The sequence below is a fragment of the Bos grunniens genome, chromosome 27 (assembly GCF_055505025.1).
Source record: "Bos grunniens cultivar Pamir isolate PY7600 chromosome 27, Bosgru_T2T1.0, whole genome shotgun sequence".
Taxonomy (NCBI): Eukaryota; Metazoa; Chordata; class Mammalia; order Artiodactyla; family Bovidae; genus Bos; species Bos grunniens.
In genome coordinates this window covers 17,411,361-17,901,185 of record NC_141191.1, presented here as the reverse complement: position 1 = coordinate 17,901,185, position 489,825 = coordinate 17,411,361, and the positions used below count along the sequence as shown (strand labels likewise).

The 489,825-nt window shown below is 40.1% G+C and overlaps 3 protein-coding genes and 4 long non-coding RNA genes across 68 annotated transcripts; 3 read left to right on the top strand and 4 right to left on the bottom strand.

Annotated features, from left to right (window-relative positions):
* Nucleotides 1-766: 766 nt before the first annotated feature.
* On the top strand, nucleotides 767-3,106 carry LOC147343591 (uncharacterized). Its single transcript, XR_015156154.1, has 2 exons — nucleotides 767-921; nucleotides 1,994-3,106. It is a non-coding gene; the product is annotated as an uncharacterized LOC147343591 (long non-coding RNA).
* Nucleotides 3,107-8,831: 5,725 nt separating this feature from the next.
* On the bottom strand, nucleotides 8,832-198,181 carry TLR3 (toll like receptor 3). 5 transcript variants are annotated; one of them, XM_086380120.1, is made up of 7 exons: nucleotides 198,117-198,181; nucleotides 142,167-142,227; nucleotides 20,090-20,157; nucleotides 17,137-17,588; nucleotides 15,443-15,634; nucleotides 10,716-12,565; nucleotides 8,832-9,673 (listed from the first exon to the last, which is right to left on the bottom strand). In XM_086380120.1, the coding sequence occupies exons 3-7, from the start codon at nucleotides 20,118-20,120 to the stop codon at nucleotides 9,445-9,447; spliced, it is 2,754 nt and encodes a 917-aa protein (XP_086236246.1). In that variant the 5' UTR covers nucleotides 20,121-20,157; nucleotides 142,167-142,227; nucleotides 198,117-198,181; the 3' UTR covers nucleotides 8,832-9,444. The 5 variants fall into 5 exon arrangements, with proteins under 5 accessions (XP_086236246.1, XP_086236248.1, XP_086236247.1 ...); XM_086380122.1 differs by having other exon boundaries at nucleotides 20,080-20,157; nucleotides 198,117-198,179; XM_086380121.1 differs by lacking the exons at nucleotides 142,167-142,227; nucleotides 198,117-198,181 and having other exon boundaries at nucleotides 20,080-20,519.
* SORBS2 (sorbin and SH3 domain containing 2) lies at nucleotides 195,664-413,142 on the top strand. 50 transcript variants are annotated; one of them, XM_086380114.1, is made up of 29 exons: nucleotides 307,566-307,615; nucleotides 313,812-313,904; nucleotides 316,991-317,017; nucleotides 317,251-317,375; nucleotides 318,150-318,791; nucleotides 326,733-326,768; nucleotides 329,802-329,940; nucleotides 334,127-334,299; nucleotides 339,955-340,021; nucleotides 340,934-340,978; nucleotides 343,476-343,665; nucleotides 345,786-345,900; nucleotides 353,692-353,850; nucleotides 354,555-354,638; nucleotides 356,615-356,671; nucleotides 361,013-361,062; nucleotides 364,425-364,612; nucleotides 366,902-368,482; nucleotides 370,664-370,752; nucleotides 372,115-372,161; nucleotides 379,177-379,291; nucleotides 380,078-380,206; nucleotides 381,590-381,793; nucleotides 384,620-385,396; nucleotides 387,629-387,823; nucleotides 391,836-391,943; nucleotides 404,658-404,707; nucleotides 408,558-408,634; nucleotides 411,000-413,142. In XM_086380114.1, exons 1-29 carry the CDS (start codon nucleotides 307,606-307,608, stop codon nucleotides 411,059-411,061), a joined length of 5,634 nt encoding a protein of 1,877 aa, XP_086236240.1. In that variant the 5' UTR covers nucleotides 307,566-307,605; the 3' UTR covers nucleotides 411,062-413,142. The 50 variants fall into 50 exon arrangements, with proteins under 50 accessions (XP_086236223.1, XP_086236225.1, XP_086236224.1 ...); XM_086380097.1 differs by lacking the exons at nucleotides 313,812-313,904; nucleotides 326,733-326,768; nucleotides 366,902-368,482; ... (1 more) ...; nucleotides 387,629-387,823; nucleotides 391,836-391,943 and adding exons at nucleotides 195,664-195,808; nucleotides 229,605-229,744; nucleotides 263,005-263,060 and having other exon boundaries at nucleotides 317,320-317,375; nucleotides 408,528-408,634; XM_086380070.1 differs by lacking the exons at nucleotides 366,902-368,482; nucleotides 404,658-404,707; nucleotides 408,558-408,634; nucleotides 411,000-413,142 and adding an exon at nucleotides 263,010-263,060 and having other exon boundaries at nucleotides 317,320-317,375; nucleotides 391,836-392,089.
* On the bottom strand, nucleotides 330,847-352,814 carry LOC147343589 (uncharacterized). The gene is made up of 3 exons (XR_015156152.1): nucleotides 352,679-352,814; nucleotides 332,822-332,873; nucleotides 330,847-330,968 (listed from the first exon to the last, which is right to left on the bottom strand). It is a non-coding gene; the product is annotated as an uncharacterized LOC147343589 (long non-coding RNA).
* Nucleotides 406,944-410,881, bottom strand: LOC147343588 (uncharacterized). The gene is made up of 2 exons (XR_015156153.1): nucleotides 409,912-410,881; nucleotides 406,944-409,815 (listed from the first exon to the last, which is right to left on the bottom strand). It is a non-coding gene; the product is annotated as an uncharacterized LOC147343588 (long non-coding RNA).
* Nucleotides 413,143-418,953: 5,811 nt separating the features above from the next.
* Nucleotides 418,954-436,707, bottom strand: LOC147343586 (uncharacterized). Of its 6 annotated transcripts, XR_015156150.1 has the most exons (5): nucleotides 436,134-436,698; nucleotides 431,385-431,474; nucleotides 430,832-431,019; nucleotides 423,787-424,289; nucleotides 418,954-420,923 (listed from the first exon to the last, which is right to left on the bottom strand). It is a non-coding gene; the product is annotated as an uncharacterized LOC147343586 (long non-coding RNA). The 6 variants fall into 6 exon arrangements; XR_015156147.1 differs by lacking the exon at nucleotides 431,385-431,474 and having other exon boundaries at nucleotides 436,134-436,707; XR_015156149.1 differs by lacking the exon at nucleotides 423,787-424,289 and having other exon boundaries at nucleotides 419,944-420,923.
* Nucleotides 436,708-458,422: 21,715 nt separating this feature from the next.
* Nucleotides 458,423-489,566, top strand: PDLIM3 (PDZ and LIM domain 3). Of its 4 annotated transcripts, XM_086380043.1 has the most exons (9): nucleotides 458,423-458,601; nucleotides 468,047-468,198; nucleotides 469,438-469,522; nucleotides 476,734-476,921; nucleotides 477,285-477,352; nucleotides 482,946-483,209; nucleotides 484,711-484,841; nucleotides 487,046-487,157; nucleotides 488,568-489,566. In XM_086380043.1, the coding sequence occupies exons 6-9, from the start codon at nucleotides 483,055-483,057 to the stop codon at nucleotides 488,755-488,757; spliced, it is 588 nt and encodes a 195-aa protein (XP_086236169.1). In that variant the 5' UTR covers nucleotides 458,423-458,601; nucleotides 468,047-468,198; nucleotides 469,438-469,522; nucleotides 476,734-476,921; nucleotides 477,285-477,352; nucleotides 482,946-483,054; the 3' UTR covers nucleotides 488,758-489,566. The 4 variants fall into 4 exon arrangements, with proteins under 4 accessions (XP_086236169.1, XP_086236166.1, XP_086236168.1 ...); XM_086380040.1 differs by lacking the exon at nucleotides 476,734-476,921; XM_086380042.1 differs by lacking the exons at nucleotides 476,734-476,921; nucleotides 482,946-483,209.
* The last annotated feature ends 259 nt before the right edge of the window (nucleotides 489,567-489,825 follow it).

The window sequence follows — 489,825 nt, the reverse complement described above, 5'->3', positions numbered from 1 at the left end:
AATAAACACTTGACTTTTTTCACTGCTTTCCGTTACATTGTGGGAATTCATTTCCACAAAGCTGACGGGCCAGGGGCCTTGTCTCTGGCCCCCGGGTCAGCGCTCTCACTCTGAGACCTCATTCCATCTCTGGTCAAGAATCAAAATGGTGCTTCAAGCCGCTGCAGGCTGGAGTGACTTGAGATTTAGAAGACAAGGGAAAAGGACTTCGCATTTCCAGGGGCAGCCAAGTGTGGGACAGTAAAGACATGGGGAGGGCAGTGGAAGACCGCTGCTAGTGAGGTTTGTTACTGCTGACCTTTTCATGGTGCCGTCTTATCTCCTCCCGGCTCCCGGTTCGGGAGGTTTTTTCGCGGGGGAGGCGGTTTGTGGTGGGGGTTCGCCTTCACATGGGGATTTCTGTTCTGCTTTCAGGCAGATGGTGGTGGTGGGGATAGGGATGCAGATTGCTCATCCTGGTTGTCCTTTTTCTCAATTGCTGTCAGCTCAAAATGACCCTTATGCCAGTGTCACACATTTTGGAGTGGTATACAAAGCATGACGGGCATAAAATATTCTTACCTTTGACTTATAACACTTTAAATGTTTAAAGTTCAGTAGATTATAAAGGACACGATGCTTATAGTTCTGACTTTTAAAGTACAGCAAGAAAAGGCCACTGTGAGGAAAACTGGTTTTAAAAAGCACAGAGATAATTCATATGATAAATTTAAACAGTTTTCAAAAACGACAGCACTTTTGGGGAACTGACTCATCAATTTTCCAGGAATACAGTCAAGGACCCTCTCTCTTCGGACTCCTCCAGTGGTCATTTCTTTGTTGTTATGGTAACTGGCCATAAGCTTTCCCTGGTCGCTTAAAGCCCTGTGGCCAATGAGCACACAAGGAAAAGCTGAAGATTAAGACGGGCGTCACAGAAAGGTGAGTTCAAGCACAGTTTTGAATATTTTATTGATTTCGTTTTTAATTTGGCAATGTTACATGGCATGTGGGATCGTAGTTCCCCAACCAGGGATGGAATCTGAGGGCTCTGCATTGGAAGCTTGGAGTCTTAACCATTGGACCACCAGGGGAGTTCCAATATCTCCTTTTTTTTAAAGATAATTTCTCATATAGCATGGACAAAATGTCATAGTGTGTTAATTACTGTCCAAGCTGTATATTAATAAATCTGCCTTTAAGGGGCTTATAAATATTATAAAAAATAATTACACACACACACACACACACACACACACATTAGATTAGGGCTTCCCAGGTTGCTCTGGTAAAGAATTGTCCTGCAATGCAGGAGACACAGGAGATGAGGGTTTGATCCCTGGGTCAGGAAGATCCCCTAGAGGAGGGCATGGCAACCCATTCCAGTATTCTTGCCTGGAGAACCTCATGTTCAGAGGGGCTCGACAGGCTATAGTCCATAGGGTTGCAAAGAGTCAGACAGGACTGAAGTGACTGAGTATGGATGCATGCATATATTAGATAATAATAGATTATAATAACATATAATTGGGTTGTTTGTACTTTTGTACCTTTGACTGTTGTGATGTAATGAATCTGCTAATATCTCTTTGAGATCCTGAACAGTAACTCTTTTGGATTGCTGACCTGAAACAAATGCCAGATATTTCTTCAGCAAAAATGAGCTAATTTGGGATCAGCATAGAATTGCAATTGGGGTCCATAACCAGGGTGAGCCACGTGCAAGTTCCCACACAGCAAGAGAAGGAGACCATCTTTCTAGGGAGGAAAAAAAACCCCAGCGAATTAAGGAGAGCTGTAGTAAACAGAGTCCCTGACTTTTCATTGGCTGAGTCCTTGCCAGAAAAGAGAGTCTTTCTTCTTCCTGTTTGGCTCAGCGATCCTCAAGGGTATGACAGCGCCCTCTTCTGGTCTCTGTTTATTAATGTTTTACGGGATAAATACCCACAGGTGGGATTGCAGGATCATTTGATACTTGCAGTTTTTTGAGGAATCTCCATATTATTTTCCATAGCAACTGCACCAGTGTACAAGGGTTCCAGTCTCTCCACAACCTCACCAACACGTGCTGTCTTTTGGTTTTTTCAATAAAATCCATTTCAACAGATGTGAGATGACACCACACTGTGGCTTTGATCTGCAATTCCCTGATGCTGAGCATCTATCCATACACCTGTCGGACTCATCTCACACCATACGCAATAATCAATTCAAATGGATGAAAAACGTAAACATTTAAGACCTGAAACTGTAAACCTACTAGACGAGAATACAGGGGAAACCCTTCAAGACCTTGGTATTGGCAATGATTTCACAGATAGGACCCGCAAAGCACAAGCAACAAAAGCAAAAATGGACGAGTGGGACTACACCAAACGAAACAGCTTCTGCACGGCAATGAATACAATGGAAAGAGTAAAGAGCAACCTACAGAATGGGAGAAAACATTTGTAAGCCGTATATCTGATAACGGGTTGTGATATTGTGATTTATCATATGTGATGGCCTTTGTTCATTTCTGGCACAGAGCTAAAGCCCTCGAAATTCTTTCAGTGAGAAGAGCAATGGGAGCAGCTTTTGTTGTAATATTTGGTTTCTTGATCTCAGTTCCTGAAACACTCAGAGCCATAAAAGTGAAGCTTGGTGTCTTCACTTTTCACCACAACTGGCTTTAACTTAATGAGATGATGTGGAAAGAACCTAAGGATGGGGGCTGGGTGCCAGCAGAGCTGAGCATGTGATTAGAGGTTTGGAAATTTCAGTCGCACCTCCACATTCTGGGTAGGAGGGGACTGACACTGAATTCAGTCACCAGTGGCCAACGATTTAATCAATCTTGCCCATGTAATGAAACCTCCATAAAACCCCCAAAGTACAAGGGTTAGAGGGCTTCTGGGTTGGCAAACACCTGTAGATTCAGGGAGAATGGCTGAACTCCAGGAGGGCATGGAAACTCCACACCCTTTCCCCATACCTTGCCCTGAGCATCTTTTCCATCTGCCTGTTCCTGAGTTATACCCTTTTATAATAAACAGGTAATCTAGTAAGTAAAATATTTCTCTGAGTTCTGCAAGCCACTCTAGCAAATTAATGGAACCCAAGGAGTTGGTACTGGGAACTCAGATCCAATCAGGTGATGACTTTGGTGTGATTTTGTCTGAAGTTGGGGGGCAGGGGCAGTCTTGTAGGACTGAGCCCTCAACCTTTGGGGTCTGACGCCCTCTCCAGGTAGATAGTGTCAGAATTGAGTTGAGTTACAGGACACCCAGCTTGTGTCAGAGGACTGCTTGATTGTGGGAGAACTCACCCACACCACCACACATTAAAACTGGTTTTAGAAACTTTTGGAAATTAATTTCTCAAATATATAAGGAACTACAATTCAATAGCAAAAAAAAAAAAAAAAAAAGGGACTTCCCAGGTGGGCTAGTGATTGAGAATCTGCCAGCCAGTGCAGGGGACACAGGTTCAATCCCTGGTCCAGGAAGATCCCGCATGCCGTGGGCAAATAACCTGTGGACCCCAACTACTGGAGCCTGTGGGAAGCCACTGCAAAGAGAAACCTGCACGCTGGAACTAGAGAGTAGCCCCTGCTCGCCACAACTAGAGGAAGCAATGATGACCCAGCCCCAAATACATAAATAAACAAAAATGAATGATAAAAAGAACCTATTTGAGAGATTAACCAGAACTTCTGTTTCCTAACCTCAGTCCTGGACCATCCCTGAAATACTACCTTCCCTCTGTAGACTCTGCTATCCTGTCCAGAACTCGCCTGGTGTCCCCTAGGGAGTGTGGATCTGGTGGTAGACAGGGGTGTTCCTCTCTCTTCTGGGCGAGGGTTGATCTTGGGAGCACACGCCCTTTAAGGCCAGGGAATGTTGTGAGCCGCCAGAGATAAGTTACATCAGGAGAGGCTGCAGAATCACTGTTATCAGGAAGTCTAGAGGGATCCTCTGTTTCTTACCACTGCTTAGGTAACTGGCTCTCTCTGAGGAAGGACAATCTCATTTGACCCAGTGTTTATCCCAGTCAAGGCTGCTTCACACCAAAACAGCTCCAGCAGAACAGCTCTTTAAATCCCCCTGCACCGAAGGGTTATCTTCAGCAAATGAGTGGAGAAGAGTCTCTGATCTGAGAGTCCCCTCTGAGGCCACAGCCAAGACAAAGCCCTTTTTTTGACCAGGGCTTTGGGTTTGTACAGATGCCTGCATCAGTAACAGTGGGTCCTAAGGTTGCCCCTCCTGTGACTCCTCCCAGGCATTCCTGGTGTTTAGGAGCCTGAGCCCGTTCTGTCCAAGAGTACTTGATCTAAGACAAAGTTCTATAACTCATCCTACGGAGGAGGCATGTTTAGGAAGCTTGTAAGTTTCAAGGGTTAGGTCTCTTCAGAGGAGATACTGGCCCCAGATAGCTGAGGTGCACATCAAAGGAATGATTTCAGTGATCCCAGACTCTTGCATCTTCCCATGCATACTGTTCAATCGTTCTGTCGTGTCTGACTCTGCAACCACACGGACTGTCGCCCTCCAAGCTCCTCTGTCCACGAGATTTCCCAGCAAGATAACTATTGTGGATTGCCATTTCCTTCCCCAGGGGACCTTCCCAACCCAGGGATTGAACCCTGGTCTCCTGATTGGCAGGGAGATTCTTTACTGCTGAGCCACCTGGGAAGCCCATAGACGGAAAAGCCCTACATTTCTTAACTTGAGATATCTGATTTTCTTTAATTAACAAGTATCTTTTGACGTTCAGACTATCCTGTCTTTGTTGTAAAACTTCTCTGAAACCCGGCTCCTCCCTTCACCTCCTCAGAGCAGTTCTCTCGGGGTTATTCAAGGTGCTGCTTCCCAGGCTTGAAGTTCTAAAAATTCCCGCCGAATAAAACACGACTCAACTTATAGGTTGTGAATATTTTTTAACTCGACACCTGCTTCAGTTAATCTCCATCCAGGAGTCTGTTTTCTGGGGAACTGACTTAAGATAAAAGTGAGCTAAGAATTCAGAACAGGTTTCCCAGGAATTCTCACACAGAACTGGAAACGTTTTTCCATCACTGAAAAGTGCCATGACCCCTCCCTCTTGACTGTTTGTTAAGCTGGAGGGAGAAAGTCACAGAACCAGTTATTCACCTGAACAATAATTTGGATTGAAACTTGGTTGCAAGAGCTAAGAATGGCTGATGTATCACCTGGTGTACTTAGTGCCTAGTGATCAATTGATTATCATGCTTTGCTATTTTAATACAGATTTATATATTTATCGGAAAAAATAAACGCTTCAAATCCCCTTGTGTTATGTGAGAGTAAGTCTGGCTTGTGTGGACTGTGAAGTTATAAGTTATTCTCCTCTGTTCAACGAGGTGTCATGTAAATCGAAGTCACAGGCCCCAAGAGGGAATTTTATGATAATTTCTCATTTGTCTATAGAAATCCACCAAGTTACAACTTCAAAATACCGTAAGCGCTTCCCTGGTGGTTCAGTGGCTAAGACACTGAGTACCCCATGCAGGGGACCCAGGTTCCATCCCTGCTCAGGGAACCAGATGCCCGAATGCCACAACAAAAGACCCTGCGTGCTGCAACTTAGACCAGGCACAGCTACATCAAAATAAATATAAGAGACAAGCAAAACCAAAACAAACACAAAATACCTAACCCCTTAAATCTAAGCTCTTCTGCTATGCCCTCGGCAATATGGTTCCATCCTCTGCATACCCTGACTATCTTCCAGCACCAAGCCATGTCTCCCTCCTTCCCTTCCATCTTACAATTCATTCTGCCATCTTCCTTGTCACTCGCCAAAATCCTTCCTTGGCCAGGTCCATCTCTGAGCATCCCTTCCCACCTCAACTCCTATTGCCCCATTTCCTACAGTGCATCTCAGACCCAACTGTACCCCCACAGTGCTTAGCATGGGGTTAGGCACATATTGGAGAAGGAAATGTCAATCCACTCCAGCATTCTTGCCTGGAGAATCCCATGGACAGAGAAGCCTACACTCCATGGGGTCCCAAAGAGTCGGACATGACTTAGTGACTAATTATAGGCATGTGTAGCTAGCTCTTCAGTGAATATGATTTTTAAATAGCTATATTAATGTTTAATTTTCATACCCAAAATTTACCTGTTTTAAGTGTATGATTCAGTGATTTTTAGTAAATTTACAGTGTTGTGCAATCATTAACCTCAATCCAATTTCAGGACATTTTCACCACCCACAAAAGATCTTTGATGCCCACTGTCTCTAGGGTTGGCAAGAAACTTATTTTGAGCTCTTCATTTGAAACATCTTTACATTTTCTCAGGATGGCCATCAGTTACTACTGAGACCCTTTTACAAATAATCCAAGGTAGTATTTTAAAAAGTAAACATTGTTAAGTAAATGGTGTTGAAAACCTCTCGTTCTCACAAATGGATTGCGCCTACTTCTTACTGCAACCTAAAAGGTGTCATTTTTAAATCTCAATACCTAGGTTTATTTCATACTCCATGTTGTTGATTCAGCTGGATTCTGTTCTGAAAGTGAAAATGGGAAGGAGTTGGGGTGAATGGCTTACATGATGACATCCTGAGCACATTCAGACAAGTCAGTTCAACTGTGGAAATTAGGTCAGACAAACATTCTTTTCTGTACTCCCTTTGTCTTAAACCCAAGGGGGATGGACTCCCCCGAGAACAATTAGAAAGGTCAATCTGCAGAAGAACCGGCTGCTGCTTCCTGTGTAGGTCAAACACAAGTCAAGGCTTATACCTTTTATTAGTTATATTTATATTCAGTTAAACTGGTCATCCCTTGTACAGCCTAACCTCATAAATATTAAGCAACTTCTAAAAAATGACATTTGAACTCAATTTAAATTGTGCCCCTGTGATCAATGACTTCATAAACAAGGAAGAGAGAAAACGCAATATTACTTCCTGCTTTGCTTTTCACAAACTGATAATATATTGATAAATTCATAATAGTGAAAGTGAAAGTGAAGTCACTCAGTCGTGTCTGACTCTTTGCGACCCCATGGACTGCAGCCCACCAGACTCCTCCATCCATGGGATTTTCCAGGCAAGAGTACTGGAGTGGGGTGCCACTGCCTTCTCCGGGAACTTACTTTAGAGTCATTTAAAAGAGAAAAAATTTTGGTAGCCTGAAAAATCACTAAATTGAAGTATTTAAAAGTGTTTTGAAGTTGTTACATTTTGTAAAAGTTTGTGAATATAACTTTGTCCAGCTCCAGCAGCCAGACCTCAAAATGTTTCAGTGAGGTTGGGAGTATTGATAACATACAAAGTGCATCAAGAAAAAAGCAGTTGTGATTTTTATTTTATGATGCCAAAATAAAACAGGGTTCTTTCACAGATGGGCTTCCCTTGTGGCTCAGCTGGTGAAGAATCCGCCTGCTATTTGGGAGACCTGGGTTCAACCCCTGGGTTGGAAGATCCCCTGGAGAAGGGAAAGGCTATCCACTCCAGTGTTCTGGCCTGGAAAATTCCATGGACTATATAGTCCATGGAGTCACAAGAGTCGGACATGACTGAGTGACTTTCACTTTCACTTTTCACCATTAGAAAACAAATCTTTACAAAAAACAATAAAACTAACATCTCAAGCATAAGGGTGGCATATAAATGTGAGAGTGAAAATGAATTCTCCATATACTCATGTTGTTGTAGAGTTCTTCAGAACCAGCAGTACAGCGAGTGTACTTTATTTAGGATTACATGAACCTACCCTGTACTATTTAATAGTTCTGTGTGTGTATATATACATATTAATATGAAATATAGAATATTTAAATCAAATCTCCAAAATGTGACATCTCACATGCTTCCTAAATTCAGCAGACAAATGAGTGCTTCAGATACAGAAAATATCTCAGCATGATCATTTCAACTCTCCCTTATATTTGAATACCAGAACTATAAAGGTTTAAAAAAGCTATTCACGTCAATTTCCAATAATTAGACCCTTTTTAAATTGTAAAATGAAAGTAAAACAAAACAATCATAAGAGTAACTTGTACACAGGATACTTTTTAAATGGTTATAATAATATAGTCTACATGAATATATTATACCACAATCATCATCACTAATGATATATGAATAATTCAGTTCAGTTCAGTAGATCAGCTGTGTCCAACTCTTTGCAACCCCATGGATTGCAGTGCGCCAGGCCTCCCTGTCCATCACCAACTCCCAGAGCTTGCTCAAATTCGTGTCTATTGAGTCGGTGATGCCATCCAACCATCTCATCCACTGTCATCCCCTTCTCCTCCTGCCTTCAATCTTTCCCAGCATCAGGGTCTTTTCAAATGAGTCAGGTAGGAATAGTTAACATTTTGTTAATCACTATAATTTTCAAGATTGGCAGGCAGAAAATCCCAGTGGAACCAAGTGAATTAGCCAGGGCCATCTCCTGAGTCTGTGACCAGGATAAGACAATATTTTGTTTCCACAAAGCCAATCTACTAATTAACCTTTGGGAAGTAAGCCTTCCTGAAACACTTGTAAGCAAAAGAATTGTTTTTTCTAATGCCTCAGAAATCCAAATATCAGGAAACATAAGTATTCATTAAAAGATTCATTGTATTAAGTAATCAAAATGAAGAATAAATGTTTTTTGTCCTGAGTATATGGGATTCCCAGGTGGCACAGTAGTAAAGAATCCGCCTGCCAAGTCAGGAGGTACAAGAGACACGGGTTTGCTCCCTGAGTCAGGAAGATCCCCTGGAGAAGGAAATGGCAACTCACTCCAGTATTCTTGCCTGGGAAATCCCATGGACCGAAGCTCCCAGACACGAGGTCAAAAAGAGTCAGACACCCAACTCAGCAACTGAGCACACACACATGTGTACACTAAAATGTAATTTAATATTTAATAAAATCAACACTGCAACAGGCACCACTAAAACACAAAGTTTGCAATTAAAAAATTGCTGTAATTAAACTTTTAAAAATATAGGTGTACGTTTTACGTTTTACCCTTTCACAACTGAAATAGCATTGTACCCATTAAAAGTCATATTTTATTCTTAGTGCATCCAGAAAAAAAATAAATATATTTATCACAAACCCTTATATACCTCTAACTTTTCTTAAAAGTCATATTTTATTCTGAGTGCATCCAGAAAAAAAATAACAGATATATTTATCACAAACCCTCATATACCTCTAACTTTTCTTTAAATTGAGGACTATTTCAAAACTGTTTTCATAGGCCTCAGTAACCTGTGTGTTCATTAGTAAAAGATATTCTTATATGTTTATTTTGGGTCAGATTATGTCAATTGGTAACAAAAGGCCTGAAATAGGGAGACATATTTCCATAGAAGAGACATAGTGGTGATATTCTTACTTATGAATATGAATGAACAGATTTATGTTATTGTCAAGGAAAATGTAAATTTACCATGGAACTTTTTTAAATTAGGAAACTTACTCCTTTAATTCAGTCTTTAAATAAATTTAATGTGCTGAATTTCTGGACCCAAGTGCTACTTTCAATTTATGATGAAAAGCATTTACCCGTTCTTTCTGAACCGGCCAATTCAAGATGCAATGAGATTTAAACATCCCTCTTCGCAAACAGAGTGCATGGTTCAGTTTATAATCCGGAATCTCCTCAAGAAAGATCAATATAATGGAATCCAGATTTTGTTCAATAGCTTGCTGAACTGCATGGTGAACCTTGAATCTAAGTTAAAAACATTATTAAGTCATACATCAATACACAGTTTTTAACAGCCCAACACTCTAAAATCTAACATTCTCCTTGTAATTAACTTTAGTCTTGTCACTAAAACCCAGGTTATGTTTCTTCTTAATTTTATTTTTAAAATACTTTGAGTTGTGAGTAATAACGTTGCTGCTGCTGCTAAGTTGCTTCAGTCGTGTCCAACTCTGTGCAACCCCATAGACGGTAGCCCACCAGGCTCCCCCGTCCCTGGGATTCTCCAGGCAAGAACACTGGAGTGGGTTGCCATTTCCTTCTTCAATGTATGAAAGTGGGAAGTGAAAGTGAAGTCGCTCAGTCATGTCCGACTCTTAGCAACCCCATGGACTGCAGCCCACCAGGCTCCTCTGTCCATGGGATTTTCCAGGCAAGAGTACTGGAGTGGGGTGCCATTGCCTTCTCCGGAGTAATAATGTTAGTAATATTTAAAAGCTCAATTCAGGGGCTTTCCTGGTGGTTCAGGGACTTCCTTAAGGACTCAGCCGCCTGTAATATGGGACGGGCAGTTTGATCCCTGGGTTGGGAAAATCCCCTGGAGAAGGGAATGGCTACCCACTCCAGAATTCTTGCCTGGAGAATTCCATGGACTGTAGAGTCCATGGGGTCGCAAATGGTTCGATAGGACTGAGCGACTTTCACTTTCCTTCTGGTAGTTCAGAGGCTTCCCTGGCGGCTCAGTGGTAAAGACTCCACCTGCCAGTGCAGTGGACATGGGTTTGATCCCTGGTGGGGGAACTAAAGAGTCGGACATGCCTGAAGTGACTGAGCAAGCATGCACAGGGGAGCTAGGATCCCACTTGCTGCAGAGAAACTAGGCCCACATGCCACCAATTGCTGAGCCCATGGGCCACCTAGAGAGCCCACGCACCCCTTTAATGCATGAACAGTCCCGACTGCTGCAACTAAAACTGGACACAGCCAAATCAATAAAATAAAATTAAAACAAAATAAAAGCTCAGTTTAAAGATAAGAATACATTTCAAATGTCATAGTGTTCACCTACCTTTTGCATAGTGGATCTTTCAATAGATTCTGTGTTACAACGAAAATAATTTTTCTGCTCCTTCTGATGCTGTTCACAATTGCTTCAAGTTCAAGGACACCTGCCTCAAAGTCCCTTTCTTCCAGACAAAATCTGAGAGTATGATCTTCTTCCTCCATTGGGGAGAAGTGCTTCCAGACCCAATCCCTATCTTTATAGGCATGAATTATATATGCTGCATATTCAAACTGCTCTGCTCTGTCTATTTCTTTGAAACCGAGAACTCGATGCACTGAAACATTCCAATAAAAAGATATCCTCCAGCCTTCAAAATGGATGAGCAGTACAATAAAGATAAAAATCAAAAGGATATTGATGTTAATCATGAAAAGGAGTTCAAATGGGGCGCTGTCTTTGCAGGGCGATACATCGAAAAGCATTACTGGGTAACCATGGTATTGGGGCGGAGTGTTGCAGAGGTAATGGTTCGACAGTTCAGAGATGTTGGTGTGGGTACTATTAATCCAATTAACAAACCAGGCAATGCTTTCACAGGTACAATCAAATGGATTAAAACGCATATCTAAATAACTCAGGTTCCTGAACGCTGGCCCAAAAACAGTCTTTTGAACAGATGTTATGAGGTTCTTCTGAAGGCTTAATGACTTCAGTGACACTTGATTATCAAAGACAGATTGTGGAAGGATATTTAAATTATTCATTCCTAAATCAATACTCTTCAATTCACGTAAGTCCTTGAAGGCTTCCACTGGGATCTCATCAAAGCCATTAGACCCTAAGTTAAGGATGTGGAGGTGAAAAAGGCCCTTCAGAAACTGAACAGGGCCACCAGGGTTGGCATGCTTCCAGAGCCGAGCTAAGTTGTTATGCTGCAAGTCCAGAATTTCTAGTTTCTCAAGACCCTTCAGCAACTCGTCATTTATGTTGGCTATGTTGTTGTTGCTTAGATCCAGAATGACCAGGTTCGGAAGAGGGCGAAAAGGCGAAGGGGAGCAGTCCACATTTTTCAGGGCCACCCTTCGGAGCATCAGTCTTTGAAGGCTTGGAACTGAGGTGAAAGAGTTGGTGGTCAGCTCTAGGTATTTGTTGTAGGAAAGGTAGATTTCGACAATATTGTCTAGGCCTCTCCATTCCTGGCCTGTGAGTTCTTGCCCAATCTCATTAAGGCCGAGGTCAAGGACCTCCAGGTGCCCCAACCAAGAAAAAGCACCACTCTGAATTTTTGAGATTTTATTTTTGGTTAGGTTGAGTAGGAGCAGAGGACAACCAGCGAGCGATAGAAATGTCTCATTTGTTAAAGTCCGCAAACTTGAGAAGGAGTTGGAGAGACTTAAAAATTTCAGCCTCACCAATCCCGTGAAAGTATTTCTTTTTATGCCTGGAAAGTTGTTATCGTCCATGTTGAGGTACTCCAAACATTTTAGCCACTGAAAGGAAAAATCGTCAATCTTGGGGAGCGAAGTCAGTGAAATGCTTTGTCTAGTAAAAGACCGTCTCAAGTCCAGGCGTCTCAAGTTGGAAAGCCCATAAAAAGAGTGAGAAGACAAATGCTCTATGTTATTATACTCCAGAGAGAGGTATTCGAGATGTGGAAGCCAGGCAAAGGAGTCATTACCCATCACACGTAAGGAGTTACGGGAAAGGTCCAGCGTGGTGAGATTCGTCTGCTTCAGTCCATCGAAGGTCGTGTGGCTGATTGTGTCCAGCTGGTTGCTGCTCAGGGACAGATTTTCAATGCTTGTGTTTGACAGTTCCAAGCAGAGCTTCTCTGTGAGACTGGGGCTCAGCTTGGCATTGTTCAGAGAGAGGCCAGATAATTTTCCAATGGCATGAAAACACCCAGGAGAGAACTAAGAGTGGGATGGAAGAAGAGGTTAATATTGAAAACACAGCAGTCTGTATGACCTTTGGAAAACAGGCACAGTTCTTTACTCAATTTCCTTTCCTCTCTCACCACCTCCTCCGGGTTTTCACTCCATCCCTCTCTCTCCCAGCTCCTTCCTCTGTGCCTGGGTCACCCGCCTCCTGCTCCAGCCTGTACTTCCATGGTCACTGGCCACTACTCAGCACCCACATCTTGGCCTCCCTGCCGCTTCTTCAGAGGGTCTTCCCTGATCTCCCAGACTAGGTTAAGTGGCATCCCTGGTGGTTCAGACAGTAAAGAATCTGCCTGCAATGCGAGAGACCTGGGTTTGATCCCTGGGTGGGCAAGATCCCCTGGAGAAGAGAATGGCAACCCACTCCAGTATTCCTGGAGAATCCCATGGACAGAGGAGCCTGGTGGGCTACAGTCCAAGGGGTTACAAATAGTTGGACACGACTGAGTGGCTAACACACACACTTAGCCCTTTTATTTCACCACACTGAGTATAACTGTAATTAGTAAACTCTTTGCAAAGTAAGCTCTGGGGCAGATGCTGTTTCTGTCTTGGTGATCACTGCTCTCAGTGAACACCCCGGAATGAATGAGCGGACTTTATTACCACCCATTGACCGAAGTGTTCACTGACAGGCACTTTCCCTTCTGTGACTCTGAGCTCTATTGACACTCTCTGTTTTTCCAACAAGTTTTCTCCTGACTATTTCATTTTTCTGTTTCCATCTGCCTTCTGCTCTGCCCCCCAGTCCCTCACTGGAAGCCTTGGCTGCCCTGGGACTCAGTGCTGGAACAAGAGGGCAGAAGGCAGGAGAGAAGGAATCCAGAGAGGATAGATCAAGTCTACCAGGAGTGCAAAGAGGCTCTGGTTTCTAGCATGTCACTTCTGTGACCTTAGGGCTAATGGAAGAAATAACAAAGACATGGAAGAAAGTGTGCTTTATCATAAGTGAGTCAAAATACAAAACAGGAAAATGATTAGATTCAGTTTAGTCGCTCAGTCGTGTCCGACTCGTTGCGACCCAATGAACCGCAGCACACCAGGCCTCCCTGTCCATCACCAACTGCTGGAGTCCACCCAAACCCATGTCCATTGAGTCAGTGATGCCATCCAACCATCTCATCCTCTGTCACTCCCCTCTCCTCCTGCCCTCAATCTTTCCCAGCATCAGGGTCTTTAATTAATTAAGGGTCAGATTAATTAAGGTAAATCTATATGATAGGGTTATTTTTCTGTCACTAAAATGAAATTTTTGAATAACTCTTAATGACATGGAGGATACTCATGACATGATATTAATTTTAAAAGGCAGGATGCACCATCATCCTCAGAGAAGCAATACAGCACAGCTGGGAAGAGTACATGCCCTAGTCTAACACTTGCAGAAACTCAGCTCTGTTACCAGCCCATCACCTGAGATTCTGGGTAAGTTCCTTAACTTTTCCTCATCTCAATTTACTCTTTTTTTTTTTTTTTAAGTTATTTATTTATTTGGCTGTGCCAGGACTTAGTTGTGGCATGCAAACTCTTAGTTGCATCACGTGGAATCTAGTTCCTTGACCAAAGATTGAATCTGGGCCCCTTGCACTGAGAGTGTTGCGTCTTAGCCACTAGATCGCCAGGGGAAGTCCCTCAATTTACTCCTGTGTAAAACCACGATAAGCATAAGTTAGTTACAGAACTGTATAAAATTAGGCTGTATTCCTTTGCTAATCACCTGAAACTATCACAACATTGTTAATCGGCTATATCCCAATACAAAATAAAGTTAATAAAAAAAGAACTTGTCACAATGCCTGACACATAAGTACTGTATGAATTTCAGTTGCTCTGTTGTTATTTCTTTTATTACATGGAGAAAAGCTGGATACAAACATATCCAAATTCTAACACTGGTTGCCTTGGATCGTGGGGATTTGGATGATTTTTTTCCCTCATTACTTAACATCTTTTACATTTATTTATTTACATATTTCTACAATAAATGTTCTAAACAAAAAAATGCTGTTCAAAACGAACACAAATAGCTTGAGTAAGATATTTAATTATTATCTCAGGATAATTTCATTCACAGTCTCTTTTTTTATCTGAAAAATCAACATAGCTTTAAAAAAATTTGATTTTGCTTAGAATTCCCGATACTCTTCTTCTTGGTTTGTAAAGGAATAAAATACAGACATACCTGTATGCAAAAATCATTAGCAAATTGATGGTCATAGACCCCCCAAAAAAGGTTAGGTTTACTCCGTTATAGGAAGATGTTTGTAAAAATATAATGCAAGGTATCATTTATCGAGAACTTCCTACATGCCAGAAACTGCTAAATTCTTCCCCACACAGCCCTATGGGGAAGTGTAATTACTATATCCATTTTAGATTTAGGGAACTGAAGTAGACGGAACTTGAATCATTTGCCCAATTACATAATTGTTAACAGATAAAGCCCAGACAGGGAGTCAGCTAACCCAACTCTAAAGTCTGTGCTCTTAACCATCATACTATTATTAACTTTTCCAGGACTTCTGTACAAGAGGTAGCATTATTTCCACTTTATAGGCAAGGAAATTAGACCAAGAAAAGTATGTAAGTTCCCCAAGGCCAAAGTTCTGGTCTGTAGTGGACCCTCCACTTCTTTTTGACAGCACAGCCCCAGATTCTGGATTCTAATAGCTACCAAACTCACTTTCTTGTGAGGCTGATGGCAATGGCCCAAAGCAGTATGTGTGAAGGATTTCTGGAAAACATGACAAAGGTTATCATCCCTTCCTCATCTCTAGCTTTAGATTCTCATCCATATGAAACAATTAGGGTGTGCCCACACTGAAAAGTACAAAGGAATTTTTACCTTACCTCTTTGATTTGATTTGATGACAACTCTAATCTTTTTAAAGAAGAATTGCCAAGGAAATCAAATTCTTCTGGTGTTAGTGAAGAAATTTTATTATTTGATAATAGAAGCTCTTGAAGGTTCTCCAGTTGGAGCTGAGTTCCTAATTTAGTAGATGATAAGCCATTATGAGAGAGGTCTAATTTGATTAAATTCTGAGGAGGAAAAAAAATATGTATGTAAGTTATAGTCTTGGCATCAAAAATGGTTCTTCTAAATGTACATGCATCTTAGAAATAACTGGACAGCAAAATAGCACATCTCAATTATTCTCTAGAAAACTGTAGGAGTAGTAAGAAATCCTGATTGTTACTGAAAACACCATTGCTACAAAGATGAATTTCTTAATTCAAAGAATTTACTTCTCTTCCAAAATATAAGGACAAGTTTTATTTGTCATGATGTAAAGAATATTCTTAATAAGCATTTTACTTATTTATAATAAGCTTTCATTTATGATGTAGGAAATATTCATGTCGCTTATCAAGTAAATAGTCTTGCATTAGTCTTGAATCTAAACAACAGAAAAAAAGTTGAAGAAACAGCGTCTTAAGAGGCATGAAGAGAATGTTACTGGCCACGAAATTTTAAAAGGATTTTTATATTGAGAAATATTGGTGGTTGTGTAAATTTTGCATCCTGACTAGTACAGAATACTAATTTTTATTTGTTTCGTCTGTGCTTTGGGATGTTTTACCATTTCGTGCTACTTTTGAATATGTAAACTTCCACTCAGGTAAAACATAAGGAAAAGCTGATACATGTTAGGGCAAAGTCTTATGTAATGTCTATTAATAGCATAAGCCTTCAATTTATGTTTTAAAAATAAAAATAACATCTTGCAAGCAATTAACCAGATTTTGAGGTCTTTGAGTCCAAAGACATTTCTTCCACATCAACATCAGGCATGACAAGAAAGCATTTCAAGTCTCCAGCTATCCAATGAATCATTTTATAAATATGTCTAAGCGTATTAAATGTGTTCATTATTCTTGGTATCTAAGGCCAAGGGATGCTCAGTTTTTTTGTTAGCCCACAAAATGAAGAAAACAAAGAGTTCTGAAAATAACCTTGATATAAAAAAGCACTTAATAATTGCCTCAGATTTAGCATACATTTTGCATGGATTTACAATTCAAGCAAAGTGCTGACAAGAAAAAGGTGGTAGCCATTGGATAAGCAATACTGTAGAAGATTTCATAAATCAAAAGGAGATAATTTTTAGTTGAACAATTTGCTTTATAATGGGTCAATTTGTTAACTTTATTTAAATCAGATTTTGGACTCGACACTTTTTCATACCTGCAGGTGCTAAATCAGCAGTACTGAGAGTTTATTTGCCTTTCATCATGGGATATTCTGATTCGTCTCCACATCTTATATCTAAGTTCTGTTTCAAGTGGAAGGATGCAAGAGAGGAGAGTTCTTTATAATTAAGATTGAAACTGACTTAAGACAGTATTTGCTCTTTTGAAAATATTTCCAATCATAATGGCCATATTTGAGTGTGGGGTACCCCTCTTCCCATTTATGTAGATCAGACTTCTCATTCTTCACCTCGATAGCTACAAAGTCTAATGATGCATAAACGACTTGAAAACAATATTTGATAATATATTTTTCATTTCTTACATGAAAATGTTCATTTCCTTCTTACCTTCAGGTTTTTAAAGGGATCGTTTTTAATTTTTTGGATTGAGTTGGACATTAGATGGAGCTCAGTCAAATTCATGCAGAAGATAAAGGTTTTATCAGAAAGCTGAGATATCTCATTGTGTTGGAGGTTCAAAATTTCCAACCAAGGGAGACTTTGACACAGTTCTGGCTCCAGCTTTGAGATGGAGTTAAATCCCCCATCCAAGATAGTAAGTTGGCTGTATCTCGTAAAATTGGCAGGTGGCAATCTTCTGAGTTGATTATGGGTGAGATTCAACACAGTTATGTTTGTTGGGAGGTCATCAGGTATTTGCGTCAACTTCAGATGACTGCAATCAGCTACTTCATGTCTAACAGTACATTTGTGGGCAGAAGATGTACACAGTATCCAACAGGTCAACAGTCCCGAAAAGAAGTGGATATGATAAGGCAAAGGTCTGCTCATGCTTTTGCCTTATAAAGAAAAGCATAGACATAATGGACAGCATTAATAACATACGCTTTCATATTCATTGGTTTATTCCTTGTAATAATATGCAACCAAACGTGACTATGTGTCCTCTTGATACTCATAACATTTATGATAAACAAGTATGTTTTATACAAATAATACATCAAGTGGACTGAATCAGCACAAAAAACTCACAAATGGAACCCACAAACTCTCCCCTTCCCTGGTGACTCAGTGGTGAAGAACCTGCCTCCAATATGAGAGACCTGGGTTTGATACCTCGGTCAGGAAGATCTCCTGGAGGAGGGCATGGCAACCCACTCCAGTATTCTTGCCTGGAGAATCCCCATGGACAGAGGAGCCTGGCAGGATACAGTCCATGGGGTCACAAGGAGTCAGACACAGCTGAGCGACTAAGCAAAGCACACGGCACAGTTGCAAACTTCCAAGGTGAACCTCTTAACAGCTTCTACTTTTAATTCTCATGGTCACTTACACAAACCTGAATGATATCCTTATGTTTCCATTTCTTTATTTCCAGACGTTAAGTAGTTTCTTCCCACACCCCAAAAAATAGGGAACTTAATTATATTCTTTCCTCATCCTCTTCACATTTCTCATTAGTTATTTTTTATTTCATTTAATCTATTGTTACATTTCTCATTTTAAAACCTACTCCTAAAACTCTTCTCCTAGTACCATAAGGGTAGGACCTCTATTTACCAGTTCATAGGCACAGTCCCTGGAGAAGGCAATGGCACCCCACTCCAGCACTCTTGCCTGGAAAATCCCATGGACGGAGGAGGCTGGTAGGCTGCAGTCCATGGGGTAGCTAAGAGTCAGACAAGACTCAGCGACTTCACTTTCACTTTTCACTTTCATGCATTGGAGAAGGAAATGGCGACCCACTCCAGTGTTCTTGCCTGGAGAATCCCGGGGATGGGGGAGCCTGGTGGGCTGCCGTCTATGGGGTCACTCAGAGTCGGACACGACTGAAGCGACTTAGCAGCAGCAGCAGCAGCAGCAGGCACAGTCCCCGAAATACACTCCCCTCCTTGTCTAGGTGACATTTACTGCTTCCAGAAGGGCAACAGCTAGAGATCAGAATTACTGAGAAGGATTAAGCCATTTATAAAACATGTAAGGACTGAAAGACATTCCCAGATCTGGAGATAACACTTCATCTGCTAGAAAAGACTCTCCAAATGCCAGGCAGGGTGAGTGAAAAAGGAAAAATACACATACTCTTATGAAACTTCAGAATTGTGATCACTCACCAAAAACATCCTAAAACTCTCTAAGGAGAACATATATGATCCATTACTTCCACAGGAAAGAGATCCTGATGGCTACAAAGCTTTTCACCAGCAACATAAGTCACTAGAAAACAATAGTGATAAGCTTTCAAAACATTCATGGGGAATAATTTTGAACCTCAAATTTCATGTCAGGCTGAACAATTAAAGATAAGGGGAAAAAGCATTTTGAGATATGCACAGACTCCATAAGTTTATAACTAAGCAACCTACATAAAGGACTTTAATTCTAGAATGTACTTCGGTAAAACAAACAAAAACACAGCGAGAGAATGAGATGAGAGTGAAGAGCTGATGTTTCATGAGATGTAATAGAAACAAAGAAAGGCTGAAAGAGATGAAAAGTAGATTCACTGAGCCTTGCAATTTTGGAAAACCTAGGATTATACATTTCTTTTTCCAAGTGAAAGACAATAATGTTTGGGACATGGCTTCTGGAGCCAGGCTGCTTAATCCTTATTTATAGTTTGGCTTGTACAGTTTGGTTTGTAAATTCACAACATTTTCCCCTAAATTTACGCAGACACACACTAACATGTAATCCTACTTGAAAATTTGGAGCCAACTTCCCCAAACCAGTACTGCCCGAGGCTGATCAACCCACATTTACTCATTTCTGACCTTTCTACACGTCTGGACATTGTTCCATGTCTCATCTTCTTCCATTTTCCTTTTTAGGCCGAAGAAAGCTGTTTACTCACTCCTAGGAAAGCCTGAATGTTTTCTCATAGTCAGATTCACTATCGAATGTCAGCCCCTATCTCCTCTCCAGCCAACAAAACTGAGAAAAGGAGGTAAGTTCTTTAAAGCTCAGAAGGCTTTGTATCTTTAAGAAAAGATATGATTTTTTGTTTGTTTTAAGAAGGCGGGTGCAAAATGATTTCTATCACTTCCTCAGTGTGCTTTCCCACTACAGAACATCACAAAGAAAAAGAATACCACACAAAATGTTTCATCACGTTAATTAGAAATTGCTGCTGTCACTTGTTCTCTGTGTTACCATACACTTCTCCCCACTCCTTCACCTTCTCCCCTTTCCTCTGTTCTCCTTGTTGAATGATTCTGACTCCACTTCAAGCACCAGATCAAATAAAGACCAAAGAATGTTCAAACCAATGTAATTCTAGCTTTACCCAACATGAGAGCTCCTATCCCAGTAAGAATGTAAAAAATGTACCTTCACTTACTGTGACGACAGCTGACCGTTCCTTTTTTCATTAGTCCAAATCCAGTTCGTTTTCCTCTGGGGAATGTGCTGCAGTTTTGAAAGTGAAACTAAAGTTAAAAAAAAAAAAAGCTTTTCTACTTGGTACATTCAAAAGAAAAACATCACAGTCTCAGAAGTGTTTTCTATTGCTTCTTAAAAATGTCTTCTTTTTCCTTTTCCATGTACAGTCCCTTCGGTTTTATTAAAAGGGTCACAGACACAGTGACAGAGAATGTTGAAAGAATTAAGACTTCACCCTTTGATATGAGCAGAGCTAATACTCTAGAGGTTGATGAATATCTGACTGAGAGTGAATTCCTCTATTTTTTTTTTTTCAAACTGAAGTCTGATGCATGGCTGTCAGAAATCTAGTAGAATGTGATTAGAGGAACAGAAAAAACCCTCAGTCCCTAATTAAAGCTAAGTACTTTCACTTCTCTTATCTCACTTTATCTTTTCAGCAACCTTGGAAGGCAAATAATATAGAAATTAACCTTTTGATGAAAGAGACCAAGTTTCACAGTAGAGTAAAACCTGGCTTTGGCAAAGCCACGAGCCAGTCCTAACTCATTCTGTTCCACTTTACATGGTCAGACTCTGTTAGGGAACAAATAGACACATCGAAAGAAAATTCAGATTCGCTATTTAGTTATCAATTAGCTTTACTGACTTCAACTAGTGTAAGGAATATGCTTGTCAAAAAAATGAACACATCTTTTTCATTGTTAATGTAACATGATACGATTAATTTTTTTTTAATTACTCAATTTTTTTTTAGAGTTGGGAGGTAAGTTTGCTTGGGGGTAAAATGAGAAATGCAGCCCGGGAGATAGCATTTTAGATAGCTCTGAGAAACTATTCAGAGGAGGCAAGAGGAGGAACTAGGATATATGGGAGTTTTCCAACCAAGTGCAGGTAGTCAGGAGTATCAATTCAATCACTAATTAAAGAAACCACCATTAATTAAAGAAACCAGACTTCCTGGTTTCTCAGGACTTCCCTGGTGGCTCAGATGGTAAAGAATCCACTTGCAATGCAGGAGACCCCTGGGTTGGGAAGATCCCCTGGAGAAGGGAATGGCAACCCACTCCAGTATTCTTGCCTGGAGAACTCCGTGGGAGAGGAGCCTGGTGGGCTACAGTCCATGGGGTCACAAAGAGTCAGACAGGACTGAGTGTCTAACACTTTTCGAGGAATTTAGCACCTTTTTATGTATAGGAAGATGCAAGAGTCTGGTTCCACTGAAATCATTCCTTTGATGTACACCTTAGGTATCTGGGGCCAGAATCCTATGTTTTCACATCTTGAGTTTCCTCAGGGCTCACCATGGGGAGTGGCTACAGTCTGATGGCTGCTAAATGGCAGGTATTCTTTCCTTCCTGAGTTCCTTCAGGGCTGAACAGCTCAGGTTGGAGGGCTACAATCGCTGATAACTATGACATCCTTGTTTACTGATATGGCAGGAAATTTTCCATTTCTCACTATCATGTTATGTAGTAAAATATAACAATCGGCAGGAACTGTAGAGATCACTGAATCCAGCTTCTTTGTTTGAGAAAGAAGGAAAATGAAACACAGCGAGAAGAGGGCTTTGCCTGAAGACATACTGCAAGCTGCTGCAATGCTTTATACAAACAAGGGAAGAAAAGAGCCTGGAACAGGTGAAACCTGTCACTAGCTTGACTTGACTGCAGAAATGAGAGCAAGAAATACATTTGTTTCAGATGCAAAATGCCCTTTCCTGGGCCCCAGCTTTGGGCTTACCACCTTGTGGCTACATTTTTCTGAGCCTCTGTTGTCACACCTATGCTATAAGCATAAGCAGGTAGCTGTCCTGAGTAAACGATTTATCCACTACATCTACGCATTGGGATGTGCAATAAAACATTCCCAGTATCCAGAAGGCTTCTCCTCTGTGAGCCCCCAAAGGCAGGGCAGGATGTACTTGTGTGTGACTCTCCGGTCACTCTTCCATGGTAGGTTAACACTGCTGGCTCCAACGGACCAGGCTGCCCTTCAGTATTCAGACCCTTGAGTGGTCTCCACATTGACCCTGGATTTGACCACATGACTAGCTTTGGCCAACGGGATATTAGTAAGCAGGCAGCTAGCCAAGGCTGGATAAGCACTGGCATGTCAGGACTTTCCCGCTTCCTTTCAGAACCCAGTGGCCATGTGGCGAGAAGCCCAGCCTAGCCTTGTGCAAGGCAACAGGGAGGAGAACCAAGGGTCTGGCCGGTATCTCCAACGGAGCAGCCAGAAGATGGCCACTGAGTATGCCACATTGGGACCGGGTCTTTCAATCCCAGTTGAGTCACTCCAGCTGATGCCCCAGTGAGCAGAGACGAGTTGTGCCCACAAGTCCTGCCCCAACAATTCCAGAAGAACAAACATAAATAACGTGATGTACTAAATCAAAAAATTTTGGAGTGATGTGTTAGACATCATTACATAAAATTCATTTCTTCCATAATCCAACACACCCATCTCTTATGCCTTATAACTTCTTGTACATATCAGGCTTTCCATAATGTTGGCTGAACTAATGAATGGCTCCCCAAAATAATTTTTATGGTGATCTCATAATGCAATTATCAGTTTAGGCATAATACCAGTTCCCATTGAGATATGATTAGTCCTCAGTTCATGCTGGCTTCTAAAAACAACACAGGTTAGTTTCTCTCCAGTGTATGTTTCTTAATTATGCATTAACTTATTTATCTATTATGGCAGTAGGTGCTACAGTGAAAAACTTTATTTTCCCCTTTTTAAGGAATTAAAACTGTGATATATGTCCATACATGGACTTGAAACAACCAAATCAAACAAAACAGAAACAGACTCACAGATACAGTGAACAAACTGGTGGTTACCAGAGTGGGTGGGCGGGAGAACAGATACAAACTTCCAGCTACAGAGTAAGTAAGTCACCAGTATGTAACGGATAGGGAATAGAGTCAATAATCTGAGAACAAGGTTGCATGGTGACAGATTATAACTTGACTTATTGTGATCAAAATGCATAAAGATACTGAATCACATGCTGTATACCTGAAATTAATATAATATTGTATGTCAATGTTGATTCCAAAACAAAAAACTTCCCATCAGTTTATTATGTGATCAGTATATTATGGACCTAGATAAACAGTTATATTTCCCTCAAAGCATCAGATGACAGTCAGTTTGAACTGTGCTCACTGGTGTCCTTTCACAACCACTGTTCAGAAAGGACATTAACTCTGCTCTGAGTTGTCTGAAATTCCAGAAGGCATTGCTTTTTCTTTGTGAACTCTTCCTCTAAAGTACAGGCACATGCGGCTTCCCTGGTGGGCCAGTGGTTAAGAGCCACCTTGCAATGCAGGGCACATGGGTTTAATCCCTGGTCCAGGAAGATCCCACATGCCATGGGGCGACTAAGCCTGTGCACCACAACTCCTGAGTCTAGAGCCTGCGCTCCACAACAGGAAAAGCCATCACAATGAGAAGCCCAAGCACTGCAACTGCAGAGTAGCCCTGACTCACTGCAACTAGAGAAAGCCTAGTGCACCAGTGAAGACCCTGTGCAGCCAAAAATAATAAAGCAAATAAAATAAATTTAAAAAACACAAAAATAATAAACTGAAAGACGCAATTCCTCTTGCCAGTGTCATTTCCATTTCTGCTTACTGAAGTGACGGTTTAAATTAAGTTTGTTGTTGGCCAGACAACAAACTCAGCAAGAATTTTAATGAGAGGAAGTAACACTGCGCCCCTCCCGTTACGTTCATTCATGTCTACTAAGCAAGAGTGAACCTGAACTTCCCCTCCGAAAGAAAAAAGAACACATACGCACAACATTTGTCACACAGAGCATCTACTTACTTTGAACTTTATTTTGTTATTTCTTGGTAATTTTACAGGGTGGTTGAAAGAGGTTAGACCTTCTCTCTCTTGTAAATCTAGGGAGGTGGGTTCCTGTGAATGAGTCTTGCGCTTCTTCACTGACAGTCTCAGGATATGGTGAAGGGTGCTTCAAACTCTTTGCTTCAAATTTGGTATTCATTTATTAATTTAAAAAATAAAATCCCAGCTCCAGTGGTTAACACTGCTCACTCCCACTGCAGGGGGAACAGGTGCTATCCCTGGTTGGGGAATTAAGATCCTGCATACCATGTGGGGTAGCAAAAAAAAAAAAAAAAAAAATTCCACTTCACAATCATCCTACACTATTTATTTATTTTCAACGTGGACATTTTCTCAGTAATTATTATGAGTAAACTGGCCTCCTGGAATTGTTCTACAGAGTTATGATTAAATAAATAACCCTAGGGGTGCTACCTCTGTCTGTATGAGGAACAGCTTAATTTCAAATCAAAATCTGCTGATAAGAGCATTTGTCCTTATTATTCTTACTTTTCCCCTTTCTTTTGAACTGGAGTATAGTTGATATGCAATATTACATCATCCTACACTTTAAATGGACATGAATTTCAGCAAACTCCAGGAGATAGTGGAGGACAGAGGAGCCTGATGTGCTGCAGTCCATGGGGTTGCAAACAGTCAGACACAACTTAGCAAGCAACAACAACCACACTTTAAATATCCTAATTAAATCTGAATGAATTGATGCCTACTGGGTTTCCAATGAATGGAGTTATAAATATTAGACAAAGCCATTAAACAATCACACTTAACACAAGGAAGTTCAAAGTATCAAAAGCAACTAATAATTTACTGCAATCAAATCGAAATGGTCATTGGTGAGAGCTGAATGCTCCTGCAGGTTGATTTCCACTTTATAAAGCAAATTTTGAATTTGTTATTGTTTAGTCTCTTAAGTCATGTCCGACTCTTTTGGGAACCCATGGACTGTAGCCCCCCAGGCTCCTCTGTCCATGGCATTTCCCAGGCAAGGTAAACACAGAAAATTAAAGAGGTTGTCCAGGGTTGAAAGAATTGGTATTTGCTTTTGAACATGCTTCTTGCCTTTCCCCTAAGAGGAAGCTACACTGTTTCTGGGTAATTTATAATAAGAGAACCGGTCCTTAAAAAATGAGAAGTAAAAGCGGAAGAGAGGCGGGGGAAAGGCAGGTTTATTAGGCTAAAGATTTGGAGAAAAAGTACAAAAACCTAATGCAACTCAGAAAGCTGTAATCTAGAGTCTACAGTCTGTATAAAATGTTAATCTTATTCTTTACCTAGAAATAGGCCTATATAAGAGTTAAATGTACATTTTTAACATCACCAAAAGAAATGGTACTGTTTCTTTCCACTTACACTACCTGTTATAAAGTGCCTTGGATTGTGAAAGGCCCTCAAAGGAAGTGAGTGAATTCTTTAAGAAGAGGAGCTGACCAACCCCTGATCAGGGTCTCAAACTGGGTCCCCAAGTTGCCAAATATGTGACAAAATCTATCTAATGTAAAAGACTGATCACCAATAAAGTCTTCTACCTTATGTGAAAAAAAAAAGAGAGCATTTTTTAAAAAACTCTGTTATAATCGACTCTTTGATGTTCGGATATTAGTTTTGAGTTCCATTTTTGGGGTATATTTGACGACCCCTAAATAATAGAGGAGACTTTTAGAGATTGGGCATAATTTGCCATAAACTTAATAGAAAACAATTAATCGTGAGAGTAGAAAGGAGGAAAAGAAGTACAAAGAGCCCCAAGTTCCCCATTTATACAGTATCAGCCAAGACTTGGACACAACTGAACACAGCCAAGAAAAGAGACCTGAAATTTCTGGGGTCTCTAAAAACATTCTGGTTAGAGTTAAACAGTGTATTAAAATATGAGTCAAGGTGAGGGGTCTGGCTACATTGTTGGAGGGTATATTGTTGTTCAGTCGCTAAGTGGGGACTGACTCACTTTGTGACCCCATGGACTGCAGCACTCCAGGCTTCCCTGTCCATCACTGTCTCCCAGAGTTTGCTCAAACTCATGTCCACGTTGAGTTGGTGATGCCATCCAACCATCTCATCCTGTGTCACCCCCTTCTCCTCCTGCCCTCCATCTTTCCCAGCATCAGGGTCTTTCCCTAGTTGGTTCTTCACATCAGGTGGCCAAAGTATTGGAGCCTCAGCACTAGTTCTTCCAATGAATATTCAGGGTTGATTTCCTTTAGGACTGACTTGTTTGATCTCCGTGCTATCCAAGGGACCCTCAAGAGTCTTCTCCCACACCACAGTTCCAAATGATCAATTCTTCAGTGCTCAGCCTTCTTTATGGTCCAACTCTCACATCCGTACACAACTACTGGAAAAACCAAAGCTCTGACTAGATGGTCCTTTGTTGGCAAAATAACATCTCTGCTTTTTAATATGCTGTCCAAGTTGGTCATAGCTTGCCAGTTTTGTTGGTGATAGGCAAGCTAGTGAGGTCTTTGGCCAAAATTGGATGGCAAGTGGGCTTCAGAATACATCATGTTTGGTTGAAACAAGGGCTTATTTGAAAGGCTTAAGCCTCCAGAACACAAATTAATGAAAACTTCATGACCAATAGACTGGATGGTGTGCAGCTTCACTTGACAGTTTCATTGCCTAAGGCAGAGGTCTGCGCACCCCTCCCCCATGTATTTTTATCAAAGAGAGGTTTTCTATGATGATGATATGATGTTGATTCCATTATTATCCCTGAAAGTGATTTGCATTTACTAAGCGGAGTTTTCTATCTCTCCTCTGGATCTTTCACTATATAGAGGCACTGGCCCTGGAAAAATTATTTTAACTCCCTAGGGAGGATCAGATGGGAAGCAAGATTGATGATCTACCCCTGATAACCTGAATAGAGAAGAAAATCTGGGGCACTGGAAGTTTATGCTACAGGGGCTCTTATATCCAATGGGCAGGTGTGTGGCTCAGGGAACAATCTGGATCCAACGGATCTCAGTAGAGTGTGCTCTCTGGATCTGGCCTCAGGCCATATGGGATGAGAGCAGGATAGAAAATCTATAAAAAGAGGGTGAGACAATCTTCAATTCAGTTCGGTTCAGTCTCTCAGTCGTGTCTGACTCTTCGTGACCCCATGGACTGCAGCATGCCAGGCCTCCCTGTCCATAACCAACTCCCGGAGCCTGCTCAAACTCATGTCTGTCAAGTCAGTGATGCCATCCAACCATCTCATCCTCTGTCATCCCCTTCTCCTCCTGCCTTCAATCTTTCCCAGCAATCAGGGTCTTTTCCAATGAGTCAGTTCTTTGCATCAGGTGGCCAAAGCTTCAGCTTCAACATCAGTCTGTCCAATGAATATTCAGGACTGATTTCCTTTAGGACTGACTGGTTTGATATCCTTGCTGTCCAAGGGACTCTCAAGAGTCTTCTCCAACACCACAGTTCAAAAGCATCAATTCTTTGGTGCTCAGCTTTCTTTATGGTCCAACTCTCACATCCATATATGACTACTGGAAAAACCATAGCTTTGACTAGATGGACCTTTGTTGGCAAAGTAATATTTCTGCTTTTTAATATGCTGTCTAGGTTGGTAATAGCTTTTCTTCCAAGGAGCAAGCATCTTTTAATTTCATGGCTGCAGTCACCATCTGAAGTGATTTTGGAATCCAAGAAATAAAGTCTGTCACTGTTTCCATCGTTTCCCCACCTGTTTGCCATGAAGTGATGGGACCAGATGCCATGATCTTAGTTTTTTGAATGTTGTTTTTTAAGCCATTTAAGCCACCCTCCTCTTTCACTTTTATCAAGAGGCTCTTTAGTTCTTCTTCACTTTCTGCCATAAGGGTGGTGTCATCTGCATATCTGAGGTTATTGACATTTCTCCTGGCAATCTTGATTCCAGCTTGTGCTTCATCCAGCCCAGCATTTCTCATGATGTACTCTGCATATAAGTTAAATAAGCAGGGTGACAATATACAGCCTTTACGTACTCCTTTTCCTATTTGGAATCAGTCCGTTGTTCCATGTCTGGTTCTAACTGTTGTTTCTGACCTGCAAACAGATTTCTCAAGAGGCAGGTCAGGTGGTCTGGTATTCCCATCTCTTGAAGAATTTTCCACAGTTTGTTGTGATCCACACAGTCAAAGGCTTTGGGGTAGTCAACAAAGCAGAAGTAGATGTTTTTCTGGAACTCTCTTGCTTTTTCTACGATCCAACAAATGTTAGCAATCTAACCTCTGGTTCCTCTACCTTTTCTAAATCCAGCTTGAACATCTGGAAGTTCTTGGTTCACGTACTATTGAAGCCTGACTTGGAGGAAATGGCAACCCATTCCAGTACTCTTGCCTGGAAAATCCCATGGACCATGGAGTCTGGTAGGCTACAGTCTATGGGGTCGCAAAGAGTCGGACACGACTGAGCGACTTCACTTCACTTCACTTCACTTGCTAGTGTGTGAGATGAGTGCAATTGTGTAGTAGTTTGAATATTCTTTGGCAATTGCCTTTCTTTGGGATTGAAATGAAAACTGACCTTTTCTAGTAATGTGACCACTGCTGAGTTTTCCAAATTTGCTGGCATACTGAGGGCAGCATCATCATTTAGGACTTGAAATAGCTCAGTTGGAATTCCATCACCTCCACTAGCTTTGTTTGTAGTGATGCTTCCTAAGGCCCATTTGACTTCGGACTCCAGGATGTCTGACTCTAGGTGAGTGATCATACCATCACGGTTATCTGGGTCATTAAGATCTTTTTTGTATAGTTCATCTGTGTATTCTTGCCACTTTTCTTAATATCTTCTGCTTCTGTTAGGTCCATACCATTTCTGTCCTTTATTATGCCCATCTTTGCATAGTAAAGGACAGAGACAATCTTAAAGGGCCATATAAGTCTGTATACCTGGAGGAGAGACACTTTATCCTTTAAATACAGGAAAGGGTGATGGGAAAGTTTTTTAAAGTTTGTGTAAAATATGAGTCAACCAAGGGACCTTGAATTAAGAGAGATTGCTGCTGCTGCTGCTGCTATGTCGCTTCAGTCGTGTCCGACTCTGTGTGACCCCAGAGACAGAAGCCCACCAGGCTCCCCTGTCCCTGGGCTTCTCCAGGCAAGAACACTGGAGTGGGTTGCCATAAGACCCAGCAAAAGGCAGAGACCTCTTTAACAGGTTATTGGTAATTTTGTAACTTGAACAGAAGCTCTTGAGGAGTGCATTAATTTTCTCAATTTAACCTGTTAGGAGGGACCTCTTGGAGGCTGTAAATTCTGCTCAGTACCTTTTACAGGAGACCAGCGGTATTTGTTTTGAGAAGTGAAATGTGTGCTTTGGTCATGATCAGTCATGTCTGGAACCCTGAAGCATATTACTCTTTGTGCTGAGTCACTGCAAGGTATTTTAAGGCAAAAGGTGCTATGACCATGGGAAATTTAGGCAAGGCATAATTATTTTTTTTCTCTTTTATATTTGATTATTTCCCTGAGATTAAAAAGGCCACCATTCTTAAATTTACCACATCCCAGATATTGGCCAACAATTATGACTTGAGCTCCCATATTGATTAAGTCCACAAAGCTTTGTTCAATCGGTATATTTTAGCAAATATTTAAGTTAATTTAGAACCTATGCAGCAGAGGCACAAGAGTCAACCAGCATCAATTTATCTTTTTGTTATACACATTTTCAAAGTAAATTTTGGATTGCCAATGGGTCAAATTATGGACCTTTGTTTGAAATTTATATACTTAAGTAATATATAGAATTTATATAATAAAGTACATAAATAAACATTTCATTCCTCTGTATTGTTTCCAGTGAGGTTGCTCCTAGCTGCTTAAAGCCTCAGTTCTTATTTTCTATCTCTGTCTGATAATCCACTGGAGAACCTTCCAAATGAATGCAGGAAAAGCAGGGGAAGGGCTAGAACCTACCTAGCAGGCTGCTGTCTGTCTTTCCCAGGGTTCCCAGGCCACCTCCCAGGGGCTGGGGTGTGCACTCTGAGGCTATGGCAGGCAGCCTGACCTTGGACAGTGCAGTTAGTCCCCTTGTCCTGAGTATCAGCCCGTCTGCATGTTGATACTGGCAGTACTTACTGAAGTCTGAGCACAGAGGCTCAGGGGTTTTTGCCTTATTCAAGCAATCGGGTAACTCAGGTAGGCATTCTGGAGAGGGGGAGTCCTGGATGGGAGTAAGATATTGGTGTTCTTGTGCCAAGAACCCCCTTTGGATTAAACATTGGGCTACTGGTCCCCAGGGATGATAACGATCCCCCTAGAGTGTGGGGAGCATATTGGTTGGAGAAAGATGAGGCCCACAGTGGGAAGAGGACAGGCGGGGGCCAGAGCTCATCTGAGCAATGTCAACATCGAGACTGGGGTGCTGACCCTCTGCCCTGGGGGAGCCACCCAACACCTTCCTCCACAGGGTACCCAGGAAACACAGGGAAGAACAAGGGTTCTGCTCCAAATAATAATAAAGAAACACCGAGATGTGATGGGCCCTGGAACGAGTCTCTGCCAAACACAGGCTGTGACCCGAAACCCAGGAGCATGCCCAGCATGCCCTATGGTGGGCCCACCTGGGGTAGTATCTAGAAGTCCGATTTAGCTAGTGAGCACTACGCATTTTGAATGTTCCCCGATCTGGGACATTAGCGTAAGGAGGGATGTGGCAAATTCATCAGAGGCACAGATTTCATCTTAAGTGGCTCTCATGGGGGCTCGGAACCAATCAGGAAGACAAGCACAGTCCTGTTCACAGAGCTGCTCGAGTCCATGCACAGCATTCTGCTCACAGAATAAAATCACCTGTTTTATACGATTTAAAGATTCTTTTGATGGTGAAGCAGGACACAATGGCATTCAGTCGAAAGGCAGCTCCAAACCAGAGAAGGCTGCCAGGCAGGCCCATGCAGGGTGTTGCAGTTTGCATCATCGTAGTAGTAAGCTGGGCTGTGGGGAGCTTAGCTAGTTCTTGTGGCTTCCTGTGGATTGAACAATTTGAATAATTTCAGCAGAATCTGGGGCTGAGGGGCTGTCCCTACCGGTCTGGTACTGAATTCGAGGGCAACTGGGGTAATTGTACACTGGCCTTTGTGAGAAAGTCCTGTAAGGAAAGTGGTTGTGGTGCGGACTTAATTGTTCAAGCTGTGGGGTGTGGATTAACTGCTCAAGGACAATTTGCCAGCTTCAAGCCAGGACCTCAAAACAGAGTCAAGACAAGGTTCAGTCAGTTCAGTTCAGTCGCTCAGTCGTGTCCGACTCTTTGCGATACCTTGGATTGCAGCACACCAGGCCTCCCTGTCCATCACCAACTCCTGGAGTTTACTCAAACTCATGTCCATTGAGTCGGTGATGTCATCCAACCATCTCATCCTCTGTCATCCCCTTCTCGTCCTGCCCTCAATCTTTCCCAGCGTCAGGGTCTTTTCAAATGAGTCAGTTCTTCGCATCAGGTTACCTTTAAGTATTGGAGTTTCAGCTTCAACATCAGTCCTTCCAATGAATATTCAGGACTGATTTCCTTTAGGATGGACTGGTTGGATCTCCTTGCTGTCTAAGGGACTCTCAAGAGTCTTCTCCAACACCACAGTTCAAAAGCATCAATTCTTCAGTGCTCAGCCTTCTTCGTGGTCCAACTCTCACATCCATACATGACTACTAGAAAAACCATAGCCTTGACTAGAAGGACCTTTCTTGGCAAAGGCAAAATAGTATTTCTGCTTTTTAACATGCTGTCTAGGTTGGTCATAACTTTTCTTCCAAGAAGTAAACATCTTTTAATTTCATGGCTGCAGTCACCATCTACAGTGATTTTGGAGCCCCCCAAATAAAGTCTGTCACCATTTCCATTGTTTCCCCATCTATTTGCCGTGAAGTGATGGGGCCAGATGCCATGATCTTAGTCTTCTGAATGCTGAGCTTTAAGCCAACTGTTTCACTCTCTTCTTTCACTTTCATCAAGAGGCTCTTTTGTTCTTCTTTGCTTTCTGTCATAAGGGTGGTGTCATCTGCATATCTGAGGTTATTGATATGTCTCCTGGCAATCTTGATTCCAGCTTGTGCTTCATCCAGCCCAGTGTTTCTCATGATGTACTCTGCATATAAGGTAAATAAGCAGGGTGACAATATACAGCCCTGACATACTCCTTTCTCGATTTGGAACCAGTCTGTTGTTCCACGTCCAGTTCTAACTGTTGCTTCCTGATCTGCATACAGGTTTCTCAAGAGGCAGGTCAGGTGGTCTTGTATTCCCAACTCATGAAGAATTTTCCACAGTTTGTTGTGATCCACATATTCAAAGGCTTTGGCATAGTCAATAAAGAAGAAGTAGATGTTTTTCTGGAACTCTTTTGCTTATTCAATAATCCAACAGATGTTGGCAATTTGATCTCTGAAATCTCTGCCTTTTCTAAATCCAGCTTGAACATATATAAGTTCTCGGTTCATGTACTGTTGAAGCCTGGCTTGAAGAATTTTGAGCATTACTTTACTAGACAATGTTAGAAAACACAAAACAAACCAAAATTATATGAGATCAACAAACTAGGAACAGAGGAAACTTCCTCAACAAAATAAGAGCTATTATGAAAACCCCACAACTAATATCATATTCAGTGATGAAAGACTAAAAGCCTTTCCCCTAATATCTGGAACAAGACAAGGATGCTCGCTTTTGCCACTTTGATTCAACATAGTATTGGAAGTTCTCAGGAGGAAAAGTAGGTAAGAAAAATAAACAAAAGACACTCAAGTTAGGAAGAAAGAAGTGAAATGACCTCTGAACAGGTATGACATGATCTTATATATAGAAAACTCTAAGGATCACACACACAGTATCACACACACACACACACACATACACACACACACAAATAGAACCAATAAATTCAGCAGAGTTGCAGGATGCAATGTCAACACACAAAAATCAGCTGTGTTTCTATGCACTAACAATAAGTTAATCTGAAAAGAAATAAACAATTTCATGGGAATTCCCTGGCAGTCCAGTTGTTAGGACTCCTCACTTTTACTGTCGAGGGCAGGGGTTCAGGCCCTGGTTGGGGAACTAAAATTCCTGGAGCCACATGGCCAAAAAGAGAAAAAAAGAAGGAAGAAAACAATTTCATTCACAGTAAGCAGCATCAACAAGTAGGTATCTTACCTCATGTGATTTCTAAATATGATTCCCAACTACTGAGAAAGGCAAATACTGTGATTTTGGAGCTTATCAAGCCCAAGTTCAAATCATAACTCGGTCACTTACTAGCTTTATGATCTTTGGCAGTTTTCCTCATCTAAGCATGAATTTCCTTCTCAGTCAATTGGGGACAGAGTAACCAATTAACAGAATTACTGTGAAGATCAGGGATGATTCAACTCAATGTTTGGCATATAGAGTGTACTCAATAAATTATAGCTATTGATTGTTTTTTTCTACTAATATCAATCAAGTAATTCTTATAAGAAAGCTAGATAGGCAGTACCTCTGAGTTCTGAACACTCAAAACAAATAAGCTAATTGTGTGCAAAAGCTTGTGAGCACATAAACGGCATTTCATCAGATTAACAATTTTGTATTTCTTGAGGAGTACCCATAGATAGTCTAGGAAAACAGGACCTGATTTTATCTGTCAAATCACCACCTGGGGGCATTCAGATACTGTTACAGCCAGGTGCCCACATGTCGCAGGGCACACCACCAGCACATCAAAGGGGAGACTAGTTAAGGAGATGTCATTGACAAGGACCTGAAGATATTAGGAGACTTAAAAGTGTATGTTTTAAAAATAAGAATATGCTATTAACATTGGTAGTTATTGTTCTATCTTCATCCAAAACGTTATACAAATCCTGAAATTATATTCCTGCCAAACAGATCTTGAGAGTTCCTTCTTTCATATAGTTTCAAGGATACTTAAACTTCGACAGTTTGATAAATGAAAAATAGCATCTTTGGTGTGTGTGTATGTACACCCAGTCATGTTCGACTCTTTGCAACCCCATGGACTGCAGCCTGCCAGGCTCCTCCGTCCATGGGATTTCCCAATGAAGAATATTGGACTGGGTTGCCATTTCCTCCTGCAGGGGATTTTCCTGGCCCCAAGGATCAAACCTGCGTGTCCTGTATTGTAGGTGGATTCTCTACCACTGAGCCATCAGGAAATTTAATTTTTTTAATTTATTCATTCATTTACTTATTTAAAATTAATTTTTATTGGAATATGGTTGATTCACAGCATTGTGTTAGTTTCTGCTGTACAGCAAAGTGAATCAATTATACATTTACATATAGCTACTCTTTTTTTAGATTCTATTCCCATATGGGTCATTACAGAGTACTGAGTAGAGTTCCTGTACTATACAGTAAGTTCTTATTAGTCATTTTACTTCTAGAAGTGTGTATATATCAATCCCAATCTCCCAATTTTCCCTCCCCCTCTTTTTGGCCCTTGGTAACTGAGCGAAGCTGATAATTTTTTCATCTTTATTTGTTTCTCACTAACATTTCTGATTATGTTATTTTCTGGTTTTTCTACTGTTTTTGTAATTTTCTTTAGTATTTATAAGAAGTTTTTTAATACTAAGAAAATGAAACTTTTTATTATATACCCTGTCATTTTCCCTGGTTTGTTAATTGCCTTTTAATTGTTTTGGCCACACTGCTTATGGGATCGTAGTTCTCCCACTAAAGATCGACCCTGGGCCCCCTGCAGTGGAAGCATGGAGTCTTAACCACTGAACCACCAGGGAAGTCCCTGTCTTTAAAGTTTTTTCAGGGTTGTTTTAGGCCATGAAAAAGTTTAGTGTAATCATATTTATCCATCTGCTCACAGCATCTGAATTTTGTTTCTTGCTTAGAAAAGTTTTTCAACTCTATGCTCTTCCATTTCATTCTGGGAGTTTAACTCCTCAATATACTCTCCAGAATGATTAAAACAGTATGCTCACAAACTTTCACTGCGCTAATACAGGATTGGTCCATAACATTTGCTAACTCAATAAACAGAATACTTGCAGGGGAGTTAAAATGGGGTAGGTATATATTTACCATTTTAGAAAGGTTTTCAATTTATGTTGTTAACTGATACAGCCAAATTGCAAAACAATATATGGTATACTCCATTTCTATAAAAAGAGAAAAAAGTACCTATATCTCTAAAGAATATTCTTTTATAGTCTTAGAAAAGCTCTAGAAAATTATGTAAGACAGTGTGAATAGTAGTTACTCCCAGAGAAGGGAGAACTCTAGGTATATGTGTGAAGGAAAAAGGATTTAATTTTCATAGTAAACTCTTGCATGTTGTTTAAGCTTTTATCATGCCCATACTCTGTTCTTATTAACATAATAAAGAATGAATGATAATAATTCATATAAAATAAAGAAAGATAATAAAAAGAATGAATGAATGAATCATAATAAAAAGAATGAACACTGAGATGTACAGGCTCTGAAGATATGGCAGTGGCAGCAGATAAGAGCAGATTTAAAGTAGATTGAGCAATTGGATAGCAAAACCTCAAACCCATGGACTGCATCACAAGCAAAACTAGTTGGCAAAGTATCGGAGGGTAAGTATAAGCTATCAGCAGCATCATACCAGCATCCACACAGAAGAAATTAGAGGTATATGGCATTTGGCAAATCTAAGTAAACGTTCAGCTTTTGGATGTGGAAGTTTACATTTAGCCAGATCTCTAAAATTCCCCCTCATATAAACCCAGAAATGTTAAAGAAACAAATCTCTTTTTGTTTTCTTGCTGACTTGAATATACCAATGTCCTTATCCTTAAAATATGAAAAAAATAAACAACTATAAAGTTCTAAAAGAGGAAGATGAGATCTTTTAACATTTTGCTGCCATCAAGCTTGACCACTTTAGCAATAAACACACTTTAGTACTAAACCAAACTATTCTAAGATGCTTTGAAGACCTAAAATATGTTACTTTGGTCCAACACACCTTTACATCCATTCACAGAGGAAATTTTTGTTCCAAACTTGGGAAGTTTAATGACCCAGCATCATGGAATGATTGGTCCTTGTATAGAAAACAAAATTCTTCTCAACAGGAACATAATTAACTTAAGATAGTTTAAAGAGTGCTCATGAACCAATCAAATGCAATTTGAGAGAACATTTCTCCCATCTTTTTTGCTTTATGTTTTTGGACAGTTCCTGACAAGGCCTAGCAAAAGGCATAGGACTTTGAGGAACTGGCTAATCTGCTAAGCAAGTAGAGAATTTGACCATCCTCCATTTTGTGTTGAGACTGCAGAACCGCCTTTGCTTCATTAAGTTAATGAGCCAAGGTTTCTGGAGAAGCCACTCATTTGCAACGCACCTGCTTCTCACATGATCGACGTGTCGATAATGTCAGTGCCTGGTACCACCAGCCCCTCAGGTGGGGGGACGTGCTCCTTGGCATTTGGAAATGAGATGCACAGTTATGAAAATCCTCTTCCTTTGCCTCACAGTTTGCGTGCGTTCCAAGTTTCGAGTGATCATTTCAGTTGTGCTGCACTTTTGCAACATGAGATGATCACTTCTGGGTATCATTTTAAACTAGTCTAAGGAAAATGACGGACAGGGAGGCCTGGCGTGCTGCAGTCCATGGGGTCACAGAGAGTCGGACACGACTGGGTGACTGAACTGAACTGAACTGAGTGAAAACGAGAGGAAACAGATTGAAGAAATAGGGAACAGATAGGAAGTTGAACTTTTACACCTATAGTCATGAATTTAAAATAGTTCTGACAGAAAGAGGCACAGCAGGGAAAACCAGAGCTTTGTAATCAGAAAGATTGATGTTCGCATCACAGTTCTGTCGGTTAATGACTATGAATGACCTTGAGTGGCCTTAACTTCTACATCTGAATAACGGCTTTAGTGATACCCACTTTAGAGGACTATTGTGAGGATTAAATGAAATAGTGTATGCACATGTCTGGCATATAGTAAATATTCAATGAATGGTCATTACTATTATTAGTATCTTTCAGTGGTAATTTTACTTACCTATTTAATACTTTTTAGCAATTACAATTAAATAGCCTTAAGACTCTGTTTTACTTAACATGTTCTTTTTTAAAATCAGATATGGTTATACAAATATGACATGCTCTCTTCTTTCCTTCTAGAATACACTTAAGTCTCTATAGTGTATGATGTATCTGCTGATGCTCAAGTTAATCTGTAAGGTTATATTCTAGGCTACGTTCGTTCTCATTGTTTTGGCAGCTAGGGTCATGTCTCACATCTGAACTTCCAAGTCAGTAAGGGGATCACAATCACTGTCTCACCTTAGGTTTGGGGATTTCCTTGGCTACAATGGAAGAAATTCAACTGGTGCTTGGAATACCTGATCTTCTGCTTCAGAGCACTTCTCAGGGTTTTTCAACAGAAGAGGCTCATCTTGTCTGGTCCCTCATTCAACTTTCTGTGGTTGGGTAACACTGCTATTCCTCTGGGTTGTGAGAGGTGTCAAGGAGCATGTCATTTCAACATACAACACTAGATGGAGCAAAGAGATCGGTTTTTTTGGTTTTTTTTTTTTTAACGTGAAAATTCTAAATGCTGGAAAAATTAAATTTCATTTTAAAATTCAGTGACCGGATAGGCTACCCAGAGATTAGAGTCATTAGACACTTGAGTCTGCTCTTTGTTCCTTCCTTTCTTCTCTGTTTACTCATTCTCCTTGTTTGGACCTGCAGCAGCCTTGAGATTTGGGTTCCCTGGCAGTGGTAGAAAAAGCAGAGGGTTTTACCGTGATTGTTCAGGAGTAAGCATAAGAGGTACAGGGAGAGTTTTCCTATGTCCGTGGAAACTCAGGAGACTGATGTCCACGTCTGCTTTACACGCGTATGTTTTGCTGCCTGTCTTCTAAGTCTGTAGGGCTGCTAAATTGTGCCTACGGCCTACCCCTTTCTTCAGCATCCTTCCCCTCCCCGTCACTGGGTCCAGGTCAACAGTGAGCTGCTGTCTGGATCACAGGAATCTCTCCTTACCCCCCTCATCCAGCCTTCCCTGTACATCGCTCCCTTTTTTCTACAGCTTCATTTCTCTTATCTACATCCCTGCCTGGAAAAGCCCAACTTTTCATCAGTCCCCTCCCGTGTGTAACAGATGAATTGAATCAGACTGTATAATTCTGCTGTCACCTCCCCAATTTAAAGAGCTCATAATTCTTGGTCGAGATCAGTTCTATCCCTTTGTTCTTCTTCCCTTCTCTTTCCTGTGTTTCATCTCACGCACAGCCTTCTACAACATTTATTCTAAGTAAGCCCTGGTTCAGTCAATGAAGGGATGGCTAAGTGGAAGAAAGGCTAGTTCCCTTGACCTCGTCCATCTCTAACACTGACTTTCCTGTTTTCTCCCACCCGACCTCCTACCTCCCCTTCTACTTACTTGTCCTGATCGTTTAACTGTCCTTTGCCAGTGACTGAATGCAGGGCCCTTGCTCAGATTCCTCCCTTTCAAGTCAGTTCATTCGTGTAATCTTGCCTGTGCTCTCCTATTGCTTCCCTGCTGTGTCATTTTAATTGCTGCTGTTTTGGTATTTTGTTTTCCACATTTGTCTCTGGCTTACGTGCATTAGGTCTCTGCTCATTAAAATGGATTAACTGAGATATTTATTGAAGTGGCAGACTTGGACTCATCTCAGCTTGCAAATGAAATCGGAATCTGACTATAAGATTGTAAAAATAAAACTGAGCTGGTAAGTTGGATCATTGGGGAGTATCAGGTAAACATAAAAAATGAGTTAGCTTTAATTCTTCAGAAGACAGTCCACGGGTCAACAGTCTTAGAAGCAAATAAAAATGACAGACTGGGCCTGCTGTTCACCTCCATCTGGGCAATTCTCAGCCTTTACCAACAGATAACTGGTGTTCTGCCAATTATTTCTCTACTGTTTCTCATTATTTATATTAAATGTTGGGAGCAAAGTTTCTCCCAATTTGCACAGTCCGTTTAAAGAGCCATGGAGTATGTACAAAACTTTCCTGGTGACTCAGATGGTAAAGAATCTGCCTGCAATGCACAAGACCCGGGTTCAATTTCTGGGTCAGAAAGATCCCCTGGAGAAGAGAATGGCAACCCACTGCACTATTCTTGCCTGGAGAATCCCATGGACAGAGGAGCCTGGCCAGCTACAGTCAGCAGGGTCGCAAAGAGTTGGCTATGACTAAGTGACTAACACTACTTTTCATGTACAAAAGCACATTCACTTCTTTATATTTAAAACTAAGAATGGCTGGGATTTTGATAGGTAATTATATATTTAGAAGTATTTATCAAAAAGTTAATACGTGTAAAAATAAGGGTTTTTTTTCACACTATAAAGTGTTTCATAACAACTTAATACTACTTGTGATAAGATGAATGGGATAGAAAAATCATCTATGCCTTGGCTTGCTGATGTCATGTCCAAGCAGGAGAGAGTGCATCTGGGCCTGGAAATTAATTTCAGCACCGATCCCGGCTGAAAATAACTCAGGATGTTTGTTAAACTGACTTGGGCTTGAGTGGAGTTCAGATGGATGAAAACTCTGCTTCTCTGTGGGCGATTATAGGTTAGAGAGAAATTGATGTGCCCAATTTCCATTTCTTTAAAAAAAAAAAAAAAGCCTTGTGACTCAGTACCTTGTAGTAAAAAGAAAGGACTTGGTCATCAAGATGACTTTAGGTGTCATTTCTCCGTTTCCTTTTGCCTCCCGCAGGACTATTCGTCAACAAAGTAGACGCGCTAACTACTGGCTAACTTGAACTGAGTGGGCAGCAAAACTGTCCACACTGCACTCGGGTGGGTAAAGAAAACGTAGCTTCTCAATTTCTCTATAACCAATCACATCCCAGTCAGGAGTTTTGACCTGCTGGGGTTGGTGATGAAGACGAAGTAGGATGGTGAATCCAGATTTAGTTCAACCTGATTTTTTATTTTAAAATCCTCCTTCATTAGATGCTCAGGTGGCCCCTCTCAGCTTCTTCCCACCCTCTCCCAACACCAAGGGAACAGACACAACGGTTCGCTCTCCCCCCTCAAAAACTCCCCGCATTCACCACATCCTCCTAGCACAGCAGGTAGGGTCTCCTGACCAGCCTTGCTCCCCACAAGGTCTCTTCTCTACCATCAGGGCAGAAGCTCTGGGATCCCAGCACCTTTATACGCTTAAGAGATGCATATAATTCTTTCTTTTTTCCCCTCTCTCTTCATCTCTCTCCAGCTCCATGTCTCTCACTCCCTCCGGCTCACTCTTTTTTCTTTCTCATCCTCTTCTCTCCAAAGTCCAGCCTTTGGTCTCTCTCTTGCACACTGCACACAGCAACACGATTCCAATTCCATTGTTGCCGCAAGCAGGACTCCACGTTTCCCCAAAGCACTGAAACAAACTTCCTCAAGGCTGGGATGGCTGGCCATTGAGATTTACCCGAAATGGAAATCATGTTTGAAAGGAATTAGGTCAGAAAATACATTTCAAAAACCGTTGTGCTTATTACGAACCATCCCTCATATAAAGGGAGATAAGGAACTTTCTTTTCACAAATATTGCCATGTTTCATATGGGGGAAAAAATGAGTCCATCAGGTTGTTAAATGTGCCAAATGACATATTTTTGGCGGGGGAGGAAGATCGTGAAGGACGAATTCCCATTGGAAAAAGAACTAACGCAGAAAGCTGATCGCTATCTAGAAGTTCGGAGCCCCATCTGATTAACCGGCTGCACACTTGTTTGCTTCTTCATGGCTGACTCTCCTTTGAAATATGGAAGTCGGGGGCAGAGTCATCACTTGAAAGGAGCATGTCTCAAGGCCAGATTTCTTGGAGGCTGCAGAACTTTTCCTTGTGCCCATGAGCACTGGATGGAGCAAAGCAGGAGTCTTGTTTATTCTCCACCAGCAGCCAGAGGAGAGAGCCTGGGCCAGAGGCTGGGAGACCACCTCACTGTGACCTTGGGACTGACCTTGACTTCGGTCCCTTCCTGCTGACAGAAAAGGCAAGTGGGACCCCCGAAGCTAAGCGCTGAGAGATACCAACAGGACCAGGAAGCTGAACGCACAGGCAGTGCCCTAAATTCTTCTCATACTAAAACCCAGACAAGTTCCCCCTGTGCTCTGAAACTCACATACCTTCTTTTCTTATTAATCTCCCTTTCTGGCTATTATTCAAGGACTGCGAATGAATCCCTTCTCAGGCTCTTAGGCTTTTTAAGCTGTAGAAAGAGAATGAAAAAAGTGCACCCTAAGACCTAGGATTTCTTTTTCTTCCTTTTGTGTTGCCAGCGAATCCCTCTGAAAGGCGAGCTGGCACAGGTTCCAGGAATTTGTGTAAATGCCGGATAGAGATCTACTGCCGTTTCTGCAGCAGCCAGGCGTTTCCAAAAATGGTGTGAGCTGCTGGCCTGCACTTTTAGGGCAGTGACCAGCCAGGGACCCGTGTGCTCTCCCACCTGCACAGAGGGCCAACGCATTTCTAATCTGGGCTTTTTACTAGTCGAGGGGAGAGGGTGTCCCATACATTGTAGTCACTCTATGAGCAAAATTGCTGCATTTACAGCCAAGTGATGAAGGCACACATGTCGTCTCCGTCTCCTCACTTTGGTTTCTTCCTGAGGAATCTCAGAAAGTGGGATGGAAATGCTGTGCCTGCAACTCGAAGTATTTTTCCATGGAAAGGGCCATCATTTGCTTTTGTTTAATTCTCAAAGGGTCTGCTGACTTTTCTCCAGTATTTCCTGAGGGCCAGCTGTATGCTGGGCGCTGTGGTTTATAGTAAGCCTACAGCTGAGGACAGGGGGGACAGTGTCCCTGCATGAGTGTGTGTGTGTGCGCTAAGCCGTTTCAGTCATGTCCAACTCTTTGACATCCCATGGACTATAGCTCGCCAGGTTCCTCTGTCCATGGGATTCTCCAGGCAAGAATATAGGAGTGGGTTGCCATGTCCTCCTCCAGGGGATCTTCTCAACCCAGGGACTGAATCCAAGTCTCATAGGTCTCCTGCGTTGGCAGGCAGGTTCTTTACCACTAGCAAGTAGAACTTACAAATGAATGAGGTAGGAGGACGCATTGAGCAAATAAAACTCAACAAACAACCACATGTATTTTATTTTGTTCTGAGGGCCCTGGCACTAGAAGGAAATCAATAGGGTAATGGACATGCATCTAGTCTGGTGGTAGGAGCAGTAAATATTATGGATTGGCTTTTACGACTCCTATTCCAACACACTTACAGAATCCCTTCCTGAAGTCTAGCTACAACGCTATGTTGAACTGTAGCAGCAGAAAAGCCAAAAAATAAAAAATTCAAAAGGCACTCCCCAGGCTCCCTTGTAGCGAAGGGCTGACTGTGGTCTCAAGGAGGCGATGAGCAGTGCCAGGCAGTGAAGAGCTGGACTCAGTTGCCAGTCTGTTAGATTCATCCAGATTACTCGCCCAGAAACTCTCTCCTGATCTCCACGTTGTAGATGCCGAGTGGCAGCTGGCGGCAGTGACACCAACAAGGGACACATCGGTGCCATGTCGCCCCTCCCAGCTGCTGCCCCTGACCACAAAGCTCCCGGCAGCCCTGGCTCAAGGGCAATCCCTGCCTCTCTCCCCAGGGTAACTACCCTAGGTGGTGGAGTGGTAAGGAATCCACCTGTCAGTGCAGGAGACTTCCAGAGACTCGAGTTTGATCCCCGGGCCGGGAAGATCCTTTAGAGGAGGAAACGGCAACCCACTCCAGTACTCTTGCCTGGAGAAGCCCATGGACAGAGGAGCCTGGCGGGCTACAGTCCATGGGGTCACAGAGAGTCAGGCATGACTGAGCATAAGCACAAGAACTACATCGAGATAATGACCCCGAGGTGATTCCTTTCTTTTTTTAAATTAAGTTATAAAGCAAACTTCGGGAGATGGTGAGGGACGGGGAGGCCTGGAGTGCTGAAGTCCACAGGGTGGCAAAGAGTTGGACATGACTGGGCGACTGAACAACAATAACAACACAATATCATATTAGTTTTAGGTGTACAACATAGTGATTTGATAGTTTTATAACATTATGAAGTGATCACCACAATGATTCTAGGTACCATCTGTCACCATGCAAGGCTGTTCCAATGTTCTAGACTATATTCCCTGTGCTGTCATGACATCCTCATGGCTTCATTATTTTATAGCTGGAAGTTTGTACCTGTTAATCCCCTGCACTTATTTCGTCCATCCTCCTCACCTACACCCTCCCCTCTGGCAGCTACCCATTTATTCTCTATATCTACGGGTCTGCTTCTGTTTCGTTTTGTGTGTTTGTATTTCTGATCCCGCATGTAAGTGAAATCATGTATCATTTATTTTTCTCTATCTGACTTAGTTCACTTAGCATAACACCCTCTGAGTCCATTCATGTGGCTGCAAATGGCAAGGTTTTACAACTCAATGTCAAAACAACCAAAAAACAGGTAGAGGACATGAACAGACATTTTTCCAAAGACGAGATACAGATGGCCGACAGGTGCGTGAGAAGGTGCTCAGTATTACTGATCATCAGGGAGATGCAAATGAAAATCACAATGAGATACCACCTCAGACCATAGTCAGAATGGCTATCATCAAAAAGATAATAACAAGGGCTTCCCTGGTGGCTCAGTGGTAAAGAATTCACCTGCCAATGCAGAAGGCATGGGTCCGATCCCTGATTCGGGAAGATCCCACGCGTGGTGGAACAGCTAAGTCCGCGTGCCACAACTATGGAGCCTGCGCTCTAGAGCCCGGGGGCGCAACCACTGAAGCCCATGGGCCTAGAGCCTGTGCTTCGCAATGAGAGAAGCCGTCACTGTGAGAGGCCAGCGCACCGCAACTGGAGGAAGCCCGAGCCCAGCAAAAGACCCAGCACAGCCAAAAATAAAGAAAGAAAAGATACTAACAAGCGTTGGTGAGGACGCACAGAAAAGGGAACACTTGTGTGCTGTTGGTAGGAATGGAACCAGCTGCAGTCCCCACAGAAGGTATGGAGGTACCTCAAAAAACTAAAAATCGAGCTACCATATGATCTGGCAACTCCACTTCTGGGTATTCATCTGAAGAAAACAAAAACCCTAACTGGAAGAGATACACGCCCCCCAGTGTTCCCTGCAGCACTATTTAAAATAGCCGAGATAAGAACCAACCCAAGAGCTCATCATCAGATGAATGGATAAAGACGATGTGGAATACTCAGTCAGTTCAGTTCAGTTCAGTCGCTCAGTTGTGTCCGACTCTTTGCGACCCCATGAATCGCAGCAGGCCACGCCTCCCTGTCCATCACCAACTCCCGGAGTTCACTTAAACTCATGTCCATCGAGTCGGTGATACCATCCAGCCATCTCATCCTCTGTCGTCCCCTTCTCCTCCTGCCCCCAATCCCTCCCAACATCAGAGTCTTTTCCAATGAGTCAACTCTTTGCATGAGGTGGCCAAAGTACTGGAGTTTCAGCTTTAGCATCATTCCTTCCAATGAACACCCAGGACTGATCTCCTTTAGAATGGACTGGTTGGATATCCTTGCAGTCCAAGGGACTCTCAAGAGTCTTCTCCAACATCACAGTTCAAAAGCATGAATTCTTTGGCACTCAGCCTTCTTCACAGTCCAACTCATATCCACACATGACCACTGGAAAAACCATAGCCTTGACTAGATGGACCTTTGTTGGCAAAGTAATGTCTCTGCTTTTGAATATGCTATCTAGGTTGGTTGTGACTTTCCTTCCAAGGAGTAAGCGTCTTTTAATTTCATGGCTGCAATCATCATCTACAGTGATTTTGGAGCCCCCCAAAATAAAGTCTGACACTGTTTCCACTGTTTCCCCATCTATTTGCCATGAAGTGATGGGACCAGATGCCATGATCTTCGTTTTCTGAATGTTGAGCTTTAAGCCAACTTTTTCAACTCTCCTCTTTCACTTTCATCAAGAGGCTTTTTAGTTCCTCTTCACTTTCTGCCATAAGGGTGGTGTCATCTGCATATCTGAGGTTATTGATATGTCTCCTGGCAATTTTGATTCCAGCTTGTGCTTCTTCCAGCCCAGCGTTTCTCATGATGTATTCTGCATCTAAGTTAAATAAGCAGAGTGACAGTATACAGCCTTGACGTACTCCTTTTCCTGTTTGGAACCAGTCCGTTGTTCCATGTCCAGTTCTAACTGTTGCTTCCTGACCTGCATATAGGTTTCTCAAAAGGCAGGTCAGGTGGTCTGGTATTATGTGGAATACTGAAGGGAAGTCCCTCAGTCCTGTTCGACTCTTTGCGACCGCATGGACCTACCAGGCTCCTCTATCTATGGGATTTTCCAGGCAACAGTACTGAAATGGATTGCCATTTCCTTCTCCAGCAGATCTTCCCGACCCAGGGATCGAACCCAGGTCTCCCGCATTGTAGACAGACGCTTTACGGTCTGAGCCACCAGGGAAATCCTTATGTGGAATGCTGCTGCTGCTGCTAAGTCGCTTCAGTCGTGTCCGACTCTATGCGACCCCATAGACGGCAGCCCACCAGGCTCCCCCGTCCCTGGGATTCTCCAGGCAAGAACACTGGAGTGGGTTGCCATTTCCTTCTCCAATGTGGAATACTACTCAGCCCCAAAAGACCATGGCTTCCTTGTGCCCGGGGCAGGCCCAGCACTTTCTGCCCCTCCCCAAGGGCAGGGATCTCCCTCTGCTCCTCCCTCCGAAGCGGAGTCGGGGGCCAGGCGCGTTTCCTGCTCCGCCCTCCACCCTTCTCCCGCGCCCACAGCGGAGGGCCGTGCGGAAAAGACACCAGGGCACCTGCTCCCTGAGTCTCGGGCTCCCGGACATTACCAGTCATCTCACTGGCCTGCCATCGGCCTCTCAGCATCTGTGAAAGTTTTAGCTGTTTTCTCCCACCCGCTTTGGCAGCTCCATCCTCCCCCACCACCCACCCCCGCGCTCTGTCAAAGTGAGTCTTGCCACCCACTTCCCCTCCACCGGCTTGTCAACTTCTCAGAATAGAGTTGATTGCTTTCTGATGTGCTCAAAAAATGTTTATGATTCTGTAAGTTAGCTGGCCTTTTCTCACTGCTGAAGGATGCCGCAGGGGGCGGGGGAGGGGGCGGTGACATCTCCTCCAAGCTGTCCACATCCAAGCGGAAGCAGAGGCAGAGATCTCTTTGAGGGGCTGGGGGGTGTCTGGAGTGTGATTCTCTCCCTGATCAGAGATCATAGCACCTGCGCTACTAAAAGCTTCCGATGTGAATCGTTCGTTACTTCACGGAGCATTTATGAAGCTTCTGCTATTTGCACATCACCATGTAAAGAGTTGAGGACACAAAGATGAATAAGGCACAGTCTTTGCCCTGCAGTTACTCACAACCCAGGGACAGCAATGGACATAAACAAGCGTGATGAAGCTGAGTGATGAAGCCATAATAGGAGTGGAAGCAGGCACAGAGGGAACACTGGCCTGAGGAAACAGGACACAGGGCACCGAGGATGTGTAATTTTCTGAGTTATTTCTGAAATTTTGGGCAAGAGTTTTCCACTCAGAAAGGGTGAAGGGCATTTATGAAGAATTTACTCAAAAGTGTTATATGTAAACAAAAGCATTTACATAGAAGTATGCCTTCCATTCCTCATTCACAAATAAGGAACTGGAATTCTGTCTTTTATTCTTATTCCAGGGTTAGCTGGATCAGAATTCTCTTTTTGAGGTCTAGTAGGTCAACCCCATCTTAGCCACAGTCAGCTCTAATAACAGGGAATCTAGTAGAGGGTATTTGATTAAAATCAGTATGTTTTTCTTAAAACAGAAGTTTGAAAACTAGTATCTAGGATGCTGTCATTCACACTATCCTTTTCATATTTTATGAAAGGATATTTTCATATCCTTTCCTTTTTTTTTGGAACCTCTAGACTTGTTGTAGCCCAAGTACAGGCGGCGCTAGAGATAAAGACTACAGATGGCATCACCTATAGATAGTCTGGTTGACCTAGAACCTGCTCATCTTACAGAAAGGCTGAGTTCACCTGGAGGGCTCAGAGCTGACTGTGGCTAAGATGGGTTTGACCTGCTAGACCTCAAGAAGAGAATTCAGATCCAGGCTAACTCTGAAATAAGAGTCAGAATTTCAGTTCCTTATTCGTGAACGAGGAATGGAAGGCACACTTTTATGTAACCTGTTGTACCCCAAGTACAGGTGGCTCCAGTGATAAAGACCACAGGTGGCACCACCAGCTCAATGGGCATGAGTTTGAGCAGGCTCCGGGACTCGGTGATGGACAGGGAAGCCTGGCTGGCGTGCTGCAGTCCGTGGGGTTGCAAAGAGTCAGACACGACTGAGCTACTGAACTGACTGAACTGAGTGATAAAGAATCCTGCCAATGCAGGAGACGTAAGAGATGCAATATGGGTTTGATCTCTGGGTTGGAAAGATTGCCTGGAAAAGGAAATGGCAACCCACTCCAGTATTCTTGCCTGGAAAATCCCATGGACAGAGGAGATTGGCCAGCTACAGTGCGTGAGGTTGCAAAGAGTCAGACACGGATGAAACAACTTAGCACGCACACAAGTGCATGGATGTCTGGCTATTGCTCGATCCGGACCACGGGAAGGAGATGGCAGCCTGGCTCGGAAAAGAAAAGGGATGCCATGCGGTAGCCAAGGCTCTCTTTTTTGGGGTCCCTTTCAGCCCAGTCCGATGTGTCAGTGCCAAGACAGGACTATCGGAGCCAAATAGGGACTGGCCAGAGTGAGATGCCCAGGTGAGGGCACGGGACACGGGCCAACAGTAAACAGAATATTCGCAGGGCAGAGGATGTCAATTACCAGGCATGGAAGCACAGCAACGCATCAGTCTGTGGACAAACCCAAGAGCAGAAGCTGGTGACGCAGACAAGGACGGGACAGAAGGCAGGACGGGAGGCTAGGCTGCCCCTGGGGTCTCATGAGGTGGGTGAGTGGTTGGTGGAATCTGTCTGGAGATCACAGACTCAGCCCGGTTTGCCTCGTCTCCGTCAGCATTTGCCTAACATTCCTAAGAGCCGTGCTCGACAGACACACAAAAACACACGGGCCACACGTTCCGAACCAGAACAAGACAGAGCAAGTCAAGCCCAGCGGACTGCACGAATCTGTATACTTGGGAAGCCACAGGATGTGCCTTAAAACATTCAACCTTATGACAATACCTTCTGAAAAGTAACATTTGAACTATGGATACAATTTATAGTAAAGGCTCAAGCCTTGTAATTCTATAAAATAGAAATATTTTAGCATTTGAAAATTTTTCCTTTTCTTTAACCATTGACTAAAGAAACAAGCTGGTGAAGAGAGAATCAGACTATAGAAGAGGATGAGAAATGGATGTTGTAGAAAATCCTACAGCGTGGCACTGTGTAGGCTGGCACCTCCATGTCCTCATGCCTTGGTATTTAAGGTTCCACTTGGGCAGGGGTGGAGGTGCTGAGCCCTGCAGAGAGAAAGTTAATTCCACATGGAAATTAAACAGCTGGTTGGTTCTTGGTTGTTTCAGCATTGCTTTGATCTCTTTTGCTGTTATTTTGGAGGAGGAAACGGCAGCTTACTCCAGTATTAGGGAAATCCCATGGACAGAGGAGCCTGGTGGACTAAAGTCCATGGGGTTGCAAAGACTCGGACACGACTAAGGAGATTAAGAACACATGCATGCTGTTACCTTGAACTTTCAAATAAGCAGGAAGTAAGATAGCTGTCAACTTTTGCCTAACATGACCTTCAATATCTTGAAGTCATTATTAAAGAATCCTCCATACACCCCCCAAATTACATTGAGCAATTGTTTTCCTGCTTGGAAACGTTCTTTCATATTCTATCTTCCCCAGCCCAGCAGACGAGAGTGTGTCCTCTTGTTTTGCTTCTGAATCTGAGATTTTACTGAGAATATTTTTCCAGTGAAGGCAGAAAAAAATAAAAAATAAAAAACAAAACACCATTATATTACATACTTTGAATGTAAGTGTCACCACCCAATTTTTAACCCTAATGTAGGGGGAAATTCATCAATCCAAGCTATTATTTATGATCATGCTCTTCCTTGTATTTTAATGACCTGTAAGTGATTTAAAACAAGCTTGTCTGGTGGTGACACTTAGCAGGAAGCTACTGTTACCGACCTGGGGCAACTCCCTCTGCTGTCTGTGTCCTTCCACACTGAGCGAATGTGTGCTCATAATAATGGTGGCACTAAACTGGGGCATTGTTCCTTTGTCGACTTGTTGCCTACTTTAATAGTAATAAAAATACAGGTTTAAAATGTACAGAAATGGGAAGAAATTAGTAGAGAATATTGCTATGAGGATCTTATAATTGACACACTTTCTTAATTTTCTTTGCATAACCAGTGTTCACTAGATGGTTTTTGGCCTTATTCTACTGAAATAACCAATTTTATTTTCATTTTGACTTCCACCTGGCAAAGCCACTTAAGGCTACTGCCATGAATCTCACTTTGGACCTCAGCATCCTCTTCTATAAAATGAGAAGTAAAATGACACAATGAACAAGGTGTAACTCCTGAAACTTAAAGATATTAAAAAAAAAATTCCTCTGAAAATAAGGGTTATACAATCCTTAAAGAAAATCTCTTTGGGTGAATCACAAAAGGGTAAGAATGTATATCTCTCAAAGTTTAAAATCATCAATTAAACATTTTCTACCTGGCAAGACTTTTCATTAGTAGGTCTAGAAGGCAGAATATTGCATAGGATATAGATTGTTTCCATTAATTGTTTGTGTGTGTATGTATGTGTGTGTATACATAAATTTTTCATTATTATGGTTTGTCTGTAGGTAAAAATCCTAAAATACAGGGTTAAATTAACAAATTCTTTTCACTGAAAATAGATAAACACGCATTTTCCTCAATAACAACAGTTGGTAAGAGCTTTATACTTTTAAACTGTTTTCATATACTTTTACTTGATCCTCATCATAGTGCCATGGGGATGGACAGCAGACATCAGTGCCTCATTTGATGAAAAACTACATACATAACTGATAGAGACAGAGGCATCTTGGATTTGTCGTTAGAAAAGCTGAATTATGAATAAAATGGACACATGACTCACTTCCCCAAAGGCTGCATCAGATCAGGCAGTCATTACCCAGACAAGTCAGACAAGACCAGGGTTATTTGGGCCTGGATTTTATCCTGTAAATTGTATCCATTGTTTCCTTCACTTTGGTGGCAGCAGATTGCTCTGGAAGTTACTGGCCGCATCAGGCAGCTAGAGAAAAACAAGTGCCTCGACCTCCAATTCTCACTGTGACCACTAGAGTGCAGTGTTGCTCTCTGCACATCTTAACCAGTCTCCACTCTGATGCGAAGAATTAACTCGTTGGAAAAGACCCTGATGCTGGGAAAGATTGAAGGCAGCAGAAGAAGGGGACGACAGAGGATGAGATGGTTGGATGGCATCACCGACTCAATGGACATGAGTTTGAGTAAACTCTGGAAGTTGGCAATGGACAGGGAGGCCTGGTGTGCTGCAGTCCACGGGCTCGCAAAGAGTCAGACAAGACTGAGCGAATGAACTGAACTCTAAGAGAAAAGACTGGAGTCCTGCAATCAATCTATACCACTGCCTCACAGGGTGCACTGGCGCAGTCAGTGTTAGGGACATGGCTTTGAATCCCCAGTTCTAGACAATGTCTCATTTGCCAGCCCCAAGCACTAGCGGATGACTGGCCTCTATACCACGTGGTGTGGTTTCGGTGGAGGGAAGGAGACAGTGTCTCTTTTCACTCACCAGTTTCCACTTGGGGGCTCTAAGTAAGTCTTGAAAACCTTGAGTCCTCTTCCTAAGTGTTAAGCTATCAATGAGTAATTGTCACCATAGGCTCAAAGATTTTTAGCCTGATTCATTTCCTAGAGAGAACAGTGAATGTATTGCTCTGATCACATTATTAGGCATCAAAAAAAAAAAAATTTATAAGGGGTAGGAGAGGAGGAGAGTTAAATAATTCTCTGCTCCTGTGATTAACTATGACATAAAAATACTATATAAAAACCACTACATAAAAAATATATTGCCATACCTTAAGTATAACCTACTTCTCCTGATGCTTAAAATGCCTCTGTGGGTGTGTAGGGGGAGAGATGTTTCTCACGACTGCGCTACAACTGAGTGTTTCTAGGAGGATATAAAAGTAGCCTGTAAAACTTTTTACTGTGGAAAGAAATGATCCCTAACTTTGCCTGGCTTCAGGGCCAGAATGGCTGGTGCTGGTTACAACGCTGACAGCAGATATTAACTACGGGTCTGTGAAATTTCTGCAACGAGATGAAGCCATGTCTGTGCGTGCGCCATCCCTCAGTCGTGTCCAATGCTTTGTGACACCATAGACGGCAGCCCACCAGGCTCCTCTGTCTATGGAATTCTCCAGGCAAGAATACTGGAACACCACATCTTATTAAGGTTAAGTCTTGGAGTTTCAAGGTCTCCTTCCTCTGAACTGAGTATCTGTGTCCATCTGGCACTTACCTTCTACCACCTTGTGTATTAAGCAATTTCCAGGGAGACTAGATTAAAAATTCATTTCAATTCATAAGACCTGTCTACAAATGTCTTACAGCACAGGTGCTGAGCTCTGAACTGAAGTGTCTTGATGTAAGAGGCTGGCTTCTACACAGCTAACCAAGCTTTGAGTTCTTGGGCAGCCCTTTGACACCAGTGATCTGTTTTGCTGGTCGTGCTTCCTGCAGACACACGCTCTCCAGGCAGCCCCTCTTGGCAATGCCCAGCTTCCCTCTGCTATCTCAGGGAATCCTGGAGCGGTCTCACCGACACCCTCCCAGGTTCTGCCTCATACACCTGCCCTTGTTCTCGTCTGTTTTCCTCAAAGCCCCACGAGAGCCAGGCTTCCTTCTAGGGCTGCTGCCCATGTTACAGAAGAGGGAAGTCCCGAGGGAGTGTGTCCCAGGGAGCCCGAGCTGCTGACCCCCCTCGGGGTCTTCAGTAGACCAGGACAGTCCTTTCTCACCGTCTGTCCCTGTACATCCAGGTTGAGGGACCAACCAATCAAAGCTAAACTCTCCTCCTCTCTTTTCATCACCACGTGTCTATGCCTCTTGAGAGTCCCTTGGGCTGCAAGGAGATCAAGCCAGACAATCCTAATGGAGATCAACCCAATATTCATTGGAGGGACTGAGGCTGAAGCTGAAGTTCCAATACTTTGGTCACCTGATCTGAAGAACTGACTCATTGGAAAAGACCCTGATGCTGGGAAAGACTGAAGGCAGGAGGAGGAGGAGGCAGCAGAGGATGAGATGATTAGAATAGCATCACTGACTCAGTGGACATGAACTTGAGCAAACTCTGGGAGACAGTGGAGGACAAGCGAGCCTGGTGTGCTGCAGTCCCTGGGGTTGCAAAGAGTCAGACACGACTTAGTAACTGTATAACAACAATGACAATCTGTGACAACCCCTGGCTCTTTCTCTTCAGTCACAGATTTCTGTCCCCCCTTCATCTCAGACACCTCTCAATCCCACCACAGCCTCCCCACAGAAACAGATCACAAAAGATACCATCCGTCAGTAAGTTCACAGGTATGACTTTGCCAGTTCTCACTCCTTAGTAAACTGTCTGGAGTAAACACTGATGATTTGCAGAGAGTTGTCAGGACAAGTGTGGGCATGTGCCCTAATTTTAGGGGTTACCAATCTGGCTAATGACTATACTGGCAGGCACTAACATAAGCATCCTTTAGAGTTTTAACACTGAATTCACTTGTTTGCATGGACCATACAGCAGAATCCATCTTTGATTGATTTCTAGTGATTTCATCTTAACCTTATCTCTCTAGTGATCATGCAGTTCTCCAGGTCAGGGAATGGGTCTTATTGCTATGATATACTCACCCCATAACCTCCATTGTAAGGATCCCAAGTTCTAACTGCTCCTCTCATATTTCCAGCTCCTCTCCCTCTCTGTCTCCCTCTCCAACAATCCCTTCCAACAGGAATGTCACCTCCACAGAGAACTTTTCTCCCCAAGCTTCCTCTCCTCTGCTTCATTCCATGGCACTTATCACCTCTGACACCCCATCAATTTTTACTGCCAGACCCCCCTCCCTAAGAAATCAGTTCCATAAAGGAGCTTTTGTCTATGTCATTCACTGCTGTAGCCTCAATGCCCCCAAAAGTGTCTCACACATAATCAACACTCAATAAACATGTGTTGAATAAATCAGTAAATCAAGCTTTTAACACAGCATTTCCCCACAGTGGGCAGTTAAGAAATACTCATTTATCTGTGTTAATACAGTTATGTTTTCATCGGTTCAGGGAAGTGGAAGGTCAAGTGTCCCTTATACATGGGGCCAGAAGAGCCTGTGCAAGCTTGCCACCCGTTAAAAATCTCCAGAAACAGTTTAAATGCCTTTTTTTTTTTTTTTTTTGGTAGCAAAATAAGCAAAGGATGCTTTGACATGAAGACTTTGGGACTGGAATCACGGAAGGCCCTGGAACTAGCTTGGCTTCTAGGATGATCAGTTCAGGGGTTTCAAACCAATTTGTACAGCAGGACTCTTTAATGGAATCAAGCATTCAAAAACCATTTATGTAGTGTAAAGCATTCATACTGTACAAATGCAGGGAAACATATGAGAGAAATTCCATGTTATGCATCCATAACATGACGATCTTGTCTTGATTAGCAAGGCTCTGTGTTACAGAATGTGGAGAGTATTCATTGGGGGCAATTAATACTTTTCAATACTAACTCTTACTAATATTTCTCTTTTTCCTTCCTAGTGGGGGAGAGTAGATATGACTATCCCATTGCCCCAAGTGTTATTTGACACTGAGAATATAGGTGTACTACCCATGTCTTTTTTTTTTTTTTTTTTCAGCTTTAACAGGATGTAGCCCACCGGGCTCCTCTGTCCTTGGGATTCTCCAGGCAAGAATATTGGAATGGGTTGCCATGCCCTCCTCCAGGGGATCTTCCCCACCCAGGAATTTAACGCAGGTCTCCCACATTGCAGGCAGATTCTTTACTGTCTGAGCCATCAGGGAAGCCCTTATTGGGATATAATTGACATATAACTTTATAAAGTTTAGGGTGTACAATGTGGTGATTAGATGTGTGTATGTATGAAAAAAACAATACCATATCCAGGCTGGTTAACACACCTCTCAGGTCACAGAATTACTATTTCTTGGTTGTGGTTTTGGCCATGAGAATATTTAAGATCTAGTCTCCTAGAAACTTTCAAGTATGCAATTCGGTGTTGTTAACTATAGTCACTGTGCTCTTCACTGGATCCCCAGCACTGTTTATCCTATAATCGGAAGTTTTTATCTTTCGCATTATCTGTATTTTGATGCTTTGCATCTGGGTGTCCTTGCTGACCGAGGAGGAACTTCCTCTTCCAGGATGAACCAATTGCTGGAGATAATAAAACACATCTCTTCCTTGGCCTTTCGAAAGCTTCACCTTTCAAAAAGAAAGCCAGTTATCCTGGAGCCCACAACCCTGACTGCCTCCTCTATTGGTTTCTTAGACTCAGGGCGAGTTCCTGCAGTAATTATCACAGAAGTCAGCACAGCCTCTATGCTCTGGAGCCTGTGAAAAATCATTCAAACTAGTGATCCCTAAGACTGCTCACACAGCGTTGCGTGCTCCTTCCTAGAGAAGCCAGGAGAAAGGTTCTTGCCCACATTTTTCCTTTGTTCTCCCTGCCTCCCGAATGCCCCCTAGGTACCCGCTGTGGTGTGGTGTGGCCCCTCTTCTTGGGGCCTGTGAGTAACAAACTATCTTTCACTGGTAATCATTTCCTGATGCTTTGGTCTTGCCATACCTCAATAATTATAAAACCTGTATCTTAAAACAGGGGCTTCCCAGGTGACCCAGTGGTAAAGAATGTGCTTGCCAATGCAGGAGATGTGGGTTTGATCACGAGGTGGGGAAGATCCCCTGGAGAAGGGAATGGCAACCCACTGCAGTATTCTAGCTAGGAGAATCCCATGGACAGAGGAGCCTGGCGGGCTACAGTCCATGCGGTCCCAAAGAGTCAGACACGACTGAGCAACTAATGCTTCCACTTTCTTTCAACACTGTGTACATGGTCCTGATTCTGCAGCTTTGATTTACTGCAGAAATAATCACGTCCTGAGGTTACATTTCTTTTCTTGGCAAGCGTCCCTTTTCTTCGCATCCCCTATGCCCTGTTCTCTTTATCTCCATGGTCCTCATCACTTTTATACGGTCAGTTCCGTGTGTTTTTCTGTCCCTCTCTCTGGAATGGGAGTGCTAGGGGGCCAGGACCCCTGTCTAATGATTTGCTGCTGTAACACCAGAGCAGAGCAGTGCTTGGCACCCAGCAGAGGCTCAATAAGCCCTACTGAAGGAGTATCTATGAGAAAGAACATGCTAGTGTGGAATTCACAGAGCTGTTTCCAATCAAGGGTTGAGATAGGTAGAAATATGTGTGATCTCCCCAGAGGATGGAGGAGGAGATGGGGCAGAGATAGTGCATCGTAGGGTTCCCTGTCTTGGCCATTTTCTGGCTCCACGGGCCCAAAGTACTTAGGGTGATTCTCAGTTAGAGGAATGGGGATAACACTTAGCAGGTGTGTGTGATGTTTATTACATTCAGGTAAGCTGAAGAGCTGGAGAAGGCAATGGCACCCCACTCCAGTACTTTTGCCTAGAAAATCCCATGGACGGAGGAGCCTGGTAGGCTGCAGTCCATGGGGTCGCTAGAGTCGGACACAACTGAGTGACTTCACTTTCATGCATTGGAGAAGGAAATGGCAACCCACTCCAGTGTTCTTGCCTGGAGAATCCCAGGGATGGGGAAGCCTGGTGGGCTGCCATCTATGGGGTCGCACAGAGTCGGACACGACTGAAGCGACTTAGCAGCAGCAGCAGTAGCACCAAGCTGAAGAGCTAGGCAGACACAGAAGCAGATGAAAAGCAGTCTGCTTCCAGCTGTTTGCTTATCTGAAACACCCATGAATTTGACGTACTTGGGTAATACCTATGGTCTTGCCTGTGATGAATCAAATTCTGAATAATAAGAATACTTTGGAGGCAAACATTCAGATGAATTGATTTCTCTACTTAACACACGCTTGCCAGAAAATCCTTTTTAATGAGTCCCTTGTTGAAAATAGTTTTAAGGTATTTAAATAGACTTCTTTCCTTAATAACATAATATGCTGAGTACGATTAACTTGTATTTGGATAATATGGTAGTATTTCATTAGCATTAACCTGAAGCTTAACTGAGCTGAGGTAATGTAATATTGGAGAAAGAGCTTTATCTTGAAGTTCTATTTTCTATCCTCATTTGACCTGATCCAGCCGAGAGTGACCTTTACTAAGCCACATTATTTTAGACTTTACTGTTTTGCCTCTCAATAATGGTATAGGGCTTCGCAGGTGGCCCAATGGTAAAGAATCCATCTGCAATGCAGGAGATGCGAGAGATGCAGGTTCAATCCCTGGGTCGGGAAGATCCCCTGGAGAGGGAAATGGCAGCCCACTCCAGTATTCTCGCCTGGGAAATCCCATGGACAGAGGAGACTGGTGGGCTTCAGTCCATGGGGTCACAAAGGAGTCAGACATGACTTAGCGACTAAACCACCACCACCAAGGGGAGGGGACTAAATGACCTGAGAGTTATTGGACTGTAATGGGCTATTATTCCACATAGTTCAGATACAGAATAGGTGAGAGGAAAGGGTTTTTACATGATGATCAAATCAAAGACTCAGGAAACCATGGATTTAAAACATACATTTAAAAATCCCTCTTTTCATTTGACCATCATGATTTTTTAGAGTAAATAAATGAAAAGCAAAGATTCTAGGTACTTGGTAAATTTAATAATGTAGTCTCAGTTACATTATATTTTAATGATTACAGAGTTCTACCTCTGTATTCCCAGTAAGGACAGAATTGTACATCTGATCATGATCAGCAATGAGTAATACATTTTATAAAATTATAGACTTAGTCTCAGGGATCTAGATATCACTTGGTCTATTCCTTATATCTTTATGTACAAGAAAAAAATGGAGGTGAAAGTGTGTACATATTTTGTCTGTGTGTGTGTGTGTGTGTGTGTATGTATAAAAGACAAGAAGGTAAAAGATGATTTCCCCCCCCACTTTAAACTTTTGGATTAAGCTAATCCACAGCCATCCAAACTAGTATATTCTATGTCCCTAGTTTCTCAAAAGGATGAATCTGTGGAAAACAAAACAAAAATCCAAGAACATCAAGTTCTTGGATTTTACTAGTCTGTTAGATTTGCATGGAATATTCACATGTAACCTCTGAAAGGAAAAACAACGAAGGCATTGACAAGTCTGTGTGGAGTCCGTAAAAACTTTGTGGATGGTAAAAGTATTATCAGGCCTCAAAACTTGAGATCAAATGGTCCTGGAAGTTGGGGAGCATCCAGTATGAGAATGAAAATATATCTTTAATAAAATTGCGCTTAATAGAAGGGAGAAATCTGCAGAGGTCATCTTTAGACTTTTTATTCCTAAATATAGACACTTTAAAATTATTTGAAGAAACCCCTTCAGAATACTTGGAGAAGAATTAAGCGGAGATGTCACCTGCAAAGTAGCTGCCGTTTTTACGAAGACTTTGTAAGAAACGCTCGGAAGCAGGCTCTTACATCATGGGTATCTTACAAGTGACAGGCGAACTATGTTGTGAGGAAGGGACGGGATGCCAAAGAGTGAGGAACGCATATAGGTAAGTGCTGGAATAGTTTAGGCATAAAACAATTTGTCAGGAAAGTCTGTGGGCTCATCTATAGTGGAGGTATGAAAGCCACCACTTACCTCTGTCATTCAGCACAGATAAATAGGCTTCTTATTATGCACACATCTTAACATGCTTCCCACTTTTTATAGACTGGGAAATTGACAAGCAACAGTGCTTATCCAATCACATTGTTAAAATGAGATTGCAGTCAGGATGGTTCAAAGCTTCTAACTTTTATACTTGTGTCTCATTATTATGGGATCATTTTAACATGTCAAAAATAAATCGATGGATTGGGGTGGGGGGGCTTCAGGAGAAATGTTGTCTTATCCTTTCAGGCAAACCCAGAATTAATCCTGTTGCAAGAAGCCTGTCTTTTTGTCTTAGCTCTGGTTTTTAAGAGCCTGTCTTTACATCTCAGCTCTGGTTTTTAAGACGGGGTCTTCATCCTAGGGCAAATTCTGTCAACATCATGTCAAGATGTCTCTCACTTCCCCAGGCTTATATGACAGTAGTTCGATAGCCCCACAGGAAGAGAGCTCCATGTTCCTTAATAGTTCAGTAACAACCCTGAGGTCAACTTTCTTGGAACAGCTTAGGTCATGGGACCATCCTTAACTGTAGTAGCCAAAGGATGGGGTACACCCAGGGTCCAGAGCAGGATTAACCCTCACACCTGGAGCTTGGGAACCCCCAGTCTACAAGGCTGAGAGTAAAGAGGAAAGCCATGGCTTGCCAAAAGAAAATCAGGACGCTGTCATCAAAGGCAGATGACTGAATGAGCAGCAAAAACAATAGATCTTTTCAAGCCAACTTGAATCTTCTTTTCAATCACTAGGGGGTTGTTCTGTTTAGGGTGTTTGGAAATTTAGGCTCACTTCACCCACAATTAATCATACTAATTTGCTACTATAAACTTAATGGAAAACCGAATTGTCCCATAAATTACTGAATAACATTTTGTCTTCTACAGTTTTACATAAAGCATAGATTTATGCCCACAGGCAATAGTATAATGCTGCAAATAATAAAACTTGAAAGTCACTATATTTAGTTGAAAATATGAACAAATTAACTGACGTAGAAAATAAAGGAAAATAGTTAGGTTTTTATGGTCATAAAGAAGTAGCTCCTTGGGCTTCCCTGGTGGCTTATTGGTAAAGAATCTGGCTGCCAAGGCAGGAGTCACAGATTCGAACCCTGGTGCAGGAAAATCCCACATGCCATGGAGCAACTAAGCCCGTGCACCACGACGGCTGAGCCTGTGCTGCTGAACCCGGGATCCACGACCACGGGGCCCATGTTCTGCAACTGCTGAAGCCCATACGCCCTAGAGCACGTACTCGCAACAAGAGAGGCCAAATGCAATGCAAAGCCCAAGTACCACAAGTAAAGGAGGAGCCCCTCCTCGCTACAATTAGAGAGAAGCCCGAGCAGCAACGAAGACCCAGCACAGCCAAAATAAACAAATAATATAATAAAATTAAAAAGAGAAATGGCTCATAGAGTTTTACACGTCAGTACAAACGAAATAGCTTTGTAAATGTTAAACACAAACCATCCCAAGGAACCTTAGACGTTAGAACACATGCCCCCAGTGCCTGACACTAAATGTAACTCAGCCTTAAAGTTTCCAGTGACTCAGATCTGAAACCCAGCAGCTCCCACAATATTATCATAACTGAGGAAAAAATCCAGAGCACGAAACTCTGTGTTTGTGAGTGATCTGTTTTATCTGAATCCTTGTTTTCCAGATTCTAAGCAATTTTGCTCATGGACTATACAGTCCATGGAATTCTCCAGGCCAGAATACTGGAGTAGGTAGGCATTCCCTTCTCCAGGAGATCTTCCCAACCCAGGGATCAAACCCAGGTCTCCCACTTTGCAGGTGGATTCTTTACCAGCTGAGCCACAAGGGAAGCCCTCACAGAGAATATGGCTCCTAACATCCTAAAATCAGCAATAGTCACAGTCTCAGTTTTACCAAACAAGAGCATGTTAGTTACTCTGCTGGGTTATAATCCAGTGTTCATTCATTCCTCTTTTCCACCTCTGACACATGAATAGAGGGTTGGTTTATGACCTGAACACAGAAGAGAATTGGTTGAAAGTATTGAAAATTTAGGGGACAAGCAATATCTTTTGTAAATAGCATTGAAAAAAATTATTTGCAGAGCTATGTTAAATTTCTGACTCATGAAAATTCAGAAGTTTGAGATAAGTCGATCTGTGAACATACAGTAGAATGTGATATACAATTAAAATGTAAATTTACATTCCACAAAAATGTTCATATTGCAAAAACGATGGTTCTTAAAGATACTGCAGGACACTAATGTATGGTGTTGGACTTAGAAAGTTCTACCCTGCTAAAAAACCAGGTATTAGGTGCCAAAACTTATTCACCATATGCAACAACTATACCAAGAGTAAGAAAGGGAAGGTGCCTGCTGAACGTCAAGTACTTCTTATCTCATTGTATTACCAACCCCATTACACAGATGAGCAAATCAAGGGTCAGAAAGATTAAGAATTCTGTCTAAAGTCATACAAAAATTTACCTACCTGAGATATGAGCAGAGGCCCAGCTGGGTCACCAGGCTGGACAAAGTCTGGACTTTTGGCCACACAAAGTCACATCAAGGTGCACTGAGAACCACCTTTTTGCTGTTCTTTACAAAGAGAAAACCCAGTTTCTGTGTGCTCACATATATTACTGAACACATTTACTCCAGATTTGCTACTTTTTTCACATCTGTATTTCCATAAATACTTTAGAATCATTTGTTAACATCTTTTGGTATGAGTATGTGTGTATGTGTCTGTCTTTAGCATTCTGATCTAATTCAGGGGCTTCCGTGGTGACTCAGATGGTAAAAAATCTGCCTGCAATGAAAGAGACCTGGGTTTGATCCCTGGGTTGGGAAGATCCCCTGGAGGAGGGCATGGCAACCCACTCCAGTATTCTTACCTGGAGAATCCCATGGACAGAGGAGCCTGGTGGGCTGCAGTCTATGGGCTGTATGGGCTTAGAAGAGTTGGACATGACTGAGCAACTAACACTTCCATTTTTTCACTTTCTAATTCTCCAGAAGACATCACACGGTAAGTCCTATTACACTTTAAGCATCATAATTCTAGGATATTTCAAGATACAATTTGCTCTTGCCTTTTAATTGTCAATATACTGGTGATTATTTTTGAAGTTTATAAGACTTACAGGTATTATTGGTAATTTATTGCAAATATATTCTAGGAGAATATGACGGAAGTCTTACTATGTTCTGCCACATTTAAATAACAATTTTATAGGAAACTTGATGGTCGTTAGAGGTAATCTGGTATACAGCTGACCAAGCCTAACTCTCCTCTATTTGGTAAATTCTTTCTCTAACCAGTCCACCTGGAACTGCATCACCTATTAATTGATCCTAAAAAGGGATGCCAGATTTAATGCTGCGATGGTTTTCGTTTGTTCACTCTACAGCCTCTTGTTTATAGCACCGTCTTCTTATTCTCTTTCCTCTAAGCCATGTCCATTTTGCAGAATTCAATTTCTGGCTCAAACCCACAATTCAGTGGAGTGAGGTCACTCAAAGACTGTTTGCCAGACCTCTCCACCAAAGGACAATAACCAAGGACAGAATGGAAAATCTCACACAAAGCCAGATTAGACTTTGCGCTAATGAGAGCATGGTATTGGTTACAATGATGCTATCTTATCTCTCAAAGGCAGCACAGTTACTATAAAGGCTCCAATCATCTTCTCATCCTCTTCAAGCTCTCCTGGGCAGACCCAGAGACTCCAGTTCTAGAACTTAACCTTGTTTTTCACGAGGTTTGTTTTCTTTACCTTTTGACGTGGCCAGGGAAGGTTCTGCCAATTAAGACATGACTTTAGAAAAAAGTGAAGGTACCTGACTCAAACTATGTTAAGTGCAACCCACTGTTTCGTATTATTCAGTTTATTAGAATTTGGGTATATTGTAGAGGTATTGGGTATATTGAACTTGGAGAGCTGAATTTTAATTTACCATTTACTTGCTATATGGTTTTGCTTAAGTCTCTGAAGTCCTCTGTGTTTTACTTTCTTGGTTGTTAAAAATTGGAAAAGAAATAATAATCCTACCTGCCAAAATTACCTTCAACATGTAGGAATACAACATAAACATATAAACAATTAAGACTTACAAAGTGCAAGTTTCTGCTATGTTAAAACCCAAAACATAAACTTCAACCATCTAATGACAAAAACCTATAGTAACAGTCCGCATGGCAATATGAACAGTAGGATAAAACAAATTAATCATTCCTTCAAGTACATATTGATCAGAAAGGAGTACTAAGTCGGTGTTTTTTGTACACATCTGAACAGGCATAACTCCCATGAAATTATGCTTTTCATGGAAACTTTGACCATATTAATCTTGGCAGAGTTGGGGTAATATTTTTGGAACTCTGAAAGGACTCTTTCATTTTAATTCCCATGAAAGGCTTTATTTTTCTATACTGTATTAGGGAAATCCAAAAAGGAAAAAAAGAAAAAAGGCACCATCATGCTTCAGATAATATTTTATGGAAATAAAACAGCAGGATCAGAAGGGTGCCCTCAGAAGTCACCTTTACCATAACTAAAATCGATGTGTAAGTGTGAGCCTTTCAGCTTTTATTCATTAATCATTCATTTCACACGGTGATTTCATAAATTCATGTTTGCATAATACATTAATAAGTTGGCATTTTCATCTTTAAGGTGTTTTTAGGCAAAGTGATTTTATCTCAGCACCACAGTGAGTCAGGCTCCTCCGGCTGTTTCTACCTCAAAAAGAAGTCCTAACTTTTGCAAAGTACATGGGCTCTTTCAGGCTATTGCAGCAGTGACCTAGTCTGAGCACGGCACTGGCTGGCTCACTTGAAGAGTTCATTGACTTCAAGGCTGGATAATGCACCCCAGAGAAGCTAAAGCAGAAAAAGCATCTTGCCCAACTCGATTACTCCACACTTAGTATTCTACTCCCATGAAGATTTTAGGAGGCATTTGGAGCTTCTTTTGCTCTGCACAGTAGAATTGAAGTAGGGAGTGTTGAAGGATTAACAAGTCCTAAGAACTGAGCCTCAGTACCCTCAAGATATGGTGAAATCGTAAGTCATCCCAATCCAGCGAAAACTGCCTCTAAGTGGTTTTGCCAAAACAAATCTCTCTACCAGCACAAGACTGTCAAGGCTCCAATTAGTAAATCCCTGAGCCCCAAAGTTAATTATGTGGATAATGAAAAGTGCTGGAAAACCCTCATTCCTGGGAAAAGGAAGTATCAGATCAACCATTAGCCCCACTGGGTAGATAGAGGGATGAGAATCCATCAGAGAAAGAAATACTTGTTCTACTATTAAAATGGAATAAAGACAATTTAATGATTATTACCATTAGATAAGTTTCAGTAACTTTTTGAAAGTAATAAAAGCCAGCAAAGGACACTGGATGTTTATTCCTCCTAAGCAGTCCCTCTGCTCTTATGCACTATAAAACACAAAATATGTTTAAGGTATTAGGGAAAAGAGGATTAAAAACACGATTTTTCCTTCAGCAGGAAAAGCCAGGATTCTCTGACTAATGTAACAATGAAGATTTCGGTATTTAATAACTGAGAGTAACGTCAACTCTCCCAGAAAAGGGGAGATTAAAGATAGACTATTCTATCAAAGATAGATCACCTAGAAAGATAGCATACTATCAGAATATCACAAAACTAAGTGTAAGTGTGAAAAATAATACTGAAAGACCATATACATAAAACAATACATTTGGTTAAAGCTTTGGTCTCAGTTGCTTCCAAACCAGGATAATTTAGTAAATGAACTGGAGGTGATAAACACAAGTAGATTTCATCCAAGACAACTCACAAAAGCCCAGGAATGTTGGGAATTTTACCTTTAAATGGCAAATGAGGAAATAATTCCTTAGAAGGAAGACTGTTGTTTGGGTGGAGGTTGCTGAAAATCCACCAAAATCTCTCTTCCATTTGTCCATAGCACAAAATCTCATTTTCCCTTCACACCAGAGTTTTTGCTGGACTCGGAACTGCCCAATCAGACAGCACATTTCCAAGTCTTCCTGGCATGTGGTGTGACCGTGGAGCTCAGTTCTCAGTACAACGTGGATGAAGTGACGTTGGCCACTTGTTCTTTGTCTTAAAATACTGGGCAAGCACACTTCCATACTTTTCCTTCTCTTGAGCTAAACTCATGACAATGGCTTCTAGAGAAGGGAGGTAAAAGAAAATGGAAGGAACCTGGCTCCCTGGAGGCCTGTTCAGAGGAGAGGGTCACGGCCCATCCAGACCACACACCTTAGTCCCATCACAAGAGGTGAAAACAAACTTTTCAACTTCATTTAAATTTGACACAGGGTGAACACGGCCCCAATTTGTTTAGGACAGTCCTGCCTTATGTGTGCATGTGTGTGCTCAGTCACTCACTAGTGTCAGACTCTGAAACCCCATGGACTGTAGCCCACCAGGCTCCTCTGTCCATGGGATTCTCCAGGCAAGAATACTGCAGTGGGTTGCCATGTCCTTCTCCAAGGGACCATCCCAACCCAGGGTTTGAACCCATGTCTCCTGCATTGGCAGGCAGATTCTTTACCACTGAGCCACCTGGGAAGCCCCTTATGTGTGTTGTTTTGGCATAATGATAAATGGCGTTCTCTTTCATGATGTCAAAATAAATTACATGGTAACCCTGTTTTAAATCAGTGTTTCAGGCTACATCTTTATATAGTAGCTCAGCTTCTCTACATAGAAACTGGCACCTGGAATTGGATGCTAACATAATAGTTGTGATTAACAGCCATGTGGTGGGAAGCGAGGGCATGTACACACCAAGTTAGGAGACTGGTAAAATATTTGATAAAATTTATGACAACCTAGAGCTTCCCAGGTGGTGCTTGAGGTAAAGAATCTGCCTGCCAATGCAGGAGATGTAAGAGATGTGGGTTCTATCCCTGGGTGGGGAATATCCCCTGGAGGAGGGCATGGCAACCCACTCCAAGTATTCTTGCCTGGAGAATCCCATGGACAGAGCAGCCAGGCGGGCTATAGTCCATGGGGTCACAAAGGGTTGGACACAAGTGAAGCAATTTAGCATGCACTCACGCATGTGACAACTTAAAAGACCGACCACGTGTACCTATCAAAGCTGCAGGCAGAGTGCTAGAATGTTAACTTGTGTTGGTTAGTCCTTGCTGCATTTAGCAAGGTATCACAAGAATGAAATAAACACAGGCAAGAATTAAGTTGAAAAGCAGAGATGAAACAGAGCAGATGGGGTTGAAAATACCTCCCATGTCTCAACTTCAAACAACAGTAGATTCATAGCTCTTGTTTCTCAGAACCTTTCTCAAAGACTTACCATTAAGCCAAAGTAAAAAAAGAGATCAGATTAAGAGTGTTGCCTTTACATATAAACTGGCTGTTTCAAATGCCATCATAATAGGTGCCTCTATATCCCAGAAGCCAGGAAATAAAGCTGGCCTAAGAACTATGTGCAGAAAAGGGTTTGTGGATGGTGACTGGAGCCTGGGACTGATGGGAAGAAATAAAACGACTTAGAACCTTGCTGGATGAAATTAAAAGATGCTTGCTCCTTGGAAGAAAAGCTATGACCGACCTAGACTGCATATTAAAAAGCAGAGACATCACTTTGCTGACAAAGGCCTGTCTAGTCAAAGCTATGGTTTTTCTAGTAGTCGTGTATGAATGTAGGAGTTGGACCATAAGGAAAGCTGAGTGCCAAAGAATTGATGCTTTTGAGCTGTGGTGTTGAAGAAGACTCTTGAGAGTCCCTCGGATTGTAAGGAGATCAAACCAGTCAATTCTAAAGGGAATCAGTCCTGAATGTTCATTGGAAGGACTGATGCTGAAGCTTCAATACTTTGGCCATGTGATGTGAAGAGCTGACTCATTGGAAAAGACCTTAATGCTGGGAAAGATAGAAAGCAGGAGGAGAAGGGGATGACAGAGGATGAGATGGTTGGATGGCATCACTGACTCAATGGACATGAGTTTGAGCAAACTCTGGGAGGTGGTGAAGGACAGGGAAGCTGAGTCGAATGAGACTGAGCGACTGCACAACAACATATTTTTATGCTTAATTTTTAAGCATACTAAAATCTCTCAGGAATGTAACTTTCTTAAAAAAAATAACAGATATGTTTATTTTGCCTTCCTTACTGGATGTTAAAATTATTTGCCAACATTTTGATAATGTGACTTTTTGATATAAATTAGTAAAAGCACAGAATACCCAATGCCAATTTAAATTCATATGCTTATATTCTGGGATTTTTCCATATACATCAGGTTGTAATTGAATTTTTACTAAAGCAATATTTTAGTCAAGGGTATTAGAACTCTAAGATTCCATGACTGCAAGGAATACTGGGCGAAGGTATCATTTCATATCTTGGCACACGTTAAGCTTTGAAAGGAAATAGCCATGAATAACTTTAGAAATATATACTTTAGAAATATATACTTCAGAAGGCATATTCTTTGATTCATCTTGCTAAAATCCACCTGGTTACCTAAAATCTTACTATATATGCTTATAATTTCTCTATGGAGGGAAAAAGCTGGAAAAGGTGGTTTTCTTTATATTGGCATTGTGCTAGTCAGAAGATTAGATCGCTTTTTATAATTAGTATTGGTTAATGTTGGTTCTTATTTTATCTTTTAGGGTCATGGGTGTCTTTGTAAGTAATACTGAATAAGCTATGCAAGGAAATAGATGCCTCTTTTTTGAAATTCTCACTGTCATAAGGGAAGTTAGGGAAATCACTCCCTTAGATCCTCGTTTTTTACAAATTTATTTATTCTTGGCTTCAAGGGCTTTCCTTCCGTTGTGGTGAGCAGGGGCTCCTCTCCAGTTGCAGCACACTGGTTTCTCATTGTAGTGGCTTCACTTGCTGCAGAGCATGGCCTCTAGGGCACAAGGGCTCAGTCGTTGTGGCTTGTGGGCTCTGAAGCTCAGCCTCAGTAGCTGTGGAGCACAGGCTCAGCTGCCCTGAGGCATGTGGAATCTTTCTAGACTGGGGATTGAATCCATGTCCCCTGCAGGCAGGTTCTTAACAACTGGACCCCCAGGAAAGTTTCTGTGTGTATGTGTGTGTGTTAGTCACTCAGTCCTGTCCAACTCTTTGTGACCCCATGTACTGTAGCCCACCAAGCTCCTCTTTCCATGGGGTTTTCCAGGCAAGAATACAGGAGTGGGTTGCCATTCCCTTCTCCAGAGGATCTTCCTGACCCAGTGATTGAACCTGGATCTCCTGACTGCAGGCAGATTCTTTACCATCTGAGCCACTAGGGAAGTCTGGGAAAGTCTCTAGATCCTCATTTTGTCTAAAATGTGATCCCGCCTGTGTCCAGCCTGGTTCTTGGTGCTTTCTGGACTTGCCTGCCAAGCAGTCTGGTGCTTTTGGTGCTTCTCTCCAGTTGTCTGGTGCTTCTCTCCATGGTGTATCTATGGTCTGAGTTTTCCATGATGGTTTTTTAATCAAAATTTTAGCAATCAGAATCCAACAACACATTAAAAAGATCATACACCATGACCAAGTGGGCTTTATCCCAGGGATGCAAGGATTCTTCAATATCCACAAATCAATCAATGTAATACACCACATTAACAAATTGAAAAATAAAAACCATATGATTATCTCAATAGATGCAGAGAAAGCCTTTGACAAAATTCAACATCCATTTATGATAAAAACTCTCCAGAAAGCAGGAATAGAAGGAACATACCTCAACATAATAAAAGCTATATATAACAAACCCACAGCAAACATTATCCTCAATGGTGAAAAATTGAAAGCATTTCCTCTAAAGTCAGGAACAAGACAAGGGTGCCCACTTTCACCACTACTATTCCACATAGTTTTGGAAGTTTTGGCCACAGCAATCAGAGCAGAAAAAGAAATAAAAGGAATCCAAATTAGAAAAGAAGAAGTAAAACTCTCACTGTTTGCAGATGACATGATCCTCTACATAGAAAACCCTAAAGACTCCACCAGAAAATTACTAGAACTAATCAATGATTATAGTAAAGTTGCAGGATATAAAATCAACACACAGAAATCCCTTGCATTCCTATACACTAATAATGAGAAAACAGAAAGAGAAATTAAGGAAACAATTCCATTCACCATTGCAATGAAAAGAATAAAATACTTAGGAATATATCTACCTATATATAGAAAATTATAAAACACTGGTGAAAGAAATCAAAGAGGACACTAATAGATGGAGAAATATACCATGTTCATGAATTGGAAGAATCAATATAGTGAAAATGAGTATACTACCCAAAGCAATTTATAGATTCAATGCAATCCCTATCAAGCTACCAACAGTATTCTTCACAGAGCTAGAACAAATAATTTCACAATCTGTATGGAAATACAAAAAACCTCGAATAGCCAAAGCTATCTTGAGAAAGAAGAATGGAACTGGAGGAATCAACCTGCCTGACTTCAGGCTCTACTACAAAGCCACAGTCATCAAGACAGTATGATACTGGCACAAAGACAGAAATATATATCAATGGAACAAAAAAGAAAGCCCAGAGATAAATCCACACACATATGGACACCTTATCTTTGACAAAGGAGGCAAGAATATACAATGGATTAAAGACAATCTCTTTAACAAGTGGTGCTGGGAAAACTGGTCAACCACTTGTAAAAGAATGAAACTAGAGCACTTTCTAACACCATATACAAAAATAAACTCAAAATGGATTAAAGATCTAAATGTAAGACCAGAAACTATAAAACTCCTAGAGGAGAACATAGGCAAAACACTCTCTGACATATATCACAGCAGGATCCTCTATGACCCACCTCCCAGAATACTGGAAATAAAAGCAAAAATAAACAAATGGGACCTAATTAAACTTAAAAGCTTCTGCACAACAAAGGAAACTATCAGCAAGGTGAAAAGACAGCCTTCAGAATGGGAGAAAATAATAGCAAATGAAGCAACTGACAAACAACTAATCTCAAAAATATACAAACAACTCCTACAGGTCAATTCCAGAAAAATAAATGACCCAATCAAAAAATGGGCCGAAGAACTAAATAGACATTTCTCCAAAGAAGACATACAGATGGCTAACAAACACATGAAAAGATGCTCAACATCACTCATTATCAGAGAAATGGAAATCAAAACCACTATGAGGTACCATTTCACGCCAGTCAGAATGGCTGCTATCCAAAAGTCTACAAGCAATAAATGCTGGAGAGGGTGTGGAGAAAAGGGAACCCTCTTACACTGTTGGTGGGAATGCAAACTAGTACAGCCACTATGGAGAACAGTGTGGAGATTCCTTAAAAAACTGGAAATAGAACTGCCTTATGATCCAGCAATCCCACTGCTGGGCATACACACTGAGGAAACCAGAAGGGAAAGAGACACATGTACCCCAATGTTCATCGCAGCACTGTTTATAATAGCCAGGACATGGAAGCAACCTAGATGTCCATCAGCAGATGAATGGATAAGAAAGCTGTGGTACATATGCACAATGGAGTATTACTCAGCCATTAAAAATAATACATTTGAATCAGTTCTAATGAGGTGGATAAAACTGGAGCCTATTATACAGAGTGAAGTAAGCCAGAAAGAAAAACACCAATACAGTATACTAACGCATATATATGGAATTTAGAAAGATGGTAACAATACCCCTGTATACGAGACAGCAAAAGAGACACTGATGTATAGAACAGTCTTTTGGACTCTGTGGGAGAGGGAGAGGGTGTGATGATTTGGGAGAATGGCATTGAAATACGTATAATATCATATATGGAACGAGTCGCCAGTCCAGGTTCGATGCACAATACTGGATGCTTGGGGCTGGTGCACTGGGACGACCCAGAGGGATGGTATGCGGAGGGAGGAGAGAGGAGGGTTCAGGATGGGGAACACATGTACTACCTGTGGCGGATTCATTTCGATATTTGGCAAAACCAATACAATATTGTAAAGTTTAAAAATAAAATAAAATTAAAAAAAAATAATCTGGAGGGCTGCTTGGTACAAGGTTTCCTGGCTTCCTTGAATACCCTCTGAGCTACTGCCTGACTTCAGATGGCATTCAGTTTGGCATTTCTAGGCAGGGGTGAGGGCCACAAGAACAAGGCAGTGAGAACATGAAAAGTGACAGCAAGACCCAAAGAGAAGCAGCAGGGAGCATATGATTCACAGAGCAAATATCTATTGATACAGGGATAGATGGTAATTGGGTAAGTGTTCAGAAATGGTGATGTAAGTTTCCAATGGAGGCTGTACTATGGTCCAAGCATAACTTGCAAGGTACTTTCTCCCAAAGCAGTGGTACCACCTTAGGACACAGGAAGCGGTGATATTACTGTGAAGAGAAGTTTGGACCTGCTAGGAGAGAAGCGACAGGCAGTCTATGAAGACATGTCCTGTCTGAATTGGGTTCCCCTTAACCATAACCAGACAAGTAGTTTAAATGCAAATAGTTTATATGGTGAATCCTGGGACCCCATCTAGGAAGGTGGGAAAGTGGGAATTGGAGGGGTCAGAATCCAACGAAGTGTCTATTACTGTGTAGTTATGACGTAACTATTGTATGCCAGGCACTAAGCCAGTCCTGGGATGGAAGGATGAACAAAACAGACACAGTCCCTATCCTCCCAGATCTTAACAGTCTAGCTGTACAGAGTCGGACACAACTGAGCGACTAAGCACAGCACAGCACAGAGTCAGATGCTAACGAGAAACACAGCAAGAAACATTTTATTCGTGGTTCTAACTGGAAAAAGAAATGATTGTGAAAGATAACTAATATTGCATAATAAAGATATTGATGAAATCATTACTTTTTTATCCTGATTTGTTGATTTCAATTTTAAATTTTCATTATAGTAAGAGGAAGCTACCTATTCCTAAGTCAAATCAGTTAACTGTTCTCAGAGAAAACTTACAATAGACATTCTTGGCTCTTGTCGAAGGACAGGCTTCAAGGACACTTTTAGAAAAAAAAAAATAATTTTACTCTAAAAATCAACAGTGTGATCTACGATTGATTCACTTAGATTGAATTCAACTTGACTCAACTCTGTGATATTCAACTCAAACCTAACAAAACTTCTTTGAGAATTGTATATATTAGAAAGAAATGATTCTTCTTGGTGCCCTAAACATTCATGCCCCACTCCCAGCTTCCCAAGGCCCAATAAGCTTTAGACCTGAGTTCATTTCACAACCTAATTAGAACTCAGAGAATGATTTAAGTGCAAAGCAACATGCCTTTACAGACCAGCAGGAAAGAACTGTAAAGTTTTGTGTTTTTTTTTTTTTTTTTTTAATGAATCATGGGAGTGAGTGACCTGTCCTGTTGTAAGCAATTAGTGAAGAATTATGTTCCAGTCTTTCCTAGAATAGATGCAAACAATCGCTATCTCTCTGCTGATTCTTCCTCTTTAAACTTGAATTTCTAAAAACGGGTTGAGTTTTGCGTGTTTTTCATTTAAAAAAAAAATCTATGGTTCCTTTTGCCTATTTTCAGCCCAGCTTCACTTTCAAAGTTCGTTTTGGGGACATAAATGACTTGCTCGCAGTTTGCCTGTGCCAGAAATGCCTTAGACAATTCGATATGGATTTTCTAGGAAACTAGGGCCAAAAGTAGTCAGTGCTAGATGAAATTTCCACCCATTTGGAAATATTTTTCTTCCTGTAAAGCTCTAGTGAAACTGAGCTTTACACTGAATTCCACTACTGAGGTTTTCAATCACATTAACTAGAGTGGTTTCCACAGCTTGGCGAGGCTTGCTATATATAGGTGTGAACGCCATTCTATTCAATTCAAAACAACCTCCAAAACATGTTTGCTTTCATTTTATGCAGAATTGAGAACCAGATTGCTTACATAAAATGCTTCAAGTAAAATTTCCTGCTGATTTGGTTGCTAATTCTTTAGATAAGCTGTTGCCTGTCTTGTTAATAGAGTAAGATTTCTAATAATATGGACAAGGGTTGCTTATAGTTTGAAATTTATCAAATAAATACTTTTTTCTATTTCTATCACGTTAATTTCAGTGTTATCAAGCACCAAGATAATTTGCAACATTATAGGAAAACAGACATTGGAAAATTCACTTAAGTGTTTTCCAATGACTTGAAATTACTATGACATCAGCTTACAAAAACCTTAGATTTCTGGTACAAGCCACACTGGACAGACAGAAAGCCCTAGTTGGAAGTGACCTTAAGAAACATTTCAGTCCTACAACTTCGTTTGATAGAGTCGGACTCTCCAGAAGGTTTTAAGAGAAAGAGAACCATTTTTAGCCCACTTGACTATTTCATTTTTTGAGATTAAATTTTCTTTATTAAGTAAATATTGTAAGAATGAATGAGTCCACTGTATAGCTTGTAAGTAATACCCTCTGAAAGGCTATTGGAAATGATACAAAGCTGTAATTTCTGAGGCATTTGTATATGTCCTCTGGTAAAGTCATAAACTGCTCTTTGTAGCCGAATATCTACCTTTCCTCTCATGGAGTCAAAACCACGTGCAAAGCCTTTACTGCAATGGTTACATTCTTTGTCATTTTACCATTCACTTTGAAAATAATTTAACATTAATCCTACATACATTAATTCAAACCATGTATGAGTTGAATCTGCTTTTTAAAATGTACTTTTATTCTTGCTCACACCTAGAAAGATCTATCTATACATCAGTCTTTTGGTACCAACACAACAGGCTGGTTTACTTGACTAACTGAAATCTAGTGAGTCTCTAGGAGACCTGGGTTGAAGGACCATGACTCCAGAAAGAACTTGCTTCTACCGTATCCCTGAGGGCATCCTCAGTCCTGAACCAATATTCCAATTTCTCATTTGGAGGTTTGAAAAGTCATAGGGGAAGCACAAACTCATATGACCATGCCTAAAATTACAATATGTATTTTTTCCTCACTCAGATCTGAAACTGAGAAAGACGCATCTTTCCCTTTGACACGAGGATTTTTTCCTAACCCATTCTTTTACCACGAAAGGTCTAATATCTTATGGACTTTAGATTTATGAAGAAATCTCAGTTCTGGCACTCCACCATGTGCTGACCTAAACAAAGTTTCACCTCTAACCCCTTGCCCCCTGGTGTCAGCAAGCAATTCCAGAGCCTCAATATATTAGCCCTTATTTAAACACCTAGAAATAGAATCAGCTCCTTCAGCTAAAGTTCAATGGAGGATTTAAATATTTATTGCTTTTTTTTCTGGTATTTAAAAAGATTTTTAAGAGGTGCATTCCAGAATACCTAATCCATAGTATTTGGGGAAGTAAATTTCAGTATGTTTTCATTGTATTTTCATGGGTCACAGCCCTCTCTATTGCTTTCTATCTGTTCTTTTTAAACATTTATAACTTTTTTTTTTTTTGGCTATGCCAAGTAGCGTGCAGGATCTTAGTTCCCCTACCAAGGCTGGAATCTGTGACTCCCTACAGTGGAACTGCAGTCTTAAGCACTTGGACCACCAGGGAAGTCCTAAACATTTATAGCTATTATCTGTCTAGCCCTTTAAGAAATTTGACTTCAAGACTCTTGCTTTCAATGAGAGGGTGAGTAATAAATTTGTGTCTTATTTAAATATATTCTGGAATTCTTAATTCCATCTCTATACAGTTTCTTAATTTCTTATCCTTCTTTCCAGGAAAAAAAAAAAAAGGTCACTTCTTGTATTATTTAAGAAAAAACAGATTCCATACCATATGCAAAAGAGTAGCAGATTAAGAAAAAGAGAATATTTTTTTTCTAACCTTCAGGAAGAATATTGACGGGGAGGGTGAAAAGTTGTAGAGGTAGATTTAGACAAAGAATTCATGTATTTAGCCCATAACTGCTGAATTCCTACAAGGTACCAAGCAATGTGTTAGCAGCTGGGAATAAAATGATGACTAAGACAGCCCTGGTCTCTTCCCTTATGGGGTTTTATAATAAAATCATAATTCAAATAATGAATAGCTGGTATGAGCATGAAGTATAATTAGAATACCACATTTTTCAAAGACTGTTTCTGGACATAGAGTCACACATACAAATCGAAAGATTGTTAAATTCGAAGCTTCTCAAATGCTTAACTGCCTTTAATGATATAGATCATGGAATTTGGTAGGTGTTCAACAATTAGCACCATGGCCATGAATTTCTACTTTGAGCTCTCGGTGTCCTTTTTGGTGTTAATCCTCACTTCTGTTTACTCCCCTCTATTTTAATTAATATTTCAGCAGTATTTAGAATTTTAACTCTGAGAGGTGTTTTTTCCCTTCTCATCAGTTTGAAGATGTTATTCTATTATATTTCCACATTTCTTTTTATTAATGAGAAGTATGCTGTTTACTCATTTTGGAACCCATTTGGAAATTTTGAACTGTGCTGTTGGAAAAGACTCTTGAGAGTCCCTTGGACTGCAAGGAGATCAAACCAGTCCATCCTAAAGGAAATCAGTCCTGAATATTCACTGGAAGGGCTGATGCTGACGCTGAAACTCCAATACTTTGGCCACCTGATGCGAAGAACCGATTCCTTGGAAAAAGACCCTGATGCTGGGAAAGATTGAGGGCAGGAGAAGAAGGGGATGACAGAGGATGAGATGGTTGGATGGCATCACTGACTTGATGGACATGAGTTTGAGCAAACTCCAGGAGTTGGTGATGGACAGGGAAGCCTGGCATGCTGCAGTCCATGGGGTCACAAAGAGTCAAACACGACTGAGGGACTGAACTGATGCTGTTTACCCAATTGCTTTAACTGGGTAGGTAAACTGTCCTTTCTATCTTTACAATTTTATTTTTGACTTTATGTAGTTTTAATGTGAATGTAGGTATGCATATATTCATCCTGCTCGGAATTCAATGTGCCTTTTATATAAGTAATCATGTCTTCCACTATGTCTAAAAAATCCTCTTATCCTCATCTTCCTTTGTTTTCATGGGAGGTCAATTGTTAACAGCAGGTGGTTGCTGACTTAAAAAAAATGCACAACATGAGAGTTGTGAGTTAAGTTTTACTGGGAGCAAAATGAGGACTGCAGCCCAGGAGACAGCACCTCAGGTAGCTCTGAGAAACTGTTCCAAAGACGCAGAGTAGAGAGGTCAGTGTATATGTGATTTTGGTAAAGGGGGATTACGTGCAATCAGACACATATTTTTCCAGAAGGTTTCTGCCAGTCTCCTGAAACTTTTGCTAGTCACAAGGAACAGTTGTCACCATGAACAATTTAAGTGCTTTTCTAGATATGCGGAGATACAAGAATCGGACTCTTAAAATCGGCTCCTGAAAGTATCTAACTCTCTGAAGACCTGTCCTGCCGGCTCGCCCATCCCCGCCCCCCCCCCCCCCCCGAGCACAGAGTGCCTCATTTCTGCCGTGTCCACCCTGAACTCCTTTCAGAGGGTGTTGAAAACCAGCAGCTGCAGCCGCACATGATTTGCTCTTTGTAGAAGTAGAAGGCAAGGGCTGTAGTGGACATGGTTAGGATGTAAATGGATCCGAAGGGGATGGAGTCAGTAAGGAGTTTAGCTGAGGGATGATTTATTTTTATCAGGGACTAAATTGATGCTTTTAAACATGTTTTAAGTAGAAACCTCAGTGTCCCCCAGAATTGCTTATAGAGATGTAAGTATTTTATTTCCGCTGCTTATTGCCCAGAAGAGCTAATGTGAGTGGAGCAATTTATCAGAAGAATAATTAGTTTTATCTGCGCACTCGTCTAAAGGATGCCTTTCATGTGAAAGAATCAGCATCAGAAGTCTCCATTTTCATGAAAATAAATGAATGAAGTAGGTCAAGGTGGTAAATCTAGACCAATAAGTTTAGATGTTAAGGCAATTCTGAAGCAAAGCATTGCGGCTCTCGTAAGCAGACACCAGCCTTCTGCATTGTGTTTGAGACCTGCAGCTGAATATGGCTTTGAAGTGAGCAGACAAAAGCAGTGATAGGCTTGAAAGAACTAAACTACTGCAAACAGAGGGTGTGTGTGGAGAAAGGAAAGGGGCCGCTTTTTGGTACCCTGGGTTAATTACCAAAAGTCTGTTCTGTAGCCTTGTTTTGAGATTTGGAACTGGCAGTTAACATTTATATTTCAAAACTTTAGAGACTCCCATAGGTTATGGTAAAGCTTCTGTTAAACATGTATTAATACAAATTCAATCAGTGAAATAGGCAGTCTGCCATTTTAAGGTAGTCATTTCCCTTCCATACGGTAGAAGCTACTTTATTATTCAATTCTCTCTTTTTTATAGGCCACATCTTATTTTTTTTAAATTATAGTGTAATTGCTTTACAATGTTGGGTTGGTTTCTGCTGTGCAATGCATCTCCCCTTCTTCCTGAGCCTCTCTCCCACCCTACCTGCTATCCCACCCATCTAGGTTGTCACAGAGCATCGAGCTGAGTCTCCGGTGCTATACGGCAGCTTCCCACTGGCTATCTATTTTACACATTTTTTATTTTACCATTTTACACATGGGAGTGTATATATGTCAACGGTACTCCCTCAGCTCGTCCTACCCTCTCCTTCTTCTGTAGTGTCCACAAGTCCTTTTTCTACATCTGCAGAGGAAGTCTGTCATCACTCATGAAACCTGGAAAGACATGAAAAGTATCTGCTTGTATGAACTACACAGGCATAGGAAAAGTGAATTTAAAGGGCATCTCTGAGCATGCAACATCCTACACATGACGTAGAGGGCATAGGGTGGACCAGATGGATGGCAGTATAGGATGGATCGGTCTGTTCCTTCCAGTACTATTTCCTCCAGTTTTCTTCTCTTTCTTTACCTTGAAATCCACAGTTCCACACAAATCCTGGTGCCAACATGAAGGAGGCATACAATGTTTGATGAATAACTAAATGAATATATGATTGCATGAAATGTCAGCTGTGAAAAGCCATCTTTTATAATAAGTTAGTCTTACAGATTATATTCTGAAGGTAATGGTAAAAAAAAGTTTTAGGTAAACTTTTAGTTTTATGTAAAACTAAAGGAATGCTTATTTTATTTCTAACCAAAAAGGTTGATTTAAACAGGTATCTTCTGTGGTGGCCAAATACTTTGCAATTGGAGCAAGTATCCTTGACCTTCTTAAAATTCCTCAATAATCATCAAATAGGTATTTAAAATTTTTTACTAACTTTGCTTTCATTTGCTTAAAAATCATTAAGAGGTAAAATTTGTAACTGAAATTATGTGTATCATTTCATAAAATTCACCTCATGTTAAAGCAGTAGTATAACTTATTTTATAGATTCTCATTTGTAAATTAGTTTTTCATTTATTTTAGAATAATTATAAATATTTTGGAGAAAAATAGCCTGAACATATTTGTATGTTTCTCTCAAATGCTGTTTAATTTTATTTCACTTTTTCATCACTTCAGAATTTTGAACATGCCATCTGCATGTCCTAATATTGATTTTAAGATGTGTTATTTTTTCTGAAATTCCCTTAACAAGAAAGTCACTGAAATTGACATATCTGAAACAGAGAGTGCTGCCAACAAACATTATATTTGGTGGAGGATTCCAAGCAGAATTCACATTTTTTGCCACAAAGACAGAGATAATCTTGGAAATTAAGCAGGAACTGAGTAATAAAGTGCTTAGATATTGAGCATCTATATTAGTTTCCATAATTTGCAATATCAAGCAAAGTATCTTTAAGAAATAAAAAACTTAGAGTGGTCCATGTTCAAGAACAGCTAACTTTGAGTGACAGCTTGCTGATGAAATAGCCATAGTTCAGTTCAGTTAGTTCAGTTCCTTAGTTGTGTCTGACTCTTAGCGAACCCCATGGACTGCAGCACGCCAGGCTTCCATGTCCACCACCAACTCCTGGAGCTTGCTTAAACTCATGTCCATCGAGTCAGTGATGCCATCCAACCATCTCATCCTCTGTCGTCCCCTTCTCCTCCTGCCTTCAATCTTTCCCAGCATCAGGTTCTTTTCCAGTGAGTTAGTTCTTCGCATCAGGTGGCCAAAGTATTGAAGCTTCAGCTCCAGCATCAGTCCTTCCAATGAATATTCAGGACTGATTTCCTTTAGGATTGACAGGTTTGATCTCCTTGCAGTCCAAGGGACTCTCAAGAATCTTCTCCAGCACCACAGTTCAAAAGCATCAATTTTTCAGTGCTCAGCCTTCTTTATGGTCCACCTCTCATATCCATACTTGACTGCTGGAAAAACCGTAGCTTTGACTATGTGGACCACGGTTGGCAAAGTAATGTCTCTGCGTTTTAATATGCTGTCTATTTTGGTCATAGTTTTTCTTCCAAGGAGCAAGCATCTTTTAATTTCATGGCTGCAGTCACCATCTGCAGTGATTTTGGAGCCCAAGAAAATAAAGTCTGTCACTGTTTCCATTGTTTCCCCATCTACTTGCCATGAAGTGATGAGACCAGATGCCATGATCTTAGTTTTTGGACTGTTGAGTTTTAAGCCAGCTTTTTCACTCTCCTCTTTCACTTTTATCAAGAGGTTCTTTAGTTCCTCTTCACTTTCTGCCATAAGGGTGGTGTCATCTGCATATCTGAGGTTATTGATATTCCTCCTGGCAATCTTGATTCCAGCTTATGCATCATCCAGCCCAAGATGTCGCATGATGTACTCTGCATAGAAGTTAAATAAGCAGGGTGACAATATACAGCCTTGATGCACTCCTTTCCCAAGTTTGAACCAGTCCATTGTTCCATGTCTGGTTCTAACCATTGCTTCTTGACCTGCATATAGATTTCTCAGGAGGCAGGTAAGGTGCTCTGGTATTCCCATCTCTTAAAGAATTTTGCACAGTTTGTTGTGATCCCCACAGTAAAAGGCTTTAGTGCATTCAATGAAGCAGAAGTAGATGTTTTTCTGGAATTCTCTTGCTTTTTCTATGATCTAATGGATGTTGGCAATTTGACCTCTGGTTCCTCTGCCTTTTCTAAATCCATCTTGAACATCTAGAAGTTCATGGTTCACATAAGGTTGAAGCCTGGCTTGGAGAATTTTGAGCATGACATTGCTAGTGTGTGTGATAACCATAAGGTTTACAAAACTGGAAAGATGGGCAAACAAAGGGAGGGAGGGACGCCTAGGATTTTTGCACGGGTTCATTCTATTGATGAATTCAAAGCATAAGAACGGGAATAGGTGCACAGGAAAGGAGGAAACAAGATGTCAGGGAGGGGCCAGCCCACAAAGAGGGAGGGAACAAACCTAGGTGATGTCCAGGAAGGCTGTTCACCCCATAATCAATGGGGAACTGGGGGAGGGGCTTGCATTCGAGGGATAACTTGCTCCGTGTAACAAGTCTGGTTGTGTGCCCACCAGACACCCAATCTTGCAAGACCGTCATGAAAGCCTCGCTTCCTGCTGGACGTCTGTCTCCAAGTCCATTCTTTGAGTTTGGGATGGTGATCATACTTCTCATGTATTGTACCCAAAATAGATATTATGTAACCAACTATCACATTTGCTTGAGATTTAAAAAGAAATGCATGAGAGAACCACAGTTTGAGAAAGGTGGGAACCAGAAAGAAATAGAAAATATGAACAGACCAATCACAAGCACTGAAATTGAAACTGTGATTAAAAATCTTTCAACAAACAAAACCCAGAGCCAGATGGCTTCACAGTCAAACTCTATCAGATGTTTAGAGAAAAGCTAATACCTATCCTTCTCGGATTCATCCAAAAAATTACAGAGAGGGGAACATTCCCAAACTCATTCCACAGGGCCACCATCACCCTGATACCAAATGCAGACAAGGACATCACACAACAATGAAAAGTGCAGGGCAATATCACCGTGACCATTTTTTCATTTCACTGCTGTGCTTTCGTCTCTGTTGGCCGATTTCCTCTTTCCATTATCAATTCTGGAAAATGTCACATCGGTTTATCATTGGGACCAACATGGTGACATGACTACACACTCTGCTGTCTGGGAGTGAACTAACAGATGGGCAGTGCCCAATTGCCAAGAGTGGCTGAAGGAAGTGATGTGATTGGTTCCTGAGCACGATGTGCCCCTATTACTATGAGAGACTCCACAGTCAGGGCAGAAGAGCCAACAGAAAAGTTTGTACACTGTGCAATTACCGTTAGTTAATATGCCATGGTAACTGAAATCTGAGCTGCGTTACCAGGGGACTGCGCTATGAACTGCACTGTGTAACTGATAGTCACGCTCGTTGGGGCCATGCAGAGTGAAGGCTGCTTGCAGATCTTTCATTTCGACAAGGGCGTTAATGACAGCATTTATATACCCATTGTTTCCTCCGGTTTACTTTTTCCATATATATTTGTGTGCCTGTTTATTGCCTGTTTCTTTTGGTCTGGTCTCTGCTTTGATATTAGATAATTGTTATACTTAAGAGTGGGGCTTCCCTGGTGGCTCATCAGTAAAGAATTTCCCTGCAATGCAGGAGTCGCAGGTTCAAGCCCTGGGTTGGGATGATCCCCTGGAGGAGGGCCTGGCAACCCACTCCAGTATTCTTGCCTAGAGAATCCCCATGGAGAGAGGAGCCTGGCGGACTATAGTCCATGGGGTCACAAGAGTCAGATGTGACTGAAGCAACTTAGCATGCATGCACACATACAGAAGAGTGGGGCACTAAATCTCATGTGTAGGGAATTCCCTGCTGTTAGGACTTGGTACTCTCATTGTGGAGGGCATAGATTCAATCCACAAGTTCCATGGCCAATAAATCAATCAATAAATAAATGAATAAACAAATGAACAAATCTCACATGTAGAGCTTATCAATGTGGTTTCATTGCTGGGTCATCTGGTTGCGTAATTTGTGAGGGAGTGTCTTGAGAGTCCCCTGGATTGTAGGGAGATCAAACCAGTTAATCCTAAAGGAAATCAACCCTGAATATTCTTTGGAAGGATTGATGCTGAAGCTGAAGCTCCAATACTTTGGCAATACCTGATGCAAAGAGCTGACTCACTGGAAAAGACCCTGATGCTGGGGAAGATTGAAGGAAAAAGGAGAAGGCGACAACAGAGGATGAGATGGCTGGGTGGCATCACCGATTGAATGGACAGGAATTTTGAATCTGAGCAAACTCGGAAATAGAGGGCGCCCGGTGATACAAGTGGTAAAGAATCTGCCAGCCAATCCGAGAGACACAAGAGACTCAGGTTTGATCCCTGGGTTGGGAAGATCCCCTGGAGTAGGGAATGGCAACCCACTCCAGTATTCTCCCCTGGAGAACCCCATGGACAGAGGAGGCTGACAGGCTACAGTCCATGGGGTCGCAACAAGTCAGACACGACCGAGTGACTGAACAACAAGGTCCAATTTTAGTGCCTTGAAGAAGATTTGGGAAGATCGAGTCCCCAGTGAGCACTAGATGTCCTTTTTGAAGAGTCTACATACTGCTACTTGTCTCACAGGAGAAAAGTGCAGGAAAGGAGACCCATTTCTCATTAATTCTCATATTTTCATTATACTATCTTAAAAAACAAACAAACAAAAAAAAAAAACAGAGAGATCCTTTTAGTATCTCTAGAGAATAAACCTCCAGTGTTCTGCTAAGATGAAGCATGGGTGGTCACAGCACCTGCCGTTTTTAGCCCCACTTTATTTCCGCTTCCAAATATTCATTATGTCACCAATTCCAGAGATTATTCAGGTTGGTGTGTTGCAAATTTTGTCATTTCTTGACTATGTACGTTGTTAGTTTGGGATTCAGCTTTCCCTGTTCACTTACCACCAGTCTATCTGCTGTCTCGTTCTCTAAATTTGGTTGCAAACTTTACCTATTTCTTTGTCTTTATGGGTTTATGGCTTTTAAAATAAAAACTACTGTTATTTTAGTGAGGTCTCATGAAGGAGAGAAGATTAAATATATGCAATTAATGCACTGTCTTTAATTTGAAGATATAAATAATTTGATTAATTTTTAAAAGTAGTATAATACCAGTGGTTACTTTTAAATACTCTAAGTATTTGGCCAAAGTCATGTATAAAATTGAACCTAATACGTGGACAGGAGATGGTAAGAGTGTACTTTTTTACTCTTTTCTAGTTCGGCCTGTTTTCATAGAATACCAGATTTGATATTTCTTCCTGGCACTTTTCTTCTGGAGGTGGTAACAAAGCATTTATTGTTTGTCATTGATCTTTAGGTTTTCATTATCATAGCTATATAAAGTCAACCATAAATATTGTAAGAGTGTTTTGTGTAAGTGATTTATAACACTTTCTTTAGATGGCCTCAACAGCCTTATTCAACAGCATCGTCTGGCATTTCTAATAACCCTCTTAATATATTCTGTCATCCCCATCTGTTTTGATTTAATGTTGATTATACAGACATGCCACATCGCAAGAGGCCACCTGATCACTTCAGTGCTGTGTTATTCGTGCATTAAACCAGAGGTATTTTCAGAGAGGAAACATAAAATTGCGATGGTTAAATTATATCCATCTTATTAGGTTTCTCCAGGATAGGCTGTGTAGAACTTTGGAGAATTAAACATTAGACGTGTTCACAGAAAATCACGTCACTGCTTTTTTGAAACCAACTCAGTTTAACCTGCCTCTGATTCCCTAACCAGCAATTCTCGGACTGTATCCCCGGGGAAAATATATTGAACACAGTGGAAGGTTAAGGCAGCCGAGTACAGTGAGACTAGGAAGCAGCCAATCAGATGGCGAGGGTCTAAAGATCTGATGCCTCCGGCAAGCCGCACCAAGCTGGGCTGGTTAGTCTGCTTTTATTGCGGACGAACACCACATACATGTTGTAACGCTGCCTATGTTGGCAGCGGCCACCAAGCAGACACCGTAGCTAAGAAGAGAGAGATACATGCCCAAGCAGCTCATTCTACACAGCAGCCAGCAAGACGGTATCCCTGTGCTGGAATGTTCTCACTCAAAGGTATCGGTTCTTTTTCGTTGAGTCGTTATTATTTCTTGAGAATTTCGGGAAGTACAGATGCTGGAGCCAGAGGAAGAGCTCTCTGCTTTCTAGTGATGCTTTGTTCCTAGTCTCAGTCTAAACGCCAGCCTTTTAAGACGGTTAACCTTCGGGGGAGACAGTAATAAGCAGCATAAAAGAACACTTTTAGTTGCTTTAACCTGACTGTTCAAAGACCCTTTATTAGGACTGACTCTTTTGTTATTGTTGCTATTGTTCTGAAGGTAAGCTGGCCAAAAACGTAGCTTTAAAACCATCACAGTCTGCTACATTTATAACTAAAAGAGACCCAGGGAAATAACTGGGAGGCTGAGGTGAGGGCAAGAGTACATATCTCAAAGGTTGTTGAAATTTATCCAGCTGTCTGCTAGTCTCAGAGAGAAAAGGGGCCACGTAGATGATCTCAGGCAGAGAAGAGAATTTTGTCAGTATGAGGATTCCTCTGTGCTTTAGACACAAGTTTTATTAAAACACACACACACATTTTGCATATTCTCATCATGCTTAATAATTAAGATACCTTAATTATCATTTCTTACTGACAGCTGGTGTAATCGTCCAAAAGTCATCAGCATATTAGAAGCTCTTGTTTTAGTTGCCAAGGTAATTGGCAGGATAATTTAATATGTTACAGGGTAACAAAAGACCCATGAGAAACGTATTGCATTAGGTGAGGCAGGCAATTGCTTTGTGGAGCATTTATTTTTTAGAGGGAGCCCCTTCTTTTGTTTCTCCTCTGCATCAATTATCTGTTGGAAGAAACGGATAGAACAGAGGCTTTCCATCATGTACCATACATTAAGCAAGATTTAATTTATGGCTGAGACATTAAATTGTTAGTCATATGGCAAGTGGTCCATTATCCTCTGTGGGACATTTGAAATTACACATTGGTGGATTATCAATGGTGGCCCGAATGAAGTTGAGATAAACTGTTGTCTTAGGGAGCAGAAATGAATACAAGAAGTGCTTTGCTTCATTTTCTTATCTTGGAAAAGCATGGCCCATTAACATTTTAATCTCCATAGCTAATTGTCAGGACTAACATTTTCATATTATATATCTGCAAGCTCTCTTAATAATACAGATTCTTTGTGTATCTTTTAAAAGAGAGGGGATATTAAGGCATTGATTATAGTTTCTGAATTTCAAGGCCTGCGGTATTTTCTTATCCTTGTTTTTATTCATTTATTTATTCATTATGGTCTGTGGAGCTAAATACACTTTGCCTCTGTAACATCATCAATTATGTATTGTGACACACTTTGTGACTTTCAGGCTCTATAAATATTTATAAGATGTATGATTTTATTTATAGAATAGCATATAAAAAATAAAGGTAATTATGTATAGCTAATGTTTCAAAACCACTATTTAAACTTAAAAACTCACTAGTTATATGTAATACAATACATTCATCATAATAAAATAAAAGTTATAATTTTAAGTTTTAAAATTTAAAAATCAACTATACAATAAAATATTTTTCATATATATGAAATTATTGCTTTTTTATTTCTCTGTTTAAAAGACATGGCTTTGGAGAACATAAAATTAGCCACTTAACTGGATGACCATAGAGAATTCATTAGCAACTTGGATGAATGGTAATGGAAATACAGGAATCAGTGTTGTTTTGCAGAAAAGAATATGGAAAGGTGATCTCTTGTACTTGAACTGTAAGAAGTGTCCTTATACCTGAGATGATGTAACATGGATTTCTACTAAAGGAAGAATAAAAGGAACAGGAAAATGTAGTTTAAAAAAGTAAGGTTGGAGTCAATAAAGCGTTTTAAGTCAGCAAGAGACAGCTTAAAGGGATTGAATTAAAGTAAAAGAAGGAGCATTTTCCCCTGAAGCTATGTGGGGATAAAATAATGAATGGAGACTGGCTTTTGGCTCCAGACAGACCTGGCTTAAGTCCTGGCGTTGCCAGCTACCTGTAAACATAGGTAGATTAGCCCTTCCTGGCTGGCTTGTGAGAGTTAGAGGAATCCACATAATTATTGGGAGTTTATGTAAATAGGAGAAGGGTGTAATTAAGAAGATATGATATCGAAGTCAAGTCTGACCTCCCTGGGGTTGACTGGGCATAGACGTGATTATTCTTTACACTTAGAAGAGGGGATTGACTACAGTAGAAGCAGAAGGGCCCTTGTTAGCTCATCACTGTCCTCCACCCCTTCCATTCTCTTCCATCTCCCCAGTAATGTCTAAATTTCTGCCTTGTGACAGCAATGCCTTCAGTGTAATGCTCTGAATCCTATTTAAGTGCAAATAGCCTTGGCAAGACTACCTGAAGATAGTGTTACACCTTGGTCTTTGGGCAGCACCTGGGAGCAGATGCTGATGGGATAATGCTGAGTAGTGGGGAGGTGGAGAGTGCACGCGAAAGGGGATGCTGTTGAGAGAAGAAGCACCCACTGAAGGCTGGGACACATCTTACCACACCAGGATAACTTAATAAACACAGAGACAGTGGGTTAACTGGGAACATAAAATTGGGCTGTGGGTCCTAAGTAAAGGAGAAAGCCTCGGTAGTTAGCAATGTGGTGAGAAAACGTGATACACGCACACTTTGTTTTCCTCGGTCACCTAGGAAAATGCTTGCTTGCAGGCAGTGACCTCATGCTGTTCTTGGGAAGAACTTATTTACTGCCTTGAAGGGGAATAAACAAGGGGACAGAAAATAAAATCTAAGGGAAAGAGCAAAATGTTTACTTTTTTTATGACAACTATTTTTGCCAGGATGCACGTGAGGAGATAATGTGACATGTAGCTTTGTTGAAAACGAACGCTGGCTTGTAGGCACACTCAACTTAGACCTAAACAGGTCTTAGAATGTCAATACAGCCTCTGAAAAGGAATGGTCTTCACATTTGTGAAACCCTCAAAAGTCTTCCCATTCGTGGTAACTCAACTGCACCTCCTTGATTTTCTTAAAATTAACTCCCATTCACTGCTCTGCTCCGACTGTTAGGGAATGCAGAGAGGAGCCTGCTGGCTACTTGAAACTTTAGGGCACTGGCCAGTGGTTTGCTGACAGGAGGGTCCTGGTGGTTCCAAGGTCAACCCCACCCACTGCCTAGTGTCTTAAATTCTACCTTTAATACCACTCCCAATAAAGTGACACTATGAAAAGCTGTTTTAACTTTTCTCTTCTACCACTTTCAATTCTCTGCCTTCTTTTTAGAGCTTTGGAGATGTTTGTTTGTTTCCTTACCCAGATTGGAGTTCTTCCAGGGAAAGGACAGAGGCTGACTTCAAATTTACCATTGCCTGGCAAAAGGCCTGTCTCGTAGAAAATATTACATAAGTGTTTGTTCAACTTATTAACACACTCCATTTCCCAAGAAGCTCCTCAATGTATGTATGTGGAACTACCAAGCTACCTAAGTTACATGAAGAGTAAAGTGGTTGAATTCATAGCCTCAACTGGCCCTTGCAATAAAATCTGTGAATTAGGAAGAATTTACTTCTGTTCGGCATCTCTCAGAAGCCTCAGGTCAATGTGTTCTGGCATATTCATGGTATGGCTGATACCTGGGAACTGCCCAAGCAGATCTGATAAGTCTGCTCTGATAAAGTGTTCCATAAGAGGTTGCTCTCATTAGTGGAGGAGCCACGTCTAGAATGTTCCATGTCAGGGAGGGCTGGTGGGAATAGTCATAAAAAGACACCAGCCAGGAGGTGAGGTTGGCTTCCAGAAGAGGGGTAAAAGGCAGAGACCTCAGGACACCAGCCAGGCAGTGAACTGGGCTTCTCAAGTCAGATGAAGACGTCTGGAATGAGCCTGGGTGATCCACCCACTCGTCATTAGAAACACAGAAAGCCAGGTTCAGGCATTGTATGAACAGTCCAGTTTCATCCTTCATGATGTTGTAAACCCTTCTCAGGGCTTTTCAAAATCCTTGTCATGGACTGAGAAAGGAAGCCAAGTGTAAGTTTTCCATACTATGCCTGAGTGGTGATGTGATGGGGCCTGCCTGTGAACAACTAGCACTGTTACTATAATATCAAATCCCTCTGATAATAGGTCCTGGAGAACAAGGGAGTGAGTCTGCTGGAGCGCTACCCAAAAATGTAGTCTTGTTCTTTACTAGTGTGATGCTTTGGGCTTATTTGAAGGGGGAGTCTGGATTTATGACCTGCAGATCAGTCATTCTAAGGCACTGTCCATCCTTCCTTACTCTCTTTAAACTGTACCATTAGACACCTTCCTCCTGGCAGTTATAGGGAAACATTTGTATGTTCCTTTGGTGGACATGCAGATTCTTCTTGAACTATCTGGGACTCTGATCCATTCATAATTCATTCACGGGGACTTTTGAGCTCCCTACAGTCATCATTGTAAGATCCGATCACCCCTTGTAAAGGTCCCTGGACAACTCCTCAAGAGTCTCTCTCTAAAAGCACACTCTGCTTGTTCATAGTGGAAAAACATGCAATGCTAATTAAAAAAAAAACACACACACACACATAAGAAATTCTCAACATGTCAAAATGTGTATTAAAAATTAAAAATGTTATTCCTTGCATGGTCTTGTATTTCTTAAGATTCCAAATATGCATTTAAAAAACCCATCACTGGGATCCTGGCAGGGACACTTACCACTGCCCAGTCACACTGCTGGGCACACAGAAGCACCAGGTAAATATTAACATTTGAGTTGAATAAAGAATCTCTGTAAATAACTCATAAAAACTGCCTCAAAACCCTCAGCCTGCACATCAATACAGAGTTTCTACAACCCACATTGGTCTCCCTTTTCCTAACTGTAGCAAAATTGTAACTTTTTCCCTTGGTTAGAGTCTCTCTAAGAATTGATCCTTTATCTGCCTATAATTTCATTTTATTCATCAGATCTGGGAGTATGTCCTTATTTGTTATTAAAAAAAATAGGTTGAATTTTGAGCTGTAGCCTGATGTTGAAAACTTTATTCTTAATTATTATTATTATTTTTGCTGTGATGCACACCTCCAGGGATTGAACCTGGGCCATGGCAGTGAAAGCCCCAAAGCCCAAACACTAGGCCACCAGGGGGCTTCCAAAATATTCTCTTTTTTTGGCCACGTGGCATGTGGGATCTTATTTCCTCGACTAGGGATTGAACTCATGCCCCCTGCAATGGAAGCATGGAGTCTTAACATTTAGACCACCAGGGAAGTCCCAGCCCAAAAGATTCTTTATGGAACCAGTTACCAGTTATAGCAAAAACTCTTTGTCCTTTCCTTCCCCTCTTTTTGTTCTCTGATCACCATGGTGGGATGGTTGACCCTCCATAAGATGGGCCTCGTGTGATAAAATGTCAGTGAATATTTTGAGAATGAGACGTTGTCAGTTATTTTTCCCCAGTAGATCTCAGATTTGGCATTTTCTTTGAATTTGCCCCCATTTTTGTTTAGACTCCTGTACCTCTCACCAACTTACTGCTTCCGGTTTTAATGGGTTTTTCTGTTTCTAGGTTCTCCCTTCTCTATTCTCCACTGCTGCAAAGTTACAATTTTAAAAAGCAAATGTATTCACATTATTCATTTTCTTAATACAGCTCCTCACTTCCCACTAACTTAGTCCAGTCTCTTCCAAAATGTGGTATAATAGAATATGAACTTTCAATCCAGTGACCTTCATTCAAATCCCGTCTGTACTATTTTTTCAATTGACCTTTGATTTCCATATCAATGAAACCAGACTGATTATCTATCTACCTTGCATTTCACAGGAAGTTTAAATAGGATAATGAATGTCAAATATCTATGATGCCATCTGCCGCAGAGTAGGCATTTAATAATTTGGAACAATTCTTTCTGCTCCAGACTCCAGTTCAAACACGATACCTGGCAAAGTGAAAAGGAACTTCTACTATCCGACATCTGCCTGCCTTAGCAGCCTCAACTCTCCACCAATCCTTTACCCGCTTCTCCCTTTATCCTCTAGAAATACTTGAAATTCGCAAACACTAAATGCTGTTTTAGTCTGTGTTCCCCCATGTTTGCCTTTATACGTCTTGTTTCCTTGACAAGGAAGGCAGAATTTCCTCCTCCTCCGATTTCCCAGAAATCTCCTGTTCATCACTGAACATGTAACTCAAGAGTTACGTGCTTCTTTTCAGGGATATTCTTTATACCTTATAATAAGATAGCTAATCCTTGGTGATCTTTACTATCTGCCGGGTGCTCTCTTAGGTAAGTATGTTACACATGCTATCTCATTAAAGTTGAAATTCATCATTCTACTCATCACAATATATCATCCATCTTCCCTTTACACTTTGAACTCCTTGAATGTAGGAAAAAATGATTATCATCGTTTGCATGAATGAATGAACAGCAAGACAGATGGGCAGAAGAGGAAGGGAACACAGATGTGTGTTATAAGATGTGAAACTCTTCCCTGAGATGGGCCTAAATTTAGGGAGAAAATGATAATGAAGCCCAGAGGTTTCAGAGAAGATCCTATGTGAATAAATAAAAAACAAAACAAAACAAAACAAACTTAAACCAGAATGGACTGATTGAGATTGGAGAGGTTCAGGTAAGTAGAGCTGGTCTCATACACAACATTAAAAATGAGAACAGCGGAGAAGCTAGATCAGGAAGGAGTCTCGGACTGCATTAATGTGAGTTCCTGACCCCCAAAGAAACTAACCAGAGAGGTCTAGATAGACAGAAAAAGAAGCAGTTGCTTCCAGAATTAATATAATGTATTCAGATTAGCATCCCTTGGTGCTGGACCATATGTTAAGTATATTACATGAATTGATTCATTTAAATGTACTTTAAAAACCCCAAGGGAGAAAGGATTTTGCAACCTCTATTTTATAGATGAGAGAACAGAGTGGTGGTCAGACTTGTCTAAGATTGTAGAGCCTGAAATGAGGAGGCTTGAGTTGGAACCTATTTCTCTAACTCTAGAGCTCACACCCTTTCTCACTCTGCTGTTTTGGCTCTTAAATGGTGGGAGATGGCTCAGGCCAGAGGAAAGGTGAATTACTTTGGAAGAAAAAACATAAACTCATTCCCAAGGCTTGGAACTGGAGGGAAATCATGAAATTGAAAGCAAAGGGGACTTAGAGGAGACAAAAGTTTTCATTCCAGGCTAAACTAACTGAGGGCTGCAAAATTTCTCCATCTATAGAGCACATCCCCTAAAAGTCCCATGACTGTGTACACTGGAGACTGACCATATATGTGGACTGCACCCCTCTGCTGAGGGAGCAGGGAGAGGATGGAGAGAGAATTCAAGAAAACTGGGAGGGGAAGAGCTATAGGCACTGGGAGCGTGAATTGTGGAGGCAAGCGTTCTCCTTTCTCCTTTGATCCCATCCTTGCCATGGGTGTCTGGCTGTTGGAGGATGGGGTAGAAACTGGGGGGTGACAGTGTCTAGCCCAGGGACCCAGCTTAGGGTTACTGCCCAGGGAGAGGTGTCTGGTTTTATCACCCTGATACATGGACGAAGGATAAGTTCTGGAGTCAGGGAGCAGTCCAGTGGGTCATAATTTTTCATTTTCTGTTGAATTATCTTTTATCGGTTTGATAAAATAAAAAGCTAACTGACATTTTGGAGAAGGTTTTATCATCGTATTCAGTCCTTTACATTTCACATTTTAAAGATGTATGCTATGAAATACACGCTGCCCACAAACCAGGCTCAGATGGACATCGTGTTGAACTTCTTCCATTGATACATTTTTAAAAGAATGGATCTGTTATTTAGGAGAGAAAATAGGGTAGACGAGGAGATGGAAGTTTGTTTTGTTTTTCATTTGGTTTGGTTTGGTTTGTATTCCCTTTGCTGACATTTTGATTAGAACATTGTCTACCAAGGGAAAATATTGTGAAACATGACTGCTCAAAAAATGTCATGCATTGATTTTTCTGGAATTCATATCTACAGCTAACTCTCATCATGACTTTTATGCTTCACACTCTGTGGATTTTTTCGGAGAGCTAAACTTAAAAACATCGTTGTGCATTTATTGCTCTTTACAAACCACCTCTTTCCCCCTTCATCTTCACAACTGTTTTAATTCACATTTTTCAGATTGCTTTGTTCAGATTACAGCAATCACCTTGGACAGATCCCTAGGCCCACCCCATTCAACCTGTACATAAAAGCCAGCATTCTCATTCTAAAACCCATTTTACTCATGTTAGTATTAGTAACATCCTAGATAGCTCTGTGTTCTCAGAATGAAGTCCAGCTCCCTTGTAGACTGCGTCTTTCCTGTTCATCTCTCAATATGTGAGATTCTCTAATTGCCTCTGTGCCCGCCCTCTATATTTCACTCATTTTGAACTACTTGTAGGCTGCCAAACATATCTTGTTGTTACAGCTCCTCCAGCTTTTCTGAGCGCTGCTGCTTCTACCTGGTTCACTGTCCTGCATCTCCTCCATCCAATCACTTCCTTACTTCTACCCCTAACACCTCGGTCTTGGCACCCCTAACACCTAGGATCTTGCTGTCAGATCCTACAGCAATCCCCGTTCACTCTGTCCACAGCTTACACACATACCCAGCATGGATTACATGTCCTTCTTCAATCTCATTTAGCCCCCTGTTCATATTTCTAACACATGGACCATGTTTACTTATGCTTTCCTGCTTCTCCATAACTGCTGAATGAATAAATAAATAACTGATGAGAAAAACAAGAATACTATGTAATGAAAGTGGCGATGAAAAGCACTTTTCCTATAAAAATGTGATAAGTGGAATGCCGTAAGAGATGCTGTATGTGAAATCAAATATCCTTCTCAAAGATTCACCAGAATTGTGCAACGATCAGGATATAGCTTGGGATTTATCTTCATTTTTCATTTGTGATGTAAAATGCGGCCCATTCAATGTGCTTCCTTTTGACTTGAATCACAAGTTTTGAGGGGATAGTTTAAACTGTTGCTAATTAACATGGCATTCTTTTACATGTTGATAGTTCTCTCTGTACATTTGGTTTGGCCTCCTCATTTATGCAGCATGATTCTGTTTGCAGAGAGCTCATAAATGCTTAGGAGAAGGCGATGGCACCCCACTCCAGTACTCTTGCCTGGAAAATCCCATGGACAGAGGAGCCTGGTAGGCTGCAATCCATGGGGTCACGAAAGAGTCAGACACGACTGAGCGACTTCACTTTCACTTTTCACTTTCATGCATTGGAGAAGGCAATGGCAACCCACTCCAGTGTTCTTGCCTGGAGAATCCCAGGGACGGGGGAGCCTGGTGGGCTGCCTTCTATGGGGTCACACAGAGTCGGACACGACTGAAGCAACTTAGCAGCCACTGCATAAATGCTTGGTAAATGGTCAACCTCTCATTGTAACTGTCACTGTATTAACTAGTGGACAGAATCAAATAGGTGAAATAAGCTTCCAAGCAATCTGAGAAGTGCTGCTCTGATGTTTATTTTAATAATTACTACAGGTCAATATTCTTCTTGTTTTTTTTGACTGCACTGTGTATCTTATGGGATTTTAGATCCCTGCTGCTGCTGCTGCTGCTAAGTCGCTTCAGTCGTGTCTGACTCTGTGCCCTGACTAGGGTCAAACCCGGGCCTTTGGCAATGAAAGCACAGCGTCCTAACCACTGGCTTGCCAGGGAATTCCCTCAATATTCTATTTAATGCTCAGGGCCCCTTCCCAAATCAACACTAACTTCTGAGTACAGTGTGGAAGACAGCGACATGTATAACTATTTAGTTTAATGTGATTCATAAGCCCCAAGGTCCCCAGAGCCCTAGTTAGTTTTAGTTGTGCTTGGGCTCAGTCGTGTCCAACTCTTTTGCGACCCCATGGACTGTATCCGGCCAGGCCTCTCTGTCCATGGGATTCTCCAGGCAAGGATACCGGAGTGGGTTGCCATTTCCTTCTCCAGAGGATCTTCCCGACCCAGGAATCGAACCCAGGTCTCCTGCATTGCAGGCAGATTCTTTATTGACTGAGCTATGAGGGAAGTCATGAACTATTAATTGCTATATTTGAGGAATTCAGTAGGAAGGGGATTTGTAACAGATATTTGATACTAAACGTCTCTGCTGTCGATGGCACTTCTAGTCCTATATTTACCTGTGCCATAGGATTAAAGGGAAAACACGTTTAGTAATTGCTGGACACACCATAATATTTATCGGCCTACCAATGACTTTTATAAAATTCACACTCATACTCCTTTATACTCTCTTCATTTTCCAGGACATGAGGCCACTTGCTCTGCCTGCCCAATGACCACTTTCAGCAAAGCTTCACACACACGTGTTGCCGAATGCTTTTTGTATGCCAGGTTTCCCTTGTTAAATATTTATGACTCTGTGCCATATTTAAATTTTCCACAGTGTGAAAAGTGTAAATGCATCAAAGGGCCATGAGACTTCTGCACTATGCGTTGCAGATCCGAATTCTAGACACGCTATGTCTTTCTAGTATCTAATTTTACTGTATTAATAAACAAGTTCACAGCCTGGAATCATCTGTTAGGAATGGAAGACCATGAAATAAAATGAAATTGGGGCTCAATCTATGCAGGTATTTAAGTGGTTTGGCCAAAAAATGGAAGTGGAAGTGTCGGAATCCAGATCTTGATACTCCCCAGCCAGCATCTATATAATGGTTCTAATCTTGTACCTAATACCTCTGCTTGGAGCCCTGTGATACTTTTTTGCCAACTGCTAATTAGAATTTGCAGCAGATTTAGAGAAGGAAAGTAGATAGCTATTTAAGTAATTTCACAGGATAGAGAATTTTCATAAAATGCTTTCTAAGAAATAAAGCAAACTAATAGATGGCAGGCAATTTTCCAGAACCCACCATTAGCTTTGTTTCAACATTTTTGTACTCAATATTCAAACAAACAGAAGAGCTTAAGAGATATCCACCACCTAGATGCAATCATTAACATGTATCATACACTATCATGTATAAAATAGCTAGCTAGTGGGAAGCTGCAGTAAAGCACAGGAAGCTCAGCTCGGTGCTCTGTAATGATCTGGAGTGGTGGGATGGGGTGGGGTGGGGTGGGATGGGGTGGGGTGGGAGGGATGCTCAAGAGGGAGAGGATATACATACATATATATATATATATAGCTGATTCATGCTGTTGTACAGCAGGAACTAATACAGCATTGTAAAGCAATTGTATTTGTCATATTGCTACATCCCCACGTGTGTGTCTGGAAGAAGTATTTGAAATTCAGCTGCGGACATTATGACACCCTTCTTTCCTAGATATGGATACCCTGAGAATAAGGACATTATCTACCTAGCCTTAATATTAACATACAACCAAGAAAATTAGTATTTCCCTAATACCCTCTAATATCTTATTTCATTTTCAAACTTCTTTATTCCTTATTAATGATTTTATTCTTTTGTTTTTCAACCAGGTTATATTGGAGGCTTATGCATTTAGTCTCCATTAATCAAGTATACTGCCCTCCACTGCTTTTCCCCGTGACACTGACTTTTGAAGAGAGCAAACCAGCTGTCTTGTGAAATGTGCCCCTATCAGGATTGGTGTGGGTGCCGCTTTGCAATGATGCTCACGTTATTGTTCATTCTTTTTGTCTCCCCTAAGTTGGAAGTTGGTTCTTTCAGCTTGAGCAGATCCTGTCTGTCAGTTTGGGGGAAGGTAGAGTCCTGAATGATGCTTTATATGGCGTCACACTCTAATGATGTCAAATTTCAGCCGTGCTGCATTTGATCTTTTGGTTAAGGTGGTGACTGCCAGATCTTCCTACTCTAAAGAAAGGTTTTCCTCTTTGATTCCTTAGGTAGTCCGAAGGATAGTTATTTGTCCCATGTGGACTGTCTTGTTTCCTAAATAACTACCAGGTTTGTCCACGCTGAAATGCCCTTAAGCAACTTAGAAAGCTTTTCTGGGTACATCTTTCCTGAACGTGTGTCGTAACCTAAGAAGAGAGTATTTCTCTAGAAACACCATTTATCCAATTCCATTCCATTAGAGGAAGTGCCAAGGTCTCCTATAAATTATTGTTGAATTGAACCATGTGTGTCGTAGGATATATTGATGATATTACACAGGTTAACTGTGGAATTTCTTTTCTCTTGTCCTACGTATTAAGTATGCCATCTGTTCATCATGTAGGTGCAAATCAAAGCCACATTTCTTCTGTTACACTCCCAGAAATAATCAGAACAATTTGGAGTGTCATGACCTGTTCTTCCAGGAATTCCCTCAGATTATGAACCAGCATGAATCACAAAGGAAGATCTCAGATGAGAACATATATTGTCTCTTGCTGTCTATTCTAAACTCCCTAAAGGCAAGAACCATAATTCTTATTAAAAAAATAATAAAGCAGGGGCACAGGTGGAAATTATTTTAAAGAAGAACATGAAGACACATTGTCCAGAAGGTTAGGAGTAAAGAAAATTTGAAACTGGGGAAGTGTAGTCAGCTAAGTAAATGCAGTTCTTGACTTGAGGAAGAGAAAAGTACTTTACTAAGTTGTAGGGGACATACTGTCCCAGAAGCTTCTACAAATTACCTCCTGCCACCAGCAGTTCAGTCAGTTACATGCTGATCCCAAAGAGAAGAAAGAGAAAGGGGGCTTTGTGTCGGTATCAAATTTAGCTTTTTCTGAGTTTTATTCTTCCCAAATGCAAAATAATTTGGGTTGTTTACGATCTCTAAAGTTCTTTCCACCAGAAGACAATATGGATCTAGGAGTGTGTTATGTAAGGTTTGAGGTGAGGCTGGAGAAAAGGGTCTACACTGTGCAAGGATTGAGGAAAGAGGTAAGGAAGATGAACCAGACCTGGGAGAGAGTGTGGGCTGAGCCACAGAGAAGGAAAGAAAGTGGAATGCCTCCAGGATAGAGAGGAAGGGTGTCCTTACCTGGGAAATTGACTTTGTTCCAGAAAATCACGAGAAATAATGCTAGAAGACTACTGGGGACCCATCATCAGTCAAGATTTTTGAGTGCCTACTACATGTCTAGATAGGGTTCAGAGATAAGACAGACAAGGCCTCCGTTCTCGTAGAGATTATACACCAGAAGGAGAAGACAGATAATAGACACATAGTCAAAAACGTAAGCTCACAGCCCTGTAATGTAATGGTGAAAGTACTAGGCTTTGGAGCCAGACGGTCTGGACTCAAATCCCCGTTCCCCAGTTTGACCTTGAGCAAGATATTCAAGCTTTCCATGCCTCGGTGTCTTATCTATATAATGAAGATAATAATAGTATCTGCCTCGTAGGTTTGGTGTGAGGATCAATCAGAAAAACACACGAAAAGCTTTAGAGTTTTTATTGTATGTACAGACAGTGCCTGGCACAGGGTAAATCTGAAACCCATGGAGGCTATTACTATTACACTGGTAAGTGCTGTGATAATAATGAAGCAGAGCAATGGCTTAGGTTTTCAGCTTCATCATGATTGACATTTGGAGCCAGATAATTCTTTGTTGTAGGGGGCAGTCCTGTGCATTTGAGGATGTTTAGCAGCATCCTTGGTTTCTACCCACTAGATGTGAGGAGCACCCACCTAGTAGCATCAGTCAAATCTGTCTTTAGCCATTTTTAAAGGTCCCCTGGCAGGCAAGATCACCCCTGGTTGAGAACTACCAGACTAGAGAATAAACCAGGTGCAGTGTTTTCAGAAAAGGTGATGTAGAAGAGTTATTTGCAGAGGAGTAAGAACAGAATCCCAAATGATGGGAAAGAAATAGGTAAAACCGCAGGGGAGAGTGTCCCAATAGAAAACTCTGCAGGATAAAGGCCTCAGGTAGGAACAAGCTGGTGGGGTGAGCTTGGCTGGAAAGGGGTACAGAAAATGTCAGAGAAGTAGGTTGGGTCAGAGTATAAAAGTCAACAAAGACCGTGGTAATAAATTTGGATTTTATTCTATAAGTGCTAAGAAGACATTAGAGGATTTTAAGCAGATGAATAATATGAATTGATGCCTAAGCTTATTCTTGGATGGCAAGAGGGCAGCTGTGGAAGCAGGGAAAACAGCGATGAGATGAAGGCAGGGTCCAGTGAGAAGGGAGGGGACTGGATGGGGTAGTTACAGGACCTGGTTGTAGACACAGCAAAATGTAACAGGACGCTGATATGTTCTGGTGGAAGAGCCTATAGAGTGGGTCAAGTGTTTGAGGATTAAAGGGCAGACCAGCAAGGAGCAGGTGTGTAGGGAAGGAGTTTAATAAATCAATTGTCCCGGCTTTATAAAGTTTGAGCTCCCATTAGTCATTCTGGTGGCAACTGGGCTGTTGACTCTAATGGAGATAAAACTAGAGGCTGGGGCTGGAGATATATGTTTAGGAGTCATCTACGTTTAGTGACATTTGAACCTCAGGACCATGAGGGATCACCAAAGGAGAGGAAAAGGTGGGAAACCAAGGCCCAAGTTCTGAAGCATTCCTACATGTAGAGGTAGAGGATGCAGGAGCCATCAGTGACACAGGAGAAAAACCCAGGGAGTGGGGTGTCCTGGAAGATAAGAAATGCTTCAAGAAAAAAACTGTCATCCGTGTACACACTACTCTATTTAAAATGGATAACCAGCAAGGACCTAGTGTATAAAACATGGAATTCTGCTCAATGCTATGTGGCAGCCTGGATGGGAGGAAGTTTGGGAGAGGATGGATACATGTATATGTTTGGCTGAGTCCCTTTGCTGTCCACCTGAAACTATCACAATGTTGTTAGTCGGTTACACTCCAATATAAAATTAAAAGTTAAAAAAATGTCATCTGGGTCAAATGCTACTGCAAGGTCAAGGAAGAAGATGGCATTGACTTTCCATTTGGATTTGACAAGATGGAGGGATTTGGTGACTATGACGGGAATGGTTTTGTTGACATAATGAGGAAGAAAGGGTGGAGAGGATAATGAAGAGAATGGGAGGTTGGAAAAGTGAGACACAGTGCAGGTACTGCTGCTGGGAAGGGGAATAAAGAGACGGGGCAGCAGTTATGGAGAATGTGGGCTAGGAGAGGCACTCTCTTGTGAAGATGGGAAATGATACGGCATATCCGAACACTGGTGGAACCATTACAGTGAAGAGGAAGAAATGAGTGATCCCGAGAGCCATTAGAAATAATCGCATGGCAGAATGTACTGAGTAGTGAAAGAGACAGAACTTCCAGGATGCAGTGGAATGGCTTGTCTTCTACAGACGGAAGGAGAGACTGTTCAATACAAGGGAGTGAGTGTCAGTGACAGTCGCTCAGTCGTATCCGACTCTTTGCGACCACATGGATGGTAGCCTGCCAGGCTCCTCTGTCCATGGAATTCTCCAGGGAAGAATACTGGAGTGGGTTGCCATTTCCTTCTCCACAGTAAAATGGAAGCGGAGAGAAATCTAGGTCAAGTGGTGTACTGGGGGTAGAAAATGAAGCAATTCTCGTCAGAATACTTCTGCTTTCTCAAAAAAGCATAAAGTAAGATGTTCAGCTGATACCGTGTGGCTGGAGGGTACAGGTTGAAAATTTAAAAAGAAGATATTAGTAAAAAGTTCTCTGGGATTGTGAACAAGAATATTGATTGGGAAATTTGTTACAATTGCCAGGCAATATTAAGACTTATGTCAGTGTGTAGTTGACCTATGTTGAAAGACCTATGTTGAAATGTGTAGTCATATTCTTAAAGTAAGACCCATAAGCATGCTTATGTATATTTCCTTAGTTGCATTTCTTATTTGAATCAGATATAAAGTAGTTAGAGAGTTGGGCTTAACCAGACTGGTATATTGTCAGATAAGTATACAAAGGGAAAACTGAAGGACAAAGGAATTAAGGGAGAATACAAGGGGGTGATTGCATAAACAAGAAATGGCAACCATGCTGTTGAAAAGTAGTACATGGGTGGCAATCTGGGCGGGAGAGGGGCTTGAGAGAGAATGGATACATATACATGTACATGTATGTGTACATGTATGTGTACATGTACATGTATGTGTACATGTATGTGTACATGTACATGTATATGTACCTGTGGCTGAGTTGCTTCGTTGTGCATCTGAAACTATCACAACATTGTTAATCACCTATACTCCAACATAAAATAAAAAGTTTAAATAAATTATAAAAGAAAGAAAAGGAGCACATGGGAAGCAGAGCTGAAGGACAGTGAGAACTTAGTAGAGCCAATGCCCTGGAATTCTCAAGGAAATAAATAATTCTTGGAGTGGCAGTAGTAGAATAAGTCATCTAACATGAAAGGAGATAATTATCAGAGTGGAGAATTACCACTGAGATTTCAGCAATGGCCAAGTCATTGGAAATGAATGGTAGGTGAGAGAGAGCTTTGACTTTTGGGGCAAGAAGTATGGGCTCTTATCTTCTTAAGCAAATGGTTTTACTTAGAGTTGATGGACTGATGAGCACTGAGTCAGAATAAGGGTGTGTGCGTGTGTGCATTTAGGATCCCAGGTTTTCTCAGATGATCCAAACCATATCTGAACTGCAAAATGTTAATAACTACTTGTCTAGACTCTAAGAAGTGGGAAACCACTGAAAGCATCTGAGCAGGAGTAAGATAATGAATATGCTATTCAGAAAAAAAAAATGGGGCTGAGTTTGAAAGGGTAGAGAGAATAGGAGATGTTGTATGGAAGAAGAGATGAGCAAGTCTCCATTAACACTGCACGGAAAGCGGGAGGCGTGGGAGCTGACTGTAGGAACCCCTGTCTGGGACTGACTTCCAGTGACACACGGGCAGCATCGTGTTTTCACATCACACTGTATTCCACGCTTCCCCTCCCTGCCACCTCTTCCTTTTCTTACTTAAGTGAAGTGGTGGCTTATGTCTCATGGTTTTAAATAGGCACCACTTGATGGGCTCTTGAATGAGAAGAACGTAGGGCTCTAGTGGCTTTACTACTAGAGTGTAAGTCTAGAGTATAAGTCCCCATAGCGAGGAGAGTCTCTTATTTATGTTTTTATCCTTGAGGGTCTGAAGAGGTCGTATCATCAAGAGAGGTCCTCAGAGTCATTTGTGGAATGAATACATGAAGAAAGGAAGGAAAGTCCCTTCATCCTCTAGATGCTTATTCAAACAGTTTTTGAGTTACGATATTAGCCAATGGGGCTTCCCTGGTAGCTCAGTGTTAAAGAATCCACCTGCCAATGTAGGAGACACGGGTTTGGCCCCTGATCTGGGAAGATCCCCTGGAGAAGGAAATGACAACCCACTCCATTATTCTTGTCTGGAGGATCCCATGAACAGAGGAGCCTAGTGGGCTACAGTCCATGGAGTCTCAAAGAGTGACACAACTTAGCAGCTGAACAACAACAACAGCAAATTATCCAACGAGGGTGTGAGGGTTAAAGGAAAAACCAGCAAAATTGCCAGCTGGAGAGAAGGCCTCCAGTGAAACTTACTGGGCAAAGTTTGAGGACATATCTTACCTAAAGACTTAATTTTTTTTTAACCTCTGGAGAAAAATGCTTTGAAGAAGAACTCTTCGATGTAGAATAAAACTGGAATCTTTGGAAAGCATGTAGCGCAGCAGGCTAGAGAGAGTGAACAGCCAGTCAGAGGTGAACTCCTATACCTAAGCTTTATGATCTTTTCAAGAAGGATTCCAATTTCAGGTGGCCTACTTTTACCATAATACCACTGTTCTCGGTTAAATTGTGTTCCCCACACCAAGTTCATATTTTGAAGTTCTAACTCCCAGGACTCAGAATGTGACCTTATTTGGAAATAGGTTGTTGTTAACTTAGTTAAGATGAGGTCATGCTAGGAAGAGGGTGGACACTTAATCCAATACGACTGGTGTCCTTACGTTGTTATTGTTGGGTCGCCAATTCATGTACAACTCTTTGTGACCCCATGGACTGCAGCATGCCAGGCCTCCCTGTCCCTCACTATCTCCTGGGGTTTGCTCAAACTCATGTCCACTGAGGCAGTGATGCCATCCAAACATCTCATCCTATGCTGTCCTTCTGCCTTCAGTCTTTCCCAGCATCAGGTTCTTTTCCAATGAGTCGACTGTTTGCTGTTCACATCAGCTGTCCTTATAAAAAGGGGAAATCTGGACACAGACCCACACGCATATGGAAAGCACCATGTGAAGATGAAGGCAAAGAGCGGGTGACTCATCAAGAAGCCAAGGGATGCCAAGGATGGCTAGCAAACCACTGGACACCAGGGGAGAGGCCTGGGACAGTCTCCCTGCCAACTCTCAGAAGGGAACAACCACAGCTAACACCACTGACACCTTGATCTTGGACTTCCAGCTTCCCGAACTCAGAGGGAATAAATTCCTATTGTTTGAGTCATAGAATTTGTTAGAGCAGCTCTGGGAAGCTCATAGACCCATAGAGATCATTCAACCGCAGCCCTGCCTGCTACTTCAATGGTTACTGCTAAACACCACACTTCATAGTGAGTCTGCAATAACCCTGTAAAAACGCTGTCACGCTGAAGGAGACATAAAATCACTGGGTGGATGGTGCTTCTACCAACATGAAAATGTAATTATCCACGCGCTCTGTGCTGCCTTTGAAGGCAGTATGGGTGCAGACATTCCTTTAGGAAATTGGCCATTATTAGTTACCATGATGTTTCACCATCTCGTCTTTCTGACGGAGTGGCTAAAAACAGCCGTCAGAGCATTGAGTGCATGGAATCTACATGCTTCCTCCATGCTGTAATCACACACACACACTGAATTAGCAGAGGAAGGCATTTTCAGGAGGAGCATTTTAAAGCAGAAGGCTTAAGAAGAATTCTGCTTTCCCCATGAGTGCTAAGGTATTGATTACAGAGAGCTGAACACATCACAGAGGGATAATTGACAAGTGACTCCTAAACATCTGCATTGAAAATGGACGGCAAAACTCTTCATGAGCGGCTGGGAAAGGGCATGTTCCCTTCAGAGGATAGGCCAGAAATGGCGAGACCTGAATACAGGGTGGCCCGTCTGTTCCAGGGAGCCTGCACAGACGCTGGTCTCAGACGCTCCCAGGGAACGCAGCCCTGCAATGCAAGAAAAATGCTTTGGGGAGACTGTCTGTTCTTTTCACATTTTCTAATAAAAACTTGGCTTTGGATAAAGAGAACAAGCCATGCAGTTGGCTTAGATCCTTAATGGCATTGGTCTGGCAAAGGTTTATAGGGCTATATTTAGGTGACCTAACACAATGTGAGAGGATCTTCTTTTTCATGGCAACAGGAGTCACTGGCCGACGTATATATGTCATCATCCTCACCTACAGAGTTTAGAGGAGCCTAGACTCACAGCCCTTCCTTTTTGCTGGCCGTAGCCGCCCGCACTGTAAAACCAGGCGTAGGTTACGACAGGATGACTGAGCACCACCTCCTGAACCCTCTGATGTCCTCAGCATGATTTCTCCAGATTTTAGGGGATCAATCCCCTTCTTCCCCTGTATCCACTGCCTTCTCTGCTCTCCCTCACACAGATTCCATGTCATCCCATAAGCAGAGTCGTGCAGCTGTTTCTAAGTAATCTCTTTGCCTCTTGACGTTGGGGCCCTCAAAGTCCAAATGGCTTCCTAAGGTGTTTTGTCGAGGTTTTAGTATGAAATAAGTTTCCTCCCTAAGAGGCACCTTGGAGAAAGCTCATAAAGGAATTGTTTTTCTCCCATTTTTATTCCTGTACTCTGAACACCTATATACTGAGACCAGACCATTTGTTTACATATCCTTGTTATTTATGATTTTCTTCTCTCCCTCTGTCGCTCTCTTCTTTCTTTCCTTTATTTTTTGTCTAATACTTTTTTTTTTTAACCATAATCAGACTATAAACTTTTTCAGGACAAAAACGTTCTCCTTAGCTCCTGAAATAGTATTGCGTATATAGTAGTTGCTCAACTAACATTTATTGCTAGATTGATTCTTTTCTCTTTTCCCACTTTCCTCATTCCCTCCTTCTTCTTTTTTCCTTCTCTATTCTGAATAAGAATGAAATATCATAATACTGTCTTTAATATGATTGTGCAATTTTACATAGAAGTCTTCACTTAATTATATCATAAAATTGTACATGATTTATCAATTTAAATATATTTATGTGTTATTCTTCATTTAATCAGTGTGTCTCTAACTTAGCTACTAAGAAATTATGTTTCAGTAGGGTGGATGTATTAATGCATTGAGTTTTTAGAGACATACATTTTGCAGGCACTTGAACTTTTATAAAAATATGTTGCATTCATGAATTAATTAATGAAGAGAGAGGCAGAAATTCACAAAACTTCTTATGCAGATCATTGCTATTTTTTCCATCACAGAATTCTTACATTCTTTTTATTGGCTGAGTAATATTCCATTGTATATATGTATTACATCTTCTTTATCCATTCCTCTGTCTATGGGCTAATATTTCAGTTGCTTCCATGTCTTGGGTATTATAAACAGCGCTGCAGTGAACACTGGAGTGCATGTATCCTTTCAGATCATGCTTTACTCCAGATATATTGCCAGGAGAGGGAATGCAGGATCATGTGGTGAGCTAACCATGATCTTTAATGCTAAGTCCATGACCTCCAGAGAGGTCAAACCTGTAGGGAAACTTCATGATATGTAGCCATCATGTGCCTGATTAGGGCTGTGGTGACTGGTAACTGAACCAAGAGCTCACTTATTAAGGGGCCATGTTGCTAACTGAATCTGTTCATAAGATGAAGAATGCTTTACATGATGTGAAAGACTCCTATTTTCCCCATGTTAACTAGTGTTTGGGGCCATAGAGTGGCTTAATGCAATCAGTGATGTTCCTGTAACAAGTGGATCCTATAGTAGAGTATTTGAATAAACTAATATCTAGGAGTGAGGGCTTCTGGAGACTGTTGATACTCACAATGCTGAGGAATGCAGGACTACTTATTTTCAAGAAGACCCCCAGTGTCCCTGTGAAATCCTAGCAGGCTTGTAAGCATCCTGCATTAAAGAATTGGCTAAAAATAGCAACCAGCTTAGTGGCAGGCTGATAAAAGAATAAATGTCAATTTCTTTGTGGTAGCCTATGAGCTCAGGATCTTATAGATCTGTGACTTCCCATGGATAGTCTCACTATTTCTTACTGTGCCAGTTAAAATAGATCCCATTCTTTTTTTCTTTCCCTCTCTCCAAACTTTGTTGTTAGACATAGTCTCCCAGGATAACAGGGAGCCATGTAATGAAATCTTTTTTCAAAGCCACCATTCTGAAGTATTTGAGTTTTTCATCTTCACTTCATGAACAATTCACTCTGAGGAGATAGTTAACTTGATCAGCTCCATAAGAAATGAGATTCAATGTTCAAGGGACATTTTGAAAAGTTAAAAAAAAAAATCCTACACTGATTGTTAAGTACCTACAAATATGCTTAGCTAATCCTCATGGTATTGGTGTTATCCCCAGTTTAGAAATGGCTAAGTGGAGAAAGATTAAAGCTGCCCAGGAAAAGATTAAAGGGTAGCTGTCTAATGTCTCTGAGAAAGAGAGCCACAGAAAATTGAAACCCACAAATATCACGAAAGTACTACTTAAGCCAAGAGCTATCTGGTTTACCTGCTTTCTGCCTCTCTGATCTTCTGTATCCTCAGTGAAGAGGAAGTCAGATATAATTGCCAAGGAACGTGTCGGCATTTTCATCCAAGTCTGCTTTCCATGGGCTGAGGGACTCTCAACAAAAGTAGAAGTCTCCTAGCTTTCTTTCATATTCAATATTCAAACCGCCATGACAGCAAGTCTCATTAAATAGGTCATTCAAAAGCATTTTGATGACCCATCTTTAGCACTAACATATTTTGTGAATTTGTGCAGATGACTTTTCTTATACTTTTCTTATCAGAAAAAGAAGAGCAACATTCTTTCTTTTCATTTTAATCAAGATTCAATATTCCAAATGTTGCCTTGATTCATAAGTCAACATTTTGAACTGATTCAAAATTCAAAATTAATTGTATTAAGTTCCCAGTTTTAACATCTTGGGTCTTTGAAACATCCTAGCTTCTTGAGGGAAACTAGTGAAAATTCACACACACACACACACACACACACTATTTTCTTGTAAATTTCTTTTGCCAGTTAAAAAATAAAATTAGAATATTCCAAGATTTAAGCTGCATCACACTTAGAATGTTGAGTGGCCAGACTCTCTCAGACATACCCACTCTATTCTGCTCTGTTTTTTTCCTTTTCAATCACTCAAGCCCTTTTAGGAAGGATGGAATACGGGTACTTTGTGTGGTAACACTAGACGCAGCAGAATCTGTTACAAAGTTCCCTGGCTGAAAAAGCACCTTTCTTTCAGCCCTATTGTACATCAGCTGTCTCCAGTTACAGCCAAAGTAGGTGTGTGATATATGACTGGACTTGCTGCGAAGGCAGGGACAAAAATCATAGGACAGAGACATCTTGTGCTCCAGTAAACTGATCTGCCCCAGCCTTCCATTAAGTCATCCAGCTCGCAGAATGGGAGCTTACATCAGAGATGGTGGGAATTGGTTTGAGTTCTGATTTTTATCTGGCCATTCAAGATCTATAAAAGGAGTGAATTTAAAAGTTTTCTTTTACAGAAACTATGAAGACCAATTTAAATATCCCGAACATCCTGAATTTAGAACTAGGAAGATTTTGCTACTTTAATATTTAAAACAATGTGACATACAACATCACGATTTTTATCTGATTTTATAATATTTTTCTTAGAATTGCTTTTAATCCAATGCTAATGACATACAGCCTGCATTTCCTTAAGTGGAAATGCTAATAATATTCATATTATTGAGGAAGATTAATGAGGAAGGACATTAATGAGGACAGCTAAAGTTATTCATTTCTTTGAATAATAGTTCAGAATAGTAGTCAGTTTTTTTGCTTGTTGGTAGAATCTGAAATATATATTCATACGGCCAGAAATTATTTACCCTATTTCTGAGGAAATAATGTATGTGAAAGCCATTGGGAATGACCCTAGGAGCATTATGACAGAAGTAGTTGATGTTGCTGTGATTATATGAGAAAGGTAAGTCATAGGAAAAGCAGAGAGGACACTTTACTTATGTAATTCAACATGCAATTTTGAGCATCAGATATGTGTCACCTTGGGCTGGGTTTCCCAGAGATGCATGATATGGAAAGAGGACAGGAAGGGAATAAGACATCTTTGAAATAAAAATGAAAAAGAGGATAAAAAGACTGCCAATGAGCAGTGAAGCTAGATCGCTGTATCATGTCTTTCAAGTTATCTCAATTTAATGTCATGTCTCTGTGAAGTGGTTAAATAGCCTGTGTGTGTCCAATTGCTTCTAGTACCGTATGTTTTTTACTTTTCTCACCTTGACTGCTTTTCCAAATCAGAAATTAGGATTAAAATTTTTTTTTAATTATACAGGCAAAAGGCCCATGCATTTTTCTATTATCTCATTTAATTATCAACTGCTTAGGATGGAATATTAACTACATTGCACAGACCGTGAAACTAAGGCTCAGAAAGATTAAGGAGTATGTTCACAGCCACATATCTAACTAGTGGCTGAGCTGGGATTTGAACAAAATTTTGTCTGGATGCAGAACCTGTGCCCATCTCACTTTAGGGACCTGGCCAGCGTTTGCTTTCAGCAGGACAGGACAGTGGACAAAGGAAGACTTGAGACAGACTTCTAGGCAGAATGCTCTTGTACTAAAATATCTGAGAGATAGTTTTCAATCTCCCAAGGAAGTTGGAGTTTGAACTAAATAATAATAAGCTTCTGCTTTAGGAGATCGGTTGACTATGTTGGGCCATAAGAGAAAGGACTTGATGTTGCTGAATAAGTTCATGGAAGAATTCATTCTTCATAATTCCCCCAACATCCCTTGTTCTCAGCGAACAACACAAATGCTCTGCTGGCACCTGGAACCATCTTAAGAGCTACAAAGGTTTTCTTCCGGCTTCTGCTTTGATTTCGTTTAGAGGCTTGTGGATGAGACGCTGCTTCTGTGGGTTCATTCTGACTTACTTGGACAGGCTATCCATACCACTCACGCATCAGTTACAAGGCTGGATAAATACCCACGGTGCTGCGGATAACTGCTACCCTGTTAGATCACGTCTAGACTGTTTTCCTTAATCATCACATTTCTCATGTAGTTTCCATGGCTAAATGAGGAGTTGTTTTTTGTCTTCCATATTCATGATCTGTTACTCTCAGGTGGCACCAGTGGTAAAGAACCTGCCTGCCAGTGCGGGAGATTCAAGAGACGTGGGTTCAATCCTTGGGGCAGGAAGATCCCTTGGATAAGGAAATGGCAACCCACTCCAGTATTCTTGCCTGGAAAATCCCGTGGACAGAGAAGCCTGGTGGAGTTGCAAAGAGTCAGACATGACTAAGCATGCATGAACACATTCCTGGTATATGGGTCTCTCCATCAGTTCTTGGAAGTCAGCATTTCTCAGCCTCCATACTATTAATATTTGGGGCCAGAAAATTCTTTGCTGTGGGGCTGTCCTGCATTTTGGAGGGTGTTTACTAGTATCCCTGTCCATGCTTCAGTCCATGGGGTCACAAAGACTGGGCGACTGAACAACAACTGTCCTTTACGTACCCGATACCTCTAGCCTAGGACTAAAAAGAATGTCTCCAGATACTGAAAATATCTCCTGAAAAGTACAGTTGCTCCCATCAAGAATCACTATTCGAAGGAAGATGTACTTGGAGTGTCATATCTTGGGCATCAAACACTCTATTCACATAGCAGATCACTTCAAGAATCAGCCCATAAACAGAACTACCTTTAATTGGGAGGTTAATCTGATCAACTCTGATAGTCATTATTAAAGAATTGCCTCCCTGTACTTCTCTGAGCAATGACTTCCCTGGTGGCTCAGATGGTAAAGCGTCTGCCTACAATGCAGGAGAGCCGGGTTCAATCCCTGGGTTGGGAAGATCTCCTGGAGAAGGAAATGGCAACCCACTCCAGTATTCTTGCCTGGAAAATCCCATTGACGGAGGAGCCTGGTAGGTTACAGCCCATGGGATCGCAAAGAGTCGGACACGACTGAGCAACTTACGACTATGACTTCTCTGAGCAGGTGACTGGGTGGCTTTAACTTGAAAGTGATGTTGGGTATGAGAGGCACTAAGCCTGATGTGTTCAGTATAACTCTTCCAGTCATTCTCCCTGCTATGATTTCTGGTCAGTTCCTAGAGGGGAAGCCACATCTATGCAAACATTTCCTAGATGGAAACAGACCAAAGACCATTGTGATGACCCTATTTTTCTAATTTAGTTTCAATAATTAGGGATAGGAGTCCATCTTGTTCTGCTTAGACTCGGAAATAACCTCTGCATTTAGTTATTCTGCATTCACTCTTGTTTCCATCTCATCCACTCTTCATATTGCAACTTAATGGCCCTTTTTCAGTGAAAAAATTGAGTCTTGGCATTCTCTAATTCGAAACCCTTCAGCAGTTTGATAACCCTTTAGACCCTATGAGATCTGATCTCTCCTTATTTATCCAGCCTCATTTAATTAACTTTTAAAGCTTTATTGAGATATAAATTGATAAACGCAAATCTGCACATATTTAATGTATACATTTTGGTGAGTTTGGACATATGTCTACATCTGTGACACCATCGCCCAATCAAGATACTAAATACATGTATCACCTCCAAAAATGTGTGTTCTTCTGTGTTTCATTGTAGTAAGAACATTTAACAAGAGTTCTAGCCTCAATATATTTTATTTTTTTATTTATTTTTCTTAGCTGCACTGCACAGCTGGTGTGATCTTAGTTCCCCAACCAGGAATTGGACCTGTTGCACCCTTTAGTGGAAGCACGGAGTGCTAACAACTGGACTGCCAGGGAAGTGCCCCCTTACTATGTTTTAACGTGCACAGTGCAATATTAACTATAGGCACTGTGCTGCACAGCAGGTCTTTAGACCATATTCATCTTGCATATGAGAAGCTTTATACCCATTGAGCAACTATTCCCCATTTCTCTTCCCATCCCCCTGGGTCCCTAGTAACCACCATTCCATTCTCTATGTTAGATATATAAGTAAAATCAGGCAACATTTGTCTTTCTATGACCAGCTTATTTCATCTAGCATAATGAACTCTAGGTTCATCCATGCTTTTGCAAATGGTAGGATTTCCTTCTTTGTTAAGACTGAATACATTCCATGGACAGAGAAGCTCTGGCAGGCTACAGTCCATGGGGTCACAAAGAGTCAGACATGACTGAGCAACTGAGCATGCATGCATTCCATTATATATACATACTATCTTTTCTTCATCATCTTTATCAACATTGAGATTGTTTCCATATCTTGGCTGTTGTGAATAGTGCTCCAAATGACATAGGTATGTAGATATCTCTTTGGTATCTTGATTTTAACCCTTTTGGATTTACATGCAGAAGTGGGATTGCTGGATCATACGATAGTTCAATTTTTAATTTTTGAGGAACTCCTGTACTCCTTTCCAGAGTGCCTCTACCATTCTACCTTCCTACCAACAGTGTACAACTGCCGCAATTTCTCTACATCCTCATCAAAACTTACCTAATTTTGTTATAACAGCCATCATAACAGGCAGGAGGTTATATTTCACTGTCTGCATTTTCTTTACGACTATATTGAGCACCTTTTAACACTCCTTATCCAGTCTCATTTTAAACCACTGACCAATTCACTCTGCTCTCTGGTACACAATTCATATAAACCTCCCATCACAGGATCTTTGCATATGCTACTTCTTCCTCCATCCTCCTTTCATTGAGCTAATTCCGCATATTTCATATTCTAACTCAAATGCTGCTCCTCATACACGACTTCCAGATGTCAAACATTCTAAGCTATCACTGTTAGATTTGTTTGTTTTTTTAACCCTATTATAGAGCTATGTTCCTTTCATTTAGAATATATATTTTGCTCTGCAATTATACATTTTCAGTGAAACAATTATTTGATTAATGTCTCTCTCCAATAGACCCTAAAGCCTGTTCATCAGGACCTATTAATTTTTTCTCTCTGGTATAAGTCTAGCACATAGGAAATTCTTAATAAATATTTCTAAAAGAAGGAGCAAAAGGGAGGGAGGCAGGAAGGAAGGGCAAGGAAAGAAATGTAAAAATGAAAAGCAAATAAATAAATAGACATCAAATGTCAGTGTGAGATTGTAATCCAACCCGTCTATCTGTACTCTCCTGGTTCTACACTGTTTCACTAAATAGATGGCTTTTTTCCAACGCACAATGATTTTTCCATACATCATAATGGTCTTTTGAGTTAATTATCACTTTAGGCTTTGAGTCAATATGCAAAATATTGCCAAGACTTACATTTTAAGAAAATGCTTTGCAAGGTGTTAGATAAAACACGTATGGAGCACATGTGAATGCCCTTAGAAGCAGACTCACGGGAGATGAAACTGAACACAGCTAAAGTTGCTTGGAAAATAAACGCTCCATTCAGATCTCTCTTAAAGCTGCCATTCATTTGGTTCTCTTGATTACATAAAATTTTTGTTAAAAGTGGTATAAAGGCCAAAGAACCTTTCAAAATAATGTGAAGAATTGAAAAGAGGAACCTGTGACTTTGTTCTACGGAGCATCCTTTCAGACGAAAGCCTTTTGTTCCCCTGTCCTTCATGTCAATCTGGAGAGCCATAATTCATTACACAGTCCATCTTCATTTACAATCTTTTCGTCACACGTTATAGCTGAACGAGGTGGAAAGAAACCCATTAGACATAACCCAGGCTTTCCTTTACCAGCGGGCATCAGACAGCCCCATAAAGTCATTTCCAATTAATTACAAATCGATTGTGTATACACATTTCAACACTGTTTTTCAAATGACTATAAAGAAGTCATGATTGGTTACAGAGGTCAGGAAGACTGTGGAACAGGAAGAGGGAGAGGGAGCGGCAAAGAAATGAAACAAAGCTGCCTGATCGTTAGCCTTTGTGGTATTTATAAATGTCAATTGGCACTGAATGATGGATGAGTTTCAGAAACCTCAAAACCCAAAGAACGCATAATGTTAACTTAATAGATTCTTGCAGGCCTGGGTTACAGCACAGTATTTTAAATAATCGTACCTTCATGGTAATAACATAATAGTACCTTTCATCTCCAAATCTCAGATATTTGCACGATTTATAAACCATCAAACTCTGAACCAGCTGCTGAATAACATTCCGCTGAGTGACTATGTAACTTGTTATACAGCAAAGTTACCTGTGGCTTCTCTAAGGTAACATATTAGAATGGCAACTCTGTTGACTGGATTATCAAAGCATACTTTCAAGAAAGAGTGGAATATTGAAGATGATCTGTATATAGAAATTCCACTGGAATGGGAAAATGGTACTGCCCAACTTTTTTTTTCCAACTGAGATTTAGTGAAGCAACCAAATGCAATGATACAGTATTATTTTTCTTTTCCCAAAGTTAAAGGGAGAGAAAATGTACTGATTTTTTAAGTTGCCCAGAGAAAAAGGGACACTGTAGTCCGGTTTTCTAATCTTTGTGTTTCCTGTGTTTCTTTGCTTATAGCTGGATGTTGCAACTTTGGCAAAGATTAGATCAAGCTTGTTGTAAAAAGATCAAGGTTGTTATAAAAACAACCCAGTCCCAGGATCATGGAATTTCAGACCAGAAAGAGAATACTTGAAGACGTATCTATTTTGGCACTCCAAATTTTCTTTTGCTTTCTTTCTTTCTTTGTTAATTTCTGTATATAAACAGTTATACATATTGGAAGGTATGTATGTTGAAAACCTTGAGAAAGGTGTATGGTTTTATGAGGACCTGCTGCAATTAAATTCAGTGTGATTTAGAGTTAACCCTCTCCCATAGGGGAAGATTAAGTTATGTTTGCTGTGCGAACTTTTAAAAAATTTAACCTTCAGAACTCAAAAAAATATTTTTCTGGGAATGCATTCAAAGTAAACCATTGCAATGAATGAGTCTTTGAAAAGTCATTCATGCATCCTAAAATCCAGAATGATGAGAATCTACTCTAGTTTTAAGATCCCAAAGAAAGACATTTCTTGGTGTTAAGAAATCATTTCCTCTAACTGCTCCCTTGCTGGGATGACCAACAAGTCTTTATGCTCCTTAGAGTCTGATCTAATTAAATAAATCCTCAGGAAGAAATGAGATAATCATTAGTGGTAGGTGATTGCTTAAGGCTTTTAATTCTTGAGATCGGATAAAAGCAAAGTACAGATTCTGAGTTTAAACTGATTCTGTCTAACTGTGTTGCTTTAGACTTATCTTCAAAGAATCACTTGGTGAATCCTTAGATATGACTTTATCAGGTACTTTAAAGAACTCCTCTAACAGCAGACAGTGAAGAGAAACTAAAGAGCCTTTTGATGAGGGTGAAAGAGGAGAGTTAAAAAGGTGGCTTGAAACTCAACATTCAGAAAACTGAGATCATGGCATACAGTTCCATTGAGGTGAAATGAAAGTCACTCAGTTGTGTCTGACTCTTTGTGACCCTGGAATACTCTAGGCCAGAATACTAGAGTGGGTAATCTTTCTCTTCTCCAGGGGATCTTTCCAACCCAAGGATCGAACCCAGGTCTTCCACAGTGCAGGCAGATTCTTTACCAGCTGAGCCACAAGGGAAGCCCAACAGTCCTATTACTTCATGGCAAATAGATGGGGGGAAAGTGGAAATAGTGGCAGATTTTATTTTCTTGGGCTCCAAAATCATTGTGGATGGTGACTGCATCTACAAAATTAAAAGATGCTTGCTCCTTGGAAGAAAGCAATGACAAACCTATAAGTCAGTTCAGTTGCTCAGTCGGGTCTAACTCTTTGCAACCCCATGGACTGCAGCACGCCAGGTTTCCCTGTCCACTACCAACCCCCAGAGCTTGCTCAAACGCATGTCCATCGAGTCAGTAATGCCATCCAATCATCTCATCCTCTGTCATCCCTTTCTCCTCCTGCCTTCAATCTTTCCCAGCATCAGGGTCTTTTCCAAGGAGTCAGTCTTTCACATCAGGTGGCCTCAATATTGGAGTTTCAGCTTCAGCATCAGTCCTTCCAATGAATATTCAGGACTGATTTCCTTTAGCATTGACTGGTTTGATCTCCTTGCAGTCCAAGAATCTTCTCCAACATCACAGTGCAAAAGCATCAAGTCTTTGGCCCTCAGCTTTCTTTATAGTCCAACTCTCACATCCATACATGCTGTCTAGGTTGGTCATAGCTTTTCTTCCAAGGAGCAAGCATCTTTTAATTTCATGGCTGCAGTCACCATCTGCGGTGGACAAACCTAGACAGCATACTAAAAAGCAGAGACATCACTTTGCCAACAAAGATCTCTATGGTTTTTCCAGAAGTCATGTGCAGATGTGAGAGCTGGACCATAAAGAAGGCGTGCTGAAGAATTGATGCTTTGAAACTGTGGTGCTGAAGACGACTCTTGAGAGTCCCCTGGATAGCAAGGAGATAAAGATCCTGATGCTGGGAAAGATTGAGGCAGGAGGAGAAGGGGGTGACAGAAGATGAGATGGTTGGATGGCATCACTGACTCAATGGACATGGAGTTTGAGCAAGCTCCAGGAGATGGTGAAGGACAGAGGAGCCTGGTATGCTGCAGTCCATGGGGTCACAAAGAGTCGGACATGACTTAGTGACTAAACGACAACAAAAAATCCAGATGTTGTCCCATTAGGTCAATCTAAATCAAGGTATTGGTGTTGTTTAGTTGCTAAGTCGTGTCCAATGCTTCGTAAACCCATGGACCATAACCCACCAGGCTCCTCTGTCTATTGGATTTCCCAGGCAAGAATAGTGGAGCAGATTGCCATTTCCTTTTCCAGCGGATCTTCCCAACCCAGGGATCAAATCTGCATTTTTCACATCGGCAGGTGGATTCTTTATCACTGAGCCACCAGGGAAACCCAAATCAAGGTATACAAACATTCAAAAGAGTTTTTGACAGAATGAACTTTAGTTGTGATGCTTTATTGGATGCCATCTAACACCTTTCAGAAACTGACTTTATTTCATTTATGTTTAATTTGTTGCACAAACAGAAGCGATATCATGACTGTTTTAGATAATGCTTGCTTATGTAATAAGATATAACTGTGAAGTGGGTCCCAGGAACATTATTATATTTGTTTGCTTTTGTTTTCCCAAATAGACAAAAGAAGCAAAACATACTCATACATTTTTAACATTTATTGTAGTTTTCGGATTGCCATTCAAATTGAATCAATTTCAACACAGCAAGACATTTCTAAATTCAATCCTACAGCACTTTAGTAAATGAAAACTATATTTTTGCATGAGTCATTCTTTGAATTACAAAATGTTCATCATCCAGGAGGGTTTATTGTATCCATAAAACTAATGCAACACAATAGTAGGTGTTAATGCCAGCAGTATCCGGCTGTTTATTTGGTAACATTCAATCCTGCAAGGTTAGTGCTTGATGCTTTTATGTGTCAGCTAACATTTCAAAATGTTTGTGCTATCAAGCACTTAGTCAGTGGTCAAGTTTTTTTTCTTGCTATTCTCCAGGGCAAAAAAAGCCCGAAGTTTATTTTTCTTTAAAATCAACATGGTGAAATGGAGGGCTTTAAAAAAAAAAGCAGCTGCTAGGATCTCAGTGGTAATCATGGTTTCTTCCATCTAGGTTCAGCTTCTCATTTTGGATACACTCCATCCTCTCCTACTTTGACTAAGTAGAAACGCTTAAAGATGGAAAGTGGCCGCCTTTAGATGATTATAAATTATATCAAATAAATAGCTTTCCAGACTATTAAGACACATGGATAGGAGTGATATTTTAACACTCTGCATAACCTAAAGGGTTTGTCCCACTTAAACCAAACTTTTCTTTACTTCAATTGAGAAAAGATAAAATATACAAAATGTTTTTATGACCATATTACTACCAATTTTTCTAAACTGATATACTTGATCTCCAAGTAGAAACAAAATCAGTTTTAAAAAAAAGACTTTCTGAGAATTAAACAGATAATTTATATCATTAATTATGTCAAATTTTAGTTCTTTATTAATTTATTTTGCCTCACAAAGACATTAATAGGACTAGAAATCAAGACAAAAGTTCTACTATAGACATTTTTATTATTGGATCAAAACCAACAATAATACTAATATCCAGACCAACGAAGCAGAAAATTTCAAAAGAGATGTTTCTTGAATTTTGACAAAATAAATGTAAAACATTTTGGGGGAAACATGAGAATTGATTAGCTAATTTATTCATTATTTAGTACATGTTTTAGGCCATTTAAAGCAGAAGGGGGACATTCACTAGGACTGCAAAGTAGAGACGGTGCAAAGCAGAGGAAGAACAGACACAGGAGGATGGAACAGAATAGGCGATGAAGCTGGATGGACACCCGGGAGGCAGGAAAGTCAGGGATGGCGAGCGCTGTGGGCAAGAACAAAACAGACAGGACTGGGAACTACAGTAAGTTCCCTTCATACGAACTAGGTACTGTGTTAGCTGGGTACCTAGCTAAGTTTGTTGAACTTACAAGTTGGATTTATGAACACACTCAGAGTAGACCTAGTTCATATATATTACAGGTATATAGTACTGTAATAGGTTTATAATACTTTTGACACAAATAATAATACATAAAAACACAAAAAATAAGCATGTTTAATCTTATAGTACAGTACCTTGAAAAGTACAGTAGTGCAGTTCAATGGAGAAGGCAATGGCACCCCACTCCAGTACTCTTGCCTGGAAAATCCCATGGACGGAGGAGCCTGGAAGGCTGCAGTCCATGGGGTCACTAAGAGTCAGACACGACTGAGAGACGTCACTTTCACTTTTCACTTTCATGCATTGGAGAAGGAAATGGCAACCCACTCCAGTGTTCTTGCCTGGAGGATCCCAGGGACGGGGGAGCCTGGTGGGCTGCCGTCTATGGGGTCTCACAGAGTTGGGCACGACTGAAGCGACTTAGCAGCACAGTTCAATGGCTGGCACACAGGGGCTGGCCACACAGTCACATCTTTGAAAGTTCCCAACTTGAAGGTTCGTATGTAGGGGACTTACTGTATATACTTTATCATCTGAATCTGGACACTTCTGAGAATGAAATAATATGCTGGGAAAACAGGCAAAAACTGGACTTCCTTGGGCAAAGCAGACTTAAAGAAACCATACACAGAGATAATAGAACAGATCATTTCAGCCATGAGTGAACTTAAAGGGTGAGATAAAATGATAGGAAAAAATATTTTGAAAGAAATAAAGAACAAAATGAAAGAGGATTAGCCCAGATTTTAAAATGTGTTCTAGAGCAACAATAAATTAAACAGTGTGGTATTAGTGGATTTTAGTCACCCCAACTTCCACTAAAGACTGTTAAATCTCTTCCCAGCTCAACTAAGTGCTGAGACATATGGACTCTACTCTATTAGGCTGTATCACACAGCCACACTCTAAGCATTTCATAACAAGTAAAATCTGGTGTGTGATGTCACTCAATATTTTACTCTTTCATTAATTGAGTAAAATTTTTTTCTTATATGGAATTTTAGATCACAGGGCTCTCAATGAAAGAGTAGGTATATACTGGCATTGGCATACACTGGTGGAGGTCTCTATATATAATTTTATATACTTATATATAGTCATATAGTGTATATCTTTACATATGAAGTTTAGAAACTTCCAAAACTATGTATGTGCACATATACTGGATTTGAGATGGCTACTTCTTATAGTTTCTCAGCACAAAAATTAACATTATAACACCAAAAGGCAATGCTGGGAAACAGACTACGAAGGAAATTTGATCTGAACCTCCACTATCCCATGGTCTGGCTTCAACCAACAATGACGAGTGAGTGTCTGAAGGAATGGATGAACCACAAATCCTCCACATAAATTCTACATATTCCATAATTCTATGTAAATTTTTCCTCTCAAGTGGGGATTTGGGGTGTAATAATAATAAAAAAATATTTATTAGAAGAAAGATCTTTGCCTTTTCATATCAATACGGATATAATATTATCATATTCATATGAATCATAGTTCTGCATATAATCCCAGATATGTGTAGAATCATATGAAGAATGGGCATATTTCATTCATTGATTCATTGATGGTTATTTATTTATAGCATGCTATAGTAGGCATATTCTTAAGCAATGCTTTATGAATGACAACTTTATAAATAACTGCAATATTTATTTCAGACCAAAAAATAGCCTTGCCAAAAGTGATTTAAAATTTTCTGGTTCGGACTCAAATATCTTCACAAATATTTATAAGTAACTTTCCAATGTCTTTAAAGGGGTTTGTTCAAATAAGCATCAATAAATAAATAACAAAAGTTGTTTCAATTTTGGATGGAGTTCCAATTCAATAGTATTGAATAATTCTGGAGATGTATAAAACAAATCATTGCTTGTGAGAGCAAACAGCAATAATTTCTTGCATCTATATAGATGACGTAGCTTTTATATTCTGCGTGTGGACACTGGCCATAAACTAAGCTGACATATTCCTGTCTCCCCTTCAGCAGTCCTGCCTCCAAAGCATTTGTTTGAGGATAACGGCCATGGTCCACACTCAGCCATCACAGTGCAGACAATACAGCTTCACTCCAGTTTCCACACATGCTCTTGACCTTGAGATGTCTGAGCGTTTTCAATCAAGTCTCCCAGCTTTCTCCTGGAATAACTTTGATATTTACTTTGCTGTTCTTCTGTTCTTACCTGAGAGTAAAACAGAGTGAATGTGGTGAGGACAGTGAGTCTTGTTCCAAATTAGCCTTGTCCTGAAATCACTTGGACTATTACCTTGGGCTCAGGACGAATATGCAGCTGAGGCAGAGGGTCGTTCTCCCTCTGCTGGGCCCAAATGAGCTTGTGTTTTATTCTTCTGACAGCAGAGAACATTGATTTTTGTTTAACGAACCCTGACTATGCTATTCGTCTTGCCCTTGTGGTCTTGGACTTGGTGATTCATATGAGGTCAGGTTTCCCTGATGGCTCAGTGGATGAAGAATCCACCCGCGATACAAGAACTGCAGGAAATGTGGATTCAGTCCCTGGGCTGGGAAGATCCTCTGGAGAAGGAAATGGAAACCGGCTCTAGCATTCTTGCCTGGAAGATCCCATGGACAGAGGAGCCTGGTGGGCTACCGTCCGTGGGGTCACAAAGAGTCAGACTGAGCACATAAACACATACATACATATGAGGTCATGACTTAGTATGTGCAAACACTTACAAAAAGATAGAGAGGACAATTAAAACCAAATGCAAACTCAAGTGTTTAACCATTCTCACAGGTGTGTCATCATGCTTCAGAGATGTCATGTCTTAGGAATGGAATCTTGTTTTGCTGTGTATTCCAGCATTTTCACATGAGAGTCATTTTTCTGAGCCAAAACATTCTACAGATCTCTGTAATGAAAAATTTTTAGTATCTCTTGATGGAGAAAATAAAACGCTAACATTGACAGTATATTTATGTAGCTGCTACACACAATAGAAGTATTATGTATATGCATTTGTATTATGTATGTTTTGTGTATGTATAGGTATATATACATATATATCATTTATCAACAAGCTCAATTTAGATTGTTTTACGAACTCCTTGAAATTACCCTTTATCCCCAGGGGCTTGAAGCTTACGGACTGGGGACAGCTGATTTACGGGCATGACACAGTCACTGTTGGATCACCCAGCAAGCTGGCGTTATTGCTTTGCCCCTACATGATGCTGGGTTGTCTCAGGTGGTTATGTCTCTGTTTAGAGGCCTGAGCTTTGCCATAACTCCCTGGGAAACTGCATGGTTTTGTGCTTTTCCTCTTCTTGGTCCAATGAAACATCAAGTTCACTCCACAATATCAAAATTGGATTTGAGATTATCTCACACATGTCAGCATGAGATGTTGACAAATTGCTTCTGTCTTTGGGCTGTGTGTACTGTTATCTGTTTAATGAGAAATTTCAGAGAAATACTGAGTCAGAGGAACGATCTCTTTAAAAAAAATATTTTTTAAGGTTTTTTTTTTTTTTTTTAATGTGGACCATTTTAAAAGTCTTTAATAAATTTGTTACAATATTGCTTCTGTTTCATGTTTTTTGGCGGCAGGACACGTGGGCTCTTGGGCTTCCCAGGTGGCGCTAGTGGTAAAGAACCTGCCTGCCAATGCATGAGATGTAAGAGGCACAGGTTCGATCCCTGGGTGGGGAAGATCCCCTGGAGGCAGGCATGGAAACCCACTCCAGTATTCTTGCCTGGAAGATCCCATGGACAGAGGAGCCTGACAGGCTACAGTCCATGCAGCTGCAAAGAGTCAGACACGACTGAAGTGACTTAGCACACATGCATGCCTGTGGGGTCTTAGCTTCCTGTCCAGGAAATCAAACCTGTACCCCCTGCCTTGGAAGGCAAAGTCTTAACCACTGGACCACCAGGGAAGTCCCTGGAACATTCTTTTTCATTCCTACCTGCCTCTGGGTATTACATACAGTCATCCAAGGGAAGGCTTTTTACTTCTTCAGAGATAGCTTCTCCACACAGTTCTGAGGCTGAGGAAACCACTGTTAGCAAGAAGCCTCTTCCTTCAGCCCCCTCTGGATTCCATCTAGCAAGTCTGCAGGGAGGTGGGACACACTTACTTCATCAGTGCCTACAAGCTTCGACAGCCCTCTTAATCTCTGTCTCTACTTCTGAAGCACAAAAATACAGTCTCCCAATGTCGTAGCATTCCTTCTTGTGTCCGACTCTTCGAGACTCCATGGACTGCAGCCCACCAGGCTCCTCCGTCCATGGGATTTTCCAGGCAAGAGCACTGGAGTGGGGTGCCATTGCCTTCTCTGTGTATATAAACAGAGACCCTGCTATTCTTTTATGGAAAGGGAAGTAGATATTTATGCAGGTCTTTTCCCCTGAGAAGTCATGTTCATAGTTAATTGATACAATTGTTATTGTTTAGTTGCTCAGTCAAGTCTGACTCTTTTGTGGCCCCATGGACCATAGGCTTCTCTGTATTCTCTTTGGTTCTTAGTAATAATGGTGATGATGGCTGATATTTATCCCATGCCTACTCTGCGCCAGGCAGTCATCACACAGAAAGCTTCCATGGATGTAAAGCTCAAAACACCCCATGGAATCAGTGCTATTGTTATTCGCAAGTCACAGATGAGGAACCTGAGGCTTAGCGAGGTTAAGTAGCCTCTCTGAAAGTGCGCAACTCGTTAATGGTAAAGCCAGTTTCAGAGCAGGAACTTTTAATTACTTTGCCACAGAATTAATATCCCATTTGGGAATGACACATAAAGCCCAGAACAGCTAAACCATTTGCTCTCAATAGAAGTGAACTGAAGTAATTTAGAGAATACAAAACCAGCACCTTAGGAGGTGCTTTACTACAGCATCTTTAGTAAGATACAGAAAGCAATTAGGATTGAACACACATGGTGCATATGTATAACTGATTTATAGACATAAATCATTATATAATATTAATGTATATGCTGTTTATATATTAATTATATATTGATAATTCCAACTATCAAGTTAGAATTTCTTTTTAATCTCAGCCTTACCAAAGATGGTCTTATTATATTGTCTTTAATAACTGTTTGAGACCCTGTAGAAGGCAATGGCACCCCACTCCAGTACTCTTGCCTGGAAAATCCCATGGACGGAGGAGCCTGGTAGGCTGCAGTCCATGGGGTCACTAAGAGTCGGACACGACTGAGCAACTTCACTTTCACTTTTCACTTTTATGCATTGAAGAAGGAAATGGCAACCCACTCCAGTATTCTTGTCTGGAGAATCCCAGGGATCGGGGAGCCTGGTGGACTGCCATCTATGGGGTCGCACAGAGTCGGACATGACTGAAGCGACTTAGCAGCAGCAGCAGCAGCAGCCTCTAATATTACCATTGTTATCTTAATATAGTAGAAAATATGTAAATAAGGGATTTAAAAATAATTTATCTTTTTGTATTTCTCAAAGAGACACTCAGAAAATTGAGCTTTGAAAAAGTAATATTATTGCAAAGTGGCATCTTATTCAACACTGCTATCTCAAGTAATATTCTTAACCCAGATTTTGAGGAACAGATAGAAAAATATCTAATATGCTCATTGAAAATATTATTTCCAGGAAAAAGATTACTTCCTGATAGAATTTACAAAGAATAGGGCAAACTACTCATAATAATTCTGATTGACAGTCAATCCACATGACAGCCCTTTTCACAATAGATCTTTCTTATCATACTTACACTTTTATTAAGAGGTGACTGTTTCACATTCTGTAAAACTGAAGACTTAGAAGTTAAAATAACAAGAAAGCAGGATGCTCTTTTAATCACAAAATTCAGGGATTCCAATGGTTTGGTTACATGTATTTTCTGAACAATTAAACTTTAACCTTGAGACTTTGTTTCAATGCCTGCCTCATAAGAACTGTCCAGTAAAGACATATTTCTTTCCATGCTAAGGAGCTTTTAACTCATTATTTGAAACCTAATAAATATTTCAACATTTGCCTTAATAAGAATAATTTAGCAAACAGAAATTTATCTTTGCATGTTAACCAAAAATCCTATAACCATTGCTAGAAAACTCTCTATATATGAGGATGTGAGTAATAAGAATATATAATTACCCCCAAATAGCCCCTTAATATTTTAAAAACATTTCTGCCATAAATGATTTCATTGAAATTTTTCTCTTCAAATTTTTGGGTAAAGCTAGGGGAAAAATCTGGTTTTGGAACCATTCTGCATAATACATGTATTCTGAAAAGATGGCTAGGCATTACAGTATATAAATGGCTTCATCATTTTAGACTGAACAAGGGAATTCCAGTGCTAATTATTTAGGAAATAAATGCAAACCTAATTTTTCTATCTTGTTTCATTTGGTTGCAATTGCAGATGTTGGATTTGTACCAAATGAGGTCAGCCTTGACCCAGAAAAAAATAGATGTCTATAAATGGTGTTAGACAACTTGGTCATTGCACTGCTTTCATTGGACTATCCTGGGGCTCTGGATTAAACTTAGTCCTTGCTTTTAGTTACTGAAGCAGATGCTTAGTCTGAACAATTGCAGTGTTTCTTCTGTCTCTCTCAGCATACATGCGCACACACACACACATACACACACATACAGAATATTGTACCAAACTGACCCAAAGCCTGGCATTCCGCGTGTCTCCATTAAACAACACAAATTAAAAATGAAACAAATCCCTAGGCAAGAGTCTCTCAGGATATTACTCTCTGATCATATCAGCACAATAATGTGTGGAACATCGTAGACAATTCGGTTTCAGATTTATGATCAACGCACCTTAATTAAATCACAGGATGCCTTGGCCTCTATACTGAAGCTCACAGCATTCAAACAATCTGCTTTGCTTTTCCTGAAGACTTGGAACTGACACCTTTTCCATGTTACTGCTCATTTTATTCCTACTTCATCTTTGATTTTTGTCCCAGGGATAATGATTATGCAATAAGGCCAACATGCCAATTGATGAAGCCACAAGTTAGTTTAATGATTTTTTTTTGTAGCCTTTATTTTATATTTATTTTACCACAAGTCTCTGACTAAGCCTAAGCAATACTGTCTTTGAAATACCCAGGAATTATTCTTGATTCTTCTATTTCTTTCATCCAGCCCATCATTCAATGAATCACTGAGTATGACAGATTTAACTTCTAAATTAAAACAACAACTCCCTGTCTCTCCTTCCTTATGCACATGGTATTTGTTCAGACTTTTCTGAACAAGTTCAGAAAAGTTGACACAGTTCAGTTCAGTTCATTCGCTCAGTCATGTCTGACTCTTTGCGACCCCATGGACTACAGCATGCCAGGCCTCCCTGTCCATCACCAGCTCCCAGAGTTTGCTCAAACTCATGTCCATGAGGCCATCCAACCATCTCATCCTCTGTCGTCCCCTTCTCCTCCCGCCTTCAATCTTTTCCAGCATCAGAATCTTTTCTAGTGAGTCAGTTCTTCGCATCAGGTGGGCAAAGTATTGGAGTTTCAGCTTCAGCATCAGTCCAGTGAATATTCAGGACTGATTTCCTTTAGGATGGACCAGTTGGATCTCCTTGCAGTCCAAGGGACTCTCAAGAGTCTTCTCCAAGACTCTTTGACACAGACTACTGAAATATTTTCCTTTCCAATCTCCCTTCTTATATTCCCTCTCTGTCATTGCCAGAATGATCTATGTACAATATAAATTTTAAAACTTTCGATGGCATAGGATATTTATGAGTTTCCTGGATATCACACAACTAGATGTATTATCAGAATCTTTGTTCTGTCTTCTTGCAGAAAGTGTGTTAATAAGAAAATATTCATTAAAGATACAGAGTCTATTTATATGTCAAAAAGTCATAGTATTATAGTCATTGTGCTTAGGTAGAATGTTAACCTCAGCTATGGAAGTGTCAAACCCTTTAAACTTTTGAATTCTCTTTATTTCTTGGCTTGAAACCATATCCATTGGTGTTCCATGAATTTTTTTTTTTATTCATGGCTACATGGAGGAGGTTGTGAGGCATATCCTTTTCAATCATTAATGTTTATGGTTGCTACTGATGACTACACCTTTTCCAGTGGTTCAGTAATACATACTAATCAGTGGCATGTGGTAACTTTTCCCCCAAGTGTTCATGTAATAGAGGACAGGTATCATCAGAGTAGCTGGAAACTGTTGAATGAAATTCATCAACACACTGATACTACTTTCCCATGAAGTCATCCTTCAAATAAGAACCTCCTGGCTGCAGCATCTGCAGAAGACATGACTCTGTAAGTGCACACACATTGCAGGCACGTGTGCCTAGCAAAGGTGTACAAAAACACCCAGAGGGGGTCACACAACACCCTTTATCCATCATTTTATTACACCACATGGTAGTTCTGTGTTTACGGAAAGAGCAGTAAATTGAAGTCAGAACTAAGGAATTTCCATATCTCAAAAATCAGTTATTAACTGTTCAAAGAAAATTATTCTATAATGTGTAACTTCAGTGCAACTGACATAAATATTATCCTCCAAGTTAAACTTTACTTGTATTTCTGAAAGAAGCTAGCTCAGGAAAATTCCACTGTTGCAGGTTTTACCTTATCAGCATATTAAGGGTCTAGTTAATCTCAGTATAAATAATCCCTCAAATATTTCTATTACTCTGGTATTCTTCCCTTTTTAGAGTTCTCATTCTTGTAATTGAGAAGGTACAAAGCCCATTGTCAGAACTTTCCCCTTGCTTTCCAAATTAACTTGTGATGTTAATGTCCATGATTAAATTAAAACAGAACACCACTGGCATTTCCTTTACCTGAGCTTTGTCTCCAGCCTCTCGGAGGTCAGCCCCCATCACAGCCTGTTCTTCCTGTGAAAACCACCTCAAGACGCACTCTGCTGCGTGGGAAGGTGTTCATACAGTCATCATTAACTACTATTATTCCCTTTAATCCAGCAGCCTGTTTATTCTTGACACCTGCTGAATATACTAATAGCTGCAAAGGTGACTAAATCGCTTCTCAGAGTTTGTATTGAACTCAGAACCCATTGATGCATAAAATTACCCATTTTCTTTAAGTGTATTTCCTTATGCATGAGTTCAGGGGAATCTTTCTTTTCCACCTGCTTCCCATAACAAATTTCACAAGAAAATCACTATGGAACCCATTAGAGTCTTTGTTTTACCCAATTTCATTGAATGAGATCACTCTGACTAATTCAAAACTTTGAGGGGGGAGAGCTAATGATCATTTGATCCTTCTTCAGAGGTGAATAATTATGGCCATACATTTTGTTGGGATTTCAAATCACTCCAATACAGTCTTTTCATCAACTCTTACTATTTACAATCCAGGTGAAGGTTTGTGCTACAAATTAGTGATCAAACTTTTTCATTAAGAATACTTTTGAAAGGAAAAGAAAAACTATAGTCTGCCTCCATTTGACTTCTCTGAAAAAAATTGTTAATGTTACAGTGTGCTGAAGTCACAATATTCAGATTTCTTATTGTTACGGCCAAGTTCTCAGAGAAGACCCCTAGTCCTTCCCTCTCAGCTGCCTTGTCTGGGCCAGTCACAAAGTGCTGTCTGGGGCCAAGAACACTGAGACCCGGACACTGAGCAAGAAGGCTGCCAGGCTCTGGGATGACATTGTCAGGGTTCCTGACTGGTGTGGAGCCATCACCATGATGCCACCCCTGGCCCCAGGACCCCTGCAGCCTGGGGCACAGATGCCCATTACTGCCTTGTCCTCCACAGATCTCACCTCTCTGGTTATCTGCCCCCTACTTCATGTCTGAGGCTGCAGCATAGGCTGAGCTGGGACACGGGGCCAGGGCAAGTGTGAACCTGGCTTTTATTCAATTCTTTTTTTTAAATTAATTATTTTTGGCTTCACTGGGTCTTCGTTGCTGCATAGGACCTACTCTCTACTTGTGATGCGTGGGCTTCTCATGGTGGTGGCTTCTCTTGTTGCAGAGCACAGTTTCTAGGATGTGCGGGCTCAGTAGCTGTGGTACATGGGCTTAGTTGCTCCGTGGCTTATGGGGTCTTCCTGGACCAGGGATCGAACCCGTGTCCCCTACATTGGCAGGTGGATTCTTAACCTCTGAACCACCAGGGAAGTCCCCTATGTTTCTTTTTCAAAACCTTTATTGGAATGGTTTAGTAGAGTTAGGTGTTCCGACAGTAGGAAATTGCTTGATCAGGCATTGAGTTCAGAAGATGCTGTGTGGTCAAAACAATGTCCTCTACACCTTGACCTTAATATAATCAGCTGCCTTTGCTTCAGTGACATCACCTCTTTGGCCTGTCACTCATAAGAGGTTGGATCATGGTCAGAATTTTGGTCTCCAGTGTGCCCTAATCCACTCTTCTTTCTTTTCTATGTCTTGGGTTCTTGGAAGCATGCAACTGGTAAATCATATTTTGTGGTGTGCATGTGCTAAGTCACTTCAGTCATGTTTGACTCTTTGCAACCCCGTGGACTGCCACCCGCCAGACTCCTCTGTCCATGGGGATTCTCCAGGCAAGAATACTGGAGTGAGTAGCCATGCCCTCCTCCAGGGGATCTTCCCAAGCCAGTGATCGAACCTGGGTCTCCTGCATTGCAGGTGAATTCTTTACCATCTGAGCCATCAGGGAAGCCCAATCATATTTTATTAGGTCTAAAATCAAAGGTAAATGTGCCATGTGATCAGAGGGAGAGATCATTTAAAACCTGATGCTCTGGAGGTACTAGGCAGGGTAGAAACAGAACCGGCCTGAGAATCAGAGGTATGTGTGGGCCAGGCTCTGGCAGGAACTCACGGTGTGTGTGAGGGCTCCCCTCGGTCTCTTTTTCAGGAAGATGCCAGGCTGGGATGAGACAGTCTCCAGACCCCCTTCCTTCTCTGACAGTCTATGATTTTCAAGTCACAGTGTCTGCCGTAGCCATGGGGTGTGACGTCTGGGATGATGGTGTGCTTTGTCCCTTTAATGGGGACTGAGGCGGCAGCTCCATTTGGCATAAGCTGAGCTGTATCAGCAGCATGGAGCGGATTGGCTGGGCCCCAAAAGCAGACCCCAGAGAGATATTGATTCTGACAGGCAAACAATTAAAGGGGGAAATTGGTGCCTTGTGGATAAGACATCTGTGTGCCTCTGATACCCTTGACCGAGTCTCCAGGGGAACGTGTGGCTTAATTGGAAAGGACGGAGCTGCCCTGGGTTAAGATCAATCTCAAAGGGGCTGGAGACAATGTCTGGGGAACTGGAAAGATGCGGTGAGGTTTTCAAATCTATTTTTATTTTTGCAGACTTCTAATAACAGAAATGACTATCTCTTTATGTTTCTTACTTCTGCAGCCAAGTCGTATGTTGGAAAATTAGTCAAAATCTAATTTTAATGTTATGTGACTATGCCGGGGGGCCATGAAGCATTTGGGAGATCGTACTCCCACTTTGCACACCCCACATGCCCTGCCAACATTTTCTTCCATGTTTGATCCTTCTGCTCTATTCTTTTTCATCTTTCCTCCTTTAATGTGTTCCCACACTATTTTCACTCTTTAGAAATATGCACACGTATATTCCCTCCCTTGCAGACTTTCATAATATCCATAAATGAGGTGCCGAGGGGCCCAGATGTCTCAGGATCACAGCAAAGGATGAAGTTTTACAAACACAAGCCCTTCTATTGGGTGTGTTTCAGCACCAGCCTTCAGTCCCCGGCACCTCACCTTGGATGTGGCAAAGGGTGTGGTGTTTGCTGTATTTAAACCTGTCCACCCTGCTTCAACCCTAGTGGCTCAGGGGTAAAGAATCTGCCTGCCAATGCAGGAGCCACTGGTTTGTTCCCTGGGTTGGGAAGATCCCCTGGAGAAGGAAGTGGCATCCTGTTTCAGTATCCTTATCTGGGAAATCCCATGGACCCAAGAGCTTGGAGGACTACTCCCTGGGTTGCCAAAAAGTCAGACATGACTTAGCAGCTAAACAATAAAAACAGCAATAACAACCTGCTTCAACCAGGCTCGAGGGTGCAAATGTCAGCACCCAACATCAAACCTCCGTACCACACACGTGTCTCTAGTACATGCATGAATCAGCTCAAGTTGCCAGAACAAAATACCAGAGAGTGGCTGTCTGAACAATAGAACCTCTCTCTGACAATTCTACAGGTTAGACATCCAGAATCAAGGTGCTGGCTCTTCTAGCTTATGGAAGGTCACTTCTGGCTATTTCCTCACGTGGTCTTTCTTTGGTGTGTGCACTCAGGGATGGGGTGAGGAAGGAGAACAGACTTAGTGAATCCCATCAGGAGGGCTCCATCCCTACACTCTAACCTAGCCCTGATCGCCTCCCAAAGGCCTCATCTCAAAACACCATTTCATCACTGTGTAAAGCCTCAGCCTATGAGTGGTGGAGGTGGCGGAGGTATACACTGCTGCTGCTAAGTCACTTCAGTCGTGTCCGACTCTGTGCGACCCCATAGATGGCAGCCCACCAGGGTCCCCCATTCCTGGGATTTTCCAGGCAAGAGTACTGGAGTGGGGTGCCATTGCCTTCTCCGGAGGTATACACTGCAGCCCATAATAGTCGAGGACAGCACGAGACAGCCCATTGCCGAAGGCTAATGGGACCTGCCTCTTATCCTTCTTCCTCACGATGCAACAGAAATCATTGTATTGAATACTTTCCCTCATTTCATGCGGAATTGTCTCTTTATTCCTGCCTTTCACATACAGCAACCTGAGCAAACCCAAGATGAGTCTCTTCACTGATCTAGATGACATCTGGTCAGAGTATATGGACCAGAGAGATACATTCTATACTTCCCTCGTTCTTGTGTCTTGATATAGTTGCCCTTTTCCCTGCTCAAAATCACTGTTCCCTTTGTGTGTGTGTGTGGTAAACTATAAATAATACTATATTTACCATTTTAGCGATTTTTAAATATATAGTTCTTCAGCGGCATTAAGAACATTCACATTATTGTGCAAACCATCACCGCCATCCATCTCCAGCTCTCTTTCCTCTTCCAAAACTGAGAGTCTGCCCCCAACAAAATATTAACTCTTCTTCCCTACCCCACCCCCAGAATCACCATTCTATTGTCTGTCTCTGTGAATGCAACTAGTCTAGATATCTCATATAATCATACAATATTCATCCCTTGCGACTGACTTCTTTCACTCAGCACAGTGTCTTCAAGGCTCATCCGCCTTGTGGCGTACATCAGAATCTCCTTTTTAAGTCTGAATGATATTCTATTGTACGAATACACTATACTTTCCTTACCTAGTCATGGACATTTGGGTTGCTTCCACATTTTGGCTATTATGTATACTGATCCTATGAACACAGGTCTACAATCTGAGTCCTCATTAATAAAACAAAAATTTTGGAAATCTGCCACTGCTCTGAGGAATAACTGACACCGATTGCTTGGCGTTTGTGAAAAGGAAATTCCGTAGAACTTCCTGAGTGGATATTTTACATTATGTCCAACCTTTGCCCCTTAAGGATACATGACTTGATTCTAAAACAGTAGCAACTTCACAGTTCTTTCATAGATGTATATTTTCTTGTAATAAAGATTTTAATCATTATCCTTCTGTACACTCAGGATAATCTTCTAAGACAATTGAAATGTTCTAGTTCACTTTGATGCTTAAGGATTTCTGGTATAAACGAGAGTAAAGAAATTAACTTGGTATCAAATTTAATATAAAGTATGAAAATAGGTTTGTTTAAAATGGCTTCTTAGATAAAATTCTGGGAGGTATTTTCACTTAATTTTTTTGTTGCCTGCTGCAAAAGAGAAATACTAGAATAGACAGAATCTTCAACTCATAACATTTGAGATCTGAAGGAATTTTGGAGACAGTCTATCTCAATTCCCTTATTTCATAGTTGACCAAACCCAGAGAGCTTATGTGATTCCTTTTTTCACTCTGTTCTTTTATTCATCATTCATTCAATATTTGAGAGTCAACTATATATGATGCACTGTCTCTAAGACCATAAAACATACCAAAGTGCTTATAGTTTTGTTCCTATCCTTAAAGAGTCTTACCTCTAGCAGGACAGACATGCTAGGCATTGAAGTTCAACAAATACAGAGTCACTATTATGTCCAGTGTGCCCTGTACTGAAGAAGATATAACAATGCAGAGCCAGAGTCAGTGAGCGTGGAAGCCAACAGTGAGACAAGGTACACAAACTCTGGACTGTTAGAAAGGGCCAGGTGAGGCCTTGGGGCACATGAGGACTTGAAGGAGGTGGGAATACACTAGGGGAAAATAAGTGACCTTAAAAAAAAAGTTTTTTATTTATTATTATTATTTTTAATTGGAGTATAATTGCTTTACAATGTTGTATTAGTTTTCTGCTGTACAACTTGAGTCAGCTATATGCAAGGATATATCTGATACAATGGAGATGAACTTGGGCAAACTTTGGGAGATGGTAAGGAACAGGGAGGCTTGGCACGCTGCTGTGCATGGGGTCGCAGAGTGGGACACGACTGGGTGACTGAACAGCAGCAACAATAGATACAGCCCCTCCTTCTTGGACTTCCTTCCCAGCTCAGTCCCCTATTCTGCCCTCTAGGTCATCACAGAGCCCTGAGCTGAGCTCCCTGGGCTAGACGGCGGCTTCCCGCCAGTTATTTTACATGATAGTTGTATACACATCAATGCCACTCTCAGTTCATCCCACCCTCTCCTTCCCCACCACCCCCATGTTCACAAGTCTGCCCCCCCCCCCGCATCTGCATCACTATTTCTGCCCTGCAAACAGGCTCATCAGTACCATTTCTGAGAGAGTTAGTATCCATCACAGACTTCAGAGGATGTGGATGAGCTGGATAGGCAGAGATGAGAAAGCTGAGGACGTGATCAGGACAGGAAGTCAGGAAACAGGGAGGCTTCTGGGGCCGGGGACGGGCAGACTCAGGAAGGGAGCGTATGTGGAGGAGTCTCTTTGCTGGACTCTCTCCTTAGGCTGCAGAGCTAGAAGGATCAGGTCTAATCCTGCCTCACCCTCGGGATCCTTATTTAGAACCATCAAATGTTAATGGTTCCTGCCACACTGGGTGGTTGTGGAGATCAAAGGAGACAAGGAGGCAGGCTCTGTGGAGGGCTTCATGGTGCCTGGAACACAGGGACACTCTGTAAACTCGAGCCACGGTGATGACTTTTGGACTGCAAAGAGCATTTCAATGTCAGTTGAAGTAAAGTGAATTGAATACACTGAATCCAAAAGAAAATGGATAGCCATTAGTGGATTTTGTATAAATGAATGCTATACTAATAAACACATTGTTAAAAAAAATTAATCTGCCAGGGTTAGGGGTGGAAAAGAAGGAAAGCAGGAGGTAGAATGTGTGTTAGGCAGTAATTGTGATAGCCCAGGTGACAAGTGAGTAATGAAAACTTCAGTATATCTCATGGAAAGGCAGTAAAGCATAGGAAACGTGTTCTCTCCCAGTTTGGGGAGCCAGAAGTCCAAAGTCAAGGTGTCAGTAGGGCACACTCCCTCTGGAAGGTATAGGGGAGAATCAGCTCCTTCCTCCTCCAGCTCCTGGTGACTGCCACCATTCCTTGGTTGGTGACTGCATCACTCTAACCTCTGCCTTCATTTTCATCACCTTCTCCTTTCTGTGTCTTTTTCAAAACTCCCTCTGCCTCTCTCGTAAGGATACATACAATTGCATTGGGATCCACCCAGAGAATCACATCTGCAAATGCTCTTTTTCCAAATAAATTAACAGTTGCAGATTCTGGGACTCTGTACAAAGACTTATCTTTGCAAGTCACTGACACTCAGCAAAACATTTTACAGAGTAAGATTAACACAATAAGAATTCAGAATTAAGAAATCTGGACAAACAACACGTTGGATGCTGGAGGACAAAAAAATCTAGAATGGTAGGTTTCGTAAAATTTGTGCTTATCAAAATTATAGTGAAAACTTACAACAATGCAAAGTCTGTGTGTATGTGTATGTGTGTATATATATATATATATATATATATATATATAGTGTGTGATTTAACCATGATAATTCAGTAAAACAAAAAACAAAAAAGTAACTCTTTCTACCCAACTGTTGTTTATCCTTATGGATAAAATTTTTGAGGGAAAAAAATCACAGATACATAGTGGATTATTTGTTATTAAGGTCAGTAATCACATCTTATTGGTAACTCTGTAGAAGGTGAAAATGATGCTAGCAACAATAATAAAAATACCCGAAGAATGTTTTCCTAAATTAGAAGGATCTTGCCACTCCTCAGGCTTTCCAAAACTTGTTAGGTTACAGTTCCCTGTGTTAAGAATGCTAACCTGTTTTACTTAGGTTATAGTAGCTCATTTTGCTAAAACATCAAAAATAACATTTTGTCAAATCACTTGCAAGAAAAATATTTTTGAACAAACCACAATGTTTCTAGTCCATAAATGTGCACACCGCCTGGCATGAGTTTACAGTGTCAAACTCTTAAATAGCAAAACTCACAGTCTAGGATGGCCCCTAAGTTGTGATTTCCCCTTCCTGAAACCAGACTGTGGCTGTTCATTAAGCAGTAGTTTTCAGCTCTTCAAACAATCAAATCTTTATAACAGCCTCAGAACTGTGTGAAAGAGGGAAGTGTGTTTCTTCCAATACTGTGATTTGGTTTGCTCAAAGACTTCCTCAGTACACACAGCACCTTTTCTTCCCAGCCCATACAGCGTTCTACTAGCAGAAAGAAATGTTTTTGTGTTTTCTTTTTTATCATTTGAACTGTGAGTCTTTAAGCACGGGAGTACACCCACGCTCTCACTCCACAATCTCACTTTGTTCCATGGACTATCTCCTTGCTCCGCTAATGCCGTTTACTGTTCCCACTGCATGGCTAGCCAGTCTTTGCTAAAGTGACCCAGGGTACCTACAAACCCTGGGAGGTACAAAACCTTGGGAGCTCGCACCTCCCAAGCAGTTCTTTCTGTCTTGAGACTGGCTGGAAGGTTCTTCCTCTATCCTCGGTTGTTCTTGAGTTGAAATCTGTTTCTCTGCAGTTTTCAACCCTTTGGTCTAAGTTATACCATAAGGGGCACACTGAACAATATGCACCTCCCATCAAACCACAGTTCATTGGATGCTTGAAGCTGGTGACAATGTCCCTTCCTGGCATGCTGAGTTTGTTCCAGGCTAAGTGACCCAGATTGCGCTGAGCATCCTTTATGCCTCATGAGTCCCAGTCCTCTCATCATGATGTTTCCTTTCCTTGTTACAGGTTCTAAGTCCCTTTGAGTGTGTGCTTCCCTGCACCGAATCCCACGTCCCAGATTTGGCCTGAGCAGTGGCTGGTGGGGCAGAACCAGACGGCACCACATTAATAGTATACATCTCTCAGTACAGCCTAAAATACCCTACCTTTTTGCTGTCCACCTCATTTTCTCTTTCAAAAGAGTTTCTAGCAGGGGTTTAAAACTCTTTAGGCATAGTCAGGGAGCAAATCATCAGTCAGCCTAAATGCTTTCTCAGTTCATAATTTTCCATCTTTGCCTATGGACTTGCTGGGTCCACTTGTAACACATTGCATTTGCTTGAAAACACTTGTGTTTACCAGCTTGTCAGATGGTTTACCAAGGACAACAGTTACTTATAAGAAAAGGAATGTTAAGTGCCATGGATTGACTCAGAACTTTTAAATAGGAATGCTAAGTTGAGAGAGCCGCCCTTTTGTCCTTTTATGTTAAAATAAAAAGTCTTATCTGACATCAACTGTAGCAATATTTTCTTAGATCAGTCTCCCAAGGTAAAAGAAATAAAAGGAAAAATAAACAAATGGTACCCAATCAAACTTAAATCTTTTGCAAAGAAAAGGAAACTATCACCAAAATGAAAAGACAGCCTATGAATTTGGAGAAAATATTTGCAAATGATGCAACAACAAGGGGTTAATTTCAAAAATATACAAACAACTTATATAACTCAATATCAAAAAAAAAAAAAAAAAGCAACCCAATCCAAACCATGGGCAGAAGGCCTAAATAGACATTTCTCCAAAAAATACATACAGATACCCAAGAGGCACATGAAAAGATGCTCAACATCACGAATTATTAGAGAAATGCAAATCAAAACCCCCTCACATTGGTCGGAATGGCCATCATCAAAATGTCTACAAATAGTAAAGGCTGGAGAGGGTGTAGAGAAAAGGGAACCCTTCTATACTGTTGGTGGGAATGTAAATTAGACCGCCATGGGAAACAGTATGGAACTTCCTTAAAAAACAAAAATAAACCAACCATATGACCCAGCAATCCCACTCCTAGACATATATTCATAAAGAGGAAAACTCTAATTTGAAAAGATACACACACCCCAATGTTCACAGCAGCAATATTTACAATAGGTAAGATATGGAAGCAACCTAAATTTACATTGACAAATGAATGGATAAAGAAGATGTGGGATACATATACAATGGAATAGTACTCAGCCATAAAAAAGAATAAAATCATGCCATTTGCAGGAACATGGATATACCTAGAGATGATCATACTAAATGAAGTAAGTCAGACAGAGAAAGACAAATATCATATGATGTAATTAGTGTGGAATCTGAAAAATAACACTAGTGAATTTATTTACAAAACAGAAACAGGATCACAGACATAGGAAACAAACTTATGGCTACAAAAGGGGAGAGTAGGAGGGATAAATTAGGAGTATGGGATGAACAGATATATAAAATAGATGATAAATAACAAGGATTTACTGTATAGTACAGGGAACTATCAGGCTTCCCTGGTGGCTCAGTAGTAAAGAATCCTCCTGCTAATGCAGGAGATGTGGGTTTGATCCCTGGGTGGGGAAGATCTCTGGAGGAGGAAATGGAAACGGACTTCAGTATTATTCCCTGGAAAATCCCATAGACAGAGGAGCCTAGTGGGTTACAGTCCATGGGGTCATAAAGAGTTGGACAGAACTGAGTGACTGAACACACATGCCCATAATGGTAAAGAAGATGAAAAATATATATACAGATGAATCACTTTGCTGCACAGCTGAAACTAACGCAATATTGTAAATCAACTATACTGCAATTAAAAAATACAAAGTTTTAAGGTTAAGCATCTTTATGGAAACTTATATGAATAAGGCCAAATTATTTTCCTCCAAAAAAGATATCCCCGAAAAGTGTAATGGAAAATGGAGTGGGTGTGTGTGAAGCACGATTTGGCACTCACCACCCTACCCTTTTTTTTCTCTACAGAGATGCCAAGGATATTCTAGAGAAATTCTAAACAAAGAGCCAAGTGTTCAAGTTCATGCCTACATTATTCCACGTTTTATCCTTTCCTAAAAATTTTGAAGCGCGTGATGAGAAGTGATAAAAATAACCGGTTAGTTCTTTTTTGAGTTTATATATGGTAACGTAGATGGTAGGCCTAAAGAACTTGAAAAGTAAACTATGAAATGCTAGCCTTTTGAAGTGTATTTGGCAATGAAGATAATCTCATAAGCTGAATGGGATCCATGAGACTAGAAGGGATCTGGGGTAAGATTTGGCCCCTGAACCTCAGTGGGTGGCCATAGAACACTCCAGTACTCTGAACTAAGCCTTCATTATGGTCTTGACCACTCTGAAAGGCTTGCATAAGGCAAAGCAGCAAGTGCCCCAGGGGGCTGCGTCTTATTTCGGAGGCAGGAACCTGAAAGGCAGGAGTGGACTTTGGCCTCGCTCTCAGATTATGTAATTCACACAAGAGCATCTTACACATCCGCAGCATGCCATCAGAAGGCCACGAACAAGAACTATGAATCTTTACTTCTAGCTCAAGTCTTGAGAGCTTTAAGGAGAAACCTGTGAACTGGTTCCAGTGATTGCGATGTTCAGTTTTACTAACTGGTACCATCGTTTCTAGCAACATTACTGAACATTTTGGTTTTTCTTTTTCTTCCTATTGATATCATTCCCAAGATAACTGTAGGACAGGTGTGGAAGAGCTGATGCACAGGTTGAGATCAGATGGTGGATATGATATATGAATTTATTCAGTGCTACTAGGTTAGTTGCTGGCTTTTCTGTAGGGGAATCAGTAGCATGACTATAGCTTTATTACATAATTATTGACTTCCCAGATGGCTCAGATGGTAAAGAACTGACCTGCAATGTGGGAGACCTGGGTTCGCTAGGTGGGTCAAGAAGCTTCCCTGGAGAAGGGAATGGCAACCCACTCCAATATTCTTGCCTGGAAAATTCCATGGACAGAGGAGCCTGGTGGGCTACAGTCCATGGAGTTGACCCGAAGTCACTTGACTGAGTGACTAACATAAGTACAAGTACAATTGTACATATAACTGTATATATATTTATTTATTGTTAATTTTTAATATATATGTATAATGTATAATTATTTCTCCCAAAGACTGAGAAAAGATTGTGTAGACAACATAAAAATACTAAAGAAACTCTCCATTATATGAGCATTCCAGGAATACACTGACTTCAAAAAAGACTAAATTTTAGAAACTTATGAGTCGGGAGTATGTTTAGAACGAAAGAATGTTGAGAGATAACAGAGGAAGCAGGTCATCTTGTGAAGAGGTAACAATCTATATGATGACTCATCTACAAAATACCTGCCCATCTCATGACCCGAAACCCAGAAAAAAGAGTGACTTCATCCCCCAGTGAAAATATATCTTCTTTCTCAGGAACCTCAGTGATGGTCTGGATTCCCTTTGTTCAGATCTTATTGATCCTTTCTATTTTTTGAGCCTTTATTTTGAACTTTTAACAAAAGACAGATGACTATTGTTTTACTAAAAATAATATATATTCATATTAAAAATCAAGCAGTACAGAAGTGTATAAAGAATGCAAAATGTCACCCGAAGTCCCGTCAGCTTGATATATAATCATCATTAGTGTTACTATTAATATTTATCTCTCTATAAGGACATCCAGATAGAAAAGATAAATGGGAACAATTTCCATATACAGGAGCTACAAACATGTCAAATTAGTTTTTACAGTCAGGTTTACTGAGGAATAATTACATTCAATAAAATTCACTCTTTTTAAATGTACAATTTTATGAGTTCTGGCAAATTCAGTCCTGTAAGCTGCACCACAATCAAAATATAGAATACCACAGTCACCCCATAAATTCCCTCATGCCTCTTTCTAGTCAATCACCTTCTCCCTCCCCCAGATCCTGGAAAAGCTAATCTGATTTCTGACACTACAGTTTTGCTTTTCCAGGAAGTCTTTTAAATGGGATCACACAGTATGCAGTTTTCTGTGTCTGATTTCTTTCACTTAGCATAGTGCTTCTGACATTCTACCTCAAGACTGATGAATAATAGCTTGTATCTTAATTTTTATTGCTGAATTGTATCAGTGTAGCACATTTTGTTTATCTGTTCAAACTCAAAGGTCCAGTCAAAGGACATTTGAGTTTGGGCTACTATAAATACAGCTTCTTTGAACATTTGTACTCAGGACTTTGGTTAAATATTTTAATTTCTCTTGGGCAAAAACCTAGAAGTGGAATTGCTCTTGTCAGTAGATGTTCAATGCCATGAGAAACTGGCAAACTGTTTCCCAAAGCGGCTGAACCATTTTGCAATCTCACTAGCAATGTACGAGTGCTGAAGTTCCCTGCATTCCCATCAGCACTGGTACTGTGAAGCTGTAAAGTAATTTGAGCCATCTAATGGGTGTATACTCGTATCTCCTGATGGCTTTAATTTGCATTTTCCTGATGACTTACATTAGGCATGCTTCATTTATTATGAATATGCCTTTTTTGGTGAAGAATCTATTCAAAGCTTTTATCCATTTTTCAAATTGAGTTTTCTTGGTTTTTTTTTTTACTTGTTTTCTTAGTGAATTCTGAAAGTTCTTTATAATATATATATATATATATATTAAAGAATTTTTGTTGAGATTGCATTCAATCTCCAGATGAGTTTGGGAAGATCTGATATCTTAACAATATTGAGTCTTGTTATCCATGAATATAGTCATTTCTGGTAGATTACTCTGGAATTTTTATGCACGCAATCGTATTTGTCTTTGAATAAAGACAGTTTTTTCTTCCTTTGCAATCAGTATGATTTTCATTTCTTTTTCACCAGTTTAACTTTCAAAAGGTACTAAAAGTTACTTTGCACTAGTGGAAGCAAGAAATTACATAAAGCTGAATGAATTGTAGAAATGCAGGTAAATATTTCTTTGTCACATGAAATATTATTGTATAAAAGATCACATCAAGATGAAAAAATATTTTGAAAATCATTAAGCAATTAGGTTCATTTAGTTTTTCATACTTTTGTTTTAAATTTAGATATTATCGATGAACTCAATCATGTGAAAGACTAAGGAAATTAACAATTTCATACCTTCTTCTTTTGCTTTTCTTACATGCTGCTCTTTGGTTATATTATTATATTCATTTTGCAAATATTTAATACACATTAAATTCTGTAATAACCAAAATTGTCACAATAATTTAAGCTTAGTGTTATTGTAAGAAAAAAATTCAACCTCACACCCATCCTCTCATAATTGTTTTTCTATTCCTGACATTTTCGCTTTGATTAATAACATATTTTGTCAGATATCATAGTCAAAAGTCATTGGCACTTTTTTTCAAGAAGAATTCATTTGTTCCATATTCCCTGAATTCTGAAGAGGTCTGTGACTTGCCCAAATTTCTCATCACTTGTAGATAACTTCCTTTTTTCCTATCTGGATGTCTAAAAATTCTTTTTTTTTTTTTTAAAGGTTTGATGTTAAATCATTTTAAAAGAATGTATTTTGGTATGAGTTGTTATATATGCATTTTCCCAGGAACAGAGTTTCTGTCCCTAATTTCAGAGAATTTTCTAGACAATGGCGATCAGCGTAAAGAGTACTGGTACAGCATTCTTAGAGAAAGAATTGTTGAGGGACTTCCCTGGTGGTCCAGTGGCTAGCACTTTGACTTACAATGCGTGGAGAGCAAGTTTGATCCCTGACTGGGAAGCTCAGAGCGCATATGTGTCTTAACCAGAAAACCAAAACATAAAAGCATTTTTGTGGTGGTGTAACAAACTCTAGAAAGGAAAAACAAAAACAAACAAACAAACAAAAAACATAAAAGAAAGAAATGTTGGGTGCTATGATAGCCTCTTTCTTCCAAAATATTGGAAACATGTTATGGAAAAACCCAAACGAACCTTTTGGCCAACCCAATACTCTTTCTTCTGATCACCGTTGCCTAGTCTGCAAACCTATTATCTTCTTTCCATTTGCTTTTAATCTCTTTTCCTGCACTTCTGTGCTCATTATCTGTTTATTGCTGTCTCTAACGCACTGTTCTGTAGAAGGCTATTATTTGGTTTCTCAATTTCCTTAACTTGCAATATCCCTTTTTATATCATAGTTTTGTTATATGACCATCTAAACTTTGTTTTGGAGAAGGCAACGGCACCCCACTCCAGTACTCTTGCCTGGAAAATCCCATGGGCGGAGAAGCCTGGTAGGCTGCAGTCCATGGGGTTGCTAGGAGTCGGACATGACTGAGTGACTTCACTTTCACTTTTCACTTTCATGCATTGGAGAAGGAAATGGCAACCCACTCCAGTATTCTTGCCTGGAGAATCCCAGGGACGGGGGAGCCTAGTGGGCTGCCGTCTATGGGGTCGCACAGAGTCGGACACGACTGAAGCGACTTAGTAGCAGCAGCAGCAAACTTTGTTTTACTGAAGTTATGTTAGATCCTTCTACAGTGCTAAGAATTTGAAAGGGATCTTATGTGTAACATTTAAATTTTACTAGTTTCTAAATTCAGACATGTACTCACTGATTCCTTGTTTGCTTTCCTTTCCCATTCATTATCTTTCTTCTCTTTTTTTCTTCTTTCCTTTTCTTTCCCATCTTTTATCTCTTAACCCCCTCCTCTGTCTCCTCCTTGTTCTCAGTGCTGTGTTTATACAGCTATCATCCCAATTCTCACGATGCTTATGCTGACCATAGGCAATACTTTCCAGATTCCAAACCAGTTACCTCTTATCAGCCCTTGTCTCCAAAGTCTATTTTCCTCTAGGCTATCAGCTGAAATTGGCAATTGTGTTCTATTTAGTTTCCTGTAGTTTGAGAGTCTGGCAAGAAGAGAAAGTGCCAAGTGGCCCTAAGCACAACGTTTTTTAGAAAACATCAATGAGAAATTTGCATTTATCCTTGTTGTTTATAAATAACAAATTGCTATTTTTGTAGAAGGTTTGTTTTCAGAGTCTAGAGTTCTTTGTGTAAAAATATGTTTTCAAGACATTCTTTGCCTTTAAGGACAGCTGCCACAATAATCACACAATGTTCTTTTCCTCAAGACACCATTCATTACTTTATTCTTGTTATAATATGATAGATCAGTTTTGACAGGGCATAATATTCCTCGTTTTATTTTAATAAGATTGCTTTTCTCGAGAAATCAATGCAATTATAGACCAATTCAAATGCATTTGAAAACCATATCAAACTTCACATGCTCTCCAACTACGCAGAGTCAGCATACTCCATGTTTGATTTGAAGATTCCAAATACAACTGGCTCCTAAAATCATTAAGTGCAACTGGGTTCACTAAACAATAAGATGTCTGATTCTAGAGGGGTTGAATCTGAAAAATCAAGATATAGATGGCAATGTGGTAGAGTGGGGAGGTAGCAGGCATAGGGGAAACTGCACAAAAATTAGAACTGAACAGGACTGATCTTGAGTCTGAACTTGGCCAAATCTTAGCTACTGAATCATGTGCAATTGACATATCTTGCCAAGTCTCGAGTTTTCAGTCTGTAAAATGGGAACATGTCCAGTTTTAGCTTATTCTTTCTTTCAGTCACACAGCTGGTATACACTGAAAGCCTACTACATGCCACAGTACATCTAGACACCAGGGTAAAGCAGGAAATGAGACAGCTACCTGAACATCCTCCATTTATGGTACTTACTTTCTTGTGTTGGTGCTAGGTATTTTAACCAAGATCAATATAAATGAATAATTTCAGATGGTTGTAAGTACTCATGAAGAAAACAAAAAGAAATTGGAGAGTTGGTATTAAAGTAGCTGCTTTAGTTGTAGAAAGACCTGACACAGACATGAACTTGGCCTGGTCAAGGGACAGAAACACGGATGCTGCTGCAGTGGCTTAAATGAGTGGAGGGTGGGGCAAGAGAAGATGTTAAGGAAGGAAGCAGAGGCTAGACTGTGCGGACTAAGAAGCTGGAATTTCATTCCATTACAGTGGGGTCTTCATTGGGGAGCAATAGAATCAGATTTGAGCTCTAGATTGCTTTGGCTGCTGGGTGGAAAATGTACTGCAAAAGGGAAAGAGTATTGGCAAAAATACCCGCTAGGAGGTGGGTGCCATGATGCTGGAGAGACCAAAATGGCCTAAGTTAAAATCTTGACACTGGAGTGATGGGAAGTAGTTATATTCAGCAAGTAGTTAGAGATGAAATCGATAAAACTGGCTGAGGGCTTGGATGTGGGGATGAGAAAAAGGGCAGCAACCAGGTATGGCTCTTGGATTTTTGGCCTAAGAAATTGGGTAGAGGAGGTGTTATTTACCAGGAAGGGAATAAAGGAGGAAGGGACAAGGTGGGATGGGAAGAGAATGGGCTTGGAGCAAATGCTTTGCTTTTAGGTTTCATCACAAAATGTTATAGTGATCTTCACATATGGATTTCCTGAAAATTTTATAGCTTTTCAAATTATATTAATAGTTTTTTTTTACATCCCCACTTTGACAATCACTCAAGTAGAGCAAATATTATTTTTTATTATTTATCTGATATACATACATGTTCATATCTTTCTTTTTGGGAGAATCATTTGGCTTTTCTACATATAAAATAATATCACCAGGAATAAGAGGAAGTTTGATCTTTTTCTTTGCAATGGTTATGCAGTCACATTATAACTTAATGATATATACTGAAACCTTCAAGGTTGTAATAGAAGTAGGAAATATTCCTGTCTAGTTCTTTATTTTAGTTAAAAATATTTTAATATCATGCCTTTTTGGATAATATGTATTTTTGATTTTTGGTAAAGAGTTGCTGTATTTGGTTGTCTCCATTTATTTCTATTTTTAATGAGTATTGACTGTTGAATTCTACCTTTTCAATGATTATCTGATTTTAAAAATTCTATGATTTTTAGGAGAGAGAGTTGTACTTTTAAAATTATCAAATCAAATATATGTGATGCTGGCTCCTGGGTTACACTACTAGAGAGTTTAATATGGTTTGTAAATGCATTTGAATTGTTATATAACTGAAGTAATTTCCTTAAAAAGCAACTTATTAAACAAATCTCTCTTTTATGCTTATCTTGGCTCTTTTATAAAAAATAAATTTTAAGTTTTTAAAAAACCAGCCTTTAATTTTATAGCTAATGGTTTAACAGATTGCAAATTGTAATAATAGGTTTTATCTTTCTGGCTCTTTTGTGGATAGTTATATATATGACATTACTATGGCTGCTGTTTATTTGTGCCCCCGGGAGACCATTTTTAAAGGAAATGTAATTATGTTTTTATCCTTCATGATCCAGAGGTTATTACAAAAAAAATTATTCTTTTCTTGAAGCAGATCTTTGACTTATGGTCTCATCATCCAAGAGAAACTGCATTTCAAAACTGAAAACAATCCTAAAACAAAATCATGACTATAAAGTATTAATCGACTTAAAAGATACCATGTTATTTTAATGTCATCAGCACCTTCTCTGATTCTTAAAGTCTGGTTTTAGAGAGACATGAAGAGTTTGATAACACTCTAGTCTACCTAGTACAAACGTATGTCTATTGTTCCAGCATCCCAACTGGTTTAGCATTTGTCCTGGAATTTTCATTTCAACAGAATTGTTATTTTTGTTGTTGTTGTTAACATCCCAGTGCATTAGTATTTGCATTGCAACAACATTTGTTATTAGCATTTTCATTTAAATAAGCCCATAGTATAATACTTACTATTATATTCTGTATTCTTCCAGGTTTGGCCGTGGTCTGGTCTGTTCACGTGTAAGATATACTAACAGAAAAAGAGGATTTATTTAGAATGGGACTAAACCTGAAAGCAGACCACTGACAACCTTTCTGTCTTTCAGAAAAACTCTTCGCCATATTAAAATCAATCCCTTTCAAATACAGAATGAAGGGCATTCCATGATGAAATGCATGGGGTACATAAGCAGCCGGGGGGAGATAATGCCTTCTAGTCTCAGTGGAAGTATGAAGTAGGAAACCCCCTTTTGTTATGGCATTCAACCAGTAAAACTCAAAGTCTAAAATGCATGAAATATTTAAACCTTAAAATAAAAGTTATTGCAATTCTTCTACGATTCTGTTACACATAAGTACTTTAGACTCAGACCAAAAGGCGTATGGAGAAGAGGGACAAATATAGAGAACGTTTCTCATGAAGAAAACCTGAGAATATGAATGAACATCAGAGGGTGGGTTGCAGTTTTTCAAGTACATAAGTTCCATATTATACCATACTATGAAACTTTTATAAACAACTAGATTTGTATATATTGAGGTAAGAAAAAGAAAATCTTGCAAGTTATGTTATTAAATGGGAAAAAAAAAAGCAAGGCAGCAAAAAGCAATATAGATTCTAGAATGATATTTATGATGAACAAAGCAACAACTGTATACATGTGTCAGTGTGTACACGTGATATGTATGTGTAAGCATCTCACAGATAAACTCCTGGAAGCAGCCAGGCACAACTGTTCACAGCGTTGACCTTTAGAGAGAGAAATGAGTGGAAGGCGGAAGCCAAGGGGTTGACGTCTATATTTACTCTTTCTGTAGCTATGTTGTTTGAGATATTAACAGAGAAAATAGAATCACATCTATTGTGTATGATCTTTAAAAACTAAACACAGAATAAAGAAAAGCCACTCTGTGTGAACGTGCTAAGTTGCTTCAGTCACGTCTGACTCTGTTGTAGCCCGCCAGGCTCCTATGTCCATGGGATTCTCCAGGAAAGCATACTGGAGTGGGCTGTCATGCCCTTCTCCAGGGGATCTTCCCCACCCAGGAATTGAACCCACGTCTCTTATGTCTTCCGCATTGGCAGGTGGGTTCTTTACGCTAGCTCCACTTGGAAAGCTACTAACCGTGGTCATCAACCAATGTTCTTAACATGAAGTATCACTCAGGTTCAGCAACATGGATTGACCACAGAGGGACTTCCAAAGCCTCCAAAGACTCCAAGAGAGGTTTCTGTTTTGTTGTTGTTTTTTGTTTGTTTGGTTGGTTTTTATCTAGCAGAGTTTTAACCTCAGAGTTGGGTAGATTATAAAACAAGAGACTCAGCACTGACTTCTGGTGTGAGAACTTACAGGGCATCACCAGAACACTGCCTCCCTAGCACATTCTCTAAATCACCCCTACCTTTTATAATGAAATCTGATTCCATTCAACCAGATATTCAGTCATGAAAAAGATCCAGACGTTTAAAATACATGAATGTTCATTCGTGTGAAGTGTTACACTAAACACAATATTATTCTGTAACATGCAAAACACAAGTAGGGTAAAATGTGATAATAACTATCTAACTTTGGAATCAAATAAATGGCCTTGTCCCTGTATTCGTAGCAAGGTCATTCACACAATTATAGTCAAGGGCAACTAATGGAAGTTTGAGGTCAACAAGTAACTGAAAACAATTGTTAGAATACTGAAAGATATGCAAAACTCATTTATCCTTAGGTCCTTTATCTAAACTATCTAAAAATAGCAATAGGGAGTTGAAAGTATGTGGGGAGATGGTATTTGGGAATGATGTGGCCCTAAAGGTTATGCCTAACATTAGCAGGCTCCTGAAAATGCATTTTAACTATAATAAGCAATAGAAAATTAAAAATATAAATATGGAGAACAGAATATGAAGTCACTCAACATGCATTTATTGGGTTTTTACACTGTACCAGACCCTGTCCCAGGAGTTGAACGAAATAGTGGGAAAAACTGACCCAAATCCTTGTCCTCAGGAGGCTTATGTTCTAATGAACAGATTCTCCATAATTTTACCACTTAATACAGAACTAAAATTTATAGTTTGGGCTTTAGCTGTTTTTTCTTTTCTCTTTGCATTTATATATGTATTTCTTCACAAAAGTAAAACCATGATGTGAATATTTTATACTTATAATGTAGCTACAGTTTCCACATGATTAAATACTTTTCAATAGCATTATTTATCATCATGGTTATCTTTTGGCTCAGAAGTTAAAGCATCTGCCTGCAATGCAGGAGACCTGGGTTCAATCCCTGGGTCAGGAAGATCCCCTGGAGAAGGAAATGGCAACCCACTCCAGTACTCTTGCCTGGAAAATCCCATGGACAGAGAAGCCTGGTAGACTACAGTCCATGGGATCGCAAAGAGTCAGACACGACTGAGCGACTTCACTTTATCTTTTATTTGAAGAAAATATTATTAAAATAACTGTCACATTTAAATGATTCCTCAAGGAAACCCATTCTTTCAGGAACCAGAAAAAAAATACCCTTCATTTTATAGCTGGGAAATTTGCTAATATGCAGAGTCAAAAGCAGAAATGAAGCTCCATCTCCAAGTTCCTGAAACTGTCCATGAGACTTTATTCCGGGCCTGGTGACTCTGGCATGTACCCCAAGTTGTCTACTCAATATCCGATCTCCTTTCCTACTAAGAGAACCCCAGTTGCATTTGAAGAGAAAGCATGACCCGGTGAAAACTACATTTCCCAGCATCCACTGCAGCCAATTTGAGTCAATGAAATGGGAGCTGCCGCTACTGCCTGGGTTTCATGAATATGTGCCTTAGCTTCCTGTTTCTCCTTCTTGCTTTGATAGGTGAGGTTGCAGGAGCCATCCTGTATGAGCCAAGAACAAGGCCATAAAACTGAGGATGGCAAAACGCAAAAACAGAGGAGCCTGCAACAGTAATAATGTAGCAGATTCTTCATATGAATCTTGACTTGCCTACCTACTACTTTTGATAGAAAAAAAATAAACTCTTACTTTGTCTAAGCGGTAGCTTTTCAGGGTTGTTTTTTTTTAATCAACTGAGTGGCTATCCTAACTGAAAGCATATCCCAATGCAGTCTTTAGTAAATCAAAAAGTTAGAAAAACAGCATTTTTATCAATTATTTATATCAGCTTTGTTCTTTAGATTTTGCTGCTCAGAATAGAAAACTGCCTGCCTAGCACTGTCTCGGCATCTTTGCCGTGGTCCCCATCCTTCCCCCAAATCCTTGTCCACTGTGTTTTCTAAATCTCATTCACCTCCAGAGGCAAATTCTTTCCCAACCTCCTGAGCATTCAGAACCTTGTGGTGATTGTGTATTTATGTTATGCTTCAGAAAGTCACCATTGTTTCGCCTCTGGATTTAACTCCAGGAGACTCTGTTTGTCTTCATCACTGTGTACTCATAGCAGAACATTCTGACCTATCTATAATGAACATCAATCTGACAAGTTGTCCAACCATTGCCCAAGACAAGGGATCTGGCATACTGGTTCAGAAGCAATACTTTTTGGTGGGAATCGGATACCATGTGACATCCTCCTGATCATGGAGACAGTTTCCTTGCCTCAGAATTTTGCCCCATACTTTTGGTTTTTCCTTTCTTCCACTAATCAGGCTCTATAGAAAGGGGTCAAGGGGAAAAAGTTACAAGAGGAGATAGAACAAAAAAGATGGTTGGTCCTTAGCCAACAATCGAGATCTTAAATTGTGGTGAGGTAATTTATTGAAATATTAAAAGCGTCTGTGTTCTTTGTTTTTTATCTCCACGCGCCTCCCCTCAATACGAATCTCTTTTTTCTGAGATTTGAAAGTTTTGCTCTGTAGAAAGTGGAAGCATTTTATTTCTGCTCTATTACTCCATGCTACTCTCTTCTCTGCCACTTTGCTGCTTCCTGTTGAACAAATAAAGACACCAGCATCTTTGCAAGGCGAGGATGGGGCTCAATGAAAAAAAAAAACTCTCAAAATGACTAAGGTTTTAATTCTTGCCAGACCAGTGGTTGAAATCAAATATAAGTTGACTTAAACCAAACATTCCTGTCGTGGTCTGGGCGCGGGTTGGAAAAGAATTTCCGGACATGAGACAGAATGAGAGGGAAATAAAGCTTATTCAAGTGGGAGATGCTGTTAGAACAGCAGGCCAGCTCAAGGGAGAACCGACATTAAACAGGGGTCCTTAGTCCACTTTTATACCCAGGGTACAAGGAGTGGGATGGGGTCTTATGGGTCATTTGCTAATTGGATGAGGCACTTATACTCGGTGGGGGAAGAGTAGGGAAAAATCCCTTCTCTCTCTGGGGCAGGAGGGGAGACAGGTTGTACTGTTCCATTTATAGTTACAACATAGGGGAGGGAAGGACAATAAGGGTCTGGTCTTTCCCCTCCTGCAAATTCCAAGACCCTCCTGGGTTTTATCTGCTCTTTCGTCCTTGGGTCACCACAATTCCTTCTTACCTGACTTCTTAGACAGAGATTCTCACCTACTATATCATCTCTAGAGGAAATGAAAGATCTACAAATGCATATCTTACAAATCTATGTCTTTTATTGAGGTTTCTAGCCAGCCATCAGGATGGAAAACAGATACATTGGTCATAAAATATGATTTGTTTCACATATTAGAATTAAGAATCTTGAGATGGAGAAAGAAGGGGAAATGAGAAAAAAAAAACTGACTCTGCCTCATCCGGAAATTTTTTTTAAGTGATTTGAACTAAATGCATTTGGTAGCATATAAAACAATGTCCATTGAATCTGTTATTATTTCACATATATGATGGGACAAGAAACAGGAAGAAGAAAAATTAGGCCTCTAGAATCAAGTTCATGGCCTTTTAAAAACTGAATGTGTATTAAATGTTATCTATGTGCGTTTGAGTTTAACTGTATGTGCGTTTGAGTTTAACTGTGTGCATCCAATTAACTTGATCTCATTTCCATTGTAAAATGTTTTATTTTAATGAAGTGTTGTTGCTAACAAATTAATTGAATTAGAAGTGAAATGAAATTTGATTTGGAGCAAGTCTTCCTTTTTGGCTTGTTTGATGTACTTGCTTTGTTTGCTGTGCAACTGGAAATACTGGCCCATTTTGTCTCTCCTGGTACCCACCCAACACCAACTTCCTTCAGCTGCGCTTTAGTAATAGAGATCTGTGTCTTACGATGCCCACCGGCTGGTAACTGCAGAAACCAACGCAGGGATCAACAACGATCAAAACCCTCCCAGACATGACTACAGTTCTGAGACTTTCTAAACCTAGAATTTCCCTTAGAAATCTGTCCAAATCATGATCTGCATTTCCTGGGTGAGAGTTCAAGATGACACCTGGCAAAAGTCCTAGTTAAATCATGCCATTTGAGACCAGCTTGTAGACAGTCTGTAGCGCTGAGCTGTTTCATTGCTAAAATAAAAATCTCAGCACCATGGGCAAGAGAAACTAAGTTATGTTTATCCAGAAACAGCTAGAGGGACTTCCCTGGCAGTCCGGTGGTTGAGACTCTGTGCTTACACTGCAGGGGCACGGGTTTGATCCTTGGTCATGGAACCAAGACCCACCCCCTCCCATGCTGTGTGGCCAAAGAAGAAGAAGAAGAAGAAGAAGAAGAAAGAGCTAGAACTTTTGCATTGGGTATCTGATAAAAGTTGGGAGCAGAATTTAAAATCTGATGGTGCTACACCCTGACTGGGGTTCTTTGAGACTAGAACCAGAGCTTACATCAAAGAGAACTAGACACAAAATGCAAAGTGTTTGAAATGGAAGGAAACTCTTAAGGGTGAAGGTAGGAATAAGATGAATATTTTCTGAGTTGGTGAATAATTCTTTCAGTAAGAATACTCTTGGAAAGGTATGGTGGGATTTTCAATGCCTTCCACTTAACTCATGGGAAAAGACCCTGATGCTAGGAAAGATTGAAAGTAAGAGGAGAAGGGGGTGACAGAGGATAAGATGCTTGGATGGCATCATCAACTTAGTGCACATGAGTTTGAGAAAACTCCAGGAGATAGTGAAGGAAAGGGAAGCCTGGCATGATGCAGTCCACAGGGTCGCAAAGAGTCAGACACGACTGAGCGACTGAACAATAACAGCCTAGCTAGACTGTGATAACCTTCAAAGCCTATCTATCTATATATACACACACTCACACACACACATATATATATATACACACACATATACACAAATACATAATAAAAGTATATAAAATATTCTTCAAAGCCTATGTGTGTGTATGTGTATATTCTAAATCCCTCAGAGTTTTACTTTTTTCTGGGTCTTGGGGAGAAAGAGTAAATAGTTAACTATTTACTATAACTAGAAAGAGTAAATAGAAATAGGAAATAGTTAATCTGATTTTAGGTCTGAGATTTGTATACAGTACTTCAGCAAAGAGGATTATTTCCAGCATCGTTAAGCTAATTAGCGGGCCTTGGTGAGGGCAGGGGTGCCAAGGGCAGGGAGTGAGGGGCAGAGGAAAGACACGGCAGAGGTCCCGGGTCGCGCGGGCCCTGGGCTGCTTTGCCCCTGGGCAGGGCCCGGCCACTGTGCCATTGTTTCCGTGGCTGACGTTGCAGTCACTTGAGTTGGAGGTTGATAATTAAACTTCTGTGAATTATTCTCTTTTACTATGAAAGGCAATTCTAAATTATTCCACCTTGGCAGCCACATCAAAGACAGGAAAATACAGACCAGAAAGATGCCTTAGGTAATGTCTAAACTAAGCATTTATTTGGGAAGATAGGAGAGCTACAAAAACATGGACTGGGCAAGGCAAGGAGAAGGTTTATCCTAAAGCACCCACCCGAACTTCTGCTGTGTGCCAGCTTCTATTAATCTTTACCTCCCACTCTCATTACATACAACCCACTTTCCACAGGATGTCTGCTTTGTCTCCATCGCGTTACTTTCTTTTGGTAAATTGTTAAATAATTTCCTTCCTGCTTCCCCCTCCCAAATCCGTAGAGCTTAATCCAGTGGAACCAATCTAGTGATAGGGGTGATGATTTCAATCTTCAAACGGGATAATCATCCAACTGTCAACTGGATATTTCTATCCTAATCTTTCTGCTTTGTAGAAGAGTTCGTAAATCAATAGGGAGAAAACCTTACCATACAAGAAACAAATACAGCATCATGAAATAAGCTTACATACAACAATCCTTTTGTTTCTGGGAGATCATTTTCATTGGGGCTTTTATTTATTTTTATTTTTCATTTACTGAGGTACAGTTGAGTTAGTTTCAGGTATACAACATGATGATTCTATACTTTTATAGATTAAACATCAGACCAAGTTATTATAAAATATTGACTATATTCCCTAAGTTGTACATTACACTCCTGTGACTCATTCGGGGCTTTTAATCTCTTTCTTTGAATTGAACCCTTTCTCGTGGGGAAAATTCAGTGTGATATTCTTTGCCTCAAAGGTATTTCGTTGGTTGGATGAGATTTTTTTTTCCTGAGGTATGTTTTCGCCCTTCTGGCTTTTTATAGTACGATAAGCACAATGATCTCATTCTCTCCAGTTGATAATAATGACATACTTTTTATAACTTGAAAAGGCATCTGCTTATTGATATGGGAGTTAAAATTAACTATAACGTAAGAGTTAGCCATTGCATGCCTCCCCTTATCTCGTGGAGCAAAATAAATAGGGTGGAAAACATGTGAACTCGCTGTTAAGTCTTTGTAAATGATAATCTGTGTTCCTGTAGGGACTTTTATCTTTCTTTTATGCTATATTTCACAGCCAAAAAATTAAACAAAGAATACAGTTTTTCTGAATATAGTCCTTTCTAAATAACCCTAAAATGAAGAGCAAATAAATCCTATAATGAAGTGGTCACACTGAATTCATAATCATAAACATTTGATATGTTAATAAAAATGTGATAATTGGCAAGCTGTTCTTTCCCTTTGAAGATGACATATTATCTCCACATTTCCTGTGGGACCCTATTCTGTTTAAAAATTACAAGAATACCATTAAAGCTGTTTGGAATTTCAATCCCAAACAAAAGGAAGAATAATAAATGCAATTAAGGTGCCTGACTAAATAAGAAACCTAGCGACTGAATAATTATAATAATTGTATGCAGTAGCACTGATATTCATAAACTAATTTATGAAATGACTTAATCCCAAATGGATATGATAATGGTACATTTAACATGTGGTCTTTTGATGATGAGTTAAAGCTGCAAGGATGGTGGATGGTAAATGGTGATAAATTCCCTCATGAAATGAGGACAGGGCTTTGCACGGGGTTGCAATTGTCTATTCACCTATCTGTCTCCCTGACTAAATGAAAATAGTTTTTTTTTTGTAGTCTCATAGGACTGCATAGTTTTTTTCTTTAATCTCTTTTTTGTTTTCAACAAAAAAGTATCCAGCACATTGCCTGGCATATAAAGACACTGGATAAACGTTTATTGTTGTTCAGATTATAGACATTGGTGAAAGAAGGCAGATCCTATAATTCTGAAAAAATTTGAGTATCGTGCCTCTCCTATTATAAAAATGCAAATGCCATGTGGGAGGCGGGGATCATGCATTTAGCCTCCTCAGCACTGAGCATGTTAGAATAACAGATAACTGATGCTATTTGAGAGGTTCCATCACCCTCTCCCTGGCCCATCTCTCCACTGGCCTGGGGTGCAGGGATGGACCCTGGTGGGGATGAGAGGATGCAGAGGATAGCACTGGACCACTGGGCTGCTGAGCGGCAAAGGTGCACGGGTTCTAACAGGCTGGGAGGGTCCAAAGATGAGTTTCAGCAGCTGCTCGATGGCAATTACATCCAGACTTAGCCACCTGTCCAGAAGGTGGCAGGTGCATGTGAGGAGGGAAGACACCCCCATCACCACTTCCAGAGTAAGGGAAACACGAGGGGGACCTGGGAATCAGGGACAGAGAAAGAAGAGGCGGAGTCGCCAAGCTTCACCTCAGAGCAAGAAGGACCCTGTAACTGGAACATTCATTCAAGAAATATGTTTTCTTGACTATTATTGTCAAATGCTTTGGGAATGAGTCACATAAGCTGCTACCCTCAATGCACAAAGAATTTAGTTCGAGAGGTGAGGGCCATGTCTAAATAATCACACAGCAGGGCAGGTGGTGATCTCTGCCACGTGAGGGACTCAAGGCTCAAGGTTCAGAAGCAAACAGCTCGAAAAGCTCTCCTACCTCTGTGCTGAGCTCAGGCCTGGTGACCTTCCCACCCCTGTCTGCCCTGGAGTCACAGAAATGCAATCTTTGTTCACAGTCAAGTTTATCTCTTTAGGCTCCTGCTGAAAACCATGTGGCCATTCTTCACTTATTCTCAGATGTGTTAAACCCTGTACCACGACCTGTAAGGCTCAAGGCTCTGCATAATCTGGCCTTCGCGGATCTAATCTGTAGTCACTGCCCAGCCACGGCTGCATTTCCAGGTTTCAACGGCACTTAATCTTTTTAAATTTACATTTATTGATTTTTAATTGAAGGGCAATTTCTCTATGATATTGTGTTGGTTTCTGCCAAACATCAGCATGAATCAACCATAGGCATAACTCTGTTCCCTCTCTCTTGAACCTCCCACCACCTCCCTCCCCATCCTACCCCTCTAACCTGTTACAGAGCCTGGGTTTGAGTTCTAAAAAGGAATACATTTGAATTCGTTCTAATGAGGTGGATGAACCTAGAGCCTATTATGTTCTTAATCTTAATTCCTTTGTCTCTCTCTCTCACACACACACACACGTACACAGTTTTCTATTCCATTTGTACAATATTTCTGGCAGTCATGCTCCTCTCCGCCCTCGGTACCCAGTTAATCCTGTGGTTTCAGTGTTCTCTCTGCCATCACGACCCTGCTCAAGCTGCAACCTCTTATCTGGACTATGGCTGTCACTGCCCCATATCCAATTGTGTCCCTATTATCAGGACTCTCCACAGCAGGCAGAGTGTTCTTTATTTTTCTAATAAAAATCACAGCTCTTTTCACTTATTTAATTAAAATTCTGCCATAATCAAACCCAGATTCCTCTCTGTGACCCCTAAGGCACCGCGTGAGCCGCCTTCTCTGTTTCTCCAGCCCCGCTACATGAATCACTGTTTCCCTCCGACTCTGTGCTCTGCCCACACAAGCCTTCTCTTGGTTTCTCAAGCTCTCTGAACTTGGTCTGATCTCAGGGACCCACACACACCCCATCTGCCTGGAACATTCTTCTCCCAGATGTTCTGAGGGTTTTTCTGTTTACCGGGGTCTCAGCACAAATGCCAGCTCCTTGGAAAGCCCTTTTTCTAATCGGCCCAATGAATGTAGTCCTTCAGTTCTGTTCTTAACACATGGTGCTCTGTATTATCTTCCTGCCACTCCTCTTATCTGAAATGATTGACCACTGATTTATTTGTTTACTTGTCCATCTCCCCCTGCACTGGGATGCAAGCTCGTCAAGATAAAGAACCTTGACTTTGTCTTGACTGTCTTGTTTATCCAGTGCCTATGAGGCTGGTGATTTATAAAGATTTAACCACTGTTTCCTGATTTAATGAGCAAATCTTCTTTCTCTCACTCTTCTTTGTTTTCAGTTGCTCATTATAATTCTGTGTAATTCTATTTCATCTCTAGTGGAAAGTTTCCCAGAACCCCAGCTGCTTGTGCAATTACCAGCGACCTTTTATTTATGGGCCACCTTCAAGCCACTTCCAATGTTAAACAGGAAAAAAACAAGTTCATAAAGTACGGAAGGATCTTTTGCATATAGTAAAAATGGTAAAGACTCTGCCATTTTTAGCTGTCATTCATCTAAGTGACTCATAGTATTGATTTCTTTACCAGTTCATTCTTTCCAGGCACCTGTTCTTGGAAATAACAGCCACTGCTCCTTAGGTTTTTATTCATTATTCACATAGCTCTGGCTTCAAGTTTTTATCCCATGCTATCTTAACATTTATTCATCATCTTTTATTGGTCACCAGGCACTGAGAATAGAAAGGTGGCTTTAAAATGGCCCGGCCTCAGGAAGCTTATAGTCTACTAGAGAGGGCTGGTATGGTATGGAAAGCAGCAAGAGCAATATGTGTCATAAGGTCTAGAAATCAGGTATATGTGGGAAATAGTGGGGCAAAACACAAGGGAGAGGCCAGTTTTCCATGGCAACGAGGGGCCCATGGAGCAACCTCACAGCGTGGAAATGGGCATTCCCAGCAAGGAAGCCAGGCCAGTAAGAGCAGGAGCTGTAAGCGCTTGGAGGAACCGCAAGGACTTGGAGTGGAGGGCATGGGGGTGGTAGACAGAGAAGGCAGGCGCAGAGCCGTGAGGAAGACGAGGTATGCTCTGCAGAAATATCTGAGCTTTATCCTGTGGAAAACATGGCCAGCAAAGGTGTTTATTTTCCACCCCAAGAAATTCTGAGAAAACCATGGTGTATTTTCAGAATGAGTTCTATTAACTCAGTCTTTTTGACTAAAGTAAGTCCTACTAAGGCCAATACTGTATTTTTTTAAGACTTGGTAGAAACCTCCTTGTGTCCAATTCTTTGTGACTCCATGGACTGTAGCCTGCCAGGCTCCTCGTTCATGGCATGTCCCAGGCAAGAACCCTGGAGTGGGTTGCCATTTCCTCCTCCAGGAGATCTTCCTGACCCAGGGATTGAACTTGCATCTCCTGCGTTGGCAGGCAATTCTTTACCACTGCCTCACCAGGGAAGCCCCAGAAACCTCCTTTACAGGCGACAAAATAAGCCAAGGTGGTGATGGTTGTTTGGTTTGCAATTTCCTGCAGTTTTCCTCCTGTCTTTGTTTTCCGCCAGCCTTTTGCATTTGCCCAAAGCTAGTACACATGCCTTATAATGCATAAATGGACCAGTTCCAATATGGAGAAAATTTTAAAGGTTTTACAGAAATCAATATGTAATTAGTAATTTCAAGGCATCATTGGAAACTATTGTAAATATGTAGACTCCTTTTGATGGTCCAAGCTTCATTTACTTTATCGTAAAAATAGATGAAATTGTCACAAGGAAAGAAATCGGAAAGTTGTCACATGTTGCCCATACATTTTGGATTTTCTACAATTATTACATAGAGTAAGTTCATGAAGCCAATTAATCCAATTAATTCTTTGGATAAAAATGTATTCAGTTTTCTGCGTAAAGGGAGATTTGATCTTATTACACATGGTGTGTGATGTGAGCTCCTTTAAAAGCTTTCCTGTGCCTCCCCTTTCAGCAGTATGCTCTGAAATGCAGGTTTGCCTGAGAGAAACCAGTGCTTACGGCAACCTCAGCAAAAAAAAAAGTGCAATTTATGGACCTGCTGGAAAGAAAATATGTCAAATAGCAATCTGCAACCCTCAAGAAATCCAGAGTGCCTTATTTTTACCAAAGCCTTTTCATTTCTGCTGCGTAAGGAGAATGTGGAGGAGGGGTGAGAATAGGAAATACGAAAATAAGTAGCAAAGAAAAACAGAGTATTTTAACTTGTGCTGCTAGACGAAAAGAGTGGCTAGCGGTGCCAGCAGTGAAAAATCTAGAGGATTATGAACCTCACAAAGGTCTGAGCTAGATAAGAGGTTAGTTAAAAGGCAGGAGGTGGGAGGAAAGAGGAAGTAACTCTGCTCTGTGTCTTCTTCATGTCAGCAGTGACCTGGGCATATTGATTCATAATCCTCTTTATTATTTGCCATGATTTTGAACCACAGTCTGATGGTACGATTGGGATTTTACCAATAAGGAAGCTATGAATAAAAGTCAAGGAGTCAGTAACCTGAGCTGGTCCCACAGCAGTGTGGGAGATGGCATTGGAATCCAGCTTGATCCAGAAGTCTGTGATCTTTCTGCCTTATGACACTGCTTCTGATTCTAAATGAGGAACATCCTAGTTTGGACGCACGATTTAAACTGGACTTTGGACTCAATGAGTAACAGAAAGGAATGTAAGAAATGCACTGATTAGTATCCTAGTGTTCATGTGTTTGACTTTTATACTTTCTAATCAATGGCAATTTGAGTGGCAGTAGAGTATTGTAATCTATCATGCAGGCATGTATTTGAGTATATACGTCTATACGTATATATTTGAGACGTATATTTACATTTATTGAGTGCTGAGTATGTGCTGACAATCACAATGGCATGTTTTTCTCATTTAAAAAAGTGGCTCCTTTCACAAGCCCAGTGACGAAGGCGGTGCCTCATCAGCTTTTGACCAAGGTTTACGTCACGGGCCTGGGAGACAGTGGCCTCTTCATGCCAAACGAGGACCCCAGGCATAAACGACAACAGCACACGTCACAGGCAGCACTGCAGCGGGCAGTGAGACTGGGGAAGGAAGTGGTGTGAATACCGACATCTAATCAGGGCACGGATGCTGGGTTTTTATTCTGCTGTGATTCCTGATGGTTCTTCAGTCTTTATATTTACCAAACACAAAGAGACCTCTCAGAAAGTGCTTTCCCTGAACGGTTTGTTTTTCAGAGAAGGAAAGTTGCTACCAGATCAATGTGCTTAACGGAGAAGGCGATGGCACCCCACTCCAGTACTCTTGCCTGGAAAATCCCATGGACGGAGGAGCCTGGTAGGCTGCAGTCCGTGGGGTCGCTAAGAATCAGACACGACTGAGCGACTTCACTTTCACTTTTCACTTTCATGCATTGGAGAAGGCAATGGCAACCCACTCCAGTGTTCTTGCCTGGAGAATCCCAGGGACGGGAGAGCCTGGTGGGCTGCCATCTGTGGGGTCGCACAGAGTCGGACACAACTGAAGCGACTTAGCAGCAGTGGCAGCAGCAATGTGCTTAAGGAAACGAAAAGTCCTTGATTAGCCACCAAGAAGCCTCCTAATGAAATGACATTTCCCCCCAGGGATGTCAAGTGGTTAATAAAATCTAGTGCTTTCTCTGTGCTTATTGTTGTTTTATGTGTTCCGAGGTACACTTCATAAATGTTGCTACAAGCATAAAGATGGCCCCCAAAATAGATGCATTTGCATGTCCACAAAAAGTACTGAAGCAAAAGCTTTATGGACATCCTCCACTTGGACTGTGTAGATAAAGCTAAATATACCATGTGCACATCCCTAAATGAACTCGTCAAAATCTGAGGGCTTCAAGAGGAAACGCCATCCTAGTGAACCCAAAAAGAACTAAAAAGTTTTCACTTTAGCTCCTAAAATGGAGGAGAGAATGTCAAAAGGTAATGTGAGGAAAAGCTATGCCCCAAATAAAATAGTTAATTTATAGAGAAACTGATCATCTATGATCATTTTTGCAGGGAAGAGTAAACTATTAGACTGTGGTCTTTATCCTCAGTTTAGTTCAGTTCAGTCACTCAGTCGTGTCCGACTCTTTGCGACCCCGTGGACTGCAGCACACCAGGCCTCCCTGTCCATCTCCAACTCCAGGAGTTTACTCAAACGCATGTCTATCAAGTCAGTGATGCCATCCAACCACCTCATCCTTTGTCGACCCCTTCTCTTCCTGCCTTCAATCTTTCCCAGCATTAGGGTCTTTTCCAATGAGTCAGTTTCTTGCATCGGGTAGCCAAAGTATTGGCGTTTTAACTTCAGCATCAGTCCTTCCAGTGGATATTCAAGACTGATTTTGTTTAGGATGGACTGGCTGGATCACCTTGCAATCCAAGGGACTCTCAAGAGACTTCTCCAACACCACAGGTCAAAAGCATCAATTCTTCGTCGCTCAGTTTTATGGCCCAACTCTCACATCCATACGTGATTACTGGAAAAACCATAGCTTTGACTAGACAGACCTTTGTTGGCAAAGTAATATCTCTGCTTTTAAATATGCGGTCCAGGTTGGTCATAACTTTTCTTCCAAGGAGCAAGCGTCTTTTAATTTCATGGCTGCAGTCACCATCTGCAGTGATTTTGGAGCCCCAAAAAATAAAGTCTGTCACTGTTTTCACTGTTTCTCCATCTATTTGCCATGAAGTGATGGGACCAGATACCATGATCTTAGTTTTCTGAATGTTGAGCTTTAAGCCAACTTTTTCACTCTCTTTCACTTTCATCAAAAGGCTCTTTAGTTCTTCTTCACTTTCTGCCATAAAGGTGGTGTCATCTGCATATCTGAGGTTATTGATATTTCTCCTGGCAATCTTGAATCCAGCTTGTGCTTCATCCAGCCCAGCATTTCTCATGATGCACTTTGCATAAAATAAGCAGGGTGACCATGTTCAGCTCTGACATAATCCTTTCTTGATTTGGAAACAGTCTGTTGTTCCATGTCCAGTTCTAACTGTTGCTTCCTGACCTGCATACAGGTTTCTCAAGAGGCAGGTCAGGTGGTCTGGTATTCCCATCTCTTGAAGAATTTTCCACAGTTACTTGTGATCCACACAGTCAAAGGCTTTGGCATAGTCAGTAAAGCAGAAGTAGATGTTTTCTGGAACTCTCTTGCTTTTTTGATGTTCCAACAGATGTTGGTAATTTGATCTCTGGTTCCTCTGCCTTTTCTAAATACAGCTTGAACATCTGGAAGTCATGGTTTACACACTGTTGAAGCCTGGCTTGGAGAATTTTGAGCATCACTGTGTTAGCATGTGAGATGAGTGCAATTGTATGGTAGTTCGAGCATTCTTTGGCATTGCCTTTCTTCTGGATTGGAATGAAAACTGACCTTTTCCAGTCCTGTGGCCACTGCTGACTTTTCCAAATTTGCTGGCATATTGAGTGTAGCACTTTCACAACATCATCTTTTAGGATTTGAAATAACTGGAATTCCACTACTTCCACTAGCTTTGATCATAGTGATGCTTCCTAAGGCACACTTGACTTCGCTTTCCAGGATGTCTGGCTCTAGGTGAGTGATCACACCATCGTGATTATCTGGGTCATGAAGATCTTTTTTGTACAGTTCTTCTGTGTATTCCTGCCACCTCTTCTTAATATCTTCTGCTTCTGTTAGGTCCATACCATTTCTGTCCTTTATTGTGTCCATTTTTATTCTGCCATCATTTAAATACACTTATAAATATATAGATCACAATCTTTAAGATGGCTTCATACAAATGTGTGCTTATAAAATGCTATGCTTGTAAGAATGAGAAATCTGCTAGTACTATATAGTTTGAAACCAGCAGAAAGCATTTTAATGTTATGGGAAGAGTTTCATGGTACCCAAGAGCAAGGACGTTTTTGGAATTAGAGACTCAAATTCTCTCTCTCCTTCTCCCTTTCTTATCTCTGCTTCTCTCTTTCTCTGTGAGCTGCTTCTTCGTTCCTCTTCCTTCCTGTGCAGGAGTTCTCTGGCCACCACAAGAATGTCTAGTTGTGCCTCTCTCTCATCAAGAGAATCATTTTGAGAACACATTCTTTCAGCTCCAAATTTAGATTCACAACAGACACATTTTGTTTCTTTAAAACACAGTGATTTGTTCCGCAAAATGGATAACCAAGACAGTGCCTTGTCATATTTTGATGACGGAGCCAAGTTTACCTCAAGTGATTAAAATCTGAAGAATCCCAGATGTTAATTACCGCAACAAGTGCGTTCCTGCCTCGCCTGGGACAGCTGCTGTTCCCTGAAGCAGTCAGCTGGAGCCAGGTGATCAAGTTTACAGTGGGGTGAATATGCTGTGCTGCTATTACAACAATAAGCATTTAGAGGGGTAACAGGTTCCCCCACCACCAAGGAGGATGAGGTAAAGAAAATTCAATACACCTATCTCAATGATCTTATATAATTAAGATTTCAATTCAAATGGGACCACGGCATTTCATAGGTAAACTTCAAACCAAGAAATCATTGCCATTACTCTTTTTCATGTTTCCTGTGAATCTGGGTCTGCCCTCCATTCTCCCACCCCACAACCCTTGCCAACCAGCTACTGCTCACCTTCAAAACTCAGCTTGGGTTTTTGCTGTCTTTGGGACACCTTCCTCAATTCCTCCCTCTTAGTAACATTCATACTTGTTCATACTTGAATAAAGCATTTATCACACTCTTTAGTATAGTGACCTGTTTAAAGAATGTGGGCTTCCTTGGTAGCTCACATGGTAAAGAATCTGCCTACAATTCAGGAGACCCAGATTTGATCCCCGGGTTGGGAAGACCCTCTGGAGGAGGGCGTGGCAACCCACTCCAGTATTCTTGCCTGGAGAATCCCATGGATGGAGGAGCCTGGTAGGCTACATTCCATGGGGTTGCTCAGACACCACTGAGAGACTAACACACACACACTTAAAGACTGTAATGGATAATTCCTGTGTTGAATATTTCATTCCAGAGACTATTTTCTTAAACTCTTGTGTAAAGATAAGCCTCAGTAGTACAGATGGCTGACTTCTACAAGAAACTTAAGAATAACATCTCTCTCTTTTTTTACCTATTTGGTGCTGACTGAAAGCCTTACTAAAAGTCCTAGATACATGTCATTTATACCTCAATTAAAAAAAAAAAAATAAAGTCATTGAGAGCATGAAAAAAATCCAAAACACAAACCAAAGGCTCCATAATCTTGCCTTCAGCAGAGAAAATATAAACATGATTTTCCTTCCATTTCCTCCCTAGACCTTAATCAGAGTTTCTAGGTTTCAACTCCACCAAAAAGAAGTCTACTGGCACACTCTCTGTTTCTATTCCTCATCTGATGATGTGAGAGTACCATATGCATTTATCCAGAAGAGTGTTTGAGAATTTTTACAAGTATAATATAGAGAAAAAATGCTGACAGCTACTTTACATCTCATGTTGAAAAATTATATGCTTGTATATTTCTCCCCAAAGGTGGACAGGATACATACCTCATAAATGTACCCCTTGTATCTTCTCCTTATTATATGCACAAGAAAGAATTATACAGCTGGTTTCATCTGTCACCATTGGACAGTGATCTCAAGCCCACCCCACTGCACACATTTGGGGTGTGGTAGGAATCCTATCTATGAATAAATGAAGCCAAGATCATGCCTCAAAGAATACCAGGATAACATCTCTGGCTGGGCGTTATGTGTTTGGAAAGGATAAATACTTCATCCTATAAAACTCTGGAGAAGTGATACTATTTCTTTTAGCTTCGATTTCTTCTCCCATAAAATTAGCTGTATAATACCTGCCAAATGGATGGTGGTAGTATTTTGATATGTTTATCTGAAACTCTTTTTTGGGGTTGGTTTTGAATTGGGCAACTATCGTCAACTATGACTGGGAATAAGAATTTTCTAAAACTAGTGACTCCAGGATATTAAAGAACTACACATTGTCATATGCTTGTGTTTCTCTGACAACCATGAAGAAACTGTCCTCTTTCTCTCCAGCAACTTTCTCACAAAGATGTTAGACATGACATATGGGATAAGTCAGTGGAGCAGAATCTTAAACTTCCTGTGACAGCTCAGCATCTCTCAAGATTGCAATGAAAACCCACGACACATGGACAGTTAGGGAGCTGTGCGCTTTTCCCAACTCATTACCAGTGGTACGACCCACATGCAAGCCAAATTTAGTCCTTCTCCTTATTTTAGGAGGAAATGGTGACTCATGCCTGAGAGTCAGGATGAGAATAAAAGTCTCCTAGGCATCTTCAAATCAGATTCTCTTCTTATGCCATGAACAAGCTTCAGGTGATAGCAAACCAGAGACCAAGTATAAATTAGTATCTACACAATCTTGAAGACTTGAAGGCTTATACAGGGCAGGAGTCGCCAGGGTAAGTGTGGATCAAAAGGCAGCATAGAAACCTTGATGCTACAAGAAAGATGGCCTTCTCTCCTCCAGTTGTTTGTGTAATTTTAACAACCGTATGCCTAACTTATGTTTCTGGCAACCTAGATCTGTTCTTTGTCTTTTCATCTCAATAGAAATTAAATGATTTTGGCCATCAACATTCTGCCTGTCTTCTTTTAGTCTCCTGTGAAGAGGACCAGATGAAATAAGACCTTTTATAGTCCTGCCAATGGCACCCCACTCCAGTACTCTTGCCTGGAAAATCCCATGGACGGAGAAGCCTGGTGGGCTGCAGTCCAGGGGGTCGCTAGGAGTCGGACATGACTGAGTGACTTCACTTTCACTTTTCACTTTCATGCATTGGAGAAGGAAATGGCAACCCACTCCAGTATTCTTGCCTGGAGAATCCCAGGGACAGGGGAGCCTAGTGTGCTGCTGTCTATGGGGTCACACAGAGTTGGACATGACTGAAGCGACTTAGCAGCAGCAGCATAGTCCTGCCACAGTCATTGGAATTGAAACAATGGGCTGCTAATGTTCCATTTTTACAGGCAAAGACCCAGGCCTGCCCTGTGAGAGCACGGTGTGCTGGGCTATTGCCTTACTCTTTGCATCTAAAAGAGTAATCTTGGAGACAGGAAAGGGCTTATATAGGAACAAGAATTTCTGAGTATATGAATGAAGAATTATCCTCGCACTGCTGCTGCTGCTAAGTTGCTTCAGTCGTGTCCGACTCTCTGTGACCCCATAGATAGCAGCCCACCAGGCTCCCCCATCCCTGGGATTCTCCAGGCAAGAACACTGGAGTGGGGTGCCATTTCCTTCTCCAATGCATGAAAGTGAAATGTGAAAGTGAAGTCGTTCAGTCGTGTCCAACTCTTAGTGACTCCATGGACTGCAGCTTACGAGGCTCCTCCATCCATGGGATTTTCCAGGCAAGAGTACTGGAGTGGGGTGCCACTGCCTTCTCCAAGTATCCTTGCACTGGAGATGACTTATTTTATCATGGGAATGCTACCAGAATCTATCAAGAATCTACCAGAATCTGGCAACAGGGTCAACCAGTGTATGCCAAGGGGAAGGATCTTTATAAGATCCTGTGTAGAAAGGAACAGCTCTGTAGAGATGACAAATGGAACACCAGTGATCACTGTACTAAGGCTCAGATACCACTCTCATGATCAAAGGGCATTATCCAAGAGAACAAAACTTTTCCAGGCCAGCTAGCCTATGACGTGAGTGTGGCACTATTATCTGCTTCTTTGATATAGATAAGTCACCATGGTAAAAATGCCACAGTACATATTTCACTTTGCTTCATCTGGGGTATCTAATGATCTCAAACAACTTGAAAATGTTTAGAATATGTTACCTGTAGGAATGAAGCCTGGAACTGCACCCACTGGATTTAATAGAGGAGAGAGACCCAAACTCTTGTAAAAAGGTGTTAGTTGCTCAGCCATGTCCAGCGCTATGCGACTTCATGGACTGTAGCCCACCAGGCTTCTTGGCCCATGGGATTCTTCAGGCAAGAATACTGGAGTGGGTTGCCATGCCCTCCTCCAGGGGATCTTCCCAACCCACGGATTGAACCCAGGTCTCCTGCATTGCAGGCAGACTCTTTAGCATCTGAGGCACAAGAGAAGCTTGTAAAAAGTTATAGATATAGATGTCCTTATATAAAGGACATTCAAAAGGGTTTAATCATGAGCCATGAGAATCTTCATTTCTGCCACAATTTTCCTAATACTTTTAAAAGCTCACTTCTTATAAATTTGTGTTTGTTTGAATTTCCCTTTGCATTCAGGTTGATTTCCCAGTTTCAGAATCACAGAGTCACAGAAGTCACTGATATGAAAATATAAATTACTAAAGCAAAACTTAAGATTGTGTGTCACAGGGGGATTTCATGGCGTTAAAAACCACTCACCCTCACCTCCCAGTGCACTGACTTTCACTTCCATTTTCATTTCATGACATTAGGGGATCTGTGTTGAAATATAGGTTGACTGTTACCCATATGACACATGACTTCCCAGGAATGCCCTTGAAGTCCTGAATCACCATGGAGACCATTAAACTTGACCTGAATCCTACAGCCCTTATGGAAAAATTGCCATAGCAACACCCTATATTGCTATGTTGCTAAAGATACCTCCATTTTACCGTACCTGTATAATTTGGAAGTATGTGAGGCTAGAGCTCAAAGCATAGTACGCAGGGGTCTCTGAGGCTAATCAAATTCTCTAGACTGCCCAATCCCAAGCCTTGACTTAGGGGCAAAATCTGTCATTCTGAAATTTCTGGATGGCTCAGATCTTAGAGTACAGACCAGGTCAGCCCTGCATCCCAGCATGAATATGAGAAGCCTGCAAAGAACCAGTTAGTTCTAATGCGAAAGCCAAGTCAACTATGCTTTGATGAGACTAGCCATCAAAAATGATAGTAAAAAAAATCCTTCCCATTGTGTCAGAGATACCACCTGTTCTAGACGTTTCACTCACTGTTTCTTAAGCCTGATGAACGTGTCTCCTTAGATGTGAGTTTCCACAGTTTAGTCATCATTCCAGGTCCCTAGGGTACAACTTACTGCTCCGGAAAAACACGTTGCTAAGTAGTCTACGGGGTTTAAGTTGTCACATTCCTTACGGAGTCAAGGTTACTATAACCGTCACTACAGCAGTTCTGGGAAGGGCCACAGAGCGGGGAGGAATTTCACACATGCCAAGTGTCGCTTACTCATCTTGCCAGGTCTGGCTGGAGCCTGCTGCCGTTGGGGGAGGGGACAAGTGATTGGACGATCCACACACGGGGACCCCAGATTCTTTGAGGGTGGGCCCTGAGCTATAATTGGTCACCATGACTCACTTGTTGGGGTTGATTTTATGGTACCAGCATTTCAGCACTCAGAAGTCAACTCCATGGCTGGGCAGGGTGAGAATTTGGTGCCTTGATCCAAAAGATACGGCCAGGGTTTTCACAGGGAAATCAGATCAGATCATTTCTTCCAACCCCAAAGAAACTGACTTACTTCACCATTTACTCAGTAGGTAGAAATAAAATTAGCGCTTTTTTTTTTTCTTATTGTAAAACAAGCTGTTTCTTGTTAGTTACGGCTTAAATATGAGGTGGTGAGAAGAACTAAAATAATATCAGTATTGTGTCTATTCTGAGGCAGAATTTCTCTAGTTGTCTTAGCCTCTGCTCCCTTGTATCATAAAATATCTCATCTCCATCACCACTCAAGCCACACTGAAGAATCCTCATCGCAGGCATGACCCCACAGTGAGCCATTTTTGTTTGTTTTCTGAGTATTCTCATCAAACAAAAAGATTTTGTCAAGCTTGACTTTCCCTAGTTCTTATTGGACGAATAGAGTTCTTTCTCCAAATTAATAAGATTTTTTTCAAACACAAATGCCCTTGGAGATTCTGAATCATAACCCCACGTGCCCCTCCTTCTGCCAACCACTCACACTTTACTGGTTTTGAATTACAAGCCTAGAGGAAAAGACACATGGCAATTTAACTGATTAATGTAGCATTCAGGAGAGGGCCACTCTCATTCTCCACAGAATGTCTTGCTCTCTACCTCGCTGAATAAATGGATGCTCTGATCTCAATCTTGCTTCAGGCTTGACCAATGAAACTGCTCTCAACAGAACTGCCAGTACCCCTTCATTTGGTTTAACCAACTGGTATTCCCAATCGTTTTTCAAAGTCAGGCTTATAAAAGTATAATTTCACCCTTTTAGGTGCACAGTGATATGAATTTTGAAAAAGGCATGCAGTCACGTAACTCTCTTCACATCAAGATACAGAAATTTTCCATCACTCCAGAAAAGTTCCTTGCATTCCTCTGTATTCAATGTCTTCTCACCTTCCAGCCCCTGGCCACTCCTAATCTATTTTCTGTCTGTACAGTTTTGTCTTTTCCAGAATGTCCTATTAATGGAAACATATAATATGGAGCCTTTTGTGTCTGGCTTCTTTCACTAGCATCACGCATTTGAGGCTTGTCCCTGTTGTTGGATACACCAGTCATTTTTACTTTTTTATTGCAGAGAAGCATTTTATTGTATGGATGTACCACAGTTGATTTATCCATTCTCCAGCTAATGGATACGTGTGTTATTTCCAGGTTTTAGTGGGATTATAAATGAAGCTTCTAGAAACATTTATATATGGGTTTTCGTGTGAACAAAAGTTTTCATTTCTCTTAGGTAAATACCTAGGAGTAGAATGGCTGGGTTACCTGAAATTTATGTTTCACTATATCTGAAACTGCCAAGCTGTCTTCCAAAGTGGCTGTACCACTTTGGATCCCACTAGCAGAGATTGAGAGTTACTGCTCTACTATATCCATGCCAGCCTTTGGTCTTACATTTTTTGTGTTTTAACGAATTTTAGCCATTTTGAAAAGTGTGGGGTGATACCTTGTTTTCATTTATAGTTTCCTAATGACTATTGAGTATATTATCATGCTTTTATTTTCCATGTGTAGCTCATCTTTGGTAAAATTTCTGTTCAAAACTTTTGCTTATTTTTTTTTAAATTAGGTTATCTCATAATTTTTCTGTTATGAAAGTTCTTTATATGTTCTAGATACCAGCCTGTTATCATACATGTATTGTGCAAATTCATTCTCTTAATCTATGAATTTTTTGTTTTCATAGCAGTAGAAAACACAAAGGCTTATAGTTTTTATTAAGTTCAGTATATAAAATTTTCCTTTTCTGGCTTGTGTTTATTGTGTGCTATCTAAGAAATTTTTTCTCTAATGCATATTTATTACTACAAAGCTTTTCCCCCCCTTTGTTTCCTTCTGTAGCTTCATTTTTTTTTTTTAATTGTGGTGTGCTAAGTTGCTTCCGGAGAAGGCAATAGCACCCCACTCCAGCACTCTTGCCTGGGAAATCTCATGGACGGAGGAGCCTGGTGGGCTACAGTCCATGGGGTCGTGAAGAGTCGGACAGGATTGAGTGACTTCACTTTCACTTTTCACTTTCATGCATTGGAGAAGGAAATGGCAACCCACTCCAGTGTTCTTGCCTGGAGAATCCCAGGGATGGGAGCCTGGTGGGCTGCCGTCTATGGGGTCGCACAGAGTCGGACACGACTGACATGACTTAGAAGTAGCAGCAGCAGCAAGTCGCTTGACTTGTGTCTCTTTGTGACTCTATGGACTGTAGCCCACCAGACTCCTTTGTCCATGGGATTCTCCAGGCAAGAATACTGGAGTGGGCTGTCCTTTCCTTCTCCAGGGGAATCTTCCCTGATACATTGATCAAACTTGCGTCTCTTATGGCTCCTGCACCGGCGGGCTGGTTCTTTTCCACTAGCACCTACATAAAATATACAACTTACCATTTTAGCCACATTAGGTATATAATTTCAGGGACATTTAGTAAACTCACAGTGTTACTCAACCATCACTATAATCTAGTTCTAAGCATTTTCACCACTCCTAAAGGAAACCCCATACCACCAGGCAGTCACTCCCTTTATTGAAACTCCTGACATCTGTGACCCTACACCTTTTGGCTCTTCTTCCTTTGTCTCTTTTGTAGGAACTTTTTCCTCCAGCTATCCTTAGAGATTTCACAAAGTCTGCCTAATCAGGTGCTCTGTTTTCTCTACACACGCTCCCCATGTTGCCTCACATACTCTTGAAGTATCCAATGTCCCTTATGTACTGATGACTCTTAATTCCATACTCAATACCAGACCTTTTCTAGCACACTTACTTGTCCAATTGCATGCCAATTACATGTCCCAGAGGCATGTCAGATTTAATATTTCCAATATTTACTCCATTAATCCTACTCTCTTCATATGCCTCTACAAACTGTTTTCTCTAGTGGTATTTTTTTTTTAAACACAAATCTGATTGTGCTGCTCCTTTGCTTAAACCTTTTGAAGGCTGGTTCCAAACAACTCACAAGGGCTTAGAAGGCCCTACATGGCCTGCGTGTGCGTGCATGGTAAGTTGCTTCAGTCGTGTCCGACTCTGTGACTCTATGGACTGCAGCCCACCAGGCTCCTCTGTCCATGGGATTCTCCAGGCAAGAATACTGGAGTGGGTTGCCATGCCCTCCTCCAGGGGATCTTTCCAACCCAGGGACTGAATTTCCATCTCTTATGTCTGTTGCATTGACAGGTAGGTTCTTTACCAGTAGTGCCCCCTGGGAAGCCCCTGCGTGACCTGACTCCTGCCTAATTCTCAGGCTTCTTCTCCTAATACTCTCCTCTTCACCAGGGCCCAATTCAGCCACATGACCCCCCGTTCTCTTCCTTGTGCCAGTCAAGTTTGTTGTTACTTATGCCAGAAACAAATCTTTGCAACACAAACGCTTGTGGTCATTTAGGTCATTCAGGCTGAAATGTGACCTCCTTAGTGACATCTTTCTCTATTCAGTCTAGTCACTCCACTGCCTACACATTCTCTTTCCTATGATCCTTTTATTTTCTAATAGTTACTACCATCTGAAATGACATTGCCTAATTACTTGTTTCCTGCACTCTTTTGTTTCTGCCTCTAAAAGGTAAGCTCCACGAGGGCAGGCTTAGTGACTGTATCTGTAGTATCTATATCAATGCCTGGGTGGAATGAAACTGAAGGACTAAATGGATGGATGAATTCTCTAGTCATCCATCCACCTGGTTATGGAAGACAGAAACCTGGGTATCATCCATAAAAGTTCGCTTAGTAAAACAGAAAGCACTCTAGATCGTTTAAGCAGGAAAGAATTTAATACTGGAAACTAGGAAACTACAGAATCAATTAGAAGCTCTACAGAAGCAAAGGTCAGAGAAGTCAGTGCTAGCTTTTAAGAAAATAGATAACAGGAATCTCAGAGAACTTCCACCTAAGATCTCAGCTGTCTACAACACCAAAGGGAGTGGTCCTCAGGAAATGACCCAGAAACCACTATCCAAACCTCATTCTTTCATCTGCCAAAGTGCATGCTCCTACCCACCATTGCTGGGATAATAGGAGGTTTTCCTTCTCTTCTGCCTTCTGATCTTTTCTGAGTACTATTTGTGGAAACCTAACAGGAGACTCCGATGGCCAAAGAGTGACCAAAATGTAGGGGCTCTGACACCTCCAATCTAGGGGAAGAAAATAGAAGGGAAGAACAGCATCAAGACACTAACAATCCAGCCATGAGCTCAACCACCTGCAACACACAGCAGAAGCTGCTAGAGACTCCACTGCTGTACTTCCCTCACATATCTCAGTGTCTTGCCTCCTTCCAGGCCCTCACTGTCTTTTGCAACAGCTTAATTGATGTTCCTTTCTTCAGCTTTGTTTTAAACTAATCTGTCTAAAATACAGCTCTGTATTATTCCGAAAGCAAACATCTTAGATACTGGGCATCACCTAGAAGGTAAACTGAAGTTGGATAACAGGGGGAGGAAGGCCTGGTCTTTCGACCTCCCTCATTCTTCTGCAACACTGTGCATATCACCCGTTTCTTCACTTCTTGGCCTTTCTTCATCTCATCCACTTTGTCTGGTTGTGCTTCCGAACCTCTTCCACTTCGTGCATGCTTCTCCTTTAAGACATTGCTGAGGCGTCACCTTCCCCAGGATGCCTTGCTTCCCCCCTCCCATCCCCTTCTGCTGTCATTCACACCCCATCTGAGTTAGGAGCACCTTGTTGATGCTCTGTTCAAATGATCAAGTCAGTTTATGGATCAGTCTTCCCTGCAAGACAGTGAGCATCTTCCAAGGATGGATTCTGCCACCTGTCTCAGCATCGACTGCCTGACGATTCAGAGCACACAGAAAGCATCTGATGAATGGTTGAATGAATGAATGAATGAATGTGTAAGTACTATATGCATCTGGTCCCTTCAAAGATTTTCAAGGACTGAGTATTTGCAAAGAAAGAATTCAGAGAAGTGAAATAGAGTTGCACATAAAAGGGACAAGGACATCATACTTCTCAAAGACCATCTCTGATTTCTTTTCCAAGAGTAACATGTTTTCTTTCCTCCTGCCTACTTGTATTTGATGGAAAAAGAAGATTGGAAAGGAACTAAAAGGCTTTTGTATGCTCGGAGAGCTGACAGACATGCTTGGAGGAAATTAATAGCAGGGGTGGCCGATCAGATACGCAAGATAGCAGCATTCCTATTCTTCTGAGCACAAGCAGTCAGCCACACAAGAGAGATGCTTAGAAAAGAACCACGGCAAAATCCAGCCAGATTCCATCTAGCCTGAATGAGAGGTGTTTTCGGTCTGCAAATACATAGGCATTTAATACTTTGATACTCTTTTTGACCCATTCACGTGAAGTTGCCTCTCCTTAGAGCATTTCTGTAATACAGGAAGATCTGATCTTTCTTTGTTTATCTCAACAATATGTTTAAAACGGGTAGGCCCTGTTCATCCACAAAATACCCTGACTACCAATAAGCTACATAGCACAGAACCTCCTTATCGATCTTCACAACTGGTGAACACACCTGTGCTCCTGGGCTGTGTCCAGCAGCTACGTCCACACTTACAGGAAGTGCTCACAGCTGCTCTTCTCCACTCTTTTCATTTCTTCCACGGGAAATGATTCATGGTGAGCCCCAGGTTGTTATGTGCTAAATCCCTTCAGTCATGTCTGACTCTGCAACCCCATGGACTGTAGCCCACCAGGCTCCTCTGTCCATGGGATTCTCCAGGCAAGAATACTGGAGTGGGTTGCCATGCCCTCCTCCAGGGGATCTTCCCCAACCCAGGGATGGAACCTGAGTCTCGTGTCTCCTGCATTGGCAGGTGGGTTCTTTACCACTAGTGCTCCCTGGGGAGCACCAGATTATACCCTACCTAATATACACATTTCACGATGCTTCATTTCTCTGCCTGCTCACTGATGCTCTCCAATCTCTTTGGTGCCATGCCCCCTGCCTTTATGACTGTGCCCCTCTGAAGGGCCTTCTGTGATCAAGCCAAATGCCTAATGATCCTAGGTAGTAACTTAAGAATTCTTTGTTTCACCTCCCCAGACTCAAAGCACACAGTATTTTAATTTATACAAACTGTCTTTATTTTATGGTGCACTGGCTTCTTAAGAGTTTCAGAAGTGCACCCTTCATGGGCCAAGACTTGGAAGACAGTCCCATCAAAAAACAACTCCTGACAACACGGTAAACAAGCCAAAGCACACTGAAGCACTGCTGTGCATGAGAAGAAATGTCATTTTTCTCCTAGCCTCTCCCCTGAGGAACACCCAGTGCTCTAGAGATTTTTCTTTGGAATAGGGACTGCAGGACACATGGATATTGTAAATATCACCAGAAAATAAAAGTAAAAACAGTCTCTTGAAGCTCTCCTAACCTGACCCCTGGGGCCACTGCCAGCATCCCTAGAAGAGCATTAGGGGCATGAATCTTGGGTAAAATATCCTGACTTTCCCAGATCTGCTTCCATCCTTGTCTAGAGACTCATTTGGAAATTCTCAGAATCTTATTCATCTTCTATACGCCCTCTTTCTCTGCCTGGAGCCAGTGACAGAGACTGAATCCCAGGGCTGTATCTGAGCTACCCTGGACATTTGCCTTTTGAATTTATCTTCTGACTCAGTTCCCTTCTGAAAGTTAAAAAATTTTTTTTTTTTTTTTTTTTTTGCCATGCCTTGGGCATGCAGGATCTTAACTTCCTGAAAGAGATCATCGAACCCATCTCCCCTTCAGTGGAAGCATGGAGTCTTAACCACTGGACCACTAGGGAAGCCCCCCTAAAACATTTTTTTTTCACAACATAGCATGAGCCCTGCTGTCATCGGATCTGTCTAAAGACAGATGGCACAAAATAAAAAAGACAAATGTTTTCTCTTTGCTTGCAAAAATAACACCAATTAGCACTGGGACCTTAAAGATTTAGTGCCTCAAAGCCAGGGCAAGAAAGGGATACCCAGTTGACGGCCCAAGAAAGACAGTGGGACCTGCTGGAAGGACGAATGTTTATCATATAAATCAACACCCCCAGGTGCCCCATGGCAGCTGAGCAGACCTGTCTGTGAGCAGATACAGAGATGCCTCCTCGGGAGCTGCAGGTCCTCATGGTGAGCTCTACGCGATAAGCGGGCGTATGTTAGGTGACGACAGAGAAGTCTGGATGGTTTCTATCACTAGGGCTTAATCAGTTTTTCTAGAACCCAGAGCCCGGCATTGCTTACGTGCTAAGCTATTACTCTATGGGGAAGGGATAGCGATAAGCAAACCCAAGTCGGAAGATGGAGGGAAAACTGAAAGTGAGGCAGGGAAAGAGGCAAAGCAAATAGGAGGTGACACATTACTGAGGGGGGCAGTTTCTCAAGGAAACACGGTTGTTAGGTTATGCGGAGTGAGCCGCTGCATCTCATCTCTGCTGGCTCCTCCCTCTCTCTTTTCTCCCTTGGTCAGTGTTAACCCCTCCATGCTCTCGGGTTCTCCTACCTGAGCCGCAGGGGAAACCACGGTGTCTGTGGTTGAGTAGGGGCCGACCTGGGTGGTGAGTTGCTGTGACCACCAATCCTACTGGGTATGGGGGAAGCTTTGCCTAAGCCCCCGGAGGTGGGGCAGAGGCAATCTGTGAGTTAGGAGATGAGACGGCAGAGGCCTCGGCTGTGGTTTTACATCCACAGGAATGGCGTGACTGATGGCTGGACCGCTGCAGCTGGGAAGGAGGAAGACAACTGAGGCTGATGGGGTGGGTGGGGCCAACCAGACCCGGGGTGACTATGGGAGGCGTCCTGCGCACCTTCCGGGGTGCCAGAAATCAGCATCAACTGGGAAGTATCATAAAGGAAGATGCAGAATTTCAGCAGGGATAGAGACTCCTAGACTGGGATCAGTGGAGGAGCTGAGACGTTGAGACGTTAAAAAACTCTTCAGACGGAAGAGGTTAGATGACTTGCTCAAACGGAACACAAAAGAATCCAGCATCCTTCCTTTTCTCAAAGCAATGCTGGTTTTTGTTTTTAGTTTAGTGTTTTTTTTTTTTTTTTAATTAAAAAAGCTGTACATTTTGGGGATAGTCTGAGTAATTTAGATAATTTTTCTCTTAGATCTTTTTTCATATTTATGATTGTATATTTTAATACTTTTATGATGATTAACTACATAGAGATTTATAAGCTTTCAAAAGCAATATCTCAACATATCTCCAGGAGTTATATTTACATGGAACAATCTGACTGCAGGAATGTTAACAACTATATTAGGGGTTGTGTTCATAAGTCTGAAGAAGAATGATCTTCCTCAACTTAATTAGGATGAAAGCCACTTCAGCAAAGCAGTATATATCTTCTTTCAACCTAGTTGTGTTTGATTAAAGATTGTATGAGAACTTTCCTCACACTTGGCTTTTCTTCTGAGGTTTTTGAAATGCTTAAGGAAAAAAAAGTATTTATTATAAGAGCTTTGAAACCAGTAGCGTCCCTGTTTATAAAATGTGGAGAACACTAGAGCCAAAAATCAACAATTTTAAAAACATTTTTTGGGTTGAGATCCCCTGGCTCAGGAGTAAATGGCATGGCAACCTTCAGAGAATATTTTGGCCTTTATCTGTGTTTGGGCCTGCATTTCTTTGGGCATAAAGAGTTGATGAATTCTGTTTTATGTAAAATTCAAAAAATTCATGTAAATTTAACAAATTCTGCATATAAGCAGGATTACTTAGAGTTATAAATTTTGTTTCTAACATATTTATGTGTGCATATATATATATATATATGTGAATTCATCAACAACTCTATATGCGTAAGCAAGAGATATAATAGCAGTAACTTAAGATCTCTTTTTAACACCTTGCGGGTAACGTAGACTCATAATCAAATATCCATTACTAAGAGGTGGTGACTGGTGTTTATTTCAGGTGCTGTGTGGACATAAACACCATACACTTAGAATTAGGAGCATAGCCATGTTTGTAAATCGAGTACACTAGAGTCGAGAGGAGTCAAGAGATCCTGAATGAATGAATGTCTTAGGTCACAGACCCACTTTTAGGCAAACATGCATCTTTTCAAACTTCTGACTATACACGTAATTCCTTATCTCTGTGCTTTCAGACATTAAGATTCAAAATAAGATTTTCTTTCCCCCCATGGCATTATTTGGCTAAGAAGAGCTTAATCCTTGAGTGTTACTGACATTCTAATGTCCGGCTCTGAGCTACATTTGAATCAAGGCTCTGGCACTTACTAGTTTTATAACTTTCTGAGGTTTTGTGTCCTGGTCTATAAAATGGGGATATACACCATGCCCACCTCATAGATTCATTGCAAAGATTAAATGAGTGACTTCTAGAAAGCACTCGGTGATGCATACATAGCACTTAATAAATATTGATTTTAAAATTATTATTATTGTTTCAATTGTGAGATAATTTTATAAAATACTTGCCCTTAGAATCCCTCTGTACATCACATGGCCTCTTCTCTAAGTTGACTTTTATCTGCCCTGATCAGGAAGAACCCTGGCTGTGTAGTTGCTGCTTCAAAGTGGAAAATAAAGCTTGTGTAGAAGGAGATGCTAAGAGGATGTAAAATGGGGAAACCTACAGGGCATGATTGTTCAGTTAGTTTCATTGGCTCAGTATAGATTTCAATGTATTAGTTTCCCAAGTATTTTAATGAAATGATCTAGGATTATGCTTTTTAGTGAGACATGGATTCGTGTTAGAGTTCCAGGTAGGCGGCTGTAACCCTTCACCTGAACCTTTTAGGTCATCGTGTATTACATTCTTGCTTAAGTTTCCCAGAATTAAATTTCACTATCATAGTTAGAAACCTCAACTATGAAAATGTCAAGAGGCTTCATATTTTCCCTTGAGTCTGTAATAGATTGTTTATGGAACTTCAAAGCCACGGGTCAGGCTCAGTCTCTTCCAAAATCCCTTGTCTTGTGAAGAAAGCTAGTTTTCTACCTTCAAGTGAGGGCTTTCAAATTTGAATCCTGTGCCATTATGTTGGTTTCTGGGTGGAGGAGAACTGATGGAAGTGTTTTTCTATTACTTAGTACCCATTAGCTGAATACTGCAAATGCACACATGTACACGCACACACACATATTTGAAATCTCTCTGTTTTTATTATTTTGAGCAATGCTCATATAAAATTTTTACTTATGTAAGCATATTCTAATGTTCTGTTGACAAATTCTTTTTTCTAGTGTAGTCTATATTTCTCAGGGGAAAATGTCTATGGGTCACCAAATATAAAGTGACATGGTTTTATTCCTTTTCCAACTAAACAAGTCAATAAAGTTTTAAGCTTCACTGGAATGGAAATATTCTTTTATTTTCCTTGTACTAGCAACATTTGATAGTCACTTACATGTTTTATTTCATTCCACTTTTTCCCATAAAGTTATTGCCAATTATTTTTGAAGATATTTTTGATGTTTTATAATAACTTCCATGGTTAGGCTATCTTATAACGTACAAACATTTTTACTTTGGGAGTATATTTGAAAAACAGTAGTGCAGTTGCTAGCAAAAATGATTACTTTTTATCATGTCCAAAACAAATCAAATGTATACTGATATTCCATAATATCCAAATTAAGTCATTTTGGGTGTTAAAATTTATAAGGCCTAACACTGAAATTATTTTATATAGAAATATTTACATTCACTATTTTGGTAAAATGAAGAGTAATTCTCATTTTAGGGTCTAGTAGCATATAGAGGGGTAGCATATACCCCTAGTAGAATGGTGTACACATTTAATGTTGCTCGAATGCTGCCTGATTTGAAAATAATGTGTATACTTTTCTTCACTTCATGAATAAAGTTTTCAAGAGCACAGGGGCATATTTTGCTCATAAACATCTCATTGAAGTAGACATAAGCTAAAAGTACACTGTAAGATACATATGTCTGTCTAATTAGGGTCTCATGTATATACCTTTATATTTTGTGTTTGCTTAGAGTGTAGAAGTTGGTTTACTCATTATTTTATCATCTGAATATCTATTAATTGACATTTTCAATGTCATAACTTTATATTCATATTATCCATTGATTAATTCTAGAACTATCTGTAGAGCATGTGTTATGTGCCAGGAACTGTGCTACATGGTACAGGCTTACGGTCCAGTAAGGGAGTTAGACATTATCTATGTGATACAAAAACATCAAGTGCCTTCTGAACCAAAACTGAAGACTAGTTATTCCCATTAGAACTATAGTACTGAATTTTACTACATTTTAGCTTTGTGTTAATTGAAAGAAAAATTAGTTGAGAATTAATATTAAATGAAAATTAAACATCAAGATTAAATATTAATTTAATGGCCTGCCCTGTGGAAATCCTTATAAAAGCCTGTGAATTAGGCTTTTTATACATTTTATAAAAAATGTAATTCATTTTTTATATGAAGAAACATTAAGATACTATTCCACAGTCATATGGTTGTAGACATGGATAATTCTTTTGTATCTCATATGTAGTAGTGATCTATTACTCAAAATAGTTCTTTCCCAAACCATTTTATTTCTAAAAGTGTGTTTAAGGCATATATTAACTACGTGGTTTAGTAGTGCTAATTGCTTAACTCCTCACATTTGAAAGGATTTCATTAAATTAGGCAAACTTAAAAGCACAGAAGCTACCGTGTTACAAGCAGATAATCCAGGAGCAGTGTACATGAAGCCATTTAATTAATTTCAATGACCAGTTTCTGGAATGTTTAAGCTTTGTTGGAACTTTTAGGAACAAAGGGGACAGTGACCTCCCCATGAAAAGAATGCTGTGAATAAGCGGATCAGTTACTTATCAGTCTTGCTATTGTAGCTGTGCCAACCAGACATGTTCGCATTACTTGGACATGATGTGCTGTGGTAGTTATACTCAGACAGGAGAGATAAAAATAAAATTATGACTTCATTCTCCATGGATAACTTAGCCTTTGTTCTTTGGAATTAGCCATTTTAAGACCATGTATGAGAACAACATAATTCAGAAAAAGGTTCCAGATTGCACTGTAACAGTTTTAACACTCTGTTACAGCTAAAAAGGTGAGATCTTAGAAATATCAAACCTGCTAAACTCTGCTATTATGAGAAGAAAAGAATTTTTCAAAGAAGTGAAGACAAGTTTCAGAAAATATTTAAACCTCAACCATTACACTTGACTAATGATTAATGATGAAGAGTTTAATTTGGTTCAGCAACGATTTCCAACTTAGAGTTTGAAAATGGGTAAAGACAATGATAAGACTGAGTAGCCAGAGAACATCAGCAGTAGTGGTAATAATATTTAACATGTATTGCACAGTTGAGTTCAGTCACTCTGTCGTGTCCAACTCTTTGAGACCCCATGAACCACAGCACGCCAGGCCTCCCTGTCTATCACCAACTCCCAGAGTTTACCCAAACTCATGTCCATTGAGTTGGTGATGCCATCTAACCATCTCATCCTCTGTTGTTCCCTTCTCCTCCAGCCTTCAATCTTTCCCAACATCAGGGTCTTTTCAAATGAGTCAGCACTTCGCATCAGATGGCCAAAATATTGGAGTTTCAGCTTCAACGTCAGTCCTTCCAATGAACACCCAGGACTGATTTCCTTTAGGATGGACTGGTTGGATCTCCTTGCAATCCAAGGGACTCTCAAGAGTCTTCTCCAAACACTGTGCTAAGCCCTTCATAGGAATTATTTCATTTAATCTGTAGCCCTGCTGCTGCTGAGTCATTTTAGTCATATCCGACTCTGTGCGACCCCATAGACGGCAGCCCACCAGGCTCGCCCGTCCCTGGGATTCTCCAGGCAAGAACACTGGAGTGGGTTGCCATTTCCTTCTCCAACGCATGAAAGTGAAAAGTGAAAGGGAAGTCACTCAGTCGTGTCTGACTTCACGACCCCATGGACTGCAGCCTCCGTCCATGGGATTTTCCAGGCAAGAGTACTGGAGTGGGGTGCCATTGCCTTCTCCAAAAGATGAGGAAATTGAGGTCTTTATAGCTTCACAGTTTTGTTTCTGTTCAGCCCTGGGTAGACACACAGGGAATGAATTTTTTTTTTCAGCACCAATAACACGGCAGAGTACAGTGGAAAGAGCAGAACTTTGAGAGTCAAGAGACTTGCATTCTGTTCTAGACTGTAAGCTCCCTAAGGCCTCTATTTTGGTTACCATTCTATGCCCACACCTCTCCCAATATCTGTGATATAATGAATACTTAATGAGCCATTCTAAAATGACTGAATGATTGAACGGGCCACTAACTTGGTGTATAATCTTGGCCAAGTTGTTTAATCCCTTGGGGCTCCCCTCTTTTTTTAATTTCTTTCCTATTTTGTATCTTCCTTGCTTCCACAAATGATTTCAGATGTCATAATAAAAGATACAACTGCATAAGACCTTTAAAGTAAGGATAAAAGATCAAGAGTGATGTACGTTAAGTAGGAAAGCATCATACCTAAAGTCAAGGATAAAAATAACTGCTTCATTTGAGCATGAAATTTAGACTGAAAGTTGCATCAGAAAAGGAGAATCTGCTTGCAATCACCTCACCTGCCAGCTCTTCTGCCATAATTTGGGCAGAGCATTCTGCACCTGAAAGGATTCTTGGAGAAAAGAAAAGTCCCCAAATAGCAGCTTTGCTGTCTAATTATTTTCAATCATTAAATTATTCCAATTCTAGATGATCATGTTAGGTCCATTTTAGAGCATATGATCAAAAGTCCAAACAGCAGAAAAACCTTGCATAGGAAAACAGGCTTTCTCTAGTGAAATGTGAGATACTCTACTGAATGGAGAGGGGATCTTCCTGATCCAGGAATCGAACCCAGGTCTCCTGCATTCCAGGAGACTTCTTTATCTTCTGAGCTACAAGGGGCAATGAATGGAGAAACTGAAACAGCTCAAAAATTATGGATGAGGTCTAAAGGACAGATTTAAAAGATCAGAAAGAACCAAGTCACAACAAATCCTAAGTACCCTCAACTTAGGAACACAAATTATCCCTGACCTTCACTAGCAGAATGGTTGTGGGAAACAAGAGAAACCATGAGAGAAAGAATAGAAGAATGTTCCATCACCGTCACACCAACCCAGTTTAACATGATCACTAACTGTTCTAGGGAGGTTGTTTGTTTGGGGTTGGGGCATAGCAATTTGATAAGAAAAGAATCTGAACCAGTGATGAGAAAGGTAAATAATTAACTATGTTACTGAGACAAACAGCAGTAATCTGAGTTATTCAGGTTATACCTTGAAAAAGGAAGCATTAGTACCAGCAAGACTCCATCCTGAGAAGCTTTTTTCTTTATCCTGTGGACCTCAGCGTCTTTACTTTTACTACAGAAGCCACTCTTAAACTGGACGAGACTGCCTTTCAGAGATCAAAAGGAAATCTTTCCAACACACTAGATATGCTCTTATTTCTTCAATGTTTATGATCGTGTTTGTTCAGCTGTTTCCTCCCATAACTCTTTTCTGTTTGCAGACTCAAAATTAGATACTGGGTAATTCAAAGAACGATTCAGCAAAAATGTGCTTTATCACCTCACAGTCCCTCAACATGTATGCTGGAGTTCCTGCCTTTATATGATCATCCGGCAGATTCATTAATCAGGAAACTTCCAATAGCTCAGTGTCTCATTCTCCAAACTATGGTCTGAGAGCATCTAGATGGCCAATCAGAAGGTGAATTTCCTCGCTATTTTTCTTTCAATTTTCTACATCTAAATTAATAATAGTAATTAGAGAAATTGAAATAACCAAAAATGTGAAAAAGAAGTGAAAGACGTCCTTGGCAGTGAAGAATCCGCCTGCCAGTGCAGGAAATGTGAGTTCGATCCCTGGGTTAGGAAGATTCCCTGGAGAAGGAAATGGCAACCCACTCCAGTATTCTTGCCTGGGAAATCCCATGGACAGTGGAGGGGGTCGCAAAGAGTTAGACACTACTTAGCAACTAAAACAACAATGACAAATTAATAATAGTGATTAGAGAAATGGAAATAAAAAAATGTGAAGAAGTGAAAAGAATCCAACCTGATTTGCAAAATTGCCAGTATAAATGTGTAATCAAGGGATATGCAATGACAATTGTGCCTGAACAAAATTAGAGTCCACCAAGATCTGAAAGAGTTGGAATGAGAGGCAAAATTAAGTTTTACCAAGGTCTATGCAGTGTTATACACTAACATTCAAAGACACCCAGCTGCACTGTACAAGGCTAAGAGACAAATGGCTTTAAAACAGAGCTGTATTTAGCAACCGTAACACACAGTTCACGTGTGGAGCTTAGCATCTAGTATGTTAATATTAGGCCACATGAACAGAGGCAGGAGCAAGAACTATGGCTGTCTCATCCTTTGCATGGGTTAGAGAAAAGTTAGAGCAATCTTCACAGTTTAAGAGGAAAAAGAAGATATTCAAAGGACAGTTGAAATGATTTTAAAATTATTATAAACTGGGGACAAGTTTTAGGGACTAGGCACAGTTAGTTCAAAAAGAGTGTGTTTATAGAACACAAGGTGGATAGATTAGATCTGCTCTGTTGTTTCACACCACAGCAATGGGACCATCGGTAGAAACTGGGAAAGCAGACCCCACTCACACATGAAGTCCCTGACAACAGAAGAGGCTGCTCGGGAATGCAGGGAGCCCTCATCACAGGAATCGGTCCAGCCAATAAAGGCTGGTAGGGTTTGTCAGGGTTCTAAGCAGAGCTCAAGCACAAGGTGGTACTTCAATCAATTGACCTGCAGAGCCCTCTCCCATGCTGAGAATCTATCATTTGATGGAAGAAATGGAAATTGAAGGGTGATCAATATCAATATCAAGAGATATTTAATATGGAATCGATGTACTCTGTTATGTGTCTGCTTCTTGGGCCATGTGGGACCTGATCTTGCCATGACTGTGGATGGACCATAATTCCTTGCTGTTCTAGGATGCTCTTGCGGTTCAGCTATCCTGTGGTGCTTAACTGCTATCAGAGCAGCTTTATCTTTTCTTTCCTTGTTAGATTATAGAAGAAAAATGAAATGACAGTGCCTCTCAAGGATTTCTTAAAGGTCATTTCAAGCTCCAGATGATGATGACAATAATTTTAGAGGATGCTAAAATCCCTCCTATCTCCCCTTCAGGACCAAGTGCTCACCCACTCAGCCCTCCATCCCTACCCCAAGAGTGTGTATTATTGAAGGCTTACCACTGAGTCTCCTTCCACAAATGCTTTTACCCAAAGTTATGTCCCCTTCATGTAGGCGCCAGTGGTAAACAATCCCCTTGCCGATGAAAGAAATATCAGAGATGTGGGTTCAATCCCTGAGTCAAGAAGCTCCCCTGGAGGAGGGCTTGGCAACCCACTCCAGTATTCTTGCCTGGAGAATCCCATGGACAGGGGATCCTGGTGGGTTATGGTCCATGGGGTCACAAAGAGTCAGACACAACTGAAGTGACTTAGCATGCATGCATGTAGGCGGCCTGCATGTAATGAGTGGATGAAGGAGTAAAAAGGCCCAGTCTGCCTTGGCTTTACTTGGGACACACTGAAAGCGTAATCTTAGCACCACAGCTTCCTATGTCCTCTGCAGACACTGCATCAGAGTTCTCTTCTCTCTTTGTTCAGTTTTCCTTCTTCCACTCTCCTACATGTATTATAACTAAGGGTACTCCCCAGTAACCTTGTTGAGTAAAGCCTTTCCTTATCATCTGTTTTTAGAGAACCAGTGATGATGATGGTGACAAAGATGGTACTGATGGGGGATGGGGCAGGTAGCGGTAGCCGTGGAGAAGAGAAACCAACTGCATTTCATTTGCATTATCCCTTATACTAGCAAATAAAAAGACCCTTCAGATCTTCATAATAACATGGAACAGGCAGGAACCCAAATAATCCCCAATCTACAAATAAGGAGACTGAGAAACATAAAGTCAGTGATGTGTCCAAGATCCCAGAATTAGGGATAAATTTTACAGCAAATCTTGTCTTCCGGTTCTCATTTTAATGTTATTTCACCTAATTTTAGTGCCCGACACTTCGTAGAACTCAAGGAACTATTTTTTGGGTAAATTAGTCTGATTTCACTGACTTTTTATCCTTCCTTTTCTATCACTGACCCTGCAAATCAGGGAAAGGTAGAATGTTATCTGATTTTGCAAGATAATTGTAATTTCAAGTATTCTGAATTCTGTTTTCAATAAATCTGCTTATACTCACCAGCTAAGAGAACCAATTTATTTTTTTCAGAAAATATGACTTGTCAGAGAAGGCGATGGCACCCCACTCCAGTACTTTTGCCTGGAAAATCCCATGGATGGAGGAGCCCAGTAGGCTGCAGTCCATGGGGTCGCTCAGAGTCAGACACGACTGAGCGACTTCACTTTTACTTTTCACCTTCATGCATTGGAGAAGGAAATGGCAACCCACTCCAGTGTTCTTGCCTGGAGAATCCCAGGGACGGGGGAGCCTGGTGGGCTGCTGTCTATGGGGTCGCACAGAGTTGGACACGACTGAAGCGACTTAGCAGTAGCAGTAGCAGCAAGAATAATGTAAAAGGCAAAGAAAACGAAAATTTTCAAAAGGAAACTCAAGAAATATTTCCACAACATGCTGACATAGTGTGCTGTTTTTCTGCACTGATGCCTATCATAAACCAGTATAACTTGAATAACAGGTATTAATAGTCAATAAATGTGCAAACCTCAGCTTGGTGAGTGTATCTTATGGGTCACTCTGATTAAAAAATATTTCTACCAAGTCCTGGATGTAAAGGAAAACATTAGAGAAAACTCCCCTAGTTCTGTAGAGCATCTGAGCGCTAAAAGATGTTTCTTAGGATATATATGCATTGTTGTTGTTTAGTCGCTAAGTTGGGTATGACTCTTTGCGACCCCATGGACTGCATCACGCCAGGCCTCCCTGTCCTTCACTATCTCCCAGAGTTTGCTCAAACTCATATTCATTGAGTTGGTGATGCTATCCAACCATCTCATCTCTGTCATGCCCTTTTCATCCTGCCCTCAATCTTTCCCAGCATCAGTCTTTTCTGATTGGAGCTTCAGCTTCAGCATCAGTCCTTCTAATGAATATTCAGGGATTATTTCTTTAGGATTGACTGGCTTGATCTCCTTGCTGTTCAAGGGACTCTCAAGAGTCCTCTAGCACCACATGGAGAATGCATGAAATTCTGCAGACAAGAATTCTGGAGAGGGTTGCCATTTCCTTTTCCAGGGGATCTTCCCAACCCAGGGATGGAATCCAGGTCTCCTGCATTGCAGGCAGATTCTTTACCCTCTGAGCCACCAGGGAAACCCATTGTACATGCATGAATGTGGTGAAAGAATTTACAGGAATTTGAGTCCACATTTGATGAGGTGTCACTGACTTAAATATTGCTGACTAAAATGTTGCTCCCCTACTTTGATTCTGCTTGAATTAAGTTCTTGTTTGGCTTCTTAAGCCATGGACTTGAAATGCTTTCAGGCTAGCTTGTTTCATTAACTGCAGAAAGACTCCCTGTGGTGACCTAAGTTATTTCACTTTGTAGGAGTTTTAGAGGAAGATGTTCTATAGCAGAGAGAATAAATCTTAAGCAAGTGAAGTCACTGCAGCTGAGAGAAAATCAAAACCATTATTCCTCTTTCTTCACAGTGGACTTAGATCCTGTGTATAGAACAGCTGGAAGCAGAAATTGTTTCATTCATGTCAGGAGAAACTCTGTAGTTTGATATTAAAGTCATAACTGTTGCTAGTCAAATAACTTAGCATTTAAAGTCTAATAACCCTTTCTCCCTCACCACAGTCCTATGTGCAGTGCCTTAAAGCATTGAAAAATATAATACTTTATATTTTATGATGCAGAAACTATAATGAGAACAATCAAAATGATTTATCCTAGATAAATGGCCAAAAAAAAAATCGCTGAAAACATCACCATTTCTTTATAGCTGACTTCCAGTAATCTGATCCAAACAAACCACAGGAGTCTCTACATTTACAGAAAATTAATTTATAAAGCGTTTCAATAAGAAATTTCATATGGCAAAAATATCATGTAATTCTCTGACTTTGGACATCATGATTTTTGAAGCCTAATTTCTCATCTCTCACATAAAAATAATTCCTACTTGGCAGGTCTCTATGAGGAACTGATTTAATATTTATAAAACTTGTAGCATAGTGCCTGGCACATGGTAATCTGCTCAATAAATTACATTGACACAGCAATGGGACTATTACACTATGCTCTGAAATTGCAAATGATTTTCCACACAGTGAAAAAACACACCCACTGGACAAAATGAACAACAAAAAGATGTTCTCCATGTGCCTAATAATTCTCTGAGATTTTAGGTACATTTGAAAGGCGCAATAACTGCTTTAGATGACTGGTGTCCGATGCTGCCATACTTGACCTATAACCAGACAATGAGGTAAAGTCTGAGAGAGTCTGGATTCACAAGCAACGCTTGCCTTTGAAGATGCAATGAAATCATACATGTTTTCTCAGAAACTGATGGCTAAAGAGAATATGGAAGCCTACAGGCGGATCTCAGAATCCACACATGAGCATCAGACTGTCCACAGCCGCATGGGAGGAGGACACATTTTGAAGTGAGAATATGTGGGCTTGGAGAATTTTGCTTTGGAAAATTCTTCTGGAAAAAAGCATTCAGTCTGGAAGAGATTTGGTAGGATCTCTTCAACATACCAATTATATCCCTTTCTGTTGTTGCTGCTTCAATTTTATCATGGTAGATTCAGTCTATATCTGGTAGAAGAATCTTCTAGGCAATTCAGTGCAGGGAAAAAAGGCATCTAAATAAACATCCTGTTTGATATTATCCATGTTTCAGTTCTTTGCAGCCCCAACTCTGGATTGAGAGCTACAACTTTTTGCTCCAAAGAAATGATCATTACAACACCATAACTGTTACGGGTTGAATTGTGTTCCCCAAACAGGTATGTGCTGCATGCTCAATCGCTCAGTCATGACTGAGCACACACAGCAGCAGCATAAGCTGTAGACTGTTCATTTCAGGATATTTCTCTTCAACAGCTGAACAAAATTTTGAGATGCAATACACTGAATTCTCTACTTGGTCTTTATACCAAACCGTAGACAAAGTCTGACTTATTTGTTTCAAAATCTCAATTCCATAAATATATGACCTTGAAAAAGACAGATAAGAACCATACCCAATTACATTTATTCTGTTCCTCTCTCCTTTTACTATAATTTATTACTAATACTCCCCTACCAGTCTGATGTGAATTGAAAAAGTCTCATAAAACAGGTTTCTACCTTCTCATTGAAATTATATTCATCAAAGCTTCCCATGGAGAACAGATCAGTAAAACTCAAAATTTTTCTTTGATGTTTTCATATGGTCAGTTCATTATTACTATTTTAATAACTGTTTTCTTACAGAAAATATGTCCATTTATTGAAGAGTATACAATTCAACACAAATAAAGAAAATTTATATATAATCCAATCATTCATTATTAAATATGGGTAATGTTTAGTATAAATCTTATATTTCTTCCATGAAAATATATTCCAAATTTTACTTACAAAAATGAAATTGTGCTACTGCATATTTTTATGGATTTATTGCTGTTGCTATTTATTTAAATATAATATGAACCTCTTCTGTGCTATAAATAGGACAATTCTATATTAAAAGTCAAACAGAATCTTGATTCCTCTTTCATGCCTTTCAAAATGCTCAAGTACACCATGAAACTACCAAAGAGACACAGTTCACAGGGTTTCCCACACTGTTTTTGGCCTGTGGTGCCCTTTTTGAATAGCCTCTCATAGAACACATTCTGTAGATATCACACTACATAATTACTGTTAAATACTAAACATATCCTGTGGTGTAAAAGAGTACAGTGCTCAGTCACTCAGTCATGTCCAGCTCTTTTACGACCCCATGGACAGTAGCCCACCAGGCTCCTCTGTCCATGGAATTTTCCAGGCAAGAATACTGGAGTGGGTTGCCATTCCCCATCCCAGAGGATCTCCCCAAGCCCCCTGGGGAGATCAAACCTGCGTCTCCATTGGCAGGTGGATTCTTTAACACTGAGCCACCTGGAAAGCCCTAGGTGTAGAAGAACCATAATCGATTTAATCACTTCCCTATGACAGAATTCAAGTAATCATTATCTTTAATGAATTCCCTGCCTACTTTGTAAAGTTCCCATTCTATTTCTAAAAAAAAATAACTGTCTTTCAATAATTCTAAGATGCACGCTTTCTGCCATTGAAACATTTCAGAAAACCATATGCTCCTCAGCCAGGACGCAGCAGCCTTGACACTCTCGCCACGTGTGCGGACATCGACACTCACCGAACATCGGGGAGTGTTCTGAACACACAAGAGGCACACCCACTTCAAGCAGTGCTCCTATGCCGACAGCCCTCCTGGTGGCATAGAGCAGTGATTTGCAAACGTCAGGTGTCCTAGAATCTCTTGGAATAACAGCAAAGAACATGGAAGCCCAGGCTTTTCAGAATGATGCATGACTTAGGGCTCTGTCTTTATCACGTTTCTAAGTGATTCTAAAACTGGCCAAGTTTTGTTTTTTGGTTTTTTTGGCCAAGCTTTTTTTTCTTCTTCTTCTTTTTTTTTTTAATGTAAAACCATTTGTTTCGTTCTAAATCCAATCAATTTCACCACAGTGAAAATTAGTGACTGGTCAAGGCATGCCACTGTACACGGTGTTGTTTTCTGACTGGGGTTGGGACCTGGTCTTGACCCACAAAGGTGGCAGGAGGGGTTGGGGACCAAGAACATAGAAACACACACAAAAGAAAGGAAAACTACCTCGGCAGAGAGGCAAGGTGGTGAGCCTGCAGTGGGGGTGAGAAGGGGCTCCCTGGCGGGGCTCAGCCAGCACTCCTAAACCGACTCTCCTAGCCCAGCTCCTGGCAGAGGGCGAGTGGGGACCTGCAAGGCTCAAGGTTAAAGACCAAGTTTTTAAAATTACCACTAAACAGGTGACAATTCTGTGTGTGTCATGGGGAAGGAGGGCATCTAAATGTCACTCAAGGAGTTGAACACTGAACGTGAGGAATTTTAGGAATATCTTAACTACTTTTTCTTTCTTTCTCTTTTGTGTGCCCAGAGAGAGAGATGATGAGATTGACTCCACATCCATTTAAAAGAACTCTTCCAGCAAATAGTATTCAAACATAAAATGGCATATTGTGTCACCAGTTTATTGGCAAGCTTTTTTTTTTCTCTTTAGAGGAATGTAAAATAAGGATATGTCTTATGATGTATGAGTCCTTCATTTTGCTGGCAAGTCTTTGGCACCTGATCTAATACCTCACATAAAGAAGATGTTCAGTAAAGGTCTGATAATAAAAAGCCATGAAAACACCCAGCTCAAGGAGTTGCTCCACTAAATGTATTGCCTCAGTAAATGTGTCCCAGAGTTATCTTCCTAAAGTACAAATATGGTCACATCTTTGGTCTTTTAAAGACCCTGTTATGGCTTCCCATTTCCTGAAAGTCCAAAGTCCTTAACAAGTAGAACAAGGTATTTCACAAACTGCCCCATGCCTGCCTTTTCAGTCTCATCTCCTCTCATGCCTGCCCCGGCCCGTGTTTCTGCCACACTCAACTGAGGTCCTACAAACTTCACACTTGCTTTCCTGTCCCTGAGCTGTCACATGGGCTCTGCTGGCTGCCCTGTCCCCCAGTTCCCAGAATGAAACACCCCCTCCTAGTGCTCTTAGCCCAGGTCGAGTACAGCCCGTAGTCATTTTTCTCTGGCTCCCTGGGCATAATTGTACCTAAGAGCAAGTCCCATTGTAATGTAACTACTTGAGTCACTTGAATTTTCCTCTCAGAAGGAGAGCTGTAATTTAGTAACCTGACACCGGATGAGGTTCTTGGCAGGTAGTACAGGTTAGAGGGAGGTTTGTTGCGTTGCATAGAGGGGCGGCCATGAAGGAAGATACAATTAACCCAGGACTTCCCCAGCCCGTTCATTCGTTCAGCCATCATGTCTGTTTCAGGGTGCCAGGTGCTATGCTAAGCAACCGAAACAGGGTGATGATGAAACAGGCACGATTCCTGTTCTGATGAAGTTTATAATCCCGTAGGAACTGGGGTGCCCCAGGGCCTTGAAGGAAAATGTGACTCTTTCCTGAAAGGGCTACCCTGAGCTGAGTCATATTATCTTATTTGATCCTCATCAAAGTCCTATGAGACACTCAGGGGATACAGTCACATCACCCAATTTATGAAAGAAAATCCACCAAGGTCCCTCATGTATCTTATGCTTGGCTCATGTCATTCCCTTGGTTTATAGATTTTTTTTTTTTTCCCCTCCTCAAGGCCTCCGTATCTTTCAAAATATAGTTTAGGTATCAACTCTTTCTCCCTCCTCTGGTAAAGTTGATATGAAATGATATTTTGTGCTAATTTAAATCCACAAGGACTGTTTACAGAGTTAATCGTCTTCCTTTGATGTAGAAAAGGCCTAAAAGGTGAACATTCTACCCAACTATCATTTCAAGGGAACTATCTGGCAATTAGGACTTTAGACAGCATGAGAAATGAATTCTGCTCTGGGTAGATTTGGTAGAATAATTATGATTCTGGATTACAATTCTACCCTGAAAAAAGCTGGATGGAGCTCCCACCCAGCATTCTGCGTGCATGCTTGCTAAGCCACTTCAGTCATGTCCAACTCTTTGTAACTCCATGGACTGCAGCCCACCAGGCTCCTCTGTCCATGGGATTCTCCAGGCAAGAGTACTGGAGTGGGTTGCCATGCCCTCCTCCAGGGAATCTTCCCAGCCCAGGGATAGAACACGTGTCTCCTGGATTGCAGGTGGATTCTTTATCACTGAGCCACCCAGGAAGCCCCTGCACGGGCACACAGGTTGTTCATTTCTTCTAGCTGTGTATGCCGTCCCTGGGAGGCTTTCAACTGTGCATCTACTAAGTCTAGTACATTTTGTCCCTATGGTTTTTAGTTTGTTTTCAACATTTTCTCATTTGGTATCAAACACTTGGATCCTAAAATATGTACTAAATCATGTATTACTCAGACCTCATTATTTGTTCACTTTGATGAATAAATCTTACTGAACAGTTACATCAGAAAAAAACGTCTAAAGGGCAAAGGGCGACCCCTGCTAATTTGCATTCCTCTGAGATTTGTGTGTTTGGTGGCTGAGGGCTTTGGCAACTGCCTCTTCAGAGCTCGCAGAGCCTGCCAAGTTTCACCTCATGCCTCATGATTTGTTTCGGTGGCTCAGGTGAAACCAGCGGCATTTGTTTTAGAGTGCTTCTCTCCGGGAGTTGTTTGCCCAGGCTGATGGGGCTTCGTTACTAATTCAATAATGTGGTGACGCCTGAGCCCATGGTTTGCTGTGGGGTCGGGCGCTGTGCCACGTAGCCCGTAGGTACCCAGGAGCCGCTGTCTCCACAAGGAAACAACGGGAGGTGGAAAAGCTCCCTCGAGAGACACTCTGTTCATCTGGTCAGAGTGTCTCTCAGAGAACAAAGCCTGGCCCCTTGTAGGAGAGCAAAAGCCACCAGCCACCTCTTTCTAGGTAGCTTTTCAAGCTTATCGTTATGAAGTACAAACAGTCAAATTCCTTGGGAGCAAGCGCAGCCTTTGCTATACAGGGCTGGACGAATCTCTCACCCTGTGGGCTTAATATTAATAAAAGCCAAGGGTGCTTTTCTTTGCGGGTGAGGAAAGGCAGGAAGGGGGAGCAAGCAAGATATATTTGCTTGGAGTGGGGGTTACCAGGGCTGAGGGGCTGGTGGGTGTGGAAAGTTCATTGTAGATTAGGTTTTTCCTTTTGCTATTGGCTAACACTATTTCTTCCCCCCACCTGGTACTGACGCATATTAATGGACATTTTCAGATAAAGTCACACTTGAAAGCACCTACAGTTAAAGGTATCTGCAAGCCCAGAGCTTGAGAAACCTGAAATGCTTCAAACAACGTTGTTATTATTAGCCAGTCAAGACCATGTTCTCTGTATTTAAGCCTGGCCAAATCTTCTTTCTGTACCTTCTGTTACAGTTTCCTCTTTCCTCTTCATCCAGAGGGGATACAGAATTTCTAGTGGGTTCTCAGAACTACCAATGAATTTACTTCTGTGGTACACATACGGTATTTTTGTGTTAACAGATTTCACTTTATATTCAGTTTTTAAAAACATTTTTACGTAGCTGATATTTATATTCTTATCATTTGCCCTCTAGTAAGGTTTTGTTCTTCTGTAATCATTTTCTCATTCGTAATTCAGTCAGTAAGTGGATGTCTATAAAGCCTTCACTCTGCTGGGTTTGTTTTGGTTTCAGGTACCTCTGATTTATCAAGGTCATTCTGGATCCTTATCAAGCTTAGACTTCCTCAGAGGGTATGAAGGCATTGATTAATAGCCTGTGAGTCAGTTGGCTTCCCAGCATATATTTCTTGGAGGATGGAAGTTTAGAAATAAATCCCATTTGCTTAACAGAGGTACCCCAAGCCTCTTTCTAATTCCATCCAGGGTAATTGTCACACTTCCCATCTTGGTCCCACTTAAAAGCACATTTTTTCATGTTATTGCTAACATATCTAATTATGCAAGATTTAGTAAGATTCTTTGGCATATTCTCTGTGTTGCTAGGAATTAGAAAATTCAGTCTAAGCTTTATAACAGTCTGTACTATCCCATTAAACAAACCATGCTCAAGTTCTGTTCTCTTAGTTGTACAAAGAGCTTCTTTGTTACAACAGGGATGGGGTCCCTTGGAAGACTGTCACCCAGCTGCAGAGGCTGGGGGGCTTGGTGTGACTGCAAAATACTGCTTCAATCAGCAGTGATCTTGCTGAATTTTTACAGCAGTGAAGGAACCAGATTAAGAAGGATTTCTATATGGGAAACAAGGGATATGTGTCTTACTATCAGGGTAGAGGAAAGCAGTAAATGTAGAGACACAACAAACTTCTCTGAAAGTACAGAATGTTTCTAGTACTCTCTACCAAAGTGCCTCTTCATAACGCTAATCATTATCATCTTAGTCTAGAACTTAATAACTTTAGTTTTAACTTTGTCTCTCATCAAGTAATCTTACCTTAAATCTGTTTTTGTTCTAAACACTTGTTTTATTTCATTTTTTAAAACTTTTTATCTTAAAAACAAATAACTTCAAACTTACAGAAAAGTACAAATAATAATAAAATAAACTGGAATACCCTTCACCTAAGATTCACTAGGTGTTAGTATTTTGCCACGTCTGTGTTAGCCTTCGACAGATGGATGGATAGACATGTACATAGGTTTACATAAATCTAGTCGCCATCTATTTTCTTTAGTTTTTATTTTTAATATTTACTTTTTTATTTGGCTGTGCTGGGTCTTAGTTGCAGCATGTAGGATCTAGTTCCTCGACCAGGGTTCGAACCTGGGCCCCCTGCACTGGGAGCTCAGAGTCTTAGCCACTGGAAAGGGAAGTCCCAATTTTTATTTTTAATTGGAGAATAATTGCTTTACAATGTAATGTTGGTTTCTGCCATACAACAATGTTAATCAGCCATATGTATACATATGTCCCTATCTATTCTTATAAGTGGTAAATTGTACCATGAACATGCACACATAAGACGGATACATTATAAAAAAAGACAAATATATTAACTATTATGCATTATTATTCTTTTTGCTGAACCATTTGAAAGTACGTTGTAGAGTCCATGGCCCTTTACCCTAAGTACTTCAACATATGTTTCCTAAGAACAAAGACATATATTTTTAAAAACACACTATAATACAGAATGGGAACAACACTATTAAATATCACAGAGTCCATATTCAAATGGATGAATTGTCTCCAGAGTAGACTTTATGGAATCTTTTTTCCTGATCTAGTGCCCAGTCCAGGATCACACGTGGCTTTCAGTCTGTCTCCTAAGTTTCCTTTTATCTGCATCAGCTCTTCAGACCTTTTATTTTCATTTTTAAAGACACTTATTGTTTTCTTTCTAATTTTACAAGCAATATATGTTCATTGCGGACAACAGTTCCTCACCATTTCTTTTTCTTTAATGATACTTGCCATTTTAGAGATAAAAGTAATAGTAATCTTGAAAGGCACTTTTGCTGACAACATTTTAAAAGGGGAATGTGATTTATATGACATTAGATTTTGTTTTAGAAAACCATTCTTCATATTGTAGTGTGACAGTATATACACTTATACTGAAAAAAATTTCAAAATTAGAAATGTGGATTTTTACCCACATTCTTCATAATAAAAACCAAAACAATTGGCAGTAAATTACTGGTTTCCCTTTATATAGGATAACTTATTAGCTGTTAATTAGGTACCAAATTTAATTATAATGTTTGCTGCTGCTGCTGCTAAGTCACTTCAGTCATGTCTGACTCTGTGCGACCCCATAGATGGCAGCCCACCAGGCTCCACAGTCCCTGGGATTCTCCAGGCAAGAACACTGGAGTGGGTTGTCATTTCCTTCTCCAAATTATAATGTTTAAATATATAAATTTAAAAAATACTTTTCACGGACATTTTGTTTAAAATTCTACACTAAGACAACAAATCTCACTAGAGAAAACAGGCAAGAGCTATGAACAGGAAATGAATGGAAGAGGTGACTCAAAAGACCACTGAACATGAAGAGAAGTTCGATTTCATAAGTAACTAAAGAAATGCTAATTAAGACAATAATAAGTGACAGCTCTGTACCTATTATATTGGCAACATTTTGAAAGCCATCTGATGCCAAGGGTCCCTACTCTAGCTGGCATTGGAATCTGATTTAGGGCAGGCCAGGTATACAGTTACTAGCAACTTATGATGTATCTCATCTGGCTCAGAAAGATGAGCTGGGAAAATCCTATTTGTTTCTTGGGACTCTGTATTTAGCAATGAGCAAGTTAGAAGGGAGAATAAAAGTCAGATGAGGCAGAGCAGAGCCAGAGGGCCAGAGTGATGTGTCCGGCAGTCAGAGCAATGAGAGGAGAGGCTTGGGGCAGGTGGTGAAGCCTGATTCTGCAAAGAACACAGCACCCCACCACCCACCTCCCCATCCCCCGCTGCACGGAGTGATTTATAACAACCAACAGAGGGGCCGTGAGGGACACCATGGGAGCAAAATGATCCATCTCTGTTCCTGCTAGCTTCCCAGCTCCTAATCCTGTGCAGCTTCGGGTATTCTCTAGCTCTCTTCTTCAGTGGAGTACAGTGGGGGTGTATTGGGGCAAGAAGACAAGACAAAAGAAGACCTTGATAATTTAAAAGGAAAATGACGTCAAAGATGCTTAAACTTAGCTAAACAATCAATCACATGTGAAGGTAGAATAAAGACATTCTTGAACAAGTAGTGAGAATCCACCCTAAAATACCAGATGAATTCAGGATGTTTCTTGATAATTTTTTTTTAATGCCAACATTTAATCAAAATCACTTAAATTTTTTTGTCATAGTAAGTCAGTAATGCCTGGAATTGAAAAGATGAATTAAAACCCAGACTTTACACAAGCCAGTCTTTCAACATCTGTTCACTAAAAGTATATTATGTTGTCACTAAAAGTATATTGAAAAATTAGAATATTCTAAGTATGAGAAACAAGACGTGGACCAGGTTGGCCTCAGGGTGTTGAAGGAGCAGTAGAAGAGTTAGACAGGAAAGGAAAACAAACTGTGGAAAATTCTGAAAGAGATGGGAATACCCGACCACCTGACCTGCCTCTTGAGAAACCTATAAGCAGGTCAGGAAGCAACAGTTAGAACTGGACATGGAACAACAGACTGGTTCCAAACAGGAAAAGGAGTACGTCAAGGCTGTATACGGTCACCCTGCTTATTTAACTTATATGCAGAGTACATCATGAGAAATGCTGGGCTGGATGAAGCACAAACTGGATTCAAGATTGCAGGGAGAAATATCAATAACCTCAGATATGCAGATGACACCACCCTTATGGCAGAAAGTGAAAAAGAACTAAATAGCCTCTTGATGAAAGTGAAAGAGGAGAGTGAAAAATTTGGCTTAAAGCTCAACATTCAGAAAACGAAGATCATGGCTTCAGGTTCCATCACTTCATGGCAAATAGATGGGGAAATAATGGAAACAGTGGCAGACATTATTTTTGGGGGCTCCAAAATCACTGTAGATGGTGATTGCAGCCATGAAATTAAGACGCTTACTTCTTGGAAGGAAAGTTATGACCAGCCTAGACAGCATATTAAAAAGCAGAGACATTACTTTGTCAACAAAGGTCCATCTAGTCAAAACTATGGTTTTTCCAGTAGTCATGTATGGATGTGAGAGTTGGACTATAAAGAAAGCTGAGCACCGAAGAACTGATGCTTTTAAACTGCGGTGTTGGAAAAGACTTTTGAGAGTCCCTTGGACTGCAAAGAGATCCAACCAGTCCATTCTAAAGGAGATCAGTCCTGAATGTTCATTGGAAGGACTGATGTTGAAGCTGAAACTCCAATACTTTGGCCACCTCATGCGAAGAGCTGACTCATTTGAAAAGACCCTGATGCTGGGAAAGATTGAAGGCAGGAAGAGAAGGGGACGACAGAGGATGAGATGGTTGGATGGCATCATGGACTCTATGGACATGAGTTTGAGTGAACTCCGGGAGTTGGTGATGGACATGGAGGCCTGGTGTGCTGCAGTCCATGGAGTTGCAAAGAGTTGGACATGACTGAGTGACTGAACTGAACTGACTGAAGTATGATGAATAAGACATGGACCAGGTTGACCTCAGAGTGTTGATGGAGCAGTAGAAGAGTCAGACAAGAAAGGAAAACTGCTAATAATCTAGAGCACATGACAAGGATGTAACAGTAGAGGCAGATTCCAGGTACAGTGGGGGCACAGAGAAGACCACTGCAAATCCACCCAGGACTGTCTTTAGGGAGAGGGTCTATTTGAGCAAGGGTTGGAAAGATACAGTAGGAAGCAGACTGGGATGCAGGCAGAAGATGCTGGGGGATGGACTTGATAGAGAAGCTTTTGGAACATCTGCAGGCCAGAAAGCAAGAAATGGGATGTCATTCAAAACTGCTGAAACGTGGGGAAGAACAGAACCTGAGGCTGAAGTGGAAGGCAGGGGCAAGTTCAGGAGTAGAAAATTCAAAACGACTTAAGGGAGAGTAACTCAGATCAGAGCAGGCTGAAAACAATGTGAAGTAGGAACAACCCACCGACTTTTCTTCAGCAGATGTGATAACTTGAGCAGGCTCAAACCGACCGAATGTGAATATGCTCGGAGACAATGAAAATGGGACCCCCAAATCTGCATGCACATGATTCTTATGCACAGTAAAGTTGGCAATTACTACTGAAGCAGGAGTCCTAAAGTTGGGGGGGGGGGCGGACACAATACTTACAAAACAGTAAACCCATGACTACCAGCAAATGAAGGAAGTATCTGTGCTTATAAGTGCAAAGTATCGATACAACTATTCCAATCAAAGTGTTACAAACAAAAAGAAACAGGATGGTGTCTTGAAAGTATGTCAAATAGAATATGACTGGTGACAGTATTGAAGGGTGGGGATTTTGCAGAAAGTATAAATGGTTAATGGTGTGTATTACGGGAACTTCCTGGGAAGAGGTGAAATTTTAAGGAAGTGTGGGATGAGAGCCATCTAACTGAGGAAGTAAAATTATTCCTGCTTCAAAGGTAGTTTTAAAGCAAAAGAGTCTTAATTTGGTTTTGATTTTCTAAAGTATTTTAATACTACAAATAAATTATAAGTCAGTTAAAGAGTCATCTTCCACAGGAGGAGACAATAGGAATTTTTAGAATTTTATTTTAAAGTTTGTAGTACGGAAAAGTGTATTAAAGTAATTAAATACATGGAATCCATAAGTAACACCTCATTAAAATATCCTAACTGGTTTGGTTATTTTGGCCACATATAATGAGTCAAAGGGCTCTGTTTCAGCTGAGGGGCTACAAGATTATCATTGAAAAACAGAAAGTACTGATATAACTGCCCATATTTGCCAGTCTCCTTGAGGCTATGAGGAAGGTAGACCCCGTTTTGACAATGGTTTCAATTACTGTTGCTACGGTGATTTGCATGTTATTAACCTGGATAGACACAAATCTATGTATTGAGAAGGGCTTTCCTGGCTCAATTTCACATGACTCCGATAACAGAAGTTCCTCCTGAAAGCTGAAAACTCAAAAGCACTTGTACCATGGGTGAAATATTGAGAATGATCACAGAAGCTACCCTCCTCCCAAAATGATGAGTTCGATGAAAAGAAATTAGCAAGCTGTGTCGGGGCGCCGCACGTGATCAGCCGTGCTTGCTAAGTCTGTCTGTTGGTTGTTGCTATGGCTACGAAAAGCCAGTGGAACCCAATGAGCTGTCTGCAAGCAGTTGCTGGGAGGACCAGCCATTTTACTTATGGAAAACAGGGTGGCACATTCTGCTGAGCTTTACCCTGGAAGGAGCATTTAAAAAAAAAAATCTATTTGAGGGAAGAGAGAAGCGGTGGGCATGTTAGTATACAATTAGCACGGCCAGGCATGCCTGCCAGCTGCCGTTTGGACAAGCTGTTGACTGCTTTTCCTAGTAGCTGATCTGAGAACGTGGAATGCAAGGAGATAACACTGCCTATCTGCTATCACACAGCAGGAAAGGTTTTTGTCTTGGGAAGGCTCGCCTGGCCTGCAGTGTTATCTCGGCAGCTCTCTAGCTGCTTACCCTGAAAACTACTGACCCCGCAGGAGGTGTTTCCGGCTGCAAACACCGGTCCGCTGCGTGGCTGTTGCGTATGAGTGGCAGGTCTGAAGAAGCAGGTGTGTGCTCCGATGGGCACTGGACTGTAACGCGGGCGGACGCGCTCGGGTTTACCTGCTTCCTGTTAACAGATTGTTGGCTCAGAGAGCATCTGCCTGCACACTGAGGCCGAGGCTGAGAAGGAGGGTCCCCGTGTAGCCACTTGACTGACAGAGGTAAGCCTTTTTGTCCTTTCTCCAATACAGCATAACAATAACTCTGGGAAAACTTCACCTAGACGTTTACATTCATTGTTGGTTCTTTGGCTTTACCAAGGCAACACACACACAGACACATACACACACATACACACACATAAAATAGTGTCAGAGACAGAATTTTTTTAGTATAAGTTCAGGTTCTAGAAATCATAGCGATTTTTTAAAAAAATGCCTAATGCCTTGGGGTTTCAGATAAAAATTTGCTGTTCTAACACACCATGATGGCTTGTCCTTTTGGACAACCTTCATAATCAACAACCTTTCTCCTTTAGAAACAATGGAGGCTTTATAACCTGCACTTTGACATACATTAAGACAATTACATTGAAAATCAGGGCTGGAAAACCGTGAAGCATTTATTTTTAAGCCTCTGAAATGATGTATTTAACTCTTAACACACCTCTCTATATATTTACATTAAGGAAGTCTGTTCCCTATGTAGGTCATAACAGCCAGAGGATCGTGTCCCCTGCTTACTCTGAGCAGAGTCTTGGTGAACTGTTTGATTTAGTTGGGGGTAGTTGTAAAGCAAATAGTGTAGGTATTGGAAGCTACTCACACGTCCTCCCTGAGTATCATGCATGCCACGCTAGCCCAGAACACAACACCCTCATTGTGCGCCTTAGCTTGGAATCCAGGCAAAGAAAGGAAGTGAATCGCTGCATTGAGTTCAAGCACAGCATTACTATGTGACAGTAAAACTTCTTTTATTGCACAACTTTTCTCACAAGCAGATAGGTTTCAGAGAGAGAGAGAGTGAAACCAAAAACACAACACTCCTCTGACAGATGTACTAATATTTGCAGTGGATGTTTGCTATCCATTGCTACATGATAATAGCACAGATTTTGAATTGCAGTAGGAATTGCTCCTTACTGAGTATAATCTCTTAGGAACAAAGCTGTTACTGTGGGTTGAAATTGGTCAGTCAAATCGAAATTCCTGGTAAGGAAATGATCAAATAATGATTAAGTTCTATTTCAGCAACATTTCAGTTTTAGGTAAATCAGTTCTGTTGGTGTATTGGAAAATGTCAGATCATTTACAATGCTATAAAAAATATTTAAGGAAAAATATTGTGTTGAAAATGTTGAATAAAAACCTGTAAGTGCTAAAGATGAAATCTACCATGAAGTGTAAAATAAATAGGATCTGAGATCTACTTCTAAGAAATATATCTTTATTTGCTATCCTTTTACCCAACATGTGAATGACATAGGATAAACCTTTTAAGTATGATAATATAATTTTCATAGTTATGTATGAGTGTACATCACCTGTTTCACAAATAGAGCAATGTCATTATGCCCTCAGATAAGAGAGTTATAGAGCACAAGGAGAATAGAAACTTCTGTTCTTTTTGTTCTTTTTTTTTTAAATGTCACCAATAATCAAGATACAGAAATATTAAAAAAAAAATTCAAGATATAAGCAATCTCAGTCCAGAAAATCATCTCCAAACATTTAATGATAAGAGCTCTAACTAGGAATATTGTTTGTTTGTGTGTGTGAGACAATGTATAGGATAAAATAGTGAGGTGATAGCGTTGTACTTCACTTATGTTTAACTTTCAAAGCAAAGTTGAACTAACAGACTTAGTTTTGAGTCCAATTTTATAAATAACATCAGCCAAGAAAGTGAGTCTACTATAGCAAAAGGAAAGGTGGGGAAAGTCTTTCATCAACTTAATTCCTGTTGAAGCTTTGCATGGCAAAAGGAATTTTTAGAAGTAACACAGTGAAAAGCCCTGCAGCAAGAGAGGATCTTGTATTAGATTTTCTTGGGGGATTCTTTAGAAGAACCAGGTGTGACGTACCGAAGGTCGTCTCCTGTTGCCTTTGCATGGCACCATATGTGACGGGAGTCAGACTCTGGGAAGAGGGACGCACAGACTTTATCCCTGTGCTTTCTTCCCCTATGTTAATAACCTGTGAGGTGATGTGCTCTGAAAGATTAGCAGTCTAGGTCCGCTACTGCACAGCACATCTGCATAGTTACGAACGCAACAATTTTGAGAAACAGGCACAGAGATGCAAATCCCTATCTTTCAAGACTCCGCAGCTTTTACTGTTTTCCGCTACTTCCCAACTCACCTGCTAGCAATAGCAAATACTTTGTAATTCCCCAAATGCACTATTCCAAACTTTGGCAAAGCCTGTCTCCTCTGTATAGATTTTTTCTTTAAATCACCCCCACAGCGGCAGCCACCTGCCAGGCACCCTTCAAAATCCAGCTAGAATGTCTCCCCTGACACTTCCTCACCTTCTGCTTCAGCTCCATCCGATCTTATGTCCGTAGTCCTGCCCACTACACCCGGTTACACTTGTCTCTGCTCAAGGGCTTCCAGAGTATCACTGACCTCTGAACCTACTTGGTCGAGTGTCTAGAACTTGGCATTCTGACATTGTACTGATAACCTCGACTTCACTGTTTTCCTGTTAGTTACCATAAATATGGGCTTGATCTCGAAACGGAAGTCCTATTATCGACTATACTACATTTGATCAGAGAAACTCAAAACATCTAAAAACAGCAATGAGCCTTTAATTTCCCTGATTTCAAATTGTAGCTTCAAGATCACAATTTAATAGAAGGAATACATGTCCTGTAATACATCAGAATTTTCTCAAGGAAAATTTTACAATATGTAAGTTTTAAATAAAACCAATTTAAAAGCTTTAATATCTAGAAGATACTGTTTTTCTACTTGTAGCTATTATAGAATTTGCAGGGGAAAATAAGCACAATAAATATCCCTATAAGAAATATGCTCTAAAATCAGGTCACTTAAAATTAATGTTGAATTGATGATGATTAGTAGTTGATGATAAAAGTGTTAGTTATGGAATTGTTTTCCATACTAAAGTCAGAGGAAAGTAGAGGCCATGAACTGGGAAGAAACCAAAGGATTAATGCCTACAATAGCAGAATTTCTTTTGATTTTCCATGCAAACCTGAAAGGTTACAGGTAATAACTAGTTACATTATAATTTTCCATAACTTGAGTTCCTGGGTGATGGAGAGAACTGTTACACTCTTGTACAGGTGTGCGTTTGGTTATAGAGACGTCCCACTCTTTTTTCTATATTAGATGGCTTGATTATTATTTTTTAAAGCCTAAATTTTTACGGTCTCTTATGGAAAATTAATCACAGTGTTGTAATAAAAATAAGAATGCATCAAAAGTTACATTAAGAATGAATAAATATATAATCCCTCATCTCTAAGATACCTAAAAAGACAAAGTTGGAATTAATATAATATGAATTCTTGTACATAAAGTAGCAAAGATTAGGGAATTTAAAATATCCAAATGTTTGTAATTACTAAGCCAAATATTTAGGAAACCACCTAAATTCATATTTCATATTTTTTACACTATTTTCCAGCATTGAACTTTATAATCAACATAAAATATATAGTAACTCTTAAGTATCTTGCTGTCCTTTAAAGGCTTATTTTTACTATCTTCTAGCTGTTATTAATGTATAGCATGCTAATTAAATAATAGCTAAAGTTGAAATTGGTTCTAGTTGTCTTAAAGACTAACCATGCTTAATCAATTATTTTATATTGTATATAGTAGTTAGATTTCAGGAAACATGATTCCATAGTATTTCTGTATCATGTTTAAGATTTTCTTTTTTAAGTAACTAAGTTGAATGTCAACATATTATATGTATGTATGACATATAAGTATGTTGACATTCAAATGAAATGAGGGCACTCCTTGCATTTTATAATGAAGTAATGTAATATTTAATTGTATTAGATAATTTTCTAAAAGTTCCTCAAATAATTTAATAATAGGTGTCTGTTAAATTCTAAATTGTTACTGCAAAGAATTATATGGAGATTTTCAAGATGTCTTTATCTATATTTCTGAGAAAGTTAAGACATACATACATTTAGCTATAAGGGAACACATCTATAATTAATTGAGTTCTAAATATTGATGGATAAGAACCCTTATTCCAGATTAAGCTCATTTAAGATGATCTTATTTGATATATGACAGAGAATCATCAAAAAGAGGGTTTTATTTGGAGTTTCAGCAACATGATATATCCGTATGAAACCGTATTATACTTTACCCTACTCTTCAAAACAGAAGTTTTGTCAACCAAGAATTTAGTCAAAAAGACAGTGGTTTCTTCTTCCCCATATAGATCTGATATGATATAGATCCAGGATTAATTTTGCACCTTTGAAAAGCATTATTTGAGCCCAAATCCAGAAATCTTTCACTTTTCCTAACTCTAAGCAAAAGTCTCACTTTCAAAGAAAAATTTCCTACCTCAAAAAAAAATCTAGCCATACTCTCACTATATTTCCTAATTTTTTCTATCCACATTAGAATTTAAGAAAATTTTCTTTCTAATAAGAACATTATTTGAAAGTTTTAGTTATATTTTGGGTTTTTAATGTGCACTGTTGCTTACTTTTTAAAATCTTGACTTTTTAAGTAACCTAGACATTCAATTCTTCTAACTTTCCTTTGAGATGTCTTCTCAACAGCTGGTGTAAATTACACACCAAAAAGACTTTCTTATAATGAATCTTATCCTCTGCTTTAAGTAGGAAAGTTAATCCAACCAATTAGAAATACTTGTTCTTTTTTGATTTCTTTTCCTGATCAATTTTCAGGAATGGCTGAACGTGAGGGGCAGAATAAACCTCTCAGGCTCCAAGCCTTCTGACCGTCTACTGAATTTGGTGTCTTCTAGAGACAAATGTGGCTTTAAGGATCAGCCAAAAGGAAGCCAAACAAACTGTACCAAAAATAGGCTTCTAATCAAGAGCACTTGTTACAAAAATCCCTAAGAGTCCAGGCAGGGAATAGTATAAAGAATGGAAACTTTTTTAATATATCTACACAAATATATGCAAATGAGACAATCTAAGGAAACACTGGCCATGTTGCAGAAAATGTATTAGTATAAATGTTCATTCTATCTGCTTCTATAAAGTCGCTGTCACTACTTCTAGTCAGAGGTAATTATCTTCTTCGGAAACATTTAGTCCTGCGTGGAGGTGGCGGATCGAAAGAAACATGCTTAAGCTTTTGACTATGTGAGGACTCATCCTCCACCTGTGGACACATCAGCTACTTCTGTCTCATTGGATTCTTTTGCGATCAGATCTTAATGTTTAATAAGGTTTTCCTACTCTTTACACGTTAACCAAAAAAATTTAAGAAAGCAACGCTTGGTTGTTTGCAAGCAAGCTTTTTCACAGATTATCCAGATGTCTTCACACATCAAAAGATTTCAAATTTCTGCGCTACAGTTAACAAAGGGAAAGAGATTAGATAACAGTTTCAGCTGTTCTTGTGCTAACCATGTCATCTGGTGAACTGTTTGAGCACTTTCTGAAACAAGTACACTTAATCTGTCAGGTATATAATTGCAGTAGAATAAATACTATTATATCCCATGGGGGTAAATAACTTTGGAAAGAACTTGCCTCTCCGTATCCAGATGTGGAGATGTATATATCAATAGCATAGCATTACTAGTAGTGAAGATAAAAATTTTATAACTTAATTGTTCTGGAACAGAGTGAATAGACTTGTGTTGGCTGATACACCTCGAGCACCGGCTTGAACCAGTTTAGGTAAAGGGAGATGCTGACTATAGCAAGAACAGGAAAAGGTACAGATTGCTTGCGCAGAATTAAAGTTCCAGGGACAACTCAGCTTGCTTTGCAAGGGCAGCTGGAAGCTTGTAGGCATGTAGCAGACAAGTCAATTTATTAAATATTCAGTCAGTATTTGTGGACTGAATGAATGGATCACACTTTTCCCCTTGATGTTGTACTAATGGCAAATGTTGATCAGAAATGTTGCTTGAATTTAAAGATTAAAAGGTCACTGACAAGATTTTCTGTTTTTTTTTTTTTTAAATCATGAAACTTGAGATAGAAAAAAAAGATGGAAAAAATTTTAAATGCTATTATTTTTAAAAATAAAATAGTCTTTCTGATGAGAAGACTCATATATTTTAACAATGATATAAAGCAGAAATATAACCAGAAGCTTAGATAAAACTCAAAGGACACACATCATTTAGTGAATAATTCAGACACCAAGAAAAATTGATTTCCATTCTTTTAACTTTCTTAAAATCTCTGGTTACCATCACATTCATCAAAATACGATCAACACTAAAGAGTAAAAGTATCTTGTGCTTTTTAGCGTAAGATAAAAATGTTAAAACCTAGAGTTACAAAAATTAAGAGGTTTATTTTAAGGCTTTAGAATATAGTTAAACAAAGAATTCAAGACAGAAAAAGGCATCCATCTGGGAGATTTTTTTCAAGTTAAAAACCATAGGAACTGGGAGACCTTCCATGGCCAAAGAAAATTGCTCTGATTAAACTCAAGAAAACAATGAAAACTGAATAACAAGATTTCAATAAACTGCAGAAAAAATTGCTCAGTTTTTTCAATCCAAAAGATACTACTACTAATAAAAAATTACATAGACTTTACTCTGTGCTAGCTACTATCTGAAAATCCCATGGACGGAGGAGCCTGGTGGGCTACAGTCCATGGGGTCACTAGGAGTCGGACGCGACTGAGCGACTTCACTTTCCCTTTTCACTTTCCTGCATTGGAGAAGGAAATGGCAGCCCACTCCAATGTTCTTGCCTGGAGAATCCCAGGGACAGGGGAGCCTGGTGGGCTGCCATCTATGGGGTCGCACAGAGTTGGACACGACTGAAGCAACTTAGCAGCAGCAGCAGCAGCAGCTGCTGTTATCTGAAGAGCTTTACATATATCAGCTTTTTGTTGCTGTTGTTGTCACCATACAAAGATTTTACACAGTTACTGACTGTATTTCCCACTCTGTATGCTTCATACCTGTGACTCATTTATTTTGCAAGTTTGCACCACTTAGTCTCCCTCACTTGTTTTTTTTCCTCCCCTCTGGCATCCACCTGTTGGCTCTCTGTATCTATGACGTCTGTTTCTGCTTTGTTATGTTTACTCACTTGTTTTGTCTTTTAGATTCCACATAAAAGTGAGGTCATATACTATTAGTCTTTCTGTGTCTGATTTATTTCACTTAGACCTTCTAGGTCCATTCATAGGTGTCACAAATGGCAACATTCCATTCTTTCTTAGGGCTGAGTAATATTCCATATATTACTCTGTGTGTGTATGTGTACATATATATGTACATAGATACACACACACACATTCCACATCTTTATCCATTCATCTTGTGATGGACATTTAGGTTGCTACTGTATCTGGCTACTGTGTGTGGAGTTTACTCTGTGCTAGCTACTATCCTAAGAACTTTACATGTATTAACTTTTAATGAAGGATCTGAGAATTCATGAAGCTTTTAAGCGTATTTTAACTGGAATTTTCCATAATGGGATCTTAAATTAGTCCCCAAAGAGGGACTGAATGAATAGCACATTTACTTGCTCCTTCTAAGATGCTCTCATATCAGTTTGTAAATTATATTATTTTTATCTAATTTTAATGAAGTTTTCCCTATATGTGTCTCATCTTTCCATATGAAAGTGAATTCCATGAGGGAGTGATGGCATTTTATGTCCATTTTACCTCCATCAACTTGTCATGGGAATGGCCTAGAGTAGATGAGTTTGGATGATTAGCCCAAGTAGTCTGCTAAATCAATTTCAACAAATAAAATTGACACCAAGGAAAACAGATGGAATCAAGGTAATAAAAACTGTATGTGATTCCATGTAACCGTCATGAGAATGAATTCAGTTTACATATCTTTAAATGTTTGTTGTTCTTTGCTATGATTTAACTGTTTGTTTTTGGTTAGTATGCTTTTCATTTAAAGCATACTAAGTTAAATGTCAGAGCCAGTCTTCTTAATACATGCGACCTCCTCAACAGAGGAAATCATGACACGACCAAAAATGTTCCTGCTCACTTAAACCACTTTAGACTTTTCCCCCAGAATTTAATCGCGTGAACAAGTTAACTATATGTTTGTATCTCTGACAATCAAGGAAACAATAAAAATGTGGGAAAGCATGTTATCTCCTTTACCAGAAAAACTGTTATTCATTTGTTGAAAATCTGTTTTGGGAAAAGGGTTTTTTCTTAGATCAGAACTTCAGATGACTGGTAATATATTCTGAATTCTTTGACACTGACTTTACTTAGAAACATGACTTTTTATATTATATGTAGTCTACTATATGTAGTTCGACTTCCTTTCAAACATAAATTTAATTTTAGAAGACTAACATAACTGATTTATATAATTAATATGACTTTTTTCTTGAATTTAAGAAACCTTCCTTCTGAAGTGAACAACATGCTTTTAATACATTTTAAATTAACTTTTAGATTTATTGGCAGCAGAGAGGCATTTCATCATTCTCATTTTATAAATAAAAGTAAATGAAAAAGCCATGAATAATCTAATTTAATTTGAAAACCACCTTCCTTTTGACCCAAAGTCCCAAATGTCCTCTCATATTGACAGTTCTCTGGTAAAATAATTGCACCTGATGTATGTATTATTATGTGATGTATTAACACATCATAATCATTTTGAACCCTAAACTTTTGCTTCCTTTGGGAAGAACTGGGAAAGCATACCCCTGAAACTCTTGTTCACTCCTCCTGGCACTAACATTTAACTTTGCAACTGTCAAGAACTGAAAGATTACAATCATAAAATTAAGCTTCCTGGGGAGTGTTCCATTCACGAACTGCCTTGCTCCCAGACTCCTCTGCATTCTGTTTATAACCCAGTCTGTGAGAGGAAGTGCTGACTTCCATGGTCCAAAGAAAGCCCAGCGGGGAGGAGAGGACAGGAGCTTAACAACGAAGACCCAGGAGGGTCCTAGTACTCCAAGGCATTTGCTATCGGATGAGGTCATTCAACTAAAAGAGCTAGGAGTTCAGTAGAAATTAGAAAAAGTCACGTGTTCTGATTTCCAACCAGAAGAAAAGCATTTCTTTTGAAAATTCAAGTTCTAATTTTAATGACAGAAACTGAAATACAGTTCAGTTTATGCTCTTTTCCTCTTCTAACTATTACAAAGACCTCAGTTCAGTTCAGTCGCTCAGTCGTGTCCGACACTTTGCGACCCCATGAACTGAAGCACGCCAGGCCTCCCTGTCCATCACCAACTCCTGGAGTTCACTCAGACTGACGTCCATCGAGTCGGTGATGCCATCCAGCCATCTCATCCTCTGTCGTCCCCTTCTCCTCCTGCCCCGAATCCTTCCCATCATCAGGGTCTTTTCCAATGAGTCAACTCTTTGCATGAGGTGGCCAAAGTATTGGAGTTTCAGCTTCAGCATCAGGCCTTCCAATGAACACCCAGGACTGATCTCCTTTAGGATGGACTGGTTGGATCTCCTTGCAGTCCAAAGGACTCTCAGAAGTATTCTCCAACAGCACAGTTCAAAAGCATCAATTCTTCGGCGCTCAGCTTTCTTCACAGTCCAACTCTCACATCCGTACATGACTACTGGAAAAAAGACCTAGACCAACGCTATTCCCTTTTACAACAAAATCTGAGTTCCTATGAAGCTCCATGTCTTACATTTCAGGGAGATATGGCAGGTACAGAAATGAAATATTGATGTATCCAGTAAGTCTCAAATTAGAACAATTTCCATGACAACTTACTCAGTCTTCTTTAATGAAACACTTGCACAGTTCATATACAGAACCAACATTCTGTTGTTGGGCTCCCTGTATATTATTTTGTGTTATGAGAAAAGTAAAGCATTTTTTGAGAAATCAGTACGTAAGAATTACACTCTTATGTAATGCATCTCACAGAGTGACAGTATTTTATCTGGCCAACAAAACAGAATAGTTTGTTGTTGACTAACATTAAGAAACATCACTTCCCAAAAGGTCGGATTACTATATAGTTGGTCAGTGCGTTCTGTAGGGAAATAAAATCAGAATTGCATCTGACAAGTATAATGTCAGGGACAGACAATTTGAAGACTATCCTCAAACTAGATTTGCCCAGCAAACACATCAGAACTGTGAGTCCATAACTAAGTGGACTAGAATATCTAGAGTCCCCTGTTCCTGCAGCTGGCCTTGACCACACACTGACAAGAGTCTCTAACTCCCTTTTCTTCCCAGACTTCTGAAGATTGTTGTCTCAATTGCTGGTATGTTCACATCAATTAGTTGGCATCTGATTTTATCTGATACTGAAAAGAAGGCTTTGATAGGGAAAATAGAGGATGAGAGAGATGCTAAGTTCCGAGAACAATGTAAGGAGAGACCAGACTCAAATACAGCTACCAAAGTTTTAAGTGTATATTTAAAAATCATTCTTGAATTTTCATATCATTCATTTTTGTCATTTATTGCATCCTCAAGGACCTACAATGTGTTTGGCATGGATAAAAAGATAAGAAAATGAAACAGAAAGACACTTAAAAAGCTTATAGTTTAGTAATAGAGATAAGACAGGAACACTAATTTTTATAATTAGAAGATGAAGAGTAATAAGTACTATAAGAGAAGTATAACCATGCATTTATGTATTTCCTCAAAAGACATGCCTTTGTGTAGTTTGGTATTGAGCAAAAGTTATTTTTCCTATTGAAGTTATGAGCACTACTAGTTCAATTTTGCTGGGAAAAATAAATAAGGATTAAAAAAAATAAATTATCTCAAAGGGTTTTTGAGGCTTAACTGGATTATAAAGGTTAAGTGTGTAGAATGGGGCCCAGCATGTAGAAGATGCTTACGAAGTGCTAGCAGTATTTCACTGGCCAAAAAGTTTGTTGAGGTTTTCGGTACGATCTTAGAGACAAATCTGAATGAACTTTTTGGCCAACCCAATATTATTAGCAATAATGTATATATAAATGAGTTAAGTAGAGAGGCATGTGCTGTGCAGGCTCTGCAAGTTCAGTGGTGACTTGCCAGACTCAGTTCTTGAGAACTGTTCACAGTCTTCAGGGATCAGGGAAAGGATGCTAATGATGACCAAAGAGTATCACAAATACCAATATAGAGGTGAGGGAACACTCAGATCAACTCTTCTAAGTGTTTGGGCTGCATCTCAAACAAGGACTGCTCAACAGTCTTAAAAATAGGTGATTCTCACTCAGAGTAGTATGGCATTCATAGAAATGTAGGGCATGCACAGGATCTACTGTGCTTGTGGGGGGGTGCTCCCGAGGTATCAACAAGGAAACATATGGGGCATAAAGAGTAAGTGGGCCCTTGTCTTGGAACACACTGAGCTCTGTGATTGACAAACAGCATGTGCTGAAGCACAGAAGCAAGAAGGAGGTGTTCTAAGGACTGAAAGTCAAGTCATTGGGTGTGGTTGGAATGCAGGGTGCTTGACATGGACAGAGAGAGGGTAACACGGACAAGAACACCAGAGCCAGATGGTGGCATCATGTGTCATGCTCAGGTAGATGAGAAGGCTTTGGAAGAGTTCAAACAGGAAGGTGAAATACTGTAATAAGATTTCCATTATAAAACCTTTATTCCGGTATAAAGTACAACCAGGGTGGGGGCAGGTGGTGAGACTAAATTCAAGGATTTCACAGAGGATGGTGCAAATTACAGGAAGAACACTGCCCCGGACCTTGATCTGTTATCTCTTAAGGATGTGGGACATAAGATTGGAGTTTCAGAAACTTCAGGAAACTTTAATTATCTGTGTTGAAATTTCATACAAATGGGAATTGCCATGTAATAGGCAAAGCCTGATGCAAGATGAAACGATGAGACTCCTTATTCAAAAATTATTGATAATTTCAAGATGAAGACCATAAAGTATTAAACCCAGCATCTGCCCTTTCTAAGCACAGGACCAGGTATAAATGCTCAGGTGGTTGTTTGTTGTTCAGTTGGTAAGTTGTGTCTGACTCACTGTGACCCCATGGACTGTAGCCCGCCAAGACTCCTTTGTCCATGGGATTTCCCAGGCAAGAATAGTGGAGTGGGTTGCCATTTCCTTCTCCACGGGATCTTCCTGGACCAGGGATTGAACCCACGTCTCCTTCATTGGCAGGTGGATTCTTTACTTCCGAGGCACCACAGGTCCATAAAGCCAACCCTGCACACAACTTGCATTTTTATTCATCAGATGTGAACACGCTTACCTTTTGTGCATCAAACTCAATGGACTTGATGAGTAATGAATTTGACTACCACTACTGGCAGCCACTTTTCCTGGTTGGAGGAAAATCAGCTTCTCCCCAGGCTGGGGCCCTTGGGATGCGTGAGTCCTGCCATACCCTTCCCATACTCCACATGGTAGGACCTCGGTCATCAGAACATCATCACCTGGACCCCTGCATCATGTCAAGGGGGCCCTTGAAGTTCCCAAAGTGGGAGGAATCTGAAAGCTCCTCATTTCTCTTCTACCTTCTAGAAAATCCTCTCTCCCCTCCTTTCCTGTGGTAAGAGGGCATTCCAACATGGAAGTGAGAAGATTGAGCCTTCCCAGAGGATGCGGGAAGGGGAACTGGGTCAAGGAAGCATAATCTGGAACTCTCTCAGATAAGCCAAATAACTCGAGAGTTTGGGGTGGATTGTGTGCCTGCAGTTCTATGTCCAGGCCAATGCTTGAAGATGCATTTGGATTTTTGTATTTATGGATTTCTGTGAATGACCCTAACAGTGTCAACATACTGATCAGTTTCAGACTTTCCCTGTAGTTCATCACAAATGGAATAGGGATCTGCCTCACTGAATAGCACCAGGTGCCAAGAGGGCCCCAGACACTCAGGAATGTGAGTGTGCCCCCCAAAATCCCCTACCCTGATCCCGCTTTGCCCTTCCTCCTCCTCCATCTGTCTCCATTCTCCTTCCGTCTGATGTCGTTTATTCATGGGGTTGTTGTAAAAATCCAAATTGCAGTTTGAAGTCCCAGTTAATTGTATTTAGTAAACAATTTTACGCTCATTATTGTTGGTTGCTGATTTTTAAAGGTCAGTAAATAACAGTATGAATTAAGTAAGTTTCAATAGCCCATAACTGCTTTTCCCTTTGTATGAGCCTTGTCAAAGACAAATTTTCTTTCATTCTGCATCAAAGTCCCTGCAGTTTTTTTTAAAGAAAGAGGTAAGTGTGTTAAGTGTTGGTAGTCTATTGAATAGTTAGGTCATTTCCAAATAAAATAAGATTTTGAAACATTTACTACTAAACACTAATTTCCTTTTTACAGAGAAACTAAAGAGATTTGGGACTATAAATGAATAATGTTTGGTGCCATCCTAAAATGTGCTAAGAAAGCAAGGGTTTTAGAAATTATCACTGGTATTTATGCTCACCAATCTATAAAATACTAATATAAAAGTTAGTTCTAGGTTGCTAAAGGAAAGTAGGAAGTGTGTTTTCAGTAAAAAAAAGAAAAAGGTATGAAAAAATACTAAAAAGAGTTATGCATGATCAGGATTTTCTAAAATTGGATTACAATTAGTTAGATAAATGGATTTTGTTAGAAATGACACAGCCATAAGAAAACTGGTTAGAGTCAACTAGGTCCAAGATGGCGGAGCTGACTTTCACTAGACCTTGAGCCTTGGTATTTACCCCTATTCTGACATATCAACAAGCTAAATGATACACCCATCAACATTGGCTAAATCTGACCAAATGTTCTAAACCCTTTTAATCTATCTTTTCGATAAAACTTCCTAAATAGAATTCTTCTGAAGTTCTTTTGACCTCTAGCTAATATTGGGGTGCTTCAGAGGGCCCCTGAAACATTCCAAAGAGAGATACTAAACTGTGTTTATTTGGTTGGTTAAATTACATGAAGAAGATTATCAGATGAGTAATAAATCTGCCCATGTTATAATGTCGGAGAAGGTAATGGCACCCGACTCCAGGACTCTTGCCTGGAAAATCCCATGGATGGAGGAGCCTGGTGGGCTGCAGCCCATGGGGTCATGAAGACTCTGACACAACTGAGCGACTTCACTTTCACTTTCCACTTTCCTGTATTGGAGAAGGAAATGGCAACCCACTCCAGTATTCTTGCCTGGAGGATCCCAGGGCCGGGGGAGCCTGGTGGGCTGCTGTCTATGGGGTCTATGGGGTCGTACAGGGTCGGACAGGACTGAAGCGACTTAGCAGCAGCAGCAGGGGCAGGTAGGGAGGAGCCTGCAGGGTAGAGTAAGGTCCAGTCATGGGCGTGGCCTTCAAGGGATGTAAGTGCAGGCGTGTGATTTAACATCTTTCAACCACAGGTCTGGAACCAGGTAAATGAGGATATTATGCCTGGGTCATAGGCCCATTAGTTCTAGTACATGAAATAATTCATGCAAAAGTACCCACAACAGTGCCTAGCACATAACTGGCTCTCAATAAATGACAACTCTGCCATCAGAAGTCTTCTGGGATGAAAGAGAAAAGGGGACCTAGCAGAGAGGTCTTGACATGATAGACCTGGATTGGGCCCAGGGCAAAAACTATCTACTGCAAAATTATCTGCATGAATTTCCACGATAGATAGTGTAAAGCATCTTAGTATAAAACCCACCAGACTTTCCGTGATCACATAGTTCTTAAACTTGACCTTTAAAACTCAAAGAAGCTTTTAGAATAATCTAACCCACATACTTTTTTATCTTCTGGTTATCACCGAATTATTTCATGCCAAGGCAAACTTCGCAGAGTTATTAAGTGAAAACACCATGTTAGGATAGAATGGGGGAGATCATTATTTTTAAAGATCCCAATTCCAAATAGCCATCCCACCATTAACTGAGCTAATAGAGAAGAATTTTAATGAGCCCTACAATCCCAAAGGACTTGCTCCAGAATGTGTTATAGGGTCTTTTGCCAATAGATTTACCTGCTTAATTATGTTTTTCTTGAGCTGATCTAAAATTAATCTTCAAGTCACGTGGTGCTGAGCTTGGTGACCTGCAACTGTTAGTTAGGAATGTCAAATAACAGTAAGTTTTCTTATAAATGTTAGCTACCATTCACTGAATGCATACTGTGTTGGGCAGCTTGCCAAATTCTTCAAATACCTCTCACTGACTATTCACAAAAACACTCTGATGAGGGTATTATTCTCATTTTACGGAAGAGGAAACAGGGTCTGAGAAGTTAAACATCTTGTACAGGGTCACACTTGTGGGGAAGGGAGGAATCAAACTTGGGCCGGCTAGATTCCAAACCGGTGCTCTAACATTTTTCTAGATTGATTCTTTGTGGAAACTTCTGACTAGCTCCCCCCAAAATATTATAATTCCCATGTTATCCTCCTCTCTATATTTTTTCTTTGTGGACTCAATAGAAATATTTATTTACCAGACTATACCAAGTATCTTTATTCTCAAAGACGGGAATCAACAAACAATAGAATTAAGGAGTGGGGGGAATCAATCTAGAAGGCAAATAAGGATTCTCTCTCTGGGGTGAGATTGCAGATGAAATTTTCTTTTCTTCTTTTGCTTGTTTATATTTTCTAAATTAACCTTGAGTTTTGAAAATTTCAAAATAAGGAGATGCATATTGGTGAGGGCCGAAGGAAATCTATGGGGCACCAAAGGCGCTTAGACATCTCAACCTGATGTTGCAAAGTGAAGCAATAGAAATTAAAAACAAAATGAATCACTGGTTATACATATTTTATAAATTTCCTTTTATTGCCACAATTTGCCTCCACTTTATTTGGGAGACTATTTGGAAGATGTACCGCTAGAAATTGATCACAGTTTGAGTTTTTTGTGCTCAATGTCAGTGGGCCTGTTTACTGGTGGTGATGGTTTTACCTCCGGATTAAGAATGATTAGTTCTACTTTGGAATCAAATACAGTTCAACTGGAGTTCGAAAAGAATTAAGAGTCTTGTGGCTATGTACACGTGGAACAATTTCCCTTTGTTAACCAGGGCACTGTGATCTAAAGGAGAAGTGGCCGCTCTGAGAGCATGTACGGATACTTTGAGGGAAAACAATCTTATCTCTTTCACATTTTTAAGATAGGAACTAGAACCATAGATAGCCATTAAGACTCCTAACCTGTAAGCACTAACACACTAGGTGAAATAGATTCAGAACATTTAAAATAAGAAAAATACGATGGAAAAAAGATCATTTCAAATTCAAAAGATCATTTCCAAAGCATTCGTTGTTCAATATACATCACATGGCCTGTCTCACTGCTTTGGTTCTTGCATTATTCATCATTCACTTTCCACCAGGATCAAGTAAGCTTTTTCCTGTGAGTACTATATTAGTACTGTACTAACGTGAACAAAGCAGAAGTTCTTGTCCCTGTGGAGCTTACAGTCTTAAGGTTTATTTATACTTTGTATATGAAGCTGAATGGCCTAATTCATGAATGTGTGAGCCTATACACACAAAACATATGGTGATATGAAGTGTGGAAAATTCTCTTAAACAATTACTGTATTCATAAATATATTTCCCAATTTTTTTTTCTAATGTAGATGGTGAATGTATGCATCCCATTGAGTGGTAATTAAATGGTGCATTGGCAAACTGTACTCATTCTAATTTAAATAGATGTCATTTTTAAGTTGCATTGAAAATAAGCATACTTTTCAGAATTAGGAAAATCTTTAAAGTTGTTTATTAAAAATGCCATTTTAATAAGCATCATTAAAAACAGTATATTACTATGCTTTTAAATCACACTGACATCTTTTATTGCTTTTCCCCACATTCATGGTCTCCAACTCAGTGTTCAAACTTTTTCAGAGGATATGGAATATTTATAACCAAACACCAAAATCAGCTCTTCTTTCCATTTATGGGATGTGAAAGAGGAAAGCAGTCTCAATGATACAGAATCAGTGCTGAGTTACACAAGTCATTCATTTCAGGAAAATGTGACCAGGGAATCTCGAATTCTGCCCTAAATTAATAAAGCCAGTTGCTAAGTAATAAATAAATTTTAGAGTTATTATATGTGAAATGAGAGATGCTTTCTACCCACCCAGAGGACTATTATAAGAATAAGGAAGTTAACATTCATGACATTAAAATGTGAAAGCTTCTCAGTATAGAGTTTTCTTTAAAAGCTAAAAATAGAGCTACCATATGATCCAGCAATCCCACGCCTGGGCATATATCTGGAAAAGACGAGAATTCTAATTGTAAAAGATACACGCACACCAGTGTTCATAGCAACACAAATTACAACAGCCAAGACACAGAAGCTGACTAAGTGTCCATCAGCAGATGAACTGATAAAGAAGATGTGGTATGGACTACTACTCAGCCATTTGCAATAACATGGATGGACCTAGAGGTTATCACACTGAGTGAAATAAGTCAGACAGAGACAAATATTATATGACACCACTTACATGTAGAATCTAAAAAAATAATACAAATTAATTTGTTTACAAAACAGAAACCAAGATACAGACATAGAAAACAAACTTATGGTTACCAAAGGTGAAAGGAGTGGGGAAGGATAAATCAGGAGTATGTGATCAACAGATACACATTACCGTATACGAAACAGACAACAGGATTTACTGTGTAGCACAGGAACTACATTTAAATCTTGTAATAACCTATGGTAGAAAGATTTTACACACACACACACACATACACAGGTATATATATTGTTGTTATTTAGTTGCTAAGTTGTTTCCGACTCTTTTGCAAACCCATGGACGGTAGCCCACCAGGCTCCTCTGTCCATGGGATTTCTCAGACAAGAATACTGGAGCAGGTTGCCATTTCATTCTCCAAGGGATCTTCCCTACTCTGGGATTCAACCTGCATCTCCTGCATTGCGGGCAGATTCCTTACCACTGAAACACCAGGGAAGCCCTGTATAGCTATATTAATATATACAGACAATCCCAAGGACCGAGGAGCCTGGAGAAGCTGGACACAATTTAGCAACTAAACAGCAACAATATGTACAGATTATATATACATATAACTGAATCACTTTGCTGTATACTCTAAACAAATACAATATTGTAAATCAACTATACTTCAGTTTTAAAAAACGTTAAAGTTTCTTTTATGTGAAGAGACCATCTGTGACTGTGACTGGCTATCCAGATAAATGGAGTGAAATACGAGTCCATATATTTCTTAACTCTTTGAAGGTGGAAATCATTCCAATTTTCGAGTCACGCAGCTACTCAGGTATCTTGTAATAATTCCCAAAGTGTATACCCCTTATCCATTTGGAGGAAACCATTAGTACATATCCAACAGATGAAATGACAGAGATACACTTATTTTACTTGTAGAGCCACAGAGATTATCATGTAAGTGAGAATCAGGAACGTTTCAGTTTTAAGTGTGTTTTTGTGTGCAAGTGTGGGCACTAATCGGTATGTGTTAATAGACTGATTTACTCACTTCGTTGTTCTTGTGTTTTATATCTTAACCCAATGCTAGTGCCTCTGAGAACAAAGTTAACAAAACCACTGAAGCAGACAGTGGAGCTAAGTATAAGAAACAATACCCTGCATATCCTGCCTGCTGAAGTGTGTGAAACTAGAGCCCTGTTTCATCAACCTGGAAGTTAGCAAGGACCGTTCATAAGCCTTTTCATGACTGTACGTATATCATTTTTCGTTGAAACAGAAATGGCAAACACAGCCCTTGAGGCACTGCTCACTTTGATTTGGAAACTGTGCAAGAATTTACATGTGTAGGAAGACACTTCAAACTCAAAACTTCTAAATATACTAAGACAGTGAGAAGACAGTTGAGAAGCAAGAATAGCAGCAAACTTACATAACCATTCCTCACCTTGTATGTGTTCAAGATTCTTTACTATTTAAGAAGGAGATGCATGAAATATTGCATTAAAAATCAAGATGAATTCAATGTTATGTCTGTCTCGAATGATTCTGTCATAAGAAACTAATATATTCTGAAGGCACCACATAAAGGTTTCCTTCTATAAATATATCAACTTATGTAACTATATTATATATAAATTATAAATGTAATTTATCACTGATTTGATAAATTATATTTTGATAAATCAATTATTATGACTACATTCTGAACAAGTTATGCATGAAACATGAAGGCTCTGATAACCTTGTGTTCAATTAAAATCCAGATAAGATGAGCTCCGCCTATGAATAGGAACGAGTTCTCCATGGAGACAGTTAGTGGACAGCATCATTTCATATGAACAGAGAAAGGACCTAGTATCCATCTCGGGGCACAAAAAAGCAAGCTTTAAAAATAGCGTTAAGCTGAATTGTGGTTATAGGGGGAATGAAAGAGCCATAATACGTTAGCTGGAAGAATAAAATCATCACAGCAAAGATGACCTAACCTGGTCTAAATCTCTAAGTCAAACACTCCAAAGAATAACTGGAGTCCACAGCCCAGGGGATCAGGTTTTCACCAGATCACGTTCTTCAGTTTGTAGGTTGTGGTGTTTATTACTATTTGAAATTTCCAGCACCTTTGTGGTTACCCAAAATAGAACGTGGTACAGAAGTCCAGTTTGGAGTCTCAAAGGTGTGTTCAAATGTGCACAAGTCTTTAAAAAGAGGCCAAGTGGATAGATCTTAATCAGGAACAAGAAAACAGAGTTCGTGTTACAGAATGTTAGAGCCATTGCAATTTATAGCCCAGGTTTGGTTTGGCCACAGGTGATAGGCAGCGTTTGTTAAGACCTTCCCAATTCTTTCTTCTCTTACTCAACGTTGTATATGCAAATCTAAAGGCAACCTGATTTTAGCCCTCTTTATCTGTCTTTGCAGGTAGGATTCATTACAGAGTAGAATTGTAAAACTGGGCAAATAACTGCACCCTAATGTAATGCTATTAAATGAACTCAGGGTTCTGTTTTTTTAGAAGAGTTTTACTAAGTGAGCCCTGCGTTCATAAAAATAATTACTTGTTGAGAATTATCTCATTTTTTGAGTCATTTTTCTAATTATCTTAAATGGTATTCTTCTCCTTTGATGATTGATTCCAATATCACTTTATTCTACTTGCGTGTCTGACTATGCCTCAATTAAAATAGACATAGTATTGAACTTTGAAGCTCTAAATTTTACTTCTGTTTTATGAAATGGTCTATTAACTTCTTTCCCCCACTGAATCCCTTCTCATTAGAATTATTGCAAATAATTCTACTTCTCTACTGTTTGTGTCTGTTTTCTTATCTCTCTGAAAACCTCTTTTGGTTGAAGTTGAAGCCATCACTTGATACTTTAATGAGTCTACTACTGTGGATAGCATTCACTCTAATTTAGTTCACTGAGGAGTTGAATCCAAGTTTCGATCAAAGCGGCTCCCAGCAAAAGAAAGCAGCAGTCAGTGATGGAGGAGCCCTGGAGCTCATGGTACAGACCGACAGGACCCAGGGGGGCTGCTCATCCCAACTCGGGTCTCGAATCTACTGTTGATGCTTGACCTTTCAGCCTCAGAAGGACAGGGTTTCTCAGACTCTGGCCTCAGTGATTTTCTATAAAGTGATCCTCTGTACCCCAGTGTTTTTTTTTTTTTTTTACTTTTAAATTTTATATTGGAGTATAGCTGTTTAGCAATGCTGTTGGGGATCAAAGAGAAATCAGGAGATCTGAGTTTTATATAAAAACTCCTATGAATCAAAGAAGAAATCAGACAACACACAGAAATCATGAACTAATAAAGAAAGAAAATATAGATGATACATAGACAGTTTCACTTAAAAACGTTATTTATAATCCCCTCAGCTAGCAAAGGGATCCGTGTTAACAACCTTTCTCTGTCCCTTACAGCTTGCCTTTCCCTTCTAAATGTGTAAGGAAGAGGCTGTCTTTCAATTACTCTTTTTGTTGTTGTTCAGTCACTAAGTCGTGTCCTAGTCTTTGGACTGCAGCCCGCCAGGTTCCTCTGTTCATGGAATTTTCCAGGCAAGAATACTGGAGTGGATTGCCATTTCCTTCTCCAGGGGATCTTCCTGACCCAGGGATTGAACCCATGTCCCCTGCTTGGCAAGACAATTCTTTACCACCGAGTCATCAGGAAAGCTATTTACTTTTTTACTTAAATCTATTCCCTAGAACAGTGGTTCAGTTGGTCAGTGCCTCTTTCACTTAAGCAAGTCAAGCTTGCCAGAAATTATCATCATTGTTTCAGTTCCCCATGCAGGGTATCCCTTTCATTAGATAAATATTCACGCAGAAGATTCTGGGGCCCAGACACTGTGCTGGGAACTGGCGATACTTATGGGGCTTCAAAAAAAAATTTTTTTTTTAATCTTTTGGCCACACTGCAGGGCACACATGGCATGTGAGATCTTAGATCCTGACCAAGGATCAAACCCAAGGCCCCTGCGTTAGCAGTGCAAGGTCTTAACCACTGGATTGCCAGGGAGGTCCTGATATTTGTGTTTCTAAAGGGGAGGCCAGTCCTCAAGGAGCCTACACTCTAGTAGAAAAATGACAGCAAACAGCAGCAACAACACATCAAACACTCTTCCACAGCAGGTGCTTGACCAACTGGTTTTCCCACAGTCTCACATCATCCTTTCAAAAGGCTCCCCAAAAGGTAGGGAATATTGTTTGTGTTTTACAGATAAAGCAAATCAAGGCTCAGACTAAGTAACTTGCTAAAAGTGACAGGGCTTGCTAAGTCTGATTCCAAACCTTGAATCTTTTTTCCAGCCATGTACTTATTGCTATAATAGGGGTACTTATACTTCAATTATGGAGAAGGCAATGGCACCCCACTCCAGTACTCTTGCCTGGAAAATCCCATGGACGAAGGAGCCTGGTGGGCTGCAGTCCATGGGGTTGCTAAGAGTTGGACACGACTGAGTGACTTCACTTTGACTTTTCACTTTCATGCTTTGGAGGAGGAAATGGCAACCCACACCAGTGTTCTTGCCTGGAGAATCCCAGGGCTGGGGGAGCCTGGTGGGCTGCCGTCTATGGGGTCACACAGAGTCAGACACAACTGAAGCAACTTAGCAGCAGCAGCAGCAGCAGCAGCATCCTTCAATTAATCACTTATCAAAATTGTAGTCAATGGATATAATTAGTGTGCATTTGTTTTTAGCAAAGACGGATAGAATTATAACTCTGTTCCTCCCACTTGCTAAGGGAATGACAGACTCTTAAAGGGACTTAGAAAGTCCACTCTTTTTTTTAATTTTGCTTCTTCTGGTTTATTCCTTTTAATGGTAATAAATTTCCTCATCAACCTGTTACTCACCAAATAAGATGATGATAATGCTGTTGCTTTAAGGGGAAAATACCAATCATAGAGAAAGTCATTATCAAAGTCATTAGCAAAGATTGGGAATTTTCTTAATCCATCTGTTTGACAATTTCATGAATTCTTATTTAAAATTAAAAAATTTTTAAAGCCCCATAAAAGTCTGAATGTGAGCTCTCTGAAATGAATTATAAGGAAATTAAACTCAGAATCTCAGTGTGTCCTATCCATTTCATTTTCCCCCATTCACAAACTAAAAGAACACGTTTGCAAAGATCAATTACTACATTGACAAATAATTTTTTTCTACCTGACTTTTAAAATAACTGATGATTACTTTGTGCCAGGTATGGCTTTTTGTGCAGTATCTTCTGCTGCTGCTGCTAAGTCGCTTCAGTCGTGTCCGACTCTGTGCTACCCCATAGACAGCAGCCCACCAGGCTCCCCCAGCCCTGGGATTCTCCAGGCAAGAACACTGGAGTGGGTTGCCATTTCCTCCTCCAATGCATGAAAGTGTAAAGTGAAAGTGAAGTCGTTCAGTTGTGTCCGACTCGTAGGGAGCCCATGGACTGCAGCCCACCAGGCTCCTTGGCCCATGGGATTTTCTAGGCAAGAGTACTGGAGTGGGGTGCCATTGCCTTCTCCGAGTATCTTCTTCTATCCCCTTAATAATGCTCTATGGTAATTAAGTGGGCTTCCCAGGTGGCACCAGAGGTAAAGAATCTGCTTGCCAATGAAGGAGATGTAAGAGCTGTAGGTTCCACGACTGAGTCGGGAAGATCCCTGGAGAAGGAAATGGCAACCCACTCTAAAATTCTTGCCTGGAAAATTTCATGGGTAGAGGAGCCTGGTGGGCTACAGTCCATGAGGCCACAAAGAGTAAGATACAACTGAGCAACTTGTCAGCTGAGGGAACTGAGACTCAGAGATCATGCCCAAACCAAGGAGCAAATAAGGGGCAGAACCAGAAAGTTAATTAAGGACTATTTATCCTCAAAGCGTGTGTTTTTAACTGTGTGTGTGTCATGCATTATTGAGACAATGATCATATCAAGAGCAGCAACCAACACTTATGCCTACTGTATGCAAGGTATTGTCTTAAGACCTTTGCGTATATTAACTCATTCAATCTTCATACCAATCAGATGCGTTAAGTGCTGCAATAATTCTTACTTTCTTCACACAAGAAAGAACTGTAGCTCAAGGAGATTTGGTAACCATGCTACTTGAAGGCAGTGGTGTCAGATTCACTGGTGGCAGACAGCCTCCAGACCCTTCCTGTCGAACATCAAGCTCCTCACCAATATAGACAGAAAGACAAAATGGTTATATGTGACTGATGGTTACAAAATGGAATGTATTATACTTTATATTCATTTCTCCAATGTATGGTACAACCAGAAGCCATGAGATAAGAATGCTTAAAATAATTTCCACATTGTATGTGTATCTTTAGTTTTATTTGAAACTGAAAAAATTATTGGCTTCCTAATCCAACATGCTTTTGCCTCAGTTATGACTGAGAGCATTTACCATTTTAAGAAATCCTAAATAGAAAATTTTAAGATCTTTTAGTACTCAAATACATCCCTCACCATCTTCTCAAAATCACTTTTTTTTTGTACCAAGGACAAATTCCATCATTCAGTTTAGCTTTTGAAACCTTGGTAAACTACACTGCAGTGACCCTGCTCAAAGTTTTCTGAACAATGCTCTGGCAATGTCCACTGAGAACAGGGTAAACAATGGGTTCCTGTTTTCTATTTCCTGCAGACTATTATGATGTTCTTATTCCTCTTGATATCACTGATCACTAATTGTTAGTTTTAGGGGGAAAAAAAAAAAGAGCCAACTACTCGATTATATTTCTTTAAAGCTGAAAAGGTTCGAATGCTGCAGCTCCTTGGGCTTCAAACATATCCACTCTGTTTTTCACGGCAATTTTCAGTCCATTAGAAAATGATAATGGGCTTGAGACTGAACACAGCAACTCACAAGAGATGAGGGCTAACTGTTGATGCCAGAAGTACTTTCAGAACTTCTGAAACTATTTTGTACGTGATTATCTTTATTATTTTTTTATTGGAACATACTCGCTGTGCAATATTGTTAGCTTCTGCTGCACGGCAGCACGCATCAGCTATATGTCTACATATATGCCCTGCCTCTGGGGCCTCCCTCCCACCCGACCCCATCCCACCCCTAGAGTTCATCACGGAGCACCCAGCTGAGCTCCCCTTGCTAAACAGCAGCTTCCCACTGGCTGTATATCTTACATATGGTAGTATATATGTATCAATGCTACTCTCTCAATTCATTCCACCCTCTCCTTGCCCCTCTGCATCCACCATTCTCCACGTCTGCGTCTCTATTCCTGCCCTACACATAGGTTCATCGGTACCATTTTCCTAGATTCCATATACACATGTTAATAGACGATATTTGGTTTTCACTTTCTGAGTTAACTGCACTCTGTATGACAAGCTCTAGGTTCATTATGATATCTTCATAGCCAGCCTAATAATCTCCGGCTATCTTTCAGCCAGCCTGAGCTGAGAAACTCGTTCTTGGATGATTGTGTCGGTATGCCTCTTTGTTTCCAGTGATCAGATTAACCAAGTGAGGGGCTGGTTTCCCCAAAACAACAAGGAGCCCGGGGTGGGTTCAAGGCTGCCTCAGCAGGTGCTTCCCAGAAGGGCATCTGCATTTCCATCAGCTCAGAGGAGCAGTGGCAGGTGATGGGGCGAAGGGTAGAATACCCTCTCCTCAGGAGGTTCTGTGTTAGCATCGCCCCCGTGAGACGTCTTGCCTGTAGCTTATCAGCCTGAACAAACCACCAGGGAATCCCAGAAGATAAGTTATTAAATAGACCTGTGACCAGGAATTTGTAGCAGCGTTGAAAGCAAAGATGGATCCTCCATAGGTAGGAAGGTGCGTCTGCCATGACTGTGTTACAGTATTTATTTCTTTTCGAGCCATGAGTCTGGATATAGTGAGTGACTTGATTGTAAAATGAAATGTGTCAGAGAGAAACTTCATTCGAAAGTGACCCTTAAAGAAACCCTGGCTGAGAAAAAGAGGAAACTCACGAGAAGGTGAAAATGCATGCATTTACTTTGGCTCAGACGTCCATTTCCCTCCCCTCTACCTAAGCACACACTACCCACAGACAGGACAGACCGTCCAGCACTTTCCTCTGGAGACCAGGCCAGTCCTGGCTCAGCCCAGAGTCTAAACAATGATTTCCCCCCCTGTTTTTGGTAAAACTGAGCTATCATTACTCATTTCTTGACACATGCCTCTCCCATACCATCTCATTTCTTGTGTTTCCTTTGTTAACAAGACTATTGTTGCTGTTTTTAGGAGGCTGACCTTGCTGGTTAGACCGTTCCCACCCAATCATGTCTATATCTGGCACATGGACAAATGAGCGTATCTGTAGGCACTGAGGTAAACAGATGAGGTTGCTAACAGCCAGAGGTGACTGGCCCCAAAGCTCCAGGTGCCTTGGGTGTCACCTAGTGAGGTGACAACTGAAGGGATCAATATTGCAGCAACATCCGTAACCTACCTGGGACACACCAACAGGCCACTCGAAGAGGTAGGAAGGTCTGGATTGCAGGGCGGATAACACAGAAAATATTAACATGTCCAGTATCTAAAAGCTCCCATTTCTAACCCACATTCATTTTAGGAACATATTTTTCTTATGCACTTGATATAACAAATCTATACAGCTCCTTCTAACCCTTGAATGTGGGTCCACTCTTCCTTATTATTCTTCACTCATATTTCATCTCTGTGGGTTTCAAGGACATTTTTCTAACATTTTGTGTATTATTTATGTATGCCTGTCCTTGCAAAATTAACTTTTGTGGTCATAGTAACGATGGAAATATGCCATAGATGGTTGGGTTAATTAGTTTGTTTTTTGAATGCCTCAGAAAAGATATTTTTCATGCTCTGCCGTGATGATTTCAAAGTGTCTTACACGTGTACAAAAAGCATGTACATATGTACAAAATAGTACATCTTCAAACATCCTTAGGCTGTAACCAGTGTCCTTGCCCAGGGTAGAAGAAAGTGTCTCACAGCCTCTTCCCAGGCAACAGAGCAAAGACCAGCCCCCAGTCTCCAACTCAGCTCTGTATTCCAGGCCACACAAAGCTCCCTTTCCTCTCCTTTGCCAGAGAACAAGATCACAAATCTCCCAGTTTTTCGATGGCCAGTAATTCCTGGTGTGTTTATAACTAATGCACTATATGGACATGACAAAGGGTTTCATGCCACTAGAATGACAATGGCCTGAGCAGGCAGTGCTGTGGGCGAGATACTTCATTTGTTTGTCTGCTCATCAAGTATCTATAAAAAGCATCAGGTACGGCTTGCAGGAAGCCACGTGGTATAACTGTCTGCTGCTGCTGCTAAGTCGCTTCAGTCGTGTCCGACTCTGTGCGACCCCATAGACGGCAGCCCACCAGGCTCCCCCGTCCCCGGGATTCTCCAGACAAGAACACTGGAGTGGGTTGCCATTTCCTTCTCCAATGCATGAAAGGGAAAAGTGAAAGTGAAGTCGCTCCGTTGTGTCCGACTCCCGGCGACCCCATGGACTGCAGCCCACCAGGCTCCTCCGTCCATGGGATTTTCCAGGCAAGAGTACTCGAGTGGGGTGCCATTGCCGTCTAGTAATACACAAATACGTCATTCTCTCAGTAACCCTAATCAAAAGAAATTGTGATCAGAGATCCCAGTTGAGTGATTAATACACCCTAATGGAGTATTACATGATTTTTAAAAAGATCTGGAGAGATGATGCAAGAATGCAGGTATCGATTTATTTCAAGCCTATTTTAGAAGATAAATGCAAGTTATTAAGATAATAGATTATATCCCGAGGAGGAAAACAAGTGCTGATTCTTTAAAAACTTTTTAAATCAAATATGTAACCAAAAAGCAATACCGTTTAGAGAATCCTCTTGGTTGGAAACAGCTGCTTAATCAAAATACAGAGTTTTTGCTTTTTAGAAGATAAGATACTTTCATAAGCTCTCATTTATATATAACAAAAATACCATCGTGTGTTGCTTAATGCCTTGAGCAGAACTTACTGAATTGCTTCTTTATTCAACAAATGCACACTGAGCCCTCCCTCAGTGCCAGGCACAAATATAACACACCTGTCAGGGGTTCGATGGGAATCAGAGGAGAAATCCATGAATCGATCACTCAAACAAAGGCAACGTTTGATGTTGGAGGGAACGTGAGGAACACGATTCTTTAAGAGTTAAAAACAAAAATGCTTGACCTTGGCTAGAGCAGGGAAACCCTTCCTGAGGAAAAGGCGCTTGAGCTGACAGCCGAAGGGTGCCTGGCATCCACGTCAAGCAGGGCAGGCGGCAGGCAGAGGGAATGAAGCACACACACAGGCCCCGACGGTGGTCCAACCCAGGAACTGAGGGGAGGCCAGAGAAACTGGAAGAAAGGGAGCTAGAGAAGGGAGGGAGATGTGCGTGGGGATGAGAAGAAGCAGATCGCACAGAGCCTTAAATAGGCCCCTTTGAAGGCTTATCTTGATTTTTCTACCATATGTAGCAACTGTTGCATATGCTCAATTTCAATGGAATATAAATATCGAGATCTAAGTCATAGTTATATAAAACAGCAGAGGCACTTGCTAAATACACATGGAGTTCAGACAGTCAGTTTAAAAACAATAAGGTTTTCACTAGAAAGTGAGTTGTAACAAAGGTTTTAAGAAGTTATTTCTATAGAATCTCTAGCATCTGATAGATAGAATCTCTAGTCTGAATCGTTCATTCAGACACTCACCTTATTTGGTAAAATCCAGTCCCAGATTGGATAATGGCAAATGGGATGGCAAGTCACATTTTGTTTCATGTCAGTAAACCAGGAAGCAGAAATAAGTGACATATGATTTGACAACTTTAATGGACAGCTTCAGTCCATTTGTGAAGCTGTGATAGTTCAACTGGAAACCATTGTGATGAAAATTCCTTCGTTCATTTTTATTAACATGTCGATCTTTTCCCCCAAACAAATCAATTAAAGGGTAATTTACTGGAACTATGGTGAATGGCTTCATCAACTAGAACCATATAAATATAACTGGAATATTCTTAAACAAAATGAAACTTTTTTTTTAAGTGTAAAGTTATTACTACTAGTCCACAGAGTTTTAATATTTTGATCGTCTGGTTGGTCTAACAAAGAACCTAGCCAACTTTCCTCCTTGTAGGCTTTTTTAAAGTACTGTACATATTTGCAATCACATTGTGCATAGATTCCTATTGAGTAATTTTCTCCTGTCAGGCCACAACAATGAACTGCAGATTCCTTGTTTGTAATGTAAATGATTGAATACATTTTGTTAATATGTTTTTATTCCTATGTTTTGCTATTAAAAATTTTATAACATTTCCAAGACAAAAAAAAAATAATAAAATAAAATAATTATGCCTGCAGATGTAGATCATGGGGGTGAGCGGGAATGGCCAAATGTGATCTCTTATCAGTCTAAGCAAACGTCCAGATGTTCGAGTTAGGAACGGGGTTTACATAGCTCAGTGTTTCTGCCTCCATTTTAGGGTATCCTCTCAGAGGACTTGTATGACTGGTCTGAAACCACTCAACCCATGGGCTTGGGTTTCCCCACTTGGTACATTTATTCACTGTTCAACACACTGAACTTCTTGGAGACGACCCTGTTGACACTTAGCGAGTGTGTGATGCTTCTAAGCATCACTAGTTTCGTCGCACACACACGTGGTTCACTATGTTTCATATGGTTGAAGCAGACAAGTGTAAAAGATGTCAGTACACTTAACTGAGCCTTCATTTTGCATCCAGCATGCCTGCTTTGGGGGTCCGCCCCTTCCTTTCATCAGCGTTATCTGATTTCTATCATTTCTATAGGATCAGAATCTGACTGCCTTTTCAGTACATCTTTGAAACTCATGCCAGTGTTTCAGGCAGACCTGCTGCCTCTCCCTAAGTACTAAAATATCTAAGAGAATGACGCATTGTTCTCCTGGAAAATTAGACAATGCTACCCAACTGACATGACCATGAAAGCCTTCAAACATTTATAGTGCAACTCACTTTTCAAAGGACTTCGGGGGGTGGGGGCGGGGGGAGAATGTGTAACCTAGAAAACAATATTCATGGGAAAACTACATTCACTTCCTTCCTTACTGAGATCCTCTCAAATCATAGGAAGCGATGAGGAATCAAATGAGAATTTGGAGTTCTCTTGGGGAAAAAAATTTAAACAACTCTCAAAGAAGCCCTCACAACGCATGTATTGAAGAAACCATGCACATAAAAGTCCCTAGATTTCATCATGGTATCTGAAAACAAACTACCATGTTTGGCCATAAAAGAAACCTGCACAGTTACGTTTTAATTATTTAACCAATAACATTAATAGCATTTGCAACATGCCAGACTTTTCTACATTCCTTTGAAATGACAACTCTTCTAATCCTCACAACAGCCTACTGAGATAAGTCCTATTTAAAGAAGAGGAAACAGAGGCACAGGGAAGTGAAGTAACTGGCCCAAGGTCACACCAAAGTGGATTCAAACAGACACACTGTCCCAGACTCTCTGCTCTTAAGCATTACACACTTTTTTAAGTTTTCTGAAACAATCAACCAACCAGTAAGACCTAAAGCTACAGATGATCGCTGCATACAGAACTAGGAGTTTTAAATATGACTGGTGTGGGTACACATTTTCTCTTATAATGAGGATTTCATTTTTAGGAAGCCCTTTGAGCCTACGAGGCTTTGGTTCCACCTGAAAAGGTGAGAAGGCATTTGGCAAACTGGTGAAAGCATTCAAAATAACGTGTTCACTTACTTAACGGTGGGGCAGAGGACAGCGGAAGCCTCTCTTCTCCAAAATGCCAATCTCTTGTGCTTCGAACAGTTGGAGGGTTACCTGAGTTAATAAGATCCTTCCTTGAGACATAAATACCTTCTAGGTTTGTTCTACATCAACTGTGCCTTAGTTACAGCTTCGATTAGACCAATACTTAGCTGAAAACAGTCTCAGTATTTCTTGTGTGCTATGGAGGGAGAAAAAGAAGTGAAACGCTAAACTGACTTTCAACATTTCCGTCCATTTCTCCCGTTCCCTCTTCATCTCTGAAAGATTATTCCTGCTCTAGCCTCTGAAACCAAGCCCGTCCTTCTGGAGAGTTTAAGAATCTCAGTGAACATGGTGGCCAGGGCACCAGGCAATTAGGTTCTTATCTTTTTCTTCAGAGCCTGCATTGCTGCCCGGAATCTTGCGAAATGTCCTGATTCCTCCAAACATTAGATATTGATCTATGGACCACTCTTTTAAGTAGCAAGGATCAAGAGCAGTGGTTCTCAAAGTATGGTCAAGAATCACCTGGGGACTTGTAGCGATCAAAATTTCAGGCCCCTCCTCAGACATACTAAGTCAGAAACTAGGGCTAGGACCCAAGAATGTGTCTTTGGATGAGCCTTCCAGGTAACTCTGATGCTTACTACAGTTTGAGAACCACTGGCCTAGATGGCACTGCCTGATAAAACGATAATACAAGTCACATTTATAATATAAAAGGCTTTGGCATTTTAAAAAATAAAAAGAGGTAAAATTAATTTTAACAAAACATTTAACATAATATGTCTGCAATACTATTTCAACATATGATCAAGATTTTTAAAAAATTCTGCTTACAATCTGTTTTTCATACTTAAAGTCTGGTATATATTTTACACGTACATGACATCTCAGTTCTGACAAACCACATGTGGCTCAACAGCCACATGTATCCACCACATTAGATAGACAGGCTCTAGACTTAAATAAAATCAGTCCTGAATATTCATTGGAAAGACTGATATTGAAGCTGAAGCTCCAATACTTTGGCCATCTGATGAGAAGAGCTGGCTCATTAGAAAAGATCCTGATGCTGGGAAAGACTGAGGGCAGGAGGAGAAGGGGACGACAGAGGATGAGATGATTAGATAGCATCACCAACTCAATGGACGTGAATTTGAGCAGACTGTGGGAGTCATGAAGAACAGAGGAGCCTGGAGTGCTGCAGACCATGGGGTTGCAAAGTGTTGGACATGATTTAGCGACTCAACAGCAACAACAACAAGTGATAATGTCATTAACTTTTATGCTTTCTGTGTATCAGGCATTACTTGGTTAAGCATTTTATGTGCATAATCATATAAACCCAACCACAACTCTATGGATTGGCATTGTTATTACCCCCATCTTATACAGAAGAAGAGTTACGCCAAACGCCTATTTAATGTTTCATCAATATAAGAAGCCTACTCTAATATAAGCATTTCCAAATGATTTTAAATCAATTTTTTGGTAAAAAACACAAAGGAAAAAAACAGAGAAATAAAACCATTAACAGTACAGTTGATATAACTGTTACGTTATTAATAACTTACAAAGACATAGTAGTTGGGTAAGTACTCTAACCTTTAAAAATAGGCCTCAATTTGCACTCTTCTGTGATGCCAAATCTGTTGAAAAGTACCTATAGACAGGCTGTCTGGACAGTCAAGATCTTTGGGGAACAAAGGAGTCCTGGGTGAGTTACTTGGCAGGGTAGGACTCATCCTAAATGGAACAGGGAGCTGGGTCATAACCTGTTCATTCAAGTGCAGATTGATATAAAATGACTCTAAAAATAGTTCAACGTGAAGCAATGAACTTCTCTTAGTATTGGTGTGAAAAGCACCCAGTTTGTAATTTAAAAATAATAGTTGACTTAGTACTCAAATAGTTAATCTTTATCTGTTCCCTTAACTTCGACGGTTTCTCAAGGAAGGTCCATTTTCAAATGTATTTTCCACATGTATACCTGTGGCGGATTCATTTTGATATTTGGCAAAACTAATACAATTATGTAAAGTTTAAAAATAAAATAAAATTTAAAAAAAAACTACTATAAGGAGAAAAAGGAAAAGCAGTTAAAAAGTTTAGTTCCTGTTACATGGCATAGTGATTGATATTTCTATACATTTCAAAACGATCACTACAGTAAGTCTAGTCACCATCTGTCACCATACAAAGACATTACATAATTATGGACTATATAAAATCCCCACACTGTCCATTTCACACCTTGTGACTCAATTTATTTTGCAACTGGAAGTTCATACCTCAATCTGCCTCACCTACTTCTTTCCTCCGTATTTTCTCTAATCAGTTACAAGGAAAGAACTGAATTTGATGTGAGCCTCTGGTAGCCAGCCTTCATAATATTAACTATAAAATATATCAGGTGGTTTTTATAATGGACTAAGATCAGGGAATCTTCTTTCATCTCTCAGCAGTACTTCCTGACTGCATAAGCGTTTTCTTTGTTACAAAGAATAGGGAGTTCAGAGGTTTTAGGGATTTCATCTAGAACAGAGGCTTTTATACAAATACTTAAGTGTTTCCTTGGTAGGAAGTAACTAATTTTCCTTTTTCGGGATGTTGCAAAAAGCCTAATGAAGCAATGGAAGCCAGGAGTCCGTCTGATGACGCATATATTCCCTGGGTCAGAGTAAGAGATCGCCACATCTCCAGTTGCCATGGTTTAAATAGCCTGTGGAAAAGAAGCTGTAAACGTCTGTAACAAATTCTGTCCTTACCCCCGCTGCGTTTGTGTGCTGTAAACCTTTCGAGGCAAAGAAATTAATTTTGTCCACTATTGTATTCTCAGAGTGCTTGGCATATCAGAAGTTCTTGCCACAAAAATGTTTGTTGAATGAATGAATACAATTTCCAGATCTTAATTCATCATTCTACAAACGAAAGCTCAGAGTTTGCCAGTCACTGCTGGTGACCCAGTCTGAAGAATTTCTTCACTGGCCTTTGGAGTGGGGAGAGAGCAGGGGATGGGTGCCTGTCTGCATCTTGTCACTGAATGGCCCCCAATCTCTGCCAAGAGATAAGAAATGTCAACAGCTTAACCCAGTAGCTTTCAAAAATAGCATGGTTGATGAGACTGGAAATGTGGGTGTGGGCTAGAAATAAATCATTTGTCTTCAGTCTTAAGGAGGATAGGCTGACAACAGTTATTCCTCCCAGAGAGAAATCTAAAATATTTTTTAAGACTCATATAATCCGGCCAGGAACTATCAGAAGAAAAGTCTTTCCTCTCAATACGGCATAAATAGAACATCTGATTTTCGACGAATCAGGTGAATCGTTTTGAAAACGCAAGGATTATGGCAAACTACTATGTTTCTTTAAGATTCCAGTTAAGTTTTTTTTGTTGTTGTTACTGTGTGCTTTACTTTCAATCATGCTGGCAGTTTTCCTCAAAATATAAATGAATATTTGCACAGTGAAGCAAGTTGTTGTGGGTTTCCTGGTTTGTGTCCCTGCCCCCCACGCCCCCCCCCGCCGATGTGTTGGGGGGGCGGGATGTGGCGATCCAGGCAAGGTTTTTTCATCCCTTGCAGACAACCCCGGCTGCTGTTAAATGCTGAAAATAGCTCAAATGCTCTCAGAACAGTAGCACCACCCAGCAGCTGAGATTCTTTCCCTCTCTCACTTGCCTTCTCTCTTGCCCCCCCACCTTTTTTTTTTTTTTTCCAGACACTTTGATTGGACTTAATCTTAAACCTCTGGAGTTCAAGACCTTTTAAAAAGGGCTAAATAAACAACCTCCACATGTAAAAGGCCACTGACTCCTACTTCCTCTCTTCAGATCAACTGTTGAACCTGGCTGCCTGTAGGTAAGATTTTTTTTTTTTAATTCTGGAATTATTTTGTTGGTTTATGACATGGACTCAATGTTTTTTAAATAACTTGTCAATGGTGAAAATAAGCAGGGGGATGGGGGTGGGGGACGGTGCTGGGGTTGCTGAACGCCCTCCAGGTAGATACGGAGTTCCAGAGTCCAGCAGCAGCCTGTGTGCGTTTCTGCGGCTGCAGCTTTAAACAGTGCTGAACGCGCTCTGTACAATGCTGACCTGCAGAACAGATCTGTCTGTGACTGAGCCAGAGCCGAGGCAGAACGCTAATTAAGCCTCCTTGCCAGGGTCGTCCCAGAGCCTTTCAGACACCCTCATTTTCTTGTTTAGACGGGGTTTACTTATTTTTAACTTTCTAAGGGCATTTTTTTTTTAAGGGAAAAGATGCAACTACCTGAGTAAAGGAGCTAGATTAGTGATTTATTCTTTAAGGACAATGAGACGGCTTTATCTTATTAACCTTCTTTCACCACTGTTTTGTTCATTGCTACTGTGGAATTAGAACCATTTTTTGTTTGCTTTTGTACTGCACCATTGTACCACAATTCAGTGACTCAGTTTTGAGGTTTCCTTACCTAGCTGATGGTCTTTGGCTAGCAGGTTTCTTTCTCTACTGCGACAATATAATAGTTTGGAGGGTTTTCTGTGCTTTTCCCCCTCCCCCACCTTACGCTTGGTCTTGACATTTTGCAAAGCACTTTGATCTGTGGACTTTAACTTCAAACATGGCATTTACTTTGATTGTGGGTATTTACTATGTTCAGTAAAAAGTCTTTTTTGTTTAAGGCTTTTATATCATTTTCATGGAATAATGTATTGGGTTTTGGTTTTCTCTCACTGATATGTGTTAGGTTTTATTAGTACTGGGACCCCCCTCCCCTCAGCAGAAAAGCAAAGACTATCCTATGGCAGGTTTCTCTGACCATCACAGAGTTTATGACAGCTTTCTGCTCCACTCAGCAGATGTCTAAAATCAAGCAGGAAATAATGGTGCACAGACCAGACTATCAACCCCTCATGTAAGTGCCTCTAAATTGCCATATGCCTTGGGGCCTTACTGTTGCTTTTTAACATGGACACTGAAATCCTTGGAATTTAGAGATTCTTATTTCCAAAGAAGTTTATTGGTATCTCACCATATGTCGAAAGAAAGCATGCATTTTAAACACACATCTTCCGGTTAATTTTTTTTTCAAAAAGAAGAAAAAAAATTTTTAAAGAAATAAAAGAATATTTTAAAAAGGAAAACTAGAAAAAAAGGAAAGGAGAAAAGAAAATTCTCTGTAGCCAGAAATCTGTTATGCTAGTGAAACTTCTGCTGAATGAGGGATAAGGAATGAAAAAAATGTATTTCCTAAAATAGGCAGAGTATAGCGCTTTCTAGCCATTCAGTCAACTTTTAGATGTTCTCTTTGTTTTAGAGAAAATTCGTGGGTATATCACATTTGTCTGTCACTCTTTTCTTCTCTACTGCAAACAAGGGTATTTTCAAAGTCCTCAGCCAGATACTGAGTTTGTCGTCTCCTGGCCATCTGGCGTTGCGTCCTGGTGAAGGTGAACAGTAGGACGAGCCTAAGCCTGTCGGAGAGTAAGTGCCAGGCAGGGGCCCTGGCTCCTCAGAGCTGATACAGGACGCACCCTGTGCTCTGCATCGTGCTGACAAGGAAGGAAGCCAGTGGCCACGGGACTCAGGTTCAGAGGGTGGAGCTAGGGAGTAAGTTATGGGAGACGTCACTCTGGATTAGAAGCAGATGCAATATGATCTCTAGAACTGGGACTGACATTGTAGGAAAACCTAGAGCTGTTCAGTCTAATTTTTTTTTTTTTAATTTCCCAAAGCTGGACATTTAATTACTAACTTTCTCTCTTCAGATCTGCATTATAAGAGCTTTTGAATCATCTCGTTTCTGTGATGTGTGTATAGTCAAAACTTGAAATCCTCTGGTCATTTTGAGCATATCCTTCACTACCTTTGGTGGGGGTCTAGAATACTCATCCCTTTAATACTAGGCATTCTTGATTTGGCATTGCTGAGGAGAAATGTGCTGCTAAAAAGGCAATGCTAGTTAAATGGCAACCCACTCCAGTGTTCTTGCCTGGAGAATCCCAGGGACGGGGGAGCCTGGTGGGCTGTCGTCTATGGGGTTGCACAGAGTCGGACACGACTGAGGCGACTTAGCAGCAGCAGCAGCAGTTCAGTTGCAGAATCCAATGGCCGAAATGTGTTTGGATTGTGACAGAGGCCATTCCATTCTTGAGCAAGCCATTTTTTTCCTGTTCTGTTGGGGTTTTTTTTTGTTTTCTTTTGCCTCTTAATTTTACTTTGAAACTTTGGCTTGTTTGAATGTGAAACTCAAGGAGAAAGGTAGCCAAAACCACTGGGTTTCACACAGGTTCCACATGAAAGAAGTATTCTATCCAGCCTTGCTCGAAACTTGGCCCAAGTTTTGCCAAAAGTTTCATGAATGTCACTGAGCCTGGATTTGAAACCTAATCCCAAGTCAAGTGACTTCTGGTGACTTTGAGGCTGTCCTGTAGAAGTATAGAATCTGTCAAACAAGGGCACCCCTTATTTTCACATCTCTGACTATAATTTCATGTATACACACATTTTTGCAATAAATTTCCATTTGTTCTGTGATACTTTAAAGCCAGGTTCAATCCTAATGTGAATTTTTATCGCTGGGGTATTGAAGCAATTGGCAAATAGAAGTCTGCGTTTTTAAATTCCAACACAGTCTGAACAAGTGGTGTGAACATGTTGGTATAATTCAGCTAAAGGAAGTCAGTCCCAGGAGAGTCATGGAGTGGCTTTCTTTGCTTAAATATACTTCTGTGCTCATGTGGAACAAACAGTAACATTTTGTCCAGGTCTGTCTGCTTGACAGTATGCCTTTTGTTCGTTCTCCAAAGGTGGTGTCAAATATATTGGTGGAAAAATAATAAACTTACAGATTTTTTTTTTTTTTTTGGCCTGCTCAACTGACACACTCCTAGGGAACATTGTAAGCATTGAAAAGTAACATTACTTGTAATGTATACTGAGGGTAAAGGAATCCTCAGCAGTCAATTTTCTTCAGAAAAGCTTGACCTCGAGCTGTTGTGTGACAGTCAAATGGGTTGGGTTGTGAAGTAGTATGTGTTTTGAGTGGCTGGAAGGAAGATGGGATTTGTAAACTTCCCTCAGCAAATGTTACATTTACATGAAAAATAACTGAGAAGAAGGGGACAAAGATGAGAGCAGAGCACTGGAAGTAAGAGGAGACCATCTGGTGCAGAGGGTGAGGAATCAGGACTGTTCAACATGACTTCTTTAACTCGACTTTGTCCTAGAAACTAAAACTCTACCTGCAAAATACCCACACCTGTAATTTTATTTAATACTCAGGATTATCAGAGATAATAGACTGTGTTTTTATTTCACCCCATGAATAGATGTTTCATGTTCAATAACTGGTTTCCTGGATCATCTGTCTTAAGGTAGGGTGGCATTCCTATTAATATGGGGTTGGTCATGCAGGCAGTGTGTTCCCAGTGTACAGGTGAGGACACTGATCCCCAGCATTGCCACGGTATCTATTTTACATCCCTAGAAAATAGCCAATGGCAGGTTGGCTCTCATATCAAGAGTTTTCAAAGTGTACCATTCCATCTCATTACATAATACAAAGCTATAAAACAAGTTAAAAATAGTAGCCAAAGGATAATAAGAAAATGGTTAGTCCAAGCTACGAGAGTGCTATTTGGAATCATAACAATTTCTGAGTTTCTATACTTCACTGAGAAATAATAATCAAATAATTAAATAATCAAATAATCAAAAGTGGGATGAAGGTTACAGAGAAAGACAAGCATGGGCCAGTGGTATCATGAACCAAAAGTTATGACTTGGTGATCAAAACAAGATGCAGGTCAGTGAAAAGAATCATGTTAGTAATGTGATACAGCTTAAATAAAATAATGTACTTGCTACTGAAAGGTCAATCCAGTATTAGTAAAGATAGGACAGAAACACTAATCTCTTGTTTTGAAGATACATTTGGGCTTGAAAAAAGAAAGTGAATTTAGTTTAATGGAAAAACACATGTACAGCTTGTGTTATTAAAGCACTGTGTTTTGGTTACTTTGACCTGAAACAAATCCTGGTCCAAGCACAACTCTGAATTGGTTTAATTCTAGTGGAGCCATTGCTCTTGACATGCATTCAGCTCAGTGGTACTTCTCTTGTTCAATTTTGCAAACCTAAGAAATTTGGTTGGTTTCGAATTTAGCTGCAAGCAGTGTTCGACCTGACCATTTAAATATTTTAAAACCACATAACACTCAACTTTAGAACAAATTCCTAGTGTTAAAAATACCTAAGAATGTTGAAAAAGTTATGTATAGGTACACTGTCTGCAAATTTAATGAGCATACAACCAAATATAGTTAACAAACACAGTTTTGATCTGTAGATCAAAACTATTTTCTATTCCACATTTATATGTTTTACTATGAAAGTATTCACTTAAAATTTTTTTTATTATACTGGGATTAAAGATCATGGTTAAGGACAGAAAACTGGGAATTCTCTGTCAGTCCAGGGGTTAGGACTCAGCACTTTTACTCCTGAGGGCCTGGGCTCCCCACGGGTTCAACCTCTGAGTAGGGACCTAAGATCCCACAAGCCGCAGGGCATAGCCAAAATATTCTCTTAAAGAGAAAAGAAAAGAGAAGCATAGAAATCTATCCCCAAACAAATATGGCTGAGTAAATGTGCAGTTAGACTAGAAACCGCATCCTCGTGGTACCAGCAAAGCCAAGTGTTTGAAGGTATTGTCTGGCATCTGGTTGACCTTCACGTAGACATCTGTGAATAGTCCAGAACAGTGGGTCTGTACTGAAGGATTCAGCAGGGGAGTGTTGGAGATTAAGGAGGAAGTTTTGCACTAATTCAAGAAGGATGCTAAATGTCAAGCTAAGAGATCCACACCTCCTTCTGATGTAAGAAGTGGTCATTATCCCTGACTGTACAGGGCAGTAAAATGATAACTTTGGGAAGAAGTAAACAGCTTACAGAGTATCACTTCTTAGCGGTTGAGATTAAAAAAAAAATAAATTGCTTTGAATAAAAATCTTTGAAATATAAATTTTTTAGTATTTTTATTTAATTAAATATAATTTTAAATAAACTTATTCTGTTTATTTCTAAATGTTTTATAATTTTAAATATAAATTATTTTACTTATAAAATGTAAAAAATATTTTATAAATTATTTGCTACAAAACTCAACAATTTACTATTGATGTGGGCATAAAATTAAATCACTGAAATTTTCTTTTTATATCAAATATGACTTCATTCAAAGCAAAATAAAACCAAAAGCACATATAAACAAGTTCTAAACTTTATATTGGTATCACAAAAGACTGTGGCTTATGATGAGAAACTTTTAAAAACCAAGTAAAAGACTGAAAAACTGAGTGAAATGGTAAATTCGGTGACAGACAATTTTTTTGTAGAAAAAATAATGAAAGATGACTTTGTAAAAAAAGAAAAAAACTTTTTTTAAGATGACTACTAGTTTTCAATATAAAATATATTTCATTTTAGTGTTCAAGCTACTTTACTTTAAAAATGGATGAATTTTATATTCCAAAATTAAAGTCGGTATTTGCACTTTGTCTCACATGGTGAGATCCATCACTTAATAGGCATAGTTTATGTAAAAACTTGCCTGGAAACAAAGTGATAATATTTATGCTAAGGTAAGAAAATTTGATTGCAGTGAGAGTTTTATCCTCTTTATAGTGTTTTACCTATTTTGTATATTGAAATTAAACAAAAAGCATTGAGGTTAAAAATCACTTGTGCCTAAATCATGTACATCCTTTTCCCTATCAACATTCTGAATGACTATATAAAAGCATACAAAAATTACATGTAAAAACACTTGGCAGAAGACCAGTTTGCATTTTTCAATGAACATTATAGCTTCTTTCACTTAACACCTGACATGCTTTTTAATTAAAGAAGAATGATCTTACATATAAATCAAAAAGGAAGGAAATTGAGAGGTTACTAGTAAATGCAAATGGTGTTTTCAGATCAGATCAGATCAGATCAATCGCTCAGTCGTGTCCAAATCTTTGCGACACCATGAATCGCAGCACGCCAGGCCTCCCTGTCCATCACCAACTCCCGGAGTTCACTCAGACTCACATCCATCAAGTCAGTGATGCCATCCAGCCATCTCATCCTCTGTCGTCCCCTTTTCCTCCTGCCCCCAATCCCTCCCAGCATCAGAGTCTTTTCCAATGAGTCAACTCTTCGCATGAGGTGGCCAAAGTACTGGAGTTTCAACTTTAGCATCAGTCCTTCCAAAGAAATCCCAGGGCTGATCTCCTTCAGAATGGACTGGTTGGATCTCCTTGCAGTCCAAGGGACTCTCCAGAGTCTTCTCCAACACCACAGTTCAAAAGCATCAATTCTTCGGTGCTCAGCCTTCTTCACAGTCCAACTCTCACATCCATACATGACCACAGGAAAAACCATAGCCTTGACTAGACGAACCTTTGTTGGCAAAGTAATGTCTCTGCTTTTGAATATGCTAGCTAGGTTGGTCATAACTTTCCTTCCAAGGAGTAAGCGTCTTTTAATTTCATGGCTGCAGTCACCATCTTCAGTGATTTTGGAGCCCAGAAAAATAAAGTCTGACACTGTTTCCACTGTTTCCCCATCTATTTCCCATGAAGTGGTGGGACTGGATGCCATGATCTTCGTTTTCTGAATGTTGAGCTTTAAGCCAACTTTTTCACTCTCCACTTTCACTTTCATCAAGAGGCTTTTGAGTTCCTCTTCACTTTCTGCCATAAGGGTGGTGTCATCTGCATATCTGAGGTTATTGATATTTCTCCCGGCAATCTTGATTCCAGTTTGTGTTTCTTCCAGTCCAGCGTTTCTCATGATGTACTCTGCATATAAGTTAAATAAACAGGGTGACAATATACAGCCTTGACGACTCATTTTCCTATTTGGAACCAGTCTGTTGTTCCATGTCTAGTTCTAACTGCTGCTTCCTGACCTGCATACAAATTTCTCAAGAGGCAGATCAGGTGGTCTGGTATTCCTATCTCTTTCAGAATTTTCCACAGTTTATTGTGATCCACACAGTCAAAGGCTTTGGCATAGTCAATAAAGCAGAAATAGATGTTTTTCTGGAACTCTCTTGCTTTTTCCATGATCCAGCGGATGTTGGCAATTTGATCTCTGGTTCCTCTGCCTTTTCTAAAACCAGCTTGAATATCAGGAAGTTCACGGTTCACATATTGCTGAAGCCTGGCTTGGAGAATTTTGAGCATTACTTTACTAGCGTGTGAGATGAGTGCAATTGTGCAGTAGTTTGAGCATTCTTTGGCACTGCCTTTCTTTGGGATTGGAATGAAAACTGACCTTTTCCAGTCCTGTGGCCACTGCTGACTTTTCCAAATTTGCTGGCATATTGAGTGCAGCACTTTCACAGCATCATCTTTTAGGATTTGAAATAGCTCAACTGGAATTCCATCACCTCCACTAGCTTTGTTCATAGTGATGCTTTCTAAGACCCACTTGACTTCACATTCCAGGATGTCTGGCTCTAGGTCAGTGATCACACCATCGTGATTATCTGGGTTGTGAAGATCTTTTTTGTACAGTTCTTCTGTGTATTCTTGCCATCTGTTCTTACTATCTTCTGCTTCTGTTAGGTCCATAACATTTCTGTCCTTTATCGAGCTCATCTTTGCATGAAATGTTTCTTTGGTATCTCTGATTTTCTTCAAGAGATCCCTAGTCTTTCCCATTCTGTTGTTTTCCTCTATTTCTTTGCATTGATCGCTGAAGAAGGCTTTCTTATCTCTTCTTGCTATTCTTTGGAACTCTGCATTCAGATGTTTACATCTTTCCTTTTCTCCTTTGCTTTTCGCTTCTCTTCTTTTCACAGCTATTTGTAAGGCCTCCCCAGACAGCCATTTTGCTTTTTTGCATTTCTTTTCTATGGGAATGGTCTTGATCCCTGTCTCCTGTACAATGTCACGAACCTCATTCCATAGTTCATCAGGCACTCTATAAAGTGACCACAAATAACTACTTTTAATATCCTAGGCATTTTCATATTTATTGAGTGAATATTGTCATAAGGGTCTTTTTATATTGCTTTAGTCATTTGCTTCTTAAAGACTGCCGCCACCATCCTATACGCGAAGCATATGGAGCTTGAGGTTTAAAACTTTACACTCTGACACTCTGACTACTGATCAGTCTCAAGGTAGAAGACATTGAAAAATCCAAAACAACTTTTCAAGTTAAAAATTCACAACCAGACATAGGAAAGAATTATAGAACAGTCTTATGGACTCTATGGGAGAGAGAGAGGGTGGCAAGATTTGGGAGAATGGCATTGAAACATGTATAATATCACGTATGAAACGAGTTGCCAGTCCAGGTTCGATGCACGATACTGGATGCTTGGGGCTAGTGCACTGGGACGACCCAGAGGGATGGTATGGGGAGGGAGGAGGGAGGAGGGTTCAGGATGGGGAACACGTGTATACCTGTGGCGGATTCATTTTGAGATTTGGCAAAACTAATACAATTATGTAAAGTTTAAAAATAAAATAAAATTTAAAAAAAAAGCATAAATTAAAAACCTGTATTATAAAAGATGCACTTAAAAAATATGACTCTCAGATTCTGGTTACCTTGGGGGACATAGGGAAGATATTTTGATCAGAGGCATGTACCACAGAATTTTATTGAATTCATAATGGCTTATATTTTAAGACGAATCATGGGTACATGGACATTCTCATATTACTCCTTTACCTTTTGAATGGCTGAGTAAATGCCGGCATCTTCCACGCCTTAAATTTAAAATATAAACATTGTAAATACTGAAAAAAATTTAAATATATTTCTCAGCTGCTAATATTGAGAAGACAATATTAATTTTAGTGAAAAGTGATTTTATAACATATAGGCAAGCCTCTCGGTGGCACAGGACCACAGCAGTGGTTTGATATGCGTGAGTTTCCAGTTAATGTTATCCTGTGCAAAGTAAGGACTACCTATGTTTAATATAAAGACTTCACTCTATAACTGAATAACACATTTCTTAAAATTTAATTTATTAAAAAAAATTTACATACACACAACTGTTCCTTAATTTTCACACTAACACTCTGATATCATGAGGGGTGGGGAATCCAGTGATTTTTCATGATCATTTGGCAGGAACCTGCCATTGAAAAATGACAATTTTCATTCTGATTTTTTTTGTTTGTTTTATCCATAGAGTTATTTCAGAATGCTAAAATGGAAAAGCTGACAGGCAGCACTATCTTTTTAGGAGGTTTGATGATGATGGATTATACTGAATAACTTTTTTCTTTTTTTTTTTTTTTTGCATTTTACACTTAGTCTAAAAATTCAGTACAAGCCAAAAGTCCCTTATATTAAATCACAGAATTCAAAGAAAATATGTTTCCTAGGTTTCCAGGCAAAGCCTATCAAAACATTTAAACTGTAAATAATAAACTCATCAAAGAAATTGTGATGTTCTGATAACACAGAGAATAACTTTGAATTTCTTCATGCCATTGTTACTAAAGCTGTGAAACCAATTATTAAATAATTAACAAAAGAGTAACATCTATAAACAAATGTGAGGAAGAGGCTTTTAGATTTCTGGCATTAGACACTGTCAGTTCCCTGACCATTAAAGTCTCTTTGCCTCCTGTGACACTGCAATATTTTCCTGCAGTCTCTGATCACTCCTGAATTCCACTGACAGGTGAATCTTTCTTTGCCTGATCTTAAAGGTGTTCCCTTGGGTTCTGTTCCTTGTATCAAATCTCCCCTCAGTTCATCTTTATCCTCCTTTGTGAAAATCTTAAAATCTATGCATCTACCCCTCATCTCTTTCATGAATTCTAGCCTCACATTTGTAAGGAAATGGTAAACACCCCATATGAATATCTTTAGCGTGTTTCAAACTCAGCACTTCTAAAACGCATCATCTTCCAATTCCCAACCTGCTCTTCTTCCCCAGGGCTCTGTTTTAATAATTGTGTCACCGACTTATTCAGAATTAGAATCTTAAACAAGTATTCAAATGTTCCTTCATACAAACTTAGTCACTGTTGAGTCTACCTACACACACAATTTCAATATCCCCGCCTTGTATCTGCTTAAAAGCCACTGCAACATTCTTGACTAGAATTTCTCTGTCCTGATCACTCTTGACATCCATATTTTCTGCCTTGCAGTCTAATCCCTTGAAGCCAGAGTTGCTTTGTTGAAATAAACAAGCTTGGTATGTAGGCTCCCCATACACCACACTCCCCTATCATATAGCAAGTACATTCACTTTGCTCTCTCCTCAGGCTTGAGGGACCAGGAAAGATGATCATGTCAACCAATGAAAGTAAACTCTGTATATGGTGTTCAGACATAAATAGCCCTGTGTTTTCCCAGACAAAAGGCAGAGTTGGCAACCTTTCCAGAGTCGTTAGTAAGAAAAGGTGTGGCTCGCTGTGCCAGCCATGGAACAGAGATCCAAAGTCAGTCTAGTTATTTCTCTCAAAAAATCCTTTCCCTCCGATTCTCCTTCTAACAGTAGTTCACAAATCACCTGTTTCGTTGGTGCTTAGTATGTACAATGTGATGGTTGTAGGCAAAGGCTAAGTGATAAACATTTTGTTAAAAAAAAAAAAAAAACAGACCATAGGAAGTACACAAAGTTTTAAGCCAGAAACCCCATGTGATTCATAAGAGACAGTGGAAGAAGTCTTTGAGAAATAAATGACTTTAATTTTTTGAAGAGCCTCCATATTGTTTTCCATAGAGGCTGCACCAATTTACATTTCCACCAGCAGTGCACAAGGGTTTCCTTTCTCCACATCTTCAATAAGACTTGTTATTTCTTATCTTTTTGATGATAGCCATTCAACTCTAAAATATGTGAACATCTTCAGAACTAACTAGAAAACAAAGAAATGACTGCAATAATATAAAAATATCCTTATGACAATATTTCACTCAATAAATATGAAATCACTCAAGGTATTAAAATCATCCGTGGTCACTTAAAATGCCAATAGGTTTTACTAGTAAATTCCTAATTTCCTTCCTCTCTGATTTATATGTAAGAATACTCTTCTTAAACATAAGCACAGTCAAGTGTTAAACGTACCAAGCTCTAATAGTCCATTAAAAAAATACAAAAACAAGGAATGGAGTTGTTTTGGGGGACAGCATAAAGGTCCCACTCATTGAATGATTGTCATAATTATAGTAAATATAACTTTATCTGAATAGTAGGATATAAAGAATGAAATTCTAAATACCTATCTTCTGGATCTTTGAACGTTTCTGGCACCATTGATCTTTAGTCATCTGATCAGGAATCATTTAAGAGGCTACTCAGTAGTCTGTTCTGGCTTCTGTGACAGACCCTGAGAACTAGCCATCCCCCGACCCTGTGCAGTAGGAGATAGTTATTGAAAGGTAATTGGCCAAATAGTCATATAATTAAAACTATAATAAGAGCCATGAAAGAAAGATAAAGGATGCTAGAAGAGCAGAATTCACAACTTTGAGGACCAAGGGTCAAGGACAAAAAGATAGCTAGATTTGGAATTTAGTGAAATTATTAGGAAGGTGAGTCACTTGGGGTAGCAACCAGAAGAAGCATTTCCTGTGCCGAGAATGATGGTCCCTTTTACCGATTACTGAGGGTAAAGAATGAAGAGAGATGGACACGATTCCTCCAAAAATAGATACATCAGGCATCACTGAACGTCCACCCTCTAGATACAAGTGAGTGCATGTGATGGACTTTTTCTCCTGTGGAAAATATCTTTAGAATGATAGCTAGCTGTGCTAGTATATATATAGTGGTGTTGGAGAAGACTCTTGAGAGTCCTCTGGACTCCAAGGAGATCCAACCAGTCCATCCTAAAGGAGATCAGTCCTGGGTATTCATTGGAAGGACTGATGTTGAAGCTGAAACCCCAGTACTTTGGCCACCTGATGCAAAGAGCTGACTCATTTGAAAAGACCCTGATGCTGGGAAAGATTGAGTGCAGGAGAAGAAGGGGACGACAGAGGATGAGATGGCTGGATGGCATCACTGACTCAATGGACATGGGTCTGGGTGGACTCCTGGAGTTGGTGATGGACAGGGAGGCTCGGCATGCTGCGGTTTATGGGGTCGCAAAGAGTCAGACGTGACTGAGCGACTGAACTGAACTGAACTGATATATATATACACACACATACACACACGCTAATTTATATGTATGTTGTGTATATATACACACAAACTATCTATCTATATATATATATATCCTAGCTTATATATATATATAAATTCTCCATGAATTATGTAGTGTTGTGTTTGCTCTGACTTAAATATTGAAGGAGTATGATTTCTGAAATGATTTATGAAAGATGAATGTGACTTTGAGTAAAACTTATTTGAGCTTTGAGTAGGATTTTCAAGATAAACATCCAAGGAAATGTCTAACAAGAGGGATATTGAAACACAATTTCTCAATGAATAAAGACCTTACTGATTGCAGCTATGAATTCAAGTATTTTGACATATGTTCAGGTGTTTGTTTTGAGACATGTAAGGAGTTACAAGTGAAAGAAAATGTTTAAAGTTCTCTTCCTCACTTTGAACTACATTTCAAAGAAATACATAATTTCAACATAAAATATATTTCCTCCATAGACCAACCCAAGTATGTGTATGAATGTGAATTAAATCTCATGGTTGGGGTTATATCTGTTCATTTTTATTATGTATCTGAAAGGGCAACTATTTAAAATATTTTCTGCTTTAATAATATTATTCAGAGTAGTACTGATAACAATATTTCTTCTGCTTCTTATACCCTTATTCACATTTTTCAAAATCAGCAACGAGACTAATTTATTTTAAGAATTCCAAGGTTTTCAAACAAAAATACCTGCATGCAACTAAAAAAAAGAGAGAGAGAGAGAAACGTGGTTTTTAATGCATTATTTATTTTAGGTATTTACTGTGGTCGGTTGTGTCCAACTCTTTGCCACCCCATGGACTGTAACCCTCCAGGCTCCTCTGTCCATGGCATTTTCCAGGCAAGAAGACTGGAGTGGGTTGCCTTTTCCTCCTCCAGGGGATCTTTCTGACCCAGAGATCAAACCCACATCTCCTGTATTGCAGGCAGATTTTTACCACTGAGCCACCAGGGAATTTTTCCAGAAATAATCATAAACTTTATATTTGTAAAAGGTAGCTGAGCACATTTGTAACATTTCTTTTCCGGGGATCAGTATTGCTCTAGAAACTGCTGTTTGAAATCACAAAGTGGGTATCTGTGTAGATATGTTTTGTTAATTTTTCAGATTATTCCTTCCTCATGCTATCATGAACAGTAGCAAAAAGGAATCTCAGAGAGCAATAAACAATGAACTTCCAGTTTAAAAAGTATTAAACAAAGCACTTCCAATTCAATGAATATTGTATTCCTAATACTGTGAAGAAAGCTGAGCGCCAAAGAATTGATGCTTTTGAACTGTGGCATTGGAGAAGACTCTTGAGAGTCCCTTGGACTGCAAGGAGATCCAACCAGTCCATTCTAAATCCTGGGTGTTCCTTGGAAGGACTGATGCTAAAGCTGAAACTCCAATACTTTGGCCACCTCATGCGAAGAGTTGACTCATTGGAAAAGACTCTGATGCTGGGAGGGATTAGGGGCAGGAGGAGAAGGGGATGAGAGAGGATGAGATGGCTGGATGGCATCACCAACTCAATGGACATGAGTTTGGGTGAACTCCAGGAGTTGGTGATGGACAGGAAGGCCTGGCATGCTGCTATTCATGGAGTCGCAAAGAGTCGGACACAACTGAGCGACTGAACTGAACTGAACTGAATGTAAGTCTTGAAGCCAAGAACTGGGAAACCTGGGCATTCATAGGTAATAGAAATATGTCGAAAAAAGAAGAATCAGAATATTTACTGGAGTCCCTAAACTGTGCAATTCTTGAATGAGCCAACTTTGAGTGGAAAACAGAAATCTGCCTCATAGGAATATGAAAGTGCTGTGGCATAGAGTATTTTATAGAAGTTGAAGATTTGACCTTGCGTGATTACTGAAGCTGACTTAGTATACTGTCCATGGGGTTTCCCAGGCAAGAACACTGGGCTGGGCTGCCGTTGCCTTCTCCGTGTTCTCTTTACCCACGGTCAGTAAATCTGTCCTATGCTATAGTCACGTAGCTCAGCCCTTAGGAAAAGACATCCCTCTTCCTTTCCAACACACACACACACACACAAATCTTATTTGACTTCTAAATATATCAAATGGAAAACCTTACCCTCATCTATGAGCCTGACAGTGCTTGGTATTAGGAGAATTACTGAGAAAAAAGCAATCAACTCTTTGTCGCTGTTACTTGAAAGGTGCTTTCCTTACATTAGGCATAAATAGTTTTAACTCCTACTTCATCTCTTAAGCAAGAAACTGTTCTTTCCTCTGGCATTTGGTGCACCACAGGACATGTTTCAATTCTTGACTTAGAAAGACTGAGTTCCTTGTCTCTCTAGAGATATTAATAGCACCACCATTCACTCAGACAGATGCAATCAGAGCACCTTCTAAGAGCAAAGCGCTGCTCTGAGTTCTTGGGATACATCAGTGAACAACACTGATCAAAATTTCTGCCCCCAAAGAGCTTACATTCCCATGAAAAGAAACAAACAATAGAAGATAAACATAATAAGTAATTACGTAGTAGGTGAGAAAGTAACAGAGTGCTTTTAAAATACAACAGAGTAAGGAAGATGTGGAGAATGTGTTGAGGACACTGCGGCTCAGAATTTTAAATGTGGAGCAAAGAACATGAAGGAGTGAGGAGCTGTCCATATGGATCTCTGGGGGAACCGTCGTCTAGGCAGAAGGAAGTGCCCCCCGCCAATGCCCCCAAGGAGCCAAGGCTTCCCTGTTCGAGGTACACCAAGGAGCCTGACCCAGTTGCAGCCAAGAGAGAGGGGAGAGCAACTGGAAGATGAGATCAGAGAGGCACTTACACTATAAAAGGCACTTATACTCTGGCTGCTCTATTGAGAGAAATCTGCAAGGGAAGGGTGGAAGCTAGGGAACTAAGTAGGAAGCTAGTGCAATAACCAAGTGCGAGAAGATGATGGCTTTGGACAGGGTGGGAATGGAAGAGGCGACAAGAAGTGGCTGGTTCTCCATGGGTATCTAGATCCCTGGGACATTCCAAGATTGAGAGGTCAGGACGCAGAGGAGAAACCAATCAATGAACCTGAGAAGATGTATCTAGAGAGACAGGAGGAAAAGCAAGAGGGCGCCATGTGCTGGAAGCTTAAGAGGGGAAATTGTATCAGAGGAGGAGGCATGATCAAGTAAGATGACAACTGAGACTTGGCTAGTGAATTTCACAAATTGGAGATGATTAGTGACCCTGACAAGAGCAATTTGGTGGAGTGGTATAATTCTGGAAGGTTTTTGGCATGATATTTAACTTAAAAAAAAAAAACAAAAACAAGTGTTTTTATTGGTGGGTAATAGCTTTTTTGATCGATTTAAACTTCCACATTATTTTTACTCCACATGCCCAGCAGTCACAGATTCCACAGTCTCTGGACCACTTGAGCACACGCTGCCAGTGTTTAATGAAATACGTGTCTTCAGGCCGGTAAACCTCACCACGTGACTTGGAGTGCTTTCTGCAGATGCACTTTCTGACTGCTGAGTGTTTACATGGACCATGGTGATAACCAAAATAAAAATGCTTTTATACTTATAGATTACTTCACTGAATTATATAAAACTGGTATCGATAAACATACTTACTCCAAAAAAATGAGGTATAACACAAAAAAACTCATGCAGATTTACTGGAAATCTGTGAATTGTTGTTTAGAACCTGAGAGTTTCTGCACCACCAGTCTTACTAATTGTGTGAAGAATTACATGATATTCTGGTTATCAACCTTCATGTTAACAATCTATAGTAGTTTCTACTTATTACACTCAATCACATGAGTGAATCAGCCAATTTGTACAAGCTGTCTTGCAAATAACTCCTATAATAAGAGTAAAATAAGAAAACCACCATTATGGAAATCATTGCTAAACACCTAAGCCTGAATTTTACCATCTCATTGTGTAGATCTAACTGGAGAGAAGGCAGATGCTTTAAGGACTTGAAATAGCTGAACTAATTTATGCTCTCGTCTGTGTGATGTGTTATACAATATAGTCCTATACCAAACAGGTTTCTCTCTGCTAGACTTTTATTGTGCTTCTGTGTTTGATTATGTTAAGTTGAAAAAGGTAAACACAGTGTTTTAATTTCTAAGGACTCAGAATAACCATTAAAATAGAATTTTGATGTTGCATTGTAGCAAATGACATTGAAGATAAATGCTATTTTCCTATCTTGAAATTATTTTATAACAGCATTAGTTTCTGAAGTCTTTAAAATATCAGGTTAACAATGAAAAGGAAATTAACAAATAAATCTCTAAAAGCTCAAATGTACAGTTAAAGACTAAAATTTATATAAAGTTTAGTTGTGTGTTTTCCTACCCAGAAATCAAAATTTGAAGAGCAGCTAGGGTATTTTGCTTTTCAAATTTCAAGATAGGGCTTCCCCAGTAGCTTGGATGATGAAGAATCTGCTTGCAATGGAGGAGACCCCGGTTTGATTCCTGGGTTGGGAAGATCCGCTGGAGAAGGGATAGGCTACCCACTTCAGTGTTCTTGGACTTCCCTGGTGGCTCAGCTGGTAAATAATCCACCTTCAGTGTGGGAGACCTGGGTTCGATCCCTGGTTAGGAAGATCCCCTGGAGAAGGGAACAGTCACCCACTCCAGTACTCTGGCCTGGAGAATTTCATGGACTGTATAGACTGTATAGTCCATGAGGTCTCAAAGAGTTGGACACAACTGAGCAACTTTCACTTTCAAGGGTATTTTGTCCTGCTTTTCGTCCTTCACTTAGATGAATTTCCTGTCTTATTGCTGAAACTACTTATAAAATGATAACATAATCAATAGGATGTTTCATGTTTCCTGAAGGGGCTTTGCAAACTCTAAATATCTTAGAAGCCACTGAAGTCTAGAGGAATGAACCAAACCTGACAGTATCTTAAAGTCTTCTAGTAGAAGATCAGGCGCTCTGAGCAGTGCACATTCTGTTTTCACCTCATGCAGTTCAATAAGGAAACCATCCCCAAAGTGGAGAAAGGGAAAGCCTTTTCAGGACCCAGACCTAGATATTACTGTATTACCTAACAGCACATGTAGTAGATACATTTTTGTAGGTTGACCACATGTAATTAGAGTTACATAGAGTTCAGGCCACATTCAATGATGAGTAGAACTTGAGTTTTTGTATGGCTTAAATATATATATACACACACACACATACACACACACTGATATATTTTTTAAACTTATTTATTTTAATTGGAGGCTAATTACTTTACAATATTGTGGTGGTTTTTGCCATACATTGACGTGAATCAGCCATGGGTGTACATGTGTCCCCCATCCTGAGTCCCCCTCCCACCTCCCTCCCCATCCCATCCCTCTGGGTCATCCCAGTGCACCAGCCCTGAGCGCCCTGTCTCATGCATCGAACCTGGACTGGCGATCTGTTTCACGTATGATAGTATACACACTGATATTTACTGCAGATCTATTTTCTAACATTTGAAGTGAAACTTGATCTTTTAACACATGTAACTGGGTATGAAATCAGGATCAGTGAGATAAACAAATCAAAGATTTTGGCCTCAATGGCCTCAGTGAGCTACTGAGGGTATGTTCTATGCAGTGATGTTTAATGAGTGACAAGAAGGTCCACGTGAGACCTTTAGCCATTGTGATCCAAGCTAATGAATGCTTTAGCCCCTCTTGGTAGTCAAATCCAGTTTTTAAGACTTGGTGCTACTTCCAAGTTCTATGACAATTTTCGTCGTTTTATCTCCTCTGCTAATGTCTGCCAGTTAAAATCTTGCCTGGAAAACTCCGTGGACAGAGGAGCCTAGCAAGCTGAAGTCCATGGGGTCACAAAAGAGTTGCGCGTGACTTAGCAACTGAAAAACACCAATGACAAATGAACGGCAGAATCAAGAGTCACATTCCAGCGACAGTGACTCTTCCCCCTCTTAGGACAAAGGTGCAGGGGACACTAATCAGATCTTTCCCTGAACTGGACAGGACTTCTCTTTCCAGAAAGAAAGGAGCATGATTGCTCACATGGTCAAGAGTGTAGTCTGGGCATGATAACTGACCAGGCCTGTTCCTAAATGACTGGGTGGAACAGACACCTGCCCTTCCCACTCCCTCTCCCACCCTCCACTGACCTGCACTGGATATTTAATCTCCTGTGTTAAGCCACTAAAACGCAGGGCTTGTCAATTACAGACACTGGCCAACCTTACACAGTTGGTGACACTATATAGCTACATGAATCCATAGTGAAATATGTCAACATAGCCTAAAAGACTTTATGATTACATATGAAGATATATTTCTGAATTGTTGTATTATTAAAAGATACATGAATAATTTCAGAAACTCAAATCCAATGGTACTATGATTTTAAAAGAATTTTTAAAAAATCATTGAATTTAACTTTTTTATTTCATTTGAAAGTATGTAAGTTACATATATGTCTTTTAGACATGCTCATTAAATATTTCTGCTTTCTAGGAGGATAAGAGTTATTCTAACACAAGGAAAAATCCACAAGATATAAATTTTTTAATTCCCCCAAATGAAACTGTTATTCTTTCTACTTTATCTGAAAAGAGTATTTTTATGAATAATCTTTAAAAACAGATTTGAACCTGTCAATCCAAATTAGTACCCAAATTGACATTTTCCAGATTGGATTTTTAGGAGGCATATTTTACCTTGAACTCCTCAATGTATTAAAATAAGTTAAACAAAGGGAATTTAAGATTTTCCTATTATAAAGTAGTAGATCTTATTGAATCTTTATACAAATTATAGTTCCCTGATGTGTTTTTTACCAAAACTTATTTTTTTAAAAAAAGACTTCCAGACAGTTTTTCATCATCATTAAATGACTTAGGAAAGTGAAGGATAGTGCTGGTGTTTAAACGGCCATGGTTCTATATCCACTCCCCTAAAACCTTACATTGGTATTCGTGGGTCAGTGTCCTACAAAGCATAGTGGATACAGAGTTAAAATTCACTCATTAGGTCTCATTAGGATCAAACATTTATTATGCACCAATAGCTACACTGAGTGTATTTCCTAGGATGGAAATTGTTTGTGGCTAATGTGCTGTAGAACCCGTAAAGTATTCATGACTGTGTTAACTGGTTCTGAGACTGGGTCCCCCTTTATGGAATGTGTTTCATCTCAGCAGCTGCTTTATATAATTTGGCTGGGGTTTCCCCCACTAGTCTAAATGTAGCATATTAATGCCAATTTAAAGATCAAATATTATGAATAACAGACATGCATTTTGTCTAATAGATATACATTAATTACCTCAAAAGGGTTACAGATTCTTCAGGATATACATTTTTTCATAACTAAATGGGTCAGAATTCATTAGCAGTTTGGAAAGACAAATATAAAGTGGGACCAGCAGCTGAGTTTAATTAAGTTGTCAGTTCTTTCAATTTTTTTCTTTAAGGCAATTTTCTACTCTTTACATCTGAATTCTTTCTGTAAAGGACTAAGCTCAGAATATCGTTGCTTTCCATTGGCATGATTTTGATGGAAATATTTTCAGTTTATTCTTTTAAAATGGTGATGAAACTGAATATATTCTTTTAAAAGTCTCTCAGTCAATGTATAAAAGTCTAACCACAATGAATTGTTGCTTAAATTCTTTTCAAATATGTGATTGCAGGTGTGTGGGTTCTGAATACAGATGCTGTCTATATTCTTGATATTTTCCAGTGGGAAAGAGACAGTATTGCTGGGATGATGAAGAAATTTAGACCCCTGGTTTGATGATAATGAAATGAAGCTGGATTTTATAACTTGTACATATCGTTGACCCTTAAAATGATGCTTTGTATGATCATTTTCATTTACACATTGGGAAGAGCTTCAGAAGTGTTAACTTTTTCAAAGTCCCTGGGCTAGTGAGTTACAGAGCCGGGATTCAAACCTGCTTTGTGTCACATTCCAGCACCCAGATCAGCCCACGACAGCAGGGAATCTCTCCATATTAGTAGAGAGGTAAAAAGGTATTTGCAAGTAGCCATATAAATGGTTACATTTGAACAGCTTACTATTTCCCCAGTGAATACACTTAGCAACCAGCCCCACCAGATAGAAAATTAAGCCACAGAACCCAGTTAGGGCTGCAGGTGAGCAACAGTTCCCCAAAGAACAGCTTCTAATTTTTGGTTTATAAGGAGTTTAATGGGCATACACTCGGTAGGCATGCAGTTTCTTTTTGAGGTTGCATCAAAGGCTCTTATCTCTATTTTGTATTTGTTTTGTCTACACGGGCAACACAAAGTCCTCCATTAGATCTGTAAACTCCTGGCAAACGAGTCCACTCTGGCCCATTCTGCTTTGGCCTTTGCAACATCTCCAAAATTATTTCCTCATCCATCAACACATACATTAACTAACTCATCTGTATAGTTTCTTCCCTACCTAAAATTTCGCTGGCCTGAAAGTCTGTTTACTCTGAGGTTATACAGCTTCACACAGTTGTCTCTGTAATTCTGACCCCAAATGGCCAGGAATCAGAGGTCCACGTGTTAATTAGTTGGTATCTAATTAGTTCTGATATCCAATCCTACTAAGATTTCAGGTGGAAAAAAAAATGTGTTTTTTTTCTTTCTTTTTTGTTGTTACTTAAGACAACATGAGGGCTCTGTCTCTATCTCCCACAAGGCTTGACTCTCGGTGGGGTATCAACAAGGCAGGAAACTCAAAGTAATTAAATCTCCTCTGACAGTCTGGCCGTCCTGGGGGGGTGGCTCAGAGCAGGGCCAATTCCCGGAGCTGTTTGCTCTTGGCAACACCATGCCATCTTGCCTCCTGACTGTGGTGCTAGGGTCACTCCCATAAGGCACGGGTTTTTGCAACAGTGACTTACATTGTTTCAGTGTTCCTCTCCTTCCCAGATGGTCAGAAGCAACTTCTGCTTCCAGGGAGGCTGGGCACTTCAGTCTCCTCAGCACCACCAGGAGGCTGACTAATGCAATGGTGGCTGATCCCTACTGGTAGCTGTGGAATTCCATGGCTTTATCAAGGACCAGTTTTTATTAAAAGAGCCTTACTCAAAGTTTCCTAAATATGCATTAAAAAAAAAAAACATAACCATAGCAAGCAGAGCTGTATTTCCAAACATCTTTTTGGTCTTTATCTGCTCCCCTCTGAGAAAATAACACCATCCTAGCTTGGAATTCTCTCTCATTCTTCCTCAGGTTCTGTTCCAAAGGGTGGAGCCCCTCATTTTTGCCAGTGGAAAGTTGCTGCTTCTTGCAGTGGAGCACTGGAGCTCATCAATAAATTAGGCTCCAGAAACAGCCCAAGGAAATCCTATAGTTGCCAAAGGTAAAAGGTGAACCGGCTCTAATAATAAGCCAGGTTTGGCTATCATTTTTCAATATGTTACTTGGATTACCAAAAAAAAAAAAAACTGATAAACTCAGTAACAAAATCTAAACATCTAAAATCTGTAACAAAAGCATCAGAGATTACTTTGAGGTGGTGAACAAATCAACTTTATGCTTCAAATGTCACTAATATCAAAACTACAGACACAAAGCCCATGATTAATCTCTCCTATCCATTATTAGCTCCTTAAAATGGCCCCGGGCCCTCCCTTGATACCCTGGACTGGCTGTGGAGGGTGAAAGAAAGTGAAGAAAGTGCTAGTTGCTCAGTTTTGTCCGACTCTATGCGACCCCATGGACTGTAGCCCACCAGGTTCCTCTGTCCATGGGATTCTGGATTCTGGATTCCACGGGATTCTGGATTCCATGGGAATCAGGCAGGAATACTGGAGTGGGTTGCCATTTCCTACTCCAGGGGATCTTCCTGACCCAGGAATCTTCCTAACCCATGTCTCCTGCGTCTCCTGCATCTCTTTACTCACTGAGCCATTGGGGAAGCCCATCAGATGTTTGTAGGGTTAACGCTAATTTCCCAGTTACACAGTATCACCAAGAACAGCCCTCTCTACCTCAGAGCAGACCACCCCAAAATTCACAAAATGTGCCTTGAATGGAAGACAGCTTTGTAACCAGCTCTTACAGCATCTTAGACCAAACCTGGGGAGACGTGTAAGAATCCCAGGTCCAGGAGGTAGCAGCAGAGACCACATCTTCCTCCTCCAGACTGGGAGCAGTGCATGCTGGGAGAGGACAAGGGGACACCATTGCCCTGATTGCCTCTGAGTCTAACTCACTGTCTGGGGCCCAGGAAGGGACCCAGTGATGGCACAACCTGCTACCTCTGGCTGTCCCTAAGAGAGGACAGAATGGTTTCGATACTGTGGGGCTCTTATCGGGAGAAGTCAGGCCATCCTGAACACAGAGCCCATTAACTACCAGCCTCCAGGCCTCTCCTATCACACAGATCATCAAAAGCCTGTTTGCACTCACAACCAGACATATGCAGTAAGTTCAAATTATTGCATCAAGGAAAATGTGCATCCCTTACTTACCGCTTAAAGCCTACAGGCTGCAACTAGTTTAGGAGACAGTCTGGTTGATGAGGAAAGAAAATCTCCCCACACAGGGACATTTACCGGGCATTCCTAACTGTGCATCAGTCTAGGATGAACTCAGCTTGTCACAGCTTGTCATGGTTGATCCCGCCGTTCAAACACAGCCTCCATTCTCACTTAAGTAACTTGGATGAGGTAAAAGAGACCATGTGGATCCGGAGAAATCCATCCCATTTCTCAAAAATAAACCCCCAAAACCTGACTTTACGGTGATGTCAGTGGCAGACTTTGCAGAAACAACAAAATGTATTTGAATTATGTCACCAGGGGAATCATCTTTCTATAACCTTTCAAGTCACTTAAGCGTAGAGAAAACATTCTCACCTATAAATCTTACCTAAAGGCGACCCTGATGAAAAGTCACTTGCTGTTTCTCCCCCAAGTGTCTGTCATTTTGTTCTTCCTTCTGTGATTTCTCCCTCTGCTATCTTTTCCATAGCTTTTAATGTAGAAAGACAGGGTTGAAGTCTTGCTGATGAGTGGAGACAACTAAAAATATGACCAGGAAGACTTATTTGGGACAGCTGGGGCTGCCCCACTTTTCAGGAAGGCCAAAATGGCAGAGTTGTGGCCAGGGGACAGAAACCCAAGAGATCAATGAAACAGTCTTTCATCATAGGCGCCTAAGTTGGTATCTTCAAAATGTGTGTGGCTGGTAGGTGGTGGGGGCAGTATATGTTTAAAAATAAAAATGTACCATCTAAAGAGAACCAGGAAGAGAAATGCTATTTGTCTGTTGCTACTTTGTTCTTTATCTATGAAAATAATATTTAAATTTAAATTCTCACCAACTATTAAGCACGTATTCTACTAAATATCACAGCGAATACTCTAGGTAGGTTAATACATTGATTGGTACAAGAAAGTGGATTCCATATTCACCAAGTATTCTGGGGAGCCTTGGAAAGGCTTTATGGAACTACTGTGTTCCCAAATCCCACAGGAATGAAGGAACTTATAGGAGAGGCTATTTGTTTTGAAATCACCTGCACTGATCATAGTGTAACTATATAGTTACAATAGCATCCAGCCATGTGAACTTATAGGAAGAGAAAGTGGGAGACAGAAAAATAAAACAAAAAGGAGAAGGTGAGGAGGAACAGGAGGAAGAGAGGAAGAGGAAGAAGAATTAGGAGAGGGAAGAGAAATGACACCAAGAATCTTAAGTTTGCCTCTCCCACCACCCATTTGATATCTGAAGCCTCTCTGAACTTCCAGGAGTGGGAGAAGGGAAGGAAGGGTAATTGAGTAGCTAATGAAGCGAAGAAACAAGAGCTCTCAGCTACTGGGGGTACATCCTGCAAGGAGGCAATAAATCATTGCACCTCACACTTTTTAGCTCCATGTCCTCACTTCATCCTGAGGACCAAAGGATGATGGGGAAGAAATAATTACAAGCCTCACAGTCTGGTTTTACCAGTCCTGGTGTTCAGCCTCCTAGGTACCAGGCAAGGAGCAAGGTGAGCCGCCGGTGCAAAGTCCGCATCAATATCTGGGATCCAGTGGGTTCACAAGACACAGCGAGTTCACCACTCTAGGCTTTCCCACTGTGCTGAAATTTAGAGAGGTCAAATGACATCGAAAGTTCCCTCTAAGCAGCAGATTATAAAACAAGCCTGCTCACGAGGATGCTTCCAAAAAAGTAATGTGAGCATGATCATAAAAATACAAAGATACACTTAAAAAGGAGTGTGTATCAACTTAAAGAGTAACAGCACCAAAGCTCCATCTTACCCACTGTCTGATCTTGAGATGTGAGGTTCAGATCTGGGGTGTTTTGTAGATGGGGGTAAAAGAGATGCCTCCTCAGGAAGCTGGAGCTGGTACCAACTGTGTCCCAAGGACTCAGGGCTATTTGTCACCATTCTCCCTGGGGCCCTTTAGATTTGGGGTGGGGGGTGTTGATACATGCCACAAGCTGTGTGGCTGGGAATGGGGTCAGACTGTGAGCACACAGGTGTGCATGCACACTAAGTCGCTTCAGTCATGTCCGACTCAGTCTGCGACCCTGCAGAGCTTTATAAATACACCTTTCCAGCTGTGTAACGCCCATCCAGTAGCACAGCTCATGGGTTAGGAAACATTGAGTCACTTAATACCAAATTCATGCATGATTTTAGCAACTATTTCTCTTTCCTGACCTCCCTATATTTTCTGTCCTTTTTACCATAGCGGATACATCTTCACTTCTAATTTTAAACTTTGGCTATAAGTTTACTGTTATAATAATAGCTAACAACTCTTGTGTATTTCCTACGTCAAAGACACAGCGGTGAACCATTCTGGTGGATTCTTTTATTCAATCCTGGAAGTAAAGTGCCCTGGGATATAAACTCCAAGAGGGCAGGACTCTTATCTGAATTCCTTTTGCCTGGGGGCAGGGGTAGTAAGTACTCTGTAAATTTTTGCTGAAGGAATGAACAAATGGATGAAAGAGTGAAAGAGCAGCCTATGAAGTGGGTCCTATGATTAGTCCCATTTTGCGACATGAAAAGTGGCCAGTCAATGGTGAGAACAAGACACGGAGCCGGGCAGTCTGTCCCCACAGACCGTGCTTCTGATGCGTACAGGTATCACCTTCACACAAGGTGGGTTTTGTTGTATTTTTATTCACTGCTTGCTTTAGGTACTGAGTCGTCCTAAAGTGCCAGCTGGCAGGCTTGAAAGATAGGATTCTGAAGGGTTGTCTGAATCCCACAGCTAAACTCCTGGAGCCAGGAACGCATCCTCAAGAACTAGAAACTATTTTCTTCACCAAGAATGAGCAGAATTAAGAAGTCAGTGGGGCGAGTTCAGTCAGGAAGAATGCGAGGGAGCTGAGATACCTATTTCTGAGAAAGGCATGTGGGGGCGTTGGGAAGGGCTGCCAACCGCGGGGGGACTCGAGGCTGCATCAAACCGGAAGGATTCTGAGATGCAGGAGACGAGAGGAGCCAGTACCAACCAGGGTCAGGCGGAGGGCGGGTGGGGTGGGAGGCGGTGAGCATCTTAATAACTACCTTGAAAGTCAGGCGTTCAAGTTCGCTCTCGTCCGCTGGCCACTGTATGATTTGTGGCTGGGTTAGTCCAACATGAAGGACCAGAGATAAAGCAGATAAAAAAAACAAAAAATGTATTTTTAGTTTGCTTTGTGTAGAGTCTAGCACAGTGTCCAACTGGGGCCACAAAAGCAAGAGTCGTAATGAAGTAAGGAGGAGGGGAGGTCGGGGGCCTGACCCTGGCTCTGAAGCAGTGACTGGGCTGGAGAAATGAAAGGTACTATTCATCATGAACTTCTCTCTGTTCCCCTCTTCTTTCTCCTTCATGACTCCTCTCGTCCTCTCTTTATATCAAGTCTTCAGCCGACATTTCTCTTTCATGTCTTATACTCATAGACCTTGTCCATATTCAGGCAAGGCATGGACCACAGGTCCTAACTTGGCAGTTTTTAGTTAGATTTTCCCTACGAACTTTTGGGTTCTAATTCTTTTTGCCAAGGGACCAGTACACACAGTGGGAACCGGTCTGAGGTGCTTCTTTGGCATTTCTGGCCTCTTAGCATCACTCCATGTCACAGTGCAGACAAGTTGACCTTCAAGCCTTCGTTTCACTGCCTGCCAGCTTTCCTTAATGCCAAAGCCACAGATCACTCTTGGGTTTGAAATCATCTTTTCGTACAAGCAAAGAGGAAGATCCAAGCAGCACAGATAACGTGGCCTGTCCGCCCTAGTGATACTCCATAGGCTGGAGCCTCTGTGCCTGCGGATTCCTCACCCATGCTTGCTCTCCGTCACTTATGTAAATGAAGCAGCATTGCTGAGCCCGCATCATTGGTGCCCTGATGAGTATCCTGCGCACGTGTGGCTGCTGGCCAATGCAGGCCAAGTCCAGGTTCAATGTACAGGCGAGACCGGCACTTTGCTCTGCTCCAGTCCCGTAGAAGACACCCACGGCAGACTTGTATTTCTGTCCAAGGCTCCGTTTTCCATCATCTATTTTTTATAGCACTGATACTAAACCGGCTGCAGCAGATGAAGGGTATTCTTTCTGGCTCAGGCGCATCACCATGCTGGTCTGCCCCTCCTGGGAAGCAGGCTTGCTGAGTTAGCTTTTATCCTTTACCATGGGAGACTCAGTTCAACAAAACGTAAGTGTTTTGAGATGCCTGGTATTTTCAAAATGTAAATATCTACTTCCCCACACATGAGGGGCAAAGGGCCATGTGATAAGATGGAAGAGGGATGGGGGTTTTATTTGGTACCATTGGTGGCAGGATGACAGTGGGTTTGAAGATGAGCAAAAGAATTTGCGGCAACCTCCAGTTTCGTAGTATGTCATTAACTTCTGAGAGAATCTTAGTTTATTCTGAGGCAGCTTTGTGACATTTCAGAATCACACTGTCATGTGCTGTCTCTGAAATGCTTGCATATTCTCATCTTTATATGCTCTCCAAATAGAATAAGCTTGCATTTTTAGACTTCTCTACGAAGAGTGATAAAGATTTGCAAACCAGGAAATTTAAAGATAACCATTTATAAAGGACCATAAGCCACTTTCCCCATACTAAACACTCCACACACCCTCACACACTAACAAACATAAAGAGATTTTAAACATTAACTAGCTAACTAGTAATAGCATTATATATAAACTTAGAATGCTTTTGGCTTACACTAGATTTACGTAGAATGATTCATTAAATGTCAATAATAAATGACTGTATTTGTTGCCCAATATAAAGCTTTAAATCTGTAGTGTATTTCACCAGGTCGTTTGTGGTTTTATGAGAGCTAATGCTCTTTATTTCTATATGCATATTTATCACATTTCAGGTATATAGCTATTTTTGCTTTTTCAAGCCTGTTTTTCTTTTGGCCTGTATTCTCGACTCTAACTCTATTCAGCTTTTTGGTTTTGTGAATGTTATTGACATTTTCAGCTGGTAAAAAACGAAAACACCCAACCAACCCACGTGAACTGCTATTTTTCAGTGTTCCTGTGTGTCTGTGCTCTACCTAACAGCAAGATCTGTAGGACCCCAGGAAGGGAAACAAGTCAGCTCTGGGCTACATTGTCCACTTTGTATTAAACTTGACAGTTAATTTGCACGTTCACACTTTTTTAACGCTGGAGTTCTTAAAACCCTGACAGCTTGAACCCTTTTAACTTCAGCTAAGTATGCAAATAGAGAATGGAACCCAGAGGGTTCCCTTGCATTGGTATCATTTCCAAGGTATTTATTTTGGTCAAATACAGAAATTAATTCATGTTTAATACTCTCTAGTAAAAGGGAATCATATGAGGGCAGTGAGAGAAAAAGTAGTATGGAAAGTGTTACAAAACAAGCCTGAACATTCCAGTGAGGATCACAAAAAGAATTCAGAGACCAAATATTTAATCAAAATTAATTTAACAAAATCACATTAAGCAAGGATCCTTCCCCAGACCCACGGATGAAATGTTTTAAATGCTTTTTCTATATAAAGAGACATTTAATCTGATAAAGCAAGTGGCATTTTTATACTCCAGAAAAATTATTTATTCTTAGAAAAGAAGAAATCCTGGACATGTAGCCAGATATGGGAAAAAATATTTAAGGGGGAACTTGTTTTGGCAGGAAAGAGAGAGAAAAAACTTTTTTTTTTTTTTCTTCTGAAGCACTTGGCAAAGCAGAAAGCTTAAAAATATTTCCCAATTTGACCAGTTGCAAAACCACACAGCATGTTTTGCTTTTCTGGTCGGGGAGAAGGAAAAGCCTCGATGGGGACGGCCTTCTGAGTCCCATCACGTCCCCTATCTTGATGGGGGTTAATCACATTAACTCAGCGCTTGCTGGAATGCCTAAGCTGTCGTTTGTCCTGCCCCCGCTGAATGAGACACACGGCATTCTGAGGAAGAAGCCAAAGCAGCCAATTTCTCAGAAAATACGAGAATGACCCCCGGAGGTTAACAGCACAATCTTTTATACAAAAATTACTGCAAACGTGGATCACGTGTTCTTCCCGGATCCGCGGAGTCTCTGTGTGTGCTGCTCACCAACAAGCTGCCCTGACTGGATCAGATGTGCAAGCAGAAGCTGGTGAATAGAGCATGGAGCTCACATCTCCTTTTTTTTTTTTTTTTGTCCCCTAGTGTGTTATATTCCCTGAAGCAGTTTCAATGAGATAGATTAAGTGGCGAGCAAACTAGCTCTTCTGGTCTTGTATCTGGAGTCAACAAAGGGTGTTTCTGTTCGCTGAGTGGAGAGTGGAAAGGTTTGTTTATTGAAAGGAAAATTCACTGTATTATTAATTTTTTTTCCACAGTACCTCAGAGGTCAACAAGAGGTAGGCAGCAGACAGAACCTGATTGGGGGGAGATTTGGCTTTCTCTGTGGGAGAGTCCTTTAATTCCTCCCACGATGTAAAACATAAATGCTCACAAAGATGCCCTACTTTCTTTCCCTGAGGCTGGGGAGATAACCAGAAGCTCCTCGCCTTCCCACCCAAGAATCAGAACCCTCACACTGTCAAGGGTCTTACAGGCCATCTAATCTTTGAACACACAATGTTTTAACATTGTTTGTTTGTTTTAATGATAGAGTTCCTTTCCATCCTCCCTTAAGAAACCCACATTTCTTTTGAGTTGCACCTTACTGTCAGCACGGGTCCCCCTAAATGGTAGGGCCATTCAAGGGGAGACACAGGTTGTAAAGGAGCAAAGTCTTGGTCCTGATCATGGGAAGGGCAGACACAGGTGCAGGACAATCCCTCAGTCCTCCCCCTCCTCCCCCTCCTCCCGGGCTTGGCAGGTGTCAGCCGCGGTCGGGCTGGACAGCTACCGCTCTTCCTGCCCTACCTCTTTAAGCCCCCATCCTGAGACCTGAAAGCTGTGGAAATTCTACTTGTAAATGCAAAGTCCAATCCATCATTGGAAAATCAACCTCTCCTTATAGCTCACCCTGAAACATAGTGAAAGAAGCAGCACTTTGAAAGCCCTTAAATAATTGCTAAAAAGGGAGAAATTGTGGGCAATCTCAATAGCAATGAACACTGACCGTTCTTACCCTGGCTCCTGTTCTTCAGTAAATGAGGGGAGAAGCTCAGATTCATAGGCGTTGCGAAGGGCAACCCAGGACTCAGACATCCTTATGGTGCTTTACTCAACTTGTGACTTGAAGTGAATACGTTAGTGATAGGGGCCAAGGGAGAAATTACAGGACAGCCAGGTAAGCTTGTACTCTCAGGTCAAATGGATCAGGCTTTCTTGTTGGGGAACCCTCCAGTTAACCTCACTATGGGCTCCGTTCCTGATTGCTAGTCACCGCTGAGAGTGGCCACTGTGTGGGATGACCTATCTCTGAACGGGTGTTAAGCCCTGTCCTGGAGGACCCTTCGGTTGAGTGGGTTGCATCAGAGGGGCCCTGGGCTGAAGAGGACACCCGGGAATACCTGGAAACTCTTCGGGGCTGAGGGTCACCCACAGTACAAACCCTGAGCTGTGACCAGGCAGCCTTAGCTCCTTTGCAAAAGGCATTTTGTCTGAAGCCTCATCCTCCGAGTTTGTGTTAAAGTACCCAGACAGAGCTGAGTGCTGTGATGACTGAATGTCATCGCCTTCAAGCTCTCCTTAAAGCTCACCATACCTCCCTATTCCTCCTGGGTCCCAGGTCTGCTCAGTGACCACCAGAGTACCCAGTTCCTTCATGCACAGACTTCTACATTGACCTTAATGATCCCAGGGCGCTTGCAGACAAGGGAGGACTTTTGTAGGGGAGGAACATAACTTCCCCTCTATCCTCCCCTCTATCCTGAGTTCTTAGCTATGGCTCCTGTAATATTAACAGAAGACAGATTAACAAGAGAAAAACAAGCACATTTATTAACCTGTATGCTTTGTATACAGGGAGGTACACAGGGAAAAATGAGAGCTCCCCAGGGTGGCTTAGAATTAAGGCTTCACTGTCATCTTCGCAGGGAAAGGGGAGGAAGATGCAGGTCTCTTAGGAGAGGGCAAATGACTTTTCGGAAGATGAGTGAGCCCTTAGAGTGCACAGGAGGTGTGATCGTCTGTGGCGATGTGTGTGTGGTATGGTGTTATTCCTAGTCTCCAAAGACGAGTCCCTCTTCCCTCGTTGATGAAACTCCTGGAGGGGATCCATGACCATTGAGTTCTTTTGGAGCTTCTGTCTTTAGGCAGATAAGGGAACTCAGAAAAAGCCTCTCCCTGCATTTGCTGTTTTTCAAGTGCCCACAGCTCAAAATAATGAATATACCAAAGCAGCATAACTTGGGGCAGTATATTCTGCTGGCCTTCACTTCTAAATGATAACACCTATATGCTGTAATTGCCTTTGATGCAAAGCGTACTTCCCCTTTTAGTTCAGTACAAACCCAGACTTGCACTACAGCACCTGCACGAAAGCTGGTGAGTTCTGAGGCTGACACAACTGTTGAGATGGTTCCTGATTGACTTGGTATCCCAAGCTCTCAAGAAGCCATGATGAGCAAATGCTTTGGGACCGTTAGAATGGGCCACTTTTAATGCAGCCATAGCAGAGTACATCTAAGCCCTGTTTGTGTGGGAGACCCAGCTCCCGACCCGCCACCTAGGCCTGGGTAACTTGGCACCTGACCATGGCTCTGCCTTGCACATTTTTGCAAGGATTAATAGAAACGCTTTGGGAAAGAGCTTGAACACAGAACACATCGGCTGCAATAGATACTATAACTGTATTGCTGGAAATTTAGCAACATTAGGATTGTATGAAAAATCAAATTCTGAACATTTTCTAAGAAATTTGTTTACTGCAACTATTAACTTCATCAAGGCACATGCAATCCACAAGATTTTAGTTTTCTGCAGGTAAATCATTTATTTTGATACATCAGTGATGAAGAGGACAAAACTACACACATACACACACACAAATATTTTAAAGATACAGTCCAGGAATGGCAATTTAACTTAAGTTTAACACAAAAGCAGATGCATTTTTAATGAGGTTTCATCAGATATTATTTATAAACAGGTAGCTTAAACAAAATGAAGACTTAGATTTGGGGGGAGGGTTGCATGTGAGTATGTGTGTGTTTGTGTGTGTGAGAGAGAGACTGTCTGTGTGAGACAGAGAGACTGTGTGTGTGTGTGAGAGAGAGAGAGAGAGTGTGTGTGTCTGTGTGTGCAGTTTGCCTTTTTCCTTGTCAGAATGGTTCCATTTTGGAAACAAGCTTTCTTCCCAAATTTGCAGATGCCTGCAAATAGTATTCTGCCTAGAAGGGAAAAAACAGCTTACTATGATTCATTTGAAACAAATCTCCTACAATGTCAAAAGGGGGTATTTATCACTGTGACAGATTGATTTATCTGCAGAAACAGGTATTGCTTCTCACCTGAAAATCAGGGCCTTCCCTAGAAATAGGTCGACTAGGCAATGCCTCCTGACAAGATAGGAGGACCCCTGAGAAGTTCCCATTGGCCTCCAAGTGGCTCCTTACCTCTCATGACCCTCGCTTCCTGGCTGGTCTGAAATTCTTGCCCACAGGGTCAATCCTATGTTTCAAAAACACAGATAAACTTGCTTAAGATAGAACTTACTGAGAGGAGAGTGTGTTCAACTTGTTAGCATCTCACAGAGCCTTAAATGGTCAGATACACTACTGTACCCCTTCACGATTCAGCGAACAGACCCAGAAAGGTGATTTTCAATTTGAAAAAAGCATCTGGGCAACTTAAATTTTGAATTGTAAGGAAAGGGTGGATAGCTGGTGAATCAATTGAGGAGAGATCCTTTGAGGAGGGGACATAATGGGGTCTCCTCGCAGGATGAGTTGGCTGTGGGCGGAGGGCAGATAGCAAAGCACGTGGTGAGTGAGGGTGGGGGTGGGGGAGAACATTCCAGAGAACTGCCTGGATCCTGCAGGAAGTGGGGTTGCCTCCCTCCTACCCTTTATGCCTCCCACCTCTCCTATCCTGCTCCATGCAGATTTGGAAAAGACACTGGAAGAGCCAAGAGGAGATGGGAATGGTGGATACAAGATATGTTGACACTATAGTCTTTGCTATCCTGCATACTTCCATTCTATTAAAATACTCATCGGTGGTAATGAAGCTTTGTTAGAGAAAGTTCGTTTTAAATAAATGGGGCGAGGAACGTGGAAATGGATCAGCAAAACAACTCAGGGCTGCCTAAGTCACACTGCCTGCTTCACCCCCACCTGAGACCCCCGTGGGTTAAACAGCCCCGATCGACCCTATTCTACGTAATTCTGGCGACTAGCTGCGGTGTGTCACAAACTAAAAATAACTACAGGTGTTGGCCCAAATATTTCCTTTCCTATTGTTTCTCGAGAACAAGGTATCAAACTTGGTCAACGAAGAAGCATATACACAATACAACGATAAAGTTAAGCTTTCCTGAGCTTGATTTCATTGCTATTTTGATTGCTTTCATGATCACCGAGCTGATCCCACCCACCTATTTATTGTAACGTTTCTTTTCTAGAGCCAGAATAGGACAGACTCATATACCATTCTGATCTGGGTGCATTTCTTCAGAAGGTACGCTGTGCTCATGGGGAACTGCGGCTGCCCGGGCATGGGGCTGACAAGGCCGGGAGGAAAGTCTGTGTGTGCATTTTAACAAGAAGGTTTCCCAGGGAAGTGAAGGAAGTAAAATGATGGGCACCAAAGGCTTTGAGGCCGCTCCGCCCTCTCCTGATATTCATTCCTCTCGTGTCCCAGCAGAATTTCTGCTGGGATTCTTCAGAGATACCCTTGGTTTAAGTTGATTGATGTAAAGGAGGCCAGTGGGGAAATCAGAGGAAGTTGGGGGGTAGGGGGAGGCCAGAGTGATGGTTCTGGGAATTCTTGACCCTGCCTTATTTCTCAGTAGGATATTGTGCTGGGTAGGGGTGAGGCCGGGGCGGGGGGCGGGGGACAAGGAATCTTAGGAATGCTGTGAGCAAACTATAATCAGGCCCCATCCTTGTCCTAAAGAGGAAACTAATCAGGCCCCACGTGCTTTGTGTTTGTGCTTAGTTGCTCAGTCATGTCCAACTTTGCGACCCCACGGACTACAGCCTGCCAGGCTCCTCTGTCCATGGGATTTTCCAGGCAGAATAGTGCCATTTCCCTCTCCAATCGGCCCCATCCTTGTCCTAAATATCTCCCGTCTCGCTGCTTCTCAGTTACAGCATGCCCACATGGTCCTACTTGTTATAGCGAGAGGATGCCTCTTGCTCACTGACACTCGACAGCGCACGGGAATGCCCTGACCACCGTGCACACCCCTGGGAGCAGGACTTCTAAGGCCCGCAAGCCACCTACCAGTGAACTTTCCCTGGCTTTCCACTGGGCTCCAAGAGTGGACAGGACAGCAAGATGCCACCCCTGGATGTCAAGGGTCAGCAGGGTCACTCTGCCCCTAAAGGCTCTAGAGAAGAACCCCTCTTGACCTTTTGCTTGCTCCAGGTGGTGGTCAGAAATGCTTGGCATCCCTTGGCCGATGGCAGCATCGCTCCAGTCTCTTACTGTCACATGGAGGTGTTCCTTTTTCTTGTGTGCCTGTCTCTCTCTGAATCTCTGTCATTATAAGGACACCAGCCACTATGTCCTTAATCCTCATCTGCAAAGAGCCTATTTCCAGGTGAGGTCACTTGCGTAGGTACCAGGATTAGGACTTCACCATATTGTTTTGGGGACCCAGTTCACCCTAGGATCACCACTGCTGGGCAATGGGTCATGTCCGAGCAAGAAGTATCTTTCAAGTGTGGATCACCAGCTGGTGACCCTTCAGTCCCAGACTCAGCACTCACCCCCTCGCACATCTGTGCAACTGATCTACTCCACGGGGAGCACAGAGGGCCGTGGTCCAGTGTCTCACTGGCAGGACAGGCCCACCTGGTCCAGGTGATTCCTGAGTGAGAACAGAGCCCCGAGGACTCATCACCTCACCATTACTCAGGAGCTTTGGTCTGAGTGAACCTTAAGCCCGCAACTTACATCTTCCAAAATACTAGGACCATCCATGTAATAGATCATTCTTTTTTCACAGTCTTTCTGTCACACTTTGATGCCCTTCCAATCCACACACAACATTGAGATTATCTTTCAAGGGAATGAGTTTTCCTAAAACTTCATGGGTCTCCTTGATTGTTCTGAATTTAGAGGGCTGCAGAGTACCCTGGAGTTACTTATTCCTATGCAGACAATTTATAAGATCACCCATCTCCATTGAACTTTCCATTTTCTACTCACATATTACTTCTAAAAGGAAAATTTTTACTTCCTCTATTGTAAATCGGGTTTTAAAGGTGCATATTTTTCAAGAAAGCAGATCAGATATCAGAGCATAGATATCAGGCTGTGGAATTTATTATCCATGATCTACAAATAAGAATCTGTGTGATACTTTTAGTCCTTTTTCTGCACAGTGATTTGAAAGTATATTTGGGAAGAGAGAGACAGGAGCAGAATGAGAGAGACCTTCCCCTTTCTAAGAGTCACTGCTTAGTCATTGCATTCTGTGTAAAGACAAAGAGAATCCTACTGAAAAGGTAAATATCAAGAGGCTTAGTTAGGTATGACTATGCAAGACATTTTATAAATATTTTGATACGCAGATACAGGAGAAAGTGATTTGTGAGACGGTAATTTTGCATCCTGCTATGGCCAAAGCCAACTGAAATTCCTCATTTGCATTAGCCATCTGAGCTGTTTTCCATTTGGAGAAATGTTCTATTCTGAGTTCCAGCTCCTCCCATATTAGGAGGGCAGTAATGGAGAGTCTGTATTTGAATCTGTCCAGATGAAACTGTGTATCCAAGTAAGTTCTATGTATCAGAGATGAAGTTATCTTGTTTTATTTTACTGCTGCTTCTACTTTTAATTTATACTTGATCCATCATTACAGTGAGGTCATAATTTCTTCCTTTCTTCTCTCCCTGCCTCAAGGAAGGATTTAAATTAACCAAAGGGACTTGGTTTTTAAAACAGCCTTTTAAAGAATATAGATATTTGCACATAAGAAAAAAAATAAAAAATAATGAGTGAACATTTGTTGCTTAATGGCACCCCACTCCACTACTCTTGCCTGGAAAATCCCATAGATGGAGGAGCCTGGAAGGCTGCAGTCCATGGGGTCACTAAGAGTTGGACACGACTGAGCGACTTCACTTTCACTTTTCACTTTCATGCACCGGAGAAGGAAATGGCAGCCCACTCCAGTGTTCTTGCCTGGAGAATCCCAGGGACGGGGGAGCCTGGTGGGCTGCCGTCTATGGGGTCGCACAGAGTCGGACACGACTGAAGTGACTTAGCAGCAGTAGCAGCAGCAGAAGGGAATAACCTGTTTAGTGATTTTGATAGGAAAAATATCCACTAAGCAGATAACATCAATTAAAAAATATATCTATACGACATTTTAGCCATAAGGATGGTATATGGGTAGAACGCTGCAGCTAAGTCAGAATAAAGCCCCTTCCAGGTTTCAAGATGGTTGATACTTGCTCACCTGTTCCAGCAGGCAAGCAGGTGCCTGGGAGCCCAGGTCCAAAAGTGGGACAGCATTTAAAGCCTGGACCTCTTCCAGCCGGTGACTTCTAAGGGCAGGGCCCTGAGCTGAGCTATTATTTGTGCATTCTAGCTGTAAAGTGCCTACTGCAACCTGGGCTGCAGCAGTTCACAAGAGGAATCTCTGTCCTTTCTTAAAGGAACTTAAAAGGACTCGCTCAAGGACTACTTGTCAGAAATGCTGAGTCATTAATATTGTATTACAGTTCATCACAGACATATGTTGCCTTTATTTGTGAAGGTTCATAAGAGCTAAAATATGACGTGTTAAAGTTTCTTGGCTGTCCTGAAGTGTCCCCCTGAGTGGAAGAAGGCGTGCTTCTCAAAAATGAGAGATGACTTTTACAAAAATCCAACCCATCTGAGAGATGATGAAATGAACATTTGGAGATATTATTCCCCTGTTCTTAAAAAAAATTTCATAGTGACCTTTTTAAAAGCCAAAATTGGAATTACACTGTGTTGGTCTGCATCTTCAATTTTACATCATTGTTTTGAGAGTATTTTTCCATTCATGAAATGTTTTTGAAAAATGTAAATTAATTAGTGACACAAGGAGTTAAATAATAAATAAATATATTACAATACAACCCAATGATAAAAACTAAAATTTTCTCTTAATGTTAAAGGACCCAGAAATTCTGCATTGAATGTTAGATTTTTCTCATTCCCTAAAAAAAAAATTACATAAGTTATACTGTACATGAAATGTGATGGGGTTTTTTCCCTACAATGTAGATCTTGATAATTCTAAAATTGGGCCAGAACCACCTGGAATATGAATCATTAGACTAAGTAAGTAGAAAAAGAGAAAGAGTAATAGGGTGCTTTTCCAGGAAACCAAAGATCTGTATTATTCCTTGTATTTCATGGGCTGGAAACTAGGGATCTGGGCAAGCTTTAGATTGGATGGTTTCGTAGGATTAACGCACCCTGAGTACTCGTAACCCACGTGCTTACAGACCTATGGCCATCAGCTGGCCTGATGTGAGGGGTGTTCTCCTCGAATCAGTTTAATGTAAGGACCAGGAAGATGGAGACAGCACTAAACATCTAGCTCTGCTCTTTACTTATTCAGAAACTAGAAGTACAGAGGAAATGGCAGAAGAACATCCTACCTCTAGTCACTTAGAGGGCAGTCCTCTGAAAGAGTAGAGATTTGCTCAGCTGGCCCAGAGAGAACTGGGTAGAAAGTCAATGAAACATCTTAGAGTCTTTTCATTTTTCAAGCATACAGACTTAAAACCAGCTTTATCGTGACTATACTTATTTAATATCGGTAGAACTTACAATGTACCACATGAGAAAACATAGGAGAGTAAGAAATAAATGAATTCTGTGAATCAGAGACATGATCTCCATGTAGGAAGATCAGCAATTACCAGTCACACAATTCTCATCATATGCAGTACCCCTCTGCTCAACACTTTACATATATTATCTAGTTCTCACATGATCAGTGGTAAACAGATGTAATCATTTTTATTCTACAGCTGAAGAAGGAGAGACCAGAGGGCTGACTTCATTCATTTCCCCACCTACTCCCTCACAGAATACGTATTTGGCTCCTAATGTGTGGCCAGCATGGTCTGAATGAAGGAGATGAGGTTGGGAGCATGGCCGTCATCTCTGCCTCCACCCCAAGCAGCCAAGGATTTGCATTGGTCTACTCATCTCCAAACCACGGAACCTAACACTAACAGTGCTATTTAATAGAGAAACTTGTGCAGTCTCACAGGAGACCAGCAAATCGCACTGCATCTTCATTAATTTTCTTCCTGAGTTCAGAATCACTGTGATTAACTTCAGAACCTGGAATGAAAATTACCAGTGCGAGTGTGCATTATTCTGTGATGATGAGTTGAGGCAGATGTTTGGTTAACCAGATTTAGAAATAAAGCCCTGTGGCTTTGCTGCTTTACCAAAAAAAGTCTTATCGATCGCCACAGAAGAGGGAAGAATGCTTACAGTAAAAGAAGCACCACCAATATTTACCTAGAACACGAGGTTCATCACAATAACCAGAATTAGAGAGAATGGCAAAGACAGGACCTTAGCAAGATACTTTCAAGTGATCCCCATTCACAAATACAATTTTATTTGGCAAGCCAAGGGCCCTTCTCAGCCACAGCAGGTGAAAACATTTGCCTAGGTGACAGATGGTAGAACCAGAGCCTGAAAGCGTCCATTTGCAGCCACATTCTTTCCATACACCATGCAGTGGGCTTTCCTACGGAATGCAGCCTCTGGCACTATGATAGATCTTCCGGTCCCCGTAAAGGAAGCCAGAACCTTATCTGAGTCCTATCCTTGGGCTGACTGGATAAACCCACAGACCCAAAACTCAAAACACTTTGTTTTGGGAATAAAAATCTTTTTTTGAACATTTAAATAATGTCCAGAAAAGCCATTCTCCTTAGGTTTACTAAAACTCAAACTAATTTGAAAGCATTGACCATATATATTTCAAGTGCTTTTTAATATTGGAACCCTTAGTCAAGGATTGTACTGCTAGGATGTGTTTAATCTTAAAAGCAAATCATATTTCCATGAGAGTTAGTCATCAAAGAAAGCATAAAACCTGTCTGGAGCAGATTCAAGAATGAATGTGTGAGTGCTAAGTCAATTCAGTTGTGTCCTACTCTTTGTGGCCCTACTGACTATATGTAGCCTGCCAGGTCGGAGAAGGCGATGGCACCCCACTCCAATACTCTTGCCTGGAAAATCCCATGGATGGAGGAGCCTGGTAGGCTGCAGTCCATGGGGTCACTAAGAGTTGGACACGACTGAGCAACTTCACTTTCACTTTTCACTTTCATGCACTGGAGAAGGAAATGGCAACCCACTCCAGTGTTCTTGCCTGGAGAATCCCAGGGACAGGGGAGCCTGGTGGGCTGCCATCTATGGGATCACACAGAGTTAGACACGACTGAAGTGACTTAGCAGCAGCAGTAGCAGCAGCCTGCCAGGTTCCTCTGTCCATGGGATTCTCCAGGCAAGAATACTGGAGGATGTTGCCATGCCCTGCTCCAGGGGTTCTTCCCAACCCAGGGATCAAACCTGCATATCCTACATCTCCTGCATTAGCAGGCAGGTTCTTTACCACTAGCATCACCTGGGAAGCCCAGGAATGAATACTAACCAGTAATTCATTCATAACAGTGATTCAATAACACTGTGAATCAATAACAGTGAATCAATAACAGTGATTGAGGATTGAGGTGTTTTATTTCTGTTTAATTATTTTTCCTGAACAAGATATTCCCCTTGCTTTATCTTAAAAGGTATAGTAAACTGGTTTTATCAAAATAAAATAGGCCTAATTATGGGACATTATTTTGGAAATCAAGTTTTATTGTTGCATAACAGTTTAATAACCATGATAAATAAGCCTGCATCCTAATGAACACATTTAGTTAAAGGAGCTTATTGAAATGAATCTCTTCAGGCTTTTCTTTCTTAATGTAAGTATGATCCCATAAAAGGCTTAATTTGGTAATCTGGTAACAAAATCATTAATTTTTCATTAATTTAAAAAAAAATTAAAAGTATTGAAATAAACAAGATTTGGTTCATTTAAATGCCCCATACAAGAGTATAAGAGTCAGTTACTGAATTTATTAAAATCCTCCTAATTTCCTCTTGTATGTGAGCATTATTACACTGTCAGTGTAATAACTAACACAACATGTTAACACAACAATTACAACATGTGTTGTAATTAACACAACATGTTGACTCTGACACACCTATTCTGTTAGCTGTGACTGTGTAATTGTGACCATCGAAGCTACAGGATCCCTGATGCAAACTGAGGAAGTTCCTCAATAAATCTGTCGGCTTTTCAGAGGGGAAGAGAATTTGCTCTGATGAAGCTATTTCTATCACATCAGGGTTGACTGAAGTGAATAACTCATTCAGTCACCATGGAGATGATGCCCGGGAGTATGAAGGGAGGAATGTGTGATTGTGCAGGCTTCCAGACGCTGCTGCTTTTGTTGGGGCATCTGTTCGGGGCTCCGGCTCTTGTGAGAAGCACGCTTAATGTCTCACAGAACCGCGTGGTTTTGCTTTCCCTTCCCACTTTTGTTGGTTCTCTAGAAGAGCCTCAAGTAAATATAAAACAAGGCAACCCAATACTTCACTCACAGGACCCCGTGTTCTTTCCAGAAGTGTGTCTCATATTTAAAGACGTGTGCCCAAATGTGCTAAAAACAGCCCTTCCTCCCAGACACATTTCTACTACTTCTATTTTGAAAGCCCTGGTCCATCTCCAGGATCCCATACTATATTTATCTTTATATTTGTGTCTTTCTATTTATCTTACAACTGTTTCCAAAATTTTTTAATATGTGAATACATATACACTTGTAGGACAAACGGATAAGAAAAGCATGTCAAAAAAAATGGGCAATCAATCTCCTTATTTGCTTAACCTACATCTAGCCAAGTAAAGTGTGTGTGGGTATATGTATGTATGGGTTTCCCTGATAGCTCAGTGGCTCAGTGGTAAAGAACCTGACTGCTAGTGTAGGAGATGAGAGTTTGATCCCTGGGTTGAGAAGATTCCCTGAAGTAGGAAATGGCAACCCACTCCAGTATTCTTGCCTGGAAAATTCCATGGGCAGAGGAGCTTGGTGGGCTAGTCCATGGGGCCACAAAAAGTCAGACTGAGCACACACACACACGGCTTTTCCAGCTGTCAGGTACAAATGTGAGAATTGCACTGTTAAAGAAGGCTGAGCACCAAAGAATGGATGCTTTTGAATTATGGTGTGGAGAAGACTCTTGAGACTCCCTTTGACTGCAAGATCAAACCAGTCAATCCTAAAGGAAAGTAACCCTGAATATTCATTGGAAGGACTGATGCTGAAACTGAAGCTCTAATACTTTGGCTACCTGATGTGAAGAGCTGACTGACTGAAAAAGACCCTGATGCTGGGAAAGACAGAAGGCAAAAGGAGAAGCGGGAAGCAGAGGAGATGGTTAGATAGTATCACTGATTCAATGGACAAGAGTTTGAGCAAACTCCAGGAGATAGTGGGGGACAGAGGAGCCTGGCGTGCGGTAGTCCATGGGGTTGCAAAGAGTCAGACATGACTTAGTGAACAACAACAAAGCTTCTTTAGATGAAGTATCTTTGGGGATGGAGCAATAAAGAATGATCCATGAAGACTTTGGGTATTTTTCTATTTAAAATAAAATTCTACTGATACGTTCATTTGATACTCAACCAGTATTAACTGAAAGCCTAATATGTATAAGGCACAGCGAAGAACACAAAAGTGAATAAAGCATGGTCCTTGCCCTCAAGAAAACATAAACACAGATAACAGTAAGAGAAGATGAAATGGTACAGACAAGGAACTATATTCACTTAAATGAAAGAGGGCCATTTATATCATATACACAGCAGGCAACTTTCAGTGGACCTCCAAGAATAAGTGTGATTTCAAGAGTGATTAGGAGTAATGCCAATTAAGGAAAGATATCATAAAAGGTGGTTCAAAATCGTATTTGCCTCACTACACCAGTCAAGCATTCCTGGGATACAGGGATGGGTTTTGATGATCTGGGCACCCCTGAGACCCAGAACTATGCCTGACACATGGGAGGCACCCAGTTAAAATGGGCCGACTAAACTCATGAAAGCTGAAACATAAAATGTATATAAAAAGGAACAGCAGAAAGTCCAGTTTGGCTAAAGAACAGAATATGAGAAGGCAAATAGAGTAGAACATCTTGAAGATTAGAATGGGAACATATTGTGCTGGGCTTGATTTGGAATGTATAAATAGATAATGTTAAGTCACTGGTCCTTGTCAAAAGATAAACCTCGCAACACTGCACCATCAAACCAAAAGAGAGAGAGAGACTGAGAGAGGTCAGAAAGGAGACTAGAGATAGGAACATGAATCAAAAGATTAAAATGATAATTTGTTTGCCAAAATGAAATTAAAATAACAGAAATTAATAGCAATAGTTACAAGAACTCTATGAACAATAGCAAGAATAATAAACAATAGCTAATATTTAATGATCAATGCTATATCCAGGCACAAGGTCAGAATGTCTATTAATTTACCTCTTAGGACTCTAACTTCAAAGTTGTAATTCACAAGTTTATAGGTCATCGAGTCTTGAAGGGACTAAAGATAATTTCCATGCTTTTGTAACTACTGGATGAGAGCAGGCTGTGATGGTTTATAGCTGCTGACCCATAGAAAACTGAAGTTTATTGTAAATATTAACAGGAGAAATGCTCAAAAATAGATGTCTAAATCTTTTTAAGGAACTAGTCAAAGATTTACTATAATTGCTTAAAAACTCTCCATTAAAATATAAACTGGCAACAATCTTATATGTGATTCACCTTTTTATTTTTTATTTTTTTTTCAGTTACACATATTATTTTCAGATTCTTTCCCTTATAGGTTATTACAGAATACTGAGTAGAGTTCCCTGTGCTATACAGTAGGACTTTGTTGCTTTTCTGATTTATATATAGGAGTGTATCTATTAATCTAATATCCCTAATTTATCCCTCTCCCTCTTTCCTCTTTGGGAACCATAAGTTTGTTTTCTATGTCTTTGGGTCTGTCCGTTTTGTAAATAAGTTCATCTATATCATTTTTTAAGATTTCACATATGTGATATCATATGTATTTGTCTTTCTCTGACTTTGTTCACTTAGTATGATCATCTCTAGGTCTATCCATGTCGCTGCAAATGGCATTATTTCACTCCTTTTAATGTTGAGTAATATTTCATTGTATACATGTACCACATCTTCTTTATTCATGCTTTCATTTCTTGGCTATTGTAAATAGTATTGCAATGAATATTGGTTTCTTTTTTTTTTTTTAAGAATAAATTCTTAATATCATCAAATATCCAGTGATGTTTAAATTTCCAGTTGCCTTACACACCTTTTTTTTTTTTTTCCTTGCTAATTTTCTGTTTAGTTGATCTATCCATAGGTGTGAGTGGGGTATTAAAGTCTCCCACTATTATTGTGTTATTGTTAATTTCTCCTTTCATACTTGTTAGCATTTGTCTTACATACTGTGGTGCTCCCATGTTGGGTGCATATATATTTATAATTGTTATATCTTCTTCTTGGATTGATCCTTTGATCATTATGTAGTGACCTTCTTTGTCTCTTTTCACAGCCTTTGTTTTAAAGTCTAATTTATCTGATACGAGTATTGTGACTCCTGCTTTCTTTTAGTCCCTATTTGCATGGAACATCTTTTTCCAGCCCTTCACTTTCAGTCTGTATGTGTCCCCTGTTTTGAGGTGGGTCTCTTGTAGACAACATATGTAGGGGTCTTGTTTTTGTATCCATTCAGCCAGTCTTTGTCTTTTGGTTGGGGCATTCAACCCATTTACGTTTAAGGTAATTACTGATAAGTATGATCCCGTTGCCATTTACTTTATTGTTTTGGGTTCGAGTTTTAAAAACCTACTAAGCACATAAGATGCACAAGGTCCTGAGCTAGATGGAATGCAAGATAAACGGTGATAAAGAAGTTAGCCTTAATCTCATGTGTATTATAGGCAATGAAACAGACAGACACAAAATAGGTAAGCATACCGGTACTGCCAGAGGAGTGTGTTTTGAGAACATGCAAAAAGAATCGTGACAGTCAATGCAACAGGCTTAAGAACAAGCTGGTTTTAGAGCCTCTTTCTGTGTTGGAGCCTATGAGGAAAACATGCATGATTTCAGAGACTATTTTTCACTGTTTGTTTGTGGTGGTTTTCGTTGTTTTAGTCACTAAGTCGAGTCTGACTCTTCGCGACTCCGTGGACCGTAGCCCCGCCAGGCTTCTCTGTCTGTGGGATTTCCCAGGCAAGAACACTGGAGTGGGTGGCCATTTCCTGACTGGGGGAAAATAAACTGTATGTTACAGGATTTGAATAGATTAAAAACACCTTTAAAAGCACAGAAAGAGTAATTAATTAGGGAGACAGAAGCCTTGAAGAATGGGTGAGATTTGAGGAAACCAAGAGATTTCCAAAAGGAAATTCTATACCCAGATGGGGAAAGCAGCATAACCATCCATGGTGAACTTTGGGAAAGAACAGGCAGACACGGCTGAAGTGAGGGCTGTGGTGGAGGAGGAGGCTGGAAACGGAGGATGGCATCAGATCAGGGGATGGCCTTATGGTCACACTAAATTGTTGGAAGTTGACCTTGGACAACCAGAGCCCTGAGAAGCTTCAGGAGGAGTGGCACAATTGGGCTAGGTTTTAGGAAGGGCCTGGGGCAACAGTGCAAGTGATGGTGAGGAGAAGTAGAGGAGTCAGGTTAGGTACCCCTACCTGACATCGCAAAGCATGGATGTGATCGCTGGATGCTATATTAGGAAACTTAGGTCAATTCTGCAAATATGACAGCACTCCAGCCAACATTTGCTGTTGAAGGATAACTAGCTCCTTCTAGAAGCCAACAAGACCATTAACTAGCTGTTCGTTCCTCTTTCACTTTCTGAGCATGAAAAAATACCCCCAAGTAGTCAAGAAAAACACACCAAAGTGGTCCCAGCACAGTTTAAGATCTAAATTTACGGTATCTTTTAAAAAATCTTTTAAAACACCCAAGCATCCTCAAAAATAGTCAGAGATGCCTATATGTAAGTCAAGAAGCCCAAGATTTTTTCCCCCAAGATCTTTTATTTTTATTTTTTTAATACAAAGCTTCTTGGATCATTAATTTGGGAGCTGCAACAATGAAAGATAACTTACAGCCTCAAAACTGCTTCCTGCTCTCCAACTGTAAAGAAACTGGCCTTCTGCATGGAAGAGTGCAACTCCCTGAAGTGTTTAAGTAATCTGCTAACATATAAATGCTAGAAACACTGAAAATCCTTACTTCTTGGGTATTCGCCCCTTGTGTACATAGCATACAAGAAAAGTTTAAAGTAAGTAAAGTGGTTAAAAATATGAGGCCTCAATACAGCTGGAGTCTATGGATTAATTACTGTACTCTCTCCCCACTCCTTGGGAACCCAGGGCCTTTACAGTCACAGAAGCAAGGTCAATGCCCTGATCTGTGACTGTGAACTCTCCTGCTTCTCCCTCAGCTCCAGAGATCACTGAACTAGAAAGATGCATGCTTCAGAAAGAAGCATTACTAAACTCCCCAAAGCTATGAAATTTCCAGTGTGATTAAGACACACTTTTTACCTTAAGCCTCCAGATTCCGTATGCCTTAACAAACACTGGAAATTATTCTAAGGAGGTGAAATGGACTAAGACTTGGTAGTTCTTAAAGTAAATCAGCATCTCTCCTTCAGGATATTTGAACACACCGGTACTGGTACCCTGAATCTTTTTTTTTTTTTTTTTGGCCTCCTGGCTTCCCGCAAAGCTTCATAATTATTTTCTCACAATCCTCATAGAAATAGATTGCTCTTTAACATCTGTTGCTTAGCTTTCAGCTTATTGGAACATACTCAATATGTTCTATACGATCTGTATTTCAACTAAATTGGGTCTTATTCTGCAAAACATAAAAGTGTTTTCAGAGTTCCTTAAGGGAGATGGAGCAAAAGAGTCCCTTTTCTTCCTATTTTTGGTGAAGTTGCTGCTCCCCTCCAGCAAGAAGGTTCCTGTGTTATTTCAGGTGCTCACCTTTATGGCCAGAGTCGTGCCTCCAAATACAATATACCTTTAAATGGCTCTGAGACTGATTAATTTCTCAGATGTTTTCCTTCTTCCTTCCATGACGATGTGAAATTCATCTCTGGCCCGCTTCAGCTATTACACAAAATAAAATTACATGGAGTCTTAGAAAGCTGGCTATTTTCCTGGCACTTTGGGTGCCCATTGTGGGTAGTATTTTGGGTAAGAGTAAAGGGCAGGGGTTGGGGGGCGGTGTTAAGAAAAGCTCAGGTGTTTCTGGTTAGTAGATACTTAATATCAATACTATTCTCAACGCTTTGGCCATTAGAAAAGGGAGATGAAGTTCTTAAACCTAACACAGGGATGAAGGAACAGAAGCCTTACGGTCACTTCAAGTCCTGTGTTTTCAGTAGCTCGCAGAATTCTGTCCCAGAATAACTTATGATCCATGCCTGATGTTTTTTTTAACGCATTTACTTATTTGGCTGCCCTGGGTCTTAGTTTTGACATTTGAACTCTTAGTTGCAGCATGTGGGATCCAGTTCCTTGACCAGGGATTGAACCCAGGCTGCCTGCATTGGGAACGTGGAGTCTTTAGCCACTGGGTCACCAGGGAAGTCCCATGCCTGATTATTTTTTATCACCAATCTCATGCCACAAACAGACTCATTGTAGAATGTCATTCTGCTCTTCAAAGTCTGAAGTGATATTCAGCACTTTCACAACTCTAAAAATATTCAAAAAGGCAACATAGCTGCTTCATGTTAAATTCAATTAGAATAAATTGTAGAAACAGTTTTCCAAATAATGTGTGTGTGTGTGTATGCTCAGCCACTTGGTCGTGTCCAACTCTTTGCAACCCCAGGGACCGTAGCCCACCAGGTTCCTTTGTCCACGGGATTTCCCAGGCAAGAATACTGGAGTGGACTGCCATTTCCTTCTCCAGGGCATCTTCTCAACCCAGGGATCGAACCTGTATCTCCTGCATTGGCAGGTAGATTCTTTACCACTGTGCCACCTGGGAAGTCCTTTCCAAATAAGACCACTTTCTAACTAAACAACCATGTGAATAATAATAATAACTGAAATCTAATTGTTCATAGCTGATTAGGACTGAAGAATCATTTTGAGATTCAAAGAATTAGGAACTCTTCTGTCTCATTAGACTAGACTTTCATAGATGTTTTTCATTTAAAAAAAAAAAAAATCAGAACTCAAAAAGTAACCCAGACACCACACACACACAAAAGTTACACATCCATCCTTTTTTTTATATATATTTTTAAACTTTACAATATTGTATTGGTTTTGCCAAATATCTAAATGAATCTGCCACAGGTATACATGTGTTCCCCATCCTGAACCCTCCTCCCTCCTCCCTCCCATACCCTCCCTCTGGGTCATCCCAGTGCACCAGCCCCAAGCATCCAGTATCGTGCATCGAACCTGGACTGGCGACTCGTTCCATACATGATATTATACGTATTTCAATGCCATTCTCCCAAATCATCCCACCCTCTCCCTCTCTCACAGAGTCCAAAAGACTGTTCTATACATCAGTGTCTCTTTTGCTGTCTCGTATACAGGGTTATTGTTACCATCTTTCTAAATTCCATATATATGTGTTAGTATACTGTATTGGTGTTTTTCTTTCTGGCGTACTTCACTCTGTATAATAGGCTCCACATCCATCCTTAACACCATCCTCCAGATAAGCAAATAAAGCTTATACATGATCATGGCTTTTTCATCACCCTGTCTGGGCTCAGTGACAAAACATGATCTCTTTTCTATTTATTTTTTACAGATTATTCTGAAGTATAATTTATTCTAACAGCTGTTACAGAACTCATGACCTTTCAACAGGTATCAGTGGTGCCCATTTATATAATATCCTGAGACTTCAACTATTGTTCTGACTAAAATTCAAACAACTTCTCATTTTTCTGCCTTACTACACTTTACTACCACTGAGAAGGTTGTTTTGGATAAAGATTATAATCTCACATGGTAGTTTTCCCTAAATGATTTAGAAGTTGAGCAACACAGAAACAAAAGCCTATCATTAAGAGGAAGACCTCAGTTCTCTGGAACAGGGCTTTTCCTCAAGTGACCAGATTTCATCTCCTAAAGAAAGTTCTTGTTTTCCCCATTTTTTCAGTGTGTATTAATACAGAAACCATTTTACTTTACAGAAAGATGTGGGGTTTTTTTTTTTTTTCCTTTCACTTTACAGTAAAATACTTGGCTTATTTGAAACTGTGGTCTTGGGTTCATCTTCTGGCTCTACCCCAGAATTCTTTCTCATAATTGTTTGGTTCTCAACCCCATTTGCATGTCACATCTGGATCAAAATCCCCATTAAATGTGACAAAACAGGGATGAAAGCAAGATTTTCACTGGCTGCTCCAGGAAGTTTTCTTATACTAGCTTCCAAGAGCTGCTGCTGCTGCTGCTAAGTCGCTTCAGTCTTGTACAACTCTTGTGCGACCCCACAGACGGCAGCCCACCAGGCTCTCCTATCCCTGGGATTCTCCAGGCAGGAACACTGGAGTGGGTTGCCATTTCCTCCTCCAGTGCAGGAAAGTGGAGAATCAAAGTGAAGTTGCTCAGTCGTGTCTGACTCTTAGCGACCCCATGGACTGCAGCCCACCAGGTTCCTCCATCCATGGGATTTTCCAGGCAAGAGTACTGGAGTGGGCTGCCATTGCGTTCTCCGCCAAGAGCTGCTACCTGTTGCTATTTAAGGAAGTTAGGGCACCAATTCAATTACCGTGGTGATTTTTACCTACAAATAGGTTAGAGATCAAATGTTTTCAGCACACTTAAAAGAGTGTGGGGCAGGGGGTGAGGGGGGAGAAGTTATTAGGAAGTTAGTTTTCATTATAGTTGTTCTGTTGTTCCCAGTGTATGGTGTCCCACATGGTATCACTTTAGTCTCTGACCAACCCCAGTCTCCGTCTCCCCGTGAGGGAGACAGATCAGGAATTGTAGCATCATCCCCACTGCAAAGGTGATGCCTTTCTTGGCTGAGAAATGTTTCTGAAAATTTTATCCAGACATCTAGAAACCTTAACTTTGGGCCTGTTCCTATACTGCAAAGACAGAATACATTCTATACCTAGAATGTACACACAAGGTAAAATGTAACTTGATTTGTCTTTTGGCAGTAGCAATCCTCTCAAATGTTTATATTACATGTGGATAATCAGAATCTACTGTCATAATATCAACTCAGGCAACATGAAGAATTCGGGACAATATGAGAAATTTAAGGCATTTAAAAAATTTATTTTCCAAACTTCAGAATAAATAATTTTGTTTCCTATAGGACATTCCAGAGATGTTTTGCCTTTTATGGTTTTTGGTCTCCTTAACCTTTAAATAACTTTTACTGGAAGTGATAATAAGGGAATAAATATTGGGCATGAAGTGCTTTACACTTAAAGGCTTTAAGAATTTCATCTTATTTAATACATCATGCTACTCTTTGTTGTGTCCAGGGCTGTTTCTAGAGGTACTGAATCACTTAAAATGCCACTGAATTTTTTTTTAATGTGTTATCACTAACGATTAATAATATCTGTCTAGAAACCTAGAAATCTAATTTTGTATTTAATTTAGGCACTTGTTTTCAAATTCATTTTAGGAATTAAATTACATGCATGGTGTGTTAAAAATTAACACAACTCTGTGCATGTCTTTGGAGTATCTCTTTAAACAAAGGCTCACTCTGAACTCTTTATGTACAAAACGTTGTGTTTAGACAATGGGATAGTAAACTCTGGAACGTGGAATGTAGGTCTAGACCTGAAGGAATCTATAATCCAATGGAGATGATAAGACATTTAGGGAAGAGTGGAAGAGATAACAGAGGGAGGAAGGAAACAAGCTCTTTAAAAGAGACACAAGGGTTGTGTGCCACCAGGAATATGTTTGCTAGCCAATATTTCACTCAACCAGTGACAGAAAGAAAATGAAATTTACTATAAAATTGGAGATTTTCCCCTTATAACTATTTCTACAAATAAGTTGAATGAGAAATTATGATTTGCTGGATTCCAACTGTGGTAGTCCATTCACTGGGATAAAAGCTCAGTGCTCCTGGAGATCCAAAATAATAGAGGCTTAAATAAGGGAGATGCTTGTTGCCCACTCATGTATCAGTGCAGATGGGTACTGGCATCGTTATCAGGGAGCCAGTCTCTTGCACACTCAACTTACAGCTTCCCTTTCATGGTCAAGATGGCCACTCCAGATCCTAACACCAGGTCTGTCGAGAGCAGACAGAGAGAAAGCCAAAGGCACCCCTGCCCTGTAAGAACCTACCCTCGGAGGGCATACATATGATTTGTCTCATGCTCACCAGCCAAACTCTGGTCACAAAGGAAGGAAAACTGAGAAATGGAGTCCTCGCCTGGCTTAAGCCATGTGCCCAGCTAAAACTTCAATTATAGGGTAAGGAGGAAAGATTGATCTAAGAAGACGGCTAGTTGTCTCTGCCACATGTAGTAACCAAGCTATAACCTCCTACCACAGAACTCAGAGTCATGTATGAGGAAAGCATCTTTTTTTAAAATCACATATTACTAGAGCTTTCATTTTCAAAAACAGATGAGATGCACCCTGGATGATTTCAACAATCAAAAGAGGATTTCTCACCTTGTCAAGAGCTGCCCTCTCGCAGCTGAAAGCTCACACCTTATGCTAAGCTAGTCAGAGCCAAATACGATTAATTAGATTAAGCTTGTCACTAAAATATCAAGACAAATGTTCTTGAAACATGGCACTTTCTCCCTTTGCCTTCCCCACCCCCCAGTCTTGTTTATGTACAATAAAAGTAGGTTGAGGCATGGTGTTGAAACTGATCCTTATGACTATTACTCTATATATCCCCATAACTGATAACCAAAGGCTGCAGAGCAAAACAGATCTGAATTGTGTTAGCATGGACTTCCCAGCCTGGATCACGTTTAATAATTAATCACAGTGATTTTCACGGTGGTTTGAGAGCCTTTATAAAAATACTACAGGCAAGTCTGGATACGTCGTTCTCTAAGGAGCTGTCTCGATTTAGTACCAGAGCTGTGACTTGCACCTGCTGCTTCTCCAAATCAGGTCTGAATTTTCCTCTTCTTCTTTTCTTTTTTTGGTAACCTTTCTCTAAGAAAATGATTTGCCAGAGGAGTTTTTAAAATGCACCATTTAACAACTCTATGACACACCTTGATGCAGTAGACAACAGATAAGCTGATTTTTTGAAAACCCAATTCTCTTTTAAAGGCATTGGGCAAACATGCTATGTAATGGAATATGATCATGCATTTGCTCATTTGTAGAGCAAAAATAAATCATCTAACTGTTCCTGATTTATAACTCTGAGTTTCCACATGGACACATTTGCTTAGAGTTAACCTGTGAAAGAAATTATTGTATAGGACTGCTCTTCCGAAGAGGGATCAGAAAATTATGAGTTGTGGAGATCTAGGAAACATTGTCTAAAAGTCCAACTTTCATTAGCAAATGAGGACACAGAGAAATCCACAAGATTCCACACAGTTAGCAACCAGAACCTGGACCCCAGGTTCTCCCAAACCCCACAGAACTGTACTAGGACCACATGACTTTTAAGTGGAATAAACACAGATGTCTTTGTGCACAGAATCTGACTAATACATAGCTAACCTTGGGCAGCCTGGAACACGTACACACTACATTTGTAACTGTCACTGTGACAGTGAGAATCACCAGCTACCAACACGGGAAATTTAAGAAAACTTTACCTTTCTCTTTGCTTCCTTGACCCTTGCCTACTTTGGTGAGTCTACCCTTTTTATCTGAACATGTGGCTTTCCAACCTTTTGAGGTTTCATACACCTGCGATTCTCTAACTCCTGGGTGGTGGTGAGCTGTATTCTAGAAACAATAAAATGATGCTCATAAACATAATGAAAATGATATCTTCAGTTCAGTCGCTCAGTCGTGTCTGACTTTGCAACCCCATGGACTGCAGCACGCCAGGCCTCTCTGTCCATCACCAACTCCCGGAACTTGCTCAAACTCACGTCCATCGAGTTGGTGACGCCAACCAGCTTCTGTTGTCCCCTTCTCCTCCTGCCTTAAGTCTTTCCCAGCATCAAGGTCTTTTCCAATGAGTCAGCTCTTCGCATCAGGTGGCCAAAGTATTGGAGTTTCAGCTTCAGCATTAGTCCTTCCAATGAATATTCAGGACTAATTTCCTTTAGGATGGACTACTTGGATCTCCTTGCAGTCCAAGGGACTCTCAAGAGTCTTCTCAACACCACAGTTCAAAAGCATCAATTCTTCAGCGCTCAGCTTTCTTTATGGTCCAATTCTGACATCCATACATGACTACTGGAAAAACCACATAGCTTTGACTAGACGAACCTTTGTTGGCAAAGTAATAGTCTCTGCTTTTTCATTTGCTTTCTAGGTTGTTCATAACTTTTCTTTCAAGGAGCAAGTGTCTTTTAATTTCATGGCTGCAGTCACCATCTGCAGTGATTTTGGAGCCCAAGAAAATAAAAAGTCTGTCACTGTTTCCACTGTTTCCCCATCCATCTAAATGATGAAACCAGATGCCATGATCTTAGTTTTTTGAATGTTGAGTTTTAAGCCAACTTTTTCACTCTCCTCTTTCACTTTCATCAAGAGGCTCTTTGATAGTTCATATTCCCTTAATCATTCTTAGTGCCATGGACTTTCTTAAGCACATTACTTTCTAAGTATATTACATATATTATTTCATTTCATCGTCACACGGATCTTGTGAGGTATGTACTAGTATTTCCCCCACTTTATGACTGTGGACACCAAGGCTCAGAGCATGTAACTAATTCATCCCAAGTCCCACAGCTAATAAGCATGTATGTTAGTTGTTCAGTCACGTCCAACTCTGCGACCCCTTGGACTGTAGCCCGCCAGGGTCCTCTGTCCAATATCAGGGTGGGCTGTCATTCCCTTTTCCAGGGGCTCTTCCCAACCCAGGGATCGAACTGGGTCTCCTGCATTGCAGGTAGATGCTTTACCGTCTGAGCCCCAGGGAAATAAGAGTAAGAGTTATTGTTTAAATTGAGTTGTCGGTTTCAATCGCTAAAACATATTAGCTCTCATAGAAAAAGAATTCTAGAGTTCAGAACATATATAGCTATGCATATACAGTATGTACAGAGGATGGTGTGGCATAATGAAATGAGCCCTAGTCTTGGGGCCAGAAGGGTTACAGTCTTCCCTCTTTTTATTTTATTTCAATCCAGAGGCTTGAGCTAATTGTCCTCCTCTGTTTGTGTATCTCTTTTGACCCATGTTAGGCTCTTGCATGTATGGATAAGCACTTCTTTTAAGACATAAGCCTCGCACTACACCTACGCATGATACTGGTTTTGAAGAAATTACTAAAAATTATGATTCCATTTGATTAAACAAATAATATGTATTAAACATGGGTGACATGCCAACCACACTGGACATGCCAGCTATTACTGGCCCTGCTCAGATAACAATTCTTAAAATTCTACTACATTCATTTCCACGGCTCCCTTACCCTCCTCTCTTTATGCAGAATGGTCCGGGATTCAATACCCCACTGCAAGTAACAGGAAAAAATGATCCTTAAGCAATCACTGCCTTTTTTTTTTTAACTTTTGGCATTCTGACAGTGGGGTGGTTGTGCCCTGTAATCAAAGGAAAACATAAACTGGTCATCTCCTAGCAACTCACTGAAGATTACTCCCAGGGAATAATTTGTGTGGCTGAGCCGGAGCGCACATAACTTTGAAGCCAGCAGAGCTCCTGCCCTGGCCGTTAACTCTTCTCCGTATCTTGCAGATACAGTGAACTCGTTTTTGATGATGTTGCAGGAAGAACAGGCACTAAAATATCCCAAGCGTGAGCAGTTTTATGTGAAAGACACTGAAAGAGTTTTATAATCTTTTTCGTTGTCGTTAAAAAAAATCTCATCGCAGTGCAGTGTCACTAGGCATCAAGATCATTTTGCGGCTCCAGGTTCCCCTTTTGCTGACGCCTGTTCCCCGACTCTCCTGTATAAAGGGACATCTGTCGCCTAGGGTTGGGCTGCGTCACGGCAGCCTTGCCTTCCTGGGTGTTTCCTCCCAGTGGGGGCTTCGTTCTCTGCCCCCACAGTCTGCTGTGCTGATGAGACCAGTCAGTCAACACTGGCTCCTCGTTAGTCTGAGGCAGCCACCATGTGCCAAACGAAGGTGCCGTCAGAGCAGATTTGACTCAGCCATCTGTGCCTCCAGGAAGCAACTGTGACTCGGAGAATTCATTTGAGCTCTTCAAACCAAGAGTTAGTGTGCTCCTTTAGAATTTTTAATTTATATAAAGAGGAAACCTGACTAGAGAATCTGTTTGAATGAATGACCATGGCAAGAAAGAGACCCACGTCTGGAAGGAGTCAGCCAGCCACTAGTCACAGGAATCGACACCAAAGAAACACTCGCTTTTTCACAGCAGGGGTAGTAAGTAGTAACATTACTGGCAGGATGCGCCAGACCCACGTTTGCAGGCTTTATGTATATTAATCATTGGACCCTCAAACAACGCGAAAAGGCTGGCACCACTGTTACTCTTATTTACAGAGTGGGAAGCTCCATAGGTTCAAGGAGAGGAGAAGTAATAACTTTCCTGAAGTTATCTGGGGATATGGTAGAATGGGCTTTTAACCCAGCTGGCTTGGCCCCAAACTCTTGATCACAGCGCCAGCCTGCCCCAGCAGCAGGCATTCTCGTTCGCCAATCCCAACTCTGTCTGGAAACCAAGGGCAGAAGGTAATGATGACACAGTTCTTGAAAATGCCCATAATTCGGATCATAAGCATTAGTTCTAACATGCCTTTTCCATGAAATCTTCTGATACAGAAATTATGTCTATTTCCAGCCTTTTCCATGAAATCCTCTGATGTAGAAATATGTCCATTTTTATTTGGTAAGAAAAAGAAGAGGACTGTTACCTTTTAGGTTTCTTGCTGTGCTTTCTGTATGGAAAAGTATTACTGTTCTGACCAGACAAAAATACGTAATCAACTTTAGTCCCAAGCCCTCCAGTAGAGTTACATTACAGGACACTGTGCAGTGAGCATGAACAGCCTTCTTTTTAAAATATTCTGTTAGATATTCTAAAAACATTTAATGAGTGGTCAGTATTTATTATTTATCTGTTGGGCATGTGGTATTTTTCATTTATTATTTATGATCTCTGTCTTTTAAGCCATTTAAAGTCAAGAGGGAAAATGAATGGGACCGTCACTCATGCACACTTATGAGGATTCTAATTCTGTCTACACTTTCAGTCTGTATAGTTAAAATTATTGATCCCCAGAAATTTTCTATTCATTATATAAAATGGTGTCTCATCTACATTTATCAAAAAGATTTTTGAAGTATAAGGAGTGTCTTTTAATCCTGCTAAGTTAGGTCTTATGGAAAAAGTAGAATTAACTTTACAAATGTTTTTCCTGATTTTAACATTTCAGTCCCATTTTTTTTAACCTTGATTATTTGGGCTAAATTATAATTTTTCTTATTTAATCTGAAAAGTTATTTTATTTTGTTTTACATCTGTCCCTTTGACCTTGTTAATATGCCTTTTCTTAACTTCATTATCTTTTTCTTAGAATGCAGGGATATTTCTTAGAGAGAAAAGCTATAAATTGCTGGAGAATAATATTAAATACTATAAATTGCTGGAGAATAATATTAACTACGTTAATATTAAAATAGAATGAATTTTGTTAAGTCCCTTTTTTGCCTTATTATCTGGGATAATTCCAATTTATGCCTGTTATGTCAGCATAAATATTAAAGACACTTCCTTTTACTACTGTTCTATTTAGACAAATTATACAGACATGCTTTCCAAAAGTAGTGTAAAGCTAATGATTAAGTACATTTGCTTTTATTTCCAAGAATTCATGTATACATGCCAGAAAACCTTATTTCCTAAACCTTCCTTGAAAACTGCCACTGTAAAATAGATTTTCTTTTTTTGACAGTGGCTTATAAGCCTTTAACTTGTAGTCCAGAAACACAACTCCTTACCTTGTCATAGAGTCTTATGTTCTGAAGCTGACGTAAGTGAAAACCTAAAATCATTCTAGATCATAGCAAGATAGTATTACTTATTGCTGTTATAAAACATATCTCTGTCAAATTTCAGGATATATTCTGTGTGCAAATGAGGAAAAGACCTAAAGCAAATTTAAATAAACATTAAGCTTGTACAATCTGCCATCATTCTACATGACACCAGCTTAGCGTATCCATGAAACTCCAATCTGACCTGATATGAACCATGTACAGACCAAGTATAGAATCTGTGGTCTAGCTATGGGGTTCGTTGAGGCTCACTTGTAAGACACTGCCCCAAAAATATACTACAGTCTAGCTTGTTGGCCCCTCCCATTATTCGGGATACTCCTTTAGAAATAAATGAAAGACAACCTGTTAAAAATTTAAATGTGTTCTTTTGAAGTCACCACTTGAAATCTTAACAAAACTTGATGTTTTGATAATGTAAGATAGAACATCCACCATACAGCCAATTAAATAACGAAGGTTCTTCCCACCAAGGAAGTAATTTTTTCATTATACTTACGATAGGTGGTAGCTACCTGTCCCATTTAGACTTGAAAGTTAAGATCACAAGTAGTGGTACTGATTCCAAATTTCACTGAACTGCATCAGCATTGTTTGGAACCAATGCCCGTGATCAGAGTCCAAACTGGATTGGTGACTGTTTGTCTAGAAGACAACAAAGGCAAATAACGGTGCTCAGAATGAACGTACGGCAGTACTTATGTGTGCGATGCTGCAGCATAATGACAGTGGAGCAATTAGCAAATAATAATGATTAGAGTTTCTGTTGATCCAATTATAAAACACTGATCTGATCCACTCTTCTTCTTGTACTCCCGTTCATAACAGCAAAATTTCCCACTGCTGCCTAAGTGGTAACGTTTGACTGCCTCTTTGCATTAACTATAAAGGGAGACAGGGAGATTGATTTCAGGAATTGGTAGTGCTCATCACTTCCCGGCACTACCCCGTGTGGAGCCACAGGAGGCCAGTGTGTCCGTGGAACTGCCCAGGAGGCTCCACCTCATGACTGAACTTCCTGCCTCTGAATCACATTCTCCTGAGAAAGTCCCTGGTCTTCTGAGCTTATGTTCTTGGGGTGGGAAAGCGATGATAAATAAACATAAGGTGAGGGATGATAAGAAGGGTTCTGATGAAAAAAGCTTACAAAGGGTAAAGGAAATATGGAGGGGGAATTCTGTAACGGATGGTTAGGAAAGCTCTCTCTGACAACGGGGTGTTTTAGACCTGAAGGGCTAAAGGAGAGAGCTGCAGAAACAAAGGGAGTGTTCCAGGCAAAGGCAAAGACCTGGGACCATGTGAGCTTGGCCTATGTATTCACGGGGAGGAGGTCTACAAGCCTGGAGCAGGATGAGCAGGGAGGGAGGGGCAGCATGAACCGCAAGGTTGAGTGAGGGCCCAGGACCCCGAGGACCCTGCAGACTATGGTAAGCATGGGAGACCAGAGGCCCTGAAGGGTTTCCACCAGGGGACTGAGTGATAGCGCTCAGGTTTTAGAGAGATCATCCTGAATATTCTGGGGACAGCAGAATGCAGGCGATATAAGCAGATGAAAGGAGACCAGTCGCAAGCCCCCTGAAACAGTTCAGACTTAGACTAAAGTGAAAGGCCGTAGTGGAGAAGGCAATGAAAACCATTTGGATTCTGGACATATTCTGAAGGCAGAGATAGTAGAATCTGCTCATAAATGAGGGTCAGGGATGTAAGAGAAAATATAAGTCAAATATCATGTCGCTGCTGTTGGTCTGAGCAACTGAAATGGTGATACTGTTTACAGAGAAGTCAAAGGAGGGGAGGGTGGGTGACAGGGTGAAATGAAAGGTCAGGGTGACGTGCCCGGCGGACATCCAGGTGGACACGGCCAACAGGCAGGTGATGTTCCAAGCCTGGCACGCTGAGGACAGGCAGGGGCTTGAGAAGTCAATTTATGAATCTTCAAATAGTCGTAATTTTAAGTTACCCAGTCTCTCTTTTAAACACATTCATATTTTACTCTGCCACTGTTCCAAGGCTGAGTGCCTAAACCCCAACATTAAGTTTGGGAATTTTGTTTGGGCTTAGTATAAACCCAACTGTGATGAAACAAACAAGCAAAAAATAATACAAAAAGATGATGGCAGTAAAAACACGGAACAAGGGTGGAAGGACACCAGAGATGTGCTGCCCCATTCTGCCATGTTAGCAGGTGCTTTGACCCTTAGGGCTCACCTGGACGAGGCTGCACAGCAAGAGACCATGTGCATGTTGGTTAGACCTGTATATTTCTGCGAATTGCTCTACCTGAACTTGAGAAGCAAAATATCTGTAATAAAAAGTTGTTGAGATCTGTTACATAATTCTATCTTGTTGTAGAAGGCATTACATTGGTTTTAAAATAATTCCAAATATCTAATTAGTAGGATCCTTGTTTGGGATAGATTTATGTGCAATTTACGAATAGAGCTATGACTCAGTTTTGCATCTGTTATGGTCCCTCAGTGTTTACCCGAAGAGCTTGGTTTCTCCCAGCCCCATCAGGTACATGGTCTCTCTGCATCTCCACTGCCAGACCTTCTTTCCTCCCACACAGTGTGGGCAGCAGACTGGTGATGCTCACTTTGCCATTAGCATTCATCGCTAATGCACAACGCAAAATTTGTAACTCATAAGACGAGGGCTCCCACAGCGCAGAAGCAGCTGTGTATCTTACACAGAAAATAAAAACTGAAACAAAAACAACTCAAGTGCTGGAAACTAACAGCCATAATAAAAATACAGGCATCATGCCATTGTGTGGGAAAGAACTTAAATAGTAAATATAGGGGAAAACACTTTTACTCCATCTTGAAAATTTGGAGTAAGAAGAATTTGGAGCGAGGGGAGAGGCACGTATACTCAAACACAGGTAGAGATAGACAGAGATACAGCTGAAGCTTGGAAATCCAGAAATAATGTTCCAGTTTGGATTTTAAAAGATGGCATAAAAAAGCAACAATGAAGATTAAAATATTAAACTGTCTTGAAAGTATTTGCTTCTTTGAAAGATGCACGCTTTTAAAAGATTGCTGATTGTGGGGCCTTTTCCCTCTTGCCTTGATGATGTGAAGGTTTTCAGCACCACGTTTCCTGCTTTTTTCCTGTTTTATTGGTGTGACCAGGAAAGGCCTGGGAAAGGGGAGAGATAGAAGCAGGTGTCACAGAGGGTGGAAAAAATGGGTGAGATAATTCCAGGGAGAACTCAAAATAGCTAAACTAGTCTTTTTGCCAAAGGTAAATGAAGTAATTTACTTTTTATAAGATTTGTTCAGCTGAATAAAATGATTTCATTTTTGAATGTTCCTGTGATTATAACTAAAATATGACTCATCCATCTGATGGCTCATTCTTCCTCTTGAGAATAAACCTTCAGAATCAGGATGAACAAGAGCTTAATGGAGCCATGTAGGGTGGCTCTGATGATGGTTTTGGTGCTGGCAAAGGAATCCAATGCTATTTGTGTTTCCTGTCTCTGATATTTCATGTATATTTTGGCAATAGTCTTTCTTGACCCAATAAATTTATTATGAGTTATTGTGTAGTGACATATGTAAACTTAAAGGGAGACATGCAATACATCATTTGCCAGAATGTCCATACATTGCTGAGGATGCTGCGTTACTGGTCCATGAGCATTTTGCTCTTCATGTAGGAACATCTTCTCTAGGAAGGGAGAATCCAAGTTGTCTCTGCCTTAAGATCATTGTCTGATTCCCTGAGAGCCACCAAATGGCCAGACTGTGCACTTAGTATCAAGGCATAGAGGAAGCCTGGGCATCTTAAGGAGTCTTCCCAGGTGGCGCTAATGGTAAAGAGCCACCTGCCAGTGCAGGAGATGTAAGAGACACGGGTTTGATCCCTGGGTCAGGAAGATTCCCTGGAGGAGGGCATGACAACCCATTCCAGTATTCTTGCCTAGAGAATTCCACGGACAGAGGAGCCTGGCGGGCCACAGTCCATGGGGTCGCAAAGAGTCGGATAAGACTGAAGCGATTTAGCATGCACACACATGGGCACCTTAAAGGTGGATGAAGATGAGCAAGGTGATTGGGAAGATGAGCATCCTCTGACTGTCATGTAGAGCGATGCAAAGATGTGGAGAGATGTGACAAGTGCCTCTGAGAGCTGCCACCCCTGGGCTGGTGGGGCAAGCAGTGAAACCTTCAACATCAAAATCTGCAGAGATGTGGATGTACCTAGAGGGTGTCATACAGACTGAAGTCAGAGAAAATCAGATGTTATATAAAGTCACTTTTATACGTGGAATCTAGAAAAATGGGACAGATGAACCTATTTGCAAAGCAGAAAGAGAGACAAAGAAGTAGAGGACAAATGTATGGACACCAAGAGGGGAAAGGATGGGTGGGATGAATTAGGGGATTGACGTTGACATATATTCACTCCTCCAGGGGGTCTTCCCGACCCAGGGATTGACCCCAGGTCTCTGGATGGCAAGCAGATTCTTACCACCTGATCCACCAGGGATGTCATGTGTATATATATACACTACTGTGTATAAAATAGGTAACTAGCAAGTCAGTTGAGGGACTACTGGTTTGCTTTGTGTTGATCTAATTTTGGCTGTGATAAGGAGCAGGAAAGTAGATATAAAGAGCTGATATTATCTGCCTTGCTGCCCCCTACCTATATACCACGAAGATCACCCATTTAGGGTTCATTGCTGACACAGGTACATGAAGCAATAATATTCATCCGTGCGTCACCGTTATCCTTCATGTACTCCCATCTCCTGATGCTGGATGTTAAATGATACTTTACCTGTATTTGGCCCACAGAAAGTTCAGAGAGCTAAAAATGCTTATCCTCTCATACCCAAATCTCTTCCTGTGTGGCTGTGATAGAGGCATACTGTCCTTTCCAGGGCTAAATGTCTCCTCTTTGACTTCAAACACATATAGTTGGGAGACAGGGAATGGTCAAGGTTCCCCCAAGTTCTGCTTATACAATGCCTGCTTTCAAATTTTTTGATTAATGAATTAATGCATTGAATAATGAATGAATGGAGACATTCTCTGAGTTAGGGAATGCTAAAAAATGGGGTGAGGTTTGGGAGAGGGGAATAATCATGAACCCAGCATGAAGTAGGAAACAAAGTATATTTGAAATGTAACTTAGATGTATCAATTTACAAATGAGGATAATTGGATGAGGGTCTAGGCTGCCATTTACTTTTGATGATATTAAAAGCTAGGTTCTTAAAATGCTAGCATAAATACCTACTCAACATAAAACAAGCCTTTTTTGAAACATGTACTACATGTAAATTGATGTCACATGCACAAGTCATTCTTATGTGTTTATTAAAATAAAGAACCCATTTTTTGGCATTATTTCCTGGACCTAGAGTTAATCTATGTTTTTGAAGGAAATAAATTGTTTCTTCACAAACATTTGCTAATTCATCCTTCTCCTTAAGTCAATTTTCTTTCTCAGTCAACTTTAACTCAATAACACGTGTATCATATAGTTGCCATGTAAATAACCAAATATCCTAAAATCATAATTTGTGCTAAGTAAACAGTCTAATTCCAAAGCTTCTGAAAAGAGAAACAGGCTGATTGAAATTTCTGTGGGTCATAAGACTTTGGTAATTTGTTTGTGAGCCTGATGTCAAACTTCCACAGTAACCAAAGCATATAATAGCAATCATCCACATGAAAAATCATGTGAAATAACACTGTACTTCACATGCTATTATAATTTAGCAAGCGCTGGCATGACTGACTCAGCCACTAAGAAAATGTAATAAAAATACTAGTTTGGAACACAATGTGCTGAGATCTCTCAGCCTTTTGTTTCCTCAAAGGTCAACAGATTTTACTCTTGGAAATACGAGATATGCAAAATAATGTAACATTCAGAATTTGAAACCACATTCTTGACTTATCTGTTTTTTCCACTGCAAATGCAAACTCTAATAGAAAACCCCCAAAATCAATGATCCTTGTCACTCCCAATGTCCCTGACACCATCACACCACCCGTAATGGAAAAAGCTTTAAAAAGGTGATGATAATTTATTGACTGAACTTTATTTTTATACAAATTGTTTTGGATGTACATTTATAAAATGGATATTGTTTTAGGCCACATGAAATCTCAAAATTGATCATCTCCACTGAAAGGCACTTGAGGTAATATGGGAAGACATGCCATATAGAAAGAGTGCTATAGACCTCATTCCTGGACTTACGTAAACGGGGCAGCTAGAGGAAAGCAGCCACGGACGATGGCTCAGACTCGTACTAATATGTATCTGTCACATACTGATGCTACTAGAAATACAGATCTTTCAAAATCTTTTTTTCTGAACTTTAATGTGTAAATAAGTCATTAAAATACTGACTTCCAAGAAGATTCTGCTTTATATCATATACAATCATGTTAGTAAGGATACTGGATTGTACCATTTAATACATATAAATTAACTAACTCTACACTTTCTGGATTTAGGAAAATTTCAGACCACAGAAGGACCTTATGTGCTTTTGCATTATAAAACAAGCCTTTCATTTTATAAGTTAAAACACTCAGGCAGCAAGAAGTGCAGAGATTTGCCCAAGCACATATAGACTAAATACTGACACTCACTTTCACACAAGGAAGACCTTGAGGGAATGTTAAAGAACATATACCTGAAAGTTCCCTAAAACATGTTGTTGAATCCTGACTCTGCCACTTCCTAGCTGCTGATGACAGTATACGTATTAATATATTTCTGAAGTTGCTCCTCCCACAAAGGGGAAAGTTGCTAACTTTCTGATCCACTCATTATCTTTGGCTCCCTCCTGACTTGAGGGAATATGAGCTATATTTTCTCTCTTTTTTAAATTGAGTTATAATTGACATACAGCATTTTGTAAGTTTGAGGTGTACAACCTGATGTGAATTATAATATGATGGGCTCCATTTCTCACCCTGACATAGGAAGGGCAGACAGGCAACATCCCAACTGAATGAGTTCACATTAGAAAACAAGTGTGATGGCTCTCCTCAACTACATTTGCTAGAATAATTATGGCAGCATGTGATCATAACACAGTTTCTAGGTCTCCAATGTTGCAGGAGAAATGAAGGAATGCTTCTGCTCTCCATTATAGAGAAGAAATAATGCTGAAGTCAGGGAGTGTCAGGTTTTTGTCATGGGATGTTCACTGCGGACACAGTCGCTATCTGTGAACCTGATGGAGTTCACAGCAGAGTCCATATGATGGGCACAAAAAGCCCAGGGTGGGTTTTTAAGATCATGACCCCATACCACAGCTTACCCTGGAGGGGAACCCAACCTGCCCTGAATCCTCAGGCCGTTGGGAAGTCAAGATGAAGTCTTTGCTGCTTTTCAAAGAGCAGCCAAAACTCAAAAGGAAGAAAGTAGAGAACTTCTCCCCATAGATAAAAGGGAGGAGGGAAGACTAACAAGGAGCAGATCAAATAAGACTTTAACTGTATATGTTAAAATATGTCCAACAATCATCTTAAGGAATATTCCAATCATTTCTAGTAGTGAGTGTGTCTAAGGTGTCATGAAACAGCACAATCTTTGTTCAAATAATTTTCACTGTTCCCCAATGTTTAATTTAAGTATAAATTTGTATGCTGTTTTCTTTGCCTATTTTTGGTGGATTGAGTGAAAGTTTTAGCTTTAAATAGTGGCAGGGTATAAAGGACTATATTAGGTATTAAAAAGTGAAGAATGCTGGGAACATGTGACTTGGTTAAGACCTACAAGTGAGGTCATTTGAGTTGGCATCTTGTTGAGCAAAAGAGTAACAGATAGCAACTCCAGTTTTGTTGTATAATGCAGAATTATTAAAGCCCTTAGTTCTAGGATAGAGTTATTTATATCCTTTCTGATGAGAGTTATAAACCAAATCATTTAAAACCCAGCATTGAGAAATAGTTGCATTTGGACATAATAGAGCAGTGGGTTGCCATTCCCTTTCTCCAGGGCATCTTCCCAACCCAGGGATCAAACCCAGGTCTCCTACACTGCAGGAGGATTCTTTACAGTCTGACCACCGGGGAACATTTGGATATCATGTTTCTTAAATTCAGGTGCATCCTAGTTCAGTTCAGTTCAGTCGCTCAGTCGTGTCCGACTCTCTGCGACCCCATGAATCGCAGCACACCAGGCCTCCCTGTCCATCACCAACTCCTGGAGTTCACCCAGACTCACGTCCATTGAGTCAGTGATGCCATCCAGCCATCTCATCCTCTGTCGTCCCCTTCTCCTCCTGCCCCCAATCCCTCCCAGCATTAGAGTCTTTTCCAGTGAGTCAGCTCTTTGCATGAGGTGGCCAAAGTACTGGAGTTTCAGCTTTAGCATCATTCCTTCCAAAGAACACCCAGGGCTGATCTCCTTCAGAATGGACTGGTTGGTGCATCCTAAGGGATACTGAAACTTTGTGTTACAACTGTTATTCTTCTCCCTGTCAGTGCAAAGCCTAAGTGTGAATAATTTAAGAGTATTAATCCTAAAATCATCACTGAGATGATTTCCCTGAGATGAAAAAACAAACAAACAAAAAAATAAGGGTACTGTCAATAATTTTCTTATGGCTGCTAACACTCACATGACAGCACTTTCCACCGAATCACTCAGAGGCCTCTCCACTTCCCTTCAGCATTCAGGGCTAGCCTCTAAAATCTGGGGAGATACTCACATCTGCAGCAGGCTGGCTCATGGACAAAACCAAAAGAACAACATTTTTTTTTTTTTAATTGAGGCCATGAGGTGCCAACGTGAGTGTAAAAGTGAGATCATAATCTTCCTTGATTTCTATAACCACTGCTTATTTTTATATTGATACAATCACATTTTTAAACCCCTGTGTCACACTGAGCTCGTAGCTCACTAAAGTTTGCAGACGTATTTCCGATAAAGTTTTGAGAAATCAATCTCTTCAACCTTATCATGAAATAATTTGGTATAGCTGAGTTGCAAGACTTTTTATTTATCCCTGTTAAAGTTTAACTCAGCCTGTTAAGATAATCTTTCTACTTGTTACCTAGTCCTCTCTTGGGTATATGCCTTCTGTGGAACTGCTAAGTATGCTAGTTATTTTCCCAAAAAATAAAAATGTTGAAAACACACAGCCAGGGAAGGGTGCTCCTGAAAATGATTTTTCATTCATCTGTAATTCCATCTAACACTTTCACATTAATACATAGAGATGTCATGAAGCATTTTGCCAGATTTCTTACTAAAGATCTAGTTAACTGCTTTTGCACTCTGAATATTACATTTGGATATAAGAAGTCAATAATTTTAACAATGAAAATAGAAGATATCTGTCTTTATTATCTATTTTCTTTGGCTCCAATGAAGAGTGTCATAAACTACCCACTCTTCAGCAAAAATACCAAGTTTCAACTTTCAATAAATTCAGAATTTCTTCAGAGGCAGTATTTTCCTTCAATGGCCTCTTATTTTCTTCCTTGGATTTTCACAAATTAGTCCAATTATCTTAGGATGTTTGTGAACTGATTTGAGATACATTTTCATTCTAAATAAACTTTGCAAGAGAAATATTATTTAAATGTTAAGTGACCCAATTAGAGCAAAGTTCTTACCACCACCAGCACCCCCAAATTCAAATCCCACATAGGGTAGCAAATAGAGTTTCACCATGTCATATCTGAGACACACACAAACACAGGTTTGTACTACTGCTGGCGGTATACAGCAGGCTTTTTGCCCTTGCTAAGTTATGCAAACATTATTTCAGGTGTTCAGGAAGCAGGTGTGTTCAATCAAAAGAAAAAAATGTGACTCTTTAATAGTCAATTAACAGTAAGCAGATTATTTAAAGGTAGTTATTTCATAAAATAACATTGCCATGGAAATACGTCCAAATAAATATTAACTTAAAATTCTGAGGTTTTCTTAAAAAAGAAAAACCAATAGTTATTGATCTAGGTTTATGCCTAAATAAAGCTGTCTATTTAGGCTTGTGCAGTAGTTGGGCAAAAGAAATCCTTGTCATAAACAACCATTATTTCCATGTTAGTTCTAGAAGAATAAATCTATGGTCTTCGGTTAACAGTCCTTACTTATTCATCAACCAGGTCTGTGTTTTACCTATAGAATCTACCACACCTCCTCATATGTAGGAGGTACATATATCTCTCTCTTGTAGCCCCTGCCATGTAGGTAGGATTCAGCACTCAGGCACTATGCCTAATGTACTGTATTATAATTAATTGTAATGTGTTGAGGGGAAGCAGCTTGATTTCAATTACATTTGAAGATGTCTTAAAAGGAGATGCCTTTTCTTCACTGTCAGGAGAGCTAAGTCAGTTTTGAGTGTCAACTTGTTACTATTTGATCTTGGAGCAGTCATTTCTCTGAATCCCCAAAAGCCTAAAATCAAAAATTGAAATGACTGATCCCAGGTCCTTTTCAGAAGTTGAAATTTAAAAAGTAAAACACACATAAAATTATACTTCTTTACTACTACCACAGCATTTAATGTTTGCTTCCCCTTAAAGTCTAAATATGATATATATAAAACTAAACTATTTAATTTCCTTTTATATCAGCTGACTTGTGATATCAGTGTATAAAAATTAAAATGAAAGGTTTACTAATAAAAATAGGAAATTTATGAATAAACAATAAGATCCTACTGGATAGCAGAGGGAATTATATTTAATATTCCAGGATAAACCATAATAGAAAACAATATTAAAAAGAATGTATATATGTATATAACTCAGTCATATTGCTGTACAGCAGAAATTAGCACAATATTGTAAATCAATTATACTTTGATAAATAATGTTTTTTTAATTTTGAAAATGGAGGAAATATTTCAAAGTTCAAATTTTTTAAAAATATGGTTCTTTTGTTTTTTTACATTGAACATAACTGTAATTAACATTTTTAAATTTCAACTTTATGGAAGCTATAAATGACATACACAATTGTAAGATGTTGCAAGTGTACATAGAGATGACACGTGTACACTGTGAAATGATTCTCTCCATTTGTTAACACATCCATCATTTCATATATTAATCTTTTCTTTGTTGAGAATATTTAAATTCTACTCTCTCGGTTGTCGTTGTTCAGGCATGAAGTCTGTCTGACTCTTTTGCAACCCCATGGACTATAGTCCGCCAGACTCCTCTGTCCATGGGATTTCCCAGGCAAGGATACTGGAGTGGGTTCCCATTTCCTTTTCCAGGGCACCTTCCCAACCCAGGGACCTCCTGCATTGGCAGGCAGGTTCTTTACCATGGAGCCATGAGGGAAGCCCTCTACTTTCAGCACATTTCAATTCTGCAATACAGTGTTATCAACCACGGTCACCACGTCATACATTACAGCCTCAGACCTTATTCCTCTGACAGCTCAAAGTTTGTACAGTTTTACCAACCTCTCCCTATCTCCCTGCCCCACCCCCAGCCCCTGGCAACCACTTTCTTACTCTCTGTTTCAATGAGTTTGATGGTTTTGTTTTTTCTTCTGTTTTAGATTCCACATATAAGTGATAACGTGCAGTATCTGTCTTACTTCTTTTGCTTAGCATAATGCCCTCAAGGTCCATCCATGTTGTCACAAATGACAATACTCCCTTCTTTCTCACACTTGAATAATGTTTGATTGTGTAAATACACCACATCTTTATTCATTCATCAGTTGGCACACATACAAGTTGCTTCCATGTCTTGACTACTGTGAATAATGCTGCAGTGAACGCGGGAGTGTAGGCAGCCCTTCAATACTCTATCTTCATTTCCTTTGGATATATTCCCTCAAGTGGGATTCCGGGATCATATGGTAGTTCTGTTTTTAACTTTTTGAGGGACCTCTGTATTTTCCCCTGTAGTACCGGCACCAGTTTATTCCCACCAACAGCGCACAAGGGTTTCCTTATCCCCACATTTCACCAGCACTTGTTATCTCTTGCCTTTCTGATAGCAGCTGTTCTAACAGGTGTGAAGTAAAATCTCATTGTAGTTCTGATTTGCATTTCCGTGATGATTAGTAATGTTAACACTTTCTCAGGTACCTGTTGGCCATTGTATGTCCTTACTTGAAAAATGTCTCTTCAGTTCCTCTGTCCATTTTTTAATCAAATTGGTCTTTTTTGAGTTTTGGCTTTTTGCAGTTGATTTATAGGAGTTCTTTATATATTAGCTCTTTATCAGATATATGACTAGGAGGTACTTTCTCCCATTCTGTAGGCTGTTTTGTCCTTCTGTGATAATTTCCTTTGCTGTGCAGAAGCTTTTAGTTTGCTATATACTCTTACTTGTGTATTTGCGTTTGCTGCTTTACTTTTGTTGTCAAGTACAAAACAAAATATTGTGAAGACCTAAGTCAAGCTTATGCCTTGTATTTTCTTCTGGGACCTTTATGGTTTTAGACCTTATATTCAGATCTTTTATGGATTTTGAGTTGATTTTTGTGTATAGGGTAAGATAGGCTTGCAGTTTTATTCTTTTGCATGTGGCTGTCCAGTTTTCCCAGCACCATTGAAGGGACTATCCTTTTCCCACCATATATTCTTGGCTCTTCTGTCATAAATAAACTGAGCATATTTGCATGGGTTTATTTCTGGGCTCTCTATTATGTTCCATTGGTCTGTGTGTCTGTTTTTAAGGCCAATACCATATTTTTTATTTTATAGCTTTGTAATAGAGTTTGAAATGAGGAAGTGTGATGTCTCCAGTTTTGTCCTTCTTTCTCAAGATCACCTTGGCTATTCATGATCTTCTGTGATTCCACACAAATTTTAGAATTGTATTTTCTATTTGTGAAAAATGCCATTGAAATTTTGGTAGGGACTGCTTTGAACCTATAGATTGTTTTGGGTAGTACAGACATTTTATCAATATTCTTCCAACCCTTGAGCATGAAATTATAGCTTCATTATTTATAGCTTCTTCCATTTCTTCCACTGATGTCTTACAGTTTTTAGTATACAAGTGTTTCATTTCCTTGGTTTCATTGATTCCAAGTAGTTTGTTATTTTTTACACAATTGTAAGCAAGATTATTTTCTTAATCTTTCTTTCTGATATTTTGTGATTAGTAATATTAGTGATTCGTGGATAGAAACACAACTGATTTCTGCACATTGATTTTGTATCCTGCGTCTTCACTAAGTTAATTTATTAGTTCTAAGTTTTTTTGATAGAATCTTTAGGGTTTACGTATGTGATATCAAGTCATCTGCAAATAGAGACAGTTTTATTTCTTTCAAATCAGAAAGAAAGAAGCGTATCTTTTAAAAGATCATAGATTTTCTTCTCAAAGTAGAAATTTATGGTACTCTCTGCAGTGGTGGATGGCAGGGGAGACACATTCATTTAGTGAAATAAACAAGGATGGCTGTCATCAGGATGTTATCACTCTGCAATTTGCCACACAGTTCTTTATGTGACATTTAATAGACATCTCTTTCCTCCAACCATCACCTTAGGTTATAAGCTGTCAAAGGTAATGGAAAGTCTTTTTTTAAAGCTAATTGTCACAAGCTTTAAAGTGTCCCTTCCCCTTAGGTTCAGTAGTAAGAACTTCACTGGGACAAGAGGCTAGTGTTTGATTCAACTATTTCTTTGGATCTGTCTCCTCTTATTTGCTGCAGTGGGCAGAGGGCATGGGGAGAATCTCAGCTAAAAGAAGGCTCTGTTTAAGGAAGAAAGAAAAGCTGCCTGGAAAGCAGAATTCCTTTTCAATTCCAATATGTCACTAAGTTGAGCATGGAGTAATTGAGTAATGGGAAAATACACACAAATTAACTTTATAGACTGTGGTGGCTTAGTTCAATCTAAAGCAATAAAATAAAGTCTGTGTATTTTCAGGAAAGTGTTGATTACATTCAATCAAAGGTAAAGGTCTGTCTCAAAATATTGGTGAATGGGAATGATGCCAGTTAACCAATCTGGGGATGGTTCACAACAGTTGGGGGGGTGTTTCATCCTGCTGCTGTTGCTGCTGCTGAAGATGACAGTAATGTTGCTATAAATCGTTTTTAAGGGCTTCCCTGACGGCTCAGACAGTAAAGAATCTGCCTGAAATCCAGGAGACTGACCCAGGTTCAATTCCTGAATTGGGAAGATCCCCTGGAGAAGGAAATAGCAACCCACACCAGTATTCTTGCCTGGAGAGTTCCATGGACAAAGAAGTCTGGTGGGCTATAGTCCTTGGGGTGACAAGAGTTGGACACCACTGAGCGAATAAATTATTTAGATGGCTGCAAATGGGCACAACTGTGTTTGAATCCAGGTCCACTTGACTTCAAGACCTATCGTTCCAACACTGTTCAGTTCACCTATAACATGTGTTTCTATAGTCTAATTCTTTACATGTCTCTTTGATGATGTGTCTGACTTACCAGGTCCACATTAAGGTTCTGGTTTATTTTCAGTAGGAATATATTTGGCTTTTGATTTATAGAATAGAAACCAACAGAAATTTCCTAGTACTATACTATCAAGTTGATCAATAGCTTTGACTTAGAAAAAAATGCATTTGTAAGTACTTAGATGTATTCTATAATCATTCTTAAGTACTATAAAAGTAAAAGATATCATGAAAGTATGATACTAGAACAATATTAAATCACGTGATCATTTAGTGCAAAAAGAAACCAATATTCTTTTATCATTAAATAAGAGTAAATTACAGACTTTGGAACTTTGGAATAGCATCAGAAAGAAAATTATCTACCAGGATTGACCTTGAACTAGTATACTTTTTAAGGAAAATCTGTACATATTTGGACTAGCTTGCATTGTAAAGTCTCAGAAATAAAATTGCTAGTTTCCTTGAAAAATATATGGGCAAAACTGGGTTTGAATACAGGTCCACTTGACTTCAAGAACATGTGTATACCCGTGGTGGATTCATGTTGATGTGTGGCAAAACCAATACAATATTATAAAGTAATTAGCCTCCAATTAAAATAAATACATTTAAATTAAAAGAAAAACCTATTCTTGAACCAACACTATTCAGTTCACCTATAACATGTGTTTCTATAGTCTTCAGGAAATTTTTCCAGGTATAATGAAAAAGAACACTGTACTTTTATGAAAATAATCAATGATCTCATGTCCTTTTGTTCAACACTATTCACAGTAATGATTTTGTCTTATTCCTATGAAATGACGCTAAATGTGTTTTGACCCCAGCATTCATGTGTGAATGCTATGGGTAATTTGACCTGCATACTAAGGACCCATCTTTAGGCAGCATTCATTCAGGAATGTCCAGAGGGATTTAAGTTCTTATATGGGGGCTGAGCAGGGACAACTGTGCCCTCATTATTGACTGAGATGATCTGTGCCACCCACTCAGAGGCAAAGGAGCCCCCGAGCTGGCATCATAGACTGGCTGTCAGCTCAGAGAAGCCATTCAGAAAAGGGTTTGACATGGATTCTCATTTATCTAAGCTCAGGGATTGTAAAGAACATAATAAACAACTTGGGGTATTTTCCGTGAACATTTCAAAGCAGCCTATTAATACAGTAGAAAGGACAAATGTCAACAACTTAAATTATGTCATTTGGCTATAATTGAAAAGTGAAATCATTTGGCATTTATGAATACTGCTAGTCCTACCACAGAGAGAGAGAAATGCATTGACCACTCAGGGTAGTTTATGCAGAAAGAATGGTATATATGACCCCATTTCAAAGTAAATTCAGGCTAAACTCTGGTGCATAAAATTAATATGCACCATATTTTTATTCTTGTGTTTATCTCTTAAAAAAAAAAATCTAACATTCCTCAATGTTTCCCACCGCTCTGTGTGTCCTGTCTTCTGAATTATTTTTGAACTCTGAATAGAATAATTTTAAAATGACCTAGCAATTTACTGGATTAAAATTATTCCATGGAAAATCTTTCAGGCTCCAGTCTTAAAATCCTCATATTAACTGAGCTAAAATGTAGTCCTATAGTTGTACAGCTGGCCTTGGTGCTTAAATTCAAGTCTACAAAAATAACATAACTAACACAGAATTCTTGAGCAAAATTGAGGACAGGCATTGACCCTGCTCCTCTTCAGAATGGAATGCCCAATAATCAAAAGAATTCAGGCAGAACTATAAGATTATGGACACAAAGTCATGTTGGTGCCCATGAATGAGCAATCAAACATCTTAAGATCCTCATTCAAAACTTAAATGACCCAATCTGCTGTCATGTTGGAAATAAAGGCTACTCTGATCCATTAAAAAAAAGAGAGAGATCTGATAATTGAAGGTAATTCAAGGGAAATTAAGAGACCATAGCCACAAAATCATGTCATTGCCCTCTGACCTCTGAGAAAAACAAACCCACTGCTATATACAAATTGTTGTTGTTGCTGTTGTTTAGTGCTAAGTCGTGTTGGACTCTTTTGTGACCCCGTGGACTGTAGCCTGCCAGGCTCCTCTGTCCAGGGGATTTCCCAGGCAAGAATACTGGAGTGGGTTCCTTCTCCAGGGGATCTTCCCAATCCAGGGACTGAACTCAGGTCTCCCACGTTGCAGGCAGATTCTTTATCATCTGAGCCACCAAGGAAGCCTCTATGTTGCCTTTTACATAAAAACTTCAGCAAAAACTGACCTTAAGGAAATATAGCTCCACACCACCTGTTGAATATCCTTCTGACACTCGAATGCACAGATAGTTCTTTGCCCTGTGGATTATCTGCTGAGGTTCAAGGTAGCCTGCATTTTGTGGTCAGTTTTCATAGTCTCGGCCCTAGTATAATTCCAATTTAAGAGAATACTTGAAATACTGTCTCTCCTGGTAGCAAGTAAACACTCCAGGAATTTGATGCTTTCCAGAATAATCTGTGCTTGTTATGTAAGTACCATCAAAGGCACTTTTTCAAAACAGAACAAAAGAGATTAGATTCGCCTTAGTTCTAACTGTCTAAAGAGAGTTCTCAGCTGTAGACTTGTTAATGGCTTTAGCACAAATAATGGAAATCAAATCACGCATTTTTATTAGTCACCAAAAAAGCCTTGGGTTTCGGGTTCTTCTGCAGAGCTCAATCACTGTGACTCTTCTTTTAACAACTTGGAAAATGTCTTTCCTGATTAGGAAGTTAGTCATTTCACGTTTTGACATCTAAAACAATGCGAAGTTTAAAAAAAAAAAAAAACACTCACAAATTACATTTATAAGTAACAGGATACATCACTTTAAAGATGACAAGCTCAAGGATTTGTGATGCCTTTCTTTGTTCCCAATAACCCTATTCTACTTTTTTGAGTGTCAGATACTTTGTAAATATCAGCATTTGAATTCAAACAACAAATGCTGATAATTAGTTCCTTAAACTTGGTATCAAAACATTATTATAGTAGCAGGTTTCATGTTTTGAGAACTAACCTTCCTTCAGTTTCATGTTTTCTGTAGCAATTATTACTATCCCAGTTCAAACACTGTCTTTGTGATTCAGTTTTAAAATTTAAAACATTATTTACTTATTTATTTATTTGAAGAGTAACTGCTTTGCAGTAGTGTTGGTTTCCACCAAACATCAACATTAATCAGCCACAGGTTTACCTATGTCCCCTCCCACTTGAAAAACTTCAAACAGTTTTAAACATCAAGTGTTTTGAAAAGGAGTGATAAATAGAACTGGGGAAATGTCTTTCCAGTCCTCATTTTTCTGGAGGCTTGTTTATTCCTTCTTGTTTTAGCAGTTGCTTCAGCCTTGGTCACAGACATCCCCTGAGGCTTCTCTTTTCTATTTATTTTGCCCATTTAAGGTTAACATATTAGGAGTTTTGCTACTGAGACATTAAAATAAATACATCTGGGGCTTTCTCAAGGCTCCTGCACTGACCACTGCCTTCTTGCCTGACTTCACTGGCATCCCCTCAATCCAGGCGGTATTAAGGCTACAGAGTAGAGCTCCTTAGCTATGTACCACGTTTATTTTTGTATTCGGAAAAAGAAAATAGAACCCTGCCTCTTTATTTATACTAGCTGAAAAGCAAGAGTTAAAACTCATCATAATAAAGTGTCCTGCAATCACTATTTAAAGTCAATTGGCATGAAATTTTACGGTAAAATTCAGTGTAATGTTGTGACTCTCTTGGTCCTGGATGTGGCAGCTGCAGTGTCCTTCAGGGTGGATGGGTAAGAATGTAACACTAAACACAATCGGGTGATACTAAAACACTACTAATGAGGATGTCATCTGTGTTGTTTTCAGTGTAAGCTCTAAAAAATAAATTGGGGTGAACATCAGTACTCTCATTTTATCAATTCTATATATTCCCTGCTGTAGTATTCATTGAGTACCGGAATCTTGGAGAAGAAAATGGCAACCCACTCCAGTATTCTTGCCAGGAGAATCCCATGGACAGAGGAGCCTGATGGGCTATAGTCCATGGGGTCGCAACAAGTCAGACACAATTGAAGTGACTTAGTACAAGTACCAGGATATTAGAAATTCAGTGTAGGCATAAAAAAGATAAAATCCTTCTCTTCTTGCTTCATATGTACATCTCATATCATTTGAGTGTATCGTTTTCATGCCGGTTTATTTCTTGAATTCTCCCTCTACCCTGGGGGAGAAGGTATCATTTTATTTAGCCAGTATCCACATTAAAAAATTTTTTTGAAGGTTTAAATAAACTTTTTTCCAGTTTATTGAGATATAACTGACATACAGTACTGTATAAGTTTAAGGTAAATAACAAAATGATTTGACTTACATACATCATGAAATGATGACCACAGTTAAGTTTAGTGAACATCCATCATCTCATATAGATACAAAATTAAAGAAATAGAAAAAATACATATTTTTCAATGTGCTGAGAACTCTTCAGATTTTCTCTCAACAACTTTCATAGATAATTGCAGCAGTGTTAATTATATTTATCATGTACATTACATACCTGGTACTTACTTATCTTATAAGTGGAAGTTTGTACTTTTTAGCTGCCTTCATCCAATTCCCCCTGCTCCTACCAGTGGCAACCTCAAATCTGATCTCTTTTCCTATGAGTTTGTTTGTTAGTTTATTTGTTGAGGTATAACTGACTTACAATGTAGTATGTTAGCTTCTGTTACACAACATAGTGATTCGCTATTTCCATACAATTCAAAATAATCACTACATTAAGTCTAGTTATGAATCTATCCCCATACAAAGATATTACATAATTATCGACTATGTCCCCCACACTGTACGTTTCATACCATGACGCCTTTATTTTGCTGCTTGGAAGTCTGTGCCTCTTAATGTCCCTCACCTATTTCTCTGTTCCACCCACCCTCTCCCCTTTGGCAACCACCGGTTTGTTCTCTGTATCTGTGACTCTGTTTCTGTTTTGTTATGTTTGTTCATTTGATTGTTTTTTTATTTAAAAAATTTTTTTGCTTTGCCATCTGGGCTGGCGGGATCTTAGTTTCCTGACCAGGGATTAGCCCTGTGCCCTCAGCAGTGAAAATGTGGACCACTGGACCACCAGGGAATTCCCTATCTTGTTTTTTCAATTTCACATATAAGTGAAATCATACACTATTTGCCTTTCTCTGCCTGACTTATTCACTTACATCCTCTGCTGCTGCTGCTGCTAAGTCACTTCAGTCGTGTCCAGCTCTGTGTGACCCCATAGACAGCAGCCCACCAGGCTTCCCCGCCCCTGGGATTCTCCAGGCAAGAACACTGGAGTGGGTTGCCATTTCCTTCTCCATTATATCCTCTAGGTCCACCCATATTATCACAAATGGCAAGATTTCATTCTTTTTATGGCTGAGTGATATTCCATTGCACATATAAGCCACATCTTCTTTATTAATCTATGGATGGGTGCTTGGGTGGCTTCCATATTTTGGCTATTGTAAATAACACTGCAACAAACACAGGGGTGCATATGTCTTTACTAATTAGTATTTTTGTTTTCTTTGGATAAATACCCAGGAGTGAAATTGCTGGAACTTAATGGTAGTTCTATTTTAATTTTCTGAGGAATCTCCATACTCTTTTCCATAGTGGCTGCAACAATTTCTATTCTCACCAGTAGTGCACAAGACACCCTTTCCTTGACGTCCTTGCCAGCACTTGTTATTTGTTGTCTTTTTGATAACAGCTATTCGGATGGGTGTGAGGTGATATCTCATTGTGGTTTTGATTTGCATTTTCTTGAGGATTAGTGATGGTATGTGTCTTTTCACATGCCTGTTGGCCATCTGTATGTCTTCTAGGGGGAAAAGGCTTTTCAAATCCTCTGCCCATTCTTACATGGGTTGTTTGATTTTTTGATGCTGAGTTGTATGAGTTCTTCATATATTTTGGATATTAATCCTTTATCCGATAAATTATTTGCAAATATCTTTTTCCATTTAGTAGGTGGTCTTTTCGTTTTGTTGACAGTTTCTTTTGCTGTGCAAAAGCTTTTTAGTTTGATGTTGTCCTGCTTGTTTATTTTTGCTTTTGTTTGCCTCGCCTGAGGAGACATAGCCAAAAATAATATTACTAAGGCCAATGTCAAAGAGCGTACTGCCTCTATTTTCTTACATTAGTTTTATGGTTTCAAGTTGTATATTTACGTCTTAATCCATTTTGAATCTATTGTTACTCATGATGTGAGAAAGTAGTCCAGTCTGATTCTTTTGATGTAGCTGTCCAGTCTTCCCAATTGGACATTTTAATTTTATTATTATTTACTGATCCATGAGGTATACTTTTTTTTTTTTTTTTTTTTTTACCTATCAGATATTAGAGTGCACATGGAAACTGAATGTGTGGTATAGGGGAAGTTCATGTTCACTGACAATAGGCCCTACTCAGGAGCTAAGGCAAAGTGACCAGGGTTAAACAACTATCAGAGAGCTCTTCCTCTTAGAAGCTTTGCTTCCTGAAGAGCCTATCCTTTTACTTTGGCTACAGGGTATAGAGAAATAAGAAACTCTAAAAGTGAGCACAGAGAATATGCCAGGAAAAGAACTAAGTCATGTTATACATCAAGAAATACTATAAATATTTTGAAACTTGTTTTCTACAACAAGTACCATTTTCCCAACCATTTCCAATAAATTAATCTCAACTGTCATACAGCAAGCACTCCAAAGGGGAAAACCACCACATCTGATACTGAAACAGAACTGGGTTTAGTAGTCATCATTTATTTCTTGCACTTTAGTAAAAATAGATGAATCTTACCTTTGAATACTTGCTCAAAATACCAGTACATTGCTTAAATACATTAAATATTCCCTGGCAATAAATTAACTCAATAATAAATTGAATATAATAAATGAAATAATGTAAAGTAATAATCTCAAATAAAATTAAATAATGCAATAAACTGAATAATGTAAAGTTAATGATTTCAAAGTATCAGAGTGTTTTTTAAAATTCTGGTAGAGGGCACTTAACCATCAGTGATCCTTTCTGGCTTAGAGAACAAAAACTGTTACTATAAATGTTTGAGAAAGCAATTTAATTTTTAACCATGAAAACCCTACTCCATTTTCATCCATTAATGATCAACATTAAACAAAAACACGAGTTTATGTTTATGATAATAAGACCAATAATAATTGAAGTTTAACTTGAATAGAATTATAAATTCTGCCCACTTTATTAAACTCTCATTTAAATAAAACTAATGATAATGTGATATTAGCTCACAGGTACACCAAAACCAAAGAAAAATACTTTCTTGATATTTTGCTCCCCACGCTAGTGAACAAATTAATACATCATTTTCTTTCTACAGGAAAACTGAAGACTTAAATAACAAACCCTCCAAGGTCAAAATGAACACAGGTATGCTGTCTCTGTTAGTTTTAAACTCTTCAGCCTCACTCTCTAAAAATCATCTTGGCCCTAAATCATTAGTTTAGCACTTGGCTGATCCTAAATGTGATACTAAGTTTCTGAGATAGATAGTCAAAGTCATTATTTGATTTCTTTGTTTTTGTACTTCAATCTTACAGCTATCAAAAGTAGAATTTTCTGTTTTGCTGTCTTTTACTCCTTTTTTTCTATAATTATATCATGACATTAACTCCTATAAACCCTAGGAAAAGGTAGTATATCATACAATGCATACATTTGAAAACTCTCACTTAAAATAGGCTAAATTCCTAGGCAGGTTGCTCAAGTGAGAGAACATTTAAAATTCTCCATTCTATAAACATTTTACATTGACAGCAGGAGTAGATAGAGTGCCAAAACCCCACGGGAAATCAGCTTAATTAATCCATAGACACACTTAGAGTCCTAAGTATTATATTTTTAGATGTGAGAACAGTATCTCCAAATAGCTTAACACTGGTGCTCAGAACCCCAGACTGTATACAGATTAATTGTAAAAAAAATTTTGTAATACTTGCTAGATACATATTATTTTTCCCCATAATTATTTTAACTTATATTCTCACCTTCTCCTTCTGAAATTCTTATAGTCAGTATTGAATAATTCTGGAAAGCAAGTTGAAATTTTCTAATTTTCAATTGTATTTAGAAAATACCACTTCCCACCCGTCAGTGATCACTCCAGAGCAGAGGATAAAGCATCAGATCAGATCAGATCAGTCACTCAGTCATGTCCGACTCTTTGCAACCCCATGAATGGCAGCATGCTAGGCCTCCCTGTCCATCACCAACTCCCGGAGTTCACTCAGACTCACGTCCATCGAGTCAGTGATACCATCCAGCCATCTCATCCTCTGTCGTCCCCTTCTCCTCCTGCCCCCAATCCCTCCCAGCATCAGAGTCTTTTCCAATGAGTCAACTCTTCGCATGAGGTGGCCAAAGTACTGGAGTTTCAGCTTTAGCATCATTCCTTCCAAAGAAATCCCAGGGCTGATCTCCTTCAGAATGGACTGGTTGGATCTCCTTGCACTCCAAGGGACTCTCAAGAGTCTTCTCCAACACCACAGTTCAAAAGCATCAATTCTTCGGTGCTCAGCTTTCTTCACAGTCCAATTCTCACATCTATACATGACTACTGGAAAAATCATAGCCTTGTTGGCAAAGTAATGTCTCTGCTTTTGAATATGCTATCTAGGTTGGTCATAACTTTCCTTCCAAGGAGTAAGCGTCTTTTAATTTCATGGCTGCACTCACCATCTGTAGTGATTTTGGAGCCCAGAAAAATAAAGTCTGACACTGTTTCCACTGTTTCCCCATCTATTTCCCATGAAGTGGTGGGACCGGATGCCATGATCTTCGTTTTCTGAATGTATGAAAAGGCAAAATGATAGGAGAAAGCATAGTGGAAGATATTTTTCTCGCATCAAGCCAGTTGCTTTTTTGCTGTCTCTTGTTATCAAAATGCCTCGAGGGAGGATTAGCAACCACTGGTGAGAACCAATACCTAATCCCTAGATCAAGTGTAGAGACATGCGCTCTGAAGGTGATTCTGTGGCTGCCCCTTAGCAGAAACTGGCTGCAACCGACCTCTGAGAGTTTGAAGTCAGCTGGCCCCTGGGGATGCAGTCAGCTCATAGGTGTGCAGGCAAGATGAGGACATTGGAGACAGTCAACAAGTACAGGGAAGGCTTAGAAATCAACAGAAATTGTAATCCTGGAAATGAACCAAGTAAAGTCATTTGGACAATTGGAGATGTGAGAATTATACATGGGAAATGAAAGGACAAATCTTATTAGGCAAAGGAGACTAAAGAAAGCAAATAGAACAAGCTTGTCTAAGTCATACTGTGAAACTGCAAAATCACCCCAGTGGGACATGCACATGAGGAAGTTATATTCACCGATTGTTCTGCAGCATCTTCTTGCAGACTTAAGTTGAACGTAATTTCCCAATATCCTTCATGTTGTGGAGTCCGATTTTTCTATTTATTATAACCTTATTATGACAGATGTATAATATGCAATTATACTAATATCATAGTCATTACAATGCATTAAATAATTAACCTTCCTATTCCTAGAATTCAATCCCCAGTAACAAAGTAGGCAAATAGAAATTTGTAAATTTGTTTAGTTCTCCAGGGTACTTGAATAAAGTTACTGCTCTAGTAGCATGAATATAACCCTCTAAAGCATCCTCTCATTAAAAGGTGTGAGCTGGGCTCTATATGGGATGTTAATTTGCAGATATTTTGATTATATGAGTGAATTTACACATCCATATATGCATGTAAATATGTTATTCAAACATACACATACAAAATTAATTAGAAGTGACTGGAACCCTTTGTTTAAAGTGCCAAAGTAATACTACAGTGTTGCTATAAAAACATACCACTTTTGAAAATATATATAGAACTATAAGAGCTTCCCAGGTGGTGCTAGTGGTAAAGAACCCACCTGCCATTGCAGAAGGCATAAGAGATAAGGTGTGGTCCCTGAGTCAGAAACATCCCCTGGAGGAGGGCATGGCAACCCACTCCAGTATTCTTGCCTGGAGAATCCCATGGACAGAGGAACCTGAAGGGCTACAGTCCATGGGGTCACGAAGAGTTGGATATGACTGAAGTGATTGAGCACATGCACCATAGAACTACATGCACACACACACACACACACACACACACATAGTTTTTCAACACTGTAGGAAGTTGAAGAAAGTGTTGTCACTGTATCTCAAAACAAAGTAGAAATTAGGTCCCAAATATCCAATAAATAAAACAGGTCTCCATTATCTACCTACCTGCTGCTGCTGCTGCTAAGTCACTTCAGTCGTGTCTGACTCTGTGCAACCCCATAGACGGCAGCCCACCAGGCTCCCCCGTCCCTGGGATTCTCCAGGCAAGAACACTGGAGTGGGTTGCCATTTCCTTCTCCAGTGCATGAAAGTGAAAAGTGAAAGGGAAGTCACTCAGTCGTGTCCGACTCTAGCGAGCCCATGGACTGCAGCCTACCAGGCTCTTCTATCTATGGGATTTTCCAGGCAAGAGTACTGGAGTGGGGTGCCATTGCCTTCTCCACCATTATCTACCTATCAATCATTAAAGAGAGATATTACTATTTCAATGTTCATTTGTCAGTCACTAAAGTTTTTCCAAAAAAAAAAAGATTCGTTCAAAGCAGCTTTGTTTTTAGCCCAATACATAATAAACCTGCCAAGGGAACTGTGACACATTTCTCATACTAAAGTATCTAAATAATGTATAAAATATACAAAACATGCTGTATTTGTACTCTTAGAATTTTTGGTCCACTATTTTTGAAGGAAAATCTTTGCTGGGGAGGAGAGAGAGAAAGACATCAAATGCTCCATTGTGTATATGGTTTACTCCTGTGAGTGTTTTCCAGCAGTAGAAGCAGCTCCTGAGGGTCTTGCCACTGCCTGGAAGCGTGAGCAGGTTATGAGGGAGTGTGAAGGTGAGGGCAGCATTAATGTTCTTTCGGATGACCTAAATATATAAGATAGCATCCTCATTTTGAGATCTAAAAGAATATCTTCAAGAAATTGCAGGAAGTACCAATGCATAAGTAAGAAGAAACAGGATATAATAGATTTCTTCATTCCAGCACTTTCACCAATGCCTCAACTTTTCAAATTAAGCTCTTTATTAAACTGTTAATCAAGAAAAATTCTCCAATCATTTTACCGAGTTCTTAGAGTTACGTGGAATACAAAAATTATTTAACCCAGAGGTTCCCACACTTTCTTGGTTGACGGGGCCAAGAGAGCTCGGTAATTTTTCACACACCCTCAAGCCAAAAGAAATACCTGACAGTTGTGCTTAGTAAGCAGTTAGGTGCAGACAGGTTAGTAAGTGCTCATATTCTATCAACTCAGAAGCAAACTGAACAAAATCATAGACTTCCCCGGCATCTCCAAACAGCCGAGGTTATTTTAGAGCTTCCCTGGTGGCTCAGAGGTAAAGAGTCTGCCTGCAATGCAGGAGACCCGGGTTTGATCCCTCGGTTGGGAAGATCCCCTGGAGAAGGAAATGGCAACCCGCTCCAGTACTCTTGCCTGGAGAATCCCATGGACAGAAGAGCCTGGTGAGCCCCAGTCCACGGACTTGCAGCACATCGGACACAACTGAGCGACTAACACTTCACTTCATTTCATATTGTGCGATATTCAATTGAAAAAATAATCATTTATCCAATTCCCGATGACCACAGTTACTTGTTACTGGGATGCCTGTGTGTACTGGGCGCTATAAAATTTCTCAGACTCAGAATTAGATGGTATTTCACTTCTGTCAATTACTGGCCCGGATGACTTTCCCAGGGCACTTGCGCTCCACCATAACCATCACCAAAAACCCAGATTTACAAAAGATGTGACGTCACCTAAAGGGAGATAACAGGATCTGTGATGTTGAAACTGGGAACTGCCTCAGGCTAGTGGCGGATGCAGTGTCTGTCTGATTCACATCATTTTCCTCAAAAATGTGAACTATGTTCGCAAACCCTTGTGAATCCACTGTGGTGGGTGCTTAATACAGAGTTCTGGAAACCAAAGGTTTAACCAGTGACCTTGGGTCTCTTCATTCTGAACTTTTCCCTTTGCATCTCTGCTTCTTCTTCAGATGTTCAGAATTAAAAGAACTAGAAAATGTAATCTCTAGTAAATGAGAGCTTTCCATTCACACTGTCAACACCCTGGAATACTTAGCCCTTTGTGACATTGATAGCTGCTATATATTGTGTATTCAATAATATTACCTCTATTTTATCAGAAACATTCATCCCCCATGGCTATTTTCAGTTTGCAGTTTGCTAAAATCCTGTTGGTGCCTCTTCTGAAGATACATTTGGTTGTATGTTTTTACCATTTTTGTCTTTCTATATTTGGTCTTTGGTTTATTTACTTTCTTTTGTTGTCCTATTTCTCTGTTTTAATTATTATCTGCATTACAAAATTGCTATTTTAAGTATATATTTAAAAACATATTTTGACATGAGAATCATTCTGTCAATTTAAAGGTCTGCTGACCTTACTACTTGTGATTTTACCAACAATTAATTCAAATCATACTTTTCAGCACTCAATTCCCTCATGTCCAATAAACGAAGTGGATACACTCCTTAAGAAATAAAGGAAAGCAATGTGCAAGACTAGCATGTGGCAAAATATAATAATTATAATATTGGTGGTTATAGAATTTATCTTTTTGTTATAGCTTTCAAAAAGAATTAAATTTAAGTTCTTTTGGTTCCAGGGGAATGAGCAAAACTATTTATTGCACATTCCAGCTACAAAGGAATGTGGGAATGGAATTGGAATCTGTTCCTAAATAGAACATTAACCTTCCAATTTTAGAAGTCTTGTTACGCTAAGCTTCTCAAATCATATTAAAATAGCTGATGCATTTTCACTTCTTTTGCTTCATGTTGTGATTTGCATTAAGTGTAAATACATAAATCATATACTTCTTGTTCAAAAGTACAAAAACTAATTTTTTAAACATGGTTGTTTCAGTACTGTATGTATCAATATTGTTTTATCTCAAGGAGGCAAAATTTCCCATAACTAATAATAACTGGGAAGACACAGAATATTTTTCTTTATGAATCTTACATATCAAATGTATTATGCCTGTAACAGGTAACAACTTTTACTTCAAGAGGTCCTTCAGGAATCATAATAGCTCAAATACAGTAAAACCTAAAATGATGGATATGAAAGTATGTTATAACATAGCTCTTAATCCTGAAATACAGGATATTCATAACTCTAAAAGCTAGTTACACTGCTTGTAAATTTAATAGTTGAATTCAAATGGTATACACAAAGTTCAGTTCTATACATGGTATTCCTCAAAGAAAAACCATAAAACATTAAATGTAAAATCTGAGTTTTTTTTACTAAATCATTGGCATCTATTTCTAAGACATAACCCTGGCGTTTTCCTTGTTTTGTTTCGGTTTAGTTTGGGGTGGGTGTAAATTTTGCAGACGTGTTCCGTGGTTACTAGTGCTGACTGTTCATCTCTCTCATGGATGTCTGTCACATTTCACTGAGATGCATGGTACTGCATGTGCTTTCTCCTTTGCTGTGGCCTCTGCTATGTCATTTTTTTGCTTCCAGATAGCGGTGGGTGTGCTCGCAAACGTGCCGCCATGTCTGTTACATTAACATCTGTGAAGAGAGTTCAGAGTTCTCCAAACCTGTTGGCTGCAGGTATAATATCACTAACTCACAGAATGTCACATTTGAATGGCTTTCTCTGACCTTTCTCTCTTTCCAGAATTATCCTGTTTGGATGATGAAAGTGGCTGTAAATACCTTTCTAATGCCCCACAAGTTCTTATTTTTCTTGTCTCAAGAATAGCTCCTATCCCTTATGACTGTTTTGCTCTAAAAATAAAAAATGTCAAAGGGAACTGATATCTTGTAGAAAATATTTTAAAAACATAATTAAAAACAACAGTCACTTGCCAAAAATGTGTTAAGTAGCTGCAAGTTTTAACAACTAAGTTTTTGTACTGCATGGACTAAAGTAACATAATATTTAATTAAGATAACTCATGGGTACTTTTCTTGTTTTTTACCTAAAAACTATTGAGGGTGGAGGCACAGAGTGTCAGAAGTGGGATTTGCGGAAATTGAATCTTTATTAATTTGCTTCTCTGTCAAAGGTTGCAAATAAAATGATAGAATATTAACTTTCAAAGAGACTTTAAATCTTCCTTTAATCCAATCAACAAAGAGCTTTCTAATATATATTTTTAAACATCTTGGTCCAATTAAAATTAACATGAACTCGCAAGTATAAATATACTCTAGAAAGTAACTGGGAGTGTGATATTTCAGCATCCACTGAAGTGTGTCTTTTTACAATAAATAATCTCTCATGACTTCAACCCTAGTCTCTCTAGACCCTGAAATATACCCGTATCACTAGGTGACTGGTTAGTTGGTTGGTCAATTTTATTTTTCCTGGGTTAGTTGGGGTTTCCTTTGATTTTTTAAATAATATTCATGGGTTTTGGAACAGAAGTGGGAAAGGGATGAAGGATATTTAAATAATTCTAATTCTCACTGTGCGTATTAGTGTTTTTTATACACATGCATTTATTAGTTAATTATTCAGGATGTCCTTAATTATGAAGCCACTTGACCCTAAACTATCCAGTTTTGTTGAGGAAAAATCAAGCTTCCATGTGGAGATTCCTACTCCTGCCCACCACCTTCAATCCATCAATAGATTTCAATGTCTAAATTTAAATACAAAACCAGGTGGTTCCATAATATATTACCTTTATTAAAAAATATAAATTGCATTGCAATGGATGTAGTAATGATCTCATTTTGGTTTGAAAAAAATTATCTTTATATATATATATATATTTGTACATGTTTGTTCATGTGTATGTGAGCATAGAAAATGTTAGAAAAACAGTCATTTCCCCAACTCATAGGATTTGTCAGAATTAAATGAGGGTAAATGAAGAAAATAAATGGACAGGTTTATCATAGTACTGACAAAGACAGTAGCCATTCAGTTAGTTAACTTGAATTTAGTTAATACATTTAATTCTTGCAAGGCACTTGAACCCTTTAAAGAAAGGGGCTATAAGAATTAAAATCAACATAACTTTAAAGAAAAGTATCATATAGAATATAGCATATCATAAAGAAATTTAAGTAAAACCCAAGAGTAGAGACTATGAGGTAGAGGGTACTGCAAGCACAGCTACATAAAAATCATAATGTTCAAATCATAAGGGTGGAAAGGACTGCTACGAACATTAAGTCCAGTCCCTGACACCAAGCCAGGAAAGCCCTGACAACTGCTCTGATGGGTTCGCTACCTTCTGCAGCTCACAGGGAGTGCTTGTTGTAAGAGGAAAGAGCAGTTAAAGTTCTTAGTTCTCAAAGACTATTTTCATGCACAGAACAACCAGGGAACGTTAAATCTGTCCCATTTACTCATTCTTAAATTTTCAAAGAAGCAATGACCACCCACTAAAGAATACTAAAAATTAAAGGCTCTGATCCCTAGAATTCTAGCTGGGTTTTTTTTTTTTTAACAAGTGAATGGTCATGAAGAGTGTTCAAGATATTAGACAAAACCATTTTCTCCAAGCGTCTGCCAAGTTATGTACCTGGCCAATTCTTAAAAAATAACCAAAAAGCTCTATTCTCTTTACTTGACATGTGTCTAGGACGCTTCTTATTACCCACTCCATATCACACCTGCCCTCCCTTTCCCAAGCTTTCCTGGCAGGGGTGAAATAAAAACAGAGCTATGGTGAACAGTGTCCACGTGGGATGCTGCATGACTTTCAGTTCCTCCGAAGAACTATAATATTAGTAAAGTAGCAAATTGGCACTTGGCATTTTATATATCTAAAATTAGGTTTATGTTAAAGAAACTGAAATATTTGAACACCTAAGGGTTCTTAAAGGACCACCCACTTAAAAGTAAATCTGAATCATTAACGTCCAGGATCTGGACAGAAGATTAGGCTGAATGACCTCTAAGATCCTTTCCAAAATTAAGGCTTTATGATTCCAGGTGAAGTTGGCCCCGTGGTATCATAGAACCAAGCAATACCAACTGAGTACCTAAAATTGTGCATAATTTATAGGAGATTCTTGAAAGTATAATTGCAAATAAAACTGAAAATAAATATGTCATCGGGCTGCTTTCCAGCTGTATTATCAAAAGCAATTTATTAGTACTGAAATGCTTACTGCAAGACAGTGGAATACTTGAAACAGCTTTTTCATTGTTGAATATAAAATCACTCTTAAATGGCAATAAGAAGAAAATTCAAAGTCTAGAGAGTGATTTGAAAATATCACATAATATGGCAGTGTATTTTACACTTTCTTAAAGTAAAGAAGAATTAAAGCTACAAAAAATTGATGGCATTGAAAGCTAAGGATCTGGTGGTTTGATTCATTGTTAGGAGAACCATTCATTGTTTTCCAAACTTTTGATCCTTCAAACTGATATTAAAAACTCATATATTCACCGTAAGCAATAATAAGATAAAATTGAATTCTTGCAATAATACTAAGGGGAAAATCAGTGTTTGATATATGTTTTAATTATATATCATATTTAATTAATTCTAGTCTAATTGAAGTAAAAACAAATGCACAAATTTCAATTAGTATATTTTATATACCCAGAGTTTTAGAACTGAGATAATGTTTGCTCAAAAAACAAAATGTATGTGGTTTTTTGCCAAATGATCTTTACTGCATTGTTCATTTTACCAGAGAACTAATTTCGACATTTCTTTTTCTTTTAGGGCGTGATTCTCAGTCACCAGACTCAGGTACCAAAAAACTATTCTGAATAACTACTACATTTGTTGTGAGTTTTTTAAAAAACATATTCATAGCCACATTGTTACTCTTACAGTAAACTTCAATTGCATACACAGTTATGCATTTTTAATGTCTAAAAAGAAAATTTCAATTTTGGAAATAAAAATAAATTTTATTTTAAAAATATGTTAAAAGTGGATGTAGATATTTTTGTATCCGATTTGTTTTCTCTTAATAAAAGCTTGGAGATGTTTCAATGATCGAAATCAAGAGACACTGAATGGAGATGCTACATGTTCCTCTCTTGCAGCAAAAGGTTTTAGAAGCGTTCGACCAAATCTACAAGAAAAAAAATCACCAACTCAGGTAATCCTGCACACTGCTGTCCACTGTGTTATTTTAAACCACTGCTCTAGAGTCTCTTTTCTAGTAACATGCATGTTTTGATATGTTTTATTCTTATTATGTTGCTTTTATATTTGTATTGACTTGTACTTACAACATGGAAGACAAGTCTTAAGTTCAAAACAGGTTATTGATTTTTCTTTTTTCTGATTCAGCTGATAAAAGCACATCAGTTTCTGGTATAATTTTCAGGATATTTTCTAATTCTTAAAAAAAACAGCCAGTTGATGATTTGGATTTCTAAGTTATGAGGCCAGCAATATATTATTTACTGAATAAATATGAGTTATGCAATTGCTCGTTAAACATTAACTAAAGAAACTCAGTGTTGGAGATATTAGTAAAACTGTCACAGGCATGAAACATGTTACCAAAACAATGTGAGTAAATACTGTATATATACCTCAAGGTCTAGAAATATACCAAGAGAAAATATTTTCACTTTTAACCTAATTTCCCAGAAAGTAGATGGAGACAAACTTGATACTGTATTCTCTATAAAACTATTTTCCCCCAGAAGGCAACTATTGACAGTAAATTAAAATGCATTCTGAATGAAATAAACATGATCTCTCAATCTGGCCAACAAAATGTATAGCATAAGAAGAAGGTGTGACATTGCTTTACTTTCTTTAAGGGTAGAGTTAACACTGGTTTCTTTAATGATTAACTTTGACTTTCTCTCTGTTTTTCCTTCAACACTATTTCTTTCTCTGGATGCTTTTGGTAACCCAGGCACCCCTTCCACCACCCAGAAAAGAGAGCTTTTGTAGCTCCTTGATAACCAATCATACAAAGGGTGACATTTTAGACCAATTAGTAACTAACACACAAAGTCCATCCTGTACAGAGTTCTTTACTAACAAAACACCTCTCCAGGGAACTATGTATTCTAATGATGATTCTAGCCAGACAATTGTATATTCTGAAGAATCTAACACAACCGTGTCATATACACAAAAAATCACTAACCCACTACCACCACCTTCCCACACAGGTCCCCCACCAAAAGCTGATATGAGTACCCCATTTCTCCAAGAGGACTACACCCAAGATTCTCAAACTCGGAGAATTTCCACATTGAAACTAATCCATAACCAGGACCCAGGAAGCAGCATCACCTTTAATCCCCCCCAGTTTCCCAAATCTGTTGAAATACCATCATTGCTCAAAAGGCCTTGCTCACCACCCGCTAACCCAGTGCCTGAGAAACACACAGCATCTCTTTCCATCCAGATAGCTCCCCTTTCGGGACACGATCCTGAAAGCCACAAACAGCCACCTGAGCTTTCTCCAGAGACTGCAAAGATACCTCTTCAGCCAGAGAGACAAAGACCTGCAGTTGCTGCGGCCTCTCAGTCCTCAGACTGCCAAGTGGTACCTTACACCTTCCAATCTCTTCTTACAGCGTTCTGTAGAGACCCTAACTCCCTTGGTTTGGGCTTCTTATATAACCCGATGCTTTGTTAGTTTGCAATCAGGAAAGGAGAAAGAAACCATCTTCCTATTTAAAACCCCACCAAATTCATCAGTAAATTTCTAGGGATCTTTTAATTTAAAAAATCTACAGATCTTTTACCCAGAAATAATGTTTTATAGGCATCTTCCTTCTAGATATTTATTAGAAATCATTGATGATTGGTTAACAATTAAAACTGAAAAATACCTTTAAGTTTTAAAGAAATATTGTTCATGCCAGGTTTCTGAGTACTTAGATTTTACTTTATTTACATGGGTAAAATCTCTTAAAATAATTGTCCATTATAATTCACTTTGAAAGAAACAGTTATCTTAATTCTAGCAGAATTTATTTTCTTATAGTTCAAAATTCATTTTCATTGAAACTCGATAAATTTCTATGTTTTTAAGTTTATTATTTCAGAAAGTATATTAATAAATCTTTAGTACTTAGACTATTCAGAAGTAAATCTATATTTCCTTATATGTTAAATTCTCCCATAGTGTCATTCTGCTGACATTTATGAATCTAGTTAGAAGAGAAATGTGTTCCTCTTCTTGGCTTTTTCACAGAATAATGTAATGTGAAGAGCATAAGCTTTAAGGCTAAACTGTAGATTCCAATCCAAACGCCATCACTGGCTATGTGATAAGGCAACCATCCTAACTTCTCTGTGAGTCTGAACAAAGAAATGAGAGTATTAATTAACCCTTAATTCATAGGCTATGATAAGAGTAGGAAGTTAGTAGAGGTACAGTACTCAGGATTCAGCAAACTCTGCTTAAATGGTAGCCATTTATAAGGACATGCTAGCAACTGCAGCAGTAGTGGGAGTCCAGAAAACACTCATACTTGAGTAAATAATTTGAAGAATGGTATCTACTGTAGCTGTACTATTAAAAGTCATCCAAGACATATCCTTGAAGCAATGTATTTTTTATCTTTATAGAAAGTCTTCAACAGACATCTGATTGACATCAACATCCTTCCCACACACACCCACCCATAAAGCAGAAACCTTAAGCTTAGATGATTAAAAAGACAAGTGGGTGTTCCTACTAAAATACCTTCTTTATCAGTGCAAATTGTTTTAATTAGGGTAATATCTTCTGAGAGCCCCTATGAAATAATAATAAAAACAGTAAAAACGACAGTAGCACCTAACAAATACCAAGAGTTCACTATATGCAGGTACTGTTCCAAACCACTCACATTTATTAACTACTTCCACAATCCCATGAGGTAGGGAGCAAAATCAAACTGAGACACCACAGACAGGGATGGGCTAGTGTCAGAGAGCAGGCTTATTTGTGTCCAAAAACATGTCCCTGGGAGCAGATGTAGAAGTCAGAGCAGACACCACCACATTCACAACTCAGTTCACTCATCTGACATAGTCTGGCTTTTTAAAATTGTTTTATTATGCTTAGAAACTTAACTTGAGAACTTTCTTCCCTATGGTTTTGTCACCATCCAGGCTGACCAGAGACGGTTTCATTATACAGTCCTCAGGGAATCAGCATGATCCACAAATCAGGATTTGAGATGCTGTCACTTTGACTCATTTAGGGCTTCCGAGCTGGCGCTACTGGTAAAGAACCTCCTTGCCAGTGCAGGAGTCATAAGAGATGCCAGTTTGATCCCTGGGTTGGGAGGATCCCCTGGAGAAGGGCATGGCAACCCACTCCAGTCTCCTTGCCTGGAGAATCCCATGGACAGAGAGCCTGGCAGGCTATAGTCCATGGCGTCACAAAGAGCTGGACATAACTGAAGCAACTTAGCACACACTTTATTCATTCAACAAATATTTATTGGGTGTGTGTCGTCTATTCTAGCCACAGAGTTGCATTTGAAACCATTGATGATTAAAGTCTTGTCGATGGCAGAGGGAACAAATATTAATAAAAACTTAGATAAGTAGAATCACATAACATTAGAAGGAGATTATATCAATAAACTAAACAGCACTGACCAGGATTGAGGGCAGCAGAGTCCGTGTTAAATAGGGTAGTCAAAGAGCCCTCATGCAGCAGACAGAGCGGCTTTGAAGGGGGAAGAACTTTCCAGGCAGAGGGAATATTTAGTAGTGTAAAGGCGCTCAGGCTGAAGCATGCTGGGGCTGTTCAAAGACCATCAGGGAAGCCAGTGGGAAGGAAAGGAATCAAGTGAGGCTCAGAGTAAGAGGAAGTCAAGTCCGAGGTAAGAGAGGCCAGATGGCAGAAGTTCTAAGAAGCCACTGAAGGATTTCAACTTTTACTCTCAATGAAAATGGGAGTCAGCGGGGGAATTTAAGGCTACGACTGTCACTATTTGACTTACAGTCTAACCGAATCATTCTGGCAGCTCCATGGAGAGCAAACTACAGGAGGGCAAGATGGAGAGTAGGCAAGCCAAGCAGGTGGCAATGCAACAGCTTAAGTGAGAAATGGCGGTGGCTCTGAGCAGGGTGGAAGCAGGGGAGGTGGTGAGAAATCGGATTCGGAATGTATTTTGAAAATACAGTACATAGGACTTCCTGACAGATTGCATGTGGGAGGTGAGGGAAAGAAAAGAGGCAAGGCTGCCTTCAAAGTTTTGCATCTTTGCAACAGGGAAACGATGGAATTTGCCACCCTCTGTCCCCTGAGACTGGATAACCATGGGTACAGCAGGTTTGGGGAAAGATCAGAGGTTCCATCTGGGACCTGATAAGTTTGAGGTGGGTTTTAGACAGCCATGTGAAGAGGTCCAGGATGCAACTGGATATAGGAGTCTAGAGATCCAGTGAAAGGCCCAGGTTGGAGATATAAGCCATCGCCTTATAGATGCTTTTGCAGCCATGAGACTGAATGAGATGACCAGAGCATGGCTGCAAAGAGAGGAGCAGGCCCAAGGACTGAGCCCAAGGGCATCCCAATAGTAAGAGGAGGAACCAACTCAGGAGACTAAAGGCAGTGTCTGCTAAGGGAGGAGGAAATCCAGAAAATGTGGCCTCCTGAAAGCCAAGTGGAGAAAGTACATTAAGAAGAGATGGTTAACTGCACAACTGATGCTGCTGGTATGTGGAAGATGAGATCTGCTAACCTGTCGCTGACTTAGAAGTGGGGAAGGGGGCCTTCTCAAGTTCTCTTGTGAGCTTGAGAGAGACTGGGAGGAGAAAAGTTGGACAGTCAGCTCCTTAAGGGGTTATTAATGTTAGACCATTCACTGAATGATTACCCTTTCCTGAGCCTCATCTTACATCATCTATAAAAACCTTACTTCATCTATAAAATGGGGATAATGATGTAGCATTCATCGCAGACTATTGCTGGGAGGTTTCACTGCCTATAAGGAGCTGGGTACAGTGACTGCCATGAAATTCCCTCAATATGGAGTAACTGTGGTTATTTTTAAATATCCTTTTTCCTGTGCATCTGATTGGGAAAAGGAAATATATTATTTTCAACAATACATTTTTTGAATGGGTGGATTAAAGTTTGTTTTATAACACTTTGTCAAAAAGTGGTATAAAACCGTTGCAGTTCTGACTTGTTTTAATTGTGTAAGAATACGGAACTGAGATCCACCCACTTAACACATTTTAAAGTATACAATATAGTATCATTGACTACAGGCACGGCTTTGTACAACAGATCTCCAGACTGTAATCACGTCACCATCTTGCATAACTGAAACTCCTCCTGTGAAGAGCAACTCCCATTTCCGTGTCTCCCCCATTCCTGGCAACTACCATTCTACTGTCTGCTTCTATGAGCTTGACTGTTTTAGATCCCTCATAAAAATGGAGCCATGCAATATTTCTCCTTCTGTGACTGGTTTATATCATTTAGAATAATGCCTTTGGATATCATCTGTGTTATCTCATGGGACAGGATTTCCTTTTTTTAAGGCTGAATAATTTTCCCTTGCCTGTATATACTGCGTTTTCTTTATTCATTCATTCACTGGTGAGGATCTAGACATGTTTCCACATCTTGCCTATTGTGATATACTTTAAGTCTCATTTGCCATGGAATGGCCTTTCACAGCAGTGACCTTTTGTTTTAAATACCCACATTCCATGTTCTTGTAAGAAAGTCTCAGTAAATGCCAAGAACTATGAGCTACATATCGTAAATCAGCCAAATATATGCTCTATTATAAAGAATCATCCTCCCAAGAAAACAGCAGTCCCGAGAAACAAAAATGCTCTATCGAGAGTAAAAGGGAAACTTTAGTGCTCTAGAAGTTTCATTTATATACTTGGGTTTTTATTAAAGTCTGACCATTAGTGTAAGAAAAAAACTATAGCCTACCATTAGGAATTTTCATTCTCTCCATATTTGATAATATAACACATTGCTTTATAAGCTGCATATGTTATAATTTACCTCCCACACATCTATGTATAGAGAGAACACAAAATGAGGTATGTTACCCTCTGTCACTATGTGAACAGATACCCTGTTGCTAAAAATGTTGCATTGTTCTCAATGTCAGATAAGTGCAAGTCTAAGTCAGGAGCTTTGAAAGACAGCAAAATCTACACCTCACACATTTTCTCTGGCATTTTTTACTGCTGTGTCCTTTGCTTCAGGAGAATAAACTTTATGATACATATAATATATAACAAATCTATTATGAAATAAAGTTATTGATCATTTGCCAAAGCTTTACTTTCACAGCTGCTGATGCACAAATGTTAGGGACTCAGAGAGGACTTTGTCTCAGTGTCATATAGAAGAGGGAGAGAACTCACCTCTGTGGCTCCATGGGGTCAAGATGTAGAATGTGAAGGAAGGCTGATAACGAATAAATGCCAGCAAAGTGGGATGCAAGAAAAGGTAGAGAATACAGAGTATACTTTCTGGACCAGTCCCATCAACACCAGCCCCAGTCACTCGTGTTCTATTAGGATGGCCAACCAATATTTCATGACTTCTTCTGTGTGAGTTTGTTATGAGATCAGTTGATCAGGCGTTACACTCACAAACTGATACAAAATATTGGTGACCTTTGACTTACATTCAAACACTTTAACCTTACATGGTCATGAAAAGACAGAGACACAAAACAAATATGATGGATTTTCTGCAGTCATCTATCTGCCACCAACTCAGTAGGGGGAAAAAGTCTGCTCTTGTTTTAAACTAGTTTTTCCTACTTCAGAGTAGTTCAGAATGAGAAAATACTTCCCTCCCCTTTTCATACTTTCATCTTCCTCCTCTTATGTTCTCTTCAGGGAAACATTTGTATTGTGATTCTTTCTCCCCCTGTGTCTAAGAGGGCATTTCATTAACACAGGCATCAGGGTTATGTTAAAGAAGCTCCAGCTAGTCTACGAGAAAAGTTTTCAAAGTTTGTGTGTGGGTGCCCAATCAACTGTTGAACTTTCCAGTTTTATCCCTGGAAATTTAACTGTGATATGAGTCAACAAGAGGCATTTTACTGTCATCTACACACACATACATGTGAAAATTGTAAGCATATCAGCGGCTTGAGAGAAATTCAGAAAGTGAGATAGCTCTGTTTTCTATAGACCCTCTCTAGAAGAACAATGAATAAGGACCCTTCCTAGTATACAAACTGATCATATTCCCCATAAGTATGGTGGTTTTAGAGATGATATTCTTCAGCTTTTGACAGGTTTCACATCCAAAGAAAATGGGCAAGCCAGTCCCAAGAAGGGTACAATCATTAATTTTTCTTTTTATTTTAAAGGAAAAAAAAACTTGCTTTACGCAGATTACTCAAATATTTTTGAATGATTTAATTTAAAAAAATTTTATTTAGCATAAAGAGAACTAAAGAAATTTATATTATATGAAAATGTCTTAAATGAAACTGCATTGTTATGAGGAATTTCATTGACATTATCCAACCCAAGACTGTTCTATACTGAATTCCATTCAGACTTGTAGCAAAATTCTAACCTATTAGATTGTAATTATTGTAGTTTCATAATGTTACAGTTTTACTTGCATTAAAATCTAAACTTATGACTAAAAATTTACTAATAAAAAGGATGCAGTCCTTCTAAAACATTTCAAGTTCTGGGTTATTTTAAGGTTCCTATAAGTTAATTCTAAAATCTTAAAACTATACAAGTATAAAAGTATCATTTAAAATGAGTGGGGTTTTTTTACTTTATAAATGTTTACTTTTATATTGGCTTAGAGTTGATTAACAATGTTGTGTCAGTTTCAGGCGCATAGCAAAGCGATTCAGGTATGCACATGCATATCTATTCTTTTTCAAATTGAGATGGACATGTAGACACTGCTGTATTTAAAATGGATAACCAACAGAGACCTACTGTATATACAGGGAACTCTGCTTAATATTATGTTACAACCTAAATGGGAAAAGAAGGTAAAATGAGTGTCTTTAAACAACAACAACACAAGCTTACTAGATAAGAATAGAATAGAGAAATCTGACTTTTATTCAGGGTTGGAGTTTCTTAACCTGTTAAAGATATGCTTTTGAATATTCATTAACTCCTAAAATTGACACGAAATTTTATGAATGTGTGCATTTTTCCTGAGAAGGATCAATAGCTCTCAGATTTTCAAGGCATCTATGACCAAGAGATCATTTTATATAGTGGGCTTTTTTTTTTAATTCTTCAATTAAATGTCTGAGGAAAAAATTAATTTTAACTTTTTATGAGATCAGCAGTCTACATGAGATCAACTGTTATAAACATGACGACTGGCCAAGAACCACTTAAATCTTTACTAGGCAAGATTTTTACATTGATACAGTTCTGTTTACTGTATTCCCCATACTTGTATTAATATAATACTTTGGCTATCTATGTTACAACTGACACCATACCAAACACTCAATAATCCTCTATTCTGGAGGTGGGGGTTTCAGAGTGAGGAGTAAGAAAAAATATTTTGGTTCAGAGTTTCATTTACTCATGTTGAGTGAATACATTTATCATCATATTTGACCTGTGTGGTCAGATAACAGAAGGTTAGGATGAATAATCTTTAATGGGCCATCCACTCTCTTCCTTTTACAGACCACCCTTCCCACCATGTTCAGCCTCTTGGGTTGTATAGCCTTGGAGGTATTAGACCTTCTCTTTCGTCTTCAGTTTCTTTCTCCTTTACCTAAGATTTAAAGCCAACAGTAGTTCTAACCAACTAGGATGTACTCTAACATCATCCATGGCTGGTTTTTGTTTTGTTTTGTCTTTTTCCATTTTCACACAAAGATACCACTATTTCCACTGCTAGGATACCTTAAAGTTCAATCCTTTTAGCATCTTATAGTGGTAGGCTGCAGTCCATGGGGTCGCACAGAGTCGGACACGACTGAAGCGACTTAGCAGCAGCAGCAGCAGTGAAATCAAAATAGAGATTCAATGAGTGGAAAGGAAACAAAATTCCCTTTCCACTTAGTTGTGTTTAGTTTGATCAGTCTCTAGATCTGTAAATCAACATAACACAAGGCAAACTAATTTATAGTTGGGGGACACTTTCCAAGAAGGAGGCAGGAGGAGAAAACTGCTATAAGATTTTTCTGGTGAAGGGAAACTAATTCTGCCAACCGATGGATAACCAGGTATTAACTTGCTGTCACCAGTACAAAAACTAAAACTTAGGAGAAAAAAATTCCATTATGCCAGCACTCTTAAGCTCCTACCCCCAAATGAAAGCTGTGTGAAAACTGGTCTTATTTCCAAAACGCACTGGATTCGTTTTCTGCATGTTTTCATGCTTTTCCTCTACTGTGTGGTTGGCACCTAATCCTTCTAAATATATTTCCTTAAAGTGCTTGCAAATAAATCTGTGCTTTGCCTTCTCTGTCACACTGCACAAAAAGAGATGTTTTTATTAATTGGATAATTTATCTCTCTTCTCATTATTTTTCCTCAAACTCAGCTTGGAAACCAGAACTTAACTGCCAATGTGTTGGAGGTAAATGCTTCACAGACAAATCTGACCAGAAGCCTCTGCCCCATGCCCACCTTCTGGGGTACCTCATAATCCTTTTTCACAAGACGGTGGCTCCAGCCCAGCCTCACTTACCCTGCCACCACCTGCTGATTTGGGGTCTTCACACCTGCAAATACCCCCAAACCTTTTCACACTGTTTTTATAACCACGTCTCCCGGGGCGAGCACTCCTCCTGCTCCTCCAGGGAGTCCTCCTCAGCCACCCCAGATGAACTGCAGATAGCTGACTCTGACACCACTGACCATTCTGAAACACCTTCCCCAACCTTGGGTCAGCAGTCTGCCATGACAGATGGCGTCACCTTAACCACCCCTGCTATCATGCACGGAATTACTCCTCTTTCCTTTGCTCCATCATTTTTTAAACAGATCTCCAAAAGCCAAAAGGACCAGTTTCTTGTCTGCCATCTGATTTTGCACCTGAGCATTTTTATTTGCATAGGTGTTGATTTCATCTAAACCAATCCTGTATCATCTATTAGGGAAAATTCCACTAGAATCATCCTCATAAGCCTATTTTGGGCTGAAAAAGTCAATTATATTCTCCTAATTCATTTTGGAGTCACTTACGTTCACACTGTGTTGCTCTAGTGAGTTGTACAGTGATTTGCCTTAATAAGTTTTCTCAAAAATTTAGATATCCATATAATATGATGATGATTCGATTATAAAGTCTAAATCCTAATTTACTTCAGAGACTCATATGAATGTGCCCTGTGTGAGCAGTTCACATCTCCTTATTCATCACATACATGATTACTCACTGTATGATGTTAATTCTTGCTGCTCCTTCATTAACAGCTACATCTTTTGAACCCATTTGTCCAACAGGAGTAAATAATGTATATAATCTACACTGCAGAAATTTAGCCCTATGAATTTTTTGGAACCATTTTCCCAAGCCATTCCAATACAGAAATTTATGAATATTTATTGTTTTATATAGCAATAATTTGTCTTCCATTTAGATTAAATATAAATATTTTCCATACATATTTATATCATTTACATATGTCTTATTTGACAAGCAGCCCCTAATAAATGATTTATGAATGACTGAAGTGCTTCAAAATTTTATGGTGCAGATTTTCAATTATGTATACTGCATGTATGCCTGAAAGGGATACATATATCCTTGTGGAGCTAATTGTAACTGAACTTACTTTTTTTTTGCAGTGCAATAATAAACGTTTATTGTTTTAGATTCTGTCTTAGGTGGCTTGTTAAGCAGCAATAGCTAACTGATACAAAACCCAACACTATATGAACTTATTTTAAATTGCATATACCTTCTCCATGAGATGGCTTTCCTAATAATCATTTCATATAACAATAAAATATATTCTAAAGTTCTAATAGTAGCATTCAATTAGTAAAATCCTAATTGATTTAACATGATGAAAGACTAAATCTATTTGCAGTGTTTATTTTTTTTTAACCCATAGCCATTGTTATTGAAACCATCAATATAGAAGGAAGGGCAGCTTTCCTAAGTTTAGTTACAAAACATGATAGTTTTTAGTTCTCCTACCTTTAATGTTAATTCAAACACATTATAACAATAATATTGAAAATATATTTACAAAGATCAACCAAATTGGATTTGGGCCACGAGGCAAAAATATTATTGAATAATTCATCAAAGGTATATAAGCATTCTGAAGCATTTGGGGAGATCCGTGCATCACACTTATTTGAATGGCCAGTGCTCTAAGTTAGAAGACCCTCAAGACAGAGTTGCTTATGAGAGTAATTTCTGTAACAGCTCAGAGAAGTACTTCATCGTTAAGCACTATCATTGTAATGAAATGCTTACTGACTTTAGGACAGATGTGGCATGGCTAGAAAGTAACAAAATTGGATTAATTCTACATGATTTGAAAACATCTGCTTTAAAGTGAGAAATCATGGAAATGTGAAATTAATTGACTACCTATGTTTCAGGCCTGTACAACAAACGTTTAATTGTTTTAAAATAAGTAGATTAAGTTCACAAATTATGGTTCTTTATCTGTATGCATATGTGTGCTGTGCGTGTACTATATTCAGCTGTATTTTAACCAAGTGCTCTTGCTAACGTTTTATCTTATTTGCATGCATCTGCACAGTGCCCAGTGCTGCACTGTAGACAGACAGGCAAGCTTAATAGCAGTGAGTTCAACCTCTCTGAACTGAGCTGATTCAATTCAATTTTAATATGTATCTACTGAATATCTACTATGATATTAGCACCAGATTGCATGTTATACAGGAAAAAAAATGTTTAAAAAGCATATGTATCACAATTTAAAACAGGGATCTTGAAACACCAGTGGGGATATGAAAATACTCAGATAAAAAGCTATCAAAACAACAAATTAGTATTACTATAAAGGGCTAAAAAGTGAGATGAGAGCTGGAAGTAGCCAGAGATTTAACACATCTTTCTGATGTTCTGCGAAGTATTTGATTCTTCCAGAATAGATTGCTTCAGGACATATAAATGCAAACAATTATCCTCCTTCTGTTAGTCACCTTGCCCTGGAGACACTGATTCACTAGAGGGTACACATCCATGATTAAACCTGAGAGCCAATCCCTTTCTTCTCATCAAAGAACATTCATTTCAAATCCGACACGCAGAGCAGTATGACAGTGTTCTGACTACTTAAGTCATGACATAGGAACAGATTCACCCTCGTGTTTATTGTAACTGACTCCTTTGAGATCTTTGGACATCACTGTTGGCAGAGTGCTGTGCCCAGTGGTCAGCTGCTTCCATTCCCTCATCACCTCCTATGGTCTCTGACATAAAAAGAAAGTGATTTTCAAAGTAAAGGAAAATAGAGAAGACACTGAAAAGAACGTGCCATGCCCTTCTAGACATCAGTTTCAAAGTAAATAAACACTTGACAGCTGATTGCTGTCATGTGAGTGGAAGTCTTTATTGCCAATTAAGGAGTGAGGTGTATAGGGGAATGTGTGCTTTAACAGGATGTCTTTGCACTTTTCTCAGAGCCAGATAACAGTGAATGGAAACTCTGGAGGCACTGTGAGTCCAATGAGTTACTATCAAAGGCCGTTTTCCCCTTCTGCTTACTCGCTACCAGGCTCACTCAATTCAAGCATGATCATGCAGCATGGCCGGTCACTTGGTAAGTCATCTGATTTTCATGACAATTTCAATATAGCAGGTACAAACCACATGAGAAATATATAAAGCATCCAAATAATTTTTGGAAAAGGAAGAAGAAACATGCAACACTGCATTTTTTTAATGAGCCTATCCTAGGAGAGGAATTAAAGGCAGAGGGTTCAACACTGGAGAAAATAGACACCCAGCTATTCCAAGACAATGACTGCATCTATGTCTGTGTGTGGAGAAGGCTATTAGATATTTGGGGTGATGGCATAGAAAGACAGAGATGGCCATTTAGGGAGAAGCGAGTGCACATACAGCAGGAGAACTTTCCATGAGGGACAGATACCATCTGTGTTTGAGACAGCCCTTTCTTTCATGGAAAAGCTTTCATTATAGAACTGTTTAGCAATTAAAACAGCCTAACAAGGGGACAGGCGCCTCACAAAGTAGTAAACTGCTGTTGGAACCGAGACCAGAAGACCATCAGACGGGGGTGTGAGTTCCTTTAAATGATTCCAGAATTTTATAGGAAGTTATTTCTAAATCTTTGGGGAATTAAGTCAAAGATAGAGCTCTCCTCCAGAAAAAGAAATGAACATTAGAACAGCCACATAAATATTAAGACGTAATTTCATGGGGCTAATGAACTCTTTCGAGCCTCCTGGAAAAGAAGCTGTGCTATGTAATTCTAGAAACATTTTTATGCAGCAAACTATGTTAGGACAACTTAGAAGATAATGTAATAAGTATTTCTTGGCTTTTAAAAGGGTAAAGAAAAAACCCCAAACATTGGGAAACTGACCGAATCAAACCATCATCTGAATTGAAGCTGAAAAAGGTTTCATGCTTAGCAACCGGAAAGCCTCCAGGACAGCTGGAAACAGGGAACCCGGCAGAGGGCCATGTGACTTCAACCTACCTCTCAGAAAAGCAGGAGACCAATCCTCTGGACACCACCAAGCAGCAAAGAGAAAGGAACTAGACAGGGCTTTAACTCCCATGTCTTCATTGACAGTAGACAGCATCTTCTCACCCCTGACACTGTGTATTGAAAGAAAATGAGGGTATTAATTTACCCAGGAACACCCAGCCTATGGATTATGCAACTCAAACTTTTGTGGCCAACAAAAGCTCTCTAATTATAAGACTTACATGGAGCCATGAGACTCATTAAGCAGAAGTCTAAATATACTTGCTCATTCTCTAAGGCTGCTCCTGGGATCATCTGTGAATCTTATAATGATGTCCTTTTAGAGTATAAGAAAGTAGAATGTCTTTGTGCCAAAACACTGCCCTTATATAAGCAATCTGTGGTGTAGTATTATAATAGGAGTCTGTTATATTTAGATTCTTTATGGAGCTATGCATGAACACATATCTATAGTAAAATTCTACAAATTACTCTTGCCATAATATTTTCCCAAATAATTATTATCAAAATTAGACTCTCCTCTTTATCTTTCTTAATGAAAACAGTTTTGTCCCTCCCACTCCAACAAATAAAATATATAAATACTTGATAATGGACAGATTTTTATATTAGAACATATCAATGGGTCGATTTTACATATAAACTATACTACACAGAAAAAAATTCTGTAGATAAATATTGAACAAATTCTGCCTAGAGGAACTATTCTGCCCTAAAGGAACTTTATACAGTTGAGGACAAAAAGATTGAAAATGAGAGTTAGTGACCATATAAGAGCACAATAAAATAAAAGGCTAACTTGTATTATGTAAGCTATTAGTTCATAGAATCTTAGGAATCACATATTAAGACAGAGTTAACACCGATGGTGATTGCAGCCATGAAATTAAAAGGTGCTTACTCCTTGGAAGAAAAGTTATGACCAACCTAGATAGCATATTCAAAAGCAGAGACATTACTTTACCAACAAAGGTCTGTCTAGTCAAGGCTATGGTTTTTCCTGTGGTCATGTATGGATGCAAAAGTTGGACTGTGAAGAAAGCTGAGCACCGAAGAATTGATGCTTTTGAACTGTGGTGTTGGAGAAGACTCTTGAGAGTCCCTGGGACTGCAAGGAGATCCAACCAGTCCATTCTGAAGGAGATCAGCCCTGGGTGTTCTTTGGAAGGAATGATGCTAAAGCTGAAACTCCAGTACTTTGGCCACTTCATGCGAAGAGTTGACTCATTGGAAAAGACTCTGATGCTGGGAGGGATTGGGGGCAGGAGGAAAAGGGGACGACAGAGGATGAGATGGCTGGATTCCATCACTGACTCGATGGATGTGAGTTTGAGTGAACTCCGGGAGATGGTGATGGACAGGGAGGCCTGGAGTGCTGAGATTCATGGGGTCACAAAGAGTCGGACACGACTGAGTGACTGAACTGAACACCGTTTAGACTGGGACTTTGCACATACTCAGTGCTCAAAAAATATTTGATAGAAATACTAGCATCGTGGTGTCCACTCAAATCCTTTCCATAATTAAATGCAAAATCAGAGTCAAGTATCACTTTGCATCTTAATTTGGAGTTGCTTGGGAAAGATATTACTTTTATATACAATAGCACATAATGCAGTTTTATTCTTAGCCTTATTTATCCTTCATCATGAATTGAAATGGACTGAAAAAGCCTTTCTGTTGCAAACTAAAACATAATCGGAGTATAGAAGTTATAAATGTTATAATGGATTTTAGTTTGAAGAGGTCTTATCTTTATTTATCCTTATAATGATGAGTCAATTTTTAAAAATATCTTATGAAGTTCTGCTACAAAACACAGTCATCTTTTTAGATTTTTTTAGATCTGCTATATCTATATCTATACTTATATGTAATCAATGACTGCTACCCTGACATAAAGACTTCCTTATCCACATAAAAAAAAAAAAAAAAAAAGACCCAAGTTACATGAGTAACAGACCTGCAAAACCATGGCTGAGAGTCATACTTGGTCAGCAAAATTTTGAAATTTACTGTAGAAAAACAGAAAGTATATCATCAATTGTACTAAATAAATGATAATAACGTATAAATACCCATGTACTATAAATGGAATATATAGTACACCTATGTCCTCTTTGTTTCTTACAAAAGTACACCAAAAGTTAACAAAGATGGCTTGAAAATAAGAATGTGATAAATCTCAGCCACACTGTATGCTTATGGCAACTTTCACATCCCAGGGGTGAGAAGTCATGGTTTTTGCTTCTTTAAAGTAAAAACAAAGCTATTCTGGCCATCATAGAGTCTTAGATAAAAATTAATACTAATAGCTTATGATCATTTCTTTACCACATTTCTTTGCCACATGGTCTTTCAACAAATACTATTCTTCCCTTAACCCCTGTCACTGAATGATGAAGACCTTGTTTTCAGAGGTCCGAACAGTATATACCTACATGTTAACAAAGAGTGGCTCAAATTTAAGATAAAGGAGTTAAAAGAAATAGTGATGGAAATACACTCTGTATTTATTTATAGATATAATATGGAGCTTCCCTGGTAGCTCAGCTGGTAAAGAACTGCCTGCAATGCAGGAGACCTCAGTTCTATTCCTGGGTCAGGACGATCCCCTGGAGAAGGGATAGGGTACCCATTCCAGAATTCTTGGGCTTCCCTGGTGGCTCAGATGGTAAAGAATCTGCCTGCAAAGCAGGAGACCTGGGTTCGATCCCTGAGTTGGGAAGATCCCCTGGAGGAATGCATGGCAACCCACTCTGGTATTCTTGCCTGAAGAATCCTCATGGACAAAGGAGCCTGGTTCAATATATACCTACATGTTAAAAATGAGTGACTCAAATTTAAGATAAATGAGCTAGAAGATATACTGATGCAAATACACTCTATATTTATTTATAAATGTAGTATTACATGTGTGTTATTGGCTCAGTCATGCCTGACTCTTTGCAAGCCCATGGACTGTAGCCCACCAGCCTCCTCTAGCCATGGGATTTTCCAGGCAAGAATAATGTAGTGAGTTGCCATTCTCTTCTCCAGGGGATTTCCCTACCCAAAGATCAAACCTGGGCCTCCTGCATTACAGGCAGGTTCTTTACTGTCTGAGCCACCAGGGAAGCACATAGTATTACATATTTATGCATAATTAATCACATATAACTATGTAATTACAGATAATTATAATATACTGTATTATAGTAGGCATGAATATGAGGCTTCATTACTCTGATTCCCTGTGCATCAACTATATTTCACATCTTCTCTGCAGATTCCTCGGAGGCATACCCCCAGCATGCTCAGTCTCTGGACGGCAGCGTGGGCAGCTCGATACCACTGTACAGGTCCTCCGAGGAGGAAAAGAGAGTAACAGTCATCAAGGCACCCCACTACCCAGGGATCGGGCCAGTGGATGAATCTGGAATCCCCACGGCAATCAGAACGGTAGGAAATGCCAGTGCCCGCTTTGCTCCGGGGCTGTGCAAATCTCCACAAAGGATGGATTGTCGGTGGCTTTGTGCATTCCTACACTCTTATATAATGAGGATTGCCCTCTGTGCCATCTGAGTTCTCATGAATATTATGCTGTGTGCAGCAGAGAAAAGGAACTGTCCATTGAAGATAATGGCCCAATCTGTTTCTCTATTTCAATTTAAAAAGCACGAAAATTGTGATTCTGTGAGATGATAGAAGTAAGCTTTGTTTGCCTTCACCTTTTACCAAGGAGTGTTAAGGCAACAGAGAGAGAAGAGAGAAGGGAGAATTAAATGTGAATTCTTTGGCTGCACTGAATTCCCACGTGCACAGCAAATAAGCCAGTGATTTGTGTCTGGAGATGGATGTGCCTTACCGCCAGGAGATTGGGAGCCCTGGATTGGGAGTTGAGAAGCCTGATGATTGGAGGGAAGGGAGTTCATGTCAGAGAAAGGAAAAGCTGTCCGAGGAAAATACACATCACATTTGAGTGTCCCTCGTCGGCTGTGCCTGCCGAGAGCTCTCCGGGGCGATCAGTGGAAGTGTTTGGGTTGGGTTTTTTTTTTTTTCCTCCAGTCTGTAAACTCTGCCAGACCATTGCTCAGTGCGTCAGGGCAGCCCCTTCTGGCAAAGTTCAGCAGCGGCAGAGGCCGAGCTCGGGCAGGCAGCTGCTTGCTGAGCCAGTCCACTTGGAGAGGAGGTTTGTGCTAGCCTGCGGGGAAGAAGACCGGGCGCCAGGATGAGAGCCGCAGCACCTCTGCAGGTGAAACTGGGGGCCGGGGAGGGACCGCAGCGCCATCTGCATACACGGGTCCGCATACCTGGCTGGGAGGTTGCGGAGGGCTCCTGGTTTGGAATGCAAACCTGCCTGCCGGGCCAAAGACGAGAGTGCAGAGAGGAAAACACGGGCATTAGATTAGAAAAAGATCTGGGGCAATTGGAATCTGCTCAAAACGAACGAGAGAGTGAGGGTGGGTGAGGTTCTTCTCTTCTTGAATTTGCATTTATTATATGGATCCCACGATCTGAGAGAAGAGTTAAAAAGTGATTATTCCAAGCATCTGTATTAGAAAGGGAAGCCAGAAGGTAAGTCTGTAGAGTCATTGCTAGGGCTTTAGACTCATGAGATTCTGGGAATGTTGAATGTGGCTAATTATAAAGACCTAAAAAAATCTATGTTGGCACCAATGGTTGTCATATTTAAGTGACAGGAAAAGTTTGCGATCGGACTAACACTTTTAATCTTACAGTGACTGCATGTTTCTGGTGGTGGCGCTTCCTTGTATATTTCTTTTTTAAGGTTTCCCAAATACTTTAATTAGAATGTTTTTCCCCTAATAGAGTAGGGATACAGTGTCAGACTGGTACAGTGTCACTGGTTTTGTTAAATTGACCCTTGAAACATAATAGTTACACAAATTAGAGATTCCTGATTCTGCACAGTTATATAGACTCTCTTATTTTATCTGAGACCTCTAGGTGTGTTTTTAAGTCAGTACACTGCAAAGTTAGAACTGTTTTTATCCATTAGATATAATTTTCTTAAATAACAAGGCCTTGCTTTTCACATTTTAAAAGGAAAAAACCGAGATGTTAGAGATGGTTAATGAAAAGTCAAAAAATATTAAAAATCTTATATTGTGTTTTATCTACTGCCAAATGGAAAGCATGTTTAGATATGCATAAACAAATGCATATACTAGACATTCAATGCAAGCTTCCCTTCTATAAAACAGAAAATAAAATATAAGCAACTCAGAAGTTCCTTATAAGGAACCAGCATTTTTATGTACAGCCAGGCTCCTCTGTAGACGTTTCAAAGTTTACAAAAAAGGTACAGGTCTGAAGACTCATTCACATTTCTTATTTGTCAGCCCCGCACAGCACATCCCCAAGTATAGCTGTGTTTATAAATGTGGAGTCAGGCCATCTCGGAGCCACAGCAGGCCAAGAATCTCCAAGGCTGTTTTCCCTTCTCATCCGCATAGAAAGCAATGATTATCTGACTTACATTACTTCACATGGGCTTTCTGCTCAGGGTGCACACCAAAGGCAGTGCTGTGTCAGTGTACCATTTTATAGTCTCACGGTCTCAGTTAGACAGTTTAGACTGTAGGCTCATTTTAGACATATTCTAGGTATGCTGCTGCTGCTGCTGCTGCTAAGTCGCTTCAGTCGTGTCCGACTCTGTGCGACCCCATAGACGGCCCCCCACCAGGCACCCCCACCCCTGGGATTCTCCAGGCAAGAACACTGGAGTGGGTTGCCATTGCCTTCTCCAAGGTGTTGTGCTAGGTTCCTTTATACACATTGTCTCTCTCGATTTCCATAGACCAAGGACACAGAATTTTGTAAAGTCACCTAGAAACTCTAGAAAGCCAAGAGTTAAACAAACGCACCTTTGAGCTATTTGCAGGAAGGGGAGCAGCTCCCCAGACTGCCCTCTCTCATGTGACCTGGGACGTCTGTGCCAGCCTTTTACTGCCATCCTTAACGACAACAACAAAACCCGCTGGGGTCCAGCTCCCACGAGACTGTGTAATTAAGGCCAACTAGTTAAGTGAAATACAAGATTCTTTTCTTCTACCTCAAATATAACACCAGTAGAGCCTTTTCAAAGCTGGAAAGGGGCAAAAACAGAACAGAACAATGAACACTGGTGGGTAGAAAATACGTGTCTTTCCCCTTTTTGGAAATCTCTGCCTGATAAATCAATGTAGAATTCTGATGTTTTGTAAACTAGAGGAATATAAATTTTCAGGTTTATTCAGCCAAGTTAGAGAAAACAACCAAAGAGTGATTTACTAATAGCTACTGTCAATGCAAAACCATTTTGAAGAACACATAAGACAGTAAACTTTCTCAAATTCAAGTAGACTTCTGTTTACTTAATCTCACCATTTGCTGTAACAACCTACATGAGGACATATATAAAAGGAACTTTAAATGCTTAGAGGACTTCTTTGAGAAAGAGATGGAGAGGTTAAGTGTTCCCATTTACCAGGTTCATATTCCTCTTTGTCAACCAACTTGGGCATTTCCTGGTATCTCAGTGCTCACCATATAAAGCTAGCAGATGGCACAACGAAGATCCTGCCTGATATGTGCCCTCTAGCAAGTGAAGGGAAAAAAAAAATCCCGTCTGTCAGGATACCTTGCCATATACAGTGATATAACTCACTTATTCAGCTTCCCCATTGCCATCGGTGGTGTTCAGGTATGGCTGGGAAACATGTTTACACAGTGTTACTTCTTATTTTTTATTGCTAAAGACTACAGAGGAATCAAAGCTTAATAAAAAAAAAAAGAAATCCATCTTTTATGAAACTAAATGTCCCTTAAAAATACAAGTTCAGCTACTTTGTTTAAACAAGCAAATAACAGCTAGACTTTGCTTTGTCACTTCCTCCCCCACCAGCTCCCACCATTTGAGTATAAGTCCACCCAATATTTCCACTGTAAAAAGAGGCTAAAATGAATGAAGAAGCGATTTCCAACAAAGTCAGGTAGCCCTTGATGGTACTCTATTTGTTGTGATTATCAGAATCAGATATTCTTAGCAAAAGAAATTTAGATATAGGACAAACTCTCAGTTTCCAGAAGAAAAACACAATGTCCACACTGGAGAGAAAAATCAGGATACAAAATGTACACCAAAGCTCAGTGTAACAAACACATGATTACTTTTATGGCTGTCCTAACAGAATATTTTGTATGAAGAGAACCATCTAAAAAAATGGTATATTTAGTTACTATAGACAGAACAGTCATGTTTCTTACCGGAATAACCCTGGAAGAGCTGAGGTGAACAGCTTGCCAAGCAAAATCTTGATTATGATTATAAGGCATAGGCACCCATTTACAGGTATACTATTAGGCAGACTTCCATCCCAAAACCTAGGTCATCCATTCTTTTATTCTGTAAATATTTGAGATTTTCTACTATTATGGCTTATGGAACATTTCTTATATTCTAGCCACTGTTTTAGATCTTTTTGCATACACTGTCTCTTTCATTTTCCATAACAATTCTATGATGTGGATATAATTATTTCATCTTAGAGAAAACTGAGGCTCTAAAAGGTTACCTCACTCGCCCAAATTCACATTGCTGGGAAATATTAAACAGTAATTAAAGGAACCAAGAATTGAATCTAGGTTGATCTGACATTAATCTCAGCTTTCCAATGTAGCCTACTGTTTACATTATGTCAAAAGCAGAGTGGATAAGAAGCTTCTGCTTTTAAGGAACTTGCAGTTTAGCACAGCAAATACTGCCAACATTTTATTATTATGTTAAAGGAGTTTTGAAGCAATAGCTAAATTTTTGGACTTGCTCCAGGACACTAAATTATTTACTATATTCAGTATTTTATTAACTTACACTAGTAAATATCAAATTTTTATTTCTCTAATTCTAAGCCAATGATCAGAATACAGTTTGCATCCAAAATATTGCCCAGTTAATTTTAAAAATAATGTATTGAATAGTATACTAACAAGTTTTTATGGATAATGATAATTATCACCAAAAGGAGTGCAACAAAAAACTATAACTATGAACTATAATTACAAAACTATAGCTTTGATTCAACTTGTTGTTGTTCAGTCACTAAGTTGGGTCCAACTCTTTGTAACCCTGTGAACTGCAGCACACCAGGCTTCCCTGTCCTTCACTGTCTCTCAGAATTTGCTCAGTTTAGCTAATTTTATATAAATAAGCTTGTGGAAATATCAACTACCCAGGGTTGGACACAACTGTGATCTGGAAAAAAACCATAGCATATAATATTCCAGCTCATCCTAAACTCAAACAAGGGGTAATATGTTTACAAACTGTGGGTTGGTTCAGTTCAGTCACTCAGTCGTGTCCGACTCTTTGCGACCCCATGAACCGCAGCACGCCAGGCCTCCCTGTCCATCACCAACTCCCGGAGTCCACCCAAACCCATGTCCACTGAGTCAGTGATGCCATCCAACCATCTCATCCTCTGTTGTCCCCTTTTCTCCTGCACTCAATCTTTCCCAGCATCAGGGTCTTTTCCAGTGAGTCAGCTCTTCACATGAGGTGGCCCAAGTATTGGAGTTTCAGCTTCAACATCAGTCCTTCCAATGAACACCCAGGACTGATCTCCTTTAGGATGGACTGGTTGGATCTCCTTGCAGTCCAAGGGACTCTCAAGAGCCTTCTCCAACACCACAATTCAAAAGCATCAATTCTGCGCTCAGCTTTCTTTATAGTCCAACTCTCTCATCCATACATGACCACAGGAAAAACCATAGCCTCTACTAGACGGACCTTTGTTGGCAAAGTAATGTCTCTGCTTTTTAATATGCTGTCTAGTGATATCAGCTTATTGACCAGAAATGTATTAATACATCTTTTGTTACCCAAACAGTATTGACCTGAGTGTTTCAATATTTACTTACATAACAAATCACCAGCCACAGGTGTTAGTTTCTACAAAAATCCCCTGGTCAGTAATGTGATATTGTCATCATGAAATAATAAAGAGAAAATTGTATTACAGAACCGAATCTGCTATGAAAAAGGATAAAATATAGAAAGCAGAACAACGTCTATTTGTGACCAGTTTTGTAACTTTGGGACATTTTCTTTTACAGACAGTTGACAGACCGAAGGACTGGTACAAGACCATGTTTAAGCAAATCCACATGGTACACAAGCCGGGTATGTAGTTCTGTTTTCTGATCAGGTCTTTGTGGGTGGAAGAATAAGTACTCTTCTGTGCAGTTTTGTTTCACACAAAATGTCAAGACTCTAGCAAACTTCATGGCCCTCCCTTCTTTTCAACACTCCTCCTTACTCTTAGTGTTGTGTTAGTCACACAGTCCTGTCCAATTTTTTGTGACCCCATTGACTGGAGCCTGCCATGTTCCTCTGTCTATGGAATTCTCCAGGCAAGAATGCTGGAGTGGGTTACCATTTTCTTCTCCAGAGGATCTTCCCGACCCAGGGATCAAACCTGGGGTCTCCTGCATTGCAAGCAGATTCCTTACCATCTGAGCCACCAGGGAAGCCCTTATTCTTAGATCACCCCTCAATTCCCAGACACCTGTGCTTCTTCTTCACCCCTGAGCTGCCAGAAAGCCTCTTAGAAGATGACCCTCAAGGAGTACCAGAGGTTCTGGCCTTATCCATTCATCCTTCCCTGTTCACAGTATAAACAAGCCTGGCTATTGTCTGCTTAAACAGACTCATGATTCCTCTGTCCTCACAGATCCACCCTGTGTCAAGAGAGTGGGCCATAGCTGGGTCTCACCAAGTTGATAAGAGATCTTTAAAGCACTTACTAAAGGAAATTCATGATCCAGAACAGGTGGAAAGGGGGGGAAAGGACTGACGTCCGTATGCTGTGAAGTGGGCAGCAGAGCAAAGCTGTTACAGCCCAGAGAAGTCAATTTGCAGAGGGCCAGCAAAACAAACCAAAACGTAATATTTGAACATTTTAAACTGGCATTATGAACTAGGCAAACCGTGTTAGCTTTCTAACAGATCTGTTGTTTCCCTGAAGTTCTGCCATCTCAATAGGATGTGGTGACCAAATCTGTATTACCATAATATTTATGTTTCATTTTCTAGATGATGACACAGACATGTATAATACTCCTTATACATATAATGCAGGTAGGCTGGTTTCCTTGCTTGCCATGAATACACTGTGCCTTGCCATGCGTGGAAGAACTTCCCACTTTTTTTTTAACCACTCTGAGTGCACGATTTCAGTTTCTACAATTAGGAAGATGCTTTTGTGCATGTGTCTCTCTCTTTCTTTTCTCAGCATGTGTAACCAAAAAAAGTGGATCTTTTCTCATGCAAATGAGAACTAATACTATTTTATCTGCTTCTTCCCCACTGTCAGTTTATTCTCAGCTTCAGGAATGTTTAACCAAAATATGAAGGACAGCAGGGAAGAACCTACTGTAATAGGGGTACAAAGTAAGATAAAGGTCTCCTTTTATCAGTAAAGAATCCTTACAATTGCGTCAGATCTTTCAGATTACACTTCACTATAAAACAAGTCAAGCAAAGTATTTTGTGACCCTGTCCATGCTTTTGCTCCAAATGCAACCATTCATAGAAAGCTTTTTAAAAATCCCAGTTTGCCAGACCACTCTTCTGACTCAGTTGCCAGTGGTCATGATGGAACGGCTTCAATCCTGGGCGTTTGCACTAGTGTTTCTGTGAGCTGGTGTCTTGGGAATGGCTGCAGGCTAGAATGAGGGGCCCCTAAAAAATGTTTCTGATTACAGCTGTCTTCTAAATACCACATCGGGGGATCCTGCACAGGGCCTCCAGTTACTTGCCAGTTCCGGGCTCAGGACTAGAGCACAGTGTCTGTATTCCCCTCTTATAGCAGGCTTGGGGGCCTACGTCCCCTTTGGCAGCTGTGGCCTCCTCTCAGTGTCCCCTGGGTCAGCCTGGCCCCTGAACTAGATGAGGTTGCCCTCTCTGTGACACTTGAAGGCCAGCACTTGGGCCTTTTTAACTGTTGAGGATTTTGCTACTAGCGTCCAAGGACAAATAGAGAAAAAAAAAAATACAAGCAGAACAAGCTCAACAAGCTGCAAGAATCTGGCTTTCAGCCCTCACTCCTCTAGATGATAACAGGCGACCGCCTAAGAGTCCCTCAACTTTTATATCCTGGTCAGAGGTACTCCCAACTCCCCTCTTGGGTTTAGCCTGTTAAAATGCAAAACCCAAATGAGAAAATTTCAAAGATCTTATTGACTTTATATGACAATTCATGAATCAGGTGGCATTCAATCTAGCAGACAGAAAGGACCTCCTAGGAGCTGAACACAAGGAAAGAATTTAAATAGGCAGAGGGAAGCAGGAACAAGAAGTCATACCAAGGAGAAAAGCCAGCACGTTGCTAGAAGGTCACTCTCCTTGAGGGGAGGGTAGAGGTCTGTCAGGCAGAGTGTCTAACTCATGCTGACCAGGCAATTTCTGATGGACTGGTTTAAGATTCTGTTTCTGGGAGAGTCAAAACTGTAACTAAGTTAAGTCTCGGTTTCATGACGTGGGGCTTAGCATGAGTGACTCCATTTTGGGTCTGTTTTGTTCTTAAAAAGCACTGTGGAACTGAAGCAAAACAAAGTGTAGAGACTGTATCTTATTTGTCATAGCCAATGTGCATGGGCTTCCAAGAGAAGCAGAGGAGTGAAATTAGTAATAGCTCAAAAGACTGAGGTGGCAGGAAATTCAGAATTTTTATAATTATTTTTCATACTGAGGTTTGCATCCATGAATAATTAACAAATTGAACAGCAGTTACCTATCAACTCACAGAGCCCTTTAGAGAGCTTTACCATTTAATCCGTAGACAAAGCAACTCTAGTCAGTCTCTTCCCCTTTTACTAACCTTGTATGGTGCTGTTCTATGCTTTGCACTTTCTGCCTCTTTTTTTCCTCTGCTATCTCCACAACCTCTTCCCCTACCAGCCCAAACCGATCCTTCAGGGCTCACTCTAGTGCCCTAGGTTTTTTATATCTTCTCCAACTATCAACCATCTTCTAAAATCTTAATTCCTAATATAAGTTTCCGCATGTGGCCTTTATCATATGTAACCAATTATTTTCAATCATAATTCTAATCATGTCTCTTTTCCAGAGATGTACTATGAGCTTATTGAGGGTTTAAGTTTCCTTATGCCTTGCACAGCATGTAGATAACTTGCTCAATATTTTATATGATTGTAATTAACATGTCAATTACTATATACAAATCAAAGCTTCTAAAGTAACAGAAGATAATTGGAAACGTGTTATTAGTTTACATTATCCTGGAGCAAATTTGCTAAGTATCTGTAAGTCTGTTTCTAATACCAGTCTGAATTATTACTAATTCCATAATAATTGATGAGGATTCACTGTAACCAATGCTTGTGCCTATAGTACATTAATGAATTAATAATGATTAATAGTATTAATCAATCAAGAGCATATCATTCAATGCATGCATTATGAGTATGTTTACCGATAATAATCTTGGTAAAATCATGGGATATTTTGTAAATAAATAGAAGAATTTTTATTTATTACAAATAGTTTAATGCACTTTAAAAGCGTTACTTGTCTCTGTTCTTTTCTTGTTCTGCCGTGCTGTGCTTCCCGACAGGCCTATACAACTCGCCCTACAGTACCCAGTCACATCCTGCTGCCAAGACCCAGACCTACAGACCGCTCTCCAAGAGCCACTCCGACAACGGCACCAATGCGTTTAAGGATGCTTCGTCCCCCGTCCCTCCCCCGCCCATTCCTCCTCCGGTTCCACCATTTCGAGCAAGAGATCGGTCTTCAACAGAAAAGTAAGGCTTTCCCCCTCAAAGTGCCCAACAGTGAGTTTAGGATAAAACTAATTCCACACGGCATTCAGCAGAAGAATCGGTGCTTACCTTACGAGATAGTTTGTGTATAACCTTCTACATATCATCTTATTAATCAGTAAAGGTGCCATGGTGACCTCCTCTATCAAGAGTGCAGCAAATACTTGCCTCATAATATCCTAGTCACCTTAGTTAGACTTGAAGTAACTGAGCGCCATCTCCACTCTTTGATCAATAAATGCATATGACAAACAGAAATAATGGACACCCACTCCCTTTGGCATAGCAGGTCAGAGACTATGCAGTTAAATTTCAGGTTCCCCAAACTGTTAGGACTATTAATGATTTAAAATTTCCCCTCTGATATCCAAAAGTACAGAAAAGGTTATTCATAAGTAAGGCATTAGTTAACAGGTGTCCACCTATGACTCATTTCTACACACTAATTTTAATTTCCCCACTGAAATAATTTATAGAAACTATTTAAACAAAAATAAAAATTTATAAACACACTTTTATTGTGCCATTTTTATTAGGATGATGACTAATAGCCCTACTTATAGGTAACCTTCATTGAGACCTCACTACAAGCACTCATCTAAGTACTTTTCCTGTATAATATCACTTAATTCTGAACACAACCCAATGAGACATGCTCTATTTTAAACCTATTTTAGAGAGGAAAAAAACTGTAGTTTCAAAAATCAAAGTAAGTTGCTCAACTCATGCAGCTAGTATGTCCAAGCCAGACTCACACTTGGCTCTGACTAAAGTCACAGCTCATTCCATACTAGCAATAATAAATAAAAATGTAATGATTATTTAGTATTAATGTGGTTATTAAGCATCCATCTAACTGACCCATTCCAGAAATTATATTCAACACCCTGCTGTACCATGAAGAGTAACTGACGATCAAATAGGTTACAAGACAGCACAAAGACAAGACATACATTATATGTGAAGAGATTCAACTTTAATGCCATCTCTTCATGATTATTATATGTTTACAGGTATGATATCTTAAATTTGAGAAATAATAGTCTAGACACAAAACAGTATCTCTACCATAAAGAACCAAGATTAACTCAGACTTAAATGTATTATTTGTCCTATATGTCTAGTAAAAATTAATCTTTCCTTAAGAAACATGGTAATCCCTTAACATTTTCTAGAATGCTTTCTTCTCTGCCGAATAGTGCTCATCAATTTACTAGAAAACCAGGACCTGCTTTCCCCTAGCTCTCCTGTCTTGCAGAATATGAGTGTCTCCAACCTCGCACAGAGTCAGAATTTCATCCTGTTCCATGGGCCAGAACTGCCCCCATCTATAGGCAGAAAATTCTTCTTCCTCAAAAGTGATCCTCCCAAAGGAAGCCTTCTTCAGCCTCAGCTACCTAGAAGAGTTTTACTTTTGAAGTCCCTCTTTGACTGCCTCTTGAAGGATGTTAGTTCAGGAAAAAGAGCTGACTCCAAGGTCTCCTATGCACAGAATAGATGCCAGGCTCTGGTTTCTCAAGGGTAAAACCATGGAGGGTCTAGCCTGTCACACAATTTGCTCCTACGGACAGCAACCCAAGTGAAACTTTTGCACTTTTTGCAGACAGACTACGATGCCATTTGCAAGATAAACAAGATCAAACACGACGTGTACATTACTCCCTGTCACTTCAGATCAAGGACGCCAGGTCACAGAGTGATGGGATAAACTCACAGGACTTAATGGCGGGTAGCCGCCACTTACTCTAAACACAAACATACACAGCTGCTATTTGTGACCCCGGGGTTCACTAGCACATCACTGTCTGCATATCTATTGCACAGACCCCTCGTGTAACGTACTGAACCAGTAGGAGGCACATCCTTGTAGGAAAAAAAACAGAGGAACATACAACATGAAAACAAAGAAATGGCTTTCTTTAAATCATTTATGTAAAACAGAACATACATGTGCTTTTTTTTTTTCAGCATAACATTTTATCCTGAGGCACTTTTAAAAAGTCTGTATCATAATTAACTTTGAAAACAGATATTCAGTGGTTTTATCCATGGCTTTAAGCATACAGAATGATTTTAATGTGTAACTTGTTGTTGATTTCTAGGCATGACTGGGATCCTCCAGACAGAAAAGTAGACACAAGGAAATTTCGTTCTGAGCCGAGGAGTATTTTTGAATATGAACCTGGGAAGTCCTCCATTCTGCAGCATGAGAGACCAGTAAGCACTTGTCATTAAACAGAATGCCAGTTCTCTAGGCTTCCTGGGTTCCCAAATAAACCTGAACTTCATATTGTTTAGCAATTTTTATCACCAAGGTAATTTATTTAGTTGGCATTATTAAAAAATCATGCTTGTTGTACATCATGACTTGTGCATCTTATCTCAGAATCAAAGATGCACTCACTATTATACTGTCCCTACCCACCAAATATAGGACTCATTGGCATGGAACTATAACTATGCCTAATCATGATCCTGAATTTAATTTTTTTTTAAAGTAAAAGAACACTCAAATGCTGCACTAAATTGCCCATCTACATTGCCAGTGAGAACAATCATTCTTGGACCTCTCTGATACAAAGGGATCAAGCAGTTCCATCCCTTCGTTTCCATTATTGGTTTCTTAATATTTCTTTGACTTCAAGGGAAATTTTCCAAATGCCCGTTTTTATAACAATTGTTTTAATTGATTCTTATTAAATCTCTCTCAGGTTACCAAGCCTCAAGTCTCCTGACTGATTGTCAATCTAATGGATCAAGATTATATTTAACTTTGCAGCATTTTTTCCAATTATATGTTTTAATTATCTGCAAAGGAAAAGATCTATAAAGTTGAAAATAACCGCATGTCTCCTCAAACTGCAGTTTAACAAACAGGCTCTTCCTTGGCCCTCTTAATTCCCCTAATCCTCCTTTCTGAGTCCTCTGCTTTCCCTCCTCGACCAATGCCTTCAGGATCTCTTTGAAATTATGAAATTCCTCTGCGTCATTTCTATCAAAACCTGCTTCTAGAGAAACAATTGTGCAGTTTACTCTTGTCCTTGTCTTGAAAGAATGTTAGGTGTCAGTGAACAGAAAATAGAGAGTTTTCTTTGTTAGTGTCTTTAAGAGTACCCAGGAAGCCACATCATTATATATAAGGTCAGCCCTGAAATTTGATTAGAAACCGTTGCGCACCACACCCAAGATGAGTGTCCTTGATTTAGTTTTCAAACCCTGTATTTATGCTTATATTCTTGAGAAACATGTTCCAGAACCTTATAATCACATAATTCATACAGGATATTTTTCTAAACCTTCTTTGCTTTTCTTCAAATTAACTTGTATCTTTTAGAGTAACAGGACTTTACCAGAAAAACTGAAAGAAAAAAAAAAAAAATGAACACCAATGAATTGCAGGTTCCACTGCAAACATATAACTCATTCACTAAGTTATATGATATAATATCATGATCTTTGAAATTTTTAGGATGAGAACTAATATCATGGTCTTTGACATTTTTAGGATGAGAACCATGAATTCACCATTGCATAAAATGGAAAAGATCAAAATCATCATGCAATATGAGCCTCAGATTTAAATGTAGTTACCAAAACATTAATGATCATTCTAACAATGTCTGAGACCCTTAGGATGATGGGGATTGTTACTGTCCCGGAATGCTTTTGCAGCTTTGGTGTCAGGAAACAGGATTGATTTTGGAAGCTGTCCATCAGGATATTTCTAGTATTTACTCATGCAACAAAATTTATGAAGCACCACCTATGTGCCAGACATTGGATTAGGTGCAGGGGACATGGCAATGAGCAAGACATAGTCTTTACCTCAAGGAACCTGGAGTCTGTTTAACCAATATGCAGAGTAGACCCACATTTGTAAGAAGTAGACCATCTCCAGTGTGGTTAAAACGGAGACACGCAGAATGAATTTGCCCCCCTCAATAGCTTATTCACAGGCCCTGTCATTGTGAATGAAATGTCCCTTTAGTCATGTCTTTGGGTTAATGCCTTGAAGACTCCAAGTTTAAAAACAGCAATGACAAAAGCAGTAGCAATAGTTGTAGCTCCTTACTGAGCACTTACTTAAGATGTCAGGCCTTGTAATTCATGCCTTATTACCATATAATGATCCCAACAATTGTATGAAGTAAATGTATGGAATTCCCATTTTACAGGTAGAGAGACTGAACACTTGTTAAGCAACCTTGCCCAGCTTCCCGTGGCTGGTTAGCACTGCACCTGGAAGCTGAGCCCACAGACTCATACCTGGTGCATTTCATCACCTGCACAATGCTAAACTGCAAACACATTTAGCTAGTAGTCATTATCACCTTAATTAGATGATTTGATTAACTATTTTATAGTATAAGTTAATTTGTTCATTTATAATAAATTCGTGTCCTGGATTTATTTGACCAGCAACCTGGGCCCTGAGTATTGTAGTTAAGACACAAAACCAATACACCCAGTATACTGAACTAGTTCTAAAAGAAATGGAAAGATCTGGAGGGCAGGTGTGGTTGAAGATTCGGATATTGATAGCTCTCTGCTGCCACAGGAAAAGGGCAGTGAAAGGAACCTAGAAACTTGGGCAAAAGTGAGAATGGATATCTCATGAAGAAACAGAAAGAACCAAAATGTTTATGCCTCCTAAACAATTTTGCTGAGGGCCAGCCTTATGCAAGATGATCTCAGCCAGTCATCTGTATCATTTTGGCCAGGCTTTTTATTATAGGGCTCAGCTAGTCTAGTATCTTCTTCTTTTCATCAACCCTGAATCCATTCCAATTGCCTCTCTAAACCAGGAAAAAAAAGGGGGGGCAGTGGTGCCATAGGGCATGATTGCAGAGATTGGCTATGTCTTGATATTTTGATAGAGTTTACATAAGATTTGAGACTGTCTTAGACACACGAGAGAGAGGATAGGGAGCAGGTTTGCTAAATAAGAGGGATGGGACAGCAAATGGACAGCAGGTAAGCTGTGAGGTTTAGCACTCTCACGTCTACTCCAAGACAGTTTGTGAGCATTCCTTTGCTCTTTTCATCTTTAATTTCTGTAAAGTATACACCACAGCTAGGGTACTCTTTGCTTCTCTTTTGAGTTCCAAGATGACGCCATCATCTGCCCAGTCTTCCCAAATTGTCATCTTGGATTCCCCTCTCCCCAACCATCTCAAAGTCCTGCCTTCTGGAAGAAGCGCCACTGCCCTTCTCTGTCCATCTGGCCCACCACTGTCCACATCTGGATTACAATGTCAGCCACTAACTCATTTCCCTAATTCTCCAATCTCGTCTCCACACCATAGCTATGACAACCCTAGAAAGCCTCTTGCTCAAAACTTTCTCCTGGCTCTCAAGGGTTCTTAGAGCAAAGCCAAGTTCCTTAACATAATACACAAAAAACCTTGTAGTCTGGCCCCCCTGACCTCTGCAGCCCCGAGTATCTCCCTGCCCTTCCTGTCTCACCACATTACAGCTCTACAGAGAGCTCTGCATGCCTCCTCCCTGAACCTCTGTCCAGCTGCCCCTTGGCCAGGAATGCTCTCTCTGCCACCTCTTTCCTCCCGTGGAAAGTCCCATATCTCCTGCTCAGCCTGGCTCACTTTGCCCAGGGCACCACCCTAACTTCTAGACACCAGATGCCTGCTTCCCCTGCTGTGAGGAGCCCTCCTAAAGCACGCTGCACTGCCCCTCACCACCCTGAATTATAACAGCCTGCTCACTTGTCTGTGTCCCTCATTAGACTTTAAGCTCCTTGAAGGCATAGACCATATCTGGTGCACCAGTTGAATCCCTAGCACCTAGAGCAATGCCTGGCACAGGGTAGGTGCTCAGTGAACACACATTGAATTAATAATAAGGGAATGGGGATAGGTTTTACCCTTGGAGTTAGTGGTCAAGTTGGTGGGATGGAATCCTTGTTCTGTTGCTTATCTGTGAAGTCTGTATGATTCTAGGGACGAAAGGCACCCCCGGTCTCCATCAAAGCACACACGAGGGGTCCCACACACTGCTGTTAGTAACTGTGGTTTCCTGATTCCCTGGCACATGAAGTGGGGAGAGGAGACAGTGCTATCTGAACAGAAGTCCTCTCCCAGACCCTGGCCAAAGGGATCCTCCTCTTCCTTAGAAATCAATGGAATGTATATTCATATTCTTTAATAGGAAAGTAAAAATGAATACAGTTTTTTGGAAGTGCCTGCATTCTCAACTGACTATAAATTCAGGAATGACGATTAAATGGCCCTAATGTTTGATCTAGAAAAGTACTCTGCAGTCACCAAGAATTTATCTTAAACTGACTTGAACCACAGTTTATTCCACGAGACAATTATATAAACTCTCTCCTGGGATTATATTGATAAAAATTCTACATCCTCTCTGGCTTGGATATATTTACAGGTGAACCACGTTAAATTCAGTTAAGCACTGGTTTAGAACACCTTTCCCACTCCAGTACTCTTGCCTGGAAAATCCCATGGACGGAGGAGCCTGGGAGGCTGCAGTCCGTGGAGTCGCGACTGAGCGACTTCACTGTCACTTTTCACTTTCATGTATTGGAGAAGGAAATGGCAACCCACTCCAGTGTTCTTGCCTGGAGAATCCCAGGGATGGCGGAGCCTGGTGGGCTGCCGTCTATGGGGTCGCACAGAGTCGGACACGACTGAAGTGACTTAGCAGCAGCAGCAGCAGAACACCTTTATGCTTGAAAATAGAAAATAACGTGGAGATGTAATCTTTCTCTACGATAACTAAACCCACACATGATAAAGTGAGCAAACAATCACTGAAAATACAGTGCAGAGTTGAAATGCAACGTAAATCCTCAGTGAAGTTAAACTTCTTTAGCAGTGAAGATTGTCACTAGAAGCTTAAGCTATAAAAGTTGAGAGTTTCATCTGTTGGTTTAAATCATAAAAAATTGTCCTAACAATGTGTAGAGCATTTACTGTGGAATCTCAGTAAATATAAAACATAGTAGCCAATATCATTAAAGCTTAAAAATCTAATGAGCCTAAGTTATAAAGAACCAAATGACAGTGGCAATTTCTTTTTGTTCAGAACTGCAAATAGAAACCCCATGCCTGCAATAAGAATACTGAGAACAGGAGAATTTTTATAATCTGAAAAGCAGCACAATGCAACTGTAGAAAACAAACCTTGAAAAATAGGTTACCTTTAAATAAGAATTGTATGTGATGCATAGTTTTCAGTTTTCTTACACACTTTCCTCATGCGCTGTTGACCCAGCGTTCACTGTGAGCACAGGTGTGCTGCGTTTTTCACAATGAGACGAGACCCAAGGAGGGTAGAAAGAGGTGCAGCAGTATTGCGGCTCTTCTGTTGTCTTGTATGAGCATGGTTGTGCTTCCTAAATAGTTCTGAGTGTTAACATTTGTGTTGAACAATTGAAAACACTTGATTCACTCATGGAAAGTGTTGTTTTGTGGGATCATGAGTATGTCTGTCTGTCTGTGGGCTGACCATCCGAATGTGTATCCCTGACTTCCATGAGGCCCCTGTGTGCCTTAGGGTGACTCTAGGTTGCTACATAATACATTTAATTCTTGCCTGATTCAAAAGGTCAACCTCAGCAAAGAGAAAATTCCAGTTCTGCCACTTAGCATTTCTTTACCTGGCAGGCTCTGCTCAAGCCTGTGCCTTTCATTACGTCCCAAAGTTAGGGATAACTGCTAATGATCATTGTTCGGCGGGCGGTGGACAGGGGGGCGAGGTTCTCTTCTAATTTCTATTAGCATGTGCCCATTGAAACAGTAAACTGAAGTTTTATTCTACAAAATTATGTCATGGGAAGTTGGTGCTCTAAGGTGGGATGCGGGATGGTAGATAGTATTCTCCCTTTTCCCTAGTCTATCATTGAAATAGATTTCTATAAGTCAGAACCTAGTATATTTGTTTGCTGTATATATATACTTTTAAGGTGGAAATCAGAGTGAAGTTGTAACCACTGGAAAATATACTTATTTGTTTGGTAAATTTGCTGCCCTCTACTGTTCAAAACGTTTTTTAAACAAATGTTTTCTCTTAAGAGAAGCTTCTGTCTCCCCTTAACAAAAATAAAGTATCGTACATGAAAACAGAGATTATAAAATCAAGAATTAACAATATTATTAAAGGTGTAGCATGAGAAACAGCGAGATTTGAAAAAGTTAAAGATTATTCTCCTCTGGAACCAGTACTGGGCCTCTTACACACAGAACAAAATTACTGGAAAATTCTAATATCATTTACCCTAAAAATCAGCTCCAGCCAAACTATTCCACAACATGCCTACATGCTGCAGCTATAATCTAAATGATAATTGGAGAAAAATAATATTTTAGTACAATCAAAATCTCAATGACTACTTTTGCACTACCGACTCAGAAATAAATTGAAACAGGTTTTTCAATTAAGGAAATGGTAAATTAGTTACCAGAATATTTTCTGTCCATTTCATTACTTCTGAAATGTAAACCAAACATAATGTTTACTAAAAGGAGAATACATCTCAAGATATCTGCAGCATTTTTCATAGTAATCATACAGTGTTTTCCATAATGTTATAATAGTAAAGGATAACAATATTTGAAAAGAAAGAAGTCTCAGCACTGTGTTTGTCCAGGCACAAGCTTTGTGACACGGCCATAACTAGTATCATAGTGTGTTTTGACTCACTTAGCACCCCATCGTAAATGTGTTACAAGGTTACTACATGGTCTTTATCACTTTGTTCACCACATATTTTGGGTATTGTAGGCCATTTCACTCTTCTGTTATGATGTCTCAGACTTTTTCTATCACTGCCTGTAACTACTATCACAATCTCAGAAAATACTGAAATAAAAAGCACATCTGTTAAAAGACTTTGGATATAATTGATTATTAAGTACAGACCGTGTGTTATTAACAAGACTATTGGGAATGCAACAGGCCAACAAAACACTTGGACAAGCGAGGCTCCAACATTGGCTTCTGTTCGAATATGGCGTACCTCAGAGATTGTAGAGCACTTCTTCTGGAGCTGACGTGCAGTTACTCAGTGTGGGTCCTTGAGAGCTTTAGGGATTGGAAGAGACTATAACGATCCACTTTGAGGCTATGAGCACATCACAGACCTCTTGGACTATGTCCTCTCCTGGCCCAGGTGAATGGCTTTTAGAAAACAGGAGCTTTTTTTTCTCCCGACTTAAAATACTATCATCCAGCTGCTCCACATTTAATTAGTGTCATGTAATGGAGCAGGAAATGCCAACCCACTCCAGCACTGTTGCCTGGAAAATCCCACAGACAGAGAGGATCCTGGCCGATTACGGTCCATGGCGTCACAAAAGAGCCAGACACAACTTAGCCGCTAAACAGTGAATTCTCATAAAAGTCATAACCCACACGTAGTACTTTAAGCATCCCTTTTGAATGTAAAATCAGCAGCCTGAATCAGTCTGGTCAGGCATGTATTATTTAAAAGCATTAAGGATATTGCTGGGTAAAGTAAATGCTCTTTTTTTTTTTTTCTGTTATCAAAGCAATTGTATATATTTTCTGAACCTGCTTATATTTAACAGTCCTAGTTTTTGTGCCTTAAATATGACATTCAGAAACCACTGGAGAGGTGAAAGTCAACTATAAAAAAAATTTTTTTTCAGTTTTTCTCTAGAATGTTAACCAGGGTTGGATTTTCTCTCTTCCCCAACCCTTGACTGACCATATGAAAAACCCCTCCCCACCCACATCCATGTCTCTAGCTCAAGGTGGACAGGTAGGTGATACTTGGGGTATCATAAAACGTGACCTTTCTTCGCTTTGTGAAGGCTCTCCACACTGTCTTCAGTGTTCTGGATCAGTCCTAAATTATCTGGGGGCCCCTGGGGCATTTACTTTCCTGGAACGTTTTCTTCTGCCTGACTTAAGGCAGGGCACGACGCACTGCTAGCTGGCGTCCTGTTGGCTCCCACCAAGAACCTCTATCTAATGAATCAGTTTGTCCTTCACCCCTTTTTCTTGCAGCCCCCTCTCCCAACCACTCCGACACCTGTTCCAAGGGACCCTGGCCGGAAGCCTATTTCTATGTCACCCTGCGGAGAAGTAACTGGTAGCCCCTCCCCTCCGCCCAGGACCAGTATCCCCGCACCAAGCCCGTGCGCCCCGGCTCTCTCCCCCATCCGGGTGAGCTCCTTCCTTCTTTAACTCACGCCGTCCGTCGGGAAGTTCAGGTGTAGCCCTTGTTCCCCAGAAGCTGAGAAGATAATCAGAGGCTGGCTACTCACCGTCACCCCCCACCTTGCTGCCCTTTTCTCTCCCACTGAGACTTCCGGGTTCCTCATGTCCAGGGCCGCTAACAATCTCCCAGCACTGCTCACTCCTCCCCCGACATTGTATCTCTTCCCACGTACCCCACCCCCGCCCCCCGCTGCCCTCCCCGAGGCTCTCCAAGTGCCTGCACCCAAGTCAGCTGTGAGCAGAAGGCAGGCTCACTCACTGGCACCCTGAGGGCAGGGGCGATGGAGGCACTCGCCCAGAAGAGCTACCTGGGGACGGAGTTGAGCCTGTTTTAATACCTTGCTGGGCTATCAGTGCTCAACCTCACTGTCACAGAGAGTCTGTCATAGTTTATGCGTCCAGCTAAGGAGAAAACCAGAAATGATGGCAGAGAAAACAACGAGGGCCTAAGTGACGCCCTCGAAGCTAAACCTTCATATCCTAAAGTGACTCATTTTACTTTACCTCCTCTGTTCTCTCTGGCTGAGATTTGTTGGATGAAAGTTGATGCATGTTTATGTGCGAACGTGTGTGTTTTTCATGCCTCACAGCGTTGCCCTCACTTAGCTCAGTGTGACTTTTCCTTCCCTTTTCCTTCACATCTGCTCCAGACTGATCGCATAAATCCAGATGACATAGATTTAGAAAATGAGCCCTGGTATAAATTCTTTTCAGAACTGGAGTTTGGACGCCCGGTAAGTGAGGCTAGACTGTTAATATAAAACAATTAGGAGAATGTTGTTTGATTTTTAAAACATAATTGTTATCAGAAGAGATAGGTGTCATTTAGAGAATAAGAGCTGAATTCTATAGACACCAAAAACCACTGAAAAAAGTATATTCTATATACACAAATTTGGTACAGCTTAGCTCACACTTACTTCTCTACCAAATGGTTAAACATGTTCAGACACTGCCTATATAGTTCTTTTTTTCCCCCACCAAATCATACATTAGGATTACTTTATATCGAATTGCAAATTCAAAATGTTGAACCAGTATCTGTCTTCCCATAGTCAGACAATTCTTGATAAAAGATTTGTATTTGTTTACAGTCCATTTAGGTCTAATTCAATCAGAAGAGCATCCCGTGAAATTTACGATAATAAAAATTACTATGATGATAGCTTCTGTTTGCTTTGGAATCACCAAGCACCTGCAGAGGGCCTGTTCTGTGTGATCTCAGAGAGACCTCACAGCATCCCTCCAGTAAGAAAAAGCCAGAGGCCAGAGGGTTAATTAATTTGCCCAAGATAGCAACTGGCAGAGTCAGAAGTTAATCCCAGACCTATCAAAAAACAAACAAAAAACAAACATCCTGGGAAATCCCTACTATAATATACTGCTAGAATATCACCACCATAAAATGTCTCATTTGGTCTTAGCATGAAAAGAAAGGGAAAAACAAGGAAACCCTGTGGACCTTGATTTCCCCTCCTGCTACTGAAAATCACAACATCTCTAGTCCCCAAAACCCCACCAATAAGAATTGCTTAGTCTGGGATAAAGAGTTGACCCAAGCTTCAAATAACAATTTCCTCTATCAACTCAAATTTTATTGGGGAAGTGCAGATGCCAATAGCCGTGCATTTGATGTCTGTCAACTACACAGTTTTTATACTTTCATTGGTGTTTCTGAATTTTACATGCCTGAAGAACATACTGAATGCACTGCACAGAAGTTTTAGTAAATCTTTCTTTTATCATATCATGTACTGATTTATACACTCATATACTGACCATGTATTATATACTAGGTGGTTATAGTGGTTAGTTCCTTTTATCCATTAAAATGCAAAGGAGACTTGATTAGACTCATTATATCTTATTGAACTGGATCAAAAGTGACTGTAAATGAATATAAACCAAATATTTTTTAGAATTTCTATAAGTAATAGGAAGAATATTTTCCCTAATTTGTATCTAAGTATTCACATAAATTGGGCTTCCCAGGTGGCTCAGAATCCACCTGCCAATGCAGGAGACCTGGGTTCGATCCCTGAGTTGGGAAGATCCCCTGGAGAAGGAAATGGTGACCCACTCCAGTATTCTTGCCTGGGAAATTCCATGGACAGAGGAACCTGGTGGGCTGCAGTCCATGGGATCACAAAAGATTAGGACACAACATAGTGACTAAAACAGCAAAAACTCACATAAATGCATTTCACTTTAGAGAAAAAAAATTTCCCAGCTTTAATTTAAATGTGTTGTCATTACTGTTGATTATAGACAGTTCACAGGGGATAGAACCAATTTCTGTTCTGAGCCTAAATTATCACCATTTTTCTACAATCATTTTCAGCTACACATGGAAACTCACCAGCATGCTATCCACCTGCTCCTTCGGTGTTTCTTTAATGTACCTTGCATTCCTCTGCGGCTAGAGACTAGGAGTGCTAATTTTGGTTTGATGAAATGAGTTTATACTAATCAAATCACTCGTGATTTTGCCCAGTGCTTGAAAATATTTGCGAGCATTGCACTCCTCCTCCTGGGCCCCCGGCCCCCGCCTCGCCGTTTTGCTCCGTTCGTGTCGCTCTTTTGTGTGTATCTGATGCTGTCGGCCAGGCTCTAACTGTTGTCACCTTTCCCACATGGTCATTCCTTGCTGCCATTGATTCTCCTCCATTCCATCTCTACACTTCTGCTTATGTGGTGCATCTACACCCAGCCTCCCAAAAAGGCTCTGGACTATGTTCAAGATCATTCTCCTCGTGTTTCCAATGAGGTAAAAAAACAAATTACTTTCTTTTTCAGATTTCTTTCTTGGGAGCTGTTACTGTGATTCTGAACATCCATGTTTTACGAGTCACTAAAGTATCTATAACCTGTTTTTTAAAATCTATCTTTGCACCATTGTGTTGTATCCAGTATCACTGCTTGGACATTAATTACATCACAGTTGTTGGCTCTTTAGGTGAACAATCATGCCAATCGCTACTTTCAGGTGAACTATTCAATGCATCCTGGTATCTGAGTGTGATAATCAAAAAGCATTATTGCTTATATCTGATTATACTGAATAAAATACTGCCAGAAATCTCCTCAGAGCCATTTTATCATCATGCTTGGAGGTACAGAATGACAGTTTAGACTCTTAGATGATCAGATTTTTTTTTTGGTTGCCATACTATGTGGCACAAGGAAATTCCCTAATCAGGGATCAAAATCACATCCCCTATGGTGGAAACATGTAATCTTAACCACTGGACCACTGGGGAAGTCCCATAATCAGATTTGTTATGTCTCATATATTCCTAAAATTTATTTCAATTCTTTCTTTTTCACAGATACAATTTCTAGATTTTAACATCAGATAAAATCAAGAATAGGACTGACAAATAATTGGCACACATGTTACGACTTCCTAGGCAAACATTACTACGCCCTTGGCAGACATTACAGATCCTTCTCAATGCTGTGATCCAGGAAGCCACTATAATAGATTAGATTACCACTGGCACATGAGATGAAATGTATTTTCCATCTCTGTATATGATGTTCATGACAATCTGATACATAAAAAAATATTATGCCTGGCAATGTAAAGTATTATTTGAATTAGTCAAAAAGAGTATAAGAAATTATACAGAGCCCAAAGCTTCTTCTTTGCAAAGAAGAATGAAATTATTTTGGAAAGTAGATTTAGGACTCATTAATAGACATAAACAAAAGTGATGGTGGTTTAAACATTAGCTAATAAGAAACAAAAAACCTCCCATGGGAATTTATAGTCGCAGCTGGATGAGAGCAAAGTGAATGAACTGGCTTTTGCAGTAGTTTTTACATAGTAGTTTCTCTGTGATCCTAAATAAATTAAAAAAACAATATTTTCATCAAAAAGTCTTAATTCAATTAAATATATTCAATTAGAAAATAAAACTAGTAGGAGACCTATGCTGTGGGATGTACTACTGACACATGATGGTGATAACTGGAATTGCAGGCACAGTTGCAGGAGAAGATACCCAACTATTTAGAGCAATCTGCAATTCCAATGACTCTCCCTGAGGTATGCATCAGAGTGTATGTTAAAACAGAGAAGTGTATAAATATTTATATATTAAATAAAAAGTTATATAGAATCTGAAGAAAGAGTATCATTTCAACATACAAACAAAGGATTTACTTCAGAATTCGATAAGGTCACATATTTCTCTTAGATATCCTGGCCAAATATTTCCAGGATATTATTAAGACAGTTCATTGAGAACTGAGATGGAATTCAGAGATCACCATGTCTAACCCACTCATTTTTCAGTCAAGAAAGGTAGAGTCCAACTATTTTAAGAAATACATTCAAAACTAGATGATAATATGATGGCAAATTAAAGATAGAAAACATCTCCTAAACTTCCTTTATACCATACTTCTTAGCACTTCCAAGAGATGTACTAAGAACTAAAACCTTTTAGATACAAATTATTTGTTTTATTTGTTTATACTATTATACAAGTTATACTATTCCTTAATAATTATAGATTTCTATAAAATACATTTCTATAATTAATATTACATAATAATACTTGGTGTAAAAATAGTAGAAAATTAATTTATGCATTCTGTAATGTTAATGATAGTGATGAAAATATCACATATAGACGCACTTGGATATTTAAACTGATTTTCATCTTCTCTTTGGGACTGAGAAGAGGGTGTTATTTGTTCTGATAGTGTATTAACTATATTATTAATTTCACATCATGGTTTTTCAGTGTTAAAAAATACTCTGATAAGGTACTGAATTCTGTCTCTAATAACCTCATGTAAAACATTTCTGGTAAAATTTGTAATTGATTGAACATCAACCTAGCTACCATTTTTTATTCAGTGCCTAGTATATGCCACGAATAACACATTTTTAATCCATAAGTATAAGTGAGAAACTGACATTAATAAGAAACAAGTAAGGATTTTTAAGCAAAGTTTAACCACATGATTACTTAGACTCAATGTCTGTACTTTATTAAATGCCCTTCATTTGGGTGTATTAAAATAATGGTAAAATGTAAATACTCAGTACATTATAATAGATAAAACAGGTACCTCCTCTCTGAAGACAATTTCCATTTCAGAATGAGTACCAATCATATACAAAGTTTTCTCTTAGTCATCTATCTAAACTTCTTATTGCTTCCTTATAATTTAATACTGAACCATTTCCTTTGAGCATACATCACAATACTGGTTTCAGTTTATTTTACCTTGTGGAAACCAGCACATGGAGGAATAATTTTAGCTTCTTAGCATAAGTCTAAAACACAATTTAACAGCATGGAGTCTTTGCTTCTTACACTATATTTTATTTCATATTACAATACTGTTTAGGCTCATCTCAAGCTAGTGATTCAAAGTTTCTGATCACTTTAAGGGTATTCTAAGAGTGTCCACACATGGACACTTTTTTTGACCAACTGGGCACTGTGGTTGGGTGTCCCATGAAAGCTGTGAACCACACAGATGTTCTGAGGCTCTTTGGTGCTGCTCTTCTGCAAACATGAAAAACTAATATTTATAAATCAGAATATAATTATCTGGTTTTATTTATTTACTTGTTTTCCATCCTTCTTATTTGTATTTATCTTTCCACCCTGCCAATATCCAATTTACAGTAGCAAGTTAAAACAGTCATTAAACTTACCCGGTTAGCAGACCAATTTTTTTTTCTATCTTTTTATTTGTTGAGAACCTCAGAATCTAAGTATTTTATATATGCTTTTTCTCCATCTAAAAAGAGGGAGTAGTATTCTCTTGCATAGGGATGCTTTGTTTGTTTGGGGGCAATTCCATTCTCATTCAGTATAAATGAAAATAATAGTTAATAGAAGATATTTTAAAGTTGTGTGTAATGGGGCTTGTGAGTATATATATACACACGTACTTGGTATGCATTTTCCTAGACATCCTAGACATCATACATCATACCACAACTACTTGCCTCTCAAATCCATGTCTAACAAAAAATTGTTAATATATATTTCATTGTATTGTTCAGAATGAAGGAGTATGAAAATGGTGTGTACAATAAGCATTTGGAATTATTTATCAAATTTATAGTATCTATTTTTCTTTGTTCTATATCCATGGACAACTGAAAGCTGCTTTTCTGACTAAAAGATTAAAAGTCCACTTTTAAAGAAAAGTTTATACTTTGATTCATTAAATATTCTATTTTAACCTAACCCTGAATGTAAATAATTGCAAAGATACAAATCTGTACCTGATTCAAGGACCAGGTAGTTTAATTTCAAACCGAATTCTGTGGTTTTTTTATTTAAAAAGTCATGTTTATGTTGACAGACGAAAGAAGTCCTGCTTAAATTTTATGTCTACATAAAAATTACACCTGGCAATATGACAAAAACGTATAAAGATTTATGCTTTATAAGGATTGAATGATGGCTACAAATACTTCTTTAAACATCAAACCATTTCTTTATGTGAGAAATTTCTATTTATAGTCTGTTTCTACATGAAGGGGTAATTTTTCTTTTTCTCACCCTAGGCAATGTTTGATTTATGAATATTTTTAGTTACACAGAGAAAAGTACAGTTGGCCCTCCATATCTGTAGGTTCCACATTCATGGATTCAACCAACTTAGGGACAAATATATTTTCCCCACACACAAAAAAAAAAATCCAGAAATATCCAAAAAGCGAAACTTGAATTTGCCATGCTAGCAGCTATTTCTATAGCATTTACATTGCATTAGGTATTATAAGTAATCTAGAGATGATTTAAAGTATACAAAATATGTGGGTAAGTTATATGCAAATAGTACACCATTGAACATAAGGGACTTGAGATCTTCAGATTTTTGGTATCCTTGGGGAGCTCCTGGAACCAACTCCCCTCAAATTGTATATCAGATGAAAAAGTAGATAAGAGGAAAGTAGAAATTAGGCTTCATGACTTCTTTTTGGGAAAACAATTTAATGCCCATAATTGGTATTTTTAATGTCAATTTTGACAATATTCTTTTTAGAATACCTAACTTAATGTCCAGGGATACACAAAATTTTGCCAAGGTAAAAATTTTCATGTTAACTACCCTTCTGTCTTAACAGGCCTCATTGTATCAATCCTCTATAGACAGAAGCCTGGAAAGACCCACTAGGTAAGAATCTCTTTACAGGCGGTGAGGTGGGGAGGGAGGCTCAAAAGGGAGGACATATGTGTGTACTTGGAGCTGATTCACATTGTTGTACAGCAGAAACCAACATAACATTGTAGAGCAGTTATTCTCCAAATGAAAAATTTTTTAAATCTCCTTACATTATGCAACCAAAATATTTTATGCCAGTAGTTTCTTTTTCAGTGAAATAGTAATGATAAATTTTTTATCCTTTAAGCACCATAATTCATGAAATTGTTTTAACTTGTTTCTGCATCATTTTATATGAGGAAATATTCAAGAATGTATAAAGTTTAAGTGAAATAATTCTAGGTCACTTTACAGGCCGAGAAACTCTTGCCTTTCCTGTCTCCTCCATACTCAGTTGTCTTCTCCTTAGATAAGGATTATAAACATCTAATTTTCCATACTGTTAGATGATATGATGAGGATACATTTTTTAAAACTGTAGTAAATGATAAACAATTTTATAAATTATGTTCTGCATATATTTGTTCATTATACTCTGACCACACATTTCAAAATACCATGGAGTCGTTGTGTGCAACTCCATGGACTGTAGCCTACCAGGATCCTTTGTCCATGGGATTTCCCAGGCAAGAATACTGGAGCAAGTTGCCATTTCCTTCTCCAGGGGATCTTTCCAACCCAAAGATCGAACCCACATCTCCTGTGTCTACTGCATTGTCAGGCATGTTCTTTACCACTGAGCCACCAGGGAAGGCCTAGAAATACTGTTACAACTGATAAATGAGAACTTACCATATACCAGGCATTCTAAGTACATAAAATATACTCAAGCCTTAATTATGAATTAAGTACTATTATCTACATTTTATCTCTAGTAAATGGAAACTTAGGCTTCATAGCATGCCAGGTTTACACAGTCAGCAAGGGACAAAGTATCAGTTCAGTTCAGTCACTCAGTCGTGTCCGACTCTTTGCGACCCCATGAATCGCAGCACACCAGGCCTCCCTGTCCATCACCATCTCCCGGAGTTCACTCAAACTCACGTCCATCGAGTCCGGTGATGCCATCCAGCCATTCCATCCTCTGTCGTCCCCTTCTCCTCCTGCCCCCAATCCCTCCCAGCATCAGAGTCTTTTCCAATGAGTCAACTCTTCACATGAGGTGGCCAAAGTACTGGAGTTTCAGCTTTAGCATCATTCCTTCCAAAGAAATCCCAGGGCTGATCTCCTTCAGAATGGACTGGCTGGATCTCCTTGCAGTCCAAGGGACTCTCAAGAGTCTTCTCCAACACCACAGTTCAAAGTATAACTGAACCCAAATTACCTGTAGGTCCTAACTGTGCTAAGAGACTACCAAGGCAAGTTCTGTTTGTAGGCCTTCAATATCACCCTTACCTTAAAGTACTACAGAACTTCAGACACAATTCAGTGACAATACTGAAAAATGCAGACTCCCAGCCATATCATATCATCAGCAACAAATATTCAACAATAATTTGCCCTTCTGCAAGTTTCTATCAACATAAATGAAAAACGTGGTAAACTGGATCCTTTGTACATTATCATGCATGCCATTTAACAGCATTAAGGTCACTAAGAAAAGAGCTCACCAAACCCCTCCTTTTACATCTTGTGCAATTATGTATGTACCTAGAATATTTGAATTTTAGAGTTCTAATCTAACTTCAATAAAGACACACGGACCCTGACAGGATAATAATAGAAGATGGGCATCCTCTTTGGAAGAATGCAGACAAATTCCAAGGTCTGGCTCCACCTCTATACATGCATAGTCTGTAGGTTCCATTTATTTGTAAAACACTGAAATACCTCATAGGTTACTGTGCATGCATGCTGTATAAGACAATAATGTCAGTAAATAGCATACTTTGGTCATAGGACCTGTTATACTGTTGCTGCTGGTGGTGGTGGAATTGTATCTAATGATTTGACAGACAGCATGCTATGTGATGTACATATTCGTTCATTAATGTTTGTCTTAAACAATGCTGTACTCAGAACCATGATAAAAAAAAAAAATCTGCCCTTACAGGCTATCAGCATCTTTTAATACAACTAAGTGAAAGGACTCTAAATAGTTTATTTGATGACCAGATTATTGGTTATTCATTAATTAAATGTTGGAATTGCAGTGTAAGATTTTTAAAGCTAAGATGATTAGGAAAAACCTTATGGAAAGCTTGAAGTAAGAGAAATTGGTCTTATCAGATTTCCTCCTTCTTTCCAGTCATCTCTTCCATTTCGGCATCCCTCCTCTGGATATATTCATGTTGGTGCAACTCCTCTATATAGAGAAAAAATGTATGGTACAAATCATGGCACTGAATTGTCAGTAACAAAATACTACTCTAATAGGAGAATTTTTACTTTAAATGGTGATTATAAACTTATGTTCATACAAAAACCTGTACATGGATTTTACAGTAGCTTTATTCATAATTGGCAAAATGCGGAAGCGACCAAGGTGTCCTTCAATAGGAGAATGGATAAACAATGGCACATCCATATAATGGAATATTATTCAATGATATGAAGAAATGAGCTATCCAGCAATGAAAGGACATGGAGGTACTTAAGAGCACACTGCTAAACGAAAGAAGCTAATCTGAAAACATTGTATACTCTTGATTCCAACTACATGACATTCTGGGAAAGGGGAAACTAGAAACAATAAAAAGATCAGTGGCCACCAGGTGTCATCGGGAGGCAGGGATGAAGGGGGTGAGCCCAGGGGATTTTTATGGTAATGACACTACTTTATATGATACAATATATGATACTTTATATGAGGGATGTATGTATGTGTGTATGTCGTCATACATTCGTCAAACCCATAGGATGTTCAACAGAAAACATGGACCCTAATATAAACTATGGGCTTTAATTACATTGAATAATAATATACTGATATGATTCATCAACTGCAAGAAACGTACCACACTAACAAAGATGATAATAACAGGCGAAACCGTGTGCAAGAGAAAGGGAGTACATGGGAACTCTCTGTACTTTCCAATCAATTTTTCTATAAACATGAAACTGTTCTGAAAAATAAAGTCTAGGAAGTCCTAACCACAGCAATCAAACAAAACAAAAAAGGAAAAAGAAAAGATATCCAAATAGTAAAGGAAGAAATGAATCTGTCACTCTTTGCAGATGAGCCTGTTAATTTTCAAAGAGGTGACTGTAAATAAATAGTTTTTTATATTAAGGAATGAATTCCAAAAAATGCAGTTTGGGGGATGAAGGGTGAGAGTCATTCTGTGGCCACCTCTAGCACCTTCCACTATCTTTCTGGTTCACATTTGAATCCCTGCAACACCAGCCAAACTGACGCCAATTCCTTCTTGCAGTTCTGCAAGCATGGCCAGCGACTTTAGGAAAAGGCGGAGGAGCGAGCCTGCGGTAGGACAGCCCAGGGGCCTGGGGGACCCGAGTGCAAGGAGCACTAGCCCAGGCCGAGCAGACCTCCCAGGATCAAGCACCACCCTGACAAAATCCTTCATTAGTTCTTCTCCTTCTTCTCCGTCAAGAGCAAAAGGTGAGTGGCAATAAATGGCGTGTAAATAATTTACTAGTTCAAGTTTTAACCTTGGGAGAGCTGGTCCAATGATGACCACCCAGAGATGGGTTAGTATTTTAATAAAATATAGTTTCAAAACAATAGCTTTCCTATACACAGACTAAGTCAGGATGATGAACCTTCTGAATGGCTTAAAGGACTCTGACTCTCATCTGTTAATACTTTTCTTGTCTCCAAATATATCATGTATGTTATTTGGAACAAATTTAAAGTATCAAAAAATGTATGGTCAGGCTATTAAAAGATTACATTTACAAACATTTGCATACTGTCAAAATTTTCTAATGTTACTACAGCTAGTAAAATTAATCAGAGTTATAGAATAGAAATTAGTAGTAGCAACAGAGAGCATTGTTGCCTAAAACATAAATTGGGTTGGTTTTTTTTTAAATTATTTAATTCTAGACAAAAGTTTGTCTAACCTATGAAAGTTGTTTCTTTAATCACTTGGTTTATATTTTAGTCAGTATTCATACATACAGTAGAATATCCATGTTCTGTATGTAACATGGTGTTCAATTCACAACAGTCCATTATTGTGGAGTTTGTTTATCAACAAGCCATTTTTCTATATGGCCTGTCTCCTCTCTGGAAGTTTAGTGAGTTGTGTTGAAAGGGAGCAGTCACTACTTCAAATCTCTGTTTAGTTACATATTACTGCAGCTGTAACAAGAATAGTCCCAAAACAGAAACCTAGGATTGAACCAGCATCCATAGGTACCTACGATTTTGGGACCCAAGGTCTTTTCCAGCCCTCTGGGGTTGAAACAGAAGAGAGAAGCAATTTGAAGTGTGGAAGAAAGTGAGCTGTAAATGAAGTTTCCATACAGTAGCAGAGATTCAGCTACACATACCAAAGGCAGGCACTGAAAGTGCTGCCACATAAAAGTAAAGCTAGGAGTTAGCTGGTTTGTGAGAAAGGATTTTTGGTTCTGATGACTGCGCTCTGGATAGGCAGGAGGTGCTAGCTCTTGTCCATGACCTAGTAAAGCTGTACTTGCTGGAAGATCCAGATTCCAGCATTCAGAGGGAGGAAGTCCCTTTCAATATACCATTCCTCAAATTATCAGAAGCACTCTTACCAGATTCTACTGATTTATACAAACAAATATCCTAAAGAAACCAATAGGTCATGAAATGCCATTGACTTACTATGCTTGGATCCCTCCAAAAAGTTAAAAGGATTCTTTCTGATTACTTTAGATCTTTGCTTTTATCCTGGGGGCTGTTAACTTCCCTTCCCAAATACTACTTAGCTACTTAATGTGTTTATGTACTTTTGAAGAATTTGGGGAAGGCAGGAGCTGTCAACAGAGATATTTTCTTCCACTAGGCTTATTTTTAAGAACATGTCCCGTTAGATTTAATGTTGTCTGTCATTCATTAATTAGCTCAGCAACACAAAAGAAAAGACTATTTCCATAAGTACTATTTCCATCAGGGTTAGCTCTACATTATTATATTGCAAATGATTTTTTAAAAAGACCTTTCCTGGAAAAAAGCAAATGCATTCACCTCTGATCAAAGTTTTATAATATATCCAGTTATCCTTATGGGAACCTGCCTAATAAGAGGTAGAAGGTAGAGAAATCAAAGAGGTAAATTCATTTGTTTAAAAAGGTGCTAGTTGGTTTATTTCTTAGAAAAATATTAGCAGTAGTAGTTCACAGCAACTGAACTTAATTTTGAAATTCTGGAAAATATTCTGTCTTATGGCTTTTTCTATATAATGCCCATGAAAAATTCTTTGATATCATTATTGGAGTATCAATTAAACGTAAATGTGTAAGTTATTCTTTATGTCCGTATTATTATAAATCAAATAAGACTCAAATTCTGATCCTATTAAGATGATTAAATCTATAATATTTTTGGTATTAATTACAAAACCTTTAAACCACTACCAGGTCATGCTATTGGCTTACGAGGTACTATTAGATTTTTGACATACCATATTTGCATAAAGATGGATGAAGTATGCAATGGAAATAAATATATTTAGCAATACCAGTTACTTTTCATATATGGTTTGGTTAACTATTGTCTGCAAAGCTATGCTTATTGCTTTAGAATTAGACTTTTTTCTCTAAGTTGAAGCTACACGTATGACATTCAGTGTCTGGGTTGAACCCCACTAACTGCTTTCTCTTTGCTGTGCTATCTGATGCTAACTGACATGCTGTCCTCTTTACGAGCCTTTTAACTTCTCCAACGTCTCTTTTCCACCACGCTGCCTTGGACTAAAAGGTGGGGACGATAGCCAAACGTGTCCATCCCTTTGCAGTTTCTCAGGGCTCAATGGCCACCCCTCCCACGAGTTAGATTACTGTAACACTTACAGACAGCATCTAGATGTCCCACAAGACTCGCAGAGAGCCATTACTTTCAAAAACGGCTGGCAGATGGCCCGGCAAAATGCAGAGGTCTGGAGCAGCACTGAAGAAACCGTCTCCCCCAAAATCAAATCCCGTAGTTGCGACGACCTTTTAAATGATGACTGTGACAGCTTGCCTGACCCGAAAACCAAGTCGGAAAGTATGGGTTCTCTGTTATGCGAGGAGGACCCCAAGGAGAGCTGCCCCGTGACGTGGGCTTCCCCCTACATCCAGGAGGGCCGCAGTAACGGCAGATCAAGGCTCCGACACAGGTCGGCCCACGACGCCCCGGGCTTCCTAAAGATGTACAAGAAAATGCACCGCATCAACCGCAAGGATCTGATGAACTCTGAAGTCATCTGCTCCGTCAAGTCGAGAATAATGCAGTATGAGAAGGAACAGCAACACAAAGGGCTGCTCCATGGATGGAGCCAGTCCTCCACGGAGGAGGTGCCCAGGGACATGGTTCCCACCCGCATTTCTGAATTTGAAAAGTTGATTCAGAAGTCAAAGTCCATGCCAAATTTGGGAGATGAAATGTTATCTCCTGTAACCCTAGAGCCGCAACAGAATGGTTTGTGTCCCCAAAGGCGGTTTTCCATTGAGTCTTTGCTGGAGGAAGAGAATCAAGGTAGACACCCTTCTCAGATACCGCGAAGCTACAAGTCTAAAGCCCTGGTGCCCATCCACATTGAAGTCACCAGTGACGACCAACCGAGAACCCACGTGGAGTTTTCTGATAGCGACCAGGACGGAGTTGTGTCTGACCACAGTGATTACATTCACATTGAAGGATCATCCTTTTGCAGCGAGAGTGATTTTGATCACTTTTCTTTCACATCCTCTGAAAGTTTTTATGGATCCAGCCACCACCACCACCACCATCACCACCAGCATCACCGGCACCTCATCAGCTCCTGCAAAGGCAGATGCCCTGCCTCCTACACTCGATTTACCACGATGTTAAAACACGAAAGAGCTAAACACGAAAACGCTGATGAGCCCAGAAGACAAGAAATGGACCCTGGCCTTTCTAAACTGGCGTTTCTAGTCAGTCCCGTGCCTTTCCGGAGGAAAAAAAGTTCAACTCCCAAAAAACAGATGGAAAAGGCGAAATGTAAGACGTCTGTGTTTGAGGCTCTGGACTCTGCCCTTAAAGACATTTGCGACCAAATTAAGGCTGAAAAGAGAAGGGGAAGTTTGCCAGACAACAGTATATTGCACCGTCTTATCAGTGAACTGCTGCCAGATATTCCTGAAAGGAATTCATCGCTCAAAGCCCTAAAAAGGAGCCCCACGCACCAGCCTTTTCACCCACTGCCTCAAGAAGGTGCTATTCATTGTCCGTTGTACCAGAACGATTGTGGGAGAATGCCTCACAGTGCCTCCTTCCCAGACGACACCAACAACAGCTACCACCACCAAGACCACGCCAGCGCACTGCATCTCCAAGGTGGACCGACTTTCCTTTCCTTTCCCTTGTGGTTCACATACACACCCTCCAGTTCTCTCATGCTTCATCCCTACATCTCATCATTCTTGAGTGGTGACTACCTGGGTTCATTATGTGTTGGGAAGCAAATGCTTGTTGTACAAACATCTTACCGAATAGTTCTCATTTGTTCATGGGATATTTGGACTTGATGTGTGGCTTAAAGTGATCACAAAAATTTACTCATTCAGAATCAAAAGGGATAAACAGTTTTGCAGCTTGATGTTGGGCTTGAGACAACTGTTACATAGAAATGACAAATTAAACTTATTTTACCAGTTTATAAGAATTTCAAGACAAACCATAATTGAATATCAGTATCCTTAAGAAACTGACAACTTTGCATTAACTCTTTTTTCGTTGTGTAAAATGAATCAAAATCACTAGTTTAACATCTTTTCCTTGATTCTATTAACTTTCTAGTCACTCGCCCAATATATAATTTGCTTACATTCTATATAGAAGATAAAAAATTAGCACACTCAGGAAGCAAAACCAAAATATGTAATGTAGTAATTGATGGGCAATTAAGAGAATAAATAGAACTTGTTTAATAACTTTCTTCTTTTAAAAGATACAACTGATAAAATTTTTGTGAATATATCTTTAAGCTGTATATGTAAAAGTCATATTTCCATCAGTCATGTATTCATTTTCTCTTCCTCTCCATTATTTAATTTATTTTCTATTTCTGCTAAAACAATCCTGTACTGACATTTGAATTAGGTTATTTAGGATAAAAGTGACTCTCAACTTCATTTTCATTGATTCCTTAAAGTGGAACACAAGGACAAATACAGAGGACATTTTTTCAGGTATACATTACTGGAAAACACAGGATGTTTTGATATTTTTATTCAATCCTTTTCAGTAATGCTTAAAGTGCCTTTGTTTACTGTGTAAATTTTAAGAAGCTGGAATGAATTTTCCAGGCTTAAACTTGGATTGTTCACAGAATTTTTTATGCACCAGACATTCCAAAGTGCTTTATACACATTTTCTACATAACACAGCATAAACCTAGATGATAGATATTATTGTAAGCCCTGTTTTACAGATGAGGAAATTAATACACAAAGAGGACAAGAAATCTGACCAAATTCACACAATGAGTAGGTAGCAGAAACAAAATTCACATTGATGTAATTCAGAATTTGAGTGCAGAATATATAACCCAACTGTTAGTAACTATTGCACAAATTTTCTTATCTTATTAGGATTTAGGTTTGTTTTCATTTACACCATATGACATGCTTCAAAAACAGTAAATTTACATTTTTAAAATCAAAGTCAACAACTTGAAATTTTCACTGATTGAGCCATGTCATAACGCAATGTTTTCATAAATTAGCTACCTTTTCCAGTTATTCAATATCATTTACATTTCCACATATAAAAGCATAAGATAGATACTTGCATCTTTATAATGCAATTAACTGTGTATATTTTGTTTTAAGGCAAACGAAAACAATGCAACAGTTCATAAGTCATTGGCCACCAATACAACACTTTCTGTTTAGAAAATTTTTATCCTTTGGTTTCTTGGGATAAATATTCACTTTCTAATAAGATAGTTGAACACAAAGGAAGCAAATAGATGATGGCCTATTAAGCCTTAAACCTTAAGATGTCATCTTCAGATTCAATAGGTCATTAAACACAGAGAGAAAGAGAGAAGAGAACGGTCACGATGTAGTTCTGCCATCATCATATTTTTTTTCATTACTACATCCTTAAATTGTTCCATAACATGCTCCAGTTTTTATAAATGGTTGCTCCCGTCTTCATCTTCTATAGACTCTATCATAGTAATTATAAACTGGTGGCAAAAAGAACAGCAAGTATTAAATCTTTGAGATGAAAAATCCCTGTAACTTTGAATTACCTATGCTGCAGCATAAATTATATCAGCAGTGTAACAATTAAACCTTTATATTTATAATACTTCTGAAATCTTAGATACTTTTCCTCTAAAAGTGCTCTGTTTTGTGTCTTACATCACATCTTTGTAATTCCCTATGAGTTTTAGGCCTGTGTTTTCCATTGTGGTATCTCTCCACGTTTGAAGGGGAATATAGTTGCCACCAGGAAAAATGCTTTTGATTACGTGGATACTCACTCTGGCCCTGTCTTTTCCAACAGACCATGAGTCCCCTAGGAGTTACTCGGCCACACTGACTGATCTTGGAAGAACCACACCCAGGGAAAGAAGAGGAACTCCAGAAAAAGAGGTAGTCTGCTTAGTGGCATCTGAGTCTTTTTCAACAATATACTTGAGAAAGCATTTGCCAGCCAGAGTTATGTCTAAAACCAGTAAAGAGCCCTGATTAAAAACATTAAAGTGTTGATGGAGAAACTAGAAATTAGTTTTCCCTGGAGCCCAAGCAAAGGATTTGAAGCCATGGCATTCTAACCTGAGCAGCACGTCTCCCCCAGTTGTAGTCCATTTTTGAGAGTGACTTTCTGAGTCTTGACCTGACCTATAAATTAATAGCTTTGTCTGAAACAGTCTTGAGCTGGGCCACCCCTTGGAGGAAGAAAGCTTTCCCTATCAAGATTTCTGGCCCAGCGATGAAGGGGACGGTCCTATCAGGTGTGCTGCAAATCAATACAAATTCCATGGAAATAATTTTTGCTGCCCTGCTTTTGTTGGGGAGGATCCCTGAAAAAAAAACCTGCTGTTCCTGGGAACCCCCAGCCTGCTGGCTCTTGTCCGTGGTCCTGAGCCAGGGCTGACGGTCTGGCTTGTACTATCTTGGAGCCATGAAGGTTTGATAGAAACAGAAGGCTGGTCCTGGAATGTCAGCCACTCCAGAAAGTTCTCTACCAGTGTCTAACACAATCCAGTGCCTATGGATCCAGGATCCAAAGTCAGGAATGATCCAGGATGCCCAAAGTCCACCAGAGTCTCAGGGAAAGAGTGGTGAGAGGATGATTGGCATCAGAGAGGAAGAGCTACAGGTGCCCCAGGCAGATCTGTGGGCCCCAGAGCATGAGTGTGGGCTCGTGTCGAATCTGGTCAGGACTCAAAGATAAGCGGCTGGTTTACTGGGTGCTGAACAGTTCCTGAACTCCCCAGGCAATACAAAATGACCAAGCCCATGCTTTTGGCCACTAACTAGCCTCTCCATGATAACTAGGCTATATTTCTTTGCTACTATGTTAACAAGTGTTTGGTAAAAGGAGTAATGACTTCCTTTGTGACTTTTTCCAGTCCTTTAATTATGGTTCAGAAGCTGTGTCAATACTTAGGACACAGAACAATTGACCTTCCATGGTTATCCCAGGAAAAGCCAAAATTATACGTAGGACCAAATCCTCTGCAGGCATTTTATTCCCCTTTCATGGCAGACATTTACCTTAGTCCCTAAGATGAAATGTGATATTCAACAATTATGGTGAATAGGTCATCTGTTATAGTTTAACTATCTAAAAAGAACCAATTGATTTGCTTATAAATTGCATATATCATTTACATTGTATGTGTTTAATAAATCCTTCAAGTTTCATTTCTCTTTAATTCATATGAAACTGATTTTTTAATAGGAAATCCAAAATTTTAAGTTAGCATCAACCATTTCTTTCCTTTTCAGAAACTGCCTGCAAAAGCTGTTTACGATTTTAAGGCTCAGACATCCAAGTAAGTATAAGCATTCATCATATGATTTAAGTTGACTTTAAATACATAAATAATACTTTAAAAGACAAATATTGCACTGTGATGTGTTACAAATAAGACCTAGTTCCCAATTTAGCAATCAACTCTAATTAAATGGTTCCTTTAGAATTAATTGGGATGTGGGCGTAATTTTATTTTCATTTGAGTTTCATTGAGAAACATTGAGTTTTAAATTACACTAAATATGTTTGAGAACAATGAGTTCAAAAGGATAGGAAAAACAAAACGAAATTAAGGATCTTTGTTTCTAGAATTTTCATGTCAAGAATGAAGTAAAAATAAAGTGTTGGGGAGTAATTAACACTTAGAGAATTTGATAACATTTATTTATCCAGCTATATCAAGGATAGTTTGTGGTTAAAGACTATAACTGTGTACAAAGACTCCTATAGTAAAAATCTCCATTTCTCAATACTCAGAGCTTAAAGACTCTGAGCACATTTTTATCCTGTGGCCCTTTTTTTTTTTTTTTCTTTTTCAAGAGGTTAACATTTTATCTATTTATTTGGCCACAATGAGGGTCATGTGGGATCTTAGTTCCTCAACCAAGGATCCAACCTTCCACCCTCCACAGTGGAAGCATGGAGATGGAGTCTTAACCACTGGACTTCCAGGGAATTCCCTATTCTGTGGTCTTTTAATGTTGGTGTTTTCATAACACAAACTGTGTTGGAATTTTTCACTTTTTTTTTTAGGAACTTGTTCATCAGATGGGCACATGGTTAGGGAAAGCTAATAGTAAGCACATGAGGAGGTTTAAATAGGAGCAAGACTTCCAGCTCTGTTATGGTCCATGTCACATGCCTAACTTAAGAAACTTTATCCTCCAATAGACTAATTCAAGATACTGGCATTAAATTACACTATGCCATTTAGATGCACTATATACAATGGCCAAAGCATTTGTTCATAAAAATGCATATTATATGAATTAATAGTTAAAGAATCCATCTCTGGCAGAAGACATATAAACAATAAAACCACTCAAAATTTGGGAATGAATAAGAAAATGCTATTTAGAGGTGAAGATGTTGAACATGACTTAAATCTGGGGTTAAAAAAAAATTCCGAAAGAAAGCTTACAACTGTTTTTTTTGATGAGAGAAGTAACATCTGCTCTGTTTCCACTGCCATTCTTCGGATGTAGTGTGATCATTCATACAAGGCATGTCAGTTTATAAAATAATGATTTAAAACATGTAAATTTCATTTCTTCTTTATGACAAGCAAATGTGTCCTTAGATGTGTGAAGCCCTGAGGGATGACAGGATGTAGAGAAGAAAAAAGATCTATAAAAATCAACCCCAATTAAGAAAATGGCAATAGGAACATATATATCAATAATTACTTTAAATATAAATGGATTAAATGCTCCAACCAAAAGACACAAGCTGGTTGAATGGATACAAAAATGAGACCCATATATATGCTATCTATAAGAAACCCACTTCAGACTTAAAGACACATATAGACTGAAAATGAGAGGATGGGAAAGTATATTCCATACAAATGGGAAGCAAAAGAAAGCTGGAGTAGCAATCCTCATATCAGACAAAATAGACCTTAAAATAAAGATTATTACAAGAAATAAGGAAGGACACTACATAATGATCAAGGGATCAATCCAAGAGGAAGACATAACAATTGTAAATATCTATGCACCCAACATAGGAGCACCTCAATACATAAGACAAACACTAACACACATAAAAGGAGAAATTGACAGTAACACAATAATAGTAGGAGACTTTAACACCCCACTCACACCAATGGACAGATCATCAAAACAGAAAATTAATAAAGAAACACAAGTCTTAAGTGATACATTAGGATGAGATGGATTTCAATGATACCTTCTGAACATTCCATCCAAATGCAGAAGAATATACCTTCTTCTCAAGTGCACATGGACTGTTGTTCTCCAGGATAGACCACACTGTGGGTCACAAATCAAACCTCAGTAAATTTAAGAAAATTGAAATCGTATCAAGAATTCTTCTCTAACCACAATGCTATGAGACTAGATATCTGTTATAAGAAAAAAAACTATGAGAAACACAAACACGTGGAGTTTAAACAACACGTTTCTACATAACCAATAGCTCCCTGAAGAAATCAAAAGGGAAGTCAAAAAATTTCTAGAAACAAATGACAATGAAAATACAACTCAAAACCTATGGGATGCAGCAAAAGCAGTTCTAAGAGGGAAGTTTATAGCAATACAGTCCTACCTCAAGAAACAAGAAAAACATCAAGTAGACAACCTAACTTTACACCTAAAACAACTGGAAAAGAAGAACAAAATACCCCCCAAAATTAGCAAAAGGAAAGAAGTCATAAAGATTGGAGCAGAAATAAAGAAAGAATAAATGAAAGAAACAATAGTAAAGTTAATAAAACTAAAAGCTGGTTCTTTGAGAAGATAAACAAAATTGATAAAATTTTAGCCAGACTCAGCAAGAAAAAAAGAGAGAAGAATCGAATCGACAGAATTAGAAATGAAAAAGGAGAGGTTACAACAGACAATGCAGAAATACAAAGGATTATAAGAGACTATTATGAACAACTATATGGCAATAAAATGGATAACCTGGAAGAAATGGACAGATTCTTAGAAAAGTTCAATGTTCTAAGACTGAACCAGGAAGAAATAGAAATTATGAACAACCCAATTACAAGCTCTGAAATTGAAGCTGTGATCAAAAATCTCCCAAAAAACAAAAGCCCAGGACTTTTGTGAAGATGGCTTCACAGGAGAATTCTATCAAACATTTAGAGAAGAGCTAATGCTTATCCTTCTAAAACTCTCAAAAAATTGCAGAGGAAGGAACACTTCCAAATTCATTCCATGAGGCCACCATCACCCTGATACCAAAACCAGACAAAGACAATACAAAAAAAGAAAACTACAGGCCAATATCACTGATGAACATAGATGCAAAAATCCTCAACAAAATTTTAGCAAACATAAATCAGCAACACATCAAAAAGCTCATACTCCATGATCTAGTTGGGTTTATTCCAGGAATGCAAAGATTCTTCAATATACCAAACAAATCAATATGATATACCATATTAACAAATTGAAAAATAAAAATCATATGATCATCTCAGTAGATGCAGAAAAGCCTTTGACAAAATTCAGCACCCATTTATGATTAAAACTCTTTAAAAAATGGGCATAGAAGGAACCTACCTCAACATAGTAAAGACCATAAGCCTACAGCAAACATTATTCTCAATGGCAAAAAACTGAAAGCACTCCTCCTAAGATCAGGAACAAGACAAGGGTGTCCACTTTCACCACTATTATTCAACATTGTTCTGGAGGTCCTAGCTACAGCAATCAGAGAAGAAAAAGAAATAAAAAGGAATCCAGATCAGAAAAGAAGAAGTAAAGCTCTCACTGTTTGCAGATGACATGATACTGTACGTAGAAAACCCTGAAGATAGTATCAGAAAGTTACTAGAGCTAATCAGTGAATTTAGCAAAGTTGCAAGATACAAAAATCAATATACAGAAATCACTTGTATTTCTATATATTAACAATGAAAAATCAAAAAGAAATTAAGAGATCAATCCCATTCACCATTGCAACAAAAAGAATTAAATATCTAGGAATAAACTTACCTAAAGAGGCAAAAGAACTGTACACAGAAAATTATAAGATGCTAATGAAAGAAATCAAAGACAACATAAACAGGTGGAGAGATATTCCATGTTCCTGGGTTGGAAGAATCAATATTGTGAAAATGACTATATTACCAAATGCAATCTATAGATACAATGCTATCCCTATCAAATTACCAATGGCATTTTTCACAGAACTAGAACAAAAAAATTTCACAATTCATATGGAAACACAAAAAACCCCAAATAGCCAAAGCAGTCTTGAGAAAGAAGAATGGAGCTGAAGGAATCAACTTTCCTGACTTCATATTATATTACAAAGCTACAGTCATCAAGACAGTATGGTACTGACACAAAAACAGAAATATAGACCAATGGAACAAGATAGAAAGCCCAGAAATAAACCCATGTACCTATGGGTACCTTATTTTTTACAAAGGAGGCAAGAATATACAAAGGGGCAAAGACAGCCTCTTCAATAAATGGTGCTGGGAAAACTGGACAGCTACATGTAAAAGAATGAAATTAGAACACTTCCTAACACCATACAAAAAGATAAACTCAAAATAGATTAAAGACCTAAATGTAAGACCAGAAATATAAAACTCTTAGAGGAAAACATAGGCAGAACATTTGATGACATAAAAAGCAAAATCCTCTATGACCCACCTCTTAGAGTAATGGAAATAAAAACAAGTGGGACCTGATTAAACTTAAAAGCTTTTGCACAGCAAAGGAAACTGTGAACAAGGTGAAAAGACAACCCTCAGAATGGGAGAAAATAATAGCAAATGAAACAACTGACAAAGGATTAATTTCCTAAATATACAAGCAGCTCATACAACTCAATGGCAGAAAAACAAACAACCCAATCAAAAACTGGGGAAAAGACCTAAACAGACATTTCTCCAAAGAAGACATGCAGATGGCCAACAAACACATGAAAAGATGCTCAACATTGCTCATTATTAGAGAAATGAAAATCAAAACTACAATGAGATATCACCTCACACTGGTCAGAATGACCATCATCAAAAGACTACAAACAATAAATGCTGGAGAGGGTGTGGAGTAAAGGGAACAATCTTGCACTGTTGGTGGGAATGTAAATTGATACAGCCACTATGGAAGACTGTATGGAGATTCCTTAAAAAAAAACCTAGGAATAAAACCACCATATGACCCAATAAACTGTGGAAAATTCTGAAAGAGATGGGAGTACCAGACCACCTGATCTGCCTCCTGAGAAATTTGTATGCAGGTCAGGAAGCAACAGTTAGAACTGGACATGGAACAACAGACTGGTTCCAAATAGGAAAAGGAGTACGTCAAGGCTGTATATTGTCACCCTGCTTATTTAACTTCTATGCAGAGTACATCATGAGAAACGCTGGACTGGAAGAAACACAAGCTGGAATCAAGATTGCCAGGAGACACATCAATAACCTCAGATATGCAGATGACGCCACCTTTATGGCAGAAAGTAAAGAGGAACTAAAAAGCCTCTTGATGAAAGTGAAAGTGGAGAGTGAAAAAGTTGGCTTAAAGCTCAACATTCAGAAAACGAAGATCATGGCATCCAGTCCCATCACTTCATAGGAAATAGATGGGGAAACAGTGGAAACAGTGTCAGACTTTATTTTTGGGGGCTCCAAAATCACTGAAGATGGTGACTGCAGCCATGAAATTAAAAGATGCTTACTCCTTGGAAGGAAAGTTATGACCAACCTAGATAGCATATTCAAAAGCAGAGACATTACTTTGCCAACAAAGGTTCGTCTGGTCAAGGCTATGGTTTTTCCTGTGGTCATGTATGGATGTGAGAGCTGGACTGTGAAGAAGGCTGAGTGCCGAAGAATTGATGCTTTTGAACTGTGGTGTTGGAGAAGACTCTTAAGAGTCCCTTGGACTGCAAGGAGATCCAAACAGTCCATTCTGAAGGAGATCAGCCCTGGGATTTCTTTGGCAGGAATGATGCTAAAGCTGAAACTCCAGTACTTTGGCCACCTCATGTGAAGAGTTGACTCATTGGAAAAGACTCTGATGCTGGGAGGGATTGGGGGCAGGAGGAGAAAGGGATGACAGAGGATGAGATGGCTGGATGACATCACTGACTCAGTGGACGTGGGTCTGGATGAACTCCGGGAGTTGGTGATGGACAGGGAGGCCTGGCGTGCTGCGATTCATGGGGTCTCAAAAAGTCAGACACGACTGAGCGACTGAACTGAACTGATGACCCAGCAATCCCACTCGTAGACATATACCGTGAGGAAACCAAAATTGAAAAAGACACATGTATCCCGTTGTTCATTGCAGCACTATTTACAATAGTTAGAACATGGAAGCGACCTAGATGTCCATCAACAGATGATTGAATAAAGAAGTTGTACATATACACAATGGGATATTACTCAGCCATAAAAAGGAACACATTTGAGTCAGTTCTGATGAGGTAGATGAACCTAGACCCTATTATACAGAACGAAGTGAGTTAGAAAGAGAAAGATAAATATTGTATTCCAACACAAATATATGGAATCTAGAAAAATGGTACTGAAGAACTTATTTTCAGGGCAGCGGTGGAGAAACAGACATAGAGGATAGACCTATGAACATGGGGAGAGGTAAGGAAAGGGTGAGATGTATGGAAAGAGTAACATGGAAACTTACATTACCATATGTAAAATAGATAGCTAATGGGAATTTGCTGTATGGCTCAGGAAACTCAAACAGGGGCTCTGTATCAACCTAGAGGGGTTGTGCCTCCTTGAAAAATCAAAGTATAAAATCTTTCCTGCTTCACAAGATAAAATCATTATCAAGATACTCTACTTAAATGCCTGTCAACCAGCTTCAAGGAACCACAAATAAAATTTTTTCTCATGTTGGCATTTGTGTGCTAAGGCAAAATGATAATGAGCTTACGAGGAGACAAAGAGAGAGAGAGAAGTAACTAACTAGCTAACTAACTTCAGGACAAATAAAAATGAGTGCAGAATGAACCCAGCATTATTTCAAGCATCACAACTCTTCTCCCCTAAACCAAAGCCTAAATAGCAATCGTCTGTCCCCACCTTTGAATCTCATATTAATCTGCCTGTGATTTAAATCAGACATGATGTTTATATTTGCTCTTTTTCAGTCATTTCTAAAGTGATAATGTTTCAAATGAATTCTAAAAATCTTTCAAGGAGCATCCTTAGCTAACTGGGCTCAACAGATTTTTTTTCAATACTGGAAGTACATTAACCAGCCAAATGCAGATCCAGTGAGAATGCTCATCTGAAGAATAACTGCTATACATCGTGGAAAAAAAAATAAAACATTTAAATGTATCTCTTCCAGGGAGCTATCATTTAAGAAAGGAGATACTGTCTACATCCTCAGGAAAATTGATCAAAACTGGTATGAGGGAGAGCATCACGGAAGAGTGGGCATTTTCCCAATCTCATATGTAGAGGTAAGCCCCTCCCCTTCCCCCCTACCTGATTATTGTTTCTAGAGTCACCATGGGTCAAGAATAGATAACTGCTTTGCAGATAAGTTCATCTGTACCATTGTTCTAGACTCCACAGTTATGAGTTAATATATGATATTTGTTTTTCTCTTTCTTACCTCACTCTGTATGACCATCTCTGGCATCATCCATGTCTCCATAAATGACCCAGTTTCATTCATTTTTATGGCTGAGTAATATTCCATTATACATGCACCACATCTTTATCCACTCCTCTGCTGATGGACATTTAGGTTGTTTCCATGTCCTGGCTATTGTGAATAGTATTGCTATGAACACTCGGGTGCACGCATCCTTTTGAAGTATGGTTTTCTCTGGGTATATCTCCAGGAGTGGGATTGCTGGGTCATATGTTAGTTCTAGTTTTCATTTTTGAAGGAACCTCCATACTGTTTTCCATAGTGGCTGTATCAATTTACACTCCCACCAACAGAGGGGTGGGGAGTGGCGTGGGAGGAATTGGGAAACTGGGATTGACACACATACACTATTGATACGATGTATAAAATAGATAACTAGTGAGAGCTTACTGTACAGCACAGGAACTCTACTTTGAGCTCTTTGGTGCCCTGATTGGTCAGGAAGTCCAAAAGAGAGGGGATATATGTAAACATATAGCTGATTCCTTTTGCTGTACGGCAGAAAGTAACACAACATTGTAAAGCAACTATACACCAATAAAATTTTAAAAAGAAAACAAAGAATAAAGAGAACTGTTCTCCTTTGTAGAAACTCACACCTCCTGAAAAAGCACAGCCTGCAAGACCACCTCCCCCAGCCCAGCCTGGTGAAATCGGAGAAGCTGTCGCCAAATATAATTTCAGTGCTGACACCAACGTGGAGCTATCGCTCAGAAAGGTAAGCGGCTTTCTTCCTTGGTGCATTTGAAAGGCTGCATAGTTTCAAAACTAAGACAGGTCATCTTCTTCCTTAGACAATTTTTGCATCTTCCTCGTTTTCTGCAAAGGACCCTGTAAGGCTGCCCTGAGTCACTGCTACCTACCTCTCCTGTGTCCTTCCTGATGAGGTCATTGTGAGATGCAAAGCTTTGCAGAGAGACTTTTCCTCTGGGGGAGCTCCAAATTGTCTCCCAGGGGTGCCTCGGGCTAAATATCAGGAGCTGTACAAGTGAAAACATCAGAAGAAAATAGCACTTTAGTACACTTCAAAATATTGTTCTTCTGCTGCCTTGTTATTCAAAGGTTATATCAAACTGGGTTTTGTAGCATTGGCTTGATCCTTCAGGTCACAGAAATAGTGACTGTAGAAGGTCCTGCTGCTGCTGCTGCTAAGGCGCTTCAGTTGTGTCTGACTCTGTGCAACCCCATAGACGGCAGCCCACCAGGCTCCCCCATCCCTGGGATTCTCCAGGCAAGAACACTGGAGTGGGTTGCCATTTCCTTCTCCAATGCATGAAAGTGAACAGTGAAAGTGTGTCCGACTCTTCGCGACCCCGACCCCATGGACTGCAGCCCACCAGGCTCCTCCGTCCATGGGATTTTCCAGGCAAGAGTACTGGAGTGGGTTCTCCTGTAGAAGGTCCTAGCATTGCCAAAGCCAGGGGTTTTATGAAAAACATTACTGACCACTATGGCATGGCCACCCACCAGTCAGAATGGATGCTGGTATTACAGCGTCTTAATGCAGACCAGGTGGACGTGAGTCCTGGCCACAGCTATGCATTATTTAGGATGCTAGCTATGCCCCATCCTGTCAGCTTTTACTTTTTCGTTACTAGGCAGTGCATTATATAAAGAATAAAAATGGTGCGCTATCCAACTTCATCCCTTCCAGAGGTTGCTTTCTGTAACCCTTTTCAGACACACTGTCATCGCCATCTCTGGTGCACACTCTGAAGTTCTGCCCACTGCAGCTCATCCCCTTGAGTCTGTCAGTGATCAGATGATGGTCTTGTCACCGACACACTGCAGGTTAAACTACTGCACTTTCTGAAATAACTCACACATGACATTTCCCACAGGGCCAATCTGAACATGTGTAAAGCCCAAGTATCCTTAGGAAAGATTCTAATAAATGGATGGTTACACTGTATATATGTTGATGAGCTATAATTTAGAAGTGAGCTCTGGAGGCTTTAGTTGCATTCTCCTAACAAAAACAAAACGCTCAAAGTATAAGACTTTCCCAGGTGGAAAACTGTTATTCAAAAACACTGACAATTATAACTTTTTATGTTATCGCATGTCTATTTCTAATGCATTTTCCTATTATTCATTACAGGGAGATAGAATTATTCTTCTTAAAAGAGTTGATCAAAACTGGTATGAAGGTAAAATTCCAGGAACCAACAGACAAGGCATCTTCCCTGTTTCCTACGTAGAAGTTGTCAGGAAGCATACAACCAAAGGCGCTGAGGACTATCCTGAACTTCCAATACCCCACAGCTATTCTAGCGACAGGATCCACAGCTTAAGTTCAAATAAGGTAAGAAGACGTTCTAGCATATTAGTATAATACATGGGAGCTCGGAGTAAGATAACTGGTATATGTTAGGGCATTATGCTACATCTTATCTATGGCAAAATGAAAGATTTACATGTTGTGTTTCTAAGTGTGAGTGCCAGGTCAAGTCAGTGTAATTTAGTTTTTCTTATGGGTGCTAGCATAATGGTTTCAGCTACACAAAGGGCAATGACATAAAGACTCTACTATCTTAAGAGAAGCATTTTCTTTTAGAGGGCTAAGGCTGTGCATTTTGTTTGTTCTACTTTTCTTAGAAGGCTGGGTTTAGGAGTAATTACTCTCAATCCTTTAGCATTGGGGGGTGAAACAGTTGACTACTTGCTAATTTTGTTTGACTGGTGACAAAATTTTCCACAATCTTCTTTCGTATGTTTACTTTGCTAGCAGAGCTCAGCATTTAGATAGCAATATCCTTCCTTTGGTAGTTCCTACTGATAAAAAGAAAAAAATCTTCATCTCTGTATTAAATATCTGTCTTATCTAGCATTCAGTCATCTTAAAAGAACTACTGGGTAAATTTCAAAGTGACTGCCCTTTCAAATAAAAGGTTATAAGAAAGAATCAGAGCGTATCTACAAAGGCTTACTTAAAATTAAAGAAATTTTTCCATGAAGTCTTAATAAATATTGGCAATGTAGTAGTTTAAATCACAATGTTTTGATCTTTGTTGTGAATAGGATTTAAATGTATTTTCAATTTCCTAGGTTTTTCTTAGGATATCATATTCTACATTTTATAAGTAGAGATGTGTACAAATTTCACTAATAACTAATTAGTGTTTTATTCTCACTGTGGGGGGAAAATACATTAAAAAGCTTATGTCCATAAATTTAAAAAAATATTTAATGGTCCACCAACTGGAATCCATACTATGATGTCACTGGCTAAATGAAGGAAACTCCTTAATAGTTTTGAACCGAATCATTTTCATAAAAAAAAAAAAAAAACAAAAAAGAAAACTGTAATGTACTTCTAAACCATGACACCCAAAATAAACTAAATGTTAAATATCCTATTTTCTAACTGATCTTTGTAAATAGAGAAGGGAATTCATTGTGATTTATGAATCACTCTTGGACATGCTCCAATCACATTTCTTTAGACATACTATCTTTATTTAGGAGAGGTTCAGATGTAAGTTGGTATTATTTCTGATATTTCTGCTTTTAGTAGAGTAGAATCCAAGTCTAATGCTTTTAGAAGATAAGATAATTATATGATACTTGTACTACAGGTATATTTTTTGTGATATAGGTATCTCAGGGTACTCGATTTAACTTTCAGTAGAGGCAAGTCCATGGTAAGGCTAAGCACTTTGAACCATTATCAAGTGTATTAGTGCCTGTGGTGGTAATGGCATTGGAGTAGTCGTAGTAACAGGTAGTAACGGTGGTAGTAATAGTAGTAGTAGTGTAGTAGTAGTCATGACAGTAATGGAACTTAAAGACCTTTCTTCCTCAGCCACGTCGTATTCCTGGCACTAAAAGGTGCTATGTAGCCTTTAATCTTGAATCTTCTATAAGGAGGCTCATAAACGTTTTGTGACTCTTTGTCTCGTTTATCCCACCCCATGGTGACGTGACATCACGTTTCCTTTTTTTAAAAAAAATCTAGATAAATTCATTAAACCCCATTCCTCTTATAGGATAGAAGTGAAAATTGAGTGCTGAATGCCCTGTGTGCTGTCCATACTAAGGCCCGAGGACCGAGAGTGCTGAGTGCAGCAGGGACATGTCATTCAAAGCAGTCAGCTGGAAAGTGCAATCTCTCTTAAAGACTTTTTTCTTTCCAAACCCCAATCATCTACTTGGAAAGAGCCAAAGTAAAATGTCTTCCGCCAGCCTATCTCAAATCTTCACATGTGTAGCATATAACATTCTTCCTAGTCAAAAAACAATATATAAATGTATTAGAATGTTCCTAGGCACATGTCAAGAACAATTTTAATGAATAAAAATTCTGTTTTGTTCAGTACATCCAAAATGCAATAGTCATATTAAGATACACAGAAGTATTTTTTTTTTACTTCAGGAGATTAAGTTTCATAAATTAGACCTCCACTAGTTTACATAAAATGTCAACCTTTTGAAAAAGAGAGTGGAAGTCCTGCCAGAAGTTTACTCCTGTTCACATCTTCTGCTCCCTTTCTGTGTAAACATTTACTTTGAATTTTTTAAAACTTTGAAATAGTAGTTATGTAAGGTCAGTCTCATTTGATCATAAGTTTCTCTTCTTAAAAAAATCTTTCTCAGAACGTATTCATTTAGAAACGTGTTAACGTATAATGATGTAAAAATATTTTATGCCATATGTTATAATCACCTCGCAACCTAAGTGAGAAAATGATGAAAGTTCAAAAGATTTGGCACAGGAAGAACACTAAACAAATTCTGGGAATAAAAAAGGCTTAATTGTTGGTTTTCATCCTACATTAACATTATTCCAGAGTTGTTTATATTAAATCAATATCTAGAAACCTATTTTCAAAGAAGTAGTCTATTAAATCTCTAAATAATTTTCCTGTCTTCATAATCTCTATGACAGTTTTACCTTGTCATTTGACATTTAATGGACCTTTTCCAAATGCTAGCATAGTTCAGATCAATCTTTAATTAATATGCTAAGGATTTTATGTATTTGAATTCAAAAGCTATCAGCCAATCTACACCATAGCATAAGGTATTTTTTATATTCACCACGTCTTTCTGCATTTCTGTCTCTGTGTTTTGATGCATTATTTTCACTTTCATGTTTTCTGTAACATCATAATCCCTGCTCATCTCTAAGCTGGCTTCCAGTGAACCAGGCCCCCCTCTCTTGCACAAAGCTTCATGTGACCCAGATAGCGACTCTCTCCAGGGAACCACCCTGGGGTGGCTGTCCCTGCCAGCCAAAGGTGCACTGGCAAATCCTTCAGCCCCAACGCCGCCTCATTTTCTGGACAAGTTCTTGGATGAATTAGAGAAGCTTGGTGCTTTAGCTTTACCAGCTGACCCTGCCAAACCAGATACCCCAGAGGAGATCAACTTTGAGATTAAGGAGGACCCCTCCGCTCTCCCCCCGTGGCCGCGAGCACCCACACCTGCCAAAGCCCGCTCCTCTCAGCTGCCTTTGCTCCGCTCGGCTACGACCTCAGCTGCAGCCCGGCCTCCTGAGGCCACTATGCTCCCGGATTCTAGAAAGACACCTCCGAACAAGTCTGCAGATGTGACCAAAATGAGAGAGGGCTCTGCAGGCCCAGAGAAGGTACTGGAGGTCCTAGGTGATAAGTTTGTGACCTCTGCACACCCTGGCCTGGGTCCCTTGCCCCAGACCCTCCCTGTCATTGGAGAGGAAGATGAGGAAGTCTATGAGGGGGTCAGGGCAGGCACCCGAAGAGGGCTGGAATCTCAAGATCCAGATGCCCTGTGCTGTGGCCGTGATGGCACAGAGGTGATATCACACCTGCACATTGAAGAGGAGGATGAGGAGAGACAAGCTGACTGCCCAAGATATCCAGTAGCCACCCTCACAGGCCCTAGGACCCCTAAGGAAGACAGAAATGCAGCAAAAACCAGTGATGAGGTATTTTAATGTTGCCTAATTCCTGAAGAACTAACCAGTCTTTCTACAGTTAGCTAGGACAGTTAATCATATTAATAAACATCAATTCTGACATTGTCTTAGAAGGTTTTCACGCAATAAACACAGCACCATGCAGTATAACGGCAAGGTGGAAGGATGGATGAAAAACACATCAAATTTTAATAAGATGATGTATATATGTATTGTTATTCTGTTATTTATTACTATAAATCCATATTTAAACATTTTTATAAAGTCTTTCTAATTTTAGTATTAATAATAGTAGTTAATATTTGAGGTCTTATTGAGTTTCAAATAGTTTTCTAAGAACAGTACATCTTTACTTTTCAAAACTCAATAGGGTGGGTAATATTATTATCATCCCCACTATACAGATGAGGAAATTGATACACACAGAGAGAGATTAGTTCACCTCCAGAGTGCAAAAACTAAATACCATTTCTTTGATATAACAGCAGTCTGAAAAAGAAGGAAGGAAAAAAAGAGAAAGAAAGAAAAGAAAAATATGTATACACACGCCAGTTCCCTTTCAATTCTCTGTGAAGACGTAATTTTTTAAGTTGGTAACTACTTAAGAATTGGGTCCTGGATATTCACCTTACCAACAAAGAGCCTTGGGCAATGATTTTAATCAATAAAGAGGGAAATGCTCTAAATCTTTAAGCTTCTTGTAAGCTTCTCTCTTCTAAAAAAGACAAAAACAAAACTTTATATCCCAAATATTTAATCTGTGAATTAGAAAAGCAAATGTGACTACTGGCAAATATTAAAATTATGAAACCAAATCAATGAGTCATATTCTGCTGCTAAGCAAGTCACTTTCTCCCATAGCTCCTCTGTTTAGAAATCTTTTATTTTATTTTTTTATTTATTTTTTTTATTGTCTATCATTTTATTTATTATTATTGTTTTTAAATTTTATTTTGTTTTTAAACTTTACATAATTGTATTAGTTTTGCCAAATATCAAAATGAATCCATCACAGGTATACATATGCTCCCCATCCTGAACCCTCCTCCCTCCTCCCTCCCCATACCATCCCTCTGGGTCGTCCCAGTGCACTAGCCCCAAGCATCCAGTATCGGGCATTGAACCTGGACTGGCATCTCGTTTCATACATGATATTTTACATGTTTCAATGCCATTCTCCCAAATCTTCCCACCCTCTCCCTCTCCCACAGAGTCCATAAGACTGTTCTATACATCAGTGTCTCTTTTGCTGTCTCGTACACAGGGTTATTGTTATCATCTTTCTAAATTCCATATATATATGCATTAGTAGAAATCTTTTAAAATGACAGTTTTTTTCTTGTGCATTTCATTTATTTGAAACATTTTTACATTATGAAAATCAATTTAAAACCTCATAATTTCCTATTAAGACCTTACCAATAACAAATACAGAGGTATTTGGTCTATATGGGGTATTCTTGGGATTAAACGATGTTAAGTGTCCATTAGGTCACTGGACAGCCACAAAACCCTGAGTCTTGGCAGTTCCCCAACCAGGTGAGAAATGTCAACTGGACAAAGAACCCAGCCATGCCTGCATTTGTATAAAATAAACACACTTTTTAGTAATAGAGGTCATTCATTGCAGTAAATCAAAAATATTTTTAAGTCACTACTTAAATAACTTATTTTCCCTTCAATTTAAACAGTTTTAAGATGTGATTAGATATGTGGCTTGGTTCCCAGGAACTGCTGCTGCAGGCTGCAGGCAGCACCACGGGTGTGGTGTTCAGAAAGGGGGTGCTGAGTTTCACAGCCAGTTCCCAACAAGTACACACAGGCACAGAGGTCCTAACTTGCCTAGCTTTGTAACAAACCTACTCTTCATAAATTGCGATCTACTTCACAAGCAAGTTACAGACAGTCATTGCAGGGTTTTACACTTTTTTCCCTTCATGGTTAGAAGGCCCCACCTCACAAATACCTTATAAAATTGTAGACTATGGGAATTCTGATCTCCAGCCCCTCATATCAGAAAAATAAAACTGATCAAACCCACTGGGAATTTTGAATCAAACTCAGAAGTTAGTGCTTTCAAAGCAAGAAGTGGTCATAAATGTCACACACCTAGGGTATGTAGTAACTTTAAATATATTTAGGTGTGTGTGGGGGGGGGGCGGTGGTATTCTCTAAAAAGCATGTAACCTCCTCATTCTGGACACAAGCATAATCACATCTTGTCTTTCCTCAATATTTAAGCCATCTTCATTCTCTTCGGGACATCGAGTGTCTACATCTTTTTCCAGCTGTCTGCTTTCCTCCCCTCCCTTTCATTCCTCCTTGGCCACTGTCTCTGACCTGGTCCCCACACTCTCTCAGCCTACCCAGCCCTACTCATCTCCGCTCCTCCCTAAATACTCTTACCAACAGGAGATAAGTTCACCACAATTAAAGGTAACTGCATCTTGAGTGTGGTTTATTGCATGTCTTTCAATGAACTTCATTAATTAAATGTATGTCTTTAGATTCATGTCATCTTACAAGATTTAAAAAGTCATTCAATATTGGTTGCTAACTTTTAACATCATTAGCATGGCCTCTGTCTGAAAATTTGAAAGATACATTTGCATAGCAGCTATACATAAGAGTGAGGAGAAAAACAAGCTAAACTTTGTATAGTAATAAAAGGTGATCATTAGACTTTTTCTTTTTTTAAGTTGAGAATCAGCAGGAGAACCATCCCATTTAAAGGCATCAGCTATGTGCCTGTCATCTTCCATCACATCTTAGTGGCTCGTTGCCTCCTGAGTTTCCTAGCTAATCAGCAGGTTCAGCAGAGCCTGAGGGTTGGATGATCTTGAACTGACTGTCTTGAGCCTTTTGCTCTTCCACAAAATTGCAGGAAACTAATGAGGACGTGGGAAGGAGGCTTCTTTTGTAGCAGTTAACAAAGCATCCAGCTCTGAGACTTGCAGGCCGGCAGGCGGCTCTGCTGGTGTTTAACTCCCTCTTAGGATACCATGATAAAAGATTTTTAACACAATTAATGACTGACCTTGGAAAGACATTTAATGAGAACCACAACATGATATCAATCCATCACAGAAAAGTTCTACTTCTGTGTTCAGAACGATCCTCAAAACCTTTTCCTTTACACAAAAGGACTTCAGATAATGACTCATCCTTGCATGCAATCTTCTCCACTTGAAATGAGAGCCTCTCCAGATAAGTAAAAAATGAAACAAAACGAAGGCTCTGGTAGGCTCATGTTTTTGAACTATTAGTAGAAAGCACCAACACCTAAGAAATGCCATTTATGCAATCTTCCAAACCCCAATCACCGAATCTATTCACCAAAATAGTCCATCTATGTGAATTTTATCTTACTTAGAAAAGGAATCTTTTTTAGGGGGGGTGGGATGTAATATATTTTAAAGACTAATTGTTCTTTGCCCTTTGAGGTTTTATCTTAGCTGGCAGGAAATAATTAGGAAATTTTTTAAATAATAATAATTCTTTAGATAAGGTATAAGACTAAGAATTTGCCTTCTCTGTGTGTATGTGTGTGGTTTTCTTTTAGAGCCAAAATATTTATTCCTTGCCTTTCCCTACCTGTTCTTCAGCCAATCGGTTAGCCAATAAGTGGGCAAGTAACTTGAGAATCGGAGTTCTCTAATTTAGAGAGATGGAACACTCACTGTTGTAGTGTCAAGGACAAAACCAGAATTTAAACAGGTTTATTCTCCTGCAAGAACCAAGCTCATCTCATACATTCTTTATGTCTCAGTTCATAAAATGATATGAGACCATGGAGATATTCATAGTAACTATGTTTTCAAAGAATACTTAAATAATTAATTCCAGAAAAATAGTTATTTTTCTCCTTTTATTTGAGAGCAAATGTTAATTTTAATCTCCTATTGAGTTTTTTGAGACTCTTATGTCAATTTTTTTATTCATAGAAAGAATACAAGTCAACTGAATTTATGCTTGTAAGTGTAGATACAAATTGAATCAACTACAAATTTTAGGCCATTATTATGGTTTAATCCACATCTGACACAGTAAAAATTGATGTGAATCCTTTAAGAAGGCTTCCTAGTTCTCTTGTTCCAAGAATGTTAAAAATTAGGCTCGTTACAAAGAAGAAAAATAACCTACCACTAAAAACAAAGAGAAAATAAAATGGCAGTAATGTTTTAGTAGGCATATTATAGTATGCATGAAATCATTATAACATTTTTATCAATACTCATCAACCACTATTTTACCTAACCCATATTAATTTAGTGCAGTTTTAGTCTTCTAAAGTATTTTCTGAGATAATATAAGGCTGTCACATGCAATGCAAAATCATTTGTAAAAGTTGCCACCACTTTATAGATTACAGAAGACTGAAATGTACATATAAATTATGAATTTGATACGTAAATCAGAATCCAACATTTTTCTAGTCTTTGAGCATCTTTTTGAAAATAATGTTTTTTCGCAAAAAAGAATTATTATAATCATCAGCTTTGATGTAAGTTGAACTTCCAATTCTATGTAAAACTCTTTTGTAAAAATCCATCTAGCCCATAGATTCAAACTGCAGTGGAAGTGCTTTGTAAAGAGATAGAAAGACTCTTCGTGTTTTTTTTTCCCCCCCAAGAAACTCAGTTATTACGGTACCATAAGGAAGTCTCCTCACCTTAAAGCCATCCCAGCAGAAGGTAATCCCCTTGAACACAGTTTCCAGCATGAAATTAAGCCCTGATTCTTCCTAATATGTTCAAATGATCTTTCCAGCTGTTTATCCACATCATTCCAATGCTACTTTTTTTTTTCTATGACTCTTGATGTTTATAGAAACCTCGTATTAGTCAAGATTGGGGCAGCTGCAGTGCCAAAAACTCAAAATAATTAGGTAGAAGTATATATTTCTTATGCATAAATGTAGGGCATCCAGGATTGGTATGTTGCTCTGTATTCATCAGGAGACTCCATTTTATTTTGGCAAATCACCATGCTCAGTGAAAACCTTCCAGTTGGTGGTCCAAAGTGGCTGAAGCAGCTCCAATAGGCCCTCCTCAAACCAGCTAGCAGGAAGGAGAAAAGAGGAGGGGAGCTTATGCCTTCTTTCTTGAAGGACATTTGCTAGTAATTGCACACATCCCATCTGTCAGAACTTATCACATGAGCACATCTAGATACAAGGAAGGCTAGAAAATAGACTTTATTCAGAATGGCCGTGTGCCTACCTGACGTTCAGGATTCCATTACTGGGATGACAAAGAAGAGAATGGATACTGGATAATGTGAAGCATTCTCTGCCCCAAGACTTAACGAAAAGCGTCTGATGCATTTCATCCCCAGAGACTGAAGATAGGAGGTCAATCATTACTATTATGAAATTTGAGAAAACCACATGCTTTTATTTAAAAGTCCTTTAGTCCCGCGAAAGTGCCCATAGTACAGTACAGTGTTAGTCATGTCCAACTCTTTGTGACCCCATGAACTGCAGCCCTTCAGTCTCCTCTGTCTATGGAATTCTCCAGGAAAAAATACTTGAGTGGGTTGCCATTCCCTTCTCCAGGGAAGATCTCCAGGGGATCTTTCTGAGCCAGGGATCAAACCCTGGTCTCCTGCATTGTGGGCAGATTCTTTACTATCTGAGCCAACAGGGAAGCCCAAGGTTCCCATAAGCCAAATCAAATACTAGACAATACACTGCTAGGTTCAGTCCATGAATGGACAGAAAATCAGACAGGCACCCAAGAAAGGTTAGCTTTTTCACTGTTGTTTTAAAAAATGTTACTTTGAAGGACCATGGAAACAGTCACAAGGCGTTGGGAGTTAGAACAGTATTCTGAATTTAATTATATTTCACCATTTCCTCCAGAAAAGCCATATTTTGTTCATATGTGTCTTACTAGAAAATTTGCCTTTGACAAATGATTGACACCATCTATGAAATCTGATGGATATTAAGTGAAATGTCCCTGGATCGTACCTTGGATCTATTCAAACAAACACAAAGAAAAGAGGCCAGATCTGAGAGTCTCTTGAAACCAATCGTTAAGCACTTCAATAGACATAAACTCCTTGCAGGTGCATATTGCATGCCATGCATTATTACATTCAGACATCTTCCCTAAACCAATTTCCTTCCATAAATGTCTCTCCTCTTGTTCCATTAGCCATGCATATTACATTCAGACATCTTCCCTATACCAGTTTCCCTCCATAAATGTCGCACTGCTCTGCCCATGAGTTCCTTATTAAAGCAGCAACTGATGCTTGTGCAGTGAAAACTCTGGGCCACCAGGCGAGCTGTCTGCAGACTGTTAACCTTCCGGCTCTGTTATTCGGGAGTTTGGCATGCTGTGTGTGCATGGGGGGGGGGGAACAAAAAAGAAACCAGAAAGCTCCTCTGAAGGCTGGATAATGAAGACGAGAACTAATCAACTTCTTATGGCTTTTCCAGGCTGATTTTAAAAGCGAGGTATTTGTCCTGGGTAAGCCTCCGCGTAGCCCAGTGATGTCCAGGAGGACCTCCGGCTCCCCTGTCAGAGGGCTCGGCGGTTCCCACAGGGTAGGGTCAGAACGCCCCGCCTTGAGCCAGGCTCCTGGCCACCCCTCTGCCCTCGGCGGGCTGGCTCTTCCTTAGTTGTCATTGCTGTACTTTGCCAGGGAAGTAGGACTGGACGTACCCTTGAAAGGAGATGATCTATTGATGAACAGCTATCTGATGAACAGACACGGAAATCCTATCCTGCGTCCTGTGGGCAGTGTGCTTCTCTTTTATGCTTGTGTGCAAGCCTTCCAAAAGCCAAAAAGACATGTCCCAATTCTCCTCTGTACACAAAAGGGCGTGGTACATGTTGTCTTCTATCCCCCTATCTCGTGTAAATCATCGCTCTCCCATCACTATTTTTAGTGCAAAGAATAAAGCTGCTGCCAATCACATACTGAACTTACACCCTTCAGGGCATGTTTGCTTCTGGGTTGTTCAGTTTATTTGGATTTCCTTTAATCCATGATACTTGTTGTAAAATATCTTCTTGCTCTGCTGGCATGTGCTGCATTCGCTCCATGACCCTTTCAAGCCAACACTACTTCTCTGGGCTCCAAGGGTCTCCCAGCCTCTTGAGAGCTTTGAATGAACTTAAAGGTCAGATTACATTCCCTTTGACTACTTAGATCTGTAGCATCAACAGCCCTTGAAAATAAATTGATTCTAACTGGTGCCATCAGTTCTGAGAATGACAGTGGAGGAGTTTGAGAATTTTCATCTCTGCATAAGTCAGTCCTTTCCCATTTCTATTTTAATGGATGCTGGTTCAGTCTCACATTTCATCACATGATGAAGTTGTGGTTCTTCAGGCTTTTAAGGGCTTGATGGCAAAGATTTCCTTTTCTGTTTTTTAGAAATGTAGATACTTCTCTGTGTTTAGGCCATTTTTGTGCTTTTTGCTTTGCATAGTAAGACCTGATTTTGCTTCTGAGGCAGAGATTTGTTGTTGCCATAGAAAATGAGGAATGTTGACTAGGAAAAAAGTCTCATGGAAGGGCTTTCCAGAACCAAAAAAAAAAGCATTTTCCAAAATTAATATGGCCCATCCATAAACCTCCTTGGGTCAGTGAGATGGTATGCTTTGGGTCACCTTAAGTTTTTTCTTTGCCAGATTTTTACATTATGTGCTTATATGTTTTATTATACATGTTTGTATGAAATACAAATATTCTATATTCTTTAGATTTATGAAAAGTTGTGTTTTGCAATTTAAAAATAATTTAAATATTAAAACAATTGTATAATATAAGAAAGAAAAATACATTTATAAACATGGTACTGTTATTAAGAGAATTTCATCTAATTCTGCTTGGAAAGTACCACACCTAACATTTTCTGGGGGGAAAAAAAAAAGAACTCTAGAACTGCTTATAGGTCTCTCCAAGATTTTTCCCACACTAGTATTTAAAGTAATGGTCAATATTTATGTAAGAATTATCTAATTTCAGGACAGACTTATTATCTGAACTAGAAAAGTATATATTTTACTGATACCGGAGATTTAGGATATTTCAAACCAGCTTTCTTATGAGCAGTGGTTTGTGGTTGGTTCTGGCTTTGAAATTAGCATGTGTTTAAAACCTGTCTCTCTTGTATCTGCTTTTTTTTTTTTTTTTTTTTTTTTTTTTTTAAATTTTTTTTTTTATTTTTTTTAAAAAAAATCACATGCTCCCCATCCTGAACCCTCCTCCCTCCCAACCTCCCCATACCATCCCCCTGGGCCTTCCCAGCGCACCAGCCCCAAGCATCCAGCATCGTGCACTGAACCTGGACTGGCATCTCGTTTCATACATGACATTTCACATGTTTCAATGACATTCTCCCAAATCTTCCCACCCTCTCCCTCTCCCACAGAGTCCATAAGACTGTTCTATACATCAGTGTCTCTTTTGCTGTCTCGTACACAGGGTTATCGTTACCATCTTTCTAAATTCCATATACATGCGTTAGTATACTGTATTTATGTTTTTCCTTCTGGCTTACTTCACTCTGTATAATAGTCTCCAGTTTCATCCACCTCATTAGAACTGATTCAAATGTATTCTTTTTAATGGCTGAGTAATACTCCATTGTGTATATGTACCACAGCTTTCTTATCCATTCATCTGCTAATGGACATCTAGGTTGCTTCCATGTCCTGGCTATTATAAACAGTGCTGCGATGAACATTGGGGTACACGTGTCTCTTTCCCTTCTGGTTTCCTCAGTGTGTATGCCCAGCAGTGGGATTGCTGGATCATAAGGCAGTTCTATTTCCAGTTTTTTAAGGAATCTCCACACTGTTCTCCATAGTGGCTGTACTAATTTGCATTCCCACCAACAGTGTAAGAGGGTTCCCTTTTCTCCACACCCTCTCCAGCATTTATTATTTGTAGACTTTTGGATCGCAGCCATTCTGACTGGTGTGAAATGGTACCTCATAGTGGTTTTGATTTGCATTTCTCTGATAAAGAGTGATGTTGAACATCTTTTCAAGTGTTTGTTAGCCATCTGTATGTCTTCTTTGGAGAAATGTCTATTTAGATCTTTGGCCCATTTTTTGATTGGGTCATTTATTTTTCTGGAGTTGAGCTGTAGGAGTTGCTTGTATATTTTTGAGATTAGTTGTTTGTCGGTTGCTTCATTTGCTATTATTTTCTCCCATTCTGAAGGCTGTCTTTTCACCTTGCTAATAGTTTCCTTTGATGTGCAGAAGCTTTTAAGTTTAATTAGGTCCCATTTGTTTATTTTTGCTTTTATTTCCAATATTCTGGGAGGTGGGTCATAGAGGATCCTGCTGTGATGTATGTCAGAGAGTGTTTTGCCTATGTTCTCCTCTAGGAGTTTTATAGTTTCTGGTCTTATGTTGAGATCTTTAATCCATTTTGAGTTTATTTTTGTATATGGTGTTAGAAAGTGTTCTAGTTTCATTCTTTTACAAGTGGTTGACCAGATTTCCCAGCACCACTTGTTAAAGAGATTGTCTTTAATCCACTGTATATTCTTGCCTCCTTTGTCAAAGATAAGGTGTCCATATGTGCGTGGAATTATCTCTGGGCTTTCTATTTTGTTCCATTGATCTATATTTCTGTCTTTGTGCCAGTACCATACTGTCTTGATAACTGTGGCTTTGTAGTAGAGCCTGAAGTCAGGTAGGTTGATTCCTCCAGTTCCATTTTTCTTTCTCAAGATCACTTTGGTTATTCGAGGTTTTTTGTATTTCCATACAAATTGTGAAATTATTTGTTCTAGCTCTGTGAAGAATACTGTTGGTAGCTTGATAGGGATTGCATTGAATCTATAAATTGCTTTGGGTAGTATACTCATTTTCACTATATTGATTCTTCCAATCCATGAACATGGTATATTTCTCCATCTATTAGTGTCCTCTTTGATTTCTTTCACCAGTGTTTTATAGTTTTCTATATATAGGTCTTTAGTTTCTTTAGGTAGATATATTCCTAAGTATTTTATTCTCTTCGTTGCAATGGTGAATGGAATTGTTTCCTTAATTTCTCTTTCTGTTTTCTCATTATTAGTGTATAGGAATGCAAGGGATTTCTGTGTGTTGATTTTATATCCTGCAACTTTACTATAATCATTGATTAGTTCTAGTAATTTTCTGGTGGAGTCTTTAGGGTTTTCTATGTAGAGGATCATGTCATCTGCAAATAGTGAGAGTTTTACTTCTTCTTTTCCAATTTGGATTCCTTTTATTTCTTTTTCTGCTCTGATTGCTGTAGCCAAAACTTCCAAAACTATGTTGAATAGTAATGGTGAAAGTGGGCACCCTTGTTTTGTTCCTGACTTTAGAGGAAATGCTTTCAATTTTTCACCATTGAGGATAATGTTTGCTGTGGGTTTGTCATATATAGCTTTTATTATGTTGAGGTATGTTCCTTCTATTCCTGCTTTCTGGAGAGTTTTTATCATAAATGGGTGTTGAATTTTGTCAAAGGCTTTCTCTGCATCTATTGAGATAATCATATGGTTTTTGTTTTTCAATTTGTTAATGTGGTGTATTACATTGATTGATTTGCGGATATTGAAGAATCCTTGCATCCCTGGGATAAAGCCCACTTGGTCATGGTGTATGATCTTTTTAATGTGTTGTTGGATTCTGATTGCTAGAATTTTGTTTAGGATTTTTGCATCTATGTTCATCAGTGATATTGGCCTATAGTTTTCTTTTTTTGTGGCATCTTTGTCAGGTTTTGGTATTAGGGTGATGGTGGCCTCATAGAATGAGTTTGGAAGTTTACCTTCCTCTGCAATTTTCTGGAAGAGTTTGAGCAGGATAGGTGTTAGCTCTTCTCTAAATTTTTGGTAGAATTCAGCTGTGAAGCCGTCTGGACCTGGGCTTTTGTTTGCTGGAAGATTTTTGATTACAGTTTCAATTTCCATGCTTGTGATGGGTCTGTTAAGGTTTTCTATTTCTTCCTGGTCGAGTTTTGGAAAGTTGTACTTTTCTAAGAATTTGTCCATTTCTTCCTCGTTGTCCATTTTATTGGCATATAATTGTTGATAATAGTCTCTTATGATCCTTTGTATTTCTATGTTGTCTGTTGTGATCTCTCCACTGTCATTTCTAATTTTATTGATTTGATTTTTCTCCCTTTGTTTCTTGATGAGTCTGGCTAATGGTTTGTCAATTTTATTTATCCTTTCAAAGAACCAGCTTTTGGCTTTGTTGATTTTTGCTATGGTCTCTTTTGTTTCTTTTGCATTTATTTCTGCTCTAATTTTTAAGATTTCTTTCCTTCTACTAACCCTGGGGTTCTTCATTTCTTCCTTTTCTAGTTGTTTGAGGTGTAGAGTTAGGTTATTTATTTGACTTTTTTCTTGTTTCTTGAGGTGTGCCTGTATTGCTATGAACTTTCCCCTTAGGACTGCTTTTACTGTGTCCCACAGGTTTTGGGTTGTTGTGTTTTCATTTTCATTCGTTTCTATGCAAATTTTGATTTCTTTTTTGATTTCTTCTGTGATTTGTTTGTTATTCAGCAGCGTGTTGTTCAGCCTCCATATGTTGGAATTTTTAATAGTTTTTCTCCTGTAATTGAGATCTAATCTTACTGCATTGTGGTCAGAAAAGATGCTTGGAATGATTTCTATTTTTTTGAATTTACCAAGGCTAGCTTTATGGCCCAGGATGTGATCTATCCTGGAGAAGGTTCCATGTGCGCTTGAGAAAAAGGTGAAATTCATTGTTTTGGGATGAAATGTCCTATAGATATCAATTAGGTCTAACTGGTCTATTGTATCGTTTAAAGTTTGTGTTTCCTTATTAATTTTCTGTTTAGTTGATCTATCCATAGGTGTGAGTGGGGTATTAAAGTCTCCCACTATTATTGTGTTATTGTTAATTTCTCCTTTCATACTTGTTAGCATTTGTCTTACATACTGCGGTGCTCCCGTGTTGGGTGCATATATATTTATAATTGTTATATCTTCTTCTTGGATTGATCCTTTGATCATTATGTAGTGACCTTCTTTGTCTCTTTTCACAGCCTTTGTTTTAAAGTCTATTTTATCTGATATGAGTATTGCTACTCCTGCTTTCTTTTGGTCCCTATTTGCATGGAAAATCTTTTTCCAGCCCTTCACTTTCAGTCTGTATGTGTCCCCTGTTTTGAGGTGGGTCTCCTGTAGACAACATATGTAGGGGTCTTGTTTTTGTATCCATTCAGCCAGTCTTTGTCTTTTGGTTGGGGCATTCAACCCATTTACGTTTAAGGTAATTACTGATAAGTATGATCCCGTTGCCATTTACTTTATTGTTTGGGGTTCGAATTTATACACCATTTTTGTGTTTCCTGTCTAGAGAATATCCTTTAGTATTTGTTGTAGAGCTGGTTTGGTGGTGCAGAATTCTCTCAGCTTTTGCTTATCTGAGAAGCTTTTGATTTCTCCTTCATACTTGAATGAAATCCTTGCTGGGTACAATAATCTGGGCTGTAGGTTATTTTCTTTCATCATTTTAAGTATGTCTTGCCATTCCCTCCTGGCTTGAAGAGTTTCTATTGAAAGATCAGCTGTTATCCTTATGGGAATTCCCTTGTGTGTTATTTGTTGTTTTTCCCTTGCTGCTTTTAATATTTGTTCTTTGTGTTTGATCTTTGTTAATTTGAGTAATATGTGTCTTGGGGTGTTTCGCCTTGGGTTTATCCTGTTTGGGATTCTCTGGGTTTCTTGGACTTGGGTGATTATTTCCTTCCCCAGTTTAGGGAAGTTTTCAACTATTATCTCCTCAAGTATTTTCTCATGGTCTTTCTTTTTGTCTTCTTCTTCTGGGACTCCTATGATTCGAATGTTGTAGCGTTTAATATTGTCCTGGAGGTCTCTGAGATTGTCCTCATTTCTTTTAATTCGTTTTTCTTTTATTCTCTCTGATTCATTTATTTCTACCATTCTATCTTCTAATTCACTAATCCTATCTTCTGCCTCTGTTATTCTACTATTTGTTGCCTCCAGAGTGTTTTTAATTTCATTTATTGCATTATTCATTGTATATTGACTCTTTTTTATTTCTTCTAGGTCCTTGTTAAACCTTTCTTGCATCTTCTCAATCCTTGTCTCCAGGCTATTTATCTGTGATTCCATTTTAATTTCTAGATTTTGGATCAATTTCACTATCATTATTCGGAATTCTTTATCAGGTAGATTCCCTATCTCTTCCTCTTTTGTTTGGTTTGGTGGGCATTTATCCTGTTCCTTTATCTGCTGGGTATTCCTCTGTCTCTTCATCTTGTTTAAATTGCTGAGTATGGGGTGTCCTTTCTGTATTCTGGCAGTTTGTGGAGTTCTCTTTATTGTGGCTATTCCTCACTGTGTGTGGGTTTGTACAGGTGGCTTGTCAAGGTTTCCTGGTTAGGGAAGCTTGTGTCAGTGTTCTGATGGGTGGAACTGTATTTCTTCTCTTTGTTCAGTCGCGCTGTGGGGAGGGAGGGAGGGATGCTGCAAGCAAATAACACTGGCGTGCGCTCGCAGTGCCTCAGCCACACTGGGTCTGCCCCCGCTCACTGCGCGTGTAGCCTCCCTGCCCACACTGCTCGGGCTCTAGGTTGTTCCGCCGGGAACAATCCAAGGCTGGCCCTGGGTTGCATGTACCTCCCAGGTCCAAGCCGCTCAGGTTCAGGCACTCGGACAGTCCTCAGAGGCGCAGACTCAGTTGGGCCTGAGTATTGTGCTCTTCCCAGGTCCGAGCAGCTCAAGTGATGAGGTGTTTGGCGAGCGCCAATACTGCGACTTATCGCCTCCCCGCCACTCGGTTATCTGGGCGCAAAACCGGCGCACCTTCTTAGGCAGATGTTAACCGTCCAGACCCCCAAGAAGTTTTAGTTAGCAAAGAAGCCTGCTTACAGTTTTATAGATAATGTCTCTCTGGGGCTGCAATTGCCCCCTTCCGGCTCTGGCTGCCTATCACCGGAGGGGGAAGGTCTGCAGCCGGCTATCTCTGTTCAATTCTTTGTTCCGTGCACGGGCCTGGCGGTCTTAGGTTGGGGCTGGCTTTTCGCGTAGTAGATATCCCACAGTCTGGTTTGTTAGCCCAAATTATTTCGCTCAGATAGTGCTCAGGGTATTCAGGCCAGATTCTTACTCTAAGCGATGCAGCCCGCGCTGCGCCTCCCTGCCCAGCCCCCGCTTGTTAATGGCGCCTGCAGGCGTCTGCGCTGCTTCTCCACTGGGGGAGTTACCGTAGGACTCGCAATCTTCGAGTTTTAATTGTTTATTTATTTTTTCTTCCTGTTACGTTGCCCTCTGTGCTTCCAAAGCTCGGCACAGATTCGGCAGTGAGAAGGTTTCCTGGTGTTTGGAAACTTCTCTCTTTTTAAGACTCCCTTCCCGGGACGGAGCTCCGTCCCTCCCTCTTTTGTCTCTTTTTTTGTCTTTTATATTTTTTCCTACCTCCTTTCGAAGAGTTGGATTGCTTTTCTGGGTGCCTGATGTCCTCTGCCGGCATTCAGAAGTTGTTTTGTGGAATTTACTCGACGTTTAAATGCTCTTTTGATGAATTTGTGGGGGAGAAAGTGTTCTCCCTGTCCTACTCCTCCGCCATCTTGGCTCCTCCTCCTCACACCCTTCTGTATCTGCTTTTGACATCACTAAAAAATAGCTACACTAGGAGAGAAAAAAGAGATTGCTACATTGTCAAGGAAAAAGCTAATATTTAGGATTCTACAAAAATATCATGTTTCATTGAATTTTCTAATTTTTATTGTGCGCTTAAGACTCATTGTGAAGTGAAAGTCACTTAGTCGTGTCTGACTCTTTGTGACCCCATGGACTGTAGCCCACCAGGCTCCTCTGTTCATGGAATTCTCCAGGCAAGAATACTGGAATGGGTTGCTATTTCCTTCTCCAGGGGATCTTCCGACCCAGGGATCCAACCCAGGTCTCCTGCATTGCAGGCGGACTCTTTACCTACTGAGCCACCAGGGAAGCCTTGAATGTCACTAATGTATCTGGTTCTATATTTATCACAAAACCACTAAGAAGTTATGAGTAACAGAAATGCCTGAGCAGATAGTGAAAATACAAATGAACACAGACCGAAAATACTGGTGGCTAAAGACTGATCCTTTCTCAGAATTTAAAATCTGAGACAGGTCAGAAACACAGATGAATATCTATTCCACATCACTCTGTGGTCTTTAAAATAGCCTTTCAAAATGACTCCAGGCTGAAGGAACTTGGCAAGAGCTGTCCAGGCATTAACACTTTTTAACATGTTGCTGCCATTACTCACCATTAGGGAGCAATAGAGTGCAGACACAGGTCTTTGCCTCAAGCTTTGTGCCCAGTTTCAACATCAGGAGGGGGAAAGCAAAAGACAGCCTCCCACAACAGTTCAGTTGAATATCCACACAGAACATAAACACTTGCCTAAAGGAAGAAATTAAGATGTGACTTTAATAAGCCCACACTATCTATTCCATCATAGTCATCTTTAATCCAGTATGTGAAGTGAAGTGAAGTGAATGTCGCTCAGTCGTGTCCGACTGTTTGCAACCCCATGGACTGTAGCCCACCAGGCTCCTCCATCCATAGAATTTTCTAGGCAAGAGTACTGGAGTTGGTTGCCATTTCCTTCTCCAGGCGCTCTTCCCAACCCAGGGATAGAACCCCGGTCTTCTGCATTGTGGGCAGACACTTTACTGTCTGAGCCACCAGGGAATCCTTTAATCCAATATAGAGTCAAATTATAATTCAGTTCCTTCTTCTTACCTGTTTGTGGTATTAAGAAATTTTCTTTGGGCCTTGGTTTGCTGATCTGAAAAATGAAGTTTAATTATTGTTTTAAAATTAATTGCTTTTATGTGACAGAGACACTTGGAAATTAACCAACATCAGTTGTCACAGCTCTCTGACAATTGAATGGGTAACAAGGGAGAGACATCTGTGGAAATGTGGATTCCTTTATGGATTCCCTAAGGGGAACATGGGAGAAGGCAATGGCACCCCACTCCAGTACTCTTGCCTGGAAAATCCCATGGGCAGAGGAGCCTGGTAGGCTGCAGTCCATGGGGTTGCTAGGAGTCAGACACGACTGAGCAACTTCCCTTTCACTCTTCACTTTCATGCATTGGAGAAGGAAATGGCAACCCACTCCAGTGTTCTTGCCTAGAGAATCCCAGGGATGGGGGAGCCTGGTGGGCTGCCGTGTCTGGGGTCGCACAAAGTCGGACACGACTGAAGCGACTTAGCAGCAGCAGCAGCAGGGGGGACATGACCTAAACCATCATCATGTCTGACTCCTTGATTTCAGCAATAAGGAAACTGAGGTGCGTATCCAAGGTCACACAGTCACTGCCAATGCCAGAAAGACACAAGTGTGCCCTCACAAGTATCTATACTGCTCACTCCTCTGTTGACCAAATACTTCTAAAATAAATTATTTCAGTTGGTGTAACTGGTCATCTTTCCTCCAAACTGGTTCCCAGGTGTCCACATTCACACGGAGATGAGTCCTATCAAAGGTAACCTCAGAAAAGTTCTAAAACTCTCTATTATAATAGATACAGAACTTCTCTGCTAATAAAAGCAGTGATAAATCCTGGCCTGAGTATGTGAACAGTATAGAAAACCAGTGTCCAGGAAAAAAAAAAAAGTGGGGGTGGGTCCTTTAAAGGATATGAAGGAAGTATTGGGAGAGACTGGTTAAAAAACAAGGACGTTACTGGCTGACACACCCAGGAACACGAATTAAGACACAGAGGCCTCTGGAATTAAGGTAGCCACATGATTCTGGTAAAAGCCTGACTTTGATAATTAGCAAAGAGATGGTTCATTTAAATGATTTAGGAGAGGAGTTGAATTAAAGAAATTAAACTAGTAGAACTACAATGACAACACTGGAAAAGTGCTATATGGGTTGTAATAAGTAAATTTTTTCAATATTAACAATCTGATTTTAAAGCTGTATTCACATTTTAACAGAGGCAGCAATGAAATTAGACCAACCAGTTTTACCAAGCGCTGATGCCACGATGTAGGAGTGAAGCTTTCACTCAACTCAGAAATATTAGAATGGTTTAAAAGTGTGAAAATAGGCATGCCATTTTTAGAGCACAATGAAATACATTTTACAAAACATTTTCTCTTAAAGCAAGAACATATACTATTTTCCTAATTATAACTTTGTTATACATTGTAAATGGCCCTGTGATTTTTTTGTGTGTGAGAGAATTAGTAGCTATCTTGGTAGGAGATTTGAAATATGGCATTTTAGATGTTTTTAAGTTGCATTTTTAAATGTAATATTTTTGAGTAACTAACACCAGCATTTTCAACATCATGTGGCTTGAATGCATAATCTTTGGCCTGAAATCTTACTCCTGGAAATGTGTTCTAAGGAATAGCTCAAAAGAAGAAAATATCTCTTTGTATAAAAATGTTTATAGCTTTGATATTTATGATAGTGAAAAAGGCAAGATCAATCTTAATTTCAAAAGCAAAAAAGAGAGAGAGATGACTAAGACAATCAAAAAAGATATATATACATATGTGAGGGAACATTATTCTGCAGTGATTTAAAATGAAAAAGAAGACTGAGAAAAGGAGACTGGAAATTATTACAAAACATAAATAGCAACTGATAAATACAAATCTTATTTCTGCATAAAATTATATAAGATATATATGTAATATATCATATATATATGATTGAATGAAAACTTGAAGAAATGTAGGCTTAAGAATGACTTAAGTTTACCTCTTTATTTAAATTGATTTAGTCTTAATCAATCTTTAAATAGTATATTTTATAATTTTAATAATAAATACATTGTTAGTTATTTTATATTTATGTACAGTCTAAGTATTATACTCTTAAGCCATACATGTGTTCAACAATTTTTATCCACTCTTTAATCTTACACTTATATATTCCATGCATAGACTGTTGAGTGAAATTTCTAAGAATATTGCTGGTAAATAGTAGGTTCCAATTACTATTAATTGAAAGCTTGAAGTTTTAGTAGTATAGTAACAAGCATCTAGTCTTCTATGCTAGACAGACAGCTTGGATGGGAAGGGAATGGATAAAGAATGCAGGAAGGGAGCAGGTTATAGACTCGTAGACTGAAAGAAACCCCAGAGTCACCCTCCATTCTTGAACCAGAGGGGTTTCGATGGACAGTTTGCAGGGGGGAATTCCCAGTCTCTCAGTTATCCATTTATAACTCCAGGATCCAGGAACTGACCCTGACGTCTAATGTCATGGATCTAAAATCTAATCATCAATAAGGAATTACTTTGATAATTGCCATGCAATTTGTCATTCAGATTCTGATTTATTTTTTACCACGTAGCCATCATTTATAAGAGAATGGTTTTGAAGTGTGTTGTGAATGAACTGTGATGCTTTTTTCCCCCTCTAAAAGGTAACATTTAGACAGTTGGTATAAATGACATTGAGTTTACATATTCAACAAACGTGTTAACTTTCATTCATTGAAGTATTTGTGTGGATATATGGGATTCAAAGGCTTGTCATTTCCAATATTATAAGTATCTATTACAGATACTGGTCTTGATGCTTAGTTTAAAAAGAAAGGAAACTCTTTTGAGAGTTCAGTGCACTGGGAATTTCTACCAATATTTCTCTTCTCAGGTAAAATGTTACGTGTTACCTGGATATTGTTTGTTACATGCAATTTAAAACTCTCTGTTTTCTGTTTTTAAAAATGCATGTGTTTCCTCCACATTGAGAACAGAGAGTGTTAATTCAAATGTAGCATGGCATGTCTGCCTCTTGACATGTTCCTCTGTACCGTATGTGAAAATGTTGTCTGTGAAGGAAAAGTATATTAGAATGAATGTGGATACTTTGCTGTTAAGACTACATGTGGTTTATTTTTTGCTTGTTTGAGAAAATGCTGAAGAATAAGGTTGAATGAAGATGTCCAGACTCCCCAGTCTAGTTATTTGGTGTCTATGTTCTTGCCATGTTCCTGGCCTTTGAAAAATCAATGGGACTGAGCCCTGAGTCTTCCTTAAAGCTTGAGCAGACGAGATTGCAGATATGTTTCAAACATTTGAACTTTGGTTATTTCGACTTAATTTAAAGCACCCTTCAAAATATTTTAATTATGAATCCTGTAGAAACCCTTTATTTGGTTTTTCTTTTCTTCCTCTTGGTTTTTTACAACAGGAAATATTAAATGTCAAGAAAAGTGCCATGCCATTATCCAAATTATCTTTTAATTAGTACCAGTTTAAGCATTGATTACATTGAAAATCATTTCATTTCAGCCACAGCGTCCTGTGTTTACTCATGAAAACATTCAAGGTGGGGGGGAACCGTAAGTATTCTTCTTATCTTCTAAATTTGAGACTAACCTTGACCCACAAAACAGACCATTGATGTACCATAAGCGAGGATGGTACAACTTTGCACATGAAAGAGACCAGAGTAACTAACATGAGATAAGACCTCCCTGATTAAGAGTAATTGCAATAACTTCCATCTTTCACAACAGAGAACAGAAGCTACTTTTGAAAAAAAATCCATGATTTTGCAAAGATTGATTTATGCACTCGAAAAACCTTCCAATGCTGTAGTGATTCCTAAGATTTATGAATCTGTCTCTCTCCCTGTTCTAACTCAGCATGTAGATTCTAGTAACTGCAGCCTTAAAGACACTGAAAATGTTCTAACATTGTTTTTATACATATTTGAAAAGCAAGAGAATGTCAAAGTAGACCTACAGTGATAAGTTAGTGACATAATTCCGAAGTTCCAGAATGTTGGAAATGGCAGTCTTAAAACATGCACTGTTTAAGTTACGTGATGTTTACTACCCAGAGGACCAGGAAAATAAATGCCTTTTCACACTTTCTTTCAAATCCCCACCTACTGATACTAAGTCAAACCAACCCTGAAGGTGTCACATACTGTCTTTAAGGTTGTCTTTCTGTTCCATTTTGCCCTAGGAAGACAGTCAGAGGTTATCCACTTCCTGTTGGCTGTTGCCTCTCTGAGTCAGGAGGGAGCCCCAGGGAAGGCGCGGGTACAGGGCTAAACCTTGTCGGGCTGACCTGAGGACACATAATGCGCCCCCTGCTGGCTGGCCAAGCTCCACTCCCCTCAGTTCAGTTCAGTTCAGTCGCTCAGTCCGACTCTTTGCGACCCCGTGGACTTCAGCACGCCAGGCTGGAGCAGAGCAATCCAGCAGGGCCTGGAGATCTCCCAGCCATTGGTCCCTCCTCACTGCTCACATACCTGGTGCTTAGCTAAAAGCACAGGTCTCAGAAGCCATCTCCCAACCCCAAACTAGCTCTCACTGGGTACAGCTAGAAAGAAATTTTTGTTAATGAAAAGAAAAGGTTTGGAGGAACAAATCATTTAAAATTTCATTTAGTTGGGGGAAAAAAAAGTTTAAATATAATCCTTTTAAGTCTAAAGGTTGACTTTGTGTTCTTTTTTACACAACTGACTATGAGATGAATCACAGAGAATAAATCCAAGACTGATTAGGTTTACTGCCCTGCATCATCAATGCATTATATTAGAAGCTTTTAATCAATTTATGAATTAGGATATAGGTGATATTACTCTGTTTCATATCATATGGAGTTAATACTCGCATGTGTTTATGAGCTCACAGGTGGGAGAGGGCACATTTTCAATGTCCCGCTTTGAACATTATAAAAATTCTTTATTAAGTTTCTATTTGATTACAATGCCAAGTATAGCTGCTTGTTGTTCAGTCGTTCAGTCATGTCCGACTGTTTGTGACCCCATGGACTGCAGGGTATCACTTAATCTCTTTCATTTAAGAAATAGGTTTTGATTGAAAATAGGACAAAATGTTATCATGTCACTCCAATTCAGAAGTATGGTAAAATATGTTACAGAAAAAGCTGCAAGTTATAGACAGAGTTTCATGATTGGCCGAGCATTTCCTGTTTTAAAGACAAATTTCTTTCTGAGGCATCCTGGCCCCACCACCATCATTCATCTCACCAACACATCCTTCAAAACAGCATTTTTTTTTTTTAATTGTAATTCGACTGCATTTCCTGTCGTGCAAAACTGATTTTGAAAGCCAACAGAGGCAGGAGTATTTCTGAAAGGTTTGTTTATGTTTCCATGAAACTTCCAATTTTTTTTTTTTTTTTTTTTTTTGTGGTCTAATTAAACCAGAATGGTAAGTAAACTTTCACAAGCACACTGGTTTTCATCATGTTAAAGTGAAGTAGGAGTTCGTGCCAATTCTTTTTTTTTTTTTTTCACTCTTGGGACCTTGAGATTCTTCAAGCAGCTGGGATTTATGGCCTTAAATAGGCTCATTTCTGGGAGTGGTTGGAGATGGGCCTGGGTCAAGGCTGAAGCCTGAAGAGATCCAGTGTTTCCCAAAGTGAGAGATGCAATGTATATTCATAGACTTGGCAGCCCAGGAATGCCTATCTCCCTCAAACGTGAGACCAGAAAAGGAACGGTGGTGAGACTAGCTTCCCCCAGGGATGGACAAAAGGTACCATTCCTTCACCTGGGCATCTTCAAATCAAACAATAAAATAATCCGACCTCTCCAACCAGGGCTGGCCCCATGCAAACATCCAAATTCAGGAATGTTGGTACTCAAGACCTCCCTATTTTGCCACTGCTCTAGGATTTAGGCTATCTTTCTTAGCCCTTCCCCACAAGCAGAATCCTTTCTCTGCAGAAGACTTCAAAACCCCAAGTGGCTAAAAAGGTTTACCCAGAGAAAACAATGTTAACAGGGGAAGAAATCTCTAACATTGGAATTCCAGGCTTTGCTCTCAGGCCAGAGAAGATAATGTTTTCTAGGTGAGGCTGTTAGACACATCATCTTACCAGGTCTTTCCCCAGTACACCCTCCCCCAGTCCAGCTTTATCCAGACTCCCTCCTCCCCCATCCTGAAAAGTTTAGAGAAGCCAATGCAGCCTGTCTCTGATTTGTCACATGACATTTGAGTTCAGGTGAGGGAATAGTTTTGTTCTACCAAAGGATTATTCTCTTGACTGAATGAAGTAATCAAAACAAATCATTCTTGTTCCTGAGCAATATCCAATATTATCAGCCTTTTAAAGTTGGCGTGAAAAAATCCAAAGTGCCCTGAAATGTGGTTCTTATTTCCTACTTTTCCAAAATTACATTAACTGTTAAGAAGAACAGCAGAAACAAATTCATTAACTTAAAAAAAAAAAAAAAATCCCCCTCACAATACTGGTAATATTTTAGTAGTAATATGTCATTTTCATGTTAACTGCATATCAAATACTTCCTGACCCTCTAAACTGTTAGAATCAGTGTCCTTCCAAAATGCCAGTCCATATTAATATGCATGCTATTTTATTACCCCCAATTCTCTGAGTTTATTACTGATTGATGCCACCAAAATATATGCTCTCAAAGAATTCAAAGAAAGAAAGAAAAGTGGCAGCATTCATTCAGTAATACTTTTACATACATTTATTTCAAGAGAGAGTTTTTACATTAAGCACAATTTTTCCAGGACCTTTTAAAAAAGAACTTATGTCTCTAAATCTACTGCTTGAGATCACCACTTACACTGATGCAAACTACGAAATTAAACTATTTTAAAGACTTCCTCCCAGGAAAAAAAAATAAACTTCTCTTTTATAGTAATTTCCACATAGCAATATAAAAGCTTTATCTGAGACATTTTGTACATCTCAATTTAGAATCATTTGAAAATTCCACTTGCAAGTTGCAGTTCCTTGCTTCTGAATATGGCTAAAACCATAATTCCTTCTTGTTTTATATAGCTGAAAAGTACACATACCACTTCTCTTATAGTCTGTATTATTTTTTAATGTCCAAATGATAGCTATCTATGACTGTACAATTGAAGTGCAGATCAAATTTATAAATGTTAAAATGTTTTAATACAACTCATGAATATTAGAATCTTCCATAAATTGTCCTCATTGTGAGTTCTGAAATGCTGTTAGAGTGGTCTAATTCTTATGAAAACTTAACTACCTCTACTTACTTTACAACCTTACCAAAAACTTATACTACCTAATTAATATGTTAAGGATAGGTTCAAAGTAAAATAAATATAATATTCTTTTGGTAGTTTCATAGAAGTGCAAAAAAATTTTTTAACACGTGCATTTGTCTTGTTTAAGGTTTCAGGCTCTGTATAACTATACTCCTAGGAATGAAGATGAGCTGGAGCTCAGAGAAAGTGATGTCATTGATGTGATGGAAAAATGTGATGATGGATGGTTTGTGGGTATGTGTACATTTCCTTTCAGGCATTTGGCCATTTTATAATTTGCTTATGTTTGCTCCCGTGCATGGTTGGATGTGATAGTCAAGCTTTCTTTGATTTCATAATGCCTTTATCTTTCACACATCCATATGCATTATGTAATCCTAGGGCAACTGCATTTTGAATAGAATTTAGTATTACTGCTTCAGGTATATGTGGTTTCCTGCTGGTTTTATTTCCAAGTCAACTGAAAGAAGAAGACTTCTCTAAATAGCACCAATCAGTAAAGGCTGAGATCTGAGAACAACAACGAGCTGTCCCCTAGATGAGAAACACGAATATTCTATTCAGCACAGAATGCTGGTCATCAGCAGTGAGGATCTAATCTGAGAAAACAGACGAAATGAACAACTCATGCTTGACTAGGTCTGCTGGAGGTGCCCTTCATTGTTGTTCGGTCACTCGGTTGTGTCCCACTCTTTGCGACCCCGTGGACTACAGCATGCCAGGCTTCCCTGTCCTTCAGTATCTCCCAGAGTTTGCTCAAACTCATGTCATTGAGTTGGTGATGCCATCCAACCATCTCATCCTCTGTTGCCCCCTTCTCCTCCTGCCCTCAATCCCTCCCAGCATCAGGGTCTTTTCCAATGAGTCGGCTCTTCACATCAGGTGGCCAAAGTATTGGAGCTTCAGCTTCAGCATCAGTCCTTCCGATGAAGACTCGGGGTTGATTTCCTTTAGGATTGACTGGTTTGATCTCCTTGCTGTCCAAGGGATTCTCAGGAGACTTCTCTAGCATCACAGTTCAAAAGCATCGATTCTTAGGCACTCAGCCTTCTTTATGGTCTGACTCTCACGTCTACTGGAAAAACCTTAACTTTGACTAGAGGAACCTTTGTTGGCAAAGTGAGGTCTCTCCTTTTGAATACATTATCTAGGTTTGTCATAGCTTTTCTTAAGAATTCACTGATCCACCTTAGCTTCAATATGTGGTCCAAGTAGAGAGAAGTTCCATTCTTACCACATACAAAACAACCCCATTCTTACCATCTTGAAAGAAAACTACAGGTTTTCTGAGAAATTTTTTGTAGACAAGCATACCATACACTAAGTCACAGAGGAAAGAGATAAAAAGGAAACAGACGTAGGAAGATGAAGGATACAGCTGATGGAGGTACGAAGGCTTTCTGTAGACAGTCCAGCTGTGGGGAAATAAAGGAGCAAAGACCACATTAGCAGCCACAAGCCTCTGCCTCTGTTTATATTAATTCCCCACTGAGAAGAGTAAAATGGCTTACCTGTACAGGGATAAAGAAGATCAGTCATCAAACCAGGACAGTAAGCTCTAGAGGGTAAATGAGAAAGGGAAGTACAAAGACTGTGTTCACTCTTCATGAGCTGGAAAACCTAAGGAAGAATTTGGTACACTTGCTCTTCCAAAAAGCTTCAAAGGAATTATGATATTTGAATCCAAAGGCGATCATCATGATGGTCCTTTATGCATTTGGTTTTACTCCTCATATTAGAAACTTCCCCAATGATAGAACCCTCGCCCGCTAACAGTGGTCTGCCTTTTTTTCTTTAGTGATTTGGTAAGTTGTTCAAATTTTCTGTATTTTATGAAGGACCCTGGCAGGGCTATTTGTAAATGAATGCTGTGGCATTCAGCACGATCTTCTATGAAATAACAAACCTGGGTGGTGACGGCATCCCTGATAAAGCTTTTGTGTTACACTGTGCTAAGGAGCCGTGACAGACCTCCTGCTCACAGAACCAAGCCTTGGTGTGGGCCTTTTCCAGTCCATCCTATCCCACGGCCAGCCCCATCTTTATTGAGAAGATTGTACCCACATGCATTTCCTCTTCCGCTCCTCACTCCTGTCTAGCAGCCTCAGTGATGGAGCCCCATCATACTCAAGTATCCTTGTTCTTAAAAACCCACCTCCTCAGCGAGACTGTCTCTCCCCTCAGACCAAGAGGCTGAGCTTTTCTCTTTAGCCTGGTGTGATGGGAGCAGTTGGATGGCATCACCGACTTGATGGACATGAGTTTGAGCAAGCTCTCCAGGAGTTGGTGATGGACAGGGAAGCCTGGCGTGCTGCAGTCCATGGGATCGCAGAGAGTCAGACACGACTGAGCAACTGAACTGAACTCAACTCAACTGATGGGAGTGAAGCCTTTAAGCTTAAGAAGTGATGAAGGCATCGGGCAGTAGAGATTAGACTGCCGACTCTGTCATCCCATCCCTTCAATGAGTCTCTCTTCTTCTCCAAACTCTGAGGGCTTGCTCTCTTAGTGAGTTTTCAAGCCCACTTGAACTGATGAACTGGTATCTCACGGTTGTTACCCATCCCCCACCCATTTCCTTTATCATTTCTATTTTCAGGAACCTCTAGAAGAACCAGATTCTTTGGTACTTTTCCCGGAAACTATGTCAAGAGGCTGTGAATCACTCTCCTGGTTATTTATGCCGCATTTCAGCAGCACATCTGCATAACCTTGCCTGAGAGATCCCGCAGGGCTCCTGCTGTAATGCCTTCCATTTCCAACAGAAGTCACCCACCGTCACCATCTCCACCTGCCACCAGACCACCAGCAACTGAACTGCCACGCCTTGGGGAGATGGGTGGATTAGCCTCCGTGTGAAAGTGCATATTCCTGCTTTCTGCTCTAAACTTGGAAAAGTGGATGTGTGGCATCAGAAAGAAAACCCTATGCTTAATAAGGGTTGAGCAGTTGAGGCAAAAAAATAAGTGTCTCAAGGAGGCTCCCCGGTCCACTTTGGAAGCTGCCCTCCCTTCAGGCAACCAGAAGATTGTTTCTTACTACTCGCTGTGGTTCGCATTTTCACCTTCTTAGCTTGGCAGTATATTTTCCTTTCACGAGTTTGCCTAGTGTCCTGGTTTACATGATATGACAACTGTACTTCAACTATTGTTTGCCTGCACTTATCTGTTGTAATATGCACAGTGATTACAAAATCTAAAGTAAGAGTAGGAAAGTTAATTCGAATGAGTGTGATTTTGTTGAATTGAATGTGAGTTTCCAGTAGGAGTCTTTTCCTGCAGGTTTTCTTTTTGTACTTTTTAGAAGTGCAAACAATAAGTGAATAAGAGCCTTTGGTAATAATCATGAGAATATAAGAGGTTTAGCTAGACTACAAAAAAAAATAACTATTGTGTTGTAAAGTTGCATTGCTATTTTATATTAAAATGTAATAATCAGCATAATGAACAATGAGCTCTTAGTGTTTTATTTATCTGATAAAAGTTAAATAAAAGCAGTGTTAGTGACAGAGGCAATGAATTATTCTAACATAGACACTTGAAAGTATGTGTGAGCAATATTCATAGGTAAGATTTCACTGTGTGTACACATGCACATCTGAGATTGTATGAAAACAGACAATCCATATGCTATGTTGTACATTTTATGGAAATGTAGAAGAATCTCACACATTATTTTATAGACATAGAGTACTTTGGAAGCATCACAAGTATTAAGGCTGGTTTTAGTAAGGATTATGGTCAATACAATTATTTTTACTATGATAATTATTTTTCTTCTCTGGAACTCAGAATCCTGGCTACATTTGAGGACAGGAATATGTTGAGCCTGATTTTCCTGGTGTGTGTAAACTATTTCCTCGGAATACATTAGGCACTTTTGAGAGACAATGTTAAATCATTCAGGTTATATTTTCTGCCCTGAAGTAGAAACCTACGAGATGATATTAGGACCTGAAAGATTTAACGTGGTTAACAGTGCCTGAATTACGCATACCCTGAGAACTAGCTTTGTATTTCTTATGACTTTGCATAAGAACTATTCATATTTGGATCTTCAGCACCTTATAGATAAAACTTTTTACAGCATTTCTTCTGTGGACAGTGATTGATCTTTTCACAATGTATGTAGACTCTAGAATTTTGTACATACATTTGCTCTTTTTTTTGTACAGACTATTTAGTTGTTGAGAAGACAGGGGAATTTCCTAATTTGGTCTTTATCCTTCATTTAAACTAAGCTAAAACACCTTCAACAGAGCATCCTTTACATCTCCCACAAATCATTATTATGACTCAACAGTGCGATTCTGTAAGATAGCACTTTTGCAAAAGTTTATGAATATAAGATTTTAGCAGCCAAACTAAAATGTATATAAATACTGATTATAGAGGAATTTCACTAGGAAGAAGGTAAAGAAACATCTTTGAGTAGCCTACCTTGATTATTGTCAAGTTCACAGCCAGCTTTATATTTTAAAGGCTTTGGGTTTGAAATTAGGTCAACTGCATGCAGCTTTGCTGATAAATGAATAATTACCTTTGATGCCATTTATGAGAGAAGACTTCAATATCTGTTGCCTGTCATACTTAAGAAAAATTAATGTTTCTACTCTCTGTATCTGATTTTAAAAGGAAAAATATTCATACCAAGCTTTTAGGTAATTGACTTCAAATTCTTACAAGCAAAGGTCATTGTGTTTTTCTTGAATAGACATCTAATAAATTTTGCTTGGACATATACTTCAGCTTTTCTTCTTGACATTTATCCTTACATGAATTGTGTATTTTATTCCAACTGGTTAGATAAACTCAGATAACATGCATTTGCTCTGTGTTCTCTTGACACACAAATGGAGAAAAGATGCATTTGGATCAGCTCAGATAAGAAATATTTTTTAACACCATCACCAAAGCTCCTTTGCTAAATACCCTTTGGTTAAAGATTGTTCTTCAGCTAAAACAACACATTTTAAAATATTTCTGCCTCAAAAATAGCTATTTTTTCCAAGGACAAGTTAATTATAAGAAGTTGTAAGCACTTTACAAATTCAACAATCTTAAGTTCAACATCCTTGCCCCAAAAAGCTTTATCACCATTGGCATGGCAAACTGTTAATACTCACAAGTGCTCAATGAATCTCAAATTATGTGTTGCCATTGAGTGTCATTCCTTTATCTCAACAGATAGTAAGCAGCTAGCTCTCCCACTTGGATCCTTTCTAATAAACTGGAGTCCTTTCTGGCTCTATGTGCTTCAGCCCTCTTCCATATCTATCACTCACATACTCAGAAACACGGACATTCCTCTGTTGGCAATTTAGTTATCAATGTTGTCTTATCGTGTAGCTTCACCCTAAAACCCACCCTGATCCCCTCTATTCCACTGGGTAGTTTCCACCATGTATTAGCTTTCCACAAAAGTATGTTTCCATTGTAGGAAGAATACACGCTGTATTATTATTCTAGTCCCTGGTTTTGTGAGAACATTGATGGGTAATTTAACCAGGTGAATCTGATCAAATGCAGGAAGCTGTTGGTGAACTTTCTGCAAGAGAATCTGCCAAATGATCGGCACTCTAAATACATAAATCTGGGATTTTATAAACCACGTGCATCAAAATCTGGACTTCCTTGTCTCACTGGAGAATTTTATCATCTGTGCTACTCTGCAGAATCTGTTGAGATGCCCCAGCAACTCTGTCAAAGCCCAAGCTCAAGAATGCCTAAACAGGGACTTCCCTGGTGGTTCAGTGATTCTCAACCAGTGATAGATATCCACGCTGTCAGTGCAGGAGGCATGGGTTTGATCCTTGGTCAGGGATCCTGTATGCCACATGGCACAGGCGAAAAAAAAAAAAAGAAGAATGAAAATAGTACAAAGAATTCCTAAACAGCTTTGCATTTTGCCCAGACTTCTGACTCAGCCACGCCAGCACTGCTGTTAGATGCAGACTGGCCATAACCAGCACTCAGCCCTCCTGCCGTGCTTCCTCACTCTCTGGGTTGAATGCTGAATTATTTTTTTTGTTCCAAAATTGATGCTTAGTGACCTATTTTACTTGATTTTATGTCAATGCACGATCATCAATGAAATTCCTCATTTACGCCATTAATGGTTGCCTTGGTAGGTAGAATAGGATCCATTTTGTTGTGAAACCAACACAATAAGCCCTGTAGAGCACTGTCTCTACTCGTCGGCCTCAGTGGGCTGCGGACTCACACCCGTGCACCAACCAGCCAGCCGGGTCAAGGGAGGGGCAGCAGGAAGGGACCCTCTGACGTTTTATGTGCCAAATTTTAATCCCTCCTTTGCACTGAGGGGGTGGGAATGAATACAAATATGCATGTCCACTTCTTATTTGATAAGCAGCAGAAAGAACCTGATAGAGTAACTGTCTGTTGCCATGATGATCCACGGCTTGATCTCTGTGTGTAGGTGGTCAGTTTGTGTGGCCTGATCACTTCTTCCTACTGTTTTTCTGATTTCAGCCACAAATGGATCAGATAGAATAAGCACTTTGTCAGCTTCCAAAAGCCTATTTACAGATTGAACTATTTCATCTTCCTTTCCAGATTGTAGCCCTTCAATTGTTGTTTATGTAGCAATTATGATTTCAAATTATTTACTCATCATGGATGACTGGGTTAGACCACAAGCAGAGACTAGCATTAGTTGTAGAGAGTCTACAATAAGAAACTGTAAACTATGGTCTGCGGACCAAATTCAGCCTGCTGCCTGTGTTTATTTGGTCTGCAAGTTAAGAATGGTTTGTACAGATGAACATGGGCAATCGATTTGATGATAAGGAGCACTGACTTGGAGCCCCAATTAAGTCAAACGTTCCTCCCCAGAAAAAGAATCCCTTTCTTTTCAATGGTAGGTCTATATTAGAGAAACTTTATTCTGTTATTATATTTGGATTTCATCAATTCAAAATTGGTAGGAATTAGTTTTCTCTCTGTAATGTAAATTCAGTTCAGTTGCTCAGTTGTGTCCGACTCTTTGCAATCCCATGAACCGCAGCACACCAGTCCTCCCTGTCTATCACCAACTCCCGAGTCCACTCAAACTCATGTCCATTGAGTTGGTGATGCCATCCAACCATCTCATCCTCTGTTGCCCCCTTCTCCTGCCCTCAATCTTTCCCAGCATCAGGGTCTTTTCCAACGAGTCAGCTCTTTGCATAATGTGGTCAAAGTATTGGAGTTTCAGCTTCAACATCAGTCCTTTCAATGAACACGCAGGACTGATCTCCTTTAGGATGGACTGGATCTCCTTGCAGTCCAAGGGACTCTCAAGAGTCTTCTCCAACACATAAATTCTTCAGCACTCAGCTTTCTTTATAGTCCAACTCTCACATCCATACATGACTACTGGAAAAACCATAGCCTTGACTAGACAGACCTTTGTTGGCAAAGTAATGTCTCTGCTTTTGAATATGCTATCTAGGTTGGTCATAACTTTCCTTCCAAGGAGTAAGCGTCTTTTAATTTCATGGCTGCAGTCACCATCTGTAGTGATTTTGGAGCCCAAAAAATAAAGTCAGCCACTGTTTCCCCATCTATTTGCTATGAAGTGATGGGACCAGATCCCATGATCTTAGTTTTCTGAATGTTGGGCTTTAAGCCAACTTTTTCACTCTCCACTTTCACTTTCATCAAGAGGCTCTTTAGTTCTTCTTCATTTTCTGCATAAGGGTGGTGTCATCTGCATATCTGAGGTTATTGATATTTCTCCCAGCAATCTTGATTCCAGCTTGTGCTTCCTCCAGTCCAGCATTTCTCATGATGTACTCTGCATATAAGTTAAATAAGCAGGGTGACAAATATACAGCCTTGACGTACTCCTTTTCCTATTTGGGACCAGTCTATTGTTCCAAGTCCAGTTCTAACTGTTGCTTCCTGACCTGAGTACAGGTTTCTCAAGAGGCAGGTCAGGTGGTCTGGTATTCCCATCTCCTTCAGAATTTTCCACAGTTTATTGTGATCCACACAGTCAAAAGCTTTGGCATAGTCAATAAAGCATAAATAGATGTTTTTCTGGAACTCTCTTGCTTTTTCCATGATCCAGCAGATGTTGGCAATTTGATCTCTGGTTCCTCTGCCTTTTCTAAAACCAACTTGAACATCTGGAAGTTCACGGTTCATATATTGCTGAAGCCTGGCTTGGAGAATTTTGACTAGCATGTGAGATGAGTGCAATTGTGCAGTAGTTTGATCATTCTTTGGCATTGCCTTTCTTTGGGATTGGAATGAAAACTGACCTTTTCTAGTCTTGTGGCCACTGCTGAGTTTTCCAAATTTGCTGACATATTGAGTGCAGCACTTTCACAGCATCATCTTTTAGGATTTGAAATAGCTCAACTGGAATTCCATCACCTCCACTAGCTTTGTTCGTAGTGATGCTTCCTAAGGCCCACTTGACTTCGCATTCCAGGATGTCTGGTTCTTGGTGAGTGTGAGTGATCACACCATCGTGATTATCTGGGTCATGAAGATCTATTTTGTACAGTTCTTCTGTGTATTCTTGCCACCTCTTCTTAATATCTTCTGCTTCTGTTAGGTCCATACCATTTCTGTCCTTTATTGAGCCCATCTTTGCATGAAATTTTCCCTTGGTATCTCTAATTTTCTTGAAGAGATCTCTAGTCTTTCCCATTCTATTGTTTTCCTCTATTTCTTTGCATTGATCGCTGAGGAAGGCTTCCTTATCTCTCCTTGCTATTCTTTGGAACTCTGCATTCAAATGGGTATATCTTTCCTCTTCTCCTTTGCTTTTTGCTTCTCTTTTCTTAGCTATTTGTAAGGCCTCCTCAGACAGCCATTTTTCTTGTTTGCATTTCTATTTCTTGGGGATGGTCTTGATTCCTGTCTCCTGTACAACGTCACGAACCTCCATCCATGTAAATAGGTCCATAATATCCTCAATCTTGCTTCCTGGACCACAAAACCTGAAATACTTGCTCTCTGTCCCTTTATAGGAAAAAAAAAACAAAACTAAAAACTGTGAACCCCTCATCTATTCAAATCGTCAGTCACAAACCTGGAAACCAACTAGAGAGAAAGGAAAGCTGAATGTCTGCTGTATACCAGACTGTCATTTACAAGCATTCTTTCTTCATCCTCACAACAGATCTAAGAGGAAATCTCTATGACCATTTTACAGATGAGGACATTGAGGCTATGAGAAGTTAATACAAAATATGCAATGGAAGCTGAATTCAGACTCTGGGGTCTATCTACCAAGCTTGTACTCCTTCTTCTAAGCCAGCTGAGCCTGGTGCTATACACTTTTGATCAGATCGTGTGCAGTCAGAGTCAAACAGCTACATCCACCCAGCTCCCTCCCTATCACTTCCCTCTCACGAACTCTGCCATTAGCAACAGCCAGCCACTCACAGCAGCATCAAGCTGTGCCCAAGATGACAAAGAGGCGTCTGCTTTTGCCCACCACCATAGTGTTTCCCTGAGGAAAGCTAATTTGGGTTTCTAAAAGTACACAGTAACCAGTGAGGCTATAACTTCAATTATTGGCATGTCTCAGCTGAGCAAGATCCTGCCCGTGAGCTGTGATTCATGAAGGTCCTAGAGGCTGTTGATGATGAGTCACGTCAGCAGCTGATGGTGCTCAGGGGGATGCTTAGTATTGTGGAGCCATTTGGAGAAGAGCAAGGCCAGCATGCTCTAAGAACATGGTGTGCTTATTGGACCTCTTTTCAATAAACAAAGCCCCAGGATACACTAGCCATTCTCTGCTGGATGACAGTCTGAGTGACTGAGAGCCTTAGCTCACGGCTAAATTCAGCCCCGCCATGGCTCAGGAAAGTTCCATCTGAGCTCATGCACGTACATATATCTTGACCCAAAAGACTTTCAGTACAAGGCAGAAATCTGCCTAGCGAATCTTCACCTGTTCCTTTGGGGTTTCTTGTTTCATCCTTTTCCCTAAAATACGATGGGTGACTCAGTTGTCCTGGTGTCTTCCAAAAATAAGCACCACTGAAAACAAAACTCTGGTTACCATTAACAACACCCGTGGGTGAGTGTCAACTCTTGCACTGATCAGACAGAAAGCTGGAGAATGACTTTGCAAACATTTTTGTCTTTTTTAATTTACAAGCCAAACGTGTATTGTAGGAAAAATTAGAAAATATAAATGAGCAGAAAGAAAAAACACTGAATCACTCAGGATCTCATTCAGGGTAAAGATTATCATTTGGAATATATCCCTCCATAATGTTTTTCTGTACATGTGTATTAGCCTGTTGTATGTGTGTGCACATGTGTGTGTGTGAAAAAAAAATGGAATCATACTGAACATATTACTTGACATTTAACATTGAACAGGACTCTGAAATACTAAATAAATAGTATTTCAATTCAACATTACCAAGGTTTACAAAACCTGTGAGAAAAAGTCAAAGTCAACCCCAGGATTCATGAAAATGTAATGAACACAAAGCCAAGAGGCAAGAACTACAGAATTACCACTAGGCTAGAAAATCTGCTGCAATCCAAGGAATTGGTAAATGAAAGAAAGAAAAGATCAAGAGAGAGAAGAAATAATATTTATTATCTCCCTGCCATAAGCCACCACATGCATTAGGCATTTTTATAGCTAAGGGGGTGGCTAAAGGAAGAGAGAGATTAAAATGAGAAATGTATGAATTACAGAGGAGTTGGATACAACATCCAAACTGTCCTGGGAGTTAGCTGAGTGCACAAGTTTTGAATCAAAACTGAGAGAATGGATAATAATTTATTTTGAAAGTAGATATATTCCAGAAAAGTTAGATCTAAAACATTTTCATAATGTACTAGCACAGTGCTTCTCACCAAGAGCAATTTTGTCCCTCTCCCAGGGGACATCAGGCAATGTATGAAGACATTTTTGGTTGTCACAAGTGGGGGTGCTATTGGCTCCAGTTGTTGACTGGATATAAACTACCAATGTTTCTCCTGAGGGTGTAAGTACTGATAAAGCCATGATGAGGTATAAGCTCAAGAGTTTACAGATAATATTTATTCTAGAGAAATTCCCTTAGACAAAATGGCAAGGAATCAACATACTTTTTCTAAAGACTCACTCACTATTTAACCACGTCAACTAAAACTGGTGTCAAAATTAGATAGGAATAAATATTGGCTTTATTGGGTCTCTAATGAACATCAACCCATAGGACTCTTTCTACTGTCATTGCTCAAAACCATTAGTCTATATCTGAGCCTGTGCCCCTGGATTTTTTTCTGCAGATGAGCTTTGATACAAGGAATAGGCTATCAAGTCCACATATTCAAGGCATCCTGGCTTGAAGATTCCTGACTGCAAGCTGCCAATATCTCAACTAAGCTCCCCTGGGGCCTGAGACCCAGAGCTCTGACACGGCCAGACACGACTGCTGTTGATCATTCCACTGGGCTCGTTTGGGGACTCATTATCTATAGAAGATATTTAACTCAAAACAAAACAAATACATACTTAGTCGTAGAGCTATTCAGAACCTGTGTGTGTCACCATAGACCAGACCTGGGACATGAGGCTTGATTACTTTTTTTTTTTTTAACTTTACAATATTGTATTACTTTTTAAAATTTTTCTGAAGTATAGTTGATGTACAGTATTATGTTCATTTCAGGTGTACAACCTAGTGATCTGACAAACACATTACAAGATGACCACAACAAGCTTAGTAACTACTCATCACCTGCAAAATTATTATGGCATTATTATCTGTATTACAGTATTACTGTCTGCTACATACTACATCCTTGTGACTTATTATGTAACTGAAAATTTGCAACTATTAATCTCCTTTACCTATTTCGCCCAGTCCCCTACCCTTCTCCCCATCAGCAACACTTCATCTGTTCTCTATAAGCCTGGTTTTCGTTTGTTCATTTGTTTTGTTTTTTAGATTCTACATGTAAATGAGATCTTGTGGTATTCTTCTTTCTCTAATTTCACTTGGCATAATATCCTCTGGGTCCATCCATGTCGTCACAAATAGCACAAATTTCATTCTTGCTATGGCTGAGTAATCTTCCATTGCATATATACACCGTATCCTCTTCATGCATTTGTCTGTCAGTGAACACCTAGGTTGCTTCCGTGTCTTGGTTATTGTAAATAATGCTGCAATGAACATGGGGGTGTGGATATCTTTCCAAATTACTGTTGTTTTCTTCAGGTAAATACCTAGAAATGGAATTGCTGGGTCATTTGGTAGTTTTACTTTTTAATAATTTTGAGGAACTTCCATACTATTTCCCACAGTGGTTGCACTGATTTACATTCCCACCAACAGTGCACACAAGTTCCCTTTTCTCTACACCCTCATCAACGCTTGTTATTTCCTGGCTTTTTGATGATAACCATTCTGACAGGTGTGATGTGATACCTCGTTGTGGTTTTGATCTGCATTTCCCTGATGTTGAGTGATGTTGAACATCTTCTCATGTGTCTGTTGACCATCTGTAGGCTTACTTTGCTAGTAAGAAAATCCCTCCTTGGAAGTCTGCTCCTGTAAAAACCAGGCAGTTATTAGATAGCTTATCAGAGTTGCTGATAGCATAGGCTTCTGCCTAGAATTACTGGCATTTTCCCCCAACTCATCAGCTAAGAAAGATAGTTACTGGTGGACAGAAATGAGTTGGAACTAGCAAGTTGATCTTTGACCTACTCCCTAAGAAAACACTGGTACTATTTGTTCAAAGTATTTACAATGAAGCCCCTAAAATATCATCTTCTCTCCCTTTCCCTTCCTTCTTTCTTCTAATGGAGGAATCTCAAAATGCTTATGAATTCTGAGCTACTGCTATCTAGACTTCCCACCACCACCACCACCACCACCCCCCCCCCCCAACAAACAGTTAGCCTTTGGTCAGCTGTCAGACGATATGACAACAAGCTTAGCATACATCTGCCCCTGGATTAATGGGCTTGGTATTTCTTTCACTATTAAAGATAAATCACTAGACAGCTGTATTGAAAACCACAGCATACTTCTCAACACTGATGATGCATAGATGAGATGACCTGCTTTCTAAATGGGTTCATGAATAATCTTCCTACCTCAGGACCTATTTTCCCTGGCAAGAAAAGATTTAAAGAAGCAACAAGGAACACGGTTTAAACTTCAAATTCAAACATGGCGACTTTTTGACTCTGTAGGTGCTGATAATGACATATTTTTTGAGGATCATTCTGGAATTCAGGATTAATCAAAAGAAAAAGCATAAGAGAATGAATGCCTTGCTTTGCCAACACAAATCAGTAAAACAGTATGAAAAGCACATCGTTCAAATTCAGACTTGCTTAGGTTTCTAAGGAAGTTGCCCTGAACTAGTGACAACTTCAGTTAGCTTGTAAATGGATACAATTTTTAAAAATCACATAAAGCATATCTGAGAAGTAAATGAGATAAAAATATACAAGCAGAATTGAACACACAGTTGACCCTAAATAAAGGCTAGTTCCTTGGCCTTCTTTTCCTTTCGAAGTTACCATTTTGGCTGATTCTAATTAGCAGCGAATATTTGGATTTACTTATAGATACACCTCTTGGCTGCACTACTAAGTTTCAGAGTCTAGATGTTTTAAGAGGACAGTCAGAATATAGCACTAAAAAACATTTTAAATAAATAATATTTTAAAGCATATTTTATATAAAACAGGTATTATAATTTTTCATATAAGCTAATTGTTCTTAAGAAGGAAATGACATAAAAACAGAGCTAAAAGCTAGAAACAGAAAAATAACAGAGCAGGAAATGTGGATAGAGTGCTACCAACCATGAGTTATTCAGACAGTTCCAACACAGAGATCTAGTTCATCTGCAGAAACCCTAGTGGGACTGGGGGGTGATGGATATACAACCAGACTAGACGTCTAGAACAGCACTATGGAGCCTGAATTCTGTCCTCGTGTGATCTGTGACATTGAAAGCTACTGGAATGGCCAAAATGTCAATATCCTCACTGATAAAGTGAAGAATATCAACGGAATCATTGAGTTCCTTTCGTTTCTGAGCTGTCCATGAAGTCTTTAGGGAAAACACTTCCCCAAAGAATCATTCATCAGGATGAAAAACGCTTGGACCTTCAGGCTAGCCTCCTCTCCTAGGCTTCCTTCCCAAGATAGTTCCCAGGTGAATGGGAAGAAGGAGCATTTAACATCCTCATGATGGTGGGCAAGATCCAGGGTCTGGGAAAAGATGTCCTCTACCTCTTCTGGTCTCCAGGGCTGCATCCCTTGTCCCCTGGGTGTCCCCTGGCCTCCAGGGCTGAAATCTGAGGATGGTGTGGCTAGCGATCTGATCTGCCTTGGTTTGCTCCAAATGGTCACTTCCTGGCTGACTCAGGCTTGTGTTAACTTCTGCAGGCTAACTGAACAATTGCCATGTCCTTCCTTCAGCCTCTGCCTCAGAGGTCACCTCACCTTACCATCGTGTGCATCACGATGAGATCTCTCCATTCTCAACTCTGCATCCCCATCAGATAAAGAATTATGGTAGCAGGGCAAAACTCAAACCCAGGCCCCCCATCTGCCTGACCACACTGCTTTGCCCAGCTTACTTGTGATGTGCCCAAGGCCCAGATTGCTAATTCACCTGAAAGCATAGGCCTCCAGTGGCAGGCGGTGGGAGGTGGTGGGGGAGGCAGGGGGGGTGGGGGGGGAGGAAGGGGGGGTGGTGGGAGGAGGCAGGGGGGTTGGGGGGGAGGCGGGGGGCGGGGGGCAGGCGGGTGGGGAATCAAGAGACATCCCACTTTCTTCACTCTTTCTCTCTCTCTCCATCTTTCTTTCATTTCCCAGGACAGCACATGGCCTAGCTTTTCTTTCTCTTCCTTTATACCCAGCCCCTTCCCGCCTACCTACTCCACCTAAATATGCAGGGGTCTCTTCTCTGCAGAAGAAGGAAAGGGCTACCCACTCCAGTATTCTTGCCTGGAGAATCCCCATGGACAGAGGAACCTGGCAGGCTATAGTCCATGGAGTCACAAAGAGTCAGACATGACTGAAGCAACTGAGCCCTCTTCTCTGCACTATTAAAAATCTCTCTGAACTGAAGCCTCTATGCTCAGTTATTAATCTGAACCCTCTATGCTCAGTTATTAATCTGATAATAGGAAGTAGGAAGCCTTTCTCAAGAAACTGCTTGCAAGACAGTAGTTTATATCATTCTGTTTTTCAATCATAATAATGAATATTACCTTGGTCTTTCTCTTGGTATTTCTCCTATAGAAATTATATTTAAATGAATACTGAGGGTAGAAGCAGCAAAGGTGTTTGACTGAAGAAAGCAAAAAATTATATATTTTAAAACTTTATCTCCATAATAAAGCTATTTAAAAAAAAAAGAGTCAGCCTAAATATTACTACATACCTAGATAAAACAGCGAGATGCCAGGAAAGGATGAACTGAGACTTGGAGAATGCTGGATGTTAATGAAGGGAATTAAGATAAATCAGTGCAAAATATAGAGAAAATGTGAGAGATAAAAACTAAAATGTCTGAAATTCCTCTGGAAGTCAAGTGGTGAAGACTCTGCACCTCCAGTGCAGGGGGTTATGGGTTTGATCTCTGGTCAGGGAACTCAGATTCCACATGCCCTGTGGCATGGACAAAAAATAAATTAAATAAAATACCGTCTTCTAAAAAAATAAAGAAGAAAAAGAAAGAAAACATCCTGCGTACTTTGTGTACTTTCTCTACATACTCATGTTGCTTCATAGAGAAGTAATTATGCTACGCACAATCTTCCTGCTGCGGGCATGACACTTTCTGGAGACCAGGATAAATAATTAAGACACCCATGTCCATGGTTTATTTCTCTGCTCTCTTGTTCCAGAAAGGATTCCAAGCAGCTGACAGGGATAACTCTCAGCCTACAGGAAAAATGAATGGTATATGATTAAAGAGCTTCAAAAAAAAAAAGAAAAGAATGTTTCTTCTTTTTAGAAGCATTTAAAGGTGTAAACTCTCTAGTTCACACAGAAAAAGAAGAAAGAAATGTTGGAGATGATATCGCTGTGTAAAGAAGACAGACCAAAGTATGAGAGAAAAATGAAGATTCAATCAAGGAAAGCATGGTGAAGGGCATGTGGGAAGTGAGCTGGGCGACATGACACGAAGCTTAAGAAGATGACCCTGGAGCCTTTAGAGGGGGTGAGACGGAAGCCAAGAAGCCGGCAGCCATGATGGTCCAGGTGGGGGGAGAGGAGAGTCTACAGCAAGGCAGCAGCCATGGAAAACATCAGAGGAGTTACAAAAATAAAAGAAGCAAGACTTGGCCAATGACTGGGTTCTGGATCAAAGGAAATGGTGGGGTCCATGACAACTATGCGGCTCCAAGCCAAGCCAACTGCAGGAATGATAAAAACAATATGAGAAATGGCCCACTTCCAGTCTTGCTCTTAAAAAAGAGCGATGGTAATTTATTTTCCACATAAAAGTTTTCTGTGATAACAATATCAATAGACGTAAAAGTGAAAATGAAAATTTTAAAAAATTTGTTCTGAATCAGTATACTTAATAGTTGTGAGATGCACTCTGATTTAGAACATAACATGCCATTTGTTATCTTTGAAGTATAAGAGAAATCAAAAAGATAAAACACTGACTTGACCCAAAGTGTTTGAATTTGTAAGTGTCATCTCACACTGAGTTTATACACCTTGTGGATTGCTTTATTTTTGCAGAGCTATCTATGATTACCAGTTGTGTTTCTTTTTGAAGTTTATTCTTTGGTAGAAATAATGTAAAGCTATATGTAGTCTGTTAAGCAACATGGTACCAGATTAGGATGGTACCTAATGGTACTTTCTGTCTCTATGAATTTGCCTATTTCAGATATTTCTTACCAATTAGATCATAGACTGTGTAGCCAACCAAACTGCCCCAAGAACTCTTACGCTGTTGAGCAGCAGTAAAAATTTACTTTAGCTCAAACTTAGCAATTAGCATCTCAGACATTTCTGGTTTAAGACAATTTAATTTTGGTAAAGACTCATTAAGCGCAAAGCACACTGGCTAACCGGTTTTTTCTCCCTTCCCTCTTCCTTCCCGAATTGCTCTGGGTCCAAGGGAAACCTGAGGATCCTCCTAGCAATGGTGGGGGCAGACGTCGTCCTCTGCTGGCCTCTGCAGGGCGGCAGCATGATGAGGCTGGACTCTGGATCTGTGCCCCTCGGGACAACTGGTCCGCGCTGGACTGGGCAGACGATGGCTTCCCTCGTTGCTGACATCTGAGCCTGACACTGCCTCCCGCCACCCAGATCACTGCCCATGGCAGTCGCCAATGCCAACTCCTGGCTTCTGAATCCACACAGAGGGTGAGCCTTTTTCCCCCCTCTTCACACCCTGTGCCTGTCATGGAGCCTACATAGAACAGGCATTCAACAATATTGTTGAATGAAGGTGAATACATCCTTCAAAATCCAACTAAAATATTATCTCTTCTATAAACCTTTCTTTAATGCTGCCACCCCTTCTCACCCTCCACTGTTTGTTCTGTGCTCCCGTAACAAGTGGATCTTGCTGCCAGTGGGGCAGGCTGTATCATAACCACTGTATGGGTATCATCTCTCACACGATAAAAATTCCACTGCCCCTCACTGCCCAGGGGACGAGCTTCCCAAGGCCGCCCTCAGATCCTTGCCACATAAAAAATATGCTCCATACCCCCGTGGAGACACAGACACAGAGAACAGGCTTATGGACACAGCTGGCAGGGGAGGAAAGAGAGGGTGGGATGTATGGAGAGACTAACATGGAAACATACATTACCACATGCAAAATAGATAGCCAGTGGGAAATTGTTGTAGGACTCAGGGAACTCAAACAGGGGTTTAGTGACAACCTAGAGGGGTGGGATAGGGAGGGAGAGGGGAGGAGGGAGGGGACATGGGTAAACCTATGGCTGATTCACATTGATATTTGGTAGAAATCGACACAATACTGTAAAGCAATTATCCTTCACTTAGAAATAAATTTTTTTAAAGTATGCTCCATAAACATTTAAAGTAATTAAAGCCTTGTCATTTTAAATTAGATTTCTTTTCAGAAATAATAATATGGAAATTTTACAAAATAAATCATATCGGTATAAAATGAAAAAAAAAGTCTCCATTCAACCCCAAATAATTTCAAGAGCCAGTATTGAAACTCTTCAAATTTCTTTTTAAGTGAGTAAAGTAATGCCTAATAACCTGAGTTAGTAAAGGAGAAAATTTACACTAGAGGTTCCTAAGTGAAGAGGCCAAGAAGGATATAAAGGCAGAGAGTATTGCATTTGCAGACTCACGCACCGCACCAGAGGATGGAGAGGCAAGTAGGGCCCTTGAAGGTGAGAAATTTGAATTTCCTCCTGATGCCAAGGACAAACTCTGCCTAATCAGTTCTATCAACAAATATGTATCTTAGTTCTCCGGCGGAATGAAATCTTTCTGATAGGTACTTGAATTTTTCTCCACTGATTACCTGATAGCACCTGCCTATGGATGGTTTCTGACATAATTTGGATTCCAGAAAAATTAAATCTAAGCACTTGTGGGTTCAAGAAAATCTGAAGATGGTGGTACTGAACTGAGACGTTCAGATTGTGAATGGTACACTGAGTTGGGAAAAGAATTAACGCTGAGAATTTTATTATTCTTTCCATATCAACATGTCCTCTGTTTTCTCTAAAGTCACTTCAGAATTTTTCATACGCAATGTCCCCTTAGAGGAGGCTTACGGAAAAAGAAGACAGGCAAGCTAGGTGGTCTTCCTACTAAATGGGCAGTAAAGTTTTCTCCAGGCAGTTTCCCCAGAACCAAAAGTGCTGTTGATCAAACTAAAAGATGGAGAACACAAGCTGAGGCTTGGAGAATGGAGGCCTCCCAATGGAGTCAACAGAGAGCCAGGGTTCTGAGCACTGGTTCTGAATCAAGCCACCTGTATTCAGACCACAGCTCCACCATCCACTGCGTATCCTGGGCAGGTAATGTATGCCTTCGTCTGTTCCCTTGTAAACTGAGATCATTATGGGACCTATGGCTAGGGCTGGGGGAGGGGGTGGGGTGTGCATGACAGCAAAGTTGATATATGTGTGAAGGACATTAGAAGGGGTCCTGTCGTCATCCCCTCCATCATTCATCATTGTCTCTGTTCCTTCACATCACTGTCTGTTCCTCATCTGTCTACTATGGCCTCCTTTCCAATAAGTATTATCTCATAGCCTTCTATTTTATCCCAGATAACCATTTCTTTCTTTGCCTTGGAAATGAACAGAGATCATTCTGTCATTTTTGAGATTGCATCCAAGTACTGCATTTCAGACTCTTTTGTTGCCTGTGATGGCTACTCCATTTCTTCTAAGGGATTCTTGCCCACAGTAGTAGATACAATGGTCATCTGAGTTAAATTCACCCATTCCGGTCCATTTGAGTTCACTGACTCCTAAAATGTCAACGTTCACTCTTGCCATCTCCTGTTTGACCACTTTCAATTTGCCTTGATTCATGGACCTAACATTCCAGGTTCCTATGCAATATTGCTCTTTACAGAATCGGACTTTACTTCCATCACCAGTCCCATCCACAACTGGGTGTTGTTTTCTCTTTGGCTCCATCTCTTCATTCTTTCTGGAATTATTTCTCCACTCTTCTCCAGTAGCATTTGGGTACCTAACGACCTGGGGAGTTCATCTTTCAGTGTCCTATCTTTTTGCCTTTTCATACTGTTCATGGGGTTTTCAAGGCAAGAATACTGAAGTGGTTTGCCATTCACCTCACCAGTGGACCATGTTTTGTCAGAACTCTCCACCATGACCCATCCATCTTGGGTGGCCCTACACAGCATGGCTCATAGTTTCATTGAATTATACAAGGCTGTGGTCCATGTGATCAGATTGGTTAGTTTTCTGAGATTGTGGTCTTCAGTCTGTCTGCCCAGAGAAGGATAGAGAAGATAAGAGAAGGATAAATGGCTTACAGAAGATTCCTGATGGGAGAGACTGACTGAGGGGGAAACTGGGTCTTGTTCTGATGGGTGGGGCCATGCTCAGTAAATTTTTAATTCAATTTTCTGTTAAATAGTGGGGCTGTGTTCCCTCCTGCTGTGAAAGTGCTACAGTCAATATGCCAGAAAATTTGGAAAATTTAGCAGTGGCCACAAGACTGGAAAGGGTCAGTTTTCATTCCAATCCCAAAGAAAGGCAATGCCAAAGAACACTCAAACTACCACATAATTGCACTCATCTCACACGCTAGCAAAGTAATGCTCAAAATTCTCCAAGCCAGGCTTCAATAGTATATGAACTGTGAATTTTCAGATGTTCAAGCTGGTTTTAGAAAAGGCAGAGGAACCAGAGATCAAATTGTAACACCCACTGGATCATCAAAAATGCAAGAGAGTTCCAGAAAAAACATCTACTTCTGCTTTATTGACTATGCCAAAGCCTTTGACTGTGTGATCACAACAAACTGTGGAAAATTCTTCAAGAGATGGGAATACCAGATCACCTGACCTGCTTCCTGAGAAATCTGTATGCAGGTCAAGAAGCAACAGTTAGCACTGGACATGGAACAACAGACCGGTTCGAGATTGGGTAAGGAGTAACTCAAAGCCTGTATATTGTCACCCTGCTTATTTAACTTATGTGCAGAGTACATCATGAGAATTACTGGACTGGATGAAGCACAAGCTGAATTCAAGATTGCTGGGAGACATATCAATAACCTCAGATATGCAGATGACACCACCCTTATGGCAGAAAGTGAAGAAGAACTAAGAGCCTCTTGATGAAAGTGAAAGAGAAGAGTGAAAAAGTTGGCTTAAAACTCAACACTGAGAAAACTAAGATCATGGTATCTGGTCCCATCACTTCATGGCAAATAGATGGGGAAACAGTGGAAACAGTGACAGGCTTTATTTTTTGGGCTCCAAAATCACTTCAGATGGTGACTGCAGCCATGAAATTAAAAGACACTTGCTCCTTGGAAGAAAACTTATGACCAACCTAGATAGCATATTCAAAAGCAGAGACATTATTTGCCAACAAAGGTCCATCTAGTCAAGCTATGGTTTTTCCAGGAGTCATGTATGGATGTGAGAGTTGGACTATAAAGCAAGCTAAATGCCAAAGAATTGATGGTTTTGAACTGTGGTGTTGGAGAAGACTCTTGAGAGTCCCTTGGACAGCAAGCAGATCCAACCGGTCCATCCTAAAGGAAATCAGTCCTAAGTATTCACTGGAAGGACTGATGCTGAAACTGAAACTCCAAATCTTTGGCTACCTGATGCAAAGAACTGAGTTATTGGACAAGACACTGATGCTGGGAAAGATTGAAGGCACGAGGAGAAGGGGATGACAGAAGATGAAATGGTTGGATGGCATCACCAACTCAATGGACATGATTTTGAGCAAGCTTCGGGACTTGGTGATGGACAGGGAGGCCTGGTGTGCTGCAGCCCATGGGGTTGCAAAGAGTCGGACACAACTGAGAAACTGAACTGAACCATTTCTTTTGGGGGCTTCCTTTGTGGCTCAGTGGTAAAGAATCCACCTGCAATGGAGGAGATGCAGGTTCGTTCCCTGAGTCGGAAAAATCCCCTGGAGGAGGAAATGGCAATCCTCTCCAGTAGTCTTGCCTGGAGAATTCCATGAAGAGAAGAGCCTGGCAGGCTACAGTCCATAGGGTCGCAAAGAGTCAGGCACGACTGAGTGACTGAGCAACACACACACAACCGTTTCTTTTATACTATAAAATTAGGAAATGAAGAACCTAAATTCCTATGAGATATCAGTATTAGATAGAAAGACAACTTCATTTTTCTTTTCTTTGCACAATGCTTTTCCAAACTCCTACCCTAGGACCACTCCACCAGAATGGAATAAAGGCTCCCAAACGAAGGATGAACATGAAGGACACTACACCTGGCTTACTTTTCTGGCTGGTGACACTCCAGCCTCTGACTAGAAGGTTCAAGAACCCTGTTGTGAAAATGGATATTGGAGATTTAGAGAATGGAGATTTGGCTCCCGTTCATAAGCAAAGGCTTCTTTGAGAAAGAAAAGACTATGTTATTTTACAACCCTATCAAGTTATACAACCCTGGCTGATTTCTGGAAATAAGTTTGTCATTGAAGGCATGAGGCAAGCCCCTTTTTAAATTATTGCAAGCAATCTGTGGAAGCATAATGCCAATCCCCGCTCTCAAAGGCCTCATTGTGAGCGCTGGTGCTCGGAGCTGCTAATTGCTGGCCGCCTTCCATCCTCCTCCTGCAAACACCATACCATATTTGTCTTTCAGCTGTCACTATTTGTTAGGGACCTATAAACAGAGAAGATGCTTTCTTAGCAACCACTGTGAAAACGTAGAACACTCCCTTCCCCCACCTCCAAAACAAGCCTGAAATGAGGAAAGAAAGGAAAAGGGAACTGACCAAGGTCCATGTGAAAGTCAGAAGGACAATCCAGTACGGAAAGTTTCAAATACTGCTGGCTGCCTTTGGCTTGGGCGAAAACAAAGAAAAAAATTCACAAGAAGCTTTCAGAAGCCAGCTGCCAACAGATTAAAGGGCGATTAGAAATGATCTCACCGCCATTTGTAGACGTCTGGTCACACGGATATCTGCAAGATAACCAAGAATAATCTGGTTACGTTATTCAATTTTACTTCTTTGGAGAATGCTTTGGGCTTCATCTTGCTATTTTTAGTCTTTGGTGTCAGACACCATGGAAAGTCATCGCCAAGGCAGTTCAAGGATGACATGTTCCTCCAGAACAGGTAAAAGTTCTGGAAACCAAAATGACCGAAAAAGCAGCTGGAGATCAAAGCATTCAAGAGATTCTGGAAAGAAGGAGCAGGGAGGAGATAGGGAGGTTTTTGTTGATAACCACAGAACAACATGATGGATGCTACATTTTAGAGAGCATTACAGAAAATCATCATGTCTGTAAAGAAAGCAGAAACTTAAAAAAAAAAAAAAAAATTACCGCAGAGGATCTGTGGGAGCACCCCTGGCCATTGAAGCTTTCAGGAAGTTGAAAATGTTTCTGGAGTTAAATCAGTTCACTCTCGCCAGCCTGAGAACAGCCAGTTTGGAAAACAGGACTTGTAGGCATGGAAACAGCAGGCATCTTGGTAACAAAACTCATTACTGGGTTTAATGGAGGAAAAACTGTGGAGAATCCTCAAGAGGGAAGGATAGTTTGGTGCAATACTGCAAGGCCAGAGAGTGTGAAACCTAAACTGAGAGTAACTAAAATACGCTAAGCTTCAGTAATTGAGTGAAAGAATTAAACTTCTGTGAGCCACGATCCTTCAAGTGCTGCCTGTGGGCAAGTATCTGGGATGCTAATCATCAAAGCAATGAAAGTAAAAGACACCCAGAAGAAATTATTTAATCCTATATTCCCACCATGTCCTTGAAGACATATGACATTTTAGAGATAGTTAAGAACTAACTCTCATAAATAACGTTTCAAAATTGGAAAAAGCAAAAATATTGTGAACAGAGTTTTTATATTGAATGCCAACTTTCATGCTCATTTTGATCCCCACAATAGCTCATTGATAAGGATATTATTTGGGCTTCCCCAGTAGCTCAACAGTAAAGAATTAGCTGCAATGCAGGAGATGCAGTTTCGATCCCAGAGTTAGAAAGATCCACTGAAGGAGGGCATGGTAACCCACTCCAGTATTCTTGCTGGAGAATCCCAAGGACAGAGGAGCCTGGTGGGCTACAGTTCATAGGGTTGCAAAGAGTCGGACACGACTGAAGCGACCAAGCAGGCACGCACACATACAAGGATATTATCTCCACTGCATTACACATGAGGAAACTGAGGCCCAGAGGAGCTGAGGTCTGTAAGCATCAGAGCCAGGCTTCCAGCCTAAGCCAGGACTGCTCCTCCCCTTCATCCAGCCTCCATCCTGCACGTACTGATTCAGGTAAGGCTGCAGTGACACGTGTGGATACAACAAGCCACTCTCATGGTGCTGGTCCTACCCCCATCAGAACAGGCCACTGCATGAGCAGGCAGAGGGCATAGTGAGCATTTTTACTGTAAAAATGGGAAACTTGGTTGTATACTGTTTGTATTTTTTTAAAGCTCTTTTCCTTGGTCACAAATTTTGTCTTTTTTTTTCTCTTCCTCTTTTCTTCTTTCTCTCTCCACTTTTACACACTCAACTTACACTGGAGCCCCAAGAGTAAAAGGAAGCTCATGAACTCTGGACTTCCCAGGGTACTCGCTGTGGCCAGTAATGACCACCCCACCCACATCCTCCTCCTTGCCCAGCCTGACTCCAGCTGCTTTGTTTGCTGATAACTAAATAGTAAAGGCAGCAGACGGGCAGCCTCAGGGAAAACTGGGGAATCGGTCACAGCTATTGCCAATTTCTCATGACCTCTGGTCTTCTAGGAGGCCCTGTTAACACGGCCAGAGAGTGATGGTGGGAAGTGGAAAACTGAGTGGAAAGCACACTCACCATTAAGAGATAGGTTTGGTGTGATTTGGCTGCCCAGCTTCTGAAATCTAAAGGTAGAACTCTGGTCTGGGGATGGCAGTGTGACCATATATGATCAGAACTACTGTGAAAATCACCATATTCTAACCTAGTCCCTCAGTTTCACATACAATATTTAATCACTTGTTGTTCCTTCTCCATTTTTCCCCAATTGTAATTTAGAGGTTTCTTTTTTTCTGCCAGGATACTAATAGCAGTGCTTTTCATTAACCTCAGCTACAATGGGTTTAACTGTCCACTAGCGTCTACAGGGTTACACAGAGTCGGACACGACTGAAGCGACTTAGCAGCAGCAGCGGCAGCGGCAGTAGTGACTAGAATATGAACTTCCTTTCCTTAGTGAAAAGAAATTGACTTAATACAACATAAGAGAACAAAAAAAGAGGGAGATCTATAAACTACTTCAGTTGCCTGTGTGCTTAGTCATGTTTGACTCTTTGTAACCCCATGGACTGTGTCCATGGCAAGAATGCTGGAGTGGGTTGCCCTTTACTAATTCAAGGGATCTTCCAGACCCAGAGATCAAACCCACATCTCCTGCATTGGCAGGCAGATATTTTATCCCTGCGCCACCTGGGAAGCACTTTAGTTACAAAAACATAATAATTCTTCAAGATTATTTTCAATACATGTAATTAAGAGATGGGAATACCAGACCACCTGATCTGCCTCTTGAGAAATCTGTATGCAGGTCAGGAAGCAACAGTTAGAACTGGACATGGAACAACAGACTGGTTCCAAATAGGAAAAGGAGTACATCAAGGCTGTATATCGTCACCCTGGTTATTTAACTTATATGCAGAGTACATCATGAGAAACGCTGGACTGGAAGAAACACAAGCTGGAATCAAGATTGCCGGGAGAAATATCAATAACCTCAGATGTGCAGATGACACCACCCTTATGGCAGAAAGTGAAGAGGAACTAAAAAGCCTCTTGATGAAAGTGAAAGTGGAGAGTGAAAAAGTTGGCTTAAAGCTCAACATTCAGAAAACGAAGATCATGGCATCTGGTCCCATCACTTCATGGCAAATAGATGGGGAAACACTGGAAACAGTGTCAGACTTTATTTTTTGTGGCTCCAAGATCACTGCAGATAGTGATTGCAGCCATGAAATTAAAAGACGCTTACTCCTTGGAAGGAAAGTTATGACCAATCTAGATAGCATATTGAAAAGCAGAGACATTACTTTGCCAACAAAGGTCCGTCTAGTCAAGGCTATGGTTTTTCCTGTGGTCATGTATAGATGTGAGAGTTGGACTGTGAAGAAGGCTAAGCGCCGAAGAATTGATGCTTTTGAACTGTGGTGTTGGAGAAGACTCTTGAGAGTCCCTTGGACTGCAAGGAGATCCAACCGGTCCATTCTGAAGGAGATCAGCCCTGGGATTTCTTTGGAAGGAATGATGCTAAAGCTGAAACTCCAGTACTTCAGCCACCTCATGCAAAGACTTGACTCATTGGAAAAGACTCTGATGCTGGGAGGGATTGAGGGATGGAGGAGAAGGGGACGCCAGAGGATGAGATGGCTGGATGGCATCACTGACTCGATGGACTTGAGTCTGAGTGAACTCTGGGAGTTTGTGATGGACAGGGAGGCCTGGCGTGCTGCGATTTATGGGGTCGCAAAGAGTCGGACATGACTGAGCGACTGAACTGAACTGAATTATTTGCAACCATTCATTTACATGAATTTATACTTGAATAAAATGTGGTATATACTGACAATACCAAATGCTAGCAAGGATATAGAGTAACTGGTCCCATACACTGCTAGTAGGAATGCAAAATGGAACAACCACATAGAAAAACTATTTATCCGTCTCTTAAGTTAACTATACACCTTCCATAGGTCCACTCCTAGGAATTCACAAATGAAAACATAAGTCCACACAGAGTTAAATGTAAGTGTTCAAAGCAGTATTATTCATAATAACCCCAAACTGAGGGGAAAAAAAAAACAATTTTTCATCAATAGGTAAAGATAAACAAACTGTGCAATATCCACAGTATAGAATACTACTAAGGAAAAAAAATAACAGAGGAGGAGGAAGAATGGACAACTGATAAAACAATATAGGTGAATCTTAAAATCACTATGCTAAATGAAAGAAGCCAAACACAAAAGAGTCCATACTGCATGAGACCATTTATATAAAATTCTAGAAAACATGAACAAAGTCATTGAGACAAAAAGCAGATGAGTGGTTGCCCAAGGCCAGGGAGAGATGCTGCCAAACATCTTACATAGCATGAAAGCCCCCGCATAATAAAAACTATTGGGCCCAAATATCAATAGTGCTGAGGTTGAGAAACCTGAGCTAGTCTGACCAACCAAGAAGCGAGAAGACTCAAATTACTAAACTCAGGAATGAAAGATGAGACATCACTACCAATCCTATAGAAAATAAAAGGATTACAAGGACATGCTATGAATACTTTTATGCTAACAAATTAGGCAATTTAGACGAAATAAGAAGATTCAAAAAAGGTACACAGTAACAAAATTGACTAAGTGAAAAGGATAAAATATGAACAGATCCATCACAAATAAAGAATTTAAATTAGTAATTGAAAATCTTTCTTCAAATAAAAGGCTGGGTCCAGATGTCTTCACAGGTGTATGCTATAAAATATCTACAGGACAAACACCACCACTCCTTCAAAACTCTTCCACAAAACACAAAAGAGAACTAGTCACTCAAGGCTAGTATTCCCCTAATACTAAAACCCAACAAAGACATCACAAGAAAAGAAAACTACAGGCCAATATTCTTCACAAGTCTAAATGCAAAAATTCTCAACAAAATGTCAGCAAGCTGAACTCAGCAACATATCCAAAGGATTATACACCATGACTGAGTGTGAGTACAAAGTTGACTTAATATCTAAAAGTCAATGTAAAGTAATTTTAATTAATATGAATAAAGGACAAAAACCATATGATCATGTCAACACATAGAAAAAAAGCATTTGTCAATATCTCACACTCAGTCATGATAAGAAGTCTCAAAACTAGAGTTGGAAAGAATTTTGTCAACTTGATAAAAGGATTCTTTGAAAAATCTGCAGCTACCATCACACTGATTGGTGAAAGACAATGCTGTTTCCTCTAAGACTGAGAAAAGACTACATATTACATGATTGCATTTGTGTAATGTCCAGGAAAAGTTAATCTATAGAGACAGAAAAGAAGAGAGAGAGAGATACTTACAGGGTAATACGATTTTATCCTTGATAAACGGAATTTTCCTTTCTCAAGCTAGCTGGTAACTGCTGACTAAGCTCCTCCTTGGCCCCAGGATGTCTATATTTTTTCAGAAGCTCATCTCTGATCCCAAGGAGCAGGCACTGGCAAATACCCTCCGCATGCAGAGGGGTGTGTGGTTCCCTCAGAACCAGAAGGGGTTTGCTTCAGAAATATGGGAAAGGAACATTGAAGAAAATGCTGTTAAGGTCTCCAAACCTGAATTTTATCATTCAGAGGAACAGGTCCATGTCTAAGGAGACAAAGAGCACATGTTCCAGGAAGAAACGTCACTTCAACACAAAGGCATTGCTCTGGAATCAAGAGAGCGAGAGAACCCAGCTATGATGGCAGTGCTTTGGAGATAAATCCCTCTGTCATCACACCACTTGATAAACAAGTCACACCCAGCCTCTCGGCAACTGCAGGAGTTTTCAGCACATCACAGAGAAAATAAAGGGAACCTAGTCAGAGGGGACTATTGAGAGCAGAAACACTGTTCCCTGCAAGTAAGCAGCACCATACCCGGAATGTTGTGAGCACTTGCTCATCGCATATGGATGCAGCTCAAATCCCTTCGCTGTCCTCACATTACATAGAGCATGGCAAGATCTTGAGTCCTGGACACCACTGGTGTAGGAGACAGATGTCACCATCCACCAAAATATCTATCTGCATTTCGGCTGGTAAAGTTACAGAGTGCTGCCTTTCCCCGTGTATCATTTTGCAACCACGAGCAACTAAGGGGCAGAGGACCAAGAAGACAATTGATTAGTGGCCTGATTCTTTCTGTTTAAAAGCCAAAGAATTTCAAAATCTGCCTGCTGAACTAGCATAATCTTATGTGTGTCCCAAGAACAGCAAAAGACCGTGGTAGACATTTATCATCATGATGGGAGAAGGGTGTCTGGAGGATGGATCCAGACACAACAGCGGGGCCTAGGTAGAAAAACTGCTGATCCCCAGCCAGGAGTGTAGCTGATGCTCCAGCCACACTGTCCCAATGTGTGTGCTAAAAGGCAAATGGTACTCATGGTAATGGAAAGAGATGTGTCATTAGAGCTAGAAGGCTTTGGTGTTTTGTTGTCAAGGAGGTTTGTTGTGGGATATTCTTGGCTGAATATAGGCTTAAGGAACCACGAGGAGTAAAAAGTCCAGTCAGTCCCCTTGGGAGGCAGAGATGCTGGTGACCACGGAGACCAGAAGGTGCCTGGACCAGAAGTGCTAGCATCCAGCCCAGAGGCTCCATCATCCCAGGAGCCCCATGGGTCTACCTGTTATTTAAACACCATCACTTAAGTACCAGTGCCTCCTGGAACAAAACAGAAGCAGGTGTTTTCTCAACACCTGTATAAGGACTGCCTTCACGATGAAAGGAAGAGACCAAGAAAGAGCAAATTGGCCAGATTGGTCCTACTGTGTTGAGGGTTAGTGTCTGAAGAAAAGAGACCCAGGCCCACTGCAAAAATAATAACATTAGAAACCTTGGCGCATGTCTGCCCCACATTCTCCCAGCGACAGAGGCCTGGGGGAATCGCTCTCCGCGGACTCCAGCAGCACACTAATGCCGGTGAGAGGGAAGGGCCCCAGGGCACCGGAGCCAGGGGAGCGAGACCCAGTCCTCTCTGTGCTGGGCATCTGAACTGACTTCCCATGGAGTCTCATCTACGTGGAAATTCACATATATCTATTCATTTTCAACACTGCTCTCCTGAAGTTTATAAGTTTATGACTTTATTCTTGACTTAGTCATAAGTACAGTCTGTGCTTATCTGGCCAAGTAACCCCCTCAAGAGAAAAAAAGAAAAAAGGAATGTATGTACTTTCCAGTTTGGAAAGGAATATGTACTTGGTGTACATTAGTCTTATTTATCATGTTTGCTGGCTTTCAAGCCTTTGCTCAGGAACTATAAAATGGGTTTAAATAAAGCAAAAAGGAAATTGAATTCCATCAATCAATACTCTGAAACACAACCAAAATTAGATGTCATAAGGTTATACCATTTCATCACTAATAATTAATATTGTCTGTGCAGGCCTCTTTTGAGAAAATATTTATGTTTTGTTTCATTTCCTAAAAAGAAATTCATCTTCTGGCCTCCCCACAAATTGAAAAGTTATATTGTGAGCTAGGAAAAAACCCGAAAACTATTGTAGCCCCATTTGTTAATTTTAAAGTAAAATCTCTTACAGAAAAATATTCTTCCATCTGAATAGTCAGAAAATAAATTGATTTTTAAGCTTTCTATTTTTCTTCATGAAAAAATCTGACTTAGAGGAACTATAGGCCATAGAACCACTATTTTGCTGAAATCAAAATTCATATTAAACTAATAGTTAAATCAGGAATAATTAAAATGTTTGATGTGCACTTTTTTCTTTTTCACTAAAAATGATCATTTCTCAGAAGATAATAGTTTTTCTTACGCTTCCTTCCTATATGTTAAATAGGGTCTTTGATTCACTCAAGGAATTACAATATTTAGTGATGAGAGACAGGAATTGTGTGGGAACCCAGGAAGGTAGAGCACAGCGAGGGGCCCTTGGGACTAGACTGAGAGTGGTAGGCAGAATCCTAAGGCGGCCCCAAAGACTCCCACTCCCCGGAGTACACACCCTGTGTAATCCCCTCCTCTTGAATGTGGAGCAGTGAGTATGGTAAGACAGTCGCTCATGATTACACTGTTACATAAGACACTGAGTAGAAGACTGGAGGGCTTGAAGAAGCATACTGCCAAGTGCGGAGATGGCCATGCAGCAGGGAGTGGCAGGCAACTTCTGGGAGCTGAGAGCCTCAGTCCTACAGCCACAGGAACTGAATTCTGCCAACAACCAATGAGCCTGGAAGACCCTGAGCCTCATCTAACCACAGCCCTGCCGACACCTTGACTTCAGCCTGTGAGAGCCTGAGCAGAGGACCCCGCTAAGCTGTGCCTAGACTTTTGATCCACAGAAATCGTGGTAAAATAGATTTCCTTGTCTTAAGCAGCTGAGTCTGTGCTCGTTTGATATTCAACAATAGAAGACTACTGTGTTAGTTACCGTCTTGCCCCTCAGGGATAGCAATATGACGATGCTACCAACCCATGTGCGATAAGCAGCCCACATCCTTGACTCTCTGCATTTTGGCTCCTCGTACTCCTGGTTTCTTCAGGACTCTCCTACTTCATGCCCACATATCTGTTCTACTTACGCTCCCACTCATAAGTGAATGCCTCTATCTCATAGAAGCTGGACAGACAAAACAATAAACGTCCTCAAAAGTGCCTTACCTTACTGAAGCACCTTCGTAATGTCAACTAATCCTCAAAACAGCCCTTTGGGGTGAGTGCCATTATTATTCTCACTTTTTTTAAATAAACCAAGGAGTTAGGAGACTTGAGTGGAGATTCCAGGCTCAAACCCAAGACATCCTGCCTGATGTCTTGGACACACAGATACTGAAAACTTCCCAGGAGAGTACTGATAACGTACACTGCATTCTCTCCTCTTGAGACAAACCATGGACAAGCTACTACAGAACCATCACCCAGCTTTTCTAATTATGTTGCTTTTGCATTCCCAGTAGTGCCTGAGTCAGGAAAACCTAGGTATAAATATTTGCTGTCTCTATGACCATGGAGAATGAGTTACTTCTGTGAGCTTCAACTTTCTCAGCTGCAAGATGAAGCTATAGCAGAACTTACTCCAAAATATTTCCATAACACCAACACCAAGACAAGGGCAACTGCCATGTCTTACACCTCTGTAGCTTAACAACAATTAAGCAACCTCTACGTAGGACTCAGACGAATAAGGTACTTAGTTAATTCATATTCTAATCTGAATGGATGTCCATGTGGGTGAGGGAGTTCCCATGAAAGAAAGAACTGACTCTTTTTTATTTGGGAAATAATTTCTCAAGAATTTAAGAGCAGTCAGAAGTCCTTGAAAGAGCATAATAGGAGCGGGTTTGCTCAAGGCACAGGGCAGTCCTACTTTTGGAACTCTATTGAGGGGGCCAGCTCATCACCATGAGAAAATTTCCAGAAGGTTCAACATCAAATTTAAACTATGTATAGAATCAAGGTTAAGATCAGAGCATGGACTTCAGAGTTGCATCTACCTGGATTCAAATCTTGCCTCTGGGTATCCCTTGGTGACTCAGTGGTAAAGAATCTGCCTGCCAGTGCAGGAGACAAGGGTTCGATGCCCAATCCAGGAAGATCCTACATGCTGCAGAACAACTAAGCCCACATACCACAACTACAGAGCCAGCACTCTAGAGCATGAGTCTCAACTATGGAGCCCAGGTGCTGCAGCTGCTGAAGCCCCAGGGCCCCAGGGCCCCAGAGCCCGTGCTCCGCAACAAGAGAAGGCACCACAATGAGAAACCCCCACTCGCCACAACTAGAGACAAGCTCACGCAGCAACAAAGACCCAGCACAGCCAAAAATGAATAAATTATATTTTTAAAATATCTTGCCTCTGCCATTTATTCCCTGGACTTGCCTCAATAAGTACTTAACATTTTTGTGTCCTGGATTCCTCATAAACAAAAGAAGGATATTAAGTGTTTTCTTCATGGTGTTACAGAGAGTATTAAATGAGTTAACATATATCTAAGTGCTTAGAACAGTGCCTGGATGTGGTAAACTCCTATATATGGCTGAGCACTGAGAATACAAATGACAAAAAAGGAGGAAGAAAAAAATTAATGTTTATTGAGTGTTCATGAATAAACCACTCTGATAGTGTTTTACATATATTCTCTTAATAACTTTTTATTAGAGACCTTATTAAGTAGATACAATTTGCCCTGTTTTTTAAATGAGAAATAAAGACAGATTAACCATGTTTTGTAAGGTTATAGAGCTAACATGTGGTAAGGCAGGGACTTGAAGTCAAAACTAGGCTTAATCCTGCTTTTGCTATAAACACAAGCTCTGTCCTTGAAGAATGAATAATCCACAGTAAAGGTTCACAAGTAAATGACTAAATAAAATAAGATGTAAGTGCCAAGGTAGAGCTGTATACTAAGTAGAGATACTTATCTACAGGAGTGAGGAGTTCCTTGGGGTGTCAGAGAAATGACATTTGAAACATGAATAAGATTTCTCCAGAAGAATGAGGGCTTTCAGGTGGTAGACGGGGAGAGGAGTGAAATACTCACAGATCGAGATGCACAAAATAATATCTGAAGTGTTGGAGGGCCAGCAAAGAAAACGACCAAGACTGCTGTCTCTGTGAATGGGGACTTGGGTGGCAGTTCAGCGGCCAGCCCACGCAGCATGCTGCTACTCACAGTGATTCCAGGAACTCATCTCTGCCTTCAGTGTCAGCACTTTCTAACTGTAAGCACCAAACTGCTTTGTGTCACTGCCTCTTCCCAGCAGCCCAACCCCAGGCCAACTACACACCTAAACTGCACACATCTTTAGGGTGTTTCTTCTGTCCTTGACTGCTAGCACCCACTGCAATTTGTGTTAGAGCGTGCACTCCTCTCATTGTGTCTCGATTTCTGTTATTCTGCAACAGCTTCCAGAGCCTGCTTCATCAGTTCCACCTGCTTAAGAATTTCTATTTTCCAAAGATTTTTCAGCCCTGCCTCTATTCCAGGCAAAATGAATCTTCTGTATTGTTATTTCCAACAGACCTTTATTATGTTGCAGTGACTGTCTATGTGCCTCTTTACCCTAATGTCAAGTCATTAGAGTAAGCAATGGGTATGTTCATCTCCGATGTCTTGTCCAATGCCTCACATATAAACATTTGATAAATAAATGAACAAATGCATGAATAAATAATAACTCAAAGGCCCCTGACAGACATTGTAAGAACCTCCATCAGATGGATCCATCCATTCTATCCAACGTTTTCTTCCAATAACCTTCACAAGACAAATTTTAGGCTGGTCTTCTTACTCAGTCTTTCTCCTCCCACTCCAACCATTTTCCAAGCTCCCCACTGCCTCTTCTTTTACCTTTAATCACACAAGATGCGTTTTTCCACCTACCTAGTAGTTTTTGTAGTAGTTCCACCACCTAGTAGTTTTTGCTAATGTTTACCAGCCTGCAAAGCCAAATCTTCTCTTCTCTGCCAACTAAGATCAAACATACTCTTCACAATGTACAAAACACCCAGGAATCCTTTCCTGACTATTTCCCATCCTTGAGACTGTTGTTCAGAATTGTCTTTAACTTTTGAAACCGCTAACACTCATTTGACCCATTTACTGATCTCAAATTGTTTTGTACAACCATATGTGTCTTCTCAAAGACAGGGAATGTCATCTTACATTCCATTTTTTTCTGTCATTATCCAATGCGAGACACATAGGAGTTTTTAAAATAAATGAATAATCGAGAAACTGGCAGATTCAGAATGGCTGCTTAAAGGCTAATCTAACACAGTATTATCCAAAATGTTTTCAGCAGGAATAATAAACTACTATTCCAATTAAGTATGATATATGGACAGGGAATTTTATGAAAAACCAAGCTAATTTTCTTCTGCTAAGAGAACTGAAATATGACTGACCTTTGCCATGTGTAAGTATTTTCAGAGGAGATGATGCAACATACCTAGATTCAAGGCCATGCAATTGTTCCATGAGCGGATTTTGCTGGCTGGAGAGCTCAACATTTGCTCACAGGCACATAGGCTCCCGAGACTGTAGATTCCATCCACACTCCTGGGTCCAGCTCACATTGTACGTGAACTGCGGCCCTTGCTCTGATCCCTGAAGCTCTGGCTGACGGCCCACCATTTCCATCCAAATCTTCTCATCTGGAATGAGCAGATCCATCTTCTTTGCCAGAATAGGCCTTAGCCCTAAACCAAGTCAGGGCAGCTGTTTGCCAAACTTGGAGATGACGTTTGATTCTAACGATCAATATGGCACTGAGCCACTGAGGAGAAAATGACAGAATGGAAAATAATGACGCCCGATTTCCAGACGAACAGCCATAATGTATTTTTAAAGGATCTATCTAGTTGGCTTTGGCCGGTAGGGCTTCAGTAAATCTCATCCTCATTTATATTCTTTTTACACGTGTGTAAAGAATGTAAACAGAATATTTAGTTTTACAAAAGTTTCTTTCAATGTAAAGTTAAGTTGAAAGTTTCTTGAAATTAAGTAAATTTTAAACATTTCTAACAGAAACAAGAAAGATGGAAAGAAAACAGGAACAGAAGGAATGCTTTATAATTCTCCCTTCTCGATTATTCACTGGTTCCCTCTAGATGCCTAAAACTTCAAAACGTAAGCTGATTATCTGGCCCAAACTGGTCAAATCTCATTCTCAGGTTGCTTTAATGTGAGATTAAAAAGAAGGCCACACTCAATGGCAGGAGACTACTATGTGACTCTGCCCCCACGACTGGGCAGTCCTCCCAGCTTCCCTGTTCTCCCCAGGAGTACCTCACTTGTACACCATGATGCCTTCTTTCATGGTCTGCTTCCTAGAACTGTTTACACTGAAAATGACAGCTTCTGCCAATGTAACATGATGAAGTCAAAACCACCAATGCCCAGAGAAGCTGCCATCACTCCTGCCTATGCCCACTGAGTCACTGATCCAAATAACAGTTCCAAGAAGAGTGGGCAATACAGCTACACCAAGTCGACAATGTGCTTGCTCCCTCCCAGAAGCAATGACATTACTGCTAATGTCTACTTATGTTGTTGAGCCACCAGTCCCCAGGAGTGAACCATGCCCAGCGTTGAGGGTACTGCTGGCTAACGAAGTTGCCCTCTGAAGCTACCAGTTTGTTCACACTAGAGTAACTGTCAGTGGTTGTTGTTTAGTAACTAAGTCGTGTCTGATTCTTCTGTGACTCCATGGACTGTAGCCTGCCAGGCTCCTCTGTCTATGGAATTTTCCAGGCAAGAATGTTGGACTGGGTTGCCATTTCCTTCTCCAGGGGGTCTTCCTGACCCAGAGATCAAACCCATGTCTTCTGCATTGGCAGGCAGATTCTTTACCACTGATCCACCAGAGAAGCCTGTAACTGGCAGTATGTGTCTTAAATCACATTGACATTTTCATGAGATCACTCTTTCTCATTCTTATAACTTCTTGCCTTAGGGCTTTGAAACCCATTGATACATGTTATGATATTGATTAGTGTGGCTGACCTGAAATGATAACTACTAAGTACAACACCCCCATCCTTTTAAATTCTCCAAGCCAGGCTTCAGCAATACGTGAACCGTGAACTTCCAGATGTTCAAGCTGGTTTTAGAAAAGGCAGAGGAACCAGAGATCAAATTGCCAACAACCGATGGATCATTGAAAAAGCAAAAGAGTTCCAGAAAGACATCTATTTCTGCTTCATTGACTATGCCAAAGCCTCTGACTGTATGGATCATGGTAAACTGTGGAAAATCCTGAAAGAGATGGGAATACCAGATCACCTGACCTGCCTCTTGAGAAACCTGTACTCAGGTCAGGAAGCAACAGTTAGAACTGGACATGGAACAAGAGACTGGTTCCAAATAGGAAAAGGAGTATGTCAAGGCTGTATATTATCACCCTGCTTATTTAATTTACATGCAGAGTACATCATGAGAAACCCTGGGCTGGAGGAAGCACAAGCTGGAATCAAGATTGCCAGGAGAAATAACAATAACCTCAGATATGCAGATGATACCACCCTTATGGCAGAAAGTGAAGAAGAACTAAAGAGCCTCTTGATGAAAGTGAAAGAGGAGAGTGAAAAAGTTGGCTTAAAGCTCAACATTCAGAAAACTAAGATCATGTGATCCGGTCCCATCACTTTATGGCAAATAGATGGGGTAACAGTGGCTGACTATTTTTCTGGGCTCCAAAATCACTGCAGATGGTGACTGCAACCATGAAATTAAAAGACACTTACTCCTTGGAAGGAAAGTTATGACCAACCTAGATAGCATATTGAAAAGCAGAGACATTACTTTGTCAACAAAGGTCCATCTAGTCAAGGCTATGGTTTTTCCAGTAGTCATGTATGGATGTAAGAGTTGGACTATAAAGAAAGCTGAGCCCCGAAGAATTGATACTTTTGAACTGTGATGTTGGAGAAGACTCTTGAGAGTCCCTTGGACTGCAAGGAGATTCAACCAGTCCATCCTAAAGGAAATCAGCCCTGAATATTCATTGGAAGGACTGATGCTGAAGCTGAAACTCCAATACTTTGGCCACCTGATGCAAAGAGCTGACTTACTGGAAAAGACCCTGCTGCTAGGAAAGATTGAGGGATGGAGGAGAAGGGGACGACAGAGGATGAGATGGCTGGATGGCATCACCGACTCAATGGACATGGGTTTGGGTGGACTCTGGGAGTTGGTGATGGGTAGGGAGGCCTGGCATGCTATGGTTCATGGGGTCACAAAGAATCGGACATGACTGAATGACTGAACTTAACTTATGGACTTGCACCAAACCTGTGAGTATTATCCAATTTCTTATTCTCTCTTGCTCTGGGATCAATTTCTTCAGAAGGGGTTACTCACCACAACTACCCAACAGGCTCCTCTGTCCGTGGAACTCTCCAGGCAAGAATACTGGAGTGGGTAGCCATTCCCTTCTCCAGGGGATCCTCCCAACCCAGGGATGGAACCTGGGTCTCCTGCACTGAAGACACATTCTTTACAATCTGAGCCACCAGGGAAGCCCAAACTACATGCAACTACTCTTCATTTAAAAATCCACTTAGCACCTAGTAGACAGCAACTAACACTTCAGTGCCTGGTCAGCTCATGAGTCCTTTATATATGCAGACAATCTGGAATTCCATGGCCTGCCTGCTACAACTATGTGTTTTCTTTTTTTAAGAATATTTACTTCAAAGACAATAAGAAATGGTCTTATCTTTATTGCTGCCAAGTGGTGGACAAACCTAGAAGTTCAAAACTTGAGTTCCAAAAAGCACAGGCTATGGACAGGGAGGCCTGGCATGCTGCAATTCACGGGGTCGCAGAGTCGGACACAACTGAGCGACTGAACTGAACTGAACTGAACTGAACCAGCTCAATTTTCACTACTTGGCAATTTTGTTTTTCTTTGTTTCTTTTGTGGGTGTCTCTAGAAGTAACTTCACATCTTCTTTAAAGAAGTTAAAACCTGTGTCCTAATTCTGAGAAAACTCACCAAAACCTTAACAGAATATGGTACAGAAAGTATCAAGAAAAGAAGTTTCGAATTTCTTACAATTCATTGAATACCACAGTAATTAATTGGAATTTGAATTTCATAACCAGATATCACAATGTAAGGATCACAGGACAAGTCTGTGACAAGTCTCTTTGACAAGTCTGTGATAAAGAGTGCTTTTCTAATTTGAGGGTCACAGAGAAAGACCCACAAGAAGATACACTGCTGTCAGACGTGGATGCCCTGCTTATCACTGCTCCACCCACTCCTCATCACAGCTGGAGGACCAGGCGATATGAAAGCCCCCACAGACAGACTAATTCTTCGTCATCTATTTTAAACTGCTTGGTAAAATGAAATCAGACATGCCTGCAATTCTAAGAATGCCTGCTAAGCCTCCCACCAACCTCTCAAGTCAATCACCATTTCATCCACCTTCAAAAAATATTTAGCTAAAGGGATATCTTGCTTCCAGTGGGGCCCTGTGTTATTTAAAAGTATACCATAAGCTATGGGTGGAGATGTGCTAAATTTAACCCAGGAAAGAGAAAAACTACGGTGTTTTCCTAGGACAAAAGGGTATGTCTCCACTAAACAGATGAGCATGTAAAATATGAATGGCAGGCAGTCTTTATAGTAGAGTCTCTGTGACGTCCACAGATGCAGTGTTTTCTTTTTCGTGTTGGCTTCTTTTAAACGTCATGCTGCCAGGTAAATGTACAATTCATTATTTATGTTTCACTTGCAGACTAGCATAATCAAACTGTTTCACTGAGATTTTTAAGAAATACACAATCTTACGAAATATATATATATATCTTAAGAAATACACAATCAACTAACATTTTTCAATATTTGACACATTTCAAAATAGCTTTTAAATCCTTTCATGGTTTCATTTTCAGGAAGCTTTTAATCTACGGTTGGTCAATTTGCTAGCTGGAGGGTAGAACTTAGGGAAATATAAATCAAAGGATTCAGTTGCCATATTAACAAGCTGGCTATAATCTATTTCATGCCCTCAGACCACTCCATGAGCCCAGCCAACCACCTAAAGTATGCACATACCCAGTAACAGGGAAATTAGACAAAATGTATGTACAGTTTCCCTGATGGCTCAGCAGTTGGTAAAGAATCTGCCTGCAATGCAGGAGATGCAGGTTTGATCCTCGGGTCGGAAAGATCCCCTGGAGGAATAAAAGGCAGCGCACTCCAGTATTCTTGTCTGGGAAATCCCACGGACAGATGAGCCTGGTGGGCTACAGTCCATGGGGTCACAAAAGAGTCGGACATGACTGAGCATGCATGTATGTACAGAACAGCAAAAATGCATAACCACTGACAGAAAACTCCCCAAAGCCCATGACCTCTTGAAAGGAATTCATTTTTTCACCTAAAGAAATGCATAATTATATCTACCTCTTCTAATTTCTAAGAATATAGATGATCCCAAGAATAATGCTACCTACCATTCATTATCCTGAGAACAGAAAATGTTCACCAATTTCATGTGCCTCATTAACTTTCAAGCAAACAGCTCCAAGAAGATAGTACTCCTTGATGTAGGAATTCAGAAAACCTTCAAAGAAGACTACAGACTCTGGCTGAGTATCAGAGTGGAGAGTTTAACAAAAGCATGGAAGAACTCCAGTTGCCTCGCTCATCTTTGGTAAGCTGATTAATGACATGTGAATTATGGATCTGATCTCGTTCATGATTCAAGTTAACTTTTTTGTGTGGTAAGGACACTTAATACGAGATCTACCCTCTTAGCAAAGTTTTAAGCGTACAGTATGGAATTGCTAACTAGAGGCACAGTGTTGTACAACAGACCCAGAACTTATTCACCTTACATAACTGAAATGTCACTCCCACTTAACAGCAGTTCCTCATTTCCTCCTCCCCTCAGGCCCCTGTTTCTATGAGTTTCTGTGGGTTTGACTATTTTATCTCATCTAAATTTCCCTCATGCCCTCATGGCTCAGCTGGTAAAGAATCCTCCTGCAGTGCGGGAGACCTGCGTTCGATCCCTGGGTTGGGAAGATCCCCTGCAGAAGGGAAAGGCTACCCACTCCAGTATTCTGGCCTGGAGAATTCCATGGACTAGATAGTCCATGGGGTTGCAAAAGAGTCAGACACGACTGAGCAACTTTCACACACAAACACACACACACACACACACACATACACACACACACATCTAAGTAACGTTACATAGTATTTGTCCTTTTGTGACCGGTTTATGTCACTTAACATAATGACATCCAAGTTCATCCAGATTGCAGATTTGGTGGCAGTAGGGGCATTCTCTGTTGTATAATCACCACCACTATTGAGTTCCAGAATCTTTTCATCTCCCCCAAAAGGAAATCCTGCACCCATGAAATAGTCACTCCCCGTTTCCCACAGTCTCCAGCCCCAGACACAACTAATCTGCTTTCTGTCTCTATGGATTTGGCTGTTCTGAATATTCAGATAAGTGGAATCATACAACATGTGGGGAGTGCTCATTACTTGCAGTGGCTGAGAGGAGAAGGGGAGCCAACACCTAGGTCCAAGCCTTGACTAGGAACATTGGGGGTGCTCCTCACCAGAACGGAGGGGAGAGGAAGAGAAAGAGGCAGAGGATTCAAAGTTTGGACAAGCTGAGCCTGCCTTTCTCTGAGGGAAAAGGTTAACAGACACTTCGATATATAGCTCTTACATCCAGAAAAAGAAAGTAATGACAGGATATATATCTCATTGGGGGAGACAGACTTTCATTTTTGTTTCGAAACTCAATTATTTATTATTATCACTCTAACACTTCCTGTAAGTTTAAAAGCCGGGGTACTGACCAGAATTTTAATCTATTATGAGGCCGTATGGTTTATGGTGACACCTCAATTTTCACCTCCCCCTAGGGGCTTACAGGGATTCTCTGTCACCTCTAGAGCTACTCTGCACACTGTCTGTGAACCCCTCCTTGTCTAAGTGTAGACAACATGTATAAGTGCACCACAGGGATACCACATGTACACAAATACTTCCCAGGCTTTGCCTACCTTTACCATGGTCTTGACCCAACACTCTATATCCATGGAGTTTTGTTTGCAATTATAGGAGTACACTAAGCTCTTTGGGGCTTCTGCAGTGGCTCAGTGGGTAAAGAATCTGCCGGCAATGCAGGAGACTCAAAAGATGCAAGTTCAATCCCTGGATAAGGAAGATCCCCTGGAGGAGGAAATGGCAACCCACTCTGGTATTCTTGCCTGGAGAACCCCATGGACAGAGGAGCCTCATGGGCTACAGTCCGTGGCGTCGCAAAGAGTTGGACACAGTGGAGTCTTCATTCATACATACATAGGTTCTTTCAGATTTCAGAAATGATCTGAAAGACTTGGTGAAAACTGACCCATCTCAGAAGCCTCTGATCAGAAATCAGTTCCACACTGAGCGCATGGCTTACCTACCCAGAAGGAATCAACCATGCTTCCCATGGCCCCACTCCACCCCTCTTACACATTGGTCATGATGCCTGTAGTCCTTCTGCACATTTATTTCTTAAACATCTACCTTTAAAAAAAAATTTTTTTTTTGACATGCATCATTTTAAAGTCTTTACCGAATTTGTTACAGCACTGCCTCTGTGGTTTACGTTCCAGTTTTTTGGCCTGGAGGCATGTGGGATCCTGGTTCCCCAACCAGGGATCAAACTCACACTCCCTACATTGGAAGGCAAAGTCTTTCACTGCTAGACCACCTGGGAAGCCCCAACATCTTTCTTTTTTAGAAGTCTACCAAGAGCCATGTGCTATTGCCCACTGTCACTGTATGTTCTCATATAGTGACTGAGTAAGTAATTAATCACATAACTGCTAGTAACATGGCCTAAGAAACTGATTGGTGGTGGTGGTGGTTTAATTGCTGAGTCGTGTCCAAGTCTTGAGACCCCATGAACTGTAGCCTGCTAGTCGCCTCTGTTAATGGGATTTTCTGGCAAGAATACTGGAGTGGGTTGCCATTTCCTTCTCCAAGGGATCTTCCCAACCCAGGGATCAAACCTGTATCTCCTGCATTGCAGGAGGATTCCTTACCACTGAACCACCAGGGAAACCAGAGAAGTTGATCAGATACATAGAAAAAGGTATAAGTTGAACTTGGGACTGAGACCGAGAGAGGAGTGAAGGTGAGTGAATGAGACAAAGACGAAATTGGAACTTATCCAGTGACCATCCCCACCCACCATAAACTACAAAGGCATATACAGTATATAAATATACCTTTTTCTATAAAAAAATATTTGGAAGGAGGCTCCCAAGCCACTCCAGCCCATTAACCCCTGTCCCTGTTAATGTTTTCTAAACAAAAAGGATGTTGCTACCACCCAGTACCATGGTTAGTAAACACTTGTGTGGACTAGCCAGTATCATTCTAGCTCAAAATAAAGACTCTTCTTGGGCCCTGAAAGTAGATTTTTATAGGGGCCCAGAGGGCAAGAGGCAAGCAGTCAAGAAACAAAGACAAAACAGAGATCTAGGGGACTTCCCTGGTGATCCAGTGGTTAAGCTTAGGGAATGCAAGTTTGAGCCCTAGTCAGGGAACTGAGCAGAGAAGGCAAAGGCAACCCACTCCAGTAATTTTGCCTGGAAAATCCCAGGAGGAACCTGGTAGGGTGCAGTCCATGGGGTCGCTAAGAGTCAGACAGGACTGAGCGACTTCACTTTCACTTTTCACTTTCATGCATTGGAGAAGGAAATGGCAACCCACTCCAGTGTCCTTGCCTGGAGAATCCCAGGGACTGGGGAGCCTGGTGGGCTGCCGTCTATGGGGTCGCACAGAGTCTGACACGACTGAAGCAACTTAGCAGCAGCAGCAGGGAACTGAGATCTCACACGCCATCAGGACAACTAAACCTATGCACCACTAAACCTAGACCCCTGAGCTCTGGGGCCCACAAGCCACAGCTGGAGAGCTCACACACCCCACGCACAGCCAAAAAACACAATAGAACTCAATTAGATACTGCTGCTAAAAATAAATAAAACAAACAAACCAACCCCAGACATCTGCAATAGTCAGTCATGCCAGTTAAGAACTAGGTGCCTCACTCAGGCAGGTACAGAAGCTGGAGGCAGATGGAGAAGCCTATAAAACCAATGTCTGAGCACTCACCAGAGATGCCTCGTTTGATAAACACCATGGACGTCCACCTGGCTATAGCCATTATCAGTAGATAGGCTCAGCTAGCAAGGGCCCTCTCTGCCCCTCAAGAACTCCTGACCAGTGAGGAGCCCTCCATGGTCTCTGAGAGTGTCCGACTCCCAGGTGACAAGAAGCCCTGGGTCCGAGCGGGGCCGGTCCTGAGCGGTCACCAGGCGAGTGGTCCGCGTCCCCTTGGCCGCCCTGCCGTCCGGCCCTCAGCTCCTACACGGAGGTCACCGAGCAGGGGCTCAGGAGCCGTCCGGGCGGGTTGAGTCCCCATCTGCCATGAGGAGATGGTGTCCGCGCACCACACCCGGAAGACAGACACAGGTTTCACCCTTGACCCGGCCAACCTGACCCCTTGGTCGCTGCCTGCACACCTGGCGCTCAGACTGCTCGCTGGGGCGGGACCAGGTACCATGCGGCAGGTGCTGGAGCAGAGGCTGCGCCTGGGAGAGCCCGCGGCGCGGTGAAGCCTCCTCGCTTGTCAGGACACACCCAGCCCTCGGCGCAGGCCTTGCGGCACCTGGACTGCTTTTTCCTCCTGCGACCTCCCTCTAGCACCTCACAAACCTGCGGCCTCGCTGGAAAAATACTGCGCCCGACCTCACAGAGCTGAGAAGTTTCCATGCGTGCCGAGAAGGTTCCCGAAGGTTCCTTATGTGCAGAGGCCTGAAGGGGTCGGGGGCCGCAATGTACACAGAGGGTATCCATCTCTTGCCGCAGCCTCTTGGGTTCCAACTGTTCCTCCTCCGCCTCTGGTTTCCGGTCACTCCCTTCCCCAGGTTTCCAGCTCTGCGGAGCCCATCTCCGGGCCCTCTCCCTCCATCCTAGCTGATAAGGGAAGCCAGACAGCCATCCAGAATTTTTTTTTTTTTTTACATATGCTATTTTTAAAGTCCTTATTGTATTCGTTAGAACATTGCCTCTGTTTAATGTCTTGGTTTTTTGGCATGTAGGGTCTTAGTTCCCCAACCAGGGATTGAACCCACACCCCCTGCATGGGAAGATGAAGTCTTAACCACTGGACCACAGGGAAGTCCCCAGACTTTAATTTTTAAGTAGGAAAAAAAGCCACAGGCTTTTATAAAACCTCGCAGTGAGATTCCAGAACATGAGATGAGCCTGGAACCACTGACATTTAAGAGGCAAATATGGAAGGGGACTTTTGAAGAAACTCAGGAGCTTCCAGTGATACGTGTCAGAAAAAAATCCAGAAAATTCTGGTATCACAAGGTCTAAGAGATGCACAATTTTAACAGAATAAGTAGACCAGAGCCTTCACTGAATTGGTTTTAGTTTGTACCAGGAGCATCCAATTCTACATCTAAAACTTAAGAGGTTTCATTATCCTGGAGGAAGAGCAAGTGTGTGTTCTTTGCAATGGCCTTCCTGTAGTGAGAAGGCTTTCCTCCAACCACAACCGCTTGGCCAGGACTTGGAACCCGGAATGTTCATTCGTGTGACCAGAACACTGGGACAAACGGGACAGAAGTACTCATTTTCCTCCACTCCACACAAGAGGAGGCTGAGCCCATTATTCTAGAACAGCAATAACATTGTCCAAATAATATAAACACAGATTGTATATACTAATTACTCACTAGTTATTGTCCCCATTTTTCATCTTAAAAGTCTTAAAGAATTTTAAGAAAAGAAAACTTGGGGCCACTAAGATGACTGTGTATGGAACCCAGTTCTATCTGGACTAAACTGATATACCAAGTACAGAACACACACGTTTTATTTGTTCAGACACCAGTCACGCGGCCCAGTGGTGAAGCAGGTGGAAACGCTCAAGGAGATGGCCAAGGCGTCTGTGATAGATTAAATTCTAGCCTTAGTGCTTCCCTTCAAACCTTCTGGGTGACTAAATCCAGGCCAGGCGTCCAGCCATCCAAGTCTAGAGCTCCCTGTACATTTCCCCAGGGTTCCCACTCACTCTGTTCTCATCTGAAATGTTTTTATAGTGATGATAAACTGACTCCAAACAGAAAAGCCCCAAAACACATGGTCTCTGTTACCGAAGCATGGGTTCCAATGTATTTCTACTATAACTATTATCTTGGCTCTTCTAATGGCTCATGAGTGTGTTAAAAAGAGAAATCTAGATAGAATCTGTGGGCAGTTAACCCAACCAAGTAAAATACCATTTGACTGAAGATTAGGTCTTTGATTTCCCAAGACCCATTTAGGCAGGAATTTCTAGGGACCCTGAAACATCAAAAACAGGTTGTGGTGAGCAATATCAACTTTCTGAGGAGTCCTTTTCCACTGGGATTTGTGACTCCACCTAGGTCCCCAGGGAAAACAAGCTTCTGGCTTCTAAAAGACCTCAAACCATGGCACTGAACGGCCAGTAGAGGTTGTTAGAGGCTCTCTGGGTTGGATAAACCCTAGCAAATGTGAATTAAGAGGCAACATGAAGGGACTTCCCTGGTGGTCCGGTGGCTAAGAATCCACCTTCCAATGCAGGGGACATGGGCTTCATCCCTAATCAGGGAGCTAAGATCCCACCTGCTGCAGGGCAGCTGAGCCCATGCACCACAACTACCGAGCCCACGCTCTAGAGCCAGGGGCCCCCTAACTAGAGAGAAAGCCTGTGCACCACAGCAAAAACCCAGAACAGCCAAAAAGGAAAAAAAAGAAGCACTATGAAATAATAGAAGAAGCAGGAAGTGGCCGAAAGGGACAGATCTACGCTTGAATCCAACTCTGCCACTTATCAGGTATAAGATCTTAGGTAGCTTCCTTATTTTCTCACAGTCCCTATTTCTGAATAATAATTTCAGAATAATATCTATTCTGCAGGATTGTCTTAGGAATCAGAAATAACTAGCCTGTTAAATGCTTAGCACAATGCTTGACACACCATAGTAGCTCTTCTGGTCAAGTTCACTTTGGCAGAACTAGAAACAGGTAAGTAGTCCACAAAGAAAGAAGCTTCTTCCTCAAGCTGCCAGTGCCAGGAAGCAACCTACCCTCACTCGGCTTGAAGTCCACCCAGAAGACAATCTAGTAAGGATGGAAATACCCCAGATAAGCAGCTTCAATGGGAAAACATGATAAAAAAAAAAAAAAAAACTCTCATCCTCTGACCAACTCTCTTTCTCTATATGACACTGCAATTTGCAAAAGCCCTAGCATGCAAACGGCAGCCACCAGCAGTAAGAGAGGCTGGTACCCAGAAGTCGCCCCTCTTTGCTGCTCAGCCTATAGTGCCTCAATTCTCATTTCCAGCATACTGATGAGTCTCTTGATTGTTATTAGTTAATTCAGTACAAACAGTGGGAAAACTCAGTGACATTTCAGAGGGGAATACCAAATGAACTTGAGCTGAACCATCGCATGGTCCCAAGGAGTGTGACGACGTGGGAATGAAACAATGGAGGCTCCTGCCAGCACCGAGGGCAGGCATAGAGCATGGAATTCAGTGTGGTTAATTCTCCAGAGGAGATTTCACAAGGGCCCAAATCCTCCAAAGCATGAAAATCACACGGGCTCTTACCAAAGAGGAAGTCAGATACAATGCAGGGAAGGGCTTGGGAGCACTGGCTGGCTGCCCGGGCCCCTGGATAAGTTGGTTTGTGTGGCCCATACCAGCAAAGACACACAAATACTTCACCAGCAAGGTAGGGCTGGGGAGACGAAACCCTTGTGAACAATGAGCATAACAGAAGCTGTCAGGGAAGGTGCTTCTTGGTAAGAGTATTGTGGAAGGGAGAATCAAGAAGGAACAATGAGCTTCCCTAATCCAACCAATTCCAGTCAAGACTAAAACCTGCTTCTACCTATGGAAGATCCCCTGGAGGAGGGCACAGCAACTCAGTCCAGTATTCTTGCCTGGAGAATCCCATGGACAGAGGAGCCTGGCGGGCTACAGTCCATGGGGTCACAAAGAGTCGGACACGACTAAAGCGACTTAGCACAGTGCGGCACACTTATCAGTAATTACGAACCACCCCCTCAAAGCCCTGTACTAGATGGCAGTTTTGGTAAATTCCAATGAAATAGGATGCCTGCCCTGGAGGAACCTATTGTCTGGTTGGGAATGCAAAATGACTCTCAGGAGAATGTCAAACTTGGGACTCCCCTGGTGGGCCAGGGGTTAAGACTCTATGTTTCCAATGCAGGGAAATTCTTGATCCCGGGTCAGGGAATTGAGATTCCACATGCCAAGCAGACAAAAAATAAATAAATAAAAGTAAAAAATAAAAACAAAATAAAACATCATCCTTGGAAGATTATGTGCCTGTCAAAATCCAGACTCATCCCTTGTCCCTGTGTTTAACCCCAGCATCCATCACATTAGCAGGTGCTTGGTTATATTGGAGAAGAGCTGAATTCAAAATCAAGATATATTGACAAGAAATAAGAGTTAAGTCAAGAAAATGTCCAGGGAAGATACTGGTGGCCAATCAAGTCTTCCCAGAAAATGTGGAAAAGCAGTGGGCTGTGATAGAGAAAAGAGGACATTTCCAAATGGATGAACCACACATATGAAGCCACAGTATAAGACATTAGAATCCTGTGTGTTGATTTACTTTTTCTTACTTCACGTGTGGTCCACAGACCACCCACAGTGGATTTTGGCCCGAGCAATTGAATTCAGATCTCTGTAGAGTGGAGCCCAGGAGTCCACATCTCTAATAAGCACCCAGGCTGTCTTGTGCTATGTGCTGTGATGAGTTGTTCAGTTGTGTCCAACTCTTTGAGACCCCATGGACTGTAGCCCACCAGGCTCCTCTGTCCATGGGGATTCTCCAGGCAGGAATACTGGAGTGGGTTTCCATGCCCTCCTCCAGGAGATCTTCCCAAGCCAGGGATAGAACCCAGACCTCCCGCGTTGCAGGCAGATTCTTTACCATCTGAGCTACCAGGGAAGCTCCCCAGGCTCTCTTAATGTGCATCAAAATTCAGAACCACTGACTGAGGGGTCTCAGACTTAAACACATACTCTTCCTTTAAAGACAGAGAAGTAGGGAAGGAAGAAAGGATGAAATAACTGTTTGGGACCAGAAAACACCTATCGGCTAGGATTTTATATAACCGGCCACAGTGGACAAAGTAGTTCCAACCCAGGATTTGTGATTTACATGATTTCTGGGCTGGTTGACTTTGCTCTCTGCTTCCTGAATCTGTCCCCTCTCTGAGTCTTAAAACCACATACAAACAGACTAGGCTGCTAATAAAGCATACTGCAGCTATTCTTACCTGAAGTGAGACAGCCCTGTTGTACTGGGCATGAAGTCCAAGACACTCATCCTTGGGCTTTTTAAGCATTTCATACTTCTCCTCCCTTGTCCCTCCCCTTCTCTTTGGGAATCAGAGCATCCTGGAATATAACACAAGAAATACCCGATTCTACACGGAGCCTAGGCAGGACCCCCCTCAGACTATCCTGGTCTTCAGACCTACACCAGCCACACCCTGGAGTCAGGCAGACCTTGGTTTGTGATCACAACTGTATCACTTATTAGCTATGTGATCTAGGCAAGTCACTTCTAAGAAATTACTTCTTTACCAGAAAAAAAATTGAGAAGAAAAAGAGCAATCTGATGGGCTTGCCATGGGGACGAAGAGGACAGGGATAAAGCAATCAGCGCAGCACCTGGACAATTAAGATGTTCACTGAACACCCACCCCCCCTCTTTCTCTATACCCAGTTTCATCCTGTTCAGGGGTCCTCTTGCATGGCTCACACAGGACAGTATCAGCTCGTAGGTTTCTGTTACACTCGCCAGCCGTGTGTCAAAAACATAAGTTTACAGACTGAATTTGAGGGAAGTACAATTACTCCAATCAAAATTAAACGATACTTTGAGTATACTGGGGTTCCCTGGTGGCTCAGACAGTAAAGAATCTGCCTGCAATGCAGGATACCTGAGTTCGATCCCTGGGTGGGCAAGATCCCCTGCAGGAGGGCATGGCAACCCACTCAGCATTCTTGCCTGGAGAATTCCATGGACAGAGGAGCCTGGCGCAGGTTACAGTCCATGGGGTTGCAAAGAGTTGGACACGACTGAGCAACTAACACTTTCACTAACACTTTTGAGTATACTGACGAATTAGCTTTTCATATACACTTTTAGATGACCCATTGGATTGGATGCCTTTGCATAATATTTTCACTTTTAGATTTCTTCGTTTTTTAAAAAAATAGTAGTTTAATATATTTATATTATCATAGATTACATAAGGGCTTCCCAGGTGGCATTAGTGGTAAAAAAGAAAAACTGCCTGCCAAGGCAAGAGACATAGGAGATGTGGGTTCTATCCCTGGGTGGGAAAGATCTGGAGTAGGAAATGGCATCCCACTCCATTATTCTTGCCTGGGAAATCCATGGGCAGAGGAGCCTGGTGGGCTAGAGTCCATGGGGTTGCAAAGAGTCAAACTTGACTGAAGTGACTTAGTGCACAGGTACACACACACATGCGGTGCGGAGCAATGTGCAGAAATAGCTCATTTAATTCTCACAGCAACCCTACCAGAGAAGGACCATAATTCCCTGCAGGGGAAACTGAGGCTTAAGAAATTAAAGTACCTTAGCCAGGGTCACACACTAGTAAGCCACCATTAAAGAACTCAAAATTGCTCAATAACCAATTGTGTTGATGATGCTGGTCTTCTTTTAACTTGAAGTATAGAGGCTGTGGTTTAACTGCTTTTAACTTCCAATGAGGTTCCCTGTGGCTCTCCAAGCAGGAGATAAACAGTAGGACAGGTGTTACTTTAAGAGAGGGATGGGAGTTGTAACCCGAAGCCTCCTCCAGCCTTAAGCCCAAGAAGTCTGGGAGGCTGCGCCCGGGCCGGTGCGTCTGTAAACTCCCGCGGGTCTGGCACGTCTCTTTCTTCCAAAGTTGGAGCTCTCCTTGGTGGGAGGGGGCGGGGAGGAGGGGAGGCCAGTGACGTCACACGGGAGCGGGGATAAAGCTCCCGGGTCGCGGTCCAGCGAGGACACTGCCCCGGGAGCGGAGTGGGCCGTGCCACTCGGGGACACTCGCTGCGGCCCCGCCCGAGCAAGGCCGTGCCAGGAGGCACCATGCCCCAAAATGTGGTCCTGCCCGGGCCGGCGCCCTGGGGCTTCAGACTCTCGGGGGGCATAGACTTCAACCAGCCTTTGGTCATCACCAGGGTAGGTGTTTTCCATCCTTCGGCTGCAAGTCGGGGACTCTGGCGTGCCGGGCCCCCTCGGGAGAGGAGAGCGGCCAGTGTGCCACTGGGGTGTGCTGGGTGGGTCCTGGCTTCGGGTTCACAGGTCGAGGGACGGCAGCATCTTAGCGAACAAAGTTCGGAGGATGCGGAGCGGCTTAGAGAATTAACCACGTCCGCCCTAGTGGTCTCTGTCTGCAGCCTCTTGACCTCCCGCAGTTTTCCGAGGAGGGTGAACTGGCTGCGTGGTTTCCCTGCGAGGTGGGCTGCCTTCTCTCTCTCGACGCCAGGTTTCCTTTCAGTAACAAACGAGGTGGGGATCAGAAAAGCTTTGTTGGAGAGAGATGCGCGTCTGAATGCTTTCCTTGTCTGGATGGAAAGTTCAGGGCGCTGTTCGCAGGGCACCACCTGGGCTGGCCAAGTTGGAATCTATCATATCAGCCCAGACAGGGGAAAAGTTACTAATTTGTATTACTAGGTTTCCAGGCATTTTGAGTAAATACTTTCCAAAGCTGGAACTTGGCTTAGAAATCATCACCTATAACTCAAACTACAAAGAAAACGTGTCGGATAGTTTCCTTCACCTGATGGAGAGCCATGTTTCAGACTAGTAACTCTGAAGATAATACCTCATTATTAAAGCCAAGCTTTCCTTAAACTTACTATTTTCTAAAGTATTGTCCAATTAAGAAAAAAGGAAGTGAAAAAATTCAGGATCTGTCCTGTCAGTAAATTCTAGTTGGTCTAGTTGATTTGTTTCTAACATCGTCTTAACAGAAAATTGTTATTATTTCAATTATCACATATAAATATATATATATATTAAACCTAATTTTAAAACATAAACTTTCAGCATGTTTATATCTTTACTATGCTTTATTTTCTTCCTTACTGCTCATACTATATTTTATAAATGTATACTTTATAATCTGACTCACATAGACTTTGAACAAAGAATTCTAAATTCTGTTCTACTTATGGGTTTTAAGAACCAATGGCTTTTAAAAATATCTCAAAACATATGGATGCATGGAACATTTCAAGCTTTGTTTTACATTTTTTGAAAACATAAACACATCTGACATGTGTTTTCATATGGACATAAGAACTTAACATACTCCCAAAATGTTCCTAAGTAAATTAGGCAGAAAATGGTTCAATGATCTGGGCCAAGCAATGCCTTTTATGGATTTACCAAAGGAAACAATTTCCATTATCTCTACAGAGAAATATTTTTAAAGTTTCTGAAGTATAGTTTTTGAATCCTAACAAATCCTATTTATATTATAAATCCTAACAAATCATATTGTAGTAAATCTTATGGAAACAACTTTGTCACAAAAATCCTTTCAGTGATTTATAAAAGAAGTATCTTGCTATTACTGTGGAACATATCAATATGATTAATCTTATGCTTGAAATGTTGAGTTGTTGACTTTATAAACAATGTTTATTTCAAAGCAGAACTTAACATTTTGCACTTGACTGCAGGAGCTATCAGTAAATATATTTGATATAATGACAACTATTATTTGGGAAGCCAATTCTGTTTGAATTTTTAACTCATAATTAATTTGTGTCACTCACAGTGACACTTGGTTCAATAACAGTGCATATGAACACATACGATTATTTCATTTGACTACTGATTTTCTCTTCAATTAATTTAACTCAAGGACAGCAGGTACCACTACACTGCTTTGTTTTCATCCACTTAATTCATTTCATCCACTTAATTTACCTACAACCTCTTCTTACATCACACCTTATACCACAATTGTTTTAATACACCTGTATCCCAGATTGCATGTTCCCCCGCTTAGGACAACAACCAGCAGATTTAGGGGGCTACTCAGTGCCAAGCACAGTGTCTAGTACCTCTTATGTTACAGAATAAAAGTAGACACGATATGAGTGATTAAGTCATTCACTTTTGAGATAACTTTATAAATGTATCCTAATTGGTGTACCTTTTATTATTCTAATAGGTGTACACTTTATTATCCAAGTGTACCCAAAGCCATTCACATGGTAGATTCTTATTCAATAAATGAAAACATAGTCACTTGAACTTTTTTGCCTTAATGAGCACCTAATTGAGAGTACTTCCACTGAAATTATTAGAATACTAAAAATCATTTGGGGAAAAAGACTAAAAGATATGAACATACTTATCAGTATTACAATTAGGTGGCAGAATAATTGTATTAATTTCATAATTTTTATACTGTGTTAAAAGGTAGTGGATGAGGTTGTGTGTGCATTGGTATACTTTTGCCTGCCATGCACTCTTCTAAGCCTTTCATACCCACTAACTCACTTGAATCTCACAATAATCCTATCAGAGTAGTAGTAGTAGTAGTAGTAGTAGTAATATCCCTTTCTGCAGATGAAGGGAGTAAGGCTTCAAGAGATTTATAACCTGCCGATGACCACGAGTGGTGGGATGGACTTTGATGCAGGTCGACTTGCTTCCAAAGCCTGCATCCTCCAAACACATGAAAGATTCTGCTTATTGTACAGATATTTCCAAAGAGGTACTTTGTGCCATCCAACTCATCACCAGGCGACCTCTTTCAGCTCTACCACTTTCCTCTTTTTCTTCCACTGTCCCCAGTCAAGAGTTCATAAGTTGAAACCTAGTTGTCTCCCTGCTCGATTCACCATGCATATTCTCACCAGCCATCTCTGAGATGGGTGCTGGTTGATCCTATCTTCCCCATTTTTTAAAAGTCCTTCAGTGGCATCCCCAGTTTATAGAATAAAATGTGTGGTTTTTAGCATGACATTCACGGCTTTCACCTTCTCTCTCAAGTGTCCAACTTCATTTCCTCCCTCTCTTCTCTCTCCTATCTTCCTCTCACTCCATAAATACGTAGTGGGGCCCATACTTGGGACCGCTTATGATTTCTCTAACATGGCTTTGCTCTTGCTATCATTTTTCTCCAGACTTCTCTTCCCCACCCATTACACTATCCTCTGTGCCTCTGGAAACCTATTTAAATACCACTCCTCCAGCCTGATTCTTGTAGCCGTCATTTCATCCACTTAATTACTGTAGCTCTTGACCTACATCTCCTTACATTACTCCTTGTACCACAGTTGTTTGAATATATCTGTATCCCACAGATTGCATGCCCGCCTCTTGGCAACAACCAGCAAATTTGGGGTGGGGGGGTGGCTATTCAGTGCCAAGCACAGTGTCTAGTACCTCATATATGTTACAGAATAAAAATAGACCCAATATGAGTTATTAAATTGTTCACTTTTGACATAATTGTTTTCCTAGTAGGTGCAAGTTATGTTCTCAGAAATATCCCACAATAAATAAAAAGGAAAACTTTTGTTGTTCATTGATTTGTTTTATGTAAGTTCTTAAGCATGCAAAGAATTAAAACACCAGTGCCTGTACTGGACACCGGACTAAGTCCCATGAATGAGATATGCTCCTCAAGGCAATTCAATTTTTATCCTACAAGCAATGCCCTCCCTTCCCTTCCTCACACTCTACAAAAGCAGATGATAGCAATGCTACTTAGACAGTGGTCCTCTGCTCCAGCCTCTGCTGGGGAGCATGGTTTACAAAATAACTCTTTCCATCAGTTGAAATTACAATTCACAAAATTAGGACAAAGGGTCCCCACCCAATAATTGTTTACCATCCAATTAATCAGCCAGGTAAAACTCTGTATCGTAAAAAAAAAATAGAAGTAAGATAAATTGGGGCTTCCCTGATGGCTCAGATGATAAATCAAATACCCGACAATCTCAAAAAAATTTTTGAGCAAATTGGTTGTGATCCGATTTGTCGGAAAGTAGTTTCTAGGCAAAGGTGCTCTTTACTTGGTGCAATGTGAATTTAAGTTGCGGATGTTTAGCGTGGGAGGGCATCATTACTGCAAACATTGTATACAGCTGGCCTAGGTATTTCACAGAAGTTTAAAGTTCACATCTCTAAGTGAGCAGCTTTTCTTTTTCTGGCAAAAGTTTCTAAGAAATCTCTCTCTGTCTTAAATGTTTGGACCACCCAGAAGGTGGATCTATTATCACAGCCAAGTTACAGACAGTTTGTTTTCACAAATGGTCCAGTTTGGAATAAAGCACAGGCTTCTTTTGTGTACATGATGTAAAATGACTGTATACATCTCCTGCCAGTATGTCTCTTCCCACTGACTTCCTCTTCCCTCCTTTGTATACCGAGCACACCCAGGATTGAGATCACTGTGACTGAGAATGCTGTATATGGACCTGGGTACCAACATGGAAAATGTTAGGCTTTAACACGGAAGAGTACCTTAATATAAACTATATTGGAAATTTGAACTTTTAGAAAGAAATGTTTACAGTTGAATGTGGTCTTTTCCCACGTATCCCTCGGTATCCTTGAGGAATTGTTTCCAGGACTCCACCCCTCTCTCTCCCCAATCCCCATCGCCCCTCAAGGATACCAAAACCCCAGGATGAACAAGTTTTTTATATAAAATAGTATTTGCACATAACCTAGGTACATCCTCCTGTATACTTGAAATCATCTCTAGGTTACTTATAATACCTAACACAATGGAAATACTATGTAAGTAGTTGCCAGCATGTGGCAAATTCCAGTTCTGCTTTTTGGAACTTTTTGGAATTCTTTTTCAAATATTTTCAATCCTTGCTTGGTTGAATCCTGGATGCAGAACCCACGGATTTGGCGAGGTGACTGTATTTAAGTTTGTTCTAACAGAGACGTGTCTGCATCCAAGCACGAGTTCTTCTGTTCCTGACATTCATACACCCCACAAGGATCTACCAGGTGCAGAATGTACTGTTTGTGTAAAGTGCTGTGGGGGATACAGTTATAACTTAATGAGTTTCTACCCCTCTGAGAAGTTCATGTATCAGAAGAGACATGTACACACACTACCACGATACAACTTGTCCAGGATTCCATGAAAGAAGTGTGACCAAAGAGACAGGAGGAATGAGAGAAGAGAGAGTACCTGCAGGGGTGGCATTGTGGGATAGTGGAGGAGCTTGAGCTACAGAGTTAGAGGAATTTCAAATTTTCACTGGATGTGTGACCCTAAGCACATTTCTTATACTTTCTGAGTATTCATTTTCTCATCTTAAAAAAGACAAATACCAATAGTATAACATTGTTATAATATATAACATAATTATATATAATATAATATATAACATAATTATATATAATATAATATATAACATAATTATATATAATATAATATATAATAGTATAACATGGTTCTCAAACATGTCTGCACGTTAAACTCGCTCAGGTAATTTTTGAAAATATCCATGACCAGTTGCTACTTGCAGAGATTCTGATTGAACTAGAAATGTAGATTGCAGCCAGGTGCTGTGGAGGGCTTTCAGACATTGGAGTTTATTTGTAGGCAGTGGAGAACAACTGAACAATGGGATTTCTCACTATTTAGATCCACGCCCCACAGGACAGCCTTTCAGTATACACTTGTCTTGCTCCATAACCGCTTCAGTCATTTTTAAACACAAAAATCCCATCAGAGCCAAGGACTTCTTTCATGTCTCCCACAGTTAACAGGACCTTATAGATGGTTTACCTGTGATTTAGTTTTTTTTTTCCCGAACAGACCCAAGTAATATATTGATGTGAAAAATAGGAATCATCTGAAGGACTTGTTAAAAGCACAGATTCCCTAGTTCCTCTGTTAGAGCTTCTGCTTCACCATTCTAGTCTTCTGGATTGGACTGGAATCTTTATGTTGAGTAAAGACTCCCCCTCTCCTCCCCCCTACCCAGTGATTCTTCTCATCAGACAAGTTTGAAACCATGTGTTCAGTGACTGGCAGAAATACTGTTTCCAATGATCTCTTGAAGGCTTTTGACTTTTGAGACACTAATGAAACTGAATAATAATCCCCTGAAAACCTCTTTGCCTCATTTTACCTCTCTCTTCTCCTAATTTGGGAAAATATTAAACTATAAGCAGTAATGTAAATGAAATGCAAAGTAATAATATAAAGTAACACTGGGAAATTATAGATTCTTGTGATTAAACAGATCGTTTAACTTCCTAAAACCAGGCCAATTTAGGGGTCACTTGCTGATCACTAGCCTTGCTGAACTTGAGACCCAAGAAGAAGGGACGATCCTGTTTTTTCCTTCTCTCTCATCCATCTCTCGACACACTTTTTTTCTTTCTTATCAACTCTCACCTTGGAGGTCCCAGGAAATCAATGTCCAGGTTGAATGCAAAGTCAGACTCTGGTTCCGGCTGCTGCTAAGTTGCTGCTAAGTCGCTTCAGTCGTGTCCAACTCTGTGCGACCCCAGAGACGGCAACCCACCAAGGTCCCCCATCCCTGGGATTCTCCAGGCAAGAACACTGGAGTGGGTTGCCATTTCCTTCTCCAGTGCATGAAAGTAAAAAGTGAAAGTGAAGTCGTTCAGTTGTGTCCGACTCCTAGCGACCCCATGGACTGCAGCCTACCAGGCTCCTCCGTCCATGGGGTTTTCCAGGCAAGAGTACTGGAGTGGGGTGCCATTGCCTTCTCCGAAGAAATAATGTTAGGCTTTTCTAAACCAATATTGAGTATTATATGTAAACCAAATTTAAGTATATTAGAAAAGCTAGGAGAGTCTTTAAAAGCAAACACATTGAGCCATGCTTTCTCATATTTTAACTGAAAGAAAAGCATTCTGGTCTTAGAAGTTTAAAAATAGACTGTATTGATTTTGATGAACTATAGCTAAATAAAATTAAAAGTTTGAGGTTATTTTTATCTCTACAAGCCACACTGGGGATGGAAACTCTTATTCTTCTAACAGTTGTGAGTCTGGGAGAATTTCTAAATGGAAAAATGGCATGTCTCCCAAAAGTTGAGATGTAATAATCTCCAGTTGTCTTCACCCAGGGCCCCATTATCTGTCCCTACTGGAAAATAATCATGATTGCTACTGTGAGATGATCAGAGACATGAACTAAGTACAGTAAACATTTTATTGATGAGACTGAAGATCTAGGACACATGAGAATTTGTTATTTTCTTCTTATGAATATAAATTTATATGAATTATTCACTTATACAGGGCTTCCCTCATAGCTCAGTTGGTAAAGAATCCTCCTGCAATGTGGGAGACCTGGGTTCGATCTCTGGGTTGGGATGATCCCCTGGAGAAGGGAAAAGCTACCTATTCCAGTATTCTGAGCTGGAGAATTCCATGGACTGTATAGTCCATGGGATTGCAAAGAGTCGGACATGACTGAATGACTTTCACTTCACTTCATTCAATTATGTGAATCATGGATCTCTCTTAGAGCCATGAAGTTAAATCAATGACTAGTTATATCGATGACTAGATTAAGCAAGTGGAGAAAAAATGAAATAATGACTGATCCTCAGTTAAACATTAGGAATGATCTAATTTATTCCTGGAGCAGTTTGAGGTTTAAGTCAAGTTCCACATATTATCCAGGCTTCCTGCATAGCTCAGTTGGTAAAGAATCCTCCTTCAATGCTGGAGACCTGGGTTTGATTCCTGGGTAGGGAAGATCCCCTGAAGAAGGAAATGGCAATCCACTCCAGTATTATTGCCTGGAGAATCCCATGGACAGAAGACCTGGCATGGACAGAAGACAGTCCATAGGGCCGCAAAAGTCGGACATGTCTTAGCGCTCTTTCTTTTCTTTCTTTCCACATATTATCCTGCTCTAACCAGTGGGAACTTTCAAAAGGAGCAGTGACAGATTGACATTAATAGCCATCATCTTTGGGTGTGTGAGGACTAGTTCTTTTTTGTTTCACAAGCTCTGATTAAATGTCCATTTCATTCATCTTTCAAGTAGTTAGTCATCAGTTCGGAACACTGAGTGTACACTGGGAAGCATTAGGAATATACATAGTATTGTCCTTCAAGAAGTTGAGGTTGGGAAGACACAATACACAAGTAAATAAACAAACATGCAAGAACAAGTTGTCTTCATAGAGGGAACGAATGGAGCGTCACAGTGGAAAACGATGGGGAGGCGCTGGAGACGCTATATCAGAGGTCTGGGGAGATCTCTTCATGATGTTTAAACCTAAACCAAAAGGATGAGAAGGAGCATCAGGGTGACAAGCACGCGGAGCATTTCAGGCAGAAGGAACAGTGTGTGAAAGCCCAGAAGAGGATGCAAGCTTGGCCTGTCTGAGGAGCTCAAAGGAAATCTGGCCGTAGGGCAGTGGATGAAGAGGAGCAGAACGTTGTGAGACCACGCTAGAGAAGTAGGCAGGGTGACACCAAGTGAGGACTATTCGTTGTCAGTTGGGTTTACCCAGAAAAGCTGGGAGTGGGGATAGCAATCAAAAGCATCATTACACTTGCTCCTTGGAAAAACAGCTATGACGATGTAATCAGTGGCACAGTTTAATTGAAAGCTGCTGTCTTATTAGTTGTTTTCTACTTATTCCATCTCTTCTTCGTTTATGGAGAAGAGACTGTAAGTGCACACAAACTTCTCTTGTGTCTGTAGTTCCCAGGGGTTCTAGACTCTCACTGTTTAACTCATATTTGGCCTTTAGCAATTTGTTCACAATTTTAGCTAAATTCTTCTCAATAGCTTGTACACTTGGCCCCATCTTCCTCCGTGCTCTGGTACAAGTGAGCCCATACTTATATCTCGTCTTTCCTTGGAGATGCCCATATTTCCTTAGATTCCAAGCTAGTTGGTTGCCCTGCAACTTCATTCTCTGGAGTCCGTGAGAAGTTATAATTTTGCATATTATCTGGCTTCTTATTAATACAAGAGTGATTCTCTTTCCAGCTTTCTATATCCCACCCAAGTGCATTATAGGGATGCTAAAGCTGTTTTAATTCAAATATAAAAGCACCCCAAATATATTAATAGTAAAGTTATATTCCCAAATAGAGAGTTTGGGGTGACCAAAGACTCTAAGAAAGCAAATTTTTATTTAAAGCAAAAATATGATTCAAACAGGGAGTCATGGAAGATGTTTTCAAAGAGAATTAGAAATGTCACGATGGAGAAAATGTGCTAAGAAGTGGAATTATCTCACATAGCAGGAAAATAGAATACAATTGGCCAATTAAGAATTAAGCTAGATATGATATTTTCTGCAGGGGCCTTCCCAGGTGGCTCGGTGGTAAAGAATCCACCTGCCCATGCAGGAGCTGCAGGAGACTCAGGTTTGATTCTTGGGTCTGGAAGATCCCCTGGAGGAGGAAATGGCAACCTACTCCAGTATTCTTGCCTGGGAAATCCCATGGATAGAGGAGCCTGGCAGGCTGCAGTCCCTGGGGTCACAAAGAGTCAGAGAGGACTGAGCACAGCGTTTCCTGCCCAATGAAGCATTTAGAATGTTACCAAGGTGAAGTACAAATGTCAAGCACAAAACTCAAGATGCCGCAGGGTGTTGATTTTTAGCTATGCGATGATTTCTTCCAGATCACGCCAGGAAGCAAGGCGGCAGCTGCCAACCTGTGTCCTGGGGATGTCATCCTGGCTATTGATGGCTTTGGGACAGAGTCCATGACTCATGCTGATGCACAGGACAGGATTAAGGCAGCAGGACACCAGCTCTGTCTCAAAATTGACAGGTGATCTTTAATTAATGGGGGTAAAATTTGATCTGTTTTGCAGGAGAACCTGAACCAGAATGATAAATGACTTCATCCTCCCAGTGAGGAAGAATATTGCAGGACCCAGAATTTTAACTGGCTTTTTTATATGTTGGCCACTTTGGTCTGTCCTTCACTGAAGTCAGTCTGGTGGCTGTTAACAAAGGATTTCTAAAAAGAATTCTCTGGAATGTCAGAATAATGAAAAAGGCTAAAAGAATTTTTTTTCCTTCACTAACCCAGTTGGTCAACCGAGAAAATATTACTGGCCACATAAACACTGAATAGCATGTCTAGCTACACTGCTGTTCTAAACATGGTAGAGAATGGAATGGAATATCCCAGAAGAATCTTCTGCTTGCCGAAGTGTGATCCTATTAAAATCTGGTTGCTAATGTCCTGTATGCTGTTTTCTGTTTTGTACTAAATTCAGCCCGGAAGAATCTCACAAGGTACGAGAGGACATGGGCACACGAGGGTTTTTAGACAAAGAGACATTTCTGATCAAAAACAATATTAGGAATCGAACCTGATCTTTTGCCATCAGACCCGAGATCTGGAACTGAATTCTGAAAAGAATGATTTGTTGCCGTGATTAGCAAGTGTGTTTATCCTGCTGCTGTTGTATCCACAGTTTTCCCTGCTGTGGTCCAGAGGACACAAGCCATCGGCCAGTCTGCCATTTCATGGGGTGAAACTGACCCTGTCCCTGAATCTGCATCACCTGTGTTCCTGCCAAGCACATAGTTCCGTAGGGGCCACACGACCCCAAGTAGATACATGAGAAGAGCTGGACGGAGCCCATTTCCTTGATGCCAGCAGCAAATCCACCTGGCACATCATTCACTGCCTCCTGTGGTGCCCTACATAGGACAGGAGGGAAGTTGAGGAGATCCAGGGGGGTTGCCCTGTGGTCATCTGCAGGGCAGGTCGCCAGGATCTCCCTCTCCCTTATGCTTCCCGCATGCACGGCAGACCCGCTTTCTCCAGAAACTCTACGGTGTCCTTGCCTTAGTTCAAGTTGCTACAGTCGAATACCATAGACTGGCTGGCTTAAGCAACAAACATTTATTTCTCACAGTTATGGAGGCTGAAAGTTCAACATCAGGGAGCCAGCATGGTTGGGTTTTCAGGATTCACAAATGCAGGAAATTAAAGTGTATTAAAACTAGAAGTCCCATTAGAATTTGGCTTTACGAATTTTATTTTTATTTACAGGGCGGAAGCTCGCTTGTGGTCTCCACAGGTAACTGAAGATGGAAAGGCTCATCCTTTCAAAATCAACTTAGAATCAGAACCACAGGTATGAATTTTGGAGTTAAATGATGTTCACATTATGAAGAGAAGTATTCTTAGGTAAATATCTTGTTAAAAGACAAATATGTTCTCATTAGGGGAAAAGAGGCTTTATCTATGTACAGTCTGCTTATTTTTTCATTTTTCATGATGGACGTCTGCCAAATGACCATAAGGTAACCCAAGAAATTTAAGATGTTAAAACAAAGCAAAACAAAAAAAGGGTCGACCATTTGAAACAGGTGTCTCTAATCTATTAGTTGTTGTGACCTTCAATTCCTCAAGGTCTTCACCCAGCTCTTAGGTTACATCCTTCTTTAATTATCAGTTCAGGCATTCTATAATTAAGTTTACTCTAGGAAGAGAGTTTTGCATTATGTAATCACAATAATATTCTGCTTATGCAGCTGAATTACAAAAGATAAAGGATTTTCCCTTCAGGCAACTCTAACAAGCTAAATTAATCTAATAATCTGATGCTTATCTGACTGTCTACTTTCAAAATCTCCAAAAAAAAAAAAAAAACCTGAAATTAAACTGACCCCCTATTGTGTTGTGTGGACAGTATAATCAAGAAAAGGAACCTCTGCTTGGTTAGATGCTCCCCACATTTAGAGAGACAGACAGACATAGTTTGAATAGTCCCTTTTAAAAAAGTATCACTACTAAACTGATTATATCTAATGAAAATGAACTGAAAATATAATTTATGCTTCAGCAAGGTTTCCATTTTCAGGATCATCAACTCCTGAATTTGTCCCTCACATTTTCCACTTGAGGGCCTAAGCCCCCATTCATTTCATTCTTGGTGAAATACATGGAGAGTACATATTACATGTGTCTCATAGGGCTTCTAAAGATTGAAATAGAATAAGATATAAAAATAACTTGGCATATTGAATTCCTCTTAGAGAGATTCAATTCAGTGGCGCTCTCATTATTACTGGCCCACCCCCTCCTGCCAGGCTGCGATCAGAAGGGCTCCTGGCCTTTCCTGACAGTGAGATAGGAAGCTGCCTATGTGACAGAGGCTGAAGGCGGCTTAGCCTGGCGTCAGAGGTGGGTGGGTGAATAACACCTGTCGTCAACATCTTCTTTGATAGAAGAAAAGGTTGGAAGAAGGAGTGAGAGCGAAGTCCTCTAGGCAGAGTGGTCACTTGTGGACAGCCCTTGGCAGTAATGCCCAAACCCACCTGCTTCCTCCAACCCTCATCAGCTCATCACTTAGAGGCAACACAGGAAAACAGAGAGCATGTGGTGCTTTAAAAAACAAACATAAACAAACAAAGAAGGAAATTTAAGGTTCACATACATGCATATATCTACACCCCCATCTCCTATTATCACTAGGGCAAACTGGATAGAATTCTGAATTTCCTTGATCCATGTAGAGGACACATCGAAAATTGTACGGCACCCTTCTGCACATTTCTATTCAAAATTTCTCCTAATTTTTTAAACCCGATTTCATTGATACTAAAATAAGGGACCAACTACACATGTTTGACCAAAGTACCAAATCCCTAGTGATCCCTGATCGTGTTGGAGCACCCACGCAGGCACATGGATGATTCGGCAAGTATGGATTTTATTAAGTACAGGGTAAGCTGAGAGCTTGATGTAAGCCTGCGTTTTTCTATCATCTCCCCAGACCAGACTTGGAGCTTATCTGACCTTTATTCTTTATTGCAGATCCATGAGTTTTAATTTATGACTATGGTTATTCCAAGACTTAATTTTAAAAGATAATCCAAATGTTAAATACCCTGGCCTCTTGTCAATCATTTGTTAGCACATGTGTCCTGCATTTTGGGATCAGACAATATAAATATTTATGATACTACACATGGGGAAAAGATAAAGAATGGGATAGTTTTTATTAAAAAGAAAAAAAAAAGAGGTGAAGACTGAGTTAAGGGCTACAGAAGTCAGTCAGATGGAGCCTTTGAACATTCCATTAGACTGAGTCATGACTAACTTCTTACTTGCACCCTCTCTCTAAGAGGCTGCTGTTTGAAGAGCTCAGAGATAAGGACCATTTCTGTTCTTCCCCTAAAGGACCAAAATATTCCTACTCCTTATGACCCTCAGCCAGATTTCTGCATGACCAGCTCACATAACTTGGCACTTCAGGAAAGACCTTTCCTACAAAATATAGCTAAATTTCAGCATAACCTCTGCTATCTGAAAATTCCATGGCACAAACTGGAACAAAATGTAGGGATAAGTATCAAAGAGTGAATTAACTTGTAGACTGAGACTGAAGAACCGGCCAAACTGTGCTTATGTTGTATTCTTTTTCTAAAAAAATTAACACAAAGTTATGCAAAGAAATATCTTGCAAACAGATATATTTTCTTTCCCCAAATGAGAACTCTACAAATAAAGCAACCCCTTCTGACCAATAAAGGTGTGTCAGTCTGAAAAACAAATGCCAGTAAGTCTTTAAAATGGCATTGTATATGAATGGTAAAATGTTGCATTTGAGTGATATACTAGTTGAGTTCTTGTTTCTCAACCCAAGTCAAACTTCTGTTGTAAGTTATGTGACCTTTGCTATTGAACTAAAACACTATTTTTCATTTTAAAGGCAATATATATTCACTGGTGGGGTGGTGGTGGAAACCATGACACCCTACCATGCAAGTACAGCCACAAATAATAAAATGTTAAATTATTTTTTTTTAGCTTTTCCCCCTAGGAATAAGTTTAAGCTTTGGAGACTTTTTCTTATACAGTTATAGTAATAAATGATACTAAATTTTAACATCTAGGTTTTTTTCGTTTTTCCATGCTATTATTAAATAGCTAAATTAGCTAAATTTTTATTTTATGAATTTAGACTCCAATCTTAGGCTTAAAATAAACTTTAGAGGTTGTTTAGATCAAGCCCTGGCCATTGGATAAACTCCTTCTAGACAATCCTGAACATGCCTATGAGCAGATGGGTGCATTTTTCTATATAAAGTATAGAAAAGGATAAAAGGTATGTGTTAGAGTTCTTTGTCCTTCTTCAAAGGTTACATTCTCCAATAAGGCATTACTGTCATCTTTGTTTAATATTAGCTGAACTATTCAAAATTATAATGTAGTTATCACAAGACAGGAAAGATGCTTTTCAGAAATAAAAATGCTGTTTTCTAAGTGAGAAAAGACTGCATCTGCATCCTTTCCATAAAAGGCTTGACAATAAAAACATACTATCTGCACAGCCAAGTAGGGTACAGAAGTAGGCTTGAAGTTGTCATATTTTCATGAAATAACTTTATTCTGCAGTGTTTTGATAACTGGATGGCAGCCTGCCCAAAACAAGGTTTCATAAAATCCTCGTTTCCCCAAACTCCTCCCCACTGACTTATGGGAGAACACTTGAAACGGATCACTGAAGTGAAAATATGAGTGGTTTTGTTTTTCATTTAAAGGGTGAGCACGAGGATGGGACAGGGATTGTTGATAAATTTCAACCATGATAAAATACAATTATTTACTAAGTGTACCTTGATCTGAGCACTTGCTATAGTTTGTTTCCTAATTTTGCCACCGTTTTTTCTTATAAGCAGCTCTGCATACTGTCACACATGTATCAGGCATGTTGTGTCAAAGCTGGTTATTGCCTCAGTTCTCAGACCAAATATTTATTCAAGTAAGAGACTGAAAGGTGAACTCTTTTTGAATGACAACATCTCTGAGGTAATTTCAAGGCCTGGGGAGATTGCTGTCAAGAGCTGCATTCTCCCAGTGTCAGCAGATCCCTGTCAAGTTACTTAGCTTTCACTCCGGCAGCTCTAGCATTTCATTAATTCAAAATATTATTCTTTAATATGATATCCTACCATTTAAAATATTGAAGAATCTAATTAATCGCAATAATTACTTATTGAATTCCTAAGAGATAAGAATCATTTAGATGCTTTTGTCTGGGTAGAAGAAACACAAGAGCTGGACTATATTAACTGCTAGATAAAATTTTTACAGTATTTTTCCATTACTAATGATTTTCCAGGAAAATATAAAAAGGAATTAAAGTAGAATAGCAAGCTTCTAATTGGTCTTATCTTTTGATTCTGTTTGACCATCGATAGTGATGTAAGACTTGGATAGAATGTTGCCTCTCTGTGCCATATTTAAATTTTTTGTTTACCTTTAGTGCATACACTTCATTGTGCTTTTTTGGAATAACTCCAGCAGCCCATAAACTAATGCTTTGCAAAGCCTGAATACAAATGTTTGAAGCCTGTATTAGAAACATTTCCTTTTAGGATCTGAGTAAAAAAGAGAGAGGGTTTTATTGTTTCATTTTAACAAATTACACTTTTGTGACATTTGCAATATATAACCAAAACCGAAAATAGCAACGAAAAGCTTGGAGCTAATTAACTTATGTGCTGCTTTTTGAAGTACTACTAGGGGCTATTATTGCACAAATATTTTCAGAGAAGATGCCTCATTTATAGGTCAGTTGCCATCCATGTTTATTTATCGTTTTAAGACTAAGAAATAAGGGCAGAGATTTTTTTTTCCTCATAAAGCCACCACATTATGTTACCTAATTTTTTATAAAATCAATATTACATACCAAGATCTCTCAGGCATATCATTCTCACTTAAAAAAAAAAAAGCTAAATTCCACAAAGCTTGAGTCCTTCAGTACTTCTTTATATGCTCTTTTAATTAACCTGAGAGATTTATAATACACCAAAACTAAATTAGGCAAATAGCCTTCTGTCTTTTTTCATATCCAAAGTAACAAAGGCTTGAATCATGTCTATTGTCATTATTTACAATTATTTCTTTCCCATTTACTTTTTTTCATGCCATAATAATGATTAATCATAATGGTTAATCATAAAACACAGCCAATCCAAATTCATTATTAAATCAGTCAAAGCAATCAGATGGTACCACTATATCAATCTTTGCACACGTTTTCACATGTTCTGGGATTCAGCACTCTTCTAAAGCCATATTTGATTGTTTCAATCATGCTTCTCTCTAATATCAGCAACTACATTGTCACTCAACCAACTCCTAGGCAGTGACCCATTATTCTGGAGATTAAAGATTGAATCAATAAGATATGAGTCAAGTCAATCATACTATAGAATCACAGACTTTCAAGTTCAGGAGGCTATTAAACTATGCTGTCCAAAGTAGTTGAGAGAAAAGCTCTTATTCACCACACTACAGATTTTCAGGTATCATGAGACTTGGGGCAGTTGGAGTCAAAGACTCTGTTAGGGCTAGTGTTTGAAGCTGCACCCCATTTGTCTTGTCATCAATGGCACCCCACTCCAGTACTCTTGCCTGGAAAATCCCATGGATGGAGGAGCCTGGGAGGCTGCAGTCCATGGGGTCGCTAAGAGTCGGGCACAACTGAACGACTTCACTTTCACTTTTCACTTTCATGCATTGGAGAAGGAAATGGCAACCCACTCCAGTGTTCTTGCCTGGAGAATCCCAGGGACGGCGGAGCCTGGTGGGATGCCGTCTCTGGGGTCGCACAGATCGGACACGACTAAAGCGATGCAGCAGCAGCAGCAGCTACTTTGTAAGTGGGCTTTTTCCAACAGGCCCAAGTGGGGGAACAGGGAGTGTATGTGATGACTGCCTGCTCAGGAGAACCAAGAAGAAGCATTGTTCTGGTTGGGTCCCTGATGTAAGTTGTCGGCCTTCCCCGAAATCCACGCAAAACTGTGGCTCCACCCCTAAGAAAGGAACACAAGCTTTTTTCTAAAAAGCACACTCCCACACCTTACTCGTCTATAATCACAAGGGGAAAATGACACAAATAAGAATATTACTCGATGTTTTTAGTTTTTAAATCAAAATAGTCTCCATTAACATTTCAAGTAATCATAAATGTTTGTACTATTTGAGATCTCTGTGAAACACTGTCGGTGACGTCACAAAAGTAAAGGAGGTTGATGTGAATGTGTGAGTGAAAATAATGTAATGCTATGCTATGCTAAGTCACTTCAGTCGTGTCCGACTCTGTGTGACCCCATAGATGGCAGCCCACCAGGCTCCCCCGTCCCTGGAATTCTCCAGGCAAGAACACTGGAGTGGGTTGCCATTTCCTTCTCCAATGCATGAAAGTGAAAAGTGAAAGTGAAGTCGCCTAGTCGTGTCTGACTCTTAGCGACCCCATGGACTGCAGCCCACCAGGCTCCTCCGTCCATGGGATTTTCCAGGCAAGAGTACTGGAGTGGGATGCCATAATGTAAAGACGGATCTTAACTAATTCTGCCAAATGAGAAAGTTTGAAAGAGAATCAGTTGTGTGTCTTTTAGCATTGGTTTTTGGTTTTCTTCTGTTGCTTAGAAGAAGAAAAAGTTTAGTGACTTGACAAAATTATCCATCTGTATAAAAATTGGAAAATTTGATTCCTACATTGAAAGATAATAACAGAGTTTCAGATCATTCAGGCATGTTTCAAACTCAGAGTTTTGGATTGAAGTTTGTTCTTTTTCCCTGAGCAATAAAGTGAAAATGCTTCCGTAAATCACCTACATTCACTGTCTCTGAATTGCTGACTGAAGTCTTTCTGCAACTAGAGTAAACTTGAACCCACAACATGGAATCAGCACAATAAAAAGGGAGGGTTTTCTGTAAATGTTTTTCCTCTTTCATAATGGAAGTCCTTTAGTTTCTATTATTTTTTCAACATTTAAGGTTATATCTCAATGCAAATTAAGAATATTGTTTGTTGTAGGAATTAAGAAAAAACAGGAAAAAAAGACTTGATTAGTTACAATGATGCAGGACAGTTATTCATAAATGTTCACTCCCTTCTGATTGATTTAGTCTCCCATTTCCTAAAATGGGGGAAATGTTAAGAGAAATTTTATCTAAGTTCTACTTAAGACAGTGTTACATAGAATCATTTTTCTAAGCCAAAAATCTTATTTTTGACACAAAATTTCTGGATTGAAATGAGTCCTATGAGACTTTCTTAGATGAAGTCAGAAGCGAGCAGACAGGTACAATATTTGCATTATTTTATACTTCAAATAATATCAGTTCCTTTGCACCTTAACATATGGTGACGTTCACAACACATATGAAGTTCATGGCAAATGTAGTCCTCCTTTAACCCTGCCATTAATCTCGTAGTGGATAAAGAAGCCTTGATTAACAAGAGCGATGCTGTTGGTTTGCACGCTAACGGCTTTGTTGTGCATTCTGTGGCTTTTGTGTATTTTGTCTGCCATTGTACAGGAGTTCAAACCCATTGGTGCCGCACACAACAGAAGGGCCCAGCCTTTTGTTGCAGCAGCAAACATTGATGACAAAAGACAGGTAGTGAGCGCTTCCTATAACTCACCCATTGGGCTCTATTCAACCAGCAATATACAAGATGCACTTCACGGGCAGCTGCGGGGGCTCATCCCTAGTTCACCTCAAAAGTAAGTATTCCACTTGGTTTCTGGCTGCCATGCTCTCAATGGTGACAGTAAGGCTGCTTTTCCTTTCGAAAGTCCAGCTCTTGCTGTTTAATTTTTACTTTCCTGAAGGCACGGATCAGATTTTTCTTTTAAAGACAAGCATCTAGAACATGGTTCTAGGGTCCAGTCTGCCAGTTCCTGAACGTTTAGTGAATAGATGGTTGAGAGGAAGAAATCACTCTGGCTCCATCATCACCCTTCTTACTCATGTCAATATCTGGTGATAAATAATCCTTTCTGAACAATTGTGCATTTAATTTTATCTAAAATATATATATCTATTAATCCTCCACTGAGGGGCTCTCTAACGCTTTGTTTTTACAGGATGTGAACTACTTTGAACACAAGCACAACGTTCGGCCCAAACCTTTCATAATCCCAGGCCGAAGCAGGTCATAAGCTTTAAGATGGTGAAGTGTGGAGTGCATGCCTCCTTAATAAATCCTACTAATCACCAAGATACATAACTCTTAGGTGTTTGGAGTGACTTTTCTCTTTTTTGAAGCTTACTGCAAAAGCAAAAGAAACAAATTCACCTAGCAGAGACTAGCAGCCAACTCACCTCCATTTCTGAGAGTAAATATTGACAAGATTATAGAGCTGTGAAATATTATGCAATCGCTGTGTGTATTTATAACTGATACCCCGGCTGCTCTGAGAATCCCATCCAGAACACAGTGACCTTTGAAGTTAGCAGACATACCCTGTCCCAGGGCAGGATGGCCCAGTCAGCAGGAACAAACATGAAAACCAGCCCCCAGTCACGAGTAAGGAAGCAGGTGAGGCAAAGGTGGAAAGGCTGGTGCAGCTTTCTGTGTTTGACGGAGTCCATTCATCCCATCTCAGCACCTAGTTCTCACTGTGTCATCAGAGCCTGCTGGGTAATCCCACTCATTCTAGCTCTTACATAAAAATAAATTTGCATTCTTATGGATACTTGTGTGGCTTCCCTGGTGGCTCAGCTGGTAAAGAACCTGCTTGCAATGCAGGAGACCTGGGTTCAGTCCCAGGGTCGGGAAATCCCCTGGAGAAGGGATAAGCTACCCACCCCACACTATTCTTGGTCTTCCCTGATGGCTCAGATGGTAATGAATCCGCCTGCAATGCAGGAGACCTGGATTCAACTCCTGAGTTGGGAAGATCCCCTGGAGGAGGAAATGGCTACCCACTCCAGTATTCTGGCCTGGAGAATTCCATGAACAGAGGAGCCTGGTGGGCTTCAGTCTATGGGGTCACAGAGAGTCGGACACAACTGAGCGACTTTCACACATGGATACTTGTGTGGCTTCCCTGGTGGCTCAGATAGTAAAGAACCTGCCTGCAATGCAGGAGATCTGGGATCAATCCCCTGGGTTGGGAAGACCCCTGGAGAAGGGAATGGCCACCCACTCCAATATTCTTGCCTGGAGAATTCCATGGACAGAGGAGCCTGGCAGGCCACAGTCCGTGGTTCTGCAGAGTTGGACACACTGAGAGACTAACACACATACATACACACACACATACACATGGATACTTGCAAAGGAAGAGGGGCCACTTGGAATGTTTCCACTTGGGGAAAATAAGTATAAAGAGAGAGTTGGTAGGGAGGGAAATTTACTGGGTAACCCTCATGGATAACTGTGCATAGACTGGAATAATAATGAGCAAATCTCTTCTTGTCTGTCAGAGAAACAGATCATCGTCAGACGATCCTTTACAAATCTTCTCTAGAGACTAAATTCCAACTTACGAGGGAAGAAATGAGCCTCCTGTATTGCCACATCAGGAAACAGTGACTTCAGGAAACCTGAAGTCCTCTGACCTCAGCTCCATCAACCAGTCCAGAGGAAGGAAGTGGGGGTTAGGCTGGATCAACCCTAACAGATCAGTGAACAATGATCTACATCAGGTGTCCCAATTGCTTGTCTGTAGGTGGAGTCAATTCACAATGTTTTATTTAACCCTCCCGTTGTTTAAAAATACAGAATTTAGGTCAGTGCCTTAAGATGGAACATCTACTCTCCATCTTGGCAAAATACCCTTAACTCCCAAGCGTATGACACCTGGCCCATTTTCATATATGTGTGACCCTCGTGGCCCCTGGAGACATCTGAGTTTATGCTGCTTGCCATGGATGGTCAGTCATCACTTGATATATGATTTCCATGTGCAGACCTTTCCATGAGCTAGACTCAGGGCCAGAAAATGACCTCAAAGTAAGCCAATTTTGTGATATCAGACTCAGAAAGAGGAAATGAAGTAAAAGAGCTGGAGAAAGATGCTATTAATAATAAGGCAATGACTACTAAAGACATCTGACCCCACTAGAATATAAACATATTGTATCTCCACTACCAAGAAATGAGGCTAGGACAGTAAATGCTCAGCAAATGTTCATTAGATAAAGGAACAAAATCTCGAGAGTGCCTAATTAGACTTCCTGATTAGCAAGAAGAATCAGGAGCTGTTATTCCTCCTGCATACTGGCAACTTTGAACAATCCTTTTTGGCTTCTTTTAGTTTTTTCCTCCTTCATATTTCATTCTCCTCTACATCCTTCTCTATTTCCCCACATTCAACAGTTTTCCAACCCCACTCTCAATAGCATAAAAAAAAAAAAAAACTGGGTTAGAAGTTAAAATGCTCTTTTACTATTGAATAAATATATATACATACATCTTCCTAAAGAAGCATAGTAAAACAGATATACTTGCATTCTTTTGAGGTTAACATAAATGTAAGCTCACTAACATGAGCTATAGAACTCCACGAGGCTTGAGTAAAATGATACATTAGAGTAACACAGATCTTGCTTCTGCTAAAGACCAATTACATTTAATAGCAAAATTCAGGGTAAGTCAGAGATTCAGGTACATAATGCCCTTCTTTAATATTTTCATTTAATTCAAACATGGTGACAATGACAAGCTACTCATAATTTTTTTATTGTAAGGTGCCTTTCAATCTAGCTAAGTTTGGAAGAGGGGAGAGGAAAACCAGATATGAAAGGATTTGCTTAAAAAACAGGTACCAGTAAACAAACCTTAAAAAATTCTAAAATTGCTTCTATTATCCTCCCTGTCTTCCTGTGGCCCCTCACTATTTGCTCTAGCTTCCGAATTTCTTGTTCTTGCCAAATAATTCTTCATCAAGGTAGAATTTTGAGTGGCTACTTATCAAGCAATAACTACACCATTAATAAACAACTTTTGAATCAGATGTAAGTTGGAGATACCAATATAGTCATCTCCCTGGGTCTTAATACTAGTTGCTGCTGCTGCTAAGTCACTTCAGTCGTGTCCGACTCTGTGTGACCCCATAGACAGCAGCCCACAAGGCTCCCCCGTCCCTGGGATTCTCCAGGCAAGAACACTGGAGTGGGTTGCCATTTCCTTCTCCAGTGCAGGAAAGTGAAAAGTGAGAGTGAAGTCACTCAGTCGTGTCCAACTCTTAGAGACCCCATGGACTGCAGCCTACCAGGCTCCTCCATCCATGGAATTTTCCAGGCAAGAGTACTGGAGTTGGGTGCCATTGCCTTTAGGGTTCTTTTCATGGTTTCATCGTAACTGACCCATATTAAAAGAAAAGTATTTTAATATGAAAATATGTAAATGTTTAAAGCCAAAACTAACATTAAAAGTTCAGCAAGGCATTTTATAGATCCAAGTGATAAAATACAATCCAGTTAGTGGTTTTTGGACAAGCTGCATCCAGAAGCATGTCCCCAAAAGTCCATATACACAGCAGGGAAATGAGTTCTGTGTCTAATGATCTATCCAGTTGTATGATAGTAATTGAGTGTATCATCAGCCTTACAGGTTGCCAAGTCAATAGCTCAATGTCATGAAATTTCAGCAGTATCTACCTTTCCAAGTCACAGGCATAGGTCATGCTGACCCATGATCATCTCCACAGTAACTGGAGTCCATGAACACTATTTTTTAAGCATCAGTTCAAGAGCTCGTTTAAAATCGTTCCAGAAATGTATAAAAAAGATAATTGTCATTTGCTTAAGTTTTATTTTCTATGTGAATAGATAGACATGAGCCCTTAAATAGAATGATTAAGAAACTAGGAAATAGAAGACACAATCTCTGCTTAGACAAAATTATATACACAGACATGCATGTATATAAGAACACTAATAAGAGGGGAAAAATAATATTAATTACAACTATAAAATAAGTTCTATCTGTAAGTTCCGAGTTAACCATAGTTTACATCTCCACTATCTAACACCATGCCTGGGACACAGTAAGGTCAGAGTAGTTATAAAATGCTTGTGGAAAAGGTTCACTATTTTAAGCTCCAGTCTCCCAATACTGAAATTCAGTGTCTCAAACCCGTAAATTACAATTTAATAAACTTCATTATACTGAGGTCAAATCAATATGATCCTGACTGAATTGCACTCTAACTGAAATTTCATTTCTACTCTTTTATCAACTGAAGTCAATTTCAGCAACCAGTATAGTGTTAAGCCTATGAAAATGGTGAATAAACCACTTGATATTTGTGTGTGTGATCAACCAATTTATTGACTGAGTTTCAAACAGGTTCTCAACAGCCAGGAAGTGAAGGATCACGTTCATATTAACCTGCTTCATTTAGTCTGTGCAGGTCAAATTGGATAACACAACACAAAAAAATTTTTTGTAACTTATTTAGTGACAAGGGTTGCCCAGACTAACCAGGCTGCAACACTGATGAAGCCAACAAAATCAATCTTCAATATATTGGGTTTGGAGTTTTTGCTCTCTGTATGGGCCTGAGGTTGACATTAATAGCCCTGAAGAGTAAATGCAGGCAGGGGCCATACTTGAGCCCTAAGGGAACACTGACTGAGATAAACACGCCATATAAACTGTTCTCTGCCTTGAGTTTACAGCAACACTAACTTGCAGACATGATAGAAGCTGACATCAATACTAATGTTTCCTTTGGCTTTGTCTTAAATGACTATGCTTTAAAAAAAAAACAAAAACAATATATTCCATTTCTCAAAAAAATGCATTTGTCATGCTGCATTTAAAATGCATGTATAAAAATGACTTTTAGTCATCAGCATGTCAGTTATAACTAACCTCATATCTGTAGAGAATTCTATTCATAAGTATATGAAGTTTCTGTAGTTGTTCTTAAAATTGCATGACTGGCCTTTCTGATGTTTTAGTAAGTTCCTTTGACTTGACTTTAAAAGGAAATGAAAAATATGCATGAAAATATATATGTGCTTTCAAAATTTTGCAAGAAATAGCTATGTATTAAAGAAATATATATACATATCTTAGCCCTAAGTTGCATCCAAAGAGTCTGAGATCACTTTATTTGCTCTCTAATTATTAATTTCAAGGTGACAAGCATTTATTGGCTATTTCTAGGACCTATATTAAGTCACCAATTTCTTAAAGTGTAGTCTTCACAAAATTAGAGAACTAAATAGAAAAAGTTAAAATAGTAACAAATATTTATAAAATGTCGTAAAACGGAATCTTTACCAGATAACTTCAAGTTGCCAATTACTTTGAATTAAGCCCAACTATATTTCTGAAAATACTTATTTTGCAATGTTTAGCCTAAATATTTGATTGGATCTTCACACTGCATATTCATATTACTATTTGTGTAGGATCATTCATTAATATTTTAAATACTGCAGCTCAGAAATGTAAAAGGATTCCAGCTAATGCAATTCCCCTGTGCCACTTCCTTTATACAGAACTCTTTTCCCATGAAGGTTTCACCTAGCAGAGCATATTTTATAGTACAGCAGAGCCAAGAAATGCAGTATCACCGGTATCTTAATTCTGTGAAACTTTTTTCAATCGTGAATTTTTAAGTGTTCCCTTTCTAAAACAAATTCTAGCCAGAAATAAACATTTCTTTTCCATTTGATTTAATTCACCTCTTACTTTTAACCTCTCTGTACTTGTTCTCTGTGTTCCCCTGTCTGGATTTTCTGGTTCCCGTGTCGTCTTGTGTGTGACGTGGTCATTAACACAGTGGATGCAGCACTCCGTCCGGTGTTGATGGCGGCAGTGGGCGTAGCACCCCTTCTTCTGTCAGTACTCTTAGTACTATTTGCCCAGGTGACTTGAAAGTTGCTGCTAAGATGGCCCCTAACATTCCTTTGGAAATGGAACTTCCTGGTGTGAAGATTGTACATGCTCAATTTAATACACCCATGCAGTTGTACTCAGATGACAATATTATGGAAACACTTCAGGGTCAGGTTTCAACAGCTCTAGGGGAAACACCCTTGATGAGGTAATAAGAGCCTTTCTGAACCGTGGGCATATTAACTAAACACATGGGCAATGTCGACTTTACTGTTATCTTGTAGCATTGTCTTAATCGAAAGAAAGCTTTAGGCCTTGTGATAATGGTGATTTGAGAAATTAAGCAAGCAGAGTTTTATGTGACAGCAATAAAATGAAATCATGGCAGGATGAAATGTACATGTCTTTTGAAAAACTACAATGTACTTTGCAAATGTCTGGTACAGTACTTCTCAAAAGTGATTTATAATCTGGGATACTGTGTTTCTTCTTTGGGTATCAAAAACTGGGGAAGGGATGGGAGGTTCAGAGAAGTTTTAAAAGAAATGATATCTTTTGTCTCTTCTAATGGCATCTTGTGGAAGAGTTAATTATTTTTCCATTTACTGTTTTTGCCATGAGTAAGGGTTTGTAAGTGAATATCTCAGGCTACTAATATAGATATCTAATTTCCATTGGTCTCTATTTTGACTAATTTTTTCTTTATTATGCATATTTGTTCAAAGTACTTTTCAATTAAAAAGATTTATTAGAAGATAAAACCTTATTACTTCTTTCAATATTATAGAACCATTATAAAGTATTATAATGCTTACAAGTGTTATGTAACAATATCCCAAAGATAGTCCTTGGGATAAGATAATAATAGCATAATGTATTTCAAAGCCATTTGCAAGGAGCTTCAGATAGGTAAGACGATTATTTCCAAATATGATATAGGTAATAAAAATTTGTGCAAATAGCAACTACCTTTTCTAGATAATGCAATTAAATGACAAAATAGTAAAATATTACAGTGCCTGACATGTATTTTTATTGTGGCATTTTTTATTGTTCAACATGAATATATTTGTAGAAAGTTTATTAAAATAAATCATCTATCATTTTTGTAAATGAATTCTAATGTAGCTATTTAGCAGCCTATACAACTGACTTCTGTGTGAAAGACACTGTATTATGCGCTTTCAAACACTGGGAAGTTGAATTCTTCCATTTACAGGCAAAATGTTACCTTGATTCAAGAGTTAACAAAACTAAACCATACACTTTTGGTTTAATATCAAAAATGAATCTGAATTTTATTAACATCTTTATGACTGAGATAAACTGGGCTCACTCATGCACCTTCTATCACACGTATGTGGTCTTTTATTTCTAAAAGGTTAATTTTGTTCATATTATAATTATATATCCATCAGACGCACGCATTGTTTTTTAAATTACTATTTCCTAACAACGTTTCAGTTGCCCTCCAAAAGGATTCTTGCACATGGAGAAGTGCTGAAGTGACCCCAGGTTAATCAATGATATTTTTTAAGGCAACCCGTGTGAATTCACAGTATACTTAACTGTAATAGAGATTAACTTGAGAATACGGAATCTCTGTTGGGGAGATGCTGTAAATACAGCAGTCACTGCTTATTGATATCTTGTGTCTTCCTGCGCATACGCACGCTCCTGACGCGGCTTCCCGCGGCATGTTGTTTCAGTGAACCCACGGCCTCCGTGCCCCCCGAGTCGGATGTGTACCGGATGCTCCACGACAATCGCAATGAACCTACCCAGCCTCGCCAGTCGGGCTCCTTCAGGGTGCTCCAGGAACTAGTGAACGATGGCGCTGGTGAGCAGTCCGTGAATGTCTGCTGAGACGTTGTTGACAGAGGTTATTGCAAGGGTCAGGGGAGGGGAGGGCAGCAAGCATAATGGGAATGAGAGTCTAAAAATTGATTTTCATCAGTCATCAAATGACTCTTTGCTGTAAAAGGATTTGGTGTTGCCTGGTTTAGGAGGAGAACATCCAGAGCATATTTAAGGAGCCACCAACTTGATGGTAAAAGAGCATCAAAGATAAATCCTATCTCAGTAGTCAAGGGCTAGTTCAGCTTATTGATCATAAAATACTGCAAGATTTCTCAGCCTCCCCCATATCTCAGGCTATCATAATCATCAAATTTTTAGACAACACTGGAATGAACAGCACAGTCCCAAATCCTGTGCTGAGCTGCTTTTCACATGTGATCATTTAATCCCCACAATAACTTAGTGAGGTAGGAGCTGTTATTTCCCCTATTTAACAAAAGAGAAAATGAGGCATAGAGAGGGTGGATTTGCACAAAGCCACACAGCCAGTAAGAAACAGAGTTGGGTCTCCAGCCCACTCCTGGAGTCTTCAGAGTTTATGCTCTTACCAATGGTTTTCCATGTCCAAAAGATATATACTGTCCTTCAGAAGTTGCACAGAAATGCAAAATGCCCCATTAGTATAGCCATTATCAAACAAATGGAAACTAAGTGTTGGTGAGGATGTGGAGAAATAGGGACCCTTGTGCACTGCTGATGGGGAATGTGAAATGGTGCAGCCGCTGGGAAAAACAGTATGGTGGTTCCTCAAAAAGTGAAACAGGAGAATTGCCACGGGATCCTGCAATTCCATTCCTAGATGTATACTCAGAAGAACTGAAAGCAGGGACTCAAACCAATACTTATGCACCAGCATCCACAGAAGCATTATTCACAGCAGCCAAAAGTTGGGAACAACCCAAATGTCTATTTACACATGAATGGAAAAACATCATGTGGTATATATCCATAAAGTACACTATTATTCAGCCTTAAAAGGGAATGAAAATTCTGATATACGCTGCAACATGGATGAACCTTGAAAACATTCTGCTAAATGAAATAAACCAGGGACATAGAGACAGATATTGCATGATTCCATTTATATGAGGACCTTAGAATAGTCCAGTCATAGCAACAGAAAGTATAATAGAGGTCACCGGGGTCTGGAAGGAGAGTGAAATACAGAGTTAATGTTTCCTGGTTACAGAGTTTCTGTTTTAGATGATGAAAATGTTCTAGAAATAGGTATCAGTGATGGTTGCACAAAATTGTGACCATACTTAATGCTACTGAATTACACACTTAAAATGGCGAAGATGGTCCATTTTATGCTATGTATCAGTTCAGTTCAGTTCAGTCACTCAGTCGTGTCTGACTCTTTGCGACCCTATGAGTCGCAGCACGCCAGGCCTCCCTGTCCATCACCAACTCCCAGAGTTCACTCAGACTCACGTCCATCGAGTCAGTGATGCCATCCAGCCATCTCATCCTCTGTCGTCCCCTTCTCCTCCTGCCCCCAATCCCTCCCAGCATCAGAGTCTTTTCCAATGAGTCAGCTCTTTGCATGACGTGGCCAAAGTACTGGAGTTTCAGCTTTAGCATCATTCCCTCCAAAGAAATCCCAGGGCTGATCTCCTTCAGAATGGATTGGTTGGATCTCCTTGCAGTCCAAGGGACTCTCAAGAGTCTTCTCCAACACCATAGTTCAAAAGCATCAATTCTTCGGCGCTCAGCCTTCTTCACAGTCCAACTCTCACATCCATATATGACCACAGGAAAAACCATAGCCTTGACTAGACGGACCTTTGTTGGCAAAGTAATGTCTCTGCTTTTGAATATGCTATCTAGTTGGTCATAACTTTCCTTCCAAGGAGTAAGCGTTTTTAAATTTCATGGCTGCAGTCACCATCTGCAGTGATTTTGGAGCCCAAAATTTAAAAAGGAAAGATGCAAAATGTTCTCTGTTCCTTTGGGCATTTTGTAACAGCTCCCTACAACAACAACAGTTTTTTAACTAATTTCGTTTTGTAAGGTCCCATTTCAGAATAAATTATGCTTGAACGAATCCTGGTTCTTTCCAAATGATATTGTGGGTGAAGGCTAAGAATTCCTCAGGTTAAAGTGCACACCTTAAAATAGAAGCAAAGTATAAACCGTAGCCAGCTGCTCCCTGGCCATAAATGGAAGCACTTTGTATTTCAGATGACCGTCCTGCTGGAACTCGGAGTGTGAGAGCTCCAGTTACAAAAGTCCACGGCGGTGCTGGCGGCACGCAGAAGATGCCATTCTGTGACAAATGCGGGAGTGGCATCGTGTAAGTTTCATTTTCAACCCCAAATTCACCACCAGTCTTGGCGTCAGTTCCCTATTTCCTCTAAAAGAGACTTGAAGTTTTACAAAAAACAAATTTCTATTCAGCGAACTGAAATATAAATGTCCACAACATTTAGGGCAGTCTGACCAGAAATCCTTTAGGTGTACCCCCAAATTAGCATAGAATGTGAGGTGGAAATCCTGACTTATAATTTCAGGTATATGTTCATGAAAGGAAACTGCCCCAGAAGTATATCCTAAAAGTCATTTCCGAGAATCATGACTTCACTTCACAAAGCCCTCCCTTTGTTGATGCATAGTCTTTGAATTCTTCCTTTTCTGTATAAACCCAGGAAAACAAATATGGGGGTCATCCAGTTGTTCATTAAAACACATTATCCTTAGTCGATTTCTTAAAGTTGCACAAATACTGAAATATGATTTTTTAGACACAAAGTCAGCTTCCATTTTAAGGGGCTTTAGGTGTAAATAGCCATCCTTGCTAGTTTCAGATCTTCAGGTGAACCAGATCATTTCAGTCCCTCCACCTCCTGGCCCGTGGGAGCATGTCTTCCATCCCCTTTTTCTGTTCCCCTGTCACTAGCTCTCACACTGAGGAGCTATCAGTCGAGTCACCCAGGAGGCATCCCAGGAGGGTGGGGGAAGGAGATAAGCCTGCTTATAGCACAGAGGGGGCTGGGAGACAGAGAAACTAGCAGGACAGGGGGCTGGGGGCAGAGAGGACCTCGTAACACAGGACAGGTCGTGATGTTACCTAAAGCATTGGGGTGGCCAAGAAGTTTGTTTGGGCTTTTCCATACACTGCAATGGACAAACCCGAAAGGATTTTTTTTGGCCAATCCAACAACCGTTGCTCCAAAGTCGGAGTACACTGTTTTAACAGTTTACTGTCGAAATGCAAGTGTACCCACCCATGAAAATTCCATCTCTGCCCTTTGATCTGTTCTGTGTTCCATAGAGTGGACGCTGGACCACCAAGCTAGACAGTTTAAGCAGAGGGACTTTGGTTGTATAGACAACAACCTTGGTCACAATCCGATTCCTTTGCAGAGGATTATCTGCATCATCTCTCCTGCTTCCAAAGAAACAATGGGGAGAGATCATGAAGTAAGATCCTATCATTTCTCTAAAAAAAAAGAAAATTTGTTTGAAAAAAAAAAATCTGAAAAACATTGACACGTGAACAATGGAGAGAAAGCCATGAAGATTTATTGTTGTCTTGGCTCTCCCTGGCAACTGCATCAGTTCCACAGCTGCGCCCAATTTTATAGCTGTTCTTCCCTGAATGTGAAACACCTGCCTTATCTATAGTGTTGTCTCCCTTTGGGTCATGTTTTTGGCTCTATGTGTGTGTTTGTGTGTTCACGAGGGTCTCCTTTTTCCCCACCAGTGGTGCGGTTGTGAAAGCGCGGGACAAATACCGGCATCCGGAGTGCTTCGTGTGCGCCGACTGTAACCTCAACCTCAAACAGAAGGGCTACTTCTTCGTGGAGGGGGAGCTGTACTGTGAAACTCACGCCCGGGCCCGCATGAGGCCCCCGGAGGGCTATGACACAGTCACCCTTTATCCCAAAGCTTAAGTCCTGGCAGAACGAGCTCGCACACACCCACGCGCACCCACACAGGCTGGTATTAATGGCTTTGGGGCAGATTTATAGCAAAGTGCTGACGCCAAATCTAGAACCAAGATTTTAGACACTTACTGTATTTTTAGGAGAAAGAATGGGAGGTACCTGCCTGCTGTAACACAAACATGCATTCAACTGTTTGGGGGGGAGCTTAGCAATAACTTAATGGCATTTAAAGCAATAATTTTTTCTTGTCATTCTCCACAGTTTACATTTATATTATTATGACCATCAAACATGTAAACATCAAGATATTTGGGGAGTCCAATTGTCTTTCCTTAACCAGCTGATTTTGCAATTCTAGTAAATACCAAATGACAATCTTGTATTCTAACAAAACCTGCAGTGTCTGTTATCTGTTTCAACAATTACAGTGCATGTCAGGGAGAAATTCTCTAGATCTCTCTAGTTTCATATTCAGTCATACTGCTGAATGCAACATAACATAATAAATACATAAAATGTTTTAAAAATACCTAATGAAGTGGCACTTGCTGAATTCAGATAAAATCAACATTCCAATGAGGGAACCCAGTCCTAATTTGCCGTGTACAACTCAGGTTGTACGTGAGTGACAACTCGGATATTTTCAGGAAAAAAATATGGTTTCTTTAATTTTTTTTTTTTGGTTTCTTTAATTTTTATAACTCATTTGCTCTTTCTTATGAGCCCACAGTTTCTGCTGATTGGAGGGGAAGTTTTAAATTTGCTAGTTAAAGGTGATACAGTCTCAGATTAAAACAGTTTCTGTTGCTTTGAAATAGTCTCTTTCATTTTAAATGTCTCTCAGATAAATATTCAGACTCCATCAAGGCTAGTTCTTTATTCTCAAGGCTCACCACCACCATCTTCTCCTCCCAAAGATGGCACCTCCAAGAGGAGACATTCAGGGGACCCTCTGGGGAGGAAAGGGATTGCTGCTCTCCTGGGGTCCTGCTTGTATTCTCTGCTGAAAATCCATGGTTCCACTCGTGCTGTTTTCTCAACATAGTTGGAACCAGGCAACAAGCCCAGCTTTAC

Excerpts from the sequence above, each read along its gene's own strand:
- TLR3 (XM_086380120.1), bottom strand. The coding sequence starts at position 20,120 with ATGAAAAAAGGAACGGTCAGCTGTCGTCACA. Across the intron at positions 17,589-20,089 it reads AACGGTCAGCTGTCGTCACA|GCAAAAGCATGAGCAGACCT; the intron begins GTAAGTGAAGGT and ends TTTCTTTATAAG. Across the intron at positions 15,635-17,136 it reads ATCCCTTTAAAAACCTGAAG|AATTTAATCAAATTAGACCT; the intron begins GTAAGAAGGAAA and ends TTTCCTCCTCAG.
- SORBS2 (XM_086380114.1), top strand. Across the intron at positions 313,905-316,990 it reads TCCAAACCTGTTGGCTGCAG|GGCGTGATTCTCAGTCACCA; the intron begins GTATAATATCAC and ends TTTTTCTTTTAG. Across the intron at positions 318,792-326,732 it reads AGTCCTCAGACTGCCAAGTG|CTTGGAAACCAGAACTTAAC; the intron begins GTACCTTACACC and ends CCTCAAACTCAG.
- PDLIM3 (XM_086380040.1), top strand. The coding sequence starts at position 458,509 with ATGCCCCAAAATGTGGTCCTGCCCGGGCCGGCGCCCTGGGGCTTCAGA. Across the intron at positions 483,210-484,710 it reads GGGGAAACACCCTTGATGAG|TGAACCCACGGCCTCCGTGC; the intron begins GTAATAAGAGCC and ends ATGTTGTTTCAG. Across the intron at positions 484,842-487,045 it reads ACTAGTGAACGATGGCGCTG|ATGACCGTCCTGCTGGAACT; the intron begins GTGAGCAGTCCG and ends TTTGTATTTCAG.